Below are 576,716 nucleotides of genomic sequence, written 5' to 3'. Positions count from 1 at the left end.
CCCTCATGCAATCTCTTCTCCCTCCTGCTGTCTGGGAAAAGGCTCCGAAGCAATCGGACTCTTACGACCAGACTATATAACAGTTTCTTCCCCCAAGCTATCAGACTCCTCAATACCTGAAGCCTGGACTGACACCTTGCCCTACTGTCCTGTTTATTATTTATTGAAATGCCGGTACTGTTTTTTGTGCACTTTATGCAGTCCAGTGTAGGTCTGTAGTCTAGTATAGCTTTCTCTGTGTTTTTTTTTATTACGTAGTTCAGTCTAGTTTTTTGTACTGTGTCATGTAAACCATGGTCCTGAAAAACGTCTCATTTTTACTGTGCACTGTACCAGCAGTTATGGTTGAAATGACAATAAAAGTTGACTTGACTTGACTTGACTTGAAGGACATCTTCAAGGAGCAATGCTTCAAAAAGGTAACATCCAACATCAAGGACCCCCATCACCCAGAGCACGCCCTCTTCTCATTGCTACCATCAGGGCGGAGGTACAGAAGCCTGAAGACACACACTCACCAATTCAGAAACAGCTTCTTCCCCTTTGCCATCAGATTTCTGAATGGACATTAAACCCGTATACACTACCTCACTACTTTTTTTTGCTCTTTTTGCACTACTTATTTAATTTAACTTTTTAAAGTATATACTGCATATGTATTTCATATTGTAATTGATCATTTTTATTATTATGTATTGCAATGTACTGTTGCAAAATAGCAATAAATTTTACAACGTACGCTAATGATATTAAACCTGATTCTGATAAATATTTTCTCTAAGAATCTCTAATGTCTATAGTTAACAGGATTACTTCAATTTCTCTTCTTAAACAGCAGAACGTCATTAGCTAACCATCTATAATCTAGGACTTTGGCTGTAGACAAAGATCTTGGTCAAGTCCCCATTAATCTTATCTCTCGCCTCTCTGAATAACCTGAGGTACATCCCATCAAGTCCTGGGGACAAACACTTTAATGTTTGTCAAGAGACCCAACATTACATCTTCCTAAATATCTAAATATCCCAGCAGATAAATACACTCCTCTTCTGTATAGTATTCTGGCATCAGCAAGGATCTAAAGCCTGGTAGGACTCGATTGATAGTTCTATGATGCCTGCTGTTGTTTATCCGTGCTGCCAATTGAATGTAATTTTGTACTGCTCCGCAGTTATTGTACTATGGAGCTAATTTCACATTGAAATGCTGGCAGCGTTCCCAGAATAGTGGCAAGAAAATAAATTCAGGTTAACCATGTAGCAGCTTTAAAGGATTTGGAATATACAGTGTACCCAAATCAACATCTAAAGGAGAATTTGGACCCAACATATTCATGCAGTCGTAATACCATATGATACAGGAACAGAATTAGTCGATTCAGCCCATCACATCTACTCCATCATTTCACCTTGGCTGATTTATTATCTTTCTCAACCCCATTCTCCACCCTTCTCTCCGTAACCTTTAATGCCCTTACAAATCAAGATCCTATCAACCTCCACTTTAACTATACCAATGACTTGGTCTCTACACCTGTCTATGGCAATTAATTCCACTGGTTCACCACTGTCTGGCTAAAGAAATTCCTTTTCATCTCTGTTCTAGAGGAACATCATTCTATTCTGAGGTGGTGCCCTCTGGTCCTAGACTCTATTACTATAGAAAACATCCTTTCTACATTCACTCCATTTAGGCCTTTCAATATTCTGTAGGTTTCAATAAGATCCCCTCTCATTCTTCTAAACTCCAGCGAGTACAGGTTCAGAGCCAGCAAAAGCTCCTCATATGTCAACTCTTTCATTCCTGGAATCAGGTTCTCATGACCCTCCTCTGGATCCTCTCCAACACCAGCACATCTTATCTTGGTTAAAGACCCAAAACTGTTCACAATACTCCAAGTGCAGCCTGACTGATGCCTTATAAAGTGTCAGCATTATATCCTTGCTTTTATAATCTACTCTGCTTAAATGATAGCTAACATTGTATTTGCCTTCCTTACCATCAACCAAACCTGGAAATCAACCTTTTGGGAATTCTGCAAGAGGACTCCAAGTTCCTTTGCACCTCTGATTTCTGAATTTTATCCCCCATTTAGAAAATAGTCTATGCCTTCATTCTTCCATTCAGCTCAGCAAGTTTGCTGCACCATTCAATATCAGTAGAGCTGATACCATATACTCCTCTCTCCCCATTATTACTGATGCTATTTGAGATTAGATATCTCCCTCTTAAAAGTACTTAGCAAATTGGCCTCCAATGTAATCTGAATCCCATGGGTTCACCACCCTCCGAATGATGAAAGTGATCCTGATCTCAATCTTAAAGGTCTGATATCCTGAAACTTGTTCAAGATGCCAGTTGAAACAACCCCATCCCCTCTGTCATGTGTTTCATGAACTTAATCTTTCTTAATATTCATTTTATTCTTCTAAACTCTAGTTGGATAGTAAATATGGGCCTAAGTGACCCAGCTGCTCCTCAGGACAACTCTGCCATTCCATAAAACAGTCTGGTGAACTTTCACTGCACTCAGTCTATGGAAAAAATATCCATTCTCAAGTCTAGAGATCAATACTACATGTGATACATGTACATTAAATGTGGTCTCACTGAGGATTTTTATAATTGCAGTTAGACTTCCTCGTTCCTCTATTAAGATCCTACCACAATAAAGGCACCATACTGCACAATTTAGATTAGATTAGATACATTTATTTGTTACATTACATTGAACCAATGGACAACCAATGGACTCACTTCCCAGTACTCTTCATCTCACATTCTCAATAGTTATTGCTATTTATTTATATTTGCCTTTGTACAGTTTGCTGATTTCTGCATTCTGGTTGAACACCCTAGTTGAATCATCTTCATTGATCGTGTTATAGTTACTATTCTATAGATTTGTATGTTCACAAGAAAATGAATCTCAGGGTTGCATTTGGTGACATATATTTTGATGGGAGAGGTATGGAGGTACTTTGATGAGAAAATTTACTTTGAAATTTTGAACTTTGAAGCATATAGTAAAATGTGTCATTTGTGTTAACAACCAACAATGTTTGGGGATGTTCTGGGGGCAGCCTGCATGTGTTGCCAAACTTCCAGTGCCAACTTAGCATGCCCACAACTTTCAGCAGAATAAAGTGCAGCCAACATGCAACAAGACAGACACAATAACAACAAAGCAAACCTCTTCCTCCCCCTTAACCCCCTTCCCACCATTAGGGATCACCAGCCCTTGTCCTCGAGGCTAAGACTTGCTGTCTTAAATGCTGTTGAACTTGCATGTTCACCTTCAGTAGCTGGTGTACAAGGAGAGCCAGATCCCCTTGTACGTCAGCACTGAATTAGTCGTGATTAGGTTCTTGTTTCCACAACTTAGCAAATTTATGCAGTGGCAACAAATAAAAACCCGGCCTTTGCCCTGTGTCCTCAATATATGGTGGATAAGTCATGTAGTTGATCGTAAGTGCAACAGTAGCATGCTGAATATCTTGGTGCAGCTTTTGTATCTGAATGTCAGGAATTGTGGCATGGAGCTTCCATGTGCCAATTATGTTTGTGCGGGGAGCAAGAAGAATGACTTCTTTCAGCTAGCCTCCATCTTGACCGTTGTTTAGAATTAGATTTACCGATAGTCAACCATCTTAATTCCACTCCCAATTTCCATCCTGACATGCTGTCTCCTCTACTGCCACAATGAGGCCACTCTCAGGTTGTAGAGCAACACCTCATATTCCATCTGGTTAGCATCCAACTGGTTGGCATGAATGTTGATTTCTGTAACTTCTGGGAATTTCTCCCCCCTCCCCCTTCTCTCTTTTTCCATTGCCCTCTCTGGCTCCTCCCTTACCTTTTGTCCTCTTCTCAGCTGCCCATCACCTCCCACTGGTGACTCTCCCATGCTTCACATCATCGGGTTTATTATCACCAATGTGTGAAATTTGTTTTGTGGCAGCAGTACAGTGCAAAACAGGAAGAAAGGACTGTAAGTTACAAAAAGAATGTAAAAAAAGTAAATAAATAACGCAAAAAGAGCTAAATAGCGAGGTGGTCTCCATGGATTCATGGACCATTCAGAAATCTGATGGCGGAGGAGAAGAAACTGCCCCTAAATCGCTGAGTGTGGGTCTTCAGGCTTCAATTCCCCCACCCCACTCAAATGTAGTTACAAAAAGAGGGCATGTCCTGGATGTGATAGACTCATGAAGGGTTCAGCCTGCATTGCCTTTTGAAGATATCCTCAATAGTGGAAGAAGTTAGTGTCTATGCTAAGTCTAGAACCCTCTGCAGCCTCTTTCAATCCTGTGCACTGGTGCCTCCATACCAGATGGTGATCCAAGTAGTTAGAATGGTATAGTATTAGAAATTTGCTGGGCACAATGACATATCAAATCTCCCCAAACTCTGAATGAAATATAGCCTCTGCCTTCCTGCTAAGCAAGATAAGAGCGCTGGTGTTACGAGCATAGATAGAAGCTTGGCTGACTGGCAGGAGGCAAAGAGTGGGAAGCAAGGAGGCCTTTTCTGGTTGGCTGCCAGTGACTAATGCCATTCTGCAGGGATTGGTTTTGGGACCACTTCTTATCATGTTACATGTCAATGATAAACATTATGGAATTGATGGCTTTGTGCCCAGGTTTCCAGATCTTATAAAGGTAAGTAGAGGGGCAGGTAATGTTGAGGAAGCAGAGTCAGCAAAAGGACTTAGACAGATTAGGAAAATGGCAAAGAAGTGGCAGATGGAATATAGTGTTGGAAAGTGCATGGTTAAGGAATAAAACCATAGACTATTTTCTAAATGGGCAGAAAATTCATAAATCTCATGCAGGATCCCCTGAAGGTTGAGTCAGTGGTAAAGAAGGCAAATGCAATGTTGGCATCCATTTCAAGGAACTAGTATATATGAGCAGGGGAATGATGCTGAGGCTCCAGCATTTTGTGTGTGTTGATCTGCATTTCCAGCTTCTGCAGAATCTCCTGCATTTGTGCTAATCACAAAGTCCGATTCTGCACTCTTGTCAGGTATTGAGGAGAACAGCATGGCCATTCCAGGGCCCTGGGCCCATTGCCATGTTGCATTGCAGCGTGCACATAGCGGTCTACCGCCATCTAGTGACTGCACTGTGAAAAGCATGTTCTTCTGAATCTGCGGCAATGGCAGATTGTCAAGGAAATTGTCCACTTGAGATCTGCTAGCTTAACAAAACACAGTGAAAATCCTGATTGCATTTGAAAGCTTGAAAAGACTCAAGTTTCAAGATGTCTCAAATACTAATAAGTAGCCAGGGAATTGTGAAATTATAAAGCACAGAAGGAGAGTACAGTAGATGTTCCATTATATCTACACTGCTTGAAAAATTGCCACTGAGACTAATGGACAAAGGAGAGCCAGTGGATGTAGTGTACCTGGACTTCCAGAAAGCTTTTGATAAAGTCCCACACAGGAGATTAGTGGGCAAAATTAGGGCACATGGTATTGGGGGCAGAGTACTGACATGGATTGAAAATTGGCTGGCTGACAGGAAACAAAGAGTAGTGATTAACGGGTCCCTTTTGGAATGGCAGGCTGTGACCAGTGGGGTACTGCAAGGTTCAGTGCTGGGACCGCAGCTGTTTACAATATACATTAATGATTTAGATGAAGGGATTAAAAGTAACATTAGCAAATTTGCTGATGACACAAATCTGGGTGGCAGTGTGAAATGTCAGGAGGATGTTATGAGAATGCAGGGTGACTTGGACAGGTTGGGTGAGTGGGCAAATGTATGGCAGATGCAGTTTAATGTGGATAAATGTGAGGTTATCCACTTTGGTGGCAAGAACAGGAAGGCAGATTACTATCTAAATGGAGTCAAGTTAGGAAAAGGGGAAGTACAACGAGATCTAGGTGTTCTTGTACATCAGTCAATGAAAGCAAGCATGCAGGTACAGCAGGCAGTGAAGAAAGCTAATGGCATGCTGGCCTTTATAACAAGAGGAATTGAGTATAGGAGCAAAGAGGTCCTTCTGCAGCTGTACAGGGCCTTGGTGAGACCCCACCTGGAGTATTGTGTGCAGTTTTGGTCTCCAAATTTGAGGAAGGACATTCTTGCTATTGGGGGAGTGCAGCGTAGATTCACAAGGTTAATTCCCGGAATGGCGGGACTGTCATATGTTGAAAGATTGGAGTGACTGGGCTTGTATACACTGGAATTTAGAAGGATGAGAGGGGATCTGATTGAAACATATAAGATTATTAAGGGATTGGACACGCTGGAGGCAGGAATCATGTTCCCGCTGATGGGTGAGTCCAGAACTAAAGGCCACAGTTTAAGAATAAGGGGTAGGCCATTTAGAACAGAGATGTGGAAAAACTTTTTCATCCAGAGAGTGGTTGATATGTGGAATGCTCTGCCCCAGAAGGCAGTGGAGACCAAGTCTCTGGATGCATTCAAGAGAGACTTAGATAGAGCTCTTATAGATAGTGGGGTCAAGGGATATGGGGAGAGGGCAGGAATGGTGTACTGATTGTGTGTGATCAGCCATGATCACAGTGAATGGCGGTGCTAGCTAGAAGGGCCGAATGGCCTACTCCTGCACCTACTGTCTATTGTCTATTGTCTAATCCCACTGTTTTAGTTAGAGCCCTTTATGCTGTCAGTTATTACATTATAGCTGCACACCATGGTACTATTATGGTATTGTGATGAGCTTTTCTTCATCCACCAAACTTTTAAGCAATGTCCCAAATCCCCAACATACTTCCGGATATTCCTCAGCTCCAGTCTCTGTAATCCTCCTTGTTAAATCACTGCTAAAGTTTCTCATTACTTACACACCCTGAATTAAAGTCGGTACTTCCTCAGCCGTCTCTGTTGCAAAAACAATTTGAATGAACCACATACTCCTCATACCTAAAACTCCTGCAGCTCCGGTAACGCCCTTGTAAATCCCCTCTGCATCTTCTCAAAGTGCTGTCACATTCTTCAAAGCTCAAAGTAAGTTTAACATCAAAGTATGTATACAGCACTGTGCAAAAGTCTTAGGTATATATATATATATATATATGTAGCTAGCGCACATAAGACTTTTGCACAGTGCTGTATGTCACCATATCCTACACTGAGGTTCAGTTACTTGCAGGCATTCACAGTAGAACAAAGAAATACAACAGATTCAATGAAAGTCGACAAGCAAAGAAAGACAAAAAAACAATATGCAGAAGAAGATAAAACATGGAATTACAAAAAATAAATAACATTAGAAGTAAATAAATAGATAAATATTCCTCCTATAATTGTGAGCAGTAATGTATCATTTGCTAAAATTAGCCTGACAAGTGCTCTCTGCAGTTCTGTCACGTCCTTCCTGCTTTTAGATTTTGTACATTGGATGTTCAAGGAAAGCATCTTTCATGTTTTTGTTGCTATTTTACCTACCTGTCATCTACTGTCTAGGACCGTGGATCTCCTTCTGTTCCTGTGTTATGCTAATGGTGTCTGATGGCCTCTGTTGGTCGGGAGCGACCATGGATGTTGCGTCCTAGCTCTCGAAGCTGATGAGCAAGCAGTACGATATGGACAGCAATACAATTGCCCGTACGTAGGCACCCTCTCTCCACACAGCTGATGAATCCAAAGACTGATACAGATTGGCAGCAGTGGCATCGCAGGAGTTGCCAGAGAGCACTGAACTCATTGTACGACTGCCTTGGGGATTCCAGCTCCAGATATTTCCTTGGGGTTTGCTCCCAAAGCCTTCCCCATGAGTGGGTATAACTGCAAGGCAGGGGAGGTTTGTGATCAGTTTTCCTTAATCTAGTCGCTACCAACCATGGCTGACGAGCTTCATCTGCCCAAAGCAACTGGTTTTTATTAGCCTGCCTTTGCCCCTTCTCCTGTCAGTAGAAACGGTTCCGCTAGGCTTTGTAGCTAAGCCACACCCAAAGGACTGGAGCTCACGCTATTGGGAGCGTTTAATAGGTAGTGGGACCTTATCTCCACCACCGCCCCCCAGGTATAACAACCTTAAGGAACGTAAAGCTAATGTTGTTCTGTTATATTTACAAAGGACAATAAAGTCAATGTTGAGTCAAATCCAAAATAAAATTTATATCAAAGTACGTATATGCCATCATTTAAAACACTGAGTTTCATTTACTTGCAGGCATTTACAGGAGAATAAGAAATACAATAGAATTTATGAAAAACTATACACATAGTACAGTTTCTTATAGGGGATGTCAGGGATAAGTTCTTTACTAAGAGAGCAGAGTTCATGGAAAACCATGGCAGGGGTGGTGGTAGAGGCAGATTCTTTAGGGACATATAAGAAAAATGGAGGTTTATGTGGGGGTGAAAGGTTAAATTGACATTAAAGTACATTAAAAGTTTGGCACAACATTGTGGGCCAAAGGGCCTGTACTGTGCTGTAGTGTTTTACGTTCTATGAAACAAAGGTGACAACCAATCTGAAAAAAAGACAAATTGTACATGATATGGAAAATATGAGTTATCGAGTGCTTGAAAATGAGTCTGTAAGCTGAATCAAACTGCTGGAGGAAGTCAGTGGGCCATACATCATCTGTTTAGGTCAATGCATGTCAACTGAGTTCATAGAGCATAGAACATTACAGTATGGAACAGCCCCTTGACCTATGACATTGTGCTGACTTTTTAATCACTTCTAAGATCATCTAACCCTTCCCTCCAATGTAATCCTGCATTTTTCGGTTATTCATGTGCCTATCAAAGAGTCTCCCAAATGTTGATCCAGAAGATTGTCTGTTGCTGGTAATAAAAGGTGCCCAACTCAAGCCTACACTGGGTTTCCTCCTTCTCCACAATAACAGAACCAGCTCATGAGGAAATGATGGTGTTTTCTACCCCTTGTGAGAGTCGGTGGAAGAAAGAGGGTTAATGATACATATTCCTGTGATCACGCTGTCAATGACATCGAGGAACAAGTTACTCTGCAAAGTCTGCGTAGCCAAGGAGAAGAAAAATCTTTCCCCCATAACAAAATTGCTCGTGAACTCTGTTACATTCATAAAGTTCATCAATTATGAACAGATCAGTAAATCTCAGCAATGGCCAATTTGCACACTTCTCATTCAGTTTTTTAAAAATAACTATATCTGCTTAAAGGTTGCTGTCATTGCTGGTATTGTTTTTATTGTTCTTTAGAGATGTGGACCTTCCGGCCCAACGAGCCAGCATTGCCCAATTACACCATGTGACCAAATAACCGACTATCCCAGAACATGGAACACAGGACAGTACAGCATAAAAACAGGACCTTCCGCCCACAGTGTTGTGCAGAACCAATTAAATCAGCCAATCAATCTAATCCCATCAGTCTACACAATGTCCATGTCCTTCCATTTTCTACACTTCAGGTGCCTACTTAATTGTCTCTTAAAAATCTCTGATGTGTCTGCTTCCTCCATTACCCTGGCTGTACATTCCAGGCACCCACTGCTCTCTGTGTAAAAAAAAAACTTGCCTCTCACATCTCCTTTGCAATTAATCTCTATTTCCTTAAATTCACGCCTGGGAGAATGATAATGTCTGTCTACTCTATCTATGCCTCTCATAATCTTAAAAACATCTATCAGATCTCCCCTCTGCCTCTAATGTTCCAGAGAAAACAAGCAAAGGTATCCAACATCTCATTATAGCACATGCCCTCCAATCCAGGCAGTATCCTGATAAGCCTCTCCAAAACCTCGACATCCTTCGTATAATGGGGCGACTAGAACTATATGCAGGATTCCAGATGCAGTCTCACTACATTTCTATATATAGTTGCAGCATAACTTGCTGGCATTTGAAGAAAAATGCCTGGAATAATAAAGGTGAACATGTGAATCAGAATCAGGTTTAATTTCCTGGAATATGTCGTGAAATTCGCTGTTATGTGGCAGCAGCCCATTGCAATACATAACAGCAAAAACTAATTTACAGTAAGTGCATATTTATATTTAAAAAGTAAATAAATTGTGCCATAAGAGAAAAGTGAGGTAGTGTTCGTGGGTTTAATATCCATTCAGATATCTGATGACAGAGAGGAAGAAACTATTCCTGAAACATTAACCATGTGTTTTTGGGCTTCTGTACCTCTTCCCTGTTGGAAGCAATGAGAAGAGGGCATGTCCTGGGTGACAGATGCCTTCTTAATCACCCTACCAACCTGTATATCCACTTCTAGGGAGCTATGAACTTGAACCCCAAGAATGTGAGAGGAAGCTGAAGCAATTGGAGGGAACCCTCACAATCACGGGGAAAACAAACTAACATCCCATAGACAATGGGGGAATTAAACCCATGTTGCTGGCACTGTGCTGCTCCGTATCCAGGATGGAGGTCCACTCTTGAGCAATGGATGTTATGAAGAGTGAGCACATATATAGGCTAGAGATGGCAAATTGGTGACACATCAAACAGCAGATGCTGAAACCCGGCTCAACAAACAATCAGATGGAAGGACTCAGCGGGTCGAGCAGTATCTACTGAAGAACAGGAATTGTCAACGTTTTGGGTCAAAACCCGACATCTGGACTGAGAGTAGAGAGGGGAGATAGTCAGTATAAAGAGGAGAGGGGGAGTGGGGAGACAGAAATCTGATGTGATTGGTGGACTGAAGACGGGTGTAAGATGATGGGCAGGCTGCAGCAGGTAGGGCACGTGAGAGGGGTGGAGCTGGGAGACAGTGGCTGTTGAATGATAGATGGAGGCAGGGAAAAATGAAAAAAATGATGAGAGGCAGGTAGAACAAGGTGGGGGAAAGTAGAAGGTGGATGTTGGAGACAAGGCAACTGCTGGATGGAGATAAGGAGGAAGTCAAAAGGTTACCAGTGCTGGAGTCTGCTAAGTAAAGGAGATGTTAATGGGAACCACTGGGAAAGAGGTGAATGGGAGATGGAACCAGAGCAGATGAGAAAGTTGGAGGTAACCTGTGGGTGAACTTTGTGTGCAATGGTTAGATAGAAACAGGAAGGAAGTACAGGAGCCTGTGGACACACAGTCAATGATTTTGAAACATCTTCTTTCCCTCCACCTGCCATCAAATTTCTGAACAGTCTATGAACCAATGCTCACTACCTCAATAGTTTGCTTTCTTATTTATGGTTTAATATATTTTGTAATGGAAGTAGTATTTTTAAGTATTGCACTGTACTGCTGCCACAAAGGACCTAACTTTACGACATACGTCAGTAATAATTTACTTCATTCGCATTCTGACTCAGGAGCAGAAGTGGGAGGAAGATGGGTGATGGGGGCTGTGGAAGGAAAGGATTGGCAAGAGGGGGGACTCACCAGAGGAGAGGGTTTCCCCAAATTGGGCAACTCATGCCATTCAGTTGTAGACTACCCAGATAGAATATGAGGTGTAAGACCATAAGGCTTAAATCATAGGAGAAGAATTAGACCCACTCCATTGAGTCTGTACCACCATTTGATCACGTTTGATCCATTCTCCTGCCTTCTCTGCATAATCTTGCATACCCTGACTTGGCAAAAATCGATCAATCTTTACGAAATTTATTAGCTTTCTAGACTTTAGCAAGGCCTTTATGTCAAGGTGCCACATGAAAACTTGTCTGAAAGGTTAAATCACATAGGATCTAAGGTGAGCTAGTTAACTGGATATATGTATTAAAGGTAAAGATTATCTTTATTTGTCACATATACATAGAAACATTGATACATACAGTGGAAGGTATAATTTCTGTCATTGTTTGTGATGTGCTGGGTACTAACTGCAAGTGTACCACACTTCTTATACCAACAGCATGCCTACAATTTTCTAAACTGGACTGTACAAATTCTTACAGACAGCTGATGGGAATTAAACCCAAACGCTGGCACTGTGAAGCAATTGCTTCCATTGCTATGCTACCATGCCTCGCCGACTTTCTAAATTTTACCTAAGAAGGTAAAATATAAGTGCAAGTGTTTGGGGCCTATGAATCAGTGTGTGTCAATAAGGACAAGTATAATTGCTGCTTCTTTACACTTGAATGTGTAACATTTTTTACAGTATGATCTAGGTACTGATGATAGAGCCCGTATTTATTGCCCATCCTGACCGCCACTGAATGGAAGAGGAAAATCTGAGATGGCATTGAGAACTTTGAGGCGATACCTGTCCTGTGAAATAAGTAAAAGTAACACACCACCTCACAAACTCCCCATCCACACTCCATCCCATCAGAAGAAGAACCTATCCTTTCTGCATTGGCCCCATCAGCCTCCAGTGAATCTATAAACAAGGAGAGAAACAAGTCATCCTCGAGCCCAAAGGACAACAACGAAGATGAAAAGCTGGGAATAACTGCATAGTGAGGTAATTACACACATTAGTCATCTTATTAGATAGAGCAGCTTTGGTTGTTTGTCAGCTATTTATGTATAGTTTTTCATAAATTCTGATGTATTTTTGTATTTTCTTGTAAATGGCTGCAAGAAACTGAATCTCAAAGTAGTATGGATGGTGACACATATGTACTTCTTAATGAATTTACCTTTGACTTTGGGTGTGCAGGGGGCAGATGTAACTGTCGCCATGCCTCCACTGCTAACATAGGTTATAGCTTACCCGCAACTTTCTAACCTCAACGGCTTCGTCTTTGGAAGGTGGGAAGAAACCAGAGCATCTAGAAGAAACCCATCAGGCATGTGGAGTCTGTACGAACAGTAGTGCGAATTGAACTCCGTTCACCGGCATTGAAAAGCGTTAAACTAACCCTAAGTTTGCTATGCTATCGAAAATGTGTTGACGGTAGGAAGCAGAGGGTGATGATGAAAAGTGCTTTTCGGACAGGATGCCTGTGATGACAGGTGTGTCGCATGGATTGGTGTCTGTAATTGATTCAAGTCGGAATATATAAGGCATGGTTAGAAGTTTGCAGATGGCACAGAAACCTGTGTTACATAGTAAGTAAGTGAAAATTAGGGGATTTTGGTCATCTAGGTAAGGGAGCCAAGGAATGGCAAATGGCATTTAATCCATGTATAAGAGATAATAGCGTTCGGGAAGTTAAACCAGGATAGGACTTTCACACTGTAGGACCCCAGAGTGTATTATTGAACAGATGGCCTAGGAGTCCAACTACTGCATCAGGTTCCCTAAAAGTGGTGTCACAAAGTACTGAGGACTACAGTATGGGGGGACTTAGGCCTGGCTAGAAATTTATTCATTGGAGTGTAGCATATTGAGAGGTAACTTTGTAGAGGTGAAAAAAATTCAATAAGGGCACAGATATGGTGAATACACTTAGTCATTTTCCCAAGGAAAAAGACTCAGAAACTAGAGGACACAGGATTAATATGAGAGAGGACAGATTTAAAAGAGAACAGAGGGATAACTTCTTCATGCAGATGAGAGTGCATATGTGGAATGAGCTGCCAGAGGAAGTGATTGAGGCTGGCGTTGGTTGGTTGAGGCTTCTGTCGGTCAGAAATGACCATGGATGTTGCGTTCCAGCTCTCTAGGTACACAAGCCTGGTCAGCACGATATGGAGAGCAAGCTATTGCCCATGTAGCAAGCTCCCCCTCTCCACGCATCTGATGAACCTAAAGCTACAGCAGTGACCAATACAATTTGACAGCAACAGCGTTTGCAGGAGTTGCCAGTCAGCGTTGAACTCAATGTAGGACTTCCTGAGGGATTCTAGTTCCGTATTTTTCCTTTGGGGTTTACAGCCGTAGGGCAGCGAAGATGGAGATCAGAGAGATCCTTCTCCTAGGTTAGATGCCAGCTACAGTTGATGAGCCCCATCTGCCCAACGCGACTGGTTTTAAAGCACCAGTAACCCACCTTTCTCCTTGTCCTGTCAGTAGAAACAGTTCCTCCGGGCTTAGTAGCTAATCCACATGTGAAAGTCAGGAGCTGGATTTTGTTATCAGAGGCTATTTGACAATCGAGAGACAGGTGTAGTAACAACACTTGGAATACACTTGGACAAGTACATGGATAGAAAAGTCTCAGAGACAGGGTTCCCAACTTCTGGTCCACGGAACCCTTGGAGAATGGTAGGAGTCCATGGAATAAAAAAAGGCTGAGAACCAATGGCTTAGAGATCTGGGCAAAATGCAGGCAAATGGAAGAGGTGTAGATTGGTTTCTTGGATGGCATGGGCAAGATAGGATGAAAGACCTGTTTTTGTGCCATAAAACTCTATTATACCGTGACTCAATGACCCACTTTTGTGCTATTTATTTAACTATTATGTTTTATCAAATACACACACACACACACACACACACACACACACACACACACACACACACACACACACACACACATATTTACAGAAATTTATAATTCTTTTTTAAAAAATTTTTTTATTAGTTTTTCAAAACATTTTACAAATTAAAAACTCCAAATCCCAATGAGGAGCATTAATACAGTGCAAAATTAAGCATACAATAACAATATGCTAAAAAGGAAGAGAATTTAACAAAAAAGCACCTAAATTAAAGACAAGTAAGCTTAGTGTCCTCCCCAAGCCCCACAACACAAGAAAAAAAACAACAACTCCAGACCGACCACAACACAGTATAAAGAGTATAGGTCAGGACAGTCAAACTCCCAGACTGTGAATACACTTAGCAACAGAGGATAGTAATGCCTACTACCAGAAAAAAAAGGGAGCTGAAAGCAAGGGACCGAAAAGAAGAAAAAAAACGGAAAAAAAAACCCTAGTCAAGAGGAAGGTTATGAAAGTACTCGATAAAAGGTCCCCAGACCTTATGGAACTTTAGATCCGAATTAAGAACTGAATAATGAATTTTTTCGAGGTCCAAGCAGGCCATAATGTCGTTAAGCCATTGCGCATGAGTGGGCGGGGCAACATCTCTCCATCTAAGGAGGATCAAGCGTCTAGTCAGGAGAGAGGCAAAGGATAGTTTTCGGCATTTGGTTGGACCCAGACATAGATCTGTCTCGCCCCAAAAACCGAACAGAGCAATTAAGGGGTTTGGTTCTAGGTGCTGATTCAGAACACCCGATAATGTAGTGAAGACATCTTTCCAGAATTTCTCCAAGCTAGGACAGAGCCAGTACATATGGATGAGAGAGGCCACGCCCCTCTTGCATTTATCACAGAGCGGACTAATGCCAGGGTAGAATCGAGATAGTTTAGATTTAGACATATGGGCTCTATGAACAATCTTAAACTGTAAAAGGCAATGGCGAGCACAAAGAGAGGTTGAGTTAACCGATTTGAGAACTGAGTCCCAGCTCTCCTCGGATAAGGAGATATTTAAATCCTGCTCCCAGGCCATTTTAATTTTATCCACAGGGGCCCGTCATAAGGCTGCTAGTTTATCTTGGATAATTGAAATTAAACCTTTACCTAATGGATTAATGGAGAGAAATAGGTCCATAGCATTTTTCGCAGGCATTTCAGGAAAGTTAGGAATTAATGGAGCAATAAAGTGTCGGATTTGGAGATATCTGAAAAAGTGAGCGTTAGGCAGGTTGAACTTAACAGAGAGCTGCTGAAAAGAAGCGAAGCGATTATCAATGAAAAGATCTTCAAAATGTCTAAAGCCCTTCCTATACCAAACATGGAATGCTGAATCGTACGTAGTAGGTAAAAAAAGGTGATTACGTGCGACAGGGCTAGAAACGGAAAACCCCTGGAAACCATAGCATTTCCTAAACTGAGCCCATATACGCAAAGTGTGTCTAACAAGAGGATTAACTATTGATCTGGGCAGACTGCTAGGGAGTGCAGAGACAAGAAGTGCAGATATAGATAATTCTTTAGTGGAGCTCAACTCCATTGCCACCCAGTTAGGGCACTCGGGTTGGCCGTGGAAGAAAGACCAGAAGAAATTTATAATTCTTATTATTCTGTAATGCAATGCACTACTGCCACAAAAACAACAGATTTCACACCATATGCTGGTGATATTAAACCTGATTCTGATTTTGAATCAAACTGCTGGAGGAACTCAATGGGTCTTACATCACCTGTTTAAGTTAATGCTTGTCAACTGAATTCATAGAACATAGAACATTACATAGAACAGAAGAGGCTCCCTGACCCATCATGTTGTGCTGACTGTTTAACCACCTCTAAGATCATCTAACTATCCCTCCCACATATCCCTGCTTTTTTCGGTAATTCATGTGCCTATCAAAGGGTCTGTTAAATGTTCACCCAATTCTAGCCTACACTGAGGTTCCTCCTTCTCCAGGATTACAGAAAGTACTCATAAGGAAATGATGGTGTTTTCTACCTCTTGTCATGGGTGGGTGGAAGAAAAAGGGTTAATGATACATGTTTCTGTGACCACACTGTCAATGTCAATGAGGAACAAGTTACTCTGCGTCATCTGCGTAGCCAAAGAGAACAATATATTTCCCCATAACAAAATTGTTCATGAAACTCTCTTACATTCATGAAGTTTCTCAGTTATAGACAGATCAGGAAATCTCAGCAATGGCGAGGTTGCACACTTCTCATTCTATTTCTTTTTAATGAATTTATTTGCGTAAAGGTAGTTGTCATTATTGTTATTGCTTTATTTTTATTTAGAGATGCAGCCCTTCCGGCCCAACCAGCCAGCATTGCCCAATTATACTATCCCATCAGCTTTTGGAATAGAACATAAAACAGTACAACACAGGAACAGGCCCTTCACCCTACAATGCTGTGCAGAGACAATTAAATTATATAACCATATAACAATTATAGCATGGAAGCAGGCCATCTTGGCCCTTCTAGTCCGTGCCGAACGCTTACTCTCACTTAGTCCCACTGAACTGCACTCAGCCCATAACCCTCCATTCCTTTCCTGTCCATATACCTATCCAATTTTACTTTAAATGACAATACCGAACCTGCCTCTACCACTTCTACTGGAAACTCGTTCCACACAGCTACCACACTCTGAGTAAAGAAATTCCCCCTCGTGTTAGCCCTAAACTTTTGCCCCCTAACTCTCAACTCATGTCCTCTTGTTTGAATCCCCCCTACTCTCAAAGGAAAAAGCCTATCAACATCAACTCTCTCTATCCCCCTCACAATTTTAAATACCTCTATCAAGTCCCCCCTCAAACTTCTACGCTCCAAAGAATAAAGATCTAACTTGTTTAGCCTTTCTCTGTAACTTAGGTGCTGAAACCCAGGTAACATTCTAGTAAATCTCCTTTGTACTCTTTCTATTTTGTTGACATCTTTCCTATAATTCGGTGACCAGAACTGTAAACATTACTCCAAATTTGGCCTCATCAATGCCTTGTACAATTTTAACATTACATCCCAACTCCTATACTCAATGCTCTGATTTATAAAGGCCAGCACACCAAAAGCTTTCTTCACCACGCTATCCACATGAGATTCCACCTTCAGGGAACTATGCACCATTATTCCTAGATCTCTCTGTTCTACTGCATTCTTCAATGCCCTAACATTTATCATGTATGTCCTATTTTGATTATTACTACCAAAATGTAGCACCTCATACTTATCAGCATTAAACTCCATCTGCCATCTTTCAGCCCACTCTTCTAACTGGCCTAAATCTCTCTGCAAGCTTTGAAAATCTACTTCATTATCCACAATGCCACCTATCTTAGTATCATCTGCATACTTACTAATCCAATTTAACACCCCATCATCCAGATCATTAATGTATATGACAAACAACATTGGACCCAGTACAGATCCCTGAGGCACACCACTAGTCACCGGCCTCCAACCTGACAAACAGTTATCCACCACTACTCTCTGGCATCTCCCATCCAGCCACTGTTGAATCCATTTTACTAATTCAATATTAACACCTCAAGATTGAACCTTCCTAACTAACCTTCCATATGGAACCTTGTCAAAGGCCTTACTGAAGTCCATACAGACAACGTCCACTGCTTTACCCTCATCAACGTTCCTCATAACCTCTTCAAAAAATTCAATAAGATTTGTCAAACATGACTTCCACACACAAATCCATGTTGACTGTTCCTAATCAGACCCTGTCTATCCAGATAATTATATATACCATCTCTAAGAATACTTTCCATCAATTTACCCACCACTGACGTCAAACTTACAGGCCTATAATTGCTAGGTTTACTCTTAGAACCCTTTTTAAACAAGGGAACCACATGAGCAATACGCAAATCCTCCAGCACCATCCCCATTTCTAATGACATTTGAACTATTTCTGTCACAGCCCTTGCTATTTCTACACTAACTTCCCTCAAGGTCTTAGGGAATATCCTGTCAGGATCCAGAGATTTATCCACTTTTATATTCCTTAAAAACGCCAGTACTTCCTCCTCTTTAATCGTCATAGTTTCCATAACTTCCCATTTGTTTTCCTTACCTTACACAATTCAATATCCTTCTCCTTAGTGAATACCGAAGAAAAGAAATTCTTCAAAATCTCCCCCATCTCTTTTGGCTCCACACATAGCTGTCCACTCTAATTCTCTAAGGGACCAATTTTATCCATCACTATCCTCCTGCTATTAATATAGCTGTACAAACCCTTTTGATTTACTTTTACCTTACTTGCCAAAGCAACCTCGTATTTTCTTTTAGCTTTTCTAATTTCTTTCTTAAGATTCTTTTTACATTCTTTATATTCCTTGAGCACCTCATTTACTCCATGCTACCTATATTTATTGTAGATCTCTCTCTTTTTCTGAACGAAGTTTCCAATATCCCTTGAGAACCATGGCTCTCTCAAACTTTTAATCTTTCCTTTCAACCTAACAGGAACAGAAAGATTCTGTACCCTCAAAATTTCTCCTTTAAATGACCTCCATTTCTCCATTACATCCTTCCCATAAAACAAATTGTCCCAATCCACTCCTTCTAAATCCTTTCGCATCTCCTCAAAGTTAGTCTTTCTCCAATCAAAAATCTGAACCCTGGGTCCAGTCCTATCCTTCTCCATAATTATATTGAAACTAATGGCATTGTGATCACTGGACCCGAAGTGCTCACCAACACGTACATCCGTCACCTGACCTATCTCATTCCCTAACAGCAGGTCCAGACTGCCCCTTCTCTAGTTGATACCTCTATGTATTGCTGCAAAAAACTATCCTGCACAAATTTTACAAATTCCAAAGCATCCAGCCCTTTTACAGTATGGGCTTCCCAGTCAATGTGTGGAAAATTAAAATCTCCCACAATCACAACCCTGTGCTTACTATAAATATCTGCTATCTCCAACCAATCTAATCACATCTGTCTGCACAATGTCCATATCCTTCCACTTTCCCCACATTCACGTGCCTGCTTAAACATCTTTTAAAAATCCCGTATGTGTCTGCTTCTTCCATTTCCCTGGCTATACATTCTAGGCACCCATCACTCTGTGTAAAAAACTTTGCCTCCTGCATCTCCATTGAACTTACTCCCCACCTCCTTAACTTCATGCATTTGGTATTAGGCATTTCAACCCTGGGAGAATGATAATGTTTGTCCAACTCTACATATGCATCTCATAACCTTAGAAACCTCATCCTCTACCATTTCAGAAACAAACAAACCAAGCTTGTCCAACCTCTTATTATAGCACATGCCCTCTATTCTATGCAGCATCCTGGTAAACCTCTTCTGTATCCTCTCCAAAACCTTGACATCCTACCTATAATGGGGCAACCAGACTTACCTGCAGTATTCCAGATAAGACCATTAAGGCCATAAGACATAGGAGCAGAACTAGACCATTTGTCCCATCGAGTCTGCTCTGTCATTTAATCAGGGCTGATCCTTTTTCTCCTTTGCTCAGTCTCACGCCCCAGCCTCCTCCCCGTAACCTTTGATGCCGTCTCCAATCAAGAACCTATCAATCTCTGCCTTAAATACACCCAACAAACTGGCCTCCACAGTTGCTTGTGGTAACAAATTCCACAAATATACCTCCGTCTGAATAAAGAAATTTCTCTGTATCCCTTTTTTAAATGGATGCCCCTCTATCCTGAGGCTAAATGTTCCTTGCATGATAAACCTTTCATTCAAAGATTCATCCTCGTGAACCACCTCAGGACCCTCTCCAATGCCAGCAGATCTTTTCTTAGATGAGGAGCACAAAACTGCCCACAACTCTCAAGGTGTGGCCTCACCAGTGCCTTATAGTATTCACGGCCTCTTGAAATGAGTGCTAACATTGCATTTGCCTTCCTCACCACCAACTCAACCTTTAGCGTGTTCTGAACAAAGACTTCCTTTGCAACTCAGATTTCTGAATTTTCTTCCCATTCAGATAATAGTCTGCACATTAACTTCTTCTACCAAAGTGCATGACCATTCATTTACCAACATTTCATTTCATTTGACAGTTTCTTACCCATTCTCTTAATCTGTCTAAGTCCTTCTGCAGACTACCTATTTCCTCAACACTACCTGCCCCTCCACCAGTCTTCATATCATCTGTAAACAAGGCAACAAGGCCATCTATTCTATCATCTAAGTCATTGATACATAGCATATAAAGAAGTTGTCCCAACACCGACCTCTGCAGAACACACTGGTTCCTGGCAGCCAGCAAGACAAGGATCCTTTTATTTTCACTCGCTTCCTCCAATGCTGTAACCATGCCAGTAACTTTCCTATAATACCATGGGCTCTTAACTTGGTAAATAGCCTCATGTGTGGCACCTTGTCAAAGGCCTTCTGAAAATCCAAATTTACAACATCCACTGTATTACCTTTATCTTTGTAATCTCCTCAAAGAATTCTAATAGGTTCATCAGGCAGGATTTTCCCTGAAGGAAACCATGCTGACTTTGTACTATCTTGTCCAGTGTCACCAGGTAGGACATAGATGCAGTCTCACTATGGATTTATAAACCTGCAACATAACGTCCTGATTTTTAAAGACAATGCCTCGAATAATAAAGGCAAACATGCGATATGAACCAGAATCTGATTTTAATCAGGTTTGATATCACAGGCATATGTCATGAAATTTATTGTTATGTGGCAGCAGTACATTGCAATACATAATAATAAAAACTAATTTACAGTAAGTATATAGATATATTAAAAAATAAATAAATAGGGCAAGAAGAGAAAAAGAGAGTAGTGAGGTAGTTTTCACGTGTTCAATATCGATTCAGAAATTCATGGCAGAGGGGAAGAAACTATTCCTGAAACATTGAGTGTGTATGTTCAGGCTGCTGTACCTCCTCCCTGATGGTAGCAATTAGATGAAGACTTGTCCTGGCTGATCAGGGTCCTTAATGACAGATGCCTTATCAATCTGTGTAACCACTTTCAGGCAGCTGTGAACTTGGACCCCAAGAATGTAGGAGGAAAATGGATGTAACCCACATGGTCAAGGGGATAACATACAAACTCATTACAGACAATAGCAGAATTGAACCCATGTTGCTGGCACTTTGCTGCAGTACTGTGCTGCTCCATAGCTAACATTAATGTTCATTCTTGAGCAAAGAGAGTTAAGCACGTTCACAGATGCTGAAATGCAGAGCAACAAACAAACAGATGAAATAACTCAGTGGGTCAAGCGGCATCTAATGGGGAACAAGAATTGTCAACATTTTGGGTCAAAATTCTGCATCTGGACTGAGAGTAGAGAATGGAGATAGTCAGTATAAAGAGGGGATGGGGAGTGGTGAGACAGGAGCCTGATGTGATTGGTGGACTGAAGAGGGGTGTAAGATGATGGGCAGGCTGCAGCGGGTAGGGGAGATGAAGGGGGAGACAGTGGCTGATGAATTATGGCAAATACATGAATTATGGCTGGTAGACAGTGGCTGATGGCAGGCAAAGAGGAAAAAAATGATGAGAGGCAGGTAGAACAAGGTGGGGGGAAGAGGAAGGTGGAGGTTGGAGACAGGATAACTGCTGGATGGAGATAAGGAGGAAATCAAAGGGTTACCAGTGCTAGAGTCTGTTAAATAAAGGAAGTGTTAATGGGAACCATTAGGAAAGATGTGAATGAGATGGAACCAGAGCAGCTGCGGAAGTTGGAGGTAACCTGTGGGTGAACTGTGTGTGCAGTGGTTAGATGGAAACTGGAAGGAAGTACAGAAGCCTGTGAACATACAGTCAACGATTTCAGAACAACTTTCTTCCTCTCCATCTGTCATCAGATTTCTGAACAGTCTATGAACCAAAGGTCACTACCTCAATAGTTTGCTTTCTTATTTATGGTTTAATATATTTCTTAATAGAACATAGTATTTTTCTGTATTGCACTATTAAGCTGCTACAAAGCAATTAATTTTAAGACATGTATCAATAATAATACTCTTGACTCTAATTCTGAATCTGGAGCAGAAGTGGGGGGAAATGGGTGATGGTTATGGTGGAATAAAGAGAGCAAAACTGAAGAACCAAAGGAGGATTGTTAAGAGGGAGAACTCACCAGAGGAGAGTGTCTCATCAATGGGCAACTCATGTTCATGCCATTCAGTTGTAGACTAACCAGATAGAATATGAGGATGTAAGACCTCTATCTCTCTCTCTCTTTCTCTTCAGCTGTCCATCGATTTTCAATGATGACTGAGGCCTGAGCAAGGTTGTATGGAAGAGCTGGAGCTGCCCATGCTGAAAGTCCCCCCTCTCCATGCCACTAATGTTGTCCAAGGGAAGGGCATTAGGACACATACAACGTGGCACCGGTGTCGTCGCAGAGCAATGTGTGGTTAAGTGCCTCACTCAAGGACACAACACACTGCCTCAGCTAAGGCTCAAACTAACGACCTTCAGATCACTAGATCACCAATGCCTTATCCACTTGGCCATGTGCCACACAAATGTCTCCTGCCTTATGGTCTTACACCATAAGGCATGAGACATAGGAGCAGAATTAGGCCATTCATACCATTGAGTTTGTTTCCCCAATTGACCATTCCTGACCATTTCCCTCACGACTCAATTCTCCTGCCTTCTCCCCATACACTTACAGACCCTGACTTAGCAAAATCTATCAACTTTTATGGACTTTATTGTCTTTATGGACTTCAGCAAGGCCTTTTTTGTAAAGGTGCCGCATGAAAAGTCTGTCAGGAAGGTTACACAGGATACAAGGTGAGGCTGGATATGTGTATTAAAGATAAACATTATAGCTACTTGTCACATACGCATCGAAGCCAACATACAGTGAAAGATGTCATTTGCGATGTGCTGGGGACTGCCCTCAAGTGTCACCATAGTTCCGACACCAACATAGCATGCCCAAAATTTACTAAACTGGACTGTAAAAATTCCTTACAGACAGAAGATGGGAAACAAACCTCAAATGCTGGCACTGTGAAGTGATTGCTCTCATCACTACACTACCATGCCTCCACTACTTGTTAAATTTATTTGCCATCCTGGTTGCACCTGAATGGAGGAGGAAAACTCAAGATGGTATTGAGAACTTCGAGGCAATACCTGTCTTGTGAAATAAGTAAAAGGAACATATCATCTCACAAACTCCCCATTCACACTCCATTTATCAGAACAAGAGCCTGCCCTTTTCGCATTGGCCCTATCACCCCCTGGGAATCCACAAACAAGGAGAGAAACAAGTCATTCTGAAGTCCAAAGTTGACTACTGAGTCATTCAACTTCGGGGACTCCCCGGTTCCTGCAGGTTGGAAGAGGAGGTTGGTAGAGAAGATATTGAAGCTGGAAGGTGTCTCTTCCACTGACGAGTTCTATGTGGGTTGTTCCAAGAGCATGTGTCACACTATCCGGGTGACTGAGGATACCCCGTTCAGAGAAAGGTCATGGCGACTGGCCCCTGCAGAGGTCGAGGACATTTGGCAGCATTTGTGTAAGTTGAAATAAGCTGGGATCATCACCGAGTCTCGAAGCCCTTATGCATCCCCAATAGCAGTGGCCCGAAAGAAGAATGGGAAGGTACAAATATGTGTGGACTATAGGACTCTGAACAGTCCCTGATCAGTATACTGTCCCGAGGATCGAAGACGTGCTGGCCTGTCTGAGTGGTTCAGTGTGCTGGACTTGAGGAGTGGATATTACCAGATCCCCATGAGTGAGGCTGACAAAGAGAAAACGGCATTTATATGCCCCCGGGAATTTTTCCAGTTCGAAAGGATGCCCCAGGGCAGCTCAGAAGCCCCTGCAACCTTCCAGCGGGTCATGGAGAAGCTGGTGGGGGATATAAATTTGCTTGAGGTATTGGTATATCTGGGTGTATTTGGATCCACCTTGGAAGAACATGAAGCGAGGCTGCTGGAAGCTGAAGGGTTAAAACTTTCCCTGGACAAGTGCCAGTTCTGCCAATGTTAGCAACGTTGGGCACATAGTCTCACATATTGGAGTAGCTACGATTCAGCTGAGATAGAGGCAGTTTCCACTTGGCCAAGACCCCAGACTGTGAGCGCTCCGCACTCGTTCCTCGAGTTCTGTGGTTACTATCGGAGGCTTGTGAAGGGCTTTGTGATGTGAGTCACCCGTTGAATCAGCTTCTGGGGAAGAAAGGGAGGGGGGAGAAAAGGACAGGAGTGTGAAGAGTATCTTAGCCTGTTGGAGCCCTTTGGATCGAGGTGTGATGCAAAATGTGAGGTGGCCTTTCGGTCGCTGAAGAAGCTGCTGACTCAGGCACTGGTTCTGGCTTTTGTGGACCCCTGATGGCCGTATGTACTGGACATGGATGCCATCCAAGAGGGTCAGCGGGCATCCTGTATCAGGATCAGGGCACCGGGTTGAGGCCTGTTGCGTTTGTCAGCCAGAGTCTGTCACCATCCAAGAAAAACTATCCCACGCACAAGTTGGAACTTCTGGCTTTGAAATGGGTGGTGGTGGGTAAACTGACTGACTACCTCTGCTGGTCAAGTTTGAGATGAGGACAGACAGCAACCCCCTAACATATATCCTGACCTCGGCGAAACTGGATGCCACAGGCGGCATTTTCTGCCTATGATTTCAGCCTGAAGTACTGGCCCATAAGCAGGGACATTGATGCTGATGCTTTGTCCCGACGGGTGCATGAGGGCCTGGACGTGGACGAGGAGTGGGAGAGCGTTCTTGTCCCGGGGTGAAACCCATGTGTCAGTTTGCCATTACTGTGAAGGCAAAGGGAAAGCAGGGGCAGGATTGAGCTGTGGATCAATTAGGAGCTTCTTATGATGCCACTCCCCAAGTTTACTGTAACCTGACTGCTCTGAAGACCAATCAGCTGCCGGAATTGAGTTCTGGGGAAATGGCAGCTGCTCAGCGAGGTGATCCAGGCATTGGTACCATTTGGAGAGCGGTTGAAATAGGAGACATGGCTCAGGCGGAGAAGACAAAACATGTGTCAGTGCCTCCATTACTGCAAGAATGGCCATGTTCGGAGTTGAAGAACTTATACCGGGTCACGTCACCCATAGACTGATCTCAGCATTGCCAGGTGGTTCTTCCCGAGAAGTATCGGAGGATTGCGTTGAAGTCACTTTGTGATGACTCTGGACATTTGGGGGTGGAAAAGGCCTATGGATTGGTCAGAGACCAGTTTTACTGGCCCTGGATGAAGTCAGAAGTTGAAAAATACTGCAAGTCGTGCATTCGATGCATACGACAGAAGACACTGCCTACGCGGGCAGCCCCCTTGTCCCACTTGCAGAGTTCAGGGCCTCTGGACCTGTTGTGTATGGATTTCCTGTCACTACACCAGATATGCTCAGGCTTTTCCTACCAAGGACCACAGGGCGTCTACGGTGGCAAAAGTATTATGGGAGAAGTATTTCATCTATTATGGTCTTGCCAAGTGGATACCTAGTGATCAGGGTCGGGATTTCGAGAGGAGACTTATCTATGAGTTACTAGGCATGCTTGGAATTGAGAAGTCGAGGACCATGGCCTATCACCCTCAGGGTGATCCCCAGCACTAGAGGTTTAATCAGTCCATGCTAGACATGCTCGGGACCCTGGAGATCAGCAAGAAGAGCAAGTAGAATCAACATATTGGGCATCTGGTTCATAGTTACAACTGTACACGAAATGAAGCTACTGGGTACTCGCCATATTGTCAAATGTTTGGGCTCGAGGCGAAGTTGCCCATTGATCTTTGTTTTGGGACTGACGAGGGTTACTTACCACCGAAGGCTTATCTGAAGTACAGCATGTGTCTGACATGAGAAGAGAGCTGAAATGGGCTTATGAATTAGCTGGGGTTGCGGCTGCCAAGCAGAATCTAGGAAGTAAGAGGTGACATGATCAGAAGGTGAGGTTCCCCCAACTCCTGCCGGGAGACTGAGTCCTCATAAGGAATTTGGGGCTACCTGGAAAGGCAGCTATGCCCTATTGTTGGAGAGTCAGATGCCAAACCTACCAGTTTTCCGGGTTAAACCAGAGGATGGGAATGGACCTGTCAAGATTCTCCTTCGGAACCACCTGTTGCCCTGAGACAAGAGGTGCAGGTAGACCCGGAGCCTGACTTGGATCCTGTACCCAGAAAGAAGACTCTGCAGAAATGTGGGGTGACTGCAGGGCCCATGGCAGGCAAGGTTAGGCTGTCTCCCCCACCCCTGAGAGGGATACTGATTCAGAGGATGAGGACCCGGATGTGTGGTATATCCCGGCTCTTCTCCCACTGAGTCAGGTGAAGTGGGGAGGGGGCTACCTGTGGGCAGCCTGGGTTGCAGCGGAACCCTGCAAGGGATGAAGCTGGGCTTGGCCACGGGGCAGAGGGGTCCAAGTTGCAGGTGGGCATGAGTGATAGGTCAGGGGAGGCCTTGCCAGGTAGACTGGAAGTATCCCCAGTAGTGTCTGAACCTGAAGAGTTAAGTGAGGGGTGCGGGGGTCTCAGAGAATTCAGAGACAGCCAGATAGGCTGGCTTATGTAGCACCGGCGAGCAGAGTGTGACCCCTACTCTTTTGGGGAGCTATGTCACTGCCTTGTGCATATTGATTGGACTTTGTGTTTTGCAGGAAGGGTTGGCGAATTATCTCAAAATCATAAGGATGTAACACGCTGTAAGGTTTCACTGCTAATGTAATGGCTTCTCTGTAATGTTCTACTGCTGAGGTAATGGTTTCTCTGTAGCAACAATGTCTGGGTTATGACTAGAGATAATGGGGCATGTTAGCCAATGAACAGGATGTTGTTCTTTCTTGTGTGTCTGGGAGCAGCAATTTCGCAGTCTTTTGCCGGGGAGAGATGAGGAGAGAAGACATGAATGGAGAGAGTTGGTAGATCGCCCAATGGAGTGGGCTTGGAGCGAGGGTCCAAAGGTCAGCAATGATCAGGGGAAGTTGATGATGGACGACTGGCTTATCAGTGAGCTCCAACCTTGTGCAATAGACTGTTTCATGAGAATGGGCCCTTTTTCTTTTTTGTTTTCCTTAATAGCCATACAGTCAAATACAGAATTATAAAGCTCAATCGTTTAATCGCATATTGTGTACTGTTTGTTATTTCGTGGTACTGATTTGTAACAGGGGACACATCGTGCAGCATCCACCCAAACGAGATTTCTTAAGTTTGGCTGGGCCAGGGGCTATCACCCCCTATATTAAGCCGCTAGCCGAAGTGAGAGTTACACCTGCAACTTTCTAACCTCGACCAGTTCATCTTTGGAATGTGGGAGGAAACCAGAGCACCCAGAGGAAACCCATGCTGGCATGGGGAGAACCTACAGAACTGAACTCAGTTCACTGGCATTGAAAAGCATTACACTAACCACAACTTTGCTACGCTAACGAAAATGTCTTGACGATACGAAAAAGAGAATGATGATAAAATGCACTTTTTAGACTATCGAGCAGTGCTAAATAAAGGCAACTGGACTTGATGTGTTGTCTAGAAGACGCTTCATCATCATCTGAGAGGCTCCTTCAGTTCTGATCCATGGTTACCTGGCTTATAAACTTTGTGAGTTGTTTACTGGTATAGCAATCATCTCAGGGTCATTATAGAGGTAACAAGAGAGTCATTAGTCTTACTTTTGCCTGGATGGAGGTGAGAATTGTTGTGGCAGAGATTTTCCAACTGTATTGTAAGTAGCTGGTAGCTGGTGTTGTACCCCACCCCTCTGTTTAGGGATGGGTTTTACAGTTTGACAAAAATGGCTTCTTTAATCCCTCTTTCAAACCACTTGTCCTCCATGTCCAAAATGTGCACATTGTTATCATAGGAGTGTCCCTTGTCTTCTAGGTGTAGATATACAGTCAGATTTTGACCTGAGGTGTTAGCCCTCCTATGCTGGGCCATCTGTTTGTGAAGTGGTTGTTCCGTTTTGTCAATATACAGATCAGTGCCGTTCTCATTGCATTGGATAGCATATTCATTTTGCTCTGTTTATGTTTGGGTGTAGAATCCTTGGGGCAGACGAGTTTCTGTCTGAGTGTGTTTGCATGTTTGAAGAACACAGGGACTTGGTGTTCGTTGAAAATCCTTCTGAGGTTCTCTGAAATTCCAGCTACATATGGAATTGACTATGTTTTTCCATCTGCTTTGCTCCTTTCCTCTGCCTTGTGGGCTGAGGACACGGCTTGTTTTTGTTGCCGTCTTGATGAAGGCCCAGTCAGAGTAGCCACAAGCTTTCAAGGCTTCTCTCAAATACCGGCACTCCTTGTCTTTAGCTGTAATGTTGGTAAGCACATTCTCGGCGTGGTATAGGGTTCTGATAACCCGCAACTTATGTTCTAATGGGTGATGAGACTCAAACTGTAGCTACTGATCTGTGTGGGTTGGTTTCCTGTAAACTTCAATATCTAGGTGTCCACTTTCTTTGATAACTACTGCAGAGTCTAAAAAGGCTAGTCTATTGTTCTCAATGTCTTCTCATGTAAATGTTATTATCCAGTGAGTTGGTGTGCTCTCCGAAGGCTTGCACCTCATGGATTTTGACCTTCACGCAAGTATTTTAGAGAAGCTTTGAAAAGTGGGCACAATGTCATAGGTCAAAGAGCCTGTACTGTAATGTAATGTTTTTATTATTATGTAATGCAATGCACAGATGCTGTAAAAACAACAAATTTCATGACATACATCAGTGATATTAAACCTGATTCTGATTCTGAATATGAATCAAACTGCTGGAGGAAGTCAGTGGGTCAATGCCTGTCATCTCAGTTCATAGAACATAACAATACAGTACAGGCTCCTTGACCTATGACATTGTGCTGACTTGTTAACCACCTCTAAGTTCATTTAACACTTCCCTCCCACATATCTGCAATTTTCCACCTGTGGATTATTTGTTGCTAGAATAAAAAGTAGTTTTGGCGCATGGCCTAGTGGATAAGGCTCGGTCTAGTGATCTGAAGGTCAATGGTTTGAGCCTCAGCTGAGGCAGCGTGTTTGTGTCCTTGAGCAAGGGACTTAACAACACATTGCTCTGCGATGTCACCGGTGCCAAGCTGCATGGGACCTAGTGCCCTTCCCTTGGACAACATTGGTGGCGTGGAGAGGGGAAGGCCTGCAGCTTGGGCAACTGCCGGTCTCCCATACAACCCTGCCCAGGCCTGCGCCCTGGAAACCTTCCAAGGCGCAAATCCATGGTCTCATGAGACTAACAGATACCTATATAGAGTAAGAAGTGCCCAACTCAAGCCGACGCTGGGTTTCTTCCTTCTCCAGGATAACAGAACCAGCTCCTGAGGAAATGATGGTGTTTTCTACCCCTTGTAAGAGTGGGTGGAAGGAGGAGGGTTAATGATACACATTCCTATGTCAACAAGGAACAAGTTACTCTGCAAAGTCTGCATAGTAAAAAGAGAAAAAAATAAATTCCCCTGTAACAGAATTGTTAGTGAAACTCTTCTACATTCATAAAGTTCCTCAATTATCGACTGATCAGTAAATTTCAACAATGGTTAGGCTGCACACTTCTCATTCTGTTTTTTTTTTAAAGAAATTATTTGCTTAAAAGTTGCAGTCGTTGCAGGTATTTTTTTTAACTTTTCTTCAGAGATGCAGACCTTCTGGCCCAATGTGCCAGCACTGCCCAATTACACCATGTGACCAAATAACTAACCACACGCTTTTGGGATAGAGCATAGAACATAGACTTCTTGCTTCTGTCTTTCTCAGGCGGTTGCAATTTAGCCACTTTTTATTGGGTTTTTGCAGCGGCAAGGGGGGGACGCACTTTCATATGGAGCTTGGCCACAATCAAACGATGGTCAGTCCAGCACTCTGCACCTCTCATGGCATGGGTGATGAGAACATCCTTGATGTCACTACGTCTCTCAATGATGAGGTCGATCATGTGCCAATGTTTAGAGCAAGGGTGCATCCACGAGGAAGCAAGAAGTGAGTTTCGATGCATCCTAGCTGAGAAACTAAGGAGCTGGAACCTTGTCTGAGTTCAGAAAATACCATGAAACAACAGTGGACCTATATCAGCTCTGCGCTCTATGTGGCAGCAGCCCAATCCATTGGCCATAAGAGCAGGAACCACCAAGACTGGTTTGACAATAATTCAGAAACCATCCACAACTTGCTTAAGGACATGCACAAAGCACACTGGGGAACTTTAGATAACCCATCATCCATCAGCATCAGACAACATTGTCAGGCAGCTCGGAAGAAAGTGCAAAAGGCAATACGGGCCATACAAAATGAGTGGTGGACTGAAAAGGCACATGAAATCCAGTCCTTTGCTGATAATAATGACATGCATAAATTTTACAACGTTGTCAAAACCATCTACGGCCCAATAAATTGATGCGTTACTTCCCTGAAAACAGCAGATGGTCTAACACTTCTGAAGAATCAGAATACCATTCTGCTGGGGGGGAGGGGGGGTGGGTGCTGAGCATGATAACACCCTGCTTAATCAGGATTCTGATGCAGACCCCAACATCCTTGATGAACTGCCTGAACTTCCTCCTATCCACGACCTCAGTCTACCATCAACCTTCCAGGAGGTTCTATCAGCTGTCCATTCCCTTAGGAACAATAAGTCCCCGGTACTGACAATATCCCTGCTGAGTTACTGAAGAACAGAGGGTACTTGTGTATGTGCACCCTCTAGCAGTACATCACCGAAGCCTGGACTGATGAGAACATCCCACAGCAATGGAGAAATGCAAACATAATTGTCAATTATAAGTACAAGGGTGACAAGGCCATCTGCGGCAATAGTCGGGGCATATCACTCCTTTCTGTTGCTGGAAAGGTCCTGGCTAAGGTGATGCTTCCGAGGCTCATCAGCAACATCACCGAGTCAATGCTGCCTGAATCGCAGTGTGGATTTAGGAAGAACAGGAGCACGATCGACATGATCTTCACAGCCCGGCAGCTTCAGGAAAAGTGCCGGGAGCAACATCAGGACCTGTTTATTGCCTTTGTCAACCTCTCCAAAGCATTCAACACTGTGCAAAGAGAGTTCTTATGGGATGTTCTCCCCAGGTTTGGTTGTCCCAATAAATTTGTTAACATCCTCCGCCAGTTCCACGATGGGATGACTGCTCGGGTGACCATAGGAGGACAAGAGTCCGAGCCCTTCCTTGTACGCACAGGGGTGAGGCAGGGGTGTGTGCTAGCACCAGTGCTCTTTAACATCTTCCTCTTGTGTGTTACCAAGCTTCTCCACAACAAGATAGAGGATAGCAGCGGTGTAGCAGTGGACGTCAGATTAGATGGCAACCTCTTTAACATCAGGAGGCTCCACGCAACCACCAAACTCCATAGAGAACGGGTCCTGGAGCTGCAGTATGCAGACGGCTATGCTCTTGTGGCCCATACTCCGGAGGATCTTCAGACTGGCCTTGCTGTGGCGGTGAGAGTGTACAGCAGGATGGGGCTGACCGTCAATACCACCAAGAGAGAAGTGGTCTGCCAATGGAGTACTAGTGTCCCACCCACCCTACCTGCCTTCACTGTTGGTGATGAAAAGCTGTCAGTAGTGCCATCTTTCAAATACCTGGGGAGCATTCTCTCTGAGGATAGCGGCATTGACAACGACATCCAGAGCCACATTAAACAGGCATCAGCTGTCTTTGGGAGACTTTGGCGTAGAGTCTTTCAGAACAGGAGCCTTCGTCCCTCCACAAAGGTCGCTGTATACCAAGTGGTCTGTGTCACCACCCTCCATTATAACTGTGAAGCTTGGGTAACCTACAACCGTCACATCAAGTCCTTGGAGTGCTTCCACATAAGCTGCCTTCAGCACATCCTGGGAATTACTTGGCATGAGTGGGTGCCTCACACTGAAATACTTGTAAAGACCAACTGCAGAAGTATGGAGACCATGATCACCCAGCATCAGTTGCAGTGGCTGGGCCATGTGGTAAGGATGCCCCCATGTCGGCTACCCCGCAGAGTGTTCTACGGCCAGCTACATCATGGTTGACACTCAGCTGGAGGGCTGAAAAAGGCTATAAGGATCAGATGAAGAATGCTTTAGAGGTCTCAAGATGGCGCTTATGGAGTGAAGCAGTTTTAGGCTTTGCTCCAATCCTTTTACTTTTTTTTAACCTACAAACACCCCCTAATTGATCTTTTCATACCTATTCTAAAGGGGTTTAGACGTATGAAATTTTTTTCAACTGTTTGAATCATTTTCAACTCGTTGAAATGTCTAGAGCAAAGGAATCGAAACAGACGAAAGAACCGTTAACTTTGGAAGCAATTGCGAAGCTTATGGACGACAGACTTGAAAAACTGGAGAATAAATTAATCTCAAAGCTTTCTACGTTCGATGAAATTTTAAAGACACTTGACGCAAAACTTCAATCACTTACACTGGATTCACAAAAACAACAAGAAAGTATTTTAGTTCTTGAAGATGCCGCTCGCCAGAGAGATCGCATAATTGAAACTCTGCAACAACAGCAAGCTTCGACTTCTGAACTGCTGGATCGTTATAAATCTAAAATCACTGATCTTGAAAACCGCTCTCGAAGACAAAATCTCCGGATAATTGGGATTCCGGAAAAATTTGAGAACGGCAATCTCATTGTATTTTTCTCCAAATGTTTAATGGATGTCTTTGGCTCAGAAGTACTGGATACCCCTCCAATAATCGACCGTGTACATCGCATTTCTCGTTTTCAATCAGATTCAGGTTTGAAACCACGACAAGTAATGCTCTGGATCTATTATCCTCATACCAAAGAGCGTTTGATTTGGGCTGCCCGGAAAAAGGGTATGATCAGCTTTCAAGATTTTAAGTTCCGTATTCTGGAAGACTATAGTCCCGAAGTTTTAAGGGCAAGAATGGCTTTTAAATCGGTTATGGCGGAAATTCATCAGGAAGGCTACGAGCAAGCGCTGTTATTTCCAGCACAATTGAGCGTTACTCTCAAAGATGGGACTTATCGACTGTTCAAATCTCCAGCGGATGCTCAAAGATTCCTTGAAGAATAACACTTTATTGTTTCTACGGGTTGACTAATGTAATAATTACTATATAGATTTGGATCTTTTATATAATGATGATTTTTTTTTACGTGATGGCTTACACGTATTTCCTATACACGGTAAAAGTCCGTTTTTGGTTTATTCTGAGTTTGTTCTTTTTATATTATTAATCTGTTAGTTTTGAAAGTAATTCATTAGGGTTTTCTTTTAAGTTCATATACATTTTTTTATATTTTTAATATTTAAATATTAAGATTTTTTAAAAAATAAAATAAAATGTCATTTTTTCTTCCCAAAAGACCTTAGTGCTTGGAACGTCACATCCGTTTTGATGTGTCTGAATAAATTAAGGACTAAGGACTTAAGGACTAAGGACTTAAGAATTAAGGACTTTCTTTTAAAACACTAATACAATATTATCCATTTATGGGTTTTATCGTTTTAATTTTTTTTAAATCCTTTTGTTTTATATATATAATACTAATTTTATACTTTAATTTTTGTTATACTAACCCTTTCTTATAATATGGGTGGTTTGTATCTTTTATTCAACTTTTTTTTGTTTGAGTTGCCATCTTGAGACGTGGGGGTAAATTTAGTATTAGATTGCTTGCTTGCCTCTTTTTGGCTTTTTTCCTGGGGTTTTGAGGGTGGAGGGAGGGGGATTTTTCTTTTTTCTTTTCTTTTTGCTTGCTTTACGCTTAGTTTTACTTCATGGGCTGATTCGAAACTACAAAAATGGTTGCAGTGTCACGACTTCCGGTTCCTCCTTGAACTTACTTCCCTCTTCTGGATTCATGAGTTCATCTTTTTTTTAACTTTATGTGTTAATTGTAATAAATATTGACAATATGGATAAGAGTATTAATTTCGTTTCTTGGAATACTAATGGTTTAAATCATCCGATCAAACGGAAAAAAATATTCAAAGTATTCCACAGAATGAATGCTAATATTATCTTTGTACAAGAGACTCATGTGAGGAAGGTGGATAGTCAACGCTTTTTTAGGTTTTGGAAAGGTCATCAGTATCACTCGAATTCCCAAGCCAAAGTAAGAGGCGTTTCCATTTTTATAGATTCTTCAACCTCCTTTATACACCATGAAACAATTCCAGACCCACAAGGTAGATTTTTGCTTATTACTGGTCTACTTTTTCATCAAAAAGTTGTTTTAGTTAATGTTTATGCTCCAAACACTGATTGTCCTGAATTTTTTAAGTGTCTCTTTACATCCTTTCCCAATTTGAATCAGTACATGCTGATAATGGGTGGGGACTTTAACTGTTGTTTAAACCCTTCGATGGATAGATCTAAGCCCACCCAAGCTCTTCTGAATAAATCAGCCTCTCTTATTAATTCCTTTATGATTGATTCTGGAATTTCCAAAATTTGGCGCTTTTTACACCCCAATGACAAAGAGTTTTCATACTTTTCTCATGTTTATCATAATTATTCAAGAATTGATTACTTTTTTATTGATCACCGTTTACTTACACATGTTATCGATTGTAAATATGAGTCCATTACCATTTCTGACTATGCACCTTTGAAGCTATCTATTACGACAATGGGCTCATCTACTAATGTTAAATCTTGGAGGTTCAACTCTATTTTATTGCAGGACTTAGACTTTCTTAATTTTATTAAACAACAAATTGATTTGTTTTTCTCAACAAATTCTACAGCAGAGATCTCTAGTGGAATTTTATGGGACACTTTTAAAGCATTTATTCGTGGACAGATTATTTCATACTCTGCTGGAGTTAGGAAATGAACTAATTCTAAAATATTAACATTGGTTGATAAAATCAAAACAATTGATAAGATTTATTCAGTGACCCCCAGCAAAGAACTTTATAAAGAAAGAGTGGAACTTCAAATGGAACATAGTTTGTTATTATCCTCTTCGATTGAAAATCAGTTAATTAAATCTAGAACCCAGTTTTATGTACATGGAGATAGGTCTGGCAAATTATTGGCTAATCAATTGAAAACTGCTTCGGTTAAACGACAAATTACTAGGATTCGTAAACAAGATGGCACTCTGACGATCGACCATAAAGAGATAAATAAAGCCTTTCAAGATTTTTATAATTCTTTATATCAATCAGAATTTGTTGAGGATTCTTCTATAATAGATGAATTTTTAAGAAAATTGAATATCCCAAAATTAACAGTAGAGGATATTGTATTCCTAGATGCACCTATTACGGAAACTGAAATTAAAAAGGCTACTTTTTCAATGAATTCCGGTAAAGCTTCTGGTCCGGATGGTTATACTGTAGAATTTTTAAAATCCTTTTCCTCTATACTTTCTCCTTGGCTTTGTAAAATTCTTAAAGATGCGTTAACTATAGGTAAATTGCCACAATCTTTTTATGGAGCCTCTATTTCTTTAATTCTTAAAAAAGATAAAAACCCTACTGAATGTGCATCCTATCGGCCTATATCCTTGCTGAATACGGATTTTAAGATTTTTAGTAAAATTTTGGCCACTAGATTAGAAAATATATTACCTCGAATTATTTCTGAAGATCAGACTGGATTTATTAAAAACCGCTACTCATCTTTTAACATTAGAAAATTAATTAATATTATTTATACTCCTTCACCCAAAATACCAGAATGTGTCATTTCCTTAGATGCTGAAAAAGCATTTGATAGAGTTGAATGGCCATATTTATTTAATATGTTGCAGCATTTTAATTTTAGTTCAAAATTTATATCATGGATTAAATTAATATACTATAAACCCTTGGCTTCGGTCTTTACCAATAATCAAAGATCTCCTTTTTTTCAGTTATTCCATGGTACAAGGTAAGGCTGTCCTTTAAGTCCTTTACTATTTGACATTGTTTTGGAACCTTTAGCTATAGCTATTCGTGAATCACCTAATATTTTAGGTATTACTCGTGGGGAAGGGATGTATAAGTTATCATTATATGCTGATGATTTGTTACTATACATATCTGACCCTAACAGATCTATTCCTGCTATTTCGTCCTTGCTTGCTCAGTTTAGTAACTTTTCTGGTTATAAATTGAATTTTAATAAGAGCGAATTATTTCCATTAAATATGCAAGTTCCAATTTATAAACATTTACCATTTAAAGTTGTCACAGATTATTTTACTTATTTGGGTATTAAAATTACCAAAAAACATAAAGATTTATTTAAAGTTAATTTCTTACCTTTAATTGACCAAATTAAGCAACTTGTTACCAGGTGGTCTCCATTATCTTTGTCATTGGTTGGTCGAATTAATGCTATTAAGATGATGGTATTACCCAAATTCTTATATTTATTTCAAGCATTACCAATTTTTATTCCTAAATTTTTTTTTTGATATTATTGATTCCAAAATATCTTCCTATCTGTGGCAGAATAAAAATCCTAGACTAAGCAAAAAATATTTACAGAAGACTAAGAAGGAGGGCAGTTTGACTTTGCCAAACTTGAGATTTTACTATTGGGCAGTTAATATACGATATTTAATATTTTGGACACAAGAATCGACTATAGCAGCTTGCCCACAATGGGTAAATTTGGAATGTAAATCTGTACAAGACTTTTCATTGTTTTCAATTTTAGGATTTTCACTTCCTTTTTCTTTATTTAAATTGAATAAACAAATAACTAATCCTATAGTTAAACATACATTGCGAATTTGGTTTCAATTTCGTAAATTTTTTGGCTTGACTAAGTTCATCTTATCAAGCCCTATAATATCTAACTTTCTTTTTCGGCCCTCTTTTATGGATCAAGCCTTTGTTTTATGGAAAACAAAAGATATAACATGTTTTCGTGATCTATTTTTAGATGATAGCTTTATGTCCTTTGAACAGCTATCTAATAAATATAATTTACCTAAAACTCGTTTTTTTAGATATTTGCAAAGTTAGAAATTTTTTGAATAATGAGTTACAGTCTTTTCCGAAACTATGTCCATCGGACATTACGGAAATTTTTTTAGCTCTGAATCCTTGTCAGAAGGGTTTAGTAGCTGTCATTTATAATATGATCATGAAAATACAGCCAGAAGTATCAGAAAAAATTAAGAAGGAATGGGAAAAAGAACTTCATTGTCTTATACCCACTGAGCAATGGGAGAAAATTTTACTATTAGTCAATTCTTCTTCTATTTGTGCTAAACATGCCCTAATACAATTTAAGGTTGTACATAGAGCTCATATGTCTAAGTATAAACTTGCTCGATTTTATTCTTATGTTAATCCAACCTGTGACAGATGTCATTCTGATGTTGCCTCATTGACCCATATGTTTTGGTCTTGCCCTTGTTTGCAAAATTACTGGAAAGATATTTTCAGTATTATTTCAACAGTTCTGAATATCAATTTCCAACCGCATCCTATTACTGCAATTTTCAGTTTACCAATGGCGGATAATAGTTGTTTATCCCCCTCATCTCGACGGATGATTGCATTGTTACATTAATGGCTATAAGATCCATTTTATTGAATTGGAAAGAAATTAATCCTCCAACTATATTTCAGTGGCTTTCTCAAACTATCTCTTGTTTGAGCTTAGAAAAAATTAGAAGTGTTGTCTTTGATCCTTCAGTTAAATTTGAAGAAGCTTGGAGACCATTTATTCAACATTTTCATATGAGTTAAATTGTCTTTTCCTAAACCTCACTTTTATTATCCTTAATTATTTGGATGGAGGTTCAGAGTTATTGGCACTACTGTATATATTTAACATTATGCAATGGCCCATGTTGGTTAGTGTTTTTTCCCCTCTTTTTTGGGTTTTGTTTTACTTCTTTTGTTCATAATTACCATGAGTTTGGGAGGTTATTATATATTGATTATCATCTATTTGAATGTCTATTTAAACTATTAACTATGTACTCTCAAACTCTCTGTATTCATGTTTCATTTATGTTTGCTTAAAATTAATAAAAAAGATTTAAAAAGAAAAGAAAAGAAAAAAAGAATGCTTTAAGTAAGTGCAAGATCAGACCTGAGTACCTGGAGGATGTTGCTGCTGACCGTATCACTTGGCGACTGCTGTGTAAGGATGGTGTTCGTATTCTGGTGATGGAAAGAGCAACCAGAAGACAACAGAAGAGAGCCAGGAGAAATGCAGCCATGGTTGCCATCACTACCACCACCACTACCACATATACATGTCCCACCTGCAATAGAACTTGGGGGTCCAGGATAGGACTGTACAGTCATCAAAGATCTCACCGTTAAAGGAGTGGACGTCATCATTGCAATCCGATGGACAACTGAAGAAGAAGAACATACAACACAGGAACAGGCCCTTCAACCAGCAATGTTGTGCTGAACCAATTAAATTAGCCAACCAATCTAATCCCATCAGTCTACACAATGTCCATATCCTTCCACTTCCCACACGTTCAGGTGCCTACTTAAATGTCTCTTAAAAATCCCTAATGTGTCTGTTTCTTCCATTACCCTGGCTGTACATTCCAGATGCCCACTGCTCTCTGTGTAAAAAAAAAATTACCTCTCACATTTGCTTTGCACTTACTCCCTACCTCCTTAAATTTACACAGTTGGTATTAGACATTTCAACACTGGGAGAATGGTAATGTCTGTCCTACTCTAACTATGCCTCTCATATTCTTAGAAACCTCTATTAGATCTCTCCTCAACCTCCGCTATTCCAGAAAAAAATAAACCAAGATTGTCCAACCTCTCATTATAGCATATGCCCTCTAATCCAGACAGCATTCTGATAAACTTCTTCTGTACCCTCTCCAAAACCTCAACATCCTTCCTATAATGGGATAACCAGAACTACATGCAGTATTCCAGATGAAATGTAAATACAGTTTTAGAAAGTTGCATCATAACTTGCTGACTTTTGAAGACAATGCCTCACACTGAAATACTTGTAAAGACCAACTGCAGAAGTATGGAGGCCATGATCACCCAGCATCAGCTGCAGTGGCTGGGGCACATGATAAGGATGCCCCCATGTGAACAGTAACATGCTATATGAATCAGAATCTGATTCAGAATTAGCTTTCATATCACCAGAATATGTCATGAAAATTTTTATGTGGCAGCAGTTCATTGCAATACACAACAATAATTTACAGTAAGTGTGTGTATATATATATATATGTATGTAAATATAAATATATAATTAAATAAATAGTGCAAAAAGAAAAAAGAGAGTAGTAACATAGTGTTCATGTGTTCAATTTCTATTCAGAATTCTGATTGCAGGGGGAAGAAACTACTGAAATGTTGAGTGTGTGCCTTTAGGCTCCTCCACCTGCCTCCTGATGGAAGCAATGAGAAGAGGGCTTTTCCGGGGTGATGGGATCCTTAATGATGGATGTCTTCTTAACCACTGTATAACCACTTTCAGGGAGCTATGAACTTTGACCCCAAGAAAGTGGGAGGAAACTGGTGCAATTGGACATGGTCATGGGAAAAACATAGGAAGTATTTACACACAACGGTTTTGATAACTGGCTGTTGTTGTCTGGCATGCCAAGGGCTCAGCCTAAGTATTCAGCTCAGCTTTGGAAGCCTAGGATCTCAGGGCTTTGGAGACGAGGGATCGAGGGTCGGTGTCATGACAGAGAATTGGGTGTCGTCGGGGGAGTTGGAATATCTGCGGCTATATGTCCAGAGACTCGTGATCTTTGGGCACAGAGCTCGAAAAAAAGCAACGTGGTGGACTTTTAACATTGTAAACCAGTGAGTTGTTCGTTATGTCTCCCTGATCACTGTGAAAACGGAGACACCTCCTTCTCCCTTATTAGAGAGAGAGAATCTGTGGTATGTCGTATACCGGGTGAAATGCAAAGTCTCTGGGGTAACTGCAAGTCTGTGTCTTCGCTGTTGCTTTGCTCACGCTTGAGTGCTCAGTGGTGGGTGCCGATGCTATTTTTTTGCTGGTGGGGAGAGGGGGGGATTGTTGCTTGCTGCCGCTTATGCACGTGAGGGGGGAGTTGGGGGGGGGACGTTCTATAGGGTACCAACATTTGACTGTTGTTCATTCTTTGGAGCACTCCTCTGTTTTCGTGGATGGTTGTGAACAAAAAGCATTTCAGGATGTATATTGTATACATTTCTCTGAAATTAAATTAGAACCATAGAACCATAGAACACTACAGCACAGTAAGGCCCTTCAGCCCTCTATGTTTTTCCGACCCATATAATCCTTCAAAAAAGTACTAAACCCACACTACCCCATAACCCTCCATTTTTCTTTCATCCATGTGCCTGTCCAAGAGGCTCTTAAATACCCCTAATGTTTTAGCCTCCACCAACATCCCTGGCAAGTCATTCCAGGCACCCACAACCCTCTGTGTAAAAAAACTTACTCCTGATGTCTCCTCTAAACTTCCCTCCCTTAATTTTGTACATATGCCCTCTGGTGTTAGCTATTCGTGCCCTGGGAAACAGGTACTGACTATCCACTCTATCTATGCCTCTCATAATTTTGTAGACCTCTATCAAGTCCCCTCTCATTCTTCTATGCTCCAAAGAGAAAAGTCCCAGCTCTGCTAACCTTGCTTCATATAACTTGTTCTCCAAACCAGGCAACATCCTGGTAAATCTCCTCTGCACCCTCTCCATAGCTTCCACATTCTTCCTATAATGAGGTGAACAGAATTGAACACAATACTCTAAGTGCGGTCTCACCAGAGATTTGTAGAGTTGCAACATGACCTCTCTACTCTTGAACTCAATCCCCCTATTAATGAAGCCTAGCATCCCATAGGCCTTCTTAACTACCCTATCAACCTGCGCAGCGACCTTGAGGGACGTATGGATTTGAACCCCAAGGTCCTTTTGTTTATCTACACTTTTAAGTAACTGACCACTAATCCTGTACTCAGTCTTCTGGTTTGTCCTTCCAAAATGTATCACCTCACACTTATCCGGATTGAACTCCATCTGCCATTTTTCTGCCCAGCTCTGCAGCCTGTCCATATCCTCTTGTAACCTTCGACAACCTGCAGCTCCATCCACAACTCCTCCAATCTTCGTGTCATCCGCAAACTTACTCGCCCATCCTTCTGGCTGTTCATCCAGGTCATTTATAAAAATCACAAATAGCTTGGGTCCCAGGACAGATCCCTGTGGCACTCCACTAGTCACCAACCTCCAGGCAGAGTACTTTCCTTCCACAGCTACCCCCTGCTTTCTTCCTTTAAGCCAATTTTTTATCCAAACAGCCAAGGTTCCACTTATCCCTGCCTCATGGCTTTCTGAATGAGTCTCTCATGAGGGACCTTGTCAAATGCCTCACTAAAGTCCATGTAGACCACATCCACTGCCCTACCCTCATCAATTTCTTTTGTTACCTCTTCAAAAAACTCAATCAGGCTCATGAGGCACAATCTTCCCTTCACAAAGCCATGTTGACTATCCATGAGTAGACTGTACTTCTCCAAATGATCATAGATCCCATCTTTAAGAATCCTTTCCAGTAGTTTTCATATCACTGATGCAAGACTCAGTGGTCTATAGTTGTCAGGTTTATCCCTATTACCTTTTTTAAACAAGGGAACTACATTTGCCATTCTCTAGTCCTCCAGCACTTCCCCTGTAGCCAAAGAGGATTGAAAGATCATAGCTAATGCTCTAGCGATCTCTTCTCTCAATTCCCACAACAACCTTGGGTGTATCATATCCAGCCCTGGGGATTCATCAATTTTGATGTTTTTAAGAAGATCTAGCACTTGTTTTTCCATATTCTCCACATTGTCCAGCACACAGGCCTGCTCTATATCGACCTCACCCTGATCAAGATCTTTTTCACTTGTGAATACTGAAGCAAAGTATTCATTTAAGACCTCCCCAACCTCTTCCACCTCCAAGCACATGTTGCCCTCTTTATCCTTTGAATTGTACCTTTGAACTTTTGAACCCTTTCAACATTCAGTAAGTTTCAATGAGATTCCTCTCATTGCAATTGCAATTGCAGTGGGTACAGGCCCAACGCCATCAAACGCTCCTTATATGAGCTTTTCACTCCCTGCAGCATATCAACCCATCCTTTCTTAGATAAGGGGTCCGAAACTCCTCACAATCCTGTATGTGAGACCTCACCAGTGCCCTGTAAAACCTCAGCATTACATCCTTGCTTTTATATCCTAGTCCTTCCAAAATGCTGACATTGCACTTGCCGTCATCTCCGCCAACTCAGCCTGTGAGTTAACTTTTAAGGAATCCTGCATGAGGAATCTCAAGTCCCTTTGCTCTCAGATTTTTGAATTTTCTCCCCACTTATAGAATTGTCTATGCTTTTGTTCCTTCTACCAAAGTGCATGATTTAATACCAAGTCCGAAACAACACTAGTCACCAACAGCTAATCAGAAAAGGCCCCCTTTATTCCTGCTCTTTGTCACCTGCCAATCATCTATCCATGCTGGTATATTACCTGGGCTCTTATCTTGTTCAGCAACCTTATACATAGCACCTTATCAAAGACCTTCTGAAAATCCAAGTATTTACCACCTACCAATTTACCTTTGTCTATCCTGCTTGTTATTTCCTCAAAGAATTCCAAACACATTTGACTGGTAAGACTTTCCCTTAAGGAAACCATGTTGACTACAGCCTGTTTTATCATGTGCCTCCAAGTACCCAAAAACTCATCCTGAACAATCGACTCCAATATCATGCCAACCACTGAGGTCACGTTAACTGGCCTATAATGTCCTTTCTTTTGCCTTCCTCCCATCTTGTAGAGTGGAGTAACGTCTGCAATGTTTTACTTCTCTAGAACCATGTCAAAATCTAGCGATCATAGAACCACAGAACCATAGAACATTACAGCACAGAAACAGGCCTTTTGGCCCTTCTTGGCTGTGCCGAACCTTTTTCTGCCTAGTCCCACTGACCTGCACCTGGGCCATATCCCTCCAAACCCCTCTCATCCATATACCTATCCAAGTTTTTCTTAAATGTCAAAAGTGAGCCTGCATTCACCACTTCATCTGGCATTCCACACTCATTCATTCATTCCACACTCCCACCATTCTCTGCGTGAAGCCCCCCCCCCCATGTTCCCTTTAAACTTTTCCCCCTTCACCCTTAACTCATGACCTCTAGTTTTTTTCTCCCCTAGCCTCAGTGGAAAAAACCTGCTTGCATTTGCTTTATCTATACCCATCATAATTTTATACACCTCATCAAATCACCCCTCATTCTCCTACGTTCCAGCGAATAAAGTCCTAACCTATTCAACCTATCTCTGTAACTCAGTTTCTCAAGTCCCGACAACATCCTTGTAAACCTTCTCTGCACTCTTTCAACCTTATTAATATCCTTCCTGTAATTTGGTGACCAAAACTGCACACAGTACTCCAAATTTGGTCTCACCAATGTCTTAACCTCACCATTACATTCCAACTCTTATACTCAATACTTTGATTTATAAAGGCCAATGTACCAAAAGCTCTCTTTACAACCCTATCTACTGTGACGCCACTTTTAGGGAATTATGTATCTGTACTCCCAGATCCCTCTGTTCTACCGCACTCCTCAGTCCTACCATTTACCTTGTATGTTCTACCTTGGTTTGACCTTCTGAAGTGCAATACCTCACACTTGTCCGCATTAAACTCCATCTGCCATTTTTCAGCCCATTCCTCCAACTGGTCCAAATCTGTCTGCAAGCTTTGAAAACCTTCCTCACAGTCCACTACACCTCCAATCTTTGTATCATCAGCAAATTTGCTGATCCAATTTGCCACATTATCATCCAGATCATTGATATAGATGACAAATAACAATGGACCCAGCACTGATCCCTGTGGCACACCACTAGTCACAGGCCTCCACTCAGAGTAGCAATCCTCCACTACCACTCTCTGGCTTCTTCCATTGAGCCAATGTCTAATCCAATTTACTATCTCTCTTTGTATACCTAGCGACTGAATCTTCCTAACTAACCTCCCATGCGGGACCTTGTCAAAGGCCTTACTGATGTCCATGTATACAACATCCACTGCCTTCTCTTCATCCACTTTCCTGGTAACTTCCTTGAAAAATTCTAATAGATTGGTTAAACATGACCTACCACACACAAAGCCATGCTGACTTTTTCTAATAAGTCCCTGTCTATCCAAATACTTGTAGATCCTATCTATTAGTATTCCTTCCAATAATTTACCTACTACCGATGTCAAACTTATCGGCCTATAATTTCCTGGCTTACTTTTTGAGCCTTTTTTAAACAACGGAACTACATGAGCTATCCTCCAATCCTCTGGCACCTGACCCGTGGATATCGACATTTTAAATATTTCTGTCAGGGCCCCTGCAATTTCAACACTAGTCTCCTTCAAGGTCCAAGGGAATACCCTGTCAGGTCCTGGGGATTTATCTACTCTGATTTGTTTCAAGACAGCAAACACCTCCTCCTCTTTAATCTGTATAAGTTCCATAACCTCCCTACTTGTTTGCCTTGTTTCCATAGACTCCATTCCAGTTTCCTTAGTAAATACAGATGCAAAAAACCCAATTAATATCTCTCCCATTTCTTTTGGTTCCATACATAGCCGACCACTCTGATCTTCAAGAGGACCAATTTTATCCCTTACTATCCTTTTGCTCTTAACATACCTGTAGAAGCTCTTAGGATTATCCTTCACCCTGACTGCCAAAGCAACCTCATGTTTTCATTACTAATCATTACTAATGTCTTCTCAATCTCTTCAGCTACAGTACTGCGCAAAAGTCTTAGGCACGTTTTGTATGTAGCTAGGGTTACCAGCACCAGCCTGTCATCATCAAGGACATATAGAGAGAACGGTGTTGGAAGAGGACCAGTAACATCATGAAGTATCTCATCCACCCGCTCATAGACTGTTTGTTCCGCTCTTAACAGGGGCAGGCTATGTCGCATCCACAGCAAGACAACCAGACTCAAAAACAGTTACTTTCCCCAGGCATTAATGCTGATCAACACCTCCACACCCCTAATCACCACTACTTTTCATTTCCTGTCAGTCACCTTAGGTACAGGTACTCCTGTGCCTAGAATCACTATATAGACATACAATCAATGTATAAGATACCTTATGTACTGATGGTCATTGTATTTTTTTATCATTGTTTTTTATGATTTTTTTGTGCTGCATTGGATTCTGAGTGACAATTATTTTGTTCTCCTTTACACTTGTGTTCTAGAAATGACATTAAAAAGTCTTGAATCTTGAATGATCTGGCCTTCTCCACCCTGGAAGGCAAAGAATTCGTGAGATTCACTCTCTTCTGAGAGTATAAATTACCACTGGAAATACCCTTTGAATAAATGAAAATGAAACTGAAAATGCAGTTGGTTCCCGGAGTCAGACATGAAAGCTGAAACGCCAACGTCAACTGTACCAGAGCAGTACAAACACAGACATCTACAGGCAAAATACCGTGATGTTCCAAATCCTGAGATAAAGTAAACAATACTGTTTACTAGGAATATTAATAGGAATATTAAACAGAAACATCACTAGCATATTCATTGTGGCCACACCTCTATTTGTGTCTCTGAAAACAAAAATAATGAAATAGAAGCCATCTATGAACCCCTAAGAGCCTAAGAAAAGTGAACCAAGAGAATTCAAAGTTCAGCTGAAGGGGTAGCCAGTCAGGACCGAGGCAAGCGAATGGGGGCTATATAAACACAATCACTCCCAGAGAGGAAAGCCAAAGACTGAACACTGAGGATGTCACTCTACTGGTAATGAAATGTCTTTGCAATAATCACCAAGCTCAGTGAACACGCAACATCAAACCCCTTTAGTCGAGCTACCGATATTCCCCATCATCCTGAATGCTGTTTCATTTCAGTGTATACACGTATATGGTTGAATGACAATTAATCCTGAACGTCATCTACATTAATTTCTATATAAATCACTTTACTCCTATCACTAGGTGTAAGAATAGGACCAATCAAGTGTGAAAGAATAGGACCTATTAAGTGTGACAGTGGGAAAGGGTATATGGAACCGGAGGAAATAGCAGAGGTACTTAATGAATACTTTACTTTAGTATTCACTACGGAAAAGGATCTTGGCGATTGTAGTGATGACTTGCAGCAGACTGAAAAGCTTGAGCATGCAGATGTTAAGAAAGAGGATGTGCTGGAGCTTTTGGAAAGCATTAGGTTGGATAAGTTGCCGGGACCGGATGAGATGTACCCCAGGCTACATTGGGAGGTGAGGGAGGAGATTGCTGAGCCTCTGGCGATGCTCTTTGCATCATCAATGTAGACGGGAGAGGATCCGGAGGATTGGAGGGTTACGAATGTTGTTCCTTTATTCAAGAAAGGGAGTAGAGATAGCCAGGAAATTATAGACCATTGAGTCTTACTTCAGCATTTGGCAAGTTGATGGAGAAGATCCTGAGAGGCAGGATTTATGAACATTTGGAAAGATATAGTATGATTAGGAATAGTCAGTGTGGCTTTGTCAAGGGCAGGTCGTGCCTTACGAGCCTGATTGAATTTTTTGAGGATGTGACTAAACACGTTGATGAAGGAAGAGCAGTAGATGTAGTGTACATGGATTTCAGCAAGGCATTGATAAGGTACCCCATGCAAGGCTTATTGAGAAAGTAAGGAGGCATGGGATCCAAGGGGACATTGCTTTGTGGATCCAGAACTGGCTTGCCCACAGAAGGCAAAGAGTGGTTGTAGATGAATCATATTCTACATGGAGGTCAGTGACCAGTGGAGTGCCTCAGGGATCTGTTCTGGGACCCTTGTGATTCTTATAAATGACCTGGATGAGAAAGTGGAGGGATGGGTTAGTAAGTTTGCTGATGACAGAAAGGTTGGAGGTGCTGCATATAGTGTGGAGGGCTGTCAGAGGTAACAGTGGGACATTGATAGGATACAAAACTGGGCTGAGAAGTGGCAGATGGAGCTTCCCTTCCTCCCACCTTTTTGTTCTGGTGTCATCCCCCTTCCTATCCGGTCCTGAAGAAGGATCTCGGTGCGAAACATCGACTGTTTATCCCTCTCCATAGATGCTGACTAACCTTCTGATTTTCTCCAGCTTTCTGTGTGTGTTACTCTGGATTTCTAGCATCTGCAGACTTTCTCGAGTTAATGATGAACCAATTCCATTTCAAGTACTGCATTATAAGTTTTCATGAAATACAAGAGACTGCCAATAGTGGAATTTGTAAGAATAAGCGAAGTTCTAGAGCAGGGGTTACCAACCTTTTTTGCATTGCAGACCGGTTTGATATTGACAATATTCTTGCGGACTGGCCGACGGGGTGGGGGGGGGGGGGGGGGTGGGAGTGTTAATCATGACCAGAATATAGGTGGTAAGTCAACTACAAGTCACTTATAAGTGGCTAATACACTCAATTTCATTTCTAAAAGGGTTTATCTAACGAATTTAATATTAAATACACAGCGCATATTTTCCTTGCATGAATATAGTGATAAGTCAATTATAACTCACTTACAAGTCAATAGCATCATAACATTTTAAGTAACATTTGGATATTAAACACACAGTGCATATTTTCCTCGTATGAACATATAAAATCATTGCAACACACCAATATCGCTGAATCAGTGGGAGCCCTGGCCTTGTTTCCCTGCAACAAGATGGTCCCATCGAGGGTTGATGGGAGAAAGCGATACTTAAAGGGTGTTCCTTATGTCCAGTCTATTCCGCAATTTAGATTTTGTGGCTCTCAGCACTTGCTTCTGTCCCACTTGCTCATGTTTTTTTCGCTCAAAAATCTCAACATGTTTGCCTTAAGCAGTTTTGAGGGCTTCATTGCCTCATTAGACGGCCTCCGGGCCCGAGCTCCAGCCTCCGCCTGCCCGCCGCCAGACACCTTGGCCAGGTGCGGTTGGTCATGGGTGGGGTGAGAGAACAAGGTAAGGGCCGAAGGTCCCCGTGCCGGGGCCGCAGCGGTTGCAGTCTGGAGAGAGTGACCGACCGAGCGAAGAAAGCGACAGGGCATGTGCCCGCCCTCCTTGTAGGTAGGTAGGATCTATTGGCAGACAAAAGTTTGGCGAGAGGGATGACTTTCAGTAGATCGCAGTGATGTAGCTGTTCTGTTACTTACAAAACCCTGAGCCGGAATTAGGTTATCTGCAAATATTTTAGCACTGGGTTCCCCACGAACATTTGGTGTGCTAAACAGATTTAGAGGCGGTGCCCGTCTGTCCGCGCTCCAGGCCAGTAGCAATGGCATTTCTCGCTGGCCCAGTTACCCGAGGCCAACCAGTGATCCCCGGCGCTAGGATATCACTGCGTTTAGGTGACTGATAACCTCGCGTGCGTTCAAGTTCAACAGTGGGCATGACAGGGAATGAGGAAAGGTGCATATCATTTCATATCGCCAAATCATATTGTTTCCTCGCAGCCCGGTAACACATGCTTTGCGGCCCAGTACCGGTCCGCAGCTCGGTGGTTGGGGACCACTGTTCTAGAGGAAACCAGCAGGTTGGGCAGCATCACTTCGGGAACAGACATGGTGTACATGATCCTGATTAAATCAGCAATGCTAAAGCAGGGACGGTTCAAAGTTTCCAAGTTCCTGGGAGTGAACATCTTCAATAGCCTGTATCAGTGCAACCACATTGTAGGCACAGCCAAGAAACCTCACCAATGTTATGGTCCGGTCCGGAGCCCGCATTCTGGGTTTTGATCCAGTCTGCGGACTCCGGGTCTTGTAGCTGTCCCTCCTTTAGCCCTTGAGCCCAATTAGTCACACCTGTGGATCATCGTGGCTTGTTGGGGTTCAAGGAGGCGCACCTGATGCCCATCGGCTGGTGGTGTATATAGGGGGTTCGAGGACTGAGTGGAGTGGGGTGTTCTGGCTTGGAGTTTCCCTGGTTAAAGGTGAGGTTTTTTGGGGGGGGGGGAGGGACTAAGTCTGGCAGTCACCCTGGACCTAGTTCCCTTCCTATCCCTTGCCTCTGTTGGGCAAGCCTGGCTGGACTGCTGTTGCCTGGTGGGGGATTCTGTACCTTTCCATCTCTTGTTGTCAATGGGTTGTGCCCTGCTACCTACCCAGGTGTCCTGTGACCTGCCCAGGCCCCTGTGTTCCTGCCTGGGAGGTCCAGGCCCTGCCCAGGAGTTATGTGGCCTGCCCAGTGAACTCCTAGACCTTGCCTGAACTCTAAGACTCTCCTAGAACCCCAGAATCATCATGAATGTCACATCCCTCATGCACACCATGGTTACCACATCTTGTCTGTTGTTTAGCTGTTCCTGTCCTGCCCCTAGTACTTCAGTGCCTGTGTCCTGCACTTGGGTCCAGCCTCCTGTCCCCTTATGACAACCAATGCCTCAGGAGCCTAAATAAATTTGTGATGTCCTTGTTGTCCCTTAGTAATCTTTAATGATGCACCATTAAAAGCATCATCTGCAAACATGGCTTGGAATGTTAACTGCTCTTGCTGTAACCAGAAGAAACTGCAGAGTGTGGACATAGCTCAGCACATCATGGAAACCACCTTCCCCACCATGGAATCTGTAAAACTGCCAGTATCATCAAAGACCCCACCAACCCTGGGCATTCTCCCTTTCCTCTCTCATGGGAGAGAAGATACAAAGCTTGAAAGCAGGTACCACCAGGTTCCACCCTACCAAATCAGAATCAGGTTTAATAGCACCAACATAAGTCATGAAATTTGTTGTTATGTGGCAGCAGTACATTCCAACACATAATAATAAAAAACTGTAAGTTATGGTAAAAAAATATATAAATTAAGTAAATAGTGTGAAAAGAGAGGGAAAAACATAGGTATTGTTCATGGGTTCAATGTCCATTCAGATATCTGATGGCAGAGGGGAAGAAGCCATTCCTGAATCATTGAGTGTGTGCCTTCAGGCTCCTGTATCTTCTTGGTGATGGTAGCAATGAGAAGAGTGCAAGTCCTGGGTGATGAGTGTCTTTCCTGATTGACACCACCTTTAATTGGTCATCGCTCCTTGAAGATATCTTGGATGCTGGGAAGGCTAGTTCCTATGATGGAGCTGATTGACTTCATAGCTTTCTGCAACTCATCTTGATCCTGTGCAGTAGTTTCCACGCCCCCCACCTGCATATCAGACATCATTCAGCCAGTTAAAATGCTTTTCACAGTACATTTGTAGAAATCTGTGAGTGTCTTTGGCGACAAATAAATCTCCACAGACTCCTAATGAAATTTAGCTGCTGCCATACTTGCTCTGTGATTGCATTGATGTGCTGGGTCCAGGATAGATCCTCAGAAATTGAGCACCCTTTCTACTTCTGATCCCTTGATGAGGACTGGTGTGTGTGTCCTTGTCTTAACCTTTCTGAAGTCCAAAATCAATTCTTTAGTCTTACTGACATTGAGTGGTGTCGCAGCAACTACCTTGCACAATCAGCTGATCTATCCCATTTTGTACACCTTCTCATTATCAGTTGAAATTCTGCCGACGATAATTGTGTCATCAGCAAATTTATAGATGGAGTTTGATCTGCGGCTAGTCACACTGTCGTGGCTGTAGGGAGAGTAGGTCAGTGGGCTGAGTATGCATCCTTGAGGTGTGCCAGTGTTGATTATCAGCAAGAAGGAAATGCTATTTCCGATCCACACAGACTGTGGTCTTCCGGTCAGGAAACTGAGGATCCAGTTGCAAAGGGATGTACAGAGTCCCAGGTTTTGGAGGTTTTTGTTCAGAACTGTAGTGATATTTCTGTCAAATACTGAACTGTAGTCTATAAACAGCAGCCTAATGTATGTATTACTATTGTCCTGGTCATCCAAGAGCCAATGAGACTACATCCACTGTAGTCCTATTGTGTTAATAGGCAAATTGCAGTGGATTCAGGTCCTTACTAAGAGAGGACTTAATTCTAGCCATAACCAACCTCTCAAAGCACTTAATCACCGTAGATGTGAGTGCTACTGGCCAATCGGTGCTAAGGCAGCTCAGCATGCTTTTCCTGGACACTGGTATCACCGTTACCCCTTTGAAGCAGGCAGGAGCTTCTGAATGTAGAAATGGGAGATTGAAAATGTCATTGAACACACCCACCAGTTGGTTGGCACAGGTTTTTAGAGCCCTTCTAGGTATTCCATCAGAGTCTGTTCCCTTGCGAGGGTTCACCCTCTTGAAAGACAGCCTGATGTTGCCTTCCAAGACAGAGATCACAGGGTCACAAGATGCTGCAGTGATCTTCATAGCTGTAGTTTTATTCACCCTTTCAAAACATGCATAAAAGGTGTTGAGCTCATCTGGGAGTGAAGCATCACCTCCATTGATAACGTTATGTTATGCTTCGTAGGAAATAATGCTCTACAAACTCAGCCAGAGTTGATGCACGTCTGATTCTGCCTCTAACCTCAATCAGAATTGTTTTTTTTTGCCCTTGAGATAGGCCTCCATAAGTTGTACCTGGCCTTCTATATAGTCCTGGATCACCAGACTTGAATGCCACAGATCAAGCCCTCAGAAAACTACGAATCTCCTGGTTCATTCATGGTTTTTCATATTATGGTATGTTCTCGTTGGCACACACTCATCCAGACAGGTTTTAATGAAGTCAGGGACAACTGTGGCATATTCACTCAGGCTTGAATATGAATCCATGAATACTGTCCAGTCCACTGACTCAAAGCAGTCCAGTAAGTGCTCTTCGGCCTCCTTTGTCCATACATTCTTGATGGTAGTATAACAGTGGTCCAGTGTGTTGGCTCCCCTGGTCCCACAGGTGATATGTCAGTGATAATTAGAGACTTTTTTCAAGCTGTCCTGATTAAAATCCCCCAAAATGATGGTGAAGGCATCAGGGTGAGCTGTTTCATGCCTGTTGATTATGTCACTCAGTTCAGTTAGAGCCTGCTTGACATGGGTCTGAGGTGGGCTGTACTCCGCTACCAAGATGATGGGTGATAAAATGGATGGCACTTGATCACGTGATGTTCCAGGTCAGGTGAGCAGGACTGGGACAGCACTGCCACGTTTATGCTCCACAATGAATTAATCATAAAGCCTACTCCATCCACCTCCTCTGCCTTTGAAAGACTCAGCAGTCCTATCTTGACTGTGAATCGTGACACCATCCAAAATGGTGAGGATATCCAAGATTCTGTGAAACAATAAAACACAATTTCTGCTGTGTGCATACATCTACTGATGCTTCTGGACACATCATCAGTGATGTTCCTGGAATCATTGGGTGTTTCAGGTCTTTCAACATCATACACCCTTCTCCAGGTGACCCAGCCAGGGCTGATCAGACCCCAGCTTGTGTCCAGATGGCTAGCTACACATGACTCCATGGCTCCCCTCTCTTGAGCCACAGCCACCTTGAGGCCCTCTCTGCCACATTGGTGGTACTGTGGATGGCTGTCCTCTTCCTCTCTCCCTCGATGCCCAAATTGCTGAAGGCTCTGGCTAAGGAACGGGCTGTGAATCCCCTACAAACAACTTCCACTCGGAGACACCTCGCTCTCCATCCAGCCTGCTGGCAGTTGCTGACCAGTCCTGCATACTTCGATAGCTTCCTTTCAAAGGCCTCTTCCAAGTGATCTTCCCATAGGACTGTGAGCTCCAGCATCACCACCTGCTTCGTAGACTTAGACACAAGGAGAATATCTGGTCGCAGGTGGTGGCTGCGATATGGTCGGGGAACCTCAGCTGCTTTTCGAGGTCCACCAACAGCTGCCAGTCTCTTGCAGAGGTCAGGATACCTGCCAATGTTCTTTTGGCGGGTATTGGCTGCTCCCCAGCTCTGACAAAGGCAATGGTCTGCTTGGAGGGTCGGAACCACTTCGCCCACTCCACTCCTGTGCTGATGGCTTCAGCGATGGTCTTCAGGACCTGATCATGCCTCCATCGGTACCGTCCCTCACCAAGTGCCCTTGTGCAGCTGCTGAGGATGTGCTCCAGGGTTCCTCACTTGGAGCACAGTGGGCACGCTGATGACTCTGCTTTGCCCCATGTGTGCAGGTTTGATGGACTTGGAAGCACATCGTACACTGCCTGGATGAGAAATCGGATGCGGTGTGGCTCGGCTTTCCAAAGCTCTGCCCAGGTCACTTTCCTCTCGACCGCATTCTCCCATCTTGTCCAAGCTCCCTGTTGCTTCATTCCCACCACCTTGCAGGTTCTCGTCTCCCCCACTGCTGCTCTCACCTCCTCCTGAACTAGATGGTGCCTTTCCTTCCCTCTGATGGTGTCCATTTGGGGAGTTGGAAAGGATCCTAGCCCAGCTCGGCCTCGTGTGACCACTCCCAGCAGCCTCCTGTGACGCAGCCTTTCCTCTGCTTCCTGAACAGCTTCCTCTGCCCTCCACTTCCTGCTAGTCCTCACTTGGATCCCTGCTCTAGGCACCTTCGGATCACTTGAGTCCCTGTACTGTATCAGTTCTCTGGCTCTTGTAACTTTGAATTCCTGCTCCAGGGATTTGAAGGGCAGTTGCAGTTTGTTGTGGTGTCTGTAGAGTGCGATGCTGCTCAGGCTCTTTGGCAGCCGCAGCCATCTCCTGAGGTGCTTGCTGACCCTCCTCTCTAAGATTTCGACTGTCGAGATCGGAACGGCATAGATGAGGAGGGGCCACGGGATTCTGGGAAGAATGCCATGCTGATACACCCAGGCTTTGAACTTCCCAGGTAGGCCAGACTTGTCCACGGATTTCAGCCAGCCATCCAACTCGGTGCAGGCCGCCTGAATGGATGCCGTGTCCCTGAGAGAGCTGTCAAAAACCTTACCTAAGCTCTTGACTGGCTTTTCTGTGATGGTTGGGATGGCTGAACCTGCGATGCTGAACCGGAACTTGTTTTCCACCTTGCCTTTCCTCAGCACCATAGATCTTGATTTGGCTGGTTTGAAACGCATCCGGGCCCACTCCACCAGCTTTGAGCCCCTGCAGAATCCACCGGCAGCCTGGGACTGATTCTGTGGTGACTGTGAGGTCATCCGTGAATGTCCTGATGGGTGGTTGCCGTTGAGTGGAATCCATTCTGGGCCCTCTGCACTCTGTTTCAGCAGACTTAGTGAGCATGTTCATGGCTACGGAGAACAGTGTCACTGAGACAGTGCACCCTGTGATGATGCCAGTCTCCACCTTGTGCCAGCTTGACGTAAGTCCCACTAGTACAACAACCTTGCTGTACCAGAGAGATTATGGAACGGTTCCTTAGCACCAGCAAGTGGATTCCTGACCTTGTGACCTTGCACCTTGTTTCCTGCCCACCTTGCACTCTCTCTGTAACACTTCCTTCTGTAATATTATTGTTTTACCTTGTTATATCTCAATAAATGGTGTAATGAATAGATCTGTATGAACAGTATGCTGGACAAGCTTTTCACTGTCACTTGGTACAAGTGACCACAATAAACTAGATGACAAATCAGTGGGGGAAAATAGACAGTTAACATTTCCGGCTGAGTGCAGTTCAAAGTAAATTTATTATCAAAGAACTTGTATGTCACCATATACTACCCTGAGATTTATTTTCTTGCAGGCATTCACAGCAGAGATGTACAATGGAATCAATGAAAAGTTACAAAGAAACAAAAGACTGGCAAACCAATGTGCAAACGAAAACAATCTGTGCAAATACAAAACCTAATATTCATAAATACTGTACTGTGCAAAAGTACTGTACTGTAAGCAAGTAAATAATAGTGAGAACGAGTTGTAGAGATCTTGAAAGTGAGTCCAGGGGTTTTAGAATCAGTTCAGTCGTGGAGGTGAGTGAGGTTACCTACACTGGTTCAGGAGCCCGATGGTGAACAGTAATAACTGTGAAACAGTTCAAAGGTCCCAACGCGAAACACTCACTGTCCATTTCTTCCCGACCCGGTCACTCCCTCCATTATTTTGACCCTTTTTCAGATCGGTTTCCCGGGCGTCGTCGCTGGCTATGAGCCCGCACCCGTCCGGTTTCCACCTTCGACCAAGGTAGGCGTTGGCCGGACAGTTCTTTATTTTCCTCTGTAATTCCCCCTCGGTCTCTGTCTCAGTGAGTTGTTGGCAACTTTCCATCTCCCTGCGGTACATTTTTTTTAAAAGGTTATTCTCTTTCTCAAAAGTGAAGGTATTTAGTGAGGAAACGGCTGAGAGAAGCTCTCACTGTCTTTCAGTCGCGCCATGGAGCTAGCTGAGAAGACACTGATGGGACTCCTGCAGGTTTCAGCGGAGAGAGCCGAGCTGGAGTGTGGCCGCCTGGCCAGGGAGCTGATCGAAGCCAGCATTGAGGCGCAGCGGGTCTCCGGAAATGAGAAGGGCGAGTCCGTGCCGCTTTCCCTATTTATGAAGGAAGACATACAGCATCTAGTCGCAGATGAGGTCCAAAGACTTGATGTCACCAGCCCCGAGGACGCGGTCCGCATCATTGACGCCTTGGAGCCGATTTATTTTGACCGGGGGCAAAAACAGTTGGGGCGGGTCCTCGTTTTCCTGGTGCTGGTGGTTATTTTGGTTCAGCGAGTTACCACGGAGAGAACCAGCGAAGCGGAGGTGTCTCTGATGTCTGAGTGTGTGGCAAGGTGCCTCTGCCAGCACCGCGAGGCATGGGTCCATCACCCCGACATCAAGTGGGTAAGCACTCATCAGCGCGGAATGGTAAGAGCAGCCAGGCACAAGTCAGACCCTGGTTTAAACAAGAGGGTTATGGAAGATCAAGTATCCCAAAGGGGCAGTGTCCAGGCAAGTGATTAGTCTCAGTACACAGCTGGTTTTCTGGAGAGAACATGTATCCTCTTTTGTCACACGGGGATGAACAAAGTGCTGATGAACAGGGAAAATATAATGTATATAATATAGTATTTATATAGAGAGGGCATACAATATAGCAAAAAAAAGCAGCAAGTTAAAAAATTGGGAAACTTAAAAACCAACAGAAGACAACTAAAAAAATTCATTAAGAGAGAAAAGATCAAATACTAAGGTAAGTTTGCCAATAATATAAAAGAGGATACCTAAAGTGAAAGAGAGGCCAAAGTGGATATCAGACCACTGGAAAATGCTGCGGGAGAGGTAGTTATGGGGTCCAAGAAATGGCAGACGAACACAACAGTCATTTTGCATTAATCTTCACTGAGGAGGAGACCAGCAGTATGCCAGAAATTCAAGAGTTGACTTGAGTGAGTGTTGTTGCTGTTACTGAAGAGAAGGTGCTTGGGAAGCTGAAAGGTCTGATGAAAATAAGTCACTTAGACCAGTCATTCCACCGAGATGCAACACTGAGCGTCATAGGAAGTCATTCCCGCCTGTGGCCATCAAACTTTACAACTCCTCCCTCGGAGTGTCAGACACCCTGAGCCAATAGGCTGGTCTTGGACTGGTTTCCACTTGGTATAATTTACTTATTATTATTTAATTATTTATGGTTTCATATTGCTATATTTCTACACTATTCTTGGTTGGTGTGACTGTAACGAAACACAATTTCCCTCAGGATCAATAAAGTATGTCTGTCTGTCAGATGGAATTCCTTGCCATAGGTGGCTGTAGAGGCCAAGTCACTGGATATATTTAAAATGGAGATTGATAGGTTCTTGATTATTAAGGCATTAAAGGTTACGAGGAGAAGGCAGGAGAGTGGAGTTGAGAAGGATAATAAATCAGCCATGATGGAATGGTGAACAAGACTTGATGGGCCAAATGACCTAATTCTGCCCCAATGTCTTGTGATCTTATAGTACTTGATGGTCACGTTAGACATGTTCGGCTGAAGGGTCTGTTTCTTTCCAGTATGACTGTGCGTTCCTTATGATCAAGAGTAAAAGCCAATATTTTCTCCTATTGACACTGTTCCACAATAGTTTATATCCCCCAGACCTCACCATAGGTTACTAGCTGAAATTGCAAGAAATAAAATAGATGTTTTGGCCTTCTGGAAAATTAAAACATGATCAGCTTCGGTCAACACGGTTTCATGAAGTGGAATTTTATTTGATGTTTTAGTTCTCTTGTTAAGGAAGCAGCTGAAAAAGAAGAATCAATACTTGTATGTTTTAAATTTATGGATAGGCATGAACAAGGTCTCACACAAGAGCTTGTTACATTGGGTTAGAGTTAGCTTCAATTGTCACATGTGCTTCGAAACAAGCAGCGAAATGCATCATTTTGCGCCAACAACCAGTAAGTTTCACAGACTTCTAGTGCTAACAACCCACTTGCCCTAACCATCAATCTTTGGAATGTGGGAGGAAACCAGAACACCCAGAGGAAACTGTCATGGTCCTGGGGAGAACAGACAATTACAGGAATCAAACCTCAGTCAGTGATCAGTGGTGCTATGAAGCAATTGAGTGAACTTCTCTACTACCACTCTGTCCTAGGCATGTTAGGGAGTAACGTGTAAGTATAGTGCAAGGATCAATGTTCAAATCTCAGCTATTTACAATAATTATCAATGACTTACAGTATGTAAGAACACTTAGATAAGAGAAATATAGCTGAGTTTACTGATGATACAGGCTAAATGGGAAAGCAAGCTAGGGAAGACACAGACCAAATGGATAGCCACAGACTTCCCAGGGTGGAAATAGCCAAGACAAAAGGGCATAGTTTTAAGGTGAGTGCAGGAACATATAGGGGCTGGCAGAGGTAAGTGCTTTTCAGACAGTCGTGTATTATGAGGATAGGCTGAGCAATCTAGGGCTTTTCTCTTTGGACCAAAGGAGAATGAGAGGCCACTTGATAGGGGCTACAATATCATAAGAGGTATAGATGGAGTGGATACCCAAAGACTATTTCCCAGGGCCAGAAACGGCTAATACAAGGAAGAGTAATTTCGAGGCCACTGGCAACAAGTATAGTGGGAACGTCAGAATTACGTTCTTTTACATTGAGTGGTGGGTGGCTGGAAGACCCTGCCAGGGGTGATGGTAGAAGCATTTATATTATGGCCATTTAAGAAACTCTTAGATAGACACATGGATGATCGAAAAATGGAGGGCTATGTAGGAGGGAAGGGTTAAATCAGAATCAGAATAGGGTTTAATATCATCAGCATACTCCATGAAATTTGTTAACTTTGAGGCAGCAGTACAATGCAGTCCATGATAATGTAGGGAAAATTACAGGAAGCATATATAGATAGATAGAAATATATCATAGATAAATAAGTAGTACAAAAACAGAAATAAAAAGTACAGTCAAGCAACACACACAAAATGCTGGTGGAACACAGCAAGCCAGGCAGCATCTATAGGGAGAAGCGCTGTCAACGTTTCAGGCCGAGACCCTTCGTCAGGACAGTACAGTAGTGAGGGAGAGTTCATGGATTCAATGTCCATTTAGGAATCACATGGCAGAGGGGAAGAAGTTGTTCCTGAATTGACTTAGAGTAGGTTAAAAAGTTGTGGCAATATCATGAGCAGAACGACCTGTACTGTGCCATAATGTTCTATGTTCTAAGACACAAAGAGTTTGCACAGGGATCCGGAAGAAGGTGGTACGTGATTCATAACATAGAAAATGTGAAATAGCATTAATATTCAGGGAGATTGAGAGGATCTATGAATGACTTGCTGAGCCCTGTGGATGCTGAATCACACAGTATATTTATTCAAGGCTAAGATTGATTCACGAACTAACTGTGTTCAGGGAGATGGGATTAGAGGAGTACTGTGGATTTGTTAATGACATTCAATTATAATCTTGCTGACTAATGAAACAGACCGAAAGGGACATGTTTCCTATTTCTTATACTGAAAGTAAAAGAAGGCTGCCACCTTCTGGTTGGTTCTAATACTTGCACTCTTGACATTGGCAGTTAGCTCCATACAATAAATAGGACGAGGATCGCATTATAAAGCATGCAGAACATAGGAGAGTACAGCACAGTTCAAGTCCTTCTATAGATCTACAGAAATACGGAATTTCTGCAGATGTACCGTGGAGAGCATTCTGACTGGCTACATCACTGTATAGAATGGGCTACAAGTTCGAAGTAAGCTACAGAGAGTTGTAAAATAAGTCAGCTCCATCATGGGTACCAGCTTCCATAGTATCCGAGACATCTTCAAGGAGCGGTGCCTCAAAAAGGTGGCGTCCAAATTACGGACCCCCACCACCCAGGACATGCCCTCCTGTCATTGTTACCATCAGAAAGGAGGTACAGAAGCCTGAAAGCATGCACTCAACTATTCTGAAACAACTCCTTCCCTCTGCCATCAGATTCCTAAATGGACTTTGAACCCATGAACAATACCATGCTGCTTTTAATTTCTGATTTTGCACTACTTATTTTATTTTAACTTTTTAATATACATATACAGAGCCTATAAAAAGTATTCACCCCCTTGGAAGTTTTCATGTTTTATTGTTTTGCAACATTGAATCACAGTGGATTTAATTTGTTTTTTTTTTACACTGATCAACAGAAAAGACTCTTGTGTCAAAGTGAAAACAATTTTCTACAATCGGTCTAAATTTATTACAATTATTAAACAAAAAATAGTTGATTGCGTAAGTATTCTGCCCTTCAAGTCAGTACTTAGTAGATGCACCTTTGGCAGCAATTACAGCCTTGAGGCTGTGTGGATAAGGCTCTGTCAGATTGCAAGGGGATCATGAGTGAACAGCCCTTTTCAAATGCAGCCAGAAATTCTCAAATGGATTGAGGTCTGGACTCCGATTTGGCCACTCCAGGATATCAACTTTATTTTTTATAAGTCATTCCTGTGTAGCTCTGGCTTTATGCTTGGGGTCATTGTATTGCTAGAAAATAAATCTTTCCCCATGTCGCTGTTCTCTTGCAGATAGTATCAGGTTTCTCCCAGGATTTCCCTGTATTTTGCAGCATTTATTTTACCCTCTACCTTCACAAGCCTTCCAGAGCCTGCTGCAGTGAAGCATCTCCACAGCATGATGCAGCCACCACCATGTTTCATGGTAGGAATGGTGTGTTTTTGATGATATGCGGTGTTTGGCTTATCAGAAACATTGCGTTTAGTCTGATGGCCAAAAAGCTCAATTTTGGTTTCATCAGACCTTAGAACTTTTTTTCCAGCTGATTTCAGAGTCTTCCACATGCCTTCCAGCAATCTCTAGCCAAGATTTCATGTGAGTTTTTTTCAGCAGTGGCTTTCTCTTTGCCACTCTCCCATAAAGCTGTGACTGGTGAAGCACCCGGGCAACAGTAGCTCCCATCTCAGCTACTGTTATAACTCCTCCAGAGATCTTACAGCTCTCTTGATGGCCTCCCTCACTTATCCCCTTCTTGTACGGTCACACAGTTTTTGAGGACGGCCTGCTCTAGGCAGACTTATAGCTGGGCCATATTCTTCCCATTTCTTGATGAAGGGCTTAACTGTACTCCAAGGGATATTTAGTGACTTGGAAATTCTCTTGTATCCACCTCCTGACTTGTGCTTTTCAATAACCAGAGTTGCTTGGAGTGTTCTTTTGTCTTCATGGTGTAGTTTTTGCCAGGATACTGACTCACCAGCAATTGGACCTTCCAGATACAGGTGTATTTTTACTGCAATCAATTGAAACACCTTGACTGCACACTAGTGATTTACATTTTATTATATATGTGACTTCTAAAACCAATTGGCCGAACCAGTGATGATTTGTGTGTCATATTAAAAGGGGTGAATACTTATCAATCAATTATTTTGTGTTTTATATTTGTAATTAATTTAGATCACTTTGTAGAGATCTGTTTTCACTTTGACACGAAAGAGTCTTTGCCAGCGTCAAAAAGAAAGCCAAATTAAATCCACTGTGATTCAATATTGTAAACAATAAGACAATAATACATAGGAGCAGAATTAGGCCATTCAGCCCATACAGGCCACTTCACCATTCCATCATTGCTGATCCCAGATCCCATTCTACCCCATACACCTGCCTTCTCACCATATCCCTTTATGCCCTGCCCAGTTAGGAATCTATCAACTTCCACTTTGAATACCCATGGACTTGGTCTCCACCACAGTCTGTGGCAGAGCATTCCAGAGATTCACCACCCTTTGGCTAAAAAAAAAAATTCCTCCTTACTTCTGTTCTAAAAGGTCACCCCTCAATTTTGAGGCTGTGCCCTCTAGTTCTGGATACCCCCACCAGAGCAAATATCATCTCCACATCCACCTTATCTAGTCCTTTCAACATTCAATAGGGTTCAATGAGATCCCCCCGCATTCTTCTAATTTCCAATGAGTACAGGCCCAAAGCTGCCAAATGCTCCTCATACATTAGCCCCTTCATTCCCAGAATCATCCTTGTGAACCTCCTCTGGACTCTCTCCAATAACAGCACATTCTTTCTGCAATAAGGGGCCCAAAACTGTTGACGATACTCCATATACGGCCCAACTAGTGTCTTATAAAGCCTCAGCATTATCTCCTTGCTTTCATGTTCTATTCCCCTTGAAATACATGGCAACATTGCATTTGCCTTCTTTACCACAGATTCACCCTGTGAATTTATCTTCTAGGAATCCTGCATGAGGACTCCTAAATCCCTTCAAATCTCTGATGTTTGAATTTTCTCCCCATTTAGATAATAGTCTGCACTAATCTTCCTTTTACCGAAATACATTGTCATATATCTCTCAACACTGTATTCCATCTGCCACTTTTTTGCCATTCTTTCAATTTGTCAAGTCCTGCATCAATCATATTGCTTCCTCAGCACTACCTAACCCTTCATCTATCTTTGTATCATCCACAAACTTTGCCACAAAGCCATCAATTCCATTATCTAAATCATTGACAAACAATGTTAAATGTAGCGGTCTCAATACTGACCCCTGAGCAACACCACTAGTCACTGGCAGCCAACCAGAAAAGGCCCCCTTTATTCCCACTCATTGTCTCTAGCCTGTCAGCCATTCCTCTATCTGTGCCAGTATATTTCCTGTAACACCATAGGATGTTATCTTGTTAAACAGCCTCATGAGTGGCACATTATCAAATGCCTTCTGAAAATCTAAGTAAATGACATCCACTACCTCTCCTTTGTCCACCCTGCTTGTTAATCCCTCGAAGAACTCTAACAAATCTGTCAGGCAAGATTTCCCTTCAGAGAAGTCATGCCGATTTTGACTTATTTTATCACTAGTCTCCAAGTACCCTGAAACCTCAACACTTTCCCATCCACTGAGGTTAGGCTAACTGGCCTCTAATTTCCTCCTTTTTTAAAGAGTAGACTGATATTTGCAATTTTCCAGTCCTCCTGCACCATGCCAGAATCAAGCAATTCTTGAAAGATCATGACAAATGCATCCGTTATCTCTTCAGAAACCTTTCTCAGGTCTCTGGGATGTAGTCCACCTGGTCCAGGTGAGTTATCCACCTTAAGACATTTCAGCTTGCCAATCACTTTTTTCCTTTGTAATAGCAAAACCACTCACTTCTGTTCCCTGATACTCATGGATCTCTGGCATACAGGTACTGTCTTCCACAGTAAAGACTGAAGCAAAGTACTTATTAAATTCAACTGCTATTTCTTTGTCCCCCATTACTCCCTCACCAGCATCTTTTCCAGTGGTTACATATCAGCTCTCAACTTCCTTTTATTCTTTATATAACTGAAAAACTTTTAGTATCTGCTTTATATTATCTGCTAGTTTGCCCTCACATTTCATTTTTTTTCCTTCTTATAGCTTTTAAAGTTGCTTTTTGTTGGATTTTAAAAGCTCCCCATCATCCAACTTACCAATCACTTTTGCTACCTTATCTGCTCTACTCTTGGCTTTTATGCAGCCCTTAGCTTCCCTGTTGGCCACAGTTGCCTAGCCAAGCCATTTGAGAACTTTCTCTTCTGTGGGACATACCTACCCTGCACCTTGTGAACTATTCCCAGAAACTTCAGCCACCTTTGTTCTGTCATCATCCCTGCCAGTATTCCCCTCCAATCCACCTGGGTAATCTCCCCTATCATGTCTCTGTAATTCCCTTTACTCTATTGCGATACTGATACATGCAACTTATGTTTCTCCCTCTCAAATTGCAGTATTAATTCAATCATATTATTAGTAAAACATGAAAACTTCCAAAGGCTGGTGAATAGTCTTTATAGGCACTTACTGTAATTTACATATATATGTATATGTATGTGTGTGTATATAAATAATAGTGTTATTATGTGCAAAGTTAACAAATTTCACAAAATATGCTGCTGATATTAAATCTGATTCTTATTCTGATTCAGCCCACAATGTTGTGCTGACCTATATAAACCCACTCCATGATTACTCAAATCCTTCACTTCTCCACAACTCATAACTCTCAATTCTTCTTTCATCCGTGTCTCTATCTGAGAGCTTTTTAAATGGCCCTAATGTATCTGCCTCTACCAGCACCCTCAGCAGTGCACTCCAAGCACACAATACTCCCTGCATCTCAAACATCTCCTCTCAACTTTCCTCCACTTATATTAAAAGGACTTCCTCTGGTATTGGTCTCTGCTGCCCTGGGTAAAAGTGCTAGATGTCAATTCAATCCTTGCCTCTTATAATTTCATACACCTCTTTCAAGTTCATTTCTCATCCTCACACACAGAAAAGCCACAGCTCACTCAGCCTTTCTTGATAAGACATGCTCTCTAATCCAGGTGGCACCCTGGTAAATCTCCTCTGCACCCTCTCTAAAGCTTCCACATCCTTCCCGTAATGAGATGACCAGCAATTAATAAAATACTCCAAGTGTGGTCTAAGAGAAATTTTACAAGGCTGCAACATTACCTCGTGGCTCTTGAACTTGATTCTCTGACTAATGAAGGCCAGTATATCATATGCCTTCTTAACCTGCCTATCAACTTGCATAACAACTTTGAGGGATCTATGGACATGGACCTCAAGATCTTTCTGTTCCTCCACACTGCCAGGAAGTCACTCTCACTTCTTCTCCTCCCAATGGCCTCATGATTTGCTCATCACCTCCCTCTGGTTCACCACCTCCTTCTGTTTATTCCATTGTCCACTCTCCTCTCCTCTCAGATTCCCCCTTCTTTAGCCCTTTACCCCTTCCACCTATCACCTCCCAGCTTCTCACTTCCCCCCCTCCACTAGCCTTCCCCATTATCTGGTCACACCTATCACCTGCCAACTTGTACTCCTCCCTGTCCTCGCATTTCTAGGTTCTACTTCCTTCCTTACCAGTCCTGATGAAGAGTCTCACCCCGAAATGGCAACTGTTTATTTCACTCCATGGAAGCTGCTTGACCTGCTGAGTTCCTCCAGCATTTCTAAACCATCAACAAAGCAAAGTGTCAAAACATGTCAAAGTAACTTTATTATCAAAGTACATTTACGTCACCATATACTACCCTGAGATTTATTTTCATGTAGGCATACGTCAGGATGCGAAATATTAGTGGATTTTGTTGCTTTACTCTGTGTGTTTATGTGTTTGCAATAGGACTATCTGACTATACTCACGTCTGGAGCATTGCTTATGACAGGAGCACTGATTGGTACCATTCTGCTGAAAAAGTGAACTCACTAACAATGGTGTTTATCTTCCTGGTAAGATTGTTTGTTGCCAAATTAGATACTATTACCCAAGAATTCAAACTGACAGCCTGTAATTTATGTACCTAATAGTTGTGCGTTAATATACACAGTTATTCTTGTTACATTTTAAATAGTTAATTTGAAGTGAATGATAATTTCATCCTGTGCTGCTATTGTCTCACTAACCAGCTAAAATTGTGTAATAATTATATTTTAATCACCTCATTATACAAAGACAAATCCTCGCTCCTCCCCATACACTTTGAAATTCTCCTTAATCCATTCCCAGTTGTGCTGGGTGATGTGGTTCAGACTGCATTTTGTAATATTGCCAATATTGTAATATTGCAGAAAATAAAAGAGAAATTGGCATGGGGGTTCCACTTAAGCTAAGTCTGGCACCTCTTTAACAAATAGATTGTAAAGAAAATCTGAGCATTCAGCTGATAAATGCAAAAATATTGGGTGGTGTTGAAGCGTAGCAGTTAGTTTAGCGAGTGCCAGTGACCTAGGTTCAGTTCTGCTGCTGCCTGTAAGGATTATGTATGGTCTTCCTGTGAAAACAAGGGTTTCCCCTGCATTCCTCAGATGTATGTGCTGGTAGGTTAATTGGTTATCATGATTGTAAACTAGCATGGGCTCAGAGGGCCAGATGGGCTGGTTACTGTGCTGTATCTCTAAATAAAAACAAAATATTAAGGTGAACATTTCTAAGTATCTCTGCAATGATAACTCAGTAGGTTCAATAGTTACATTTAATGTCAGAGAGATGTACACAATATACAAGAAATTCTTTTTCTTTGTAAACATCATGTAAACAAAAGGATGTCCCAAAGAATGAATGACAGTTGAATGTTAGAACCCCAAAGCCCCCCAACTCCCCCACCCATGCATAAGCAGCAGCAAATTAAAAGCCCTCCCACCAGCAACAAAGCATCAGCGCCCCCACCGAGCACTCAAGTGTGCAGCAAAGCATCAACAAAGACACAGACTTACAGTACCCCAAAGACTACATGTTCACTCGGTAATTTGACATACCAGAGGCGCTCTCTCTCCAGAATAAGGGGGAAAAAGGTGTCCCCGTTTCACAACAACAAACAGCTCACTGATTTATGATGTTAAAAGTCTGCTGTGTTGCATTTTCCAATCTCTGCACCCAGAGAATTGGCTCCGGAAAGGCTCAGGTCTCTGGACACGCAGCCGACAGTTAACCTGCTGCTCCCGATGTTCCGTGTTCTCCCACGTCGTCTCAGTAAGGGGAACTGGCCTCGAATCAACCCGTCTCTAGACCCACGAAAATCTGGCATCCTGAAGGCACACTAGTCTTCCAGGCTGCGTGCTTGGGATACCAAATGAGTTTGTAAAAATATATATAACCTTTATCACAATATTGAGGACATGACCCACCCACCCTGGAATCTGTCCTTACTAAAATCTCCCTCCTGGAAAGATTTATAGGGCTACCTAAAAAAACACCATGCCATTTTAAAAGAATTTTTCCCCGGCAGTTAATCTGATTAACCAGTCTAATTACCCTCCACCCCCCACCCTCTCTATCTATTATGCCCACCACTGCACTGTACTGTAAACACATTAAACCAATTTTACAATGTTTATATTTTAAATACGTGCATGTGATTATCTATGCATATTTTATTCCATATCTGTCCTTTAAGAGCTGCACAGTAGTAAAGTGGTTAGCACAATGCTTTACAGTACCTGTAAAGATCCTGGTTCGATTCCCGCCACTGCTTGTAGGGAGTTTGTACATGCTCCCTGTGACGCAGTGGGTTTCCTCTGGATGCTCCGGTTGCCTCCCACAGCCCAAAGACATACTAGATGGTAGATTAATTGGTGATTGTAAGTTGTCTTGTGATTAGGCTAGGGTTAAATTGGGGGATTGTTGGGCAATGTGGCTTGAAGGGTTGGAAAGACCTATTCTGCGCAGTGCCTTGATAAATAAATAAATAAATTTCAAACTTTATTTGCTTTTTTATGCACTGTACTTTATTCGTTATCGAGGTTGAACGGTGTTGCTTTTGTTGCATGCCACACCCTGACCAACATACCACAGCAAGTTTATTGCATGTAAATGTATATAGCGAATAAAGTTGAACTTTAGTCCTTTCTTTTTAATTATGATCCCCTAATATCAGACATGTGAAGTATTTCTCACTGCCCACTTACAAACTGGTAGTAAGTTACATCACCCTAATCTTTTTCCTTACAAAAGCAGAGTAGCACCACAGACACTAAAAGGTCATGAGTGTGTGGCCATAATATAATCTATAATCACAGATGTGGGGCACAAACATGTAGACTTCACCTTCATCGTTCAGACCATTGCTGACCTCAGTAATATAAATGCTACATTGAAATGACTCCTGGATCATTCACTGAGAAATTACTCTTGTGTACATAATATTAAGTTATTTAGCCATCTCCTGAACCTAAATCCATTATAATTCCAGTCTAGCATCAGTCTGAAGTAAGAGAACCCATGGTGTCATGATTTGTTAGATTATAAATGCTGGTGTCTATAATAATATAAGTTAGTACTGCCGGTGGAAAGATTTGGCCTAGTTTCAATAATAATTAATTCCATTTGTACAAGCATTGCACGGCTCTCTAAATTCCACCCCCATTCTGGTCAGTTGGGTGACAGACGATACAGCCAGATTAGCCCTCACGCTCATGGTAGCATAGTGGTTAGTGGAGTACTATTACAGCTCAGGGTGTCAAAATTGGGAGTTTAATTCCAGCGTCCTCTGTAAGATTGTTTCTGCCTTCTTCCCACGTGCACATGGGTTTCCTCCGGGTGCTCTGGTTACCTCCCACAGTCCTAAGACGTACCGGTTGGTAGGATAATCGTTCATTGTAAGTTGTCCCGTGGTTAGGCTGGGGTTAAATCAGGGGAATGCTGGGCAGCACCACTTGAGGGGTTCTCCTCCCACTACCTCCCATTCCAAGGTCAATTATCCCAAAAAGTGAGATGTCCAATGTAATTTCCAACAATAAATCTCCACCACAAAAAAATGAAAAAATTAAGAAAATAAATTTTAAAAATAATTAATTAGCAGTATAAAGGGGAGGCACTGCGGTGAAGTAGAAGATGTGTGACAGAGTATAGTATATGGCACAATTCAGTAGCTTTGGGAAACAAGAATTTGGTGAAGCAATTGAACATACAAGTTCAAGCTCACAAATGCAATCCGCCATCTGAAAAAGTATACTTGTGAACATGTCACCATTTATTGTTTATTCAATATATGTCCTGTATTATTCACAGGATTCCAGACTTTGCTGTACTTCGTAAAGTGGTGTGATTCTGCTGTCTACAAGATATCCATCGCTACTTTCCATGTGCCCAAAAGATGTGTCAGCCAAATTTCTTTTAATAGTGAACTTGTACATTTCTCTCTTCGGAGTAAGCACACATTGTATGTTATACACAAAAATGAAAGGAGCAGCAGTTATAGAGCAATGGTCAGGTCATATAATGAAATGAGAAATCCAATCTCAGGGGAAAATCCATAAAACACTGTGTAAATGTAATAGATATGCCATGTGTATTCAGCAGCTTAACCTGAAAACTGGATTACTGTTAACTACGTATAGATTAATTAATTACACTGTAAGACCATAAGATATAGGAGTAGAACTAGGCTATTAGCCCATCAAGTCTGCTCCACCATTTCTTTGTGGCTGGTCTATTTTCCCTCTCAGACCCAATCTCCTGCCTTCTCCCTGTAACATTTGATGCCATGGCCAATCAAGAACTTATCAATCTCTGCCTTAAGTAAACCCAATGATCTGGCCTCCACAGCTGCCTGTGGTAACAAATTCCACAAAATCACCACCGTATCTCTTCGTGTCCTGAGTAATCAAGTAGTTATCAACCTCTACCTTAAATGCACCCAATGATTTGGTCTCACAGCTGCCTGTGACAATGAATTCCACAGATTTACCACTCACTGACTAAAGAAATTCCTCCTCATCTCTGTTTTAAAAGGATGTCCCTCAATTTTGAGGCTATGTCCTCTGATCTTAGACTCCCCCATCCTCTTTATGTCCACTCTATCAAGGCCTTTTCAACGTTTGACAGTTGATCGAATGGTAAATTTATTTGAAATTCAAGCAGACAATCTTGGTTTGAAATCATTTGATCAGCTGAAATTAACCAGAAAAAAATTATTGGAACTCAAATATCACCTTACAACATCCATCTCAGACCGAAACATAGGCTTTTTATTCCTTTCCATTGATGCTGCCTGATCCATCTGCAGAATCTCTTGTGTTTATTCATTACCCAGCTTTGGATCTGAAATTCATAACAATAAATGGAAACCTTAGTGACTATTCATCTAAATTTTATCTTTGTGCCAGAATTTAATTGTGCTCATCCTTCATTCAATTTGCTTGCCAATGAATGATGTTTGCATGCATGGCTTATCGTTTCAGAATAAATCAAACATTTTCTGCCATTTATGTGTTAGCAATGTATGTTGTTTGGGGCATATTAATTTCAGCAGCAACCAATCTTCAGATCTGAATGTCAATTGTAGATTGAATTTAAAATGCAGCCCGGACCAACTGTCTTCTTAGAGCTGCAGACCGGGAGTTGGTTGCAAACCAAGAAACACCTCATTGATTCAGATGTCTATGTGTTCATGAATACAGCTCGGAGACAACAGTGATTAACATTCATTTTGGGTGCTTGACGTGTTGGTGCAAAGATCTAGGTCTTTGCAAATTGTATGTATTTCAAAGGGAGCATTGTAGATGCATTGCAACTATAGAATTGTCTTGTTGTTACCTTTGATCTGTAGCATATACGTCATAATATTGGATCATGGTGCCTCTTCTAAGAGTGTCTCCAGTATGATGCCTGCTTGTGTGACCTTCAGTGTCTCCTGGTGACTTTGATTACAATTAGAACATATGTAAGATCAAAAAGATCCAAAATGTATTTCCTTCATGGATAAGATATTCCCATAATGAGAAGGGAATGTGTGCAAACTGGTGGAATGCAGTTCCAGTTCATTCTCAACTTATATACAAAATAAAAACAGAACATATCAAAAAATACTCAGCACGTCAAGACAGTATCTGTGGAGAAATATATGTTATTATTGTGTTCAATAAATCTTTATCACAACTGAGAAAAGTTGGAAAGAATAGATGTTTCAAATTCCAGAGAAAAAAGGAGGGCCGAAGAATAGAAGGTTTCTTTCTTGACTTGAAATGCATGGCCACCTGGAGGTCCTGGCTTTTGCGACGGACAAAGCAAAGGTGCTCGATAGAATAGTCCCCCAGTCTGCTTCGGGCCTCACTCATGTAGATAGACCACATCAGGAGTACTGGACACAAAGAAGTATCAGACTCACTCCTTACATGCATGGACTGTTTTGGGCTCTGAATGGTGGTGAGGGAGGAAGTGCAGGACAGGTGTAGCACTTGTCACAAGCGCAGGGCTAAGTGCCAGGAGGGTAATAGGAGGGAAGGGTCTAGTGGACGAAGAAGTCACGTAGAGAGTATTCCATGCAGAAGATGAAGGAGAGTGGGTAATGAAAGATTCAAGATTGTTTAGAGTCACTTCCTGCATTCTGGAGTGAAGGAGAATAAAATAATTGTTATTTTGTATCTGATTTAGCACACAAAAAAGATAAAGCACATGATAGTAATAAAAAAAACAAATACAATTACATAAGATAGTTTATATACATAGATTGATTAAATGTCTATAAAGTGACGCTAAGCTGTAGATAAGATGACTGACAGGAGTTAATAAAGTAGTGGCAGAGTTAGTGGGTGGAGGTGTTGATCAGCCTTACTGCTTGATGAAAGAGTCTGGTGGTCCTGGCATGGATGCTACGAAGACTCCTCCCCGATGGGAGTGGGACAAACAGTCCATGAGCAGGGTGGGTGGGATCCTTCATCATGTTACTGGCCCCTCTGGTGCCTTTCTGTATATATGTTCTTGACAGCGGATAGACTGGTGCTGGTGATGCACTGGCTGGATTTGACTATGTATTGCAGGTCCTTCCTGTCCATCGCAGTGCAGTTTCTGTACCAAACCGTGATGTAGCCCATTAGGAAGTCCTGTATTCCACATTTACTGAATGACGTGAGTACAGATGAGCAAGGCCCAGCTCTCTTCAGCCTCCTCAGAAAGCAGAGGCATTGGTGAGCTTTCGTTGCTGCATAGGATGTGTTCCGGGACCAGGAGAAGTTGTGTGTGACGCATTCCCAGAAATCTGAAATGACTTGCAGTTCCCACTACTGTGCCACTGATGTAAAGGGAGGCGTGAGTGGTATGAATTCTCGTGAATTCTCCTTTGTATTGGTGAAATAAGCAAGAGGTTACTTGCCTCACACTGGACCACGAGCTCTTCCACCTCCTCTCCGTAGGCTATCTCATTGCTGTTGGTGATGAGCCCTGCACTGTGGTGTCATCGGCGAACTAAACAACATGCTTGCTCTGGTGTTTAGCTGTGTAGTCACGTGTGAGCAGAGTGTACAGCAATGGGCTCAGCTCACAGCCCGCGGGTGCACCCGTGTTGAGGATGGCGGGGAGGGAGAAGCAGTTGTGCATCCTGACTATCTGAAGTCAATTCCTTAGGAAGCCCAACACCCAGATGCAGTATGGCATAACTAGAACAAAGATTAGGAGCTTGTTCACCGAGGTCTGTGGGACAATCGTGTTGAAGGCCAAACTGAAATCCAGTAACAGCATTCTAACGTAAGTGTTCTAGGTGTGTCAGGGGCAGGTGCATGACAGACGCTATGACATCTGATGTAAAGCTGTTCTGTCAGTAGGCATATTGGTAAGTGTCCAATGTGTCAGCTGGAGTGTTTTTGATGTGGGTCATTATCAGCCATTCAAAGCACTCCATGACGATTGGTGTCAGTGCCACTGGGAGGTAGCCGTTTAGTTCTGAAGCTGTAGAGTTCTCTGATACAGGGATGATGGTGCTGATTTGAAATATGTGGGGACAGAGGCCTGGACAAGTGAAGTGTTGAAGACTATGACTCTAAGTTGTCTGTGAAGATGTCAGTCAGTGAGCTGGTGTGCACGCTCCCTAAGTACTCAGCCTGGGATGTTCTCTGGCCCAGCCACACTGTGGGGGTTGATTCTCTGCAGAGTCCCTCGCATGTCTGCTGCTGTTACAGATGGTGGCTGCGCACCTGAGAGGGGCATTAGCTTCCGTGGCCAGTAATGTCTTGCATGCCTCAAAGCATGTATAATTGCTACGTAGCACATCAGGAAGGGAGACATTACTGGTACATTTGACACCATTAGAGGTCGAACACCACTCTTTGTTGCTTTTTAAAGTTTTCCCATTCTTCCAACTTCCCACTACTCTTGGCGAATTTGTATGCACGAGCTCTTAGTTTGATGCCTTCTTTTATTTTTTTTAGTTACCTAAGGCTGGCTCTCCCCACCCTTACTGTCCTTGCTTTTAACTGGAATATACTTTCATTGAGCACCGTGAAAAATCTCTTTGAAAATCTTCCACTGTTCCTCAACCGTCCCATCCTATAGCCTGTGTTCCCAGTCTACACTAGCCAAATCCTCCCCTGACCCATTGTAGTCTCCATTGCTTAGGTATAATACACTGGTTTTCTATTGAACTATTGCATCCTCCATTTGTATGAGAAACTCAATCATATTGATCACACTTTCCAAGAATTTTACAGAATTTTGCCTGTCTCATTACACAGGGCCAGAGATAACACGTTCCCTTGTAGGTTCAGTAACATGGTGTTCAAGAAAGCCATCATGGATGTATTCTGTGAATTCCTCCTCAAGAGTGCCTCGACCAACTTGATTCACCCGATCTGTGTGCAAGTTAAAGTCCCCCATGATAACTGCTGTTGCATTCCTACATGCCTCAGATATTTCTGTTTATTGCCTGTGCCACTGTAATGTTATTATTTGGTGACAGTTAGACAACTCCCACCAGTGATTTTTTTCCCTTTAATATTCCTAATCTCTACCCAGATGGATTTAACATTCTGCTCCTTAGATCTTATCACCCTGATCTCATCCTTAATTAAGAGTGCTACCCCACCTCCCTTACCTTCCTGCCTATCCTTTCATATTACCCGATATTTAATTCCCAGTCCTCTCCACCCTGCAAACACGTCTCTGTAATGGCCACTAAGTTATACCCCTTTTTACTCATTTGAGCCACAAATTTACTGACCTTGTTTCAAATACTACGGGCATTCAGATAAAGTGCCCTTACACTCATCGTGGCTTTAAAATCTTGTAATCTTTTACTCTTTTGCACTTGACTTTTCTTACTTTTCTCTTTTTTATCTTTTGCTTTTTGTTTATCTTTATCCACACTTTTCTCTTTTACTTAATCTATACTTCTCCAATTTGTTGAACCCACCCCCCCCACACTATTTAGTTTAAAGCCCTATCCACAGCCCTCATTATAGGATTCACTGGATCCAGGTTCCATCATGGTTCGGGTGAAGCCCGTCACATTGGTACAGCTCCCTCCTTCCCCAATACTGGTGCCAATTTCCCATGAATTCAGATCCATTTATCTTACACTAATCCTTGAGCCTTGCATTTAACTCTCTAATATTCTTGATCCTATGCCAATTTGCATGTGGCTCAGGTAGTAACCCAGAGATTACCACCCTTTTGATTCTGCTTTTTAATTTAGTCCCAAACTGCTCAAATTCCCTCAGCAGAACCTCTTTCCTCATTCTACCTATGCCATTGGTACCCACATGGACCACAACAACTGGATCTTTCCTCTCCCACTGCAAATTCCTTTGCAGGTCAGATGAGATATCCTGAACCCAGGCACCTGGCAGGCAACACAGCCTTCGGGATGCTCTATCCTCTAGACAGTGAAATCTGCCTATTCCCCTGACTATACTATCCCCAATTACCACTACATTTTTCTTTTCTACCTCCTCTTGAATCACTCCCTGAACTATGGTGCCACAGTTTGGTTGCACATCCTTCCTACAGCCCCCACTCTCACCCACACAGGGAGCAAGAATCTCAGACCTGCTGGACAAGCTCAAGGGCTGAGTCTCCTCCATCACCGTCTCCTGGATCCCACTACCCCCCTCACTCACAGTCACACCCTCTTGTTCCTGACCACAGACTGAATTTGAGGCAGCTAATCTAATGGGTGTGACTACCTCCTGAAACAGAGAATTCAGGTAACGCTCCCCCTCCCTGATGTGCCGCAGTGTTTGAAGCTCAGATTCCAGGCCATCAACTTTGAGCCTGAGTTCCTCGAGCAGCCAACACTTGCTGCAGATGTGGTCACCAGGTACCACAATGGGGTCCACCAGCTCCCACATCATGCAGCTACTGCACATCGCCTGATCCTGCATAGTCCCTTTATTTAATTAGCTGTAATTTAGTGACTTTTTTATTCAACCATTACAAAAGCCTTATCTACTACTCACCTGTGCCTCCTAGCCAAAGCCTCAAGTTCCCACTCCTACACTGGTCCCCTCACAATGGCTGCTCTGCTTTGACCCTGCTTTACTTTTATTTGTTCCTGCTAATGAATCGAGAATCGATTACTGCTGAGCCCTGTGAAACATGCTGCAGAACTGTTAGAAATAACAAAATAAGATGAGATATTTGGATTACAGGAGGGAATTCTGTGGGGGATTTTTTAGTTTGATAAAATATTGATGGAATATTGGCACTGCTGACAAGGTGAGACTTTCTTGTCCATCTTTAATGACCCTTGAGAAAATTGGGGCAATGCTCCTTTCTTGAGCTGCTGCAGTCCGCAGGTTAAGGTACACCTGCAGTTCTGCTGGTTCGAGAGTTCCAGGAGTTCAACCCAGTGAAGTAAACCTCTGCATGAGAATGGTCTGTGACTTGGAGTAAGTAATGGTTCCATGAACTTGCTGCCCTTGGCCAACTTTTGCACATGGGGACTTGATGTTTTTCTTTGAATGGGTTCCATAATTTTCCTTGTTTTGTGGCTGTCTGTGGGAAGATGAATATCAGGGTTGTATACTGCATACAGTACATACTTTGATAATAAATGTACTTGAGTCTGGATTATAAATTTTAAAAACTAACTTATTAATGTTGACTGTGAAACCCCCAGATTCTTGTAAAGTCTAGTTCAACTGGAGTGTTTCAGGTAAGAAATTAAAGGCAGCACAGTGGAGTAACAGTTAGTGTAGTGCTGTTACAGTGCCAGTCACCCTGGTGAATTCCACTGCTCTCTGTAAGGCGTATATTCTCTCCGTGTCTGTGTGTGTTTTCTCCGGATGTCCAAAGGTGTACAGGTTAGTAGATTAATTGGTCACATGGGTGTAATTGGACACCGTGGGATTGTTGGGCCGGAATGGCATGCTATCGTGCTGTATTTCTAAATAAATAAATATCCACAAGGTACACATCAGCATGTAGAATTTGTGAGTGCATTTGGAAACCATTCTGTTCAAAGGTTGCTGGGGGTGGGCATAATTTCTGCATTTGCTCACAATGCTCAAGGACCATGACGACATAAAACCACTCTGCAAGACAACTCTCACGGGAAACACCTGAAAGAAAATGCAGAGTGACTACTTCCCCCATTTCTAAAATTAAATACAAAACAAGAACGTACCACATGGAGAAGCAATAATCCCCAAGACTCCTTAGGGGAAGAAATCTACTTAGCAAAGGATTCAATACTCGAGACTAGCAGTCAAACCCCAGAGAAGTAAGCAGAACATCAGATCCCAAATACCCTGGTTAAAAAAGAACAATTAACTTCATTTCTTATTGAACCCAAAAGTGAAGTGTGCCTCTCCCAAATAGATATTGGAATATTTTGAGCTTGGTTACAAAGCAGGGAGGCTCCTAGCAACTGATAAATCAAAGTCAGCAGACATGTCTCCACTGTCAAATTCTCAAAGGGGATTTAAGTTGGCAATCCTGTTATAATAATGAAAGCCATTTTGAAGCTGGACAAAGAACATACTTTATTGGCTGGAGGATAAAGTTGAGTATGGCCCGAATAAGTCACATCGAGCCTTATTAAAGATTTATCCTTTAAATATGTTCCTCACTGAAAAATGCTGGTGTTTATTGCCCAGTTTAAGCTGCTCAGAGTCGGAGGTTTGCACTTGGGTGTTGATGTGGGAAGAAGCCGAGAGAAGCTGGCGGAGTGTGAACAGGGATTGAGGGATGGGTGGGAGGGAAGACAGGAGAAGGGAAATGGCTTGTTGTGTTGTTAGAGCAAACACGAGGAAATCTGCAGATGCTAGAAATTCAAACAACAACACACACAAAAAGCTGGTGGAACGCAGCAGGTCAGGCAGCATCTATAGGGAGAAGCATTGTCGACGTTTCGGGCCGAGACCCTTCGTCAGGACTAACCGAAAGGAAAGATGGTAAGAGATTTGAGTAAATAAAAAATGGCTGTAATAGCGGGTCTGGGTCAAAATATGATCAAAAAGTTGAAGGGCCGAAGGAATTATAAATGGGGAGCAGCGAGAGAGGGTTTCACTGAACTCCCGTCGAAGAGAAGATTTAAACTTCTTCAGTGTAGGCATCACTGGCAGAGGCTTCGCAGTGGTGAATTTAAAGAGCAAACACGAGGAAATCTGCAGATGCTGAAAATACAAACAACAACACACACAAAAAGAGATTTGACTCAAATCTCTTACCATCTTTCCTTTCGGTTAGTCCTGACAAAGGGTCTCGGCCCGAAACGTCGACAGCGCTTCTCCCTATAGATGCTGCCTGGCCTGCTGTGTTCCACCAGTATTTTGTGTTGTGTTGTTATTTTGTTTCTTGTTGTGGGTGTGCTAAGTTGTCTACTTAGATGCAGTCTACACCCAGCACATCCTTGAGTGTAACACACTCAACACGCTGGAGGAACTCAGCAGCTCAGGCAGCATCCATTGAAAGGAATGAAAGGGTTTAGACGCTTCGGTAGGACTGGAAGCAAAAGGGAAGAAATTCCTCCAGAATTTTAAGGACGTGCTGGGGGCAGTCTGCAAGTGTCACCACATATTCTGGCGTCAACATAGCATGCTCATAATATTCAGCAGAGCAACACAGAGCACAAGTAGCAAAACAGCAACAAAACAAGCTTCTTTCCTTTCTCCCATTCTTAGCTGTGTTGGTTGTGAACACAAATTGCTCCTTTACTGTATGGTTCAATGCACAGGACTCTACAAAAAGTCTTGGGTGTAAATATATGTAAATATGTATACAGTGTGTGTGTGTGTGTGTGTATATAGATATATATATATATATATATAGCTAGGGAGCCCAAGAGTTTTGCACAGCACTGTAGTAATTGTATGTACTGCATTGCATACTGCTGCAAACATAAACAAATTTCATGACATATGCGAGTGATGATAAACCTGATTCTGATATGGGTCTCTATTGTGGACTGAGAGGGGGATCATGGTTGGGAAAAGGGGAAGGGAGAGGGGTGGAAGTGGGAAGCAGCAGAGAAACTTTCTGTAATGATCAATAAACCAATTGTATGGAATCAAATGGCCTTGCCCGGTGTCTTAGGTCTGGGTGTCCCACACGACCCCGGCCCCTGGCACTGCTTGTCTGCCACCAGTCCCAAACCCCTCCCACTGTGCTCCATCCTCGCCATTTCCAACATCCTTTGCTCCCGTCAGATTTACAAACTCGCTCTCCGCTCCAAGTTGACAAATACCGTAGTGTAAAAGTCTTAAGCACCTTAGCTACAGGTAAATATTTGTGCCCAGACTTTTACACAGTACTATACATGTGACAAATCTAAATCTGATATGACTGTACATTTCCCCAAGGTATTTCCAATGACATTTAATTAGCATCTATAATACCGTGAGGCTGATGTTTCATATCAATAGACTAAGTTAGGACAGATAGCCTGTTGAAAGTCAGTTCAACATTATTGGTTCCCCAAAGTGACCAGTACTCATAGAGTAGGAAGAGAGTTGTAGGAATAAGATGTAAAATCAGTAATTATCTGTTGTCTAAAAATTTGGATATCCCAGTGGTTTAGCATTTGTTCACCAAGTGAAATTACACCAGCTTCATGAAACTCATCAGGACCTGCAAACGACATTGAAGCCCTGGTTCCTGCAAGTTTCAACAGGGCCCTAGCTCCCACGCTCACCGGAGTTCACTGGAGTATTTATTATAACACTTTGTAAAGTCATGGGGTGGCAACGTAGTGTAGCGGTTAGTGCACTTTACAGAGCTAGCGATCAATGATTGGAGTTCGATTCCCAGCGCTGTCTGTAAGGACTTTCGACATTCTCCCTGTGACCATGCATGGGCTTCTTCCAGGTGCTCAGGTTTTCTCTCTGTCAGGACGCTGGAGCAGGGATCCAATCGCAGGCCCAATACTGTGCACACAGTCATATTAATTGAGTAACAAATCCCGAGGTGCAAACAAAGTTGGCGTCAGAGTTCAGGCAGAGATTAAAACATCCAGAGAAATCCAAAAACCAGAATTGGGTAACAGGCAGGAGTCGATGTTCAGACAGATAGAGTTCAGACGTGAATGCTGGAAAGGTTCGGGAAAACTCACTGGCACAATCTGGCAACAAACAGGTGAGAACTTACTAGATGAAATTCTTAATTTGAAACCTTTTTATAATGGTTCAATATCCAATATTTATGATAGGTTGATGGGAATGAGAAATGATTCTTCAGAAAAAATCAAATATCTTTGGGCAATGGGAAAGGGGCCGATAAAGTGAGGGGCGAGCTTGCAGGAATCCACCTCCAGAGGCAGGTCCCAGTTTGAAAGCCACACATGCTGCCCCTGGTGCTAACATGGGGCCTTGGAGCAATGGCGGTCAATTTGATTCTTGATCCTAGCAGAGGCACAGAGAAGGGCAGAGCAAGTGTGTCTCCACGTCCGCTGACAATGGCAGATGAATGCCTCAGCAGATAGAACACCAGCCTCCTCCTGGGCAGGAAACAGTGGAGGTTGGTAGCCAAGGCAGCACTCGAAAGGGAACAGATGAAGACAGATGTGAGTTTATGGCGTACTTGGCCCAGGGTAGCTGCTGACTCCACACGGAGGGGTTCTGGGAGATGAGGTGCAGGTGTAGCCACTCTCCCATGTTTGGAGCGATCAAACACTTTTCTCATCTCCTCAGAAACTAACTGAAAACTACTGCAGAAAGGGGAGCCTGCCTCTCAGAAGGTTGTTCCCCATTCTCCTGCCCAACTGGACACTTCAGTAATGACATAGGCTACCTTGGCTTGATCAGTCAGAAATGTCGCTGACTATAATTAAAAGAATTAGGGTGCACTGGGAAAGAAAAGAGCGGCAGGTACCGGGCTCACCCGAATACTTTTCTGGAGGAGGCAGACAGGGCTCTTGGACGGGAGGAGCATGCGAGGACACAGAGGGTGGGGCAGGGCGGCAGATGCAGTCACAGAATGTTGATTAGCACTCTGGGACAGCTAGAGTGACTAAGTCTGGGCCACAAGATTGGCTACATTAGCAGAAGGCGACTCCACTGCCCTGAACATGGAGTCCAGCTGGTTCTGGTGTCTCCCCAGCATCACTCCCTGTTGTTCCAGGTCAGCTCTCAGACAACCAGGGTCTGCTGGATGCATTCTGGCCAGATTGTACTGTCGGGGCACTGTAGCAGGGATCCAATCGCAGACCCAGTACTGTGCTCACAGTGATATTAATTGAGTAACAAATCCCAAGGTGCAAAATCAGCATCAAAGTTCAGGCAGAGATCAAAACATCCAGAGAAATCCAAACACCAGAATCGGGAAACAGGTAGAGTACAGATACAAATGCTGGGAAAACTCACTGACACAATCTGACAACAAACAGGTGAAAACACAGGACTGAAGTACAGGGAGCAATAAACAGAGAGACAGATGATAGGTGGAGCACAATGAGACACAGGTGGCAGCAAAACAGGTAATAATGAGAAGCAGATGAGAGACTGGGCACTCAGTAATACAGGGGCCAGAGTAGAACAGGAGCGGAAACAAAACCACAGACTGACAGCTAGGGGGAAAACACACAAAAAGACAGAGTTCAGCGGGATGTACTGACACTCCCACATTCCAAAGACGTACGGTTAGGTTTAGTAAGCTGTGGGCATGTTATATAGGCACTAGAATTGTGGTGACGTTTGTGGGCTGCTCCCCCACCCCCGCACATCTTCAGACTGTGTTGTTTGTTGACGCAAATCCACCACATTTCACTGCATGCGTTGATGTTTCAATATACTTGTGACAACCTGAAACAAAATCTGAAAAACCTGACCTGCTCAGCATCTGTGGAAAGAAAATCAAAGACTTCATCCTAGTGGTTCCCTAATGCAATGAGATGGATGCTTGATCTCACAATTGACCTCATTATGGATTTGTATCTCATTGTCTACCTGCTCTGCTCTTTCATCACAACTATACTGCTTTTTTTATTGTTTTACCTTGTACTACCTCACTGGTCTATCGAAGGAAATAATCTGTATGAATGATATGCAAGACAAGCTTTTCACTGGACCTTGGTATACGGCACAATAAAAAAAACATTTACCAAAGTCCAATCACCTTGAGTTGAAGATTTTAAGACATTTTTTATTTATTTAGCAATACAACGCAGAGTAGACACTTCTGGCTTCTTGGGCCAGCAAACCCCGACAAACTCGATTAACCCTTACCTAATCATGGGACAAGTTACAATGACCAATTAACCTACCAGGGACATCTTTGGGCTGGGGGAGGAATCTGCAGGACCCAGGAAAATCCATGTATTCAATAGGGAGGAAGTACAAGAGACTCCTTACAGAATGGCACTGGAATTGATCTCTGAATTCCAGAAGGCCTTGTCATGCTAACCACTATATAACCATGGCACCATGTCTGACTGCCTCCATGCATTAGCGCTGCAGGTGCATGGATGTGTCTGATATTTCTAAAGAACTAATACCTTGGATACCCTGGATTTTGCTTTTGAAAGAAATATGTATTGAGAAGACACACTGTGGTCACCTTACTAGTTACAACTGTACATATGCTCATTAATGCAGATATCTAATCTAATCAGCCAATCATTTAGTGCCAACTCAATGCATAAAAGCTTGCAGACATGATCAAGAAGGGAGATCTAAGTGACTTTGATCATGGAATGATTGTTGGTGCCAGATGGGGTGGTTTGTGTGTCTGAAAAATCGTTGAACAGGGTTTTGGGTTCTGAGGTGACAGCTGATTTTGCTCACTCTCTGTGATGGTCACTCCCCTCTCCATGGTGCTGAGGCTATGAAAACTGCCCCAGCTGCTGTGTTCTGTGCCCGATTCTTCTTTCTTCTTCATAAGCGAGGCTTTGGGCCTACTGCAGGCTGTTCTGGGATTTGGATTTGAGGACTCAGTTTGGTTTGGAATGTTGTTTGCTTCAATTGTTTGCATGATTTGTGTTTTTTTCTCTCTTGCGCGCTCGGCGTTGGTCTTTTATTTTTTTCTTTAATTACGTTCTTTCAGGTGTCTTGCTTTGTGACTACATGTAAGCAAACAAATCTCAAGGTCGTATCATTTATACATTCATTGATAATAAATGTAATTTGAATCTTTGAATCTCCTGGAATTTTTCATGCACAACATTTCTCTAAAGTTTACAGAGAATGGTGCAAAAAACAAAAACAAAAATTCAGTGAGCGACAGTTCTGTGAGTGAAAATGTCGTGTTAATGAGAGAGGTCAGAGAAGAATAGCCAGACTGGTTTAACCTGACTGGAAGGTAACAATGCATTACAACACTACCATAGAACCATAGAACACTACAGCACTGTACAGGCCCTTCAGCCCTCCATGTTGTTCCGACCCATATAATCCTTCAAAAAAGTACTAAACCCACACTAACCCATAACCCTCCATTTTTCTTTCATCCATGTGCCTGTCCAAGAGGCTCTTAAATACCCCTAATGTTTTAGCCTCCACCACCATCCCTGGCAAGTCATTGCAGGCACTCATAACCCTCTGTGTAAAAAACTTACCCCTGATGTCTCCCCTAAACTTCCCTCCCTTAATTTTGTACATATGCCCTCTGGTGTTCGCTATTGCTGCCCTGGGAAACAGGTACTGACTATCCACCCAATCTATGCCTCTCATAATCTTGTAGACCTCTATCAAGTCCCCCCTCATTCTTCTACGCTCCAAAGAGAAAAGTCCCAGCTTTGCTAACCTTGCATCATATGACTTGTTCTCCAAACCAGGCAACATCCTGGTAAATCTCCTCTGCACCCTCTCCATAGCTTCCACATCCTTCCTATAATGAGGTGACCAGAATTGAACACAATACTCTCAGTGTGGTCTCACCAGAGATTTGTAGAGTTGCAACATGACCTCTCTACTCTTGAACTCAATCCCCCTATTAATGAAGCCTAGCATCCCATAGGCCTTCTTAACTACCCTATCAACCTGCGCAGCGACCTTGAGGGATGTATGGATTTGAACCCCAAGGTCCCTTTGTTCATCCACACTCTTAAATAACTGACCATTAATCCTGTACTCAGTCTTACGGTTTGTCCTTCCAAAATGCATCACCTCACCCTTGTCTGGATTGAACTCCATCTGCCATTTTTCTGCCCAACTCTGCAGCCTGTCCATATCCTCTGGTAACCTTTGAGCACCTACAGCTCCATCCACAACTCCTCCAATCTTCGTGTCATCCACAAATTTACTCACCCATCCTTCCACCTCTACATCCAGGTCATTTATAAAAATCACAAATAGCAGTGGTCGCAGGACAGATCCCTGCGGCACTCCATTAGTCACCGACCTCCAGGCAGAATACTTTCCTTCCACAACTACCCTCTGCTTTCTTCCTTTAAGCCAATTTTTTTTATCCAAACAGCCAAGGTTCCACTTATCCCATGCCTCATGACTTTCTGGATGAGTCTCTCATGAGGGACCTTGTCAAATGCTTTGCTAAAGTCCATGTAGACCACATCCACTGCCCTACCCTCATCAATTTCTAGTGATCAAAACACTGGCGTGGAAAAGAATGATCTGAATGTGCAGCATGTTGAACTTGGCTTTTTACTCACGAAGAAAGCACTTAGACAGTGGAACATACTGCTTCGAAGAACTAAATTAATTTATCCAAAACAATTCTTCAGATTTTTGGCATGGAAAAACAAACTGAGCTTTTCCCAATCTGTCAAATTTAGAAGTTTTTTTTCACATTAAAACTAATTGTGTTTATGATTAGATTGAAGTTGTGATGAATTCTTTGATTTTCTTTCCACAGATGCCGAGTAGTTCAGGCTTTTCGGATTTTGTTTCAGGTTTCAATAAACTGCAGTTAATTTTCTGTTTTTCTATAGGGTTCTCCTAATAGGCAACAACTCCTCTTTGACATTTAAACAATTGTCTGATCTTCTGCTCAAGTAAAGTTCCAAGAATCTCACATGAAAAATCCTGCCATTTTGAGTTACTCGAAAAAAAATTAATTATCTGAGGAAAACATTCTTGGAAATAAAACTCACTTTGACAATTTTAGATATTCCATATAGTTTAATACAAATGTAATGAATCCTAAGTAAATCACAAATGATTACATCTTTAACGCACAATTTCTAATACCCTCAGTGTGTATGGATTCAGCAATACAATCAGTTAAACACTCACCCAAGAAAGGAACTTTCTTTCAGGGTTTTCATGAGATTTCTTTTTTTTTGTGAAGATGCAGAGATTCAAGTAAAATACATGTTAAATTTAATATAGAATCATCCTGCTCCTGGATATATAAATATGCCAATTATTTTCACAATCGGTGTTAACAAAAGTAATACACACACACACACACACACACACACACACACACACACACACACACACACACACACACACACACACACACACACACACACACACACACACACACACACACACACACACACACACACACACACACCACTCCATAACTACGCCGTGCAAACAAGAGTAAACTCATGGCACAAAGATAAGACTAAGTGTAGTACTTTCTTGTAGATATGTCTTTCCACTGTGTGCTTCAAGTCAGAATTTAAAAAAAGACTAACCTGTGCAGGAAGTGATATAAAAAACAGATTAGAAACTGGAAGTGACACTCATACAAAATGAATTGCATCTCTGGAGGCCAGAACAGAATTACACAAATTCTTTACACGATTAGCACTTTACCTTATATACACCGTGCAGATTTGGGTAGCTTTATATTAATTCTGGTCTGTTTTGATTTAGTTGATATCAGCAGGGTTTTAACCCGAAGCATTGGCAATTCTTTGCCTCACAGATATTGCTTGACCTGCTAAGATCCCCCCGGCATATTGTCTGCAGCTGTAATTATACTGTTGCCCTAGGTTGTCTGGGAAAAGCAAAAAAAAAATTGCATCCCTCTTATTAATTACTATTCTCTTAATCTTATGAAACGTGTATTGATATATCACACCTGAAACAAAGAATTTATTTAGTTTCATTCATAATGTCTCAGAGAACATTTAAACTACCAAAGTCTGTTGGTACTGGTACTCAAGCTTATGAAGTTAGATCTCCAGCAAACTTCTATAGATACACCATGGAGAGCATTCCAACCGGCTGCGATATTCTCAGGTATGGAGGGGCAAAGGCACAAGATTGGAAAAAACCACAGAGGGTTGTGGACTCCTCCATCATAGCCTCCCCAGCACAAGGACATTTTCAAAAGATGTTGCCTCTAAATGATGGCATCCATCATTAAGGAACACGACCACCCTCTTCTCTTTTTTTTTGTAATTTATTTTTTTATTGAAGTTCATCAAACAAACATTTCCATAAGATGTATTTGAGACATTGTACATATATATCATATAATCATATATATCACAAAATCTTCACAAAGTATTTATCTGGGGAATACACTTATAGAAAAGAGTGGAAAGAAAAAACAATCAAAAGGAAAAAACTATGTACAAGTAGGAAGTGATCTTTTTTTTTCACAACAGATTCATTAATTTGTGAGAATAAAATCAGGCCTATGAGGCATTATGTAGTTGCTACCATCAAGGAGGTGGTGCAGGAACCTGAAGACATGCACTCAACATTTTAGGAACAACTTCCTCCCCTCCACCATCAGACTTTCAGATTTCTGAACAGACCGTGAGCCCATGAAACACTACCTCACTAGCTCTGCTCAAAAAACATTCACGGTCAATGTCAGTGATAATAAACCTGATTCTGATTCAGTACAGGCCTTTATGGCCCATGATGTTGTGCCAACCTTTTAACCTATTCTAAGATCAGTCTAACCTTTCCCTCCCACATAGCTCTCTCAAGTCATTTAAATAAAAGACCGGAGAGCTCTGAAACAGATGCCCAATTTGAGTCAGTGCCTGCTGGAGAAGAGAGAAGAAAATTGTGTTGGTGGCACTTAAAAGAGTAGATACATTATAACAGCAAAGTACTGCATGTTCCATTTAATAGTAATATGAACTCTAGTATAATTTTAATAAGTAAACTGAAGTTTAGCCACTGCACCATCAGACTCATTGAAAATGTTATCTTAAAAGCTACAAGCTCAAATTAAAATACATTGAATTTTTACTGGACCTGTTATAATTAATTAATTCTAGTGTCATCCTGACAGCCTGCACAGTCACCATGTGTCATGTAATTTCGCAGCAGTGTAATGTAATTTATCATTCTGGGAGTCAACGTGCAGATAAAACATTTTGAGATGAAAAGAAATAAATTTATTCACTATGCAAGGAGACACGTTATTTTACCAATAATACGCCTTCCTGATGCTAAGTTAGTTGTGCCCCTACTGCTAACCAGCTGTGAAATTGGATTAACTAAATCAGGTAACATAGAGATTAGAACAAAAGAGCTCAGATTGATTGACAACAAATATGCTTCACGGATTTCTATTGAAGAATGAAATTGATGTTTGATTGCATAATTATTAGAGAGGAAGGACCTGTCTTAGAATTTAACAATGATTTCAGTGCCTTGGGATATGTCCAAACCATCGTAGTCATTGAGGTTAATCAAAGCATAGTCACTGCTTTAATGGACCGAGTGAGCAACCTGTGTGAAGTCAGGTGAGTAGGAGTGAGATTAACCATATAACCATATAACAATTACAGCATGGAAACAGGCCATCTCAGCCCTACTAGTCCGTGCTGAACGCTTACTCTCACCTAGTCCCACCGATCTGCACTCAGCCCATAACCCTCCATTCCTTTCCTGTCTATATACCTATCCAATTTTACATTAAATGACAATACCGAACCTGCCTCTACCACTTCTACTGGTGACCAGTTAGTGATATTTGCTGAGGGATGAATAATAAATGTGCAAAAATTCACCTGTGTCATAGAACATAAACCATTGACCATTACAGCATAGTACAGAGCACTACAGGCATTTTGGCCAATGAAGGGTGTGGAATAGGCCCTTCCAGCCCCTCAAGACATGCCACCCAGCAATCTGCCAATTTAATCCTAGCCTAATCATGGGACAAATTTCAATAGCCAATTAATCTACCAGCCCATACATCTTTGGGACTTGGGAGAAAACTGGAGCATTCATGCAGTCACAGGGAATATGTATACACTCCTTACAGGCAGCAGCTGGAATTCAACCTGGGTCACGTGTACTGTAAAGTGATGTGCTAACCACTATGATACCGTGGAAGTTGTCTGGGTGGTGAATCTGTGGCCATGAACTCCACAGATTCACCACTGTCTGGATAAAGAAATTCCTCCTCATCTCCATTCTAAATGGACATCCCTCTATTCTGAGGCTGTGTCCTCTGGTCTTAGACTCCCCCACCATAGGAAACATCCTCTCCACATCCATTCTATCAAGGCCTTTCACCATTTGATAGGTTTTAATGAGATTCCCTCCTCATTCTCAGCATCATCTAAACACCAAAATGGCAAATAACAACCCAAAGCAGAATGAAAAGGAGAGTCAAAAGCCATGGGGAGCTTTTCAGATTCATTTCCCACTTCATTCAGAACTGATAAATGTAAAATGCTCAACAAATTAAAATCAGCAGAATGAAAAGAGAAGTGGAATAAAAACAGCAAAGGAAACAATGAATCAAAATAGTGACATTGTTAATCCTGAAGAATGACAGCAAAAAGGCATTTTTTTAATTGTGAAAAAGAAAACGCGCATGTTAACATCTAAGAGTTGATCCCACGTTCATACACATTTTTATAAAAATCTCTTGCATAATTTAGCTGGGCCCCAGTTATTTTTTATATCTCAGCAGACCATGGTATATGTTCCATATCTAGCAAAAAGGTATTTCACATAACTGTATCCAAGCACCAGACTGTCCCTAAGGAGATGAGAACAGCAGTCCCAATCAGAACAATGAATTAGTTCACTGATAATAGAAGCACTGATTTTTAAAATAAAATATTTTAAGTTGTAATTGTAGTTAGTGGAGAATTTAATATTTCAGTGATATGAGTGTGGTGGGGTTACCTGATGATCGATCTTGCTTTCTTTCAGGAGCACCCTATGCAGATGTGCTCGATGGTGGGGAGGGCTTTACCCGTTATTGCTGGGTGTTATCCATTGCTTTTTGTAGGTTTGTCTGTTCAAGGGCATTGGTGTTTCCTTACCTGGCCGTGAGAAGAATCAGAATCAGGTTTAATATCACAGGCATATGTCGTGAAATTTGTAGTTTTTGTGGCAGCAGTAAAATGCAATACATAATAATAAAAACTGAGAATTACAGTAAATATGTAAAATCATTAAATCACTGTAAGTAAGTTGTACAAAAGTAGCTGTGCGGTAGTCTTCATGGGTTCAATGTCAATTCAGAAAGCAGATTGAGAGGGGAAGAAGCAGTTCCTGAATCATTGAGTGTGTGTCTTCAGGCTCCTACACTTCTTCCCTAATGGTAGCAATGAGAAGAGGGCATGTCTTGGGTGACGGGGGTCCTTAATGATGGATGTCACCCTTTTGCTCCTGAACTTGAACCTGATTCAGATTCCTTTTCTTTTAAGATAACGCTCCGTAAGTCATAGCTAGTCTCCTTGAATAGTCCTGGGTCACCAGACATGACTACCACAGATCTAGCCCTCAACAGACTACGAACCTTCTGGTTTATCCACGGCTTTTGATTTGAGTATGTACAATATGTACGCACTCATCCATATAGGTTTTAATGAAGTCAGTGACAACTGTGGCATACTCATTCAGATTCCAGGATGAATCAGTATTCTGAGATTTATGTGATCATTGGACTGTACTTTAAACTGGTTTCCTTTGGTTTTTCAGTGTTTTCTCGCTTGTGGGAGGTGGGGGCTTTGATGCTACTGTCACTGTTTCTTTCTGTGAGTGAGGGGGTTGGGGTTTGTTATTGTCGCTTTTTTTACAGCAGGGGAGGATTTGGGGTCCGCGAGATTTATTTCATTTCTTTCTCGTGGAGGAGGGGAGTTGATGTCTTTTCGTTCATCAACTCCATGGTCTTTCTGTATTTCATGGCCATCTGGAGAAGACAAAAAATATCGGAGTTGTATTGAACATGCATAATTTGATAATAAAATAAACCTTCAAACTTTTGAATCCCTGAATACAGTCCAGTCCACAGACTCAAAGCAGTCCTCTAAGTGCTCCTGCACCTCCCTTGCCCTTATCTTCTTGGTCCTCACTATGGGTGCTGCAGTCCTCAGTCTCTGCCTATACTCGGTGAGTAGAAGTACAGCCAAGTGATCAGACATTCCAAAGTATGGGTGTGGGATAGCATGGTAAGCATTCTCGATGAAAAGATAAGGACAACAGATTTATTTCCATGAATAACATAAACAAGAATCTACTGAGACAATTGATTTGAACCCATGGCCCCTGGATTATCAGTGTAGACCTCTGGTTATTAACCCAATGTTTGAACCATTGAGTCATTAAAACCTACTTGGCCAAGGAACTGGCCAGCTGTGCCGTCTGATGAGCATTCTGGCAGCACGATAACATAGTGGTTAGCACAATCGTTTACAGCTCCAGTGATGGGTGTTCAATTCCTGCCATTGTCTCTAAGTAGTTTATCTGTTCTCCCCATGATCATGTGGGTTTCCTCTGGATTCTCCACATTCCAAAAGATGTACAAGTTAGGATTACTAAGTCGTGGGCATGCTACATTGCCACTAGAAACACGACAACACTTGCGGGCTGCCCCCAGCACAATCCTCGTATTGTGTTGTTTGTTGACGCAAACAATGTGTTTCACTGTATGTTTGATGTTTCAATGTACATGTGGCAGGTAAAGCTAATCTCTATCTTCATCTAAGATCAAATTTAATGAGAAATAAATGTGATAATAGAAATCACAAAGTTTTTTTTTAGGTTACAGGGTTCTTTTCGCCTTTTTACATAGAGAGCTGTAGGTACCTGGAATGAGATGCTAGGGTGGTAGGATAGAGCAGGGAAATTAACATTGTGTTGACAGAAAGGATTATTTTATTTAGCCATTTAATCACCAGTTTAATTATTTTTGCCCGAAGGACCTGTTCCTGCGATGTTCTGTTCTAACTAGATAACTGAGAACAGGACTGAATTCCCTCTTGGGCAGGAGCACAAAGCAAGCAGAAGTAAACTGGCAGCCTGCCTTAAATTTTGCATGATCTTTTTGCTTTTTGTTTTCTGCTGCTTTCTAATTATTGTTATATAAATAAGTGTTCCACAACTGCAGCTTATTAACTGCCAAGGGAATTTGAGTTCCACTAAAAAAAATTAAACTATGTGCCTTTAATTCTTTCTTTTTATGGATGTTCATAATGGGACATAAGGATATAACCTTACCAATTGCATAACAGTTCTGTAAGAACGCCATTGTGAACAAAGTTTATATATAGAGTATGATCCATAAACCATCAGTTAAACCTATTACTCTTTCGCCTACCTCCCCATCAACAAACTGTCTGGAGATTTACTACTTATAAGTGAGATAGATTTTGGCTTGATTGACTTCCTTACAAAGATCCAAGCAGATTACTTTATAAAATCCATAAATTAGACAGTTTGTAGTAGTTGCAATGAATGAGGTAACCTTTCTTGTCAAAGTCATCAGAAGAAATCAGGAAATTAAATTATGACAGAATACTGAGGTTGATAATGTGGTTGTCATAATGAAACTCAAATTAAAGGGCATGGGAATATCAGAATGAATATAATTAATTAATTGAATTAGAAACTGTCTGAAGACAGTTTAAATATCTTACAGCCCTGATTAGACTTCAGATGGTAAAAATTAACACACACTTAATGTCTTAGTCTGACATAAAGTTGGCAAGGCAAATTTAGGCTGCCTCCTTTGTCTGGGTGATATGTTAACCACTTTGAACAACACATCTATCAAATAACATGAAAGTCCTGCTTAGCATTGTGCCAGTAAACTTGTTGCTGTAACAGGCTAATTTCCTCATCTCTACAACTTCACCCTTTGAGTTATTCTCAAGGCAATGGGCCAACTTGCCTTTCTCTGGAATGTCCGCATTTGCAGTTCATTGACTCTTCATCCATAACCGCTGTAGATTGTTCACTCCAGGTGTCAGATCACCTTGGTGAAATTAAATTTGTCTTTTCTTTCTCAGAAATCTGTAAGCGATGCACATGAACAACTGCCTTTTTTTGAGCTCGGATATTGTAGTCTTTACTATTTCAAATTGCTAAAAGCTATTCTTTAACCTTTTAAACTTTTCTCTTGGCTTGTTTCTCTCTCTGAGCATTTAGAAATGTTTCTTTTTCACTAAAGACATATGGTTTCATATCATAAAGAACTCTTTTCTACGAAGCGAGGCTCCATTTTGTGCCAATTTCAACGTATGGCCAATACAGATGATACACTTTCTCCCAAAACTTTGGCATCCTTTCCATCGATGCATTGGATGTACCTGCAATTGTAATAATTCTCTAAACTTAGGAAATGGCCGAGATAATGTTAATGAGCAGAAGTAAACACAAGTGTAATGCTATAAAAAGCACCAGTGAGCTGGGTTCAATTCCCGCTGCTGTCTCAGAATTTGTACGTTCTCCCCATGTCTACATGGGTTTCTTCCGGGTGCTCTGGTTTTCACCTATTGTTTAGTGGGTTAATTGGTCACACGTGTACTTCAAGTTCTGCAGGTGTACTCCATCAGTGGGTTGTTCAATGGCGGAGGAGTTGGAGGAGATGAACTTGTTGTGAACCATGTTGTTGTCTGTTAATGAGATGTGGCAGAGTTGGTGTGAAGGTGGTGTGTAAGCTAAATGCAAGTGATTGTCTTGGTTGTTTTTTTTTGTGATTGCAAGACCCTATTGGACATTGGTAAAGTGGAATGCTGCAAGTCCAGTTTACTAATTTATTGGCAGGACTGATGGTAGGGCAGCTGGTGGCCTGGGATGTAACACAGACGTGGTGTCGCCTGCTTGCAACTGCACAGGAGAGAGGTGCCGGTGTAGATGAACCCCAAGGTGGTGTGGTGCTGCGTCCATGCTGGCATCAGTACTGCTCTCCAGTGTTCGCTTGGTAGAAGACAAGCTAGACTGCGTTCATCTGCAAACTGCTGCAGGCTTGCTCTGGCCGATTACATTCATGGACTCAGGGACTTGGGCTATGTTATTTCTTTGTGTGACTGTATCTTTACTGTTATGTTATGTGTACCTTGTGCTGTGTATGACTGTTGGTACTGTGTTTTGTATCCTGGTCTCAGAGTAACACTGTTTCTCTGAATTCATGGGTATTCATATTTGATGAATGATTATTAAACTTGAACTTGAAAAAAAATCATTGGCACACAGCATACAGTGATTCCTTAAACCATAAATATAACCATACTAAAAAGATACATAATGATCATCTTTGCTGCCAAATGAAGCAGTGAGTGATTTTTTTACAACCCAAGAGCAGTGAGATGTTTTCACAGGAAGTGTCTCGCGCCAGCCTGGCGCCAGCTAAACTGTTGCATGGACATATGATGTTGGATGATATGTTTTGAAATCCTCGCAGACTTGGTATACACATCAGTATTTGGATAGTAAACAGTTGCAATAGCAATACCATGTAGAAATTAGGTTATGTTTCAATTCTCTCTCACACACACACACACACACACACACACACACACACACACACACACACACACACACACACACACACACACACACACACACACACACACACACACACACACACACCTGGAGGAACTCAGCATTTATGAAAAAGAGTAAACAGTTGATGTTTTGGGCTAAGACCCTTCATTGGGACTGGTTTACGATTTACTACTCCATTGCAAAGTCTCTTCGAGGGATGCCTACCCTGAAGAAGATTAAATCTAACTCTTTTCCATGGATGCTGCGTGATCTGCAGAGTTTCTCCAGCATTTTGTGTGTGTTGCTTTGGATTTCCAGCATCTGCAGGTGTTCCTGTGTTTACTATTTTTCAATTCCCTTTTTAACAGATTAACACTGATCATTTTTGTACAGGTTTCTAAAATGCTTTATTAATTTCAATCTGTCTGTTACAATTTTATTAATACACATAATTAAGCTGAAGAGCTCATCCTTTAAAAGTCCATACTTACTGTAATTATTTCATTAGTGAATGATAATTTGCTCAAAACTACCAAGGCACATGAGAGAATTTTTAGGATTGTCAACAACTTGGGCACGCATCGTCAAAAAGGTTCACTACCCCTGTCATAGAGTCATAGAGAGAGAGAGCTCTGAAAAAGGCCCTCCAACCCATCGAGTCCAAAACACCAATGGCACTAATCCCACAAAGATAAAAGCTTACTGGTGTCTCTCTGGGAATGATCTCCATTTTTCTTTAAGTACGGTGCCTCAGTCACCTGAAGGGCGTTGAAAAAGGAATATCAGAATCAGGTTTAATATCACCAGCATATGTTGTGATATTTGTGGTTATGCAGCAGCAGTACATTGCAATACATGATAATAAAAACTAATTTATAGTAAGTACACATCACACATATATATATATGTGTGTATATTTAAAAAGTTAAACTAAATAAGTCCGGCAAAAAGAGAAAAAATGGATTCAATGTCCATTCAGAAATCTGATGGCAGAGGGGAAGAAGTTATTCCTGAATCATTGAGTCCGTGCCTTCAGGCTCCTATACCTCTTCCTTAATAGTAGCAATGAGAAGAGGGCATGGGGGTCCTTAATGATGGATGTTTTCTTTTTGAGGGACCGCTCCTTGAGGATGTCCTGAATACCACGGTGGCTAGTGTCCATGATGGAGCTGACTGAGTTTGCAGCTCTCTGCAGCTCATTTTGATCCTGCGCAGTAGGCCCCCCACCACACCAGCCAGTGATGCAACCAGTTAGCATGCCCTCGACAGTACATCTGCAGAGACTTGCGAGTGTTTTCAGTGAAATACCAAATCTCCTCAAACTCCAAATGAAGCATAGCTGCTGTTGTGCCTTCTTCGTAACTGCATCAATTAGGAGAAAGGATAAGAACAAGTGGAAAGATGGCAGCAGCATAATGCAAACCCAAAATTGAAATGTTCCCAGCAAAAAAAAGGAATTGGATAAATACTTTGAAAAGAGAAATAAAAGTCCAGGAATTAGAAGAAAGAGCAGGTGAGTGAAACCATCTGGATTTGTCTTTGAAACTGATAATAGAGGTTGATTAGTGTCTTCCTGTGCTGTTCTTCCATGGGTCAAACTACCACAGCTGACATCAGTCCCTTTGTTGTGTTATCTAAACTAATGATAAAGGCTTTTATTTAGAGTTGCTGATCTTAATCTACCAGTAGAATTTGACCTTATGTGTCATTTTATCAGTAGCAATTCTAGCTGCATTGAAAGAAATGGCATTTCAAAGGCAAATACCATGCATTTGTAAAACAGAATATTGTTTTACCTTCCTTTTTTAACTTTTCTGGTGAGCTGGCAACTGACAAAGCCTTCCTGACATTGGGCAACTTTCTATTTCCTGTTTTGTGAAAAGCCCCAAGTCTTTCTCCTGCAGGTTATTTGTTGCCTAAATTCCTGAACTCCACCACCCAGGTCATGCTCTCTTCTCGCTGCTGCCATCAGGAAGAAAGTACAGGAGCCTCAGGACTCACACCACAAGTTCAGGAACAGTTATTACCCCTCAACCATCAGGCTCTTGAACCAAAGGAGATAACTTCACTCAACTTCACTTGCCCCATCATTGAAATGTTTGCTCAGTCTATGGACTCACTTTCAAGGACTCTTCACCTCATGTTCTCAATGTGTGTTTGTTTGTTTGTTTATTTATTTATTTATTAGTTTTTTTTCTTCTTGTATTTGCACAGCTTATTGTATCCTGCACACTGGTTGAATGGTCTTTTATCAGTTGGGTGGTCTTTTATTGATTCTAGTTATTATTCTGTAGATCTATTAAGTATGCCCACAAGAAAATGAATCTCAGGATTGTATATGGTTGATGTATATGTACTTTGATAATAAATTTACTTTGAACTTGTTTTTCAATGTAGTGACTCCACAATATCAGCTGGTCCACCTTAGAAACTGATAGACACACTGCTTGAGATGTTTTATCTATGACCTATTGAGACAAAAAAAGATTATCTTTATAAAGAGAGATTAGCTCAGCTTGTCACATGTACAATACTTTTCAAAGATCAAAACATACAGTGAAATGTCTCGTAAAGGTAGGCTGAGTAAGCTTGAGCTTTTCTCTTTGGAACGAAGAAGGATGACAAGTGACTTGATGGAGGTGTACAAGACAAGAGGGGTAGATTGAGGGGATGCTAGAGACTTTCTCCCAAGGTGGAAATGGCTAACACGAGATAGCATAATTCTAAGGCAACTGGACGAAATATAGCCTGGGATGTCAGAGTTTTTACACAGACAGTGGTGTTCAGAAGGAACATCCTGCCAGAGGTGGTGTGGGAAGCAGATACATCAGGGGCATTTAAGAGATTCTTAGATGATAGAAAAATGAAGGGCAATGTGGGAAGAAAGAGTTTGTTTGATTCTAGAGTAGGTTATAAGGTTGGCACAATATAATGGGCTGAAGGGCCTGTACAGTGCTGTAATGTCCTATGCTCTATAAAATGTGCTGTTTGCATCAATGGTCAACACAGCCCGAGGATTAAGCAAGTGTCACCGGGCTTCTGGCAGCAGCAAAGCATGCCCACAACTCACTAACACGACATGGCAAAGCATCAGGAATGGATGGTGTGAACCACAGGGTCCTGAAGGTGTGTGCTGAGCAGCTGTGTGGAATTCTCCAGCTTACTTTCAATCTGAGTCTTAGCCTGGAAAGGGTCCCGACTGTGTGGAAACCGTCACGTGTGGTCCCAGTACCCAAGAAGGGCCGACCGAAAGTTTTGAATGACTACTGTCCAGTGAAACTGACCTCACACATCATGAAGACACTAGAGAGGCTGGTCCTGACTCCTGGTCAGATCAGCCCTCCATCCCCTGCAGTTTGCCTGCCAGGGGACATTGAATTCGACACTGCTGTCATCTACTTGCTGAACAGAGCCTACTCCCATTTGGGTAAGCAGGGCAGCACAGTGAGGGTCATGTATTTTGATTTTTCTAGTGCCTCCATACAGTCCTCATTGCTGGGAAGAAAGCTCCATTCAAAGCAGGTTGGCACTTCCATTGTATTCTGGATAGTGGTCTACCTGAACGGCAGGTCACAGTTGGTGCAGCTTCAGAGCAGTGTGTCAGACGTGGGTATAAGCAGCACTGGGGCCCCACAGGGGACTGAATTGGCTCCCTTCCTGTTTACCCTGTATACCTCGGACTTTAGATACAACAATGAGTCTGTCATCTGTAGAAATTCTCTGTTGACTCAGCAATAGTTGGGTGTATAAAGGGCGGATGGGAGGATGAATTCAGGCCTAGGTGGAGGACACTGTCAAATGGTGCAAGCTGAATCATCTGCAACTTGACTTCAGAAAGGCAAAGGAGATGGTAATGAACTTTAGGAAAACCAAGCCTGCAGTGCTTCCCGTTACTATTTATGGTGAGGACGTAGATGTGGTGAGGACCAGTGAGTACCTGGGGCACACCAGACAGCAGACTTCAGTGGAGCACCAACACAAATGCTGTATACAGGACTGGCCAGAGTCACCTCTACTTTATGAAAAGACTGAGGTTCTTTGGAGTAGGCAGGTCTCACCTTCACATGTTCTACCAGTCTATTGTCACCAGCACAATCTTCTATGTGTTGGTGTGCTGGGGCAATGGCATCAACATGGGTGATACCAACAGGCTCAATAAACTGATTAAAAAGGTTGGCTCTGTTCAGGAGTCAAACTGACATACTGGAGGTTGTGATAAAACAAAGGACCCTTTGGAAAATCCTGGCAATTCTGGACAATATTTCTCACTCCTGCATGCCACCTTGACTGAACTAATAGACCAAGACACTGTGTTGCTCCAAAGAGCGCTACATGAGGACATTCTTACCCTCAGCCATCAGGCTCGGTAATGAGGCAACCTATAGCCAGGGAGGTGATCTTATAATATTTGATTTGTAAAACTTTACCTTGTACTTTTAAGGTAACTTATTTTTATTCTTTCTTACTTCTTTTCAAATATTTGTACATCTGTGCACTTGTAATGCTTCTGTGACACTGTAAGTTTCCTTTGGGATCAATAAACAAAGTCCTACCATAAGTCTTTGGAATGTGGGAGGAAATTGGAGCATCCGGTGGAAATCCACGCCTGCGGCGGGAATCCAATCCTGATTGCGCTGCTACACTACTGTGCCGCAAGTGGAATGTAATTTTTTTTGCCACAATATGTTTATTTACATTTTGAAATGTAATTTTTTAGTTCATTTGCATTCAATAAAATATTTTGAATCAAACCACAATAAAGAGAGGAAAGTTTAACTTCACCATGGAGAAAATAAACATTTCTTACATCTTTTAAAGTAAAAGAATCTGTCTGTGTAAAATTTTCCTGGCAGATAATCAGGAGTTTATGTTCTAAAAGGATTAATTGGAAATATGTTGAGAAAGAATGAATACATCTGTGAACTAATTTTTAATTTAAAAATATCAAGCCCCTGTATGATTTTTATACATGACTTTGATATTGTAATCAGCCACAAGTGATTCCAATGCTTAGTAAAAGATTAACTGTGGGAAAAGAAGGTAGGGTTTGTATCTCCTTTCACTCGGGACAGTTTGAAGACAATGCAATTTTGATGTGAAGTTATCATTATAATATAGAAGAGTGTGAAGCAGCATAAAGTACAAACTGTATTTTCCAGAGATCAGAAATACAGATACTGAAATTAATCCAAAGTTTTAAAGATGAATGGTGATTTTTATTGAGTGCTATTAAAAATCTAGAATTTGGAGGCAACCCTATGTTATAAACCTTTAGAAACAAAATGGCGACTCAGGTATTGAAAGTCAAAATGCTGCAGATGTTGGAAATCAGAAATAAAATCTGAAAATGTTGGTAATTCTCTGCAAGTCTGGCAGCAAATACAGAAAGAGGAACAGAGTTATCATTTCAGGTCAAGGATGAAGAGTTCTCAATGAACAGTGTCGGACTTGGAACGTTAACTCTCACTCTCTCTCGCTCTCTCTCTCTCTCTCTCTCTATCTAAATCTATCTATCTAAATTTGCTGATGATACTTAATTGAGTGGAAAAGCAAATTGTGCGGATGATACGGAGGGTTTGTAGAGAGATATAGACAGGTTAACTGAGTGGGCGAGGGTCTGGCAGATGGAATACAATGTGAGCTCATCCACTTTGGAAGGAAAAATGAAAGAGTAGACTATTATTAAATGGTGAAAATTTGCAGCATGCTGCTGTGCAGAGGGACTTGGGAGTGCTTGTGCATGAATGATAAATGGTTGGTTTGCCTTCTATCAAGAAGGCAAATGGAATGTTGGCCTTCATTGCTAGAGGGATTGAATTTAAGAGTAGGGAGGTTATGCTGCAACTGTACAGGGTACGGTTGTGGCTGCATGCAGTTCTGGTCTTCTTACTTGAGGAAGGATATACTGGCTTTGGAAGCGATGCAGTGGAAGTTCACCAGGTTGATTCCAGAGGTGAGGAGGTTAGACTATGAAGAGAGATTGAGTCGCCTGGGACTGTACTCAATGGAATTCATAAGAAAGAGGAGATCTTATAGAAACATATAACATTATGAAAGATAGAGGCATACATAAGATAGAGGCAAGAAAAATCTGTTTCCAATGGTAGGTGAGACTAGAACTAGGGGACATAGCCTCAGGATTCGGGGGAGTATATTTAGGATGGAGATAAGGAGGAACTGCTTTTCCCAGAGAGTGTTGAATCTGTGGAATTCTCTGCCCAATGAAGCAGTGGAGGCTACCTCAGTAAATATATTTAAGACAAGGTTGGATCGATTTTTGCATAGTAGGGGAATTAAGGGTTATGGGGAAAAGGCAGGTAGGTGGAGATGAGTCCATGGCCAGATCAGTCATGATCATATTAAATGGCGAAGTAGACTCGACAGGCCAGATGGCCTACTCCTGTACCTATTTCTTACGTTCTTCACTTGACCCTGATCCGGGGGCCAAGCAAGTAACACACCTTGCCTAAGGGTTACCTGCAGTCTAGTGGAGGGAGGAACATGTTACATCTCCTTTGGTAGAGATGTATCTCCATCCTGCCACCAAGACCTTATAATGGTGGAAAAATGTGAGAATGTTTCTTTTGACAGTGAGTAAGTAGTATCACAATTTGAAAGTAAGGATTCACAGATGAGCAAATAGTCATTAAACATGTGAACATCCAAAGGTGAAACTGGAGATTAGGACAACCAGTGAGAGGGTCTGTAGTAATATAAAAGAGATAATCCAGCTGAGCTGGATGGATGCACTTTGAGAACAAGAATGCCATCTGTGCTGGTGATGATGTTAGGAGATTTCTAAAACATTTTGGAGGCACTGAACAATGCAACAGTATCAAGCATTTCCTTGGAGTTCCATTGCCCACAATGTCATGAGAAGTGAAGCAAGATCACTCTCAATGTGAATAAATGACATTTATACTGAAAATCCAATCAAGATAAGCAGAGGAGCATGAAGAGCATCAGCAAGTTGCAATCAATTGATAGCTAGAGAAAGAGAGAGAACAATAATGCAATTTTCAAATCACATCCTTGTTCAGTCAGGTGGGTCATAATAGGCCATGGAGGTGCTGGAGCTGGAGATCTATAAATTGGAAAAGAGTTTGAAGGTAAAGAGGGCAGGATGTGTATGTGTCCGCAACAAAGAAACAGGCAGGAAAAAGTTATCATGCAATCTTGCAATCTGCCTTTTCTAAAAGCTCTCTTCTGGAAAGCACCATAGTGCTATAAAAACAACAATCACACACCACCATAAATGTTTTTCCTCCCAGGCAGTTAAACTGATCAATCAGTCTACTTATACCCCCCCCCCCCCACCTTGCTCTAACTATAACTCCTGTCACTGCACTGCACTGTAGGGTAGACACTTTAACATTTTTTACAATGCTGCTTATATTGTAAATAGCTGCTGGTATTTATGTATTTATGCACATTTTATTCCACATCCATCCTTTAACCTATAACTTTATTTTCTCTTTTATTTTATTTATATATAATTCTTTATTTTTACAGAGTCATAGAAAAATAATGCACAAAAACAGACCCTTCAGCCCAATTATTCAGCCAAACTAGATATAATTTTTTATTTTTTTATCACTGAAAATCCAATTTTTTGTTGCAAACTACATCCTGACCAACACACTGGAGCAATTTCCTAATACATGGACATGTATACGTTGAATGAAATTGATCCTTGATAAGCTCAGTTCTAGTTGGTTATTTGTGACATTAACTTCTCTTTAGACCCTTTGAGTAAGATTCTGAATTTATATATATTTTGTGATAAACGTTGAGCAGACAATGCATGTTCTTCCAAAGTTTCCAAACCCATTTTATAGATCAGAGAGTAGGAAGAGGCACATCTCATCTCACAGAGAGTGTAGATGTGCCCATCTCGCATACAAGTGGTGGAAATGAACACTCTGATCCAGTTCGAGTTCATGCTGAAGTTTATTGTCATTCAACCATACACATGTATACAGCTAAATGAAACATCGACATGTCCATCCATGGCTTCTTCTGCTGTCACAATGAGGCTGCTTTCAGATTGGAGGAGGAACACCACGTTATGAAGACCATGGAGCGGCTGATAATACAGAATCTGAGGCCACAAACCAGGCACGCCCAGGATCCTCTTCAGTTTGCGTATAAGGAGAAGGTGGGAGTGGAGGATGCTATCACGTATTTGCTGCACAAATCACTCTCTCACCTAGAGGGGGTCAGTTGTGCTGTGAGGATTACATTCCTTGACTTCTCTAGTGCCTTTAACACCATCCAGCCCAAGATCTTAAGGCACAAACTAACGGAGATGGGAGTAGACTCTCACATGGTGGATTGGATAGTGGACTACTTGACAGATAGACCTCAGTATGTGCGGTTGGGAGACTGTAGGTCTGACACGGTGGTCAGCAGCACAGGAGCGCCGCAGGGAACCGTACTCTCTCCGGTCCTGTTCACCCTGTACACATCAGACTTCCAATATAACTCGGAGTCCTGCCATGTGCAGAAGTTCGCTGATGACACGGCCATAGTGGGGTGTGTCAGGAATGGACAGGAGGAGGAGTATAGGAAACTGATACAGGACTTTGTGATATGGTGCAACTCAAACTACCTGCGTCTCAATATCACCAAGACCAAGGAGATGGTGGTGGACTTTAGGAGATCTAGGCCTCATATGGAGCCAGTGATCATTAATGGAGAATGTGTGGAGCAGGTTAAGACCTACAAGTATCTGGGAGTACAGTTAGACGAGAAGCTAGACTGGACTGCCAACACAGATGCCTTGTGCAGGAAGGCACAGAGTCGACTGTACTTCCTAAGAAGGTTGGCGTCATTCAATGTCTGTAGTGAGATGCTGCAGATGTTCTATAGGTCAGTTGTGGAGAGCGCCCTCTTCTTTGTGGTGGCGTGTTGGGGAGGAAGCATTAAGAAGAGGGACGCCTCACGTCTTAATAAGCTGGTAAGGAAGGCGGGCTCTGTCGTGGGCAAAGTACTGGAGAGTTTAACATTGGTAGCTGAGCGAAGGGCGCTGAGTAGGCTACGGTCAATTATGGATAACTCTGAACATCCTCTACATAGCACCATCCAGAGACAGAGAAGCAGTTTCAGCGACAGGTTACTATCGATGCAATGCTCCTCAGACAGGATGAAGAGGTCAATACTCCCCAATGCCATTAGGCTTTACAATTCTACCGCCAGGACTTAAGAACTTTTTAAAAGCTATTATTAATGCTTTTTGAGATAGTGATTTAGATGCATATCATATTTTTTTACTGAGTTAAGTATTGTATGTAATTAGTTTTGCTACAACAAGTGTATGGGACATTGGAAAAAAAGTTGAATTTCCCCATGGGGATGAATAAAGTATCTATCTATCTATCTATCTATCTATCTATCTATCTATCATTTCATCTGGGTAGTCTCCAACCTAATGGCATGAAATGTTGATTTCTCAAACTTCTGGTAATGGCCTCCCTTCTCTATTCCCCATCCCCAGTTCCCACTTTCACCTTATCTCCTTGCCTGACCATCGTCTCCCTCTGGTGCTCCTCCCCCTTTTTCTTTCTTCCATGGCCTTCTGTCCTCTCCTATTAGATTCCCCTTTCTCCTGCCCTGTATCTTTTTCATTAATCAACCTCCCAACTCTTTATTTTATCCCACCCCCTCCTGGTTCCACCTATCACCTTGTGTTTCTCCCTCCCCTACCCCTACCCTTTTATTCTGACTCATTATCTTTTTTCCTACAGTCCTGCTGAAGGGTCTCGGCCCAAAACGCCGACTGTACTCTTTTCCATAGATGCTGCCTGGCCTGCTGAGTTCCTCCAGCATTTTGTGTGTGTTGCTTGGATTTCCAGCATCTGCAGATCTTATCTTGTTTGTAATCATTTCTCTGCGACCAAGTTGCAAATGCAGTGTAGTCACTATAGCACATATAGTTATGATCCAACACATACAGTCACAAAATAATATTAGTACGAGTGGCACAGCCCAAAGATTGACAGGTTGCCATAACGTACCAGTGCGTGTTTTGGGGACTATTATAATAAAACAAACAGTAGTATAAATATATTTTTTGAGATATAGCACACAGAGCAGGCCTTTCAAGTCCAACAGGCTGCAATGCCCAGCAACCCAACTACTTAACGCTGGCCTAATCACAGGACGATTTACAATGATCAATTAACCAACTAACATTTATATTTTTGCACTGTGGGAGAAAACCCACTGAATCACACAAGAAGATCCTTACAGAAAGTGTTGGAATTGAACTCCACTACTGCGGCTGTGAAACAACAGTTATAAAAGATGGAAGGTGACCAGTGTAAGATGAGAACATGTCTGTGAGATGCGGAGTGGAGGGGTGGGGTGGCAGGTCATTCAGACAGGGTGTACATGTGTGTGCCAAGTGGAAGCAGGGTGTTAAGAAGTCTAACAGCCTGGGGGGAGAGGGGGGGAAAGAAGCTGTTACCCAGCCTGACAGTTATGGCTCTTAGCAGATTCTGACCAAGAAGCTGTAAAGCGTGAGAACTACTTAATTAGAAATTTGCTTATATAAAGTTTCTTTATCCTTTAAGTCAAATTGAAAACTAATGCTTGAATCTGATTGGAATTATAGTCTTTGAATAATCCTAGTGAGATGTGTCTTCTTCACCAATTTGCTTGCTTCATTCAAAACATGGCCACAAGAGGTCAGATTTTCCTAGTTGAGAAATGAGAGCCGATAAATAGTTTAGAAAAAGTCAGATGCTGGAATTTCCATTAAAGTACTTGCCAGTTCCCTTGATGTTCTTGAATGAATTCAGATCAACATGACCTGAAGTTATTTCATTTATATTCTCTTATCAGTTGCATAAAATGGCCTTGAATTCTGAGGGATCCTTGTGGCCAGATAGAAATTGAGAGTTCACAAGCAGTGGTATAAAACAAGACAACTGCTGGCTCCAAGAATATTGTGTTTATCAGACAATATCGTGTTTATGAACCAAAATAATATCCATAATAATATCCAAAACTATGTGGATTTTTTTTTTAACTTCACTTGCTTTCTGCCATCACTTAACTGTCTAATGCTACATTATTAATATCAGCTTGCTTTTCTGACCCACCTCCCCAGATTTTAGGTCTTCTACACTTTGTATTTTCCGTATGAAATTCTCTTTTTCTTCTCTGCTAGTTCCATTCTTTCTCATCTGCTTTCTCTCGCCGTAAGTTATACACTCTGTGGCCACTTTATTAAGTACACCTGCACACCTGCTGGTTAATGCAAATATCTAATCTGCCAATCATGTGGCAGCAACTCAATGCATAAAAGCATGCAGACATGGTCAAGAGGTTCAGTTGTTGTTCAGACCAAACATCAGAATGGGGAAGAAATGTGATCTAAATGACTGACTGTGGAATGATTGTTGGTACCAGATGAGGTGGTTTGAGTATCTCAGAAACTGCTGATCTCCTGGGACTTTCACACACCCAGCACTCTCTAGAGTTTATAGAGGATGGTGTGGAAAGCAAAAAATATCCAGTGAGCAGCAGTTCTCTGGGTGTTAATCAGAGAGTTGACAGGACAATGGCCAGACTGGTTCAAGTTGACAGGAAGGTGTTGTAAAGTGGTATGCAGAAGAGCATCTCCGAGTGCACAAAATGTCACATCTTAAAGTGGATGGGCTACAGCAGCAGAAGATCATAAACATATACTCAGTGGCCACTTTGCTAGGTAAAGGAGGTACCTAATAAAGTGGGCGTTGATTGTAATTTCCACAGCACAGAAGCTGCTTGGGCAGTTATCATCAATGTAGTGCTTATTTGCTTGAGTGGTAAATTGCCTTGATCTCTGTACCAAATGCTTTATTCATTAAGAAATGCCATGGACATGATCATGTGAAATCTCCCTTAGATGAAAATCTATCATTTAACATTGACACCGATGTCCTGAACCGCTTGCTGTGAACTAACAGGGGAATACCATAAACACAAGTGCTTCTGCAGATGCTGGAAACCCAGAGCAACACATACAAAATGCTGGAGGAACTCAGCACGTCAGGCAGGATCAACAGAAAGGGATAGTTGATAGTTCTGGCTGAGACCCTTCATCAGGGCTCTAATACAGTCGATGTTTTGAGCTGAGACACTTAATCAGGATCTTGAAGAAGGTTTTTGGCCCAAAATATTGACTTTTTATTCCTTTCCGTAAATGCTGCTGAGCTGTTGAGTTCCTCCAACATTTTGTATGTGTTACAGACAAATACCATATGTTTCTTCCAATGACTGGCTCAAATTATTTATGGAAGCAAAAATGTATTATCCATGCTGGCCACATTATTTCAATCCATACAGTCAGCTGGAAATCTCTGGATCATGAGACTTCTCTTATGACTATGACTTACCGTAATTCCGATCCTTGATAATCAGGTCTTTTTGATCTCATCTGGTTGTATAGTGGTAGTAATAAAGCTGTTTTTTTGCTCATTCCTTGTTCACCTGTTATAAATGCCGAGGAAATATTCAGGATGATTCAGAAGATGGTGAGATTTCAGTCAGGTTGTTGTAGGATTGGAATTGAATGTCAGCAACAAGATTGGGAAGAATAGTAGGCATGTTGAAGATGTAATTGAATATTCCAGTAACTGATAGTGTTCTTGTTTTCCCTGTTGCAAGCTCCAAGATTTTCTGTAATTAATTTGGATTCACAAATAGTGATGATGGATTTGAAACATACTGTACATACTGGAACAACAGGCAGAAAATGCTGGAGGACCTCAGCAGGTCAGGCAGCATCTATAGAGATATGAATAAACCATAAGATCATAAGATATAGAAGAAGGATTAGGCCATTTGGCCCATTGAGTCTGCTCCACCATTACATGGAAACAGACAGGAGAGGAAAGTGGACCATGGAAGAAAGGGCACCAACAAAGTGCTGGGGGAACTCAGCAGGTCAGGCAGCATCTACAGAGAGGAATAAACAGTTAACATTTCACTTGAGTCATGACCTCTGGCACAATTCAGAATCAACATCCAAAGATTTTTGTTGAATTAAAGATGAACCTATTTTAGCTGTAGCACAACCATAAGAAATTTATATTTATGAGATGGTTTGCTATCTCTTTGACCATGGAACAAATCACTTGACTTAAATATACACAGATTGGATTAAATAGCAATTATTTGGCAAATTAATCCCAAATAATCTAATTTGCTTGAATTGGACTGAGGCTAGATTAGCATTCGGTCAGCTTTTCACTATATAAATTCCAAAAACCCTGTTATATTAATTTAACATCTTACACAATTGAATTTATTAGATCAGGTGAATGATTACCCTGTGATATCACAATATCCTAAAACACCTATCTGCTTTGTATGTTTTATTGCTTTAAAATTAATTTGACGGATGCTATGATGTAAATATCAACTGTGGTATTCTGACTGATCTCCATAACTAATCCACTGGCTTTTGGTCTTAGCATTAAGTCGTTGACATGCAACTGTACTGTACATACTTTTACCACCCCTCCCCACCTTTGAGATCATCTGTGGGAACACTGTTGCAGGAAAGCAGCATCCATCATCAAGGACCCCCAGCACCCAGGCCGTACTTTCTTCTTGCTGCTGCCATTGGGAAGGAGGTACATGAGTCTTAGCTCCCATACTACCATGTTCAAGAATGATTACTACCCTTCCACCATCAGCTCCTGAACCACTGTGTGGATGACTTCAGTCACCAGAACTCTAATCAGATTCAACAGCCTACAGACTCACTTTCAAGGACTCAACAACTCATGTTATTAGTATTATTTACTTTTTTATTTGCACAATTTGTCTTCTTTTTTCCATATGAGAGTTGGCAGTGTTATTGCTTGATGTGTATGAAAGTAATCAAGCAGTACGGAAAGTATTGACTTTGAATGTAAAGAATGAAAAGGCATTGCACGTTCTATCCTGTAAATTCCTGCAAGAAAATGAATCTGAAGGTAGCATATGGTAACATGTATACAGTACTGTGTAAAAGTAGACACACACACACACACACACACACACACACACACACACACACACACACACACACACACACACACACACACACACACACACACACACACACACACACACACACACACACACACAGCCCCCCCCCACCCCCGGGTACCTAAGACTTCTTCAACAGTCCTGCAGTCATTTTACTGTACTGCTGCTGCAAAAAAACTAATTTGATGACATATGTGAGAGATGATAAGGCTGATCCTGATCTGGGTCTCTGTTGTGGACTGAGAGTGGAAAGGGGGCAGGGAGAGGGGAATCATGGAAGGAAGAGGGGAGGAAGAGGAAGCACCAGGAAGATATTCTGTAATAGTCAATAAACCAATTGTTTAGAATCAAATGATGTTGTCTGGTGTTGCAGGGCTGCACCTACACCACAGCCTGCACCTGGCACTCCTCGGCAACCTGCCCCCACACCCCTCCACCTTCACCATAACCAACATTCTTTGCTTCTGCCAGAATTACAAACTCACTCTTCGGTGCACATTGACAAATATATTACTGTGCAAAAAGTCTTAGATTCGCAGGCTACGGTAGATATGATGTGTGCCTAAGACTTCTGCATAGTTCGGTATACTTTGATAATAAATTGATTTTGGTTATCTGTGTTATGAAGAATATTGCACAGAAATTGTGGCCTATGCCTACAGAACGATGAAGCAAAAGATCATGGTAACTATGACACATCTATAACATCATTCAAGAAATAAGAGGGAGACAAATCTCACAGATATGATCATGTACAGTACTTTCTCGAGTTTTGAAAGAGGTGGCTACAGAGTTGGTGTGTGCCCTGGTTATCATCCCCCAAAATTCCATGGATTGTGAAGTAGTTCACTGAAACTGGATAACAAATATCACTATTATTTCAAAATGGAGGATTAGAGAAAATCTGGAACTACTGACTGTGAGACTAACATTGGTAGTTTGGAGAATACCGAAATCAAAAAGGATGTTAGATAGTAAGACAACTAGAAAATAAAAAAGAATTTAGCAAACGATTTAAAGTTCAGCTTTAGTTATCACGTGTACATTGAAACATACAGTGAAAGATTTGGATCGAAAGAAATCAGCAAGGATTGTGATGGGCAGCCCACAAGCATCACCATGTTTCTTGTGCCAACATAACATGCCCATAACTTACTAACCCTAACCTGCAAGTCTTTGGAATGTGGACAGAAAGCAGAGCACATGGATGAAATCCACACGCTCATGGGGAGAGCACATGAACTCTGTACAAACAGCAGCAGGAGTTGAACCCCGATCTTACAACTGCTGTAAACTGATATACTAAGCACTTTGTGCTACTATCTCTACAATTTTCTTCTCGTAATTTAGTCAAATATGAGAAGGAAATTGTGTGTGACTAAACTCTTGGGCTTCCAAGAAGACCACAACCTCGTCAAGGTTCGGAGGCTTGCATGTCTCAGTGACCGGCGGAGCTACGTTGGCTGCTTTGGCTCCTGGTAGGGTCATCCATGCCAAACAGGTCGAAGGGTAGAGGCCAGACACAGAGTGGTCCATCGGTCCTCCAGGTTCAGGGGTTCGGTCAGAGCTAACAACCCTGTTGGGTAAAATAGTTATGAAAACAGCACTAAAGAATGATTCTGCATCTGAGTGGGATGGTATCCCTGAGTGTCCACCTGGAGTTAGCATAAAAGACAGTAGTGAAAACGAAGAGGAAACTACTGGCACAATGAAGGAAGCTTTGAACACTGTTAGAGATGGAGTACCTTCTCTGCTGTGCTAAACACCAGTGATGTAACAGGCAGTAAGTATGTAAGTCAACTATTGGAATTCTTTGAGGATATATTCCAGGCTGTTGAGTAATGAGAGAGAACAAGTGGATGTGGTGCAGTTGGATTTTCAACTGTCTTTCCATAAGATGGGAGGTTGATGAACATGATTGGAAATAAGGAATTAGGGGAGTACATTAGCATGGATTGAGTTTTCATTAACTGATCTTCCTTAGGTTGGCAGGCTGTGATTTGAGGGTACCTGTTAGAACTCTGGGTTTTTCAGAACTGATTGGACTCTCTTGTAATTGATCATTGACTGCACATGTTCCCAATCAATGTCTGAGTATTTAAACCCTGCTTCCTGGATCTTACTTTGCTCAGTCTTAAACTGTGATATTGTATGCAGCAAGAAAGTCTGGTGGGTTTTGTTTAATCTTTTCTGGATTTTCTTATGTTTGCTTACTGCCTGCATTTCTGGATCCTATTTGTACTGTGAGACTGAGCCAATAGAGACAAACCCAGCTCACCCTGGGAACATGTGGTGTTGATGATCAATAACAAGAGATTCCAATCAGTTCTGATAAAAACCCTTGGGGAACTGTCTGCTCCTGTCGGTCAACCCTGGAACAGATTGGAGTCTGAACTGGTACTACACGTCATAGTGCTTATATCTCAATTATTCACACTTTGTTGCAATTACTTAGCTGGGGGGGGGGGGAGTTTATTCAAATGCAACATTTCCAAGTCAAATACAGACATGAAACTATGTGAGTGATGGTGGAGGATGTGGAGACTTCAAGGGAATATAGGCAGTCTGTGTCTGTAAGCAGGAGGGGTACAATGCCATAAAAAGAGACTATCCTTCGAGTATCGTGAAATGGTGGGAGACTAGGTGTTGATGTTAAAAGGGATCTAGTAGTTCTTGAAACTGTTGTTGAAAACTAGTTAGTGTAGCAGGTAGTGTAAAAGTTTCATTCTTTCTGCAGTCTGGAAACCAGGAGGTTTCAGGGCTTCGTATGTTCAGCAAGAATCAAGGACTCTTCATCAATGCTTATATTTTGTATTTTAAACTATATATTTCTGACTGAGCAACCTTGCAACAATAATTTCCTTTGAGATAAATGAAGTTTTATCTTGACTTGTCTCGTGTTCTCCTATTTTTGCTTATTTATTATTATTTTTTGCGTTGTGTATATTTGCACAGTCTGTTGTATTTTACACACTGGTTGAACATTCAAGATGGTGCAACCTTTCATTGACTCTGTTGTGGTTATTATTCTATGGATGTCCACAAGGAAATGAATCTCAGGATTACTGTATATGTATTTTGATAATAAATTTACTTTGAACTTACAGCTTTTGAAATTTGTTCTCCCAGTGACTGCATGAGTTTCCTCCTGTATTCAAAAATACAAATTAGGGTTAGTAAGTTGTGAGCATGCTATGCTAGTGCCAGAAGCACGCGGACACATGTGGGCTGCCCCAGCACATATTCAGACCATGTTGGTCGTTGATACAAATGACCTGTTTCACCATCTGCTTTGTTTCAATGTACATGGATCTGGGGAAGAAACAATTTTTTGGCCTTTTTGGAAGGGGATTTGGATAGCATTGTAAGGATGTCATACTGCAGTTAGGTGTGGCCTTAATACTGCAACATTGGTTTCCTTAACTAAGATGGGTACACTTCCTATAGAGCAGGTGTTCCCAGCCTGGAGTCCACAAACCCTTCAGTTAATAGTAGTGGTTCATAGCATAAAAAGGGGTCAGGAACCCCTGCTATAGTAGGAGTTTAATAAATATTCACCTGACAGTTTCCGGTTCGATATTTTGTAGCAAGGATAGGCTCAACAAACTAGGCTTCTATTCTCCGGAGACTAGAAGAATGAGACCATAAAACATGGGTGCCCATCGAGTCTGCTCTGCCATTCAATCCTGTACTTTTCCTTCTAAATCCCATTCTTCTGCCTTCTCCCCATCAGCTCTGATTGTTTGCTCTTTATGAGTCATGTTGTATGCCATGTCATTATGACAGTGTTTCTCTGATCCTAGATTTGTCCACTGTAGGGAACATCTTCTCCACATCCACTCTATCTCAGCCTTTCAATATTCAATAGATTTCAATGAGATCCCTACCCTCAGGTCAGCCATAATTTTGCAGAAAGTTGGAACAGCCTCAAAAGGTTAAGTAGTTTCCTCCTGCTACATAAAGTAGTGAATACAGCCCAGTCCATCACAGGCAAAGCACCCCCCCCCCCACCACCATTGAGCACATTTACAATAAGCACTGCCACAAGGAAGCAGTATCCATCATCAAAGACCCCCACCATCCAGGCCATGCTCTTTTCTCAACACTACCATCAGGAAAGAGGTACAGGAGCCTTAGATGACATAGCACCAGACTCAATTACTATCCTTCAACCATCAGGCTCCTGAACCAACATGGATAACTTCATTCACCTCAACACTGAACTGATTCCACAACCAACTGACTCCCTTTCAAGGAATCTGAAACTCGTGTTCTCAATGTTATTTATTAATTTTTATTTGCTCAATTTGTCATTGGTTGTCTGTCAATCTTTGTTTATGTATAGAACTTTCAGAAATTCTGTTGCATTCCTTTGTTCTGCTGTGAATGCCCGAGAGTAGAAGAATCTCAAGGTAAGGTGATATATGTACTTTGATAATAAATTTAGATTGTCTGTAATTAACTCCCACATTTCTAATGCCATTGTGTCCCTCAACTGTTTGCTACCTACACACTCTGTGGCTACTTTGTTAAGTATACCTGTACACCTGCTTGATAATGCAAATATCTAATTAGCCAATCATTTAGCAGCAACTCAATGCATAAAAGCATGCAGACATGGCCAAGAGGTTCAGTTGTTCAGACCAAATATCAGAAAGGGGAAGAAATGTGACCCAAGCGACTTTGTGGACTGACTGCTGGTACTTAAAGATGTGGTTTGAGTCGCTCAGAAACGGCTGATCTCCACCAGTCTCTAGAGTTTACAGAGAATGGTGTGAAAAACTAAATCATCCACCGAGTGTCAGTCCTGAGGGTGAAAAGGTCTTCTTAATAAGAGAAGTCAGATGAGAATAGCCAGACTGGTTCAAACTGACAGGAAAGCACAGTAACTCAAATAGCCATGTGTTATGACAGTGCTGTGCAGAAGCGAAGCTTTGAACACACAATATGTTGAACCTTGAAGCCGATGGGCTACTGCAGCAGAAGTTCACTCAGCAGCAGAAAGTACCTAATAATGTGGCCATTGAGTCTGCACGAACTCGCATATTAACAAGTACAAAGGCTCTCACTCACGAACTAACTCACTCACCTCCCTCATTTATTACACACGCTCTTCCACCCAAAGTCTTCCTTCGCGTCTGCCTTGGGTATAAATGCTTCAATATCAGCTCCTGACTTTGTTGTGCAAAAGCCTCCCCCGGTTCAAAACCACCCACTCAGATTCGTCGCGTACTTCGGGGCAAGAGAAAGATTGCAGGTCTTTGAACGGCACCGAGCGACTTCAGAGCCAACCCGCGAGTACCATCGCTGAGCCGCTGTAAACGCTGTCATTTGACCATATGTCTCTTTTGAGTTCAGAATGAGTTAAATGTTTGTCAACAGACAGGCTCGAAGTTTGGAATGCGAGATTGGAAGCGTGTCTCTGGTTCGGTTCCACAAATACAATAAATGAACCGCTGCCATTTGAGACAGAATTCATTCAGATTGCTAAACAGCCAGCCGGTCAGCGGGGAGCTGCCGCGCCAAATAAAATGAGCAGGACAACAAAACAGAGTTCAAAACAAAACGAAACACGGGTTTAAAAATGTGGTTTCATTTAAATGCATGCAGAAGGATAGTATCTAAAGTGAAACAAGGCTACGGAAACAAGAATCCTGAGTAACAAACACAATTCTGGAGGAACTCAGCAAGTCGGGCAGCGTCTATGGAAAAGAATAAACAGACGACGTTTCGGGCCAAGACGCTACATCAGGACTAAAAAAAAGAATGCTCTTTGAATCAAAACAATGCTTCTTTCCTTTTACCAATAACAGATTTGCAAAAAGCCAAGCGTCGACACAGACGGACTTACTTTCTGATACGAGATTGTGGTATGCAGAATTATTGAAGACGGAAAACCGATAGGAATCGAAAACAACACAAATACGTTATATGCAGATGTACACGCGCATCTATACAAAACCAATTTTATTTTGTCTAATTAAAATCTACAGTATATTGTATATTTAAAGGGGTCCTTCTAGGTGTGATGTTCTAATGTGATTATTATACCTGTGTACAAAGACTGACATGTACAAACCAACACAATCAAATCCAACACTCTTTACACACGCTCTCCCAAACAAGTTCCTCCCCTCTCCCCTCACATGCGCGTCCGACCCGTGTAATATATTGTTTTTTTTTAAAGTTTATCTAAACTAAATAACAGCAGCCGCCGGGTAAGCCAAAAACGCCTCAGTGCTGACAATTGCCATCTCAGCGTCAGTGTCCTTAACCCTGCCGTGAAGTCAATCACAGCAGAGGCGAATTGAATCAAGGCGGCTGAAACCCGCCATCACTTTCTCAAGTCTCCAAAGCCTCTGGGAAGAAAGTTTGTGGAGTGATTGTGTCCCGGTAATTCTGCCGGACTGTTTCTCGCCAGTGTCCGCGGGGAAGATGTTTCACGCAAGTACTGAGAATTTGCTGAGAGGTGCCTTGATATTGTGGCTGACATCGTCATCGTCTTCTTACTCTTACTTTACCATTTCAGAACAAGATGAAAGGTTTGTCATTAATATTTAATTTCTCATCTCACACCATCTTTAATAATAAAGATAATAATGTTAAACGGAATGAGGTCCAGGGGAAACGCACACTCGTACACCAACTACTTCCCCAAATGCGCCATTAATTCAAACCGAGAGGTTATAAAAGGCACTTTCAAATCCACGGGAAGATTTGGTTTAGTAACACATTTTTATTCGACACCTGAAAAACTCCGTTTTGATTTTAAAGCAGAGAGATATGCCCCGAAAACAAAATAATCACATCTGAGTATCCGTGCCTGAAGTCCAGCGGAGAAGTGGCGACCTGTTTCAGGTAAGCTCCTTCAAACGCTCCCCTTTTCTCCCAATTTCTCCCTGCCCTGCCATTAAACTGTTTTGTCCGATTCTTCTTCATGCATTGCTTCGACTAAGTTGCTTGTGTTGTGGTTCTGAAATGTATTCAAATTAAAGTTTCGGGGAAAGAACAAGTGAATTCCCTTTAACAATTTGGTGACAAAATACACTTTAACATGGCAACGGAGTTAAAATGACCAGATTCCTGCATTTCTGTCGGGGGCAGCTAATTACAAAGACTGCGTGTTTTTTTTTTCTGTAAATGAAAGTGGATCATTGTGACGGTGACGCATTATTCCTGTTTACCTGTGACGGTGTTGCGTTAAACCTGTATCCCACCGGTACCTGGGGCGATGTCAGACCTCTCTGACTGAATTGTGTTGCTTACTGTGTGAAGCAGAGACCAGTGCGCAGTGTTGTCTGGAACTGATGCCGAACCTGAATTTAGTTGGCTGAAAATGCGGGTTTTAAAGTTCAAAGTAAATTTATTGTCGAAGTATATATATGTCACCATATACAACCCGGAGATTCGTTTTCTTGCGGGCAATCACAGTAAATACATAAAACAATCGAGTCAATGAAGGACCGCACCCAATAGGGGGAACAACAACCAACGTGCAGGAAAAAAAAGCAACACTGTGCAAATACAAAGCGAAAGAGGAAAATAAGAAATAAATAAGCAATAAATATTAAGAACATAAGATGAAGAGTACTTGAAGTAAGTCCGTTTCAGTGGGAACAGTCAAGGATGGGCAAGGGAAGTTGAGTGAAGTTATCCCCTCTGATTCAATGTGCTGATTTTGCTTTCTGTAGCAATACAGACTGTGGAATTCTGTAGTGCTGGCTGGACAAGGTGCAGTTAGTTTCCTTGCCTGTGAATCAAGTTGGAATGCACAGTTTAATATGGGTGAATTACTTGGCCATGATAACTGGGTTTGGACCAAGGTGATAATAGAAAGCATCTGCTCCACAAAGGTAGTGCTTGTAAACAGAGAAAGGCAGTGTTCACATCCTATGTCCATTATAAACAGTGCAGATATTTCACAATGTTCTTGAAAAATACTGTTTTAACTTGATTCCTAATAATTGCTTTAAAATATTAAAAATGCATGAACTCATTTCTATGCAATCTATCAAAAGCTCAGTATGCCAAACATTGCTGAATTAATTAAGGTCAGATTTATTTCAATGTCAGCATTTAAGAGACATTTGGGTAGGCGGGGGTATGGAGAGCTAGAGTCCTGGTGCAGGTTGACGGGAGTACACACTTTAAATGGTTAGCATGCACCAGATGGGGTGAAGGGCCTGCTTTTGTGGTGGACTTTTCCAAGACTTTATATTTAAGGCTTGATGATTAGTGGGGCAGGCTCTGAGGATCAGATGGCTTATGGTTGCTCTTATTTCGAATGTCCATAGTATACACACAGTGGCCATTTTATTAGGTATCTACGGTACCTAATAAGGTGGCCAGTAAGTGTATGTTTGTGGTCTTCTGCTGCTGTAGCACATCCACCTCACGGTACAATGTGTCGTGCATTCGAAGGTGCGCTCCAGCACGGCACTGTTGTAATGTGTGGTTGTTTGAGTTACTGTCACCTTCCTGCCTGCTTGAACCGGTCTGGTCATTCTTTTCTGACCTCTCTCATTAACTGAGAGGGGAGATAGTATGCAGAATTATGAGGGGTATAGAGAAGGTAAATGCAGGCAGGTTTTTTTTCCCACTGAGGTTGGGTGAAAGTACAACTAGAGGTCATTGGCTCAGGGAGAAAGCTGAAAATTTTCAGGGGAACATGAGGGGGATCTTCTTCACTCAGAGGGTGGTGAGAGTGTGGAACGAGCTGCCAGCGTAAGTGGTGGATGCGGGTGCAATTTCAATAGCTAAGAGAAATTTGGATAAGTACATGGTTGGGAGGGGTGTGGAGGACTATGGTCCGCATGCAGGTCGGTGGGACTAAGCAGATTAATAGGTCAGCATGGATTAGATGGGTCAAAGGGCCTGTTACTGCACTGTACTGTTCTATGGCTGTATGGCAAAGCATTTTCACCCACAGAACTGCCACTCACTCGAAGTTTTTTTTTTGTTTTTCAAATCATTCTCTATAAACAAGACTCTTGAGTTCACATTGTGAGTGATATCGCCCACCCCCGGGAGCAGTAGATATTTCTAAGGGGGAGGTAAAGATAAAGGCGGGGCAAATAAACAATCACAGGCTTAATTTTAAAAATGAATGACTTATTATAAGGATTTGATCCTCAGTGCCTCGTAATTGATTAGAGTGACCATGTAATCACCTCAACTTTTGCTGACCCACCATTCTCTTAGACTTTGGTTGAAGCATGTTATAGTTGTTGAAAAGCAATGTGATGCTTCTGTATTTGGCTTATAATGAGAAATCTGGACAGAAGAGTGGTGTTATTTCTTATTGTCATTCACTATTGTAGTAGTGTTAGTGAGTACAATTCTCATACTCTAATCACACACTATTCCTGTGAATTAGGTTATGGCATTAAATGGGGTAAAGTTCAGAGTCGACCCTTTCTGATGGTCTTGACCACATTTCTCTAGCCCATGGCCCAATGTAGATATTGCTGCCCCACTTTATTTACCTTCAGGTCAAATTTTGCCTGAGCTATGATGATGTCATAACTTTCCCTTGTATTGAGAGCTGGGCATTTAAATTGTCCAAATAGCATATTGTACCTTGCACTAGGGACCTGGGCACTGCTGCAGTGAAAGGCTCTGGGTCTAGAACTCACCATCCAGTGACTCAGTCCGGGCCCAGATTTCACTGCCCAGCCCGAAACCACTCTCAATTTCTCCGAATTGGCTAGGCACCCAGTCCAATCCAACCTCTCACCCGGGCCACTCGTACAGGCATCAGAACTCGTTTGCCTTGACTTCTCCTCTCCGAATGGCTCATTCCATCTGCATTGATACTGCAATGTACCGGCGTGGTTCATCCCTCAAATTCGCTGGGCCTTTGCTCGCCTCTTCAGTGTTTGTGGTGATAATTTACTACCAATTACTTCAGAAAAGTTGTTATTAGTATTACTTTCAGTCACATTTCTTGCCTATTGAACTACCAGTGAGCTGTCACACGAGTTAGGTAGCACCATGTTGAACCGGAAGTTTAAGGGGTGTGTGGATGCTTCATTCAGTAATCAACTCAAAAATATCAGGCGTGACATTACTTACCTGTCAGAATTATTTTCAAAGCTTAATGAAATCAATCTTCAATTGCGAGGAAATGATGTGAACCTTATCAAAGACATATCAATCATCTGCATATCTAAGTTAACCCTACTTAAGTGCAACATTGGCCATTGCGACCTTTTACATTTTCTGAGCCTCTCTGAATTGCAAGAGGAAGAGTAGCCTACCTGAATGAGCTGCATTAAGACATGTCAGGGATATTTCAGGATCTTCTCTCGGTCCAAGTTCCAGATTAGGTAATAAATCCATTCCTGAACACAATTGTAATGAGGGATTAACAGGAAGGTTGGAGGAGGAACTGACTTCACTACAAAATGTCTTTGAGCTGCAGCTGAAGTTCAGAGATCCATATCAAGACTTTTGGTTACGGAATGAAATCTCTGAATGCTACGTGGATAAAGGTCAAGATGTTCTTTGTTGCCTTTCCAACATCATATTTAGTAGAGCATGGTTTCAGTGCAGTTGCCCATCTTCTTTCAAACAACAAACAGACTGCAAATTGCTGAACATGGGGATCTGACACTCCTGCGTGACATTCAGCCTGACGTTGAAAAGCTGATACCACTGCACCAAGCCCATCCATCTTACTGAATTTGCAATTCCTATTTTCTTTCACTGTGCATCGTAAATCAAAATTCTTTCTGGTTTTTATGTTATGCCCGGAACAGGACAGGGGTTGCTGGGGATGTGGTCTAGGAGCCAAAGAGGCAGAAACCCAAAAATGTTTGGGAATCATTGCTCTAGAGACTGTTGTGCATTTATATTAAATATATATAAATACATAAATATCCCAGGAGATCAACAGTTTCTGAGATACTCAAATCACCCTGTCTGACACCAACAATCATTCCACTGTCACAGTCACTTAGATCACAGTTCTTCCCCTTTTATTGATATTTATTTAGTGATACAGTGTGGAATTGGCCTTTCCGGCCCTTTGAGCCATCTGCCACAGCAACCCCACAATCCTGATTAACCCTAACCTGACTACGGGACAATTACAATGGCCAGTTTATCTACATAGTATGCCTTTGGGCTGTGGGAGGAAATCAGATTACCTGGGGAAAACCCATGCATTCTACAGGGAGGATTTATAGAACGGTGCTGGAATTGGAATTGAACTCCAAACTCCAGAATGCCTTAAGCTGTAATAGCATCGCATTAACTGTTGTGGCACCATGATGCCCTGTCACCAACAATCAATCCACAATCAAAGTCACTTGGACCACATTTCTACCCCTTTCTGATGTTTGGTTTGAACAACAACAGAACCTCTTGACCATGTCTGCATGCTTCTGTGCATTGAGTAGCTGGCACATGGTTGATTAGATATTTGCAATACCAAGCAGGTGTACAGGTGTATCAAAGTGGTCACTGAGTATATACTCCGGTAGAGTCATAGTGTCTTAGACTACTACAGCACAGGAACAGGCCCTTCAATCTATCTAATCTATGCCAGCTCTTATTCTGCATAGCATGAACCATAGCCCTCCATATCCTCCCACCCATGTATTTATAAATATTAATTTATTAACTTTTATAATATACTTACTCTTACCCATATTTCACCAGAATATATGGATCCCAGATCGGACTGAACAGCCACTGGAGGACCCACCTATAGATAACCTGTTAGGATAAAATCATACTCATCTCACACTATAAACATGTATATTGTCACATATACAGTCGGTGGCCACTTTTTGGTACAGGAAATATGAATAAAGTGGCCACTGATTATACATATGACAATTAATTTAACTTAACAAAACCTTGTAAGCTGTGTAACTGTGCTGACTGTGTAGAAATGGATAATTACATACTGGCAGCAAGTCTTCCGTGACCAACAATGCCCTTCAATTACAACTCATTCAGCCATGCTGCTGGCTGGCTTTTCAATTGTGCCAATTCTTTACCTTGCTGGAAATCACACCAACACTTGGAAGTATAAATGTCTGCAGAGCTCTGCATTTTCTTATGAAGAAGAAATGTGAAGACTCTGTTTGTTACACCTGCTTTACAAATGCATCCATCTGTTGCATTGCATCTGATAATTTATTATTTTTATTATATTCTTTTGTACTTGCATACTTTATTGTCATTTACACATTGGTTGTTTGTCTGTCCTGTTACCTGCAGCCTTTCATTGATTCTATCGTGTTTCTTGGATTTACTGTGTATGCCTGCAAGAAAATTAATCACAGGGTTGTATATGGTGATATATATGTACTTTGATAATACATTTACTTTAAACCTGGAAATTTAAACTTTTTGTACTTTGAAATATTAGCACATTTGGGATGGAGTAGTGCGGAAGGGGGCGGGGATAACTCAGCTTTACTGACTTCTAACTGGATTAGCATTTTTTAAAATTTATCAGCAGTTTTGCATTTTTACTTGGAACAATTTAAGGAATCTGCTAATCTATAAATGATGAGGTTGGAGCAATTCCATGTGGCTTCCCAAACATTACTGACATTTGCAGAAAGATTGCGCTAATATCACGCTGAAGCCAAGCTAACCAGTGATAAATTACAGTGTTACAGTAACTTCCTTGGCTATGATCTATCCGTATTTTCACTCTTACCCGATGTAATTCTTCACACCAGTGAAAGCAGGAATGATAACAGAGATAAGCTATGTCAATTAATAGCAGTTGTCATGTATTGCATTCCAGCCATTGAGAATGCTTTCAAGATCCTGAATACAGAACGCCACCTGCAGCAACTCAGATGCTGCATTCAGTCGGTAGCCACCAGACCACAAAATACTCAAAAACCATTCATCTTACACGGGATAACATTCATTCATAGTGCCCCCAGACCCCTGGATAAGGAATGGGTGACACAGTCAGAATTCCTGGTTTTGATCACCATCCAGAAATCTCTGCTGGAGAAGTACTTTGCTTTTGACATTGTATAAACATAGGGCTGGCATCAGCTGCAAAGTGCACCAATGCAAGACTCCAAAAGCACATTTGTCTTTCCTTGCTCACAAAGGACCATTTGTCAGGATAAAAGAAAGCTGTTGGCTTCCATTCAACTCAATTTAGCAAGTAATGAGCAGAAAATTGGTAAATAAATTCTTAGATATAGTTAGATTCAGGGGAAAAAAACTTCTTCAAACTTTTATATCGAGCCAGATTGTAAATGTATTCATTTGGATTTATGAATGAATCTGATTTACTTTGGTGCAATGAAATTGAATTGATTCTGTATTTCCCATGAGATATTTAATCCTGATTCCAGTAACAACCAACAGTGATGTAAAATCAGGAATTCACTACACAGCTCGAGCACCATTCAAATAGATCATGGCTGATTGCATTTCAATTCAATTTACTTGGCTGTGTTGCATACCTTTTGACAGCCTTATTTAAAAATATTATCAAGCTTAGTCTTAAATATATCACTGTACCCCTCACTCCATCTCTTACGAATGAGACCATCCTATTGCCAAAAAATATATATTCTCTAATATGAAATATACTAAGAGTTAAGGTTTCCATCCTGTTGGATTGTGTTTGTTATTGTGAAACATGGATGAACATAAACTGGAACATGAAGTTAACTCACTGAAAACTTCAAGCAGGACTTATTTTTTTAGATGATGTCTAGCCAGCCAATTTGACCTTGCACAGTTATAAATTTCTACTCATGGAGTTATGAATAGGGGGTTATTATTGGTGTTTCTATTGGTGGAATTTTGAATAGAGGGTTATTATCTTTTTTTTAATTAGTGGAGTTTTGAATGGATTACTGTTGGTGTTTCTATTGGTGGAGATTTGAATGGAGTGTTATTATTGGTGTTTCTATTATTGGAATTTTGAATGAGAGTTGTTATCGGTGTTTCTATTGTTGGCAATCTGAATGGAAGGTTATTATTGGTGTTTTTATTGATGGAATTTTGAATGAAGAGTTATTATTGGTTTTCCTATTGGTGGAGTTTTGAATGGAGGATTACTATTGTTGTTTCTATTGATGGGGATTTGAATGGAGGGATTTTTATTTTTATGTTGTAGTTATATTTGAATGATTGCTTTTAGATTTTTTGAAGGAGGGAAAAAGATGGAAGATGAAAACAGTTTTTCCAGCAACTAAGTATGCAAATACTTAATTTAAGCAATTTCAACGTTTGAAGAACAGTTTCTTCCTGTCTGCCATCAGAGTTCTGAACATAGAATGAACTTATTAACATAACATTACTATTTTTGCTCTCTTTTATCACTGTTTATTTATTTTTGTATATATTTCTTATTGTAATTTATAGTATATTTATGCATTGCGCTGTACTGTTGCTACAAAACAACAAATTTTATGACATACAGAATTATGCGAATGTCTTAGAAAGTAACAAACAATGTTGCTGGCAGAGGTGTAAATCGAATTATAGAACAGTAGTCTGATAGTATATTTAACAATTATGTGAGATGAGGTTCAAGAAAAAGAAGTTAAACTCTGTAGAGTAACCTTAATAAAACGGGAGCAGGAGTTAATCATGCAATGGGACAAAGCTGACATACCAAGGGTTATTGAAATGTGGGTACAGGAAAAGCAAAGCTGGGGATAAAACAATGCAGAGAAAAATATATTTAGAAAATATTCTGAGGAAGACGGAGGAGCTGGAACATAAGCACTTATGGAGGATAATGTAAATTGGGGAATAAAGTGTGCCTCTTTAATCAATTAAAATTAGAATCTGTTGAGGTTGATATAAATCATCAATCACGTAAGTAGCCATAATTGTTTTGGGCAAGGTTAGTCACTCCTGTAAAGGTCTGAGTTTAGTATATCCAATATTCTAAGATTAACATCTAATGAGAATTGATCTGGATGTGTCACCTCCTCGGGCCCTCTAACAGGCTATAGTTTCTTCACTTTCTTCCTCTCCTGTCATCACAGTGTTTCTTAAGACATTTTCCACTTCGCTTATCATTCGAATCGATCCACTGATGATGCAATAGTATCTGGCCTCCACCCTGTCCCGTCCCACCTGGAAAATGGAGTTTAATATTCCAAGCTGCTGTTTATAGACTCAGTATGGCATTTAACACCATCATACCCCAGAAATTGGTAGGGAAACTGTCCTTGCTGGGTCTCAACACCTCCCTCTATAACTGGATACTGGACTTCTTAACAGAACGGCCACAGTTAATCTGTATGGGCAGCAATGTCTCATGTCCTATCACGCTGAACATTGGTGCTCTCCAAGGCTGTGTGCTCTGCCTGCTGCTGTTCACACTGCCGATGCACGACTGTGTCACAGGATCCAGCTCAAACTGTGTCATCAAGTTTGCGGATGACACAACCTTGGTGGGCCTTATCAAGAATGATAACGCAGTGGAGGAAGTGGAGCAGCTGGTGAGTTGGTGTGAGAAGAGCAACCTAAGCCTGAACGTGGAAAAGAACATGGAAATGACTGTAGACTTCAGGAAGGTGTAGATGAAGCATCCCCCTCTGAGAATATGTAGCTCCTCTGTAGAGCGAGTGAAGTGCACCAAGTTCTTGGGCATTCAAGTCATGGATGATCTCACCTGGTCCCTTAATATCACCCCCCAGAACAAGAAGGCACAGCAGTGCCTCCACTTCCTAACAAGATTGAGGCAAGAAAAGCCTCCACCTCCCACCACCATCTTAACTGCATTTTACATGAGCACCATTGAGAGTGTGCTGACAAGTTCATCTCCATCTGGTATGGGGGCAGTTGAGCATTGGACTGGACACCCCTACAAAGGACAGTGAGAACAGCTAAGAGGATCATAGGGGGTTCTCTACTATCCATCTAGGACGTTTATCAGGAGCACTGGGTACACTTGGCCCTTAGTACTATTAAGGATCCCGCCCATCCATCCAGCATCCTCTTTGACTTTCTACCATCAGGAGTGAGACTGATGCATAAGAACAAAAATGGTCAGGATGGAAAGTACAAGATTGTAGTTTCTTCTCTCAGGCATTTCGGCATTTGAAGTGTCTCTGGTTAATCTGTTCTGTACCTTACAATATTTACTTTACGCACTTTAGTTTGTTATTTATGTGTGATTCACCTGTAGCTTTTATCCCATTCTTCATAAATTATTGAGTGTAGCTTTTATCCTTTTCTTCATAAGTTATGTGTATTAGTGTGCTTTACAGCCTGGTTCAGTGAAAAGGTGTTCTGTTTAATGGTATACATGTATATACCGGTAGTTAAATGATAATAAACCTCACTTGACTTGATTTTCTTCCACATGTTCTGATACTCAGAAAAGAGCCATTCAGTGAATGTCCATGTGGAATCTTGAGTGGCTTCCACTTTATTTAATTGATTCCAGTGGTCAACAATATCAATCCTCCTTCAGAGCATGTGTAATTTCCAACTTATTGCAGATCAGAAACTCATGGTAGTTTAGTCATAATTTGACATGATCTTTTTCATATCAATGCATCACACCTGTAGTGGACAATTACTAACTAAAATAAATTCAGAGAGCAGATTAGATCATCCTTTTGCAGAGCAACACCTTAAGATTATCTTGAGAGTCCTTAAGATCATCATCATTATGTGCCATGTTGTATGATGTGGGCGATCATCATCTCATGACTATGATTGTTCTTGGCAAATTTTCTATAGAAGTGATTTGCTATTGCCTTCTCCTTACAAGATGGGTGACCCCAGCCATTATCAATACTCTTCAGAGATTGCCTGCTTGGCGTCAATGATCGCATAACTAGGGCTTGTGGTATGCACCAGTTGCTCTTAATGCTGTCCGCTACCTGCTCCCATGGCTTTTATATGACTCTGATTAACGTGGGGGCTAATCAGGTACTACACCTTGACCAAGGATGACCTGCAGGCTAGCAGAGGGAAGGAGTGCTTTACACCTCCTTTGATAGAGATGCATCACCACCCTGCCACCTAATGTCTTTAAGAATAACAATGAAACCCATCCTAAATATTCTGTCTTCTTGGCATTGGGCAGATGATACAAAGGTTTGAAATAACACACCACCCAGCTCAAGGAAAATGTCTACTCTGCGGTTATGAATATTAAATGGTTCCTTAGTACAATAAGATAGACTTTTATCCTCACAATGTATCTTGTTATAACTTGAACCTAATTGTTTACCTGTACTGCACCTTTGCTGTAGCTGTAACACTTTATTCTGCATTACCTTGTTCTACTTCAATAACCTGTGTAATTACTTGAAACGTATGAACAGTATGCAAGACAAACTTTTCATTGTATCTCTGTACATTCGTTCATTACGTGGTGTGTTATATGATGTGGGCGATTATGGTCTTGGATCGTTTTTGGCAAATTTTTCTGCTGAAGTAGTTTGCAATTGTCTTCTTCTGGGCAGTGTCTTTACAATACAAGTGACTCCAGCCATTATCAATATTCTTTAGAGATTGTCTGCCTGGCCTCAGTGGTCGCATAACCAGGACTTGTGATCTGCACCAGCTGCTCATACGACCATCCACCTCCTGCTCCCATGGCTTCACTTGACCTTGATCGGGGAGAGGGGGTGGTGCTAAGTAGGTGCTACACCTTGCTCAAGGGGGACCTTCAAGCTAACAGAGGGGAGGAGTGCCTTACACATCCTTTGCTAGAGATTTCTACCCTGCCTCCCGCTACCTTGGTACATGTGACAATAATAAACTAATTCCAATTCCAGTTCCAATTTTAACTTCTATTTCTCCATCCGCTTTCCAAACTAATCTCTCTGTCTGTGGAAAGATGCAGGATAACATGTTTCACCGGCAATGCAAGTTTCAGAAACAACATCTTATCCTGCATTTTGCCATTTTGAAGCCTTCTGTATACAATATTGAATCTCCAATTCCAGGTAACTTGCGCTTTTTTTTCTGTTTGTAATTGACTAGCCACTTCTTCCAGTAGTTTTTTTTTCTTAATTTTGGCTTAACTTTTCTTTCTCCATTACTTTTATGATTGTTCTAATTTAGAGATTCTGCACAGTAGCAGGCCTTTCTGGCCTAATGAGCCTGCATTGCCCAACTACACTAATAACCCAATAACACAATGAAACTACTAACCCATATGTTTTTGGATTATGTGAAGAAATTAGAGCACCCAGAGGAAAACAATGTGGGTCGTGGGAATATACAAACTCCCTACGGTCTGTGGCAGAATTGAACTTGGCCTACTAGCATTATTCTAGCATGATGCTAACAGTCATGCTGCCATGCCATTCCAAATATATCCTGCTGACATGCACCATGCCCACATTATTAACAACATATAACACTGACTGAAAAGTATAATCTGCTTCTAACTACTGCATTGTCCATTTGGTCTCAGCCTATCAGAGGTATTTCCTTTGCTCTAGCCATTCTTTACTCACCTCCTCTACTTACTGAAAACAAGTCTTCCTCTTTGTCTGTTTTGAAACCTGTCTTGGACCTAACATATTAACTCTGTTTCTTTTATCTCTGACCTTCTGAGTGTTTCCAGCATTTTATTTTTTAATAGTGAACTTACAGCTTTTATCTGGCTTGTCTTTGACTGCACAGGGATTACAAAGAAAGGTACCTATTGCCTCATATCTACTGTGTCTCCTTGGGTAATTATAAAACCAAAGATCTATATTAAAATTAATATAAAGTACTAGCACATTTAGGTTTGCATATGGGCTTCACAATTCTTTAACCCTTCACCTAACGGTGAAGCTTCCCATCCTGCTTCACAATTAAAATTTTACATCTATTCCCAAATAGATGCTCAAGTGGGATTTATCAATAGGGATTCCTCTGACAGGAAAGAAGAAAATAGCCCAAGGAAGGGGTTGGGGTGAGATTCACCACTGCCCAGTAGACTGTGAACTTAGTCCTAGGTTTGAAGTCTTTGAACACTCTTTTCCTCAGGTGACCAAAGGCTGTTTGAGCAAACTGGAGGTGGTGATTAATTTCATCCCTGACCTCTGCTGAGAGATGGCTCCTGATTTCTGGAAAGTGACTCCTTCAGTTCTGGTCATCATAATGTATAACGTATATGGAGGCACTGGAGGAGATGAAGAGATGATTAGTGTGAGTGATGCTTGAACTGCAGGATAAAGAAAATGGATTTCTTACCTCTTTAAAAAAGAAGGGCTTCAAAACAAAAATAGAATTTGATAGGTGGTGTAATAAATGCATTTAAAATTATGGAAGGTGTTGATGGATTGGATTCAGAATCATAATCAGAATCCGGTTTATTATAACTGGCATATGTCGTGAAATTTGTTAACTTTGTGATAGCAGTAATATGCAATACATAATAAATGTAGCAAAACACTGAACTACAGTAAGTGTGTGTGTATATATATAAGAGTTAAAATAAGTAGTGCAAAAACAGAAATAAAAATATAGTGGGGTAGTGTTTATGGGTTCAATGTCCATTCATAAATTAAATGGCAGAGGGGAAGAAGCTGTTCCTGATTGTGTGCCTTCAGGCTCCTGTACTTACTTCCCAATGGTAACAATGAGAAGAGGGCATGGCCTGGGAGGTGGGGGTCCTTAATGATGGACACTACCTTTCTGAGGCACTGCTCCTTAAAGGCGACTTGGATACTATGGAAGCCTGTATGGAAGATCATAATTTGAAAGCATCAATATAAAATAGCTGGACACAGAACATGTGGGAAGAACTCAGGTCAGGCAGCATCTATGGAAATAAAGAAACAGTTGATGTTTTGGGCCGAGGTGAGTTCCTCCAGCATTTTGTGTGTGTTGCTCTGGATTTCCAGCTTCTGCAGAATTTCTCATGATTATAACTACTAAAAAATCCAGTAAAGAATTCAGAAGCAGCTGCTTTTTCCATAGTGATGAGAATAAACCTGCAGATCTTGCTATCACAGATAGTTATTGAAATAAGCAGATTAAAAGGAGTCTGGACAAGCATACGAGGAAGAAAGATGTAGATGAGAAAAATATGGGGGAGAAAGCCTAGTCAAGTATCATGCTGAAATGAACTGATTGGGTCAAAAGACCTTCATCAAATGTTGATTGCATTTTGAATGGTGCCCATCTCATGAAATTCTGCTGTCAACAAGGAATTCCTTCATCTGGAATGCACTGGGAATTTAATGATAGCTTTTTGAGTTGAGGATCAACATCTTTCATACATACCATGTCCAGCAGAGAGTTTAATAAATTAGAGTATAGCCTTTCTGACAAGTTCTCAAGGTTAGAATCTTGCTTGGGATGGATGTTAATTCTCATCTCACCACTTAGAAAGCTAGATTTACTGTTTAGATTCTGTTACCTGGGAATCGATTCTGATAGGACCCTGTTTTTTCCCCACTTTTCTGAATAGTCCATGAACACTATCTGACTTATTTGCTTTGACTTTTTTGTAATAATTATTTCATATATATGTCAGGGATGGGGTAAGAAGTCGAGGAGGGGCGTTAACGGAAGTTAGAGAAGTCAATGTTCATGCCATCAGGTTGGAGGCTACCTTTCTTTCATCCCACCCCCTCCAGTCTTCTCCTATCATTTTGCATTTCCCCCTCCCCCCACTACTTTCAAATCTCTTCATATCTTTCCCTTCAGTTAGTCCTGATGAAGGGTCTCGGCCTGAAACGTCGACAGTGCTTCTCACTATAGATGCTGCCTGGCCTGCTGCATTCCACCAGCATTTTGTGTGAGTTGTTCAAATATATCTAGTGACTTGGCCTCCACAGCCGTCTGTACCAATGAATTCAACAGATTTGTCGCCTTCTGGCTAAAAAGGCATTCCTCTTCATCTCTATTCTAAAGGGACATCCTTGTTTTCTGAGGCTGTGTCCTCTTGTCTGAGATTCTTCTAGTACAGGAACCATCCTCTTCACTTCTGTTCTCTCTAGGCCTTTCAATAATCATATATTTCAATGAGATACCCCGTCACTCTTCTAAATTCCAGCAAGTACAGGCCCAGAGCCATAAAATACTCCTCATACGTTAGTCTTTTCATTACCAGGATCATTTTTGTGAACCTCCTCTGGACCCTCTCCAGTGCCGGCATATCCTTCCTTAGATAAGGGGCCCAAAACTGCTCCCATACTCCCAAGTGTGATCCGACCGATGCCTTATAAAGCCTCAGCATTTCATTTCTGCTTTTTGAATTCTAATCTTCTCAAAATGGATGCTAACATTGTATTTGCCTTCCTCACCACTGACTCAACCTGCAAGTTAACATTTAGGGAATCCTGCATTAGGACATCCAATTCACTTTACAGCTCTGATTTCTGAAATTCCTCCCTGTTTAGAAAATAGTTTACATCTTTTAGCAAAGTGCATGATCATATACTTCCCTGCACTGCATTCCATCTGCCCATTCTCCTAAACTTTCTAAGCTGTGCTGCAGCCTGCCTGCTTCCTCAACATTACTTACCCCTACACCTTTCCTCATATCACCTCAAACTTGGCCACAAAGCCATCAATTCCATCATCCAAATCATTGACTTTCCTGCAGAGGGCATTCCATTTTAGGAAATAAGCGTATTTCACTGTTAGTTGTAGCTAGGACATTTTTCACAGATTGACCTTGTAGTAAAGCCATCCACTCCAAGGAAGAAGTAGATGTTAGCATTCTGGGCAAAAATTTCCAGGAACTTGTGGGAAGTTATTTTGAGCCTGTCTTTGTGGAGAGTGAACCAGTGAAGGATGCGATACCTATTAGTGGCAGCACCCCACAGGTGCCTTTGCATTTGTCATTTGTACTTTGGTGTGCTGTGCACATTGTCAAAGCAACAGTTGTGGTCAGCTCTCCCCGGTGCAACACTATATAAATAATGAACAACTCACATTCATGCCAGAGGGACTGAACATGTAATTCATTTCCAGGAATGCTTTTTCAATCATCTGATTTCCATCATCAAAAATAAATTCCTCAGGAAGCTTTATCGACAAAATCTAAGCAACATTTAGGAATAATTAACTCTTAGCATATTTGGTGGTGATTGTAAAACTTTTCTCAGTAACCAACTGCAAGTGATTTCTCCTGACAGTAATCTTTCCATGAGGTTTGCTGTGCGCAGCGATGCAGAATGCTTTGGCAGTTAGTTTGTGTACTGACAGCTGCTGTTGATGTAAAAGGCAGATCTAAAAGTAAGCAAATACAAAATAAATCCACCACACGTAATTAACTATGTATATGCTGCGACCTCAGGATGTGCCGAATTGCTTTGCAGTCAATGAATTAACTTTTGAGGCATAGGCAGTGTTATTAAATACCAAAGTGTGGCAGGCAATGTGGAGTCCCACAAATAAATAACCCAATAATGTACTGGTGTTAGTTGAGGGAAAATAGGACCACTAGGATAGCTTTCAAATTTAATGTTTTAATTTCCAATAATGCCTCCTTTTCTACTAAAAGTACTTGCTCTTCCTAATGGACCATTATACAGTTGCAGTAATTCTGAAATCTTTCCCCAGAGTGCCCATTTTTCATGTTGTACTCAACAAGAAATTGGACAAGGAGTTGGGGGTTGGGCTTGTGATGACTCCTCATGGAGCTTGTCCTCACTCAGAGCCCAAATTTTAGTCAATAAAAAGGATCTCAATCACCGTCAGCTGAATGCTTACTTCTCAAATCACGTCAACCTTCTTGTCATTTAACTGTATACCGTTAAGCGAGCCAAGGTTTCTCTGAATCGGGGTGTAAGGCACTGTAGTATACATAACACACATAACACGTAATAACTTATGAAAATAAATGAAATCCACAGATAGATTACACATAAATAAACTAAAGTGCATAAATTAAATATTGTAAGGTACGAGACAGATTAACCAGTGACACTTTGAATCCGATGCAGCAGTGAGTTCAGAAGCCTAATGGCCTGGGGAAAGAAACTATTTCCCATCCTGACCATTCATATTGTTACGCATTAGAATTTCCTCCCCGGTGGTAGAAAGTCAGAGGATGCTGGATGGATGGGTGGGATCCTTAATAATACTAAGGGTCCTGTGTATGCAACGCTTCTGATAAATGACCCCAATGGATGACCGGGAGACCCTTATGATCCTCTCAGCCATTCTCAGTCTTTTGCAGGGACTCAGGGACTCTGTCCAATGCTCAGCTACTCCCATTCTAGATGGAGAAATGACTTGACAGGATACTCTCAATGGTGTTCGTATACAATGCAGTTAAGATGGGGTCGGGGCCTGGCTTTCCTCACTCTCCTTAGGAAGTGGAGATGCTGCTGTGCCTTCTTGATCACTGTGTGGATCAACGTTTGCCTTCCTGTACCAATGGCTTTAGTGGGATTTGATTCATAAGATGAATATAAATGAGAAATAGTATTCGAGTTGAATGTGAAAGAGATCAGTGAATGGTATTATAAATTCAGCAATCAATTATTTCAACTGTATCCTTTTCACTGCCTTGATCTTCGTATTTCCACTGAAACCATCAAAGTGTGTACATATCACCATACACTACCCTGAGATTCATTATCTTGTGGGTATTTACAGGAAAATAAAGGAATACAATAGAATTTGTCGTAAGCTGTACATGAATAAAGACTGATAAACAACCAACGTGCCAAAGAGGACAAACTGTGCAAGTAAAACATATATATAAATAAATAATACTGAGAACACGACCTGTAGAATCTTGAAGCAAATTTGTACGTTGTCAATTCAGCTTAGAGTTGAGGTGAGTGAAGTTATCCATGTCAATTTAGGAGCTTGATAGTTGTAGGGTAATAACTGTTCCTGAATTTGGTGTAGGATCTAAAGCTCCCGTACTTCCTACCTGATGGCAGTAGCAAAAGTGAGCATGGACTGGATTGTGGGGGATCCTTCATGATGGATACTGCTTTCTTGTGGCAGTGGTCCATAACTCCTGTACTTCCTACCGATTGCCGTAGTGAGAAGAGAGCATGGTAGGGGTCCTTGATGATGGATACTGCGTGGCAACGTTCCTTATGCTCAATGGTGGGAGGAATCTGCCTGAAATGGACTGGGCTTTATACACCAGTTTGATAAGACATTCACCTCCACTCCCTTCATTACAAGAAATCCAGGTGAATAATCAGTTCAACTCTTAATTGTCAGATCTGGCTGGAACAACCCTGTCCAGTATTTACACAGGAACTGAGGAAATCGAGGTATTGGTATTAGTTTTGGTTTATTATTGTCACACTTACCAATAGAGTCATAGAAAGTGCAGTGCAGAAACGGGTTCTTTGGTCCATCGCCCATGCCAAACCATTTAAACTGCACCAGGATTATAGTTCTCCATATCCCTCCCATCCATATACCTATCCAAACCTATTAAATATTGAAATCAAGCTCACAAGCACCACCTGCACTGGAAGCTCATTCCACACTCTTACAACACACTGTGTGAAGAAGTTTCCCTTAACCCATGACCTCTAGTTGTAGTCCCACCTGACCTCAATGGAAAAAGGCTGCTTGCAGTTACCCTATCTATACCCCTCAAAACAATGTATACTTCTATCAAATCTCCTCTCGATCTTCTACATTCCAAGGAATCAAGTCCTCACCTCTTCAATCTTTCCTTATAGCCCAGGTCCTCCAGTCCTGGCAACATCCTTGTAAATTGTCCCTATGCTCTTTCAACCTTGTTTACATCTTTCCTGTAGGTAAGTGACCAAAACTGCGCACAATATTCCAAATTAGACCTCACCAATGTCTTATACAACTTCAACAAAACATCTTATTTCCTGTACTCTATACTTCGTTTTATGAAGACCATTGTGTCAAAAGCTTTCTTTACGAACCTGTCTACCATTAGAAAGTAAAGCAAGAATCTGTTTCATGTCCTCCAGACAGATTGTAGCAAACATAAATAAACCCAGGTAGTAAAATGTAGTACAGAATGCAGAATGGGAAGGAAGCTGCTCAGGACTTGACAAATATCTTTGTAGCTGATAATTTGCTGGTTCACCCCAGTCTTCACAATTCTGTTGTAACAAATCCATTTGTTGGTTTACATTGCTACTGTTATATGTCAACGTTGCTTGGATTAACCGTAAGCATCATTTAGGTGTGCCTGGACGGGGCGTGGGATGGCATCATATAACAAACGAGTGTAGGCATTTTCCTGTTGAATTTGGGAGGTTTCTGAACATTTCTGCAGCTAAGCGATGCAGCGGACTGTGAGTTACCAGTGAGAGAGTGAGTTGAGTTGAGTTAGTTGAGGAGTTCACTACAGCAGTGGGCGTTCCCAATATTTCTCCATGTCCAGAAGTTTGTGATAATTTGCGGCGCACAGTGCATATTGGATATGTGACTGTCACTTTGTATGATCCATACTCGGATTTCTGGAGTATTCTGTGGCAACCACTTTTTGCTAATCCATGCATGGATTCAGGTGAGTTACGTGACGACCACTTGTGTTAAGGAATATTCCGTCACCGTCACCTTGTGATATCCCTACGTGGATTTTGGAACTTAAGCGTCACTTTGTTATCCCTGTGTGGACTCTGGTATTTAAGTGACAACCACTCGACTTCTGGAATCTTCTGTGATTGTCACCTCATTATCCCCGCGTGGATCCAGTATGTTATGTGATGCTCACTTGTACTCTGGAATTTTCTGCAATTGTCACCTTGTGTCATCATAATGTGGATTTATGAACCCTTCCTCACAGACATCAATACCTGTTCCCGTGGGTTCCGGAACCTTCTGGGTTGCCATCCTAGGACTCTGTTTGAGTAAGACTTGGGAGGAACTGTTTCCAGACCTCCACAGTTTGTGTGCTAAGATGCATTGCACGGTTAATTTTTGGTTAGGGAAGCAATTGTTTTAATTGTCTATACTTTGGGTAGGTATTGAAAATATACTTGTTTAACATTAAAATCTGTGTCTGTTGTCAATGGCTGCTAACACTACAACAGCTGGAAGTTTTAAGGTATACTAGAGGAAGAAGGAATCTGGACATATAATATCTTCACGTAGTTTCAATATTAGGTACTTTGTGCTTATTTTTCTCATGATTTCAGAGCCGGAGGAATAATTATAATGTATTTTTGGCAGACTCTTATCTGAAAGTTCATAGTTTCCATAGCGGCTAAGCCAAGGTGACGATCTATGGAATGGTTGAAAGATGATTAATTTACAGTGCAGAGTAGGCCCGTCCAGTTTTTCTGAGCCACACCAACCCTGCAACCCCACAAACCCCAATTTTACCCTACCCTAGTTACCGGACAATTTACAATGACCAACTAACTTACCCAGTCTGTCTTTGGACTGTAAGGGGAATCCAGAGCACCCAGTGAAAACTCATTTTGGTTTTCACTGGTTGTAAGGACGTACAGAGACTCCTTACAGAATGGCCCTGGAACTGAACTCCCAACTCTGGAAAGCCCTGAACTGTATAGCGTCACGCTACCACTACACACCAAGTTTGGTACAGATCCCAAACAACAGTGCATCCTTTGAAGATTTTGGTTATTCTGCAGAGAATTAGTACCTTGTGCTGACTAAGTTATTTTTCTCTTTGATGTGAAACTTTGATGTTATCAACACGTATATGAGTAGCCTAGATATATTTGTATGAGGTTGTATTTTATCTTAAAAACACCCAGCAATCACCCTGAAAGTGGCTACACAGGTCGATAGGGTGGTTAAGAAGGCATATGGCATGCTTGCCTTTATTGGTCAAGGAATTGAGTTTAAAAGTCGTGAACACGAGGAAATCTGCAGATGCTGGAAATTCAAGCAACAACACACACAAAATGCTGGTGGAACGCAGCAGACCAGGCAGCATCTATAGAGAGAAGCACTGTCGACATTTCGGGCCGAGATCCTTCGTCAGGACTAACTGAAAGGAAAGATAGTAAAAGATTCTGAGTAACACACACAAAATGCTGGAGGAACTCATCAGGCTAGGCAGCATCTATAGAAAAAAACAAAACAGTGGACAGCATTTCGGGCTGAGACCCTTTCCCAGGATTAATCAACCTCCCAACTATTTACTTTTCACCCCTCCCTCTCTCTTGTATTTCTTCCTGCCATCCCCTCACCTTCTTACTCTGACTGCTCATCTTTGTTCTCCAGTCCTGATGAAGGGTCTTGGCCCAAAATGTTGACTGTTTACTCCTTTCCATAGATGCTGCCTGGCCTGCCGAGTTCCTTCAGTGTTTTGTGTGTGTTGCTTGGGTTTCCAGCAACTGCAGATTTTCTCTTGTTTGTGGTTGGACAAACCTGAGTTGTTTTCTCTGGAGTGATGAGGACTGGGGGGGATTGGATCAAGGTTTATCAGATTATGAGACGCACAGATAGAGTAGACAGACATATCTTATTCCCAGGGTTGAAATGTCTAATACCAGAGGGGCATGCATTTAGGTGAGAGGGGTAATTTCAAAGGAGATGTGAGGGGCAGGTTGTGTACAGAGAGTGGTGGGTGTCTGGAATGCCCTGCCTCAGTGGAGGTAGAGGCAGATACACTGGAGAATTCAAAGAATATATTGGAGTATTTATTGGGTTGAATGATTTCCGTATTACAGGCTTTCCAGGGTTTTACTCATAGTAGAAATTGTCATGGAAAATTGCTGAGGAAGATCTTGATCCAATGACACTTCAGCTAATGTTATCTTGATCTGGCTTCACAGAGACTGAAGGAATATATGTGCTTCAAGCAGAGAGATTAATGAAGATTACAAGTGATACATTGTCATTTCCATGGTAATTGCTCAAATCGTAACAGGTACAGGCTGCCATATGAAGAGACCACTACACTGCACATGGGAGTGAAATAGTTTTAAAAATTGTCATGTGTACCAAGATATTGTGAAAAGCTTGTCTTGCGTACCGTTCATACAGACCAGATCATTACACAGTGCATTGACATGGTAGCGTAGCAGTTAGCACGATCAATTGACTGTGCCAGCTGTAAGATGGGGTGGGGGGTTGATTTCCGCTGTTGTCTGTAAAGAGCTTGTATGTCCTCCCCTTAACCACCTAGGTTTCCTCTGGGTGCATTGGTTTTCACTCACATTCTGAAGATGTATGGTGAGGATTATTTATTTATTTATTTATTTATGTACTTATTGAGATACAGCACGAATAGATCCTTCTGGCCCTTCGAACCATGCTGCCCAGCAATCCCCCGATTTAAGCCGACCCTAATCATGAGACAATTTACAATGACCAATAGGTATGTCTTTGGACAGTGGGAGGAAACCAGAGCACCCGGCAGAAAGCCACACAGTCACGGGGAGAACACAGCAATTCCTTACAGGCAGCAGCGGGAATTGAACCTGGGTCACTGGTATTGTAAAGTGTTGTGCTAACCACTATGCTACCTTTCCACCCTGGTACCATCCACTGGTTCATGTTATTAGGCATTTGTGGGTTCTGGGCGTGCTATGTTAGCACCAGAAGCGTGGCGACATTTGAGGGCTGCTCCTTGCTGATTTGATTCGATGCAAACAATGAATTTCACTGGCTATTCCAATGTACGTGTGACATATCTTTATCTTTGTCTTTATAAAACAAGGTAAAACAACACCAATGCAAAATAAAGTGTAACAGTTACAAAGAAAGTACAGTGCAGGTAAACAAGGTCATTATGAGGTGGTTTGGTTTGTGAGGACAAGAGTGCAAAGTATCATACTAGGATCTGTTTAATAGTATTACAACAGAAGTTTTAGACCTGAGTTGGCAATTTTACTTCAGAACTGACTTCAGTGGAAATCAGTTGAAAGTGCCCTTCAGCCCAAAACATTTGCAACATCCAACCCCATGTTGCTGTAGTCATGAACCTGGGAAAATATCCAAAGCCTGAAAAGTTTGAAGAGTAATATACTGTATGTATATTTTTTGATAATTGACTCTTGTGGATGGCATACATTTAATTTGGCAAGTTATTCTTTTTAGCATTTTATCAAGCCCCCTTAAAAGTTTCTTCCCTGAGGAAGATAATCTGATCAATTTTTCTAGTTAGATCTTCCAGCCCTTTCTATCTATTACCCCTGTTACTGCACTGCAGACACCTTACACCATGTTTTATAGTGCGTTTTTGTTGTAAATACATGCTTCCATCCACCCATCATTCCATTCACTCACTCACTTCTGACCTTTTGAGCTCAGCCACCCACTATTTAACCCTAGCCTAATCTTTCTCTTCTCTCCTCCAGGGTTGTGATCTAAGAATTGCTACCCGAGCCACATATGCTAGTGAGGCCAGAACCAGGGAGATTACACAGTTTAATACATGGCTAAGGAGCTGGTGTAGGAGGGAGAATATAAGATTTTTGGATCATTGAGTTCACTTCCAGAGAAGGTGAGACCTGTACAGAAGGGACAGTTTGCACCTGAACTGGAGGGGGACTAATATCCTTGCGGGAAGCTTTGTTCATGCTACATGGTGGGGTTTAAACTAGAGTTGCAGGTGAATGGGAACCATACTGCCAGAACGGTTTGTGGAGAGGTTGTGGTGACAGATGTTGCCAGGTGTTTTGTACATTATTATTGCACATTGGTAAATCATTATTGTGTATATTATTATCCTGTACTCTATTATTAGTTAGTCTGCACACTGCTAAGTGTGTTTGTAAATGTTGCTGCTGTAACAAAAGAATTCCTGACTCGGGATCAATAAAGTACATATCATTATTATTAGTTGTTGGAGAATACACCTTCTGGTGCTACTTGGACATGTCTTCAGTAATGAATCCGGGGTCGTAGGATGTTTCAGGTCTTTAATCATCAGACACCCTCGCCTGGGTGACCCAGCCAGGGTGATCAACCCCAGACTTGTGTCCAAGTGGCACACTATTATAATAATAACCTCAGACAAAGTTAGGAATCGAAATTTTGAGCATGGTGTGACTGGAGTCCAGAGCTGTGTTTATTTTAATGCAAGAGGTATTGTATGAAAGGCAGATGATAGTGCTGAAGATGAGGTAGCTGGTTTTCAGACAGATCCATAGTGAGGAGAGGCTCTTGAAAGGGCAAAATTGCAGTCAACAGGATGAGTTGCAAAGTAAACAGTGGACAAAATCAAAACAGGTGAATATAACGTTCATATTGGCCTCTTTTAGTTCTATGTTTTTTTGTGTTCTCACACATTCTTGTTGTGGATTGACAGGGTGGGGGTTTGGGTGATCCAATAGTTTTCGTGCGAGGGAAGGGTTGGGGGTGTTTGGGGTTTGTGAGTTTTTGTTTCTTTATCTTTTCATGCAGGTGGATTGACACCTCTCTTTCAACTGCTTATACAGTTTTCTGTGTTCTAAGCAGAAAAGACAGACTGTAGAGTTGTATTCTGCATACATCCTTTGATAATAAAGTGAATCTTTGAAGCTTTGAAACTTCTGAACTTTTGGAACCTTTGAATGCACACAGTACATGGAATAGGGTCGATGAACGTATAGCACAGTTTCAGATTGGCAGGTATGATGTTGCAAGCATCACTGATTCATGGCTGAAAGAAGATCATAGCTGGGAGTTTAATGCCCAAGGATACACATTGTATCAAAAGGACAGGCAGAAAGGCAGAAGGGGTAGTGCTACTCTGTTACTAAAAAAAAAAGAAATCAAATCTAGAGAAAGAGATGACATGGGATCAGAAGGTTTTGAATCATTGTGGATAGAGTAAGGAACTGCATGGGTAAAATGACCCTGAATGGGAGTTGCATACAAACCCGCAAACAGTAGTATGGACGTGCCTTCCAAATTACTTCCAGAAATTCCAGCCATTGCTGCTGTGCCATCTTCCCTGCCAGTGTACTTTTCCAATCAATGCTTGTTCATTGCACAGCACACAATTCAGAATAGCTGATCCCCTAGTGAGCTCAACCATGACTTCTCTAAAAAGCCATCTTGTAGGCATTCTAGAAACTTCCCCTCTTAGAATCCAGTACCAACATGATTTTCCCAAAAAACCTGCATCTTGAAATCCCCCATGACTATTGTAACATTGCCCTTTTGGAATGCATTTTTTTATCTCCCGTTGTAATTTGTAGACCACATCCATATATCCCAAAGAGGAAGAAGCATTCTAATGGCAAGGTGACATAACCATGGCTAAGGAGAAGTCAAAGCCAACATAACAGCCAAAGAATGGTATATAATAGAGCAAACATTAGTGGGAAGTAGAAGGTTGGGAAGCTTTTAAAAACCAATAGAAGGCAACTTAAAAAGTTAATAAGAAGGTAAAGATGGTATGCAAAAGTAAGCTACCCAATAATATTAAAGAGGATACCAGAAGCTTCTTCGGATACATAAAGTGTAAAAGAGAGGTGAGAGTGGATATCAGATTGCTGGAAAACGATGCTGGAGAGGTAATAATGAAGGACAAGGAAATGGCAGAAGAACTGAATAAGTATCTTGCATCAGTCTTCACTGTGGAAGACACTAGCAGTATGGTGGAAGTTCCATATATCCGTGGTTATGAAGTGTGTGAAGTTGCTATTTCTGGAGAGAAGGTTCTTGGGAAAGTAGGTAAGTCACCTGAACCAGATGGTGTGCATGCCAGGGTTCTAAAAGAGGTGGCTGAAGAGATTGTGGTGGTATTAGTAATGATCTATCACAAAAGATCACAGAAAATCTTGTCTGATAAATCTGTTGTAACTCTTTGAAGAAATAACAAGCAGGATAAACAAAGAAGAATCGGTTCATGTAATATATTCGGATTTTCAAAAAGCACTTGACAAGGTTCCACATGAGGCCGTTTAACAAGCTATGAGCGCATGGCATTGCAGGAAAGATTCGAGTATGCATAAAACAATGACTGATTGGCAGGTGACAAAGAGCGGGAATAAAGGAAGCCTTTTTTCGTTAAATGCCAGTGACTAGAGGTATTCCACAGGGGTCTGTGTTGGGACTGGTTCTTTCTACGTCACATGTCAATCATTTGGTTGATGGAATTGATGGCTTTGTTGTAAAGTTTGCATATAATATGAAGACAGGTGGAAGGGCCGGTAGTTCTGAGGAAGTAGAGAGACGGCAGAAGGACCTAGACAAATTAGGAAAATGGGCAAAGGAGTGGCAGATGGAATATAGTGTCAGGAAGTGTATGGTCATGCACTTTGTAGAAGAAATCAAGAGCAGACTATTTTCTAAATGCAGAGAAACTACAAAAAACTTAGGCACAAAGGGGTTTGGGAGTCCTGGTGCTGGATTCCCTAAAGGTTAATTTGCTGGTTGAGTCTGTGGTGAGGAAGGCAAATGTGATATTGGCATTAATTTCAAGCGAACGAGAAAATAAAAACAAGGATGTAATGTTGAGACTTCAGAAAGCCCTGGTGTGGCCTCACTTGGAGTATTGTGAGCAGTTTTGAGCCACTTATTTTAGAAAGGATGTACTGAAACTGGAGAGAGTTCAAAGGAGGTTCATGAAAATTATTCCAAGATTGAAAGGTTTGTCATATGAAGAGCTTTCGGTGGCTCTGGGTCTGTATTCGCTAGAATTCAAAAGAATAAAGGGTGACCTAATTGAAACCTGTTGAATGGTAAAAGGCCATGATAGAGTGGATGTGGAGAGGATGTTTCCTATGGTAGGAAAGTCTTAGACCTTAAGTCTAAGTCTAAGACCTGTCTAAGTCACAGCCTCAGAACAGAGTGGTTGTAACGGTGTGCTACACACAGTGCTGGAATAACGACACTCAGACGGTAAGTTGCAGTTGCGTAAAAGATTTATTCAAACTTAGCGGCCTCGCTTTTAAGCCTTCTCGTTTCCACCCTCCCTGGGCAGGAATGCTGTAGGGGGCACATATTCACAGTCCCTTCCCGCGCGCGGGCTTTTCCCCTTGCTGGTGAAGAAGACCTGGCGCCCTTTTTGGGGCCGGCCTCTCTGCCAGCGCGTGCCATTTTGTGAGCCGGTTCGAGTGCGCTGGAGAGTGGGTCACCACATAACCCCCCTCCAGAACCGGCGATATACCCCCCAATGTCCACAGTCTGAGTCGGTCTCTGTTTGGGAGGTCTGCCTCTGCGCCGCGGTGCCTGAGCTCCGACCGGCTGCGCCAAGTCCACATGGGCCGGTTTGAGTCGGTCCACTGTGAAAACCTCCTCTTTCCCCCCAATGTCCAGCAAGAAAGTGGACCCGTTGTTCCTGATCACCTTAAACGGCCCCTCGTAGGGCCGCTGTAGCGGTGCCCGATGTCCACCCCGTTGTACAAAAACGAACCTGCAGGTCTTTGGGTACGCAGGTCAGGTTCTGCCCATGCTGTGAAGTGGGTATGGGTGCCAGGTTACCGAGCCTCTCACGTAATCTGTCCAGGACTGCTGCGGGTTCTTCCTCTTGCCCCCTTGGGGCTGGTATGAACTCTCCTGGGATGACCAGGGGTGCGCCGTACACCAACTCGGCCAACGAGGTGTGCAGATCCTCTTTGGGCGCCGTGTGGATTCCGAGCAGGACCCAGAGAAGTTCGTCCACCCTTTCAGGCGGGCCATGAGAGCTGACTTCAGGTGACGGTGGAAGCGCTCCACTAGCCCATTCGACTGTGGGTGGTAGGCAGTTGTGTGGTGAAGCTGTGTCCCCAAAAGGCTGGCCATAGCTGACCACAGGCTGGAGGTGAACTGGGCGTCTCTGTCGGAGGTAATGTGGGCCGGTACACCAAAGCGAGATACCCAGGTGGCGATCAGTGCCCGGGCGCAAGATTCGGAGGTGGTGTCGGTGAGCGGGACCGCCTCTGGCCATCTTGTGCACCGGTCTACGATAGTCAGGAGGTGCCGCACTCCTCGCGACACTGGCAGGGGGCCCACGATATCCACATGAATGTGGTCGAAACACCAGCGGGTGGGGTGGAACTGCTGTGGCAGGGCTTTGGTGTGCCGCTGCACCTTGGCTGTTTGGCACTGCATGCACGTTTCGGCCCATTCACTGACCTGCTTGCAGAGGCCGTGCCAAACAAACCTGTTGGAGACCATCTGGACGGTTGTCCTGATGGAGAGGTGCGCTAAGTTGTGAATGGAGTCGAAAACGCTGCCAGGACGATGGGGCGAGGTTGACCGGTAGCTACGTCACACAGTAGGGTCCTCTCAACTGGGCCTACAGGGAAGTCGTGGAGCTGAAAACCGGAGACTGCAGTTCTGTAACTAGGGATCTTATCGTCTGCCTGCTGCGCCTCTGCCAGCGCTGCATAGTCCACCCCCTGGGACAGGGCCTGGTTAGCCGGTCTGGATAGTGCGTCCACCACGATGTTGTCCTTTCCCGAGACATGTCGGATGTCCGTTGTGTATTCGGAGATGTAGGACAGATGTCGCTGCTGGTGGGATGTCCAGGGATCGGATGCCTTCGTGAATGCAAAGGTAAGTGGTTTGTGGTCCGTGAACACAGTGAAGGGCCTACCTTCCAAGAAGTACCTGAAATGTCAGAATCCCAGGAATAGCGCCAACAGCTCCGGTCGAAAGCACTGTATTTGAGTTTCGGTGGTCGTAGGTGTTTACTGAAGAACGCCAGGGGTTGCCAGCGACCCTGGATGAGTTGTTCCAGCACTCCACTGACTGCTGTGTCGGATGCGTCCACTGTGAGGGCGGAAGGGACGTCTGTTCTGGGGTGCACTAGCATCGCAGCGTTTGCCAAGGCTTCTTTGGTTTTAACGAAAGTGGCTGCGGCCTCTTCGTACCAGGTAATGTCCTTGCCCTTACCCGACATCAGGGTGAACAGGGGGTGCATGATCCGGGCTGCTGAGGGGAGGAAGCGGTGGTAGAAATTCACCATACCTACGAATTCCTGAAGGCCTTTGATTGTGTTGGGTCGGGGGAAGTGGCGGACCGTGTTTACCTTGGCGGGCAGAGGGGTTGCCCCGTCTTTAGTAATCCTGTGGCCCAGGAAGTCGATGGTGTCGAGTCTGAACGGGCATTTGGCCGGGTTGATTGTTAGGCCGTATTCACTCAGTCGGGCGTAGAGCTGACGGAGGTGGGACAGACGCTCCTGACGACTGCTGCTGGCTATGAGGATGTCGTCCAAATAGATGAAAGCGAAGTCCAGGTCACGTCCCACCGCGTCCATTAACTGCTGAAACATCTGTGCGGCATTCTTTAGGCCGAACGGCATGCGGAGGAACTCAAAAAGGCCGAACGGGGTGATGAGTGCCATTTTGGGGATGTCGTCCGGATGCATTGGGATTTGATGGTATCCCCAGACGAGGTCTACCTTGGAAAAGATCCTTGCACCGTGCAGGTTTGCTGCTAAGTCCTGAATGTGCAGTACAGGGTAGCGGTCCAGTGTTGTAGCCTCGTTCAGCCTGCGGTAGTCGCCGCATGGCCTCCAGTCCCCTTTTGCTTTGGGTACCATGTGCAGGGGAGAGGCCCATGGACTGTCGGACCGCCGTATGATCCCCAATTCCTCCATCCTCTTGAACTCCTCCTTTGCCAGTCGGAGCTTGTCCAGGGGAAACCTTCGAGCACGGGCGTGGAGGGGTGGTCCCTGGGTCGGGATGTGGTGCTGTACTCCGTGTCTGGGCATGGCTGCCATGAACTGCGGTGCCAGAACCGATGGGAAATCCGCCAGGACTCTGGTGAATTCATTGTCGGACAGCGTGATGGAGTCCAGCTGTGGGGCTGGCAACTTGGCTTCACCCAGCGGAACATGTGAAAAGTCTTGGTGTGGACCAGTCTCTTCCCTTGCAGGTCGACCAGTAGGCTGTGAGCTCGCAAAAATTCCACCCCCAGGAGTGGTTGGGCCACGGCGGCCAGTGTGAAGTCCCACGTGAACCGGCTGGAGCTGAACTGTAGCCGCACCGTACGGGTGCTGTAGGTCCGTATTGCACTGCCATTTGTGGCCCTCAGGGTGAATCCCGGTTCTCTGTTGCGGGTGTCGTAACTCATCGGAGGTAAGACGCTGATCTCGGCTCCGATGTCGACCAAAAAGCGGCGTCCTGACTGTTTGTCCCAGACATACAAGAGGCTATCCTGATGGCCAGCTGTTGTAGCCATCAATGGCGGCTGGCCCTGGCGTTTCCCGGGAACTTGCAGGGCGGGCTACAGCCCCAGGCTTCTGTGCCCCACCGCTGGTGGTAGAAGCACCATTGTTCATTGGCCTCCGCACTCCTGCCTCGGGGTTTTGTGGGCTCTGCTGCCAGGCCTGGTCTGGTCTGCTGTTGGGCGCGTGGCTTGGTGATCTGTGCGACGGACGCCCCACTCTCCTTCTTGGCTTTCCACAGCACATCTGCCCGGGCCGCCACCTTCCGGGGGTCGCTGAAATCCGCGTCAGACAGCAGCAGGCGTATGTCCTTGGGCAGCTGCTCCAGGAACGCCTGCTCAAACATGAGGCAGGGCTTGTGTCCTCCGGCCAGGGACAGCATCTCGTTCATTAATACCGATGGCGGCCTGTCTCCCAAACCATCCAGGTGCAGTAAACGGGCAGCTCGCTCATGCCGTGTGAGTCCAAAAGTCCTTATGAGTAGGGCTTTGAATGCTGTGTATTTGCCGTCCTCCGGGGGCGACTGTATGAACTCCTCAACCTGGGCGGCTGTCTCCTGGTCGAGGGAGCTCACCACGTAGTAGTAACGTGTGGCATCCGAGGTTATCTGCCGAATGTGGAACTGGGCTTCTGCTTGCTGGAACCATAGGTGAGGTCGCAGCATACAGAAGCTTGGCAGTTTTAACGAAACTGCATGAACAGATGCGGCGTCATTCATCTTTGGTCCAAATATCATTTGGGCTGCCGGGGTCACCAATTGTAGTGGTGTGCTACACACAGCGCTGGAATAACGACACGCAGACGGTGAGTTGCAGTTGCGTAAAAGATTTATTCAAACTTCACGGCCTCGCTTGTAAGCCTTCCCGTTTCCGCCCTCCCCGGGTGGGAATGCTGTAGGAGGCACATATTCACAGTCCCTTCCTGCACGCGGGCTTTTCCCCTTGCTAGTGAAGAAGGCTTGGCGCCTTTTTTGGGGCCGGCCTCTCTGCCGGTGCGCGCCATTTTGTGAGCCGGTTTGAGTGTGCTGGAAAGTGGGTCACCACATGGTGTCCTTTTAGATTGGTGATGAGGAGGAATTTCATTAGCCAGAGAATGGTGAGTTTGGAATTCTTTGCCACTGACAGCTGAGGACACCAAACCCTTATGTGTATTTAAGGCAGAGGTTGAAAGTTTCTTGATTGGTCAGAGCATGAAGAGATATGGGGAGAAGGCAGGAAATTGGGGCTGAGAGGAAAATTGGATCAGCCATGATGAAACAGTGAAGCAGACTTAATGGGCCAAATGGTCAAATTCCGCTCCAATATCTCATGGTCTTATGGTATGTGTAAAGTGCTACCAGAGTGGTGACAGAGGCCAATACATTAGGGACATTAAAGAGACTCTTGCGTAGGCAAGAAGAAGAAGAAAGGAAAATGGAGGGTTATGTGGGAAGGAAGGGGTAGAGTAGGCTAAAAGTTCAGCACAACATTGTGGTCTGAACAGCCTGTACTGTTCTATCCTCTATGCTCTAGGTATGTTTCTGCGGCTGAATTTCCCTGTGGACAGAAATACCATAAAATAAAATGACTAAAATTGAGGAATTTAACACTACAGAGGTCAACGGATGTGACTTCCTGTACAAAGGGCATTGGATATTATCCCACGTTACTCTAGCGTCTAACTTGCTAAGTGGGGGCAACAGTTAACAATCAGGTGATTGTCACTTACCCTGGTGCAGCCGCACAGGAAAAGCTTGCACAGATACGATGAAAAGGACAACATCAAAAAAGTTGTGAGTTGTAAAAGAGCATCTTTTAGAGTATTCAGCATAGAATACTCTTTTACTGAGTAGTTATCCTTAGGTCATGGCCTGGGTCCAGGGGACGTGAGTTGTGCAGCTCACGCTGACCTCTGAGATATCTGCCGTCATGCTTATTGCATCAGTGGCAGTGAATTAGACAGTTACAGTGAAGGCAAGATGTCTGGCTTCTTCTGCACTACCCACACTGACAGCTCAAACACAAGCAGAAACTTAAATTTTGTGATCTGAAAAGCAATTGTCTTCACCATTCTCTCTTTTACAAGCAGCTTCTTTAAAGAATACACCACAGCGTAGCCTTTCACTGATTTCCACACTGTGCTGAACAGTAGCTAAAAAACGGTGAGCTTTCTCCCGAACTTTCTCCGGACTCCTGATGCAGGGTTTCAACTCGTAACATCGGCAATTACTTCCCTGCCTCTGGTGCTGCTTTTGACCTGTTGTGTTCCTCCACAGGTTTTGTTTCTCTCAAACACCTCCAGAGTACTGTCAGCAATCTGCCGAAAAAAATAGCACCAATTGTCATTTCTAGAGTTTGGAGATGGACTCAGCGTGATGTATAGATTATGGCAACTTCTGAAGGTACAATTAGCATTGATTGGAGTTTCTGGGAAAATAACAGCAATTATTATTGACAGTATCGATTACTCATAAATAAAAACAAATCAATACTTTTCAGACACGACATTCTGCAGATGCTGGAAATCTAGAGCAACACACACACACAATGTGCTGGAGGAGCTCATCAGGTCAGGCAGCATCTATAGAAGGGAATAAAACAGTCAATATTTCAGGCCAAGACCCTTCATTAGTACTTAGGTACTGTCTCACCCCAAAACGTCGACTGTTTATTCAAAGATATGAAGTACATTTATTATCAAAGTATGTATACAGAATAGATCTCTGAGATTCATCCTCCTGAAGGGAGCCATGAAACAAAGAAACAGCATGGAACTCATTCACAAAAACAACAATCACCCAAAGTGCAATTTTAAAAAAACACATTGTACAACAGCAAAAAGTGAGCGAGCAACACATAGAAGATCAAACATCAAACCTGGAGTTCAGTAGTATAGAGCTTAGTTCAGTTAAACACCACTATGCCACTGCAGGCCTGCATCCTAGTCCGCCTTGATTACCCCGATCAAGCTGCTCACAAAAGGTAAAAATAAAGAGTAACAAGAATCCAGCAATACGTTCAACGAGAACCTCAAAGTCCCCCAAAACAAGTTCACAGTCGTGCTGATCAATCCTTGTCATGGACATCCTAATACGCCTGCACCTCCCTCTGACAGCAGCTAGCAAGAGGGAGAGGAAGACTGCTCAAATGCAGCAGACGGTGCTGAACACCCACCCATCCTCCGCTCTCGTCCGTATCAACTTCAACCTTGCTTGCCACCTCAATTGGAAGGAAGCAAAGGATTGATCATGGGCTCATGTCCCATCTCCAAGCCGCACCAAACTCTCCCAGAGACAGCAAAGCGCCAGATCGATCAATTGATCCAAAAACACACCATCAAAATGTAAATCACAAGTTCCAATCACACGTAGTTTGGTAAGAGAATCATATTTTAAAGAAGTAGTTTTGTGAACTGTCTGTAGGACATTACTATGGTTATGTTGGCTGCAACAATTGTGTGTGTGGTGCTCTGGATTTCCAGCATCTGCAGAACCTCTTGTGTCTATTTCCTTCCACAGTTGCTGACTGACCTTATGAGTGCTTAAATGAACACCAATTCAATCATATTTGAACAATTGTGTGCAGTTCTCAATGCCACATTTTCAGGAAGTTGTTAAGACTTTCAAGAGGATCCAGACGTAATTTTTCAACATAACCCCTGGGATGAAAATTACATTACTATATGTTATAAACTTCACACATTAGGAGGTTTATTAACATGATCCCAGGAGTGAAAGAGTTGACGAACGAGGAATGTTTAATGTTTCTGGGCTTGTACTCGTTGGAGTTTAGAAGAATAAGAGGGGATCTCATTGAAACCTACTGATTGAAACCTTTCACTAAAGGCCCGGATGGAATGAATGTTTCTAATAGTGGGAAGGGGCACGCCCTCAGAATAGAAGGATGTCCCTTTAGAACAGAGACAAAAATGAATTTCTTTAGCCAGATACCATAAGAGCATAAGACACAGGAGCAGAATTAGGTCATTGAACCCATTGAGTCTGCTTCACCATTTGATCATGGCTGATTTATTTTCTCTCTCAACCCCATTCTCCTGTAACCTATGATGCCCATACTTACCCAGGATCTATCAATTTCCACTTTAAATATACTCAGTGACTTGGCCACCACAGTCGTCTGTGGCCATGAATTCCATAGGCTGACCACCTGTTGGTTAAAGAGATCCGGTTTCAGTGTCGGCATAGCATGCTCACAACTCCCTAACCCTAACCGTACATCTTTGGAAAGTGGGAGAAAACTGAAGCAGCAGGAGGAAACCCACATGACCATGGGGCTGACAAATAAACTCCTACAGACAGTGGTGGGAATTAAACCCCGATGTTACAGCTGTGGCACTGTAAAGCATTACGCTAACCATTACACTGATATTCCAGCCTCCATTCTATGAATGATCCATTCAAAATAGTTCACAGGCATTCATGCACATAGATCCACACAGATGCACACACACTGATAGCCATACACATGCACTAACACACACACACACACACACATACAACATAGATACATGTGCAACACACACAGGTATTTAGTCATTGTGTGACAAGTATTCACGCATTCACCGTGTAGAAAATGTTATCCTTACTACTCATCCATCCATCTCCACCAATATTTCATTATTAAACAGATTTTAATGAAAATGGCATGGATAAGCGTTCATTTCATCTGTTGTTATCTCTGATTAGATTCATCCATCATGACTCTATTTTGAACTTCAAATAATGTGTAACCATCACTGATAACCTTTAGAAACAGTGGCACAAGTAATGTGCGCACAATTTGAAAACTCTGTGGAGCAGAATAAACACAAGCTCACTGATTAAAGATGTTCTGATGAGGGCTAATTATACACTTATCTGGAACTGTAGAATCACAATGAACACACACGATTGATAATTTTAGGTGATGTGACAAACTTTGAAAGAAGGTAATACATTCTTTCTGACCATCAGAATAAAAGGACACATCAGCCTAATGACACCTTCTTTCCACAGAATCCATTTTCTTTTACCCTTTATAATTAATACCTTATTCACCCCATGAAAACACTGCCTTTTTGATTATTTATTTGAAAATTTCAAGACTACTAATGGTTTTTGAAAAAGAAACTCAACTTCAGGGAAATTATTTTGTTGGGTGAAGAATAAAGATCAAGATACATGGTGACATTTGTTGAAGGATTTTCACCTCCAGGTTTGCATAACCTTGGAACTTGTACAGAGGTTCTGTTTTTCCAAACTTCCTATCCCACAAAGTACACACAGTAATTTTATCATCACTTTCACTCTTCACCTTTCTTCGCTTATTGATTTTAGCCTTCAAACTGTCAGGTGTTTCTTATTTAACTTAAATGTCATTAACTCCAAACTGAACTACCATTTTCTTTCGGAACTCTACTAAAGCTTTTTCTTGCAGTTTTTCCAATTTAAATCTTAAAACCATAAGACATAGGAGCAGAATTAATCCATTTGGCCCATCGAGTCTGCTCTGTTATTCCATCATGGCTGATTTATTATCCCTCTCAGCTCCATTCTCTTGCCTTCTCCCTGTAAGCTTTGATACCCTGACTAATCACCTGTCATCCTCCATTGTAAGGAACGCACACAAAATGCTGGAGGAACTCCCCAGGCCAGGCAGCATCTATGGAAAAGAGTAAACACTCAATGTTTTGGGCTGAGACCTTTCATCAGGACACTCTGTTTTAACCATACCCAATGACTTGGCCTCTACAGCCATCTGTGGCAATGAATTCCACAGATTTATCTCCCTTTGCTAAACAAAATTCCTCCTTATCTCTTTTCTAAAGGGATATCCTGAGGCTCTTCCTTCTGGTCCCAGACTCCCCCACCAAATCCCCAACAATTGGACATCCTGTCAGCATCTATTCTATTTAGGGCTTTCAATATTTGATATTGTTTCAGCTTGAATGAGCATATAGTATTTTCAAAATCTGTTGGCTATGTTTGAACTGGTGTGACTTTTAAAACAATCTTCCTCTGTTTATAGACAAAAAAGAGGTAATAAACAAAGGATTCTGCAATCTCTGGAAAACTTAAACCACACACAAACTGCTGGAGGAACTCAGCAAGTCAGGCAGTATTTAAGGGGGAGAATAAACTGTTGATGTTTCAGGCCAAGGCACTTCATCAGGACTGGAAGGGAAGGTGGCTGATGCTAGAATTGCTCATTACTTACCATAAGACGGCTTGCAATAATCAGTTAATATCTTCATTGGAGAATCAGATTCTAAATCATGAAAATCATTCCAGGATTGAAAGGCTTATTATATGAAGAGCATTTGCTGGGTCTGGGCCTCTACTCACTAGCATTCAAAAGGGTGAGGGGTGACCTCACTGAAACCTACTGAATGGTGAATGTCCTTGATAGAATGGATGTGGAGAGAATGTTTCCTATGGTGGGGAAGTCTAAGACTTGAGGACAGAACCTCAGAATAGAGGTGTGTCTTTTTAGAACAGAGATGTGGAGGATTTTGTGGAATTTGATGCCACAGGCAGCTGTGAAGGTCAAGTCACTGGGTATATTTTATTCAGAGGTTGGTAGATTTTTGATTTGTCAGGGTATGAAGGCTGGAGATTGGAACTGAGAAGGAAAATTGGATCAGCCATGATGAAATGGTAAAGTAGACTTGATGGGCCAAATGACCTAATTCTGCTCCTATGTCTTATGGTCTTATCATTTCAAATCCACATCGAATTGTGTACCCTAGGCACATACTCAATGTTTTAGCAACAGTTTCTTCCCCTCTGCCATCAGATTTCTGAACAGCCAATGAACGATGAACCAATGAACACTACCTCACTATTTTTGCTCTCTCTTTGCACTACTTGTTTAATTTAATTTATATATATATATTGTAATTTATTGTAATTTTTAATGTATTGCACTGTACTGTTGCTGCAAAACAATACATTTCATGCCAGATGTCGGTGATATATAATATGATTCTGAATTCTATTGGATGCCAAGGTGAGATACTATGCCTTGTATGATGGAAACAACGATCGTTTAAAACCTGGGCATGTTGTTTTCCACAAGCTCGAGGTTGTCCTGATATTTCTGCATATAGTCATAGAGCACTACAGCATAGAAACAGTCCACCTAGTCTGTGCCAATGTGTTAATCTGCCTACTCCCACTGACCTACTGTAACCCTGCATACCACTTCCTTCCATGTACCTATTCAAATTCCTCTTAAATGTAGAAATCTGCACAGTGCGTGCAGATCAGACCTAACACCTCCTCCTTGCTGACAATCAACACTGGTGCACCTTGATGCATGCTTCGCATGCTACTCTTTACACTGACAATTGTGTGGTTAGGTACTGCTCAAACTCCATCTATAAATTTGCTGATGTCATGATTTTTGTTAGCAGAACTTCAGATGGCAATGAGAAGTGAGATGTACCAGTTGGTTGAGTAGTGTCACAGCAACAAACTTGCACTTAATGTTAGTGAGATCAAGAAATTGATTGTGGTCTTCAGGAATGGGAAGTTGAAAGAATATACCAGTCCTCATCGAGGAATCAGAACTGGAAAGGATGAGCATTTTCAAGTTCCTGGCTACCAGTATCTCTGAGGCAAACACATCGATGCAGTTACAAAGACACGACAGCAGCTATATTTTATTAGGTGTTTGAGGAGAATTAGTATGTCACCTAAAACACTCGCAAGTTTCTATCAATGTACTGCGGAAAACATTCTAACCGGCTGTATCACTGTCTGGTATGGAGGGACTACCGGGCAGGATTGGAATAAGCTCTGCCAGCTCCACATGGACACCTGCCTCCTCAGCAGCTGGAATACAGTACCTGCAAAAGGTGAGACCTCAACAAAGAGGCATCCATCATTAAGGACCACCATCACCCAAGACATGCCCTTTTCTCATTGCTACCATCAAGGAGAAGGTACAGGAGCCTGAAGACACACACTCAACATTTCAGGGATAGCTTCTTCCCCTTTGCCATCAGATTGCTAAATGGACAATGAAACCGTGGACACTTCCTCAGTACTTTTTGCTCTCTTTTTTTGCTCTTTTTTTGCTCTTTTTTGTACTTTTTTTCTATTTACTTCTTATTGTAATTTACAGTTTTTATTACTATATATTGCAATGTATATTGCAAAATCCTAGCCTAATCATAGGGTCATTTACAATGATCAATTAATCTACTAACCGTTATGTCTTTGGACTGTGGGAGGAAACACATGCGTTGATGAGGAGGACATACAAACTGTTTACAGATGGCGTCAGAATTGAACTCCAAACTCCAATGCCCAGAGCTGGAACAGTGTACTGCTAACAGCTACACTACCGTACCCCACCCCGCCCCCCGCAATATCTATCTACCTCATATATGTGTATATATAGTACCGTGCAAAAGTCTTAGGTGCGCGTGCGCACACACACACACACACACACACACACACACACACACACACACACACACACACACACACACACACACACACACACACACACACACACACACACACACACACACATATATATATATCTCTCTCAAGGGTGCCTAAGACTTTTGCACAGTTCTGTATATTACATCTTTCCGGTTGTGAAATAATACTACTGAGCTTATACAAAACTAAGTACTCGTATTTCTGTTTCCTAACCACCTTCCTATTTTAAACAATATACAGTATGTGTGTGTATAAATATATATAAAATATGTGCTGTATTTTATATATATGAATGTGTGCATCAGTAGAAATTTGCGAGAGTCTTTGCTGTCATCTCAGAGTTATTTTCCTCATAAGCAAAACAGTTCCACTTAATGGAATCAAAATTCACATGGTTACTTCTGAAGAGTCAGTAAACGGCTATTCAAATACATCATTTATCATCTTCTGGAAGATTATTGTAATGACTTTGTGGCCAGTGGAGGGGAGCCACTGACTGCATAATAACTGTATAACAAGGAAGATATATATACGTATATTTAAAAATGTCACAGATCATATCATTTTTGTTTAAAAGGACTGTTGTGGAGAGATGAATCAGTTCATTGTGGTTACTTTTGTGTGACTTGTATGCCCAGAGTAGCTCCAGTGGAAGAACTGGTCGGGAGTGCTGACTTGACAAGTGCTTTATTGTGGCAGAAGTCTTTCATCTGGCTTTTTCTATGAAGTGGCCAGGAAGCACGTCTCTGCTTTTGCCATGAGAGATGTCAATCAACATTGACTGTATGGAGTTGAAGAATGAATCCCCTTTCAAGACGAAGACTTTTATCAGGTTAACAGTGATGCTTTTCTGATTAATTGGGTACTTTGTTCACAAATCAAGGCATCGTTGCATTTAACAGGACATTCTTTTCACAAGTTTGTAACAATTGCTTTACAAGGTACGGGCAAAGTCCTGAGGCTCAATCAGTTGTGTTATACTGGAACTGGAGTCCTCCTAATTCTTAGAATTCTTCTTTTATCCTCTTATTGTATTTAGGTTCTTTTTCCCCAAGCAGTCAGGCTGATCAACACCTCCACCCATTAACCCAATCAGCCAACCCCCATCACTACATACACATCACCTACAGAATCAGAATCAGGTTTAATATCACCAGCATAAGTTGTGAAATGTGTTGGTTTGCAATAGCAGTACATTGCAATACATGGTAATAAAAACTATAAATTATAATAAGTAGAATATATATATATAAAAAATTGAATAAATAGTGTAAAACAAAGGGAAAAAATACTGAAGAAGTCTTCATGGGTTCATTGTCCATTCAGAAATCTGATGGTGGAGGGGTAGAAGCTGCTTCTGAAACATTGAGTGTGTGTCTTCAAGTTCCTGTGCCTCCTCCCTGATGGTAGCTCAGAGAAGAGTGCAATTCCTTGTACATTGTGTTTTATGGAATTGCTTTTATATTTATGTTTATTGTAGGTTTGAGTTCGTTATGCTTATTGTGTGTTTTTTAACGCTGCATCCTCTCCTGAGTTACAATAATTTTGTTCTCTTTACACTTGCGTACTGAAGAACGACAATAAACTATCTTGAATCTCAAAGTTTCACATACAGGTTTAATTCATATAGTTAAAATGCATTTATTATCAGCAGTCCTTTATGGCTCATTTGCACTTGAAAACATGACATTGAAGATGCAGTCAAATGCCTGCCTTTGGAGTACTTATAAGCAACTTTGTACAATAACTTGAAATTTGTATAAGACCAGCTGGATGCTTATCCACCTCGTTTAATCTCCAGGCAACATTAAGCACCAGAGGAGCCATTGTTTGTGTAGGGTAACGGTGGGGTGACTAATAATTCTTTTAGAATTGCACTCGCTGAAGGCTGCAAAAAAAACTTCTTGCCTCTTTGCCTTCTGTTGTTTCTTTGCATTTGTTTTGCACTTCAATACACCTACACACAAAGCTCTTAATGTAGATAAAGATTTCATAGTAATAACTAAAGTAAAATGAAGGAATGCAATTTAAAAGAGAAGGTGAAAATCATTTAGAAAGAAGAACTAAATTATTGTGAGCAATTTCAGTGCAGTATAGTTTTTAAAAGTACTTTAAGAGATTTTAGCAGAGGACTCCTGTAACTTTCAAGCTTATGAATTATGTCCAACGTTCAAAGTAAACTTATTACCAAAGTACTGTACATATATGTCACCATGTTCAACCCTGAGATTCATTTTCTTGGAGGCATACTCAATAAATCCAACAGAATCAATGAAATACTGCACTAACAGGGTCAACAACCAGTATGCACCGACATCAATAGGGGCAAAACAAAAAGAAAAGGAAAAAAAGACAACGAACTGTGCAAATACAAAAAGAAAGAAATAATAATAATGAACAAAAAAGCAATAACTATTGAGAACATGAGATGAAGAATCCTTGAAAGAGAGTCCATAGGTTGTGGGAACAGTTCGGGGATGGGGCAAATGGAGTGAAGTTATTGCCTTTGGTTCAAGAGCCTGATGGTTGAACATGGTGTTGTGGATCATGGGGCTGCTGTACCTTCTTCCTGATGGCAGCAATGAGAATTGTGGTGGCTGTTTGGTAAGGGAGGCAGCCCTCCATGTAAAGGAGGAGAATGAGCCTGAACAACAACTAAACCTCTTGACCATGTCTGCATGCTTTTATGCATTGAGTTGCTGCCACATGATTGCTGATTAGATATTTACATTGACGAGCAGGTGTGCAGGTGCACCTCATAAAGTCGCCACTGAATGTAAATATTCTATTTTGCCAGTTATTAATCCTCTATTAAAGACGTTTTATTTTTTCCCAGTAACTTAGAATTTCTTAAAATATGAACTTGCTGCACCAGTTGACAATTTGATGAAGTCTTACAAAGTAAAATTTTGTTACTTTGGTCATCGTTATGTGCCGTGTTGTATGACATGGGAGATCATGGTGTTTCCATGACCATGATTGTTCTTGGCAAATTTTCCTAAAGTAGATTACCATTACCTTCTTCTGGACAGTGTTCTTACAAGATGGGTGACCCCAGCCATAACCAATACTCTTCAGATATTGTTTGCCTGGTGTCAGTGGTCGCATAACCTGGACTTGGGATATGCACCAGCTGCCCATACGACCATCCAGCACCTGCTCCCATGGCTTCACTTGACCCCGATCGAGGGGAATAAACAGGTGCTACACCTTGCGCAAGGGTAACCTGCAGGCTAGCGGAGGGAAAGAGCGCCTTAAATTTCCTTTGGTAGAGACATATCTCCACCCCACCGTCCTGTTTTTAACATAGCAGTATTACACCATGTCGTTGATTGGAATAGCAGCAGCCATGGTGTTTGTGTTATTTTTTGTGTTTGTGAGCCTAAGTACAGCTTGCATAGATCATTTGCAATATTAAACAACTAAGAACAGCTTGCGCTGCTCACTTGACTGAGCAGAGACACTCCAGGAATGTTGGCCTTTTTAAAAAGTAAGCACAAAAGATTGATAGCATTAGCATAAGAATTACTAGAATAAAATAAATAGGGGTCACTGATAAGTTAAGAGGAATTTTAAAAGGAACATTTATCTATGAAGCGCCCTTCCATTCACTTACAATGTTATAAATACCTCTAACAGTGGTAAGAATAGGCATTATTGAACCATTGCAGAATCAACAGGCATTAAAAGGGAGAGGGAGATAACAGGGAAAGCCATATTTAGTGTGTTCTGAATTTTTCAATGAGGTATAAAATTTAACCTCCTTCTAATTGAGTCATCAAGGACCTGTTTTGCATATAAATACCTGCAAGGTATTAAAGTCCTCTTTATAATACATTTAATCCATTTTTCACTAAGGATCAAGGAAGAAGGATCAACTTTATTGAAGAATCAAGGATCAGCTTTATTCACTATATACGTTAATATACGAGTTTGCTGTGATGTGTTGCTCAGAGTGTGACATGCACTAAAAATGACTGCATTTACCAATTATAAACAATAAAGAATTATTTCCCTCCCTCCTCCCCTATTCTTCCATTCTTGTCCTCCTACCTCTTCTCACCTGCCTATCTCCTCTCCCTGTGTCTCCTCCTCTCTCCCTTTCTCCTATGGTCCTCTCTCCTCTCCTATCAGATTCCTTCCTCTACAGTCCTTTACCTTTCCTACCATATAACCATATAACAACTACAGCACAGAAACAGGCCATCTCAGCCCTTCTAGCCCATGTCGAACGCTTACTCTCACCTAGTCCCACTGACCTGCACTCAGCCCATAACCCTTTATCCCTTTCCTGTCCATATACCTATCCAATTTTACTTTAAATGACAATATCAAACCTGCCTCTACCACTTCTACTGGAAGTTCGTTCCACACAGCTACCACTCTCTGAGTAAAGAAGTTCCCCCTCATGTTACCCCAAACTTTTGCCCCCTAACTCTCAACTCATGTCCTCTTGTTTGAATCTCCCCTATTCTCAATGGAAAAAGCCTATCCATGTCAATTCTATCTACCCCCCTCATAATTTTGAATACCTCTATCAAGTCCCCCCCTCAACCTTCTACACTCCAAAGAATGAAGACGTAACTTGTTCAAACATTCTTCGTAACTTAGGTGCTGAAACCCAGGTAACATTCTAGTAAATCTTCTCTGTACTCTCTCTATTTTGTTGACATCTTTCCTATAATTCGGTGACCAGAACTGTAAACAATACTCCAAATTTGGCCTCACCAATGCCTTGTACAATTTTAACATTACATCCCAACTCCTATACTCAATACTCTGATTTATAAAGGCCAGCATACCAAAAGCTTTCTTCACCACCCTATCCACATGAGATTCCACCTTCAGGGAACTATGCACCAGTATTCCTAGATCACTCTGTTCTACTGCATTCTTCAATGCCCTACCATTTACCATGTATGTCTTATTTTGATTATTCCTACCAAAATGTAGCACCTCACACTTATCAGCATTAAACTCCATCTGCCATCTTTCAGCCCTCTCTTCTAACAGGTCTAAATCTCTCTGCAAGCTTTGAAAACCTACTTCATTATCCACAACACCACCTATCTTAGTATCATCTGCATACTTACTAATCCAATTTACCACCCCATCACCCAGATCATTAATGTATATGACAAACAACATTGGACCCAGTACAGATCCCTGAGGCACACCACTAGTCACTGGCCTCCAACCTGACAAACAGTTATCCACCACTACTCCCTGGCATCTTCCATCCAGCCACTGTTGAATCTATTTTACTACTTCAATATTAATACCTAACGATTGAACCTTCCTAACTAACCTTCCATGTGAAACCTTGTGAAAGGCCTTACTGAAGTCCATATAGACAACATCCACTGCTTTACTCTCGTCAACTTTCCTGATAACCTCTTCAAAAAATTTGAAACCAACTTGGCTTCACCTATTACCTTCCAGCTATCCTTCTTCCCCTCCCTCCACATTTTTATTCTTGTGTCTACCCATTTCCTTCTCAGTCCTGAAGAAGGGTCTCAACCCAAAAAATCGACTGTTTATTCATTTCCATTGATGCTGCCTGACCTACTGAGTTCCTGCAGCATTTTGTGTGTGCTGTTTTGAATTTCCAGCTTCTGCAAAATTTCTCATGTTTATAAAAATGATGTTAGAAGTACGGATATGGAATAAAATGTGCATAAATACATAAAATACCAGCATGTATTTACAATGTAAACAGCATTATAAATGTGGTTTACAGTGTTTACAGTGTGGTGTAGTGATTGGGATAATAGATAGATGAGGACTAACTAACAGTTGTGCAGATTAGCTGCCTGGGGAATAAACTCTGAAGATGGGGTGAAGTTTTTGTTTTAATGGCCCTGTAGTGCTTTTCAGAAGGAAGCTTTTGAAAAAGACTGGGTGAGTAGCGTCCACAATGATTGTCCTACCTGCGTTTCGTGCAGCATCCTCTTACGTACACAAAATCTACAGCAAACTGTCAAGACAGCGGAAAAGATCACTTGCTGCAGATCTGTATGTATCCAGGACAAAGAAGCAGGCAGGAAAATCATTGTGGACGCTACTCACCCGGTGTTAGGGCATAAGAAGGGCATATACCAGGATCTGGTAGAGCAGTGCCAAAGACAGATGTGAAAGGCAAGATATGAGTCTATAGAACTGGGGTGTAGAGGCTTTGCTGGCTGCTCACACAGCAGAACCTACACGATCCTTGGCATTACGGGAGATGCAAAGAGAAGATCCATCAGGACTGTTTCAGAGGCTGTTGTGTGAGCCTCCAGGTGGCTTTGGATCAGCAGGAGTTACCTGTGGACCAGTGTGGCTGGGACAGAAGATGGCACCCGATCAACCCTGGCTGTATTGCCTGGAGAGAGTGTCTGATATTGATACACCCGACAGGCTGGGTGAACCAGGTTACATCACTGATGGTGTATCCCAGCACATACTAGGATGTAACTCAGCATCATAAAACACCTTAAATTCCATGTTATTGGACTGGAAATATTATTACAGTCCAAGAGCAAAAAGTTTAAAGTGCTTAGCAATTGTAGTTGTTAAATGTTTAGGGCATGTCATTTGGCCAAGTTATATTTTAGATTCGCAAACATTGTATGTTTTACAGATGAATAATATGAGTCAAAAATATAATTTGGTGAAGTGTCATTTTCTACACACTAACAATGCCTATGCAGATACCTCAGACTTTGTTTTCATGACCACTGTCTTTAAGAACGGATCTCTCGTGCTCACTTCAGAGATATCACTCTTGTGAGCCCACAGCAATTAGTGCTAAGTATGTAGGGAGGCATTCTTCTTCTTAAGCCCAACACCCGTACTGGAGCATGGCTCGTCGGTGTCCTCTGTCTTGGGCTGGTCTTTCAAGTTTTCCCCGCTGTTGTCCATTTTCTTGGTGTATCCCTTCTCTCTCAGGGGTGACGTCTTTGGAGTTTCTGTTGGCATATCTGCAGCTCTGGGATTTTACAGGATGTGATTGCGAACCACATGCCCAAGCCTCCTCCTTTCACAGCCAGGTTTGGGACCATCCATGGCAGAGATAGGGAGAGTTTATCTTTACTTTTTAATTATTGGGGAAACCTATTTAATTAACTTCATGAGATTGAATAAGTTATATTCAGTCTCCGGTAGAATGAATTATATCCTTGGGTTTCAAGTTTCTGGATGTTAACATCTCTGAAGATCTATCCTGGGCACAACATATTGATTCAACTATGAAGAAGGCAGGACCAAGGCTATGTTTGTAAGGAGTTAGGGGAGATTCGGTGTGTCACCAAAGACTCCAGCTAATTTCCACAAATGTGTCATGCAGAGCATTCTAACTTGTTGCATCACTGCATGATATGGAGGGGCCACTGAACAGGATCGGATAAAGCTGCAGAGGGTTGTAATCTCAGCCAGCTCCACCATGGGCACCACCCTCCCCAGCATCGTGGATATCTTCAGACGTTGATGCCTCAAAAAGGTGGCATCCATCATTAAGAACACCCTCACCCCAATCACCCAGGACATGCCTTCTTCTCATTACTACCATCATACTGGAGATATGGAGGTGGAAGACATGCACTCAATGTTAACATTAACTTGCAGGTTGAGTCGGTGGTGAGGAAGGCAAATGGAATGTTAGCATTCTTTTCAAGAGGTCTAGAATATAAGAGCAGGGATGTGATATTGAGGCTTTATAAGGCACTGGTGAGTTTTGGGCTCCTCAAAGAAAAGTTGTGCTGGCATTGGAAAGGGTTCAGAGGAGTTCACAAGAATGATTCTGGGAATGAAAGGGTTATCATACGAGGAGCGTTTGATAGCTCTGGGTCTGTACTCGCTGGAATTTAGAAGGATGGAGATTTGGGGATCTCATTGAAACCTTTTGAATGTTGGAAGGCCTAGACAGAGTAGGTCTGGAAAGCATGTTCCCCATGGTTGGAGTCTAGGACAAGAGGGCGCAACCTCAGGATAGAGGGGTGTCCATTTAAAACAGAGATGCGGAGAAATTCCTTTCGCCAGAGGGTGGTGAATTTGTGGAATTTGTTACCACAGGTAACGGTGGGGGCCAGGTCATTGGGTGTATATAAGGGAGAGCTTGATAGGTTCTTGATTGGATATGGCATTAAAGATTATGGGGAGAATGCCATTTAGTGGGGCTGAAGAGGAGAAAAAACATCAGTCATGATAGAATAGTGGAGCAGACTTGATGGGCCAAATGGCCTAATTCTGCTCATATGTCTTATGGTTAATGTTTTAGGAACAGCTTCAGCCCTCTGCCATCAGATTTCTGAATGGTCCATAAACCGATGTACACTATCTCTCTATTTTTGCTCTATTTACACTATTTATTTAATTATGTATTTCTTATAATGTATTTAATATAATATATTTATTATGTATAGTATATTTTATATACTACACTGTACCATTGCCACAAAACAACAAGTTTCACGACATATGTCAGTGACAATAAGCCTGATTCTGATCATATCTTCAAGGTTAGTTTTTCTGATGTGAACCAAGATCAGATTCACATTAATCACAATAGCTAACAAGTTGTTGGGTTGATAGGTAAAGCAATTGTTTTCAGATTATGATATTGATTGCTGATCACTGGAGTTAACATCATTGTAATAGTAATTATTGATGATTTCAGGAGAATAGAATAGAATTTACTGACACGAGGTACTACAGATGCTGATGAAGGGTCTCGGCCTGAAACATCAACTGTTTATTCCCATCCACAGATGATGCCTGATCTGCTGAGCTTCTCCAGCACATTGTCTGTATTAGAATTTTACTGATGCTGGTAATATCAGATAAATCAATAAGGTAATGCTGATCACTAACAAGAGAAAATCTGCAGATGCTAGAAATCCAAGCAACACACACAAAATGCTGCAGGAACTCAGCATGCCAGGCAGAATTATGGACAAAATTACAGTCGACATTTCAGGGGCAAAAACCTTTGGCAGGACTTGACCAGAAGTGTCGACTGTACTCTTCTCCATAGATGCTGCCTGGCCTGCTGAGTTCCTCCAGCATGTTGTGTGTTGCAATGTAATACTGAGTTTGCACAATAATTTTTGCTACAGTCAGGCAATGTTTTAGTCAAATTTGTCTTTGCATAGTGAGGTAATTGAATGGCATGCCATGCATAAACAGTGCAAACTCAAAGTATAAAAATTAAGAGCCAAGAATCTGCCTGTTGCCCAGAGTGTCCGTATATTTTATGCATAAAGATTGGAGATGGCACTCAGCTCACTTATTTTTTGGAGGAAAATTCCAGCTCAAAATTCTTCTGCCATTATTTGAAAGAAATCTGCAACTTACTTTAAAGGTTATTAGTATTTCCTCTATTATAATTGACAGAGGAATGTTGTGTCAACTATAAGTGGCCATTCACTGTTATTGCTGACTGTGGCATTTAGCTTAGTAAGTAATTAAGTATAATTTTACTTTTGCAATCAGATATTTTTCTTCTCTGCTGAATGGATTTGTATTGTTGATCCATGCCGAGAAGAAATTGCAGACCTGTGTGTATGGGGACGGACTCCTTCCGACTTAAGATAGATATGTCTACTAAAGCACAAATTCAGGTGTAAAGGAATATGGCACTTAGCGTTACACCAAGCAGGCTTCCATCGCAGATACACTTTTAAACACTGTTTCATCACATTTGGAAAAATAAAGACTGATAATAAAAGTTCCCACAACCAATGGACTCACATTCAAGTACTCTTCATCTCATGTTTTCAATATTTATTGTTTATTTATTTATTATTATATATTATTTTTGTACTTGCACAGCTAGTTGTCTTGTGCAATCTTGTTTGAACACCCTAGTTGGGTGGTCGTTCATTATACTGTTATGGTTTTTATTCCACAGATTTTATTGAATATGCCCACAAGAAAATGAAACTCAGAGTTGAGTATGGTGACATATACGTACATTGATAAGAAAATTTATTTTGAACTTAGAAAAGTTTGCATTTGATATGTTTATTCATAGACTCACCAAGCAGTACGTTTCTGGAATATTAAATCAAAGTTGAACAAAAATCATTGTCAAAGTACAAATGTTATCATGAACACAAGAGATTCTGCAGATGCTGAAAATCCAGAGCAACACATGCACAAAATGCTGGAGGTCAGGCAGCATCTATGGAAAAAAGTACAGTCAACGTTTTGGGCTGAGACCCTTCGGCAGAACTGGGAAGGAAGGGGGAAAGAAGCCAAGATAAAAAGGTGGGGGGAAGGAAAAGGAGGACTAGCTGGAAGGTTATAGATGTAGCCAGGTGGGTGGGAAAGATAACGGGCTGGAGAAGGAGGAATCTGATAGAGGAGAGTGGACCATGGGAGAAAAGAAAGGAGGAGGGTCACCAGGGGGAGGTGATAGGCAGGTGAGGAGAAGAGGTAAGAGGCCAGAGTAGGGAATAGAAAAGGAAGGAAGGGGAGGGAAAAATTATCAGAAAGAAAAACCAAAGTTCATGCCATCAGGCTGGAGGCTACTCAGACAGAATATGAGGTGATGCTCCTCCACCCTGAATGTTGTTTCATCAAGTCAGAAGAGGAGGTCACGGACTGGCATGTTGGAATAGGAATGAGGATTGGAATTAAAATGGTTGGCCACCAGGAGATTCTTCTTTTGTTGGATAGAGTAGGGAGATAGGTTGGCCACTGGGTAATTCTGTCCTTGGCTGATAGAGCAGAGGTGCTCGACAAAGCGGTCCCTTAATTTACGTTGGGTTTCACCAATGTAGATATATGTTGTCAATTTAGTATACATTATCATATACTACCTTGAGATTATTTTTATTGCAGGGATTTATTGGAAAATCAGAAGATATAATAGAATATATGAAAAATTGTACATCAACAAAGATTGAAAAACAACTGACGTAGGCACACCAACAATCCTTTGCACAAATCCTTAATGTTTGTGGAGCATAGATTCCAAAAAAGTCATAAATACCATGTTTATGTAAGAAAGAGTCCAGACGCCTTATTATATTTCCTGCATATTTTCTCTGTCCAAATGTTGAACTACTATATGAATATTTATGCAGAGATAATGGAAAACAAATCATTATTGCTGTAAGTGCCATGATTCGTTTCTAGAGCACCTGTGTCAAGTGCCCCTCTGCCGTGTGTACAGTGTAATTGCTGTTTAACCTCACTCATTAAAAACTCCAGTGTAGGGAAGGTTCAAATGAGTTGCCAGAAAATTGTGTACAATCTGCCTGCGATTTCTAGTATAGTTTAATGACAGGGAGGCACCAAAATGTAGCTCCCTTCTACATAAAAACATTTACTATTGTCACGTACCCCGTGACTGGGTTAAAGAACCAGCAGAAATGGGAAACACATTGGAGTCTGGTATTGCTATAAACTAACAGTGTTTATTAGTAAACTACACAATACAGTGCTATAAATGCAGGTATATTACACAGGTTAGCAATGATATATATGTACATAAGAGTCAAAATAGGAACAAAACTAGGCTCTTCCAAACCTAGGGGTGAATGGACACAGTCTTACAATGATGAAGAGAGTTCAGTTCAGTTCAAGGTAGTTATTGAGTAAAGTTGGGGAGAGAGAGTGAGGTGAGAGGTGAGCTGATGCTGTTGATCTTCCCATTGTCTTCAGAAATCCTGTTGTAGTCACCGACTATGACCACAACACGTACGACTACTCTTCAGTGGTGGAATTATCACCCAGGCAAGGAGGGACATACAAATAATTCCCCACTGGTCGCACCTTTTCACACTGTGAGCCACTGATCGATTTCCCCAAATTCACCTTCGATTTCACCCTGTGGGTGCAAGAAAGCTCGTTCAGTGTCTGAAACTGCGTGTGTCTGGGTCCAGCAGCTGACCTGGTGTTTATCTCAGCATGCTGAACACCAGCTGCCCATCAAACTGCTCCACCCTGCTCTCTCTGTAAGAACTTTCAAGCAGGCAGTGCCCTTGTAGAAATGTAAACAAACTGCCGAGAAACCGTAACATCAATCTTCCAAGCATTCTTTGCCTCTCTCTCTCTTAATAACAGCTCAAACAGTGTCCAAATGCCAGTCTCATTCTCCCGACATTTTAAAATGATAGTCCACAGAAAATATGAACCCTACGGGTACATAACACTGTGTAAAAGTGAGGACTGCTCTGTGTTCGACACTGAGCAAGAACAAAACTAAGGTAGGTGGGGTTGCACTGCCAGGTTCACTAAAACATTGTGGAAAAAAGGCTCGTAGAGTCCTACAGCAGGGAAATGGGCCCTTCTGTATCCTTCTATCCATGTTTATTTTAGTGCCTGTCTAAACGCTTCTTAAGCATAAAAGTTGTTTTTGATTCCACCGCTCTCTCTGGCAGCACATAACATATACGTTCTCGTCGAGGTTAGCACAACGCTTTACAGTCCAGGTGACCCGGGGTCAACTTCCATCACTGTCTGTAAGGAGTTTATACGTTCTCCCCGTGACTGCATGGGCTTCCTCCGGGTGCTCTGCTTTCCTCCCACAGTCCACTGATTGGTAGGTCAGTTGGTCATAGTAAGCTTGATTGGGATTAAATCTGTGGCTGCTGGACGGTGCAGCTCGAAGGGCCTGAAGTGTCTATTCTGTGTTATTTGTCAATAAATAAATAAACAAAACTTCTTTAGATGCTAATAATTGGTACACTGACTCTGCATATTGGCAGAAAGTTGATGAATCTCATTTAAGGATGACCTTACTTCCAGTGTTGTAAACTAGAGGCTGAAATACTGTATGAAATAAAGGATTGATCAGAACATAGTTTACCAAATAAATTATGAGTTCATTGATTTGATTCTAATTAGTACATTGCATTTAATCTGGATGGACCAGTAATTGTGATGGTGTTATTAGTTTCTATTATAGTAGATCATGATTCGAGGGGATAATATCTTTTTATTGTCCATCCTCTTCAACGCTATGAAGATTAGCTTTATTTGTCACATATACATCAAAACATACAGTGAAAGGTGTTGTTTGCATCAATGACCAACACACAGTGAGGATGTGCTGGGGGCAGCCTGCAAGAGTTGCCAAGCTTGCCCACAACTTACTAAAAGTGAACTTGCATCTTTGGAATTAGGGAGGAAACCCATGCGGTCACAGGGAGAATGTCCAAGCACTTTACAGACACTAATGAGAATTGAACCAGGATCGATGATTCTGTAAACCGTTACACTAACTGTTACTCTGCCATGCCACCCCTGGAAGTATCTGCTTCCGGAAATGAGTAACAATAAAACTGAGGTAGGTGGGAATACTGCCCCTTCTGAAATAACCTGAAACATCACCATCTCTGTACCAGCATGAATTGTGGTCATTCAGATGAAGTTTCTGGCCTTGTGAAACAATATTGTCCAATCGACATTTACCTTCAGGATGGACTGGGAGAAAAGTGGGTGTAAAGACATGGTTGAGGGTAGAACGTTAAGGCTCCACCTTTGAGCAGATTTACATGGAGCACTGCCACAAGAAAGCAGCATCCATCATCAAGGACCCCCACCATCCAGGCCATGCTCTCTGCTTGTTACTATCATTGGGGAAGAGGTACAGGAGCCTTCGGTCCCATATACCAGCTTCAATACGCCGTGGGGACTGGTGCTTAAAACATTGTCCAAGCATAGGGTTTAGTCGCTTCAATACACTCTAGGTCCAGGCCCCGGCATCTCAATTTGATCTGTATCTGACCTTCCCAAAATGACACAGCACTTAAATCAATTAAACCTTGGCAATGGCCCACTGTCTCACCTCATCTAGGTCCTACACATCGTACTGCCTCCAATTCCAAAAGAAAGTTACAGGCTATTATCACGAGAAAAAGAGTGATTAACAAAGTATTTAGTGGTTTTCTTTTCTTCATCAGCCACCAGCCAGAATTGCTGAGATTCACCAGCTCCATCTAAAATCAGAACTGCTTTTGTAGCAGTTCTGTATGCCATTGCTGTTATGATAGATGGTTGCTTATAAATTAGTAGATTCCTATCCCGGCATTTTCTTGATCGTCATCATGATCATAACTGAGATCGTTCACTGAATGTGAAGTTCGTTGGGAAATCTGGAGACCATTAAAACGGCTGAATTAAATGAACGATGATTTCTCACAGTCAGTGTCCAGATAAACCAGTCCTGAGAACCAGCCTCAGTGGCCACAGAACCTACCCAGATGGGACTCTTCAAAGTTCAAAGTAAATTTTATAATCAGAATACATATATATCACCATATTACAGCCCTGAGGGTATTTTTCCTGTGGGCATACTCAGCAAATCTATAGGACAGTAACTATAACAGGATCTATGAAAGATCATATAGAGTACAGATGACAACAAACTGTGCAAATGCAAATATAAATAAATAGCAATAAGTAACAAGAACATGAAATAACAAGATAAAGAGTCCTCCACAAGAAATCTTAAAATGGACAGCAATTGTTTGAAAAGACATCTTGATTATAAGCACTAGCCAAAATTCGAGGCCCTCTGTGCAAGCTTCATGAACACGGGAATTGCTGTGACCTGCGGTTCTTCAAAGGGAACAGAATCTCAGTCCTCACAGGAATGCATCTTCACATCTTCCAGTGAATGTATCAACTTTATTCATCTGAGGATGTTCCAAAGCAATTCTCAATCAATAAAGGGAGCATAAAAAGGTCATCTAAGGAAATATTTACACATTGATATTTATATATGCAGTGCTAATAATGGGACCTCACACTTTAGCGAATATTATCTCTGTGAGAACTGGTCTTTGTTGGTAGTGGCCAAGCACTGGTTAATCCTTTTCAGTTTTTATTAATCAAGTTCAGAGGAATTCTTGGGTTTACTTTACTTAACTTTAATAACAAAATTGTTTTGTTTCCTGATACGGATGGGGCAGAGGAGAAAAGCAAGGACTGATTGACTGATGTTCTTTAAGATAAGATCAGCTTTATTTGTCATAAATACATCGAAACATCGTAAATTACTGGAAAATGCATTGTTTGCGTCAACATTCCAAGGATATACTGGGGGCAGCCTGCAAGTGTGGTCAGCTTCAGGTGCCAACATAGCATGCCCACAACTTACTAACCCTAAGCATCACATACAAAATGCTGCAGGAGCTCAGCAGATCAGGCAGCATCTGTGGAACAGGATAAACAGCCAATGTTTTGGGATGAGACCCTTCTTCAGGACTGAACAAGAAGGGGGAAGACACCAGAATAAAAAGCTAATGGGAGGGGAAGGAGGAGAGCTCAAAAAAGCTGGTAGGAGAGGAGAGTGGACCACAGGAGAAAGGGAAGGATGAGGGGACCCTGGGGTGGGGAGGTGATAGACAGGTGAGAAGAGGTAAGAGACTAGGATAGGGAATAGAAGAGAGGAGGAGGAGGAGGCCTTTGGAACATAGGAAAATGCTGGAGCACCTGAAGGAAACCTACATAGTCAAGGGGAAATGTACAAGCTCTTTACAGACAGACGTGAGAATTGGACCGTATCTTCCCATCCCTGGCTCTGTAAAACTTCACGCTAACCGCTGCATTACTGTGCAGCCTTTATTGGACATTTGTCACTGTGATGGGATAATATAGACTGATAAAGACAAATTATTGAGGAAGATTCCATAAGAGTTTTCTGTTGGTATGCTTTAAAGATGATGGCTTCTATTCACTTGTCCAAGGACTTTGCCAATCTTGGACACGTGGCAATTTTCCTTCATGTCCTGGTTTGCTAAGAATGTCCAAAGAGGGAGGAATGTGGAGAAGTCTCAATCCAGTTCCTGGTGAATCCAAGCCCCTGGAACACCCTTGCTGACTATTTGCCATTATTCAGTAGTCTCCCATTGAAACCACAATGCTAACAGGGGAGGTGAAGCTCTCCAGCTGGTACAGCTCTTTTGTAGTTCAGGTGGAGGCAAATTGCTTTGTCAAACAAGCAGCATTTTCCACATTTTTCCATGGATGCTGGAAAAAAAATCATCAAAAACTTGGAAAGAGGAACAAATTACATTATCACAAACAAGAGAAAATCTACAGATGCTGATTACAGTATGTTTTTTTTTGTTACACTTCCAAACATTTATAATCTGCAATAATTGTGTTCTGGTCATGTTATTTCATAGTTCTTACTCTTAAGGACACTTTGGAAGAGAATATAAGAAAGAACACAATATATTTCAACCTCGGGCCATTCATTTTCTCTCTCTCCGCAGGCACTTCCTGACCTGTGGAGTATTCCCAGTACTTTCTGATTTTGTTTAATGGTTGTGGTGGTCTTTAATCAGGCTTAGTTTCTCCCAGCAGCACACATAAAATACTGGAGCAACTCAGCAAGTCAGGCTGTATTTCTGGAGGGAAATAAATTGTTAACGATTTGGGCCAAGACACTTCATCAGAAGTTCCCTCCCTCCAGCATTTTGTGTGTTGTTCATGATATTAAGCATCTGCAGAATCTCTTGTGCTCTAGTTTCCACCAGTGTACTTACCAACCTGAGTGATAGGCCTTCATGTATGAACCCATTCTAAATTGACATCAGAGAAAAATGCTGGTCATCATCCCAAATAGTATATAAGTTAACCAAATGCAGAAATGCAATGTATTTTACTCAGCTAGGTTCACTGAAACAGTTGAGAAGATCTTCCCATTGCAATGTAATTTAAAACATTTTTCATGCTCTATACTAAAGGCAAGCCATCAGAGGACTGGATTTTAAATGCAGTTGTGAAGAGCAAGTCACTACAAACTGCAGTCTGTGACTTTTCTTTGAAAGTAGCAAAGCCAAGCTCTTACATCTAAGATGGATGAAAGTCAGCAGAGTTGGGGGGAAGTGGGATGGTACATAATAGGCCGTGTCAACTTATCCCAATTAGAATGGCACTTGAGGCCTTAATTTGCAGAAGGCCCAGTCCGCAGTATCCATCCTGTTCTGGGTGGAGGAGATTTTCTCTTTCAAGCTCCGGAACAATACACTAATTCAGGTTTACACTTGCAAGCAGTGTTGGAGTCAATGGGCCTTACTTTTCAGATACTTTAAAGAGATGCATAGAATTTTTTTGAAGAAAATTTTGGAGTTGTCCTAGTATCTAGGTGATCATTGCTTCAAGCAACACCTTTTTATCTGATTCATTGTTCTTTCATTTCATTTCTTATGGTGCAGTAACAGGACCTTCCAGCACAACAAGTTCACACCTCACATTTATACCCCTGTGACCAATTAAACTATGTTTTTGGAATATGGGAGGAACCCGGAGATCCCGGAGGAAATGCATACAGTCATGGGGAGAAGCTACAAAATATTCAGAGGCAGTGGCAGATATTAACCTCAGTCTTACAGCTGGCACTCCAAAGCATTACACTAACTGCTCTATAGAATAATTTCTATCAGTGAAAATTTTCCTTGAATAAATTGGCCAACAGGAAGGACAATTATGACTTAAGAGTAACTTATTAATTGCTGTGAAATAATACGAGGATGCCATGAAATTTGAACGCTTCTTCTTTAGTTTAGCCTCATCAGAAGGTCTCGGTCCAAAACATCAACTGTTCATACCCCAGTGATCAGCGATCAGATTCAATTCCTGCCGCTGTTTGTAAGGAGTTTGCATGTTCTCCCCAAGGCCACATGAGTTTCCTTTGGGTGCTCTGGTTTCCACCCAAACTCCAAAGAAGCATGGGTGTTAGTAAACTATGGGCATTCTATGTTGGTGACAGAAGCATGGCAAACCTTGCATGCTGCCCCCAGCTCATATTTGGACAGTGTTGGTCGTTGATGCAAAACACTGTATGTTTCGATGTCTCAATGTACATGGGACAAATAAAGCTAATCTTATCTTGTAGATGTTGATGCCAAGGAACCTGAAGCTACTCACCTTTTCCATCGCTGGCCCTAGTTAATCAGAAAGTGGAAAAATACGAAATTATGGTTAGTATAAATCCTCCACATGGGCTTAGTGGGCTGAAGGGCTCATTCAAAGTTCAAAGTAAAGTTATTATCAAAGTACATATCTGCCACCATATACAACCCTGAGATTCATTTTCTTGCAGGCATATTCAATAAATCCATAATAGAGTCAATGAAAGTCCGCAGTAACTTGGGTATTCAACCAGTGTACAAAAGACAGCAAACTGCGCCAGTACAGAAAGGAAGAAATAATAAGCAATAACCATCAAAACATGAGACTATCACTGTGTTATGCGAGCCTATGATTCTAAAGTAGATTATATTTCAAGTACCTGCTGTGCTTTGGGCTATTTGATGCGGATTGTGAATTTAAGGCACAAATTAGGTTCTCATCTTTATGCACCCCATCCTTATCCTCCAAACAGCAGAGTGTAGATTTCCCAGGCTCTCATCACATCGGAACTTTGTAATTGCTGACAGAGGCAACTTTTCATCCATCAGTCTGGGCTGGATTGAAGACCAGGTCAGAGGTGAAAACCCAGTGCATAACTCATTTCAACTGTTATCTTTTGATTCCTCCATTTGACAGAAACCTTTGTGCTGAATGTGTTTCCTCCTTTCCAAGCTTCACTGCAATGCAGCTAGGTATCGTTCTTAAATTAGGAATTTAAAGTAATGCTTACAAGGTGTTAAACATCTACTAAACCACAAATTTAAATGTGTTGTGGGTGTCCTAGAATTAAAGGGCTAATGATATTTTAGTTTGAGAAAATACAGTTATTCACATCAGTGGCTGTACTTCATTGGGAGATTTGGTATGTCACCCAGAGACTCTCGCAAATTTCTACAGATGTAACGTAGAGAACATTCTAGCTGTTTGCAAAACCGGCTGGTATGGAGGAGCCACTGATCAAGATCGGAAAAAGCTACAGAGGGGTACAAACTCAGCCACCTCCATCATGGGCACTAGCCTCCCCAGCACTGAGGACATCTTCAAAAGGTGATGCCTCAAAAAGACGACATCCATCATTAAGGATCCCCCCCCCCCCCCCACCTTCACCCAGGACATGCTCTCCTCTTATTGCTACCATCAAAGAGGGGCATAGGAGCCTGAAGACACAGACTCAATGTTTTAGAAACATCTTTCCCTTCTGCCATGGGATTCCTGAATAGACAATGAACCAATCCATGAACACTAGCTCACCATTTTTTTCTCTTTTTGCACTACTTACTCATTTTTTAAAAATACATTTCTTAATGCAATTTATAGTCTTTTTATGCACTGTTGCCATAAAACAACAAATTTCACGATATATGTCAGTGATATTAAACCTGATTTTGATTCTGTTTTATGTGTCTATCCACAGCTACACCTCATTTGGATGATATTCTGATATGTCCCCCATTTGCAATGATTTTCTCCTTCTTCTTCATCTTCTTAAGCCATTACTCCCTCTGGAGCATAGGCCACCGACAGCAGCTCAACAGAGTCCTCTGTCCCAGTGAAAGGTTGATCAGCCCTGTCGCTTCAGTTTTCATCACATGACTTCATACATCTTCTAGATGAAGATCCTTCCTCTCCCAGGAATGAAGCCCTTGGACCTTCTGTTGGCATTTCTGTAGCTCTGGGCTTTTACAGGATGGGGTTACTAGCCTCACGCTCAACTCTCCTCCTTTCCCAGTCTGGTTTGGGACTGTCCATGGCAGAGTTGCAATGAATTGTGTGAGAAATAGAAATCGTGTCTTTAGTAAAAGAAATGTCAAACTCAACACAAGTTGCTGGCTCCTGTTGTAACTGGCAACTGGTCTTATGATTTAACCTTCTTCAGGCTAGTCTACTAAAGCCTCACTTGTTTTCAGCAGGCAATAAGCAATGAAATTACCAACTGAAAAAGTGCTGAGGTTTTGTTTTTGATTCTCCCTTTAATCACACACTAGTCAGCATGTTACACAAAGAATCATTTATACAGAACTGTTTTCCTTCCCTGTGAAATAAATGATTGTTCATTAGAGCAGGTGTTATCTAAATGAGTTAAAGCACTAGGAATTACATTACTTTAACTGATTAATTTTCATTCTCCTAGGCATGCAGACTCAATATTTCAACCAATTTACTCCCTCAGATTGTAATTATGGTTCCCACAGGAGCTTAAAGGAAACACCATTAACAATCCCAATGGCTATCTTTTTGGACTTTTCGCATGCATAGTTCTAGTTTAATGTTACAGCTCAAGATTCGGGATTATTTATTTATGACGTGTGCATCGAAAAAAACTGTGAAACGGTCATTTGCATTAGCAACTAACACACGCAAGGGTATGCTGGGGGCATCCCATTCATTCCAGCATCCTCATAGTATGTCCACAGTGATCAGTAGAACAAAGTAAAACATAACAAGTGACAAAACTAAACAACAGAAAAATACGCCCCGATCAACAGTTAAACATGTCAACAGTTTTGGGCCCCATATCTCAGAAAGGATGTGTTGTCTTTGGAGAGAGTCCAGAGAATGTTCACAAGGATGATTCTGGGAATGAAGGGGTTAGCACATGAGGATCATTTGGTAGCTTTGGACCTGTACTCACTGAAATTTAGAAGAATGTTGGGGGGGGGCGGAGGGAATCTCACTGAAACTTACCGAATGTTGGAAGGACTAGATTGGGTGGATGTGGAGAGGATGTTTCCTCTGGTGGGGATATCCAGAACTAGAGGGCACAGCCTTAAAATTGAGGGGTAACCTTTTAGAACAGAGGTAAGAAGATTTTTTTTAGCCAGAGAGTAATAAATCTGTGGAATGCTCTGTCACAGACTGCATTGGAGGCCAAGTCCGTGGGTATATTTACAACAGAAGTTGATAGTATTCTGATCAGTCAGGGAATCAAAGGATATGGCGAGAAGGCAGGTGTTTGGGGTTGAGTGGGATCCTGGATCGGCCATGATAGAATGGCAGAGCAGACTCAATGGGCTGAATGGCCTAGTTCTGCTCCTTTGTCTTAGGGTCTTATGGTTCCTCCTTACATACATACACAGCTCTCCAAACCCAGGTCAGGGCATCTCCAGCCTCCGGCCTCCAGCAGCCTCGAATTTGGACTCTGACACACTGAGGATAGGATGCCCCTGCAGACTGGCAGAGATTCACAGACTCAGCACTAGCCAATGGGCCTCGACCTCCACCACTTCTCCCAGGATGTCAGTGATGCACCATCAATAACTCTCGGAGATGTGAGGCGAGATATAGGCTTTTATTGGCTGGAAGAAAGAACAAGCAGCAAATGACCACCACACTACATCCTGGAGACTGAGGCCGGGGCTGTGTCTCCAATCGCCTTTATACCGGGGTCCATGGGAGGAGCCACAGGAGCAGTCAGCAAGGGGGGGCGTGTCCAGACAGGTATATGTAGTTCACCACAGTCAGATTCAGATTTAATTATCACATGTACATCAAAACATACAGAGAAATCTACAAAATCTCTAACACAAAGTACACTGCAGATGCTGGGGTCAAAGCAACACGTACAACAAGCTGGAGGAACTCAGGAGGTCAGGCAGCATCCATGGAAACGAACAGTCGACGTTTTGGGATTTGCTAGTCCAGTGCAAAGCATCGAGCTAGCCTGAAGAAGTTCAAATCTTCTCTTCAACGGGACTTCAGTGAGACACTCTCTCACTACTCCCCCTCTGTGATCTCTGCTGCTCTCCAACTCTTTTCCCTTGTGAGCCACCTGGCTTCACCAATCACCTGCCGGCTGGTACTCCTTCCCCTCCCCTTCACCTCCTTTTTCTGATTTCTTTCCCCTTCCTATTCAGTCCTGATGAAGGGTCTCGTACCAAAATGCCGTCTGTTCATTCCTCTCAATAGGACTGACCTGACCTGGTCGATTCCTCCAGCATTTTGTGTGTGTTTCTCTGGGTTCCAGCATCTGCCAAATTCTGATACAATGCAATATCTTGTTTCTGTAACAACCAACACACCTGAGGGGCAGCCCACAAGTGTTGCCACATATTCCAGTGCTGACATAGAATGCCCTCAATTCTTTGCAGATCAAAACAGAACAACAACAAGTAAACAACAATAGCAACAGAAAAACATAAGAGATTCTGCAGATGCTGGAAATCCAGGGCAACACATATAAAATGCTGGAAGAGCTCAGCTGTTTATTAATTTCTATAGATGCTGCCTGACCTGCTGATTTCCTCTGGTACTTTCTGTGAACGGCAAACAACCCTCATTCCACCCTCTTACCCACACATTCATGCACATACACAGGACAGACCATCTTTGGCCTTGGCCCTCCAACGGACTCAGACTCGGACTCACAGATATTGGGCCTTTGACTTCCCCAGCAGACTCAGCCTGAACTTCCAAATGTCCAATTGATCTTTGGGCCTTGAGCTAGTCTTCCAATTGAGCCTTGAGCCTCAGCCTTTGGTATGGACCCCAGGACTTGCGAATCACCGGACACTAGGTCGCAAACCCTGGACTCACACTGAAGTGCTCTGTTGTTGGCTCCATAAGGGAAGCTTTTTGTCTGCAGTTCTCTTCCAATGTACTGTTGCCCACTTAGTAATTTTTGGCTGCAAAGCCCAGGGTCCAGGCTGGTCTACGTGCTGAGTAAAAGGCAATTAGAAGGTACGTTAATACCAGCTGTTAGGTGCTTCTGGTTAGATAATTCAATAGTAAATACATTAGGTATCCAGAGGAGCTTGCATGAACAGATCACATATGGAGCATTGTGAGCAGTTTTAGGCTGTTATCTAAGAGAAGATATGCTGGCTTTGGAGAGTGGCCAGAGAAGGTTTATGTGAATGACTTTGGGTATGAAAGAGTTACTGTATGGATGTGTTTGATGTCTTTGGGCCTATACTCGCTGGAATTTAGAAGAATGAGGTGGGGGATCTCATTGAAACCCAATGAATGTTGAAAGGCCTAGACAGAATGGATGTGGAGAAGATGTTTCCAATAGTTGGAGAATCTAGAACCAGAGGGCACAGCTTCAAAATACAAGGACATTCAAGGGGAGGAATTTATTTAACCAGAGGATGGCGAATCTGAGTAATTCATTGCCACAGATGGCTGTGGAAGCCAAGTCATTCGGTGTATTTAAATTGAAGGTTGTTTGGTACTGAATTAGTAAGGGTTATAGGGAGAAAGGGTTGAGAGAGAAAAATAAATCAACCATAATTGAATAGATGAACAGTCTTGGTGGACCAAATGGCCTAATTTTGCTCTGATGCCTTATGGTGTTATGCATATCTGCCATGTCAGCTTGAGATTACTGTAGAGAGAGATTTAGCCAGAAGAATAGATATAACTAAAGGGAACAGACTAAAGCAGGATCTCCAAGGTAAAGCTCAAAGATTCAAAGTACATTAATTATCAAAGTATGTATACAGTGTACAGTGCTGAGATTTGTCCTCCCATGCACAACCACAAAACAAAGAAAACCATGGAACGTGTTCAAAGAAAAACATCAAAACTCCACTGTGAACAAGACATACAAACAAAAAAAACAAGCGAACACACACAATATTGACCACCAAACCACAAAGTCTTTGAAGCAGTCTAGGAATGTTCAGTTTAGTTCACTTCACTTCAGTTTAGTGCCATGTTGTTCATTGACTGCAAGCCACATAAATTAGAATGAAAAAAGAAAAGTAATCAGTTACACATACAGTAAAATGTGAACTGATGTGTCTTCTCCAACCGATGCATGTATTTATAATGCTCTGGCCCCCCTCAGCCTTGACTCCAAAAATATGGTCCTCCAAATTACTCTAATTGACTGCCTTTCTGTGAAAGTCATTGGGTTGGTCTCACTTGTTTCTGAGGAGAGCACAACAGCAAAAATAGACATTGCTCTTTTTACCTGCCAGATCCCTTGTCCCTGTCATTAATCTCAATGGTGCTCATCAGTTGCTAGGCTATTAGGAAGCATCAGAATCAGAATCAGGTTTAATATCACCAGCATATGTCATGCAATTTGTTGTCTTTGCAGCAGCAATACAATGCAATATAGACAACAGACAATAGACAGTAGGTGCAGGAGTAGGCCATTCGGCCCTTCTAGCCAGCACCGCCATTCACTGTGATCATGGCTGATCATACACAATCAGTACCCCGTTCATGCCCTCTCCCCATATCCCTTGACCCCACTATCTATAAGAGCTCTATCTAACTCTCTCTTGAATGCATCCAGAGACTTGGCCTCCACTGCCTTCTGGGGCAGAGCATTCCACATATCCACCACTCTCTGGGTGAAAAAGTTTTTCCGCATCTCTGTTCTAAATGGCCTACCCCTTATTCTTAAACTATGGCCTCTAGTTCTGGACTCACCCATCAGCGGGAACATGCTTCCTGCCTCCAGTGTGTCCAATCCGTTAATAATCTTATATGTTTCAATCAGATCCCCTCTCATCCTTCTAAATTTCAGTGTATACAAGCCCAGTCGCTCCAATCTTTCAACATATGACAGTCCCGCCATTCCGGGAATTAACCTTGTGAACCTACACTGCACTCCCTCAATAGCAAGAATGTCTTTCTCAAATTTGGAGACCAAAACTGCACACAATACTCCAGGTGGGGTCTCACCAGGGCCCTGTACAGCTGCAGAAGGACCTCTTTACTCCTATACTCAATTCCTCTTGTTATAAAAGCCAGCAGGCCATTAGCTTTTTTGCTATTCACATACCTAAAGAAGTTTTTACTATCCTCCTTTATATTCTTGGCTAGTTTATCTTCGTACCTAATTTTTTCTTGGCGTATTGCCTTTTTTGTTATCTTCTGTTGCTCTTTAAAAGCTTCCCAGTCCTCCGGTTTCCCGCTCATCTTTGCTACGTTATACTTCTTCTCTTTTATTTTTATACTGCCCTTTACTTCCCTCGTCAGCCACGGCCACCCCTTACTCCCCTTAGGATCTTTCTTCCTCTTTGGAATGAACCGATCCTGCACCTTCTGCATTATTCCCAGAAATACCTGCCATTGTTGTTCCACTGTCTTCCCTGCTACGGTATTGTTCCATTGAACTTTGGCCAGCTCCTCCCTCATAGCTCCATAGTTCCCTTTGTTCAACTGTAATACTGACACATATTTCTCTATATATGATAATATAGAGAAAAAAGAACAGTGAATTACAGTAAGTCTATATATGTGTATATCAATAGTTAAGTAATACAAAAATAGAAATAAAAATAGTAGTGAGGTAGTGTTCATGGGTTCAATGTCCATTCAGATATCCTATGGTAGAGGGGAAGAAGCTGTTTCTGAATCAGTGAGTGTATGCCTCCAGACTCCTGTACCTCCACCCTGATGGTAAGAATGAGCAGAAGGCATGATCTCGGTGAAGGAGGTCCTTAATGATGGATACTACCTAATTGAAGCACCGCTCCTTACTTTGGATGCTTTGGAGGCTAGTACCCATGTAGGAGCTGATTAATTTACAACTCTCTGCAGCTCCGATCCTGTGCTGTTGCACCCTCTCAAACCACATGGTGATACAGCCAGGCAGAATGCTGTCCACAGTACATCTGTAGAAATTTTTGAGTGTTTTAGGTAACGTCTCCTTGATTTCAGCAAATACAGTGTTTGAAAAGAATATGCCCAAATTTAGACACATAAAATTCTGGAGGAACTCAGCAGGTCAGGCAGATATGGAACCTTGGCACAGAGCTTTGACTCAGAGAAAAGGAGTCTCATAGGTAAACCTTGAAACTGGAGTTAAACTTAGAACAAACGGTTCTAAGCAGTCGGGAAACATCGTTTACTCACAGGAGAAAATACCAACAAACTGGCGACTAGTGGTTGTGACGCTGGGGTTCTTATACTATAGTTCTAGATGGAAACCAGATGTGCTGTCATCAAAGCGAATTAGAAGTAATTGGGAAATAGACGGTCGGAACTGTGGCACAATCAACGGAAATTAGGAGCAAGATAGGGAATAAATGATCGGGACCAAGACATAGTCTGTTCTTCTAGTCCCCTCTCTTGCCTCATACCCGTTCTCACCTGCCTATCACCTCCCCCAAGTCTCCTCTTCCTTCCATTTATTCTAAGGTCCATTCTCCACCTCTATCAGATTGCTTCCTCTCCAGCCCTTTAACTTTCCTCCCCACTGGTTTCATATGTCACCTTCCAGCTACCTTCCTTCCCCTCCCTTGCACCTTGTTATTCTGGTGTCTTCCAGTTCTGAAGAAGCATCTCAGACTGAAATAGTGACTGTTTATTCATTTCCATAGATGCTGCATGACTTACAGAGTTCATCTAGCATTCTGTGTGGTTTCATTTAGAAGCATGACATCCTATTTGAGTCAAGAATTAGAGTGACAGTACTTAGTTGAAATGTTGTGGGGGTTTGCCATTGAAATCAACCGGTACCCTCACTTTGATGGTCCTGATCACTCTGTCTAGAAAGGGATGTCTGTTTTGTCTTAGGCAGAAGAGACCTGGTCACTCAGGTTTCTTCACCTGGATATTGGCTCCTGGTGGCACCATGTCCAATCATCTGCTGGCAAAGCAAAGTGCTGCCTGCTACAAATGTCCTGCCAGTCCAAGTGACTGAAAGAGGTTTAGTTCCACTACAAATGAAATTTACCACTTTAAGAGCCTGAGCCCTGGCAAGCAATCAGCCAGATTATGTGTGATTACTACACTTGGCATAGAGCAGGTCTGGGATTTGTGCCACATCCATGCATAACTCCGCGCAAGTTGTATACAGATGAAGACTTTGCTTTATTGCAGTCGAAAGAAGTTGACAGAAGTCCCAGTACAGTGGCATTTAATGTCAATAATAATAGTCAATACTATTCTATTCATGCTAAACTGTCTAGCCTCAAGTAGTTACTTCATCTGAGAAGAATAGGAGACAGTTGAACCTGAGTACACATACTTATCATTGTCAACTTGACTTTTAAAATTTTATAGTATTTCTTTTATTCAAAATGGTAGTTGTCATTTTCCTCTTGGCCTTTAAAAGAGAACACTTAAATCCACTTGGCAGAAGGCCATGCACATTTATGCTTTCATGTATTCTTTACAAATAAAAGTACATTAATTGTAAAGTTGTTTATAAGCTCTTTAAAGTTACTTCACCCATGTGTTAGACCATAAGACCATATGATATAGGAGCAGAATTAGGCCATTTAACTTGTATCAAGTTTGATCCACCATTTCATCATGGCTGATCCATTTTTCCTCCCAGCCCCAGTCTCCTGGCCTCTCCCTATATCCCTTCATGCCCGGACCAATCAAGAATCTATCAACCTCTGCCTTAAAGATACATAAAGACTTGGCCTCCACAGCTGCCTGTGGCAATGAATTCCACAGATTCACTGTCTGGCCAAAGAAATTCCTCTTCATCTTTGTTCTGAAATGATGCCCCTCTATTCTGAGGCTGTATTCTCTGGTCCTAGACTCTCCCACAATAGGAAGCATCCTCTCCACATCCACTCTATCAAGGCTTTTCATCATTTGATAGGTTTCAATTAGGTCACCCCTCATTCTTCTGAATTCTAGTGAAAACAAGTTCTAGTTGAAGTTCATTTATACTGAAGTATTATATGAACATGATTTCCACACAGTCTGAGAAACTCCCTGTGCCAGATCTTGTGCTCAATGCATCAGTAAACAAAAATAGTGAGATAATAAAAGTCCAGACTTTAAGGTAAATTTTATTATCAGAATACATATATGTCACCATATACAACCCTGAGATTAATTTTCTTGTTGGCACAGTCTGCAACTATAGTAATAGTAATTATGACAGGATTGATGAAAGATCAGTCAGAGTACAGAAAACACTAAACTGCACAACAGCAAATATAAATAAATAGCAATAAATAATGAGAACATTGGATAGTGAGATAAAGACCCCTTAAGGTGTGATTAATGGGTTGTGGGAACATTTCGATGATAGGGCTTGAAGCTGAGTGTAGTTTTACTCAGGACCTGATGGTTGAGGGGTAGTGAGTGTTCTTGAACCTGGTGGTGTAAGTCCTGGGCTCTTGTACCTTCTACCTGATGACAGCAGTGAGAAGAGGAACTAACCATAGAACAATAATACATTCAATTATCATTATTTCAAACACAATAAATGCTTAAGGGGATATTGAATAGAATTAGGAAACTGGTTAATACTTGTCCCACTTTGCTGGTTTCTACTCCAGTCCACACTAATTATGCATATGCCACATACCTACAGCATAGGGTACGTGCATCCTACAGGTATTATATACAAGAGATTATTAACTGGAACAAATAAATTGGAATTGGTTTATTTTTGTCAAATGTACAGTAAAAAACTGACTTTGCATACTGTTCAGACACGGAGTATTGAGGTAGAACACGTAAAAAAATCACAGAATAAAAAGCTACAGACAAAGTGCAGTGCAGGTAAACAAAAAGTGCAAGGTCATAAAGAGGTTGATTGTGACGTCAAGAGTCCACATTGTTGTGGATAAGATCTCACAATCTACCTAATTATGAACTCCAGGTTGCGGTGAGTGGTCCACTTGGCGGAGAAGATCATTGGCTGTCAGCTAATGACATGAAAACACCTGTTCATTGCCAGAGCGAAGAAAAGACCTGGAAAAGTTACCCCTGACTCCAACACCCTAGCAGTCAGCTATTCACCAAATTGCCACCAGGGAGATGCTACAAGTCTATCACCACCAGGGTTATACATCATCTCCAAAGCTTCTTTCCTATAGCTATCCAGCTTCTCAACAAAATGCCCTAACTCTCCCTGAACACTAAATGGTCCTTCCTGCTCTCCTTGTTCAGGTGCTAATTATTTAGTCTGTTCAAGTGTTCACATTTATTTAAGTTTCATTATTGACATTTCCACTATTTATTAATTGCTCAAGGCTGTTTGCACTATTGTCTTGTATGTTGTTGATTGCTATTGTGTTGACTGTTATGCTATTGTCCTGTTTTGTACTTGGCACCAAACCATAATCTGGCAATAAAATAATTCTGATTTAATAGTCACAAAATGTTGGGGGAACTCAGCAGGCCAGGTAGCATCTACGGAAAAGAGTACAGTCACCGTTTTGAAGCCAAGACCTGTCATCAGTCCCAGGGTAGGTAGGGAGTTTGATTTTGCAGGCTGCTTTACTGAGGTAGAAAGAATAGACAGAGTCCATTGGAGGGGAGGCTAGTGTCTGTGATGTGGTGAGCAGTGCCCACAAACCTCAGCAGTTCCTTGCTGTCACATGTAGAGCAGTTACCATACCAAGCCAATTACAGGTGGTCTCGTGGCAAGACTAAACGGTGGGGGGTTAGTTGAGGGAAAGGAGGGGAGAGGAGTTGGAGAGCAGAGATAAAGGGTACACATTCCAATTGGCAGGATGTAGCAAATGGTGATATCTAGGCTCCATGCTGATCTCCCAGCTGTTGAGATATTTATCAAAGAAATATATAAAATACTTCTGTTTTTGAGGTATTTCATAATACAGATGAAAGCAAAATATTACAGCAGGTCATTGATAGATTTATTGAGAAAGCAAAGCTCAAGGAGGTGGAACTAGAATGTGAGAAAGTATGAATTTGTTTACGATGGAACCTAGAAAGACAACCCTTACTTTACATGATGTGGTGAAAACTGATTGTCCAGAAGAAAAGAGATAAGACCATAAAACTTTGGAGGCTATTCTGCCCTTTGAGTGTGCTCCATTATTCGATCATGGCTAATTTATTATCCAGTCAAGTCAAGTCACTTTTTATTGTCAATTCGACCATAACTGCTGGTACAGTACATAATAAAAATGAGACACCGTTTTTCAGGACCATGATGTTACATGACAATGTACAAAAACTAGACTGAACTACGTAAAAAACAACACAGAAAAAAAAACTACACTAGACTACAGACCTACCCAGGATTGCATAAAGTGCACAAAACAGTGTAGGCATTACAATAAATAATAAATAGGACAATAGGACAGTAAGGTGTCAGTCCAGGCTCTGAGTATTGAGGAGTCTGATAGCTTGGGGGAACCCGCTCAACCCCATTCTTTTGCCTTCTTCCCATAACCTTTGATGCCATTATTAATCAAAGCTCAAAGTTTAAATTTCAAAGGAAATTTATTATCGAAGAATATAGGTTACCATATACAACCCTGAGATTCATTTTCTTGTGGGCATTCACAGGAAATAGAATGAAACAGAATAGTGTCAATGAAAGACTGCACCCAACAACATGGACAAACACAAATTTACAAAAGTTACAAACTGAGCAAATACAAGAAAAGAATATTAATAATAATAATCAATAATCAATAAATATTAATAACTTGAGGTGAAGAGTCTTTGAAGATATGTCCACAGGTTGTGGGAACAGTTCATTAATGGGTGAGTGACGTTGAGTGCAGTTATTCTCTCTGGTTCAGGAGCCTGATGGTTGAGGGGTAATAACTGTTCCTGAACCTAGTGGTTGTGTAATCAAGAACCTACATCAACCTCCATTTTAAGTGTACCCAGTGACTTGGCCTCCACAGCTGTCTGTGGCAATGAATTCCACAGATTTAGCCTTTTGTATGCAGGGCACACACACACACACACACACACACACACACACACACACACATTTGCACAGAACACTGTATACTCCACAACCATGTAGAAACAGCAACTAAAAAAAAGCTACCTGAGCATTGACAGTTATCTTAAGGCAGCTGGGAAACAGTATGAGGATGTTACAAAAGGTTTATGTAGTGGGCAACACTGTAGATTTTTCAAAACTAATTTTTATCCTTCCGATGGGTCCAATATTTACTTGACCCAACCTACCTTTTCCCATATTGTTTTGTAAATACACTGTTAACACATTTACAGCTACAGGAGAATGCAGATATTGAAACCCAGAGTGAAAGAAAAAACCTCTGGTGGAAATCAGAGGGTCAGGCATTTGTAGAGGTAAAAGACTTTTCTGGTCAAGACCTTACTTAGGATTGAAAGTGTGCAGAGAAAAGAGTATAAAATGGTGAGAGGGAAGCGAGTGAAAGGTCTGGCAATTTTCTTTAGCTAGTAGGTGGAATTTATTGCCACAGATTGCTGTAGAGCCCAAGTCACTTGGTATATTTAAAATGGAGGTTAATAGATTCCTGATCTCCAAGGGTGCTAAAGATTACAGAGAGAAGGCCGGAGAATGGGGTTGAGAGGGATAATAAATCAGCCATGATGGAATGGCAGGGCAGTATCAAAGGGCTAAATGACCTAATTCTGTTCCTATATCTTATGGTCTTATGGTGTAAACCAGTGCTACATGAGAAATGATGCAGTATCAGCAATTCTATTCTCTTCAATGCGAGGAACAGCTGTAAGGATGGGGCAAATTTACAGCAAATTTCCCTTTTTGATTTAATGGAGCAAACTTCAGTTAATCATAAAACCTAGCAAGTTTAGGGAACCATGACTGATGAGAGATATGAGACTCTGGTCAAGAAAAAGAAGGGAGCAAAAATTGGGTTTAGGAAGTCAAGGAAGAATACAGGAAACCCTTGATGACTTCTCAAAAATTTCTATGAATACTCAAGAGGGAAATCAGGAAGAGTGAAGAGAAGGTATAAGATAGATTGGCAGATAAGGTTAAGGAAAGTCCCAAGAAGTTTAAAAGTTATACTGAGAATAAAACTGTGGCTAAGGAGAGAGTAGATCCCTTTAGAAAACAACAAGGTTGCCTATGTCTCGAGCACAAGAGATACGTGGAATTTTTAGCATTAGTGTCTACTGAGGAGAAAATTATCATTGTTCAAGTGATGATGGAGACAAGCCGAGATGTTCTGGAGGACATACACTTACTAGAGAATTGGTATTTGCAACCTGGCAGCACATTAAGATTAATACATCCCAATGCCTGGTCAAGTGCATCCTTGGACTTTGTGGGAGGCTAGAGAAGAAATTATGGAGGCTGTTGCAGAGATATTTGCTTCATTATTAGCCACCAGTGAAGTTACTGAGATTCCTTGGATCTTCAGAAGGCCTTTGACAAGGTGTCACTCATGAGACTGCTTAGCAAGAGAAGAGCCAATGGAATTACAGGGAAGTTACTAGCATGGATGGAGCATTGGCTGGTCGGCAGAAAACAGCGAGTGATAATTAAGGGATCCTATTCTGGCTGGCTGCCGGTTACTAGTGGAGTTCCACAGGGTTGGTGTTGGGACCGCTGCTTTTTATGATGTATGCCAATGACTTGGACTATGGTATTAATGGATTTGTAGCTAAATTTGCCAGATAGAGACTTAGTTTAGGGGAATGGGCAAAAAAATAGCAAATAAAATACAATGTTGGAAAGTGTATGGTTATGCACTTTGGTGGAAGAAATAAACGGGCAGACTAGATGGAGAGAGAATTCAAAATGCAGAGATACAAAGGGACTTGGGAGTCCTTGTGTACGACACCCTAAAGGTTAACTGCAGGTTCAGCTGGTGTGAAGAAGGCAAATCCTATGTTGGCATTCATTTCTAGGACTATAGAACACAAGAGCTGGGATGTGATGTTGAGGCTCTATAAGGCAGTCGTGAGACCACACTTGGAGTATTGTGTGCAGTTTTAGGCTCTTTATTTTAGAAAGGATATACTGACATTGGAGAGGGTTCAGAGAAAATTCATGAGAATGATTCCAGGAATGAAAAGGTTACCATATGAGGAATGTCTGGCAGCTATTGGGCTGTATTCCCTGGAGTTCAGGAGAATGAGAGGGGATCTCATAGAAACATTCTGAATGTTAAAAGGCCTGAACAGATTAGATATGGTAAAGTTATTTCCCATGGTAGGGGATTCTAGGACAAGAGGGCATGACTTCAGGATTGAAAGATGTCCTTTTAGAATGCGGAGAAATAACTTTAGTCAGAGGATGGTAAATCTGTGGAATTTGTTGACACAAGCAGCTGTGGAGGCCAAGTCATTGGGTGTATTTAAGGCAGAGATAGATAGGTTCTTGATTATCTTGATTAGCCAAGACATCAAAGGGTATAGGGAGAAGGCAGGGGAGTGGGGATGACTGGAGGAATTGGATCAGTCCATAATTGAATGGCGAAGCAGACTCAATAGGCCGAATGGCCTACTTCTGCTCTTATATCTTATGGTCTCTTGGTCTTATGGTCTAATGTTCTGTTGTTTGAGAAAGGTAGCAAAAACAGGCTGGTCAGCCTGGTGGTAATTGAAGGTTGTTTCTCAGAGTGGAGGCAGTGATGAGTTGTGCCAGAGGGGTTGCTGTTGACACCTGTACTACATTCCTGCTATTACTCTTCCTGTTGGTCATCCATTCCCTATCTTAAACTGCGGTGTGACCTACTCACTAAATGTGCTTTCCACAGCATTCTCAGCATCTCAGATACTCCAAAGTGAGTCCGTGCACAGCTCCAGTGCCACCATGCGGTCTATCAGGAGCTGCAGCTGGACACGCTTCCTGCACACGTAGTCTTCAGGGACACTGTCAGCCTCCCTGAGTTCCACATGTCACAGAAGGAGCGTGGCACGGGCCTGAGCTCACCTGCCATGACAGAGCAACCGATGTTAGCGGAAGAGGATCACAGGAGAAAGGGAAGAGTCCGCTGGGGAAGACAAAGGCCGTTATCTGTAAATCTCTGTGAATCAGATCTTCACCTTGACCCTTTTTTGCTGAAGCCCCGTTTGAGCCTATCACTCTGCTACCCTCTCAAAGGCATTAGTGTTTCCATACAAGATGTGATGCAGCCAGTCAATATACTCTCCACCACACATCTATAGAGTTGGGCAAAATTTTAGATGTTATGCCAAATCTTTGCAGACTCCTGAGGAAGTAGAAGGTCTGCCAGGCTTTCTTCACAGTTGCACTTACGTGCTGGGCCCAGGACAGGTCCTCCAAAATGAGAACACCGGGGAATTTAAAGTTGCTGACCCTCTCCTTCTCTGATCCTCCAATAAGGACTGGCTCATGGTCCTCTGGGTTCCTAACATTGCAGGCACTGGTGATAGTACAGTTATGCATCTGCTTTCTTCGTTTCGAGAGGAACTTTGCCGTCCATGCATCTAAGTTTATTTTGCAGCGCCAAAAATTAGCATCAGCTTTGATATTAGTGCTTGTAAGATGGAGGAATTCATTAAAATCTGGAGAATAAGAGCTCAGTGAAGTTATTGGAGTTAATAGCTTGCAAATGTCATGGGAACATATTTGGGATGCAGGCCAATTTATGGAATCCAAGATCCAGAAGATTTTTGCCAATATGGTCAATCTCCCACAGTAAAAATAACTAGTATAACCACACATGTTAGAGCGATCACCTAAAAGAAGCAGTTAAGGACAACATTGAAATTGTGTTTCAGAGGCCCCTGACCCATGTTTGTTTTACCTGTTGAAATGGGGCCAGACCATTAAAGAGTACAGGTTTTCTTGATGGTGTGAGCAGTAGAATAAATCTTCTCCATAAGACTGTAAGATGTAGGAGCAGAATCAGGCTCTTCAACCCATTGAGTCTGCTCCGCCATTCTATCATGACTGACTTTTTTTCCTTCTTAATCCTATTCTTCACCTCCCTTTGATGCTCTTGATATTCAAGAACCTATCATCTTCCGCTTTAAATATACCCAATTCATCAACTTAGTTGTCTATGGCAATGAATTTCACAGATTCAACACCCTTTGGCTAAAGAAATATTTCCTCATCTTTGCTCGAAAGAAACGTCCTTATATTCTGAAGCTGTGCCCTCTGGTACTAGGCTGCGCCCTCTGGTACTAGGCTGCTCCCTCTGGTACTAGACTGCGCCCTCTGGTACTAGACTGTGCCCTCTGGTACTAGACTGCGCCCTCTGGTACTAGACTGCTACGCTATAAGAAACATCCTCTCCATGTCCACTTTATTTAGACCTTTCAATTTTCCTTAGGTTTTCTGAGATCCATCCTCATTCTTCTAAACTCCAGTGAGTACAGGCCCAGAGCAATCAAATGCTCCTCATATGTTAACCCTTTCATTCATTCTTGTGCACCTCTTCTGGACCTCTCCAAAGCCAGCACATCATTTCTGAGATTTCTGACATCATTTGCAATGCCAACGTTATGCAAAATATAAGGAGGTGAATCACAATATGTTAACCATGAGAAAAGTAGATTGCAGGTTGAGAGGTATAGATAGGGTAAATGCAAGCTTGCTTTTTCCACTGAGATTGGGTGAGACTGAAACTAGTGGTCATATATTAAGGGTTAAGGGTGAAAGGGGAAAGTAAGTAGGACCTGATTTGCTTAGTGGTTGGTGAGAGTATGGAACGAGCTGCCAGCCATATTGGTGGATGTGGGTTTGATTTCAACATTTAAGAGAAGTTTGGTTAGGGATGGGAGAGGTATGGGGGGAGCTCTGGCCCAGGAATGGGCAAGGCAGTATAACAGTTCAGCATGGACGAGAGGGGCCAAAAGCCTTGGTTCTGTGCTGTGACTCTATGGCTTGGACTCTACATAAGATATAAGAGCAGATTTAAGCCATTCAGCCCATCGAGTCTGCTCCGCCATTCCATCATGGCTGATCCTGGATCTCACTCAACCCGATACATCTGCCTTCTCACTATATCCTTTGATGCCCTGACCGACTTCCGCCTTAACTATAAACATGGACTTGGCCTCCTCCTCCTGAATATTTTAACAGAAGTCAGAACTTGCTGCAAATAAGATAAGAGTCTAAGGAGTCAGATACACAGTATATGGAAGATAATGAAAATAATTTGCTTATTTGTTACACTTCATCAAAACACCTAATGAAATGTGTAATTTGCATCAATGAGTAACAGAGTGAGAATATGTGCTGGGGTTATCCCACAGGTGTTTCACCCACGTAGCATGCTCACAACTTACTAACCTTAACCAATACATCTTTGGAATGTTGTGGGGAAGCGGAGCACCTGGAGGAAACCCACAGAGACACAGGGAGACTTACAAACTCTTCACAAACAGTGGCGAAAATTAAACACCAATCTTACATCCGCTGCTGTAATGTGTTATGCTAACATTAGTGTACTGTCCCTCAGAAATGGCCCCTCATCTCCATGCAATCAGGAATAATCCTTGGATTCCACGTGGAGTCCACCGGTGGTGAGAGGTCAGATATACCAGCTTTAAACTCCAGTGTTTCTACATTGAAGTGGACAGGTGCCAAAGTCAGAGTCAGTTTGTCATTCCCTAGAGATCCAGCAATGAGTGTGTTCGGACCCAGGGCTGTATCATTTCGTGATGAAATTATTTGGTTCAAATCCTGTAAGGATTCCCTGTCCTGGAGTTCATCACCAGGAGAAAAAATTTAACTCATCAAAATCTAGTTTTAGTTTTGAAAGTTTTACTAGATTTTGGAAGAATCTGTCTGCATAACTTTAGCCCTGTTTCTGGTGAAGCCAATGTATGGTGCCTGAAATAACAGTAGAAAATATTAGAAATTGTTTTATGGAGTCATAAAACACTACAGCACAGAAAGAGTCCCCTTTGCTCATCTTGGCTGCGTAGGCAGCATCTTTGGAGGAAGAATGTTTGAAATTAAAGAACATTTGTCTGAAACGGGAAATTCTAGAGATTTAATCATTCAAAATTCAAAATAAATTTATTATCAATGTATGTACATATAAGATTCATTTTCTTGCAAACATTCAGAATAGATATAACCATATAATAACCATATAACAATTACAGCATGGAAACAGGCCATCTTGGCCCTTCTAGTCCGTGCCGAACGCTTACTCTCACCTAGTCCACCTACCTGCACTCAGCCCATAACCCTCCATTCCTTTCCTGTCCATATACCTATCCAATTATTTTTTAAATGACAAAATCGAACCTGCCTCTACCACTTCTACCGGAAGCTCGTTCCGCACAGCTACCACTCTCTGAGTAAAGAAATTCCCCCTCGTGTTGCCCCTAAACTTTTGCCCCCTAACTCTCAACTCATGTCCTCTTGTTTGAATCTCCCCTACTCTCAAAGGAAAAAGCCTATCAATGTCAACTCGATCTATCCCCCTCATAATTTTAAATACCTCCATCAAGTCCCCCTTCAACCTTCTATGCTCCAAAGAATAAAAAAATAACTTGTTCAACCTTTCTCTATAACTTAGGTGCTGAAACCCAGGTAACATTCTAGTAAATCTCATCCATACTCTCTCTATTTTGTTGACATCTTTCCTATAATTCGGTGACCAGAACTGTACACAAAACAAAAAGATACAAAAAAGAGAGAATTGATGAAAGACAGACAGCCAATGTGCAAAAGAAGGCAAACTGTGCAAATACTAGAAGAAAAATATGTAATATTAATACGTATGTAAATTGTAAATAATATTGAGAACATGAATTGTCGAGGCATTGAAACATAGAAAGCCTACAGCACAATTCAGGCCCTTCGGCTCACAAGATTGTGCCGAACATGTCCCTGCCCTAGAAATTAACTTTGACATTAATGTCCTTGGACATGGGTTGGGTAATCAGTTTAGTGTTGAGGTGGGTGAAGTTATCCACACTGTTCAATGGTGGGGACAAATTAGCATATAGAAGGGATATTGAAAATCTGACTGAATGGTGTCACAACAACCTCTCACTCAATGTCTGCAAGACCAAGAATCTGACTATTGACTTCAGGAAGAGGAAACTGGAAGTCCTTGAGCAGGTCCTCTTTGGAGGATCAGAGGTGGAGAGGGTCAGTAAACTTAAATTCTTTGGTGTTATCATTTCAGAGCACCTGTCCTGGGCCCAGCAATAGGCGCAATTATGAAGAAAGCACAGAAGCGCCTCTACTTCCTTAGGGGTTTGCAAAAATTTGGCATGACACCTAAACTTTGATAAGTTCTATAGATGTGTAATGGAGATTTTATTGACTGGCTGTGTCACAGCCTGGGACAGAACCATCAATGACTTTGATGGAAAATCCTACAAAAATGAGTTGATACAGCTCAGTCCATTACGGGTAAAGCTCTCCCCACCATTGGGCACATCTACCCAAAGCATTGTCTCAGGAAAGCAGCATCCATCATCAGGGATCCCCACCACCCAGAACATGCTCCCTTCTCACTTCCATCAGGAAGGTGGTACAGGAGCCTCAGGACTCACACCACTAGGTTCAGGAACAGTTATTACCTCTCAACCATCAGGCTCTTAAATCAAAGGAGATAACTCCATTTGCCCCGTTATTGAAATGTTCCTACAACCTATAGACTCACTTTTAAGGACTGTTCATGTCATGTTCTCAATACTTTTGCTTATTTATTATTATTATTGCTTCTTTATTTTTGTATTTGCATGGTTTGTTGTATTTTGCACACTCGTTGGACACCCAAGTTGATGTGATCTTTCATTGATTTTATTGTGGTTATTATTCAATTATCGATTTATTGAGTATGCCTGAAAGAAAATGAATGTCAGGGTTGTATATAGTGACATATGTACTTTGATAATTTTGGACTGTTGTCCTTTGTTTCAGGAGCTTGATGACAGAAGGATAATAACTGTTCCTGCACAAAATGCTGGAGATGCTGGAGGGAACTCAGCAGGCCAGGCTGCACCTACAGAAAAGAGTACAATGCGGCCTGGCCTGGCGGGGGGGGGGGGGGGGGGGGGCGGTGGTGGTGGTGTGTGTGTGTGTGTGTGTGTGTTAGATTTCCAACATCTGCAGATTTTCTATTTTTGTGATAACTGTTCCTGAACGTACTTTAAGGCACAGAAGGATGGAAAGTTTATGGGAAGGAGAGGAAACAACAGAAAGGAATACAGGGATGTCTAAATAAATAAATCATGATTCTTCAAGGTGAAATTAGTGGTAATTGAATAAGAAACAAAACAGATCTAAAGGGTGTGGAAATAACTGTTGTGTCTGGAGATTATACATGGAACATAGAACATTACAGTACAGTATTGGCACTTAACCCAAAATGTTTTGCCGAACTTTTAACCTATCCTAAGATCATTCTAACTCTTCCCTCCTATATAGTCCTCTGAATTTTTATCAACCTTGTGCCTATCTAAGAGTTCCTTAGAGGTCTCTAATGTGTCTGCCTCTTCCATCACCCCTGACAATGCGTTCTACATACCCATCACTCTCTGTGTAAAAACTCCATTCAGCATCCTGGTAATTTTCCTGTGCATCCTCTCGAAAGCTCCCCCATTCTTGCTATAATGAGGTAATCAGAAATGAACACAATACTCCAAGTGTGGTCTAACCAGAGTTTTCTGGAGCTGCAAAATTACCTCATATCTCTTGAATTTCAATGCTATGAACTATTTAAACAAAAACACTTCAGCTACCAAAGCCCTAAACTCTGGAATGCTTTCTCTTGATGATTTCTGCCTCTCGACCTCCTTTTTCTTTTTTAAGTTGTTCCTAAAATCTTACTGTTTATTCCAAAGACGTACTGGGCAGGTTAATTGGTCATTGTAAATTGTCCTGTGATTAGGTTAGGTTTAGTTGAGGTTGCAAGGTTGCTTGGGCAGTGTGGCTTGGGTGGGGGGCAGGAAAGGCCTACTTTGTGCTGTAACATTAAATATACAAATAAATATCTCATGAAGCTTGCTGTCAAACATTAGTTGATAGGATTCCTATCATGTAAAGTATGTGATGTTTTTTGTTGTAATTTAGTAATATTCAAAAAATTATCAATGAAAAAGATATAGAGCAGTGCACAAAGTGGATAAAATCTGAGAACCTGAATCAACAATGTGTCTCTGCATTAGAAAATTGACAGTGTAACAGGACAGAGGAGAATGCAAAGAGTAGGGGCTGTTTAGTCCTTTGTTCCAGAAACAGGCAACAAAAAGAAAATCAACGAGAAGTTGCATGAAATTCTTCTGTATCCCAATTGAGTTTGAAATGAGCCTAGTTAAAATTCAGTCTGGAGCATTATATCCCATTTGATATTGTGAGCTTACGCTAAACCACAATTCTTCATCTTTGAATGAGATCCAAGTACTGTTCATCCTTTAGAATCTTGTGAATGAACTCATTTGAACTTCATACATCATTGCTTTGCCATTCATTCCATTGCCTTGTGTAACTTCCTTCCATAATAGATTACTTTGCCTCTGAATATAACATAAACTACAAAATTGACTTATCTTACCAATCTCCCTCTCCCTCTTACTGCTGCCAGAGGAAGGCGCAGAAGTCTAGGATGTGGAGCAAGGTTTGATCAGTGCGGTTTGTGAATTGGACTTTGCAGTTCATATTATATGTATTTCTGCTTACTCCTTTTTCATTGCTACTTTGCGTGATTTTGATGACAGCAGACTGACTGTTGCCTTGCAGTCAAAGAACTACACCGCACTAAACTGAGTTAAACTGAACATTCCTGGACTGTCTCAAGGATTCTGTGGTTTGATGTTTAATATTCTGTGTGTTACTTGCTAATTTGTTTTTGCTGTTTGCATGGTTTGTTGCTTTTGTTGTGGGTTAGGAGTTTGATGTTTTTCTTTGAATGAGTTCCCTGCTCTTTCTTTGTTCTGTGATTGTCAGTGGGAAGACAAATCTTAGGGTTTTATACTGCATGCATACTCTGATACTAAATGTACTTTGAATTTTTATCCATCTTCTCTACTGAATAACCAAGGTCCCTGTATTGATATCTGGGGAACAATATTTTGCTTTCCAGCAATCAGAGTGTGGTAAACTATGTATACCTGTCTGGACACGCCCCCCCCCCCCCCCCCCCCCGACTGCTCCTGTGGCTCCTCACACAGACCCCTGTATAAAGGCGATTGGGTCACTGCTCCTCCCTCAGTCCCTTTGACATGGTCGTGTTCCCTTTTTCACTGTTAATAAAAGCCTATCGTTCACTTCCAGTCTCCTAGAGTTATTGATGGTGCATCACAGAGAAACAAATATCACTACTTTGTCATGTCTAAACCATTTGTTAAAGAGTCATAGAACACGACAGCACAGAAACAGACCTTTCAGCCCATCTAGTCTTTGGCGAACTATTATTTTGCCTGATCCCAGCGATCTGCTGTTACCATGTTTGCCAACTCTGTGTGCAATCACTGTAGTTAAAAATCGTGTGCGTGGAACTGTACCAAATATCTTCTATCATTCCAAGTAAAAATGTTGGTAAACATTGCCTCTCTGGCTTTTTAATGACCTCCTCAAGAGAAGTTTAGCTCCCTTAGTAGGAAATGGGTGACATGGAGTGTAGTATTTAACTCAGTGCTACAAGTTCCAGCTGTAAGATCATTCCTGCCACTGTACTTAAGGAGTTAGTACCTTCTCCCTGTGAAAGCATGGATATCCCCCCGAGTGCCCTGGTTTCCTCCATGTTCCAAAGGCTGTAATATTAAGGTTACTGAATCATGGGTATGTTGGTGCTGGAAGCATGGTGCTAGTCCTCCTTGTGTTCAGTTCAATATTCACTGATCTGAATTCATGCCAAACCGTAAGACCATAAGACAAAGGAACAGAACTAGGCCATTTGGCCCATCAAGTTTGTTCCACCATTTCATCATGGCTGATCCAATTCCCTCTCAGTCCCAATCTCCTGCCTTCTCCTCGCATCCCTTTATGCCCTGACTAATCAAGAATCTATCAACCTGTGCCTTAAACATACCCAGTAACTTGGCCTCCAAAGCTGCCTGTGGCAACAAATTCCACAGATTCACCATTCTCAGGCTAAAGAAATTCCTCCTCATCTCCATTCAAAATAGATGCTCCTCAATTCTGAAGCTGTGTCCTCTAGTCTTAGACTCCCCCACCTTAGGAAACATCCACTCCACATATACTTTGTCGATGCCTTTCAGCATTTGATAGGTTTCAATGAGATCCCCCCTCATTCTTCGGACATATTTTACGGTATGCCTGGATTTATATTTGACAAGTATAGCTAAATCTACCATTTTCAGTACACACTGTTGCTCGCTGATCAGCTGGAATATTTTAAAGTAGTCTTCCCGCTGTTTCTGATGACAAATTCCAGGACCATACTCTCACCTGGTGCTAAATGGACAGCTATAATTTCTAAAACCACCCCTCTTCCCTCGCTTCCTAAATAGGATAAGACATTTTATGGACACCAGAATCTGGAGCTGAATCAGAACCAGATTTATTATCACTAACGTATGTATGCTGAGTACTTTACTGTTCTGCAGCCACACAACAGCAGAATACATAAAAAATTACTATATATATATATGGATAAATAGCAAACAGAGAGGTCAAGATCATTGATTCATGGTCTGTTCAGAAATCTGATGTTGGAAGAGTAGAAGCTGTACCTAAAACATTAAGTGTGCACTTTCAGGCTCCCAGAACTCCTCCCTGATGGTAAAAATGAGAAGAGAAGGTGTCATGTCATGAAATATATATAACATATGTCATGAAATTAGTTTTTTTTTTGCAGCAGTATTACAATGCAATACATGCAATAATTACAGTACTGTGCAAAAGTTTAAGGTACCTTAGCTATATATACAATGTCTATAAGAAGTATTCACCTCCCTCCATGATGCACCATCAATAACTCACGCTGAGACTTAGGAAGCGAGATATCGGCTTTTATTGACTGGAAGAATAAACAACACTACATCCTGGGGAAAATGAGGGAGAGCAGCAGCCCACAGTCACCTTTATACAGGGGTCTGTGGGAGGAGCCACAGGAGCAGTCAGACAGGTATATCTAGTTCACCACACTCCACTTGGAAGTTTTCATGTTTTATTGTTTTACAACATTGAATCACAGTGGATTTAATTTGGCTTTTTTGACATGGATCAACAGAAAAGACTCTTTCTTGTCAAAGTGAATACAAATTTCTACAAATTGGTATAAATTTATTACAATTATTAAACACGAAATAATTGATTTGTGTAAGTATTCCCTTAAAGTCAGTATTCAGTAGATGCGCCTTTAGCAGCAATTACAGCTTGTGTCTGTGTGGATAGGTCTCTATCTGCTTTGCACATCTGGACACTGCAATTTTTCCCCCTTCTTCTTTACAAAATTGCTCAAGCTCTGTCAGATTGCATGGGGATCGTGAGTGAACAGCCCTGTTCATGTCCAGCCACAAATTCTCGATTAGATTGAGGTCTGGACTCTGACTTGGCCACTCCAAGATATTTTGGCCAGAAATGTGTACTGAACTCTATTCCATAGATGCTGCCTAGCCTGCTGAGTTTCTCCAGCATTTTGTGTATGTTGCTCAGATTTCCAGCGACTGCAGATTTTTTCTTGTTTGTCATTAACTTTGTTGTTTTTAAGCCATTCCTGTGTAGCTTTGGCTTTATGTTGGGGGTGACTGTCTTGCTGGAAAGAAAGTTTTCTCCCAAGTCAGAGTTCTCTTGCAGACTGCATCAGGTTTTCCTCCAGGATTTCCCTGTATTTTGCTGCATTCATTTTACCTTCTACTTTCACAAGCCTTCCAGGGCCTGCTGCAGTGAAGCATCCCCACAGCATGATGCAGCCAGCAACAGGCTTCATGGGAGGGATGGTGAGTTTCTGATGATGTGCGGTGTCTGGCTTATGGCAAACATAGTGTCTAGTCTGGTGGCCAAAAGTTCAATTTTGGTTTCATCAGACTATAGAACTTTGTTCCAGCTGAATTCAGAGTCTCCCAAATGCCTTCTGGTGAACTCTAGGAAGGATTTAATGTGAGTATTTTTTAACAATGGCTTTCTCTTTGCCACTCTTTGCAGATTGCAGATCACCCAATCCAGAATAGCTGATCCTCTAGTGGGCTCAAGCACGAGCTGCTCTAAAAAGCCATCTCATAGGCACTCTTGAAATTCCTCCCAGAAATTGGAAGACTTTTTCACAGTACTGTACATGAAGCAATTTAAGTTCAATATTTGGGTAAAGCTTACTGTACTTCTCCCCAGAATAATGACAGTGTGGAGAATGGGGTTAGGTGTTGAAGAAAAAAAGTTTGATTCTCCCTTGAAGAGAATAATTGAGCGTAGCAAATGTTAATAGGCTTCATCAGTATGTGTCAGAATTTTGTTCAGGTCTGTTTAGGCAGTCCTGATGAAGAGTTTTGGTCCAAAATGTCGACTGTTTATTCATTTCCATGGATGCTGTATGAACTGCTGTATTCCTCCAGAATTGTGTTTGTGTTTATCTGTAAGTATAGAATGCATCATCCTCTGAGGAATGGAACTGCACAATCCATATTGAACACCTCTAACTCTGCTTTAATGAAGCAACTGCAAACGTTCAGACTCAGAACAGCATCCAGAAGTGCTCCTGCATTATTAACTAAAAGCAGGGGTTCCCAACCTGGAGTACATGGACCCCTTGGTTAATGGCATTGGTCCATGGCATAATAGATGTTGGGAACCCCTGACTTTAAGTGAAGAGTGTGGCCAGGGTTTCATTGCCAAGATCTGTATTTACTGTATCTGTATCTAATCACCGTAGAGACGTAGAGTCCTTGAACTCAGCAGTCTGCAAGACCATGTCATGGAGTGCCAGGGCAGGGTGTGACACAGGGACAGACACATCCACTCCAGTGTCACCAGGCAAGGTCATTTGATTCCAAACAATTGGTTTATTGATCATGCTTCCCCCCACCCCTTCGCCTTTTCTCAACCATGCCTCCCCTCTTCCCACTCTCAGTCCACAATAGAAACCCATATCAGAATCAAGTTTATCATCACGTACATATATCATGAATTTTGTTTTTTTGAAACAACTGCAGTACAGTGCAATATATAAATTTACTGCAGTATTGTGGAAAAGTTTTAGGCACCATATTGATGCTCAACTTAGTGAAGACACCCAGTTAGCACATTGTGCGGCAGCCATTTATTTATTTGTTTATTTACTTTTCCTGTAACTTACAGTGATTTCTATGTGTTGCTCTATACTGCTGCCACAAAACAACAACTTCCATGACTTTGTCAGTGATAATAAACCTGATTCTGATCTTATTCTGCTGTTTTGTGTTATCATTGTACTTACCAGGGTATTTATAATTACCATGTACTCTGTTTACTGTATGAGCTTATTACGAATAAGGAAAAGCTTTCTACCCTTGTGCAAAAGTCTTAGGCACATACTGTATATATAGCTGGGGTGCCTACGACTTTTTCACAGTACTCTGCTGCTACCCTAGCTTTATATGTGTGACCAAGTCTTTCGCACAGTGTTTCGCACAGTAATACATTAATTATTACTGACAGGTAATTGGTTTATTGGTGCCACATGTATCGCAATACAGTCAAAAACTTTTGTTTGCATGCCGTCCAAATGGATCATTCCACATTAAGTAACATGGAGGTAGGACAAAAGTATAAAAAACATAAAATACAGAATATAATGCTACAATTACGAAAAGTGCAATGCAAGGAGCTAAATAAAATGAAAGGAGCACAACGAGGTAGAATGAGTAACCGTGAGTTAATCTTTATAGTATAAGGGATCGAATTAAGTGTCTGATAATAGTGGAATATTCTTAATGGCAACTTTATTAAGTACACCTGAACACCTGCTTGTTATTACACCTATCTAATCAGCCAATCATATGGCAGCAACTCAATGCATAAAAACATGCAAGCATCATCAAGAGGTTCAGTTGTTGTTCAGACCAAACATCGGAATGGGGAAGAAATGTGATCTAAGGGACTTTGACTGTGGAATGATTGTTGAAGCCAGACAGAGTGGTTTGAATATCTCAGAAACTGCTGATCGCCTGGGATTTTCATGCATGACAGTCTCTAGAGTTTACAGAGAATGGTGCGTAAAACGAAAAAACACCCAGTGAGTGGCAGTTCAGTGTGTGAAAAAGCCTTTTTAATGAGAGACATCAAAGAGAATGGATAGACTGGTTCAAGCTGACAGGAAGGCGACAATAACTCAAATAACCTTGCATGACAAACAGTGGTGTGTTGAAAATCATCTCTGAATGCAGAGCATGTCAAATCTTGAAGTGGATGGGTTATAGCAGCAGATGACTGTGAACATACACTCGGTAGCTTCTGTATTTGGCACCTAATAAAGTAACCACAGAGTATATAAAAATAAAGTATAGATAAAGAATGGAATGTGCATACTGTAAATAAATATATACCATCATATATTTACAGTGTAAACAGCATTCTAAAAAAGCATAGCAAAATGTTTACAGTGTAATGCGATGATGGGCTAATAGTGAGGAGGTGGTGGGAGTCAACTAGAATGGTTGATCAGATTAACAGTCTGGGAGAAGAGACTTTTAAGAAGGTGTGAAGTTTTTTTTGCTATGATAGCTCTGTAACACTTTCCAAAATAAAACTTCTGGAAAAGGCAGCTTGCAACTGGACAGTTTTCCACTTCCTCAATGTGCAAGTTGTTGTACATTATAAGGATCAATTTTTCACTTTAGTATTTCTTTTTTTGCCATGTTAATCTTTGTTTTTGCACTAATTCAGATTGCACGAAAGCCTTTGCAGCATACCTTGAACTAAAATGAGAGGCACCAGAGAGTAGCGACATTTTGTGTGCAGCTCCCAAGGGAATCATCAAAAATTCCTGTCCAGAAAGTCTGCAACTGAAATCTGCAGCTGCAGACACATCAGTAGCCAACATTGTTTCAAATTACTGACAGTGAATATGAAGACTTACACTCAGCATCTTAAGAACAGCTTCTTCCCCTCTTCCGTCAGATTTCTGAATGGTCCAGGAACCCATGAACACCACCCCAGTATTCCTTTTTTGCACTATTTATGCATGTGATTTAACTACTGACTGGTATGGGGCATCACCTGGGCCGATTCTCCCCTCTTTACACAACCTAGTGCTTCTGGATTCCTTCAGGGACAGTATATCGATGCCCAACTTAGTGAGGTACCCGATTGGTGTGATTTGCTTCAGCCCAAATTTATTTATTTATTTTTATTAATTACAACTTATTGTAATTTTTATGCCTTGCACTATACTGCTGCTACTAAACAACAAATCTCATGACTGTCAGCGATAATAAATCTGATTCTGCAGTCTTGTGTTTATCATTGTACTTACCATGCTATTTATAATTACCATGTTCTCTTGTTTACTCTGTCAGCTTGATATGAATAAGGAAAATCTGCACAGTACTGTGCAAAAGTCTTGGGCACCCCACCTACATATACAGTATGTGCCTAAGATTTTTGCATAGTATTATAGCAATTTTATGTATTGCACTGTAGTGCTGCTGCCTCCCAAAAAAACCCAGATTCATGGCATTTGTGAGTAATGATAAGCCTGATTCTGATTTAGGTCTTTGTTGTGGACTGAGATTGGGAAGGGGACAGGGAGAGGGGAATCATGGCTGGGGAAAAAGAGAAGGGAAAGGTAAGCACCTGAGAGACACCCTGTTCAAAGGTCAAAGTAAAATTTATTATCAGAGTACATGCACGTCAGCACATTCAACCTGATATTCTTTTTCTGCGGGCATACTTAGCATATCTATAGAAAGGTAATTGTAAACTGTGAACATCAGGAACTGTTCACTGTAGACAAACTCTGCAAATGCAGATATAAGTAAACAGCAATAAATAATCAGCATGAAATAACAATATAACAGAGTACTTAAATGAGTGTAGTTATCCCCTTTTGTTCAGGAGCCGGATGGTTGAGGGGTAGTATTTGTTCTTGAATTTGGTGGGGTGAGTCCTGAGGCTCTTGTACCTTCTACCTGATGGCAGCAGCGAGAAAAGAGCATGGCCTGGGTGGTGAGGATCTTTGATGATTGATTCTACTTTTCTACAACAACATTTCATGTGGATGTGCTCGATAGTTGGGAGGGTTTTATCCATGACGTACTGGGCGGAATCCACTGTCTTTTGTAGGATCAATAACCAATTCTGTAATGAGCAATAAACCATTTATTTGGAAACAAATGACCTTGTCTAGTGTCTCAGGGCTAGATGTGTCTGTATCCAGGTCAACTCCCGCACCCTAGCACTCCTTCTCTGCCACTGTCCCACACCCCTCGCATGGTGCTCCACACTCACCATTCCCAACATCCTTTGCTCCTGCCAGACTTACAAACTTTGGACATTGACAAATACAGTACAATGCAAAAGTCATAGGCACCTGAGCTATATATAAATGCCTGAGACTTTTACACAGTTTTGTATAATTACCATGTACCCTGTTTACTCTATAAACTTCATGCGAATCAAGAATATTATTGCACCCTTGTGCATATGACAATAAATAAATCTAACCTAATTTAATCTCATTGGTGCCTTGTTTTCATAAAGCACATCTGATTCATTCATCCTAAGGGAATCTGCACAGCCCGATGTTTTCTGTGGCCAGCACTCTGCAGGGTTAGATCCTGGAGCACAACGGCAACCCTTAACATCCCTGGATCTACAAACTGAAGTCCACCCAAGTACTATAATAGTGTGAATTTGATGTGAACCAGGAAAGTTATTAAGGATTTTCTTGTTCTTGCAGACAAAGTGACTCTTTAAAAATGCACCCCCTTACACCACATAAATATTGTAATAACATAAAGCATAGGAGCAGCATTAAACCATTCAGCCCATAAAGTCTGCTCTACTATTCAATCATAGCTGATTTATTATCCTTCTCAACCCCATTCCTCTGTCTCCCCGTAACCTTTGACACTTTTACTAAGAATCAGTCAACCTCTGCTTTAAGAATACTGAATGCAAGTTATGTAATTATGTAAAATATACAGATAAAGCTGACCTTTATCTGACATATGTACATACTTCCAAACACGTAGTGAAACCTGTTGTTTGCATCAACGACCAACACAGTTCAAAGATGTGCTGGGAGCAGCTCACAAGTGCTCTGGTGTCAAAGTAGCATTCCCACAACTTACTAACTCTAATCTTGGACATGGGAGCAAATGGGAGCACGTGGAGGAAACTGATACAGACGTGGGAAGAACCTATGCATTCCTCACAGATAGCAGTGGAATGGTTTCCAGGTCGCTGATACTGTAATCGTATTACCATCCCGATGAAGGGTCTTGGCCCGAAACATCAACCATTTACTCTTTTCCGTAGATACTGTCTTGCCTGCCGAGTTTCTTCAGCATTTTGTGTGTGCAGTTTGTATTTCCAGTATCTGCAGATTTTCTCCTGTTTATAGTATTGCACTAACGGAAAAGCTTCTGTGTCGCCATCAATGAGTATCTGTGCCAAAATCATGGGATTGAACCAATGACCTTTTGATCTTCAGTCTAAAACTCTCCCAACTGAGCTCTTTTGGTTACCCAGAACTAGTTTGGTTACCCAAAATAGCTCTATTTCTTTTCTATAAAAGGTAATAAAGCAAGGAAGCCAATTGGATGCATGATAATTAAGAAGATATATAAAAATGGTGAAAATCTGCAATACAAACAATCTGCAGCTTCTGCGCAAGGAGAAAGATATTAAATGCTTCATCAAATATCCTTTGAAGGTCGCCAACCTGAAGTACAACATAGAACATTGAGATTTACAGCACATTCCAGGCCCTTCGGCCCAAAATGTTGTGTTGACCATGTAATCTACTCTAGAGACTGCCTAGAAATGTTGAATCAATGGACCACTTCTTCAGCTATTTGCTAAGAAAGTGCAGTACCTCTGTTTTCAGTGGTATATTATTTATTCTGATGTACCTTATGATTGGTGGTGTAGTGGTATCTACACCTGGCCTTCACAATCAGAGATCCTGGGTCTAAATCTGGCTGGCTCCTTGTGCACTTTCTATCCGTGTTGGGTTGAGTGTTGAGTTAGCAACTCAGCCTCATAAAACAGACAAATGCAACTGATGATATACTTATTACAGCATGGAAGAGGCCCTTTAACCCTTTGAGCTGCTGTGCCCAGCAACCCTTGATTTAACCCTAATCTAACCATGGGGCAATTTATAATGACCAATTAACCTACTAACCCTTGGACTGTGTGGGAGGAAACCAGAGTACCCAGAGGAAACTTACATGGTCATGGGTTGAATGTACAGACTCTTTACAGACGGTGGCAGGAATTGAACCCAGGATGCTGGTACTCTAAACGTTGTGCTAACCACTACGTGACTGTGCTGCATACCAGGAGGTGGTAGCTAGAACAACCTTTTTTCACACTTCTCTTGTTTGTGTCTTTCTGTCACCTGGGATTTCCTTCTGGGCAGTTATCTTGGAGAATGTCCACCCTATTCTTTCTCCAATCACCTTAAAATTATACCCCTCACATTAGTTATTCCCGCCCTGAGAAAAGCTCTGCAGCTGTCTACTCCATTACTGCCTTTTATCATCTTGTACACCTCTATCAAGTTGCCGCTCATCCTCCGGCACTACAAAGGGAAAAGCCCTACTCAGTCAAGATGATTTTGTTAATATTTTTGTGAGGCTCTAATTCAGCACTAATCTTGTGACACCATTGCCGCAATGGTTTAGCCCCCCAGTAAAGGGCAAAACTAGACCTACATTGGGCCCTTGTGGATTTCAGAACATAGTAGCTTAAAGCCCTTTCACTAATCTGTGCAGTCTTCATCACCAACGATGTGCCCTCTTTTCATTGCAACCAGCAGGGAGGAGGTACAGCAGCCTGAAGATCCACTCTCAACATTTTGTGCTGTAGGTTTTCTATGTTTCTATGTTACTACAAGGGGTGATTGATAAGTTCATGACTTCAGGTAGAAGGAGTCAATTTTAGAAAACCTAGCACATTTATAGTCTCAACATAGTCCCCTCCTACGTTTACACACCTAGTCCAGCAGTCATGGAACATATGGATCTTGGACCTCCAGAAAGTGTCCACAGCAGGGGTGATTGTTAAGTTTGTGGCCTAAGGTAGAAGGAGATGAATTATACAGCTCTCGTTACATGCACCTGCAGTTCAACTCAGTGATTATGCAGAAAGTTTGAAGTTAATAACTTATCGGGGTGATTGATAAGTTTGTGGCCTAAGGTAGAAGGAGATGAGTTCCTTGGCAATAGAGTTCTTTGATCTTTCATTCAGTTGCACTTTCATTTTAGATTTGGTATTTTTTCTCATAAAATAAAGATAAGATAAATACAAATCCTTGAGTAACATTTCAAAAATCTCCTGTCTCCCTAAATAAATCTCTGAAATATGTAAAAAAAAAGGCAATTCCGTGTTTTCTTTAAAAAGCCATGCTAGTGGGAAGAAAAGATTTAAGATATCACCATTGTGCAGTCTTCTATCCAATCCATTCTCTTTATGTGGAAGGACAATTCACAGAGATGAGTATAAAACAGCACGGTATATCAATCAGAAAAGAGTTTGATTCTGTTAGGAAAGAAAGATTCAAATCAAAATTCTCTCAGTTTGATCTAAATTTGATTTTCTATCATCATCTTTACATAACAAATTTTTACATAACAAAGTCCCTTTGGCCTATGAGGAAACAGAGTAGGATTCTTCATTTACTGGTCCAATTTTCTTCACAATTCCGCAGTACACACTCAATGGACACAATGAGAGCAAGAGTTGTCAGTCAGGCCTAGTCAAATAAAAGCCAAATTAAAATTGGGATGGCATGGTGACATGATGGTTAACATGATGCTACTTCAGTGCTAGTGATCTAGGTTCAATTCACACCACTGTCTGTAAAGGGTTTGTACTTTCTACCAATGACCATGGGTTTCCTCTTCGTGCTGCACATTCTAAAGACATACTGGTTAGTAGGGTAATTGGTTACATAGGTGCAATTGGGCAGCATGGGCTCATTGGACCAAAAGGGCCTGTTACTGTGCTGTATCCCTAAATAAGAAAATACAATTAAGTAAGAATTTCCTGGAGCAGTATCGTTCAGCCTGTTGTTTTGTATACTGTATGTTAGAATTCCTACTGGTATTCTGAACACTTTACAGAAGCCTGATAGGCCTCTCACCTGAGAGAGGCAGTATTCTGGACATCCCTGTTTGGCATATCTGCTGCAAAATATCGATAAATCTTGATAAGAACACTTCATGTCTGCCTACCTCTGTTGAGCAATGCTGCTGTAAGTGTTGGTCCTACAGTAGCAGAGGTGGTTTCTGCCCTATTTCCACCTATCAAGAAAAAGCTACAATGCCAATTAGCAAATTTCAAAGTTCAAAGTAAATTTTATTATTGAAATACATGTATGTCACCATCTACATCCCTGAGATTTATTTTCTTGTGGGCATACTCAACAAATCTATAGAATAGTAACTATAACAGGATCAATGAAAGATCAACCAGAGTAATGAAGACAACAAGCTGTGCATATGAAAATATAAATAAATAGCAATAAATAATGAAAACATGAGATAATGAGATAAAAAGTCCTGCAGTGAGATCACTGATTGTAGGGACATTTCAATGACAGGGCAGGTGTGTGTAGTTACCTCCATTTATTCAAGAGCCTGATGTTGAGGTTAGTAACCACGCTTCAAAGAAGTACATTTAGATTGCATTTGTAAGTATTTAAATATGATTCATATGTTTTTACATTATATATTTGCACTGCTTGAGTTCTAATCTGCCTCACCAAGAAAGAGCTATTTATGTGGGTTCTGCTTTGGGTTCCAGAGGCCACATTACCAATCAAACAAAATTAACTGCAAGTGGTCGAAAAAAAAAACACTATAAGACACGAAGCATGTGCATATTTTCAACATTGTGCTTGCCATTGACATCAAATTGCCCTCCATGATCTTGTTCTGGGTGGCATGGTAGCATAGTGGGTGGTACTGTAGCGTAGCGATTAGCATAACACTATTATAATACCAGCAATGAGGGCTCAATTCACATCACTGTCTGTAAGGAGTTCATACATTCACTCATGACCCCATGGGTTTCTTCCAGGTGCTCTGGGTTCCTCCCACATTCGAAAGACATACAGTTATGGTTAGTGAGTTGTGGGCATGCAACATTGGAGCCACAAGTGTGGGGCAGGATAGCCCAACACTGACTGGGTTTGACACAAAAGATGCATTGCGCTGTATGTTTCGATGTACATATGACAAATAAGGATAATCTTTAAACTTTAAGTTCTGTGAGCCTTCCATTCCAGTGGATATTTCCAGGATTTGAGGACCTGCGTTTCAGGGAAAGGTTGAAAAGTTAGGATTTTATTTCCTGGAATATAGGAAAATGAGAGGAGATTTAATAGAGGTATTCAAAATAAATGCAAGCAGACTTCCACTCCACGGAGGTTCAATGAAACTTGAACTTGAGGTCATAGGTTAAGGGTGAAAGGTAAAATATTTAAAGGGAAGCTGAGGGGGATATTCTTCACTCAGAAAGTGTTGTGAGTGTGGAATGAGTTGCCAGCAGATGTGGTGGATGTGGGTTCGATCTCAATATTAAAGAGAAGTTCAATAGGTATCTGGACAGGTGGGGTATGTACGGCTATGGTTCAGGTGTGCGTTGATGGGATAACTGCTATGGACTAGATGGGCTGAAGGGATTGTTTCTGTGCTGTCATGCTCTATGACTCTGCCTTCAGTATAACCTGATACACCACCAGCTTTAGCAACAGTTATTACCTTCCAACCATCAGGCTCCTGAACTAGCATGGATAACATCACGCACCACATCGCGGAACTAATTTCACAACCTGTGGACTCACTTTCAAGGGCTCTACACTCATGTTCTCGTTACTATTTATTTTTATTTGTTTACACAATTTGTCTTCCATTTCACTTTAGTTGTTTGTCAGTCTTAGTTTATGCATAATTTTTACAAATTCTATTGTATCTCTTTATTTTCCTGTGAAGACATCTAAAGGAAAATAATCTCAGGGTTGTATATGGTGAGATTCAGTATATGTACTTTTATAATAAATTTACTTTGACTTTGACATTGATTCCATAACACCATAAGGGATAGGAGCAGAATTAGGCCATCTGGCCCATAGCAGTCTGCTCTGTCATTCTATCATGGCTGATTTACAGTATTATCCCTCTCATAGAGGCATAGAACACCACAGCACAGAAAAGGGTGATTTATCTAGTCCATGCCAACCATTACTGTGCCTTTTCCCATCGACATGCATCTGGACCATAGCTGCCCATACCCCTCCCATTCATGTACAGTACTTATCTATGGTGAATCTGTGGAATTCGTTGCCACAGGCAGCTGTGAAGGCCAAGTTACTGGGTATATTTAAGGCAGAGATTGATAGATTCTTGATTGGACAGGGCATGAAGGGATATGGGTAGAAGGCAGGAGATTGGGGCTGAGAAGGAATTGGATCAGCCATGATGACATGGCAGAGCAGACTTGATGGGCCAAGTGGCCTAATTCTGCACCTATATCTTATTGTCTTATGGTCTATCCAAATTCATCTTAAATGTTGAAATTGAACCCCTACTCTCAATATGATTCTCCTGCTTTTTTCCATAACCTTTGATGCTTTTTACTAATGCAAACTGTTCAATCGCCAAATTTAACCAATGATTTTGCCTCCACAGCCATCTGTGGCAATTAATTCCACAATTCAACCACCCTCTGGCTAAAGAAATTCCTCGTCGTGTCTGTTTTAAAGGGACAATCTTGTATTCTGAGGCTGTGCTCTCCGTTCCTAGACTGCTGCTCTATTGGAAACTCTCTCCATGTCCACTCTATCTAGGCCTTCCAATAGTTGATAATTTTCAATGGGATTCCCCCTCATTCATCTAAAGTTCAGTGAGTAAAGGCTGAGAGCCATCAAATGCTGAAAGACCTCCCCTTTCAGGTCTTGTTCTGCAGCTTTAGCTGTGATAGATTAACGTAAGCAACATAATTCCAATATTCTAAAACATCCATCTGGATCTTTTGTTGTAACTTCAAAGTAATTTTATTATCAAAGGACGTGTATGCCGTAATTTACTACCTTGAGATTCATTTTCCTGTGGGCATTCACAGTAGAATAGGGAAATACAATAGAATCAATGTAAAACTATACACAAAGATCAATAAACTACCAATGAGCAATAAAAAATAAACTGAGCAAAAAATTAATAAAGTAAATAAATAAATATTGAGGACATGAGTTGTAGAGTCCTTGAAATTGAGTCTAATGGTTGTGGAATCAGTTCAGGTTTGAGGTAGGTGAAGTTATCCACACTGGTTCAGGAGCCTGATGTTTGAAGGATAATAACTTTTCCTGAACCTGGCGGTACTATTCTTGAGGCTGCTATATCTCTTTCCCAATGGCAGTAGCAAGAAGAGAGCACGGCCAGGATGGTGGGGGTCCTTGACAATGGATGCTTGTTCTTTGCAGCAGTGCTGTTTGTAGATGTGCTCAATGATGGAGAGTGTTTGTCTGTGATGGACGAGGCTGTTCTCATTTTGTAGGCTTTTCCATTCAGATGCCTTGGTATTTTCATAGCAGGTCATGATGCAACCAGTGAGGACACTCTCCACTGTGTATCTATAGAAGTTTGTCAAAGCTTTAGATGACATGCAAATCTGCACATTGTTCCCTATTTTTCCCACACTTCATTGAGGTAATTTGTACTGGTGTAGATACATCATGTCAGCAGTAGAAAATAAAGATTTAAAGCAAAATTGCTGGAAGAGGACATCTGCAAATATGTTTTAATGTAAATCAGCCGCTGAACTTGGAAGTCTCTCTCAGCGACCTCAGCACCTGATTTAATAAAATTAAGATATACACCAAGCCTACTGTGACTTTAATCTGTTAAGTCTATCATGTTTTCAAGAAATGCCAGTATTTTTCATTGGATAAGATTTGCAATTTTCAAGGCAGTGTTAGCTCAGATTTATTATCTTCACTTGGATTCAAATGGCTTTGTTTTATTTTCCTTAAGTCAGTTGTCAGTGTCTTTCCTCAAATGTAGATGACAAGTTAACAAGCTGATTAACTCCCAGTACTCCTGTCGTCTGTAAAGATTAGAATACCATTAACCGTAACCATCTCTACGAGTGGAGGGCTGGCACAGTTCCAACTTATAATAAAAAGTTTTCATTGTTCTTATTACCTTCTGTTTGATACTTTTTCTCAGGAATTGGATGAATACCACCTTTCCATATTTTGGATTGGAGAATGATGAATAATTTTTAATAAAGCTACTCTAAAATTAAAAATGCTGTAGTATTAGACTTCTTCTTGCATTCTCTTATTCTAAAAGAGAATTTGTGCTCTCTTAGGATCTCAGTTGGAAAAAAAATTGGAAAAATTATTAATGTGTCTGCTGATGTCCAATTTAAGTATATTTGAAGCTTTTGATTGAGATCCTAGATTAATGTTTTTAGGTGTGCACGGAGCAGTAACGGCAACAGAATAGAAGGATTAGATGTTTTTACTGAGTCATCTTAGTAACGGTACCAGCTGGGAATCTTGCAGTGTGGGGCCGATGAATGAGCAAGACAACATCATGCGCCCTCAAAAGCCTGCATGAAGTGAGAGAGCCCTCAAACGCGTTAGAGGCCCCATCAATTCATCGCACTATCACACAGCGACATGCACACTGCCACCTGCTTGCAATTGATGCGATACAGTTCAATTCCGTTCAGAGAATAGTTTGGTTTTGGATTTTTTGATTGTAGTTTTTCAGAAATCAAAATCATTGGTTATATAACTACTTTTAGCTACATTCATGTATGGTTGAATGATAATTAACTTGAACTTGAACTTGGTGCCTCCATTTCCAAACTTTGTGTGTAACCAGTGGGGAAGAGCTCATTATATAGACTCAGTGGCCACTTTATTAGATACCTCCTGTCCTTACAATTCCTGAGTTGAATCTTCCCCTCTGTTTCTCTCCCCACTGATTCTGCTTGACTCGTTAAACATTGAATTATTTTCTGTTTAATTCACCATTAATACAAATGATGTCCATTTCCAACAAGGTTATATTGTTGAAAACAGCCACACCACGTGACTTTTTTTCCAATTGTGATCGCAGCTTGAATACACACACACACACACACACACACACACACACACACACACACACACACACACACACACACACACACACACACACACACACACACACACACACACACACACAGAAGGAGCAAGATGTTACATTTTTAAGGAAGTTTAATAAGTGCATTGGACTTAACCTTGATTCAAACTCAGAAGAGATCTAGATTGCAAATGCAAAAATTTGATTGAGTCTCAACTTATCATTATTTATTTATTTGTTGTTTGTTTTCTTTTTTTCTGTATTTGCAATCTGTCTTCTTTTGCACATTGGTTGTTTGTCTGTCCGTCCGTAGTTTTTCAATGATTCTATTGTGCTTCTTTGTTCTACTGTGAATGCCTGCAAGAAAATTGTATATGGGTGATCCATGGTAACATATATTTACTTTGATCTTTTGAACTTTGAGACAGCTGAATGAACCTGAGGTGAAATTAACCTTGTACAATCTTACCTCTTCACAGAAGTAAGAAAAGAATTGGCATTAGGTTTGGAACAGACTAGATAGACCAAAAGACCTGTTTCTGTGCTGATGTTTTCTATGACTATTCAGATGCAACACACCCAAAATCAGCATGTCAGACAGCATCTATGGAATAAACAAGCAACATTTTAGGCCGAGACCTTTCATGACTTGTTGCACTACTTCAAATTGTCTCAACACCTTTGCAATTACATATATTTCCTTTTTTAAATGCTATCACTACTGCAATGTAAGAATAAATACTAAATAGTCTGAGTAATTCCATTGTTCTGATGGCTTGCTAAACAGATCATGAAAGAAATTGCTTAACTCCATTTTATACAGTTTCAATAGCACATACCTCCTGCCAGTTGACGTCTGCCCATTCTCTCAAATGCTTCATAAATCATTATTCCAGTCCAGTCCAATCAGGATTGATGTTTAACAGTACAGAATGACATTATCAACTTTAGATTGTGGTAAAGTTCTGGGATCTATCAGCTGGACTGCTTCCTGGAGACAAGCAGAAAGAGAGAATTCCAGGAGCTGCTGAAACAGGCATTAAAATGCAAACTCCTAATGATTTGTTTGCTCAGATTTAATTGAACATTACTGGGGAGCTGAAGTGAACTTCTTTGGCACTGGATCTGAATTGTATTGAATTTAAGCCTTCAAATTCATGAAAACTTTTAGAGCTGGAATTTTGCACTGATTTTTTGTCAGATGTTCTGATCTCAGAGTAGGTCCAAAGGTCAGCATGACATCGTGGGCCAAAATGGCCTGTATTGTGCTACACTAGATACATAGAAATCTACAGCACATTACAGGCCCTTTAGCCCACAATGTTGTGCCAACCATGTAACCTACATTAGAAACTGCCTAGAATTTCCCTAGCGCACAGCCCTCTATTTGTCTAAGCCGCAAGTACCTATCTAAAAGTCTCTTAAAAGACCCTATTGTATCCACCTCCACCACCGTTGCTGGCAGTACATTCCACACACCCATCACCCTCTGTGGGAAAAACCTACCCCTGACATCCCCCTCCGTACCTATTTCCAAGCAGCTTAAAACTATGCCCCCATGTGTAAGCCATTTTAGCCCCGGGAAAAAGCCTCTGGCTATCCACACAATCAATGCCTCTCATCATCTTATAGACTTCTATCAAGTAATCTCTCATCCTCTGTTGTTCCAAGGAGAAAAGGCCAAGTTCGCTTAACCTATTCTCATAAGGCACACTCCCCAGTCCAGACAACATCCTTGGATTTCCAGCATCCGCAGATTTTCTCTTATCTCTCAATTAGAGTCATCTTTCATCCTCTTTTGCTCCAAAGAGGAGGACTTTTTCTAAGCCAGGCGCAGCAGAGAGAAAAATATATTGTTAAGTGCTTCTATTTGCCTAGCTGTCATTATTATTAACACCTTGAAGCTGTCAAAGTTTCTATCTGTATTGCCCACACCCTGAACCACAACGTGCCCCAGCAAGAAATTCCACCCAATGATTTTCAAAAATAATTCAATGGGAATTGGAGGTTCCAATATCTCTTTCAATGCCAATGTTCCTCTGTTACATCTGGTAGAAGTTTTCAGTCACTGTGAATCCACAACCTTGAAAGCGTGAACATTTAATTACAGTCATTAATTTTAAAGGAAGATTTTATGGATTGCCACACTCGAGAGCTTGAATGAAGAAATCAGTAAACAAACATCAAGAAGGGAAAAATCAAACCCATATGTGCTTCAGACTCTTTATTGGCCCTAAGGCTCTGTTACTCATTTCCACAGCAAATGGAAAAGAAAATATTGGCAGCAGGTGTCAAATACCCATGTGGGTGTTTTAACAAACCAGCTCTGACGATTTCACAAGTAGTGGTCAACCCCTGCAGCCGATCAGACAACACTAATTGCATGCACTGAACTAGTCTTCTCAAACATTGGTCAATGCCTTCAGTGGAAAAGGGAAGTCAGCATTTAATGGGTAATGGATTAGTATAAACACAAAAGATTCCTACAGATGCTAGAAATCCAGAGCAACACATACAAAATGCTTGAGAAACTTGTTAAGTTTCATAACGTCAAAACATTAAACTAATTCAAAGGAAGACATGGGAGTCCAAAAATACAGCTCTAACTTAGTGTTTAAGCAAGTTGTGCACGTATCATATGGTAACTTGGTGATGTATGCAATTCACGTATTAAATATATAATCTGTGATGAATTACTTAAATGAACAAGAATGTTAATCAAACTATAAAATCTTACATATACATGCATACATACAAGATTACTTCACTATTATTGAAATATTAAATATACAACAGAACTTAGCAGTTCAGGCAGCTTCTATGGAAACGAATAAACAGTTGGTGTTTCAAGGTGAGTCCTGATGAAAGATCTAGACCTGAAATGTCAACTCTCTATTCCTCTCCATAGATGCTACCTGACCAGCTAAGTAGTTCCAGCAATTTGTGTGTGTTATTAATGGATTAATATGAATGGATCATGTATCAGTTATTCATTGACTGATGTGTGCTACATATATACAGTACAGCATACAAGGAGTTAAAAACATAAACACTACTGTCCGTGCTGTTAGTTAGATCTATCACCGGCACAACCCTCTGAATGGTTGCAATGCACAGGATCACAGAGGCTGTAGAGATCCGTAAACACAGCCAGCTCCATCCGACGCACAACCCTCCTCACCTCTGGGGACATCTTTGAGAGGTGCTGTCTTCAGAAAATGGCATGTATCACTAAGAACCCTCACCATCTAGGATATCCCCTCTCTTTTTTAGGTACAGAAGCCTATAGACCCACACTCAAGGATTCAGGAATAGCTTCTGCCCCTCTGCCATCAGTTATCTGAATGGACAATGAACCTATAAACACCATCTCATTACTCCTTCTTTGCACTATTTATTTATTTAGTAATTGATAGTCATTATATATCAATGCACTGTTCTGCTTCCATAAAACCACAAATTTCATGTCATATATGACAGTGAGAATGAACCTGATTCTGATTCATTGTGATCTACCACATGCTTACACTGGAAATGGCTGAGACAAGAGGACATTATTTTAAGGTAACACTGGGGGTAAAATGCTGGAGGAACTCAGCAGGCCAGGCAGCATCTATGGAAAAGAGTAAACAGTTGACGTTTTAGGCTAAGACCCTTCATGACCCTACTGTTCTATGTAACCTACTGTATATATCAACACAAAATTCTCCAAATGAAAAGTGAAGTGCAGCAAGAGCATTGTTTCTCACAGGCCAATATCCTCAGTCCTGGGGTTTTGGTCACTCTTGGTTGGCCACTTTGGGAAAGCCATATTATTCTGAGTTCCACACTTCTACATCAGGTTCCTATTCCCATCTTTCATGAGGAGGTAATTGAAAAGATTCAAGGATCTGCTCTATGCCTCATATCCAGTGGCTCCAGGCAAATCCCTGCTTAAAACTCCTCCAAAGGGAGAAGATTCAAGATTGTTTAATGTCAGTTCCAGTACACAAGTGTAAAGGAGAACAAAATAGTTTCTCCCCCAGATCCAATGCAGTGCAAAAATTAAGCAAACACAATAAAAAAAAACCACCAGAAATATAATCACAATCAGGTTTAATATCACTGACATGTGTCATGAAGTTTGTTGTCTTTATGGCAACAGTTCAATGCAATATGTAATAATTGAAAAAAGTGAATTACAGTAAGTAAATATATATTTTTTAAAACAGTTAAATTAAGCAAGTAATGCAAAAATAGAAATAAAAATGTGAAATACTGTTCCCAGGTTCAATGTCCATTCAGAAGTTGGATGACAGAGGGGAAGAAGCTGTTCCTGAATTTTTGACTGTGCACCTTCAGGCTTCTGTACCACCTTCCTGACGGCAGCAATGAGAATATGGCATATTAGTACACAAGATAGCTGATATTCATAGACTGATTGTATGTACATAACATGACAAAATACAGCAGTCTCTGTACATAAGGTAATTCTGAGAGGAAATGTTAAAGTAGTGATTGTGGGGGGTGTGGAGCGATAGGTTAATGGGTAGAGATGCTGTTGAACCACTTGGGGCAAGTAACTGTTGCTGAGTCTGATGGTCCTAGTGTGGATGCTACATAGCCTCCTCCCTAATGGGAATGAGACAACAGTCCATGAGCAGGGTGTGTGGGATCCTTTATGATGTTGCAGGCCTTTTTCCAACACTTCTTTGAATATAAATGCTTGATATTGAAAGAAGATGAAGAAATTTGAGAGAATGAGAGTGAGAGTGAGTTACACACGGTGATTATGCCTCAGTGGCAGAACTAGTCCACCTCACAATTGACCCGCCCATCTGGTTCACTCAGCTATCATGTGACCCAGCAGTGATAGAATTTCTGATCTCTGTTTTGACCTCATTAGTCATCTTAGAACCAAAAACAAACCAGACTGGAAGTAAATCATCACTGTTCCCAGTAACCTACTTAAGAAGGAATATGTTTCCATGACAAAACATGCAAAATGGAGGAGGAACTCAGCAGACTAGGCAACAACTATGAAAAGGAATAAGCAGTCAATGTTTTGGGCCAAGACCCTTTATCAGGGATGGAAAGAAAGGGGAAAAAAGCCAGAATAAGAAGTAAGGAAGAGGGGAAGGTTTATAACATGGCAGGTGATAGGTGAAACCAGATGAGAGGGAAGTGGAGGGAGGGTGGTGGTGATAGGTGGAAGTGGTAAAGAGATGAAGAAGGAGGAATCTGATTGGAGAGGAGAGTGGACCATGGGAGAAAGTGAAGTAGGAGGAGTGGAAGCAGAGGGAGGTGAAGGGAGGTAAAGAGAAAAGATGAGTAAGAGAGGAGCCAGAAAGGGGAACTGAAAAAGACCATTTGTTTCCACAAATGGTTATTTGTTTTGAAATGCAATTATAAGAAAAACCTGATCACCAGAGGGCAGCAATAAGTCCAACTTGAGTGCGATGGAATGATCACTCATAAAGGTGCATAAAGTTGTTCCCATAACTCATAATTAATGCTAATTTGCCTAGTTATTGAAAAAACATGGATTTTCTACTTCAACAATTCCCTTTTGGGACAGGCATGTTAAGTCATTTGTTTAAGATTATGTGAGGTACTTTAACATATGATACTGTCCAAAAGTCTTAGATACAGTACATATATATAGCTAGGGTGCCTAAGACTTTTGCACAGTACTGCATTTGTCAACGAAGAGAGGAAAGCAAGTTTGTAAATCTGGTGGGAGCAAAGAATGCTGAGAACAGCGAGGGTGGAGCACTGTGGGAGGTGCGTGGGACAGGTGGCAGAGAAGGGGTTCCAGGGACAGGGTATAGTGTGGGTACAGAAACACCCAGCCCTAAGACACCGGGCACGGTCTGTGTAAAACTGTTAGGCACCCTAGCTGCATATAAGCATGTTGCACAGTACAGTTCTGAACCAAAGATAATGCCAATCAATATTTCATCATATCTAAGCTCATTCAAGGGGAGAAAAATGACTTCCATCAGTTTCCCTATCCATCTTCAGCTTCTTCATAGGTGAGGTTCTGTGCATTATTCACTCAGAGATAATAAGATGTCGAGGAATTGCAAATGAAAGTGAGCCGTGTTTAAACACAGATTCTGCAGTGGATAGAAATCCAGAGCAACACACGCAAAATAGATAGATAGATAGATAGATACTTTATTCATCCCCATGGGGAAATTCAGCATTTTTTCCAATGTCCCGTACACTTGTTGTAGCAAAAACTCATTACATACAATACAATACTTAACTCAGTAATAATATGATATGCATCTAAATCACTAGCTCAAAAAGCATTAATAATAGCTTTAAAAAGTTCTTAAGTCCTGGCAGTTGAATTGTAAAGCCTAATGGCATTGGGGAGTATTGACCTCTTCATCCTGTCTGAGGAGCATTGCATCGACAGTAACCTGTCGCTGAAACTGCTTCTCTGTCTCTGGATGGTGCTATGTAGAGGATGTTCAGGGTTTTCCATAATTGACCGTAGCCTACTCAGCGCCCTTCGCTCAGCTACCGATGTTAAACTCTCCAGTACTTTGCCCACGAAATCTGGAGGATTTCGGCAGCTCAGGCAGCATCTTTGAAGAGGAATATAAAGTTGACATTTCTGGCTGAGGCCATGCATCAGAACTGGAAAGGAAGGGGAAAGAAGCTGGAATAAAAAGATCCGGAAGGAAAGAGAGAGAACAAACTGGAAGATGTGTCTACAACCCTCTGCAGTCTCTTTCAATTCTGTATTGGAGCCTTTATACCACACAGTGATGCAACCTGTTAAAATGGCTTAACGATACATCTGCAGAAATTTGTGAGAGTCCTTGCTAGAACCCTTAAACCCTTTCCTTCAAGGTATTTCCCTGTTCATCAGCCCTAAATGACCAATCCTGTATCATGAACTTGTATTCTTTATCCTAAAACAATGTCCTCTAGTTCTAGTCAGAATGCGAAAGAGAATGAAAGGTGATCTGACAGCAGCATTCAAGATGATAAGGGGCGTAGATGGAGTGGAAAGACAGTGCCTTTCTCCCCGGGTGGAAATGGCTAATATCAGAGGACACATTTTTAAGCTGATTGGAGCAAATTACAGGGGGAATGCTGGTGGTAGAATTTTTTTACACAGAGGGGGTTAAGTGCATGAAATACTCTGCCAAGGGTGGTGGTGAAGGCAGATACATTAACAATATTTAAGAGGCACTTTGATAGGCACTTGGATGAAAGGAAAATAAGCTATGTGGGAGGGAAGGGTTAGATTGATCGTGCAGTTGCTTTAACCTCTTGCTTCAAGCAGGCATCAATTATACTGATGCCGAAGAATGTGATAACCTGCCTCAACGATTGGAATCCAGTTGCACTTACATCCTCTGTGATGAAGTGCTTTGAGAGGCTGGTGATGAAACATATCAAGTCCTGCCTGAGAAGTGACTTGGATCAGCTCCAATTTGCCTACCTTCACCACAGGTCAACAGCAGATGCCATTTCATTGGCTCTTCACTCAACCCTGGAACATCTGGACAGTGAAGGTGCATACATCAGGGTGCACTTCACTGACTAAACCTCAGCAATCAATACTATCATCCCCTCAATACTAATCAATAATCTTCAAGTCCTTGGCCACAATACCTCCTTGTACAACCAGATCCTCGATTTTCTCACTTACAGACCCCAGTCTGTTTGGATTGGCAACAACATCTCCTCCACGATTTCCCTCAGCAAAGGTGCTCCACAAGGCTGTGTGCTCTACTCGCTTTGTACTTATGACTGTAAGGCTAAGAACAGATCTAATGGCATAATTAAATCTACTGATGACACCACTGTCATTGGCCAAATCAAAGGTGGTGACAAATTAGCATATAGAAGGGAGATTGAAAATCTGGCCAAGTGGTGACACAACAACAATCTCACTCCATGTCTGCAAGACTATTGAGGTGATTATTGACTCCAGGAGGAAGGAACTGGAGGTCCCATGAGCCAGTCCTCATTGGGGAATAAGAGGTGGAGAAGGTCAGCAACGTTCCTTGGTGCTATCATTTCAGAGGATCTGTCCTGGGTCCAGTACGTAAGTACCATTATGAGGTATGGCAGCACTTTCTTAGAAGTTTGTGAAGATTTGGCATGTGAACTAAAACTGTGTGTTGGAGAGTATTTCACTAGTTGCATCATAGCCTGGTATCGAAACACCAATGCTCTTGAACAGAAAAGTCTACAAAAAGTAGTGGATATAGCCCTCCCCCACCATTGAGCATGTCTACATGGAAGACTGTCACAGATAAACAGAATCCATCATCAGGGACTCTTCATCCCATGTTCTTAATATTTATTGTTTATCTATTTATTATTATTTTGTTATTTTTTCATTTTGTATTTGCACGGCTTGCAGTCTTTTGCATTTTGGTTGTATGTCTGTCCTATTGGGTGCAATCTTGCATTGATTCTATTTTGTTTCCCGTGTTTCTGTGAACGCCCACAAGAAAATGAACATCAGGGTTGTATATGGTGACATATATGTACTTTGATAATTAATTTACTTTGAACCCTTTGAATTTCTAAAGGGTTGGGAAAATATTGTGGTCTGAAAGAGTTGTATTGTGCTGTTCTGTTCTGTATTCTGTGTTCTCTGTTCAAACAATTTTATTTGGCAGAAACAAAGGCTTGGAAAGATTTCCAGATATGAAAAAGGACAATGTCTTAGAATTTGTAGGAGGCTAGCATAAAGCATTTATCTATCCTACTGTACCCTGGGTGGGAACCTGAAACTAATTAGGACGTGACCCATCATTCAAAAACATATATAATCTTCTTGCTCCCATTGATAAAAAAAGCATTTTGAGTGCTCATAATTAATTTTGATTTTAATAAATAGGAAACGGTATATACGTTCTTGAATTGTTTTGCTCTGTTGGGCCATGTGTGTGGCTCCCCTGACAGTACATAAAATATACCCATGAGGTCTACCACCAAGAATTGGCCTAGTCCCAATCCCTCAATTGTGAAGTTATGATTAGGTAAGAGAAGACCAAGTTCGATAAATTGTTTCATCAATATCTTTCCCTTATTCTATTCATAGTATGAAAGCTATACTGAAATAATTGAATGATAATAAACATTCAGCGACTGACATTTGATTCAATCTTTTGAAGACTTTTCCATTAGGAAAGGCAATAAAGGAGCTGACAATTATTTTTAAGTGGGTATCTCAACCACACCCTTCCAGGTTCTCTTTGTTAAGAATAATGAGCATAGAAAAGGACACACACATGCTTATGTAATTAGTTTCAGATGTGAACTTCCATTTTCCCTCAGTGCAATGCATTCATATTAGAGGTGGTACAAATAACAAGGTTGGGCCAGCTAGGGCTTTTCCCTTTGGAGCAAAGGAGTATGAGAGGTGACTTGATCGAGGGTTGCAAGATGATTAGAAGTATAGATCAAGAGCATAGCCAGGACAGAAAGGGCAAGTACAAGGGGGCACAAACATAGCATAATTGAAGGAAATTATAAATTATATATTAAGAATAAGTTTTTTTACAGGCTCCTTGGGTCAGCAAAGGTTCAGATACGATGCCATTTCTGTCTATTGAAATTGTTATAAAATAGATTTGAAACAAAGTCTTGCTGCAAATCAAAAAGTATAGGGGGATATCAGAGGTAAGATTTTTTTAACACAGAGCTTTGGGTCCATGGTACACACTGCCAGAGGTGGTGGTGGAGGTAGATACATTCATCATCATCACTATGTGCTGTGTTGTATAACATGGGTGATGCACCATCAATAACTCACTCTGAGACGTAAGAAGCGAGGTATCGGCTTTTATTGACTGGAAGAATGAACAACACTACATCCTGGAGAATGAGGCCGGGCTCAGGCCTCAATCACCTTTATACAGGGGTCTGTGGGAGGAGCCACAGGAGCAGTCAGCAGGGGTCTGTGGGAGGAGCCACAGGAGCAGTCCAGACAGGTATATGTAGTTCACCACAATGGGCAATCATGATCATTGACCATGATCGTTCTTGGCAAATTTTTCTACAGAAGTGGTTGGCCATTGTCTTCTTCTGGGCAGTATCTTTACAAGACAGGTGACCCCAGTCATTATCAATACTCTTCAGAGATTGTCTAGCGTCAGTGGTTGCATAAGCAGGGGCTTGTGATATGCACCAACTGCTTATATGACTATCAGCTCCCATGGCTATATATGACCCTGATCAGGGGACTATGCAGGTGCTACACCTTGCCCAAGGGTGACCTATAGGCTAGAGGAGGGAAGGAGCACCTTACACCTCCTTTGCTGGAGCACCCCATCACCCAACTAGATACATTGAAATGAATTTAATTGACTTTATTTCTTACTTCCTTCATATACATGAGGAGTTAAAATCTTTACGTTATGTCTACATCTAAATGTGCAATGTGCAATTTATAGTAATTTATGATAAACAGTATGTACAACAGGACAGTCAATTTAACATAGAAAATACAATTGTATCAGTGTGAATTAATCAGTCTGATGGTCTAGTGGAAGAAGCTGTCCTGGAGCCTGTTGGTTCTGGCTTTTATACTGCAGCATCATTTCCCGGATGGTAGCAGCTGGAACAGTTTGTGGTTGGGGTGAATCAGGTCCCCAGTGATCCTTCAGGCCCTTCTTACACATCTGCCTTTGTAAATGTCCTGAATAGTGTGATGTTCACATCTACAGATGTATTGGGCTGTCCGTACCATTCTCTGCAGAGTCCTGTGATTGAGGGAAGATCAATGAGATCCCCACGCATTCTTCTAAATTCCAGTGAATAAGCTGCCAAACACTCCTCATATGTTAATCCCTTCTTTCCCAGAATCATCCTCATGAACCTCCTCTGGAATGTTTCCAATGACAATACATTTTTTCTGAGATAAGGGGCCCAAAACTGTTGACAATACTCCAAGTGCAGCTTGACTAGTGTCTTTTAAAGCTTCAGTATTATGCTCTTTTTCTTATATTCTATTCTCCTTGAAATAAATGCCAGCATTGCATTTTCCTTCTTTACCATAGACTCAACCTGTGTATTAACCTTCTGGGAGTCTTGCACGAGGACTCTTAAGTCCCTCTGTACCTCTGATGTTTGAAGTTTCTCTGCATTTAGACTATTGTTCCTTTTACCAAAATGCATTATCATACATTTCCCAACACTGTATTCCATCTGCCTCATTTTTGCCCATTATTCCAATTTGTCAAAGTCTGGCTGCAATCACATTGCTTTCTCAGCACTACCTACCCCTCCACCTATCTTCATATCAGTCACAAACTTTGCCACAAAGCCATCAATTCCACTTCCAACTTCTCGCTTCTAAATCATTGACAAGCAATGTGAAAATTGGCAGTCCAAATACTGACCCTGACGAACACAACTAGTAACTGGCAGCCAAACAGAAAAAGCCCTTTATTCCCTCTTGCTGCCTCCTGCCTGTCAGCCATTCCACTATTCATGCCAGTATATTCCCTGTAATACCATTAGAATTTATCTGAAAATCTATCAGAATCAGGTTTAATATCACTGGCATGTGACATGAAATGTGTTAATATAGCAGCAGCAGTTCAATGCAATACAACATAATCTAGCAGAGAAAAATATAATAAGTAAAATAAAAATAATAACTAATAATAAATAAACAATTAAATCAATTACATATAATAAATAGATTTTTAAAAACATGCAAAAACAGAAATACTGTTGTGGTGAACTAGATATACCTGTCTGACTGCTCCTGTGGCTCCTCCCAAGACCCTGCTGACTACCCCTGTGGCTCCTCCCACAGACCCCTGTATAAAGGCGACTGTGGCCTGCTGCTCTCCCTCATTTTCCCCAGGATGTAGTGTTGTCCTTCAGTCAATAAAAGCCGATATCTCACTTCCTAAGTCTCGGCGTGAGTTATTGATGGTGCATCAACTGTATATTTAAAAAAAGTGAGGTTGTGTCCAAAGATTCAATGACCATTTAGGAATCGGATGGCAGAGGGGAGGAAGCTGTTCCTGAGTAGAATCTATAAATGACATCCACTGCCTCTCCTTTGTCCATGCTGCTTGTTACTTAATTGAAAAGTTCCAACAGATTTGTCAGGCAAGATTTCCCTTTACAGAAACCAAAATGACTTTGGGTTATTTTATCATTAGTCTCCAAGTACCCCAAAACATCATCCTTAGTAATGGACTCCAACACTTTCACAACCATTTTGGTTAGGCTAACTGGCATATGCTTTCCTCTCTTTTGTTTTCCTCCCTTCATAAACAGTGGGGTGACATTTGCAATTTTCCAGTCCTCCATTATCCCTTCAGTAACCTCTCTCAGTATTCTGGAACATAGTCCAACTGGCCCTGATGACTTATCCGCCTTAAGACTCAGTTTGCCTAGCAGCTTTTCCTTTGTAATAGCAATGGCATTCACTCCTGCTCCCTGCCACTCACAGACTTCTGGCATACAGCTAGAGTCTTCCACAGTAAAGACTGATGCAAAGTACTTATTAAGTTCACCAGCCATTTCTTTATCCCCCATTGCTACCTCATCAGCATCATTTTCCAGTGGTTCAGTATCAACTCTCACCTCCCTTTTACTCTTGGTATAACTGAAAAAATGTTATGTTATCGGCTAATTTGCCCTCATATTTCATCTTTTCCCTTATAGCTTTTTTAGTTGCCTTTTGCTGGATTTTAAACGATTCCTAATTGTCCAACTTCCCATTCACTTTTCTTACATTATATGCCCTTTCCTTGTTTTTTACACAGTCCCTAACTTCCCTTGTCAGCCATGGTTTCCTACCCCTGCCATTTGAGAACTTATTTTTCTGTGGGAAATATCTATCCTGTGCCTTGTGAACTATTCCCAGAAACTTCAGCCACCTCTGTTCTGTCATCATCCCCACCAGTATCCCCCTCCAATCCACCTGGGCAAGCTCCTCTCTCATGCCTCTGTACTTCTTTTTATTCCATTGTGATACTGATACATGTGATTTATGCTTCTCCCTCTCAAGTTGCAGTGTGAATCATTGCATTCTAAGGGTTCCTTTAGATTAAGCTCCCTAATATGATCTGGGTTATTACACAACATCCAATCGAAAATAGCTCTTCCCCAAGTAAGCCCGAGCACAAACTACTCTAAAAAACCATCTTGTAGGCATTCAACAAATTCCCTCTCTTGTGATCCGACACCAACCTGATTTTGCTAATTCCCTTGCATGTTGAAGTCCCCCATTACAATTGTATCATTACCCTTATTGCATACCCTTTCCAGCCCCAGCAATCTCAACCCCACATCTTGGCTACTATTTGGAGGCCTATATGTGATTCCCATAATGGCTTTTTCACCCTTGCGGTTTCTTAACTCCACCCACAAAGATTTGACATTCTCTGACCCTCTGTCACCTCTTTCTGAAGATGTAATTTTATCTCTTACCAATAGAGCCACACTGCCTATGCCTTCCGGCCTGTCCTTTCATGTTAAACTCACAACTATGACCTTCTTTCAGCCACGACTCAGTGATGCCTACAACGTCATACTGACCAATCTCTAATTCCGTCACAAAATCGACCACCTTATTCTGAATGCAATGTGCATTTAAATACAGCACCTTCAGTCCTGTATTCTTCACCCTTATGAATTTTGCCTCTGTGGTAACTCTTTGCTCTTTCTGCAGTTCTACCTAATTATTGGCTTGTCCTTCCTTACATTCAGATTACATCATCTACTTGTAAACCTGCTGGCTCATCCTCAGCTCTATCATACCAGTTCCCATCATCCTGAAATATAAGATTAAACCAATCCTAACAGCTCTAGCTATGCCGGTTGGTGACGCAGTGACTTCAGCGCCGGACTCCGGAGCGAAGGTTCGCGAGTTCGAATTCAGTCGGCCCGCTCCTGGACACGCTTTCCATCGTGCCAGGTTGAGTGTTGAGCTCGCAACTCCGCCTTGTAAAAAAAAACACTGCACTGTGAGAAGGACGTGGGGGCCACTCACAGAATCTTCCCTCCAAGACAACCACTTGGAAAAAAAAAGTGGTCGCCGAGTCTCTGGCAGAGTATGGCACGCAAAATAAACAGCTCTAGCAAACCTGCCTACTAGAATATTGGTTCCCCTCATATTCAAGTGCAACCGGTCCCTTTTGTACAGGTCACATCTGCCCCAAAAAACGTCCCAATTATCCTGAAATCTGAATCTCCTGCTCCAGTTCTACAGCCACCCATTTATCTGCTAAGTCCTTTTAGTTCTATGGGGGAGGGAGGGGTTAGATTGATTTTACAGTAGGTTAAAAGCTTGGCAGAACATCAGAGGCTACAGGTCATGTACTGTGCTGTAATATCCTATGTTCTATGAGTAATGAGTAATTAAAAAATGATGGTGTAAGACCGCAGATCATAATATCAAATCCAGTGTTTCACCAGCCTTTCTGCAACTGGTTTCAAAGCTTGTGGCTGACTTCTCAAACCACCTGCAATGCAAATTGGAGAAAAAATTGCAACAAGTCCTGACTCACTAATTGACTAGACTCTAATTTTCCAACTGGCAATTTTAATAAATCCTTCCTCACAATTTATCACCCACACCAGCAGTAAAATAGGGTACTTGTTCTGGCATTAGTAAACCAGAGGACTGGAACATGAATCTGATATTAGCACAAAAATTTTGCATGGCATTTTCTAAATTTGAACTTCATCCAATAAATACAAAATTGAATCTATTGGATAAATCTAACTTGTTCACCAACTTTCTTTAGAGAATAAATTGAATAATTTTCCCGTGAACCATTTGGTAGATCAATAACAAAAGAAACAACTTAAAACTATGAGGCCATAAAATACAGGAGTAAAATTAAGCCTTTCAACCCATTGAGTTTGCTCCACTTGCTGATTTATTATCCATCTCCATTCCATTCTCCTACCTTCTCTCTGTAACCTTCAACACCTTTACGAATCAAGGAACTATTTAAGTATACCCAATGACTTAGCTTCCATCTGTGGCAATGAATTCCACAGCTTGCTCTGGCTACGTTCAAATCAGTAAGATTAAATCTGATCCATGCTCCTGCTTGATAACAAAATCCCCAGATCCCCTTATGAAACATCTGCAACTTACTGAGGAAGAGAATACCAAAGATTTGCAACCCCTAGTTTTAACATATTTCCAAAGTCAAAGTTAAAGTAAACTATTTATCAAAATACGTACATGTTATGAGACACTACCTTTTCTTGCAGGTGTTTAGAGGAAAATAAAGAAATGCAAAAAAATTTATGAGCTTATAAATAAAGATTGCCAAACAACCAATGTGCAAAGGAAGACAAATAGCGCAAATGAAAATTAAACAATACTGAGAACATGAATTGTAGAATCCTTAAAAGTGAGTCTGCAGGTTGTGCAATCAGTTCAGATTTGTGGTCAGCAAAGTTGTCCATGCTGGTTCAGAAGCCTGATGGTTGTAGCATAATAACTGTTCCTGAAGTTGGTAGAGCGGGACCTAAGGCTCCTGTACCTCCCACTTGATGGTAGTAGTGAAAAGAGAGCATAATGTAAATTTCCCTCCTTGATAGTTCTAAATGACAAACACCTTATCATGAACTAATTTCCTTCATCCTGATACAACTTCTTCTAGTTCCAAGCTTTCTTCAAGTAGCAGCTTTATAGTGCCAGTGACCTGGGTTCATTTCCCGCCACTGTCTGTGAGGAGTCTGTACATTCTCCCCGTGACCGTGTGTGTTTCTTTTGAGTGCTCCAGTTTTGTCCCACGGTCTAAAGACATAACGGTTGGTGCATTGTATATTGTTCCGTGATTAGGCTAGGATTAAGACCATAAGAGCATATGATATGGGAGCAGAATTAGGCCATTTGGCCCATCGAGTCTGCTCCGGCATTTCATCGTGGCTAATCCAAATTTCCTCTCAACCCCAATCTCCTGCCTTCTCCCCATATTCCTTCATGCCCTGACCAATCAAGAATCCATCAACCTCTATTTTAATATACAAAGAGACTTGACCTCCACAGCTGCCTGTGGCAAAGAATTCCACATATTCACCGCTCTCTGGCTAAAGAAATTACTCCTCATCTCCATTCTAAAAGGATGCCCCTCTATTCTGCGGCTGTGTTGGGCTCTCCCACCATAGGAAATATCCTCTCCACATCCACTCTATTGAGGCCTTTCACCGTTCAATAGGTTTCAATGAGGTCACCCCTCATTCTTCTGAATTCTAGTGAGTACAGGCCCAGAGCCATCAAATGCTCTTCATTTGACAAAACCAGGATTTGCTGGGTGGTACAGCTCAAAGGGGCAGAAGGACATTAAAAGACTTTTTAAGAGACTTTTGGATAAGTACGTGGAGCTTAGAAAAATAGAGGGCTATGGGTAAGCCTAGGTAACTTCAAGGTAAGGACATGTTCGGCACAATTTTGTGGGCCAAAGGGCCTGTACTGTGCTGTAGGTTTTCTATGTTTCTATGACATATTCTGTGCTGTTTCTCAATATATAAATTAAAAATAAAGCCAGTTCTTTGCTCTACTGTATCTGTCTGTAATTTCACTGACAGTTTCACATTAAGCCCTGAATAGATGTACTATAGTGTGATTACCCATACTTGAAATGCCCACATCAGTTTAGCATCATTTTAAATATAAGATTAGATTTATTTGTTACAAGCACATCAAAACATATAGCGAAACCTGTTACTTGCATCGTGGGAGCAGCCCACAATGTTACCATGCTTCTGGTGCCAACATAGCATGCTCACAAATCACTAAGCCCAACTCGTATGTCTTTGGAATGTGGGAGGAAACCAGAGCACCTAGAGGAAACCCATGCAGTTATAAGGAGAACATAGAAGCTCCTTACAGACAGCGGCAGGATTTGAACCCTGATCTTTCAGCTGGCACGGCAAAGTGTTGTGCTAGCCACTATGCTACCATGCTGCCCAAGATATAAAACAACTTTAAAACCATACTTGGCTCTCACTGACAGCTCTGACTGGATGTACAAAGGTTTGGTTATCTGTGTTTGAGATGCCCACATTAGCTTAACGTCATTTAAGTGCAGAATGATTCCAAAGTTGCAATAGTTTGTATTTGTTTGAGTTCCTGATGTTTTAATGTTTCACAGAATAGCAACAGAATGATTATACTTTCATTTTCTGGGCTTCAGTCTAGCTGTAATTCATCTGAATGTATTCAAATCAGTAAGATGTGATATCATAGAGTCATAGATTAAACATATAAATGTATTAAGTAAGTTTCTTGTTGTATCTTATAGTATATTTTATGTATTGCACTGCATTTCCTCAACCATACAACTCGTTTTCATGGTGTATGTCAGTGATAATAAACCTGCTTCAGATTCTGTTTCTCGAAATGCCGAGACTCATTGTACTCCCATATTACCTGCATTTCTTTATTCACATGCAAGTAATAGGTGGTGCTGTCTATTAATTGAAAATGATTTGAATATTGATTATATCTGAAGTTGTTGTCACAGTTGTCTGATTTTTGAGTGGGCATCCCTAGGACAGTACGGTGTTTTTAGCCTCAAAAGGATAAAATCATGAATCTACGTATGACACGGAACTTCCAAATAAAATAATAATCAAACAAGCACTCTTAAGCTGCCTACTTATGTCTGGGAAAATTATTAGTGTCACAGCACAACAAGCAGTGATGAGATGCACAGAAGTTATTTCTTGTTTTATTTTTTGGAGCAGCATGGTAGTGTAGCGATTAGCACAATGCTTTACAGTGCGGGTGACCAATGGATTCAGTTCACACCACTGCCCGTGAAAGCTTGTACCTTCTCCCCGTCACGGCATGGGGTTCCACTGGGTGCTCCAGTTTTGTCCCACATAGTCCGAAGGAGTACCGGTTAGTTGGTTAATTGGCAAATTGTAAACTGTGCCACGATTAGGCTAGGATTAAACTGGGGTGCTGCTGGGCAGCGCAGGGGAGCCTATTCCATGTTGTATCTCAATAAATAACTAACTAAATAAATTAACAGTGTTGAATTTGACTAACTGCTAGGCAAATTTTCCACATTGTAATTTCAAGCCACTCATAAAATATGACTTTTTTCTCAATAACAGTTTTTACCTTGTAGTCTACTTCTGATTCTATCGACAAAACGTGAATTTTTGCATTTGTTTCTGACGTATGCAGGTGCTTGCCTGCCTTCACAAGGTAATTTTAGCCAACAGTTATCGAAAGGGGTTGGTGGGGAAGAATGTAATGGCCATTTAAACCATTTGTATCTGATTCCACCAATCATCCGTCAAAATTATAGTGGGGGATCAGAACAACCTCCACAAAAATATTACAAATCACAGCAATTCAGTGCCCTGACAACTAAAATAAGTCCAACATCCGAACACATGTGGAAGTATTTAAGCCACCAGTTAGGCAATCTGAATAATAAAGTTAGTAATAGTTTAAGGAGATGAAGTGAAGAGGAACTGAACTAAATCTTTATAAAATATCTGAAAGGAAATAATAGATAGTTTTGGTTTTGTGAGGTGACAGGTCAATTCATTGACAAACCAACTATTAATGGGCGATAATGTACTTTTCTAGCACTATTTATATCTGATCTTTTCCACATGTTTCTAGTTAAAGAGGGTCCTTTCTAGCAAATATTTTATGGTTGTTAGATGCAGTAATTGTGTTTTATACCATACTTGAATGATCTCTGACCTTGACATTTTATGCACAAGCTATTTATTTTGCTAAGACACAATGCATACGGGGGGGTGGGGTGTCGGGGAATGACCCATTTGTCGTTTCTGCACTATTAGAACAGATCATTAACACTAAAGTAACCCATCTCTCAGAAATATTGAACATAAAAGTTGTGAGTTCATCTCATGATCTGCAAGAAGACAGGTTTAAAAGGTGTCCTTAGCAACCAGCTGGATTTGATAGAGTCATGGAGCACCACAGCATAGAAACAAGCTCTTCAGCCCATCTACTCTGTGACAAACTAATATTCTGCCTAGTCCCATCGGCCTATAGCTGGAACGGAGCCCACATCCTACACATTCGTTGGCAGCTCATTCCACATTCTCAACACCTTCTGACTGAAGACATTCCTCCTCAGGTTCCCCTTAAACATTTCACCTTTCACCCTTAACCCTTGACCTTTAGATCCAGTCTCTCCCGACCTCAATGGGACAAGTAGATAATGTGTTTAGGTGCAGAAAGCAGGATACTTACTCTCAATATCCAAGGCATAACACACTAGTTCAAAGTAAATTTATTATCGAAGTAGGTATATGTCACCATATGCTCCTCTGAGAATCATTTGCTTGTGGATATTCACAGTAGAACAAATAAATAAATAGAATCAATGAGAAACTATGCACAAAGACTGATGAGCAAAATACTAATTAGGTTATATCCAAGTACTTGCTAAATATCTGCTCTGTAAACAATGGGAAGATGTGCTAGCTGTATAGAAGATGGAATGGAGGTTTGCGAACGTATTGCAAGGGACAGAGAATAATGATGATGAGAATAGACTAGTAAGGGTGGTGCTGTTTTCTCTGAAGCAAAGGAGAGGTTTAACTGAGGTGTATCAAGTGAAATCAGAATCAGGTTTATTATCAAAATATATGTTGTGAAATTTGTCACTTTGCTGCAGCAGTCCAGTGCAATACTGTAGGGATGGCACGGTAGTGAAGCTGTTAGTGTAATGCTATTGTAGCACTGGTAGCCTGGTTCCGCCGCTGTCTAGGGAGTTAGGCATGTTCTCCTAACTGCGTACACTCTGGTTTCCTCCTACAGTCCAAAGATATATGGGTTAGTGGGTTAATTGGGCGATGTGGGCTCACTGGGCTGGCATCTGCCAGCAGTTGCGTTGGATGTGAGCTCTGGTCCAGATACAGGTTGATGGGACAGTAAATGTAGTGGATGTGGGCTCTGGTCCAGATACAGGTTGATGGGACAGTAAATGTAGTGGATGTGGGCTCTGGTCCAGATACAGGTTGATGGAACAGTAAATGTAGTGGATGTGGGCTCTGGTCCAGATACAGGTTGATGGGACAGTAAATGTAGTGGATGTGGGCTCTGGTCCAGATACAGGTTGATGGAACAGTAAATGTAGTGGATGTGGGCTCTGGTCCAGATACAGGTTGATGGGACAGTAAATGTAGTGGATGTGGGCTCTGGTCCAGATACAGGTTGATGGAACAGTAAATGTAGTGGATGTGGGCTCTGGTTCAGATACAGATCCATGGGACTAGGCAGAATAATAGAGTAGATGGACTGAAGAGCTTGTTACTATGCTGTGGTACTCCTTAACTTTATGAAATCTGGTTTGTTGCCAAGGACACCTTTTAAACTTGTCTTCTTGCAGATCATGATGGTGTGCAGTATCTCCAAATAAAACATAAACATTTACTCCAAGTTACAATCAGAAATCTATAAAATAAATAAATTGAACAAATGAGGAATAGTGAGGTTGTGTTCATGGGTTCAATGTCCCTTCAGAAATCTGATAGCAGAGGGAAAGAAGCTGTTCATAAAACATTGATTGTGGGTCTTCAGGCTCGTGCAATGTTCCCTCTAATTTATAATGTCCAATGTGCGCAAAAATCTTGTGCTGTGCAACTTTTTGCCCAGTGACAATAACATATGCACACCGAATAAATTCTTCAATAAAAACAGTATAAACAATCCAGTTCTAAAATCTGCAGACAAATTATCGTGAACTCCATGTTGTCATACCATCCGCATCAGAAACCGGAAAAGGAAATGTGATTGTGTACGATCGTGAAAGTTACTTATAACATGCCAACAAGGTAGAGGGTGACAACATTTTGAACTCAGGTGGTTGAGAACGATCAAGGGCTGGAGAAGAAAGAGTGGACAATAGGATAAAGGGAAAAAATAGGATAATAGGATAAATAGGATATAGGGTGGAATCTGGGGAAATAATAGGTAGGTGAGAAAAAATAAAAGGTCAGAGTGGGGAATAGAGGAAGGGGGGTAATTTTGTTCACCAGAAGGAGAAATCAATATTCTCACCATCAGGTTGGAGGGTACAAAGATGGAATATAACGTGTTACTCCTCCACCCTGAGATTGGTACATCTCGATACGTCAGAATGGGAATCGGAATTAAAATGTTTGGCCACAGGGAAGTCCTGTGCAGAGATGCTCCACGATGTGATCTTCTGGTTTACAACAGGCTTCACCGACGCATTGGGGGCATCGAGGACCACAGCAGATTCGCAGCTGAAGTGTTGCCTCTCCTGGAAGGACTGTTTGGGGTCTGAATGGTGGTGAGAGAGGAGGTGTAGGGGCAGGTGGAGCTCCTAGGCCGCTTGTAGGGATAAGTGGCTGGAGGGAGATTAATGGGGAGGTACAAATGGACAAGAGAATCATGGAGGGAGTGATCCCAGCGAGTGTGGAGGGGGAAGGAGGTAAAGATATATTTAGTGCTAGGGTCCCTTTGGAGATGGCAGAAGTTGAGGAGGATGATGTCCCAAAGACGAGAAAATCTGCAGGTGCTGGAAATCCAAAGCAACATACACAAAATGCTGGAGGAACTCAGAAGGCCAGGCAGCATCTATAGAAACGAATAAACAGTTGATGTTTCAGGTTGAGACCCTTCTTCAGGACTGGAGTAAGTTCTCGGCCTGAAACGTCGACTGTTTACCCTTTTCCATAGATCCTGCCTGGCCTGCTGAGTTCCTCCAGCATTTTATGAGTGTTACAAAGGACAATGTGTTGGATGTGGAGTTTGATTGGTTCTGAAAACCCCCACCTTTTAATTCCAGCATCTCCCTCCTTCTCCCTCAGATCTGAAAAAGGGTCTCGGCTCGAAACGTTGACTGTTTACTCTTTCCCATAAATGATGCCTAGCCTGCTGAGCTCCTCCAGCATTTTGTATGTGTAGTTACTGCTCTGACTCATTTTAAACCATATGTAAAAATTAATAGAATTTGCAGCACCAGGGAGATGATGGAGATTGAAATGAAATACACAATTATAAAAAGAGCATCATAAATTGCTCTGTATTTAGCAATAAATTTAAAAGAATTAACAATAGATTTCCTTTTCACCACTAGGTGACGACGATTTAGCCACATGTTGCCTGTCAGCTGCCACGTTGATGGTGTTATTGGTATTTAATTGATGATTGGTTTATTAGATTCACATGTGCCAAGATATAGCGAAAAGCTTGTCTTTTACTGTGTATACTGATCAAATCGTTATGCAGTGCATTGAGGTAAAGCAAGGTAAAGCAATAACAGAATGCGGAGTGAAGTATAACATCTACAGAGAAAGTGCAGGTGCAGTTAAACCATAAAGTGAAGATCATAAGATAAATTGTGAGGACAAGAGTGCATCTTATTGCACAAAGTGTCAGTTCAAGACTCTGATAACAGTGGGATAGAAGCTGTCCTTGATCCTGATGTAACGTGCTTTCAGGCTTTTGTACTTTCTGCCCAATGGGAGAGGAGAGACGAGAGCGTGTCCAGAGCTGGTGGGGTCTTTGATTATGCTGGTTGGTTTACTGAAGCAGTGAGAAGCATGGACAAAGTCCGGAGAGGGAAACCTGGCTCCTGCCATGTGCTGAGCGGTCTCTCTGGAGCTTCTGGCAGCCACAGTCACGTCAAGTCAAGTCACTTTTTATTGTCATTTCGACCATAACTGCTGGTACAGTACACAGCAAAAACGAGACAACATTTTTCAGGTCCATGATGTTACATGAAACAGTACAAAAACTACACTGAACTACATAAAAACAACACAAAAAAAAAGACTGCACTAGACTACAGACCTACCCAGGACTGCATAAAGTGCACAAAACAGTGCAGGCATTACAATAAATAATAAACAAGACAATAGTCACAGTAGAGAGCAGTAAATTGGTGTCAGTCCAGGCTCTGGGTATTGAGGAGTCTGATAGCTTGGGGGAAGAAACTGTTACATAGTCTGGGCGTGAGAGCCCGAATGCTTCGGTGCCTTTTCCCAGTCGGCAGGAGGGAGAAGAGTTTGTATGAGGGGTGTGTGGGGTCCTTCATAATGCTGTTTGCTTTGCAGATGCAGCGTGTAGTGTAAATGTCTATAATGGTGGAAAGAGAGACTCTGATGATATTCTCAGCTGACCTCACTATCCGCTGTAGGGTCTTGCGATCCGAGGTGATGCAATTTCCGAACCAGGCAGAGCAGTTGCCATTCCAAGCTGTCTAATTTAATTGTTTCTTTCTCAGAATGTTTTCTGTGTAAAAGTGAGTAAGAGTAGATGAGAACATGCTCAGTTTCTTTAGCTCCTTGACAACGTTGGTGATCTTTCTTGGCTGTGACACCAGGACAGGTTAATGGTGATGTTCACAGCTTGGAAGTTGAAGCTCAAGAAGGTGAAAAGGGATGCCAAATCTGAAAGATGCTAACTATTTGAAGATAATTTCAGGGTTAGAAATGACTTAATCTTAAAGATGAAAGAAAAACTATGAATGTTTGAGGAAAGACCCTTTTCCCTTGAATTTAAGCATATGATAAATTGCAGTTCGTAGAAAATTCCCGGATCAATTAGGTTGTGAAAGAATTGGCTTTTGGAGACCACCGTAACTGTAACTTTGAGGAGAGACACTTGGTCTCCAGAACTCTGTCTGCTCCCAGTGACTCAATTGTGCCACTGAAACTTAAAGGGCTATGGAACATGTGCTGAGAGATGGGGTTGACACCATTCACACTGGTTGGCATGGATTAACAAGGCTGAATAGCCTTGTTCTGTGCTGTGCTATAATATTGTGATCTTTAAAGGTCTTTGGGGATGAATCAAGTTTTGGTGGAATCAGAATCAATGTCATGTGTCATGAGAATTGTTGCTTTGTGGCAGCAGTACAGTGCTATACATAAATATACTATAAATTATTACAAATATCAATATTTTTTTAAAAAATTAAATGAGAAATTCAAAAAGAGAGCAAAAACTAGTGAGTAACAAATACAAAATGCTGGAGGAACTCAGCAGGTCAGGCAGCACAAACAGTCGACATACTGGGCTGAGACTCTTCTTCAGGACTGGAATGGAAGGGGGAAGAAGTTAGATTAAAAAGGTGGGGGAAGGAGAATAGCTAGAAGGAGATAGCTAGAGATGAAGCAATCTGATAGGAGAGGAGAAAGGGAAGGAGATAGGCAGGTGAGAAGAAGTAAGAGGCCAGAGTGGGAAATAGAAGAAGAGTGGAGGGAAAGGGAAGAATTATTTTTTATCAAGTCAAGTCGCTTTTTATTCTCATTTCAACCATAACTGCTGGTACAGTACACAGTAAAAACGAGACAATGTAAAATCAATATTGTTGCCATCAGGTTGGAGGTTACCCAGTGATGCACCATCAATAACTCACGCTGAGAGGTCAGAAGCGTGATATCGGCTTTTATTGACTGGAAGAATAAACAACACTACATCCTGGGGAAAAGAGGGAGAGCAGCAGCCCACAGTCGCCTTTATACAGGGGTCTGTGGGAGGAGCCAACAGGAGCAGTCAGCAGGGTCTGTGGGAGGAGCCACAGGAGCAGTCAGACAGGTATATCTAGTTCACCACACCCAGGCAGAATAAAAGGCGTTGCTCTTCCAGCCTAAGGGTGGCCTGATCATGGAACAAGAGGAGGCCATGGATTGAGGTGTGAAGTAGTGTTCTATGTCCGTTCAGGAATCTGCTGGTGGAAGGGAGGAAGCTGCTTCTAAAACAACGAATGTGTGCTTTCAAGGAATGTGTGTACCTTCCTCCCTGATGGTAGCAATGAGAAGAGATCATGGTTGCTACATTCAAACTATTAGCGTTCAGAGAAGAAAACAATTAAATTCCACCAAGCATGTCCCATTGTATGGTCTGATTATTCCCCATCTTGCTCGCATCTGTGTACGAATAGTTCTTTGACATTTCCTTCAGTTTTAAGAGTTTATTTAAAAGGCCCTCATTTCATTCTGACGTACAGAGGTATGACACTTGCTACATTTATTGTATACTCATTAAGCTTCATGTCCTAAGCAGAGACTTAATCTGAAAGATTTAGCCATCCCTCTGCCTCCATTGACCCCTTGAATTCCTTCAACAGTTTAGTTTTGCTCCAAATTCCAGTATCTGGAGTCATTTGTGTCTCCAACATTTAACGCCATTTCTTTTAAAGACATTTTCTTCGTGTTTGGGAACAGTCTGATGCACCATCAATTCTCTCTGAGACGTAAAGGCGAGATATCGGCTTTTATTGACTGGAAGAAGGAACAAGCAGTGGTTGACCACCATACTACATCCTGGAGACAGAGAGGCCGGGCTCAGGCCTCAATCGCCTTTATACAGGGGTCTGTGGGAGGAGCCACAGGAGCAGTCAGCAGGGTATACCTGTCCAGACAGGTAGATGTAGTTCACCAAACAGTCCAAAGTTGAAAAGCACGTGTTCAGCAGGCTGTGAGGCAATCTACATGAAGATAAACATGCAGATACTGTAAATGATGATGAAGTGCAAGTTGGTCTTTAATGTTGTCACCGGGTTTGGGTGTGGCTCAAGAGCAGACTGAAAGACACTGAAGCAGGTTGACAGTTCACAGACTTTAATGCGAAGAAAGTTAGAGGGAAAAGAAAACAATAAACGCCAGGCCAAACAGGGGTGTTAACTAAAACTCTCAAATGCAAAGCAAAGCCTACACTGCGGCTGAAAGGAATCATTAAATATAAAATTGATATCGCTAGTCTTCGGAGTCAGTTGACTCGACAGTCTAATTTCTCAGGCAAGGCTGAATGCAAACAGGCAGCGAAGCATTGTCGAATGGGGTTCAAGTCTTGACAAGCACTATGATGAAAAAAATGGAGTTAAATACTATCACAATGAAATAATAATTAGCTGACACGTGCATATTCAGGAGCACAATTGCCATATCTGCTGTGCTGCCGTATCCAAGATTGCAACAATTGTATGACAATGTCTGTCCATCTTACTACTTCTTACTTTACTTTATTGCCACCAAATAATTGATACTAGAGCGTACAATCATCACAGCGATATTTGATTCTGTACTTGGCGCTCCCTGAAGTACAAAACAAAGTAAATATAATAAAAATTTAAATTATAAATCATAATTAGAAAATAGAAAAGGGAAAGTTAGGTAGTGCAAGTCAGGTCCGGATATTTGGAAGGTACGGCCCAAATCCGGGTCAGGATCCGTTCAGCAGTCTTATCACAGTTGTAAAGAAGCTGTTCCCAAATCTGGCCGTATGAATCTTCATGCTCCTGAACCTTGTCCCGGAGGAAAGAGGGCTGGGTGGGTCGTGGGTCGTGTCCTTGATTATCCTGGCAGTGCTGCTCTGACAGCGTGCGGTGTAGAGTAAGTCCAAGGATTATTTCTACAATTATTTCATCAAAATATGCCATTTCGTAATATATGCTCTTGGCAAATTTTTCTACAAAAGTGGTCTGCCTTTGCCTTCTTCAGTGCAGTGTCTTTATAAGACGGGTGACTCCCGCCTTTATCAATACTCCTCAGAGATTGTCTGTCTGGTGTCAGTGACCACATAAACAATACTTGTGCTATGCACCAGCTGTTCATACGACCATCCACCACCTGTTCCCATGGCTTCACATGACTCTGGTTGAGGGAGAAGAGGCTGTATAGGTGCTACACCTTGCCCAGGGGTGACCTGCAGGTTAATGGAGGGAAGGAGTGCCTTGGTGGAGATGCATCTCCACCTCAGCACCCAGTGGGTCCTGTTAAAACTGTATCTGGAAGGTAATGCAGAGATGAGATCTGCATTTCTGAGGAAGCATGGTATTCTTGCAGTAGAGGGCAAATTCCAGTAAAGTACGAAAGGAGCTATTGTGCGTTGGTTCGGAGCAGTCCATATCTGATACGTGGGAGTTGTTTAAAGACCTGCTGATTAGAGTGAAACTGACATGTTCAAAAAAGGAGTAAGGACAGGATCTACTTTTATTAATTACTTAGAGATACAGCACAGAATAGGCCCTTCTGACCCTTTGAGCCACACCACTAGCAACCTCCAAGTAAATCCTTGCTTAATCATGAGACAAGTTACAATGACCAATTAGCCTACTAACTGGTACCTATTTGGACTGTGAGAGGACACCGGAACACCTTCCACGCATTCCACGGTGAGGATGTACAAACTCCTTCCAGGGGAAGCCAGGATTGAACTCTGAACTCCAACATCCTGAGCTGTCATAGCGTTGCACTCACCACTACTTTGTTATGACCCGAGAGATCCTAACTTTAGTCAGGAAGGGAAAGAAACATGTAAGATTTAGAAGGTTCAGGTAGCTCACGAGAATGATCCTGGGGATGAAAGGTTTAATGTAGTAGGAGCGTTGGATGGATCTGGACCTGTACTCACTGCAGAGAAGAATGAGGGGGGGATCTCATTAAAACCTATGAAATATTGAAGGGGCTAGATACAGTGGATGTTTCCTATAGTGGGGCAGTCTAGGTCAAGAGGGTACAACCTCACAATAGAGGGATGTCCCTTTAGAACAGAGAAGAAGAGGAATTTCTTCAGCCAAATGGTAGTGAATTTGTGGAATTCATTGCCACAAATGGCTCGGAGGCCAACTCATTGTGTATATTTAAAGTGGAGATTTATAGATTTTTGATTTGTCAGGGCATCAAAAAATATGGGAAGATGGCAAGAGAAAGATGTTGAGAGGGATAATAAATCAGCCATGATGGAATGATAGAGCAAACTTGATGGGCGAAATAACTTAGTTCTGCTCCAGAGTCTATTGGTCTGATGGTCTGGAAAGTTAAGGTCAGACTGAGCCCTTATGGAATATAAAGACAGCAGTAAAGTGCTTAAAGGCCTAAAAATTAAACAGTCATCCCAGCACCGTGCTTGTTGCACATATCTCATGAGAAATGTTCCAATTAATGTGTCCAGTACCCCCTTCTGCAAGGGACGAGTGGCTTTGGAAATTAATGGAAGCCAATTAGTGTAGTCAGATTAGATAAATGCTAAAACATTCTGAATATTCCTATGCAGAACAACAGCAGATATACACTTTCCAAATTGTATTTATTGAATACCTGTCCCAATAAGACTTGTATTCAGGTCCGCTGCATGACAACATCACTCCCATTATCACTTTGCTGTCCGGATTACAAAGCATGTCATGCAAGAAAAGGTTGAGCAAGCTAGGTTATCCTCTTTGGCGTGAGGGAGATAAGAGATTTAATAGAGGTGTACAAGATGAGGCATTGATAAAGTGGGCAGCCAAAAGCATTTTCCCAGGGCAGAAATGGCTAATATATGAGGGCATAATTTTAAGGGGGTTGGAAGAAAGTCTGGGGGAGAGCTACACAGAGAGTGGTGGGTGTTTGGGATGTGTTGACGGGGTGGTTATAGAGGCAGATATATTATAGACATCTAAGAATCTCTTAGATAGGCACACAGTTGAAAAAAATGAAGTTTTATAAGATGTTGGTAAGGCCTTATTTGCAATATTAAATGCAGTTTCGGTCACCTACCTACGTGAAAGATAGAAATAAGGTTGAAAGAGTACAGAGAAAATTCACAAGGATGTTGCCGGGTCTGGAGGACCTGAGTTATAGGGAAAGATTGAGTAGGTTAGGATTTTATTCCTTAGAATGTAGAAGATTGAGGAGAGATTTGATAGAGCTATACAAAATTGAAGGGTATAGATAGGATAAACGCAAGCAGGCTTTTTCCACTGAGGCTGGGCGAGACTACAAGCAGAGGTCATGATTTAAGGGTGAAGGGTGAAAATTTTAAGGGGAACATGAGGGGGAAACTTCTTCACCTGGAGCGCCGCAAGACTGTGGAATGAGCTACCGACACAAGTGATGCAGGCGAGCTCAATTTCAATATTTCAGAGAAGTTTAGATGAGTACATGGGCTATATTCCCAGTGTAGGCCAATGGGACTAGGCAGTTTTGATGGTTGGCCTGGACTAGATGGGCTGAAGGGACTGTTTTCATGTTCTGGCTTTTTTCTATGACTCTGTGGCTATATAGGAAGGGAGGGGGTTAGCCTGATCTTAAGAGTAGGTTAAAAGTTCATCACAACCTTATGGAATGAAGGGTCTATATTCTATAATCATTAAATTTGCATACCCTCCAAGCTGAAACCTAATACAGAAACAGGAGATTACATTTTGTATCACTTTATAATTTTGGAAAAAAAGATGAATACAAAATTAGGAATATTATGCCTGTGTCTTGTATTTTCTGTGGAGGGAGGGAAGAGTAAGGAAAAAAGGGAAAAAATACAATTTAATTGTGAAAGAAGAGAAAGATATTGCAATTTATGCAGTCCTGAATGTCTGTTCACGATGTCTGTGCTTTGCTACAGCTTAAGATTGTTTGAATTCAGGCACTGTTGGCAAGTAATATATAAGACAGAGATAAGAAAGTTTCTTATCAAATTGTTTGCAATTCTGGAATGCTTCCTCCCTAATTGTTTCCTCCCTTTTCAATCTGAGAAGGAAATTTGGGCATTTGTCTGGCATATGTTATTAAGCATGCAGTATAGGTTACAAAAAAGAGCATTTGGTAAAATTCCACCTTCCCCTGAACATACTGGTACACTGCCATCACATCATTACCGTCCGGTCTGACGCAGCATCCTCTCACAATGTAAGAAAACTTCTGCAAATGGTCAGGTCAATAGAAAAAGGTCATTGGCTGCTCTACCATCACTTGTATGTCTCCAGAGCAAAGAAACAGGCAGGAAAAATGCATTGCGGACTCTGTTGGGAAAGCTTCTGGAAAGCACTATAGGGCTGTTAAAACAAAAGAAAAACTTCACACCATTTTAAATGCTACTTCCCCATACAGTTAACCTGATCAACCATTCTAGCTTATCCCCACCCCTTTTTTATTACCCCCATCACTGCACTGTAAACATTTAAACCACATGTAATAATGCTGTTTACATTGCAAATACACGCTTGTATTTATGCATTTATGCACACTTTACCCTCCATCTTTTATTCAATTCCTTATTCTTTATAATGACAGCAATAAGCCTCCACAAAGGCTAACCTTTCACTTCCAGCCAGACTGGAACTGGCTTCTCCTCCACCTACTCTAAAGTCTTCCTTCAATGTAAGCACACTCCAATCCCTTCCAATTCTCAATCGCTGTGGTGGTTTGTAAACTCCTGCTGCCCAGTGTCATTTCTCAACAGAGTATTTGTTCACATATAAGTAAATATTTAGTGCATTCTTTAAGTGCGATTACAGCTTTATTTGTCACATGTACATCGAAACACACAGTGAAATGTGTCATTTCCGTCAACACAGTCAGAGGTCGCGCTGTGATCTGGTGCCAACAAAACACGCTTGCAGCTTCCTAACCCCAACCCGTACGACTTCGGAATGTGGGAGGAAACCGGAACAGGCCACCTCAAGCTATGCACCCACCTGCGCCATCAGTGAAGATTCAAATTACATTTATTATACAATTCTGAGATTCGTCTTCCTCATAGACAGTCACAAAGCAAAGAAGAATCATGAAAGGTGCACAAAGGAAAAAAACATCAACCCCCTCCCCCTTCACACGCAGGCATCTTCCTTTGGCGGCAGCAAACGAGAGGCGGGTAGACGGCTCCAAGCTCTCGCCACTTTTCACATTGTTCTCATCGGCCATCTCTGAACCCACAGAACTGGAGTGCAACCAATTCGTCCTTGGTCCTGAGAAGCCTTTCCATTGTACACCACACATTATACCACAAGCAGTGACGAGCTTGAGATTAAAGATTAGCTTTATTTGTCATATGTACATCGAAATATCAAAACATACAGTGAACTCCGTCATTTATGTCAAATCAAATCCATGAGGATTGTGTTGGGTGTTGTAATGTGAGTATTATTAAAAGTAAGATAATACTAATCGGGAAGCTGTTGGTAACAAGAGGCGGGATCCGGGGTTGGCGGGTTTTTACTTCCGCTCTTTTTACTCCCAGTATGCATTGTATATAGTTCCTCCACCCATGCCGCACGAGGTACCTGGAAGCCTCTGTATTGTAAATATCATTTGCCGTCCCAGATAAAGATGCTCTTTTGGTCATCAAGTTGTCGAGTGGTCTTTTTGTAAAGTAGAAGTTACCACATAGTTTTGGCGACAAGGTAAACTGGTTTTGTGGACGGGTTGGCCCATTTTCGATCAGGAGCTGTGAGCGGACGAGGGGCCTCGTGCTCGAATGGCTACGTTCGGGACTATCGGTGAATTTGTGGAGGGTAACGATGACTGGCTAGAGTATGAGGAAAGGTTGGGACACTTTTTCTGTGCTAATGGAATTACTGAGGAGGCTAAGAAGCACTCTATTCTCTTGAGTGTGTGTGGGGCAAAGGTGTACAAGCTGATACGGAACTTAGGTACACCATGGAAACCGGGAGAAATTCCGTATGACAAACTGGTCAAGCTTGTGGGGAACCACTACAATCCGAAGCCTTCGGTGATAGTTCAACGGTTCAAGTTTCACAGCCATGTCCGGAAGCCAGGTCAGTCTGTGGGCGATTTGGTGGCCAAGCTTCGGCAGCTGTTGGAGCATTGTGATTTCGGAGCCGTATTGGATGACATGCTCCGTGATAGATTAGTATGCGGAATTAATAATGACGCCATACAACGCCGCTTGTTGAGGGAAACCCCACCGTTGACTTTCAAGACAGCCCTAGAGATTGCCCAAGGCATGGAGTTGGCTGCTAATAATGCCAAGGATATACAGAAAGGATATGGGGGGTCGCAGTCGGCGGCAGTGCTCCACGTCAGGAGGGAGACTGGTAAACAGGCAAAGTCGAGGCGGAGCTGGAACGTTTACAGGGGCTGGGCATCATTGACCCCGCCCAGTTTTCAAGGTGGGCGGCTCCTATTGTTCCAGTTTTGAAGGCAGATAAAACGGTGAGGATATGTGGGGGCTATAAGCTTATGGTGAATCAGGTCTCTAAGCTGGAGGAGTACCCATTGCCACGGGTGGATGACCTGTTTGTGACCCTGTCAGGGGGTAAGCTGTTCACAAAGCTGGACATGAGCCACGCCTACCAACAGCTACTGCTCGACGAGGATTCAAAGGAGTATGTCACCATCAAGACACACAAGGGATTATACAAATACAATCGCCTGGTGTTTGGAGTGACGTCTAGCCCCACCATTTTCCAAAGGGCAATGGACGCTTTGCTACAGGGGATTCTGCATGTAGCAGTGTATCTTGATGATATTTTGATCACAGGAGCCACAGAGGGGGAGCATCTGGCTAATTTAGAACAGGTGCTGAAGAGGCTCTCAGATGCAGGGCTGTGGTTGAAATGCGGAAAATGTGTGTTCCTGGCTCCAAGTGTGACCTACCTGGGACAAAAGATTACGGCTGAGGGGCTTTGCCCAGTGGAGGACAAAGTGAGAGCTATCAAGGAGGCCCCAAGCCCCAAGAGCGTCACTGAACTCAGAACATTTTTGGGCATGGTGAATTATTATGGCAAGTTTCTTCCTGACCTTTCAAAGGTTTTGGCTCCACTGTATAAGCTGCTTCACAATGACACTAAGTGGCGGTGGGGTGAAGAGCAGGAGGAAGCTTTCAAGAAAGTGAAAGAACTCCTGCACTCAGCGAAGCTGCTTGTTCACTATGACCCAGACAAGGAGATCACCCTTTTGTGTGACGCTTTGCCCTATGGAATCGGGACAGGTGTCTCACATGTAATGGAGGACCATTCAGAGAAGCCTATTGGTTTTGCTTCACGTACCCTGACGGCTGCTGAGAAGGGATATTCACAGCTAGACAAAGAAGGTCTGGCCATTGTTTTTCATCAGTACCTCTATGGACGTGCGTTCACAATTTATATGGACCATAAACTACTGATGAGCCTTTTTAGGGAGACCAGATGCATCCCACCGCTAGCCTCAGCCAGGATACAGTGTTGGGCTCTCACATTGTCAGCCTACCAGTATACTATCGTGTACAGAGTGGGTGGGGATAATGCAAACACCGATGTGCTGAGTCGACTCCCTTTACCTGAGATGCTTGTTACTACATATGTGCCTCCAGAGACTGTGTTTTCATTGGAGAGGCTGTCTGCAACACCTTTAAAGGTGACCCAGATCAAGCAATGGGCAGAGAGGGACCCAGTCCTGTCTCAAGTCAAGACTTTTCTTTTACAAGGTTGGCCCAGAGTCGTGGAAGGAGAGGAACTGAGGCCTTATGCCAAACACAAGACCGAACTGAGTCTGCAGGATGGTTGCATTTTCTGGGGGACGAGGGTCATTGTGCCTCCCCCTGGCCGTTCACAGATTGTGGAGGAAATTCATGAGACTCACCCAGGGGTGTCTCAAATGAAAAGCCTTGCTAGATCCTACATCTGGTGGCCAAGAATGGATCAGGATCTGGAGATCAAGGTAAATTCATGCACGCAATGTCAGACCAATCAGAACATGCCACCACAAGCTCCTTTGCACCCATGGAAGTGGCCAGTCTACCCCTGGTCCAGGCTACATTTGCACTTTGCTGGCCTCTTTATGGGGCAGATGTCTCTTGTAATGGTAGATGCACATTCCAAATGGATCAAAGCTCACATCATAAGCAACATCACAGCCCCCTCAACCATAGACAAACTCAGGCAAGTGTTTGCAGTCCACGGGTTGCCTGATACTCTGGTCACTGATAATGGCCCGACGTTCACCAGTGAGCTGTTCGGTGAGTTCATGCAGCAGAACGGCATTCGTCACATTTGGACGGCCCCTTTCCACCCAGCCTCAAATGGTTTGGCTGAGCGGGCTGTTCAGACAGTGAAGGAAGGCCTGAAGTGGATGACAGGGGACTCTCTTAGTTCCCGGCTTTCACGTTTCCTGTTTAAATACTGCCTCACTCCACAGACTACGACTGCACGCACTCCAGCAGAGATGCTGATGGGACGTAGGCCTAAGTCAAGATTGGACCTGCTGCGCCTGGACATAAAGGCAAAAGTGGAGAGAAAGCAGGAAAAGCAGAATGAGGGACATGATCAACATGCGCGAGAGAGACAGACAGTTTAAACCTGATGACAATGTCTATGTGAGAAACAATCAGCAATGGCTACCTGGGGTTATTCTTAAGCAGAGTGGTCCAGTCTCCTATGTTGTTAAGCTGACTGATGGGCATGTTTTCCGCAGACATCAGGACCATGTGCACCTGTGTCATGATTCCAGCTCAGAGGTAGACAGTTCCATGGAGTTTCCAATGGTGAGACAGACTACTGGGGAAGCATGTCCACCAGTGACTTTGCTAGAGGGAGACACACTGGCAGAGGGGGCAGAGTCCCCTGAAGAGGATGGACATTCTCTCACGGACACACAGACCCCTCTCGTGTCCCCAACACTAAATCCACCCAAAACATCCTCACCAGCGGTGCCTGCTGGGTCACTGGGGGTAGTGCGTAGATCGCAGCGCCCTCGCAAACCTCCTGACAGACTGAATCTTTGATTGGACAGTTTCTTTTGTTGCTAAATTGAATGTTGAATTTGCCACTTTTTTTAGGTGTTTTTGTATTGGTAACCTGTTGCTAATGATACCACTGTTTTTATTTCCCAGTTCTTCTATATTTGGGGAATGTTGGATTTTAAAGGGGGAGAAGTGTTGTAATGTGAGTATTATTAAAAGTAAGTTAATACTAATCGGGAAGCTGTTGGTAACAAGAGGCGGGATCCGGGGTTGGCAGGGTTTTTACTGCCGCTCTTTTTACTCCCAGTATGCATTGTATATAGTTCCTCCACCCATGCTGCACAAGGTACCTGGGAGCCTCTGTATTGTAAATATCACTTGCCGTCCACGATAAAGATGTTCTTTTGGCCATCAAATTGTCGAGTGGTCTTTTTGTCAAGTAGAAGTTACCACACTGGGGGCAGTCCGCAAGTGTCGACACACTTCTGGCACCCACTCTGTATACACTCCTGTAAACACCAGCCATCCTGAGCCCCACTTTATCTCTGACCTGCATCAGCTGTGACTTGATCTTCCTTACAGGTTTGTGGATGGTATTAATCTGGCGCCAACATACTAACTAACTTACTAATGCTAACCCATACTTCCTTAGAATGTGGGAGGAAAGCGGAGCACCCAGATGTGGCGATAGGGAGAACGTACAAACTCCTTACAGACTGTGGCAGGAAATAAACACCATTACTGGTGCTGTAAAACATTACACTAACCACTACGCCACCATGGAACAATACATCCTCATTTTGTTGTTTCGGTCTCTGTTCATTCCCTGAAGCATAATCAGAGTTCTGAAAAATGTGGCATAATTCTGCTCAAAGATTTCTCTGAGGCCTCAATGGATTTCAGTATCGTTGCAGAGTATTACTTTAATTGTTTGAACCTGTGCTGGACTGGAAGAAAAACTGCAATACATGGTAATTTCAAGATACTCTACTTCCGTTCTATAGAATCTAACACATACTTTATTACTATCATTGAAGTTTAATCCAAAGAGAACTGCATTAGCTAGGTTTTATTAAATCCAAGAATAATTAGGTTCAAGTTTCCAACTTTATGAAGACAGGTAGCTTTTTTCAGTACAGCAGATTCTTATTTGGTGGGGAGGGCAGAACAAAATACAACTATACATTTTTCATAAAAGTGGAAACTCAAACCGAATTATTCTTAGACTCAACTGCAGTTAATAAAAATTAGCTTTATTTGTCACATGTACATCAAAACATACAGTGAAATGTGTCGTTTGCATCAACACAATCTCAAGGATTGTGCAGGGCCAGGCTGCTATTGTCTGGCGGCAACACAGCATGCGTGGAACTTAACCTTAGCTGTCCACCTTTGGAATGTTGGAGGAAACCAGAGCATCCGGAGGAAATCCAAGTGGTCACAAGGAAACACACAGAAACCTCTTACGGACAGTGATGGGAATTGAACCCCAATCAGTGATTGATGGTGTTGCAAAGTAAATGTACTAATCACTGCACTACTGTGCCTCTATGTGGTTTATAAATTACCTAGTGAACTACTTCTTCCATTTTGACCAAGCATCACTTTGGCTGACTGTGCTATTCAAGCCACTAACCTATCTCCAACAGCAATTTTTGCTTTTCACAGCAAGATTCTAAAAGTGGATTTGAGATGTTTTTACAGAGAAGTTTGTGTGTTTGCTTTAGAAAATACTTTAAGCAGTGAACCTTGAGTAAGAACACAAGCCTGGAAATATGCTCACATAGCAGGCTGGTCCAGTGCTCTCTAAATAAAAATGGACCTTTCAAGATTGAAGATTGATATATGTCATTTCCTGTACACTAGTGTAAAGAAAAATAAAATAATTGTTATTCCAAATCTGTTGCAGCACAAAAATAACAAAAAAGATTAATAATAATAATAATAATAATAATAATAATAATAATAATAATAATAATAATAATAATAATAATAATAATAAACATAAACACATAGAATAGCTTATATACACAGATTAATCATATGTCCATGAAGTGACACGGCTGTACATAAGTTGACTGAGGGAAATAAAGTAGTGTTGGAGGTGATAATCAGTCTGACTGCTTGGGGAAAGTAAAGTCTTCTGGGGGGACTCTGGTGGTCCTGCATGGATGTTACATAGCCGCCTATCTGATGGGACTGGGTCAAACAGTCCTTAAGCAAGTTGGGTGGGGTACTTCATTATTTTACTGGCCCTTTACCAGCAATATTAGGACCAACTTCAGTCCTCTTTATCAACACAAGAGATTCTACAGATAATGGAAAACCTAAGTATCTGATATAAAACGCTGGAGGAACCCGGCAGGTCAGGCAGCAGTTACGGAAAGGAATTTCTGGCATCCTCCCCCTTGCTTTCCAATCCTGATGAAGGGTCTCAATCCAAAGCATTGACAGTTTATTTTATTCCGTAGATGCTACATGGCCTGCAGACTTCCATTAGCAGTTTGTATTGTTACTCAGTCCACTTTAACTTACCTCAGAAATTTAAGGCACTTCCTGTCAAGGGTTAGATAGATGATAGATAGATAGATAGATAGATACTTTATTCATCCCCATGGGGAAATTCAACTTTTTTCCAATGTCCCATACACTTGTTGTAGCAAAACTAATTACATACAATACTTAACTCAGTAAAAAATATGATATGCATCTAAATCACTATCTCAAAAAGCATTAATAATAGCTTTTAAAAAGCTCTTAAGTCCTGGCGGTAGAATTGTAAAGCCTAATGGCATTGGGGAGTATTGACCTCTTCATCCTGTCTGAGGAGCATTGCATCGATAGTAACCTGTCGCTGAAACTGCTTCTCTGTCTCTGGATGGTGCTATGTAGAGGATGTTCAGAGTTATCCATAATTGACCGTAGCCTACTCAGCGCCCTTCGCTCAGCTACCGATGTTAAACTCTCCAGTACTTTGCCCACGACAGAGCCCGCCTTCCTTACCAGCTTATTAAGACGTGAGGCGTCCCTCTTCTTAATGCTTCCTCCCCAACACGCCACCACAAAGAAGAGGGCGCTCTCCACAACTGACCTATAGAACATCTTCAGCATCTCACTACAGACATTGAATGACGCCAACCTTCTTAGGAAGTACAGTCGACTCTGTGCCTTCCTGCACAAGGCATCTGTGTTGGCAGGTTCAGGTTTGATCTACACCAGCAATTGGGTGTTGTGCAATGAACCAGAATTGATTAGAGAGCTTAAGGTAAAAGAACACTTAGGCATAAGTGATCATAATATGATAAAATTCACTCTCAAATTTGAGGAGGATTTAAAGTCAGGTGTATCAGTATTACAATACAGTAAAGGGAATTACAGAGGCATGAGAGAGGAGCTGGACATAATTAATTGGAAAAGAACACTGGCAGGGATGACAGCAGAGCAGCAATGGCAGAAATTTCTGGAAGCAATTTAGAAGGCATAGGATATATATATATTCCAGAAAGGAAGTATTCTAAAGGCAAGGTGAGACAACCACGGCAAACAAGAGAATGCAGAGTCAACATAAAAGCCAAAGTGGGGGCATATAATAGAGCAACATTTAATGGGAAGTTAGAGGATTGGGAAGCTTTTAAAAAACCAACAGAACGCAACTAAAAAAGTCATTAAGAAGGTAAAGATGGAATACAAAGGTGAGCTAGCCAATACTAATAAAGAGGATACCAAAAGTTTCTTCAGATATTTAAAGCGTAAAAAAGAGGCGAGAGTAGATATCAGGCTGCTGGAAAATGATGCTGGAGAGGTAGTAATAGGGGACAAGGAAATGACAGACAAACTGAATAAGTATTTTGTACCAGTTTTCACTGTGGACGACACTAGCACTATGCTAGGAGTTTGAGCATCAGGAGACAGAAGTGTGCGAAGCTGCCATTACTAGGGAAAAGGTTCTTGGGAAGTTGAAGGGTCTGAAGGTAGATAAGTCACCTAGACCAGATGGAGTACACCCCACAGTTCTGAAAGAGGGGGCTGCAGAGATTCTGGAGGCATTAGCAATGATCTTTCAAGAATCACTAGATTCTGGCATGGTTCCAGAGGAATGGAAATTTGCAAATTTCGCTTCACTCTTCAAGAAAGGAAACTAAAAGCCAGTTAGTCTGACTTCAGTGGTTGGAAAGACATTGGAGCTGATTGTTAAGGATGTGGTTTCCAGGTACTTGGAGGCACATGGTAAAATAGGCCACAGTCAGCATGGTTTCCTCAAGGGAAAATCTTGCCTGACAAATCTGCTTGAATTCTTTTATGAAATAACAAGCAGGATAGACAAAAGAGAACTGGTGGATCTTGGAATGTCAGAAGGCTTTTGACAAGGTGCCACACATGAGGCTGCTTAACAAGATAAGAGCCCATGGAATTACATGGAAAATACTGGTATGGATAAAGCATTGGGTAATTGGAAAGAGGCAAAGATTGGGAATAAGGGAACCTTTTCTGGTTGGCTTCCAGTAACCAATGGTGTTCCATAGGGGTCTGTGTTGGGACCGCTTCTTTTTACATTGTATGTCAATGACGTGGATGGTTTTGTGGCAAACTTTGAGGTCAATACAAAGATAGGTGGAGGGGCAGGCAGTTTTGAGGAAGCAGAGAGACTATAGAAAGACTTAGGAGAATGGGCAAAGTGGTAGATGGAATACAGTGTTGGGGAGTGTACTATCAAGCGCTTTGGTAGAAAAAAATAAAAGGATTGACTATTTTCTAAATGGAGAGAAAATTCAAAAAACTTAGGAGTCCTTGTTCAGGATTCTCCAAGGTCAAATTGCAGGTTAAGTCAGTGGTGAGGAAGGCAAATACAATGTTATCATTCATTTCAAGAGGACTAGAACACAAAAGGATGTAACTTTGAGACTTTATAAAGTGCTGGTGAGGTCTCACTTGGAGTATTGTGAGCAGTTTTGGGCCCCATATATAAGAAAGGATGTGCTCACATTGGAGAGGGTTCAAAAGAGGTTCATGAAAATGATTCTGGAATTGAAAGGAAATTCATATGAAGAACATTTGATGGCCCTGGGCCTCTACTCACCGAAATGTAGAAGCCTGAGGGGTGATCTCCTTGAAACATATCAAGTATTGAAAGGTCTAGATAGAATGGATGTGGAGAGGATATTTCTTATGGTGGGAGAGATTAACCCAGCTGGTGGTGTAGTAGCATCAGCGTTGGATTTCGGGGCGAGAGGTCCTGAGTTCAAATTCGGCATGCTCCCTTGTGTGCTCTCCATCTGTGCTGGGTTAAGAGCTGGGGATCTCTTAAAAAAAAAACTCACCCAGCAGAAGGCAAAAACCACTGCTGTTTTCCCAATATTTCAGAGCAGAGTGGAGGGAAATTGTCCACCAACTGGAAATTCCATATGCACCATACCGATGACGGGAGAGTCTTGGACCAGAGAACACAGCCCCGCCATTGAGTACCATCCTTTCAAAACAGAGATGGGTAGGAATTTCAAACAACACACGCAAAATGTTGGTGGAGCGCAGCAGATCAGGCAGCATCTATAGGAAGAAGTACAGTCGACATTTTGGGCCGAGACCCTTCGTCAGGACTAACTGAAAGAAGAGATAGTAAGAGGTTTGAAAGTGGGAGAGGGCACCAGCATTTTGTGTGTGTTGCTTAAATTTCCAGCATCTATAGATTTCCTCGTTTGGGTAGGAATTTCTTCAGCCAGAGAGTGGTGAATCTGTGGAATTCATTGACACAGACACCTGTGGAGACCAAATCTTTATGTATATTAAGGCAGAGGTTGATAGATTCTTTATTAGTCAGGGCACAAGATAATACAGAGAGAAGACAGGAGATTGGGGCTGAGTGGGAAAATGAGGCAGCTATGCTGAAATGGCAGAGCAGACTCAATGTGCCAGATGGCCTAATTATGCTCTTCTAATTTATGGCCTTATGATTTCCCAAGAAGCAATCAGCCATTTGTCACTGGATAACTTCAGTCTATTCTCAGATATAGGTTCTACTGCTTATCTTTCAGCACCCATGGTGGTGACATCACACAGCACTCTCAACCTGCCAGTCTCACCTTCTGCTTCAGTGACAAGAGTGAACCCAGGTATAGAAAAAGTCTAGAATTAGCTCTGACTCAAAATAAACAAGACAACACAAACAAAAGCCAAACCAGAACTCCATCAACTGAGCACTGAATGTTCAGCACGAGTCCTTTAAGTGAAGGAATGTGGCTGGCAATAATTGGCAGTCTGAGTCTTAAAGGGACAGCAGCAGCGAACCATACTCCAGGGAATTGGAGTGCTGAAATTTGGATGCTTTCCATTGTTCAGCTGGGACCATAACAGCTTCCTTGTTTTCCTTTGATTTATTTCTGTATTTTCTCTACTCCTGCCAATTTGCTGACTCTTAATCTTCTTATACACTCCTCTCCACATTATATATATATTCCCCTGTGGCAGAACAAGATCTTCACTCCCCCCCACCCACCTTTCCTCCTGTACTCCTGGCCAGGCCTTCAACCCAGGAATGTACCCACCCATTGCAGATCCCCCACCAGCACCTTTCCTTTCCTCCTGTACTCCTGACCAGATCTTCAACGCACCACCCATATCCTCAAACTTGAGTTCCAATTGGATTTGCAACATCAACTTAGTTTTCCCTTCACCAACCTGGGGAGAGGGAACTCAGAATCTCTATCCTATACGCTGTACTTTCACTTGTGTGCTTCCAAAATACTCAACAATACTCAACAAAACGGGCATTAGTGCCAGCATAATCTCCACAATGTCTGAAGTGCCTTCAACAGCATTCTGTAATTTTTACACTAATGTTGACTATCCATCTGTTTAACCAGTGATCTTACCAGGGCTTGCTTGTTCTAAACAAGGGTGACATCATTTTGGCAAATAGACAATTATTAATACTCAATTTAAGCTATTTTTGAGTCAGAAGAGGTAAAGAAAAGCAAAGTGAATTTTATTAATTATCAAAGTACATTTATGTACTAAAGATTCATTTTCTTGCAGGCATTCATAGTAGAACAAAGAAATACAATGGAATCACTGAAAAACCTACAGGCACAGACTGACAAACGACCAGTGTGCAAAGGAAGACAAAATGAGCAAATTCCGAATAAACAAAATAAATAAATATTGAGAACATGAGCTTGTAGACTCCTTGAATTCTCACCTATAACAAAACCTGTGAATGAACTTAAACACAGAGTTCTCTGCTTCACCCTCATGTGTAGCTCAATGCATTCAGTAATGGAAAATAATATTTCTGTAATATGATTAAGTATGAGTTTACAAAAGAAATTGTGAAGATAATTGCTTCAATCAACCATGCTATTTGGTGACAGGGAGGAATATGAAATGAAATTCTACATGAGAAAACATTCCATCGTAATTCCCTTCCATCTCAGAATGCTTTTGAACTGCTGCACAGGGGTTTGCAAACTGGCAGGCACATATCAGGAATTCAGGCAGATCCTTGGCATATCCTGTAGGATTTTCCATTTGCAAAATGCTGCGAAGCCTAATGTTCTTTCCCCTGGGATTCCCAATATACTCTGTCTGAGAGAAAGATCTAAGTAGGGAATTCTGTTCTAGGAATATAGTTTCCTAAAATATTGTTCCTGTTAAACATGAAAAAGTGGAAAACATAAAAACTGTTGAAAAGTTAAGCTGTTTTGATGACCAGAGACCATGGTTTTAAATCATAGTTTCCATCAGTATTATAACAAGTATAATTTCAGTATGAATTATCAAATGACAGAGCACAAGACACTCCAACTAAGTAATCAACTCAATTATTATCTGTCACAAATATATCCATAGTGTTATAGAGTAGTGGTTAGTACGATCGCTTTATAGTGCCAATGATGACTGATTGGGGTTCATTTCCCGCCTCTGTCTCTAAGGAGATGCATGTTCTCCCTGTGACTGTGTTTGTTTCCTCTGGGTGCTCCAGTTTCTTCCCATATAGACAAATAGTACTATGCAAAAGTCTTGGGCACATGTATATAGCTAAGGTGCCTAAAATGTTTGCACAGTACTGTATTTGTCAATGTGGAGCGGAGAGCAAGTCTGTAAATCTGGCGGAAGCAAAGAATGTTGGGAATGATGAGGGTGGAGCGCTGTGGGAGGATTGAGGGATAGGTGGCAGAGAAGGAGTTGCTGGGGTGGGATGTGACATGGTTGCAGACAAACCCAGTCCTGAGGCAGCAGGCAAGCTCATTTGATACCAAACAATTGGTCTATTGATTATTACAGAACATCTCTCTGGTGCTTCCCGCTCCCTCCCCTCTGCCTTCCCCTTTTCCTAACCAGTTCCCCAATCTCCTCTCCCAGTCCCCTTCCCACTCTCACTCCACAATAGAGACCCTTATCAGAATCAGGTTTATCATCACTCACATACATCATGATATTTTTTTGTGGCAGCAGTACAGTGCAATACATCAAATTACTACAGTACTGTGCAATAATCTTAGCACCCTAGTATATATGTGTACCTAAGACTTTTGTTCGGTACTGTATGTTCTCTGCTCTGTGTGCTAAATTCTATAATCTACGCACGATGCTCTAAGTGGTTGTAGGAACAGATTACTTCACACACTACACACCCACCTGCTCCGTCGGGCATCTACCACCCCATCGTTAAAACCCTCCCCACCACTGAGCACAGCTACACAGAGCATTGTCATAGGAAAGCAGCATCCATCATCAGGGACCTCCAACTGCCAGGTTATGCTCACTTCTCACTGCCGGCATCAGGAATAAGGTACAGGAGCCTGAGGAGTCGCACCACCAGGTCCAGGAACAGATATTACCCCTCAGCCATCAGCTCTTCAACCAAAGTGGATAACTTCATTCACTTCACTTGCCCCATCACTGAAATGTTCCCACACTCCACGGACACACTTTCAGGGACTCTTCATCTCATGTTTCCAATATTTATTTCTTATTTATTTATTATGAGTATTCCTTTCTTTTTGTATTTGCACAGTTTGTTGTCTTTTGCTTATTAGTTTAATGCCCAAGTTGGTGTGGCCTTTCATTGATACTATTATAGTTATTATTCTATTATAGATTTATTGAGTATGTCCGCAAGAAAATGATTCTCAGGGTTGTATGTGGTGATGTAGATGTACTTCGATAATAAATTTACTTCGAACTTTGTTGATTCTCCACCATAGATGCTGCCTGACTTGCTGAGTTGCTCCAGAACTTTGAGTACATTGTTCAAAATTTCCAACATCTGCCGAATCTCTTGTGTTTATCATTACATAAGTGCATGATTGTAAGGAGCCAGTGAAACTGATGTGCAATTTGTACTGAATCAAAGCATAACCAGGAAACACTGCAGTGACTGTTTTTATAGCGTGGAACTCGAGGGTCAGCAGTTGGAATGAAACCACAAAACCGAGCCCCAGGCACATCTGCTCACAATGAACTGAGGATATTTTCTCTGCCCATTAGTGTGTGCGGCTCAGTAAATAATACAATTGATCAAGTCTTGAAGAGATGCATGAACCAAGTTGGGGAGAGGCAAAGGACACAGATTTGTGAAGATCAGAAGATAATTTGAGAGGCCCTTTATAAATACTGATGTTTCTTACAGGGGTCTTGAGAACAGGGTTTGAGATGTGTGGAGACTAATGCTTAATAATGATCTCACAATAACATGGACTCTTGACTGTACTGCACTTTAAAGTGTTGCACTTTATTCTGCACTCTTATTTTTTTACAAGGTTAAGTAGATTAAATGCAGCGGAATAAGGGGAGATTTGATAGAGGTATAACAAGATGCCATTGGAAGTGGTGAATGTGGTTATATTACAGCATTTAAGAGAAATTTGAGTAAGTATGTGATTGCGAGGGGTATAGAGGGTTATGGTCAGGTGCAAGTTGATGAGACTAGGCAGAATAGTAGTTCAGGATGAACTAGGTGGGCAGAAGGACCTATGCCTGTGCTGTGGTGTGCTACGACTCTAAAGAATGGTTGTTTTGCAAAAGTTCGTAGGTTCATAAGGCATAGGAGCAGAATCGGGCCATTTGGCCCTTTGATTATAGTCATATTCTAGAACACAATACTAGAAAGACTGATGCAAGCAGGTTCAATTTTAACTTACAAATAGAAATTTAGTGATTTCTTGAAGGGAAGCATTTTTAGAATAATTGTGATGTTGGAAGGGGAATGGGATAAATTAGATTTCCTCTTTTTAAATCCAGCATAGGCATTGTGGACTAACTGTCTCTTTATATATTATATAATCTTAATTCTAATTTCAATTGAGCCCGAATCTAGAACATGTTCACACAAATGTTTAGCTGGACTCTATGTTTCACTATATGGAATTACTTACTGAGAATTATAGCCATAATGTGTCACAAGGGACTGAAATTGGCACGGTATCTAGGCCAGCTTCAAATTTCAAAGCATTATGAAATGACAGAGGTATTTGCTCCATTAATTTCTTCAGATTTAATGTTTAACCTTTCATAATTTATATATATGCAAGTCAAAAGCTAATTAAGGTGCATGTAATTGTACAATACTTTCTCACACAAACAGCCTGAACTCAGTGATTCCATGAGAATTAAGCAGGAGGTTTAGGAAACACTGTCATGCAGTTATATAGTTTGTTGTAGGATATTAATTGTTAAATATTTACTTTCGTTGATCATTTGTAACAGAGCAATACAAGGTAATGATGCTACAATGCCTCCATCTACCTGCAAAAATGAGTGTTGGTACCATCTTCATGCTCCACAGGTCAGCAAAGGTTTAGATACAAAGCCACAGCTGTCTATTGGAAGGATACTGCTTCCTGCAAGTCAAAAGTCTTCCCCCTTTTTCAGTCTTGAAGAAGGGGCTTTGGCCCGATGTGTCAACTGTTTATTCTTTTCCTTAGATGCTGCCTGACCTGCTGAGGTCCTCCAGCATTTTGTGTGGGTTGCTTTGGATTTCCAGCATCTGCAGACTTTTTATGACTTTCTGCTCCACTGTGAAGTCTCTTCAGGAGATGCCTACCCGGAAGAAGTTTAAATCTCCTCTTTGTCAGGAGATCAGCGAGACCCTCTCTAACTGCTCTTCCTCTGTGATCTCGGCTGTCTTCAACCATGTATTCACACAGACTCTTGTGCCACGATGAGGCCCCCCTCAAGGTGGAGGAGCAACACCTTATACTGTATTCTGTCTGGGTAACCTCCAACCTGATGGCATGAATACTGATTTCTCCTTCCAGTAAAAAAAATCCTTCCCCTCCCCACTGCCTGTACTTCCCACTCTAGCCTTTTACCTCTCTCTTCTCACCTGCCTATCACTTCCCCCTGGATCCCCTCCTCTTCCCTTATCTCCTATAGCCCGCTCTTCTCTTCTGTCAGATTTCTTCTTCTCCAGCCCTTTACCTTTCCAACCCATCTGACTTCACCTATCACCTTCCAGCAAACCTCCTTCCCCTGCCCCATCTTTTTATTCTGGCATATTCCTTCTTCCTTTCCAGTCCTGAAAAAGGGTCTTGGCCCAAAATATTGATTGTTTATTCAGTTTCATAGGTGCTGCCTGGCCTGCCAAGTTCCTCCAGCATTTGTGACGTGTTGCTTTGGATTTCCAGCATCTGCAGACCTCCTTGTGTTTAGCATGTAGGGGACATGTCAAGTTTTTTAACACAGAGAGTGGTGCGTGTATGGAACTCGCTGCCAGAGGTGGTGGTAGAGGCAGATACATTAGGGTAATTTAAGAGACTCCTCGATAGGCGTATGGATGACAAAAAATGGCGGGCTATGTGGAAAGGAAGGATTAGATTGATTTTAGAGCAGGTTAAAGGGTCGGCATAACATTAAGGGCTAATGCACTAATGTTCTGTGTTCTATGTTCAAGGTGGCCCATACTGGCTTTGGGGGCAGTGCAGAGGAGGTTCACCAAGTTGATTCCAGGAATGAAAGGGTTAACATATGAGGAGAGATTGAGTCGCCTGGGACTATACTCCCTAGAATTCAGAAGAATTAGAGGGGATCATATAGAAACATACAAAATTTTGAAAGGGATAGATAGGATAGAAGTAGGAAAGTTGTCTCCATTGTTAGGTGAGACTAGAACTAGGGGACATTGCCTCAAGATTCAGGGGAGAAGATTTAGGACGGAGATGAGGAGAAACTGTTTTTTCCGGAGAGTGGTGAATATGTGGAATTCTCTGCCCAGGGAAGCAGTTGAGGCTTCTTCACTAAATATATATAAGATACAGTTAAATAGATTTTTTTCATAGTAGGGGAATTAAGGGTTATGGGGAAAAGAAAGGTAGATGGAGCTGAGCTTACAGACAGATCAGCCATGATCTTATTGAAAGGTGGAGCAGGCTCAATGGGCCGGATGGCCCACTCCTGCTCCTATTTCTTATGTTCTTATGTTCTTATACATTGGTTAGCTTTAATAATTTTTAAATATTCTGAGGTGCTCTCTATCAACCATAGTAAAATAAGCTATTCAGTAATTTTAATGTCTCCAAAGAGTTCAAGAATTTTACCATAATTGCTCACTTCCATTTAACTGTCCAGCTCCCTTAAAATTCCACAGGAAAATTGTATCTCAATCCCACTACTAACACAGCCCCTGCTGCCATCTAAAACTGTGACCAACATACAAACAGCTAACCAAGCAAATCTGCGTGCTATTAAAACAACATTGTTCCAATGTCTAGACACCATGGCCTGTAGTCATTGGCAGTGAATGTTTTGGGATATCTTGAGGAGGTGAAAATTGTATTATAAATGTTTTATTCTTTGTTTCTTTCATTTATTTCATCAACAAAAGAATATTTGGTGGAAGTGCTGAACATAACTGAGGAGCTTTTGTAATCTACATACCTTTGATACTCAAATCAAGTTACTAAAGAGTTGTTGAACATACTATCCCAGCCTATAAGCTCAAAGTTCAAAGTAAATTTATTATCAAAGTATGTATACATGACCACAAACTACCCTAAGATTTATTTTCTTGTGGGCATTCACAGTAGAGCAAAGAAATACATTAGAATCAATGAAAAACTAAGCCCAATCAAAGACTGAAAGTCAACTAATGTGCAAAAAATGGCAAACAATAATAAGAATAACGATTAAATAATACAGAGGACATGCATAGTAGAGTCCTGATGCACCATCAATAACTCTCTGAGACGTGAGGCGACATATAGGCTTTTATTGGCTGGAAGAAAGAACAAGCAGCAATTGACCACCACACTGCATCCTGGAGACTGAGGCCGGGGGCGGTGTCTTCAATCACCTTTATACCAGGGTCCATGGGAGGAGCCATGGTCAGTGGGAGGAGCCACAGGAGCAGTCAGCAGGGGGGGCGTGTCCAGACAATTATAAGTAGTTCACCACAAGTCCTTCGCAGTGTACCCAAAGGTTATAGAATCAGTTCAGTGTTGAGGTGAACTATAAAAGCTATCAAACTTGTAAACATCACCCAGGTCATGTTCCCTGCTCACTGCTGCCATCAGGAAGAAGGTACAGGAGCCTCAGGACTCACACCAGCAGGTTCAGGAATGGTTATTACCTCTCAAACATCAGGCTCTTGAACTAAAGGCAATAACTTCACTCAACTTCATTTATCCCATCATTGAAATGCTCCCACAACCAATGGACTCACTTTCAAGGACTCTTCATCTCATGTCCTCAATATTGCTTATTTATTCATTATTATTATTTCTTTCTTTTTGTGTTTGCACAGTTTGGTGTCTTTTGCACACTGGCTGAATGACAAAGTTGGTGAGGTCTTTCACTGACTCTATTACGGTTCTAATCCTACTATGGATTTATTGAGTGTACCCACAAAAAAATTAATCTCAGTAGTGCACATCCTGACATACAGTACTGTGCAAAATTCTTAGGCGCATATATATGGCTAGGATGCCTGTGATTTTTGCACAGTACTGTAGTCATTTTATGTATTGCACTATACTGCTGCCACAAAAAAAACAAAATTCATGACATATGTGAGTGATGATAAACCTGATTCTGATATGGGTCGCTATTGTGGACTGAGACTGGGAAGGGGGCAGGGAGAGGAGAATCATGGTTGAGAAAAGAGTAAGGAGCAGAAAGCACCAGAGAGACATTTTATAATGACCAATAAACCAATTGATTGGAATCAAAGGGAATCAAAGGTGTCTCAGGGTTGGGTATGTCTGCACCCTCGTCACCCTGTGTTCCTGGCGCTCCTTCTCTGCCACCTGTCCTACATCCCTCCTGCAGTGTACCGCCCTTGACATTTCCAACATCCTTTGCTCCCCGATTTACAAACTCTCTCTCTGTTCCACATTGACTTTTACAGTACTGTGCAAAAATCGTACCTTGGTAATAAATTTATTTTGAACTTTGAACTTTGTGTATTTATAACATGCTTTCAGGGTAATTCTTCAGAGTGGATGCAGTTCTCATGAATTTTCCAATCTGGATTTCCAACAAAACTTGATCCAGATAGTTTGGACAAAAGTCGACATTTCCAGTTCATTCTGTTGATAACAAACAATGTGCTGAACATTGACTGCTGGGCTATGTAGTGATACTTGCAGGCTGCCCCTGTACACCCTTGGCTGTGTTAGTTGTTACACAAACGATGGATTTCACTGTATGTTTCATACATGTAACAAATACTGTACATGTATGAAATGTATCAAATAGTGAAGAAATGGATTTAACAATGTGCTACATTTCTGTGGGTTTCCAATCTGAAAGGATTCAGATCGAAAGCCCACTTTCACTAGGTTGTGTAGAGGCTTAGCTATATCATCTAGATCATACTGAATGCAGAGAGAGTTTGGGAATCCTGGTGGCATGCCTCTGTTTCTTTTTTCTTAAATTTGTGCAGTTTTATTTATTTGAAAGCTATTTGAAATAAAAGTATAATTATGAAATACTAAAAACAGCAATGTCCCTTCTATATCCTGTCATTGGCAATAGGTAAGCAACGTCTGCTGTTCTGCCCCTGGAAAAAAGTTCTAAACAATTGCAGGTAATATAATGGATAAGGAGGTAAATGGCTCCAGAACCATCAATGGCCAAATATTTTGTGATCAGTGGGTCTGGAAGACAAATACAAAAAATAATAATCAGATGCAAGCCTGTGGAAGATTGGACTTCTTTCGCTTCAGTTTACAAATAAAACCTTGCATTCATTATACTTAGGATCAAGGATCAACTTTATTTGCCAAGTATAAGGAATTTGTAGCGGCGTGCCAGTCATGTTAAAGAATTTGTTATGTATACGTGGAGCAAGAACGACAACTGTGTAGTAAGATTGAATGCTTTCACTGAATCATGTTAGTAGCGTACATACCAGGCGATGTACAGTGTGGGAGCAATGAAACAAGTCCACTGAGATGAAAACATGGGCACTCAAAAGCCCGCGTGAAAAGAGAGAGCCTTCCAAGCGTAGCAGACCCAATCGATTCACTGTGCAATCAATCGGCTGCATGTGGACTTACGACTGCTCAGCACCTCTAATCACTAACTTCACTACTACTTTATTATTCCCTGTCAGTCACCTTATGTCACTTTATGGAAGTACTATATAATCAATCTATATATGTAACACACACAGGCTGGGTAGGTCTGTAGTCCAGTGTCGTTTCTGTGTTGTTTTTATGTAGTTTTCGTATTGTTCATGTAGCACCATGGTCCTGAAAAATGTCTCGTTTTTACTGTGTACTATACCAGCAATTATGGTCGAAATGACAATAAGAATTGACTTGACTTGGCTTGACTTGATGTTGGAGGAACTCAGCAGGCCAGGAGCTTCTTATACTGTATATTAATATTTATTGTGAGTTTTTTATTCTTATAAATTTGTTCTTTATCATTTGTGTATTTTTGTGCTAGATCAGATCCAGAGCAACAATTACTTTATTCTCCTTACCCTTGTGTACAGGAGATGGCATTAAACAATCCTGAATTCTTGAATCTTGAACACAGTCTCACAATTGATCTGACATGACTCATTATATAAAAAATAAAGTTAGAGGTTAGTACTTGCCTTTCCAGTAATGTGACAAGTTATAAGGGATAATAAGGTATCTCCCACATTAAGCCCTATAAACTAAGTACAGTTCTGTGCAAAAGTCTTAGGCACATATGTATGTAAAGGGAAGGGTGCCTAGCATTTTCACAGTACTGTAGTAATTTTATGTATTGTTGTTTCACTGTACTGCTGCTGCTCCAAAAAAACAAATTTCATGACATATGTGAGTGATGATGAACCGGAAACCAGAGGACTGGGAAGCTTTTAAAGAGCAACAGAAGATAACAACAAAGGCAATACGCCAGGAAAAAATGAGGTACGAAGGTAAACTAGCCAAGAATATAAAGGAGGATAGTAAAAGCTTCTTTAGGTATGTGAATAGCAAAAAAATAGTTAAGACCAAAGTTGGGCCATTGAAGACAGAAACGGGTGAATTTATTATAGGGAACAAGGAAATGGCAGATGAGTTGAACAGGTACTTTGGATCTGTCTTCACTAGGGAAGACACAAACAATCTCCCAGATGTAATAGTGGCCAAAAGAACTAGGGTAAAGGATAAACTGAAGGAAATTTATATTAGGCAAGAAACGGTGTTGGATAGACTGTTGAGTCTGAAGACTGATAAGTCCCCGGGACCTGATGGTCTGCATCCCAGGGTACTTAAAGAAGTGGCTGTAGAAATCGTGGACGCATTGGTAATCATTTTCCAATGTTCTATAGATTCAGGAACAGTTCCTGCTGATTGGAGGGTGGCTAATGTTGTCCCACTTTTCAAGAAAGGAGGGAGAGAGAAAACAGGGAATTATAGACCGGTTAGCCTGATGTCAGTGGTGGGAAAGATGCTGGAGTCAATTATAAAAGAGGAAATTACGACACATTTGGATAGCAGTACAACGATCAGTCCGAGTCAGCATGGATTTATGAAGGGAAAATCATGCTTGACTAATCTTCTGGAGTTTTTTGAGGATGTAACTGTGAAAATGGACAAGGAAAAGCCAGTGGATGTAGAGTACCTGGACTTCCAGAAAGCTTTTGATAAAGTCCCACATAGGAGATTAGTGGGCTCCTATTAGTGCTTTGGCTCTTGGTAGGGTCACCATTCCAAATGGTGAAAGGGTAGAGGCCTGACTAGGAGTGGTCCACCAGTTCTCCAGGTTCAGGGGTTCAGCTCAGGGCCAGCAACTCTGACTAGTAAAAAACTATTGTTACGGAAATAGCAATGAAAATTCCTATACAGACAGAGATGGGGGACCTTCATAGCTGCCCTAAAAGCCAGCAGTGTACCATGCAGTAAGTAAGAGGGGAGGAAGTGGGAAGTATCAGAGAGACATTCTGTAATGATCAATAAACCATTGCTTGGTATCAAATTACCTTGCCTGTTGCCTCAGGGCTGGGTGTGTCTACACCCGCACTACCCCTCACCCCTGGCACTCCTTCTTTGCCATCTGCCTCACACCCCTGCCATGGTGCTCCACCCTTCCCATCATCATTCCCTCCTGCCTGATTAACAAACTCACTCTCTGCTCCACGTTAATAAATACAGTACTGTGCAGAAGTTTTACGTACACTAGCTATATACAGTATACTGTACGTACTTCAGCATCCTGATTACCTGACAGACAAGTGACTGACAGAGATTTAGAGCTGATGGGAGTTTCTTTTCACTCTGATTATTAAATTCCCAGCTGTTGAGACCCTCAGGCTGCTCTCTCCATACTAATATCTAAACTCAAACAGCCCTAATTATAAAATTAGCTCCACAAAATAGCTGCCAGCCTTAGCACCCATTGACCCTGTAACAAAACCATGACTGCAACTAATGCCTCCACCTGTTGTATCCTGATGTTTTCGCCTTCCAAATGTTAAGAATGAGGCATAAAACTTGTTCCTTATGACTGTTTTATTAATTGTCACAAGAGCAAAGGAAACAAGAGGAGAAGCATATGATGAGAGGCGAAGATGGAAGGAGGAAGGAGAGCAGGGAAGGAGCAGCGAAAGGAAGCTTAGGGAAAAGAAAAAAAGAACGGAGGTGGTCTGGTCTACTTATACCAGAACACTGATTCCAATAGATAACAGTTAACCAATTAAATAGCCAGATTCAAGTAATGTGACACCAGAACTGTAACCAATTACATGTAGTTAGGAGATTATACAAAGATACAAAAAAGCATAAGAAAGTTAAACTTCAAGGGAAATAACAATTCTACAGTCCACTCCAACAATAGCAAGTCGGGCGGAATGTAGCTGGCTATCCTAGCTGGTATGTTTCCTTGGAGATAGCAGAGATGCTGTAATTGACGAATGTACATCTATTGGGTCCGTATTAGTGCTGCACGTTATCAGTGTAACAAAATAGGCTCTAATGTACTGTTATTTAACCAGCTGTTTTCAGCAATACGCAGGTCCAATCACATTGATGAAAACGGTTTTTGGAATAAGAATTGGTTTATTATTGTCACATGTATGGAGGCACTGTGAAAAGCTTGTCTTGCGTTCTGTTGTACAGTGGTGAATACAGCCCAGTCCATCAGCAGTAGAGCCCTCCCCACCTCTGAGCACATCTACAAGGAGCACTGTCGCAAAAAAAGCATCATCCATTATCAAGGACCCTGCATCAAAGGTTCACAACCTTTTTCATGCTATGGGCCCCTACCATTAACCGAGGGGTCCATGGAACCCAGGTTGGGAAACCCTGCTCTACCATCCAGGTCAGGCACTCTTCTTGCTGCTACCATCAGGAAGGAGGTACAGAAGTCTTAAGTCCCACACCACACCACTAAGTTCAGGAACAGTTACTATCCTTCAACCATCCAGATCCTGAACCAACATGGACAAATACTCTCCTTAACTCTGAACGGATTTCTCGAGCTACACAATCACCTTCAAGATCTCTATACTCATGTTCTCAGTATTATTTACTTGTTTTTTTTTCGCAGTTTGTCTTCACTTGCTTATTGGTTGTTTGTCAGTCATTTTTTCTGTGTAGTTTTTAATTGATTCTATTATATTTCTTTGTTTTACTATGAATACCTGCATGAAAATGTATCTCAGGGTAGTATATGATGACATATACGTACACTGTGCAGCGCAAAATCAGAATCAGTTTTAATATCACTGGCATATGTCGTGAAATTTGTTGTTTTGCTGCAACAGTACATTGCAATACATAATATTTAAAACTGTACAATACAGTAAGAAGTATGTATATTTTTAAAGTAGAATAAAAAGAGAAAAAGAGTAGTGAGGTAGTGTACATGGGTTCAATGTCCAATCAGAAATCTGATGGCAGAGGGGAAGAAGCTGTTCCTGAATCGTTGAGTGTGTGCCTTCAGGCTCCTGTACCTCCTCCCTGATGGCAGCAATGAGAAGAGAGTGCATCCTGGTTAATGGGGGTCCTTAATGACGGATGCTCCCTTTTTGAGGCATTTCTCCTTGAGGATGTCCTAGATGCTGAAGAGACTAGTGCCCATGATGGAGCTGACTAAATTCACAACTTTCTGCAGCTTATTTCAATCCTGTGCAGTTAACCTAACAACTACTATGTCTTTGGACTGTGGGAGGAAACCCACATGGTCACAGGAAGAACAGATAAACTCCTTACAGGCAGTGGCGGGAATTGAACCTGGGTTGCTGGTACTGTACACCATTGTGCTAACCACTATGCTACCAAGCCATACTTTTTACCAAATTCACCTCTGATATGAATATTAATTTGAACATGAGGATATTATTTACATTTAAAATTCAATTGGAATTTGCAAATAGTGGCAAAGAACTTGTGCTAATGTAGAATCAAAAGTTATTACTTTACATTTTCATCAGAGGCTGTTTATACTGTGGGTAAATTCCTTTCAAATCTTCAGTCGACTTTTTGCTTAAGTATTTTTTAATGTTGTCACTACATTTTGAGTGTATTGTGGTCAAGAAGCTAATTCAGGAATCCACCCACATCAAAATCACAAGGACAATCTTTACAGGGAAAAAAACCAAGGGAAATTAATGGGATGAACTGTTGGGGCCTTTACACCCACAAATTCCCTAAAATAATCCTTTTCCTTTTTCGCAAAAATGTTACAACACTGAATAAGAGTATTTGGTCCATTAAATCTGTGCCATGTAGACATCTCTCAAACAACCACGTTAGATTACCAACAGCTGAGGTCCTGTCAGCTCCTTTCTCAGCTCTAAAATCCACAATTCAACAATCCTAATGGACTCAGAACCATATTTCTCTGTAATTCATCGAACTACCTACATGGTAGATTGTTGTTTCTTTGCACTTCCTACTACAAATGTCAGGAATTGTAAGTGTTTTGAAAAGTTGGCTGTAAATGCCCTACAGACATCTTGATGAAGGGTCTCGGCCCAAAACACGTATGGAAAAGATTCTGCCTGACCTGCTGAGTTCCTCCAGCATTTTGATGTATTTGAAGTGATATTTTGGTTATGCAGTGCTTACAATAGTGTGGACAAACAGTAACTGGTGATTTGGAGATGATGGGGCTTTCAAAGCATTGATTTAATGTTTGGCTTGCATTTACAAATGCAAAATAGCACTGAAGTAAAGATTCAAAGATTGAAGGTACACTTATAATTAAAGTATGTATGCACTATACAACTCTGAGATTCGTTTTGCCACGGACAGCCACAAAACAAAGAAAACTGTGCACCCCCCTGGGTTGCCTCAGGCTCACTCAGCTCGTTCTTGTCTAGGGGGAGCAGCCTTCGGCCCTGCCAAACTGGGTAATCAGCTTGTGTGGATGCTGTGTGATGTTCCCGCCTCGCCAAAAAACAGACAGGACACGATTTGCGATTAAATGATTACAATTTATAAAGATTACTATAACTAAGTGATTAATAACAATACAGTATATATGAAGGAAAAGAAAATAAAGAAAAGGAGCCAAACTTATCAAAGTCCAAACCACTTCGTGCACAACCGTTGGAGCTCAATTACTGAAGTCTTCTGGCCACCATTCGATCCCCTCCGAACTCCTCGACTCGCAGCTCAGAACCACCCGAAGTGGTCAACCAAGCACATCTATCTTCGTCTCCTCTCCTCGGGGTACCTCCTGGCCTCGGACCCCCGCTTGAGGTCCGTTCCTCGCCCAATTTACAGCATCGCGTCCTCTCTCTCTCACCCCCTCGTATCGATCTCCCCAAAAGCCCGCCAACAATAGTTTACAGACTCAGAAGGAAGAACAACATTAATCCCAATTGGTTAACAAAGGAATACATTTCTCGTTATCAGTAAATTTTAACCCAAACAAGCTACCAGCACTCTCTCGCAACAAAGAAGCATTCCTACTTTTAACAAGACAAAGAAGCCATTTTGATTAACATATGCAGTAACAAAGAAAAAGAAGAAACCCCCCCTTTACAACCATAAACCTGTTCAAAGAAAAACATCAACCTCCCCGCAAGCACAAAAAAAACAAATCAGACAAACGGCGACAAAATAAACAAGCCACAAACACAGGGTATAAAACACAAAGAGCCAGCTGGTGGTGTAGTGGCATCAGCACCACACTTCGAGATGAATGGTCCCAAGTTCGAATCCAGATGGACCCTTGCACGCTTTCCATTTGTGCTGGGTTAAGTGTCGAGCCTCAAAAAAGAACTGTCAAGTGCTATGAAAACAGCAGAAATGCCGGCCGATGTGCCACAAGGCATGAAAAGGAACAGCAATAAACCGCAAATATCGAAGAGTCCATGGGTATTCAGTTCAGCACAGTGCTCAATATCAAGAGGTTACCCCAATCCAAAAAACAACTTCTAGGACACCTTTTTGTTCTGGTGTACTGTTTTTCAACTTTCAAGATAAATGTATTATCAAAATACATACATGCCATGTACCCTAAGATTAATTTTCTTGTAGGCATACTCAATAAATCTATCAAATAATAACCATAACAGAAGCAATGAAAAATTCTGTGGCCTTCGTGGGTATTGTTCAAAGATAATACTTCCCTTTATTGGTATTTTGGTTTATTGTTATCACATGTGCTGAGAAACAGTAAGAATCTTGCTTTGTATGCTGTTGATGGAGATTATTTCATCATGTCTGTGCATTGAGACAATACAAGGGAAACACATTACAGAATGCAGAATATAGTGTCTTATGGGAAAGTACAGTGCAAGCAGGCAGTAAGGTGCGAGACCAGATGAGGAACTTTGTGTGATCATGTCTTATCAAGAGCTCCATTCAATAGTCTTGTAAGAAGCTGTCCTTGTGCCTTGTGGTACATGATTCTGTCTTCCATAGCTTCTTCCCAAAGGGAAAGGGGATTAGAGAGAACTTCCAGGATGGGTGGGATCTTTGATGATATCTTATGATTATATTGATTATGTTAAGTTATCAAGGCAGTAAGAATTTGCAGACAGATTCATGGAGCGGAGGCTGGATCCCACGATGAGCTGAGCTGTATCCAGGACTCTCAATGGTTTCCCATGCTCAAATGAAGAACATTTGTCTGCAAAAAACTTCTGACCCAGATGGTGTCTCTGGCTGTGCCCATTACATCCCATTCAGATCAGCTGGCAAGGCTATTTGCAGACATTGTTATCCGTTCTCTGCTTCAGTCTGTGGTTCCCACCTGCTTTAAGACCACTATTATCTTGGTACTAAAAGAAAATGTGGTAATGTTTTTAATTACTACTGTCAGATAGCTCTGTCGTTCTCCATCATGAAGTGCCTTGAGAGGCTGGTCATGGCACACATTAACTCCACTCTCCCAGATAACCTTGATTCATAGCAATACGCCTACTGCTGAAACAAGTCTTCATTAGATGCCATCTCCCTGGCCCTACATTCATCTCTGGAGCATCCAGACAGAAAAGACAATTACTGACTACAGATCCACATTCAACACTATGATCCATAGACTCATAGAGAAAATAAAGCATAGAGAAAGGCCTTTTGGCCCATCTAATTCATGCTGAAACCAGCTAGACTGCCTACTCACATTGACCTCCACTGGGACCATAGCCTTCCATACCCCTACCATCCATGTACCTATGCAAACTTCTCTTAAATGTTGAAATCGAGCTCACATGCACCACTTGTGCTGGCTGCTCGTTCCACACTCTCACAACCCCCGAGTGAAGAAGATTCAGAATCAGAATCAGATTTATTATCACCGGTATGATCCCCTTTAACTTCTCACCTTTCACCTTTAACCCATGAACTCTGGTGGTACTCCCACCCAACTTCAGTGTGAAAAGCCTGCTTGCATTTACTCCTTCTTTACCCCTCATAATTTTGTATACCTCTATTAAATCTGCTCTCCCTCTTCTACATTCAGAATACAGTCCTAACCTATTCAACCTTTCCTTATAAATCAGGTTGTTCCAGAACTGGCAACATCCTTGTAACTTTTCTCTGTGGCCCTTAAACTTTGTTTACATCTTTCCTGTAGATAGGTGCCCAAAACTGCACACAATACTCCAAATTAGGCCCCACCAGTGTATTACACCAGTGCATTTCAACATAATATCCCATCTCCTGAACTTAGTACATTGATTTATGAAGGACAATGCGCTCAAAACTTTCTTTTCAGTCTTATCTACCTGTGACACCTCTTTCAATGAATTCCCAGATCCCTTTGTTCTACCACACTCCTCAGTGCCCTGTTGTTCACTGTGTAAGACCTGCCCTTGTTGGTCCTACTGAAGTGCAACACCTTACTGTGGTGAACTACATATACCTGTCTGGACACGCCCCCTGTTGACTGCTCCTGTGGCTCCTCCCACAGACCCCGGTATAAAGGCGATTGAGGCCTGAGCCCGGCCTCTCTGTCTCCAGGATGTAGTATGGTGGTCAACCACTGCTTGTTCCTTCTTCCAGTCAATAAAAGCCGATATCTCGCCTTTACGTCTCAGAGAGAGTTATTGATGGTGCATCACTTACACTTGTCTGCATTGAATTCCATTTGCTATTTTTCAGCCCATTTACCCAGCTAATGCAGATCTCTCTGCAAGCCGTGACAGCTTTCCTTACTGCCCACTACATTCCTAATGTCGGTGTCATCTGCAAATTTGCTGATCCAGTTAGCCACATTATCATCCCAGTCGTTGATATGGATGACAAACAACAATGAATCCACCACTGATCCCTGCGGCACACCACTAGTCGCGGGCCTCCATTCAGTGAGGCAACCCTCTGCTACCACTCCCTGGATTCTCCCACAAAGCCAATGTCTAATCCAACTTACTGCCTCATTCTGAATGCCGAGCGACTAAACCTTCTTGACCAACCTCCCATGCAGGACCTTGTCAAGTGCAAGACAAAAAAGTCTATGTAGACAACATATACTGCTCTGCCTTCATCCACTTTCCTGGTAACTTCCCTGAAAATCTCTAAGATTGTTTAGACATAACCTGCTGTTCACAAAGCCATGCTGATTATCCTTAATCAGTCTCTGTCTATTCAAATGCTTATATATCCAGTCCCTTAGAATACCTTCCAATAACTTTCAGGGATGTTTCAGATCACGTCCACAGCATTTTGGAGGGGGAGGGAGAGCAGCCAGATGTCTTGGTACGTATTGGTACCAATCCAATAAGACAGGAAGGAAAAGCAAAGCAGTCCCGAAGATAGAATTTAGTGAGCTAGGTAGAAAGCTGAGAAGCAGGATCTTCTGGGTAGTAATTTCTGGATAGCTACCTGTGCCATGTGCCAGTAGGGGTAGAAACAGGATGATTTGGAAGATAAATGCATGACTGAGAAGCTGATGCAAGGGACAGGGATTCAGATTCTTGGATCATTGGGGTTATTTCTGGGCAAGCTTTGACCTGTACAAAAGGAATGGGTTGCACCTGAACCCAACGGGGTCCAATATTCCTGCGGGCAGATTTGTTTGAGCTGTTGGCGAGGGTTTAACCTAATTTGGCAGGGGTGTGGGACCAGAGTGAAGGGATTCAGGATAGGACGGATGGTAAAAGAGCAAAGATAGCGTGCAGTCAGACTGACAGGAAGGGCAGGCAGATGACAGGACAAAATCACATCCAGCAGGGTGAGTATCAGAGCATCAGGGATGCAGAATCAAAAAGGGTAGCAAATTTAGCACTCAAAGTGTTATTTCTCAATAAGGAGGATGATCTTGTTACACTACTACAGATTGTTAGGTATGATGTTGTGGTCAGCACTGAATCATGACCGAAGGATGGTTATAGTTGGGAGCTGAATGTCTAAGGTTACATATTGTATCAGAGAAATAGGAAGTTCAGCAGAGGGGGTGGTGTGGCTGTGCTGGTAAAGAATGGAATCAAATCATTAGAAAGGTGTGACATAGGATTGGAAGATGTTGAATCCTTGTGGGTTGAGGTAAGAACCTGTAGGGGTAAAAGGGTCCTGATGGCAGTTATAAACAGATGTCCAAACAGTAGCTAGGATCACAACAGAAAATAGAAAAGGCATGTCAAAAGGGCAATCTTAAGATAGTCAGGGAAATTTTAACTTGCAGGTAGATTGGTAAAATCAGGTAAGTAATGGCTCTCAAGTGAGTGAATTTGTTGAATGCCTATGAGATGATTGTCATTGAGCCTACTAGGAGATCAGCTATATTGGATTGGGTGTTATGTGATGAACTGGAGGCAATTAGGGAGCTTAAGGTAAAGGAACTCCTAAAAGACGGTGATCTTAATATGATTGAGTTCAACTTGAAACTTGATAGGAAGAAAGTAAAGTTTGACATGGCAGTATTTCAGTGGAGTAAAGTAAATTACAGTGGTATGAAGGAGGAGTTGGCCAAAATAAATCGGAAGGAGCTACTGGCAGGGATGACAGCAGAGCATCTCTGGTGTGAGGTTCTTGGAAAAAATGAGGAAGATGCAGGGTAGATGTATCCTAAATACAAAGAATACTCAGACATGCCAAAATAGTACAACTGTGGCTGACAAGGTAAATCATAGCTTATGTAAAAGCAAAAGAGAGGGCCAAAAAAAAGCAAAAATTAGTGGGACTATAGAGGATATGGAAGCTTTTCAAAACCTAAAGAAAGCAACTAAAAGATTCATAAGGAGGGAAAAGATAATATATGAAAGCAAGCTAGCGAAGAATGTCAAGGTGGATAGAAAGAGTTTTTTCAAGTATATAATGAAAAAGAGAGATGAGAGTAGATATAGGACCACTAGAAAATGAGGCCAGAGAAATAATAATGGGGGACAAGGAGATGACAGATGAACTAAATGGGTATGTTGCATCAGTCTTCACTGAGGCCAACACTAACAGTGTGCCAGGTGTTGATGGGTGCGAGGGAAGGGAAGTGAGTGCAGTTACTATTACAAGGGAGAAGGTGCTCAAAAAGCTGAAAGACCAAAGGTACATAAGTCACTCGGGCCAGATGAACTGCACCCTAGGGTTCTGAAAGAGGTAGCATTAGAGATTGTGGAGGCAGCAGTAATGATCTTTCAAGAATCATTGGACTCTGCCATGATTCTGGAGGACTAGAAAATTGCAAATGTCACACCACTCTTTAAGAAATGAGGAAGGCAGCAGAAAGGAAATTATAGACCAGTTAGCCTGACCTCATGGTTGGGAAGATGTTGGAATCAATTGTTAAGAATGAAGTTATGGAGTAGTTGGTGACACAGGTCAAAATGGGACAAAGTCAGCATTGTTTCATTAATGGTAAATCTTGCCTGATGAACCTATTGGAATTCTTTGATGAGATTATTAGTAGGATGGATGGAGGAGATGCTGTGGATGTTTGGATTTTCAGAAGGCCTTTGACAAAGTACCACACATGAGACTGTTTACCAAGTTAAGAGCCCATGGTATTACAGGAAAGTTCCTGGCATGTTTAGAGCATTGGTTGATTGGTAGGAGGCATTGAGTGGGAGTAAAAGGATCCTTTTCTGGTTGCCTGCCAGTGACTAGTGGTGTTCTGCAGGGGTTGGTGTTGTGACTGCTTTTTATGCTGTATATCAATGACTTAGATGATGGAATAAATGGCTTTATTGCCAAGATTATATGAAGATTGGTGGAGAGGCAACTAGTTTTGAGGAAATAGGAAGGCTGCAGAAGGATTTAGACAGAATGGGCAAGAAAGTGGCCAATGAAATACAATGTGGGAAAATGCATGGTAATAATTTTGGTAAAAGAAATAAATGTGCAGAATATGTTCTGAATGGGGAGAAAATCCAAAGATCTGAGATGCAAAGGAACTCAGGAGTCCTCGTGCAGAACACTCTAAAAGTTGACTTGCAGGTTGAGTCCGGGGTGAGGAAGGCAAATGCAATGTTAGCATTCATTTCAAGACCTCTGGTATATAAGAGCAGGGATGTGATGCTGAGGCTTTATAAGGAACTGATGTTGCCTCACCTTGTGTATAATAGACACTTTGGGACTGCTAATCTATGAAAAGATGTGCTGGCATTGGAGAGGGTTCAGAGGAGGTTCACAAGAATCATTCCTGGAATGAAAGGGTTATCATATGAGGAACGTTTGATGTCTTTGGGCCTGTACTTGCTGGAATTTAGAAGGATGAGGTGGGATCTCATTGAAACCTTTAAAATGTTGAAAGGCCTAAACAGAGTAGATGTGGGAGGGATGTTTCCTATGGTGGGGGAGTCTAGGACAAGAGGCCACAGCCTCAGGATAGAGGGGTGTCCATTTAAAACAGAGATGTGAAGAAATTACTTTAGCCAGTGGGTGGTGAATCTGTGGAATTTGTTACATAGAACATAGAACAATACAGCACAGTACAGGCCCTTCAGCCCACAATGTCGTGCCAACCCTTAAACCCTGCCTCCCATATAACCCCCCCACCTTAAATTCCTCCATATGCCTGTCCAGTAGACTCTTAAATTTCACTAGTGTATCTGCCTCCACCACTGACTCAGGCAGTGCATTCCACGCAGCAACCACTTTCTGAGTAAAAAACCTTCCTTTAATATCCCCTTTGTAATTCCAACCCCTTACCTTAAAGCCATGTCCTCTTGTATTGAGCAGTGGTACCCTGGGGAAGAGGCACTGGTTGTCCACTCTATCTATTCCTCTTAATATCTTATATACCTCTATCATGTCTCCTCTCATCCTCCTTCCCTCCAAAGAGTAAAGCCCTAGCTCCCTTAATCTCTGATCATAATGCATACTCTCCAAACCAGGCAGCATCCTGGTAAATCTCCTCTGTACCCTTTCCAATGCTTCCACTTCCTATAGTGAGGTGACCAGAACTGGACGCAGTACTCCAAGTGTGGCCTAACCAGAGTTTTATAGAGCTGCATCATTACCTCACGACTCTTAAACTCTATCCCTCGATTTATGAAAGCTAACACCCCGTAAGCTTTCTTAATTACCCTATCTACCTGTGAGGCAACTTTCAGGGATCTGTGGACATGTGCCCCCAAATCCCTCTGCTCCTCCACACTACCAAGTAACCTAGCACCTAACTTGCTGAACTCCCTATACAAAACCTCATCACTCATCCTACCCATGTCATTGGTAACTACATGGACCATGACTTCTGACTGTTCACCCTCCCACTTAAGAATGCTAAGGACTTGATCCAAGATATCTTGGACCCTGGCACCCAGGAAGCAGCATGCCATCTGGGAATCTCACTCTTGCCCACAGAACCTCCTGCCTATTGCCCTAACTAACAAATCTCCTATCACCACAGCATGCTTCTTCTCCCTCCTTCCCTTTGAATCACAAAGGCAGACTCAGTGCCAGAGAGACAACCACTGTGACTTTCCTCTGCTCAGTCATCCTCCCCAACAGCATCCAAAGTGATCCGTTGTTGAGGGGGATGACCACAGGGGTACTCTGCACTGGCTCCTTAACCCCTTTCTCATTCCTGACTCTCACCCAGTTTCCTTTGTCCTGCACCATTGGGTGTACCAATCTCTCTGTATGTTCCATCTATCACCCCTTCAGTATCCCAATTGAGCCTGAGTTCATCAAGTTTCAGCTCCAACTCCTTAACGTGGTTTGTTAGAAGCTGCAGCTGGGTCCATCTCACAGTTGCAGTCATCTGGGACACTGGAGGTCTCCCTGCCTTCCCACATCCTGCAAGAGGAGCATTCCACCATCCTGCCTGGCATCTCTACTGTCCAAGCTGAGCAGATATAAAGAAGAGAAGGAAAAAAAACTTGAGCTTATCTTTCCCTTGCTTTCTCTGAGGAAGCCTCTCTTCATGGAAGTCTCGAAGAACCAAAGCCTCAAGATCACTGCTCTAACCCTGTCCACTCAGACCATGGCCGCTGTGCTTGCCTCTGTCATCCTTTAATTTGCTCTTGCTGATCAATTCCAAATGCCGATTGGTTGCTGAACTGGTCAGGAGCTCACTTTATGCTGCCGCGATCCGAAGCTGCCTTTTGACGTAGACCGCACGCCGGAGGAACTCAACAAGGCACTGGAAGTACTTTCTTTTGTGAGAGCAGCAGGAAAAGATGGCATCCCTGTTTCAGCAGTAGGTGAATTTCAAAGGCTGTCTGGGAGATTGAAGTTGATGTGTGCCATGATCAGCCTCTCAAAGCACTTCACTATAGTGAACATCAGAGTAACAGTAGTCATTACCATACTTTCCTTTGGTACCACAATGAGGTTGGTCTTGTTGAAGTAGATGTGAACCTCAGATTGAAGTTAGAAGTCAAAAGTGTTTGAAACGACCCCTGTCTATACTCCTGCCGTGCAGGCTCTGAGGGCATGGCCAGGAATTGCATCTAGGCCAGATGCCTTTTGCAGATTTACTCTCTGGAAGACCAACCTGACGGCTGCAATGGTAACCTTTGGTGGTGGTGCATTGTAGGCTGTCAGGGTGGGTGAGGATATTCCCTTTTACTCCTGTTCCAGACATGCGTAGCATGAGTACTTCATAGTTCTCCGGATGTGATCTTTGGATCACCCTTTATTTTCATCAATTTACTATTAACGACTGTATCAAGATCCTAAGCTCAGGGAATTCACTCTTTAAACTTATGGTCTTACCATTTTTTTTTAATGCCTTTCTCTTTGACCAGATTTTTCACACCTGATCCAACGTTTTTGCTGTTAAATCTTGAATGAAAATGCCACATTAAGTGTGTCATAAAATAAATAGTAGATTTTAACTGCTTGTTGTTTCACAAATATCAATGTGATAATGACCAGATGCTGTGCTTCTTCAATTCTGATTGAAGAATAAACATTGGCCAGGACCAGCAGCAATCGGCTGCCATATTCAGAAGAGTGGGTAAATACAGTACCTCTGTGGCTTAATATTTCATCTAAACCTCTGCACTTCCAAAATCTTGTGTAGTTGCTTCAAAGCTACACAGACAGTAATGCTTTGCTGTTTTACTTTCCAATGTAGTTGAGTCTGTGATATGGTAATTGCATTATAGAACACTACAGTACAGAAACAGGCCCTTTGGCCCATCTAGTTCATTCTGAACTATTATTCTGCCTAATCCCATTCTAATAGCTGCCTAATCTGCCTAATATCATCATTGGTTGATGATATTGACTGCAGCAGTTCCGGGGAATAACCCACTACTCCTGTCTATTACCTCAGTCACTGCACTGTGAACACTTTGAACCACTTTTTATGATGTTTTATATAATATAAATACATTCTGTAGTCCTTCATACTCCTCCCATCCATGTACTTATCCAAATTTATCTTGAATATTGCAATAAAACTAGCATCAACTGCCACCTCAGAGTGAAGAGGTTCCCCGTAAATGTTTCCCCCTTTTGCCTTAGCATATGACCTCTACTAGTCTCACCCAACTCTGGTGAAAAAAGCCTGCTTGCATTTACCCTATCTATCCCCTCATAATTTTGTATACCTCTATCAACTCCCCCTCATTCTCCTACACTACAGAGAATAAAGTCTTAACCTATTCAACTGTTCCTTATAAGTTACGTCCTCCAGCCACCAACTAAACCTCAACTGAATTGGGCAGCCCAAATGGACAAGATTGGATGTTGTTGCTAGAGACACTGATTGTGTAGGAGAAGACGAGGGTTATTGAACAAGAACGTATATTGCACAATATGCCAAGGTATTAGTAAGATCACACTTGGAGTATTGTGAGCAGCTTTGAGCCCCTTTTCTAAGAAAGGATGTGCTGATATAAAAGAAGATCCACAGGGGGTTCATGAGAACAGTTCCAGGAATGAAATGAACACTGTATGAGGAGAATTTGATGGCTCTGAGCTTGTACTCACTGGAGTTTAGAAGAATGAGGGAATATCTTATTGAAACCTATTGAATATTGAAAGGGTTAGATAGAGTGGACATGGAGAGGTTTTTTTTCCCAATAGTGGGTAAGACTGGGACCACATAGAAGGACAGAGATATAAGAAATTTATTTAGCCAGAAGCTGGTGAATTTGTGGAACTAATTGCTACATAGGGCTGTAGAGGTCAAGCCATTGGGTCTATTTAAAGCAGAGTTTATCGACTTCAGGAAAACTCCAGCCACTCATATCCCTCTTTTCATTGGTTGTTCAGCAGTGGAAACTGTGAAGAGTTTCAAACTCCTCGGAGTGCACACCTCACACAGCCTCTCATGGTCCCAGAACACATTCTGCACAATCAGGAATGCTCACCGATGCCTCTGCTTTCTGGAGATGCTGAAGAGAGCTGGACTCTACACATCTACACGTGCATCCTTCTGCAGATGTGCAGTGGAGAGCACTTCATAAGCTGCATCAGTGCTTGATACAGAAACAGAACTGTGGTGGACAGAAGACTCTACAGCGGGTAGTCAAAGCTGCCCAACACGTCATCGGCACCAGCTTATCTGCCATTAAATATACATATATACAGAAAGATGCCAGAAAAGGGCCAGCAACATCATGATGGATCTCACCCACCCTACTCATGGACTGTTTGTTCTGCTCACATCAGGGAAGAGGCTACGTACCATCCATGCCAGGATCACCAGACTCAGAAACAGTTACTTTCCCCAAGGCTGATCAACACCTCGACTCACTAACCCTCCCCACCACAACCCCACCACCTTCCTCATTTCCTGTTAGTCACCTTGTGTACAGACACCCCTGTGCCTAGCATCACAATCGATCTATGTGTATAAGCTATGTGTACACATCTATGTGTACATGTTTATATTTATTGTCTGTTTTTTATTATTGTTGTTTTCTTTATCTGATCATGTCTTTTTTGTGCTGCATCAGATCCAGAGTGAAAATGATTTCATTCTCCTCTTTACTTGTGTACTGGGAATGACATTAAACAATCTTGAATAGGTTCTTGATTAGTAAGGGCATCGAAGGTTACAGGGAGGAGGCAGGAGAATGGGGTTGAGAGGGATAATAAAAAATAACTGATCCATGATAGAATAGCCAAGCGGACCCAATGGGCTGAATGGCCTAATTCTGCCCCAGTGTTTTATGGTCTTCGATACTGGAAATAAGAATTCAGTGGAATATTTCTATGGATTTTATTTTTCAACCGTTCTGGAATAAATCTCAATACTTGATAATGATAGGGTCCTTAATTGTCAAACATTTTAGAAGGACACAGAGAAGAGGTCCACAATTGCTTACACATGCGTGTGGACACACATTTCAGAATGTATCTTCAAGTGCATTCAATTAGCATATCAACAGAATATCTATGCTGTTAGCAGTGCTGTGAAATGGATTCAGAAAACAGGAAGCAGCAAGCTGAACTCAGTTTGCATTTGTGTATGGAGGCAGATTTTTTTAGGGACCTTAGATGCACAACAGCTACAAAAATACCCATCAGTTGAGGGTCAGCTAACTGCTAATTTGCAGTGTGGTTCTGTTTGCAACAGTGAAAAGCAAGATAATATATTTCAGATGTCGTTGAAAAATCCATAATTTTAAATATGAAGGACAAAGATAATCTGTGACTATTAGAAATTACTTAAATTGACTTATCCTTCCTTCCTTTATCATTTTCTGCATTCCTTTCAATACTGATGCCTGCTCTGTGTGCAAGGACTACAAGACTTTCTATTCCAAACTTTGACCCACTGCTGATCTCCAGCCACCATTCCAAGGCTGCGCAGAATGACCTGGGCTTTATTGACCTCTTATTTTAACTCTTTGTTCTTACTTGGCACTGGTCCCTGAGACTCTGTCTACAGTTAGAAATTCATTCAGCACTAGAACAGCTGACTCTCACCCCACTGCCTATTGTGGTGCATGATATCACGATTTTAAATTTTAACGTGTGTTTGGTACTTGTCCTGCTTTGCTTTTGTGGAGTTGCCATCTCCCTCACAACCTACTTAGAAGTTGGTAAGGAGTGGCAGATAGCATAGCGGTTCATGTAGCACAATTACAGCGACAGAGAACCAGGTTCAATTCTGCCATGTGCAGGAGTTTATACGTTCTGCACAGGACCATGTGGGTTTTCTCTGAGTGCTCTGGTTTCCATAATACCGTAAGCTATAGGAGTAGAATTGTGCCATTTGGTCCATCAAGCTTACTCCACCATTTCATCATGCCTGATCCACTTCCCTCTCAGCCCAATCTCCTGTCTTCTCCCCATATACCTTCATGCCCTGACCAATCAAGAATCTATTAACCTCTGCCTGAAATATATCACACGACTTGGCCTCCACAGCCACCCGTGGCAATGAACTCCATTGATTCACCTCCCTCTGGCTAAAGAAATTCCTCCTTATCTCCATTCAAAATGGATGTCTTTCTGTTCTAAACCTGTACCCTCGGGTCCTAGACTCCTCCACCATAGGAAACATCTTCTCCACTGCCACTATATCGAGGCCATTTAACATTTGATTGGTTTCAATAAGATCCCCCCTATTCTTCTGAGTTCCAGTGAGTACAGGCCCAGAGCCATCAAACACTCCTCCTATGATATGTCTTTCATTCCTGGAATCCTTTTCATGAACTTCCTTTGAACCTACTCCAATGTCAGCACACCCTTTCTTAGGTAAGGAGCCCAAAACTGCTCACAGTACTCAAGAGGGACCTCACCAGTACCTCAAAAAGACTCAAATTTATAGCCTTGCTGTTATATTCTAGTCCTCTCAAAATGAATGCTAACATTGCATTTGCCTTCCTCACTGCTGACTCTACCTGCTAACTGCTTATTAACCACTGATTAACCTTTCAGGATTCCTGCACGAGGACTCTCAAGTCCCTTTGCCTCAAGTACCTCAAGTCCTCCTAATCTTTCTTATCCCTTCTGCAGTTTCCCACATTCCAAAGGCATACACGTTAGTAGATAGCACAGAACACAGAAGGGCAGAGCACAGCACAGGCCATACAGCCTACGATGTTGTGCTGACCCTTTAACCTGCGCTAATATCAATCTAACCCTTCCCTCCTGCATTTTTCTTTCAACTACACGCCTACCTCTTAAATGTCCCTGATCCATCTGCCTCTACCAATACCCCTGGCAGCACCTTCCACACACCCACCGCTCTTTGTGTAAAAAACAACTGTTAGGTTCAACTAGGTTAACCTATTAGGTCTAATAAAATCTGTTAACTGGTCACATGGGTGTAATAGGGCAGTGCAGGCCCATTGAGCTGGAAGGCCTTTCCCGTGGTATATGTCTAAATAAATAAAATAAAATAAAATAAGTTTTCTTTTGACAAATTAAACAGGAAAGAAGGGTTAAATATCACAGGAAAATATTTGCACTTATAAACTCTGAAATGTTATTGATTTATTTATTAAGATACAACACAATAAAGTCCCTTCTGGCCCTTCAAGCTGTGCCGCTCTGCAACTCATCTGGCCTAATCATGGGACAATTTACCTACTGACCAGTACGTCTTTGGACTGTGCGAGGAAACCGGAGCTACAAGAAAAAACTCACACAGTTACAGGGAGAACGTACAAACTCCCGATAGACAGCGGTAGGAATTGAATCTGAGTCAGTGGTACTGTAAAACGTTGGGCTAACCACTACACTACCGCGTCTCCCCTTTCGGTGGTGATGTCTTTTACCTGTTTTGAGAATGATATGCAATATTTTGTCTTTGGATTTCTTCATATAATGGACTGTAGGAAAGAATACAACAAGTCTGTAGGGTTTAGAGTGGCCTCTTATCCACTCCCACATGACAGCTGAGATAACCTGTGGCCTGTGTTACATTAGATCAGGCCAGCTGGTCAGCCGTGGAGTGCGATAATTTGTCAACCTTGACAAGTGCATTGTACCATTTGTGGTTTAATTGAGTATTCCTCCCTCTGAGTCATAAGGTTGTGGGTTCAAGACCCCCACTTCAGAGACGAGAGCACAACCCCAGGCTGACACTCCAGCGCAAAGTGCAGGAGTGCTGCTCGGAGGAGTCGTCATTCCGGATGGGTCATTGAACCAAATCCCCATCTGGTGCCTCTGTAAAGCGAAATACAGTCCCGTGAAAAACGTCTGAGGCAGCCTACATAAGAACATAAGAAATAGGAGCAGGAGTTGGCCATCTGGCCCGTCGAGCCTGCTCCGCCATTCAATAAGATCATGGCTGATCTGGTCATGGACTCATCTCCACCTAACTGCCTTTTCCCCATAATTCCCCTACTAGAAAAAGATCTATCCAGCCATAGCTTAAATATATTTACTGAGGTAGCCTCCATTGCTTCATTGAGCAGAGAATTTTTTATACAGTTTCTTATGATATTGGCCTCTACAGAGCCCTGATCTCAACATCATCGAGGCTGTCTGGAATTACCTGGAGAGACAGAAGCAAGCGAGACAGACAAAGTCTGCAGAAGAACTGGGACAAGTTCTCCAAGAGCAACCTAACGGATGGTTTTCTTATAAACTGCACAACAGTACACCTTAAGAGAACTAATGCAGTTTTAAAAGCAGAGGATAGTCACACCAAATATTGATTTGATTTAGGCGACACGAGTGAATCCTGATGAAGGGTTTCGGCCCGAAACGTCGTCACTACCTCCTCCCATAGATGCTGTCTGGCCTGCTGAGTTCTGCCAGCATTTTGTGTTTTTATTGATTTGATTTAGTTTTTATTTACTGTTTACTGCTCTTTGTGGTAATTTTTTTGATATTTAAAAGCTTTTTACTTCATTATTTTTGAAAGCATCTTCACTTTACAGATTTTTGCACGGTGTTGTAAATCCAGGATATCTTTCTGAAGTAGGGTAGGAGAGTTTTCCCTTAAACATTTTGACTGAATTAAATAGATTGTTCATTACTGCTTTGCTAGTTGTGGGGGTGGGGGTGGCTATGCATACAGATCAAGGATCAACTTTATTCGCCGAAAACATTTAGTGATCACTTTATTAGTTGTCTCCTGCACTGAATAAAGTGGCTACTGAGTGTATGTTCGTGGTCTTCTGCTGCTGTAGCCCATCCATTTGGTTGAGTTTCTGTCACCTTCCTGTCAGCTTGAACCAATCTGACCATTTTCTGACCTCTCATTAACAAACAAGAGAAAATCTACAGATACTGGAAATCCAAGTAACACACACAAAATGCTGGAGGAACTCAGCAGGCCAGGCAGCATCTATGGAAAAAAAGTACAGTTGCTGTTTTGGGCCAAGACCCTTGGGCAGAACTGGAGAAGGTTGTCCTTAACAAGGCATTTTTCCCACAGAAATACTGCTCACTTGGTGATTTTTTTGTTTTCTGCACCATTCTCTGTAAACTCTAGAGATTGTTGTGCATGAAAATCCCAAGAGATCAGCAGTTTTACTGATACTCAAACCACCCCTTCTGGCACCAACAAGCATTCTATGGTCAAAGTTACTTAGATTACATTTTTTCCCCATTCTGATGTTTGGTCTGAACAACAACTGAACCTCAACCATGTCTGCATGCTTTTATGCATCAAGTTGCTGCCACATTCGGACCATCAAATCTGCTCTGCCATTCCATCATGGCCTCTCATCCCCATCCTCCTGCCTTTTCCCCTTAAACTTTGACACCATTACTAATCAAGAAGCTATCAACCTCCACTTTAAATATACCCAGTGTATCAGTCCCCACTGTTGGAAATATCTTCTCCATGTCTACTCTGTCTAGGCCTTTCTCATATTCAGTAGGTTTCGATGAAATTCCCCCTTTATTTTTTTAAAATTCCAGCGAGTACAAGCCCAGAGCCATCAAATGCTCCTTGATCATTAACCCTTTCATTCCTGGGAACATTCTCGTAAACCTCCTCTGAACCATCTGCACATACTTTCTTAGATGCCACAGCAGCACAGCATTTAGCACAAGAGTATTGCAGCTTGGAATGTTCCGGACTTCAGAGTTCAATTCCAGCATCATTCTGTAGGGAGTCTACATACGTTCTCCATATGGAATGCATTTGTTCACCCCAAGTGCTCCAGTTTCCTCCCACAGTCCAAAGACATACCAGGTTGGTTATTGGGTCATTGTAAATTGTCCCGTGATTAGGCTGGGATTGATTGAGGTTGTGGGGTTGCTAGGGTAGCATGGCTTGAAGGGCCAGAAGGGCTACTCGGCACTAAATTGCTAACTTAATAAATAAGGGGCCAAAAACTGCTCACTACACTCCAAATGTGGTCTGATCAATCCCTTAAAAATTCTCAGTATTACATCCTTGCTTTTGTGTTCTTGTCCTCTTGAAATGAATGCTAACATTGCATTTGCCTTCCTTTCTACTGAGTTAACCTTCAGGAAACGAGGACTCCCAAGTACCTTTGCACCTCCGATTTCTGAATTCACTCCCCACTTAGAAAATAATCTGCTCCTTTATTCCTTCTACCAAAGTGTGTCTGTGCGGCGTCTCAGTGAGCAATGAAAATTAGTTCGTTCCTTTGACAAAATTGTCACACTGAACTGATGAGTCAAGCAAGTTCTCCAGTGATGAAAGGCTCTGTTATCAGATATCAGAAAGGTTTGAGTGAACTAGGGCTTTCTTCTTTGCAGTGAAGGAGGAGGAGAGTAAGATTATAATTTACATAGATAGGGTGGACGTGCATTTTCACAGGGCAGCAATGTCTTGTACCAGAAGACATGATTTTAAGGTGACTGCAGGAATACTTACAAGAGATGTCAGAGGTGCTTTTTTTTTACACAGAGTGGTGTGTGTCTGGAATGCACAGGCAAGGGGTGGTGGTAGAAACAAATACGTTTGAAGCATTTATGAGGCTCTTAAGTATGAAAGAAGAATGGGAAGCTATGGGCTGTGTTGAAGGGAAGGGTTAGATCGGCCTTGGATATTGCGGGCCATTGTGGAACTGTGCTACACTGTTCTGTATGCAGTCCGTATACACAACCCGTGTTTCAATGCTGTGAGATGCAATAGAAAGGAGATAAATAACACTAGATAAACAAATACAGGAAAAAAGCAAACACCAAAGAGAGGAAAAACAAACCCTTACTACCTCACTACCAGCGTAGCACCATTGTTGTTACAGGTGTGAAATCTTTGTGATGACCTCCATCACAGGTGACTTCTGACCTTTTCCAAACATTGCAGCTACCCACAGAAAATAGCATCCTATTTGATAAATTACCTCCAACTGGGACAGAACAAAAATCATTATACCCGTGTCGATGCACCTGTGGTTACCATTCCTTTTGATAGTCGATAGCTATTATAAAATGTATTTCTATTTCATTCTATATATTTTTGTACAGTTAAAAGTGTGTTTGCTCCAGGATCAAGTTCAGCCACAATGACACTTAAGAACTGATGAGGTTTACTTAGGAATAGAATTGTGTCTGTTCAAATACTATTGAAATGGTGGCCAAACATTTACAGTAAATGCCAATTCCCATTTCCGTTCCGATGGGTTGAACTACGGCCTCATCTTGGCACAAGGTGTGAAGGCACAACACCTTATGTTCTGTCTGGGTACTGTCCGACCTGATGGTATAAATATCGATTTCTCTTTCTGGTGAACAAAACCTCCCCTCCATCACTTCCTCTATTCCTCTTCTCTGACCTTTTACTTCTTCTCACCTGTGTAATCCGCTTTCAAGAAGGAGCTAGATAGGTATCTTATGGATAGGGGAATCAAGGGATATGGGGACAAGGCAGGAACCGGGTATTGATAGTAGATGATCAGCCATGATCTCAAAATGGCGGTGCAGGCTCGAAGGGCCGAATGGTCTACTTCTGCACCTATTGTCTATTGTCTATTGTAATATTCCCTCCTGGGTCCCCTCCTCCTTCCCTTTCTCCTACTGTCTGCTCTCCACTCCTATCAGATTCTCTCTTCTCCAGCCATTGACCTTTCCCACCCACTTGGCTGCACCTGTCACCTTCCAGCTAGCCTCTCTCCCCTTCCCTCACCTTTTAATTTAGGCATCTCGCCCCCCCCCCCTTCCCTCTCAGTCCTGAAGAAGGGTCTCAGCCTGAAACATCGACTATTTACTCTTTTCTATGGATGCTCCCTGACCTGCTGAGTTCCCTTAGCACTTTGTGTACTTTGTTATTGAAAAGTCACCTAGAATTAAAAGATTCTTTAAAGAAAATAGAGGGAAAACACATTAAGTCATTCAGCATTAGTTTTCAGTTTTCATGTTTTTAATGGGGTTGCAGAGGCTTGTAGACTTAGCCAGCTCCTTCATGAGCACAATCCTCCTCATCATTGAGGTCATTTTCAAAACCCGGTGCCTTAGGAAAGTGGCATCCATCTTTAACGACCCTCACCATCCGGTACATGCCCTCTTCTCAATACTATCATCAGAGAGGAGGTACAGAAGCCTGAAGATGCACACTCAGTGTTTTAGGAAAAGCTTCTTCCCCATCATCAGATTTCTGAATGGTCCGTGAACACCTTCTCACGATTCCTTTTTTTCATCCATCTATCTGTTTAATTATTATTGTAATGTGGTAATTTTTTATGCCTTTCACTGTAATGCTGACAATGCCATAGGGCAGCACAGTCGCATTGCATTAGCATAATGTTATACAGCACCAGCGATTGCAGTTCAATTCCCGTCACTGTCTGAAAGAAGTCTGCACATTCTTCCTGTGACTGTGTGGCCTTCCTCTGGGTTCCTCCCACATTCCAAAGGTGGACACATTAGAGACAATAAATCGTGAGTTGGCTGTGTTGGCATCGAAATCAGAATCAGGTTTAATATCACCAGCATATGTCATGAAATTTGTGGTCTTTGCAACAGCAGTACAATGCAATACATAATCATGGAGAAAAAAATGTGAATTACACTAAGCATTTATATTAAATAGTTAAGTAAGTAGTGCAAAACTAAAAAAATTTTTAAAAAACATAAACCAGAGAAAATAAGCAAATGCTGGAAATCCAAACAACGCACACAAACTGCTTGACTGCTGAAGTCCTCCGGCAGTTTTTGTGTGTTGCATAAAGAAATGTAGTGAGGTTGATGCACCATCAATAACTCTCGGAGATGTGAGGCGAGATATAGGCTTTTATTGGCTGGAAGAAAGAACAAGCAGCAAGTGACCACCACACAACATCCTGGAGACTGAGGCCGGGGCTGTGCCTCCAATCGCCTTTATACCGGGGTCTGTGGGAGGAGCCACGGTCTGTGGGAGGAGCCACAGGAGCAGTCAGCAGGGGGGCGTGTCCAGACGGGTATATGTAGTTCACCACAGAGGTAGTGTTCACGGGTTCAATGTCCATTCAGAAATCAGCGACCTTTGTGTCCTGCCCCCAGCATATCCTTGGACTATGCTGCCTGTTGGCACTAACAACATATTTCAATGTATGGTTCAATGTTTCCATGTACATAGCAACAAATTTCACTTCCTGTGTCAGTGATATTACAACCTGATTCTGACTCTGGTGAGATGTGGAGTGCCCTAGTAAAAGTAGGATCTATTACCCGTCCCAACTTGAGTACATTAGGATCAAGGATCAAATTTACACCCCATATATATTTTCATGTATTAGGAATTTACTGTGCTGTGTTTGTCAGGGTATTACATGCAACAAAACAATGAAAACATCCAACAGTTATAAAGAATAAAGAATTAAATAAAACATGAAGTTAGAGATAAAAGTACAGATACGAAATAAAATGTATATGTATACATTACTGTGCAAAAGTTGCTGGTATAGATAGATAGAGTGCTCAAGACTTCTGCACAGTACTGCAGTTATTTTATGTATCACAATGTACCGCTGCACAAAAAAACACAAATTTCATGACACATGTGAGTGATGTTAAACCTGATTCTGATATGGGTCTCTATTGTGGACTGAGAGTGGGAAGGGCCAGGAAGAGGGGAATCATGTTTGGGAAAAGGGGAAGGGAGAGGGGAGTGAGCAGGAAGCACCAGAGAGACATTCTGTAATGATCAATAAGCCAATTGGTTGGAATCAGATGACCTTGCCTGGTGTCTCAGGACCGGGTGTGTCTGTACCCTCGACACCGCCTGCCCTAGCACTCCTTCTCTGTCACCTATCTCACACCCCTCCCTCAGTTCTCCAGCCTCTCCATTCCCAACAGACATCCTTCTCTCCCACCAGATTTACAAACTCGGTCTCTGCTCCGCGTGACGAATGCAGTGCTGTGCAAAAATTTTAGGCATCCTAGCTATATACACGTGCCTAAGAATCTTGCACAGTACTGTACATAAATACCAGCATGTATTTACAATGTAAACAGCATTACAAAAAGTGGTTTAATTTATTTATAGAGCAGTGACTGAGGAAATAGTTAGAGGGGTGTAGTGGATTATCATTTGGAACTGCCTCAGTCAATGTCCTCAATGTCACAGTGGTACAGCTAGGAGAGCAGCTGATTCACAGCTCAACTAATCCAGATTCAATACTGGCACTGTCTGTCTGTGTGGAGTTTGCATGTTCCCTCTGTAACATAGAGCAAAGAACAGTACAGCACAGACACGAGCCTTTTGGCCCAACAATAAATTACTTATTGTAATGTATAGTTATTTATGTATTTCACTGTACAGCAGTCACAAAAAAACAAATTTCATGATGTCAGTGATAATAAGCCACCAGTCCGCTCCACCGGGGGCAGTATGGTGCGACATCCAGACTGGTGTTGGTGCTGCCCCCTAGTGCTCACTCTGTGGGAGAAGGGCTCTATTGTGGTCGACTGTGGATTAATGCCAGGATTTTGGGACTCTTTAATTGCGCGAGATCACATGCACATTGAAACATGCAGTGAAGTGTGTCGTTTGCATAAGCAACCGACACAATCTAAGGATCAGCTGGAGGCAGCCCGCAAGAGTCACCATGCAATTTCCAGCTACAATGTAGCATGCCCACAGTGTTTGGCCGAACAAAGCAAATCACAGTATGTGAAAAAAAACAACAGCTATACAAGCCCTGCTCCTGCGTCACACAGTCCCTACCCACCCATACACATACACAGTCCTCCGACCCCCGGACAGGCTGCGTCTGGCTACCATCTCAATGGTGAGAAGGTGATGAAGCAACCCTCTACAGCTTCTTACGATCCTCAGATGGAGGAATGTGGTAGAATCTGGAGGAGCTGATTGCAAAGTGGAAAGAAGGAAAATAGGATTAGTGTAGGTTGAATTTAACATGGGTGTTTGAGCAACTCAATCACAAGCAAGAGAGAATCTGCAGATGCTGGATATCAAAGTAACACACACACACAATGCTGGAGGAGCTCAGCAGGCCAGGCAGCATCTATGGAAAAGAGTAAACAGTTGATGTTTCAGCTCAAAGTGTCGACTGTTTACTCTTTCCCATAGATGCCACCTGACCTGCTGAGTTCCTCCAGTGTTTTGAGTGCATTACAACAGAAAGATCTGATTGTGTGTTGTATGATCCCATAATCCATGTTTTCCTTCAATGAAAGGAAAAAAAAACAGGGCAGCACAGTGGCATAGTGGTTAACACAACACTTTACAGTGCCAGTGACCGGGGTTCAATTCCCCCCGCAGCCTGTAAGGAGTTTGTACAATCTCTCCGTGACCAGATAAGTTTCTCCCAGATGCTCCGGTTTCTTCTCACAGTCCAAAGACTTATCGGTTGGTAGGTTAATTGGTCATTGTAAGTTGTCCTGTGATTAAACTAGGATAAAATCAGGGGAGTGCTAAGTGGTGTGGCTTGAAGGGCCATAAGGGCCTATTCCATGCTTTATCCCAATAAATAATGGAGGAGGGGTATGTTCAGTTGACCTTAGAGTAAGCTAAAGGGTTGGCACAACATCATGAGTCAAAGGGCCTGTTCTGTGCTGTAGTGTTCAATGTTCTATGCTGGTGGGTAGTGAACTCCAGAATTTACTTTTGCTGATGAAGGAGAATCATGATAGGTTTCCAAGTAAGGAATATGTATTACTTAGAGGTGAAGGTGGCGTTTACATGCACCTGATTCAATAATCCTTCCTCATAGTAATGCTCACTCTTATGAGGAATTAAACAGCGTTCCCTCACATTCCTGACTTGCATTTTCTACATTCAGTGGCACATTGTACACTCAGTGTCTCCTGTACCTAATAAAGTGGCCACGGAGTGTATGTTTGTGGTCTTCTGCTGCTGAAAAGCATCGTCCACTTCAAGATTCAACATGTTGTTCGTTCAGAGATGCTTTTCAGCACACCACTGCGGTAATGCATGGTTACTATCATCTTCTTGTCAAAATGAACCCGTCTGTTCATTCTCTTTTGACTTCTCTCTTTAACAAAGCTACTCCGCAGGAACGTCATGTGAAGTAAATTCTACCTCATTAATAAGCAAGTTATTTCACACCTAGATTGAAAAGTGTAACTGAAAATTTGCAAATGTTTCTAAATCTTTTAATCTGTTTAGCTCCAATTGCATAGTAGATTTGTTTCGTTCCTTTGATGTTTTGTCAATTTAATGTAATGTTCTTGGCACATTAGCAGAGATATCACAATTTTAGGAAATTGATTCAGATGTAGGGATATCCAGGACATCTAGATGTAGGTACATGGAGGACAAGGACTGTTAATGATAGGATACAGCTTCTTCGTTCCAGGCCATGAGATTACTGAGCTCCCTGACACCACCCAGGTCTCATCACATATGAAATGTTAGTAGCATCATACCATAGTCTACTTTTAATCTTGTGTCATAAACTCACCTTATGCTAAATGCCTATCTTCTGGAATACATTTTGTTATTTGTGGTAATATTACTTTAGGTGTTGTGTGTAAGTTATATGTACTATATTGTGTGCACTTTGGCCCAGAGGAACGTTGTTTCATTTGGTGGCATACGTATGTATGGTGAACAATAATAAACTTGAACATGAACTTGACACATAAGGTGTGTACATTGCAAGGTCCTGCAGATCTGAGTTCAATGATATAGAACTTTAAAAATGAAAATGATTCATAGAGCTCTCGGTACTCAATACTCGGTATTTGGTGCTTTGTGGTCAGGACTCGGTAGTTCATGTCAGGTGTGTTTCTGGTTTCTGTTGGCTTCTTTTTCACTGATATTCTGGGATTTTGATCAGGGCAGACGGGCTCTGCAGCCTGCAGTCAAAGAACGGCACAGCGCTAGATTGAACCGAACTGAACTGAACTAATCTGAACATCCCTGGACAGCTTCCATGACTTTGTGGTCTGATGTTTTGTAGTCTGTGCTTTTTGCTTGTGTTTTGCTGTTTGTGTGACTTGTTCTTTCTTGTGCGTGTTGGGAGGGTTTGATGTTTTTCTTTGAACGGATTCCATGGTGTGTCTTTGTTCCGTGGCTGTCTGTGGGAAGACGAATCTCAGTGTTGTAAACTACGTACATACGTTGATAATAAATGCACTTCGAATCTTTACAACATTTGTAAACATTGTAAACATGTTAAAAATGCAATCCGCCTCAGGTCAGCATAATCGCATTCTTGACTCCAGAAATTAATGAGAGAAAAAGTATCCAAATAGTTTCCATTTTTAAGATACTTGCATGCAGCTATGAAAACATTCAGTACTTCATTAACAGAAAAAACCCAATCACCCTTTATGACTAAAATAGAAAACCTAAAGTATGGTTTTTGTTACGTTCCTTTACTTTTTGACTTGACTTAATGGAAACAGGAAAGGAGTTGATCAAGTTGCCAATTACAATTAAAAGAGTTACAGTTCAAATACTTACACGGGCCCACTTGAAGTTCCCCTGTTGTTTCTCTCTATCCAACTCATTTTCAGCAGTGTTTATGAAAAGTATGTGTATGCTCCTCTGAGTGCAATTATTTTAAAAATCTGTGGAAGATTTGACATGCGTTCCCCTATTTTAGGCCTCCGTATAATGTTTTTGAAAAATCCTAATTGCAGACACTTCCAGTTGGTACTCGACACAATACAACCGTTTGCTTTTGACTTCTGCCTTAATTTCTGTTGAACAACTGAAGCAGGGATTGTTATATGGATGGGCTCCAGTTGTTATGTGGCAACACAGTCCTTCAAAAAGTAAAGACCTTGTCTAAATGACAGGGATAATTACCATCAGACTTCGGGCCACTGGACCCATTGAGTCTGATCCGCCATTCCATCATGGCTGACTTATTTTCCCCCTAAACCTAATTAAGAACCTATCAACCTCCTCTTTAGATATGCCCAGTGACTTGAGCAGTCTGTGGCAATGAATTCCGCAGATACAAAACCTTCTGGCTAAAGAAATTCCTTCTTACCTCTGCTCTAGAAGGACATCCTTCTATTCTGATGCTATGTCCTGTTGTCCTAGCAACTCCCACTCTTCACATCCACTCGGTCTAAACCTATCAATGTGCAAAAGATATCAGTGTGAACCTCTGAAAGATCAAGATGAGTATGCTGAAATTGTATAAGACATTGTTGAGGCCTCATTTGGAGTATTGTGTGCAGTTTTGGTCACCTACCTACAGGAAAGATGGAAATAAGATTGAAAGAGTACTGAGAAAATTTACAAGGATGTTGTCAGATCAGGAGGACCTGAGATTGTATAGGTTAGCACCTTAATCCTTATCACATAGAAGGTTGAGAGATTTGTTCGAGGCATACAAATTATGAGGAATATACAGTAGAAAGGGCAATAGCAAGCAGGCTTTTTCCACTGAGTTTGGGTGGGACTACAACCAGAGGTTATGGGTTAAGGGTGAAAGGTGATAACTTTGAGGGGAACTGAGGAGAAGCTTTTTCATTCAGAGGGTCATGAGGTTGTGGAATGAGCTGCTAGAGTAAGTGGTGGTTGCAAGCTGGATTTCAAAATTAAGGTGAAGTTTTGATAGGTACATGGATGGTAGGGGTATGGAGGGCTATGGTCCCAGTGAAGGCTGATTGAAGTAGGCAGTTTAAATGGCACACCATGGACTAGATGGGCTGAAGAGCCTGGTTCTGTGCTGTACTTCTCTATTACTCTCATTTTTCTAATGTAAACTCCAGCGAGTTCACATTGAGAGCCCTCAAACTCTCTTCAGTCATTCACTCTCTCATTCCCGGTATAACTTTCATGTGAACCTCCCCTTGGACCCTCTCCAATGCCAGCACACCATTCTTAAATAAGAGGTCCAAAACTGCTCTCAATGCTCCAAGAGAGGTCCAACCAATGCTAAAGCCTCAGCATTACATCCTCACTCCATAATCTAGCCTCACAAATTAATGCTGACATTGAATTTGCTACTTCACCGTCGAATCAACCTGCAAGTCAAACTTTATCTAACCCTATCAATGCCCTCAAAATGTTGTTTTTTCTCTATCAAATTTCCCCTCATTCTCTTGCGCCTCAGGAATTAAAGTCCTCACATCTTCAACTTTTCCCTATAACTCAGGTCCTCAAATCCCAGCAAGATCCTTAATTAAGATACAATCATCCAATAGGATCTGATATAAGCTGCAGGATAATGGGATAAATCCCAGTGGTACTGCCTTGCTGTCTCACTGGTGATGAATGCACTCTGAGCTGAGGTAATGGCAAGGTGCACATGATATTTCATTTTGTTCTAATGCTTCTCCAATAGTTAATATGTTCACCCAGCGTTCTTAAATCTTTCATCAGACCATATACCCATGATCGCTATCATGGCTATATAGCTCACTATTTTGCTCTCTTCTTCCACTACAGTACTTATTTCTTTATATCACCAACATTATCATGTGCCATGTCATACGACATGGCTGATCACGATCTTTCCATGACCATGATTGTTCTTGCCAAATTTTTCGACAGAAGTGGTTTGCCATTGCCTTCTTTTGGGTGGTGTCTTTACAAGCTGGGTGACCCTAACCGTTATCAATGCTCTTCAGAGACTGTCTGTCTGGTGTTTGTGGTATGCAAACCAGGACTTGTGATGTGCACCAGTTGCTCATGTGACCATCCACCACCTCCTATTGCTTCATGTGACACTGCTCAGGGGGTTAAGGAAGTCCTACATCATGCCTATGAGTGACCTGCAGGCTAGCGGAATGACAGGGCACCACACACCTCCTTTGATAGAGACATTCCTCCACCCATTACAGTATTTACATATATATTTCTTAGCATCAAATTTCTTGGTGTTCACTTGGCGGAGAACCTCACCTGGTCGCTCAACACCAGCTCCATAGCAAAGAAAGCCCAGCAGCGTCTCTACTTTTTGCGAAGGCTGAGGAAAGTCCATCGCCCACCCCCCATATCCTCATCACATTCTACAGGGGTTGTATTGAGAGCATCCTGAGCAGCTGCATCACTACCTGGTTCAGAAATTGCAGCATCTCGGATCGCAAGGCCCTGCAGCGGATAGTGAGGTCAGCTGAGAAGATCATCGGGGTCTCTCTTCCTGCCATTACGGACATTTACACTACACGCTGCGTCCGCAAAGCAAACAGCATTATGAAGGACCCCACACACCCCTCATACAATCTCTTCTCCCTCCTGCCGTCTGGGAAAAGTTACCGAAGCATTCGGGCTGTCACGACTAGACTATGTAACAGTTTCTTCCCCCAAGCTATCAGACTCCTCAATACCCAGAGCCTGGACTAACACCTTACTGCCCTATTGTCCTGTTTATTATTTATTGTAATGCCTGCACTGTTTTGTGCACTTTATGCAGTCCTGGCTAGGTCTGTAGTCTAGTGTAGTTTTTTTTCTATGTTGTTTTTTATGTAGTTCAGTCTGGTTTTTGTACTGTGTCATGTAGCACCATGGTCCTGAAAAATGTTGTCTCATTTTTACTATGTACTGTACTGGCAGTTATAACCATATAACAATTACAGCATGGAAACAGGCCATCTCGGCCCTTCTAGTCCGTGCCGAACACTTACTCTCACCTAGTCCCACTGACCTGCACTCAGCCCATAACCCTCCGTTCCTTTCCTGTCCATATACCTATCCAATTTTACTTTTAAGTGACAATACCGAACCTGCCTCTACCACTTCTACTGGAAGCTCATTCCATACAGCTACCACTCTCTGAGTAAAGAAATTCCCCCTCGTGTTATCCTTAAACTCTTGCCCCCTAACTCTCAACTCATGTCCTCTTGTTTGAATCTCCCCTACTCTCAATGGAAAAGCCTATCCACGTCAACTCTATCTATCCCGCCCATTATTTTAAATATCTCTATCAAGTCCCCCCTCAACCTTCTACGCTCCAAAGAATAAAGAACTAACTTGTTCAACCTTTCCCTGTAACTGAGGTGCTGAAACCCAGGTAACAATCTGGTAAATCTCCTCTGTACTCTCTCTAATTTGTTGACATCTTTCCTATAATTCGGTGACCAGAACTGTACACAATACTCCAAATTTGGCCTCACCAATGCCTTGTGCAATTTTAACATTACATCCCAACTCCTATACTCAATGCTCTGATTTATGAAGGCCAACATACTAAAAGCTTTCTTCACCACCCTATCCACACGAGATTCCGCCTTCAGGGAACTAGGCACTATTATTATTATTATTATTATTATTATTATTATTATTATTATTATTATTATTATGGTTATGGTCGAAATGACAATAAAAAGTGACTTGACTTGACTTGAACATAGTAATTTTTTATGTATTGCATTGCACTGCTGTTGCAAACCAGCAAATTTCAGGACGTATGTCAATGATAATAAACATGAGTCAGATTCTGTTTTCAGTGATTTATGCCCATTTAACTGTCATTCAGCATGATGTTTAGAAGTTTCATCACTGTTATGAGCCACAACTCACTGATTAGTGCTACTTGCAAACAATAAATGCAACGCTAGCATTCGTTTTGAGAGGGTTAGAATACAAAAGCAAAGATATAGTGCTGAGGCTTTATAAGTCATTGGTTCGACCACACTTGGAGTATGGTGAGCAGTTCTGGCCCCGTATCTACAAGAAGATGTGCTGGCATTGGTGAAGGTCCAGAGCAGGTTCACGAGAATTATCCCAGAAATGAAAGGGTTAACAAATGAAGAGCATTTGTTGGCTTTGGGCCTGTACTTGCTGAAATTAGAAGAATGACGGGAATCTCATTGAAACCTATTGACTATTGTAAGGCCTAGATAGAGTGGATGTGGAGAGGACGTTTCCGATAGTGGGTGAGTCTAGGACCAGAGGGAACAGGTTTAGAATAGAAGGATGTCCCTTTAGAACAGAGATCAGGAAAAATTTGTTTAGCCAGAGGGTGGTGTATCTATGGAATTCATTGCCACAGATGGCTGTGGAGGCCAAGTCATTAGGTATATTTAAGATGGAGGTTGACAGGTTCTTGATTAATCTGGGTGTCAAGGTTTATGAGGGAGAAGGCATCAGAATGGGGTTCAGAAGGATAATTAATCAGCCAATATTGAATGGTGGAACAGATTCAATGGGTCAAATGGCCTAATTTGGTTTCTCTGTCTTACAGTCTAAATATAGTCTAAAATGTAGTACATTTTTCCCTGAAGACCCAAAAGTGTCAGGCTTGTGATGTTGTTAAAAATGGTTAGTCAGTTAATATAAACTGGCAAGTGAAATTCGATGAATTAGAGTCAATGTGCATTCTGGCTCAATGTGCACTTATATCAATGCACAAGTATATTTTGTTCATTAAGATGAACTTTTGAACGTTAAAATTGCTAAGATTTCTCAATTTGAGGGTCATCCAAAAAAATCCACCAGAAACTAAATTGTTAGCAACCTCGTGCCAGAGACAGAAACGAGGTGTTGTATGCAGTGTTACATTAGGAGGCTGTTGTAAAGCCAAATAGACTTGGCTGTCAGAAGTGGCCTTGTCATTTCACAGATCTGCACTCCCCACTGACTTTTCCATTGAGATTTACAGAGCATCTTAGCTTCTTGTTGTTGGTAACGTTCAAATGAGAAGATGACTTTTCCAGGAAAGAATTTAGAACCAGAATCAGGTTTAATATCATTGACATGTGTTGTGGAAGTTGTTTTGAGGTAACAGTCCAATGGACTGCATAAAAAGTAACTACAATAAGTCACAATAAGAAATATATAGAAATAACCAAGTAGAGTAAAATAGTGTGATTGTGTTCATGAATCATTCAGAAATCTGATGGCAGAGAGGAAGAAGCTGTTCCTAAAATGATGATTGTGCTGGTCTCTCAACACCAGCTCCATAGTCAAGAAAGCCCAGCAGTGTCTCTACTTCCTGCGAAGGCTGAGAAAAGTCTCCATCCTCACCACATTCTACAGAGGATGTATGGTTCGGGAATTGCACCGTTTCAGATCGCAAGACCCTGCAGCGGATAGTGAGGTCAGCTGAGAAGATCATCGGGGTCTCTCTTCCTGTCATTACGGACATTTACACCACACGCTGCAACCGTAAAGCTAACAGCATTGTGAAGGACCCCACACACCCCTCACACAAGCTCTTCTCCCTCCTGCCGTCTGGCGAAAGGTACCAAAGCATTCGGGCTCTCACGATCAGACTGTGCAACAGTTACTCCCCCCAAGCCATCAGACTCCTTAATACTTGGGGTCTAGACTGACATTGTAATGTGTCCTCTACTGTGCCTGTTGTCTTGTTTATTAATTATTGTACCGCCCTGCACTGTTTTGCGCACTTTATGTAGTCCTGAGCACATCTGTAGTCCAGTGCAGTTTTTGTGCTGTCTCACATAGTCTAGTGTAGTTTTGTGTTGTCTCATGTAGCACCAGGGTCCTGGAGGAACGTTGTTTCGTTTTTACTGTGTACTGTACCAGCAGTTTATGGTTGAAATGACAATAAAAGCAACTTGAACTTGAACTTGATGTGTCTAATGGCCCCTGTACCTCCTTCTTGATGGTGGTAATGAGAAGAGGGCAAGTTTTGGGATGGTGAGGGTCCTTCATAGAGGATACCACCTTCTTGAGGCACTGCCTTTTGAAATGTGGCAAGCAACTGTGAAAAGCAGATACTTGAGGTAAAAAAAGAAACAGTTTCAGAGAAAAAAATATCCAACCACAGTAAACTGTACTCAACAAATCTTTGGCTGTGGCCTGCAACTAACGGGCTCCTGGATTGGCTGTGACTGGTTTCGTGGCTGTGGACTCACTTTCTCGCACTTCAGTTCTGAATGTTATTTGCTTATTTTTATCATTTGCACGACTTGATATTGTTTCCTCTGTACATTGGGTGTTTGATTTTTTTAATGGGTTCTATTAGGTATCTTTGTTTTGTGGCTGCTTGTAATGAGGTAAGTCTCAAAGTTGTATACAGTATGCATAGCTTGATAATAAATGTACTTTGAAAGCATAAGGGCCCCATCCACCAAAAGTGGGACATCCCCATGGCCAAGCATTCTTAGTTCCAATTCCCAACCCATTCTGACATGTCAGTCCATGGCCTCCTCTTGTGCCCAGATGCCAGGGTGGATGCGCAACTCTTTATATTCCAGAAGATTCCAGCCTGATGACATGAATATCAATTTCTCCTTCTGGTAAAACATTTCCCTCCCCCTCCCCTATTCTTCTATTCACCACTCTGTCCTTTGACTCCTTCTCACCTACATGTCTCCTCCCACTGGGTCTCCTCCGCCTTCTCTTTCTCCTATGGTTCACTCTCTTCTCGTTTGAGATCCCTTCCACTACCTTTCCCACCCACCTGGCTTCACCTGTCACCTTCTAGCTATCCTCTTTCCCCTCACTCCCCCCCCCCCCCCCCACCATTTTATCCTGGCATCTTCCACTCCTCTTCAGTCCTGAAGAAAGGTCTTGGCCCAAAATGTTGACTATTCATTTACATAGATGTTGCCTGACCTGCTGAGTTCCTCTAGCATTTTGTTGCTAAGGGAAAAATAGTTTTAACTTGTTAAGGACATAAAAGGTTAACTTATAGACAGAGCCAGAAAATAAAGCAAAAGAATTAAATGTGTGTTTAATACTTATCCTCACTTCAGAAGGGTGAAGGATGCATTAAAGGAGTATTGGAAAGTAGTAGACTGAGTGGACATATGGAAATGCTTGCCAAAACTCAAAGCTGATAAGTGAGGCAGCATGGTATCATCGTGGTTAGCACAACATTGTACAGCACCAGTGATTACTGATCAAAATTTAATTCCTACTGCTCTCTGTACGATCCTACGTTTTCCCCATGACCTGGTGTGGTTCCTCAGAGTGTTCCAGTTTCCTACCACATTCAAAGACATACGGGTTTCAATGAGATTTACAGGAGGATGTTGTTTCCTGCTTGGCATTGCTGCCTGCTGTACCTCCAAAAATGCCCTTAAGTCAGCACAGGGTCATCAGCCATGGACCACCACTCATTGATGTTTCACTCCCTTAGCCCTGGTACATCTCCTGGTGGTGGAATAGTGGTAGGAGCATCTCCCTGCCACCTCCTACAGCATTCAGTGGGGTTAGTCAGCTCCCCAATTCCTGTCCTTCCTCCTCAGCCACAGCCAAAAGGTTTAGTGTGTGACAGGCGTGCAATGTTGATGCCGGAAGCATGGCAACACTTCTGAGCAATCCCTGCTGTTGGCTTTGACACAAATGACACATTTTATTGTTGCAAAATACACGTAACAGATAAAGCTGATCCTTAAAAGTTGTTTGAAGGAAACAAAGACTGAGTCTCTGAGGCATTGATCACTCTTCATAAACCACTCTGGATATGGAAAGCAAAGGGTGTTGGTAGATGGATTATCTTTTAGACTGTGAGATACATTCAGTTGCCACTTTGTTAGGTACATCTGCACATCTGCTCTTTAATATCTAATTAGCCAATTATGTGGTAGCAACTCAATGCATAAAAGCATACAGACACAGTCAAGAGGCTCAGTTGTTGTTCAGACCAAATATCAGAATGGGGAGGGAATGTGATCTAGGTAATTTTGACCATGGAATAATTGTTGGTGCCAGATGGGGTAGTTTAAGTATCTCAGAAACTGCTGATCTGGGATTTTCATGCACAGCATTCGCTGGAGTTTACGGAGAATGGTGCGAGAAACAAAAGAACATCCAGTAAGTGGCAGTTCTGTGGGCAAAAATGATTTGTTAATGAGAGAGGTCGGGGACCATGGTCAGGCTGGATCAAGCTAACAAGAAGGCAACAACAATACAAATAACCACGTGTTACAACAGCGGTGTGCAGAAGAGCATCTCTGAACACACAACATGCCAAACCTTGAAGTGGATGGGCTACAGCAACAGGAGACCATGGACACACACTCAGTAGCCACTTTATTATGTGCAGGAGGTACCTAATAATCTAACCACTGCGTGGAATTGTCAGTGCTGTCCTTTAGTGTGGAGTTCATTACTCTTCAAGTTGTATAGACAAACTGCATTCTGGTGTGGTGAGCAGTTTATGGAGACAATTTTCCAGAAAACAGGCATTTATGGAATGGGCAGAATATTAAGAATGCTTTTTGGTAAACTAATGTGGAAAAGTCACTATGAAATAAATGGCAGAATTGTTATTGTGCCATAGTGCAGTTATACCATGGTGCAATGCAACAGGCAGATGATGATCTGCAGGAAGTCATCTGGCTTTGCAATCAAACGGGTAATGCATCTTGTCTGACTGTACTATCAGACATAAGGCTTTACAGCCCCAGCGATCAGGGTTTAATTTTCACTGCTGTCTGTAAGAAGTTTGTACGTTCTCCCCAAGACCATGTGGACTTCCTCTGGGTGCACCAATTCCCTCCCATATTCCAAAGACAATGTCCCAAATTCAATTTAAATTTATTATCAAATTTATGGATATATCACCTAATTCATTTTCTTCCCGGTATTTCCAGTTGGTCACAGAAACACAATAGAGACAATGAGAAAAACTACACACAAAAACTGACAAACAAGCAATTTGGAAAAGATAAAAGAAACTGTGCAAAACAAAAGAAGTAAATAAATAATATTGAGGACATCAGCTCTTGAAAGAATCAGAATAGAAATTAGATTTAATATCATGGGCTTATGTCTCGAAATTTGTTCTGTTTGCAGCAGCAGTACATTGTAATGCATGCTAATAAAAACTGACTAAGTTATTCATATATATAATAAATAATATAGAGGAAATATCAATATAAAATAGTTAAATTAAGTGAATAATGCAAAAAAATAGTGAGGTAAGGTTCATGGATTCAGTGTCCATTCAGAAAACAGTTGGCAGAGGAGAAGAAGCTGTTTCTGAATCGTTGAGCATATGCCTTCAGGCAAATGAGTCCGTAAGTTGTGGAATCAGTTCAGAGGTGAGGTGAGTGAAGTTATCCACACTGGTCCAGGAGCCTGATGCTTGTAGGATAAAAACTATTCCTGAACCTGGTGGTGTGGGACCTAAGCTTCTGTATCTCCTGCCCGATGGCAGTTGCAAGGAGAGCATAGGCTGGATGGTGGGGGTTCTTGATGATGGATGCTACTTTCTTGCAGCAGCACTCCTTGTAGATGTGCTCATTGGTGGGGAGGGATTTGCTTATGATGGGCTGGGCTGTATCCGCCACTTTTTGTAAGCTTTTCCATTGACGGACATTGGTGTTTCCATACCAGGCCATGATGCCAGCAGTATGGCTTCATGTACTGGTTGCATCATATAGAGTATCTGAGGCCGTACGGGTTAGTAAGGATCAGTAGGTGTGGGCATGCTAGGTTGGTGCCAGAAGCATGGTGATACTTGCCTACCGTCCCAGCACATCCTTCAACTCTGTTAGCCGTTGACACAAAATGACACATTTCACTGTATGTTCTGATGATTCGATGTACATGTGACAAATAAAACTAATCAATCCTCCTAAGCTTTCTTTCTTCCCATCCCTCGCCAATCTCGTGAATGAGTTGGGCTAAAGGACCTATTTCAGAGTTCAAACTTATTATCAAAGTGCATATCTGTCACCATATACAACTGTAAGATTCATTTTCTTGTGGGATACTCAATAAATCTATAATAAAATAATAAACATAATAGAATCAATGAAAGACCACATGAACTTGTCTTTGTGCAAAAGACCCATTTCCATGCTGTACAACTACAATTCAATGACCATGACACATAATCCACTATCTCAACAATCTTTCTAACATCTCATATTTAACACAAATAATCAACCAGGGGTTTTATGCAATGGAGCCTTACCATTAACTGCTGGGATCCGTGGTCCCCAGGTTGGGAACTCCTAGTTAAAAATTAATCAAGCACATTATAGCACACAGACTATAGAACACCTTTCTCTTTGGCAGCAGATTGGCAGGAAACCCATAGACAATCCTGCCAGTCATCTGGTTGCTTGGACAGCAGAAACAATATAAAGTTCATTGAAGAAATATAGTTTACACTCGTGTAAGTCTCTCTACTTTCCCGTCCTCTCAAAATATTTTCTAGTTTACACAATACACATGGCTTCAACACGCCATTCTTCTGAAAGTGATTTATTTTCTTATGATGCTTAAAGAAATCTTCGGTCCAGAGCTCTTGTCTGATAACGTGGAGGAAACGAAAAAGGACGCATAACTACTCCCTCCGGCACACACCATCACAAAGGAAATGGTGCTTCATTGAAAGAGGAATACATTGGGGTGAATCTTTATTGAGTGAGCCAACAGTCTTCATCTGGTGAGCTAATACCTACCATATATTGAAAAGGCTAGATAGAGTGGACATAGAGAAGACGTTTCTATGAGTGGGATTGTCTAGGGTCAGAGGACATGGGGTCAGTCCTTTTAGAACAGATGACGAGGAATTTCTTTAGCCAGAGTGTGGTGAATGTGTAGAATTCATTGCCACAGTTGGCTGTGGAAGCCGAGTCATTGGCTGCATCACTGCCTGGTATGGGAACTGTACCTCCCTTAATCACAGGATTCTGCAGAGAGTGGTGCGGATAGTTCAGTGCATCTGTAGTTGTGAACTTCCCATGATTCAGGACATTTACAAAGACAGGTGTGTAAAAAGGGCCCAAAGGATCATTGGGGACCCAAGTCACCCCAACTACAATCTATTCCAGCTGTTACCATCCGAGAAATGGTATCACAGCATAAAAGCCAGGACTGATGGGCTCCAGGACAGCTTCTTCCACCAGGCCATCAGAATGATGAACTCACGCTGATTTGAGTGTATTCTATGTTACATTGACTGTTCTATTTATTATAAATTATTATAAATTACTATGATTGCACCTTGCACATTTAGACAGAGACATAACATAATAATTTTTACTCCTCATGTATGTGAAGGATGTAAGAAATAAAGTCAATTCAAGTTCAATTCATAAGGGGATATTTAAAGCAAAGTTTGATAGGTTCTTGTTTAGTAAGTATGTCATAAGTTCTGGGGGAAAAGACAAGAGAAAGGGTTTAAGAGGAAAATAAACCAGCCACGGTCAAATGTCAGAGCAGACTTTCTTAGTTGAATTACTTAATTTTCCTCCTATATCTTGTCATTTGCAAGGGTGAGTGGAGATGGTTGCCTCTGTGACTGGATGCATGTGACTAGTGGAGTGCCTCAGGGATCAGTACTGGGTCCATTGTTGTTTGTCATCTATATCAGTGATGTGTATAATAATAAGATTAACTTGATCTGCAAATTTTCAGATGACACCAAGACTGGGGGGTGTAGTGGACAGTGAGGAATACTATCAAAGCATGCAGTGGGATATAGACCAACTAGAAAAATGGGCTGAAAATGGCAGATGGAATTTAATGCAGCCGAGTGTGAGGTTTTACACTTCAGTAGGACCAACCAGGGTATGTCTTACACAGTGAGCAGTAGGGCACGGAGGAGTGTGGTAGAACAAAAGGATCTGAGAATATACGTCAAATAATTCATTGAAAATGGTGGTGCAAGTAGATAGGACAGTAAAGAAAACTTTTAGCACATTGGCCTTCATAAATTGAAGTATTGAAATTAACTACAGGAGATGGGAAGTTATGTTGAAGTTGTATAAGACATTAGTGAGCTCTATATTTGGAATATTGTGTCAGTTTTGGTCACCTAACTACAGGAAAGATGCAGATAACGTTGAGAGTAGGCAGTTTAAATAATTTGGCACAGACTAATTGGATCAAAGGGCCTGTTCTGCGCTGCGCTATGACTCTATGAAATTTGCTCTGCTGAGAAAGACACATTCTGTCCAGAGTGTATGATTGGACAATGGTTCAGCTGTGGAGTAGAAGGTATTGGGGCAGTTGAGAGATGGAACCTAATATCGGGCACTACAGCAAAGAAACAAGCCTTTCAGCCCATCTATTCATGCTAACCTGATCTTCTGCCTAGTCCCATCTACCTACACCTGGACCATATCATCATACCACTCCTATCCATGTACCTATCCAAACTTCAAAGTTCAAAGTAAATTTATTATCAAAGTGCATACATGTCACCATTTACGACCCTAAGATTTATTGTTTTGTGGACATACTCAATAAATCCCTAACAGGGCGTACCAACCAGTACCAACTTGGGCTTTCAACCAGTGTGCAAAGGAGAACGACCTATGCAAGTACATAAAGAAATAAATAATGATAATAAATAAATAAGCAATAAGCATCGAGAACATGAGATGAAGAGTTCTCGAAAGTGAGTCCATTGGTTGTGGGAACATTTCAGTGATGGGGCAAGTGAAGTTATACCCTTTGGTTCTAAAGTATGATGGTTCAGCAGCTCTTAAATATTACAATTCTCCACCACTTCCCCTTGGCATCTCATTTCACACTCACGACATCCTCTGAGTGAAGAGGGTTCCCCTCAGATTTCCCATAAACATTTCACCTTGTTGAGGCTTTCAGTCAAGATGCTTGGGACTTAACATTAAGCAAACTAGCTCTGCTATTAGCAAAATGTTTTATATCAGTGTATAAATAAATGAGAATTTTGTTTAGATGGTGTATGTTTCCATAACAGACACAGGTCAAAAAGGGAAAGGGATTTGGCAGATCTTTAAGCAGTAAATTGGCTGCAGTCACAATGGGTTCCATATAGTTGCATGCTTGGAGCTGCTTATAAATTTCTTCATAGTGATCACAGTGGGATAAATATAAAGCACAGGCCAGCCATGCTGGCTTAGCAGTAAAGTTGAAAGCTTAGCCCTGTATATTGTTCTGGCCAAAGATTAGGCAGTTATCAGAGACAGCTTTACAGTGGATAAATATAAGAAATTGGAGTAGGTTATTCATCCCTCTGTGTCTCCTTCACAAGTCAGCCAAATCATGGTTGATCTTTTACCTCATTATTCCTGTTGTGTACGAGCTTTCTATTTACTGATATATATAAATAGATAGATAGATAGATAGATACTTTATTCATCCCCATGGGGAAATTCAACTTTTTTTTTCCAATGTCCCATACACTTGCTGTAGCAAAACTAATTACATACAATACTTAACTCAGTAAAAAAAAATATGATATGCATCTAAATCACCGTCTCAAAAAGCATTAATAATAGCTTTTAAAAAGTTCTTAAGTCCTGGAGGTAGAATTGTAAAGCCTAATGGCATTGGGGAGTATTGACCTCTTCATCCTGTCTGAGGAGCATTGCATCGATAGTAACCTGTCACTGAAACTGCTTCTCTGTCTCTGGATGGTGCTATGTAGAGGATGTTCAGAGTTATCCATAATTGACCATAGCCTACTCAGCGCCCTTCGCTCAGCTACCGATGTTAAACTCTCCAGTCCTTTGCCCACGACAGAGCCCGCCTTCCTTACCAGCTTATTAAGACGTGAGGCGTCCCTCTTCTTAATGCTTCCTCCCCAACACGCCACCACAAAGAAGAGGGTGCTCTCCACAACTGACCTATAGAACATCTTCAGCATTTCACTGCAGACATTGAATGACGCCAACCTTCTTAGGAAGTACATTCAACTCTGTGCCTTCCTGCACAAGGCATCTGTGTTGGCAGTCCAGTCAAGCTTCTCATCTAACTGTACTCCCAGATACTTGTAGGTCTTAACCTGCTCCACACATTCTCCATTAATGATCACTGGCTCCATATGAGGCCTAGACCTCCTAAAGTCCACCACCATCTTCTTGGTCTTGGTGATATTGAGACGCAGGTAGTTTGAGTTGCACCATATCACAAAGTCCTGTATCAGTTTCCTATACTCCTCCTCCTGTCCATTCCTGACACACCCCACTATGGCCGTGTCATCAGCGAACTTCTGCACATGGCAGGACTCTGAGTCATATTGGAAGTCTGATGTGTACAGGGTGAACAGGACCGGAGAGAGTACGGTTCCCTGCGGCGCCCCTGTGCTGCTGACCACCGTGTCAGACCTACAGTCTCCCAACCGCACATACTGAGGTCTATCTGTCAAGTAGTCCACTATCCAATCCACCATGTGAGAGTCTACTCCCATCTCCGTTAGTTTGTGCCTTAAGATCTTGGGCTTTATGTGATTTACCATCTATAAGAGTGACTGAGAGCTCATCTAAGAGAAGGAAAACTGATCTCAAAGCTTCACAGCCCTGCAGCTATACTTGCTCATGGGGAAAGCTTCACAGGTTAATCCAGAGGAAAGTTCCGAAGCTGGAGCCCCTGTATTCAGTTCAATGCTGACTAGCAATTCCTGCGATGCCGCTGGTGACAGACACTGTCGTTACTTTGGATTCATCAGATACGTGGGGGGGGGGAGCCTGATGTAAGGGCAACAGCTTGCTTGCCACGTCGTACTGCCCTGGCTTGCATACGACAGCGATGATGCAACATCCATGGTCTATCCCAACCAACGGAGGGCCTCAGAAGTTATTCAATCACTGTGTTGAATACTTGAAGTAACTGAGATTCTACACTCCTTGTAGGTAGAAGTTTCCTAATATTCACCGCTTTTTGGTGGAGAAATTCCTTCTCACTTCTGTTCAGCTCAAAATCAGACTCAGAATCAGGTTTAATACCACTGACATGTATCATCAAATTGTTTGTTTGCAGCAGCAATACAGTGCAATACATAAAATACACTTTGAATAATAATAACAAATATAGGCAAGGCCCTCCCCACATTGAGCACATCTACAAGGAGTGCTGCCACAAGAAAGCAGCATCCAACATCAAGGACCCCCACCATCCAGGTCAGGGTCTCTTCTCACTGTTGCCGCTGGGAAGGAGGTGCGGGAACCTTAGATCCCACACCTTCAGGTTGAAACTTTAGAGAGAGTGCAGAGGAGATTTACCAGAATGCTGCCTGGATTAGAGAATATGTATTATGGGGAAAGGTTAAGAGAGCTAAGGCCTTTCTCTTTAGAGTGATGGATGAAAGGTGACTTAATAGAGCTGTATCAAATGACCTACAACGTGATACCCTACCACGTGAGCTAGTGTAAGTAACTTCACTCACCTTCACTCTGAATTGATTTCACAAACTATGACCTAACTTGCAAGAACCTTAGAACTCATGTTCTCAGTACTATTTATTTATCTATCTATCTAACTATTTATTTATTTGCACAGTTTGTCTACAGTCTCAGGCACCCTAGATTTTTTTATATGATTTCAGATAGTATGGCCTCTGGAGAGCCTTGATTGCATCATCATCGAGGCTGTCTGGGATTACCTGGAAAGACAGAAGTAAGCAAGATAGCTAAAGTTTGCAGAAGAACTGTGGCAAGTTCCCCAAGATGCTTGGAACAACCTACCAGCTGATTTTCTTATAGAACTGCACAACAGTGTACCTAAGAGAATTGATGCAACTTTAAAGGCAAAAGATGGTCAAAATAAATATTGATTTGATTTAGTTGTTTACTGTTTACTGCTCTTTATAGTAAATTTTCTGATAGAAACATTTAATTCATTATTTTTGAAAACATATTCATTTTACAGAATTTTTTTTACATGTGCCTTAGATTTTTGCACAGCGCGTATATTTGCACAGTAGTTGTTTGTCAGTCTTTGTATGTAGTTTTTCATTGATTCTATTTTATTTCTTTGTCTACTGTGAATGCTTGAAAATGAATCTCAAGTTAATATATGGTAACATACACATCAATAATAAATTTACTTTGAATGTTGAAGTCTAGAAACTTATATTAAAAAATTAACTAAGTAGTGCAAAATATAAGCACAAGGTAGTGAGGTAGTGTTCCTGGGATCATTGTCTGTCAGAAATTTGATGGCAGAGGTAAAGAAATTGTTCTGTTCCCCTCATACTAGGAAGGATGTGGAAGCTTTAGAGAGGGTGCAGAGGAGATTTACCAGAATGCTGCCTGGATTAGAGAGCATGTTTTATGGGGAAATGTTAAGAGAGATAGGACTATTCTCTTTAGAGCAATTGATGAAAGGTGACTTAATAGAGCTGTATCAAATGATAAGTTGCAGAGAACAAGCAGTAGTTGCAAAGGGACAGACTGAACAACCAAAAGATCCAGCCTTCACTTACTCTTACCACACAGCACCAGAATATGTGGATCCCAAAATGGCCTCTACAGCCACCTGAGGACTCAACGTTAGAGAAACTCTTAGGAGAATACCATACTCAGCTCCAGTGATTGCACTACTAATCCAGCTTTATGCTTCTGCTCTGTGATTTGAGGTGGATAAGCAATTGTAAGCAAAATGTGCAAGAAAAGAAAAGTAACATGAATCATAGAAGGATTTGGCAGGCTTTTGAGGTGTTTTCTTCTATCTCTCACTTTGATCACCACACTATATACTATAGAACTGCCTGAACAATTGAATACCCCCAGCAATTTTTGTCTTCACTTCAGAATTCCAGTCATTTGATTTCTCTTCCCTCAGGCTTTACACTAGATCATTTTACATCCAGAGTTGTGATACATCTGTGTATGCTGAGCATATTCTATAATTTTTGGAATTTTCCAGAATGAAATCAATACATTTAGAGTAAATGAAAGGATAAAACTATATGTTGACCACGTGGAAAAATTCTTCTTCTTTTCCTTTACAGGATGTAACCAGTTTATTTCATGCAAGTAGATAATACTCATTTTATATATATATATATATATCTACACACATAATTCATTTATATATTTACAGATACATGCCCATCAAGCCCAATGAGCCCATTCCACCCAATTGCACTCTTGTGACTAATTGGCCTACCAACCCATACATCTTTAGAAAGATAGATAGATAGATAGATAGATAGATACTTTATTCATCCCCATGGGGAAATTCAACTTTTTTTTCCAATGTCCCATACACTTGTTGTAGCAAAACTAATTACATACAATACTTAACTCAGTAAAAAAATATGATATGCATCTAAATCACTATCTCAAAAAGCATTAATAATAGCTTTTAAAAAGTTCTTAAGTCCTGGCGGTAGAATTGTAAAGCCTAATGGCATTGGGGAGTATTGACCTCTTCATCCTGTCTGAGGAGCATTGCATCGATAGTAACCTGTCGCTGAAACTGCTTCTCTGTCTCTGGATGGTGCTATGTAGAGGATGTTCAGAGTTTTCCATAATTGACCGTAGCCTACTCAGCGCCCTTCGCTCAGCTACCGATGTTAAACTCTCCAGTACTTTGCTTACGACAGAGCCCGCCTTCCTTACCAGCTTATTAAGACGTGAGGCGTCCCTCTTCTTAATGTTTCCTCCCCAACACGCCACCACAAAGAAGAGGGCGCTCTCCACAACTGACCTATAGAACATCTTCAGCATCTCACTACAGACATTGAATGACGCCAACCTTCTAAGGAAGTACAGTCGACTCTGTGCCTTCCTGCACAAGGCATCTGTGTTGGCAGTCCAGTCTAGCTTCTCGTCTAACTGTACTCCCAGATACTTGTAGGTCTTAACCTGCTCCAAGGTTAAAGTGGGAAGAAACCACGGCACCCAGAGAAAACCCACACAGTCACAGAGAGAACATACAAACTCCTTACAGACAGCAGTGGAAATGAACCCAAATTGCTGGTGTTTTAATAACATTACACTAACTGCTACCAGTGTCATCCTATTTTTAAAATTGAGATACAGTGCACAATAGGCCCTCCTGGCCCTTCGAGCCATGCCACCTAGCAATCCCCCGATTTAATCCAACCTTACTCATGAGACAATTTCCAATGACCAATTAACCTACCAACTGGTAGGTCTTTGGATTGTGGGAGGAAACCAGAGCACCCGAAGAAAACTCGCAATGTCATGGGGACAATGTACAAACATCTTACAGTTAGTGGCGGGAATCGAACTCTGGTCATCTATACTATAAACCATTGTACTAACCACTACACTAACATGCCACACTGATTCTAGTTATGAATTTCTCACAGTCTATGAATTATTTCAGTGGTCAGATGCACTGATGTTCACACTTTCTTTACTGAAGATCAAAAAATGATGATGATTGGGATTTGTTGCTATTTTTGAGGCTCGAGGAACTTGAAAACTATTCATGATGAACTTCTGAGCACTTTCTGAATACCTTTGGTTTGCTGAGGGAATGTGTTTGCTTATGCATTTTATATTACATCGTGTTACAGAACGTTGTCCATCAGCCAATACACTAAATTTTCCCCTCACACTCCTGGCGCTTGTCAGGATATCACATCAGGGAAACAGACTAGCGGCATGTAATTCATATCCTCTGTATTTTCAGATGTAGAAAACTTATGTTTAAGCATTTAAGGTAAAAACATAAGGAACTAGCTGCACCATTGGTATTGGTACTGATATTGGAATTGGTTTATTGTTGCCACATGTATGAAGAAGCAGTGAATAGCTTGTCTTGCACATTGTTCATACCAGATCACAGTGCATTGAGGTCTATTCCCTGCTCTGAACTTTCACCTCTTCTCAACTGCCTATTACATCCCCCAGATCTCCTCCTTCCCTTCCTCCTATGATTCCTTCTCCTCCTATCAGATTCCTTCTTCTCCAGCCCATGACCTTTTCCCACCTACCTACCTTCACCTATCACCTCCTTTCTCACCTTTTTATTTTGGCATCTTCCACCTTCTTCTTAGTTCTGAAGAAAGGTCTCAGCAAAAAAACATTTCCATAGATGCTGCCTGATCTGCTGAGTTCCTCCAGCAGTCTGTGTTTGTCGCTTTGGACTTCCAGCATCTGCAGATGATCATCTGTTTTTAGAACAATAAGAATGCAAATAGACTGTAAAAGCTACTAAAAAGGTGCACTGCAGGCAAACAATAATGCGTGATTATAACAAAGTAAATTGTGATGTCGAGCGTCCATCTTATTGTGCAAGAGGTCCATTCAAGAACTTAACAAACAGTGGGATAGAAGCTGCCCTTGAGGCTGATGGTACGTGCTTTCAGTCTTTTGTACTTTCTGCCTGATGAGAGAAGGGAGAAGAGAGAATATCAGTGATGGGCGGTGCTTTTGAGTATGCTGGCTGCTATGGGATCGATGCGGGCTCCATTGTTGTGTGTCATCTATATGAATAATCTGGATGATAATGTGGTAAACTGGATCAGCAAATTTACAGATGACACCAAGATTGTGGGTGTAGTGGACAATGGGGAAGACTATCAAAATTTGCAGTGGGATCTAGACCAACTGGAAAAATGGGCTGAAAATGGCCGATGGAATTGAGTGCAGACAAGTGTGAGGTATTGCATTTCAGTAGGACCAGCTACACAGTGAGTGAGTGTGGTGGACAAAGGGATCTGGGAATACAGGTCCATAATTTGTTGAATGTGGCATCACAGGTAGACAGGACTGTAAAGAAAGCTTTTGGAACTTTGACCTTCATAAATCAAAGGATAGACTACAGGAGATGGGATGTTACGTTGAAGTTGCATAAGACATTGGTGAGGTTTAATTTGGAATATTGTGTGCCGTTTTGGTCACCGGCCTATAGGAATGATATAAATAAGGCTGAAGGAGTACAGTGAAAATTCACAAGGATGTTGCCAGGTCATGAGCTATAAGGAGCAAATGAATAGCTTAAGTCTTTATTCCTTGGAATGTAGAAGATTGAGAGGAGATTTGATGGAGGTATACAAAATTATGAGGGGTATAGATAGGCTTTCTTTCCACTAGGACTACAACCAGAGGTCATGGGTTAAGGGTGAAAGGTGAAAAGTTTAAGGGGAACATAAGGGGAAATTTCTTCACTCAGAGGGCCGTGAGAGTGTGGAACAAACTGCCAGCGCAAGTAGTGCATGTGAGCTCGATTTCAACGTTTAAGAAAGATTAAATGTTACGGAGTGCTATGGTCCTAGTGCAGATCAATGGGAATAGGCAGTTTTAGTGGCTCAGCACAGAGCAGATGGGCTGAAGGGCCTTTTCCTGAGCTGTACTTTTCTATGATTGCAGAGGCAGTAGGAAGTATGGTCAGAGCCCACTGAGGAGAGGTTGGTTTACATAATACATTGAGCTGCACCCACAAACCTGTGCAGTTTCTCGTGGTCATGTGCAGAGCAGTTGCCATACTGAGCCGTTAGACATCCAGATAGAATGCTTTCTAGGGTGCTCAGATAAAAATTTGTAATAGTCATGGTGATGTGCCAAATTTCTTTCTGCTCCTGAGGAGATAGAGGTGTTTGTGAGATTTCTTGACCGTGACATCAGCATGATCTCTCTGAGTGCTCATAACCCCTCCACTCTTGCCACAATCTCCTTCCTCAGATGCCTCTTAACTGGCTGAGTCCTTCCGACATTTCTGTTTGTTTTTTCTCCCACAGACCCTTATCCTAATGCACCTGATCCCATATCTGTCCAGATGTTCAGTGATCCTTGAGAAATTACTGCCACATATTTCCAGACTCCACCACACGTCATCCTCCTTCCCTCCCCCATGTATTCGGATCATAGAACGTGATCAGAATTCCTAGAATCTATCTCTCCAGATGCTTCCTACCCTCATCTTTAAACTGTGTTGGACAATTAGCCAACACCGCAGTAAAATTCCTTACACAGCTCCCAAGTATAAACCAGACTAATAATCAGTTTCTCTGAAAAAAAACTTGCAATAAAACCCTTGTTCATAAAAGTATCTCATTCACATTGTAAACCAGCATGAGACCTTCAATACTATAGGGGAATAGAAGTATTGATTCAAGCATTAATTCTCGATTTTTATTGTAAAAAGACGGTACTGTAGCTGTTCTCACTGGGGTTACCAATGCACAGAGGAGTGAAATATTATTTCGTGACTTTCCCACTTACATCATCCAGCTACTTATGGAGGTAGAAACACTTAAATTCTATCACCAGTTCTTCCATTTCCCACTCATAGTCCAGACTGCAGTAATTTTTAAATGTACCCTTTAACATCTTAAAGTTATGTTTCAGGGTCTTATTTTTCTCTCTTCATTGGGATAAGTACTCATGAAGATATGAATCTGCTTTTTGAGAACAACTTTCTTTTACTTTCTCTGCCCTGCCTTATGCACATTGTGCCTCCTTGTACAGTTGCTTCTTTTCCCCCCTTTTTCTTCACGATTGTGGCTCAGTTATCGGAATCCAGCAAGCTACTCCGTTCAATTAAATGCAGACTAAAGTCAACCTTAAACTCTGGAAACTTGCTTTCAAGTTTATTGACTTATTTAGGACCTAGAACATTACAGCACAGTACAGGCCCTTCAGCCCATAATGTTGCACCAACCTCTCAACCTAAGATCAACCTAACCCTTGCCTCCTACATAGCCCTCCATTTTTCTTTCATCCATGTGCCTATCTAGATTTTCTTAAATGCCCCTAATGTATCTGCCTTTACCATCAACCCCGCAGGGCATTACACACCCATCAATCTTTGTGTAAATAGGCTTATGTCTGACTTTCCCCTTTGCTTTCTTCTATGTCCTCTTGCATGAGTCATTTCTGCCCTGGGAAAAAGTCTCTGGCTATCCACTTGATCTATGTCACCTTTCATCTTGTACACCTCTTTCAAGTCACCTCTTATCCCCTTTCTCACCCTAGCTTGCCAACCACTTCCTATGGCACAGTTATCAGAATCCAGCACAGAGCTCCGCTTGGTCTGATAAATGTAATTTAAAGTCAACTTTAAGCTCTGGAGAATTGTTCTCAGATGTTCTAGCTTATTTCTACCAGATTTTCAATTGCTTTAGTACATTATCCCTTTACTGAAAGTGACAACTCTATCACGAACTCGAAGGGCCCTTTCAAATTCTATTTCTAATTCAAACCTGTTCAATTGTCTTAATGCATTTTAGTTCTTCACTAACCTCCATCATGTAAAATTCTCTGCACTAAAGGCTCCTAACTGTAAGAGTAAAGTAAGTTATGGCATTGTCTGCTTTCTTGATCACTCCTAGCTTCCTGAATTTAGATTAATGTCTGTCTTCCACATTTGTCATATGATCCATTCAAAGAAGAAATTGGTGTTAAGTTTATGATAGAACATAGAGCATAGAAGAGTACAGCACAGTACAGGCCCTTCAGCCCACAATGTTGTGCTGACATTTTAACATATAGCTAGATCAATCTGACCCTTCCCTCCTCCATGGCCCTACACTTTTCCATTAATCTAAGAGTTTCTAAGAGTTTCTCAATGTCCCTCTTCTATTTGTCTCTACTACCAACCTAGCAGCATGTTCCACGCGCACACTACTGTTTGTGTAAAAATGCCTACCTCTGACATCACCCCAGAGTATAAACAGTTGACAGTTCAGGCCAAGACCCTTCATCAGGACTAAAATGTCGACTGCTTATTCCTTTCCATAGATGCTGCCTTATCTGCTGAGTTTCTGCAGCATTATGTGTGCGTTACTCTAGATCTCCAGCATCCACAAAATCTTTTGTGGTTTCTGATGTCACCCCTATTCTTTCCTCCAGTTGCCTTAAGGTTATGGTCCCTTGCTTGTATGAGCCACTTCCACCCTGGGGAAAGGTCTCTGACTATCCACTCTACCTCTGGCTGTTATCATCTAGTGCACCTCTATCATAGAAACAGATCCTTGGGTTCTCATGTCTATCTTATGCTAATACCAAGTACTCATTCCATACTCTTTCATAGCTTGTATCAAGGAAGATGGTGAAAAATCAACACAGCTAAAAATAATCTTAAAAGAAATGTAAAACTGGCATCTGTTTTACACTGGTATAACTGAACAAATTTACCTTTGGAATTTTATTTTAACCAACCGCCTATGAAATATTTCATTTAAGTTCAACAAAAGGTGGATACCAACAGGAATTAGTACTATGATTAGCCCAGCAATCGGATCATTCCTTTCTTTATTGCTGTTTAGATTGAAATATCCCCTCGGATTTCATTCCATTACAGGTCTATTACTTCGTGTTCTGCACTGTTAACCCTAATAGTACATAGTGATACTGCAGTTTCCAAAATCCAAACAGCTGATTATTCGCTACAAGAAGAGGAAAATTGAAGTCCATGAGCCAGTCCACGTCATGGGACCAGAGATTGGGAGAGTCGCCATTACCGTTTCAGATTATCTATCCGGGATCCAGCATGCAAGTGTCATTAGAAGTGCATGACAGTGCCTCTGCTTTCTTAGCAAAGATTCAGCATGTTATCTAAAACCATAAGATCCAGGAGCAGAATTAGGCCATTTGGCCCATTGAGTCTGCTCCACCATTTCATCATGGCTGATCCACTTCCCAATCAGCCCCAGTCTTCTGCCTTCTCCCATAATACTTCATATCCTGACTAATCAAGTACGTGTCAATCTCTGCCTTAAATATGACCAGGCCTCCACAGCCAGCAGATTCACCACTCTCTGGCTAAAGAAATTCCTTTTCATTGCCATTCTAAATGGATGTCCCCTTATACTGAGGTTCTTCCCCCTGTCCGAGACTCTCCCAATATAGGAAACATCCTCTGTACATCCACTCCGTCAAGGCCTTTCAACAAAACTTTGTTAAACATCTATAGATGTAAAGTGGAGAGTACACTAAGAAGTTGCATCACAGCAAGGCATGGAAACAACAATGCCTTTGAACAGAAAAGCCCACAAAAAGTAGTCAATACAGCCCAGTCTATCACAGATAAGGCTCTCCCCACCATCAAGAACATCTACAAGGAATGCTGTCTCAAGGACCTCCACCATCTAGACCATACTCTCTACTCATTACTACCATTGGGGAGAAAGTAGGAGCCTTAGGTCCTTCACCACCAGGTTCAGGAATAGTTATTGTTCTTCAACCATCAGCCTCCTGAGCAATATGGATAACTTCACTCACCTCAATTTTGCACTGATTCTACAATCTATCGACTCACTTTCAAGGACTCTACAACTCATATTCTCATTATTATTTATTTATTGATTATTTGTTTTTTTTTAATTTGGACAGATTGTCTCCTTGTACACAATGGTTGCTTGTCAGTCTTTGCTTGTGTGTAGATTTTCATTGATTCTATTGCATTTCTTTATTATACTATAAGAAAATGAATCTTGGGGTTGCATATGGTGATGTATGTATACTTTGATAATAAACTTACTTCAGACTTTGAATGCTGCTGCCTGACAGCTACAGCAGGCTGGCTGATTGTTGTGTGACCTGAGCCCAGTTTGCACATTCTCCCCGTGATGGTGTGGATTTCTCCCCAGATGCTTTCCTTTGGTTGCAGGGAATTAAATGGAGCTGATGGGATTGCACCGATAGTTAGCATTGATTCAATGGGCCAAGTGGCCTCAAATGTCATGATGTAATATGAGCTATTCCAGCTCTTGAGGCTGAGGGGGTTGAGAGCTTCGAGTTCCTTGGAGTGAAAATCTCCAACATAACTGTCCTTGTCCAGCCATGTTAATGTAACAGCCAAGACTGCTCACCAACGTCTCTTCTTCCTCAGGAGGCCAAAGGAAATTTGGCTTATCCCCATCAGTCCTTGCCAGTTTGCATTGATACACCAAAGAAAGTACCCGATCTGGATGAATAAGGACTTGGCATGGCAATTGCTCTGCACGCGACCTCACAGAACATCAGAGAGTTGTGGACTCACCTCACATCAGGGAAACCAGTCTCTCCTCAATGGTCGAAGGGTCTCGGCCCAAAACGTCAACAGTGCTTCTTCCTATAGATGTTGCCTGGCCTGCTGTGTTCCACCAGCATTTTGTGTGTGTTGCTCTCCTCAGTGGACTCTGTCTATAATTCTTGCTGCCTCAGTAAAGCATCTAGCCACCCTGGACCTGGATGGGAGAGCTAAAGGACACTATGTTTTAAGTACAAGTCGATGGGACTAGGCAGAGTAACAGTCAGCATGGACTGGATGGACGAGATGGCCTGTTTCTGTGCTCTATGGCTGTATGACGCTAATCTTTGATTTAAAAAAACTTGACCATCTAGTCTTAAAACTTTCAACTGGCCTTGCCTTAATAGTGTTCTGGGTTAAAGAACAGAATAGTTCTGCTCTTTTTGTGCATAAGTGTTGCCTAGCATTGGCCTAGATCCTTTGATCTGGATATCAAAGGAAACATTCTATCCATCCATTCTACTGAATCTTTTAGTCATCCCTTGCTCATCAGTCAAATTATTCATTATTATTTCATGTATAGGGATATAATCTATGCAACTTACCTTTATTTGCCTAGGCAATTCGATGAATTTATGCTGAATCCCATTCAAAACAATTCAAAGTTCAAAGTTCGAAGGACATTTATTATCAAAGTATGCATGCAATACACAACCTTGAGATTTGTCTCCTTACGGGCAGCTACAAAACAGAGAAATCCAGAAGAACCCTTCTTGATCTGTGGTGCCCAGGACAAAATTAGTACAAAATAAACAGAAAATTCAACTCTAGAACATATAGAAACCACAAATGATCATATGGTCACTCAACCAGAATAAGAGAACATAGTTATGAAATTCAGAAATGAAAACCGAAGGCCTTTATTGACATGAATGAGTGACTGAAACGTGAATTCTTTTTGTTTTATTTTTCCTCAATAAAGAGTTACAGAAAACTACACTACAGTAACAGATCCTTCAGCCCATCCTGTTCATGCCAACCCAATTTTTTGATTAGTCTCATCTACCTGTACTCAAACCATATTTCTCCAGATCCCTCCCATCAATAAACCTATCCAAACTTTTCTTAACTATTACCATTGAACGCACATCAATTATATCCACTACATCCACACTCACACCATTCTCTCAATGAAGAAGTTTCCTCTCAGATTCTCCTTAAACATTTCACCTTTTTCCCTAATCCTGTGAACATTAGTTCTAGTCTCACCCAGGAGATACAGGAAAAGCCTCTGATTTTATTCCATTGTTAATGAAATGCAGCATTGATGTGGCCAAGAGTTTCTTTGAATGATTGCTTTCTTGGAGAAGTAGTTTCAAAGATAAAGAGAGTAGGTAGAAATATCTTGGACAATGATAACAGTGACAACTCTCCAAGACAGAAAGTCACCCTGTCCAAATTGGGGGGGGGAGGGGGTACAGGAGCTTCATGGTTAGCCCAACACTTTGCAGCACCAGCAACCCAAGTTCAATTCCTACCACTGTCAGTAAGGAGTTTATAGAAACATAGAAAACTTATAGCAAAATCCAGGCCCTTTGGCCCACAAAGCTGTGCCGAATATGTCCTTACCTTAGAAATTACCTAGGGTTACCTCTAGCCCTTAATTTTTCTAAGTCTAGGACCAGAGGACACAGCCTCAGAATTAAGGGATAGCCATGTAGAACAGATATGAGGAGGCTTTTTTTGTCAGAATGGTGAATCTGTGGACTGCGGAAGCCAAGTCATTGGGTGCATTTAAGGCAGATGTTGATAGATTCTTGATTATCCAGGGCATGAGAAGGCAGGAGACTGGGGCTGAGAAAACTATGACACCTTTTTGAAGATAAACATCAACAACCCCCTTTGGGCAAAAATAAACAAATCACGCAAATGGGAAATAAACGACAGAGAAACACCGGATATAAAACACCAGCTCACAAAAGTCATTGAAAGAATCCTGGCATATTCAGTTCAGTTCATGCAGGCGTTTTGTCGTTCGTTATCTGCAGGATGCACCGATCAAAAAGCACACAAAGTAGCAACAAAACAAGAAACAACGAGAAACCAGAACAATTTCATAACGTGAATCATGGAGTCCAATCCACAAACCACATCAATTAAACCTTGCCCAAGACCCAGGACTCCAGCTCCTTCCTCTGACATTATTGAGGGAGAGAGAGAGAGACATCGTTTGAATGCAGGGACCTTCCTCCAGGAGTAATGAACGAGAAGGACAGAGAGACAATCGCATGCAGTCACCTTCCTCAGGCAGCAGCAAGTGATTTTCTAACAGACGGCGCTGAATGCCCGCTCAGCCTTCCGCTCTCCCCTCGATGTTTTCAGTCTTCCTTGAGGCTTCAATCTTCGTCCTGACAAAGGGTCTCGGCCCAAAACGTTGACTGCTCATTTCAACGGATGCTGCCTGACCTGCTGAGTTCATCCAACGTGTTTGTACGTGTTGATTTGACCACAGCATCTGCAGTGTACTTTGTGTTTCCTTGAGGCTTTAATGGGTGAGATTGGTGAGAAATGGAGTCGATCATGGGCTTGCACCATGTCTTTAGCTTTTAGGCCTTGAGGCCGCATGCTTCGCTTGAAACCTCACAAAACACCCTCGAAGTGGGTAAAGTGCCAGATCAATCAATTGGCCCAAAAAAACACCATCAAAATGTAGATCACAGGCTCCAACAGCGACAGAACCATATTTGAAGGTGAAAAAAAAGACGTAAAGGAAGTAGTTTTGTGAACTGTCTGAAGGATGTCGCCCTTGGTTGCATTATTTGCTGGTGTCACCTTTCTATCCATTTTACATTTATTTAGAGATACAGTAGGGTTTAAGTCTTTCCAGTCCTCTGAGCCACGTGACCAGCAATTCGCAATTTGCCCTAGACTTATCATGGGACAATTTTACAATGACCAATTAGGCTACTAGCTGGTACCTCTTTGGACTGTGGGAGGAAAGCTGAGCATTTGGAGGAAACCCACACATTGCACGGGAAGGACATACAAAGTCCTTACAGAGGATGCTGGGATTGAACTCCGAACTCTGATACCCTGAGCTGTAATAGAATTGTACTAACTGTTACACTACCATGGTGCTTGCTGTGCCCAATTTCAAAGTTTGCTGATGACAAGAAACTTAGAAGTATAGTAAGCAATCAGGAGATTAGTTATACAGTCCAGAAGACCAGTGAAGTGAACAGTAGATTGTAGATGACTTCTTAACAGAAACATGTGGGTTGGTTTTTTTTTGCTGGAAGAATGAGGAAAGAAAATTACAAATGGTGCAGTCATCTTCTACATTTATTGGGCTTTTGACCTGGGCACCAGCAGCAAGTTCGGGATTTATCGCCCATTCAGAAATTGCATTTGAAAAGATGGTGGTGAGTCACCTTGTTAAACTGCTGTAACACTTTGGTTAAAATAGTCACCCAGTGTTGTCAGGCAAGAAGTTCCAGGATTTAGAACAAGTGACGATAAAGGATTGACAACGTATATTCACTCAGGAGGGGAAGCTGCATTAGTAGTGTTCTGATGCTGCCTGTGTTTGTTCAGAGTCAGATTAATATCAGATTCATTTATTTATCATGTGTACAGTAAAATCTGTTGTTTGTGTTGAAGACCAACACAAGCTAAGGACAGCATGCAAGTGTTGACACATATTCGGGCACCAAGATGGCACACACACAATGTTCAGCAGAACAACACAAAAATAGCAAAGCAAGCCGTTTTCCCCCCCTCCCACCCATCCACCCACTCAAAAACAGAGACAAGCCTCCAACCGCAGGACAGGCCATCTCCAGGCCTCCAGCTTCCAGTGGATGGGCAGACTCACTGACATCGGGCCTTCAATTTCCGTCATCGGACCTTGACCTCCAGGACTTTGGTCTTCAACTTTCTAGCTTTAAACTTTGGTATCAGCATCAGGACTCACTAATACTAGGACTCCAAACTCCAAGCCTTGAACTTCAGGCTCACTGTCTTAAGCAGTCACTGGCCCTCCTGACTTCTGTCTGCACAGAACTCCGATGCCGGGAGCTGCCGACCTGGTCTTCATCCACCTGACATCTGCCCATGAGGATCACTGACCTTCAGCCTTGGAGTATTCCAATCCTGAACTCCAACTCCCTACATTGCTGATGTTAAACCATGACCTGTTCCATAACACCCTGCTCTGTCCTGATAACCATCCCCACAAACCTTAAGAACAACAAAGGTTTGAGTCATGACATCAACAGATATTGCAGCTTGCCACTATTTGGCAGAAGCCATGGAAAAAAGTCATAGGGAGATTTTGACATAATAAGGAGTGCATTTTGTCAATGTGTATGTCTGTCACTGTGCATTATAGTGGAGCGAATGAAGATTTACAGTGCTAGATGAGGCACCAGTCAAATCAGCTGCATTTTCCTGGATAATGCCAAGCTTCTTGAATGTTGTTAGAGTGGATCTCAGTCAGGCATGGTCTTCAGTTGTTAAAGAGATTGCAGGAGCAGACATCTCACTGAACATGCACATAATCATTAAAGGTCACTCTGTAAGATATTAGAATCACATTACAATTTTCAGTGTTAATGGAGCAGATGGTGGATGGTTGTATGAGCAGGTGGTGCGTATCACAAGTCCTGGTTATGCAACCACAGATGCCAGGCAGATAATCTCTGAAGAGTATTGATAATGGCTGGGGTCACCCAGCTTGTAAAGACACTGCCCAGAAGAAGGCAATGGCAAACCACTTCTATAGAAAAATTTGCCAAGAGCAATCAGGATCATGGAAAGACCATGATCGCTGATGTCATACAACATGGCACATCACGAATGAATGAATGGTATAAACATAAAAGACTAATGCAAGGAAATCATGTTAAAACATTGAAACCATCTGTTTACAGTCTAGGTACAGCAGTAATAAAAGATATTAGACTCTAGGAGTGGTGCAAATCACTTTCTTTGGAATTGCACAAGGTATGAAAGTCACTAGTTATGTAGAAAAACTGAAAAGTCTGGGATGAAGGCAATTTAAGAAAGGCTTTGGAGAAACTGTTCAAAATTATGAAAGTATTGTTTGGAGAGCCAAAGGTTCCCAAAACCGAAGGGTTGTCAACAAGAATGAATATGATTGACCAAAGACTTTGAGGTGTCATGAGGACACTTCCTTTATACAAAATGTGATTTAGAATGCATCCCTGCATGACTGGAAACAGACACAAAGGAAATCAAATAACTATTTGAAAAGTTATAGCACTCTGAGGAAAGACTGGACCATTGTACTGATTGAAAAGCTTCACCAAAAAGCTGGCACAGACAATATGAGTCAAATAGCTTCCTTCTGTACTGAAGCATTTTATAGTTATATGATTCTTTGGTGAAGGGGATAGGCTGATATAAGTGCTGTATGATGCTTGTCATCAGGAGGGCTACTTTCATCTTTCAAAGTGGATTGTAAAACACCATGATGATCAATTACCTGTTACAAAACCATCTAACTTTCAGCAACTGGTGGATTGAAAACCCAAAAACTGCAGATGTTAGAAATCTTAAATAAAAAGACAAAGTGCTGAAAACACTTAGACAGAATCAGTGGAAAAATGAAGAAAATTAATCTTTCAAGTCAAATACCCTTCAATGCAAGGATTCCCAACTGTTTTTTATGCCATGGACTCCGACCATTAACCGAGGGGTCCATGGACCCCAGCTTTGGAATCCCTGCCTAAACCTCACTAACCTGGTTAATGTTTCCAGTATTTTCTGTTTTTACTTCATTCTATATTCTTTATGTAAATCGATTCTCAATGCCAATGAAAAGTACAGTGGAATTCCAGTTAATCAGAACATACTGGGACGGGTGCATTTTGGACCAATTAAGCAGCTGCTTCAATTAGCCTAAGTTTCATGGAAGTAGTTAAAAGGATACAAAAAATACATTGAGTGACAAATTTATGATTTAAGTGAAATACAGAACAAATTAGAACATTACTAATACTAAATCAGTACTATAAAGTTGTGTGCTCGTTCCTAACACTTGTCAACAGTGGAATTTATCCGCATTGTATTCATTTAACTGTCAATGAAGAAAATCAGTGCGGACACCTAGTTCAAGTAATGCTTTGCTTTTATACAATGCTTTTGACGATTTCATTGAAAGTTAAGGCTAAGAGGACGAAATATAGACCTTCTATCCCCGTGATCATCATGGGAAACGTGAGGTCCTTGGGAAAAAAGGTGGACGAGCTTGGTGCACTGACTAAGACCCAAAAGGGATACCGGGAGTTTTTGTACTTAACTGAGACCTGGCTACATGCGCATTTCCCAGACCATAGTGGTACCACACCCAGCTTCAAGAACGTTCGAGTGGTCAGAGATGTAAATTATTATTCTGTACTTTATTATCAGTTAAGTCTGCACATTGCTAAGTGTGTTTTTAAATGTTGCTGCTGTAACAAAAGAATTTCCCACTCAGGATCAATAAAGTACTTATTATTATTATTATTCAAATCTTCACTTTCATTGTAACATTCAAAATCATTGTCAATACCTACAAATTCTTCATAGTTTCTAACTTGTTGAAGTATTGAGATCATTTCATTTTCACTCCTGGCTGTTCCTGGTATCTCCAAGCCTGAGTGCTTGAATCCGCAGCGAGCAATACAGTTCTGAATTGTATTACTGCTTATTTCTTGCCAACTATCAGTGACAAAAATGATTGCATTTTGGACACAAGTACATGCAACTGGTGTTTGTTAAAAACTGTTCTCTCTAAGAACGGTGTAGTGTCTAACAGCCACATAGTGCAAGCGACTGATGGTGGGTAGAAAGTGTTCGGCAACAGTCTCCTGACCTAGTTAAGTAGCATAGTGTCTCAAATAAACAAAGAAAATCCCAACCATTTTCTCAATTAGTTTTTGTTCCTTAAGAGTCTTCCCAAATAAGCAGTTGTCCCAATTAACCGAAGGCTTAATTATGGAATCCAATGCATTTGATTTAATTAGCCGCATCAAGCACTTTTCAATGAAGGTCAAAATCTCATTTCATTGATTTTATGCTAAACTTAAGTTTTTAGATGCATTGTATTACATACAATAATCCTGAAATAGATTCTTTATACACTCAGTGGCTACCTTTTTAGGAGACTCCTGTACATAATAAAGTGGCCACAGAGTGTATGTTCGGAGTTTTCTGCAGCCTGTAGCCAGTCCACTTCAGAGTTTGACATGTTGTGCATTCAGATATGCTCTTCTGCACACCACTGTTGTAATGCATGGTTATTTGAGTTACTGCTGACTTCCTGTCAGCTTGAACCAGTCTGCCTATTCTCTCCTCTCTCATTAACAAGGCATTTTTCCCACAAAACCGCCACTCCCTGGATTATTTTTTGTTTTCTGTACCATCCTCTGTAAACGGTAAACACTGTTGTGTGTGAAAACCTCACAAAATCATCAGTTTCTGACATACTCAGACCACCTAGTCTGGTACCAACAATCATTCCACAGTCACTTAGATTGAATTTCTTCCCCATTCTGGTGTTTGGTCTGAAAAACAACTGAATCCCTTGGGCATATTTGCATAGTTTTTTTACATTGAGTTATTGCCACATGATTGGCTGATTAGATACTTGCATTAAGGAGCAGGTATACTGATTAAAGAGAACACTGAGGGTACATATGGGTTCGAGGCAAGACACTAAATGGAAAGATCAATAACTGACGATGTGAATCCGCAAATGATTCAGATGACAATGTCGTCATACTTTCATTGATTTAACCCTTTAAACAAAATTCATAACTTTACACAAATTACTTCGAAAAATTTATTGCCACTAGTTTGCTCAGAAATCAGCCTCTGGAAAATTCCTATCCCTCAGGAAAAATGTGTAATCTAATAGGAATATGTAATAATTTTGGCAAATCTCCACTCAATGTCAATAAGACCAAGGAACTGATTGTAGACTTCACGAGAGGGAAACCAGAGGTCCATGAGCCAGTAATCATCGGAGGATCAGAGGTGGAGAGGGTCAGTAACTTTAAATTCCTGGGTGTCACTCTCTCACAGGGCCTGTCCTGGGCCCATCATATAAATATAATCACGAAGAATGAACAACAGCACTTCCTCAACTTCCTCAAGAGTCTGTGGAGATTCTGCATGTCATCAAAAACCTTGGCGAACTTCTGTAGTGTATTGGAAAGTGTGCTGACTGGCTGCATCACGGCCTGGAGTGGGAACACTAATTCCTTTGAGCAGAAAATCCTACAAAAGGTAGCGGATTTGGCCTAGTACATCACAGGTAAAATCTTCCCAACCACTGAGCTCATCTACATGAAACATTGCGTAGAAAAGCAACAACATCCATCGTCAAAGATTCTCACTGCCCACGCCATGATCTTTTCTTGCCGCTGCTATCAGGCAGGAGGTGCAAGTGTTTCAGGATTCACACCACGAAGTTCAGGAACAGATACTACCCATCAGCCATCAGGCTCTTGAACAAAAGGGGATCCTACCCTCACTTAAGTACTCTTTTATCTTGTTACTGCATGCTCGTTATTTATTGCTATCTATTTATAACTGCATTTGCACAGTTTGATTACAGTTTACAGTTCCTGATGTTTAGTTTACAGATCCTGTTTACAGTTACAGTCTATAGATTTGCTAAGTATGCTAAGAATGGCAGGGTTGTATGTGGTGACATGCTGCATATGTACTCTGATAATAAACTTTATTTTGAATTTTGAACTTTAATTTCTGTTTATTGGCAACTGAAATTGGTGTATATCAGGCAGCATGGTAGTGTAGCGGTCAGCATAAAGCTTTGCAGCACTGGCGATCGAAAGATTAGGGCGCAATTTCCGCCACTGCCTGTACAGAGTTTGTACTTTCTCCCTGTGGCTACATGGGCCTCCACTGGCTGCTCTAGTTTCCCCCCACTTTCCAAAGGTGTACGAGTCAGGGTTAGTAAGTTGTGGGCATGCTACATTGGCATCAGAACCATGCTGAATTCTCGAGGAACTGAATTCAAAGTAAATTTATTATCTAAGTACATGTATGTCACCATATACAACCTTGAGATTTGTTGTCTCAAGGGGATACTCAATAAATCAGTAGAATAATAACTCTGGGCAACAAAGTTTTTGCTTCCAGTTGCTTTTGAGTGTATCTTTTAGATTTTGGGCTGCTGATCATGAAATTACCATGAAATTTCCCTGTGACACACTATGTCTTTTGAAATCACCTATATTCGTTATTTCAATTCATAATTCAAGTCAGAATAATTGATACCAAGATTAAGGAAGGCGTTTTTGTTGGTCCACAAATCAAACAGGTGGACAATGACAGACAATTCGAACAATTTCTAGTGGGTCAGGAAAAAGTCACATGGAAGGCATTCAAGAATGTTGTTGAAATTATCTTGGCAACTACAAGCACCAAACTACACACAGCTAGTTGACAACATGCCCCAGCTATACAAAACCATGAAGTTCAACAATATGTCACTAAAAGTTCATTTTCTCTTTCCCATTTAGACTTCTTCCCTACAAATCTTGACACCATCAATGATGAGCATGGTGAAAGGTTTCAGCAGGGCATTGTGGTCATGGAGAAATGGTATCAGGGCAAATGGAATCCATCAATGCTGGCTGATTATTGTCGGACACTTAAGCGAGAAGCCTCAGACACTGAGTACAAATGAAAATCACCAATGAAACATTTTTATCTTAGTTGAACTATTGCAAAGCATCAGCACCGTTATGCAATTAAATGCATTATATTTAATAAAAGTCTCCAATGGAATCCCACCACCAAGTACATCTTTCCCTCCCTCTCCCTCAATTTCTGCTCTCCACAGGGATTGCTCCCTACACAACTCCCTTGTTGGTTCATCTCTCCCCACTGATCTCCCCCACTACCATTCAGGGCACCAAACAGACCTTCTAGATGAGGTGACACTTCACCTATGAGTCTGTTCATGTCATATTCCATGTTCAGTGCTCCCGGCCTCCTGTATATCTGTGAGACCCAACATAGATTGGGAGACCACTTCATCAAGTACCTCTGTCCTCCAGAAAAAGTGGGACCTCCCAGTGACCACCCATTTTAATTCCACTTCCTATTCCTGTATGTTAATCCATGGCCTCCTCACCATTGTGATGAAGCCACACTCAGTTTGGAGGAACAACACCTTATATTCCTTCTGGGTAGCCTCCAATCTGATGGTTTTCGGTAATCCCCCACCCCCCTCCTTCAGCATCCCCATCCTTTTTTCCCTCTCTCACCTTATCTCCTTGCCCACCAATTGCTCCTCTCCCTTGTTGTCTTCTGTAATCATAACAGAATCAATGAAAGACCACACCAACTTGGGCGTTCAACCAGTATGCAAAAGACAGCAAACTGTGCAAGGACAAAAAGAAAGAAATAATAATAATAAATAAATAATCAATAAAGATTGAGAACATAAAATGAAAAGTCCTTGAAGCCAAGATCCAAGCCATCATCAAGTTGCTCACTGAAGCATGTGAAAGAATGATCCTTACAGTAAACATTTACAAACCTGCCTCCACTATACATCAGCACTCTGACAATAATATTCAAACAATTTAGGTTAAAGATTAGCTTTACTTGTCACATGTACATCAAAAAAATTTGAAATATGCAGTGAAATATGTCATTTGTGTCAACAGCCAACACAATTCAAGAATGTGCTCGTGTCACTGTACTTCCAGCAGTAAAATAGCATGGCAATAACTTCCTAAGCCCAAACCATCATCTTTGAAATATGGGAGGAAACCCAAACGGTCAGGAGGAAAATATCCAAACTCCTCACAGACAGCTACTGGAAGTGAACCCTGACTGTTGGCACTGTAAAGTGTTATGTTAGCTGTTACTCTACCAGGCCACCCTAAAGACCCATAGCAAGATACTGGAACATGTGAACCATTTCTCATTTCTTCACAGCAACCTCTGAATGATGGCAGGTGTTAAAGATAAAATTCTCTATTGTCGTCAATACATTGGCACAGACTTTGTTCATCTGAGGAAAAGAGAATTTAAAGTTGAAGACTTCAAACCAGGAACAAGACGGTGATCTCCAAGAAAAGTTCAAAGTTCAAAGTAAATTTATTATCAAAGTACATATATGTCATCATATACTACCCTGAGATTCATTTTCTTGTGGGCATTTACAGCAAAATGTAAAGAAACACAATAGAATCAATGAAAAACCACACACAACAAAATGGACAAAGACAACAAACTGTGCAAATACAAAAAGAAAAAAATAATAAATAAATATAGAGAACATGGGCTGAAGAGCCCTTGAAAGTGAGTTCGTAGGCTATGGGAACAGTTCAGTGACAGGGTAAGTGAAGTTATCCCGTCTGGTTCAAGAGCCTGATGGCTGAGTGGTAATAGCTGTTCCAATAACTGGGAGTGGGACCTGAGGCTCCGACACTTCCTTCCTGATGGTAGCAGTGAGAAAAGAGCATGCCCTGAATGATCTTGATGATGGATGCAATGGTAATCCTTATCACTACGTGCTTCTGATCACCTACAATAAGCAACTCAAGGCCCTTAAGGGACGCCACCAAAAACATATCCACAAAATCTTCCAGGTGTTCTGGCAGGATAAGGAAGCAATGTCGGCATCTCCTCTCTGAGCAGCACATCCATGACCAGGCAGCTAATTCATCCTAGTCCATTCTTAGTGGGCTTACTCAAATGCCTGACTCAGCTACACTACGATTTCACCATGGCAGGACATTAGCAGGAGGACAGAAGAAACAATTCAAGGATGTTCTCGAAGTCTCTTTGAAAGAGTACAACTGTTGAGGCTGCTGTATAGAATCACTGGAGAGAGACACTGGAGCTGCTATTATAAAAGGTCTTTATTCATGACAATCTGGTGTTCTTTTGGAGACCACCTCAGTGGAACCTCCTCAATCTCAAGTACATAAAGATTTTATATTCTTAAGAATCAGCATAACTGCAGGTGATTCAGTACAATTTCAAAAGCTACAATTGCATTGTTCACTGCAGTATTTTGAGTTTCACATATCAACACAGACATAATATCTCTGAATGTTCAGAGGAGCTTGCGAGGACAAGGTAATTCACATTGATGGTCTAAAAGCTTCTGAGCACAGAGAAACCAGACACTTAAGTTGTGAGAGCTGACTCACTTGAGTACAGAGTTATTAGTAGGGAGCAACCAAGCCTGTGAGCCTGTTTGATATGCTAAAAACCAAACTTAATCTGGTCTGGAAGCTTCTTCTAATCTCCATCAGGGTTGTCTGTTTTACTGTAAACCAATTAACATGCCTGTGTCATCTTATATAAAAGAATGGCTCATGGTCATGTCAGATTACAAGCCATTTCTCTTGAGTAACCAGGTTTCTGCTGTGGACCAATATGCTGTACTGTTTGTTTATAAGTAAGATAAAATGTAGGCAGCATGGTTTCCATAAGTGTGAATCTTGCCTGACAAATCTGTTGGAATTCTTTGAGAAAATAGCAAGCAGGATAGACAAAGGAGAGTCAGTTGGTATTGTTTACTTTGATTGTCAGAAGGTCTTTGAGAAGTTGCTGTACATGAGGCTGCTTCACAAGGTAAGAGCCCATGGCATTAGAAAAAATACCAGCATGGATAGAAGATTGGCTTACTGGCAGGAGGTACAAAGTGGGTATATAGGGTGCCAATTCTGGTTGGCTGCCAACAACTAGCGGTTTTCCATAGGAGTCGGTATTGGGACCAATTCTTTTCACGTTCTATGACAAAGATTTGAATGATGAAATTGATGGTTTTGTTGAAAAGTTTGCAGAAGATATGAAGATATGTAGTTTTGAGGAAGTAGAAAGGCTATAGAAGGACTTAGACAGATTAGGACAATGGACAAAGAAGTGGCAGATGGAATATAGTGTAGGGAAATGTATGAATATTGCACTTTGGTAGAAGGAATAAAGGCATGGACTATTTTTCTTAAAGATGAAGAATATTTAGAAATCATAGTTGCAAAGGGACAAATGTTACCTTGTAGATTCAGTGGATGGTAAGGAAGGCAATTGCAATGTTAGCATTTATTTCAAAAATCATCGGACGAAGTCAGCATGGATTTGTGAAAGGAAAATCATGTCTGACGAATCTTATAGAATTTTTTGAAAATGTAACTAGTAGAGTGGATAGGGGAGAGCCAGTGGATGTGGTATATTTAGATTTTCAAAAGGCTTTGACAAGGTCCCACACAGGAGATTAGTATGCAAACTTAAAGCACACAGTATTGGGGGTATGGTATTGATGTGGATAGAGAATTGGTTGGCAGACAGGAAGCAAAGAGTAGGAGTAAACGGGACCTTTTCAGAATGGCAGGCAGTGACTAATGGGGTACCGCAAGGCTCAGTGCTGGGACCCCAGTTGTTTACAATATATATTAATGATTTAGACGAGGGAATTAAATGCAGCATCTCCAAGCTTGCGGATGACATGAAGCTGGGCGGTGGTGTTAGCTGTGAGGAGGATGCTAAAAGGATGTAGGGTGACTTGGATAGGTTAGGTGAGCGGGCAAATTCTTGGCAGATGCAATTTAATGTGGATAAATGTGAGGTTATCCACTTTGGTTGCAAGAACAGGAAAACAGATTATTATCTGAACGGTGGCCAATTAGGAAAAGGGGAGGTGCAACGAGACCTGGGTGTCATTGTACACCAGTCATTGAAGGTGGGCGTGCAGGTACAGCAGGCGGTGAAAAAGGCAAATGGTATGTTGGCATTCATAGCAAAAGGATTTGAGTACAGGAGCAGGGAGGTTCTACTGCAGTTGTACAAGACCTTGTTGAGACCGCACCTAGAATATTGTGTGCAGTTTTGGTCCCCTAATCTGAGGAAAGACATTCTTGCCATAGAGGGAGTACAGAGAAGGTTCACCAGATTGATTCCTGGGATGGCAGGACTTTCATATGAAGAAAGACTGGATCGACTGGGCTTATACTCACTGGAATTTAGAAGATTGAGGGGGGATCTTATTGAAACATATAAAATTCTAAAGGGATTGGACAGGCTAGATGCAGGAAGATTGTTCCCGATGTTGGGGAAGTCCAGAACGAGGGGTCACAGTTTAAGGATAAAGGGGAAGCCTTTTAGGTCCGAGATGAGGAAAAACTTCATCACACAGAGAGTGGTGAATCTGTGGAATTCTCTGCCACAGGAAACAGTTGAGGCCGGTTCATTGGCTATATTTAAGAGGAAGTTAGATATGGCCTTTGTGCCTAAAGGGATCGGGGGTATGGAGAGAAAGCAGGTACAGGGTTCTGAGTTGGATGATCAGCCATGATCATACTGAATGGTGGTGCAGGCTCGAAGGGCCGAATGGCCTACTCCTGCACCTATTTTCTATGTTTCTATGTTATTAAAAGCAAGAATGTAATGCTGAAGCCATTGGTTAGACTGCACTTGGACTATTGTGAGCTGTTTTGGGCCCTTTGTCTTAGAAAAGATGTGCTGGCTTTGGAGAGGGTCCAGAGGAGGTTCAGGAGGATGATACTGAGAATAAAAGAGTTAACATATGAGGAGAGTTTGATGGTTCTGGGCTTGTACTCACTGGAGTTTAGAAGAGATCTAAACTGCAGCGAATACAGAATCCAGTGAGGGAGGATCTCATTGAAAGCAATCAATTATTGAAAGGCCTAGACAGAGTTGATGGGGAGATGTTTATTTCTAAATTGGAAGAGTCTAGCACTAAAGAGCACAGCCTCAGAATGCGACGCTATCCCTTTAGAACAGAGTTGAGTTAATTTCTTTAGCCAGAATGTGGTAAATCTGTGGAATTCATTGCCACAGACAGCCGTGGAGACCAAGTCATTGGGTATATTAAAAGCAGAGGTAGATGGGTTCCTGATTAGTAATAGCATCGAAGATTACAGGGTGAAGGCCAGAAAATGGGATTGAGTGGGATAATATATCAAACCTGATGGAATGGTAGAGCAGACTTGATGGGCTGAATAGCCTAATTCTGTTCCTATGTTTTATGGTCTTAGCTTTATTTTTGTCCAAGTATAAGTGCCAATCTTTACTTGAGGAAATGGTGTAAATTTTGAAAGACATCTTGATTTCACAATGAATCCATATGAACAATCCAGGACGATATGTTCGTGCTGAGAGTGATAACAGCTGTGATCTCAGCCCTAGGAAGTTCTGGCAAAGAGCCAGTTGGTTACAGAAGTCAATTTGGAATTGATTATAAGATTGTAAGAAACCTTTTTTTCTGAAGGCACGGCCATAAAATAATTCAATCCAAACAGCACCAGCCAAATTCAAGCAAGTTTGCTCAGCCTTTGTCCATAATCCATGGTACGTTGGCAGTAATGAACAAGCTCTGTAATGCCTGGCGTGAATCCAATGCACACACATCCTGCCCTCTGTTTGGAACTATCTGGGCCCTATTCAGAATCAGCAACACTTTTTTAATGATGCAAAGATTTTGTTCAAATTGTGTGAACAAGATTCAACATGTAAAGAAACTAACAATAAATATAAATACATAAGATGAGTCTACGCACTGTATATGAGCTAATCATATGTATTTACACTCAGTGGCCACTTTATTACATACATCTGTACACCTGCTCGTTAATGCATATATCAAATCAGCCAATCATTAGGCAGCAACTCAATGCAGAAAAGCATACAGACATGGTCAAGAGGCTGAGTTGACCAAACATCAGAATTGGGGAAGATATTTAATCTACATGAGTGACTTTGACTGTGGAACGATTGTTGGTGCCAGTCTGGGTTGTTTGTGTATCTCAGAAACTACTGATCCTCTGTGATTTTCACGCATAGGAGTTCCTAGAGTTTACAGAAAATAGTGCATCCAGTGAGCGGCAGTTCTGTGGGTGAGAGATCAGAGGAGAACAGCCAGACTGGTTCAAGTTGATAGAAAGGCAAATAACCACAGAATAGTAACTCAGACAACCACACATTGCAAAAGTGGTGTACAGAAGAACGTGCCTGAACACACAACACATTGAACCTTGAAGAGGATAGGCTACAGCAGGAGAAGGCCACAAACATACACTCTGTGACCACTTTATTAGATACAGGAGGTACCAAGGAAAGTGGCTACTGAGGAAGTATTTATTGTGTTTCTTTCATTATGTTCTTTATGCTTATTGTATTTATCTATCTATCTATCTATCTATTCATTCGTTCATTCTTTATTGAGCATGGAATAGGCCCTTCCATAACTTGAAGCTACGCTGCACAGCAATCCTCTGACTTAACCCTAGCCTAATCATGGGATAATTTACAATGACCAACTAAGCTACCAACCGATACATCTTTGGACCGTGGTAGGAAACTGGAGCACCTGGAGGAAACTCACGTGGTCATGGGGAGAACGTACAAATTCCTTACACAGTGGCAGGAATCAAACTCAGGTTGTAATGCATTGTGCTAACCACTACGCTCTCGAGCAGCCCTTTTTGTATACTGCATCAGGTGTGGAGCAACAATCATTTTGTTTTCCACCACAATTGTGCACTGACAAATGACAATACACAATCTTGAACTTGAACTTGATATAAGCAGACCTCAATTAAGCCTGTGTTTTGTCATTTTAAAAACTTGTTAGTACTGATATTTTTATCTATTATCTTTGAGAGTTTTCTATCTATGGCAAACTAGAAGTATCTTCTATTATACCAAATGTTATTTTCCTGTCGAATTTAAGAAAAGAGGAAACTATTGAAGAGTAGGAGTGGTTGGCATGGATATAGAATGAGAGGAAGAAGCACCGAGCTACTTTACTAAATAAAACTTGTCAACCTGAGACGTTAATTTGGCTGCATCGACTGATACTGACTAACCAACTGAGCTGTAATCTTTCTTCTACACAACGCAGATTAATCCATCTGGTAGATCAAAAAGCCCTTGGGCCTGATCACCACATCCAGCGTGTTTTGACTGAGACAATTCTCAGTGAAACAGAGAACACAGCAATCCCTCATTTCTCTCCATACTGCAATCTTGCCCTTAGTTCCTCTGTCTTGTTCTCCAGCGACTCTGCATTAGCTAACAAGATACTGGGAAACTTCATACACTGACCCTTTAGTCTGTCTTGAATTCCCCCCGACCGACCTCTTTTCCAGCAATGGCTAACCTTCATCAGCTTAAAGGTGCTGTACCTGCATTCCTGAGAGTCAAGTTCGCCAAGTCCTTCAGGAGATCATAAAATCGCTAGTTTGCTTAGATGGTTCAAAAGTACTATATTTCTTAAAGCAAAATTACAGGCTGCAGATTACAGCGAGAGTAGTTCAAAAGTATATCTAGTGGTTTGTCAGCTGCCCATAAAATGTTGCTGTGTATTGCCAACACCAACTTGGATTTTTTTCCAAGGTAGAAAGCCACAAAATGTCACCAGAAAATGCAAAGCTCAAGGGTGGCAGGAAGGACTCTGAGTAGGTTGGGACGTTTGGATTGTCCTGTTCTACAGGCAGAATTCCTACACATCCATCTGGGCTTAAACAACACTCTCTAGTAAGCAGCATCTTCTGGTTTTAGGTCAGATTTCCAGCACTTGAATATTTTTGCATTTCAGAAATGTCTGTGGAAACCAATGCATTAAGCGTTGAGGAAAAAGACTGATGAAAAGAGAATCGATCTAGATACATTCATGACTTAATTGTATTAAAGAAAAGTGAGAAAAGTGGTGTAAATTAATGTGAGAGGTCTAGCAACAGGAGCTCAGTGGCTTTTTTTTACTTAGTCAAAGTAAATGAATTGATTTACGATCTACTTTGCAAGCAATGTAAAAATAAGATGATTACAGAGACTTTAATGTGGCACGGCTGACAGAGGTATGTAAAGAAAATGGGTTCAATGTGTGAAGTGATTGAAATATTAGTATTTCCAATAGCCGTATATTAATAAGTACTAGCAAAATGTGATCAAGTGTACTGTTGTACAATTGCATGTGGAACAGATTACTAAAAATTGCCAGATAAAATAAATCTGATTTTTGTGGTGCTAGTTGTCTAGTCTGTTTTCAATTTTTATTTTGTGTAACTTTTCGACAACATTGGAAAACATACAAAGAGGCCGATAATTTGGCCCAAGACCTGTAAAAAGCTTGCCTGCCATTGCCTTTTCCCCATTCACCTAATCTTGCAAAAGAAAAATATTGGCAAAAAATTCCCCAATCCCAAAGGCGATAATGCAGAATTCCAGAGTATTCGTTTAAATTCACATTCCCACACTAGAGATTCTGTCCTACCCTGGGTTAGCTGTAGAAGATGATCATGTACTATTTGACTTGATCCCTGTATGTTATGATTCCCAAGTAGATATTCAGCAGCTACTTCATAAAGATGGTTTCTTATATGAAAGTTTATTTTCATGTCCCGAAAGACTAGAACTCTAATATTAGAAACACAAGAGATTCTGTAGATGCTGCAGATCCAAAGCAACACACACAAAATGCTGGAGGAACTCAGCAGGTCAAGCAGCATCTATGGAAAGGAATACCATAGATTCCGGACTACAGAGCGCACCTGATTAAAAGCCGCTGGCTCTAATTTTAGAAATAAAATCAATTTTTTACTTGTAAAGGCCGCACCGGATTTTAGGCCGCACCGGATTTTCGGCCGCAGGTGTCCCACGTTGTAATATGAGATATTTACACAGAAAGATATTACACGTGAGGATTTTTTAACTTTTAATTAAATCCATATGGTAACAAAAACAAATACATATTGCAAATGCTTTTTTTCGAACCGTGCCCGTAACGCGGCTACTTTTAAATATACGTTGCGTATACTTCTTTACTGAACAACATTCCAATATCTCCTAACGACTGGTAAAAAATATATATACTGCAGCCTACCAGGAAAAGTTATTGATCGCCTTTAACTTAAAAGCAGCGTTTTCGCTCCGCCGCTCGCCCCCCTCCTTCCCGTTTATCGCAAACTGGCATTTTTCCCACAAGACGCGGCGAAACCGGGTGTGACGTCATAGCATCCCGCGATGTAGTACAGAAAACAAATATAGTTAAAACACTTCTAACTTTAACTAGAAAATGAATTACTAAGCAAAAATATTATAAACTAAATAACTGCCATAAAGGCAGCACAATGCTTTTCTTCGAGTGTTTTCCATGTTGATGAGGGTGAGTACAAATGACTGATTTACAATAATTTAATTGTGAAAGTGCGCTTGATTTATCGTACAATTTCATTGGACCTCTGTGAACTACTCATCAATTTTATTGGTCTACTGTTACGAGGCAAAATGTTTTCGGCGGCATGAAAAAAAAATAATACATTAGCCGTTCCGTTTTAAAGGCCGCAGAGTTCAAAGCTGTTCAAAATGTGGGAAAAAAGTAGCGGCTTAAAATCCGGAATCTACGGTAAATTGTCAATGTTTCAGTCCAAGGTCCTGATGAAAGTCTTGGCTTGAAATGTCGGCTGCTTACTCCCCTCCGTAGATGCTGCCTGACCAGCTGAGTTCCTCCAGCATTTTGTTTGTTTAACTCGAATATCAAGACGAAATACTTAAGAGGAATTGGGATTAGAATGGAAAAAGAACCGGGAGAAAACTATCTGCAAGGATCCATGAACATCAATTGGGTATAAAGCGCCATGACCAACTTTCCCTTGTCCCTACCCATGAAGATCGGGAGGGGCACAGATTGGACAGAACGTCAGTGAAAGTCGTAGTGCAAGCAAACATACAGCATGCAAGAGAATTCCTAGTGGCATGATGTTTTTGTTTTCGTATCCCTGCCGTGCTTTCCAGAAGGGAGATTTGGGAAAATCCATAACGATTTTCCCTGCCCGAACATGCTGTATATGAGAGAATTCCTAGAAACATGGTTTTTCATAAACAATTCTGTAAACAAACACGTAGACCTCGATCCTATTTATGCACCAATGCAGGCAACATTCCAGACCATGACATCACACAACCAATCAGCGACAAGATTTCCTCCCTACGTCATAATTGAGTTTACAAAATGGCGACCAATCAGCTGATTGCTCAGTATATAATCAGAATCAGGTTTATTATCACCGGCATGTATCATGAAATTTGTTATCTTAGCAGCAGCAGTTCAAAGCAATACATAATATAGAAGAAGAAATCAATCAATCAATTACAGTATATATATACTGAACAGATTAAAAACTGTGCAAAAACATAAATATTATATTTTTAATAAGTGAGGTAGTATTCATGGGTTCAATGTCCATTTAGGAATCAGATGGCAGAGGGGACGAAGCTGTTCCTGAATCACTGAGTCAGTGCCTTCAGGCTTCTGTACCTCCTCCCTGGTGGTAGCAATGAGAAAAGGGCACGCCCTGGGTGCTGAGGGTCCTTAATAATTCCAGTACTCCAGTACTTCTAATTCCAGTAGAAGTGGTAGAGGCAGATTCGATTTTGTCATTAAAAAAAATTGGATAGGTATATGGACAGGAAAGGAATGGAGGATTATGGGCTGAGTGCAGGTAGGTGGGACTAGGTGAGAGTAAGCGTTTGGCACAGACTAGAAGGGCCACGATGGCCTGTTTCTGTGCTGTAATTGTTATATGGTTATAATGGTTCTGCCTTTCTGAGACACCGCTCCCTGAAGGTGTCCTGGGTATTTTGTGGGTACTTTGTATATAAGGACAAAGTATTCGGAGACACCACAATTAACAATGATGTCTCGTCGTATGGTGACAAAGCATTTGCAAGTAAATTGCCACGATCAGTAAACAACTCAGCCAACAGAAAAGAAGTTTATAGAAGTGTAAAATAGCCTGGTAATCTTTGCTGCTGTCTACTTGTCCACTCTTCATTACCACACATGACCCTTAATGATTTCAACGACATTTCTCCACCAGTGTTTAATGTTTATTTTGAATTGTTTAACATCTAGATTTTAAAATACCATGCAAATATAGTTCATGTCTTTTGAAACACATTTTAGCTACTAAGCTAAGCTAACATGTCAAATACTTAGATAACTGTGGAGGAGAAACTTGTTAGTGGGTCAAAACTGAAAGCCTCCTCTGCTGGTTAAGATGTCCATATTTTAATAAATATTTGCATCCTGTCACTGGGGGTAGGTGGTCTTTAGAAGTCCAATGAACTCAATCATTCCTACTTCGTTCTACTGTGTTGCCAATCTTGCTACTCATGAGTCTTAGAAATATAATTAGCGTATCAAGTTTATGGGCTAGAAATTGCATTGTGTTTGAAACTGGATACATTGCCTGGACGTGACAAGCCTGGTGCTAGAGCTATGTGCTTTTAGTCTGTTGACCTCCTTGGTTTATTAGGAGCAAGCTACAAGTGGCAGTCAGTTGGCAGCATACTGTGAACTTAATGTGCATCTGGAAACCACACTCCCGGCTGTCCCCAGCACCAATAAAGTAAATAAACTAAATCACTGCATTTAGGAGTCTCTCCAGTATTTCGTTTCTGGATGACTGCTAACTTGCAACAAGATAAGCTCTGACTGGATTCTTAATGCTGAGGATTTATAAGGTATTGGTCAGACCACACTTGGAGTGTTGTGCGCAGTTTTTGGCTCCTTCTCTCAGAAAGGATGTGCTGGCATTGGACAATAGACAGTAGATGCAGGAGTAGGCCATTCGGCCCTTCTAGCCAACACCGCCATTCACTGTGATCATGGCTGATCATGGACAGCATCCTACTCTACTGCATTATTCATAGAACGTAGAAAAATAGAAGCAGGAGTAGGTCATAAGGAAGTTCAAAGTACATTTATTATCAATGTATACATTGTACAACCTTGAGATTCATCTCCTAACAGGCGGCCATGAAACAAGGAAACAAAACAAAACATACAGAACACCGTCGAACACCCAATGTGCAGAGAAATAGAAGTCATGCAAACAATAAACGCAAGCAAATAGCATTTTGAACTGAGGTCCACAGAGAGAGTCCATTCACAGACCCTTGGTGCAGCGCAGAGCTGAGTAAACCTTGTGGAGCAGCGACCTGCACCAGCTCGTCCCTCACCTCTGGCCCTGACACACTGACCTTTCCAGTTTGGTCCAGCGCCTGAATTGTCATCCAAACATTGGGTTCAATCACTTTGATATGCTCTGGGGACTGGACCCCGCCATGTTGATTTGGCCTTGTACTCAACCATTCCAATTTGGCCTGGCACTTAAGCCGATCAAACCCCGGGTCTTCCCTGATCTCGACAACAGGCCCTCTGCCTCACCTCACCTGGGCTCTGCCACATCGAGTAGTCTCCGAGTCCAAAGGGAAGTTACAGACTACTACGTGTGATGATCGTTTACCAGAAAAAGAGTAATTATCGAAGTATTTAGTTGTTTTCCTTGTTTCGTTAGCTACCAGCCAGAAGTCACAGAGACTCACCAGCGCATCTGAAATCGGAAGGTAAATGCAATGCTAGCATTCATTTCAAATGGACTGAAATTTAAAAGCAATGATGGAGTTCTGAGGCTTTTATAGTTTTGGGCCCCTTATCTAAAAAGGGATGTGCTGGCATTGGAGGGAGTGCAGAGGAAGTTCATGAGAATGATCCCGGGAAGCAAAGGGTTAACATATGAGGAGCATTTGATGCCTCTGAACCTGTACTCACTGGAGTTTAGAAGATTAAGGAGGGGATCTTATTGAAACCTACTGAATATTGAAAGACCTACATGGAGAGGATGTGGAGAGGATGTTTCCTATAGTGGGGGAGTCTAGAACCAGAGGACACAGCCTCAGAATACAAGGATGTCCCTTTAGAACAGAGATGAGAAGAAATTTCTTTAGCCAGAGGGTGGTGAATCTGTGGAATCCATTACCAAAGTTATTTAGTATGTGTAAAATAGTGTTTGCTGGGTTTTTAATTAGTAAGGGCATCAAAGGTTATGGGAGAAGACAGGAGAATGGAGTTGAGAGGGATAATAAATTAGCCATGATGGAATGGCAGTGCAGACTCGATGAGCTGAATGGCCTTCATCAGCTCCTGTGTCTTATGGTCTTAATATTTAAAGGAATTTACTGAAAGCTGATGGATGTGGATACACGAGAAACAAACAAATTGGGTCGTATTTATTCAAAGGTTATCCGCACCAGAGCCTCGTGCGCTTTGCATAAAGTTGTTTGTTGTCCATAAAGCTGCAAGTCACATCACACAAACCTTAAGGGGTGGCATCACCCCTTAAAGTTCAAGTTCAAGTTTAATTGTCATTCTACCATACATGAATTAACCATGAATACAGACAAATGAAACAGCTTTACTCTGGGGCCAAGATGAAAAACACAGAACTAGCAGTCATATGTAGCATAAGGCACATATAGCACATACAGGATTACAAGCACACGTAAGATATCAGTAAAATACAGTCATATACACAAAAAATACAGTCCAAGACCCTGAGTCCATGAATGGTGCGGAAATCTTCAAACACAATACAGCTTGTCTTCTGCCGAGTATGTAGACACGGCCTCTAATGGAGATCACTGACTCCAACGCCTCTCTCCTGGCGGCTGTAAATGGGCGACTCTGCAGCTTGAGGCCTGCTGCTCGCTATGACTGAGGCCACGCAGCTCCCCCTCCACCCACCAGTCAATCAGGAAAGCAAAGGTTATTGTTGGCAATACATGATGGCTGTCCTCAAACACTAAGGGCAATGATCACACAACATGTTGGTATCAGTTGCCGGTTTTGCTAAGGCAGTTTGAAATAACTACAAGGTGTCGAATGGAATTGGGCTGATTTTGCATACTGGCGGAGTAAGTGTTATCAGTACGATGTGTGATGGACTTTGTGCATTAAAAGGAGTACCGTAGTTAAATGCCATCTGTCATGTTGGATGGATAGGCAGCTTTTCTCTCTCTCTTTCAATCTTTTTATTAATATTAATAATATGAACAAAATACAATTGATATATTAATAAAGGGATTACAAACATACAAATTCCCATTGCACATGAAAGAATACATAAGCAATGATTACAGTATAAATGAGTTTTCCCAAAACATGAACCGTACAGTATATGTATGAACAAGGTAAATCTAGGTATTTCATAAATATTTATATTTAAATAAATATAAAAAAACAGAAAAAAGAAAAAAAAATGTTTGCAAATTAACTAAACTACTAACCTAATAGCTTTTCTGTGTCAACAAAATAGGTGTAATGACAACGCACACAAAATGATGAAGAAACTTGGCAAATTAGGCAGCATCTATAGAGGGGAATAAACAGTCAGTGTTTCAGCTGAGTCCCTTCATCAGGACTGGAAAGGATGGCGGCCAAAGCTAGAATAGGAAAGTGGGGGGGGGGGGGCGGGGGGAGGAGTACAAGCTGGCAGGTGATAAGTGTGACCAGGTGAGGGAAAAGATGGGTGAATGAGAGGGGGGACATAGAAACATAGAAAACCTATAGCACAATACAGGTCCTTCGGCCCACAAGCTGTGCCATACATGTCCCTACCTTAGAAATTACCTCGGGTTACCCATAATTCTCTATTTTTCTGAGCTCCATGTGACTGCCAAGGAGTCTCATAAGAGACCCTATCGTATCCGACTCTACCACTGTCTCCGGCAGCCCATTCCACGCACTCACCACTCTCTGCATAAAATGTTTACCCCTGACATCTCCTCTGTACCTACTTATAAACACCTTGAAACTGTGCCCTCTCGCGCTAGCCATTTCAGCCCTGGGAAAAAGCCTCTGACTATCCACATGATCAATGTCTCTCATCATCTTATACATCTCTACCAGGTCACCTATCATCTTCCGTAGCTCTGAAGTAAGACTCACTGGTCTATAATTTCCTGGGCTGTTTCTACTCCCTTTCTTGAATAACATTCACAACCCTGCAATCCTCCAGAACCTCTCCCGTCTCTATTGCTGATGCAAAGTACTCATTAAGATTTTCTCCATTTCCTGCATTTCAGCCCTCACCCCATCCTCCCGTCACCACAACAGGGACTGAGTCCCCCTTGTCCTCACCTACCACCCCACCAGCCTCCGGATCCAGCATACTATCCTCCACAACTTCCGCCACCCTCAACAGGACCCTACCACTAAGCACATCTCTACCCCTCTCCACTTTTCACAGGGATCGTTCCCTCCACGACTGCCTGGTCCACACGTCCCTCCCCACAGATCTCCCACCTGGCACTTATCCCTGCAAGCATAAATGCTACACCTGTCCCTACACCTCCTCTCTTACTACCATTCAGGGCCCCAAACAGTCCTTCCAGGTGAGGCAACACTTCACTTGTGAGTCTGTTGGGGTCATCTATTGCATCCGGTGCTCCTGGTGTGGCTTCCTCTGCATCGGTGAGACCCGACGCAGATTAGGGGACCACTTCGTCGAGCACCTCTGCTCCGTCTGCCGCAACAGACAGGATCTCCCGGTTGCCACCCACTTCAGCTCTGCTTCACATTCCCATTTGGATATGCCCATACATGGCCTCCTCTACTGACATGATGAGGCCAAACTCAGGTTGGAGGAGCAACACCTCATCTACCGTCTGGGTAGTCTCCAGCCCTTTGGCATGAACACCAAATTCTCCAACTTCCGGTAATTCCCTTCCTCCCCCTTCCCCGTTTCACTCTGCCTCCTCCTCCAGCTGCCTATCACTGCTCTCATGATTCTGCCTTCTTCTACTATACACATAGTGCTTTCCCATTACATTCCTTCTTCACCTTTTCTGCCTATCCCCTCCCTGCTTCCCCTCCCCCTCCCCTTGATCTTTCCTCTGATTGTTTTTTCACCTGGCACCTACCAGCCTTCGCCTTCCCACCCACCCCCCACCTTCTTTATAGGGCCTCTGTCCCCTCCCTCTTCAGTCCTGATGAAGGACCTCGGCCCGAAACATTGACTGCTCATTTCCACAGACGCTGCCCAACCTGCTGAGTTCCTCCAGTGTGTTATATGTGTTACTCATTAAGTACCTCTGCTATCTCCTCTGGTTCCATATACACTTTTCCGCTGTCACACTCAGTTGGTCCTATTCTCTCACGTCTTATCCTCCTGCTCTTCACATACGTGTAGAATGCCTTGGGGTTTTCCTTAATCCTGTCCGCCAAGGCCTTCTTATGGCCCCTTCTGGCTCTCAGAATTTATTTCTTAAGCTCCTTCTTGATAGACTTATAATCTTCTAGATCTCTGTCATTACCTAGTCTTTTGAACCTTTTGTAGGCTCTTCTTCTTGACTAGATTTTCATCAGCCTTTGTACACCACGGTTCCTGTACCCTACCATCCTTTCCCTGTCTCATTGGAACGTACCTATGCAGAACCCCAAGCAAATATCCCCTGAACATTTGCCATATTTCTTCTGTACATTTCCCTGAGAACATCTGTTCCCCATTTATGCTTCCAAGGAAGGAAGTGAAAAGCTGGGAGGGAATAGGTGGAAGAAGTTAAAGGCTGAAAAAGGAATCTAATTGGAAAGGACAGTGGTGTGTAGGTGGCACAGTGGCATAGTGGTTAGCACACTGATTTACAGTACAGATGACACAGGTTCAATTCCCACCACAGCCTGATAGGAGTTTGTACATTCTCCCCGTGACCGCATGGGTTTCCTCCAGGTGCTTCAGTTTCCACCCACAGTCCAAAGACAGACCAGTTGGTAGGTTAATTGGTTATTGTAAATTGTCCCGTGATTAGGCTAGAGTTGAATTGGGGGGTTGCTGGCCAGAAAGGCCTGTTCCGTGTTGTATCTCGATAAGTAAATAAATAAGGATAGAAGGAGGAAAACCGGGGGGGGGGGGGGGGGGTTGGGAATGTGGTCAGATTAGAAAAAAAGAGAAGGGGTGAGAGGGTAACCAGAATGGGAATGGGACAAAAAGGAGGGGTGTAATTCCCAGAGAAATCAATGTTCATTCAATCAGGTTGTTGGCTACCCAGACGGGATATGAGGTGTTGCTCATCCAACCAGAGTTTCACTGTGACTGTCATGCAGGCCACAGACAGACAGGTCAGAATGCGAACGGGAAGTCAAATTGATATGAGTACCCATATATAATAACAGCATATACACTGAGTGGCCACTATGTTAGATACCTCCTGCCTCTAATAAAATGGACACTGAGTGTATGCTTGTGGTCTTCTGCCGCTGAAGCCCATCCACTTCAAGGTTCAACATGTTGTGCAGTCAGAGATGCTTTTCTGCACTCTGTTGTTGTTATTTGAGTTACTGTCACCTTCCTGTTAGCTTGAACCAGACTGGCCATTCTCCTCTGACTTCTCCCATTAACAAAGCATTTTTTCCCATAGTACTACTGCTCACTGGATTTTTTTTTTGTTTTTGCAACATTCTCTGTAAACTCCATAGACCATTGTGCATGACCATTGTGCAGTCGCTTCTGAGATACTCAAATCACCATATCTGGCACCAACAATCATTCCACAGCCAAAGTCACTTAGATTATATTTCTTCCCCATTCTGATGTTTGATCTGAACAACTGCACCTCTTGACCATGTCTACATGCTCCTTTGCATTGAGTTGCTGCCACATGATTGGCAGATTAGATACTTGCATTAACGAGCTGTTGTACAGGTGTACCTAATAAAGTGACTACTGAGGGTACATAATATCTCCAGGTCTGTCTTTCAGTTTCACAGCTGTCATTGAGAAAATTACTTTGTAATTAATACAATACAACTGAGCCTGTTGTTTCAGTTTCCTCCACAGAATACTGTACAAAACATAAACAGTGTATATACTAATTTTGGAGGAAGACATGAGGACAAGGAAGTGAAATTTTCTGACAGAACAGAATAAAAACATATTAAGTGGCTGCAATTTTGGAACATGTTCGAACTCAGGAATATAAAACGCTGCTGTCTTTGGATACATGTCTGAAAATTGGAAGTAATTTAAAATCGTTGTCTTCGTGTGAAGTAAGAAAGTGAAGGAGAAAAGCAATGCTGTATACCTAACCCGTACTTACTTCATAATGTTAGGCTCTGGCCAATACAAAATTTTCACAGAGTTCATTCAAGTTTTCAAAATGAGTAATATTGGCTCAGAAGAGTTTTTTAACTGTAAGCTCAAGTTCTAGCGAACACACTGAGAGAAGTGTTTGCACAGCACCTTCACTACAAGTATACTCTCTTCCAAGCCACTTTAAATGTTTGACTGGAGTCTGGCATTTGTGAGAATACTTACTAGTCAGCTGCCAAGTTAATCCTCTGAATTTTGACAGGCTTGAAACTTAGAGTCAGAAGTAAATGAAAAACTTCTATTACTTAATCAACTCATGTGAAGCAAGGAGATGTTCACATTTGTTTGAAATCAAAGATCAGACTTCCAAAAGATACTTGACAAAGTGCCACATAATAGATCTGTCATTGAGATAGAAGAGTGTGGGATAAAAGTGCTGATAAACTTTGGCAGGAAGTAGCAGTGAACAACACACACAAAATGCTGGAGGAACTCAACAAGTCAGCCCTCATATATGGAGAGAAATGAACCATCACCTGGACTCAACATTTTCCTGTCAACTTGTGTTCCCCCCCACATTTTTAATTGTCCCTTCTGCCCCCTGATGAAGGGCCAAAACATTGGCTGTTCATTTCTCTGCACAGATGCTACCTGACCTGTCGAGTTCCTCCAGCATTTTGTGTATTTTCCTCCAGATTTACAGCTGCTATAGAAACTCTCATGTCCCTGACCCTGAAACAGCAGTCAGGGTGTGTCTGTGGAACAGGCCTCACTGAATTGTTAATGACCATAAATGAGAAATTAAACCAGTTGAGGCACATGAATAGATCCAAGAGATTCTACAGATGCTGGAAATCCAAAGTAACACACACAAGATGCTGAAGGAACTCAGCACGCCCAACAGTATCTATGGAGGAGAATAAACAGTCGATGTTTCAGGCCAAGACTGGAAGGGAAAGGGGACAAAAGCCAGATTAAGAGGGGGAAGGGGAAGGAATACAAGCTGGCAATGATAGATAAGTGACTGGTACTCCTTCCCCTCCTTGTACTTTTGTACTCTGGCTTCTGTCCCCTTCATTTCCGGTCCTAATGAAGGGTTTCAGCCCGAAACACCAACTGCTTATTCCCCTCCATAGATACTGCTTTAGCTACTGAGTTGATCCAGCATTTTTTGTGTGTTACTCAGGACTTCCAACATCTGGAGCATCTTATGCGTTTATGAGCAGTGAAAGGTTAACCTGATGGGGTCCATCGTTAAGGAACCCCACCACCCAGTCAGAGCTTGCCCTGTTCTCTTTGCTACCATAAGGAAGGAGATACAGGAGCCCAAAGACACACTGTCAATGATTCAGGAACATCATCTTCCCCTCTGCCATCTCTTTTCTGAATGGACATTGAACCCATGAACACTACCTCTCTAGTTTTTTGATTTGGATTTTTGCACTACTATTTAATTTAACTATTTAATATATATACTTACAGTAATTAATGTTTTTTCTCTATTATTATGTATTGTATTGTACTGTTCCTGAAAAGACAAAAAAATTTCAGGACATATGGTGGTGATATTAAACCTGATTCTGATTCTGATTGCGATTCTGCAGTTGTTTCTTGGAATAAGGCAAGTGAACAGTTGTGCCCCCCAGAGGTCTCCCTTGGTAACACAGCTTTCCTTAATATTCTTTAACGACAAGGAATTGGGTGTACAAGACACTTTACAAATTTATAGATGTCACGAATGGTGGCGTAGTGAACTGGGTGAGCAATGATAATAAATTTAATGAGATTTCTTTATAGAGACATGCTGGTAGAATGGGCAGATTCTGCTTGCTGAAATTGAACAGAGAGAAATGTGAAAGGTCATGTTTTATCAGGACAAAAGAAGACTTAAAATTAGCTTTATTTGTCATATGCATATCAAGATGTTGAAACACAGTACATAGAACATAGAAGTAGACAGCATATTACAGGCCCTTCAACCCGCAATGTTGTGCTGACTGCGTAACCTACTCAAAAAACTGCCTAGAATTTTCCAACCACATAGCCCTCTATTTTTCTAAGCTCCATGTACCTATCTAAGAGTCTCTTAAAAGACTGTATTGTATCTACCTCTACCGCCATCACTCACAATACACTCCACGCACCCACCACTCTCTGTGTGAAAAACTTACCTCTGACTCCTCCCCTGTACCTACTTCCAAGCAGTTTAAAACTATGCCCCCTCGTGTTAGCCATTTCAGCTCTGGGAAAAAGCCTTTGGTTGCCCACACAATTAATGCCTCTCATCATCTTATACACCTCTATCAGGCCACCTTTCATCCTCCATCACTCCAAGGAGAAAAAGTAACATCCTTGTAAATCTCCCCTGCACTCTTTCTAAAGTATCTACATCCTTCCGGTAGTAAGGTGACCAGAACTGAACACAGTACTCCAAGTGAGTTCTGACTATGATTTTATATAGCTGTAATATTACCTCATGGTTCTTGAACTCAAACCCATGGTTGACAAATGCCAATGCACCATATTGCCTTCTTAAGCACAGAGTCAACCTGCGCAGCAGCTTTGAATATCCTATGGATATGGACCTCAAGATCTCTCTGAGTCTCCAGATTGTCAAGAGTCTTTCCATTAACATTATAATCTGTCTTCAAATTTGACCTACCAAAATAAACCACTTCACCCTTATCTGGATTGAACTCTATCTGCCACTTCTCGGCCCAGTTCTGCATCCTATCGATGTCCTGCTGTAACCTTTGACAACCCTCCAGACTATCTACAGCACCCCTAACCTTTGTGTCATCAGCAAATTTACTAATCTCCAAATTTACTAACCTCCACTTCCTCATCCAGGTCATTTATAAAAATCACAAAGAGTAAGGGTCCCAGAACAGATCCTTGAGGCACACCACTGGTCACTGACCTCCATGCAGAATATGAACCATCTACAACCACCCTTTGCCTTCTGTGGACAAGCCAATTCCAGATCCACAAAGCAAGGTCCCCTTGGATCCCATGCCTCCTGACTTTCTGAATGAGCCTTGCATGGGGAACCTTACCAAATGCCTTACTGAAATCCACATACACCACATCCACTGCTCTACCTTCATCAATGTGTTTTATTACATCCTCAAAGAATGCAATCAGGCTCATAAGGCACAACCTGACCTAATGTTTTCACAGCGTATATGATGAATAAATTCTTCTCGGGCTTCCAGCTGGGTACAGGTAATAATTATAATCAATGTTTCGATGACAATCTCTGCCATCTTCATTTGGGATGATGCCTGGGCATGTTTAGTTCGGTATTTATACCCCCATAGACCATCCCTCCTATTTGGCTAGTCCTTTTCCAAACAGGGGTAACTTACAGTGGGACATTAATTTGCCAACCAGCAAATGCTACGTTATGACATAGCATCTCTGTTATGACTAAGAAGTAATATTTTGACTGAGATTTTGAAACACTTTTACTCAACGCATGACAGAACAATTCAAAGGTGAGGGGCTGCAAATCAGCCACGAACGCTTTGGTGCTTGCTTCCTGCTTCCAAAATTTGGTTCTTTGCTTCCCGGTACTTGACAGTTTCCATAATTAAATAAATTATTGCTAATAAACAAAGAAATTGGTAGCTAGATAGATACATAAATAAGCGCATAAGTAAATGACTAGGTGGATAGATGGATACATGGATAGATAAATAAATTAACCAATTAATTTCTATAATTAACTATAAATAGATAAATAAATACTGCAGATCAGATGTTCCCAACTTTTTTTATGCCATGGACCAATGCTATTAAGCAAGGGGTCCATGATCCCAGGTTTGGGAACCTCTGTATTGGATAAATAATTAAATGAACATATTAGTAAAAGTTTTGATAATTAATTACACAAACAAAACTTAAATGTTAATATAATTTACTTCCAGAAAGCAGAATAACACAAATGTTGAAAGATGCTGAAACCCACAGTGAAATGCATCAGTGACCCAACTAGTCTGAGGATGAGTTTGGGGACAGCCTGCAAATGTAAATGGAACCTGTTTTCACTTCTTTCTAACTCCACTGACATAGAGAAGGGATGGACTCTTTCTCTGTGTTACTGTTGTTTACTAAAAGAGTTAAAAACCACATGGATGTCATGAAATGAAGACTTCCAAAATATACTGTATTTTAGAATGTTTTTCTAAGTTAGGATTACGTTTTGGCCTTTATAATTGTCAGTAAATGCCAGATATAGTATGTATCTTGGATTCCATGGCAGATAAAAATTCAAAACATTTGTCTAACATTTCCAATTTATATAACTTTTCTCTTTTCATTACTTTAACACAAGCTTGACCCATTTACTTGAATCCACTTAATTAAATCATTATGCATTGAACAAATAAGGTAAAGAGCAATAAATTTTAGACTGAAACTTTCACGAAAGGTTCACACATCTGAAGGATAGAAGTGCTAGGCCAACAGCATTTCTCAATGGACCCACAGCTAAAAATAAGTAAGATAGAAAATAGAATTTGTTCTAAATCATGCTATAGTATATTTGGCAAGTGATGCATCTTTTGCAATGAATTTTATGAGGGGTTTGTGGCTGTAATGTTTGTGCAAAAATTTCAACAGAACCTTTTGAAAAATGTTGATAAATAGTATTTTTTTGTTGTTCTGCACTGCTGCAGATCTTTTCTGAATTTAACTGCAAAATCAGACATAAGTGGAATTGATTGAGAGCAACAGTGATTGAACAGTCACCAGCTCACACTGTCCAAACGCGTCAGATCGTGACGTACTTCCCACAGTAAAGCTGAACCACAGGCTTGTTGGTTCACCTCATATCGATCAAACATGAGTAATCCAATATAAACGACACACGGTCAATTTAGGCTTTCAGCATCTATGGTACTCCGCTTTCTGGAAGGGAATTATATCCTTATTTAAATCTTATTTATATATTTAATTATATAAAATATTACTTATTTCTTCATTTATTTATCTATCTATAACAGAGGTTCCCAAATCTGGGGTCGTGGACCCCTTGCTTAATAGCATTGGTCCATGGCATAAAAAAGGTTGGGAACATCTGATCTGCAGTATTTATTTATCTATTTATAGTTAATTATAGAAATTAATTGGTTAATTTATTTATCTATCCATGTATCCATCTATCCACCTAGTCATTTACTTATGTGCTTATTTATGTATCTATCTAGCTACCAATTTCTTTGTTTATTAGCAATAATTTATTTAATTATGGAAACTTTCAAGAACCGGGAAACAAAGAGCCAAATTTTGGAAGCAGGAAGCAAGCACTAAAATGCTTTTGGCTGATTTGCAGCCCCTCACCTTTGAACTGTTCTGTCATGCATTTCAAAATCTCAGCCAAAATATTACTTCTTAGTCATAATAGAGATGGGTACGTAGCATTTGCTGGTTGGCAAATTAATGTCCCACTGTAAGTTATCCCTGAGTGGATAAGCACTATCCAGTCTGAAGGGACGGACTATGGGGTATAAATACCACCGATATAGACATGCTCAGGCATCATCTCTGATGAAGATGGCAGAGTTTGACTTTGAACAATCAGTTACAATTAATACCTGTACATGGCTGGAAGAGTTTATTTGTCATATACACCGGGAAAGCACTAGATCCTTTTTCATTCCTGGTCTTGACGGGTGACAGGACAATCTGTGTAAAATTGATGGGCATGTGATAGAAGTCAAAAATTATTGTCACATGCACAAGTACACATATGCACAGCTGCAATGAAAAACTTGCCCCAGCTTCACAGGCAAATAGCACCATATAAGCACCATTCACAAGAAAAACATAGATTAAACAATATTGAATATTGATAGGCCCAGATGGAGTGGATGTGGAGAGGATGTTTCCTAAAGTGGAGGAGTCTAGGATGAGAGGGCACAGCCTCAAAATAAAAGGACATCCCTTTAGAACAGAGATGAGGAGGGATTTCTTTATCCAGAGGGTGGTGAAATTGAGGAATTCATTGCCACGGATGACTGTTGAGGCCCAGTTGCTGTCCATACTGACCTTGCACGTTTTTCCTGTGGGGGAATGGGTTTCCTCCGACTGATTCAGTTTCCTCCCAGAGGCATGTGCAGATTTAAAGATCAGCTTTATTTGTCGCATGTACATATTTACCATGACCAAGATACCACAGCAAATTCCTAATACATTTAAATAAAGATAATCCTTGATCTTTGACACTAACACTGTCTTTGTGAAGCGAGTAGGAAAGTGGAGTTGATGTTGACAATATTTCAAAGTTCAAAGCAAATTTATTATTAAAGTGCATATAAGTCAGCATTTGTAACCCAGAGATTCGCCTTCTAGAGGGCATACTCAATAACTCGAATACCCTTAATAGAATCATTGAAAGACCCCACCAACAGGGTGGACAACCAGAGTGCAAAAGTCAGCAAACTGTGCAAATACAAAAAGAGAGAAAAAAGAAATAATAATTATTATCAATAAATAAGCAATATCAAGATCATGAAATGAAGAGTCCTTGAAAGTGACCCCATAGGTTGTGGGAATGGTTCAGTAATGGGGTGGGTGAATTTGAGTTACCTCCTCTACTTCAAGAGCCTGATGGTTGAGGGGCAATAACTGTTCCTGAACCTGGTGGTGTGAGTCTTAAGGCTCTTTTAGGTTCTTTCTGATGGCAGCAGCAAGAAGAGAGCATGACATGGGTGGTGGGGGTCCCTGATCATGGATGCTGCTTTCCATAAGTCTGTAAGATATAGTAGCAGAATAAGACGATTTGGCCCATAGAGCCTGCTCCACCATGACTGATCTATATTTCATCTCGGCCCCAATCTCCTGCCTTCCCCCCATAACCCTTCATGCCTTGACTAATCAAGAATTTATCAATGTCTGCCTTATATATACATAGAGACTTGTGTCCCCACAGCTGCCTGTGGCAACTGCTCACAATACTCTAACTGAGGCCTCAGCAGTACTTTTAAAAGTCTCAGCATTACATCTGTGCTTTTATATTCTAGTTTTCTTGAAATGAATGTTAACATTGCATTTGCCTGCGACAATGCTCTGTGTAGATGTGCTCAATGGTGCAGAGGCCTCTACCCGTGATGGAGCGTTCTGCATCCACTACATCTTGTCAGACTTTTCATTCAAAGGCATTGGTGTTTCCATACCAAGCCTTGATGCAGCCTGTCAATATACTCTCCACTACACATCTATAGAAGTTTGTCAAAGTTTTATATGTCATGCTGAATCTTCACAAACTCCTAAGGAAGTAGAGGTGCTGCTATGCTTTCTTCATAATTGCACTTCCATGCTCGGCCCAGGTTAGGTCCACCAAAATGATAACGATGAGGAATTTAAAGATGCTGACCACCTCCACCTCTAATTCCCTCACTGAGGACTGGCTCATGAACCTCCAGTCTCCTCCTCCTGATGTCAATAATCAGCTCTTTGATCTTGCCGACATTGAGTGGGAGGTTGTTGTGGCACCACTCAGCCAGATTTTCATTCTCCCTCCTGTATACTGATTTGTCATCACCTTTGAAACACCTACAACAGTGGTGTCATCAGCAAACTTAAATATGGCATTAGAGCTGTGCTTAGCCAAGCAGTAAAGTGAGTAGAGCAAGTGGCTATGCACACAGCCTTGTGGTGCACCTGTGCTGATGGAGATCGTGGAGGAGATATTGTTGCCTGTCTGAACTGACTGGGGTCTACAAATGAGGAGATCGAGAATCCAATTGCATGACAAAGTATTGAGGCTAAGGTCTAGATTTGTGGGGATGATGGTATTGAATGCTAAGCTATAGTCAATGAAGAGCATCCTGATGTATGCATCTTTGCTGACCAAATATTCTAGGGTTGAGTAAAGAGCCAATGAACTGGCATCTGTTGTGGACCTGTAATACTGATAGACAAATTGGAGCAGACTCAAATCAAGATCTTATCTCAAGGATCAAGACACACTTACATATGTCAACTGAGATTCCCTTATGCCTATTTACTTCCTTAAGAGATGATCAATTATAAGGAAGAAAAATAATATTGTTAAACAATCCAACAATTAATAAAAGTTGTTTGTAACCAGAATGAAACTTGTAACAGCAGAAATTATAATTACTCTTTCCAGTGTGGTCTCATCTGTTTAGAGGCCTGTCACTAATTGGCAAAATTTCTCAGATCATTACATTTTCAGAAAGATTTTTTAAAGGGAGCTCATGAAAGCTCTTCACTACCCAATACAGAAGCTCACACATCTTGTGAATGAAGTGACAACTCCCACCTTATGGATCCTGAGATTTAATGTGATACAGCTGGCTTTAGGAAATTAACGGTTGCAACTTTTATTGGCACAGGTGTCTTTTTTCAATCCTCTGACAACGATGTTGTAATATGTTAAAATTCCAGCATAAATTGTTACCATAAATCTTCCCCCTCCAGTTACCTCCATTTCTAAATAATATGACTCATTTTGCGGTTCTTCAGTCACTGGCGGCTCTCCAGCCTCTTAATCAAGTACAGTTCTTCTAAACATTGTTGCTTCTTCTCAGACTAAATAAAAATAATTCAGAAATTTAGAGCACAAACTATTTAGTTATGGGGAGGTGTAACTGTTAAACCTGATCTGGTGTACATTTAACACACAGGAGAATCATTTTGTTTGATTATCAGGAGAAAATATCATGTTAGATGGGGCTTCACCCCACACCCTCCAGTCTTCTCCTATCATTTTGCATTTTCCCCTCCCCCTCCTACTTTCAAATCTCTTAGTATCTTTCTTTTCAGTTAGTCCTGACGAAGGGTCTCGGCCCGAAACGTCGACAGTGCTTCTCCCTATAGATGCTGCCTGGCCTGCTGCGTTCCACCAGCATTTTGTGTGTGTTGCTTGAATTTCCAGCATCTGCAGATTTCCTCGTGTTTGTCATGTTAGAATTTGTTTTGTCCATATCAGAATTTGTGAATATGCCATATGTACTTAAAAGTTGTCTGCAAATAATAAAGGTCCCACATCACAAGGCTCAGGAACAGTTATTACTCTTCAAACATCAGACTCATGAACATGGCAGGAAGGAGTGGGATGGTGAGGGAAGTGGGGAAAAAAGAGGACCATATTTTAACAGGACTTCTTTAACCCACCATAACCTATCTCCATCTCCTGCCCATGGTTGACCAGGCAGCCATTGTTGTTCCCTCTACACACTTAGTGCCGCATTGGGTGGCAACCTTGCTGTTTCTTTGTTTATGAGGCCAAGTTGCTAACTCGATGCTCAACACAGCACGAATGGAAAGCATGCAAGAATCTGGCTGGATTCTAACCAGGGTCCAGTTGCTTCACAGTCCGGTGTGGATGACACTAAACCACCCACTGGCTTTCTGCCAGGCAGGGTCAGTTACAATTTGTGCCTTAATTTGTTCTGCTTCTCCCACCAATTCATTTTACTTCCCAAGTGAAAGTTTTTTCTAAAAAAGCTTCATTTAGTTTGATAACCTGGGAAACTTTGTGCAAAAGTCTTACACAGGTACATATAGCAAGGGTGCCTAAGGCTTTTGCACAGTACAGTAGTAATTTTATTTTGCACTGTACAGTTGCCATAAAAAAAACAAATTTCATAACATACATGAGTGATGATAAACCTGATTCTGATATGGGTCTCTATTGAGAGGGGAGGAGGGGAAGAGAAAGGACCAAAGAAATATTTCCACTACCTCTAACCTCCCTTCCCCTTTTCCCAACCATGATTCCCCTCTCCCAGTCCCCTTCCCACTCTCAGTCCACACTAGAGACCCATATCAGAATCAGGCTTATCTTCATTCACATACAAGAGGTGATTAATAAGTTCGTGGCCTAAGGTAGAAGGAGATGAGTTATACAGCTCTCTTTACGCGCACATGCAGGTCAACTCTTTGAGTGATTATGCAGAAAGTTTGAAGTTAATAACTCATCTCCTTCTACCTTAGGCCACGAACTTATCAATCACCCCTGTTGAGTTACTAACTTCAAACTTTCTGCATAATCACTCAAAGAGTTGAACTGCATGTGTATGTAATGAGAGCTGTATAACTCATCTCCTTCTACCTTAGGCCACGAACTTATCGATCACCCCTCGTATGTCATGATAATTATTTTTTTGTGGCAGCATATGTGAGTGTAATTTATAAAGACAATAAGACCATAAGACATAGGAACAGAATTAGGCCATTTGGCCAATTGAATCTGCTTTGCCATTCAATCATGGCTGATCAATTTTTCCCCTCCTCAGCCCCACTCTCCAGCCTTCTCCCTGTAACCTTTGATGCCATGGCCAATCAGGAGCCTATCAATCTCCACCTTAAACACACCCACCACCTGGCCTTCACAGTGCCTGTGGTAATAAATTCCATGAATTCACCACCCTCCAGCTAAAGAAATTTCTCTGCATCTCTGTTTTGAATGGACGCCTCTCTATCTTGTCCTCGACTCCCCAACCATGGGAAACATCCCTTCCATATCTACTCTGTCTAGGCCTTTCAACAATCGAAAAGTTTCAATGAGACTCCCCCACCACCACCACCATCCTTCTAAATTCCAGCAAGTACAGACCCAGAGCCATCAAACATTCCTCAAAGGATAACCTTTTCATTCTTGAAATCATCCTTATGAAACCCCTCTCAACCCTCTCCAATGCCAGCTCATCTTTTCCTAGATAAGGAGCCCTATATTGTTCCCAATGCTCAAGGTGAGGCCTCACCAGTGCCTTATAAAGCCTCAGCATCACATCCCTGCTCTTGTATTCTAGACCTCTTGAAATAAATATAAACATTGCAGTTGCCTTCCGCACCACTGATTCAACCTGCAGGTTAACCTTTAGGGAGTTCTGCACAAGGACTCCTAAGTCCCTTTGCATCTCAGAGCTTTGGATTTTCTCCTGATTTACAAAAATACTCTATGCCTTTATTTCTTCTACCAAAATGAATGACCATACACTTCATTACACTGTACCCCATCTGTCACTTCTTTGTCCATTCCCCTAGTCTGTCCTAGTCCTTCGGCAGACTCCCTGCTCCCTCAATATTATTCAGCCACAATATGACATGTTTATTGTTACTGCTCTAAAAAGCCATGTCATTGGGATTCAACAAATTCACTCTCCTGAGATCCATTATCATTATCATATCAACCACTAGTCACTGGGAGCCAATCAGAAAAGAATCCTTTTATTCCCACTCACTGCCTCCTACAGTTAGCCAATGCTCTAACCATGCTGGTAACTTTCCTGTAATACCATGGGCTCTTAACGTGGTAAGCAGCCTCATGTGTGTCATCTTGTCAAAGGCCTTCTGAAAATCCTAATATACAACACCCACTGCATCCCGTTTATTTACTTCTAATCTCCCCAAAAAATTGCAACAGGTTTGTCAGGCAAGATTTTGTCCCATCTTTCCTTTCTCAGCAGGTACTCCATAACCTCATTATTAATAATTGACTCCAACATCTTCCCAGCCACTGAGGTCAGGATAACTGGTCTATAATTTTCATTCTGCTGCCTCTCTCCATTCTTAAAGTGTGGAATGACATTTGCAATTTTCCAGTCCTCTGGCACCATGCCAGAGTCCAATGATTCTTGAATGATCATTACTAATGCCTCCACCATCTTTACCACTACCTTTTTCAGAGCCCTAGTGTGCAGTTCATCTGGTCCGGGTGACTTATGTACCCTTAGGCCTTCCAGCTTTTTGGGCGCCGCCTTCTTTGTTATAGTAGTTGTACTCACTTCTCTTCCCTCACACCCTTCAGCATCTGGCACACTGCTGTCTTCCATAGTGAAGACTGATGCAAAGTCTCATTTAGTTCATCTGCCATTCCTTGTCCCCTATTATTATTTCTCCAGCCTCATTTTCTAGCGGTCCTATATCCACTCTCATCTCTCTTTATTTTTTATATACTTGAAAAAGCTTTTTCTATTTCTTGATATTGAAGTTTGATTCTTGAAGTTTGCTAGCTTGCTTTCATATTTTATCTTTTCCCTCCTAATGATTTTTTTAGTTGCTTTTTGTAAGTTTTTAGGAGCTTCCAAATCCTCTATTTTCACACTAATTTTTGCTTTGCTGTATGCCCTCTCTTTAGCTCATAAATTAGCTTTGACTTCCCTTGTCAGCCACGGTTGTATTATTTTGCCGCTTGAGTATTTCTTTGGATTTTGAATACATCTATCCTTCACCTTCCTCATTTTTCCCAGAAGCTCAAGATATTGCTGCTCTGCTGTCATCCCTGCCAGCATCTCCTTCCAATTTACTTTGACCAACTCCTCTCTCATACCACTGTAATTTCAAACTGCCACAGGAGATTTTACTTTCTCCCTATAAAATTTCAAGTAGAACTCAGTCACATTGTGATCACTGGATCCTAAGCATTCCTCTACCTCAAGCTCCCTAATCACCTCTGTTTCATTACATAACACCCAATCCAGTGAAGCTGACCCCCTACAACAAAAAACTGCTCTAAAAAGCCATCTCACAGACATTCAGCAAATTCACTCCCCTGAGATCCATTATCAGCCTGATTTTCCCAATCTACCTGCAAGCTAAAGTCTCCCATGACTATCATAACGTTGCCCTTTTAACCTGCTGTTCACATCCCAGCTACTCTTTATCATCAGGGGCCTATTACCCTTGCAGCTTCTTAACTCAACCCATGAGGATTCAACACCTTCCAATCCTATGTCAGATCTTTCTACTGATTTGATGCCATTCTTTACCAGCAGAGCCATGCCACCCTCTCTGCCTACCTTCCTAATCCCTCCAATACAATATGTAACCTTGGACATTCAGCTCCCAACTACAACCATCCTTCAGCCACAATATAGTGATGGCTACAACATCATACTTGACAATCTGTTAAAGTGCAAGATCGTATACCTTATTTCTTATACTCCATGCACCGAGACGTAACACTTTGAGTACTGTATTTGCTACTTTTTTGATTTTGCATCACGAATGCACTGATACTCACTCTGCTGGCTGCAATTATGTCTTATCATCTACCTGACCGTCTTGACAATCTGACTGCACGATATCTTGGCTTTTCTACCATCCAACCTATCTTGAATCCCTTCACTCCGATTCCCATCCTCCTGCCAAATTAGGTTAAACCCTACACAACAGCCCTAACAAACCTGCCCACAAGAATATTGGTCCCCCTTGGGTTCAATAAAGTTACTACAGTACTGTGCAAGAGTGTTAGGTACCCCAGTGATATATATATATGTGCCTAAGACTCTTGCACAGTACTGTATATACAAATAAACGCACCACAATACTGGTGACTAGATTGAAGTGAACAAGATGTTAAGTGGCATAGATCCAATGGATAGCCAGAAATATTTTCACAGTTAATATCAGAGTGCATAATTTTAAGCTGATTGCTTAGAGGTGATGTCTGGGGTAAGTTCTTTACACAGAGAGTGGGGGTTCATAGAACACCATCCCTGAGGTGGCATTAGAGACAGATTCAATAGGGAAATTTACTCAGAGTAAGAAGGTAGGGGGAGGGTAAGGATTACAAGCTGGCAAGTAACAGGTGAAACCAGGCGAGAGGGAAGTTGAGTGGGGAGGTGAGGGAACAGGATGAAATAAGAAGCTGGGAGATGAAAGATGGAAGGGCTGAAGAAGGAATCTAATAGGAGGGGACTTCATTCCTTCACTTCCACTCACCTGTCTATTACCTCCCTTTGGTTCCCCTCATCCCTCCCATTACACCATGGTTCACTGTTCTTCCCTAGTATGATAAGATGGACTCTTGACCTCACAGCCCACTTCATTATGGTCTTGCAGTGCACTCGTTCTATACTGTACTGCTTTATTCTGTACTCTGTTATTGTTCTATCTTGTAAAACATCATTGTAATGTTGTAATGAATTGATCTGTATGGACAGCATGCTGGACACTTTTTTCATTATAAAGTTAATGTTGCAATAATAATACCACTGAGACTGGCTGTGGGGTGGAGATATATCCTTACCAAAGGAAGTAAATGGCACTCCTTCCCTCCACTAGACTGCATGTCACCCTTGGGCAAAGAGTAGCCCCTGCTTAGTGCCCTTTCCACTCCAATTAGGGTCCAGTGAAGCCATGGAAGCAGTTCATGGATGATCATATGAGCAAGTCCTCATTATGCGACCACTGACACCAGGCAGACAGTCTCTGAAGAGTACTGAAAATGGCTGGAGTCACCCGTTTTGTAAAAACACTGCCTAAAAGAAGACCTCTTCTGTCAAAAAACTTGCCAAGTATAATTTAGGTCATGGGAAGGCCATGATAGCCTACGTTATATGACACAGCACGTAATAAACAAATGGACCATTGAGATACCAACCCTCCTTGGTCATTGTCTTTGTTTATATCTTATTTGATCCCTCATTGTCTTTTGTCTTGTCTTATACTGGTTTATCCTGAATCAAATTGTTATCAGTCCCTTCCTGGTGATTTCGTAATGTTCCCTAACAGCTTCATGGTCCATCTCTTAACCCTAAGGCCTGACATGGTCAATCCATCAGTACCTCAAAACAGGAGGTCATGGTAGAACTGACAGGTCCTTGGGAAGACTGGATTGAGGAGGGATTTAAGCATAAGAAGAGATATGTGCCAGAGACAGGGGTGGAGGGCATGATGTGAGCCTACAGAGGTGAGATGTAGAGGTTTTGCCGGCTGTGCAGAACCTACTCTCTCCTTGTCATTACGGGGGCTGCAAAGAAAAGAGCCGTCAGGACCGTCACAGAGGCTGCTGAGCGAGTCTTCAAATGGCCATGGATCAAGAACTATGACCTGTGGACCAATGGTGCTGGGACACAAGCCAAAGCTTGATCAACCCTTGAGTGAGAGTGTCTGATGTTGACACTCCCCAGGTTACATCACTGATGATGTGTCCCAGTGCATCCTGGAATGTTTCTCAACACCCTTGCATGTGACATCCTCCAAATGTTTGTTCAAAACTGATATTCATCTGTTCTTATGTTGAGCGGTGACTGCCTTTAGCCATTTGAATACCAAAATTTAGAAACAAAGAACAGGATGTTATATGAAGAATCCCACTACAACAATTCACCATTCGTATTATACAAGATGAATAAATTAAGAGGAGAATTATGTAATTTAACCAAGCTTAAGAGAATATGATGATTACTGTATAATAGTTCAAAGTAAGCAGGACAGAAAAGATATAAAAATTGTGACAAGTGTTTTGATCAATTTTGAAACTAAATCTCTCAGAAACAAATATATTGGGGTATGAGGAATCAATCGACTTGCATTTATAGATTTTTTTTAATTTCATATTTCCAATATTTGTATTTATTGATTCACTTGCTCAGGATTTCATAATTGATTTTAACTGAAGAAAATATTCTGAAGTCTGGTCAAAACATCACAGACCTTTAAAAAGCAACACGAGTGAATCTGCAGATGCTGGAAATAAATAAAAACACAAAATGCTGGCAGAACTCAGCAAGCCAGACAGCAAATATGGGAGGAGGTAGTGACAACATTTTGGGCCAAAACCCTTCATCAGGAGTGAAGTAACATGGGATGGTCGAGGGGGGATAAGAAGTGGGGGGAGGGATAGAGAACTGGGAAGTGATAGGCTGGAGGGAAATAGGCTAGGGGGAAGGTGGAGAATTATGGGAAATAAAAGAGAAAGAAAGGTAGGGCTGGGGGGAGATTATAGTGAGGGGGTAAAAAAGAGAAAGAAAGAGAACCAGGCTAAAATAATAGATAGGGATGGGGGTAAGGGGGGGCAGGGGTATCAACGGAGGTCTGTGAGTTGGATGTTCATGCCGGCAGGAAGGAGGCTACCTAGGTGGGAGATAAGGTATTGCTCCATCGACCTGCGTGTGGCCTCATCTTGACGGTAGAGGAGGCCATGGACAGACATGTCGGAGTGGGAGTGGTCTGTGGAATTGAAGTGTGTGGCCACAGGGAGATCCCGCCACTGCCGGAGGACTGAGTGCCGGTGTTCGGCGAAACGGTCTCCCAGTCTGCGGCGGGTCTCCCCAATGTATAAATGGCCACATCGGGAGCACCGGATACAGTATGTCACCCCAGCTGACTCACAGGTGAAGTGGTGCCTCAACTGAAAGGACTGTCTGGGGCCTGGGTTGGTGTTGAGGGAAGAAGTGTGCGGGCAGGTGTAGCACTTCTTCCGTTTGCAGGGATGAGTGCCCGGAGGGAGGTCGGTGGGGAGGGATGGGGGGATGAATGGACAAGGGAGTCGCGTAGGGAGCGATCCCTGTGGAAAGCCGAGGATGGGGGGAGGGGAAGATGTGGCTGGTAGTGGGATCACGTAGGAGGTGGCCAGGGAGAGACTAAACCAAGTTGATATTTAACAAGAATATTGGTACTTACATTTTCTGGTTTAGAATTTCCAGTTTTCTTATGGCCGAGTACCCATCTTGTAAGGAGGACACTGCCCAGAAGAAGATAATAGAAACCCACTCCAATTTAATGTCGGAAAGTGTATACAATATACATCCTTCTTTTCCGTCACAACCATCCACAAAAACAGAGGTGTGCCCCAAAGAATGAACGACAGTTAAATTTTAGAACCCCAAAGGCACCCCAGCTCCCCTCCCTCCCACGTGTAAGAGGCAGCGAGCAACAAACCCCCTCCCCCCCACCAGCAAAAATACAGCATCGGCACCCGCCACTGAGCACTCAAGCATGAGGAAAGCAACAACAAAGACACAGACTTGCAGTTGCCATGAAGACTTCGTGTTTCACCCAGTATATGACAAACCACAGGCTCTCTCTCTCTTCCTAATAAGGGAGAAAGAGGTGTCTCTGTTTTCACACTCAGCAACATGAAACTGCTCACACTTTCCACTGTGGAGCCATTGATAAGGATTGGTGTGTGTTCCCTTGACTTCTCCTTCCTGATGTCAACAATCAATTCCTTGGTCTTGCTGACATTGAGAGAATGGTGGTGTTGCGATACCACTCAGCTGATCCACCTCACCCATGTACACCTCCTCATCACCATCTGAGATTCTGCCGACAACAGTTCACAAATTAAAACTAAATATAGTTGAATTGCATTTATTTTCATTCTTGCACCTGAGTTATAGTGCCTATTAAAAGTATTCACTCCCCTTGGAAGTTTTCAAGTTTTATTGTTTTACAACATTGAATCACAATGGATTTAATTTGGCTTTTTTGACACTGATCAACAGAAATACTTTTTCATGTAAAGGCGAAAACAGATCTCTACAAAATGATCCAAATTAATTACAAATATAAAACACAAAATAATTGATTGTATAGATATTCACCGCCTTTAATATGACACAGCAAATCATCACTGGTGCAGCCAATTAGTTTTAGAAGTCACATGATTAATTAAATGGCGATCACCATGTGCAGTCAAGGTGTTTCAATTGATTGTAGTAAAAATACACCTGTATCTGGAAGGTCCAACTGTTGGTGAGTCAATATCCTGACAAAAACTACAGCACAAAAACAAAAGAACACTCCAAGCAACTCTGTGAAAAAACTGAGTGACCGTGCAAGATGGGACTAATGAGGGAGGCCACCAAGAGACCTATGACAGCTCTGGAGGAGTTACAAGTTTCTGTGGCTAAGATGGGAGAGATTGTGTTTACAACAACTGTTCCAGCTTTATAGGAGAGTAGCAAAGAGAAAGCCACTGTTGAAGAAAACTCACATGAAATCTTGGCTAGAGTTTGCCAGAAGGGATATGGGAGACTCTGAAGTCAGCTGAAAGAAGGCTTTATGGTCTGATGAAGCCAAAATTGAGTTTTATGGCCATCAGACTAAATGTTATGTTTAGTGTAAGCCAAACACCACACCGTCAATAACATGCAGGCCCTGGAAGTCTTGGGAAGGTGGAGGGTAAAATGAATGCAGCAAAATACAGGGAAATCCAAGAGGAAAACCTGATGCAGTCTCCAAGGGAATTGCGACTTGGGAGAGATCTGTTTTCCAGCAAGACAATGACCCCAAGCATAAAGCCAAAGCTGCACAGGAAATGCATGAGGGGGGAATTGCAGTGTTCCTGATGTACAAAGCTGATAGAGACCTATCCACACAGATTCAAGGCTGTAATTGCTACTAAATACTGACTTGAAGGGGGTGAATAATTATGCAATCAGTTATTTTGTGTTTAATAATTGTAATAAATTTAGATCAATTTGTCGTAATTTGTTTTCACTTTGATATGAAAGAAGCTTTTCTGTTGAACAGTGACAAAAAAAGCCAAATTAAATCCACTGTGATTCAATGTTGTAAAACAATAAAATATGAAAACTTCCAAGGGGGGATGTATACTTTTTATAGGTACTGTATTATTGAATATAATCTGAGCTTGAAAGATGCCTGATTTTCATGTGTTACATCAAAATAGGGTGAGATACAACCTGTAATACAGCAGAAAATTATAAAAACATACTCTTTGCCACAGTGAGAAATGTGGATTTTGCCTTCCATTACACACCAGCAAGAGTAAACATAATCATTCCAGAATGTTGGTTTACTGTGTTTGCAATTTGGAGCTTGGTTTCAATGAACAAAATTGAGTCAACAGCTTTGGAAAAACAATTTTTTAACAAGGAAAAATTAAAAGAAAATGCATACTTTTCTAAAAAACCTACAGTACTGTGCATGGCTTGGGCACTTGTTTATATCTAGGGTGCCTAAGACTTTTGCACAGTACTGCATTTGTCAATGTGGAGTGGAGAGCGGGTTTGTAAATCTGGCAGGAGCAAAGGATGTTGGGAATAGTGAGGGTGGGGTGCAGTGGGAGGGGTGTGGGACAGGTGGCAGAGAAGGAGTGCCAGGGGCTGGGGTTGATGGAGGTGCAGACATACCCAGCCCTGAGACAAAAGGCAAGGTCATTTGATTCCAAACAATTGGTTTATTGATCATTACAGAATGTGTCTCTCATGCTTCCCACTCTCTCTCCTCTCCCTTCCCCTTTTGCTAACCCTGATTCCCCTTTCCTTGTCCCCTTCCCACTCTCAGTCCACAATAGAGACCCATATCAGAATCAGGTTTATCGTCACTCGCTTGTGTCAGTGTAATACATATAATGATTACAGTACTTTACAAAACAGCTAGACTTTGGCTCAATTGGAAAAGGTGCACGGTGCCAGATAGATTAGTAATGTTGATTTTTAAGTAAATATTCTGCATTTTATTCAACTAGATCAAGTCAAAGTATAGGGTTCATGCTTTGCCATGTGGATGCAAATACAAATGTATCATTTTACTTTTGCTGCATTTTAATCACAAGTTTGAACTAAAACTGGAGCTTAAAGGAAGTTGTAGGATAAAGTTCAAAGTCTTTCAGGATTAGTGGCCTACTCAGCAAAGCAGTGACTCAAACAGATCAGGTTGAGATGGCACAGATGGTCACAATGTGTTTTGTGTAGGGAGAGGAGAAACAACAATGTTTTTTCATTAGGTCATGCTGGAAAATTGTTTGGGTGGACGGGTGGACATATGCCCCTACCAAAGGAGTTGTAAGATCTCCTGTAGGTCACCCTTTGGCAAGATGCAGCACCTGCTCAGACCCCCGATCAGGGTTATGTGAAGCCATTGGGGCAGGTGGTGGACGGCTGTACGAGCAGCTGGTGCAGATCACAAGTCCTGGTTATACGACCACTGACACTGGGCAGATAGTCTTTGAAGAGTATTGATAATGGCTGGGGTCACCCGTCTTGTAAAGACACTGCCCAGAAGAAGGCAGTGGCAAACCACTTCTTTTGAAAAAAAAGTTTGCCAAGGATAATCCTGGTCATGGATAGACCATGATTGCCCACATCATATGACATGGCACATGATGATGATGGAAAATTGGCCTGCATAAACTAAGGTGGAAGAGAAAGTGGAGAGAGTGAAACGAGGTTCATGTGTGCTGGATGTAAATGGATGCTTGATGGTCAGTAGATTGAAGGCCCTAGGTAGGTCTATTCTACGTGTATTTCTATTCTAAGTATTAAAGATTAGCTTCATTTGTCACATGTACGGTGAAATGCGTCATTTGCGTCAAACCAAATCAGTGAGGATTGTGCTGGGGGAAGCCTGCCAGTGCCGCTAAACAGCATGGAATGCACACAACAGCCTAAACCAGACCATACATTACTGGAAGTGAAGTGCATCACTTGCGTCAGTGACCAACACAATCTGAGGATGTGCTGGGAGCAGCCCCAAGTGCTGCTGTGCTTCAGGCACTGACATGGCAAGCCCACAATTTACCGTCACCATACATCTCTGGACTGCGTGAGGAAACCAGTGCACATGGATGAAACCCACACGATCAACAGAAGAACGTACAAACTCCTTACAGTGCGCGGTGTGAATCAAACCTGATCGGAGGTAGCTGGTGCTGTAAAGCAATTGTGATACCAGCTATGCTACAATGCTATGATTCTATGAAAGGAAAATTTGGAAATAATAGCATTATGATGGCTCACAAGAAAACTTCCCAGGATAAGGCTATTTTGCATTATGGTTTAGGATGAGTGAAAGTGATTTGTTTTATTTGAGAATACACCTTAATCCATTGAATTTATCTCCTGACATTGATCACAAGAGGTAATGCAAGCCTTCAATTTTAAGTTCCATTCTGAAACTTTCTCCATCACCATAAGACATAGAAGCAGAATTAGGCCATTTGGCCCATCAAGTCTTTTCCACCATTCCATCATGGATGACTGATTATCCCACTCAACCCTATTCTTCTGTCTTCTCCCTGTAACCATTGATGTCCTGATTAATCAAGAAACTATACATCTCTGCCTTAAATATACTCAATGTCTTGGCGTTCACAGCCATCTGTGGCAATGAATTCCGCTGATTCACCACCCTCTAGCTAAACAAATTTTGCCTCATCTCTGTTCTAAATGGATGTCCTCTATTGTGAGGTTGTGCCTTCTTGTCCTAGACTCCACCACTAAAGGAAACATCCACTCTACCTAGGCCTTTCAATATTCAATAAATTTCGATGAGAATCCCTCCTCATTCTTCTGAACTCAAGCAAGTATAGGCTCGGCCATCAAATGGTCCTCGTATGTTAACTCCTCCATTTCTGGGGTCATTCTCGTGAGCCACCTCTGGACCATCTCCAATGCCAGCACATCCTTTCTTAGATAAGAGGTCCAAAACTGCTCACAATTCTCTGAGTAAATCACTATGGTAACATCAGACTGTCAGTCCTACCATACGGCAGCATTTCTAGCATGGAGTGCAACACAAGGCATACATGATGGATGTGGTGATAGTTGCCATGAAAGCATCACGTTCCTAAACCAAGGGCTGTTCTAAGATGTTTTAAAGGCTTGAAGTACTGTTGAAATGCATTTCCTACTGTAGGAAATCTCCAAGTTCAGTTTCAATCTGAAATTATGTTAGAAGCTTATAAAAATGTTCTTCATCACCTGAAGAAATGCATTTCACCCAGATTATTTTGTTTAGAGATACAGCACGGTAACAGGCCCAAGGAGCCCACACTACCCAATTATACCCATGTAACCAATTAACCTAATACTGTAACTCTTAGATCTGTGGAATATGGGAGGAAACTGGAGCACCTGGAGAATGTACCAACTCTTTACTGACAGTGGCCAATTTGAACCTTCGTCTGCCATATAGCACTGCAATAGCATTATGACAACCTCTACACAACCATGCCACGCCCTCAATAACAGTGATGTATTGGAACATATCCACATTACGAAGGAGGAGGTTTTGGCAGTCTTAAGCAATATTCAAGTGGCCTGATCAGTATATTGCAAGACATTGTTGGAAACTTAGGAAGAAATTGCAGGGCATGCATCATTCTAGCATGGGTGATGTACCAGAAGGCTGGCAAATGGTTAATGCTGTGCTCTTATACTACCTGAGATGCTTAAGGAGAGCTAATCTGCCCCAGAAATTGCTGGCCAGTGTGTGATAGAGAGCATACTGACATACGGATTGACAGTGTGGTACTCTAGCTGTAGCAAGACAGATCACAAAGCACTCCAATGGGTGATTAGGAAGGCTCAGCACATCACTGGGGCCCAACTACCAGACCAGGAGATAATCTGCAACTCTCAATGCCAATGGTATGCTTGTAACATCATTAAAGATCCATCCCATCCTATTCACTGTCTACTCAATCTCCTGCCATCTGGTAGGAGGAGATACAGAAACATCTTAACCAAACAGTAAGACTGAAAAACAGCTTCTTCCCGAGGGCTGTTGTGCAGCTGAATATTGCTACACCCAGCTTGCCAATAGCCTTTGAGTGTTATGGAGCACTATTAATTTTTTTTAATTAAGACGTACTGCATGCATTGTAAATGTCTGTTTTTGAACAGACTGAAGTAGCACTGTAATCTCATTGTCTTGTGCAATGACGTTAAAGTTCGATTTTTTATTTTATTTATTGAGATACAGTGGGAAACAGGCCCTTCCAGTCCTTCGAGCCTCACCCCCCAGCAACCCTCAATTTAACCCTAGCCTAATCACTGGACAATTTACAATGACCAATTAACCGACCAAACAGGATGTTTTTGGACATGTGGGAAGAAACTGGCGCACCTGCAGGAAACCCCCATGGTCACAGGGATAACTTACAAACTCCTTACAGGCAGCGGTAAGAATTGAACCTGGGTCACTGGTACTGTAAAATGTTGTGTTAACCACAACACTACCGTGCTACACATCTATTCTATTTTACTCGAACAGGGCTGAAAGGACAAGCAAGAGAACAACAAGCCATTGAGCCTACCATTAGCGGTGGGAAAGTTTCTGAAGAGATTCTGAGAGGCAGGATCTACCAGCTTTTGGAAAGGCAGACCTGATAAGGGATTGGCAGAGTGGCTTAACACATGGGACATTTTGACTTGGAGATTGGATTAAGTTTTTTGCTGAAGAGGTGACAAAGAAGATTGCCAAGGGAAGAAGAGTGAAGGCACTGTCTGTACAGACTTCAGCAGAAAGCCTGACGAGGGCCCACATGGTAGGCTAGTCTGGAAAATTAGGTTGCATGGATCCAGCATGAGCTAGCCAAATAGATACAAAACAGAAGGAGCCAGAGACTAGTTGTGGAGGATCAATATTCAGTCTGGAGAACTGTCACCTGCAGTGTGCCACCAGGATCAATGTTGTGTCCACAGTTGTTTGTCACGTATATTGGAGATTTGAAAGAAAAGTTACAAATTTACAAGGATATTGTTGGTACTTGAGGACCTAAGATACAAGGAAAGGTTAAATAGGTTAGAACTTTATACCCTAGAGGGGAGGAGAATCAGGGGAGATTTGATAAAGGTATACAAAATTATGAGGGGTATAGATACTATGAATGCAAGCAAGCTTTTTCCACTAAGGTTGTGTGAGACTACAAGTAGAGGTCATGGGTTAAGAGTGAAAAGTTTAACTATTGAAAAGATTGAAAGGTGAATAGTTTAGGGGGGAGTTCTTCACTCAGACAGTGGTGAGAGTGTGGAATGAGCTGCTCAGGCGGGTGGTGCGTTTGAGTTTGATTTCAGTATTTAAGAAGAATTTGGATAGCTAGGGGTATGGAGGGCTATGGTCTGGGTGCAGGTCAATGGGGACTAGGTAGATTAATAGTTTGGCTGGACTAGATGGGCCAAAGAGCCTGTGTCAGTGCTGTAGTGTTCTATGACTTTGACACATTTGGAGTATTCTGAGCAGATTTAGACCTTTTATCTAAGGAAGGATGGAGTGTGTCCAGAGGAGGTTTACTCAAATGATCATGGGAATGAAAGTGTTATCATATGAGGAGTGTTTGATAGCTCTGGACTTGTGTTTGCTGGAGGTTAGAGGATTAAGGGAGGATCTCATTGAAACCCACCAAGTATAGAAAGGCCTAGAGAGAGTGGATATGGAGAGGATATCTACAGTAGTGGAAAAGTTTAGGACCAGAGGGTACAGCCTCAGAATGGGAGAAAGTCCCTTTAAAACAGAGATGAAGATGGTGAATTTGTGGAATTAATTTGCATAGATGGCTGGGAAAGCCAAGTCATTGGAAGCATTTAAAGTGGAAGTTCTTGATTATTAAGGGTATTAAAGGTTATGGGAAGAAGGGAGGAAAATGGGGTTGAGAGGGAAAATAAATCAGACATGATGTATGAGCAGAGCAGACTCAATGAGCAACTGATCTAATTCTGCACCAATGCCTTATGGCCTTTTGATTAGTAAGTATGCGGAGGTCACCAAAATTGGTGGTGTAGTTGACAGTGAAGAAGGTTGTATAAGGTTAACACAGGAACCTTGCATTAATGGGGAAGGTGGGCAAAAGAATAGCAGATGGAACTTAACTTGACATGTATGAGGTGATGCATTTTCAGAAGTTATAGCAGATCAGGCCATGCACAGTAAGTGACAGTGCCCTGGGAAGTATTAGAGAACATTGGGGTACAAGTACATAGCTCACTTGTGGACAAGGTGGTGATGCTTGCCTTCATCAATCAGGACATTACAAACTCTGGTTGGGCCACATCTGGAGTATTGCTACAGTTCTGGTCACCCTGCTATAGGAAGGATGTTGAGACTTTAGAGAGGGTTCAGAAAATGTTTACCAGAATGCTGCCTGGTTTAGAGACTATCATGAGAGGCTGGATAAAGCTGGGTTGTTTTCTCTGGAGCATCAGAAGCTGAAGAGAGATTTGATAGAGATTTACAAGATTATGAGAGGCATAGACAGAGAGTACAAAGTGTATCTGTTTCTCAGAGTGGTTGTTATGTAATAGTAGCGGAGGTTAGTGATACCACACTTTGTTCACACTATACTACAGGAAGGATGTGATTACATTAGGGATGGTGCAGAAAACATTCACAAGGATGCTGTTAGGACTGGGGGGCTTGAATTTTAAGGAGAAACTGGATAGGCTACGACTGTTTTCCTTGGAGTGAAAGAGAATGAATGATGACCTTATAGAAAGTGATGAAATCTTTTCCCAGGCGAGAGAGGTCTGAAACTAGAAAACACGGGTTTAGGGTGAAAGGAGAAAGATTTAAAGGAAAGCTGAGAGTCAGGTTTTTGTGTAGATTATAAGGAATCATCAGCCAGAGGAAATACTGCTCTAGTAGAGTAGTAGAACTGGGTACAATTACCATATTTAAAAGACACTTAGACAGGTTTATTGACAGGAAATGTTTAGAGTTTGTGGGCTCCTAGGTTCATGCAATATAAATCTCTAATGTATTTGCCTTTACCACCAGGCATCCACGACTCTCTGAGTAAAATACCTATTCTCACATCCCCCTTGAACCTACCTCCCTCTCAGCTTCAATGCATACCCTCTGGTTTTAGACATTTCATCCCTGAGAAACAGATACACTTTGTACTCTCTGTCTATGCCTCTCATAATCTTGTAAACCTCTATCAAATCTCTCTTCAGCTTCTGATGCTCCAGAGAAAACAACCCAGCTTTATCCAGCCTCTCATGATAGTCTCTAAACCAGGCAGCATTCTGGTAAACATTTTCTGCACCCTCTCTAAAGTCTCAACATCCTTCCTATAGCAGGGTGACCAGAACTGTAGCAATACTCCAGATGTGGCCCAACCAGAGTTTTGTAAAGTTGCAACATAACCTCTTGACGTTGAACTCTATGCTTCAATTAATAAAAGCAAGCATCCCATGTCCCCTTATCAGTCTATGTAGTCACTTTAAAGGGCCTATGAACTTGGATCCCAAGATCTTTCTGCTCATCAACACTGTTAAGGATCTTGCCCTTCACAGTGTACTGTCTCTTTGCATTTGCCCTCCTGAGGTACAACACCTCACATTTATCTGGGTTAAACTCCATCTGCCACTTCTCAGCCCATATCTGCAACTGATCTCTACCTCTGTTGCAAGTGCACTGCCGTTATTGTGTAAAGTTTTAGTTAACATGGTAGAGCACAACACAGGAACAAGCCATTTGGCTCCCAATGTTTTGCTGAACCAGCTAAAAAGCAAATCAAAACACCCAAACACCAATTCCTCCTACCTACACCATGTCCATATCGTTCCACCTTCCTTACATCTATGTGCCTACCCAGTCATCTCTTAGAAGTCTCTAATGTACTTGCCTTTACCGCCAGGCATCCACGACTCTGAGTAAAATACTTACCCCTCACATCTCACATTCTGGCAACATCTCCACATGAGCAACCATTACAGTCCGAAGTCCATTTGTGAATAGTAAACATCAGACTGTAATAGTTGCTCATGTTGGAGATGTTGCCAGAAATTTTAGGAGGATTTATGAAGCTAAAACTTAGCCTTGACATAGGAAACGTCTGCGCAGTATTGAAGATCACTTGTTCAGAGCCCTTTACTATTCCTTTGTGGTGGGGTCAACTAATGAATATTCTGCTGTATAATGCGAAACAATAAATTACACAGAGCTATCATATTTAATTCCAAATCCAAATTGGGTTAGCTGATCTCAATCATATTGGTTACATAGAAGTGGCATTAGGATTAATAGACAAAGAATAGGGAAATATTATCAACGTGGGGCCCATTTATTTCAGAATGTGGAAATGGGAGTAGACCAGAAGTCCCCTCGAGTTCGCTGTGCTGTTCAATGAGATCATATATAATCTATGACCTAACTCCATAAATCTTGCCTTTGCCCCATAATTGCCAAATACCCTTGGTTATCAAAAATAAGCCATTAATCTCAAGATTAATTTTAACTATTGTCACTGTATTACTTCTGAAATGCCAGACAGGGCCTCTTGTTTGAGACTTTCAAACCAACAGGAAATGTCTTTTTTCACCAATCCTATTAGTTCCCCTTAATGTTGTGAAAACTTCCATCTTAAATAACATAGAACATAAAAAATACACTTAGTGGTCACTTTATTAGGTACACCTGCTTGCTAATGCAAATATCAAATCAACAATTCAATATATAGAAGCATGCAGACGTGGTCAAGAGATAATAGTATCTCTATGATGCCATATTCTTTCCCAATCATCTACACTACCCACAACTCCACCAATCTTGGTATCATCCGCAAATTTACTAACCCACCTATCTATATTTTCATCCAGGTCATTTATAGACATTACAAACAGCAGGGGGCCAATCACGGATCCCTGCGGAACTCCACTAATTACAGAACTCCAGCTCAGCAAAGTCCCTTCAACCACTACCCTCTATGCACAAACCAGTTCTGAATCCAAACTGCTAATTCGCCATGCATTCAATGCACCTTAATCTTCTGGATTAGCCTCCTATGGGGAACTTTGTCAAATGCCTTATTAAAATCCATGTAGACAACATCCACTGCCCAACCCTCATCAATCTCTCTTGTTACCTTGTCAAAAAACTCAATCAAGTTAGTAAGGCATGACCTGCCCCACTCAAAGCCATGCTGGCTCTCCCCAATAAGGTCAATATACCAAATGCTCAGATACCCTATCCCTATGTGGTGAACTACATATACCTGTCTGGACACGCCCCCCCCGCTGACTGCTCCTGTGGCTCCTCCCACAGACCCCGGTATAAAGGCGATTGAGGCCTGAGCCCAGCCCTCAGTCTCCAGGATGTAGAATGGTGGTCAATTGCTGCTTGTTCTTTCTTCCAGTCAATAAAAGCTGATATCTCGCCTCACGTCTCAGAGAGTTATTGATGGTGCATCACCCTAAAAACTTTCTTCCGCAATTTCCCTACATAAGACTCACCGCTCTATAGTTCCCATGATTTACCCTTGTTCCCTTCTTAAATGAATGTACAATATTAGCCACTTGCCAGTCCTCTGGGACCCCACCTGTGGCTAGAGAGGACACAGAGATACTAGTCAAGGGCACAGCAATCTGAGCTTTTGCTTCCTTCGGTAATCTGGGGTAAATCCTGTCTGACCCTGGGGACTTATACACATTAATATTTGCTAAGAGGCCCAACACTTCTTCCTTCTTGACCTCCAAACAACCTAACTTTTTCATACACTCATCACTGATCTCCTAGCCCTTGATATCATTTTCCATAGTAAATACTGAAGCAAAGTATTTATTAAGTACCTCACCCACACATTCTCTGCATCCAGGCAAAAGCTCCCCACTTTATCCTTGAGTGTTCCCACCCTCTCACTAGTTATCCTCTTACTCTTGATGTATGTATAGAGTACCTTAATCCTACTGGCCAAGGACTTTACATGGCCCTCCTGGCTTCTCTAATTCCCTTAGACCATAAGAAAAATGAACAGAATTAGGCCATTCAGCCCATTGAGTCTGCTCTGATGGCTGATTCTGGATCCCACTCAACCCCATACACATAGAACATAGAATAGTACAGCACAGTGCAGGCCCTTCAGCTCACAATGTTGTGCCGACCCTGAAACCCTACCTCCCATATAAACCCCCACCTTAAATTCCTCCATACACCTATCTAGTAGTCTCTTAAATTTCACTGTCTGCCTCCACCACTGACTCAGGCAGTGCATTCCATGCACCAACCACTCTCTGAGTAAAAAACCTTCCTCTAATATCCTCCTTGAACTTCCCAGCCCTTACCTTAAAGCCACATCCTCTTGTACTGAGCAATGGTGCCTTGGGGAAGAGGCGCTGGCTGTCCACTCTATCTATTCCTCTTAATATCTTATATACCTCTATCATGTCTCCTCTCATCCTCCTTCTCTCCAAAGAGTAAAGCCCTAGCTCCCTTAATCTCTGATCATAATGCATACTCTCTAAACCAGGCAGCATCCTGGTAAATCTCCTCTGTACCCTTTCCAATGCTTCCACATCCTTCCTATAGTGAGGCGACCAGAACTGGACACAGTACTCCAAGTATGGCCTAACCAGAGTTTTATAGAGCTGCATCATTACCTTGCAACTCTTAAACTCTATCCCTCGACTTATGAAAGCTAACACCCCATAAGCTTTCTTAACTACCCTATCTACCTGTGAGGCAACTTTCAGGAATCTGTGGACATGTACCCCCAGATCCCTCTGCTCCTCCACACTACCAAGTAACCTGCCATTTACTTTGTACTCTGCCTTGGAGTTTGTCCTTCCAAAGTGTACCACCTCACACTTCTCCGGGTTGAACTCCATCTGCCACTTCTCAGCCCACTTCTGCATCCTATCAATGTCTCTCTGCAATCTTCAACAACCCTCTACACTATCCACAACACCACCAACCTTTGTGTCGTCTGAAAACTTGCCAACCCACCCTTCTACCCCCTCATCCAGGTCGTTAATAAAAATCATGAAAAATAGAGGTCCCAGAACTGATCCTTGTGGGCCACCACTAGTCACAATCCTCCAATCTGAATGTACTCCCTCCACTACGACCCTCTGCCTTCTGCAGGCAAGCCAATTCTGAATCCACCTGGCCAAACTTCCCTGGATCCCGTGCCTTCTGACTTTCTGAATAAGCCTACCGTGTGGAACCTTATCAAGTATCTTCTCACCATATCCTTTGATGCCCTGATCGATTAGGAAACTATCAACTTCCGCTTTAAATATACCCACAGGCTTGGCATCCACGGCAATCTCTGGTAGAGCATTTAACAGATTCAGTACTCTAGCTAAAATAAAATTCCTCCTCCTTGTCTCTGTTCTGAAAGGTCACCCCTCAATTTTGAGGCTGTGCCCTCTAGTTCTGGATACCCCAATCAAAGGAAACTTCCTCTCTCCACATTCACCTTATCTAGTCCTTTCAGCATTCGGTAGGTTTAAATGAGATCCTCCTCCCCCTGCATTCTTCTAAATTCCAGTGAGTACAGGCCCAAAGCTGCCAAACGCTCCTCATATGTTAACCCCTTCATTCCCGAAATCATCATCATGAACCTCCTCTGGACTTTCTCCAATGACTCTGTTCTTTCTGAGATATGGGGCCCAAAGCTGTTGACAATACTCCAAGTGTGGCTTGACTGTGTCTTATAAAGGCTGAGCATTATCTCCTTGCTTTGATAATCTATTCCCCTTGACATTGCAATTGCTGCCTTTGCTACAGATTTGACCTGTAAATAATTCTTCAGGGAGTCTTGCACAAGGACTGCCAGGTTCCTCTGCATCTCTGATGTTTGAGCCTCCTCCCCATTTAGTAATAGTCCGCACTATTGTTCCTTTTACCAAAATGCATAATCACACATTTCCCAACACTATATTCCATCTGCCACTCTTTTGCCCATTCTTCCCATTTGTCTTAAATCCGGCTGCAATCGCATTGCTTCCTCAGCACTACCTACCTCTCCTCCTATCTTTGTATCATCTGCAAACTTTGCCACAAAGCCATCAATTCCATTATCTAAATCATTGACAATGTGAAAAGCAGTGGTCCAATACTGACCCCTGAGCAACACCACTAGTCACTGAGAGCCAGCCAGAAAAGGCCTCTTTTATTCTCACTTGCTGCCTCCTACCAATCAACCATTCTTCTATCCATGCCAGCATCTTCCCTGTAACACCATAGGATTTTACCTTATTAAGCAGCCTCATGTGTGGCACATTGTCAAATGCCTTCTGAAAAGCCAAGTGAATCAGAATCAGGTTTATTATCACTGGCATGTGACTTGAAATTTGTTAACTTAGGAGCAGCAGTTCTATGCATACATAGCAGAGAATGATAATAATAATTATAAATAAAATAAAATAAATAATAATGATAAATAAATCAATTATGGTATACTTATATGGAATAATTTTTTTAAAGTGCAAAAACAGAAATAATGTATTTTTTTTTAAAAACTGAGGTAGTGTCCAAAGATTCAATGTCCATTTAGGAATCGAATGGCAGAGGGGAAGAAGCTGTTCCTGAATTGCTGAGTGTGTGGCTGCAGGCTTCTGTATCTCCTTCCTGATGGTAACAGTGAGAAAAGGGCATGCCCGGGGTACTGGAGGTCTTTAATAATGGACGCTGCCTTTCTGAGACACTGCTCCCTGAAGATGTCCTGGGTACTTTGTAGGCCACTACACAAGATGGAGCCGACTAGATTTGCATCCTTCTGCAGCTTCTTTCAGTCCTGTGCAGCAGCCCCTCCATACCAGACAGTGACATCCACTGCCTCTCCTTTGTCCACCCTGCTTGTTACTTCCTGGAAGAATTCTAACAGATCTGTCAGGCAAGAATTCAGTTTACAGAAAACATGCTGACTTTGACTTTTTTTATTGTTAGTCTCCAAATTCCCTAAAACCTCTTCCTTAATAATAGACTCCAACATTTTCTAAACCACTGAGGTTAGGCTAACTGTCCAAGAATTTCCTTTCTTTTGTCTTCCTCCCTTCTTAAAGAGTGGAATGACATTTGCATTTTCCAGTCCTCTGGGGCCATGCCAGAATCAAGTGATTCTTGAAAGATCATGACCAATGCATCCATTATCTCTTCAGCAACCTCTCTCAGGACTCTGGGATGTAGTCCATCTGTTCCAGGTGACTTAACCACTTTTAAGTACTTTCAGTTTGCCAACCACTTTTTCCTTTGTAATAGCAATGTCACTCACTCCTGCTCCCTGACACTCACGAGCCTCTTGCACACTGCTAGTGTCTTCCACAGTGAAGACAGAAGCAAAGTACCCATTAAGTTCATCTGCCGTTTTGTTGCTCCCCATTACTACCTCACCAGCATCATTTTCCAGTGGTCCAATATCAACTCTCAACTCCCTTTTATTATTTATATAACTGGGAAAACCCTTTTAGTATCCTGCTTTATATTATCTGCTAGTTTGCCCTCATCTTTCATCTTTTCCCCTTTAGCTTTTTTAGCTGCTCTTCATTGGATTTTAAAGCTTCCCAATCATCCAATTTCCCACTCACTTTTGCTGCCTTATATGCCCTTTCCTTGCTTTTATGTAGTCCTTTGTTAGCCACAGTTGCCCACTCCTGCCGTTTGAGAACTTCTTCTTCTGTGGGACATACCTATCTTGCGCCTTGTGAACTATTTCCAGAAACTTCAGCCATCTCTATTCTGCCATCATCCCACCAGTATCCTCCTCCAATCCACCTGGGCAAGCTCCTCTCTCATGCCTCTGTAATTCCCTTTATTCCATTGTGATACTGATACATGTACACGTGTCTTGTGCTTCTCCCTCTCAAATTGCAGTATGAATTCAATCATTATGATCACTGCCTCCAAGGGTTCCTTTATGTTAAGCTGACTAATAAAATCTGGGTTATTTCACAACACCCAATCTAAGATAGTAGTCTCGAGCATAGGCTGCTCTAAAAAGCCATCTCGTAGCCATTCCTTCTTTAGAAATTCTCTGGGTTCTTTATACTCCTCACGTTCTTCGTTTGATCCTAACTTCTGTGTAGATATCTATGATTCCACTTGGATGAGAAACTCAGTCATACTGTGATAACTCTTTATATAATTTTCCTTTTCCTTCTTGACTAAGTCTGAACATCCAAGGTTCTCTTATCTTTCCATCCCCATCCTTCCTTTTAACAGGGTCATTCCTTTCCTGTACTCTGTGCTGTTGATCTTTAAACACTCTCCACATGTCTGATGCTGTCCTGTCAGCAAAAGGGTGTTCCCAATTAACTCTTCTTGGTTCCAGCCTAATGCTACCATACTTTGCTCTATTCCATTGTGCAACTCTCCCACAGGGACCACACCTATTCTTATCAAGAGCTATCCTGAAAGTTAAGGAGTTGTAGTCACTGTTCCTTAACTGTTCACACACTGAACGATCGGTTACCAGGCCAAACTCATTATCCAACACCAGGTTCAGTACAGCTCCTCCTTTCATTGGACTGTCTACATGTTGATGTAATAAACCTCCCTGGATACACTTAATAAATTCAGCACTGACTAAACCCCTTACACTTTGGGAAGTTGAAATCCCCCATGAAAACAATTATATTATTCTTGTACATTTCCTTAATTTGATTACATATCTGCTCAATGTGTTGGTGGTTGTTAGGGGGTCTGTAATACAACGTATCAGTGTGATTGTATCCTTCCTATTCCTGAGTTCCACCCAAAGGGACCTAGTGACTGATCCCTCCATTTTATCTCCTGAGTACAGCTGCGATATTGTCCCTGATTAGTAGTGCAACTCCTGTGCCCCCCCCCCCATCTTTACCTCCTCCTCTGTCTTTTTATTTTGAAATGTTGAAAACCTGGCACATTAATCACCCATTCCTGCCCCTCTCTCAACCAAGTTTAAGTAATGGCTACACAGTTATAGTTCAATGGTACTGATCCACACTCTAAGTTAACCACCCTTGCCCATACTCCTCCTAGCATTAAATTATACACTTTCAAACCATCTGACCTATCATACCTGTTATTTTGACTTTTGCCTTGTGATACTTTCCCTGATATCTGCCTTCTGGTCCAGTCCTTTCCTTCCTGACCTGGGGCTCTGGTTCTAGCCCCTTGCAAAACGAGTTTAAACTCTCCCAAGCAGCATCAGCAAACCTCCCAGCCAGGATATTGGTTCAGATGCAACCTGAGACTCCTGTGCAGATCACCCCTTCCCCAGAACAAGTCCAGGACTTGAAACCGTGCCCCCAGCACCGTCTCCGCAGCCACTCGTTCATCCATGCTGTCATCCCATTCCAACCTGCGCTAGACCACGGTACAGTTACTTTTTAACAATCTTACTTGATCCCTGCCAGATAATGAATGACTGAATAATTGTCAGAAGAAGCTCTGGATGGAATTGTGAGTTCATTGATTGATCTGATCTGTAAAATATCATAATGGTACAAACAGTACTGGGATGTTTTCTTTTTCAGCACCTGACAAAAGTAAAAAAATAAACAAATTAGGATCAGACTTCAGCACACTGCAGAGTTTGTGTTTTGGGGACACAAGAATCCATTTGCTCTTTAAGTGTGCCTCCATGATGAACAATGCAATATTGTAAAGTGGAGATGTTTATGCCCTATTTTTATATAATTCAGTGTTGAAACTTCTCCCGTATCAATCATGCCATCTTCCAGATGAGAAGTTAAACTGAGATGTCAGAGCTAAAACTCAAAGCTCAAAGTAAATTTATTATCAAAGTATGTAGTGTATGTCACCATATCTTGCCTTGAGATTTGTTTTCTTGCAGGCATTTACAGTAAAATAAGGAAACAATAGAATCTATGAAAAACTATAACAAAAACTGACAAACTCCAATGTGCAAAAGAAGACGCATTGTTCAAATAGTAAAAAGAAGTAACTAAGTAATACTGAGTTGTAGAGTCCTTGAAAGTGAGCCTTTAGGTTGTGGGGTCAGTTCAGTGTTGAGCTGAATGAAGTTATCCATGCTGGTTCAGGAGCCTGATGGGTGTAAGGTAGTAACTGTTCCTGGCCTAATGCTTCTAGAACTCCTGCCCAATGACAGTAGCTTGATTGTAGAGAACATGGGCAATGCTGTCACACCTTACTTCAGCAGAAGAGGAAGAACTAAGTTACTGGATATTTTTTTCTTTTTGTAGAACATTGCTCATAAAAAAAAAACTGTAGGCTGTTGTTTAATGATTGTGTTGTCTTCATAATTGATGTACTTCAAAAATAATATTGAACTGCGGAGCGATCCGGAGCATCTGGGGAGAGAAATCTGACAAGTAAGGCAGATGAAATCCTCCAAGAGAACCGTAGCCTTGTCGAAGGGTTTGGAGGCTTGCGTGCCTCAATGACCCAGAGAGCTGTGCTGGCTGGAGTCAGGGCTTTGTGCTGAGCTTTTAGTAGGGTCATCATGCCAAACAGATCAAAGAGTAAAGGCCAGACTAAGAGTGGTCCACCGGCCCTCCAGGTTTGGGGGTTCAGTTCGGGGCTAACAAAAAAAACTGGTCAAAAAATAGTTACAAAAGCAACAACAATGAACCCTTCTATATTGTGTGTGTCAGAGGAGGAACACCTCCATTGCTGCCAGGTGAAATGATCAGTACATGGGAATACGATATTGGTGCTGTCATAGAGACAGAATGCCCTACAGGTCTCTATGCATTCAGATGGAGATAGAAAAGCAGATATGTAGACACAGATTAGATGAACTTGGTTTGTCACATGTACATGGAAACATCGAAACATACGGTGAAACGCATCTTTTGTGTCAATGATCAACACATTGGGGATTTGAGTACATATCAGAATGAGGAGCTGAGAGAATGTAGCGTTCATTAGAAGCTACTCGTGAGATGTTCATGTGACTGAAATCCAGATCCCTGGCTGTCATGATCTGCATCTGAAATTTTGAAGCTGGTTGCCATGGAGAGAGTGGAAGCTTTTGATCTTTCCACTGATAGGGAGGTAGAAAATGTAATCCCATTCTTTAAAGATCAGCTTTATTTGTCACATGTAAACTGAAGCATATAGTGAACGTTGTTGTTTGCCAACACAGCATGCCTGTAACTCACTAACTCTTAATCGGACATCTTTGGAATGTGGGAGAAAACCGGAGCACGGGAGGAAACCCACCCAGTCATAGGGAGAACGTACAAACTCTTTACAGACAGCGGCAGGAATCGAACCCTGAGCAGTGATCACTGGTGCGTAAAGCGATTGCACTAGCCACTATGCTACCATGCTGCAAAACAAAATAGTACAAAACTACTAAGTTCAAATTTAATTTCCATTCAACCATGCATGAGTAGCTATTAATACAGCCAAATGAAACAGTGTCCTTCTGGACCCAAGGTGCAAAACTCATTACCGACAGTCACACACAGCACAAGGTGTATATACAGTAAGATAGCAGTAAACTTACAGTCTCACACAAAAAATGTAGTTCAAGTCCCTGATTCCAAGAATGTTGCAGCAGTCTGCAGATGGACATAATAGAGCTTGTCTTCTGCCAAGTGAACACCATGGGGCCCCACCAACACTAGCCTGGACACCATGCCACACCACCTACATAAGAACATAAGAAATAGGAGCAGGAGTTGGCCATCTGGCCTGTCCAGCCTGCTCCACCATTCAATAATATCATGGCTGATCTGACCCTGGTCTCATCTTCACCTGCCTGCCTTTTCCCCATAACCCTCAATTCCCCTACTATGCAAAAATCTATCCAGCTTTGTCTTAAATATATTTACTGAGGTAGCCTCCACTGCTTCACTGGGCAGAGAATTCCACAGATTCACCACTCTCTGGGAAAAGCAGTTCCTCCTCATCTCAGTCCTAAATCTACTCCCCTGAATCTTGAAGCTATGTCCCATAGTTCTAGACTCACCTACCAGAGGAAACGCTTTTCCTGCCTCTATCTTATCTATCCCTTTTGTAATTTTATGTTTCAGTAAGATCTCTCATTCTTCTGAAATCCAGCGAGTACAGTCCCAGGCGACTCAATCTCTCTTCATAGTGTAACACCCTCATCTCTGGAATCAACCTGGTGGACCTCCTCTGCATTGCCTCCAAAGCCAGTATATTTTTCTTCAAGCAAGGAGGCCAGAACTGCACACAGTACTCCAGATGCAGCCTCACCAGTACCCTGTATAGTTACAGCATAACCTCCCTGCTCTTAAATTCAATCCCTCTGGCAATGAAGGCCAACATTCCATTTGCTTTCTTGATAGCCTGCTGCACCTGCAAACCAACCTTTTGTGATTCATGCACAAGCACTCTCAAGTCCCTCTGCACAGCAGCATGCTGCAAATTTTTTACCATTTAGATAATAACCTGCTCTTTCATTTTTCGTTCCAAAGTGGATGACCTCGCATTTACCAACATTGTACTCCATCTGACAGACCCTTGCCCACTCACTTAATCTATCTACATCTCTGTGCAGACTCTCCGTATCTTCTGCACAATTTTCTTTAACCGCTTGATTTAGTATTATCAGCAAACTTAGATACACTGCACTTGGTAACCCCCTTCCAGATTGTTAATGTATATCATGAACAGTTGTGGGCCCAGCAGTGACCCCTGTAGCACACCACTCACCACTGATTGCCAACCAGAGTAACACCTATGTATCCCAACTCTCTGCTTTCTATTAGCTAACCAATCCTCTATCCATGTTAATACGTCACCCCCAACTCTATGCATCAACTCTGTTGTCTGTCTCAATAATACACTAGTGACTTGCAGCATTCCACATTACCAATGTCCAACAGGGTTTCGCGATCACAAGAAAAGCAACTAAGACGCTCGCTCACTGTTAGACTGCACACTGACTCAGGTAGCAGCGGAGTCTGCACCAAGTTCAGCTCCTTCAGTTTCTCTGCCAATGAGCAGTTCACTGATAGGATAGACCTGCAGTATTTTAAGTTCTTAATGTTCAGTTGGGTCATGCGGTTGCAGAACAATATGTTTAGCAAAGACAGTAACACCTTTGTTTGACCATGTAGAAGCCGCCATATCCAAATGCACCACCATCTTACTGGTAATAGTAACACAGGGTTAAACTTTCCCAAATAAACTGGGATTGCCTCTGTATGACATAGTTAACACCAAAACAAAATTTATTAAGCAGTCTTCAGCTGTTCTTTGCTATTTGTGCGAAGCTGGGTTTTCTCTTTGAGAAAATTTTAGCTCTCAGCTGTGGATCACCTGGACAACAGCAATACCCTTGTCAGTACGCTATTACAGCTCGGCATTCAACACAATCATACCCTCAGTTCTCATCAACAAGCTCCAAAACCCGGGCTCTGTACCTCCCTCTGCAGCTGAATCCTTGACTCGCTCACTGGGAGACCATGGGCCGTGTGCATCACAATAACATCTCCTCCTCGCTGGCTCTCAATACTGGCACACCTCAAAGATGCGTGTTTAGCCCAGGACTCTACTTTCTCTACACTCACAGCAGTGTGGCTAGGCACAGCTCAAACACTATCTATAACTTTGCCAACAACACAACAATTGTTAGCAGAATTTCAGATGGTGATGAGGAGGTGTACAGGAGTGAGATAGATCAGTTGGCTGAGTAGTGTCTCAGCAATCTTGCACTCAAAGTCAGTAAGTCCAAGGAATTCATTGTGGACTTCATGGGAAGTCCAGGGAACACACACCAGTGCTTGGAAGCAGGTACAGAGGAGATGTCAGGGGTAAGTTTTTTACTCAGAGAGTAATGAGTACGTGGAATGGGATCCAATGTGGAATAGGCCTTTCCAGCACTTTCAGCCATGCTGCCCAGCAATCCCTGATTTAATCCTATCCTTATCACGGGACATATTAACCTTTGGAAACCGGAACCACCAGAGGAAACCTACGTGGTCATAGGAAGAACGTACAGACTCCTTACAGACAGCAGTGGGAATCGAACCCATGTCGCCTGCACTGTAAAGTGTTAATGCTAACCACTATGCTACTGTGCCGGTACACAACAGACGAGTAATCTCCTGGAAATGTTTAAATGCATTGTAGCAATTCACCTTCGCAATTCAATACCAATTTGACCACCAGAAAAGTTCAAAGTATTAAAGTACATACAGTATATGTCATCATTTGCAACCCTGAGATTCATTTTCTTGAGGGCATATTCTATAAATCCAAAATGGAACAACAACCATAATAGAATCAACTGGCTCGAGTGTCCTGAGAGCTTTAACCTCTGACTTTGGCAGTCTGAGGTATCCCCTGCTTCAAGCAGGTTTCAATTATATACCTGTGCCAAGAAGAGCATGGTGACCTGCCTCTATGACTATTGTCGGGTAGCACCTACATCCAGAGTGATGAAGTGTTTTGTAATGAAACAGATCAACTCCTGCCTGAGAGGTAACTAGGATCACTCCAATTTGCCTACTGGAGCAACAGGTCCACAGCAGATGCCATCACTAAGGCTCTACACTCAACCCTTAACTTAGGAAAAGAAAAAACTGAGTGATGTAAAAAGGGTAAATTCAAGCAGGCTTTTCCCACTGAGGCTGGGTGAGACTACAACTCGAGGCCTTAGGTTAAGAGCAAAGGTGAAATATTTACTCAGTGTGTGGTGAGAGCGTGGAACAGGCTGCCAGTGGAAGTGGTGGATGCAGGTTCAACTGGAACATTTAAGGGAACTTTGGATGCATACATGGGTGGCAGGGGTATGGAGTGCGAAGTTCTGGGAGTGTGTCAATGGCACTAGGCAGAGTACCGGTTCATCATAGACTAGATGGGCCAAAGGGCCTATTTCTGTGCTGTAATGCTCTATGACTGTATGGTTAAATATAACTAAATCTCTACAGAAGAAGCACCCTGCACATTTTCAATTATTTAATAAAAAAAATCCAAAATGTTATTCTAGCCGATTAATAAGGTTTGGGATAAAGCTACACTGGATTTAAAATCAAGTCGTGAGGAGCTGATGAAATCTCTCATTAACCCATTCTCTTAACTGAACAAATAACCGTTGATGAGGTGTGACCTCAGTGGTTTTGTTCATTTGAGTGGAATAATTATGAAATGACAGATATACATAACATTTGTAGAGCACCATATTTGGTGTTAAATCACGTGCAAGTCCATATGGGATTTGAGAGACAGTCAAACATGTGTTTCAAATTCAAACCTGCAGAACACGAAGAATGCACTTTTGAATTGTTGATGGAGTTGCTGTATTCCATAGCATATTAAATTCGGTAAACTCATTTCCAGTATTCATGGGGTGCGATGTCATGAACCTGCTTCAGCTTACAGTTATTAATACTCTGAAATCAGAATAACAATTGGGTTTATCATCAATGAAATATCAAAGTTCAAATTTCAAAGTTCATTTATTATCGAAGTATGTATGCTATGTACAACCTTGAGATTTGTCTCCTTACAGGCAGTCACAAAACAAAGAAACCCAATAGAACCCATTCAATAAGAAGACTCTCAAATACCCAGTGTGCAGAAATAAACAAATCATGCAAACAATAAGAGTAAGCAAATAACAATCAGTACTAAAACTCATGAAAGTGGGTGCACAACTACAAAAGCCAGTTATCACTGCAGCCGATTCAGGAGCCTGTTGGTTGTGAGCCACAACCTCAGTTCAGCACAGAGACCAGTAAACCTCACCGAGCAGCAAGCTGAACCTTGCCTCCGTCCCGATACCCTGATCTTTTCAATACATAAAGAAATACGCTCTTTTGCAGCAATAGTACAGTTCAATATATATATATATTAAAAATCTATAAATTGTAATAAGAAATATATAATAAAGTAGTGCAGAACTACTGAGGTAATATTCATGGGTTGGTCTATTGTCCATTCAGAAACATGATGACAGATGGGAAGAAGCTGCTTCTGAAATGTTGTGTGTCTGTGACTTTAGGCTCCTGTACCTCCTCTCTGATGGGCATGACACAGAACTTGCAGTGTACCTGAAGAAAATACTTCTACAACAAAAGTGTGATTCGAAGAATACTCTTAATTCTGTAAATGGGGAGGAATCAAACAATAAACTTCAAAGTTCAAAGTTAATTCATTATCAAAGCACGTATATGTTACCATATACAATCCTGAAAATCATTTTCTTGTGGGCATTCTGTTGTATTTCTTTTTCCTACTATGAATCAATGAAAAACTATACACAAAGACTGAGAAACAACCAATGAGTAAAAGAGGACATTATGTGCAAAGATATAATAAATAAATAAATAACACAGCACATGAGTTGTAGAGTCCTTGGAAGTGAGGTCCTAGGTTAATTACTTAGTTCTTTTTAAACCCACATTATATGCGCCTGGCTAAAGTTAGCTCCTGACTACTCCTATCATTGTTTAAAAAAAGAAAGATGAGATAAAAACAATTCTTGTTTCAATACTGGACAACTTCTTACTGTCCGGTCTAAAGATTAATATAAAGCTGTTCAAGATTTTAGCTCACTGGCATTTTGCAAGGGCACTGTTGACCATTCGTCAACTGAACTAGGTTAGGAAACTCACTATGCAACTCGTAATTAATCGAAGCTCGCACTTTATTTCTCTGTACAAACAACGAAGTAACTATGTTGAGCCCGGGCCAACAGCTTAGAACATGAATTTTACTGCTCCCTCGGTACTAATACTCACTCAGACCACTTGTCCAATTTATAATACTGAAATAGGGGATTTCCAATGGCCAGATGATCGATCCATTCTTCGCACAGCCCCTGGCATGGAGGTTCTTCCTTGCAATGGTGCAACTTGAGAGAGTTACCACTGATAGCACACTCGAAGTCTCCACTTTTATATTCGTTCCTTACCAATTCAAGTATTATATAGCAGTGTCATTAGCTGTAGGTCATCTGATTAACCTTTAACACCTTCTTATTGGCTCGGCTCCAGGCTAGGATCCATTTATTGCCTTCTTCCCACCAAGTGATAATCTGTAATTTATGGCTCTTTGTTGTTCAGTAACCAGCTCAAATCACTCCAGGCAGACACAGACCCCAACATTCACAAACCTGCACGTTATGCTGTTATGTCAAAGAACACCTGAAAAATAACTTATTTGGAAACTATCTCTAGTTCAACAGATCACCGGAAGCATCATTGTGTCTACTTTTAAAACACAGAAAGAAATTTCATCTCACAAAATGGAGGATGTAAAACAGTTCCATAAAATGGTAGCCTCCGTCTCCAAGCACGTAGCAGGAACAAAACCAATTGATCTGTCTACTTCCACTGTCCTTGACCCATTCAAGTTCAATGTTTTCTTCCATATTTTACATCCAGCATGGCCAACAACACTTAATAGTAGACTGTAAATGCTGGCCTTCTCAGTGATGCCCAGATCCAAAAATTGAATAGTAATAATAATCTGATTTGATTTCAACATTTGAGAGAAGTTTTAATAAATACATGGATGGGAGGGGTATGGTCCTGGTGCAAGTTGAAGGTAACAGTATTTTGGCATGATCTAGATGGGCCAAAGAGCCTGTTTCTGTGCTGTAGTGCACTATGAGTCTAAAATGTCTGAGCAATTCAACTACAGGGACTGGACTGCTTGTGGATTTTGAATATGAGGCAGATGCGAGTTATGACTGAGCTCCCTTCAGTTCCTTTCTCCCAGCCATGTAGTGGATATACACAGGCATTACACAGGACTCCAGGAGTAACATTGGAAAAGGTCATCAGATTAAAGGTAATAGGATCTCCAGGATCCTGAACTCTGCAGGCCTGCTATCCTGCATGCCCACAGTCTAACTCCTATAAGTATTAAATATCCACTTATTTAAAAAATCTCATTGTTAAACTTGTTTAAAAATTTCTGCCTTTCTTCCTTTCTCTAAGGATTTTAATTGAATGATATATAACCTGTCTTAAAGTTGAATTTTTCAAAAATTATGTTTCATAAGTCATATTTCTAAGGGAACATTGAGGTAATTTTGTACATTCTTGGCCTGCTTTGAAATTGAGAGTTTATTAGATTATTACAAATGATTATGCTGCCAATTAGTTACATTTGATTGATCTACCTGCATTAAACCTTGTTTACATTGCTCTGCCAGTATAAAGTAAACAAATCCCTTCTAACATAATCCAGTATAGGTCAGTGCTGATAGACCTATTGGAATTGAAAGAAAAATTCAGAAAGACAGACTAATGGTTTACATTTTAGTGGCAGGTTTAATGGTTCATATTTGTGAGTTTTTACTGCCTGAATAAATGTAACTAATTTTAATGATTTGCCAGGAGCATTGGTAGAACTTGGTCATGTAAATTGACTGATTCAGTTTTCTGTTCTTAGAAAATCCAGCAGGGGTTAACTTGGCCTTTTCAAATAACTTGGATCACATTTGCAATTAAAGCAAGAAATAGTGTAGTTAAGATCATAAGATAGAGAAGCAGAATTAGACCAATTGGCCCATTGAGTCTATTCTGCCATTCCATCTTGGTTGATTTGTCATCCCTTTCAAACCCTTTGCTCTGCCTTCTCCCCATAACTTTTGACATCCTTAATTATCAGGAGCCTATCAACCCCTGCTTTAAATATACCCAATGACATGGCCTCCACACCCATCCATAACAATAAATTCCACAGATTCACCACCCTCTGGCTAAAGAAATTCCTTCTCATCTCTGTTCTAAAGAGATGTCCCTCTATTCTGTGGTGGTGGAATCCCTCAAGGCCTAAACTCTCTCTTGGATAGAATTTCATTTACCATATTTTAAAAATATATAGAATTGTGCTAACGTCTCTTAGGCTAAGGTGTTGTATATCGTAGCTAGTGTGCCTAAGACTTTTGCATAGTACTGTAGTAATTTCATGTTTGCACTGTACTGCTAAAGCAAAAGAAAACAAATTTTGTTTCAGCTGTTAGAGATGAATAAACCTGGTTCTGATATGAGTCTGTATTATGGGCTGAGAGTGGGAAAGGGTAGAGATAGGGTATTCATGGTTGAGAAAAGGGGCAGGGAGAGGAGGAAGAGCAGGAAGTCAGTGTAACGATCATTAAACCAATTGACCTTACCTCTCAGGGCTCGGTGTGTCTGAACCATGCCACTGCCTGCCTATAGCACTCCTTCTCTGTCACCTGTCCCACATCCCTCCCATGGTGTACCACCCTTGCCATTTCCAACATCTTCTGCACCCATCAGATTTACAAACTTGCTCTCCACTCCATGTTGATAAATACAGTATCATGCAAAATAGTTGGTGCGTGTGTATAATATATATATATTTTGCACACACACCTAAGTCTTTTGCATGGTACTGTATGTTTTCATTTTCACATGTAAAAATGTGTAGGATTTAAGAACAAAGAAGATTTAAAAAATCAGAATATGGTAGAAAGATTCTACGGCATGATAAATTTCTGAGGGAATACATGCTGAACCTAATAATCATCATGATCATTTTGTGTCATGTGGTATGACATGGGCGATTATGGTCATTTGACCATGATTGTTCTGGCAGATGTTTACATTTCTATGCTGATACAACATAGACCATAGAACATTAATCCGTGCATTATGTGCCATGTCATATGTTGTGCGTCATCTTAGTCTTTCTATGACCATAATTGTTCTTGGCAAATTTTACTATAGAAAAAGTTTCTACAGAAGTGGTTTGCTATTGTCTTTTGGCAGTGTCCTTACAAGACAGGTGAGCCCATCCATTATCAATACTCTTCAGAGATGCTTTTCACCTTGTATTCTGTCTGGGTAGCCTCCATTTTGATGGCATGAATATCAATTTCTCATTCAGGAAATTTTTTTCCCTCCCCTTCCCTCCTTCTATTTCCCACTCTTCTCACCTGCCTTTTCCTTCCCCCGGGCTCCCCTCCTCCTTCCCTCTCTCCTATGGCTTATGCGCCTCTCCTATTAGATTTTTTCTTCTCCAGCCCTTTACCTTTCCCACCCACCTGGTTTCACCTTCCAGCTCGCCTCCACCCCCTCCCCCTCCCTTTTTATTCTGGTGACTTCCTCCTTCCTTTCCAGACCTGAAGAAGGATCTCGGCCTAAAACGTCAACTGTTTATTCATCTCCATAAATACCACCTGACCTGCTGTGTTCCTCCAGCATTTTGTATGTGTTACTCTGCATTTCCAGCATCGTCAGAATTCCTTCTATTTATAATAAGTAAATGTTTCCTCAATAGTATTTTAAGAGATTTCTTACATTCATCAAAATTCATTTTCTCCTAGAAATGTCTCCTGATGCAGTTCTGTCCCTTCCAAAGTGGCCTTTCTTTTTTTGTTAACCTACACATGTTGCCTCTTGTACTTGACATGCCCTTTTTCCCCTTACAAAAAGTTTTCAACATTTAGATGTACCTGATCGATGAGGAGCCGGAAGATTTTTAAATATCAAAAACAATGTATGGATACATCAAACGCAGCTGCAGCGTGACTTGTTTAAAAGTTGTTTTGTCCTCCCATATACTTTTCACATTTCTCAGTTTAGTCTCTCCTCATCTCCTCACACATTCTGCTCCACACCTATGCACTAGGGGCCATTTCCAATGGTCAGTCAACTGCCTTGAAACATGAGAAAGGATCCTCCCACATTACAAAGATGTGCAAGTTGCATGTTTCCAATGACGTTGGCTGAGACTAGTGTCTAGAGGTCATGGGTTAAGGGCAAAAGGTGAAATATTTAAGAGGAACCTGAGGGGAACATTTTTACTCTGAGGGTGGTGCAAGTGTGGTACGAGCTGCCAGCGGAATTGGTAGCTGCTGGTTCGATGGTGTGTATTTAATAGTTCAATAACATTTGAGTAATCTTGTATATACACACTATTTGATTGAGCTATCCTGTTCGTTTAAATAATTCATTACCGGTTATATGTATTAATACATGAAATGCATGCGTCATCACACTACCACATGATACATACAAGCTGTGCTAAAGTAAACTTCAGGCTCCCATGTTTCCTTGGAGTTAACTCCATGTTTTGAAGTTACAAAACCCAACAGGTGGCAGCATTTAAGAGTGGTTTGAATAAGTACATGGATGGGAGGAATATGGAGGGCTGTGGTCCAGGTGCATGTCGATGGGACTAAGCACAGACTTGATGGGCTGAAGGGCCTGTTTCTATGCTATAATGCTCTATCACTCTATGACTCTAATCCACAAGAAGTCCATGCAATCACAGGAAGAACATGTGAATTCTACACCGAAGGTTAGGTTTTAACCTGAGCTGTGAAGTAGTAGCTCTATTGGCTGAACTACTGTGCTCCATTTCTTACCAAAATTCTTTTTTTTTAATTCTTCAGTCATGGGTTACTTTATCGAGTGTTCTTCTTATCACTCCCCGTGTCAGTCTTTGTTAAATAAAACCACTCATTTCGCAGTTATGCATTACAAGAGCAGGGAACTGACCGTGTAGTCGCTACAATCGATTAGAGTCCTGAGACAGATGAACTGCTGAAACTTTTTTAAGATGAGGTCAGTCCCTTCAAATAAACACTCAGATATGCTGTACAACAGCGTAAGAATAAAGAGGTGAAGATGATTGACTGCAGTGCTTCTTTACAAGATCACAGTGATGATGCTTCAAGGTTAGATTTAATGTTGTTATAATGAAATAAATGGTTCAAATGTGTTCTTTAACAAAAGGTCAAAAAATGACCCCCAAGGTTGTCCAATGAGACTGAGAATTTTGTCCTTTCAGAGAAAATATAAATAATCTATAAGTAGCAGAGCTTGTTACCTAGCTGGCTTTAATTGGGTACAAGGACATATGAACTAAGATTAGGAACAGAATGCTCTGCCATTTAATAAGATCATGTCTAAATAAGTACGGCTCTGCACTTCCATCACCATTCAGAAACCTTTCAGCCCCTTGCTTATCAGCTGCTTTACCTTAAAATTATTCAAGGAATTAAAATTTGAATTTGTCCAATTCATTTTCCCCCTCAACCCAAGTCTGCTGCCTTGCCCCATAATCCTTGACACTCATACTAAACAAAAACCTAGTAACATCAACTTTAGATACAACCTATAATTTGGCCTTAGTATCTGTTGTGGCAATGAATTGCACAGATTTACCACACTCTGGCTAAAGAAATTCCTTCTTACCTCTGTTTTAAAGGGATGTACTTCTATTCTGAGGGTCTCTGGTCCTGGACTCTCTCCACTCTATCTAGGCCTTTCAATATCTGATAGGTTCCAATAAGATCCCTGTCTTTCCATCATTTTTCTGAACTCCAAATACAAGCCCAGAGCCATCAAACACTTACTCATGCATTAACCCCTTTATTCCTGGGATCATTCTCGTAAACCTCGTCAATGGCAGCACATTTAAGTTCCAGTTTAATTGTCATTCTACTGTACATGAATACTCACGAAACAGCCAAACAAAACAGCGTGACGCCGGGGCCAAGGTGCAAAGCACAGAACCAACAGTCATACACAGCACAGGGCACAGATAGCACATGTAAGGTAGAAAGCACATAAGTTATCAGTAAAAAACCCTGAGTCGAATGTTGCAGCAGTCTGCAGTCAAACACAATACAGCTTGTCTTCTGCTGAGTGAACTTTGGGGGTCAGCACCAACTCCAGCTTAGATGCCGTGCCGCCCTGCCTCTGGTAGAACCCACCTGCTCCGACCCTCTCCCTGGGTCTTGAGGCCTAGTCCTTGCTGTGACCAAGGCCACGCAGTTCCTCTGCCATCCACCAATAAATCAGTGAATTGAACTTGCAATATTCCACATTAACAATGTCCATCAGGGTCTTACGATCACAAGAAAAGCAACTAACATACAGTACACAACTCTGAAATTCGTCTTCCATATAGACAGCCACAAAACAAAAAAGAACCATGGAACCAACGCATTTCATAGAAAAAACATCAAGCATCAAAACCCCCCTCACCCCATGCACAAAAAAACCGCACAAGCAGCAAAAATACAGAATATAAAACTTAAAAGGCATACTTCAGTACAGTTCAGCACAGTGTTCATTAATTCTGGTCGTCCCAATTCAAAATCACCCAAAAGTAGAAATGAAAAAGACCAGAAATAGTCCTCTCAAAATGAATGCTAACATTGTATTTGCTTTCTGTACTACTGACCAATCTGCAAGTTATCCTTCAGGGAATCCTGCATGAGGGCTCCCAAATCCCTTCACACCTCTGATTTCTAAATTAGCTTCTTGTCTGATACTCAAAGTATGATTTGTTATTTCCAGTCCTGTTGTACTGGGATGGTGCTACTATAACAAGTATCTTTACCCTTGTTGGCACATTATAGAGTTCACCTCTGCTTCTACTTGTGTTTGGTGCATATACCATAAAAATTATACCAGCAGCACAGATGTTATAGAAAGTGGGCCAAGGTAAACTAATCATTATAATTAGAGCAAATAAAAGCTAAAATTAACAAAGCGGTAATAACATATATATTTATTTTCCATCAAAGTACAATTCCAGTACATTGCTATGAATTTGTATCATTTCCCTTGGGGGGAGACATGAACTGCTGAACAGTTAAACATACTGAGATTTCCTCACCACTTTTCTAAAGGATCTCAAAATTAATATTTTAACTTTCGACCAGTGAATTAGATGTAGTATTTCTGGAGTTGGTATTGGGAGAATTGATTTCAATCCTTTTCACAAGCCTCCATGGCCTTTCTCCACTTTCTGCAAAGCATTACTTCAGAATTTTGCCATCCTCTGCAACAATAGTAAAATCCATTTCTGTATTTGATTAATAACATCGGTTTTATTGTTACCAAATGCCTCATGTATTCTCTGTTGCATTCTTATAAATCAGTACTGCACAGCTGTGTTAGTATTGGGTTCACTGTCTGCAGAGCCCTAAACTCAAATTGAGATTTTAAGCCCTATCCAATATTATGTAAGTATCTACAGGTACTGTCACTATAGGAAGGCAATACAGTAGCAACCTACTCTTTCCTGTCTAGTGCCTACGGTGAGATCTAGTCATCAATACCCACTAATGGTAGGTTCCTCCTCAGTACCAAGGAGGAGATAGCTCCAGCTAACAAAGCAGTTTAAAAACAGTTCATTTTATTTTTAATGATACACACTTAGATGTAGACAAATTGTTTTAATCCATACTTAAAACTCAAAGAGGATTATTGATTTGTAAAATATTTCTGAGTTGCAGAAGATTTATAAACTACAAGGGATTTCCAAGCAAAGATACAACTCCTACAAACAAAAAGAACATACCAATGAATTACAAGTGAACAAGTCATCCATCAGAGAAACCAAAGGTTGAGGAATGAATTCTCATTCTACTTTCTATCACCCCATCCTTCTGTCATTCTCCTTGTCATTCCTAACAATCGCCAATGCTTTCTAACATTTATACTGTTTCACATCATCTCCATGTGATGTTTTTCAAGTACCTTTCCTGCGTCAAAGTATTCAGATAGATGGTTTAAAAGCTTCTGGGGACAGAGATCCCAGACACCCACAATGTAATCTGTGAGGACTGGCTGTCTGAGTACATTTGTTTCCCAACTATTGATTGATCAACTATACCTGTGGCGACGTTCAATGTGCTAAATCACAAAATTGGTCTGGTTTGCAAGTTTCCTTCAACTCAGTTACAATGATGCTAATAATTTAACCACTGTTGTCTGGTTAGATGCAGGCCAATTAACATAACCCCACTATCTTATGTTGATTAAATATGGAATTACAAGACCTCATTATTTACTTGTTTACAACAAGAAGCTGAACAAGGAACATTGTTTAGAAGTTTCACTTTGTTAAAAATAACACTGACCCTTTGGAAAGGTCATGAGGCTGTACTTGAAAGCTGAGGTTGGCAATAAACGTCTCGGGCACTGGAAAGTGAATATCCATCACAGAGCAACAAAGCATCATTCTAGTGAAATAGAACTTAAATTCAAAGTTCAAAGTACATATACGTATATCACCATATACAACTCTGAGTGGCATTTTCTTGTGGGCATACTCAATAAATCCATAGATTATTTTGAAAGTTTAGAAGAGTCCAATATTTTGAAGTAAAGATTAAATGTAATTAAAATGTTTTATAAGTTCAAAATGCTGGAGAAACTCAACAGGTTGGGCAGCATCTATGGAAAGGAATAAATAGTTAATGTTCTGGGTCAACACATTTCATCTAGACTGATGAAGAATCTCAGCCCAAAATGTTGATAGCTTATTCATCTCCATAGATGTTGCCTGATCTGCTGAGTTCCTCCAGCATTTTGTATGTGCAGTGTTCCATATTTCCAATATCTGCTGAATCTCTTGTGTTTATCGATTATAAGTGCATTACATTCAGTAGGATAGGATTAATTTGGCACTACTGTATATGTTTGTTGTATTCTACTGGAGGGATCTCTCAGATTTTTCAATGATTATCTAACACTAACCTAGGACAGAACGTAAGAAGCAGAAACATAGCCCATGGCATCCAAAAATTGTTAGGATTTGGACGGACTTGCACCCAGTGGCCACTTTATTAGGTACACCTGTGTGCCTCTCATTATTACAATTAGCTAATTAGCCAATCATGTGTCAGCAACTCAATGCACAAAAGTATGCAGACACAGTCAAGAGGTTCATTCATTGTCCAGACCAAATATCATGGGAAACAAATATGATCTAAGTGACTTTGACTGTGGAACGATTGTTGGTGCCAGATGGGGTGGTTTGAGTATCTCAGAAACTGGCGATCTCCTGGAATTTTCATGCACAGCATTCTCAAGAGCTTACATCGAATGGTGCAAAAGACAAAAAAACAATCCAGTGGGTAGCATTTCTGTGGGAACAGACTAATTCAAGCTGCCAGGAAGATAGCTGTAACCCAGATAACCATGCATTACAACAGTGGTGTGTAGAAGAGTACTTCTGAACGTACAGTGTGTCGAAGCTTGAAGTGGATGGACTACAGCAGCAGAAGACCATGAACATGCACTCAGTGGACACTTTTTATTAGGTGCAGGACGTACAGGAGTGTATACGAATGCCAAAGATGCTGGAAGAATTGAACAGCAATATTCATTGGTAATTTGTGATTCTGACAGAGATTCTCCCCTGCAGAGCAAGCAGGCATGGACTAGGGTTGAGTGCTGAATATTATGTAGTTGCCAGATTTTGCACAGCATGTATCAAAGCTTCCAATATATACATCCAGCAGGTGAGATGCTTTGTTTCTTAAAGTGAGAAATGAGAAAAATAAGAAAATACATAGAGACGATATTCCTTTGTATCTCTTGATCACTAAGTCTGACCTTGCTGACAGAATCTCAGGGACTGCATTCATTATCCACAGTCCCCTAGTTATCCAGTTTGGTTGCAGAAGATATACAGTCAGTGGCCACTTTATTAGGAACCTCCTCCACCTAATAAAGTGGCCACCGAGTGCATGTCCGTGGTCTTCTGCTGCTTGAGCCCATCCACTTCAAGGTTTGATGTGTTCTGTGTCAGAAATGCTCTTCTATACATCCCCGTTGTAACACACAGTTATTTGAGTTACTGTTGCCTTCCTGTCAGCTTAAACTGGTCTGGCTATTTTCATCTGACCTCTCTCATTAACAAGGAATTTTCACTTGCAGATTTTTATTTTTTATCTTTCACACCATTCTCTGTAAACTGCAGAGACTATTGTGTGTGAGAATCCCAGGAGATCAACAGTTTTTGAGATGCTCAAACCACCCTGTCTGGCACCAGAAATCATTCCATGGTCAAAGTCACTTAAATCACATTTCCTCCCCATTCTGATTTTTGGTCTGAATAAGAACTGAACTTCCTTACCACGTCCACATGCTTTTTTACATTGAGTTGTTGCCACATGATTAGCTGATTAAATATTTGCATTAACAAGCAGGTGTACCTAATAAAGTGGCCACTGAATTGCTGAATATATCTCACTAGCTTGAAGCACAGAGTTGCTTCCATTCAAATGAGTGAATTGTCATGTTGCTGTCTGGATTCAATATTTATGAGCAACTTCTGTGCTATTGTTAATTCCATATTTTTATTGTCCCTCCTCTACGGAATGGTTGCATGCCCAAACAGAGTTATGGAGTATAACAACACAGAAACTGGCCCTTTGACCCATAGAATCTATGCTGGCCTGGTCTTCTCCCTAGTCCCATCGTTTTGTAATTGAAATATTCCTCCGTACCTCTCACATCCATATACTAATCAAAACTCTGCTGAATGTTACATTTGATCCCACACCACCACTTCCACTGGCAGCTCATTCCACACTCGCACCACTCTCTGAGTTGAAAATTACACCCTCTCATTCCTCTTAAATGGCTAATATGAGAGAGCATAATTTAAAAGTGACTGGAGGAACACATAGGGTTAATGTAGGGTTTTTTTTTACTGAGTGGTGGGTGCATGGAACGAGCTGTCAGGGGTGGTGGTGGAGGCAGATACCTTAGGGAGTCTTAAAAGACTCTTACACACATGGATGAAAGAAAAATGGAGGTCTACATGGGGGAAAAGGCTGAGATTGATCTTGGTGTAGGTTAAAATGTCAGCACAATATCATGGACCGAAGAGCTCTACAATTCATTTTCTCAATTTTATTTATTTTTTAATATTGTTTTTAATTTCTTTTGCATTTGCAGTTTTCTTTTTTGCACAGGGATGTTTTCTTTTGAACACTGGTTAGTTGTTTGTCTTTGCATGTAGTTTTCATTGATATTGTTGGATCTCTTTACTGTGAATCTCACGGTAGAGTAGCGGTTAATAACACTACCAGCGAACCAGATTCAACTTCCGCTGTTGTCTGTAAGGAGTTGCTGTGCTCTCCCTGTGATCATGTAGGTTTCCTCCCACATTCCCAAGACATACTATTTGGTAGTTTAATTGGTGACCGTAAACTGTCCTGTGATTAGACTGGGGCTAAATAGGGCAGGTAGGGCCTATTCCATGCTGTATCTCAATAAATAAATAACTGATGAATCTCTGGGTAATACATAGTGTGATATACATGCACACTTTGATAATGAATTTATTTTGACCTTTGAACATGTTCTGTGCTGTTTTTTTCTATGCTGTGTTCTGGACTAATAGATGAATTAACATCAAGATTAGGAAAATAATCAAATCACCACTTGTCTTCTTGACTGTGACCTAAGGAGTAGTTTTGAGAAACTTCATGTGAGGTTTGGGGAGATGAAGAACAGTTATTAATGTTATGATTAGCTAGACTGTCACTCACAATTGAGGAAAAGTGATCGAAAACTCATCACAGGTAGATAGAGTGGTAAAGAGAGCTTTTGGCACATTCACTTTCATAAATCAGAGCAGTGAATAAAAGAATTGGGATGTTATGTTGAAGTTGTATAAGACGTTAATGCACATCTTGTGTGCCATTCTGGTCAACTATCAATAAGGTTGAAAGGGTACAGAGAAAATTTATTGGGTTAGTAGTTTTGTTTGTTTACAACACGAGTGAATCTGCGGATGCTGGAAATAAATAAAAACACAAAATGCTGGCAGAACTCAGCAGGCCAGACAGCATCTATGGGAGGAGGTAGTGACGACGTTTCAGGCCGAAACCCTTCATCAGGAGTTCTATGGGAGGAGGTAGTGACGACATTTCGGGCCGAAACCCTTCATCAGGAGTTCTATGGGAGGAGGTAGTGACGACATTTCGGGCCGAAACCCTTCATCAGGAGTTCTATGGGAGGAGGTAGTGACGACGTTTCGGGCCGAAACCCTTCATCAGGAGTTCTATGGGAGGAGGTAGTGACAATGTTTCAGGCCGAAACCCTTCATCAGGAGGGTTGATGAAGGGTTTCGGCCCGAAATGTCGTTACTACCTCCTCCCATAGATGCTGTCTAGCCTGCTGAGTTCTGCCAGCATTTTGTGTTTTTAGTTTTGTTTGTTTGTTTGTTTATTTATTTATTTATTGAGATACATCGTGGAATGGACCCTTTTGGCCCTTCAAGCCGTGCTGACCTGCAATCTCATGATTTAACCCTAGCCTAATCACGGGACAATTTATAATGACCAATTAACATACCAACTAGTACATCTTTGGAAACCCATGTGGTCACAGGGAGAACGTACAAACTCCTTACAGACAGGGGCAGGGAATTGAACCCGGGTTGCCTGCACTGTAAAGCATTGTGCTAACCAATACACTACTGTGCTGCCCTAATTTAATTGGTTACATTGGTATGATTGACTGGTGCAGCCGCATTGTGTTGGGAGGGCTAGTATTTCAACATAAAAGAAATAAGACATGCTCTCTAATCCAGGTGGCATCCTGGTAAATCCATATAACCATATAACAATTACAGCACAGAAACAGGCCATCTCAGCCCTTCTAGTCTGTGCCGAGCGCTTACTCTCTCCCAGTCCCACTGGCCTGCACTCAGCCCATTACCCTCCATTCCTTTTCTGTCCATATACCAATCCAATTTTACTTTAAATGACAATACCGAACCTGCCTCTACCACTTCTACTGGAAGCTCGTTCCACACAGCTACCACTCTCTGAGTAAAGAAATTCCCCCTCGTGTTACCCTTAAATTTTTGCCCCCTAACTCTCAACTCATGTCCTTTTGTTTGAATCTCCCCTACTCTCAATGGAAAAAGCCTATCCACGTCAACACTATCTATCCCCCACATAATTTTAAATACTTCTATCAAGTCCCCCCTCAACCTTCTATGCTCCAAAATCTGCTCTGCACTTTCTCTAAAGCTTCCATATCCTTCATTATGCTTCCTATAATAAGGTGACCAGAGCCACGAAGGTCTAAAAATGAAGTCAGCGAAAGTTGTTCCTCAGCACCTCTTTCTAGTGGTTGAGGAGCTACCCTTCACCATGAATTCAGAACAAATCTAAACATGATGGACTTCTGAGAAAATTACGACTGAGAAGGTGCTCAGGAAACTTAATGGTCTGAGGGTCAATAAATCTCCTGGACCTGATGGAATGCACCATCAGGAAGTAGCTAGAGAGATTGCAGAGGCATTAACAATCATCTTTCAAGAATCGATAGATTCTAGCATTGTACCAGATGACTGGAAAATTGCAAATGTAACACCGCGATTTAAGAAGGGTGGGAGACATCAGAAAGGAAACTATAGGCCTGTTAGCCTGACATCAGTGGTTGGGAAGTTGTTGGAATCGATTGTTAGAGATGAGATAATGGAGTACCTGGAGGCACGTGACAAGATAGGCCAAAGCCAGCATGGTTTCCTGAAAGGAAAATCCTGCCTGAATAACCTACTACAATTTTTTGAGGGAATTACAAGCAGGGTAGACAAGGGAGATGCAGTAGGTGTGGTGTACTTGGATTTTCAGAAGGCCTTTGACAAGGTGCCACACATGAGGCTGCTTAGCAAGATAAGGGCCCATAGAGTAACAGGGGAGTTACTAACATGGGTGGAGCACTGGCTGATCAGCAGAAAACAGAGGGTGGGAATAAAGGGATCCTATTCTGGCTGACTGCTGATTACCAGTGGAGTTCCACAGGGGTCGGTGTGGGACTGCTGCTTTAAACGATGTATGTAAATAATCTGGACTATGGAATTTGTGGCTAAATTTGCCAATGCTACAAAGATAGGTGGAGGAGTGGGTAGTGTCGAAGAAACAGAGCTTGCAGAGAGACTTAGATAGTTTTTAGGGGAATCAAGTCAACTCAGTTTTTATTGTAATTTCGACCATAATTGTTTCTGAGGGATGATTGTGTTGAATGCTGAACTGAAATCTGTGAACAGCATTCGAACATACATGACTGTTTTGTCCAGGTGGGTTAGGATCAGGTGGAGGGTGATGGCAATGGCATTGTCTGTTGAACAGTTGGGATGGTACGTGAACTGCAAGAGTTCCAGTGGGAGGTTGGGCAGCAGGGTCTTGATGTGCCTCATGACGAGCCTCTCGAAACACTTCATGATGATGGATGTGAGTGCAACGAGACGGTAGTCATTTAGGGAGGACACTGAAGACTTCTTCGGCACGTGGACGATGGTGGCGGCCTTGAAGCACGTTGGAATGGTGGCGCTGCTCAGGGAGATGTTGAAGATGTCAGCGAGAACATCTGCTAGCTGGTCTCCACATCCTCTAAGCACTCTACCAGGAATATTGTCTGGTCCAGCAGCCTTCCGTGGGTTGACCCTGCACAGGGTTCTTCTCACATCGGCCACGGTGAGACACAGCACCTGGTCATTTGGAGGAAGGGTGGACTTCCTCGCCGCCACATCATTTTCTACCTCAAAGCAAGCGTAGAAGTTATTCAGCATATCCCGCACAGACAGGTGATGTTGTCCTGTAGTTGTTGATATCCTGAATTCCCTTCCACATGCACCACTTGTCGCCGCTGTCCTGGAAGTGGCTGCGGATTTGCTGGGCGTGGATTCGAATGGGCAAAGAAGTGGCAAATGAAATACAATATTGGAAAGTGTATGGTTATGCACTTTGGTGGAAGAAATAAAGGGACAGATTATTATTTAGATGGGGAGGGAATTCAAAATGCAGTGATGCAAAGGGACTTAGGAGTCCTTGTGCAGGATACCTAAAGGTTAGCCTGTGGGTTGAGCTGGTGATGAAGAAGGTGAATGCAATGCTGACCTTCATTTCTAGAGGTTTAGAATATAAGAGCAGGGATGTGATGTTGAGGCTTTCTGAGGCACTCATGAGACCACACTTGGAGTATTGGGTGCAGTTTGGGGCTCTTTATTTTAGGAGAGGGTTCAGAGAAGATTCACAAGAGTGATTACAGGAATGAGAGGGTTATCATATGAGGAACATCTGGCAGCTCTTGGGATGTGTTCCCTGGAGTTCAGGAGAATGAAGGGGGATCTCATAGAAACATTCTAAATCTTAAAAGGCCTGAACAGATTAGATTTGGCAAAGTTATTTCTCATGACAGGGGAGTCTAGGACAAGAGGGCACGACTTCAGGATTGAAGGGCGTCCATTTAGAACAGAGATGCGAAGAAATTACTTTAGTCAGAGGGTGATAAATCTATGGAATTTGTTGCCACAAGCAGCTGTGGAGGCCAAGTCATTAGGTGCATTTAAGGCAGAGATAGATAGGTCCTTGATTAGCCAGGACATCAAAGGGTATGGGGAGAAGACGGGGGAGTGGGGATAACTGGAAGAATTGGATCAGCCCATGATTGAATGGCGGAGCAGACTCGATGGGCTAAATGGCCTACCTCTGCTTCTACATCTTATGGTCTTGAGCTCCCTAAACACCTCCAGTTCATTGCATAACAGCAACTCCAGTATATCTGATCCCATAGTAGGCTCAACGACAAACTGCTCTAAAAATCCATCCCATAGGCATTCAATAAATTCACTTCTGAGATGCATTACCAACCTAGTTTTCCCAATTGACCTGTAAGTTGAAATCTCCCATGATTATCATAACATTGCCCTTTTGACATCTTTGACATGTACCTATGCTCCATCCGTCACAATAGACAGGACCTCCCGGTTGCCACCCACTTCAACTCTGCCTCTCATTCCCATCTAGATATGTCCATACATGGCCTCCTCTACTGCCATGATGAGGCCAAACTCAGGTTGGAGGAGCAACACCTCATCTACCGTCTGGGTAGCCTCCAGCCTGGTGGTATGAACATTGAATTCTCCAATTTCCGGTAATTCCCTCCCCCTCCCCCTTCCCCTATCCCAGGTCCCTCTCTGCCTCTCTCCCCTTTCAACTTTCTGCTTCTTTATCTCTACAGTTCTTTCATGCTTATCCCCTCCCCCTCCCCCCTTTATCTTTCTTCTGATTGCTTTTCCACCTGGCGCCTCTAGGCCCTACCCCCTCCCCTATCACTATTACTGGGCTTCGGTCATCTCTTCCCCCCCATTCCTGATGAAGGGTCTCGGCCTGAAACGTTGGTTACTCTTTTCTCAGGGATGCTGCCTGACCTGCTGAGTTCTTCCAGCATTGTGTTTGTATTCTCTGACATGGTTTTTCTATTTCCTGTCATAATCTGTGCTACTGTTGAGAGACCTGTATATAACTGCCACCAGGTTTCTTTTACCTTTGCAGTTTCTTAACTCAACCCACAAGGATTCAACATCTTCCAATCCTTTCCGGTCTTTATCTTACAGTGTGGGACAGAAGCAGCTGCAACCTATTTCTTGCCTCAAGTTCACCTGTCCACAGAAAGTCAGTTCCAAATCTGTTTCATGTTGGCATGCAAGCCGTGCTCCTAATTAGCAGCTTCACAACAGAGCCAATCATCAGAGCCCACGAGTTTCTTAACCTGTCTTGCTGAATACTGCAAACAACAGAAAATCTGCAGATGCTGGAATTCCAAGCAACACACACGTCTGATGAAGTGTCTTGGCCTGAAACTTCAGCTGTGCTTTTTTCCATAGATACTGCCTGATCTGAGTTCCTCCAGCATTGTGCATTTGTTGCTGAATATCACAACTCACTTCCAAGAAACTTCTACTGAAGTAGAGCTAATCGTAATGTTGATCCTACATTGACCACAACTGAAAACCAAGGTCACCTGACTCCCACTGGTCAAGAGCAATATGCATATTATGTTCATGTGTGCAAGCATTCAGAGGCCCAAAATGAAATCATCTTAGTTTCCAGAGATGGTTTCTCTAAAAATTGGGAACAGGTTACAGGCATGATTTAAGGATAGTCACAAAACCTTCTCGATTGACTCAAGGAATTCCTTCTCCATGATAGCAGAAACTGAGAAGGAGTAAGTCGTCTTGCTGTTGGTATTGGTTTATTATTGTCAGATGTACCGAGATGCAAAGCTTGTCTTGCATATGGTTTATACAGCACAATGAGGTAAAATAAGGTAAAACAATAACAAGAAAAAGCGTATCCGGCTACAGAGAAAGTGTAATGCAGGTAAATAATAAAGTGCAGGATCGTACTGCCATAGACTGTGAGGTCAAGAATTCATCTCATCATATAAAAAGTACATCAACAGTCTGATAATAGTGGGATAGAAGCTGTCCTTGAGTGCTTTCAGCCTTTTGTATCTTCTGCCCAGTGGAATAGGGGAGATGAGAGAATGTTCAGGTGATGGGGGGGTGTCTTTGAATATGCTGTCTGATTGAAGAATGGAAAAGATTATGCATCTTCAATCAGAAGTGATTGTTTAAGAAGTGCAAGATTCTTTAGACCTCCACAAATTTGAATAATGCATTCTCTAATCTTATTGTCAAGTAACCAGCAACAAATTAAAACAAATGTTCAACAGCAAATGTACCTCGTGATTTTTAAGACATAAATACCAAAGCTCAAAGAAGATAAAACTGCGTAGAAGACTAAAATCTTCATCAAAATTACACATTTCACACAATTTCTTATTAAAAGAGAAAGGAAAAATGAGGGAGCTCCATATTCCCAGGCATTTTGCTGTTGAAGGCACTGGAGAGGGGGAGATTAGTTTAATTGTAAGGAAACCAAAGAGTCTAAAAGTGGAAAAGCACAAATAAAAAGTCAGTCAAAGAAAATATTTTATCAAAGTCCATGTATGAAACCTATATACTACCTTGAAATTCATTTTCTTGCAGGTATTTTCAGGAAAATAGAGTAATACAATCGAAGCTATGGAAAACTATAAATAAACAAAGACTGACAAACAACCAATGAGCAGAAGAAGACAAATAGTAAATAATTTAAAAAATACAGCAAACATGAGTTGTGAAGTTCTTGAAAGTGAGTCTGTAGGTTGTGGAACCAGTTCACTGATGAGGTTATATACACTGATTCAGGAAAATAAGACCATGAGGTACAGGAGCAGAATTAGGCATTAGCCCATCTAGACTGCTCCACCATTTCATCATGGCTGATCCAATCTCCTGCTCTCTCCCACATCCCTTCATGCCCTGACCCATCTGTCAACCATGTGCCTTAAATATACATAAAGATTTGGCCTCCAAAAATTCATGTGGCAAAGAATTCCCCAGACTCACCACTCTCTGGCTAAAGAAATTCCACATCATCTCAGTTCTAAAAGGACAGCCCTCCATTCTGTGTTCTCTGGTCTTAGACTCTCCCACCATAGGAAGCATCCTCTCCACATCTACTCTATCAAGGCCTTTCACCATTCGATAGGTGAATACAGGTAAATTATGAAATGACTTATTACATAAATCTAGAACGATAACCCCAACAGCAGCTGGACTGCTGATTGTTACACATATTGGAAGACCTAATTCATATTGATTTCAAACTAACAATCAAGTGAATAAACTCTTCTCAGGCTTTGAGTGAGGTACATGTATCAATTATAACCAATGTTTCGATGACAGACTCTGCCATCTTAACCAGGGATGGCAGACTTTGTCATCAAAACATTGGTTATATTCAATACCTGTACCCAGCTGGAAGCCCAAGAGGAGTTCATTCATCGTATACCACTTGAAGGCACCAGACTAAGGATCTAACGTTTAAGCATGAAAACCAGGGTAGGCGGAAGAACAAGGGGTTAAATTGGATGACGCAAGTTAGACTAGGGCTACAGAGTTTTACATAACAAATTTATAGTTCGAACAAGGAAGGCCCTAATTCATTAAGTGAGAGAATGATAATGTTTATAATGGATACAATACAGAGGAAACTCATTTTCATGTACAAGCTGGATGCATCGTGTCCTGACTCCTGCTGATGCAGATGTTGAACAAACTAATTAAATGATGGGAGGCACAACCTCAAGCATAAAATGAATGACTTCATGAACAATCCCCAAAAGAGAGAGAAAAATATTTCAAAGGTAAGACAGCCTTTTAAAATTGACTGTTAATCTTGGACTAGGGAGCCATTCAAAAACACAGGAGCTTTCTAGATTTATGTAATCAGTCATTTCATCATTCACCTGTAGTCACTCATTCAACATCACTCAGTTCTTTGGCTCTTACACAGAGAAAAAAAATCCTTTGTCTCCATGTCCAATAATTTATTCCGCTTGAAATCAGATTCTCATTGGACCCATAAAATCAACTGAAAGAAAATAAATCCATTACCTCTATAAGGAAAATTGTCATTGGGCTTCAAGACAAAGTAAATTTATCATCAATGTACAGTATTGTGTAAGAGTTTTAGGCATATATCTAGGGTGCCTAAGACTTTTACACAGTACTGTATTTGTCAATGTGGGCAGACAGCAAGTTTGTAAATCTGGCAGGAGCAAAGGATGTTAGGAACAGCTAGAGTGGAGCACCGCGGGCGGGGTGTGGAACAGATGGCAGAGAAGGAGTGCAAGGTGCGAAAGGTGGCCTAGCTACAGTATATATATGTTCCTAGGACTTTTGCATAGTAATGAATGTTTAGGTCACCATATACTACCTCAAGATTAATTTTCTTGCAGGCATTTCAGGGATACAATGAAATAAAATAGAATTTATTTAAAAAGCTATGCCTAAATAAAGACCGGCAAGTAACCAATTTACACAAGATGGCAAATTGCACAAAATAAATAAACAAACAAAAATAAATACATAATACATAGATACATGATTGACAGACAGGCAGACAGACAAATACAAACACAAGAAAGTCTGCAGATGCAAAAAATTCAAAGTACCACATACAAAATTCTGGAGAAACTCAGCAGGATCTGTGAGAAAGAATAAACTGTCAACGTTTCAGGCCGAAACCCTTCTTCAGGACTATAAATAATTCAAGGATTGTACTTGAACAAACACACCACCAGACAAAATGACCCAACACAAAATCACTATGTTATAGAAAAGGCTCAAGCTACTGAAACAAATGTATGGTTTTACCTTTCATCCCAACTCCACGAAGTTGTCAATGCTTAAAGAAAACAGGTCGTCAATCCATCAGGGCCATTTTTACAATAATTCTGCACTAACACAGTGTGCCCTTCCCTCTTTCCCACCAACTCTTCTCCATGTATTAAGGGCAATTTTCGGTGGCTGTTGGGAGGTGAGAGGAAACTGAAACAGCCAGAGGAAACCCTCATGGTCACTAGGTGAACATGCAACCTTCACATAGACAGCACCAGATATCTAAGTCACCAGAGTTGTGGGATAATGAATTTTTTTTTTTGGGGAGCAGCAAGATGTTGCTGTGTCTGAAACGGTGATTGTTTTTAATGTGCCACAACTACTATTCATCTTCTGTCACATCTAATTCAGCACTGAGACATCAGCAGTCAGGGTTCAATTCCTGCCACTGTCTATTTGTATGTTCTCCCTGTGATGGTATGGGTTTCCACCAGGTCTTCAGCTTCCTTCCACATTCCAAAAATGAACAGACTAGGATTAGTAAATTATGGGCATGCTAGGTTACCGCTGGAAATATGGCAACACTTGTGGGTTGACCCCTGTACATCCTTGGACTGTGTTGGTCTTCGCCCCAAATTATGTATTTCACTTTGTGTTTTGATGTATGTGTGAGAAATAAAGCTAATCTTTAAGATTTTTATGATTGCTTTAAGATTAGAAAAAGTACTGATGACATCATATAACACATCTGAAGATCTGTATGCCTCCAAATGCAGTTGTAATTTGCAATTGAATCTGCCTCAATAAAGATATGGATAGCATTCTTTCCTGTCATATTCTTGAAAAAAACACCTGGAAAGATGACAGAACTAGTTTACTCTTGCTGCTTAAGAGATTATCCAGTGGGATTCTTGAAATCCACCTGAACACACGCAAGGTCTGTTTAATGTCCCGGAGAAGTGGGCAGTCCCTCAGGACTGTGTCAACATACGGTTTAATTGTACAGAATCCAGAAGTGAGAGTGATAATAAATGAGCAAGGTCAACATCTTAGTACTTTATCTAAAATAACAAATAAAGTAAAAGGATATCAAACTTCGCAGGAGGACCTTGATAAGTTAACTAGATGGGAAGGTCGGTGAGAATTACAATTCAATGTAAACTTTTGATGCATCAGAATTTTACACAGGCTAAGATTAACAATGGGAACTCCTTTTAATGCCCTCTTACACTCAAGAAACCAATTTTATTTTAGAACATGGAGAATTGCATTACCGCACAGCACAGGCACTTTAGCCAACGATGTTTTGCCAAACTTTTAACCTGCTCTAAGATCAATCTAACCCTCCCTTCCACATAGCCCTCCATTTTTCTTTCATCCATGTGCCTATCTAAGGGTTTCTTAAATGCATCTCCCAAACACAACCCCTGATAGTGTGTTCCACTCACCCACTACACACTGTATAAAAATTTACCTCTGACCTCCCCTCTATACTTTCTTCCAATCTAATGCCCTCTGGCCTAGACTCACCCACTACAGGAACCATCCTCTCCACATCCAGTCTTTCTGGGCCTTCCAATATTGGATAGATTTCAATTAAATCAACCCCTCATTCTTCTAACCCCCCCCAGCAAATACAGGCCCAGAGCTATCACACACACCTCATATGTTACCCCTTTCATTCCTGCAATCATCCTTATGCGCCTCCTCTGGACCCTCTCCAATGTCAGCACATCTTTTCTGAGATAAGGGACCCAAAACTGCTCAAAGTACTCCAAGTGCATTCTGATCCATGCCATATCAAGTCCCGGCATTACATCCTTACTTTTAAATTTGAGTCCTCCCAAAATGTATGCTAACATTACATTTGCCTTCCTTGCCACTGACTCACCTGTAAGTGAACCTTTAGGGAACTATGCATGAGGACTTCCATGTCCCTTTGCACTTCAGGCTCCCTGTTTATAAATAATTATGTGCTTTTTTCCTACCAAAGTGCATAACCATACACTTCCTGACACTGTATTCCACCTGCCACCTCTTTGCCCATTCTCCTAATCTGTCTAAGTCCTTTTGCTTCCTTAACATTATCTGCCCCTCCACCTGCCTTTGTATCATCTGCAAACCTGGGCACGAAGTCACCAATTCCATCATCCAAATCGCTGAACTATAACCTGGAAAGAAGCGGTCCCAATACCAACCACTGTGGAACACCAGTTGTCACCGACAGCTAACTAGAATAGGCCCCTTTATTCCAACTCTTTGCCCCCTGCTAATCAGCAAATCTTCTATCCATGTTCATATCTTTCCTGTAATACCATGTGATCTTGTCTTCTTCAGTGGCCTTATGTACAGCACCCTTGTCAAAGGCCTTCTGAAAATTTAAGTAAACAACATCCGCTGTCTCTCCTTTCTGTATCCTGTCTGTTTTTTTCTTCAAATAATTATTGCGGTCAGAAGCTCCAAGGAATAATTATTCTTTTTCAAATATCTGCTGCATTCTGCCATAGATTGAAGGTCAAGGGGTATGTGCGTGGGATGAGACCATATCTTCCCATGAATAAACAGGACTGGTTTCATCAGCCACATAGGGCAGGCAGCGGCCTAAGATGCTGTGTTAGTGGTACTGGTCTGCATCTTCCCCCATGCGCATAATTCCATTGAGTCAGCATTGGAAATCCCAACATAAATCCCAAGATCCTGTTCCAAGAAATGTTGGCACTCATTCTGATACTTTACTGATTTGAGGTGTTGGCTAGAAAATACATCTAATCCGAATATTGCATCTCATTCCTTATAAAATTCCACAGATGTAGTCTGATTTTAATTACTTTTTTTCATCTGTGATTAACTGTGGGTAAATTCCTTGGAACATCATCCAACATCTGGTTTGAAGATGGTGCCACCAGACCGCTGATTCAAAAGAATTAATTCCTTTTATTATTCACTCAATAACCCCCGAGAGATAAATCAGCTTTCTTTATATGCTTTGATATACACAGTTTTGTAATGAGCAGGAAATTTCTGCTTGGGTAATAAACAAGGTACTTAATTAAACACAGGGATTTCATTAATACATTGTTCATGAAACACATATATTTGGCTTATGATTATACACATCCAAAGCTGGACTTTAAGACTATGGATGTCCTCTTCCTCTCTCACTTTCAGCTCTATACGGAATGTAGTTTGACCTTTAAAAACATTGAATCATAGCCACAATGAAAAGGGACTTGGATCATGGAGTTAGAGCGAAGGTGGGATTGTGTTCTGGAAAACATTAGCAGTTCCTCAGAAACAGCAGTTCTTCTTAAATCTGACAGTTCCTTCAGTGTCCTGACCTGGTTAAACCACTGTTGCATGTTGAGAAAGAATTTTGATCAGTTAAGTGCTAGATATAAACAGCAGTTATCAATTCTACTTACCTTGGGACTGTACCATGCAGTGTAATGCACAATAAAGATTTTTAAAAAATCAAAACTTTACTTGCATTTGTCAAAATCTTAAAGTACATTTTACTGACTTATTCACTCAGGAGTATAGTTTTTGGTGAGGGAAACAGAAAGTTTTGTCGTGGATGGCAGCTGCCTGCACCTGGCTTGGGCATTCACTCGAGTAATTGCAGAAACACTTACTGTCAGCAGACAAAGTTTAATAGTTAACACTATTAAACTGTGAATAAATTGAGGGATTCATCCATTCCGGCTTGAAAGCTTGACTTGCACATATCACAGACATTGCCAACAGATGGACATGCACCATCATGGGAAATGGATAGTATTTCAGATTTAGATTTATTTATCACATGTACATTGAAACATGCAGTGCAGTGTGTTGTTTGTGTCAACAACCAAAACAAAATAATGATGTGCCAGGGCAACCCACATGTGTCATCACAGATTCCGGTGCCAACATAGCATGCCCACAATGCCAGCAGAACACCACGAGCAGCAACAGAAACACAAAACAGCAGAAAAATAAACCCACCCTCCAACCAGACCACCAGTTCACACACACAAGCAGGCTTCCAACCCCAGGACAAGATGCCTCTGGGCCTCCAGTCCTTGGCCCTGAATGCTTAGTTTTGCAGACATTGAGTCTCCAACCTCCAGTCCCTGGTCCAGGCTATCAGACATCTGGTCTTTGACCTCTGGGAAAGCCAACCTTCGACCTTTTGGCTGAAGTTACTGTGAGGCCATACAATGAAGGAGATGGGTTTGTGTTGGGTGGAAAATTTGTGAAAAACATCATGGTGCCGGGGTTGTCCAGGAGACACCTTCCCGAGGCATTGTGGGTATGTCTCCTCCTGCATTGCCCACAAAGATCAAAAGATACACATTCTCCACAGATACCACATCTTTCTGGAACAGATATTGTCATCTAATCTTGAAACCTTAATCTCATTTGGAGCCTCTAGATACCCCTGTTCACTCAGATTATCTACACCCTCAAAATAGTGGTTCCCCCTTCAGTGCAGATGCATGCACCCAACCTGTGTGAACTGCAGATAGAGAATGGATTAGGAGACATTATCCAAAAAGCAGAAGACATACACATTATGGTAGCCAAAATCTCTATGTATTGAAAAATTAGCCTTTGCACAGTATTTCTGCTGTGCCAAGTGACCCCAGACAAGACCCTAGCAAAGAGACTGTTTGAAAGACGCTTGAGTAGAACACATAAAATGCTGGAGGAACTCAGCAGTTCTGGCTGCATCTATAGAGGGAAATAAACAGATCCTGATGAAGGGTCACACCCCATAACATTGATTATGTTTCTTCCACCAGAGATGCTGCCTGACCTTCTGAGTTCCACAAGCTTTTTGCGTGCATTGCCAAAGATTTCCAGTATCTGCAGTCTCTCATGTGCCTTTGAAAGACACTTGGACAAGTACACAGATGGGAAAAGTTTAGACAAACATGGGACAAAGACAGGCAGATAGGACTACCTTAGGTAGGCATTTTGTTCAGGGTGGTCACATTGAGCCGAAGGGGCTGTTTTAGTGCTGCGTTAATCTATTAGAATAAATAGAGGATTCTAGGCAATGTGGAGGCACAGAATGGTGTTGGGGTCCACTTGGCATGCAGATTGCTACTGTGGTTAAAAAGGTGTATAGTGTGTTGTCCTTCATTAGTCAAAGGACTGAATTCAAGAGCCATGAGATAATGTTGCAGCTCTATAAAACTCTGGTTCCACCACTCTTGAAGTATGGTGTTCACTTCCGGTTGACTCATTATGGGAAGCATGTGGAAGCTTTAGTGTGGGTGCAGAGGAGATTTACCTGCCTGCATGAGGGAGCATTAGGTTGAGCAAGCCAGGGCTTTTCTCTTTGGAGCAAAGGAGGATAAGAAGTGATTTGATAGAGGTGTACAAGATGATGAGAGGCATAGATACAGTGGGTAGCCAGAGACTATTTCCCAAGGTAGAAATTGATAGAGCATAACTTTAAGGTGTTTGGAGGAATGTATAGAGGGATTTCACAGATATATTTTATACCCAAAGTGGTGGATGCATAGAACAATCTGTCAGGGGTGGTGGTAGAGGTAGATACATCATGTACATTTACAAGTCTCTTAAATAGGCACTTGGAAGATAGTAAAATAGAGCACTATGTGGGAGGGAAAGGCAAGATTGATCTTAGGGCAGGTTAAACATCTAGTACAACATCGTGGGCCAAGGGTGTTGTACTGTGCATTATTGTTCTATGTTCTTTTCTCTGTGCTCTACCTTCTATGTTCTAAATCAGGCTGTTACCAATTAGGGGCAGTGGTGAGGATGCAGGAATGGGGAGAAGCAGAAGGGTAACTTGATGAACTGAGGTGGAAGAAGCAGGCAGTAGCATCAATGGATAGAGTATGATGATATGAGCATGAAATGAGTGAGCAGAGACTCAACTTGAAGTACGATGAGAATAGGTTAAAATGCCAATAGTAGCCTGGGAACGGACAATACCTGCAAGAGTAAGAAGACCCTGAATGGTACCTGAATACCTGAATATAATCAGGTGTGTGTATAGATATAAAAATAATAGTTTAATTAAATAAGCAGTGCAAAAATGAAAATAAAAGAAGTAGTGAGGTAGTGTTCATGGGTTTAACGTCCATTCAGAAATTGGGTGTCAGTGGGAAAGAAGCTATTTCTGAATCATTAAGTGTGTGCCTTCAGGCTTCTGTACCTCCTTCCTGACGATAGCACTGAGAACAAGACACGTCCTAGATGATAGGGGTCCCAAGTGATGGATGTTGAAAGTCATAGGGGATTTCAATATGCAGGTGGGTTGGGAAAATTCAGTCAGTATTGGATCCTGAAGAAGGAATTTGTAGAATGCCTAACAGGTGGCTTTTTAGAGCAGCTTGCGGTTGAGCTCACTATGGGAATGGCAATTCTAGATTGGGTGTTGTAATGACCCAGATCTGATTAGGGAGCTTAAGGGAACAGAATTCTTTGGAGGCAGTGATCATAATATGATAGAATTAACCATGCAGTTTGAAAAAGAGAGTTTAAGATTGGATGTGTCAATATTACAATGGAGTAAAAGGGAATACAAAGGCATGAGAAAGGAGCTGACCAAAACTTGGAAGGGAACCCTAACAGGGATGATGGCAGAATAGCAATTGTTGGTGTTTCTGGGGGCAATTAGAAAGGTGCAGGATAGATACATCCCAAACATGGAAAAGTATTCTAAAGAGAAGATGAGGCAATTGTGGCTGACAAGGAAAGTCAAAGAGAGCATTAAAGCAAAAGAGATGGCATAATATATAGCAAAATTAGTGGGAAGGGAGAGGAAAAGCCGTAAAAAGAGAAAGTGTCCTGCCAAAGGGTTTCGGCCCGCGTTGTCGACTTTACTCTTTCCCATAGAGGCTGCCTGGACTGCTGAGTTCCTCCAGCATTTTGTGTGTGTTGCATAAAAAAAGAAAAATTGAAATATGAAGGTAAGTTAGCCAATAATATAAAAGAGGGTAATAAAAGTTTTTTTCAGGTGTATGAAGAGTAAATGAGAGATGATAGTTGATATCAAATCACTGGAAAATGATGCTGGAAAGGTAGTAATATGGTCAAAGAAATGGCAGGGAAAACAATAACTATTTTGCATCCATCTTCACTGCAGAAGACACTAGCAGTGTGCTAAAACTTTGAGTGTGTCAGGGAGCAGAAGTGAGTGTAGTTGTTATTACTAGGAGAAGGAGCTTGGGAAACTGAGAGGTTTGAAGATGGACAAGTCACCTGGTCAAAATGGGACACACTGAAAGAGGTGGCTGAAGAATTTGTGGAGGCAGTAGTGCTGATCTTTCAAGAATCACTAAATTCTAGAATGGCTTCTGAGGACTGAAAGTCATTCCACTGTTTAAAAAGGGAGAGAGGCAGAAGTTATAGGCCAGTTAGCCTGTCTTCAGTGGCTGGGAAGATGTTGTAGTCCGTGATGAGGTTTCAGTGCACCTGAAGACACATGATAAAATAAACAAAAGCCAGCATGGTTTCCTTTAGAGGAAATCTTGCCTGACAAATCGGTTGGAAAGAACAGGCAGGATAGATGAAGGCAAGTCAGCAGATGTTGTTTACTTTGATTTTCAGAAGGCCTTTGACAAGGTGTCACACATGAGGCTGCTTTACAAGATAAGAGCACATAGTATATAGGAAACATACTGGAATGTGTAGAAGATTGACTGACTGACAGGAGGCAGGGACTGGGAATAAAATGGGACTATTTTGGTTGGCTGGTGCTGACCAGTGGTGTTCTGCAGGGGATGGTATTGGGAGGCTTCTTCTCATATTACCTGTCAATGATTTAAATAACAGAATTGATGGCTTTGTGGCCAAATTTGAGGGGCAGGTATTGTTAAGGAAGCAGAGAATCTGCAGAAAGATTTAGATTAGTAGAATTGGCAAAGAAGTAGCAAATGGAAGATAGTGTAGGGAAGTGTATGGTCATGTACTTTGATAGAAGGAATAAAGATGTAGACTATTTTCTAAATGGGGAGAAAATTCAAAAATTAGGGGTGCAGAGGGATTTGGAAGTCCTTGTGTAGGATTCCCAGAAGGTTAACTTGCAGGTTGAGTCAGTGGTAAGGAAGAGAGATGCAATGTTACTTTCATCTTATATGGCTTATGGTCCTATAACAGCAAGGATGTGATGCTGAAGCTTTGTAGGCATTTGACAGACTGCACTTGGAATATTGCGAGCAGCTTTGGGCCCTTGATCTGAGAACAGATATACCAGCATTGGAGAAGCTCCAGAGGAAATTCATGAGAATGATTCCGAGAATGTAAGTGTTCATATTTGAGGAGTATTTAATGGCTCTGGGCCTGTAATTACTGGAGTTTAGAAGAATGGTGATGGGGGGGGTGGGGGGGGTAACCTTATTTAAACCTATCCGATATTGTAAAGCCTAGACAGAGTGGATGTGCAGAGGATATTTACTAATGTGGGTGGGTCTAGGACCAAAGAGAACAGCCTCCGAACAGAGAGATGGCCATTTAGAACAAAGATGAGGAGGAACTGCGTTAGTAAAAGAGCAGTGAGTCTGTCGAGTTCATTGCCACGGACATCTATGGAGGCCAAATCATTGAGTATATTTAAAGAGGGAGGTTGATAGGTTCTCAATTACTGAGGGTGACAATAGGTAGGGGAGAAGGCAGGTATATAGTTTTGAGAGGGATAATAAATCAGCCATGGTGGAATGGTAGAGCAGACTTGATTGGTCAAATAGCCTAATTCTGCTTCTACGCCTGATATTTAAATGGGAGTTATTCTTGCACAACTAATTCTATGGCATATGCAGGAAATGTGGCTGCAAAAATATTTGAGTTTTTGGTGCATTTCTACCATAATTCCGTCACAGCGGTCCCAGAAATAAGCAAGAATGCAGATATGATCGGTATTGACGTGCAGTGTTATTTTCTAGACAACAATGCTCAGAGTAAGCTGAGGCCCAGATCAGGGATTCATCTGGGAAACTATGCTGAATCCAAACTTCAAAATTCCCCCTTTTATGCAGATTTAAACCAAATGCATTTGTATTGGATCTGAGGAGAGTGCCTCAATCTGTACTTTCTGATCAGTCTTAGTTTCAGCACTGGTAAAGGGATTGCCTATTGGTCATAGGTTGATTACATGACCTTCCCCTGACCCTGCACGAGCGCCACCTCAGCGTGAGAGACTGTGGAAATTTTTTGGCCTATGACATGTCCTGATACTCGATTAGTTCACCTAGCTGGGACTGCCAAATGTTCCTCGGTTACAAAAGGTTACCAAAACAAGTAAATGCACTCATCAGCAACAGTGATGTAGAAGGCTTGTTGGAAATGATTTACATATCTTTAGCAGATTCTGAAAGCAATTATCTCAGGTATTTTGTAGGCTGCTAAAGGGATTCTGCATAATGGATGCTGACAGAAAGATTAATATTTCACAAGAGATAAGGTCAGTGGTGCAAATGTAATCAGTGCTCGGCTGTCATAAGCAAGTGTATCACTTCTGCTTTAACACCCTCTGTCAGCTTCAGACAGGTGAATACTCTCAACAGTGGCAAGTGCCAGGACTCATGTTTTAAGAATCTTAATATTTTGAATGGTTTCAATTTTAGTTCCTGCATGAAGTTCCAAATGTAGGGCTTGTTTACCTGACAATGTTAAAATAACATCCGTTTCGTATGCAAATCATTTACAATAATGCTTATATCTCATGCGCTTTCATTTTCTGCTCACTGCATATCTAATAGAGTCTTAGAGACAGGCCTTTCTGCCCATCTAGTCCATGCCAAACCATTTAAACTACCTAGTCCCATTGACCTGCAGCTGGACTATAGCCCTGCAAACCCCTGTCACCCATGTACCTATCCAAATTACTCGTGAACGTTGAAATTGAACCCGCGTCCACCACTTTCACTGGCAGCTCATTCCACTCTCTCACCCCCTCTGAGTGAAAAAGGTTTCCCCTCCTGTTCCCCTAAGCATTTCACCTTTCACCCTTAACCCATGACCTCAACTTTTAGTCTCACACAATCTCAGTGGAAAAAGCCTGCTTGCATTTACCCGATCTATACTCCTCATTATTTTATATACCTCTATCAAATCTCCCCTCAAACTTCACATTCTAAGGAATAAAGTCCTAACCTATTCAATCTTTCCTTATAACTCAGGTCTTCCAGTCCTGAAAATATCCTTGTAAATTTTCTCTGTACTCATTCAATCTTATTTACGTCTTTCCTGTAGGTAGGTGACCAAAACTGCACACAATACTCCAAAACAGGTCTTACAATGTTTTATACAACTTCATCAAAAAATCCCATTTCTTGTACTCAATACATTGATTTATGAAGGTCAATGTGCCAAAAGCTTTCCTTAGATACTATCTACCCGTGATGCCACTTTCGATGAATTATGGACCTGTATGCCCAGATCCCTTTGTTCTGCCGCACTCATCAGTGCCCTACTGATCACGGCTCATTGTGTAAGACATACCCAGGTTGGTCCTCCCTAGGTGCTACACCTCACACTTATCTGCATTGAGTTCCATCTGCCATTTTTTTTGGTCTATTTTTCCAGCTGGTTCAGGTCCCACTGCAAGCTTTGATAGACTGCTGGTCATTACACCCTCAATCCTGGTATCATCTGCATATGTGCTGATCTAGTTAACCATGTTATCATCCAGATATTTATTTATTTATTTTATAATATTTTTATCCATTTAATATTTGCCCCCTTCACTTCTGCCCTTTCGTGTGGAACTATTACTTACTAACTGTTAGATCCTGATGCTTTTGTAATCCAAAGGTTCTTCAGACATCAAGAATGAGGCATACAGCTTATTGCTAGCAAATTTATTAAGCGTTACAAAAAAAAAGAACAAACAATGATGAGCTGAGAGAACAAAAGAGAGACCAAGGGAAAAACAGTTGCGGTCATCTCATACTCATACTTCAGTGGCATGGTAGAATTGTGGTTAGCACAACGCTTTACAGTACCAGCGATCCAGGTTTGATTCCCACCACTGCCCGAAAGGAGTTTTGTATGTTCTTCCTGTGACTGCATGGTTTCCTCCTGGTGCTCCGGTTTCATCACACAACCCAAAGACCTACTGGTTAGAAGGTCAATTAGTCATTGTAAATTGTCCCATGATTAGGCTAGGGTTAAATGGGGGATTTCTGGGCAGTGCACCTCGAAGGGACAGAAGAGCCTATATCACACTGTATCTTTATAAATATAAGTAAAGTATAAATAAAAAAGAGCAGACAAAATGCTAAAGAAAATAACAATATAAATAAACAGTACAAACTCCAGTAACTACAATTAACTATAAGATAGCCAGATTCAAATACTGTGACATTTGGAGTAAGAAGTTTACAAAAACTAAAAAAAAGTACAGAAGCAACTGGTGGAAAATTCACTGAATAATGACTTGTATAGGTGATTATACAAAAATACAAGAAAGTCCAATTTCAAGAAAAATACAAGGGAAATAACAATTCTACACCCTAATCCAATAATGCATTGAGTGAGCTCAGCTTGAAACAATTATATTTATAAAAGTTGGTATATTCATTCTTAAAATATTAGAGTTTGCTATCAATTCCATCAGCGTTCTTAGAAATTTTATTAGCCTTAGTCATACGACCTCTCATGGTCCAGAACACATCCTTCACAATCAGGAAAGCTCATTATTCTGATACCTCCTGAGGAGGCTGAAGAAAGAAAGAAAGAATTTGCACATCCATACTGGCATCACTCTACAGATGCACAGTAGAGAGCGTCCTGACAAGCTGCATCACTGCATGGTACGAAACTTCACAGCGGTAGACAGGAAGGCTCCACAACGGATAGTGAAAACTGTCCAATACATCACCAGCATATCCATCAACAAGGACATACAGTATATACAGAAAGGTGCCACAAAAGGGCCTGTAACATCTTGAAAGATTCCACCCATCCTGCTCGTGGACTGTTCGTCCCATTCTTGTCAGGGAGAAAGCTATATAACATCCTCACCTGGACTACGAGATTCAAAAACAGTTGCTTTCCCCAAGCAGTAAGGTTAATCAACACTTTCACCCACTAACCCACCCCTCCATACCCCCAACCACCACTACTTTATCATTTCCTGTCAGTCACTTATGAACAGACATTCCTGTGTCTAGTGCCACTTTATGGACATATAATCAATCTTTGTATATAAGCTATCTTATGTATTTATGTTTATTGTGGTGTTCTTTTTGTTATTATTATGTTCTTTATCTTTTATGGGTCTTTTGTTCTGCACCAGATGTGGGGTAACAATCATTTTGTTCTCCTTTACACTTGTGTACAGGAAATAGCATTAAAAAATCTTGAATCTTTGAAGCAGGGGCATTCTGATGCCAAAGTTATTTTCAAGTTGTAGAGAGGAAAGCAATTCTTGTATATGAAATCAGCCGCAGATCCTCCTGTTCCTTGCTTCACTTGTCATCTATTTCCATCACTTACCCCAACCACAATCGCACTTCCCTCTGACTGAGATTTCCATGTTCTATGTTCCATTCTCCTCTCCACAGCAGTACGCACATCATTCCAGCAGTACCGACTGCTTAAAGTGAAAGGGAGTTATGTTGGTGTGGAGTTGCAGTAGTGAAATCATTTGTCACGTTTCATGTTCTACCAAGTGGTTATTATTTTATTTAGCATTCTTTATTTGCCACTATATCATATGTGCGAGTCTCACTTAAAATAAAAACAAAGTACATACATTTATCCCTAGTCCTGTGTCTTTCTTTCGAGTTTTGGGAATTCCAAAACATAACACTCTGGACCTTCTCCAATGCTGGCACATTGTTTGTTAGATATGGAGGTAGAAGTGTGATCACTCGAGTCGAGTATGATATTCTCCTAAGGGGTTGCTCTCAATGGAGAGCACCTGTGTGTGACTTTGTTTGATGTGGGGAGGCTGCTACACAGGCAGACACCACACGGTGCTTTACAGATTGGAACCAGAGTCCAGTAGCATGGAATTCAAGAGGAATGCATTGTGACGTGTCATCATCTTCCACCCCTGAGGTCTTGGTTGGATTGTTTGTTGCCTGGAATTTGCCCTTTGAGTTTACTGACATGAGTCACCCTACCAGGAGCTAGGCTTCAGCCAGCATCACTCTCAGAATCTCAGGATCTCACAAACGTCTCCTCCATGACAAAGTAACGATCCTCGGAGATTGTGTGTACCTATGTTTACATACAGACTGCTCCATACAGAGGTAGATTATCCATTTGGTGGAAAACCATTTAATAGCACGGCAGCATAGTGGCTAGCCCAATGCTGTACAGTAAAAGCAACACGGGTTCATATCCCACCGCTGTCCGGAAGGAGTTTGTGTGTTCTCCTTGTAACTGTGTGGGTGCTGCAGTTTCCTCCCACAGTCTGAAGACAGAGCAGTTGGTAGGTTAATTGGTCATCGTAAATTGTCCTGTAATTAGTCGAGAGTTTAATCGAGGGTTGCCGGCCAGCTCGGCTTAAAGGGACAAAAGGGCCCACTCTGCCCTGTGTCTCAATGAATAAAAAAATCAGCTCCGTCAGTGATACTCACACACCACATGCAGTTGGAAATCTGATTACGTCAGTCTTTGTTCATTCATATCCACCCCACACTAATCCATCTTTTGCTTTCAACTACCCCCTGCTGTTGTTTATTGACTTTTTCATGAAATTCTCTAGCAAGTCTAGCATTTAAAGCCCATTCTTAGTTCCCCACAGTACTATTAGTCAGGAAGCCCATGATTCGCTAGTGCTGATAGAGGAACAACATTGTACTGTGATACATTGTGAAGAGGAGAGGATCAGTCACTTTAAATTCGTTGATGTTAACAGATCAGAAGATCTATCTTGAGATTAGAACATTAATGTCATTGCCAAGGAGGCATGCCTGTTTTCTTAAAAGTTTGCATAGGTTCCACATGTCACCAGAACTTTTATTGATGCACAGTGGAGAGTGTCCTAACTGATTGTATCATGGCCTGGTATGGAAACACCAATGCCCAGGAGTGGAGAGAGCTTCTGAAAGTGGTGGATGCAGTCCAATATATCACAGGCAAAGATAACCCACCACTGAGCACATCTATAAAGAGGCTGCCAAAAGAAAACAGCATCAAATATGAAAGACCCCTGCTATCCATGCCAGGCCCCCTTTGCACTGCTGCCATTGGGAAGGAGATACAGAAGATATTCCAAGATGGCGGCACGACACAGCTTGCAGCGGCCACTCCGGAGCTGATTATCTGTTATTTGTGAAGTGGGGTGCCGTGCGCAATCATAATCAATTGACAACAGACGTGGGATCACAGAGGAACATCAGGAGATCTCCAGGAAGACCTTCTTCGTTGCTGCTGCTGCTGTGAGGTCTGGAACTCTGCTGGGAAGAACAGGCCCCCAGTCCTCGGGGTCGCGTTGCCAATGGTCGTTGGCGGGGCCATCTTAATACGCTCGGCAGAGGATGGTGCTCGGAGAAGCTGTGCCGGAGGGGATGGTCGTCGGCTCGGAGGTTCGATGGACTCGGAGTCCGCTGCGGTCACGTCACCTTCGGTGTGTGCTGTGTCTGCGAGGCTGGGTTCGACGGAGCTTTCATTGTGCGCTGCGTCTGTGAGGCTGAGACGGGCTGCGCCATGGAAGTCCATAGCGGGGGTATTCCCTTCTGCCACTGGCGTGAGATGGCGAGTCTGTCGGGACCCTGGGGACTTGTGGAAACTGTGTGGTGATTTCTTTTGAACTTATAGTCTTTTAACATCTTTGGACTATTTTTACTGTGCCCATGGTCTGTTTTTTTTTTATCAATTATTCTATTGTTTGCACTGTTGTAACTATGTGGTTTTGTGAAGGTCTTGTAGCTTTAGTTTTTGGTCTTGTTTTGTCTGGTGGATTTGGAGCTCCTTTCCGGGGAATGTGCTAGACGGTAGCGTGATATTAATAGGCAGCAGCCTCTCCGGACTCTGGATTGGGGATTGCCAAATGTTATGTGGATTTTCTGGAGTAGTCTGTTTTGTCATATGCTTTTGTTATATCATTCTGGAGGAACGTTGTCTCATTTTTTAACTGCATTGCATTTGTGGTTTCTAAATGACAAATAAACTGAATTTGAATCGGGTTCCAAACCACCAGGCTCAGGAACAGTTATTACCCCTCAACCATCAGGCTCCTGTAGCAGCCTGGATAACTTCACTCACCTCAACAGTGAACTGATTTTACACCTGAAGACTCAATTTCAACAACTCTTTACAACGCGTGTTCTCTGTGTTATTTTTATTTGCACTATTTGTCTTCTTTGCCACATTGATTGTCAGTTTTTGTCTCTTTATGTAGAGATTATTTTCATAAAATTTTATTGCTTTGTTTTTAATGTAAATGCCTACAAGAAAATGAAACTCAGGGTAGCATATGGTAACATACATGTAGTTTGATAATAAATTTATTTTGAACATTAATGTACTTCCAGTTTAAGATAGTGCAGAAGTGTTCCTTCATGTTTCCAGCCCTTGTTCTTCTGGGTGGCAGCAGGTCTGTTTGCCACATGTTGTTAAAGAAATATTGATATGTTTCTACGGTGCAACTTGTAACCAAAACACATGATACCATTGTGTACTGCGGATGAACAGAGGAAATGTTTAAGGTGGTGAACACGCACTGCTTTTGCCTAGAGTATAGTGTGCTTCAGAGCATTGTTGGAGTTGTCCAGGCAGGCAGAGAATATCCCTGTCACACTCTAGAAGAATGCTTAGCAATAGTGGAAAGGCTTTACAGAATATGGCAGCAAGCAACTCACTCTAGAACACCTGTGGATGCAGTACCTATATGGATGATGCCAGTAAATTCTAGTCAACAGTGATTATACCATCTGCATCCCTCCCCCATCCTCATCACATTACATGGAGAGGATCTGGTATGGGTAAAGCCACCAGAAAGAGTTATAGAGAACTACAGAACAGCAGCAGCTCCTTCAGTCCATCTAATCCATGCCTAGTCCAATTGACCTCCATACGCTCCCATCAATATCACTCATTCACTTCATGTTGTGCTGTATGATGTGGTCAAGTATGGTAACCATGATTGTTCTTGGCAAATTTTTCTACAGAAGTGGTTTGCCATTACCTTCTTCTGGACAGTGTCTTTACAAGCCAGGTGACCCAAGCCATTATCAATACTCTTCAGAGATTGTCTGCCTGGCGTCAGTGGACACATAACCGGGACTCGTGATATGCACCAGCTGCTCATATGACCATCCAGCACCTGTTCCCATGGCTTCACGTGACTCTGATCAGGGGACTGGCAGATGTTGCACCTCACCTAAGGGGGACCTGCAGGTTAGTGGAGGGAAGGTGCACCTTATACCTTCTTTGCTAGAGACCATAGAACCATGGAACATTACAGCACAGAAACAGGCCTTTTGGCCCTTCTTGGCTGTGCCGAACCATTTTTCTGCCTCGTCCCACTGACCTGCACCTGGCCCATATCCCTCCATACACCTCTCATCCATGTACCTGTCCAAGTTTTTCTTAAATGTTAAAAGTGAGCCCACATTTACCACTTCAACTGGCAGCTCATTCCACACTCCCACCACTCTGTGTGAAGAAGCCTCCCCTAATGTTCCCTTTAAACTTTTCCCTCTTCACCCTTAACCCATGTCCTCTGTTTTTTTTTTCCTCCCCTAGCAGTGGAAAAAGCCTGCTTGCATTCACTCTACCTATACCCATCATAATTTTATACACCTCTATCGAGTCTCCCCTCATTCTTCTGTGCTCCAGGGAATAAAGTCCTAACCTATTCAACCTTTCTCTGTAACTCAGTTTCTCAAGTCCCGGCAACATTCTTGTAAACCTTCTCTGCACTCTTTCAACCTTATTAACATCCTTCCTGTAATTTGGTGACCAAAACTGCACACAGACATATCCCCACTCCACCACCCTTCCATCCATAAAGGTATCCAAAGTTGTCTTAAATGTTGAAATGAAACCCGTATCCACCACTTCCACTGGCAACTCATTCCACACTTGCACCACCCTCAGTGATATAAAAGATCGTTGGAGATGGTCAATGTGCGTGTTAGGTGAGGGAAACAAATAATTTTAAACTAAGCCAAAATTGTTGATTTGATTTTCCTGCAGGCAAATAAAGACTGTTTCATTCTCTGACAGCAAAAGCCTAACATTGCAGACTCTAGACTTCTGAATCATGTGCTTCAACTTTCTTTGTTATAATCAGCTAGATGGAGTAGTAGTTCAAGATTAACTATCATTTAGTAATACATGAATGCAGCCAAATGAAACAGCATGGCCAAGGTGCAAAACAGAGTACTAACAGTCATACACAGCACAGAGCACATACAGATAGCAGTGAACATATAGTCACCCAAAATATATAATATGTCACCCGAGCAACATGTCCTGCCTATTCATGATGCACAGATGATATTCAGCAAGAACAAGACCTTAGCAGTTGCAAATGAACACACACCACACACACACACACACACACACACACACACACACACACACACACACACACACACACACACACACACACACACACACACACACACACACACACACACACACACACACACACACACACACACACACACACACACACTCCACCTTGTCTTCTGCCAAGCGAAACTGGAGGGCAACATTGACAGGAATCCAGCATAGATGTCATACCACAACACCTCCTCTCCCGGGCAGCTGCACAGGCAATCACAGTCCATGTTACAACCAAAGCCACTCAGCTCACCCACCATCGGACTCCTGTCAGGACGCTGGAGCAGGGATCCAATCGCAGACCCAGTACTGTGCACACAGTGATATTAATTGAGTAACAAATCCCAAGGTGCAAACAAAGTCAGCGTCAGATTTCAGGCAGAGATCAAAGCACCCAGAGAAATTCAAAAACATTGGAGTCAATGTTCAGACAGACAGAGTACAGACACAACTGCTGGTAAAGCTCAGGAAAATTCACTGGCACAATCTGGCAACAAACAGGTGAAAACACAGGACTGAAATACAATGAGACACAGGTGGCAGCAAAACAGGTAATAATGAGGAACAGGTAAGAGGCGGAGTACTCAGTAATACAGGGGCTGGAGTAAAGCAGGACCGGGGACAGGAGCAGATGGGGCATGAAAACAAACAGGCGCACATGGTTATACAAAACCACAGATTGACAGCTAGGGAGAAATACACAAAAAGACAGAGTTCAAATGGAGGTACTGACAGTCTCCCCAATAAATCAATGAACTGGACATGCCGTATTCTGCAATACCATGTCCAACAGGGTTTTGCAATCACAAGAAAAATGCCCGAGACAACCACTCGCTGTTAGACAGCACACCATCTTCACACATTGATTCAGAAGACTCCCTGTAGCAGGCAGCAACATAGTCCGCACTAAGTCCAGCACCTCCAGCTCCCTGCTGTCAAGCAGTTCACTGATGGGATATACGTGCAGTACCTGAAGTACTTTTTGTCTAGCAGGATCTTGATATCGTAAAAAAATGGACATTTAGAAAGACAAGAACATCTATAGTTGTCCCCAGATGCACCATCATCTTACCAGAAGTCAGATATTAGGTGGCGGCATTGCAGATAATGACGGATTATTTCTCTTCTGCTACTGTTGGCCCACGGCAGCTCAGGACTGCATTTCTCTGGTCTGCTAGGTCATTTCTGATCCTTTGCCATTGAACGCGGTGGTAGAAATATAAAAGAAAATGTTGTAAGTACTCAAGTCAGGCAGTATCTGTGGAGAGAGAAGCAGAATCAATACCCTTTGATCAGAAAGTTTTACAACACAGAAACAGGCCCTTTGGCCCATCTAATCCATGCTGAACTGTTATTCTGCCTAGTCCCAACAAGCTGCATCTGGACATTAGCCCTCCATAACCCTCCCATCCATGTACCAACCCAAATGCCTCTCCTGATGAAGTGCTGGTGAAGGGTCTCGACCTCAAAGGTCAACGGTTTATTCATTTCCACAGATGCTGCCTGACCTGCTGAGCTCCTCCAGAATTGTGTGTGTGTTACTCCAAACTTCACTTAAATGCTGCAATTGAACCTGCATCCATCACTTCTGCTGGCAGCTTGTTCCATGCTCTCACTACCCTCTGAGTGAAGAAGATCCCCCTCAGATTCCCCTTACATACTTCACCATTCCCACTTAACCTATGACCCCTAGTTCTAGTCTCAGCCAATCTCAGTGAAAAAAGCCTATTTGCATTTACCCTATCTATACCCCTCATAATTTTGTACATTTCCATCAAATCTCCCCTCATCCTTGTAAACACCAGGAGACAAAGTCCTGACCAGTTCAAACTTCCCATTTAATTCAAGTCCGCAAGTCCTGGCAACATCCTTGTAAATTTTCTCTGTACTTTTTCAGTCTTAGTTGACATGTTTCCTGTAGGTAGGTGACCAGAACTACACACAATACTCCAAATTTGGTCTCATCTAGGCCTTATACAACTTCAACATAACATCCCAACTCCTTACTCAATGCTCTGATTTGTGAAAGCCAATGTGCCAAAAATTCTCTTTACCACCCTAAGTACCTGGAATTACAAAATTCTTCAACTATCACCTTATTTCAACTATGAAGATCAGAACAGTGAAAAACAAGAAATTGAGGATTTGGGTTGGAGAGAACAAATAGAAGATTTACTGTAGGTTATAGACTGAGTGACTGAATGGCACTTGTAGTTGAGAAGGCAGAGAGAGGCTAGCGAAGGCTTATTAATCACAGATGATCTGACTCGAAGAGATGTATGCAAAATGATTTAAATGAAAATGGGATGCAAGTGGAGAAAGGGGAAATAAATGAATGCTGAAACTCCTGGGTGAGCCCCATAATCCAGGTCATATCCTCTTCTCATGGCTACCATCAGGAAGGAGGTACAGAAGCCTGAAGGCATGCACTCTATGATTCAGGAACAGATAACGTCCCTCTACCATCAGACTTCTTAATAGACATTGAACCCATGAACACTACCTCACTTTTTTTTCTTTTTTGCTCTACATATTCAATTCAACTTTTTAATATATATGCATTTTTTACTATAATTTACAGTTTTTATTATCATGTATTGCAATGTACTATGGTGACAGGGTGGAAATAAGTCTCTGCCAAAGCAGATGTATGGTGTTTCTTCCCTCCATGACCCTGCAGGTCACCCTTGAGCAAGGTGTAGCATTAGCTTAACCCCCCGATCATGGGAACAGCCAGTGCACAAGTCCTAGTGGAGCAGCCACTGCTTCCAAGCAGACAATCTCTGAAGAGTATTGATAATGGCTGGGGTCACCCATCTTTTAAAGACACGGCCCAGAAGAAGATTTTTTTTTTTACGGAGAGAGTGGTGAGTGCGTGGAATGGGCTGCCGGTGACGGTGGTGGAGGTGGATATGATAGGGTCTTTTAAGAGCATCCTGGACAGGTATATGGAGCTCAGAAAAATAGAGGGCTATGGGTAACCTTTGGTAATTTCCAAGGTAAGGACATGTTCAGCACAGCTTTGTAGGCCGAAGGGCCTGTATTGTGCTGTAGGTTTTCTATGTTTCAAATTTCCAAGAAGAATCATAGTCCAGACCATAATCACCCTTGTCATATGACACAACACTAAATGATGATGATGATGATTGCAATGTATTGCTGGCACAAAACAACAAACTTCATACCATATGTCAGAGATATTAAACCTGATCCTAGGAAACTAAACAACTCAGATGCTGCAAATTGGCAGTAAATCAGAAAATTCCGGATATACTCCACCTGACCAATTGTATTTGTGGAGAAGGAAATTGTGCTAATGCTGCAAATGGATGATCTTCCTTCAGAAGTTGCCAGTCCTGATACAAACTGGAAAAGCCATTAGTCTGAAGTTGTTGGAGTGATGGTGATACTGACTAACACAGAGGAAATATGGACAGTCTGAAGACTCAGTATGTTGACACAGTTCACTTTAATTGGAGTTCAAAATTCTTGCTTCCAGCATATCTGTGAGGAATAACAATCAAAATTCCATATGTTGCATATTCATTATTCACATGTCTTGAACACAAGAGATTCTGTGGATGCTGGAAGTCCAGAGCAAAGCACAAAAAAATACTCAGCAGATCAGGTAGCATCTTTGGCAGAAGCTCCCAAACTTTTTTATACCATGGACCAATACATTAAGCAAGAGTTTCATGGACCCCAGGTTGGAAACCCCAATCTATGGAGAGGAATAGAGTAAACAGTTGCCATTTTGGGTCAAGGTCCTCTTATCAGGACTGGAAAGGAAGGGGAGAGGGTAAAGAGCACAAGCTGGAAGGTGACAGGTGAAGGGTAAGGTGAAGAGGTGAAATGATTGGCAAGTTGCAAAGAATGGGAATAAAGGGAGCTTTTTCTGGTTGGCTGCCAGCAATTAGTGGTGTTCCACAGGGGTCTGTGTTACAACCGATTCTTTTTACATTATCTGTCAATGATTTGGATGATAAAAGTGGAGAGGCAGGTGAATGGGGAAAGAAATGGCAGATGAAATACAATGTCGGGAAGTGTAGGGTCATTCAGTTTGGTAGAACAAATGAAAGCATTGACTATTTCCCAAGTGGAGAGAAAATACAAAAAACTGAGGTGTAAAGGGACTTGGAAGCCCTTGTGCAGGATTTCCTAAAGGTTAATCTGCAGGTTGAGTCTATGGTGAGAATGCAAATGTGATGTTAGTCCACTCACTAACAAGTGAAAATCTGCAGATGCTGGAAATCCAAGCAACACACACAAAATGCTGAGTTCCTCCGCCATTTTGTGTGTGATGCAATGTTTTCATGTTTATTGTTATTTAAAATTTTCAATCATATAATTCCAATTAGGACATAGAACATAACAGCACAGTACAGACCCTTCTGCCCATGACATTGTGGCGAGCTTTTAACCTGCTGTAAGAGCAATCTATCCCTTCCATTCTGCACAGCCCTCTATTTTTTTTTTATCATCCTTGTGTCTATCTAAGAGTTTCTTAAATGCCCTATTGTATCATCCTTTACTACCTCCTCTGGTCCAGCATGCCAGTTACCCATCATTCTCTGTTAAAAAAAACAACTGTTTTACCCCCTATACTTTGCTCCAATCAGCTTACGATTATGTCCTGTATTAGTGATTTCCACTCTGAGTAGAAGTTTCTGCTCTGCACTCGATCTATACCTCTTATCATCTTGTACACCTCAATCAAGTCACCTCCCATTCTCCTTCACTCCAAATAAAAAAGACCTAGCTTACTCAGCATACATAAGACATGCATAAGACATGCTCTGTAAGCCAGGCTGCAGCACGGTAAATCTCTTCTGCACCCTCTTGAGAGTTTCAACTTCCTTCCTATCATGAGGTGACTAGAAATGAATTCTCCAAGTGTTGTCCACTTGTTGACCTTCCAGGCCAAATCTTGTCATTTTTTCTTTTCAGTCCAATCCTGTCTTGATCTGTTTTGCCAATCCTTTCTAAACATCAAATATCCCAAAATATTTTACCCATAATCACCATGAACCACACGGCAAAATTGCCATTATGATAAAGCATTTACATCCCTTACACCATTAGTTAATCTGTCCTGATAAAAATACTTCAAGTATTCAGATGCAATACATTTAATGTTAGTTTTTGACCTTTTTTCTTGAATTAGTTTTGATTATGGTGATCCTGTTGTTATTAAGTACTCTGATCATTTTGGTCCCACTCCATTTAGCACTGGGTGCTAACCTGTGGTTTATAGACCCCTCAATTACTGGTAGAGATCCAAGGCATGAAAAAGATTGGAAACCCCTGATTAGCATCTCCCCAACGTTTTCTGTGTGACCTCAGACCGATTCAATCTGCAAGTTAACATTTAGGGAGTTCTGTACAAGGACTCCCAAATCCTTTTGCACCTCAAATTTTTAGGTTTTCTCCAAAAATTGATTTGATTGTGGTCATTCAGTTTTTGAGGATGGCCTGCTCTAGGCAGATTTACAGCTGTGTTCTTTCCACTTCTTGATGAAGTACTCCAAGGAATATTTAGTGACTTGGTAATTTTCTTGTATCCATCTGCTGACTTGTGCTTTTCAATAACCCTTTTGCAGAATTGCTTGATGTATTCTTTTTTTCTTCACGGTGCAGTTTTTGCCAGGATACCAACTCACCAGCAGTTGGACCGTCCAGATGCAGGTGTATTTTAATTAAATCTCCATTTAACTAATTATCTGACTTCTACAACCAATTGGCTGCACCATTAATGTGGTGTGTCATGTTAATGGGGGTGCAATCAATTATTTTGTGTTTTATATTTGTCATTAATTTAGATCACTTTGCAGAGATCTGATTTCACTTTAACGTGAAAGCATTTTCTGCTCATCGGTGTCAAAAACAACTAAATTAAATGCACTGTGATTCAATGTTGTAAAATAATAAAACATGAAAACTTCCAAGGGAGGTGTGGTGAACACTTTTTATAGGCACTGTAAGTGTCCTCTTGTATTTCTTATCCACGTAAATACCTCATTTGTTCCCTGATGCCTGTATCTGCTATGCACCTTCTTCCTCTTAACCAGGGCATCAATATCTCACGGAAACCAAATTTCCCTAACCCAGTTAGCCTTGCCTTTTATTCTATCAGGAACATACACACTCAGTACTCTCAAAACTTCACCATTGAAGGCTTCCCACTTACCAAGCATTCCTTTGCCAGAAAACAACCCACACTTGCCAAATCCTTTCTGATATCATCAAAATTGGCTTTTCTCCAATTTAGGTTCTCAATTCAAGAATCCAGACTATTGCTTTTCCATAATTAACTTGAAAATAATGGAATTATGATGACTATATCCAAAGTGTTCCCCTACACAGACTTCTGTCTCCTGCCTGTCTCATTCCCTAATAGAGATCCAGTAACACACATTCTCTAGTTGAGAGAATGTTCTCTATGTATTGATCCCATCTGATTCCTAAGTGGACATTGAACCCGTGAACACTACCTCACTTTTTTAATATATATTATTTCTGTTTTTGCACAATTTTTAATCTATTCAGTGTACGTATACTGTGATTGATTTACTTATTTATTTATTATTATTATTCTATATTATGTATTGCATTGAACTGCTGCTGCTAAGTTCACGACACACGCCGCAGAGAATAAATCTGATTCTGATTCTGATTCAGGGGACTCCAGAGCACTTTTGACAAACTCTATTCTATCCAGACCTTTTACAGTATGGGATTCCCAATCAATATATGGAAAGTTAAAATCACCTACATCACACTAGGGTGCCATAGTCGCATTGTACTTGGTGCAATACCTTTACAGATTGGGTCACCAGAATTCAGTTCCAACACTGTCTGTAAGAAGTTTGTATATCTTTCCCATGAGTGCTTGGGTTTCTCCAGGGTGCTCCAGTTTTCTCCCACAGTCTAAGGACATAATGGTTAGTAGGTTAATTGGTCATTGTAAATTGTCTCGTGATTAGACTGGATTTAAATTGGTGGTTGCTGTGTAGTGCAGCTTATTGGGCACTGTACAGCACTGTATCCCTAAATAATTTTTTTAAATCACATTATTATATTTCTTCCAACAGTCAGCAATATCTCTACAAATTTGCTCCTCTAAATCTACTGAGTCCTAAACTTATGTCAATTTTTGCATGGTCCCAGTAATTAGCCCAAGTTCAGTTATCAGTTAACTGCACTTAGAAGAATGGCTGAGATTCTCTTAAGATTTACATCACTATTGTTTAGAGAATTGCTTGAGGCCTGAGCAAAGCAGATGGAAGAAAAGCTTAACAATCTGGTCAGCTCTATGCGCAGGGGCACCTCATTTTCAAAGATTCCACTCAGCTAAGCTACTAAATGGAATCTCAATTTGTTTACCTTTGATGCGCAGTTCTTCACATTCCCGGAATCCTGTTCAGTTTTAAAAGAAAGCTGATATTGTTTCTGGATGGTTAAGTGCCAGATGGTTTTTTTATAGGAATTTTGGATACAAAGCTCTGGGATTTTATGCCTTTACTGGAAGTTAAATATAGTTTTCCCATGGCTAAGGTTTATTTTTACATTTTCAAATTAAAAACGTGAACACAATACATTTCTTCAATTCCCCCGTGAAAATTACTGAACAATCTAGATTATAAATATTGCAAAGAAACCTTAAAATTTTAGAGAATATAATAATATGCCTTGCACTGAATGTTGGAATGTAACTTAATTCTTGACTGGATTTTTAAAAAGATAATCTTTTGTAGAGAATGTAGGTTGTCATTTTCAGCAGTTAGAACATAGAACAGTACAGTACAGGCTCTTTTCCCCTTAAAGCTATGCTGGCATATTAACCTAATCCAAGATCAAACCTGACTCTTCCCTCCCACGTAGCCCTCCATTTTTCCATTTTTTTTAATTCTCATTGGTTAATTAACCACTTCTATTGGGTAGCAACTCATAAGACTTAGCACAAAGATAGGCACAGTAGTGTAGCAGTTAGTGCAAGCACTTTACAGCACCAGCTGTTTCCAATTCTTACCACTATCTATAAGTTCTCCCCATGACCGGGTGCGTTTCTTCCGGGTGCTCCAGTTTCCTCCTGCATTCCGAAGACATACAGGTTAGGGTTCGTGAGCTGAGGGCATGTGCCATGTGCAGAAGTTCGCTGATGACACGGCCATAGTGGGGTGTGTCAGGAATGGACAGGAGGAGGAGTATAGGAAACTGATACAGGACTTTGTGATATGGTGCAACTCAAACTACCTGCGTCTCAATATCACCAAGACCAAGGAGATGGTGGTGGACTTTAGGAGATCTAGGCCTCATATGGAGCCAGTGATCATTAATGGAGAATGTGTGGAGCAGGTTAAGACCTACAAGTATCTGGGAGTACAGTTAGACGAGAAGCTAGACTGGACTGCCAACACAGATGCCTTGTGCAGGAAGGCACAGAGTCGACTGTACTTCCTTAGAAGGTTGGCGTCATTCAATGTCTGTAGTGAGATGCTGAAGATGTTCTATAGGTCAGTTGTGGAGAGCGCCCTCTTCTTTGTGGTGGCATGTTGGGGAGGAAGCATTAAGAAGAGGGACGCCTCACGTCTTAATAAGCTGGTAAGGAAGGCGGGCTCTGTCGTGGGCAAAGTACTGGAGAGTTTAACATCGGTAGCTGAGCGAAGGGCGCTGAGTAGGCTACGGTCAATTATGGATAACTCTGAACATCCTCTACATAGCACCATCCAGAGACAGAGAAGCAGTTTCAGCGACAGGTTACTATCGATGCAATGCTCCTCAGACAGGATGAAGAGGTCAATACTCCCCAATGCCATTAGGCTTTACAATTCTACCACCAGGACTTAAGAACTTTTTAAAAGCTATTATTAATGCTTTTTGAGATAGTGATTTAGATGCATATAATATTTTTTTACTGAGTTAAGTATTGTATGTAATTAGTTATGCTACAACAAGTGTATGGGACATTGGAAAAAATGTTGAATTTCCCCATGGGGATGAATAAAGTATCTATCTATCTATCTATCTATCTAAATGCCAGAAGCATGGCAACACTTGTGGGCTGCCCCAGTACAATCCTCAGATGCGAAATGACACATTTCAGTGTATGCTTCAATGTACATGTGATAAATAAATCCAATCTTTAATCTTTAAAAATTGTTTTACACTTCAAAGAACCTATAAATTTTCAACTAAAATAATCCATATAGGCTCTAGTGAGTTCATCTGTAGTTCTGTGCAGTAACTATTGATTTTTTTTTACAGAAGGAAATGCTGTCGAGGTTATAAATTTGTCCTTGGCCAGTGTATCCCAGAAGGTAAGAATGTGAATAACTCTCTGTAGAGTCAAAAAGCTGCAGATGCTGGAATTCTGAAGGGAAAACAGAAAATGGTGGAACCGCTCAGTAGGTCAGACAGTACAGAGAAACAAAATTCACGTGTCTGGTGCTTCCTCAAAATGGGGAATGAAAGGATTGTTGATTAGACTAGGTTAAAGATTATATTTATTTTGTCACACATACATCAACATTTTGTTAGTGAAATGTGTAATTTGCCTCAAACGCAGTGAGGGTTGTGTTGGGTTCAGCTTGAAGGTGTCACCACACTTTTGGCACCAAAATAGCATGTCCACAACTTAGTAACATAGAGTATGTCTTCAGAATGTGGGAGGAAACTGGAGCACCTGGAGGAAAGCCACATGGTCACATGGAGAACAAACAAACCCTTTATTTCTCCCGCCAAAGTGCATGAAAATACACTTTTCTCTACACCGTATTCTACCTGCCACTTTGTTGCCCATTCTCCTAATCTGTCCAAGTTCTTCTGCAAACTTCCTGCTTCCTCAACACTACCTGCCCCTCCACCTAGCTTTGTACTGTCCACAAACTGGGCCACAAAGCCATCAATTTTGTCATCCAAATCATTGACATATAACACGAAAAGAAGCGGTTCCAACACCGACCTCTGCAGAACACCATTAGTCACCAGCAGCCAATCAGAAAAATGCCCTTTTATTCCCACTCTTTGCCTCTTCTGGTCAGCCAATTGTCCATCCATGTTAATATTTTTCCTGTAATACCATGGCTCTATCTTATTTAGCAGCCTCATGTGCGGCACCTTGTCAAAGGGCTTCTGAAAATCCAAATATACAACATCCACTGACTATTCTTCATAAGTATTTTGTGTCAGTCTTCACTGTGAAGACACACACAATATGCCAGAAGTTCAAGAGTGTCAGGAAGAAAGTGCTTGGGAAGCTGAAAGTCTAAAGGTCGATAAGTCACACAGACCTAATGGACTACCCCCCAGGATTCTAAAAGAGATAGCTGAAGAGATTGTGGAGGCATTAGTAATGATCTTCCAAGAACCACTAGATTCTGGAATGGTTCTAACTTGTACATAGTTCTTTCCTTTTGCTTGTTTTTTCTTTCCACTCTTTTCTATAAGTATATACCTCAGATAAATACTTTGTGGAGATTTGTGATATATATGATTATATGATATATATGTACAATATCTGAAATACATCTTATGGAAAAGTTTGTTTGATGATGAACTTCAATAAAAAAATAAATTACAAAAAAAAAAGAAAATTGCAAATGTCACACCACTCCTTAAGAAGAGGGAGAGACAGAAGAAAAGAAATGATAGGCCAGTTAGCCTGAATTCACTGATCGGAAAGATGTTGATTGTTAATGATGTGGTACTTGTAGATGCATGATAAAGTAGGCCAATGTCAGCATAGTATCCTTAAGGTGGAAACTTGCCTGATAAATCTGTTGAAATTCTTTGAGGAAATAACTGGCAGAATAAGCAGAGGTTGTTGTTTTCTTAGATTTTCAGAAGGCCTTTGACAAATTTTATAGGCCATACCTCTATCAAATCACCCCTCATTCTCCTACACTCCAATGAATAAAGTCACAACCTATTCCCTATAACTCGGGTCCTCAAGTAAGAGCAACAACATCCTTGTAAATGTAATGCCTTTTACTAATTTGGAGGACAGAGTTCTGGGTTACCATAATTCCTTACATAAAAAAGGACTTCTAGATTTCATTGTTGAATGTTCTTGTTTTAGATTTAAGATGATGGCATTTTATTTTGGTGTCCAAAGAAAATTGTTTTCCATAGCACCAACCCCATCACATTCTATTTGCCTTTTAATGAACCTAGATTAGATTATTTGGGTGCCACGGTAACATAGTGGTTAACACAATACTACTACAGCTCAGGGTGTTCCAGAGTTCAGAGTTCAATTCCAGCACCGTCTGTCATGAGCTTGAAGCTCTCCCTGTGAGCCAAATGGTCACTCTGGTTTCCTTCCACAGTCCAAAGATGTATCGGTTAGTAGGTTAATTGATCATTGTAAACTGCCCCATGATTAGACTAATTGTGAGTAGGTTAATGGCTGGGTGGTGCAGCTCATTAGGCCAAAAGGGCCTTTTCTGCACTACATCTCTCGATAAATAAATAGATTTCTCAACTTTCCAAATACCAAGAAAAGTTCTCTTCAGTTTCAAATGAGCTCATACTCAAACCATTGCTTGGGTATCACTTCCAGGTTCAAAATACCTTTCATGAAATCTGGTGCCTAAATCTGAATATGGTAATCCAGTAGCACCCATTCGTCATCATAGCTGTTGGTAGAGTTAGCAGGTGAATTTATTTGCTATGTTTTAAAGTTTTAAAATCTATATACTAATAACGTGGCAATTTGACTTGCCTCACCAGACATCATCTATCGCCATGAGTTTCTGTATACATTTCAGATTTTGAGCATCTGTACTTTTTGCTTTTACATTCTATTATTAATTTGTTCTTGGTATTTTAGAGAAATTTTAAATGTGGACAAAAATTTTTTGGTTAGTAGTTAAGATGGTCATGCAACTTCCACTCAGTCCTTACAGGGACATCAAACTTGTTTTAATGGACATCACATACAAAAGGCTGGTGGAACTCACCATCTGGCAGAATCTATAGAAAAGAATAACAGCTGATGTTTAGGGCCCAAAAAATGTCAACTATTTATTCCTTCCATAGATGCTGCCTGACTTGCTGAGTTCCTCCAGCATAGCCTATGTGTTGCTCAAGATTTCCAGCTGATGCAGAATCTCTTGTGGTTATCATTTTAAGGGATCTTTCTCTCTTGTTCATCTATCGATCTATTTACTTAATAAGAGGTACAGTGTAGAACAGACCCTTCTAGTCCAACGAGCCACATCGCCCAGAAACCCACCTATTTAACTCTAGCCAAATCACAGGGCAATTTACAAGGACCAATTAACCAACCCCCCTCCCCCCCACCCCTGCATTTCAGCCTGGCTGGGAGTCTCAATTCCAGTGACGAATCTTCGTCCACTTAAAGGTGCCCGACATGCTTGGACTGTCATGTCCTTCAGAAGATCATGGAATAATTAAGTTGATTTAAAAGTACATTGCGTAAAGGGAAATTACATGCTGCAGATTGCAGTGAGAGTAATTCAAGAGGTATAAGCATTGGCCACAACCTTCTGAAGGTCACCATGGTTCACCAGCACTATCTTGTTCCGTCCACTTCAAGCAGGCTTCAATTATATCAATGCCTGAGAAGAATGTAGTGACCTGCCTTAAGGACTATTGGCTGGCTAGGATCTTTATGTCCTCGTTGTCCATGGGAATGGTACCGGAGGATTGGAGGGAGGCAAATGTTGTCCCCTTATTCAAAAAAGGTAGTAGGGATAGTCCAGGTAATTATAGACCAGTGAGCCTCATGTCTGTGGTGGGAAAGCTTTTGGAAAAGATTCTTAGAGATAAGATCTATGGGCATTTGGAGAATCATGGTCTGATCAGGGACAGTCAGCGTGGCTTTGTGAAGGGCAGGTCGTGCCTAACAAGCCTGATAGAGTTCTTTGAGGAGGTGACCAGGCATATAGATGAGGGTAGTGCAGTGGATGTGATCTACATGGATTTTAGTAAGGCATTTGACAAGGTTCCACATGGTAGGCTTATTCAGAAAGTCAGAAGGCATGGGATCCAGGGAAGTTTGGCAAGGTGGATTCAGAATTTGCCTGCAGAAGGCAGAGGGTCGTGGTGGAGGAAGTACATTAAGATTGGAGGGTTGTGACTAGTGGTGTCCCACAAGGATCTGTTCTGGGACCTCTACTTTTTGTGATTTTTATTAACGACCTGGATGTGGGGGTAGAAGGGTAGGTTGGCAAGTTTGCAGACGACACAAAGGTTGGTGGTGTTGCAGATAGTGCAGAGGATTGTCGAAGATTGCAGAGAGACAATGATAGGATACAGAAGTGGGCTGAGAAGTGGCAAATGGAGTTCAACCCGGAGAAGTGTGAGGTGGTACACTTTGGAAGGACAAACTCCAAGGCAGAGTACAAAGTAAGTGGCAGGATACTTGGTAGTGTGGAGGAGCAGAGGGATTTGGGGGTACATGTCCACAGATCCCTGAAAGTTGCCTCACAGGTAGATAGGGTAGTTAAAAAAGCTTATGGGGTGTTAGCTTTCATAAGTCGAGGGATAGAGTTTAAGAGTCACGATGTAATGATGCAGCTCTATAAAACTCTAGTTAGGCCACACTTGGAGTACTATGTCCAGTTCTGGTCACCTCACTATAGGAAGGATGTGGAAGCATTGGAAAGGGTACAGAAGAGATTTACCAGGATGCTGCCTGGTTTAGAGAGTATGCATTATGATCAGAGATTAAGGGAGCTAGGGCTTTACTCTTTGGAGAGAAGGAGGCTGAGAGAAGACATGATAGAGGTGTACAAGATATTAAGAGGAATAGACAGAGTGGACAGCCAGCGCCTCTTCCCTAGGGCACCACTGCTCAGTACAAGAGGACATGGCTTTAAGGTAAGGGCTGGGAATTTCAAGGGGGATATTAGAGGAAGGTTTTTTACTAAGAGAGTGATTGGTGAGTGGAATGCACTGCCTGAGTCAGTGGTGGAGGCAGATACACTAGTGAAGTTTAAGAGACTACTAGACAGGTATATGGAGGAATTTAAGGTGGGGGGTTATATGGGAGGCAGGGTTTCAGGGTTGGCACAACATTGTAGGCCGAAGGGCCTGTAATGTGCTGTACTATTCTATGTTCTATGCTGTATGTCTGATAGCACTTACTGTACATCCACAGTGATGAAGTGTTAGGAAAGTCTGATGAAACATATCGACTCCTATCTGAGAAGCGAGTTAGATCTGCTCCAATTTGCCTACCAGAGCAACAGGTCCAGAGCAGATGCTCTTCACTCAATCCTGGAACATCTGGACAGCAAAGATGCATACATCCAGATGCTCTTTATTGATTACAGCTCAGCATTCAATACCAGCATCCCCTCAAAACTAATCAATAAGCTTCAAGACCTCGGCCTCAATAAACCTTTGTGCAGTTGAATCCTCAATTTCCTCACTTGCAGACCCCAGTCAGTTCAGATTGGCAGCAACACCTCCTCCACGATCTCTATCAGCACAGCTGCACCACACGGCTGTGTGCCTAGCCCCCTGCTCTACTTGCTTTACAGTTCTCCCTGTGTGGCTAAGCAAAGCTCCCATGCCATTTTCAAGTATGCTGGTAACATCACTGTCATAGGCCAAATCAAAGGTGGTGATGGATCAGCATATAGGAAGGAGATAAATTTGTTTGAGTGGTGTCATAACAACCTCTTACTCAATGTCAGCAAAAACAAAATGCTGATTATTGACTTCAGAAGAAGGAAATTAGAGGTCCATGAGCCAGTTCTCATTGGAAAATCGGAGGTGGAGCGGGTCAGCAAGTACAGAAAAAAAGCACGACACTGCCTCTACTTGCTTAGGAGTTTGCAAAGATTTGGCATGACATCTAAACCTTTATTATACTGCCATAGATGAGTAGTGGAGAGTATATCGACTGGCTACATAACAGCCTGGTATGGAAACACCAATCGCTTTGAACAAAAAATCCTACAAAAAGTAATAGATACTGCCCAGTTTATCACGGTACAGCCCTCGTCACCACTGAGCACATCTACATGAAACACTGTCACAGGAAAGCAGCATCCACTGCCAGGGATCTCCATCACCCAGGACATGTTCTCTTCTCATTGCTGCCATCAGAAAGAAGGTACAGGATCCACAGGACTCACACCACTAGGTTTAGGAACAGTTATTACCCCTCAACCATTAGGCTTTCAAACTAGAGCAGATAACTTCTCTCAGCCTCACTTGCCCCATCTTTGAAAGGGTCCCACAACCTATGGACTCACGTTCAAAGATTCTTCGTGTCATGTCCTCAATATTTATTGTTTGTTTATGTATTATTATTATTTATTTCTTTTTGTATTTGCACAGTTAGATGTCTTTTGCACACTGGTTAATAGCCCAGTTTGGTGAAGTCTTTCATTGACTATGTTATGGTTATTATTTTATGGATTTATTGAGTATGCCAGCAAGGAAATGAATCTCAGGATGTTATATGGTTGCATATATGTACTTCGATAATAAGTTTACTTTGAACTTTGAACTTTGAACCAGTGCATCTTTGGACTGTGGGAGGAAACCAGAGCACCCAGAGGAAACCCAAATGCTCATGGGAAGGACATACAAACTTCTTGCAAAGGATGCCAGAATTGAACTCTAAACTCTGATATCCCAAGCTGTAATTGCTACATTACCGTAGTGCCCTGATTTTGTTAATTTTGGACAGCGGTGTGTCCTGCTCTAGGATTGGGAGCTGGGTATCCAATGACAAGGTTCTCAATGAGCGAAAGATATTCCAGCTGGCCTTGTAAAATCAAAGGCTGTGCATATTTTGGGAATAACCCACGTCTGACTCTTCAAAGATCCAAGATGAGATCACTGTAAACAATGCAAACACTGAATGAGGTGTAAAGGATGAATGGAATTTTTTAAAGGTGATATATAAAATGGATAACTGATTTGCTGCTGACAGATCTTACCCTAGGGTCAATGTGAAAATATGATCATTGATGCAGACTGTAAATTCCTAATATTTGATCTGCCTTAAATTCTGCCAGTTTACAAAGATTAATTTCCCTTCTAAACACAAGAGATTCTGCAGATGCTGGAGATCTGGAACAATGCACACAAAATGGTGGAAGAACTCAGCAAGTCAGGCACTGTCAATTGAAATTTCAGGCCAAGACCCTTCATTAGGACTGCAAAGGAAGGGGACAGAAGCCAGAATAGGAAGGTAGAGGGATGAAAAGGCATACAAGCTGGCAGGTGAAGGGTGAGACTAGTTGAGACTAGGTGGGGGGGGGTGAAGCGAGGGGAGAGGGGAGTGAAGCATGACCTTGGGAAGTGATAGGTGGAAGAAGCGAAAGGCCAAAGAAGGAATGTGATAGGGGAGAAGAGAGGACTATGGAAGAAAGGGAAGGAGGAAGGGCCCCAGATGGAGGTGATGGACATGTGAGCAGAAGAGAAGGAGTGAAATATGAGGAGTTGATTTTCCAACTTGAGTGGGGCTTCTTCAGGGCAGTAGAGGAGTCCATGGACCAATATGTTGGAATTGGAATGGGCATTCGAATTGAAATGGGTAGCCACCAGGACAGAGAATGGGAAGTCTTTGTTGCTTTCTGTATCCTGATTTCAAATATGGACATTTATTTTAATGACAAGGGTCTCAAATCCAAGTGTGGAATATCCACTTAGGAAATAAAAACAGACAAAATGTATGCTGAAACCTTACCACTGGCAGGAGAGTCTTGAATGCAGGAATGTAGTTGCAAGAAAAGGAGATTAAATCTAGGTGCACTAGAATGCCTTCTCACAGTGACTGGTGAACCTCTGAAATTCTGTACTCCAGAAATTTGTGGAGCTATTTAAAGAAGAGGTAGGTGCAGTTTTGAAACATCTGGGAATTAAGAGCGATGTGAAAGTCGTGCAAAAGAACAGTGGGCAGATCAGCCATGAATTTTGATGAATTATGAGGCAGGCTAAAGAGGCCAGGTGGTCTAGTTGTGCTCCCTCTTTCTCATGTTCTTGTAGGACCCATTTCCAGCTTCCCTGTGATCTTTTTGTTTATTCATCTTTTTGCTTCCATTCCAGATTATGATGTTTGTTCAGGAGCTCCTTGTGAACAACAGTGCACTGATAATTTCGGCAGAGTGCTGTGCACATGTTACCCCGGATATTACTTCGACCGTATGAGGCACAAGAATAGAGAGAAACCTTATTGTCTAGGTCTGTATCAACCTTCAAAAGGAATAAACTCACGCCTGTAACAACCACACATGTACAATGATTACTGCTTCAAGCATCTTCTTACAAACACTTCCCATAACATTTTACAGCATTCAGAAACAACATCTAGCCCATGGATTCGACTGAACAGTTTCTTTTCTCTATTTAAAATCAGTTGCACGATGATTAGCTAGTTGAAGCAAAAGAGAGAAAATGATGGAGGCACTCAGCAGATCAGGCAACATCATGGGGAGAGATACGGAGACGATGCTTTGCAACTTCAAAACATTAAACTAATTCAAAGGAAAACAGCAGAGCCGAGAGATACCAGTCTAAGTCTGTTCTTTACTTTAAACGAGGTGCACACTTATCATGTTGTAGAGTCATGAAGTATGTAATTCACATATTTTAACATATAACCTGTAATGAATTATTTAAATGAACAAGAATGCTCAACCAAACAATATATTTCCAATATTACTCAAATTCTATTGAAATATTAAATACATAAGAACTTGGGTCAAGGATTAGAACTTAATACATGAGAAATCATTAGAAATGAATATGTGAGAAGTCACTTTTTTATTTAGTGGTACAACACAGTGAAAGGCCATTCCCGTGCCGCCCGATTACACCTATGTGACCAATTAACCTACTAACCCGTATGTCTTTGAGATGTGGAGAAAAGCAGAGCATCAGGAGGAAACCCACGTGGTCACAAACTCCTTTCAGGCAGCAGCGGAACTGATCCCAGATCACTGGCGCTGTAATAACGTTATGCTACACTACCGTGGTTCCCAATTTACTGAGGATGGCGGGGGTGGGGGGTGGGGAATGGAGAGGTGCAGTGCACGAAAGAAGTATCAGTGAGAGGGCCCAGACTGAGGTTGGCAACATGAAAAATATTTTAAAAGCTGACAAAAAAGTTGTAGAAAAAATAGGAAAAGAAAGACAGTAGAACAAAAAGGTGAAGCGGCGTGTGTACTGTATGTAGGGAAAAGACCATAAAGCATAGGAGCAGAATTAGGCTACTCAGCCCATCGAGTCTGCTGTACCATTCCACCATGTCTAACTCATCATTCTTCTCGACCCCACTCCTCTGCCTTCTCCTATAGAAAAGGAGAGAGACGAAGTAGTTATCTGAAACAGCAACCAGCACGGACTAGATGGGCATGATGGCCTGTTTCTGTACATAACTCCGACCCTATGCAACCTGCTCAGATGGAACAAGGGATGCTCTTCCTCAAGGTTACGTTGGGTTTCACTGAAACAATAGAGGAAGCTGAACGCAGACAATTCAGGAGTGGGAAGGAGAATGAATGTAACAAGAGATTAGAAAATCAAGATGACCGCTGCAGACTGAATGGAAATGTCACGCAATGCAGTCTAATCTGCATCTCCACAACACACTGCAGATGAGCCCGTGTTGCATGTATCAAATACAGTGCTCTCAATTGGAAGAAGTATAAATAAATCATTACTTCACTTGGAAACCTTGTATGAGCCAATGGGTAATAAGGCCATAAGACAGGAGCAGTATTAGGCCATTCGACCCACTAAATCCGCTCCATCATTCTATCAATGCTGAATTATTATCCCTCTCAACCACCTTCTCCTGCCTTCTCCCTGTAAGCTTTGAGATCTTTAATAATTAAGAAACTATTAAACTGTGCTTTAAGTATACTTGATGACAAGCTCCCACAACCATCTTTGGTACTGAATTCCACAGATACAAAACCCTTTGGCTGAAGAATTTCCTTGTCATCTCTGTTCTAAAGAGACATCCTTCTATTCTGATGCAATGTCCTATAGTTCAATATCCTCTCCATGTCCACTCTATTGAGGTCTTTCAATATTTAATAGGTTTCAATGAGATTCCTACTCATTCTTCTAAACACCAGTAAGTATAGGTTCAAAGCCATCAAATGCACCTCATAAGGTAACTCTTACGTCCCTGGGAACATTCTTATAAAACTCCTCTGACCCTGTCCAATGCCAGTACATCCTTTCTTAGATAATGGACCCAAAACTACTCATAGTACTCATATATAAGACCATAAGATATAGTAGAATTAAGTCATTTGGCCCATTGAAACTGCTCTGCCATTTCATCATGGCTGATCCATTCCCCTCTCAGCTCCAATCTCCTTTCTTCTCCTCGTATCCCTTCATGCCCTGTCTAATCAAGAGTCTATCAACCTCTGCCATAGACAGACCTGATGACTTAGCCTCCACAGCTGCCTGAGACAACGAATTCCACAAATTCACCAATCTCTGGTATAAAAAATTCCTCATCTCTGCTCGAAATGAATGCCCCTCTATTCTGAGGCTGTGTTCTCTGGTCTTGGACTCCCCCGTCGTAGGAAAGATCCTCTCCACATCCACGTTTAAGCAGCCCATGTCTCGGCACATTAGCACGGACAAGTATTGCGTCATGCTTTCTTTCTGAGGAGCAGCAGCTGATAAAATGCTTCTGTGTTGGGATGAATAATTCACTGAGTGCCACATGACTGCAATGCAAAGCGAGATTTGTGCCAAACTTTCTCTCCTTAATGCAAAAATATTGAGATTAATTATAGCTTTCCTTATGCCATTCCACTGAGAACCATTACTCATGGAAGACTGGGCCTCAGACCTGGGAACATTCTGTTTCTCATGGCTAAGCTGCAGCTATGTTGACTTGTCAGGTTGTAATGGAAGCTTGAAAGCTCTCATTTACAATGATATTACTATTCATGGTCAGTGATACGAAGAGTGCAGGTTGTCTGATTGCTGTCTCTCTCTATATGGCAGGAAAGAGTCTGAGGAGGAAAATATCTTAAAAAGAAAAACCCAAATGCCAAAAGAACTTATAATTAATTGGATCGTACGACATAGGAGCAGAATTAAACCATTTGGCCCATCAATTCTGTCCTGCCATTTCATAATTTCCCTCTCAACCCCATTCTCCTGCCTTTTCCCCATAATATTTCACACCTTGAATAAGATCAGAATACATAGGAACAGAAGGAGGCCATTCAGCTCAAGTACTAATCAACAATTATGATTACTATGTCTGTAGGAGTGTGTGCTTCAAGATTCAAGATCATTTACTGTCATTCTTCAATGCATAAGTATAACAGAGAATGAAATGATTGTTACTTTAGATCCAATGCTGCATAGAAGACCACAATAAACATAAAGAACACAATAAGAACATAATAAATATGAATACATAAGATTAGCTTATGTACATAGACTGATAGTGTGTACATAAGGTGACACTGCGCACAGAAGGTGACTTTAACAAAAGTAGTGAGGGTGGTGGAGTGTGGAGGGGTGGATATTACATACAAACGTTGTAGAACATGGAACAGTACAGCTCAGCAACCGGCTATCTGGCCCACAATGTTGTGTCAAAACAGCTTAAAAGCAAATCAAAAACACCCAAACACCGATCTCTCCTACCTACTCCATATCCATATCACTCCATCTTCTTTACATCCATGTGCCTATCAAAACATATCCTAAAAGCCTCTAATGTCACCATTCCAGGGAGCGCATCCCAGGAATCCACCACTCTTTGAGTAAAAGAATTACCCCTCACATCTCCCTTGAACCTACCCCCTCTCACCTCCAATACATGCCTTCTGGTATTAGACATTTAGAACATAGAACATAGAATAGCACAGCACATTACAGGCCCTTCGGCCCACAATGTTGTGCCGACCCTCAAACCCTGCCTCCCATTTCAACCCTAGAAAATAGATATTCCCTGTCTACTCTATCTATGCTTCTCATAATCTTATAAACGCCTATCAGATCTCCCCTCAGCCTCCGGTGCTCCAGAGAAAACAACTCAAGTTCATCCAGTCTCTCATGACAGCACATGCCCACTAAACCGGTTAGCAACCTGGTAAACCTCCTTTGCACCCTCTCCAAAGCCTCAACATCCTTCCTATAATGGGGCAACCAGGACTGTATGCAATACTCCAGACGTGGTCTAACCAGAGGTTTATTAAGATTCTACATAAACCCCTGATAGGTTAATGGGTGAAAGTGATGACCAGCCTCCTCCCTGATGGGAGTGTGATGAACAATTCATGAGTAGGGTGAGTAGGGCCTTTCATGATTTTGCTGGCCTTTTCCTGGCGCCTTTCTGTATCTGCAGTAAGTACTTGATGGTCTGTTCGAAAGGCGCTGGGTATGCATTTGGCAATTTTAACTAGTCAGCAATAAATAAAGGGGAATTTGGGAGATGGTCCTGTTGACTACTTACTTTGAAGGCCACAACCATTCCTTTCCATGTAATCTGTTTAAATTTATAATAGACAATGTTTGAATAGTTAATAAAACTTCTGCCGAGCATTGTGAGCAGGTGATGTTGGCGCCAGCATGTGTGGTGACACTAGCGGGCTGTCCCATAGCCAACACATCCTTAGAGTGTGGTGGTTGTTAACTCAAATGACACATTTCACTGTATGTTTTGATGTACATGTGATAAATAAATCTGAATCTGAATTTAAAAAAACAGTATTTTGACCATTCACTCATTCAGTATTTTAAATGTCTGTTTGACAGATATTGATGAATGTACCAAAAGCAATGGAACTGTATGTTCTCATATCTGCCTCAACACTCCAGGGAGTTACCGATGTCTGTGCAAGGAAGGTTTCTATCTCAAAGAGGATGGGAAGACATGCAACATAATTGAAAGTGGTAAGCTGTAAACTGATCAGTACAAAGATTGAACATACTCTGTTTCGCTTTCATTTCTGTCTAATCTTCAAATGAAAAGCATCAAAATGACGGGCAACTCCACTTCATGAATTAAATTCAGATAAGCTGAAAGGTTAATTGCCATTCTAATGCTCCCCCCCCCCCAAGTCCCATAAGGGAAACTGCTAATGCCAGAAACTATGCATAACTCAACTTCAGAAAATGTACACAGCTTTAGAAGGTCCACAGATGTTTATACTATCATTTCTAACATGTTATTTACAAAATGTCATTTTAAGATTTCCTTGTGACTGGAATAACTTTTTTGTGAGAAAGGGAATGTGCAAGTCAGTGGGCACAAGAGATTCTGTAGAAGCTGGAAATCTTGTGCAATGCATACGAAGTGCTGAAGGAACTCAGCAAGTCAGGCAGCATCTATGGAAGAAAATACATGGTTGACATTTTGGGGGAGACCCTTCATCAATATTGGAAAGGAAGGGGAAAAGTCAGAATAAGAAGGTGGTGGGGAGGGGGAGATGGGGAAGGAATTCAAGCTGGCTTGTGGTAGGTGCGAGAAGGTGGCTGGGGTGGGGTGGAGTGGGGGATGAAGGTGATAGGTGGAAGAGGTAAATGGCAGAAGAAGAGAGAATACATAAGAACATAAGAAATAGGAACAAGAGTAGGCCTTCTGGCCCATCGAGCCTGCGCCACCATTTAATTAGAGCATGGCTGATCTGACCATGGACTCATCTCCACCTACCTGCCTTTTCCCCATAACCGTTAATTCCCCTGCTATGCAAAAATCTATCCAACTTTATCTTAAATATATATTTACTGTACTCAGGTAGTCTCCACTGCTTCAGTGGGCAGAGAATTCCACAGATTCACCACCCTCTGGGAAAAGCAATTGCTCCTCATCTCCGTCCCAAATCTACTTCCCCAAATCTTGAGGTGATGCCCCTAGTTCTAGTCTCACCTATCAGTGGAAACAACTTTCCTGCCTCTATCTTATCTATCCCTTTAATAATTTTATATGTTTCTATAAGGTCTCCTCTCATTCTTCTGAATTCCAGTGAGCACAGTCCTAGATGACTCAATCTTTCCTCATAGTCTAACCCCCTCATCTCTGGAATCAACCTGGTGGACCTCCTCTGCACTGCCTCCAAAGCCAGTATATCCTTCCTCAAGTAAGGAGTCTAGAAATGCACATAGTACATTTCTGGCCTCACCAGAACCTTGTACAGTTGCTGCATAACCTCCCTGCTCTTAAATTCAAATTAGAATGGAGGTTAGAATTTAAAAGGAGAAGACAGTAGACCATGGCAGAAAGAGAATGAAGAAGGGGAGCAGAGTGAGGAGAAGAGAAGAGGTGAGAGGGTAATTAGAATGGGGAACGGAAGAGAGAAGGAGAAATTACTAGAAGTTAGAGAAACCGATATTTATATCATCAAGTTGGAGGCTACCCAGAAAGAATATAAAGTGTTGCTCCATCAGCCTGAGTTTGGCTTCATCACAGTCGATGAGGCCATGGATCAAAATGTCAGAATGTGAATGGGAAGTCAAATTAAAATGCATGACCACCAGGAGATCCTGCCTCTTGCAAAAACAGAGCAAGAGTGTTCAACAAAGTCCCTCAATCTGCATCAGGTCTCACCAATGTAGAGAAGCTCACACCTGGAAATCCGGATACAATAGAGCAACCCAACAGACTCCAGGTGAGGTGTCGCCTCACCTAGAAGATCTGCTTGGGGCCCTGAATGGTGGTTGGGGTTGTGAATGGTGGTCAGAAATAAGTGCCAGGTGGGTGATCAGTGGGAAAGGAGGAATGGACAAGGGAGTCATGTAGAGAGTGATCCCTGCGAAAAGTGAGGGGCGGGAGGGTTGATAAAGATGTGCTTAGTTGTTGGATCCCATTGGATTTGGCAGAAGTTGAAGAGAATGAAATGCCGGATATAGGGTAGTAGGTAAGGTAAGGTAGGGAAATCTATCCCTGGTATGAGGGCAGGCAGATAGCTGAGAACAGATGCGCGGGGAATGGAGGAAATGTGGGTGAAGGCAGCATCAATGATGGTAGAGGGGAAACCCCATTCTTTGAAAAAAAGAGGACATCTGCTAGAGTGGAATGAGAACAGATTCGGTGGAGACAGAAGAATGGGGAGAAGCAAAAAGCATTTTTACAAGTGGTGGGGTGGGAAAGGGTATAGTCAAGATAGATATGGGAGTCAGTAGGTTTACAAAAGATAGCAGTAGAGAGTTTTTCTTCAGAGATGGAGACAGAGAAATCAAGAAATGGGAGAGAAATGTCAGAGGTGGACCAAGTAAATTTGAGGGTAGGATGGAAGTTCGAGACAAAGTTGATGAAGATGATGAGCTCAGTAAAGGTGCGGGAAGTAGCATTGATACAATCATTGAAGTAGCAGAGAAAAATCCATGGACAATTACCGGTGTAGCCTTGGAGCATGGACTGATCCGTGTAACAGAGAAAAAGACAGGCATTGCTGAGGTCTATGGCCATGCCTTTAGTTTGGAGAAGGTGGGAGGAGCTGAAAGAGAAATAAGATTCAGTTCCACCGGATGGAGGAGCAAGCTGGCAAAGAGGAACTGGTTGGGGATCTTAGGTCCATAAGGAAGTGGAGACCATTAAGACCTTCCTGATGGGGTGGGAGGAAAGCAGGAGGTCAGAGGAATGAAGTGAAGATGAGGAGTGTCTTAGGGACCAGTGGTTGGTGCAGTGCGGTTGTAGAAGAAGATGACCAATAAGAACCAGTGGCAGTCAGGAAGGTCTTGGCCAGAACTGGATCTAGGGACAATGAGGTCTGCAGCCTGCAAGCAGCTGAGGATAAAGTCTGAGCCAGAGACAGTAAAGTCCGTGCAAGTGAGTGATTCCGTTTCAAATAGGATTTAAATGCAATTGAATAGGTTGTTATAATATTCTTGCCCATGTGAATGTTATTGCTGAGAAAACCCTTGCCAAAAGCAACAGCGAAGAACTCTTGAGGTAAATTTTCACTCTTTGCTGATGTTGTCATGGTCTAATTACTCACCAGTTTATTTTACATTTAGATTTCAGCTGAGATATTGTTGGTGGCACTTTGAGCTAAAAGTATAAAGGTAAAGCACCACCCTAGAGATCAGAGCACAAATATCTTGGCTGACAATCTCATGTGCAACTGAAGAAGTGCTGAAAACTCCACATTATTGGGTTGGAGGCTGAGATCTTTAGCTAAGGTTTCTGTTGAGAATTCTTGGCTGAGGGTAGCACACACACATCGACTTGCCTCTGCCATCCATACCCACACATTAAAAGGGAGATGTCAGAAATAACCAGTGGACACTACTGTGTCCATCAGTGAAACACAATTGTTCTGACCTGAGAGGTCCATTATAAGTTGCATCTGACCTCATAGCATCCTGGTAGGCCAGTGTAAGCAGCTGAACCGATTCATTAGAATCGGATTGGCCTCTTTAAAAGGTAAGTGAGGAGTTTCTTTATTTTTCCAACTTCATGATTACACTGTATAATAAGACCACAAGAGCAGAATTAGGCCATTCAGCTCATCAAGTATGTTCTGATATTCTATCATGGCTGATTTATTTTCCCTCTCAAACGCATTAGACCATACAACATGGAACAGTGCAGCAGAGTACAGGCTCTACGGCTGATGATGTAGTGCCGACCTTTTAAATTGCTCCAAGATTCAACTAACGCTTCCCTCCCACATAGTTCGTAATTTTTCTTTAATCCATGTGCCCATCTAACAGTTTCTTAATTGTCCCTGAAGTATTTGCCTCAACCACCATCCTTGGCAACATTTTCCATGTACTGTACCCATCACTCTCTGCGTAAAAGAAAAATACCTCTGACATCCCCTCTACACTATCCTCCAATCACCTTAAAATTGCCCATTTTCCAGTCTTAGCCTCATAACCTTTGACACCCTTACTAATCAGGTACCTATCAAACACCTCTTTAAATACGTATGGCCAATGACTATCTGCAGCAATGTATTCCACTGATTCTCCACACCTGGCTAAAGAAATTCCTCCTCATCTCTGCACTAAATGGGCGTCCCTCTATTCTGAGGCTACGCCCTCTGGTCCTAGGCCCTCTCACAATCGGATCATTCATTAGTTTCTGGTCGGTTTTAAATATTTTAAATTGTTTAAATCTGCTGAATGATCTATAAATGTCTTTGATTATCAGACATAGTGAAAAACAGCTAAAATGTCTTGTGACTTCAGTCAGAGGTCATTAGGTTGTTCCAGCCTCAGAGAAATCCAGATCTCCAGGTTCTTTGAGGCCATGGACCTGCAGGAGATATATGCATCAATGAAAAAAACACAGTGGGTGAGTGCAGGTGGCAGGTCTGATCAATTGTGTTTTGTCACCTCATTATAGGAAGGATGTGAAAGCTTTAGAGAGGGTGTGGAGGAGATTTACCAGGATGCTGCCTGGATTGGAGAGCATATCTCATGAGGATAGTTTGTGTGAGCTAATGCTTTTCTCTTTGGAGCAAAGGCGGACGAGAGGTGACTTGACAAGAGGTGTACAAGATGATAAGAGCATAGACCAAGTGGACAGCCGGAGACTTTATCCCAGGATGGAGATGGCTAAATGAGGGGTTATTCATTTAAGGTGGATGGAGGAAAGTATAAGAGGCATGTCAGTGGTAAGTTTTTTACACAGCGAGTAGTGGGTGTGTGAAACACACTGCCGGGGAGGTAGTGGAGGCAGATACATTAGGGATATTTAAGAAACTCTTAGATGGGTACATGGATGATAGAAGAATTGAGGAGTCTGTAGGAGGTAAGGGTGAGATTGATTTTAGAGCAGATTGAAAGGTAGACACAACATTGTGGGCCAAAGGGCCTGTACTATTCTATGCTCTAAATGCAAAATCAGCATCTGTTCGTGGCCATATTTCTGTTTTTGAGAGTGTGCTGTGCCTAACGGACAGTCACGTTTCCTATTCGACAGGAATGATTACACCAAGGGCCTGACCTCAAGAGCTGTTCATTAAATGGGCAACCCTGAAAGAGATAGGAATGGCATAAAATATACACACGTCTTTATTTCTTCAACTTTGAGGGGTTTACAAAATTAATTCAATCCATGGTCCTTTGGGTGACTTCTGATTCGTAACAAGGATCCTGTTATGTTGTACACTGAATAATGTTGCTAAATGACAGATACATCCTTTATTAGTCTATTGAGAGACCAACTATAGTATCCTATGAAGTGTTGGTCTTATCATTTTCGGGCACGTTTTAGTTTTTGTTTGTCCACAGCCAAGGTAATATCTAATAGAGATATGTAGGCTGCTGAATCAGGAGACCAGAAATCCTTTTTTTCCCAGGGAAGTCACCTCTCCCCTTAAACCCTGAAAAATCTACTTCCCAAAATGTTGCAATAAAATTAAGATAAATTTGAAAATTGTCCCCCTGGGTTTTATAAACTAGGGTGACACCATTATACATTTCTCTTTCAGAACCACACCAAGGGACTCACAGGAAGTTAGAATGGTAAGTGACCATTCAGCTTATCTGCATCATAATTAGGCTGGAGTTGTCCTTTTGCCCTTCAACTGCTGTGGTGTGTGTTCACTACAGTTTTAATTTTCCTGCCTTTGCTGTTCTCTTTCATTGCTGAAGGCACTGACCCATCCCTGGATGTTTTTCCTCAGTGAGTTCCTGCAGTATGTTTGACCTTACAAACACTGTTATTGAGCTCAATTGTATTCTTGCCTGAATGATACTTAACAATAGATCAGTTTATCAGTCATGCGTACATCAACACATCAAAACATACCGTGAATTGTGTCATTTATGTCAACAGCCCCCACAGTCCAAGATGTACTGGGGGCAGCCTGCAAGTGTCACCAACGTAACTTACCCTCAGTTTACTACTCCTAACGCTAACCCATACGTCTTTGGAATCTGGGAGGAAACCAGAGCGCCCACAGAAAACCCACATGGTCACAGAGAAAACCAACAAGCTCCTTACATATGTACAGTGGTGGGAATTGAACCCGGATCGCTGGCACTGTAAAGCCTTACACTAACAGCTATGCTACTGCTCTGCGCATACGCATTTCTTAGAAACGAGGACATTGCACCTCATTGAATGGGAGGAATGAGGACCAATCATTCCACCTCTACCATAGAGGAGCTGTGGGCATATCTCCCACTGCTCCACCTCCTTGGCCAAGGCCAGGTCATCATCATCATTATGTGCCATGTCATTCTAACAAGGGCGATCGTTGTCTTATCCTTGACCAATGTTCCCTCCAAGGTGTGCAAATGTGTGCATGCACACATCTTTTGCTACTAGCATACGAAGGAACTTAAACTGTGCACAGAAGGTTGTCACCCTCTACCTCGTAGGCATGTTCAATATACTTCATGATCGTACACAATCACATTTCCTTTTCCAGTTTCTGATGCGGACGATGTTGACAACATGGAGCTTGCAATGATTTGCATGCAGATTTTGACCTGTTTATATTGAAGAAACTATTGATTCACTAAGTCGAATTCCAAAGCAGCAAAGGGTGTGAAGTACGAAAGAAATGTTAGTTCATTTAAGGCAGAATGGCTTAATGAAGTGGTAAAAACTGCTACACTGAAAGCTCATGAGATCAGGAACATGCAGCTATGAGAAATACTATATTCAATGCAGAAACTGGTGCTACCTGCATGTACTGTCACAATGCAAAAGTTGCTGAAGAATTTGCAAGTGGGAAGAAGTGGAGTGAAATTTGGAAACTTGACTTTTTAAAACGACATTTTGCAAACAAATCACATATGTGTGCTTCAGCTGCAAAAGCACGCATGCAAAAGCTCCAGTGAGAAAATCCTTCATTATCTACTCCAGGCCTGCTGTATATGTTTTGTGAGAGTGCAGATGAACAGGAGCGAAATCCATTAAACGCAGAGGAGATCAAAGTTCTTATTCGTAGTATTTTGCTAGCTGTTAAAATTAATACATCTATATATAAAATTCACTGTGCACGTGTTGCTGTCACTGGGCAAAAAGTTGCACAGCACAAGATTTTTGTGCACACTGGTCGTAACAAATTAGAGAGAACATTGCCCTTGACTATGATTGTTCTTGGCAAATTATTTCTACAGAAGTCATTTGACATTGCCTTCTTTTGGGTAGTGTCTTTACAAGAGATGTGACCCCAGCCATTACCAATACTCTCAGAGAATGCCTGGCATCAGTGGTGGCAACTTGGGCCTGTGATATCCACCACCTGCTCCAATGGCTTCAAGTGTCCCTGATTAAGGGTGGGGCGGGGTGCTGAGCAGGTGCTACACCTTGCCCAAGGGAAACCAGCAGGCTAGCAGAGGGAAAGAGGGCCTTGCATCTCCATCTCACGACCCACTAAGGCCAGATGACTCAACATAAACTGATAAGCATACCTGAACCTTACCACAGCACAGAAAGATGCGTGGGATGATTGTGCCCACTGATCTATCAGCTTGCAAACAGCACAATTTTAAAGTGTCTGAGAAACATCACATCAAAATATTCTTTTGTGCTTTTCCAAGGAAATTGCCACTCTTAAATGACTGTGAAAATGATCTCTTCTGCTGAATTCTACAATTACGTTTTACATCATACAGCGTCAAGGCAAGCATTCTAAAACAAGAAATCCAATACTAACTTGCAGTTTATCAGTGCCACCCTGCCCTTCATGTCACAATGTATGCTGGCAATATCAGAACCCAATTGTGGAGGAAAGACAGACTCCAATGTGGGGACAGTGATGACAGTCTATTCATAATAATTCCAAAAGAACATCAGTGGTTCAATCGAACAACACCATGAGATGAATCATTCTCAAAATGAGGACCCTGTGATTAGCACTAATCGGGCATCCACTTAAGTCTTACAAGTAATACATAATCTCTTATCTTATCAAAATAAATTTAACCATCTTAAACAGAAAGCACCAGGGAGACCACATTACTAATAGCAAGTTGCCGATAAAAAAAACCACAAGGAACTCTAAATGATTAACAACCCTCATTAAATAAGAATTAAACATTTCTGATGCTCTAAAAACCTCATAGCTTATCGCTCTCTGGTGCTCACACAGGCCTGAAGCGCTCATTACACTTTAACTTAATGGAAATTCCATAAATAGCTGGAAACTTAACTCAGGATGAGGTGACTTCTGTAAAATAATCCATTTCAAATAACAAAGTATCATTTGATAAAACCTGGTTGGCAATGCGATTGTGGAGTTTAGAGAAGAAGAGGTAAGGTTGGGGCAATTTTCTGCAGATGTATCATTGATAGCATTCTGACTGGTTGAGGAAAAATCCGGCATTGGAGTCCTAAGGCAGCCCCACGGTGAGTTCAAAACTGACTGCTAACTCCTGTGATGATATTGGCACCAAACTATATCAGTTTCTGCCATTCCTTTGGACTCAACGGCTGCATGGAGAAAGGGACCCTATTGCACGGACAGCAGCTTACTGTCCATATCATACCGTAATGGCTTGTGTCTCAACATAGACAGCAAGGATGCAACATCCATGGTCAACCCTGACCAATGGAGGGCCTTAAGTTATAATGTTTTTTAAATTTCTTGACATACCAGTACTGTTCAAAAGTCTTAGATATATATACAGTATATAGTTAGGGTGCCTAAGACTTCTGCACAGAACTGTATTTGTTAATGTGGAGCGGAGAATGAGTTTGTAAATCTGGCAGGAGCAAAGGATGTTGGGAATGGCAAGGGTGGAGCACTGCATGAGGGGCGTAGGACAGGGGGCAGAGAATGAGTGCCAGGGTTGGGAAGTGATGTGGGTGCAGAAGCACCAAACCATGAGACACCAGACAAAGTCATTTGATTCTAAACAATTGGTTTATTGATCATTTTATAATGTCTCTCTGGTGCATCCCACTCCCTCGCCTCTCCCTTCCCCTTCTTCCAGCCACGATTCCACTCTCCATTATCCCTTCCCACTCTCAGTTCACAATAGAGACCCACATCAGAATCAGGTTCCTCATCAATTACATATGTCATGAAATCTGTTTTTTTTGTGGCAGCAGTATAGTGCAATACATAAAATTACTACAGTATGGTATAAAAATCATAGGCACCCTAGCTATATATTTAGTCTAGGACTTTTGCACAGTGCTGTATGTTAGTGATAGTAAACATGAGTCTGATCCTAAGGTACCGTCTTTTTATGTATTCTGCACTATAAGTTGACATGTTCCATTGACTTTATTAGGATTGATTCTGCCCAACCGTAGCTAACATACTCATCAGGCTTTATCTCTTAGGAGTGATAATGTAGAGATCTGATGGATGACAAGGTGGAGATACACCTCTATCAAAGCAGGTGTAAGGCACGCCTTCCCTCCGCTAGCCATTCTTGGGCAAGGTGTAGCACTTGCTCCCCCCACCACCACTGATCAGGGTCACGTGAAGCCATGGGAGCAGATAGTGGATTTCACAAGTCCTGGTTATGTGATCACTGACACCAGGCAGACAATCTCTGAAGAGTATTGATCATGGCTGGGGTCACCCATCTTGTAAAGACACTGCGCCCAGAACAGGGATCCAAATCTTTTTTTTATGCCATGGACCAATACCATTAAGCAAGGGGTCCGTGGACAACAGGTTGGGAATCCCTGGCCCAGAAGAAAATAGCAAACCATTTCTGTAGAAAAATTTACCAAGAACAATCATGGTTATGGGACCATGATTGCTTATGTCATACGACACAGCACAATATGATAATGATAATGATGAATGCAGTGAACAAAAAAGGTCCATGTTCTTGAATGTCAAATTTTTGGACTTATCATTAAAGCAAACACCAGCACAAATAAATGACTATACAAAAAATAAAACTGATGATGGAGTGGATATTGATTCCCCTGTATCTGGCATTCCTTTAGAGCTGGACAGGATTGTCGTTTTAGCTCCTTGTGAATGACAGAAGTTTGAATTGCGCACAGAGTGAGACACCCGGCACTGTTGAAAACGAAGTGTTGGTGTGCATGGCTGCTTTGACTCTTGTGCAAGGCAGTCGTTTATTATGGCGACCTAGTAGCAAAGTGGCTGGCGTAATGCTAGTACAGTGGCAGTGACCGGTGATCAATTCCACCACCATCTGTACAGAGTTTGTACGTTCTCCATGTGACCGTGTGGGTGTTCCAATTTCCTCACACATTCCAAAAAACATACAGATCAGGGTTAGTAAGTTGTGGGCGTGCTTTGTTGGTGCCAGAAGTGCAGCAACACTTGTAGACTGGCCCCAGTACATCCAAGGACTGTTGGTCATTGGCACAAACAACACAAATAAAGCTCAGCATTAAAGAAACCTTTTGAACACTCTGACTGATTACAAGCTCTAGACACCATTCTCCAAAGAACAGACCATTAGAATCTATGATACGATAGGGACTTGCTTACAAAATTACCAGTCATTAGATTATATTGCTTAGTATACTACATAGTATGCTATGAGAATTAATTTTATTTAAAAAGCTTTCGGTAAGTAAAGCCATGGGCTTATCTCCAGGATGACAAAGCCAGTAACCTTGCTTCAGGATTCATCTTGCAGCTGAAGTACCATTTGACAGAGATAACAAGACGTTTCAGAATCAGAATCAGGTTTAATTACAATGGCATATGTTGTGAAATCTGTTGCCTTTATAGCAGCAATATATAATAATAGAGTAAAAAAAAACTTTGCATTACAGTAAGTATATACACAGTAATTTAATTAAATAAGTAGTGTAAAAATGAAAATTGTAAGAAGTAGTGAGGTAGTGTTCAAGGGTTCAGTGTCCATTCAGAAATCAGGTGACAGAGGGGATGAAGCTGTTCCTAAATCATTGAGTGTGTGCCTTTAGGCTCCTGTACCTCCTTCCTGATGGTAGCAATGAGAATAGGGCATGTGCTGGGTGATGAGGGTTCTTAATGACGGACGGCATCTATTTGGGTCCTTAATAATGGATGGTCCTTGAATATGTCCTGTATTCAACAGAGACCAGTGTCCATGATGGAGCTGACTAATTTTACAACTCTCTGCAGCTTACTTCGATCCTGTGTAGCACCCACTTCTGCCATACCAGACATGATGCGGCCACTTAGAACTTGGAAAATGACGGTATAATACAGGGCTTTGGCCCATGATGTTATACTAATCTTTCAACCTGCTCTAAGGTCAACCTAATGATTCCCTCTCAAATTGTGCTCCATTTTTCTATCATCCATGTGCATATCTAAGAGTTTCTTAAGTGTCTCGAATATTGCTGCCTCTACCAAGTTCCACGCACTCATCACTCTCTGTGTAAAAGACATCCACCTTATACATCCCTCCAATCATCTTAAATTCCTATTACATTCCTTCTTCTCCAGCCTTTTACCTTTCCTACCAACTTGGCTTTACCTTTCGCCTTCCAGCTAGCCTACTTCACCTTTCCCACCTTTTTATTCTGGCATCTTCCCCCTTCCTTATGAGTCCTGAAAAATGGTCTCAGTCCGAAACACTGACTGTCTATTCATTTACATACAGTAGATGATGTCTGACCTCCAGCAGTTTGTGTGTGTTGCTTGGATTTCTAGCATCTGCAAACTGTCTCGTGTTTACATTAAAATTGTGCCCTCTGGTATTAGCCATTTAGTAGTAATAATAATAATAATAAATACTTTATTGATCCTGAGTGGAAAAATCTTTCATTACAGCAGCAACATTTAAAAACCCACTTAGCAGTGTGCAGGCTTAACTAATAATAAGTACAGAATAACAATTTACCAATGTGCAATTATAATGTATGAAGTAGAAAAAACAGTCTATTGTACTATGATGTGTGTTCTCCTGTTACACAGAGATGAACTGTCGTACATGCTTATTGCATTTGGTGGGAAAGATTTTCTCTAACGATCCTTGTGACAGCGGAGCTGAATGAGTCTGTTCGAAAGGGTGTTCTGCTGCTTATTCAGTAGGTCATGGAGAGGATGTTCCAGATTGTCCATAATGGACAACAGTTTGTTTTGTGATCTCCTCTCCACCACGAACTCAAGAGTCCAGCTGATAGCCAAGGACGGATCCAGCCTTTTTGATGAGTTTATTTGTCTTTTTGCGTCACCAGCGCCGATGCTGCTCCCCCAACATGAAGCTGCAAAGAAGCAGCACTCGCTACAACAGACTGGTAAAGGATCTCTAACATCCTGCTGCACACTTTGAAGGATCTCATCTTTCTTAGAAATTAAAGTCTGTTTGTCCCCTTCTTGTAAACAGCCTTGGTGTTGGTTTTCTTGTCAACTCTGTTGTCAAGTTGAACACCCAAGTATTTGTACTCCTCCACCACGGAAACCTCTTCTCCCAGAATGTATACAGGACTCATCATAGTCCTCTTCCTCCTAAAATCAATCACCATCTCCCTGGTTTTGGCCAAATTCAGGAGCAGGTGATTCCTCCTGTACCACTCCACAAACTTGCCCATCAGTCCTCTGTACTCTGACTCCTGCCCTTCTCTGATACACCCAACCACTGCAGAGTCATCAGAAAACTTCTGCAAGTGACAAGACTCAGATTTGTACTGAGAGTCTGGGGTGTGCAGTGTGAACAGACACAGAGTCGGGACAGTCCCTTGTGGTGCTCCAGTGCCATTCACCACCATCTCAGACAGAGAATTACCCAGCCATACAAACTGGGCTCGATCTGTCAGGTAGTCAATAATCCAGGAGACAGTTCATTTGTGTACACCCATCCTTTGCAGCTTCTCATTCAGAAGTGGCTGAATTGTATTGAACGCACTTGAGAAATCAAAAAAATGTGATTCTCACAATGCCACCAGCATCATCCAGGTGGGAGTGAGCTCTCTGCAATGGGTAGATGATGACATCGTAGGTTGGTAGGCAAACTGTAGAGAGTCCAATGAAGATCTCACCAGCAATCCCAGGTAAATCAGGACTAGCCTCTGCAGCACCTTCATCACAAGAGATGTGAAGACAATTGGTCTGCAGTCATTAAGATCAGATGAAGTTGCTTTCTTGGGTACAGGAACCAAGCAAGAAGTATCCATAGCACTGGTATCTTTTCCTGACTCAGACACCGATTCTAAAGGTGCTACAAAATACCAGCCAGCTGGCTCGCATAGGCCTTCTGTATCCTGGGGCTGATACCGTCTGCTCCAGCAGCCTTGCCTTGATGTGATCTCTCCAGCTGTCCTAACCTGATCTTCAGTCACAGTCCGGAGGGAGAGGGTGGTCATCCACATGGAGGCAGGATACTCCAAAGCTGGGGTTTGGAACATAAGCACTCACATGAGGGGAGGGAGGAATGGAGGGAGCAGGCCTCAGGGGCAGAGAGGGGGTGTGTGGTTTGGGCAAGTGGGGGGGGGGGGGGGGGGGACAGCGGGAGGTCCCGTGCTGAACCTGTTGAAAAACAAGTTTGATTCGTCATCCCTATCCAGGCAGCCCTCGATCTTTCTTTCCTTAATCTTGAAGCCAGTGATCTGCTTCATGCCCGGCCACACGTCTCGCTGTCCTGCTAGAGCTCGTACTCCAGCTTCCTCCTGTAGGAGCCTTTGCACTCCCTCAGCTTTCCATCCCGAGGAAACATCTCTGACTATCCACTTGCTCTATTCCTCTGATCGCCTTGTAACATTATGGGTCGTAATACATAGTAAACGACTTGATGTTCTATGAGAATGCATTTTATTAAAAAGTGATTGATTAATAAAACCATGGGCTTACACCTGGGATGGCAAAGCCGGTTTTAGATTCATCTTGCATCTGAAGTACTAGAGAACAGAAATACCCAGGATATTCAGGCAGGTAGAGCTTGCTTCATCATGTACTGAAGGGGTTCTGGTTGCTTACTGTATACACTATCAATGGGAACTGGCTGCTCTCATGGCGGTCTGCTCTGAGCTTCTCAACTCTACCACCAACGCAGAGCAGCCTTGACACTCCACAACATTGATCCACGAACACAACATGGCCCAGCAACAGAGGACCACAACTATCTCTTCCCTGATCCCTGTTTGCCCCCATCCTAATTTTCACTGTCCCAGTCATCCTACGAGAAAGCCTAGGCACTTATCCGCCCCTTCCCAGTTACCATTCCTTCCATCTTGTCAACTTCCAGCTACCCGTGTCCATAAGAATTTGACCATTCAGCCCATTGAGTCTGCTCCGCCATTTAATCATGGCTGATTTAATATCACCCTCAACCCCATCCTTCTCCCTTCTCCACGTAACCTTTGTCACCATTACTGTCGAAGAACCTGTCAACCTCCGCTTTAAATATACCCAATGGCTCGGCCTCCACAGCTGTCTGTGGCAATGAATTCCACAGATTCACCGCACTCTGGTTAAATAAATTCTTCCTCATCTCTGTTCTAAATAGATGTCCCTCTATTTTGAAGTTGTGCCCTCTAGTCCAAGACTCCCCCACTGAGGAAAACTTCCTCACCACATCCACTCTATCTAGGCTTTTCGATATTCAGTAAGTTTCAATGAGATGCCTCCTCATTCTTCTAAACTCCAGTGAGTACAGGCCCAGAGCTATCAAACACTCCTCATATGTTAACCCTTTCATTTCCCGGATAATTTTTGTGAACCTCCTTTAACCCTCTCCAATGCCAGCACATCTTTTCTTAGGTGCCTTATAAAGCCTGCCATTACATCCTCACTTTTGTATTCTAGTTCTCTCAAAATTAATGCTATCATTGCTTTGGTCTTTCCTACCACCCACTCAACCTGCAAGTTAACCTTTAGAATATTGTGCAAGTCCCTTTAGACCTCCAATTTCTGAATTTTCTCCGTTTCCATCGTGTATATTGCAAGATGGAAATTTGCATCATCAGGCCTTCAAAACTGTGGGTCTGTCACACATAATCCATTTAAACTCTTTTACCAGGGACTGAACATTTTTGAGCTGCCATAATGGAAAACAATGAGTTTCCTGCTTTATGACTATTAAATGTTTCAAATCATCACAAGGACATTTCCAGTTAGAAGCACGATATCTTCCATAAGACTCCCACTGGCAGTTTAGGCCCAAACATCTCTGTACCATTATCAGCTCGTTTGGAGTTTCCATTTTAAGATGGCACTGCTGAAGCTCAGCGACTACTTACCAGAAGCAAACAAGAAAACTAATAACAATGTTATTAATCACATTTTTCTGGTAAGTAATCACTGAAATCAATAGCCTGTAGCTTCCCTTTCGGAGTTGAGCTTTTGAACTGCCTGTGCGACCTGGCATTGTTGCGGTGCGAACTGAAATCTCGGCATGTACGGGCCGAATTGAGGCAGCTTGGGCCAAGCACAGAAGCAGGGATTGAGCCAATGTTTGGTCTTTGCTGCAGCAGACTTGGAGGCCATTCAATGTGGCAGAACCGAGGCGAGGCGAGTAGAGCCCAGGCCCGAGAGCAAGGAAAGACCCAAGGCTTGATCGATTTAAGCAGCAGGCCAGGTTGAGAAGGTCAGGGTGTCGAGGCCAAAAGCGAGGGACGAACCAGTTCAGCTCACTGTTCCGTGTGGCTTATTCATCATTGTGCTGAGCTGAGTCCGTAGACTGCAATTAACGGACTTCTGAACTGGCTGGCTGCTGGCTTCATGACTATGGACTCACTTTACTGAACTTCAGTTCTGAATGCCTTTTGCTTACATTTACTGTTTGCACCATTTGTTTTATTTTCTTTGCACGTTGGGTGTTTGACGATCTTCTTTTGTTTCAATGGGTTCAATTGGGTTTCTTTGTTTTGTGGCTGCCTGTAAGGAGACAAATCTCAAGGTTGTGTATAGTGTATGTACTTCGATAATGTGCTTTGAACTTTGGAATCGTGAAATGGCAGAGATAAGACTCTATAGATACTGTATCCACTGTTACTGATCACTGATCATCAGACAATGTGAGAATACTGTCTGTCATCCAACAGTGTGAGTGAAGAAACAAAGAAAAAGTTCAGCAACTGCTGCTTCTTTCAACCTTGCACAATTTATTCTGAGCTGCTCGCTGAGCAATGATTCAGATTCAAATGCATTCAGATTCAGATTTATTTGTCACATGTAGGTCAAAACATTCGGTGAAATGCACCATTTGCATTAGCTACCAACACACCCAAGGACGTGCTGGATGCAGTCGACAAGTGTCACCACATATTCTGTTGCCAACATAGCATTCCCATTAGGCTTAGCAGTACCACACTGAACACAAAAAGCCACAAAGAACAACAGCAAAACAGGCCCTGTTCCTCCCATCCACACACGTACACAGTCCACTAATCCCAGCACAGACCAAGCTTGGCCTCCAGCCTCCAGTGGACTCATGGATTCACAAACATTGGGCCTTCGAATTCCCCAGTGGACTTGCAGAAATTCACAGACTTAGTCCACCACTTCTCAACTTCCGACCAACCTTCGTGTTTCAATCAGGACTCAAAGTTCAAAGTAAATTTATTATCAAAGTACATATATATCACCATATACAACCCTGAGATTTATTTTCTTGCAGGCATTCTCAATATAGAATAATTCTCCATAGAATAATACCCATAACAGAATCAATGAAAGACCTCACCAAACTGGGCACGTGACCAGTGTGCACTAACTGTGCAAATACAAACAGAAAGTAATAATAAATAAACAATAAATATCAAGGACATGAGATGAAGAATCCTTCAAAGTGAGTCCATAGGTTGTGGGAACATTTCAGTGATGGGGCAAGTGAGCTTGAGAGAAGTTATCCCCTTTGGCCCAAGAGCTTGATGGTTGAGGAGTAATAACTGCTCCTCAACCTGGCGGTGAGGGTCCTGAGGCTCTTGTAACTTCTTTCTGAAGGCAGCAGTGAGAAAAGAGCATGTCCTGGGTAGTGGGGGTCCCTGATGATGGACACTGCTTTCCTGCGACAGCATTTCATGTAGATGTGCTCAGTGGTGGGGAGGGCTTTACCTACGATGGACTGGGCAGTACTTCTTGCAGAATTTTCCATTCAAGGGCATTGGCACTTCCATATCAGGCTGCAATGCAGCCAATCAATATACTGCACATATACTGTATAGAAGTATGTCAAAGTTTTAAAAGCCATGCTGAATCTTTGCAAACTTTTAAGGAAGTAGAGGCACCACCGTGCTTTCTTCATAATTGTACTCACATGCTGGGCCTAGGACATCTCCACGAAATAATAACTCTGAGGAATTTAAAGTTGCTCACCCTCTCCACCTCTGATCCTCCTTGTGAATTCAATAAAAAATCTCCCTGGTCTTGCTGACATTGAGTAAGAGGTTGTTGTTATGGCACCGCTCCCCCCTATATGTTGAGTCATCACCACCTTCGATTTGGCCTACGACAGTGGTGTTACCAATGACAACAAGTGATTCCAAAGTAATTACAGCACAGAATACTTTACCAGATGTTTATGATAACACTTAACAAGGCCACAAGTTTCTGTGGGACATATCTGTAATCTACTGGTATTGCTTCATCACCTGAAGGGGCATCGAGTTATAACCAACACTTATAAAACAAGTAGCATCTATGGAAAAGAGTAAACAGTCCAATTTTCCACAGATGCTGCCTGGCCTGCTGAGTTCCTCTAGTATTTTGTGTGTGTTGCTTGGATTTCCAGCTTCTGCAGGTTTTCTCGTCTTTAAAATACATGCATTTCATCTCTACATAAAACAGAATTCAGTTAAAGTAATTGCTGTTTTCTGCATTCTGGCAGTCTTTCTTTCACTGTGCAGAAAAGAGTAAGATAGACTCAGTGGCCATTTTATTAAGTACACCTGTACACCTGCTCATTCATGCAAATATCTAATCAGCCAATCATACAGCAGCAACTCAATGCATAAAAACATGCAGGCATGGTCCAGTGATTCGGCTGTTGTTCAAACCAAACATCGGAATGCAAATGCAATGTGATATAAGTGACAATGACCATGGAATGATTGTTGGTGCCAGACAGGGTGGTTTGAGTATCTCAGAAACTGCTGATACTCTAGGATTTTCATGAACAACAGTCTCTATAGATTGCAGAGGATGGTGCAAAATGCAAAAAGAAATAATTTGTCGATTGTAGCACCGGTAGACTGCCTGAGAACGCCAACCCCTGGCCGGCAGAGGCCTCTGAATCGGTCCCCATGTGGACTTCCGCCAGTGGGAATTCGTCCCAAAAAATGAGTGGCAGTTCTGTGGGAGAAAAATGCCCTGTTAATGAGAGAAGTCAGAAGCAAATAACCAGACTAGTTCGAACTGACAGGAAGGTGACAGTACTCAAATAACCATGTGTTACAGCAGTGGTGTGCAGAACAGCATCTCTGAATGCACAACATGTCAAACCTTGAAGTGGATGGGGTACAGCAGCAGAAGGCCATGAACAGATAGAAATGAACTCAGTGGCTACATTATTAGCTAAAGGAGATGCCTAATAGAGTGAACAATGAGTATATATGCATTGTGTCTGCATGTAAAGCAGAATTCGACAAAAGCAATTGTTGTCTGTATCACACGCACAATGCTAGAGAAACTCAGCAGGCCAGGAAAAGAATACAGTCGACGTTTCAGGCTGTAACCCTTCATCAGAACTGAAGAAAAAAAGCTGAGGAGTAGATTTAAAAGGTGGTGGGGGGGAGGGGGGAAGAAAAAGAAACACAAGGTGATAGGTGAAACCTGAAGGGGGAGGGATGCAGTAAAGAGCTGGGAAGTTGATTGGTGTAAGAGATACAGGGCTGGAGAAGGGGAGTCTGATAGATGAGAACAGAAGACCATGGAAGAAAGGAAAGTTAGTAGAAGCACCAGAGAGAGGCAATGGGCAGGCAAGGAGATAAGGTGATAACTCAGTCTGTTGGAGTAATATACTGTGTCTGGTGCTCCCTGTGTTGCCTCCTGTATATCAGTGAGACCCGACATAGATTGGGAGACTGCTTCGCTGAGCACCTACGCTCCACCAGAAAGAGCAGGATCTCACAGTGGCCACCCATTTTAATTCCGCTTCCTATTCCCACAAGTTAATCCATGCCTCCTCTACTGTTGTGATGAGGCCACATTTAGGTTGGAGGAACAACACCTTGTATTCCGTCTGGGTAGCCTCCAACTTGATGGCATGAACATCAATTTCCCAAACTTCCAGTAATGTCCCCCTTCCCCATCCCCTTTCACCTCTCTCACCTTATCTCCTTGCCCCCCCCCCCCCCCATCGCCTCCCTCTGGTGCTCCTCTCCCTTTTTCTTTCTTCCATGGCCTTCTGTCCTCGTCTATCAGACTCCCCCTTCTTCTGCCCTGTCCATAGTTGTTTCCTGGCCTGCTGAGTTCCTCCAGCATTTTGTGTGTGTTGCTTGGATTTACAGCATCTGTAGATATTTTCTTAGTTGTTGTCTGTATTCTGGCTGTATTTCCTTCATTATGCAGAAAGAATATTCTATATTTTCCTTCTTGCTACTTCATCATTCAACCTCATCGGTCAGAATGTGATAGAAATTCAAAATAGTAGGTCAGCATGGCCTTATGTGCTTGGATCTTCCTTTGATCTTCCTTCCAATGAAATGAATAGAACAAAACTCCAATAATTGTTCCCTACCAGATTTCACTGCCTGGGTTACATCTGCTGAAGACTATAAACACATAAATCTACCCAGACATCAAGAAAACTCAATAAACTGTGTCTGTGGCATCCTTTGTTCCTGAGTGGAATTTTTCTGTGGGATTAAAACTGGGGTTTTGGTTTATCTGAAAATGATTCAATTTTTCACGACTACCAGTCGCATGGAATTCTGAACTTGGCACAGTCCTAAAAGAGATATACATATACTCTGTATAAATGTCTAAATATTTTTCCTAAATTTTATAAATTGTAATTAACCAAGTATACAGAGCACTGTCCTGGTTACAATTAACAATGGAAATTACAAGAGTCACTCAAAGGTTCTATTGTTGTTGGATATCAAACAGAAATATAATTTCTGTGTACTTCAGTTTGTGGCTGTGCAGCTGGAATTTTCTTTTTTTATAATATTAATGTTAATATAATTTTGAAATTATGCTAATATAATTGTAAAAACATGAAATTAATTATGAATATAATCCATATATGTTCTAAATACTAAACATACCACAACTTTTACTTTGAAACATTTTGGAGTTTCATCGTGTTTACATTGTCAATGTTACGTTAGAACACTGTTATAAATTGTAACAATAAACACAGAATGGAAGTCAGTAGCTGATTGTTATTAAACCACTGGCCCGTTGAATGCCAGCAATGTCTAGTCAATATTCATAGTATGCCTATTACAAAAACAAATCTTTAAAGTGCTGCTCAGTTTTCAGGCCATGCAAAAATTTCTTGCTCAGTGCAAAGGTTGGTCCACACAGCTGTAAAAAAAATAGAGGGAACACTGATTCTGTTATAGTATGAAGATAAACAATTTTTGTCCATTTGTCTTTAATTTCCTTCTACATTAACTTCACTTTTCTACACATCAGGACATGCAGCACACCACTAGACACTGGCAGGCAACAAGAGAAAGTCCCTTTTATGCCCACTATTTGCATCCTGCCAGTCAGCCAATCTTCTATCCATGCTAGTATCTTACCTGTAATACCATCAGATCTTATCTTGTGAAGCAGCATCATGTGTGGCACCTTGTCAAAGGCTTTCCGAAAATCTAAGTAAGCAATATCAACTGACTCTCCTTTGTCTATCCTGCACGTTAATTCCTCAAAGAATTCTAACCGATTTGTCAGGCCAGATTTCCTTTTAAGGAAGTCAGACTTTGGCCTATTTTATCATGTGCCTCCAAGTGCTCCAAAACCTCATCCTTAACGATGAACTTTAATATTTTCCCATCCACTGAAGTTAGGCTAACTGGTCTATAATTTCATACTACACACACAAAATGCTGGTGGAACGCAGCAGGCCAGGCAGCATCTATAGGAAGAAGCACTGTCGATGTTTCAGGCTGAGACCCTTCTTCAACAACACATTTTGGGTGTGTTGCTTGAACTTCCAGCATCTGCAGATTTCCTCGTGTTATAATTTCATACTTCTGCCTCTTGCTCTTCTTAAAGAGTGGAGTGACATTTGTAACTTTCCAGTCCTCTGGAACCATTCCAGTCATCCAGAGCTATTCTTACTTGATATTGGTCATTATTTCTGTCACCTCCATGACCATGCTACCACCAATCACCCTTCCTCACCTTTAAAAGGCATTTGAGTAAGTACATGAGAGGGACGGTTCAGAGGAGGCTGGGCCAAGCATGGACAAATAGGACTAGCTTAGATTAGCACCTTGGTCAGCATGGTCAAGTTAGTCCATAGGGTCTTTTTCCATGCTGTTGTATTCTATGACTCTATGACACCCTCTTTTTGTCAGGGTCACTCATGGATGTTGCATCCTAGCTGTGTACGTGATACACAAATCAGTACGCAAACCAGGGCAGCACGATATGAAGAGCAAACTGTTGCCAATGCAATAGGCTCCCCTTCGCCATGCAGCTTATGAAACCAAAGGAATGGCAGAGACTGACACTAGAGGCGTGACAGGAGTTGTCAGTCGACGTTGAACTGAATGTTGGACTGCCTTAGGGACTTCAGCTCTGGATTTTTCCACAGGGTTTACTCCTAAAGCCTTCTCCATTAGTGGGAAATGGAGGACTATGTAAAAGGGATGTGTTAGATGGATCTTAGAGTAGGCTAAGGGCCAGCATAACATCATGGGCTGAAGGGCCTGTACTGACAATTATACCATAAGACGTAGGAGCAGAATTATGCCATTTGGCCCATCAAGGCTGCTCCTCTATTCAATCGTGGCTGATTTATTTTCCCTCTCAACCTCATTCTCCTGCCTTCCCCCCATAACCTTTGATGCCTTTGCGAGTCAAGGATGCAGCAACTTCCACTTTAAATATATTCTATGACTTGGCCTCCACAGCCATCTGTGGTGATGAATCTCACTGATTCAACACCCTTTAGCTAAAGAAATTCCTCCTCATCTCTGTTCCAAAGGGGTATCCTTCCATTCTGAGACTGTGCCTGTACTGTCATGGGTTCTATGTTTCTAGCATTTTATTAAGGTCCTTACAAACACCAAAATAGTAACTACAGGTCCTCATCAGACATTAGGTAGAAGCAATTATTCTTCTTGGTTCATTTTCAATTCTTCTGAACCCACTGAAGGTTTTGCTGTTGAATGCCGGGCAGGAGCTAGTGTTCAACATTGTACAATGGAACTTGAACCTACCTTATTTGACTGTCAGGTCAGTGATGTGACTTACTGAGCCACTACTGAATTGGCTGCTCGTCCTATCTTTTGTTTAGACCTATCTTTGCTTTTTTTTCTCGTCCTTTTACCACCAATGAGTTACTAACTGCACTAGGCCTGAGTCGACGTAGTAGTAGTATTATGCCTTAGCGTGGCCAGTAGAGACACTGCCTCACCGTGCCAGAGACATGTGTTCAATTTTGACCTCTGGTTCTGTCTGTGTGGAGTTTTCATGCTCCCTCTGTAATCACATGGTTTTTCTCTGGGTGGCCCAGTTTTCTCCCACACCACAAGGCTGTGTGAGTAGTTAGGTTAATTGGCCACCACAAGTGAGTAGGAGAGTGAGGAGAGGGGTGTGAGGGAATTGATAGAATATATGGAGAATGAGATTAATGTAGGACAAGGGTGAATGGGTGGTTGATGGCTGGTTCACACTCGCTGGGCCAGAGAGCCTGTTTCTGTGCAGAATGTTTCTGCCATCTTATTCTGGCTTCTGCCCCCACCCTTTTGCAGCCCCGATGAAGGGTCTCAGACTGAAAAGGTGACTGTTTATTCCCCTCCAAGGTTGCTGCCTGATTTGCAGAGTCCCTCCAGCATTTTGTGTGTGTTGCTTTGGATTTCCAGCATTTGCAGAATCTCTTCTGTTCAGCATCTGTAGTCTCCCGTATAATAAGCCTGGCTCTGATATGGGTCTCTTTTGTGGACTGAGATTGGGAAGGGGGCAGAGAAAGAGGAATCATGGTTGGTGAAAGGGGAAGGGAGAGGGGAGAGAATGCGAAGCACCAGAAAGACATTCTGTAATGATCAATAAACCAATTGTTTGGAATTAAATTACCTTGCCTGGTGTCTCAGGGCTGGGTGTATCTGCAACTGCGTCACCCCCCCCTCCCCCCCACCCCGCTCTTACACTCCTTCTCTGCCACTTGTCCCACACCCCTCCCAGAACATTCCATCCTCACCATTCCCAACATCCTTTGCTCCCACCAGATTTACAAACTCACTCTCCTCTCCACGTGAGCAAATAGAGCACTGTGCAAAAGTCCTAGGCACCCTAGTTTTTTATCGTTCTATCCATTTATAGCCTATATTCTATACCCTAGTGCATCAGTGTTATTTTTCAGCACCACCAAAATAAAAAACAGGACTGCTGAATCAGAAAAACAGCAGACTTGCTAATTAATTAACCATTGACTGTTTATTAAACACTAAATTTTAAAAACGATCTTTTCCTCGCTTTGCTGTGACTCTTTTAGCTGGCCAGTATCTGAAGTCCGATACCGTGATGGAAGCTGATACCTGTTCCACGACCTGTGAGGAGTTCCAGCAGATAAAGCAAACAGTTCTACAGCTAAAGCGAAAGGTAAGGGGATTAATTTGCATCATGTCTTCTTCCCTTGAGACGCTTACTTCCAATGGTAAACGTTGTTAATCATAAGGTTATTTGATTGATTGGTTGTCCATTGTATCCATGATGACAGTTTTGAAGCCTGTGTGGGAGAGCTTTTAAAGTAGGGAAAGCCATTACACAGGGGCAATTCCACTCTCTCAACCTTGAAAGTCCAAGTCCAGTTGTACAAGTAGTCATCACAAATGATGTAACCCACCTTTATATCCTTTCAGACTTTAATGCTGCTGTGACTGCTCTTCACATCAGAATAGTTGACTGGATGTGGCAACGGCCCCATTAGACTCAGTTTTTCTGAGAGTTACCACTTCCTGAAGAGAAGTAGATTTCAATTATAGAAAAAATATTGCAGAGAAATTGTATGATCTTTAAAGAAATGATTACATCAGAGAATGTACAGAATCTGGAACATGGATGAAAGAAAAATGGAGGGTGATGTGGAGGGAACAGTTAGATTGACCTTGGAGGAGGTTAATGTGTTAGTACAACATTGTGGGCCAAAGGGCCTGTACTATGCTGTATTGTTCTGTTCTATACAGCATTATTTACTTACTGTCCTTAACACCATGGCATTTAGGACAGCAGTGAAGGTCCTTCATCTCTGTCTGTCCTTGGCCACTCAGATGTAGAAGGATTCTTCAGTGCTATTTCCCTAACTAGTTTATTTTACCAATCAGCGATGTTAGTGCTGAGCTGAACCTCCATACCTGGAGGACCTGTGGACTACTCATTGTCTGGCCTTTAAACTTTGACCTGTTTGGCATGGGTGACCCTGCCTAGAGTCAAAGCATAAAGCCCTGACTTCATGCAACATAGCTCTCTGGGTCACTGAGGCACACAAGCCTCCAAACCCTACAATAAGGTTGTGGTCCTCTTGAAGGTTATACAACATTAACAGCAAATTAATTCATTGATTAACCACAAATTTTATCTTTCTTTTAGATTACTTCACTGCCCAACAATGTTGATGATATTAGTAAACAAAAATCAAACAGCCAGAAGTTATTTTCTTCCAACAGTTACAATTCTGGATTCGTTGGGCTTCCTGGGCCTTCGGGACCAGCAGGTAATAAGGCAGATTTCACACTATAACCTGCGATTCCTTATCTTTTCAACTTCAAATGCCAGGAAAGTAAGTTAAAAATTCAGAAGAATGAAGCAGCAAACAAATTTCAAAGTTTAAAGTAAATTTTATTATCAGAGTACATAAATGTCACCACATACAACCTTGAGATTCATTTTTCTACAGGCATACTTAGCAAATCTATAGAATAGTAATGATAACAGGTTCAATGAAAGATTAACCAGAAGACAACAAACTGTGCAAAATGCAAATACAATTAAATAGCATTAAATATTAAGGACATGAAATAACAAGATAAAAAGTCTTTCAAATGAGATCATTGTTCAAGAGCTTGTTGGTTGAGGGGTAGCAATTGTTCTTGAACCATCTGATGCACCATCAATAACTCTCCGAGATGTGAGGCGAGATATAGGCTTTTATTGGCTGGAATAAAGAACAAGCAGCAATTGACCACCACACTGCATCCTGGAGACTGAGGGCCGGGCTCAGGCTCCAATCGCCTTTATACCGGGGTCTGTGGGAGGAGCCACTGTCAGTGGGAGGAGCCACAGGAGCAGTCAGCAGGGGGTGGGGGTGCGTGTCCAGACAGGTATATGTAGTTCACCACACCATCATTATGTTCCATTGAGGTTTGGGTGAGACTAGGACTACAGGTCATGGGTTAGAGGTGAAAGATGAAATGTTTAAGGGGAATGTATTCACTCAGAATATGTGAGAGTGTGGAGTGAGCTACCAGTGGAAGAGGTGGACTTGGGTTCATTTAAAACTCAGTAGATTGATAGTTCAGCATGGACTAGATGGGCTCAAGCGGCTGTATCTGTCTGAAGTGTTCTAAGACTCTTTGACTCTATTTTGTTCAAAGAGTAATCTCAGTGTGGAATAAACAAAAGAACCCATTTAAATATTATGAATTAGATTTGAAGGTCAACTAAATGCATTTCTAGGGAGAAATAATGGTTCAGTAGTTCAGTAGCACCATCAACGTGGGTTCCAACAACCATGGACAGCTTCAAAGCGATTGCGCAACCACCGACTGCGACTCCAGCCTTGAACTCCAGGCCGGGTCTTCACATGCTGCGATTGTGACTCCCGTCTCCCCTTCCCCCACCACCACTATGTAATCCCCTCTCCCTCAGATCCCATCGTCAGCTCCCGGGCCCTCAGAGGCTCCATCTTCCTCTCACCCCAACCCTTCCCTCTCCAGTGACACTACCAGCCTCCCTCCCCCCTCTGATCCCATCTCTCATCCATGCCGGTTCTTTACCATTCCCTCCGACCTTCAACTCTCTGAGGCAGAGCGCTCTGTCCTCAGTAAGGGACTCAGCTTTGTCCCCCTTCGCCCACACCTCAGCGAGTTCCGCGTACGCCATGACGCTGAACTCTTCTTCCGCCGGCTCCGTCTCCGAGCTTACTCCTTTGACAAGGACTCTCCTACCTCCACCGCTGACCCCTTCTCCCGTCTTCAACCCTCCTCCTCTTCATGGACACCCCGCTCTGGTCTTCTACCTGCTCTGGATCTCTTTATTGCTACTTGCCGACGGGACATCAACTGTCTTGACTTCACCACACCCTGTTCCAATTCCAACCTCACTCCTTCCGAACGCTCTGCTCTCTGCTCCCTCCGCACCAATCCCAACCACACTATAAAACCTGCTAATAAGGGGGGAGCTGTTGTTGTCTGACGTACTGACCTCTACCTGGCCGAGGCATAGCGACAACTCTCTGATACCTCCTCTTATTTACCCCTTGATCATGACCCCACTAAGGAGCACCAGGCCATTGTCTCCAATACCATCACCAACCTTATTAGCTCTGGGGATCTCCCATCCACTGCCACCAACCTCATAGTTCCCACATCCCGCACTTCCCGTTTCTACCTCCTACCCAAGATCCACGAACCTGCCTGTCCAGGTAGACCCATTGTCTCAGCTTGCTCCTGCCCCACTGAATTCATTTCTGCATACCTTGACACTGTCTTATCCCCCCTTGTTCAATCTCTTCCCACCTATGTTCGTAACACTTCTCATGCTTTGAATTTTTTCAATGATTTTAAGTTCCCTGGCCCCCACCACCTTATTTTCACCATGGACGTCCAGTCCCTATATACCTCCATCCCCCATCAAGATGGTCTCGAAGCTCTTCAATTTTTTTTTGGATTCCAGACCTAACCAATTCCCCTCTACCACCACTCTCCTCCGTCTAGCAGAATTAGTTCATACTCTCAATAATTTCTCCTTTGGCTCCTCCCACTTCCTCCAAACCAAGGGTGTAGCCATGGGCACCCGTATGGATCCCAGTTATGCCTGCCTTTTTGTTGGCTTTGTGGAACAGTCCATGTTCCAAGGCTATACCGGTATCCATCCCCCTCTTTTCCTTCGCTACATCGACGACTGCATTGGCGCTGCCCCTTGCACGTGTGCTGAGCTTGTCAACTTCATTAACTTTGCCTCCAACTTTCACCCTGCCCTCAAATTTACCTGGTCCATTTCCGACACCTCCCTCCCCTTTCTTGATCTTTCTATCTCCATCTCTGGAGATGGCTTATCTACTGATATCTACTATAAGCCTACAGACTCTCACAGCTACCTGGACTATTCCTCTTCCCACCCTGTCTCTTGCAAAAAGGCTATCCCTTGCTCACAATTCCTCCATCTCTGCCGCATCTGCTCTCAGGATGAGGCTTTTCATTCCAGGACGAAGGAGATGTCTTCCTTTTTTTAAACAAAGGGGCTTCCCTTCGTCCACCATGAACTCTGCTCTCAAACACATCTCTCCCATTTCCCGCACATCTGCCCTCACCCCATCCACCCGCCACCCCACTCGGGATAGGGTTCCCCTTGTCTTTACCTACCACCCCACCAGCCTCCAGGTCCAACATATAATTCTCCGTAACTTCCACCACCTCCAGCAGGATCCCACTACCAAGCACATCTTTCCCTCCACCCCTCTTTCTGCTTTTCGCAGGGATTGCTCCCTACGTGACTCCCTTGTCCACTCGTCGACCCCCATCCCTTCCCACCAATCTCCCTCCTGGCACTTATCCTTGTAAATGGAACAAATGCTACACCTGCCCTTACACTTCCTCCCTCACCACCATTCAGGGCCCCAGATAGTCCTTCCAGGTGAGGCGACACTTCACCTGTGAGTCGGCTGGTGTGGTATGCTGTGTCCGGTGCTCCTGGTGTGGCCTTTTATATATTGGTGAGACCCGACGCAGACTGGGAGACCGTTTCACTGAACACCTACACTCGGTCCACCAGAAAAAGCAGGATCTCCCAGTGGCCACACATTTTAATTCCACGTCCCATTCCCATTCTGATATGTCTATCCATGGCCTCCTCTATTGTCAAAATGAATCCAAACTCAGGTTGGAGGAACGACACCTTATATACCGACTGGGTAGCCTCCAACCTGATGGCATGAACATTGACTTCTCTAACTTCTGTTAATGCCCCTCCTCCACTTCTTACCCCATCCCTGACATATTTAGTTGTTTGCCTATTCTCCATCTCCCTCTGGTGCTCCCCCCCTCCTTTCTTTCTCCTGAGGCCTCCCATCCCATGATCCTTTCCCTTCTCCAGCTCTGTATCACTTTTGCCAATCACCTTTCCAGCTCTCAGCTTCATTTCTCCCCCCCCCCCCCCCGGTCTTCTCCTATCATTTCGCATTTCCCCCTCCCCCCTCTACTTTCAAATCTCTTACTATCTTTCCTTTCGGTTAGTCCTGACGAAGGGTCTCGGCCCGAAACGTCGACATTGCTGCTCCCTATAGATGCTGCCTGACCTGCTGTGTTCTACCAGCATTTTGTGTGTGCTGATGATTCAGTAATGTTGGTTTTTAGAGTAAGAATCAAACAACGGACACATTGAAAATGACCAAAGGTCCATAATACCATAAGATATAGGAGCAGAATTAGGCCATTCAGCCCATTATGTCTGCTCCATTATTCCATCATGGCTGATTTTATTATCCCTCTCAACCCTATTCCTCTGCCTTCCCTCTATAACCTGTCAACATCCACAATAAATATACCCAATGACTTGGCTTCAGAGCCATCTATGGCAATGAATTCCACAGATTCAATGCCCTCTGGCTAAAGAAATTCCTCCTCAGCTCTGTTCTAAAGAGATGTCCTTCTATTCTGAGACTGTGCCCTCAGGTCATAGACTTAGAGTTCAAAGTAAATGTATTATCAAAGTACATATTTGTCATGACACACAACCCTGATATTCATTGTCTTGAGGGCTTACTCAATGAAACCACAGAATAATAACCATAATAACCATAACAGAATCAATGAAAAACTGTACCAATCTGGCATTCAACCAGTGTCCAAAAGACAACAAACTCTGCAAGAACAATTGGAAAGAAATAATAATAAAAAATAAGCAAGCAATAAATATTGAGAACATGAGATGAAGAGGCTTTGAAAGTGAGCCAATAGGTTGTGGGAACATTTCAATGAAGTTGAGTGAAGTCATCCCGCTTGGTTCTAGCGTCTGATTGTCGAGGGGTAATAAATGTTCCTGAACCTGGTGGTGTGAGTTTTGAGGTTCCCCCAGTAAAGGAAGCATCCTCTCCACATCAACTCCAGCAAGACCTTACAATCGACTGTTTTCAGTGAGATTCCACCAACCCACTTCATTCTCTTAAATACCATAAAAATCTCCTCAGATGTTAACCATTTAATTCCCGAGATAGTCTCGTGAATCTTCTCTGGACCTTTTCCATTGTTCTGTTTCTTACTGTTATATTATTACCAATTGACTTTGTAATGATTTTGCAACAACAAACAGAATAATTTCTGGTTATTTAGTGCTTTTATCATAGCTGAATATCCAAAGGCATCTTGGACAATCAACATCAGGAGTGCATAAAAAGAGCTACCTTTCAGTCAGGTCTGCAGTCCAGATTTAAAAAGCAGAGCTTGGAGCTAGTTTTCTCTGAGTTGGACAATCAATGTCAGGGGTGTGTAAAAAGAGCTACTTTTTAATCAGGCGGTGATCAAGATTTTAAAGGCAGAGTTCTGTGGCAGTTTCCCTGAGTTGAGGAATAACCAATCAGCAAGAGGGACTCATTAGAAATGGCCAATGAAAATAATTCAACTGCTGGCGGAGCGGCCATTCTTTTCAGTGTACCAGTGTTTACAGTGACTTTGGCTCATCAGGCTTGGGTGAATTATCTTGTAAGTTACTCTCTTTCTGTTCTTATTTGTTCATTCCTCATCTATTAGGACATGACTGTTTAGTGAGAGTGGCTACAGGGGCAGTGTTTTGTACTCTGTATGGGACGTGGGAAGTCTGGAAGACCTCCAGTCTCCCAGATAAACACATCTGCATCAGGTGAGCCAAGAGGCAGCTACTGGGAGAATGTATTAAAGAACTGGAGCTGCAGCTCAATAATCTTCAAGTCATATGGGAGAAAGAGGAGGTGATAGACAGGAGCTACAGCAGGTAGTTACCCCTAGACTGCAGAAGACAAGTAACAGGGTTACTGTCAGGAGAAGGAGGGGAAATGCACAGCCAGTGCAGAGTACACCTGTGGCCATTCCCCTCAATAATAAGTATAAAACTTTAGAGCTTCTTTTAGCCAATTATAATATCTATGTGACAGTTTTATAATGAGCAATTCTGGCCTTAAGATTAGATTATTGGATCTGAGCTTGGTTACAGAGGAAGAAACTGTTCTTCAATGAATTGATTATCCCCATCTGTAGTTTGCCTTCTAAGTGCAGAGGGAGGATATCTGACCCATTCTCTTGCCTATATCTGCAAAATGAAGTTCTGTAAGAAATGTGCTGGTGTAGACAAAAAACTGAACCATTAATAAACATGACCTGCAGCAGAAACTGGTATAAAATGTAAATTGCCTGAAATAGATTCAGTTTTGAGTCCAGAAGGCAGCAACATCGAGATGAAAGTTCAAGTTTATTGTCATTTGCCTGTACATATATACAACCAAATGAAATAATGTTCCTCCAGACCTCAATGCACCCACAAAATATATATCACAGACACACATAAAAATATTAGTTAAAATATTATTCAAAGTTCATCTACATAAGAACATAAGTAATAGAAGCAGGAGTAGGTCATTTGGCCTGTCGAACCCGCCACCATTCAATAAGATCATGACTGATCTGACCATAGATTAATCGCCACCTTTTCCCCATAGCGCTTAATCCCCCACTATGTAAAAATATATCTAACCTTGTGTTAAATATATTTATGGAGGTAGCCTCCACTGCTTCATTGAGCAGAGAATTCCACAGATTCACCACTCTCTGGGAAAAGCAGCTCCTCCTCATCTCTGTCCAAAATCTACTCTCCTGCACCTTGAGACTATGTCCCTTAGTTCTAGTCTCACCTATCAGTGGAAGCAACTTTCCTGCCTCTATCTTATCTATCCCTTTCATAATTTTGTATGTTTCTATAAGATCTCTTCTCATTCTTCGGAATAACAGCGAGTACAGTCCCAGGCGATTCAATCTCTCCTCATAGTCTAACCCCTCATCTCTGGAATCCAAGTGATGAACCTCCTCTGCACTGTCTCCAATGCCAGCACATCTTTCCTCAAGTAAGGAGACCAGAACTGCATGCAGCCTCACCAGTACCCTGTACAGTGGCAGCATAACCTCCCTGCTCTTAAATTCCATCCCTCTAGCAAGGAAGGGCAGCCGCACCTATAAACCAACCTTTTGTGTTTCATGCACAATCACACCCAAATCCCTTTGCACAGCAGCATGCTGCAATTTTTTACTAATTACATAATAACCTGCTCTTCCTTTTTTCCTTCCAAAGTGGATGACATCACATTTACCAACATTGTATTCCATCTGCCAGACTCTTGCCCACTTAATTAACCTGTCTATATTTCTCTGCATACAGTAGCTTCTCTCCATATCTTCTGCACAATTTGCTTTTTTGCTCAATTTAGTATCATCGGCAAACCTTAGATACACTAAACTTGGTCCCCTCTTCCAGCTCGTTAATGTATTTGGTGAACAGTTACAGGCCAAGCACCAACCCCAGCAGCTCACTGCTCATCACTGATTGCTAACCAGAGTAACACCCATGTATCCCAACTCTCTGCATTCTATTGGTTAACCAATCCTCTGTACATGTTAATACATTATATCCTCAAAGAACTCCAGTTAGTTTGTCAAACAGGACCTGCCTTTGCTGAATCCATGCTGTGTCTGCCTGATGGATCCATTTCTTTCCAGATGCCTCACTATTTCTTCTTTATTGATAGCTTCAAGCATTTTCCCAACCACATTTGTTAAAGTATCTGGCCTATAATTACCTGCCTTTGCTTACATCCTTTTTTGAACTGTGGCATGACATTTGCCGTCTTCCAATCCACCGGGATCTGCCAGAGTCCAGAGACCAAAGCCTCTATTATAACTTCTGCCATTTCTTTCAGTACCCTGGGCTGCATTCCATCAGGACCAGGGGACTTATCTATGGTCAGGCCCACAAGTTGGTTCAGCACTACCTCTTTAGAGATAGCTATTGTGTTGAGAGCCTCACCTCCCATCACATCCATAACATCTCTCTTTGGCATGTTAGACGTGTCCTCCATCATGAAGACTGACACAAAATAGTCAGTTAAAGCCTTGGACAGTTCCTTATTACCCAATATCAATTCCCCCTTCTTGTCCACCAAGGGACCTATGTACACTTTAGCCACCCTTTTCTGCTTTATATAATTATAAAAACTTTTACCATCCATTTTTATATTTTGCGCTAGTTTATTTTCATAATCTATCATCCCTTTCTTTATTGCTTGCTTAGTGGTTCTTTGGTGCTTTTTAAAGTTTTTTCAATCTTTCAGTTTCCAGTACTCTTGGAGATTTTGTACACACAAGCTCTTAGTTTGATGTCGTCTTTTATTTCCTTAGTCATCCAAGGCTGGCTCTCCCCACCCTTACTGTCCTTGCTTTTAACTGGAATACACTTTTGTTGGACACTCTGAAAATTCTCTTTGAAAGTCTTCCACTGTTCCTCAACCGTCCCACCATATAGTCTGTGTTCCCAGTCTACACTAGCCAAATCCTCCCTCATCCCATTGTAGTCTCCATTGTTTAGGCATAATACAATAGTTTTAGATCAAACTATTGCACCCTCTATTTGTATGAGAAATTCAATCATACTGTGATCACTCTTTCCAAGAGGATCCCTGACTACCAGATCTCTAATTTTACCTGTCTCATTGAACAGGATCAGATCTAAGATAACACGTTCCCTTGTAGGTTCAGTATCTGCTGTTCAAGAAAGCCCTCATGTATGCTTTCTATGAAGTCCTCCTCAAGAGTGCCTCAACCAGCTTGATTCACCCGATCTGTGTGCAAGTTAAAGTCCCCCATGATAACTGTTGTTCCATTCTTACATGCCTCAGATATTTCTGTTTATTGCCTGTGCCACTGTAATGTTATTATTTAGTGGCAGATAGACAACTCCCATCAATGATTTTTTCCCTTTACTATTCCTAATCTCTACATTCTGCTCCTTAGATCCTAGATCATCTCTATCGCCCTGATCTCATCCTTAATTAAGAGTGCTACCCCACCTCCCTTACCTTCCTGCCTTATGCCAACTCAGTGAATAAAATATGTAGACATGGTCAAGAGGTTCAGCTGTAATTCAGACCAAACAACAAATGTGAAGAATTGTGACCTAAGTGACTTTGACCATGGAATGATTGTTGGCGCCAGAGGGGGTTATCAGAGTATCTCAGAACCTCCTGGGGTTTTCACACATAGCAGTCTCTGGAGTTTACAGAAAATGGTCCAAAAAAAATCCAGTGAGCAGCAATTCTGTGGGCAAAAATGTCTTGTAAATAAGAGAGGTCAGAGGAGAATGGCTAGAGTGGTTCAAGCTGACAGGAAGACAACTGTAACTCAATTTAATTTATTTATTTAGCGATAAACCACAGAGTAGACCCTTCCAAACCTTCAAGCCGAGCCACTGTATAACCCCCAACAACTCCAATTTAACCCAAACCTAATCACGGGACAATTTACAATGACAAATTAAGCTACACAGTATGGCTTTGGACTGTGGGAGGAAACTGGAGCACCCAATGAAAACCAGTCCATTCCACTGTGAACACATCCAGAGACTTTTCACAGACAGCACCAGAAATGAACTCCAAACTCTAATGCCCTGAGTTGTAATAGCTTCGCACTAACTGCTACAGTACCTTGGTGACCACGTGTTACAAGAGTAGTGTGTAGAAGAGCACCTCGGAACATGCAACACGTCTGTAAGGAGTCTGTATGTTTGCCACGAGGCCCGTGCATTTCCCTTGCATGTTCCAGTTTCCTCCTGCATTCCAAAGGCGTAAACTTTGGCTTAGTAAGTTTGAGCATGCTATGTTGACACCATAAGTGTGGCAACACTTGCGAGCTGTCACCAGCACAACCCTTGCTGATTTGATTTGACACATTTCACTGTATGTTTCAAGGTGCATCTGACAAATCGTGCTAACCTTTCATCGGTATCCTGTCTATCAGTACGTGGACAGATCCAGGCACCTCTCTGCATATGGCACCCCATGAAAAAATAAAACTTGCTGCCTTTTTGTTCTTAGAGGAACCTCTGCTCATCTAACATGATAATTGCACATCCAATACTGATATAATCTGGATGTTTTTCCTGATGCTCTGCAGGTCTCCCTGGTCCCAAAGGAAGCAACGGCCCAAAGGGACAACAGGGACCGCCTGGACCCCCAGGACCCAGAGGACCCATGGGACCAATGGGCCCATCTCCTGACATATCTCATATTAAACAGGGAAGAAGAGGCCCAGTGGTCAGTATCTACTCTTTTCCTGAAATGTTTAACATAACGAATATCAAATTTTCTCAAATATCAATGGGCAAGCTTTCACCATGACAGAAATAAAATTCACTAGCATTACCCGCTTGATCCTTCTTCCTTTTTCCAATCCCCAAATTTGGTTCTCCTCTCACCCTTTCTCTTCTACTCACTTGCCCATCACATTCTTCTGTTTCCCCTCCTCCTTCCCTTTCTTCCATAGCCCACTATCCTCTCCTATTAGATTCCTTCTTCTTCAGACCTTTACCTCTACCACCTTTCACCTCCCAGCTTCTTACTTCATCACCCCTTTCCCACCCACCCACCTTCCCCCCTCACATAGCTTCATCTATTGCCTACCGGCTTGTACTTCATTTATTGCCTACCAGCTTCTCTCCTCTTCATTTCCAGTCCTGATAGATGATCTCAGCCCAAAACATTGACTGTTTATTCCCCTCCACAGGTGATGCCTGACCTGCTGAGTTCCTCCAGCGTTTTGAGTGTTTGCTCAAGCTCAATGTCTTGGGTTTATGTTCTGGGAATATAAACTTGTGCTGATCAATTCCCACCACGCTGAAATTGATGGGACCCCTCACTTACTTACTGCCTGTTACACCAGCAATGAGGCTCCTCCATCTCTGACTGACCATACAGTCACACACAGATAAAGAAGTTATCTCTGGTGTTTCCATTTCAATGATGTTTCCGTTTAGCCCTGAGCTGAACCTCCATGTCTGGAGGACTGGTGGACCACTCTTAGTCTTGGCTCTACCCTTTGACCTATTTGTCATGGATGACACCACCAAAAGTCAAAGCACAAGGCCCTCCAGACAGCATAGTTCTTTGGATCATTGAGGCACCACAAGCCTCCAAACCCTACGAAAAGTTTGTGGTTCTCTTGGAGGATAGGACACCCTTGACATTAGCAAAATATCTGTGATATATTTCAAATATTGTGAAGGGGGCTATATATGTCATCTACCACTAGATTACCTACATTTTGTACCCTATTTTCCTTTACCAGCTTTCATCTTTACAGAAATAGAAATGACGATTCTACCCTCATTACAATGGGCTAGGGTGGCATCACTTGAATAAAAGTCCAATTGTGACAAGGGTTAAAAAGATTCAATAAATGAAATAACTATTTGTTCACAGATCTCCTCTACTAAATGTAGAGCTTCCAGTAAAATACAGCAAAATTCAGTAAGATCATTTTCATTTTGATATAATTGGCTCTGTTATTAATGCACTGGTAAATACAGTCCCCTTATACTTTCCTCTGATCTCCTTAAAATTATGCCCCTCATTTTAGCCATTTCCATCCTGGGGAAATGTCTCTGGCTGTTCACTCGATCAACGCATCTTATGATAAAATAAATAATAATAGAACATTAAATTACAGTAATATATAGATATACAAACTTTTGTATTTAAAAAGTTAAATAAGTAGTGCAAAAAAAGAAAAAAGAATGTGTGTTTCTTGCACAATAACACACACAAAATGCTGGAGGCACTCACTAGGTCAGGCAGCATCTACGGAAAAGAATAATGAGTTGATGTTTTAGGCTGAGACCCTTGTGGACTGATTTTCACAACAGTTGTGATTCCACAACCGAGATTAGTTCCGCTTTAAATTTCTAATTATATTTAATTACTTGAATTTAAAACCCCCACTGTGGGATTTGAACCTACAACATTGGATCTGTGATCTAGAATTCTGGTGTTGTTCTGATATCTTAACCACTATGCTATGATAGGCAGCTCCATTGATAATAATTCGCTGATATTATTACTTCACTTTCATAGTCTTTTGTTTTAGGATCACAATGAGATTCTATTGCTTATTCCATTTATATCAGGGTCCACCGGGAGCGTCTGGAAGAGATGGTGCCAAGGTAGGAAAAGCAGCCCACCTGTTTTATTATGGTAGGATGCATTGACATCAACCGATATATCATTAATAAGCTGAAATCTTCTTTTACTAACATCATAGATCTCAACACATTCATCTGAAAATATTGTTTGTTTTATTTTAATTATTTATTAAGAGACAGTATAGAGTAGGCCTCTCTGGCCTTGCAAGCCACACCGCCCAGAATCCCCCAGTTTTATGCCAACCTAATCATGAGCCAATTTGCAATGACCAATTAACCTACCAACCAGTATGTCTTTGGACTCTGGGAGGAAACCAGAAAACCCAGAGGAACCCATGCAGTCACAGGGAGAACATACAAACTCCTTACAGACAGTGGCAGGAATTGAACCCGGGTCACTGGTACTGTGAAGTTTTGTGCTTAGCATTATTCTACCATGCCGCCACCGCTGTAGAGGCTGAGTCATTGGGTATGTTGATAGGTTCTCGATTAGTAGGGGCATCATAGGTTACGGGGGAAGGCAGGAGGATGGGGTTGAGAGGGATAATAAATCGGCCATGATGGAATAGTGGAACAAACTTCTTTGGCTGAAATGCCTAATTCTGCTCCTATGTCTTATGGTCTTATTGCCTCCTCAATAAAATACAGTTTTATTTCATCACAGTCTCCTCAAACACTCTGTTTTGTATTCTACAACACAATGCCACATTTAATATACATTAGGTTGCAAAATCCCTCAGGGTATCTTGAGTCTGTAAGAGTTGCTGTATCTTTTTAATGCTTTGGAAGAAACATCGAAAGTCAAAGCAGATGTAGCCCCTTTGGTTCTTTGAGCCTACTACACTATTCTATGTGATCCTGGCTGATCGTCCAAATTCAATACTCTGGTCAGGTTTACTCCCCATATTCCTTGATCTCACTAGCCCTAAGTTCAGTATCTAATTCTTTCTTGAATATTGAGAATTATGCATTATCAAGTGGTACAGCAACCACTCTGCACATGACTACAAGCAACCATAAAGAGCTGTGACCACAGTTCAGCATATCAGAGAAACCAGCTTCCCCTCTATGGACTGTGTGAACCTGTATAATTTATTGCCACAGACGGTTGTGAAGGCCAAGTACTGCGTATGTTAAAAACACAAAATGCTGGCAGAACTCAGCAGGCCAGACAACATCTATGGGAGGAGGTAGTGACGACATTTTGGGCCGAAACCCTTCATCAGGAGTGAAGGGTTAGGGTTGGGGTAAAATTTACATAACCAAGGAGAAAGTATAGAAGAAAACTTCACTCCTGATGAAGGGTTTCGGCCTGAAACGTCGTCACTACCTCCTCCCATAGATGCTGTCTGGCCTGCTGAGTTCTGCCAGCATTTTGTGTTTTTATTTATTTCCAGCATCTACAGATTCACTCGTGTTGTACTGTGTATGTTGATGGGTTCTTGATTGGTTAGGATGTCAAAGGTTAAGTGAAGAAGGCAGGAGAATGGGGTTGAGAGAGGTAATGAATCAGCCATGATGGAATGGTGGAGCAGACTTGATGGGCTGACTGGCCTAATTCTGCTCCTATGTCTAATGGTCTTCTCACTGCCTCATTAAAGCAGCCAACGTAATCAAAGACCTCACCCACTCCAGTGATTCTCGCCTCTCCCTCTCCCATTGGGCAAATGATACAAAAACCCATAAGCACATAGCAACAGGCTCAAGGGCAGCTTCTATCCTGCTGTTATCAGACACTTGAATGGACCTCTTGAATGATAAGGTGACCTCACAATCTACCTTGTTATGATCTTGCACTTTAACATTTACCTGCACTGCACTTTTTCGGTAGCTTCTACACTGTATTCTGCATTGTTACGCTAGCTCGATTCCACATGTAATGATTTGATCTGTGTGAAAGGAAGGGCGCCACTGTAGTGTAGTGGTTAGCATGTGCTATTACAGCTCAGGCCATTCCAGAGTCAGATTTCAGTTCAATGCCATCTGTTCAGAATCTGTACATTCTCCCTGGGACCATGAGGGTTTCCTTCTGGTATTCCAGTTTCAGGGTGGCAAGGTGCAGATACAGCTCTACCAATGGAGGTGTAAGGCACTCCTTCCCTCCACCAGCCTCCAGGGCACTTTTGGGCAAGGTGCAGCACCTGCTTAGCCTCCTGCTCTCCCCCCCCCCCCCACCCGATCAGTGCCATGTGAAGGTGGTGGATGGTTATATGAGCAGCTAGTGCATATCACAACTCCTGGTTGTGCGATCATTGATGCCAGGTAGTGAAGAGTATAGATAAGGGCTGGGGTCACAGGTCTTGTGAAGACACTACCCAGAAGAAGGCAATGGCAAACAACTTCTGTAGAAAAATTTACCAAGGACAATCACAGTCAAGACCATAATTGCCTATATCATAATCCAAAGGCATACTGATTAGTAGGATAGTGCTGTGATTAGGTTAGTGTTAAATAGGTGGGTTGCTGGGTAGCACAGTTCATTGTGCTAGAAGGGCCTGTTCCACACAGTATCTCTAAATAAATGTTTTGCAGCCTGGGGAAAAGTACACACTCAGGACAACAAATACTTTTTCGGGTTTTAATTCCTTTATCTGTTTTAGATGTTTTAGTGCCGGAACAGGGTCTTAAAACAAACAAACAAATTTACAACCAGTTCCTGCCATTACAATCTCAGATTAACCTTCGATCCACACCCTTGTGTATCGATGGATTACGCATGCAGTATAAAAATACATAAAGCAAACCGCACAAAACTAATACGGTAGTGACAATTCTGAAGGAACACAATACAAACAACATTAGAATCCCATCAACCCTCTACCTTATACATAGCAGCAAAAATGTAAGCGAATACATCTCATCAAAGATGTCTACTCCACACGTGCTTAACTTCTAAACAGAGACGTTACGCTGTTACATTCACAATCAGTCATGATACAATAAAGTTAGATAAAAGGTACACTTTGGCCCGACTTTTACAAGATATTGCCTGGTAGTTAAATTACAGGAAGACTGACCTACTTGGCCGGTGAGGAATTTTGCACAAGCCACGCTATCCAGCGCTGTTGCCTTCACTCATGAAAATTTAAAGCATCCATACGTAAAACATGTCAAATTACTGATATGCTTGATACCCCAACGAGCATAAATGGATTCACATGGATATCGTCAATTAGTAGTCACTTTTCCTCACCATGCCCAGTACCTCTGGGAGGAACTTAATCTGAAAGCCCCGCCAGCTGCTTCTGCAGAAAACAAAATGGTCCCCGACTATCCCACGCGTGCGTAAAGACATCACCGTTTCCACTTAAGGACACAGACAATTATTCTAGCATTACCCAGCTGGATGCCTAAGTACACTTTTAATGAAAATGAGTAAGATTCGACGGTCACTCGGTTACAAATAGATAATAAATAATAAGTATGGAAGACAAGTTGTTCACTGTAAGTTGGTACATGGTACAATAAACCAATACCGGTACTTAGCTTCAACTACTTTGTGTAGTAGAGATTTTCATTGGTTAACCATTCTCTGGAGGGGAAAAAAGTCTCCTCATCTGAATCTTAAATCCTTTATCCTTAGACTTGGCATGATTACCCTCATCATGACTTTCCCACCATTGAGAATATCCTTCGTGCATCTGGTCTCACTGGTCCCAATGGAAATTTGTAGGTTTCTGTTTTCTCAATCTTTTAAATCTCCCTTTTCAGTCTTCTAAACAATGGTGAATATAAGACTAATAGATCCTCATCTCTCTTCACACATCAGAGTTACTCTATACTTTATATCTCATGACAGAGAAATTTTGACAACATATTTACAGATAGATACTACAGGCTCTCAAAGTTCTGAATGGGTAGCTAGATGTTAAATTGATTCCACCTGTCACCAACATGGGAAAGGAGCTTAATTAAGATCAAAGTTCAAAGTAAATTTTATTATCAAAGTACATACAAGCCACCATATATAACCCTGAGATTCATTTTCTTGAGGGTATACTCAACAAATCTATAGAATAGTAACTATTAAAAAATCAATTAAAGACTGCCCAACTAGCGAATTCAACTAAAGTGCAGAAGACAACAAACTGTGCAAATGTGAATATAAATAAATAGCAATAAATAATGAGAACATGAGATGAAGAGTCCTTGAAAGTGAGTCCATAGATTGCAATGATGGGGCAAGTGGAGTTGAGTGATGTTATCTCTTTTTGTTCAAGAGCCTGATGGTTGAGGGGCAATAACTGTTCCTGAACGTGGCAGTGTGAGTCCTGAGGCTCTTGTACCATTTTCCTGATGGGAGCAGCCTGCCCCAATGGTAAAAATACATTCCCTTTGTGTATTCTTCACTTAAGCAAAACTCAGTTGTCATTTTATAACAATTTCTGCATATATTTAGACACTATGTTGACACAATATTTAGACACAATATGTTGTTAAAATATTGTCAATATTGATCTTTCCCCCAAACAGATTCACTTTAACAAATCAAATTCTTCTGCTGAATTTGTGGCAAAAGAATCAGGGCCACAGACTATTATCCCATTGTGAATTCTCTCATTGGAGGATGGCATTGAGAGGGATAATAAATCAGCCATGATGGAATGGCAGAGCAGACTCGATGAGCTGAATGGCCTAATTCTGCTCCAATGTCCTATGGTCTTATGGTCCTCTCATTGCTCAGAGAAACCTAATACATTCTTCATTGATCTAAATGCTTTCAAAGTGGCATTGGACTGATGTGAAATTTTCCTATCCAGGGACATAAATTAATATGGATTAAAATAAGGATTTTGCATTTCAAAAGACAAGAAGAAACAACCCAAATGCACTCTCTCATCCTCAGGCCAGTGTGCAGTCAGAGGAATGGAAGGAATTGTGGACAGAAAAATATTATTAAAAATCTGCTTGTCCCAATGGCTTGTCGAATGAATATAGAATTCAAAGAGATGGGGCAGAGTGAGAAAGTCCCAAACTAAATCCTTGGCACACACATCACAGCCTACAAGGCAGTCTTTCCTCAAAGGACACTATTAATCATCAAAAAGGAAAACACCACAGCTGCTGGAAATATAGAACGTAGAACAGTACAGCACAGGAACAGGCCTTCAGCCCACAATGTCATGCCAAAGTAATTAAGCTAATGACAACTAATCCTTTTTGATTGCACCTGGTCCTTATCCAATCTCTGCAGATACATAAGCCTTTCTAAGAGACCTTTAAGTGGCTCTATCATATCTCCCTCCACCACCTCACCAAGTAGCGCATTCCATACAAACATCAATCTGTGTAAAAAAGAACTTGCCTTAAACAGCTCCTTTGAACTTTTGCCTCTAACATTAACCTAGTATTAGACACTAGGTTATTCTTTTGTTATTCCTTTCCTTGTGGCCCATTGAATGGTATTTTCTGCCATGTCATTAACATTTATCTGTTTTTTACGAGCTCGATGCTCAGCCAATCATGGATAGAAAGTGTGCATGGAAAGACTAGGTCTGAACCCTGGAGCATTCAGCACAAAGCCCAGTGCCGATGGCACTGTACTACAGGCAGGCAATTCGACATGTTGATCCTGGGATAAAGATACCAGTTTTCTACTCTATCTATGCCTCTTATGATTTCTAAACTTCCGTCAGGCCTCTCTTTGGTCTATAAAACAAGCCTAGTTCATCCAAACTTTCCTTATAGCACATGCCCCCTAATCCAGCTAGCATCCTGGCAAACGTCTATTGCACTCTCTCCAAAGCATTCACATTCCCGCTATAATGGGGCAACCAGAATTGAATGCAGTACTCCAGATTAGGGAGGCAGGGTGGAGATACATCTCTATCAAAGGAGTTGTAAAGCACTCCTTCCCTCTGTTAGCCTGCAGGTGACTCTTGAGCAAGGTGTAGCACCTGCTTAGACCCCTGGTCAAGGTCATGCGAAACCATGGGAGCAAGTAGTGGATGGTTCTATGAGCAGTAGTGCATATCATGTCCTGATTATGCAACCACTGACACCAGGCAGGCAGTCTCTGAAGTGTATTGATAATGGCTGAGGTCACCCGTCTTGTAAAGCACTGCCCAGAAGAAGGCAGTGACAAACTATCTCTCCAGAAAAATGTGCCAAGAACAATCAATGGTCATGGTTAAGACTGTGGTCACCCACACCTTACGACACAGCACATAATGATGATGATAATAACCAGATGAGGCCTACCCAGAGTTTTATAATGCTGCAACATAACTTTCTGACTTTTGAACTCAGTTCTTTGACTAATAAGGGCAAGCATGCCATATGTTTTCTTTAACAAAAAAAAAGTCAAGCACGTAAAGGCAAGTGTCTTTACCAGAAATTTAAAATAAAATAAAAACTGCGTTTCCACCGACATCTTTGGAGAGAAGATGCATCAAATCCTGTTTCAGAGCTGAAAATGCAAATTAGGTTCCTTTTGCTTTGTTCTGTTCTTGGTCCTCTGTTAAAAAGTACATATGATCAAGAGAGTACATATCGAGTAATTAGAGGATGAGGAGTGGTTTTACAGCATAGGAACAGGCTTGTTTGACCCACAACGTTGTGCTGAACAAATTAAATTAGTAATTTAACGGCCAGCTAAACTAATTTATTCTGCCTACACAGTGCCCATAACCTTCCATGTGCCAATCTAAACATCTCTTAAAAGTCCCTAATGTACCTCCTCTACTGCCACCCTAGGCAGTGCAGTCCAGACTTCCACCAGTCTTTGTGTAAACTACTTGCCCCTCAAATCTCGTTTGAAATTACCACCTCTCACCTTTAATGGATGCCCTCTGGTTTCAGACATATCAACCCTGGGAAAGAAGTACTGTCTGTCAACCCTACCTATGCCTCTCATAATCTTATAAACCTCTATCATATCTCCCCTCAGCCTCTGCCGCTCCAGAAAAAATAACCCAAGTTTGTCCAACCACTCAGCACATGGCCGTCTAATCCAGGGAATATCCTGGTAAACCTCTTCTTCATTCTCTTCAAAGCCTTGATATCTTCCTCTAATGAGGTGACCAGAACTGTATGCAATACTCCAGATGCTGCCTAACTACTATTTTATAAAGCTGCAGCATAACTTCTTGACTTTTGAACTCAATACCTTGCCTAATAAAAGCAAGCCCTTCTCCAGTCCTGTATCTCTTTCACCATTCAACTTGCCAGCTCTTCACCTATCACCTTGTGTTTCTCTCTCCCCTTCCCCACCTTTTAAATCTACTCCTCATCTTTTTTTCTCCAGTCCTGCTGCAGGGTCTCGGCCTAAAACATTGATTGTAATTTTTTCCATAGATGCTGCCTGGCCTGCTGAGTTCCTCCAGCAATTTGTGTGTGTTGCTTGGATTTCCAGCATCTGCAGATTGTCTCTTGTTTCTGATGAGAATTCCCATTACTTTCTGTTTTAGTTTGCTTCAATTCCCACCTAACATCTATCAGGTAAAGATTTAAAAAAGAGGTGAAAGATCAGCTTTATTTGTCACATGTACATTGAGACATACAGTAAAATGGATCATTTGAGTCAAGGACCAACACAATTTGAGGACATCATGAGGGCAGCCTGCAAGTATTGTCACACTTACAACATAAACAACATGCCCACAACTTACTAACCTGAACCGATATATCTTGGGCATGAAAGTCCGCAAATGCTGGAAATTCAAAGCAACACACAGAGAATGCTAGAGGAACTCAGCAGGTCAGACAGCACCTGTGGAAAAGAATAAACAGTCGATGTTTTGAGCCAAGACTCTTCTGGAACATTGATTGTTTATTCTTTTCCATAGATAGTGTCTGACCTGCTGAGTTCCTCCAGCATTTTGTGTGTGTTGCAATACATCTTGAGAATCTGAGAGGAAACCGAAGTAATTAGGGGAAACCCACACAGTCATGGTGAGAACATGCAAACTCCTTACAGACAGCAGTAGGAAACAAACCCAGTTCACTAGCGCTGTTAGCTACTACTCTGCCATGTCGCCCCAGTTGATAGAAGACTGCAGCTCTAAATTAGGGTTGGACTCCAGGGGTGGGACATATGAAGGTGGGTTGTAAACTATCCTTGTCACACTATCCAACTCATCTCTGTGAGGCACCACAAGCTTTCAAGCATGACTGTGCTCTTGGTTGCAGACCAACAATAACCTGGATCTGTGCTTAAATCTCATGTGCAATAATAGCATTACAAAGCTTTCACATGCGATTCACAAAGGTATTTATAGACCAGTTAGCCTGACCTCGGCGACTGGGAAGATTTTGGAGTTAATTGCTAAGGATGAGGATATGCAGTAGTTGCTGACGCAGGGCAAAATAGGACAAAGTCAGCATGGCTCCCTTCAGGGAAAATCTTACCTGACAGGCCTGTTGTATTCTTTAAGGACGTTATATGTAAGATGGATAAAGGGGATGCAGTGGATATTGCATATTTGTACTTCCAGAAGGCCTTTGACAAGGTGCCACACATGAGGCTGCTTACCAAGGTAAGAGCCCATGGTATTATAGGAAAGTTAGAGCATTGGCTGATTGGTAGGAGGCAGTGAGTGGAAATAAAAGGATCCTTGTCTGGTTGGCTGCCAGTGATTAGTGCTGTTCCACAGGGGTCGGTGTTGGGACTGCTTCTTTTTATGCTGTATCTCAATGATTTAGATGATGGAACAGATGGCTTTGTTGCCAAGTTTGCAGATAATACAAAGTTTGGTGGAGGGGCAGGTAGTGTTGGGGAAAAAGGTAGACTGCAGACAGACTTAGACAGATTAGGAGAATGGACAAGGAAGTGGCAAATGAAATACAATGTTGGAAAATGCATGGTTATGCCCTTTGGTAGTTGAAAAAATGTGCAAACTATTTTCTAAAATGGAAATCCACGAATCTGAGATGCAAAAGGATTTGGGAGTCCTTGTCCAAAACACCCTAAAGGTTAACTTGCAGGTAGAGTTAGCATTTATTTCAAGAGGTCTAGAATACAAGAGCATGGATGTGATGCTGAGGCTTTATAAGACACTAGTGAGGTCTCACCTTGAGTATTGAGTTTTGAATTTTGAGCCCTTCATCTTAGAAAAGATGTGCTGTTATTGGAAAGAGTTCAGAGGAGGTTCACAAGGATGATTCTGGGAATGGAAGGGTTATCATATGAGGAACGTTCCATGGCTCTGGGTCTGTACTCGCTGGAATTTAGAAGGATGAAGGGGATCTCATTGAAACCTTTTGTATGTTAAAAAGCCTAGACAGAGTAAATATGGAAAGGATGTTTCCCATGGTGGGGGAGTCTAGGACAAGAGCGCACAGCCTCAGGATAGAGGGGTGTCCATTTAAAACAGAGATACAGAGAAATTTCTTTAACCAGAGGATGGTGATTTTGTGGTATTTGTTATCACAGGCAGCTGTGGAGGCCAGGACCTTGGGTATATTTAAGGTAGAGATCAATAGGTTCTTGATTGAACATGTCATCAAAGGTTATGGAGAGAAGGCTAGGGAGTGGTGTTGAGGAGGGGAAAAAAGGATCAGCCATGATTGAATGGCAGAGCAGAATGGATGGGCCAAATGTCTAATTCTGCTCCTTTGTCTTATGGTCTTGTGTTAGCTGGATCAAGGGGCTTGAATTATAAGGAGATATTAAATAGGCTGGGGTTGTTTTTCTCTGTGGCATAAGAGATTAAGGAGTGACCGTATAAAGTAAATTAAATACAGGTGGATATTAAATTGTGTGGGAATCAATAGGGTGAATGGTCACAGTCTTTTTCCCAAGGTAGTGAAGCATCATGGGATGGGATGGAGATACACCTCTACCAATGTAAGAAACTCCTTCCCTCCACTAGCCTGTAGGTCGCCCTCGGGCAAGGTGTAACACCTGTTTCGCCCCCTGATCAAGGTCACAGAACCCATGGGAGCAGGTGGTGGATGGTCATATGAGTAGCTGGTGCATATCACAAGTCCTGGTTATGCGACCACTGATGCCAGGCAGACAATCTCTGAAGAGTATTGATAATGGCTGAGGTCACCCGTCTTGTAAAGACACTGCCCAGAAGAAGGCAGTGACAAGCCACTTCCGTAAAAACATTTGCCAAGAGCAATCATGGTCATGGATAAGAACATGATTGCCCACGTCATACGACACGGCACATAATGACGATGAGTGAAGCGTAAAACTGGAGGGCGGAGATTTACGGTCAGATTGGAAAACTTCAAAGGGGATGTGAGGGGAAAACTTTTCACACAGAGAGTGAAGGGTATGTGGAATAAGCTGCCAGAGGAAGCTGTTGAGGCACTGAAAAGATGTTTAGACAGAAAGGTCTAGGGGGGTAGGAGCCAAGTAATTTGCTTACAGGGAAGAAGCGATAGTAGCAAAAGTTGTTGCTTGAGGCGCTAGAGTTAGAAATCCTGCCCACATTGGCCCATGCTGGTGCAGGGAAAGACCTAGCCTGCTGTGCCTGGCAGTTGGTGCCATTTGTCAGTCTCCGGCACCTCAGAGCTATAGAAGGCCGAAGTTGCAGTTCATAGCTAAAATGGATTCCAAAATCTGATGACTGGAAGCCCATCTAAAGAATATAATTCTAGATCTGGCTACCTTGAGTTAAGCTTTCAGCAGTGTGGAGAGTTGTTATTTCACAGTTTTTAATCATATAAACTTCCCTAACCCTCTATTGGGAGTCAATCTTTCCACATCCCCCATTCCTGACCAACTGCACCTCCACTCACTACCACTTACGTCTGCTGCACCGTTTATCGATACACATGAATAAAGAGCAGCTTAGACCATAAGATAATAAGACTTAGGAGCAGAATTATGCCTTTTGACCAATTGAGTCTGCACATTCATTTATTGATTTAATATCCCTCTCAACCCCATTCCCCTGCCTTCTCCCTGTAACCTTTGATACTCTGACTAATCAATAATCTATCAACCTCTGCTTTAAATATACCTAATGACTTGGCCTCTACAGCCATCTGTGGCAATGAATTCCACAGATTCACCATCTTCTGGCTAAAGAAATTCCTCCTCAACTCTGTTCTAAATGGATGTCCCTTTATTCTGAGGCTGTGTCCCCTGGCCCTAGACGCTCCAACTATAGGACACATCCTCTCCACACCCACTCTATCCAGGCCTTTCAATAATCAATAGGTTTCAATGAGATTACCAACCCTCCCCCCATTCACATGTTATCTAAGCTCCAGTGAGTAAAAACCCAGAGGTATCAAATGCCCCCACATACATTAACACTTTCCATCCCAGAATCATTCTCATGAACCTCCTCTCAACCCTCTCCAATGCAAGCAAATCCTTCCTTAGATTAGGGGCCCAAAACTGCTCACAATACACCAAGTGTAGTCTGACCAATGCCTTTTAAAGCCTCAGTTTCACAAGTAACTAAAAGAAAAATTTCCAGTCTGATCAAATGCAACATGTCCTGTCTATTTAATATAACAAATTATATCAATGTTGGAAAATTAAAGGCAGTAATACATGCAGGGGTAGGATTAAAACAAAACCTGCACACTATTTTAAAAGTTTCTTCCCCAGGCAGTTAACCTGATCAACCATTCTACTTTGTAGTTAGCCCTCCCAAACTCTCTGTCTAATTAACAGGTCAGGCAGCATCTATGGAAACGAATTAACAGTTGACATTTCGGGCCACGACCCTTCTTATCTATTACCTGTCACTGCACAGTAAACACCTTAAACCACTTTTAATAATGCTGTTTACATTGTAAATATATGCTGGTATTTATGTAGTTATGCATATTCTATTCCATATCCATGCTTTAACCTCTAACTTTATATTTTATATCATTCTTTATTCTTTTGAATGTTGTTTTTTGTTACATGTTATACCAATGTACAACAAATTCCTAATACATGTAAATGTACATTTATGGCAATTAAAGTTGATCCTAGATCCTTGACATTCAATATATTAGGAACGCCTTCTACCATCAGATTTCTGAGCAGTCCATGAACATATCAACACTACTTTGCTCTCTATTTGCACTATTTATTAATTTTTATTTATATTCTTATTGTAATTGATGGTCATTTTTATGCACTGCATAGTACTGCTGCTGCAGAACAACAAATTTGATGACATACGTCGATGATAATAAACCTGATTCTGATTCTCATTCTAATCATTGTCTTGTCCCATTACAGGGTGAAAGAGGTGCACCAGGACCAAGGGGATCCCCTGTAAGTGAAATGATACCGATCTATAGAATTTAACTGAAAAAAGAAGTTGCAATTAAATAAAGTGTTATAAAACTGCACATTTGGTAATACATGAGCATGTAATCACTGCACTTCACTGTAGATGTTTTAAATGTGATTTTTTAATTCAGTTTACATTGTAAATGTAACTGTGCCAAAGTCTTAGGTACATATATATAGCTAGGAGCCTAAGACTTTTGCAGAGTATTTTAATAATTTTTTTGTATTGCACTGTACTGCAGCCACAAAATAAACAAATTTCACAACATATGTGAGCGATGATAAACCTGATTCTGATATGACTGGCAGTGGATCGGGGGCAGGGAAAGTGGAATCCTGGTTGGGAAAAGGGGAAGAGAGAGGGAGGGAGCAGGAAGCACCAGAGAGGCATTCTGTAATGATCAATAAACCAATTGCTTGGAATCAAATGATGTCTCAAGGCTGGGTGTGTCTGCACCCATGACTTCTCCAGCCCTTAGTGCTCCTTCTCTGCCACCTGTCCCACACCCTTCCCATGGCGTTCCACCCTCCTCAGTCTTCCCAACATCTTTTGCACCAGCGAAATTTACAAACCCACTCTCCGCTCCACATTGACAAATGCAATGCTGTGCAAAAGTCTTAAGTACTCTAGCTACATATATACTGCATGGCACTACATATGGCGAATAAAGTTCATCCCTGATCCTTGAAAAGAGGAGGACCTCATTTATTGCTCTATTAATAAACAAGTAAATGACAGCATGTGCGCTGGTGAACAAATTTCTAATTTCCAGAGGGAAGCGGTGGTAGGGATATACCTATGTGTTTTTGATTGCTGGCCTAAATCCATCCATGAATAGTTAATTACTGAGCACATGAAAGCACATACACTTAAAACATTTAATGATCCTACATGACGACCGATGCCAGAAGGATTCAAACTTTCATTTTGAAGCTTTTATTCAGAATAAAATCACCATCTGTTAATAAAGAGCACATTTCAAATCTTCCTTTGTACAAGAAAAGAAATACCTGGGATACCTATTAACAATGTTAGTGCAAAGGAAGATCAGTAAACTCACCAGACCAGTCTTACCAGAAGGCCATAAGATGTAGCAGCAGAATGAAGCCATTTTGGCCCATCGAGTCTGCTCTGCCATTTCATGATGACTGATCCATTTTCCCTTTCGGCTCCAATCTCCTGCCTTCTCCACATATCTCTTCATGCCCTGACCAATCAAGAATCTATCAACCTTTGCCTTAAATATACATAAAGACTTGGCCTACACAGTCTCCTGTGGCAATGAGTTCCACAGATTCACCACTCTCTGGCTAAAGAAATTCTTTCTCATCTCTGTTCTAAAAGGACACCCTTCTATTCTAAGGCTGCGTCCTCTGGTCCTAGACTCTCCCACCATAGGAAACATCCTCTCCACATCCACTCTATCAAGGCCTTTCATCATTCAATAGGTTTCAATGAGGTCACCCCTCATTCTTCTGAATTGTAGTGAATTCCTTGAAAACATGAGCAGCATTTTAAGGCAATGTGGCTAGACCATAAGGTGTAAGAGCGGAATTAGGCCATTCAGTCCATTGAGTCTGCTCCACCAAGGGCAGAAACTTCTGCTATCCTGAGTAATACATGCAAATATGCAAGATGCTGGAGGAACTCTGCAGGTCGGGCAGCATCTATGGAAAGGAATAAACTGTCGACATTTCGGGCTGATTTTTTTTCTAAGATTTTACTATATTGTGTATCCGAATATGTTAATGGCCCATTTTTACATATATTGAAACATCTAAGTACATTAGAGCTGCATTGCAGAGGTAGGTTATTGTATTGTCCTGAAGAAGAGTCTTGGTCTGAAATGACAACTGTTTATTCCTCTCCTTTGATGCTGCCTGAACTGCTGAGTTCCTCCAGCATTTTGTATGTGTTGCTCTGGATTTGCAGCCTCTACAGAATCTCTTGTGTTTATCCTTTGGCTCTCCTGCTCTCCAGTGCAGAAGTATAAACTCTACCAGGTCAGTTGGAATAATTCCAATTCCGAGTCCAGTTGAGGTCAGGCAGTCAAGAAGATGGCAGCAGATTGATGGAAGAAGATGAGCAGGGGTGTGGTGTAGGTATCAGGATTGACCTCATTTTAGAACACAGAACTCTACAGCACGGTACAGGCTGTTTGTTGTGCTGATCTTATAACCTACTCTAAGATCAATCTAACCTTTGCTCCGACAAAACTCTTCATTTTTCTATCATCCATGTGCTTATCTAAGAGCTTCTTAAATGTCCCTAATATATCTGCCTCGACTACCACCCCTGGAAAGGTATTCCATACAGCCACCACTCCCTCTGTGCAAAACACCTACCTCTGACATCCTCTTTATACTTTCCTCCAGATACCTTAAAATCATACCTCACACACACACCCCCACATTTTAGCTCCCCCCCTCAAAAAAGTCTTTGGCTGTCCACTCAATGTATGCCTGTTATTGTTCTGTTTTGTAACTTCAAAACATTAAACTAATTCAAAGGAGGATACAACAGTCCAAAATACAGGTTACGAGCTTATTTTTAACCAAGGTGCGAGCTTATCATGTGAAAGCGTAATGATGAATGTAAGTCACGTATTTATACATATAACTCATACTAAATTAGTTAAGTGAACTAGAATGCTTAATCGAACAATATATATACAAGATTACTCAAATATTATTGAAATATTAAATACACCAACACTATTCATCTTGTACACCTTTATCAAGTCAATTTCTAGTTACTCAATGTGCAAAAACCATCTGTTGGTCAAGATAAAATGAGCCAGGTACTATAAAAGCCAATGTTTATTGTTGGCCCTTAGCTTGGCTTAAAAAGAAGATATTCTTTCACTCCATAAGAGACATTAAAGCTGAGAGGTACTTGAACAAATTACAAGTAGATACAACTGCTCCAGCATGTTCCACTATTTAGTACAATTATAGCTAATCCTAATTAACCAAAACTGCTACAACTATCCTAAAAACACTTGCAAATCTGTAGACTCACTGATACATATATTGCAGCATCCTTTCACAATGTTCATGAATTACAGTGAACGGTCAGGACAGCAATAAAGATCAGAGGCTGCAATCTACCATCACTACAGGATTTATAAATGTCTAGAACAAAAAAGCAAGTAGGTAAAAAATCATTGTGGACACTACCCAGCCAGAAAACTATTTTTTCCAAAATTTCCTATCTGAAATCACTATAAGGCTATTAAAACAGAAACCTCACGCATTTTAAAAGTTTCTTTCCCCAGACAGTTAGTCTGATCAACCCTTCCAGTTAGACCCTATCCCACCCCCTCTATCTATTACAGCCATCACTACACTGTGAACACTTTAGGCCACTTTTTATAATGCTGTCTACATTGTATATGGAATATCCATTGGATATAAAATAAAATGTCATTAATTCATAAAAACATATTTGTATACATTTTATTCCATATCCATCCATTAATCTCTAACTTTGTTTTATATAATATTTTATTATTTATAATTGTTGAATGGTGTTGTTTTTATTACGTGTCAACACACCACAGTAAATTCCTAATATATATAAGTGTATATGGAAAAATAAAGACTTTCACACCATAACATCAGGACCAGATCTAGAAAATTTACAAAGCTTACTCGAAAGTGCAGAGAATAATTTTGCAATAGGAATCCCTGTTTCTAAGATCTGTCGTAGGGTCTTCAGTTTGAAACGTTAACTCGTGTTTCTTATTTCACAGATGTTGCCAGGTGCACAAAGCCTCAGCTGTATATTCCTTGAAATGTAGAAGCAATTAAGTTGCTCTTTCAAAACTAATATTGAGAAATTATTGTTTGCAGGGTCCGCCAGGCTCCTTCGATTTTTTGCTGCTGATGTTGGCAGACATTAGAAATGACATTGCCGAGCTCCAGTTGAAGGCTTTCGGCCGTGGAAATGGCGCCACTGCAGAGGAGCCGCTGAGTCACGAGATTTCTGACTGGGGATCAGGTGAAGACCACAGACACAGAGGCCCATCAGAAGAATTCCCAAAGAGACCAACTGCATGGAAGTGAAATGGCTTTCAAAGCTGTTTAACAGTTCTCTTCCATTGGAACTAGACTGAAGGGATTGAATCAGTGAGGATGTAATAAATTTCGCTATGCTGGTGTAGAATTTTATTTCAATATCAGTATCAGAGAACTACTTTTATTGAGAGTAATAATTGAGATGAGGTCTAGAGTTTTGATGTAGTTCCATTATATAACAGACCAGACTGACAAATTCTGAGCAAATATTTTGTCACATTTAACATTTCAGATCTATGAGAAGGAAATGTGCACAATCTTCCCTAATACAGGCAATTGCCGTATCTTGCTTCTATCGCAAAACTTTACTCACATTTTTAGTTTTGTTCATGATTTCTGTATTTAGGAATTACTGGTTCTTTTATAAATTATATCAGATTATTCAGCAGACCTGAAATTAGAAGGTACGTTAAGCATAAACAAGAGCACAGAACATTGAATAGTACCGTACTGAACAAGCCAGTTGGCAATGATGTGCCGATCTTGATGGTAATTTATACTGAGTTTCCTCCTCCTGTTTCTCATTGATATACCCTGCCACCTCATTCCCTTTGTATCCATGTGTCTATCTAAGAGCCTCTTAAACCCTACTGAACTGCCTTTTTCCACTACTACTCCTGGTAACCCATTACAGTCACCTATCACTCTTTGCATAAAAACCTTGTCCCTCATGTCATTTTTTAAATCTCCTCCATCTAACCATAAAAGCATGTTTTCTAGTGTTTTGACATTCCTACACTGGGGAACAGATTCTGACTATCTACCCTATCCATACCTATCATAATGTTAAAAACCTCTATCAGGTCTCCCCTCAGCCTCCGACATTCTAAGAAGAATAACCCAAGTTTGTCCGATCTGTCTTTAGAGCTCACACCTTCTAATCCAGGCAACATCCTGGTGAAGGCACATGTTCCTTATAACTTCTCTACTAATCTATCCAGTGTGGTGAGTTGGAGGTGCACCTCTACCAGAGGAGCCTGTAGGTCACCCTTGGGCAAGGTGTAGCACCTGCTTAGCCTCCTGCTCAGGGTCACGTGACACCATGGGAGCAGGTGGTGGATGATCGTATGAGCAGCTGGTGTACATCACAATCCTGGTTAAGTGACCGTTGGCACTAGGCAGACAGTCTTTGAAGAGTATTGATAATGACTGGGCTCATCTGTTTTGTAAAGACACTGCCCACACGAAGGCAATGACAAACATCTTCTGTAGAAAAAATTGCCAAGAATGATCATACACAATGATGATAATGATGACCACCTTATCCACTTACATAGCCACTTGCAGTGAATGATGGACCTGGACCTCAAGATCCTTCTGTACCTCAATGCTAACAAGGGATCTACAATTAACTGTATCATTTCTCCTTCCTTTTGACCTCCCCAAATGCACCTCCTCACACTTGCCCAAATTAAAAGACCATGTGCAACTTCTCTGCCTATGTGTGTAACAGATCCATATCCACCTTATTATTTAATAGTTCTTCACTCCGTCCTCAACTCCTCTAATCTTGGGGTCATCAGCAAACTTGATAATCCACCCATCTACTCTTCTATCAAAATCATTGATATATCACAAAATACAGAGATCCCAGCACCGATCTTTGTGGAACACCACTGGTCACGGACCTCCAGCTTGAATAACAGCCTTTCACCCCTACTGTCTATCTTCTTTGGGCAAACCAGTTCCAAACCCAAACTTGCAGTTCTCTGCATCTTTATCTTCCAAAGCAACTGACAACAAGGAACTTTGTCAAATGCCTAACTGAAGTCCATATTTGTGAATAATGGCCACTACCTTACCCTGATCAAGCTCCTCAACACACTCAATCAAATTTGCCCCCACATGAAGCTGTGCTGACCACCTCTAAATAGGCCCTGTCCTTCTAAACATGCACAAATCCTAACCCTCAGTATCCTCTCCAATAGCTTTCCTACCATTGTCGTGAGACTCGCTGGCCTATAATTACCTTGATTGTCCCTGTTTCCCTTCTTGAACAAAGGTCCAACATCTGCTACTCTCCAGTGCTCTGGGAGCTCAGCTGTTGCTAGTGAAGACACAAAGATTCTTGTCAAAGCCCTAGCAACTTGCTTTCTTCAATATTCAGGGATTGATGCCTTCAGTCTCTGGGGTATTATCTACTGTAATGCTTTTCAGAAGACCCATTACTGTCTCCTCCTCTATATTGAAATGTGCCAGCATATTGGCATGCCCCACTCTGTTGTCACTATCCACCAACTCCTTCTCCTTGGTAATAATGACACAAAGTACTCATTTAGCATTTTGCCCTGACTCCAAGGACATATTCCCTCCTTTATGTGGGCATGAGTAGACTGACCCTCTCCTTAATTATCTTCTTTTTCTTAATATAAGTATAAAATGCATTGGGATTACTGTTGACCCTGCTTGCCAAGGACATTGCATGGTGTATTTTGCCAATTTCCCAATCACCTATAAGAGCACTTTCCTCCTATCTTTATATTCCACAAGAGCCCATTCTGATTGTAGCTTCCTAAACTTTTTTAAAGTTCAGAGTAAATGTATTATCCAAGTATATATGTGTCACCATGTACAACCCTGAGATTCATTTTCTTACAACATTCACAGTAAGAAAAACAGAAGAATCAATGAAAAACTGCTCACAAAGGTGGACAAATTACCAAGGTACAAAAGATCATCCTGATTAAATTTAAGATCTCTTGAGTTATTCAGGGTTCCCTTACCTTGCCCTCATTATCCTTAGCCTTCCTGGAACAAACCAGTCCTGCACTCTGCTCAAATAACTCCCATACGTCAGACATGCACTTGTCCGACAGCGTCATCTGACACCAATGGCTAATTTGAAAAAAGTTCTTCTGTAAATTTAATTTCTTTCATAATAATAATTCTGCTGTGTTCCAAGCATTTTTTTTAATTCCAGTTTCCATGTCTCAGGCAGTGTACAAGATTAATGGCAGGATTCTTAGCAGTGTGGAGGATCAAAGGGATCTTGGAGCCCATGTACGTACACAGATCCATCAAAGTTGCCACGCACGTTAACAGGGTTATTAACAAAGCGAATGGTGTATTGGCCTTCATTAGTCAGGGCTTTGAGTTCAAGAGCTGCGAGGTACTGTTTCCGCTCTATAAAACCCTAGTTAGAGCATGCTTGGAGTATTGTGCTCAGTTCTGGTCACCTCATTATAAGAAGGATGTGGAAGCTTTCGAGATGGTGCAGAAGAGATTTAACAGGATGCTTCCTGGAGTAGAGAACATGTCTTATAATGATAAGTTGAGTGAGCTGGGGCTTTTCACCTTGGAGTAAAGGAGGATGAGGGGCAAATTGATAGAGATGTACAAGATGATAAAAGACATAGATAAAGTGAACATTTGAGACTTTCCAAGGGCGGCAATGACTAATATGAGAGGGCATAATTTTAAGGTGATTGGAGGAGACATCAGAGGTGGGTTATTTAAACAGAGTAGGTTGTGCGTGGAATGCCCTGCCAGAGGTAGAGACAGAGGCAGATACGTTACAAACATTTAAGAGACTCTTAGATAAGCACAAGTATGATAGAAAAATGGAGGGCTATATAGGAGGAAAGGGTTATATTAATCTTGGAGTAGGCTTGAGTTTCTTGAGTTCTATTTGAAGTAATTTTCAGATGAGGACAGACAAAGCCAGACTGCGCCTCTTGTTGCAGCTTGGCCTGATGGGAGTAATTATTGTTTCTCCACCTCAGGCCTTTACCCTCTTTTTTTCCAGGGGTTGGTCTTATCTTCTCCATAATTCCCTGGGGCTATTATACATTAGTAAACATTACTGACCATAGTATCATCTAGAAGGTTAGGGCATTTATAATAAATGTCTGAAAATATTGCTATTTAGTATACTAACGAATGCTTTCCACTTTCGCAGCCAAAATCAGAGCAGACCTGATAGGCCCAATAGCCTAACTCTGTTCCTATGCCTTACTGTCTGAGCACCACATGCTTTACACTCAAACTTTCACCCATTACATCAATCCAGTTGAATAGCCTGTCATCTGCCATGTGGGCCTACATTCTGTGAAATGAGAATGGCCCCGTTTCTGTGTTGTTAATCCGTTAGACTCTTGAGACTTCTTTTCTGCTTTGTAACCAGGCTTTATAATGCAATGAATCCAAAATCTAGTGTCTTCCCACAGACAAACTTTCCAAAGGGATGTTTGGACCACAGTGCTTAAATGACAAAGTTGGGTTATACATTAGAGGACACTGTTCCTGTCAGTTTGAACGACCGATACGATTGAGTTTTAGAGGAGCAGGTGAAATAGAAAAGAAACAACTTATGCTCCTTAGCAGGCTGAGGCCAAAGCACAGCTTTGAAATAGTGGAGTAACACACACAAACTGCTAGAGGAACTCAGCAGGTCAGGTAGCATCTATGGAAAAGAATAAAGAGTTGACATTTTAGGCCAAGATCCTTCATCAGGAAAAATGAAGAAGGGGGAAGAAGCCAGAATGAGAAGGTGGGAGGAGGGGGAGGTGTATCAATCTAGAAGGTGATAGGTGAAGTCATGTGAGGGGGGATGAAATAATGGAGCCACCTCTTTCAGAATATAAAAAACAACTTGATGTGCAGTGTCTGTTAGAAAATGAAAACTCTCCTCATAATTAAAAATGGTCAAATTTGAATCTGAGAAAGGTTCTTGTTAACTAATGGCATGAAGGGATAGAATTAAAATATGCCTATGGAATTAGGGAATGGATCATTTGTGATCCTGGATTCTTGGGAAATGGATGTAAGTGACTAAGTCTCCTCGTGACTTTATTCTTTTCCATAGATGCTGCCTGGCCAGCTGAATTTCTAAAACATTTTGTGTGTGTTGCTTGGATTTCCAGCATCTGCAGATTTTCTCTTGTTTGAAATATCCTCATACTCCTGTTTCCTATGCTCCCTCCCTTGGCTGCTAATCTTCTAAACCAGGAGTTCCCACCCTTTTTCATGGCATGGACCAATACCATGGACCCATGGTCCCTAGGTTGGGAACCCCCGTTCTAGGATGTCCAGTATCTGTTTGTTATGTATGGTACTTGCATATTGTTAACTGACCGCTGGATGGCAATGTCAGAAGCAAACAGAATACATATTAATTATGTCTGTTATGAGAATTTTTCTATAAGGTTTGGAAATAAAAGAGGACTTGGTTATTACCACATCAAATGGATTATTCATTCCAGTGTAATAAAAACATGAGCTGGTGGAGATGAGTAGAGGGCACGATGTGAGTCTATAGAGGTGGGCTGTAGAGGTTTTGATGGCTGCTCACTCTGCAGAACCTACTCTCTCCTTGCCATTATGAGGGTTGCAAAAAGAACAGCCGTCAAGACTGTCACAGAGGCTGCTGAGTGAACCTCCAGGTGGCTATGGATCAAGAGGTATGAACCATGCTGGGACACAAGCTGGGGCCTGATTAGCCCTGGCTGTGTCACCTGGGTGAGGGTGTCTGATATTGAAAGACCCAAAACACCCAGTGACTCGAGGATGCATCAGTGATTATGTGTCCCGGAACATCCAAGGATGTATCACAGCATCAATTACCAAATACTCTATCTGATATCCGTGATGTTGGACAATATCAAAGCAAAATGAGGGAAGACTTGAAGCTGCAGGAATGCGGTTCTGGAGAAGAATTCTGGAAGTACTGTGGAAGGACAGAGTAACCAATAAGGAAGTGTTGCGAAAAGCTGGAATAAGAAGAGATCTGATATCATCAACCAGCAGGAATTTCTGGGACATGTACTGAGGAATGAGAACCTAGAACATCTTGCAGTGACGGAATATGGAAGAAATAGTCATGGTCGACAGTGCATGACATCCTTGAGTTACATCAAGGGAAGGACGGGCAAAAGTTTTGAACAATTTATTATAACTTCTCAGATAAAGACAGATGAAAGACCATGATCACCCATGGCACATAGTGATGATGATCTGATATAAAAATGCGGGAGCACTCCACTGAGTACACCAGTACACACCCACATCAATACATATTCTCACACAAAACATATTGAGAGCAAACCACAGAACAAAGTTGACATGTGGATGTATGTGCTTCATGAAATGGCTGGAACATATTCTTGTCATAATCAATATCCTGTTTTGTCACAGAGATACAAAACCTCAGGACATCACACCACCTTTTGGATGATATCTGTGTGCACGTTATCACGATGGGATAACAACATCGGCGAATGAAAACTCAGTGCTACTATAATGCCTAGTATCTCTCAATACATTCTGCTGCATCAAATATCAATGGCATAAAACACCTTGTGTCTTTTCTCTTGCACGTTCTTTAGAAATCTGCCATTAATCTTGAACTTGAATTTGAATTTGAATTTAAGTCCCAACTTATCTGTTAAAATTCATCACCTCCTACTAAAATTTCAGCTGTTATATCTGCCCATTCTGCCAACCTATCTACTTTCTAGAACACAGAAGATAAAGCATAGAACAGGCCCTTCGGCCCACAATGTTATGCCGACCCTTTAGCCTACTTCAAGATCAATCTAATCCTCCCCTCCCACATGCCCTCCATTTCTCTTTCATCCATGTGCCTTTCTAAAAGTCTCTTAAACGTCCCTCATGTATCTGCCTCTACCACCAGCCTGGCAATGCATTCCCACACACCCATCAATCTCTGGGTAAAAGACCTATCTCTGTCATCACCTTATACTTCCTTCCAATCGCCTTCAAACTATGCCCTTCATATTAGCCATTTCCACCCTGAAAAAGATATGTTACCAGCCCACTTTATCTATGCCTCAGCATATTGTACACCTCTATCGGTTCTGCTGCAATAGGTCAGTATCATCCTCATTGTTTAATACACCTCCAAGATCAGATCATCAGTAATTACTGAAACCTTACTGGAATCCAGTATCCAAATGATTTATCATAGTCCTAGCACTAACCCTTGTGGACCACTCCTACCCACCATTCTTTTATTATGAATTAGTTATTGAGATACAGCATGGAATTAGCCCTTACTGCCCTTCAAGCTGTGCCGCTCATCAATCCCCCAATTAACACAGGACAATTTACACTGACCAATTAGCCTACCAACGTATGTCTTTGGACTGTAGGAGGAAAGCAGACACCCATGCGTTCACGGGGAGAACGTTCAAACTCCTTACAGGCAGCGGTGGGAATTGAACCGGCTGCCGGTACTGTAATGTGCTGTGCTAACCACGACACCATTATGCCACTGCAATCTGCTTACCCCATTCTTACACCAGCTTCGTGATCCAATCTGCATGGGTAGAATTTGTTGCAGTCAGTTCATCAAGCTTCTCTGTTACTTTGTTAAAAAAAATAGGTTAGCTAGTTAAACTCAATTAGATTACTTACATACCTTGACTTTTATAAATCCATGCTGCCTCTCCCTAAGTAGCTGAAATCTCCCAAGTGCCTGTAAATTTTCTATAATTTTCCACTCATGTTGAATTTGTGTATTTTAGTCACTAGGAATTTTACACAAACGCACACACACACACACACACACACACACACACACACACACACACACACACACACACACACACACACACACACACACTCACTCCCTCTTATATCCAATATTTCATTCAGTTTCTTCACAATATTTCATTTTTATTGATTTTCAAATAAAGAATATACAATTACAAATCGAAAGAGGAGTTTAACAAGTAGATAATATAAAAGACATATAAACAGCAATATTAAAGACAAAAAGCATATAATATCAAACTCAAATAGGTAATATATTATGCTGTTATATATACAATGGTCAGAGAGAAATTACAACTCCTCATAGCAATCGTAAAAAAAAGGATTGAAAATTTTATTGATAGAGAAAGAAAAACCCCACTAACTAAACTAAAACAAAAAAGAGAGAAAGAAAGAAAAAGAAAGATTGGGCAGTCCAAATGAGGATAAACTTAAAAAAGAAAGAGAGAGAGAAAAAAAAACACATCCTTCCAGTCATCTCCGAACCTTCATGGACAAGGATATTCTCCAAAGACAATAAAGAAAAATAAATAAAGATAAATTAAATCATGTGAAAATATTGAATAAAGGGTCGCCAGACTTGTTCAAAATCAAAAGATGTATCAAATGTCCGGCTTCTAATTTTCTCCAAGCTTAAACATGACATGATGGACGAGAGCCAATAGAAAACAGTGGGCGAGTTAGATTCTTCCCAGTGTAGAAAAATAGCTCTCTTAGCCAGTAGAGTTGAAAAAGCTATCACATGTTGGGCGGAGCCAGACACTTTGCTTGCTTCCTCTGGGAAAATCCCAAAAATTGCTGTAAGTGGATTAGGTTGAACATCCATATCTATAACTTTAGATAATATTCCAAACACGTCCCTCCAAAAATTATTTAAACTTACACATGACCAAAACATATGGGTTAGAGTAGCCACTTCTGCATCACATCTATCACAAAAAGGGCATATATTAGGAAAAATATGCGCCAATTTATCTTTGGACATATGGGCCCTATGTACTATCTTAAACTGAATTAAAATATGGCGTGCGCAGGTAGATGAATTATTAACTAAATAATAAATTTTACTCCATTGGTTATCTGAGAGTGAATGTTGAAGTTCTACTTCCCAGGAGCGTTGAACCCTATCATTAGGCGATGTGTGAGCATTCATTAACTGTTTATAAATGATAGCTATTAATCGTTTTTGAAAAGGTTTAAACTGAAAAATAACATAAGCCAAATTTGAAGATTTTTTATTATTATTATAATTTATTATTATTATTGTTATTATTATTCTATATTATGTATTGAATTGAACTGCTGCTGCTAAGTTAACAAATTTCATATCACATAGAAACATAGAAAACCTACAGCACAATACAGGCCCTTCGGTCCACAAAGCTGTGCCGAACATGTACTTATCTGAGAAATTACCTAGGGTTACCCATATCCCTCTATTTTTCTGAGCTCCACGTACCTATCCAGGAGTCTCTTAAAAGACCCTAACATATCCGACTCCATCACCATCACCGGCAGCCCATTCCACACACTCACCAATCTCTGCATATAAAATTCACCCCTGTCATCTCCTCTGTACCTACTCCCCTGCACCTTAAACCTGTGTCCTCTTGTGGCAGCCATTTCAGCCCTGGGAAAAAGCCTCTGACTATCCACACCATCAATGCCTCTCATCATCTTGTACACCTTATCAGGTGACCTCTCATCCTCCGTCGCTCCAAGGAGAAAAGGCCGAGTTCACTCAACCTTTTCTCATAAGGCATGCTCCCCAATCCAGGCAACATCTTTGTAAATCTCCTCTGCACCCTTTCTATGGCTTCCACATCCTTCCTGTAGTGAGGCGACCAGAACTGAGCACAGTACACCAAGTGGGGTCTGACCAGGGTCCTATATAGCTGCAACATTACCTCTCGGCTCCTAAACTCAATCCCACGATTGATGAATCCCGCCGTACGCTTTCTTATCACATGCTGGTGATAATAAACCTGATTCTGATTCTGATTATTATCACCGACATATGTTGTGAAATTTGTTATTTTGTGGCAGCAGTACAGTGCAATACACTAAAAATTAACTATAAATTACAATAAGAAATGTAAAAATGAGTCGTGCAAAAAGAGAGCAAAAAGTGTGCTTGTGTTCATAGGTTTATGGTGTGTTCACAGATTTGATGGCCGAGGGGGAGAGTGTGCAGGTTCCTGAATCGGTGATCACTGCCACTGTAGAGTGATGGGCCAGACACTTCACCACCGTAGCACTCATTTCTAACAGACCGCTTCAGACATTGAGATGTTTTTTTAAGCCTGACAATTAATTCCTTTGATTAAAGTTCAAACTTCATTTATTTTTCTGCAAATTGGTTGCTGGGAACTTGGTCAGTGTAATCTGATTTGAACGCATAAAGAGTTCCTGGGTACTCCTCAGTTTGTGTAACTTGCAGCTAGTTTGTTTTTAAATTTATAATATTCTTCAGTGAAAATATCTTGAACCAGTTTTGGATTTCATAAGTGGGGCACCTCTGAATGACAGAACTGCTGACTTCAGTAGCATCATACAGCACTGTATCGTACTGCCTGTGGTTAGTCTGAGCTTAATTCCTGGACTGGCTTCTTTAACTTGACTCTTTCCACAGATAAGAGCATAAAACATAGGAGCAGAATTAGGCCACTCGTCCCTTCATGGCTGACTTATTATCCCTCTCAACCCCACTCTTCTGCCTTCCCCCTATAGGCTTTGATGCCTTTAATAATCAAGAACCTCCACTTTAAATGTACTCAATCTCTTGATCTCTGCAGCAAGCTGCAGCAGCAAATTCCACTTATTCACCCCCACACTGGCTGAGGAATTTCCTCCTCATTTTTGTTCTGAAAGGATGTGCTTCTATTCTGAGGCTGTGCCCTCCTGTCCTGGACTCCCGCACTATAGGGAACATCCTCCCCACACCCACTCTACCTAGACCATTCAATCCTCGATAGATACCAAGGCAGTGTAAGAGTGACTCTGTAAACTTCTTCAACACTATGCTTTGCCGAGTTAAGCAGTAGTTATCTTAGATACTTTATACCCAATGGTGGACAAAATACAAATGAAAAAAGACTGAGCGAGGTCAGACTTTTCTCTTTGAAGTAAAAGAGGATGAGAGGTGATGATAGAGGTGTGCAAGATAATAAGAGGCATATATCGAGTCGACAGTCAGCACCTTTTTCCCAGGGCAGAAATGGCTTATAGAAGAGGGCATAAATTTAAGATGACTGGAGAAAAGTATGGGGGTAGGGGTGGAATGTGAGATGTAGGTTTTTTACACAGAGAGTGGTTGGTGCATGGAACATACTGCCAGTGGTGGTGGTAGAGGCAGATACCATGGGAACATTTAGGAGACTCTTAGATAGGCACATGGATGAAAGAAAAATGGAGGACTCTGTAGGAGGGAAAGGTTCAATCGATCTTGGAGTAGGTTAAAGGGCGGGCACAACATCATGGGCTGAACAGCCTGTACAGTGCTTCACTGCTCTATGTTCTAGGAAAACACAATTTTAGGATCATCATAAAAATATTACTTTGCAAATTATAAAGTGGTGGCAAGGCCTCACTTGGAGTATTGTGAGCAGGTTTGGGCCCCTTTTCTAAGAAAGGATGTGTTGACACTGCAGAGGGTTCAAAGGAGGTTCACAAAAATAATTCCAGCAGTGAAAGACTTGTCATATCAAGAGTGTTTGATGGCTCTGTGCCTGTGTTCACTAGAATACAGAAGAATGAGAGGTGACCTCATTGAAAGCCATGAACTGTTGAAAGACCTTGATAGAGTGGATGTGGAGAGGATGATTCCTATGGTGAGGGAGTCTAAGGCCAGAGGACACAGCCTCAGAACAGAGGGGAAACCTCTTAGATCGGAGATGAGAAGGAATTTCTTTAGCCAGAAAGTGGTAAATCTGTGGAGTTCATTGCCACAGGCGGCTGGGTAGATTTAAGGCATAGTTTGATTGGTCAGGGAATGAAGGGATATGGGGAGAAGGCAGGAGATTCGGGCTGAGAAGGAAAAATGGCAGAGCAGACTTGATGGGCCAAATAGCCTAATTCTGCTCCAATACCTTATGATCTTATGAAATGGCCTAATTCTGCTCCTATATCTTATGGTCTTTGTATAAAAGCATTGATGATAACCAGGAGCAGAATTCAGAATTCTGTGAACATTTTTTTACGGAAAGAACAACACTTCTTAGCCACTCAAAACCGCCCTTAGATTTTGTTGGTGATTTGTTTTCTTGAACTCACACAGCCTTTCCTGTGACAGCATGGTTAGGCAAAGCCAACAGTGATTTATTTTGATATCTGGATGCTGTATGACCTGAAGAGGGAATCATTCCCAATCATCATCTTTTCTTTCCTCATAATTTCATGTATTCAGCATTCTGGAACTTTAAACAGAGAAAAAAAAATGTTTTTGTTTAGTATTTTGAATAATTACATGTTTTGGAAAGAAATTGGGGATCATTTACCATTATAATTTAAAGACAACTGATTATCAGAGTTCAAGTTTAACTGCTGCTTCACAGCTACAGTCACCCAGTTTTAATCCTGATGTCTGTTGCTGTTGTATGGAGTTCGTAAAGTTTTCCTAAGATGAAATGAAACAGAAGATTGGTAGCTGGGGTTGGCTCCTTGTTTGTAGGGTTGTTTACCCAGCTTGGAGGTTAGGTCACAAATGTTTTGTCACCGGTTGAGGTGACATCATCAGTGTGTAATTGAGTGCCGTTTCTGTAGAGCGCTCACATTGATATTGGCCCGACTCTTTGTTCTGATTGGTTGGCTGTTCATCTGGCCATTAGTCTCCACTGGGTCCTGGCCAAGATGCTAGGGGTTCCCATGGGTGCATGATTTTCACTTATATGTCACGAACGTTGGGTTTATTATCTGCTCTAAGTTGAGCATGCCATTGAATGGCACATTGTTTATGCTGGAAGCATGGTGACACTTGCAGGCTGCCCCCCAACACCATCCTCACTTACACAAACGATGCATGTCACTGTATGTTTTGATGCTTTAATGTACCTGTGACAAATACAGCTAATTTTTAATCTTTGGTCGTATCTTGGCTGGAATCAATAGGAATTAAGGAATAAATCAGATTACTGTAAATGGGTTCTTGATAGTTCACAGGGGATCAGTGGGTTTGAGGATATCACTTTACAAGGAACCACAACTGCACATAAAATCTTTTACAAATGTACATAAAAACTCTTACATTTCATATGAATTCTGAGAACAATAGTTATTATGTTTAATTATTTTTTAATTTTAAATTAAACCCATGTATTTACATGGGTTAAAATGAGAACACTAGGCATTTCTTTTGTGAGAAGTGAAAGAAACTTACGCCAAATCCTGGAAATGAGACCATAAAATCATAAGACCATAAGACATAGGAATAGAATTAGGCCATTCAGCTCATCGTGTCTGCTCTGCCATTCTATCATGGCTGATATATTTTCCCTCTCAACCCATTCTCCTGCCTTCTCCCCATAACCTTTGACATCTTTACTGATCAAGAACCTACTAAATTCTTCTTTAAGTATACTTAATGATTTAGTCTCCACAGCCGTGTGTGGCAACATATTCTATAGATTCACCACCTTTTGGCTAAAGAAATTTCTCCTCATCTCTATTCTAAAGGGACGTCCTTCTTTTCTGAGGTTCTGCCCCCGGTCCTAGATTCTCTCGCTATAGGAAGCATCCTCTCTACACCCACTCTGTCTAGGTCTTTCAATATTCTGTAGCTTTCTCTGAGATCCCCCTCCCCTCCCCATTCTTCTAAACTCCAACGAGTACAGGCTCAAGGCCGTCAAATGCCCCTGATACCTTAGCCCTTTCATTCTGGGGATCGTTCTCATGCACCTCCTCTACAATGCCAGCACAGAGAAAGTGTTGCAATAATTTGTGCAACAACTCTGTGGAAATTTGGCAGCTCATGTGTAAACAAAAAAAACACATTGTAGGCTAAGAATCTTTTCCATAAAACCTTTGAGCTTCTGAGCAGAGCTAAGTCAGGAAAAAGGGAAAATGAGTGTGGGCTATGTAAGAAATAAAAGGGAAGCTCTGTGGTGGGTGGAGGACAGGGGAGATTAAGTAACAGAAGAGATAATGAGGGCAAGGTAAAACAAAATGATCATGATGAGTAAAGAAACAAATACAGATCTCGGATTATTGCTTTGCATTATTGATTGAGTATCTTTATTTGCCACATGTACATTGAAAGGTAGAGTGAAATGCATCATTTGCGTCAAATCAACTCAGCCAGGATTGTCCAATCACTAACAAGAGAAAATCTGCAGATGCTGGAAATCCAAAGCAACACACACAAAATGCTGAAGGAACCCAGCAGGTCAGGCAGCAGCTATGGAAAAGAATAAAATAGTCAATATTTTGAGGCCAAGACCCTTTGTCAGGACTAAAGATCTCTGAATGGTCAGAGTTAGAAAGTGGGGGAGGGGAGGAAGAAACACAAGGTGACAGGTGAAACGGTGGGGTGCAGGGGTGAAGTAAAGAGCTGGGAAGTTGATTAGTGAATGAAGAGATACAGGGCTGGTGAAGCGGGAGTCTGATAGGAGAGGACAGAAGGCCATGGAAGAAAGAAAAGAGGGAGGAACAGCAGATGATGGGCAGGTAAGGAGATAATGAGAGAGAGGGAAGAGGGAATGGGGAATTGTGAAGGGGGGGGAACATTACCACACTTCCAGCACCAACATAGCATGCCCACAACTCGCCAAACCTAAACAACGCCATATGACTTTGGAATGTGGTAGCACCCAGAGGAAACAGGGATGTTACAAGGATGTTGCCTGGATTGGGGAATATGCCTTATGAAAACAGGTCGAGTGAACTCAGCCTTTTCTCCTTGGAGCGATGGAGGATGAGAGGTGACCTGACAGAGGTGTTTAAGATGATGAGAGGCATTGATCATGTGGATAGTCAGAGGGTTTTCCCCAGGGTTGAAATGGCTGCCACAAGAGGGCACAGGTTTAAGGTGCTTGGAAGAAGGTACAGAGGAGATGTCGGGTAAGTTTTTTATGCAGAGAGTGGTGAGTGCGTGGAAAGGGCTGACAGCAACGGTGGTGGAGGTGGATACGATAGGGTCTTTTAAGAGACCTTTGGATAGGTATATGGAGCTTAGTAAATAGAGGGCTCTGGGTAACCCTTGTAATTTCTGAGGTAGGGACATGTTTGGTACAACTTTGTGGGCCGAAGGGCCTGTATTGTGCTGTAGGTTTCTATGTTTCTATGAAACCCCACATGGTCACAGGAAGAAGGTACAAACTCCTTTACAGACAGCGATGGGAAAAAACACCGGTCACTGGAGCTATAAAGCCTTACTCTAGCATGCATTCATTCCTGCAGAAGAAAGACAAAGTAAGAGCAGAAGTGGGCCAGACAAGCATAAAACCCTATCGACCACTTCTTAGTTATAGCCAATCACTTCTTAGTCAACCAGTCTTCAGTTATAGATAAAAATGACTGACTATGGAAACAAAATATGTTCAAAATATCAGAATTGGTATCACTAATTTGTGATAAATATCTGAATCAGATTCACTCACTGGCAATAAAGTGACTCTGATTCTGATTCCCATATTTTGAACACATTTTATGAAACATACCAAAATTAATTGTGGTTCGGTGCCAAGGGCACAGGACAATACCCTAATAAACAACACAATCACAACCAACAATTTACAAGACGTCAGTGCAAATAGCCATGAGCAATCCACAATTAACAGAACGATCACATACACAAACACTAATAATCAAACTTAAAGAAAATAAAGCTGGATAGCTACAGGAAAGAAGCTAAGGAGAAGAGATGTGGTTGTGGTGGTGATGGACATGTAGCATCTCCCTGATGGCAATTTGGTGAATAGGTGACTGCCAGAGTGGGTGGAGTCAGAGGTAATTTTTTAGGTTTTTTTTTAAAGATCCTGACATTTTGTGAGTTTCTCTGCTTCAGTTTTGGATCAAAGAATTAAAATCCTAAACAGGCTAATTTTATTTGTGCTCGGTGTAGGAAATATTTTTCCAGCATTTCAGTAACCTAGGATAAGTACTTTTAGGAGAGAATGCAAGAAATCATAAACACAAAATAAATCTTGAATGAGGAAGACACTATGCGCCTAGTGGGAAAAATGAAGCTGAAAATCAATTTTATTTGGGAGTGGAAAGTTTTAGTTCAAAATCCCAAGCTTCCTGTATAACACATCATGGAGGGGCCACACCATAAATGTGCTGGGTTGAGAATAGAATCTGAGGTGTTGATTCACAGGAACTTGAAGCTGCTCACCCTTTCAGCAGCTGGCCCACCAATGAGCATTGGTTTATCTTCTTCTGACTTCCCCGTCCTGAAGTCCATTTTCTTTGCTTAGTATCCTTTTCCACTCTAACAAATCATAATCCCCAAAACAACAGCTCAAGTTTAACTACTGTTTCTCTGTTACAGCAGTCCCCAAGACAGAACAGTGGTTACGGCAAGGTTACTATTCCTCACGAAAGTATCCCTGACCTTAAATATGTTTGCTTGTTACAGACCACTCCTTTACTTGCAGGTTATACTCCCCAATGGGTGGCAGGATGGAGGTATAAGGCACTCCTCCTCTCCACTAGAATGCAGATCACCCTTGAGTAAAGTGAACCACCTGCTTAACCCCCAGAAGCCATGGGTTGTATGAGCAGCTGGTGCATATTACAAATCTTGGTTATGCAACCACTGACGGCAGGCAGACAATCTCTGAAGAGTATTGATAATGGCTGGGGTCACCCGTCTTGTAAAGGCACAGCCATAGCGAGAAGGTAATGGCTAACCACTTCTGTAGAAAAATTTGCCAGGAACAGTCATGGTCATGGAGACTATGATTGTCCACGTCTTACGACACGGCACGTAATGATGACATCATATGACATGGCACGTAATGATGATGGTGATACTACCCAACTCCTGATTGTTTAAATCTACAGCAGTGCTGATTCTCTGATCTGTTCTCCAGGTTTTACGTATATTTTTCACAGTGGTCGTTTGAAAGCATTTAGTATGTACATACTGAAAACTACTAAAAATACTCATTGCGTTCCAATCAACAAAATGTGCTTTAAATGAGGCTTCATGTAGTCAAAATTTGTGAGTCAATCATTTTTTTACCATGTAGATTAACCATTTATCATGATATTCTTTTGATTCCTTGTACCTACCTTGTAAATAAATCTGACTCAATGCTTTGGACAAAATATTCCATTCCAATAATATTCTGATTTACTCCACAATTCTTTAGACACCAAAATGTAGACAGGATTGAAGCTCCCTAGTTTGAGAATTCCCAATCTTTAGGCTCCAAAGGGAGCTACTGTTCCATGGATGTTGTCACAGCCAAACTGGTAACCAGTCAGTTAACATATGAATGTGGCATCACAGGTGGATAGATAGATAGATAGATAGATAGATAGACACACACAAAATGCTGGAGGAGCCCAGCAGCCTGGCAGCATTGATGGAGAAGAATAAGCAGTCAACATTCCGGGCTGAGACCCTTCTTCAGGACTGGAAAGCAAGGGGGATGACGCCAGAATAAGAAAGTTGGGGAGGGGAAGGAGGACAAACTAGAATAGTTGAAGCTAGGTGAGTGGGTGAGTAGTGGAGGGATGATGAAGTAAGAGGTTGGGAGGTGATTCAGTGGAAGAGGCAAAGGGCTTAGAGAAACTGGAATTGGATAGGACAGTAGACAGGGAAGGAGGAGGGGCACCAGTGGGAAGTGTTAGGAGAAGAGGTGAGAAGAAGAGGTAAGAAGCCAGAGTGAGGAAATGAAGAGGGAAGGGGGAGGGGAAACAATTGCCAAAATTTAGAGAAATCAGTGTTCATGCTATCAGACTGGAGGCCATCTAGATGGAATATGAGGTGTGACTCCTCCAATCTGAGAGTGTCTCATCATGGCAGAAGAGGAGACCATGGTTGAACTTGCCTGAATGGGAATGCAGATAGGATGGCCGTCCACTCCTGTGGCTGGCCAGCGGGAAATTCCACTCTCTTGTAGATGGAGCTGAGGTGCTCAACAAAGCAGTCCCCCATTCTACATCAGGTCTCATCAATGTAGAGCAGGCCGCATCAGGTGCATTAGATACACTAGATTATCCCAACAAATACACTGATGAAATGTTATCTCACCTGCAAGGACTGTTTGGGGCCCTGAATGGAGGTGAAGGAGGAGGTGACTGGGCAGGTATAGCCCTTACAGGGATAAGTGCCAGCAGGGAGATTAGTGGGGAGGAATCACAAAGATAGCAATCCCTGGCAAAAGTTAGGGGTGGTAGATAGGACCATAAAGAGAGCTTTTGGGACATTGGCCTTCATATATTGAAGTATCGTGTACAGGATTTGAGATGTTATGTTTGAAGCGCCACAGTAGCTTAGTGGTTAGCACAATGCTGATACAGCTCAGGGTGTTCCAGAGTTCAGAGTTCAATTCCGGCGCTGTTCTGTAAGGAGTCTGTCTGTATATCCTCCCCATGGAATGCGTGGGTTTTTCTCAGGTTCTCTGGTTTCTTCCCACAGTCTAAAGACCTACCGAGTAGGTTAACTGGTCACTGTAAATTGTCCCGTGATTAGGTTAGGATTAATCGGGTTCATCAGGAGTGGTGCAGCATGGCTCAAAGGGCTAGAAGGGTCTACTCTGTGTTGTCGCACTAAATTGCACAAAGGCATTGGTGAGACTGAATCTGGAGAACTGTGTGCAGTTCTGGTCACCCACCTACAGGAAACACTGAAAGAGTGCAGAGAAAATTTACAAGGATGACGCTGGGTCTTGAGGGCTCGAGTTATACAGAATGGTTGAATATGTTATGACTGTATTCACTATGGCGCACAAGAATAAGATGAGATGCCATAGAAGTATATAGCATTCTGAGAGGGTATACAGTGGATAGGGTGAATGCATTCAGGTTAGGTGAGACTAGAACTCGAGGTCATGGGTTTAGGATGAGAGGTGAAATATTTAAGAGAAATCTGAAGCGGAACATGTTCACTCAGAGTTCTATGAGTTTGGAACAAACTGGCAGAGGAAATGGTAGATATGAGCCAATTATGATATTTAAGAGAAAATTGGATAGGTACATGGGTGAGAGAAATATAGAGGGCTATGGCCCAGGTGCTGGTAGATTGAACTAGGTAGACCAGATAAGCATGGCCCATTTCTATGCTATGATGATATATATATCTCTATATGGGCCAAATACAGGCAACCATTCTGAATGCACCGGGTGGAAATGCTGATTTGTCCCACATGGAAATGAATATTTCAGTAAGGACTGTATACTGGATTACACAAGCAGACACCGACCTCCACAAGAGAGAAAGCAAATCTCCAAAGAATTTTGTTTTCTGTTTTGTACATCATGGAGTTAAGGAAGTCACAGAGAAGGACCATAAGGTCATCAGACATAGGAGCATAACTGGCCCATCAAGTATGCTATGTCATTCAGTATGCATCTGTCCTGACGAAGGGTCTCAGCCCGAAACATCGACAGTGCTTCTCCTTATAGATGCTGCCTGGCCTTTTGTGTTCCACCAGCATTTTATGTGTGTCATTCTATCATAGCTGATTTATTTTCCTTCTCAACTTCATTCTCCTGCCTTTTCATTATAACCTTTGGCACCCTGACTAACCAAGAACCTATTAACTTTTGCTTTAAATATACTCAATGACATGGCCTCCACAGCTGACTGCCCCAATGATTCCTTACATACATCACCCTCTGGCTAAAGAAATTCCTCCTCATCTCCACTTTAAATGGGAAGTCCCTCTATTCTGATGCTGTGCCCTCTAGACCAAGACTCACCCACAAAAGGAAATATCTTCTCCACATACATTCTGCTTAAACATTTCAATATTCGGTATGTTTCAATGAGATTCCCCCTCATTCTTCTAAACTCCTGCAAGTATAGCCCCAGAACACTCAAACACTCCTCGTTGATTAACCCTGTCATTCCCAGAATCATCCTTGTGAACCTCCTCTGGACTCTTTCCAATGCCAGCACATCTTCTCTTAAATAAGTGGCACAAAACTGCTCTCATTACTTCAAGTGGGGTCTGACCAATGCCTTATAGAGCCTGGGAATTACATCCTTGGTTTTATATTCTGGTTCTCTCAAAATGAAAACTAGAAAGAAATTCACAGTAGAACAAGAAGTACAATACAATGAAAGACCACACACAAAGACTGGCAAACAACCAATGTGCAAAAGAAGACAAACTGTGCAAATGCTTAAATTAATTAATTAACTGAAGGATAAATGAATGAATGAATAAATAAATAGTACTGAGTTGTATAGACCTTGAAATTTAGGCCATAGGTTGTGGGCAACACACACAAAATACTGGAGAAACTCAGCAGGCCAGACTGCATCCATGGAAAAAAGAACAGTTGACATTTCAGGCTGAGACCCTTCGGGGTTGCGAAATCAGTTCAAGTTCAAATTCAAGTTTATTGTCATCTTACAACCAAACAAATTAACGTTCCTCCGGAGCACGATGCACTCACACAACATACATCACATACTGCACATAAACCAAAATATTATATTATAAATAAGGTAATAAAATATAATTCAAAATGCATGTAGTGTGCAGCTCAGCTAAGGAGTAAACAGTACAGTAAAGAGGAAACTGCTCAATGTCCTTATGATGAGATCTCAGTGATGGCAGGGCATTCATTAGTCTCACAGCCTGAGGGAAGAAGCTGTTACCCAGTCTGGCAGTCCTAGTCCTGATGCTTCTGTACTTCCTTCCTGACGGTAGTGGGTCAAAGAGGTTGTGAGATGGGTGGTCGGGATGCTTAGCAATGTTTTGGTCCTTTTTTGTCTCCAGCACTCCTGGTAGATGTTACAAATAGGGGGGGATGGAGACCCCGTTGGTCCTCAGTAGGGTCCTGTGGTTCAACGCCTTGCAGCTTCTGTACCACACAATGATGCAGCCAGACAGGACACTGAAAGGGGGCTCCTGTAGAAAGTTGTTAGAATGAGGGCTGGGAGCCTTATACAACTCAATCTCAAATTCAGAGCTGAAATAAGTGAAGTTATCCACACTGGTTCAGGAGCCTGATTATTCTCGGAGGTTATCTGTTCCTAAAGCTGGTGGTGTGGGACCTAAGGCTCCCATACCTCCTGCCCGATGGCAGCACCAAGAAGAGAGTATGGACTGGACGATAGGGGTCCTTGATGATGGGTGCTGCTTTCTTGTGGCTCGTGCTCAGGATGGGAAGATGTGTCATCGCAGTAGCTGTGGGTTTCTAGTGAATGTCTACCCTGTACTGAGATGCAGACAGAGAGTTCCAGAAAAGGAAGGGAAGAATCAGAAAGAGACTATATAAAGTTGAATGCAGAGTGGAAATTGACAATAGTGGCATTAATACCAATGGACTAAACAGTCTTTAATCAATTTTACCCATACGTGCCTTCACCATGTTTAATGCTTAACTGCCCTCTAGTGTGAACAAGGAAAACACCATGAGAAATACAAGAGATTGCTGGAAATATAGAGCAACACATACAAAATGCTGACGGAGCTCAGCGGGTCAGGTCAGGCAGCATCTACGAATTTGAATAACCAGTTGCCGTTTCAGGCCAAGACTCTTAATCAGGACTGGAAATGAAGGAAGAAGAGCCAGAATTAGAAGGTGGGGTTCAGGGAAGGAGGACAAGCCAGAAGTTGATAAGTGAAGCCAGGTGGGTGGGGGGAGGGGAGAAAGAAATGAGAAGCTGGCAGGTGATAGGTGGAAAAGGTAAAGGGCTGGAGGAGAAGGAATCTGATAGGAGAGGTGATTGGAGCATGGGAGAAAGAGAAGGGGGCAACAGGGAGAGGTAATAGGCAGGTGAAGAGAAGAGGTAGGGGGCAGAGTGTAGAATGAAGAGAAGCGAAAGGAGGGAATTAATTACTAGAAACTGAACAAATCGATGTTCATGTGACCTGGTTGTCGACTACCCGGACGGAATATGAGGTGAATAAACTCTTCTCGGTGTTCCAGCCGGGTTCAGATATTGATTTTAACCAATATTTCAATGACAAAATGCCATCTTCATCAGGGATGATGCCTAGGCATCTCTAATCCACTCTCCCATCATCTGCCACTCTTGATTGGTTAGTCCTCATCCAATCGGATTTCCGCTGTCCCACCCTGTTTGCAATCGAATTCCAGTTCTTACTTAGATCATGACCTTCACCTTTGCTAAAATTCTTTTCTTCTAGTTATATTTCAACGGCTTCCTTCACCAGCCTGTCCCAAAACTGATTGTCAAGGCACAGTAGTTCTGATGAAGGTCTCGCTCTAAGTAAGAATTGGAATTCGATTGTAAACAAGGTGAGAAAGCAGAAACCTGATTTGATGAGGACTAACCAATCAGAAGGGATGGATGACGGGGGTATATATACCACCAGACTAGACATGCATAGACAACATCCCTGATGAAGATAGCAGCAGTTCATCATCGAAACATTGGTTAAAATCAATACCTGAACCCAGCCAGAAGCAGTTGGACTACAGTTCAGCATTCAACACCATAGTTTCATCCAGGCTCGACAAGAAGTTCAGAGATCTCAGCCCTGAACCTAACTCATGCAGCTTGATCCTGTACTTCCTGTCAGATCACCAGCAGGTTGTAAGAGTGGGCTCCCTCACCTCCAACCCTCTAACTCTCAATACAGGAGCCCTTAGTGCTACATACTGAGTCCCCTCCTTTATTCCCTATATACTCATGACTGTATCGCCACCCACAGCTCCAATCTACTAATTAAATTTGCCAACGACACTACATTGATTGGCTTTATCTCAAACAATAATGAGGTGGCCTACAGGGAAGAGGTCATCTCTCTAACACAGTGATGTCAAGAAAACAACCTCTCCCTCAATGTCGCAAAAACAAAGGAGCTGGTTGCAGACTACAGGAGGAATGGAGACGGGCTAACTCCTATTGACATCAATAGATCTGGGGTTAAGAGGGTGAACAGCTTCAAGTTCCTCGGCATCTACATCACCAAGGACCTCGCGTGGTCTGTGCACAACAGCGCCTCTTTCACCTCAAACGATTGAGGAAATTTGGTATAGGCCCCCAAATCCTAAGAGCCTTCTCCAGGGGCACAATTGAGAGCATCCTGACTGGCTGCATCACTGCTTGGTATGGGAACTGTACCTCCCTTAATCGCAGGACTCTGCAGAGACTGGTGCGGACAGCCCAGTGCATCTGTTGTTGTGAACTTCCCATGATTCAGGACATTTACAAGGACGGGTGTGTAAAAAGGGCCCGAAGGATCATTAGGCACCCAAGCTGTCTCAACCACAATCTTTTTCCACTGCTACCATCTGGGAAATGGTACCGCAGCCTAAAAGACAGGACCAACAGCCTCCAGGACAGCTTCTTCCACCAGGCCATCAGACTGATGAACTCACTCTGATTTGAGTGTACTCTATATTACATTGACTGTTAAGTTTATTACAAATTATTATAAACTACTATGATTTCACATTGCACATTTAGATGGAGACGTAACATAAAGATTTTTACTCCTCATGTATGTGAATGACGTAAGAAATAAAGTCAATTCAAACGTCAGTTAAACTAGATAACTGTACCTGGCTGAAAGCTCGAGAAGAGTTTGTTCATCATATATGAAGGGAAAGCACTAGATCCTTCTCGGTATACAAGCTGTTGCTTCTCCAGCCTGAGAGTGGCCATTAAAATGACAACTAGAGGATTTATTTGGCAACTAAAGAAAAATTTTGTTTTTTCCAGCAATTCCCACTGTATTGGATGAAAACTCAATAAAGAACAGATGTTATGAATGACATTTCTAGTATCTGCGATTTTTTTTTACGGTCTAGACAATTGAATGTTGGACTAACCAGTGCTCTGGCTGAGAGATGATAGTGTATTATTAGAGGATGATGATGAACCAATGTCCAACTGGCTACTCCGTGAGGTTTACTCACTGCAGCTGTGTCCTGCAACCACTGGCTCTCACCTCAGCACTGAATCGGCTCTGTGGCTGTGGCCTGCAGCCTTCAGGCTTCTGGACTGGCGTCACGAACCGCAGCACATAATCGGCTCCATGTCTGCGGACTCACTTTCGAGGACTTTGCAGTTCATGATCCCTGTGCTATTTGTTTACTTTTTTATTGTTTGCACAATTTGTCCTTTTGTTGGCACATTGGGTGTTTGGCGGTCTTTGTTGTGTGCTGTACTCTAATGGGTTCTATTGTGTTCCTTTGTTTTGTGGCTGCCTGCAAGAATGTGAATCTCAAGGTTGTACACAGTATACATACTAATAAATGTACTTGAATGATAAATGATAATAAATGTACTTTGAAATGTGAACTTTACACATCTGTTATCCACATTTGATACATCATCTTTTTCACCAACTTTCCCATGTTTAGTAACTTAAACGCCCTATAAATTCCATTGCTTCATTCTCCAAGTATCAGATGTTCCCCTTTATACTGCACGCCTTAGTATTTTTAATCCATAATTTGTAATACTCAGGGGCTGAGAAGTTCTGCTCAGACATCCAGATGAATTGCTCCTCCTATCACCACGTCAAATCTCCAGGCAATCTGTTGCTACCTTTGTGTCCCCTCCTGATTATATCTTCCAGACTCTGTTCACTACCTCAGCAGCAGAAGTGGATGCAAGTTCAAATGTAACACTTAAGAGAAGTTTTGATATGTACGTGGACGGGGGAGGTATGGTTGGTGTGTCCAGGTGCAAAAAGATACACTTAGGAAGAAGACCAGGCCAGCATAGATTCTATGGGTCAAAGGGCCTGTTTCTGTGATATAGAACCCTGTGACTCCATGACACTATTTGGGCAACCAATCACTGCCTAGAGCAGGGGTTCCCAACCTTGTTTATGGATGGACCAATGCCATTAAGCAAGAGGTTTGTGAACCCCAGGTTAGGAACCCCAGGCATAGAGTAAGAACAACAAAAACATGGAATTAACAATAGAACAGATCTTGCTCATAAATACTGAATCCAGATAGAGGCATGGCAATTTGTCCATTTAAATGGTAGCAACTCTGCACTTCAAGCCAGTGAGATACACATTCAGTGGTACTTTATCAGGTCCAGCTACACTCCTGCTGAATAATGTAAATATCTAATCAGTCAATCATGTGGCAGCAACTCAAAGCATAAAAGCATGCAGACGTGGTCTAGAGGTTCAGTTGTTTGTCAGACAAAACAACTGAATGGGAAGGAAATGTGATCTAAGTGACTTTGACCGGTGCCGATCAGGTTGGTTTGAGCAACTCAGACCTGCTTTATTACAGGAAGTACCTAATAAAGTGGCCACTGAGTGTATGTTCTATGTCGTATATGTCAAACTCAAGGCCCGCGGGCCAAATCCGGCCCGCAGTGGAATTATCTTTGGCCCGCGAGATAATATCTAATTACTATTAAAGCTGGCCCCAGTAATCGAAGCGCCTATGGCGTATGATATGGCTAATGCTGAGTTTATTCAGGTACCAGGTTTTCAGGGTTTTTAGTGTTTATTCGGCAGTCTTGCTCGGCAGTCTTCTTCATAAGAAACGGAATTTGTAAAGTGAAACACTTTGTAGTTATAGCAGAGACTGAGACACATGAGAGCAGGCTGAAAAAACGGAGGCAACGAAAGCTGCGTTCGCACGCGTCCGACTGATCCGGCCCGCATGAAGCTGCATTTTGCTCAATCCGGCCCGTGACCTAAAATGAGTTTGACACCCCTGTTCTATGTTCTCACAAATAGTACAACAGGCAAAAGGAATACTTCTTCAGAAATTCTGTTGCATTCCTCTTGGAGCTGTGGGAAGAGATCAGGGGAATGCTTTGAAATCACAAGTCTCTGGTGTCTCCAATCTGCCACAGTGGGAGCTGTTTTCAACATTACTCAACAGTTACTTGGCTGACGGGAGGAGGAAAAGGCGAAGGAGGGGGATTTCTGGAAGGGTGTCCTGTCCAAGTTTGCTGTCATAGTGGATGGCTTGCAATATCACGTTGACTATAGTTTTATTGATAGGGAACTAATTGAAATGTCATCTATTTTCTCTTTTTTTATTTATTATTTCCATTATTTGTCAGCCAGTCAGTCCTGGAGTCGGGGGGCTTGGAGGAGTGATGCGGAAGACTGCAACATCTGCTCTCGTTGGTTGTTGCAGCCATGACCGCTTCCTCCCTCGATGCAGAGGGAGAGCCTATCTGAGATACCAAGGTGCCAGTCTATTGACTGGAATTTTGATGGACTCTGGGAGGGCTTCCTCTGTTGCTTGCACGGTGGGAGGTGAGAAGTGGAGTTGAGCTTCTACTGTGCAAGTGGAGAGAGGGGGTTCGATGCTTTTGCTGCTGCTTGTGTGAAGGGTGGGGGAGGGGGCTTCAGTGCTTCTATTGTCCATTCTATGGGGTTCTTGTTTCATGGATGTCTGTGAAGAAGATGACTTTCAGGTTGTATACATTCTCTGATCGTAAATGAGCCTTTGAAACTTTGAACCTTTTTCACATTGGATGTTTGTCAGTCTTTGTTATGTGTAAATCTTCATAAATTCTACTGTTCTTTATTTACCTGTAAACACCTGCAAGAAAATTAATCTCAGGTAGTGTATGATGGACATACTGTGTAGGTGTTTTGATAGTAAATTTACCTTGAACTTTGAAATTCTTGACAAGAAAATTTAAGATGGATCGGTGTGTCGGGATTTGTGCTCATTCCTAGCATGACTTTAACGTAGATCAACGTGCCAGCTTTTCAGCATTTTATCTGTATATACTGTAATTTGAAGTTCCTTTTATTGACTTCCTTGAAAATAAAGCCCTTCAACTGTACACACTGCTGACACTCCAATTTTGGGGATAAAAAGAACTATGATTAGCAGATCAATTAGACCATAAAATACTGGAACAGAATTAACCACTCTGCCCATCGAGTCTGCTCTGCCACTTCAGCATGATCTATTATCCCTCTCAACCCCATTCTCCTGTCTTTTTCCCATAATCTTGGATTCCCTGACTGATCAACCTCCACTATAAGGCCATAAGACGTAGGAGAATTTGTAGGAGCTTTGTAGCAATAATGACCAGGACCAAAAAAATTTGCAAGAATATAACTAGTGATTCCAAATAATATTCAGCTGAGCATGTATTTCAATAAGTAAGTTAGCCAAAGGTCTGCTAACAAGAAAAAATCTCCAGAGATATTTATCAACAGAATCATTGATTTACAAAGATGACTGAGACAGACAGAGTTGGAACAAATCCATCTGATTTCTGTGTCTTAATTTTCAGACAAATCCCTCAATGACATGCATTTGTTCATCTTTGAGGTCTTGCGGATTATACTGTGCTTGAACAACAATAATGTTTACTTATCTTTTTGACCGTCTGTTAAAAAAAAGGAAATCCAGATAAACTGAGAAAGGGAACTTTCTCACCCAAGCACAGGAAAAAGAGAGATCTTACTGTAGATATTTACATGGAAATGAATGTGCTAAAAAAGGTGATGAAGCTGGCTAAATTGAACGTCAAAGTCAAAGGTAGTTTATTGTCAAGTTCATATCAGGGACAAGGCTACACACCTCATCATATTATGTGCCATGTCACATGATGTGGACAACCCTGGTGACCATGATTGTTCTTGCCAAATTTTCCTATGGAAGGGATTTGTCATTGCCTTCCTCTGGGCAGTGTCTTTACAAGATGGGCAACCCCAGAAATTTCAATACTCTTCAGAAATGGTCTGCCTGATATCAGTGATCATATAACCAGGACTTCTGAAATACACCAGGTACTTATTCGACCATCCACCACCTGCTCCCCGGCTTCCTGTGAGCCTGATCAGGGGAATAAGCAGGTGCTACACCTTGCCCAAGGGGGACCTGCAGGACAGCGGAGAGAAGGAGCGCCTTACAACTCCTTTGGTAGAGATGTATCTCTACCCTGCCACCTTAAACTGCATCTACTGGACTCAAAAAACAGTTATTTCCCTCAAGCCATCAGGCTGACCAATACCTCCACCCATTAATTAATGACCTAACAGCCCTCAGCACCATATCAGCCACTGCTGTCCACAGCTCCTTGGCACCTTCATTCCACACACCCCCATGCACTGCCATTTTACACTTGCACTCCATACCTCCTGCCTAACTTGACACAGTCTCTGTCCTATTGGTTTTCAACAGCTAATTTCACAACATATGCCAGTGATATTAAAGCTGATTCCGATTCTGACTTTGTCCTCAATGTACCGCAGAACAACAGCAACAAAATGACAAAAGGTGAATCACTTCTGAAGAATAAGGAAATATGAATTTAAAGCCGGGATGAATTCAGCAGTACTGCTTGCTGTAGAAGATGTAGTCAGTTAATTTGGCCATTCATTTGGAGTATGCCAGTGTTTAGAGTGGCTTTGGCTCATCAGGCTTAGGCGAGACCAGGTTTGGGTGAGGTAAGTTATTGTGTAAGTTAGTCTCTCTCTCTCTGTTCTTATTTGTTCATTCCTTATCTGTTAGGCTTATAGTAGATTAGTGAGAATGGCTCCAGGGGCAGTGTTCTGTATTGTGTATGGGATGTGGGAAGTCTGGGATAAACACATCTGCACAATGTGCACCAAGCTGCAGTTCCTGAGAGAACATATTAAGGAACTGGAGCTGCAGCTCGATGACCTTTGACTCATATGGGAGAATAAAGAGGTGATTGGCAGGAGCTACAGGAATTCAGTGCCGCTGAATACATCCCTAGGTTGCAGGGGACGGGTAACTGGGTGCCTGTCCGGAGAAGGAGGGGAAATGCACAGCCAAAGCAGAGTAGACCGGTGGCCATTCCCCTCAATAATAAGTATACAACTTTAGATCTGATTGAAGGGGACGACCTACCGGGGGGAGCCACAGTGACCAGGTCTCTGGCACTGAGCCTGAGCCAGAAGGCCATAGAGATGAAGAGGACTGCAGTGTTGATAGATTCCTTAGTCAGAGGAACAGAGACGAGGCTCTGTGGGTGCAATAGAGATATCCGCATGGGCTATTGCCCTGCTGGTGCCAGGATCAGGGATGTCTCAGATTAGGTCCATTGGTGGCAATGACATAGGTAAACAAGGTGAGGCGGTCCTGAAGAGAGATTTTAGAAAGGTGAGAAACTGCTCTGGATTGCTGTCTGTGCCACATCCCAGTGAGGGTAAGAATAGGATGATTTGGAAAGTGACTGTGTAGCTGAGGAACTGGTGCAGGGGGCAGGGGCTCAGATTTATGGATCATTGGGGTCTCTTCTGGGGAAGGTATGACCTGTACAAAAGGCACAGGTTACACCTGAACACAAGGGGTTCCAATATCCTTGTGGGCAGATTAGCTCGAGTTGATTGGATTGGTTTAAACTAATATGGCAGGGGGATGTGAACCAGAATAATAGTGTTGGAGATGAGGTAGTTGTTTTACAAACAGAAGTAATGTGTAGTGAGACACTTAGTAAGGAGAGGCTGGTGAAAGGGCAAAATTGCAGTCAACAGGATGAGTTGCACTGTAAAAGGCAGAAAAACTTGAAAAGGATGAATACAGGATTGAAGATGTTATGTCTGAATGTGACCCATATACGGAATAAGGTAGATGAACTTGCAGCACGGTTGCAGATTGGCAGGCATAATGTTGTAGGCATCACTGAATCATGGCTGAAAGATTATAACTGGGAGCTTAATGTCCAAGGATACATACAGTATTAAAAGAATAGGCAGAAAGGCAGAGGGTGTGGTGTTGTTCTGTTGGTAAATCATTAGAAAGAGGTGACATAAGGTCAGAAGGTATTGAATCATTGTAGATAGAGCTAAGGAACTGTAAGGGTAAAAAGTCCCCCATGGGAGTTGTATACAGACTCCCAAACTGTAGTAAGGATGTGGCCTACAAGTTACAATGGGAAATATAAAATGCACGCCAAAAGAGCAATGTTACAATAGTCATGGGGATTTCAAAATGCAGGTAGATTGGGAAAATCAGGTTGGTGCTGGATTATAGGAGGGGGAATTTCTAAAGTGCCAACGAGATGGCTTTTTAGAGCAGCTCATAGTTGAGCCCACTAGAGGATCAGCTACTCTGGATGGGGTATTGTGCAATAAACCAGAGTTGATTAGGGAGCTTAAGATAGATGAACCCTTAGGGGAAAGTGATCATAATATGATCAAATTCACCCTGAAGTTTGAGAAGGAGAAGCTAAAGTCAGATGTATCAGTACCACAGTGGAATAAAGGGAATTACAGAAGCATGAGAGAGGAGCTGGCCAGAATTGATTGGAAAAGAACACTGGCAGGGATGACGGCAGAGCAGCAATGGCTGGAATTCCTGGAAGCAATTTGGAAGACACAGGATATATGCACTCCAAAGAGGAAGAAGTATTCTAAAGGCAAGAAGACACAACTGTGGCTAACGAGATCTTAAAGCCAACATAAAAGACAAACAGAGGACATATAATAGAGCAAAAAAATTAGTGAGGAGTGGGAAGCATTCAAACACCAACAGAATGTAATGAAAAAAATTATTAAGAAAGATGGAGTTCAAAAGTAAGCTAGTCAATAATATTAAAAAGGATACCAAAAGCTTCTTCAGATAAATGAAGTGTAAAAGGGAGGCAAGTGGATATTGGACCACTAGATAATGATGCTGGAGAGTTAGTATTGGGGAACAAGGAAATGGCAGATGCGTGGAATAAGTATTTTGCATCAGTCTTTGCTGTAAAGATACTGTGTGAAGTTATCATTACTAGGGAGAAGGTTCTTGGGAAACTGAAAGTTCAGAAGGTAGATAAGTCATCTGGACCAAATGGTGTACACCCCAGGGTTCTAAAAGAGGTGGCTGAAGAGATTGTGGAGGCATTAGTAATGATCTTTCAAGAATCACTAGGTTTTGAAATGGTTCCAGAGACTGGAAAATTGAAAACGTCACTCCACTCTTCAAGAACAGAGAGAGACAGAAGAAAGGAAAGCATAAGCCAGTTAGTCTGACTTCAGTGGTCGAGGAAGATGCTGGAGTCAATTATTAAGGATATAGTTTAGATTGATAGAGATGATAAAATAGGCTATTGACAGGAGGCAAAGAGTGGGAAAATGGGGGAGCCTTTTCTGGTTGGATGCTGGTAAACTAGTGGTGTTCCACAGGATTCTGTGTTGGGACTGATTCTTTTTATGTTATATGTTAATAATTTGGATGATGGAATTGATGGCTTTGTTGCAAAGTTTGAAGACAATATGATGATATTGGGCAGGTAGTTTTGAGGAAATAGAGAGGCTACAGAAGGGCTTAGACAGATTAGGAGATTAGGCAAAGAAGTGGCAGATGGAATACAATGTCGGGAATTGTATGATCGTGCACTTTGGTAGAAAAAATGAAAGGTTTGACTATTTTCTAAATGGAGAGAAAATACAAAAAGCTGAAGTGCAAAGGGACCAGAGAGTGCTTGTGCAGGATTCCCCAAAAGGTTAATTTGCATGTTGAGTCTGTGGTGAGGAAGGCAAATGTGGAGCTAGCATTCAGTTCAAGGGGACTAGAATATAAAAGCAAGGATGTAATGTTGAGACTTATGAAACACTGACGTGGCCTCATTTGGAGTAAGGGAGATGAGGCTGAGTACAGGGCTATGGTGGGAAACTTCGTCACATGGTGTGAGCAGAATCATCTGCAGCTTAATGTGAAAAAGACTAAGGAGCTGGTGGTGGACCTGAGAAGGGCTAAGGCACCGGTGACCCCTGTTTCCATCCAAGGGGTCAGTGTGGACATGGTGGAGGATTACAAATACCTGGGGATACGAATGGATAATAAACTGGACTGGTCAAAGAACACTGAGGCTATCTACAAGAAGGGTCAGAGCCGTCTCTATTTCCTGAGGAGACTGTGGTCCTTTAACATCTGCCGGACGATGCTGAGGATGTTCTATGAGTCTGTGGTAGTCAGTGCTATCATGTTTGCTGTTGTGCACTGGGGCAGCAGGCTGAGGGTAGCAGACACCAACAGAATCAACAAACTCATTTGTAAGGCCAGTGATGTTGTGAGGGTGGAACTGGACTCTCTGACGGTGGTGTCTGAAAAGAGGATGCTGTCCAAGTTGCATGCCATCTTGGACAATGTCTCCCATCCACTCCATAATGTACTGGTTAGGCACAGGAGTACATTCAGCCAGAGACTCTTTCCACCGAGATGCAACACTGAGCGTCATAGGAAGTCATTCCTGCCTGTGGCCATCAAACTTTACATCTCCTCCCTTGGAGTGTCAGACACCCTGAGCCAATAGTCTGGTCCTGGACTTATTTCCACTTGGCATGATTAACTTATTATTAGTTAATTATTTATGGTTTTACATTGCTATATTTCTACACTATTTTTGGTTGGTGCGGCTGAACCGAAATCCAATTTCCCTCGGGATCAATAAAGTATGTCTGTCTGTCTGTCTGTCTGGAGTATTGTGAGCAGTTTTGGGCCCCTTATCTTAGAAAGGAAGTGCTGTAACTGGAGAGGGTTCAAAGGAGGTTCACAAAAGTGATTTCAGCATTAAATGGCTTGTCATATGATGTGCGTTTGATGGCTCTGGGCCTGTATTCACTGGAATTCAGAAGAATAAGAGGTGACCTCATTGAAACCTATCGAATGGTAAAAGGCTTTGACAGAGTAGATATGGAGAAGGTGTTTCCTGTGGTGGGAGAGTTTAAGACCAGAGGACACAGTCTCAGAATAAAGGGGCATCCTTTTAGAATGGAGATGAGTAAGTATTTCTTCAGCCAGAGAATGGTGAATTTGTGGAATTTGTTGCCATAGGCAGTGGTGGAGGACAAGTCTTTATGTATATTTCAGGCAGAGGTGGATAGATTCTTGATTAGTCAGGGCATGAAAAGATACAGGAGAGGCAGGACAATGAGGCTGAAGGGAAAAATTAATCAGCCATGATGAAACGGCAGAGCAGACTCAATGGGCCAAATGGCCTAATTCTCGTCCTATGTCTTATGGTTAAGCCAGTCATAAACTTATCGATCCCCATTAAGACAGTGTTTGAAAGACACATTTTCTTAACTGTAAATAAATGCTGAAGCCTTCAGCAAGCCAGGTGGCATCTGTGGAGAGTGAACAGAATCGAGGATCCTCCTTCCAAACTAGATACAGATCAGCACGTCATGGAAACCAGCCTCCCCTCCATGAACTTCCTGCTGCCTTAATAAAGCAGACTATATCATCAAAGATCACATCCACCCTGAACAATCTCTGTTCTCCTCTGTCCCATTCAGAATCAGATACAAAAGCCTGAAAGCATGTACCACCAGGCTCAAGGACAGCTTCTATCCTGCTGAATAGTTCTTGAGTATTATGAAGTTCAAAAGTTAAAAGAAAATATATTATCAAAGTACATATATGTCACCATATACAACACTGAGATTCATTTTCTTGTGGGTATGCTCAATAAATCTTTAGAAAAATAACCATAACAAATCAAAGAAAGATTGCACCAACTTGGTTCAACCAGTGTGTACAAGACAACAAACTGTGCAAATACAAAAAGAAAGAATTAATAGTAATAAATAAATAAGCACTAAATATTGAGAACCTGAGATCAAGAGGACATGAAAGTGAGTCCATTGGCTGTGGGATGTTTCAATGATGGGACAAGTGAAGTTGAGTGAAGTTATCCCCTTTGTTTCAAGAACCTGATAGCTGAGGGTAGTAATTGTTCCTGAACCTGGGGGTGTGAGTCTTGAGGCTCCTGTACCTTCTTCCTGATGGCAGCAGTGGGAAGAGAGCATGTGGTGGGGGTCCCTGGTGATGTATGCTTCTTTCCTGCGACAGCATTTCATGTAGATGTGCTCAATGGTGGGGAGGGCTTAACCCATTATGGACTGGACCATATCCACTATTTTTTTGTAGGGTTTTCCATTCAAGGGCATTGGTGTTTCCATAACAGGCGATGATGCAGCCAGTCAACATAGTCTCCACTACACATCTATCGAAGTTTGTCAAAGTTTTAGATGTCATGCTGAATCTCCCCAAACTCTTATGGAATTAGAGGCACTGCTATACTTTCTTTATAATTGCACTTACATGCTCGGCCCAGGACTCTTAACATCACATCCACATTGTTGGGACCTTAAATCTTTCTACCTACCTGCACTGCACTGTCCTTGTACTGTTACACTTCATGCTGCATTGTTATTGTTACACCTCGTACTACCTCAATGCACTGTGTAATGAATTGATCTGCGTGGATTACATTGACCACAGGCTTTTCACTTTACTTCAGTCTATGTGACAATAATAAATCAATTGCACAATTTATTTCACAGAGGAAAAAAGAGGGAACATGTGCTGTACCATGATTGTGAAGGTAACAATTTTACACTGGACATTATAGACATGTAACGATACAATTGACCACAAAGGTCAATGGGATTTAAATTCTGAGTGGGAAGTGTCTGGCAATATAAATGCCTTAGGAGCTTTGCTATCAGTTGTCACTGAAAAAATACACAACGTTATTGCCTGAAAAAGACCACTAACTGATGCAACCTAATTCTGAAAATTCATTTGAAAAGGAAATTCTGAAAATACATTCCAGATGTCTGTACTTCCTTACGCTATGGGCCCATTATGGAAAATATATACTTCCTATCAACTTCTTCATTATTTTCTTATTTATAAAATATAGTCAGATGTTCCAGCTGTTAAGACATCTATGATAATTTATTTGTCCTCTACATCTAATTTGATGCATGTATTTGCTCAATATAATTGTGTTTGGAAGAAAACAGCTAAAAGTTTGTGTTTTATTTTAAAATAGATTACAAAAATGAAGAAATTTTAGAAATTAATAATGAATTCACCTTTATTAATTCTTCCAGCCAATAATAAAAGTGACAGATGTGGCTTTGCTTGAGATGGTGCTGTTGGATAGAACGTTATTATCATGAACAATTGAAATTTACCAGTCACAAAGAACCTGCAATTATTCTCTTTGCTCTTTGCCATTTATTATTCAATTATGCTTCAGGCAATATATTATACAGGTTTTTGGAATGGGCTCGGGTCCACTGTAAAATAGTAGCTCTGGCGAGACATTCAAACTTAAAATCATTTTAATGAATATGCCAAATTTTAGTCATTCAGCTATTTGTCATGGCTCCAAATAACTTCCATAAATATGTTTTTCTAGAGTTTTGCTTTATTTGTTACATGTAGAATGAAGCATACAGTGAAATGCGTCAAATCAAATCAGCGAGGCTTGTGCTGGACAGCCCGTAAGTGTCGGTCTGCTTCTGGCAGCAACGTAGCCTGCCCAAAGCTCTAACCCATATGTCTTTGGAATATGGGAGGAAACCCACATGGACACGAGAGGATGCACAAAGTCCTTACAGACTGTGGTGGAAATTGAACCCTGATTGCTGATGGCTGGCTGGCGCTGTGATGTGATGTGTTAACTGCTAGGATGCCGTGCTGCCCAATACTGAATTAATTTTTTATTTATTTGCTTATGGAGATACAGCGCAGAATAGGCCCTCTGGCCCTTCATCCAGCAACCCCTGAGTTAATCCTATCCTAATTAAGGCACAATTTATAAAGACCAATTAACCTACCAACTAATACATCTTTGCACTGTGGGAGGAGGCTGATGCACAGGCAACCACAACACAGTCCTTGACAGATCAGGGTCAAGGTCCAATGGCAAGGTAACTTCTTTCCCTCCAGAACCATCAAACATTCCTCATGTGATAACCTTTCATTCCCAGAATTATCCTTGTAAATGCTCTCTGAACCCTTTCCAATGCTGGCACACATTTCTTGGGTGAGGAGCCCAAAACCATTCACAATATTCAAAGTGAGGCCTCACCAGTGCCTTATAAAGCCTTAACAGCACATCCCTGCTCTTGTATTCTTAACCTCTTGAAATGAGTGCTAACATTGCATTTGCCTTCCTCACCACTAACTCAACCTTTAGGGTGTTCTGAACAAAGACTCCCAAGTCCCTTTGCATCTCAGATTTCTGAATTTTTCCCCATTTAGAAAACAGTCTGCATATTTATTTCTTCTACTGAAGTGCATGACCATGCATTTTCCAACATTGTAGTTCATTTGCCACTTTTTTGCCCATTTCCCTAATCTGTTTAAGTTCTTCTGCATCCTACCTGTTTCCTCAACACTACTTGTCCCTCCACCAATCTTCGTATCATCTGCGAACATGGCAACTAAGCCATCTATTCCATCATCTAAATCATTGATATACAGCATTAAAAAAAGTAGTCCCAACACCGACCCCTGCAGAACACCACTATTCACTGGCAGCCAACCAGAAAAGAATCCTTTTATTCCCACTTGCTGGGCTCTTAACTTGGTAAGCAGCCTTAAGTGTGGCACCTTGTCAAAGGTCTTCTGAAAGTTCAAGTATACAACATCCACTACATCCCCTTTATCTATCCTACTTGTAATCTCCTTAAAGTGTTCCAACAGGTTCGTCAGGCAGATTTTCCCTTAAGGAAACCATGCTGACTTTGTCCTATCTTGTCCTGTGTCACCAGGTACTGCATTACCTCAGCCTTAACAATTGACTCCAACATCTTCCAAACCTTTGAAGTCATGTTAACTGGTCTATAGATTCCTTTCTGCTGCCTTCTTCCTTTCTTAAAGAGTGGAATGACATTTGCAATGTTTCAGTCCTCTGACACCATGCCAGGGTCCAATAATTTTTGAAAGATTATTACTAATGTCTCCACAATTTCTACCGCTACTTCTTTCAAAACCCTAGGGTTCAGTTAATCTTGTCCAAGTGACTTATATACCTTTAGGTTTTTCAGCTTTTTGGGTAACTTCTCCTTTTTAATAGTAACTACTTTCACTTCTCTTCCCTCAGACCCTTCAATATCTGGCACACTGCTAGTGTCTTCCACAGTGAAAACCAATGCAAAATTTGCCATCTCCTTGTCATGTGTTATTATTTCTCTGGCCTCATTTTCTAGGAGTTCTATATCCACTCTTATCTCTCTTTTATTTTTTGCATACTTGAAAAAGCTTTTACTATCCACTTTGACATTGTTTGCTAGCTTGCTTTCATTTTTCATTGCTTCCCTCCTAATGATTCTTTTAGATGCTCTCTGTAGCTTCCCAGTCCTCTATCTTCCTGTTAATTTTTACTTTGTTGTGTGCCCTCTCTTTTGCTCTTACATTAGCGTTGACTTCCCTTGTCTGCTACAGTTATACTATTTTACAATGTGAATATTTCTCCATTTTTGCAATACATCTATTCTGCACCTTCCTTATTTTTTCCTAGGAACTCACGCCATTGCTACTCTGTTGTCATCCCTGCCAGCAGCTCCTTCCAATTTACTTTTGCCAACTCCTCTCTTATACCACTGTAATTTCCTTTACTCCACTGAAATACTGCCACGTCAGGCTTTACTTTCTCCCTATCAAATTTCAAGCTGAACTCAGTCATATTGTGATCACTGTCTCCTAAGGGTTCCTTTACCTTAAGCTCCCTAATCACCTCCAGTTCATTACATAACAGCAAATCCAGTTTAACTGATCCCCTAGTAGGCTCAACGACAAACTGCTCTAAAAAGCCATCTCGTAGGTATTCAACAAATTCAATCTTGTGATCCATTACCAACCTGATTTTCCCAATTGACCTGCAAGTTGAAATCTCCCATGACTATCATAACATTGCCCTTTTGACACACTTTTTCTATTTCCTGTAGTAATCTGTGCTACCGTTGAGAGGCCTGTATATGACTGCCATCAGGGTCTTTTTAACTTTGCAGTTACTTAACTCAACCCACAAGGATTCAACACTTTCTGATCCTTTCTACTGATTTGATGGCATTCTTTACTAGCAGAACCACACCACCCCTTCTGTCTACCTTCCTAACTCTCCAATACAATGCAAACCCTTGGGTGATGAGAGGCATTGTTTGTGTGGATAGCCAGAGGCCTTTTCCCAGGGCTGAACTGACTATCACAAGGTGACGTAGTTTTACGATGCTTAGAAGTAGGTACAGAGGGGATGTCAGGGGTAAGTTTTTCACACAGAGAGTGGTGGGTGCATGGAACGCACTGCTGGCGATGGTGGTGGAGGTAGATACAATAGGGTCTTTTAAAAGTCTCTTAGACAGTTGTATGGAGCTTAAAAAATGGAGGGCTGTGCACTAGGGAAATTCTAGGCAGTTTCTAGAGTAGGTTACATGGTCGGCATAATATTGTGGGCCGAAGGGCCTGTAGTGTGCTGTAGATTTCTATGTTCTATGTTCTTTTCAGCTTCCAACTACAACCATCCTTCAGCCACGATTCAGCATCATACCTGACAGTCTGTATTATTGCAACATCACCCACCTTATTTCTTATACTCTGTGCATTGAGATTTAACACTTTGTGTACTGTATTTGCTACCCTTTTTGATCCTGCATCCCTAATACCCTGCTGGCTGCAATATTGTCCCATCATCTGCTTGCCCTTCCTGACAGTCTGAATGCACCCTATTTTTGCCTTTTTACCATCCATCCTATCCTGCGTCCCTTCATTCCGGTTCCCAGCCCCTGCCAAATTGGTTAAAACCCTCCTCAACAGCTCTAACAACCCTGCCCATGAGAATATTGGTCCCCCTCAGGTTCCGGTGCAATACATCCCTTTTGAACAGGTCATACCTCCCCCAGAAGAGAACCCAATGATCCAAGAACCTGAAACCCTGCCCCCTGCACCAGCTTCTCAGCCATGCATTAATTTCCCAAATCATCCTGTTTCTACGCTCACTGCCACATGACACAGGCAGCAATCCAGAAATTACGACCCTGGAGGTCCTGCTTCTCAGCATTCTACCTAGCTCTCTAAATTCTCTTTTCAAGAACTGTTTGCTTTTCCTTCCTATATCATTGGTACCAACACGTACCAAGACATCTGGCTGCACTCCCTCCCTCTCCAAAATACTGTGCACACGATCCGAGATGTCCCTGACCCTGGCACTTGGGAGGCAACAAACCATTGGAATGTCCACAGAATCTGCTGTCTGGTCCCCTGACTATTGAGTCCCCTATCATTACCGCCCACCCCTCTTCTTCCTCTTTCCCTTCTGCACCACAGACCCATGCTCAGTGCCAGCAACCTGGTCTCCGTGGCACTCCCCTGGGAGGCTCACTCCCACAACAGTATCCAAAATAGTATCTCTCATTATCACACAGACTTTCACAGCTTAGCTTTACGTCTCCTGTGAGGAAGATAGTTTAAAACTACTTTGTTTTAATATAGAATTTCAGAGGGAAAAAAACATGAACGCTTAACACTAAAAACAGTAAAAAAAAAATAGTCGATCTTAAGCAACAGAACTTGATAAAATAACCATCAAATACCTCTGGATTTTCTTAGCCTAGTTCTACTCTATTGCCAGTCTTTTTAAGAATCTTCCCTTGGCAACATTGGTCTTTGCCTTAAAGAGAAACTCATCGACGAAGGATGTAACTTCAAAAGAAAGGGAAATAGCAATGTTATATTTAAAGTAAGAGCCCATAACTATTTAAAGCTTTAAGAAATATAAGTGTGACTAACTTCATCAGCCCCCAGATCTACTCTGACATTCAATAAAAGGAACATCTCCAACACCATCACACTGAGCACGGGGGCCCCCCAGGGCTGTGTGCTCAGTTCACTGTTGTTCACTCTGCTGACCCATGACTGTGCTGCAACACACAGCTCAAACCATATCATCAAGTTCGCCGATGACACGACCGTGGTGGGTCTCATCAACAAGAACGATGAGTCAGCTTACAGAGAGGAGGTGCAGTGGCTAACGGACTGGTGCAGAGCCAACAACCTGTCTCTGAATGTGAACAAAACAAAAGAGAAGGTTGTCGACTTCAGGAGAGCACGGAGTGACCACTCTACTGAACATTGTCGGCTCCTCCATTGAGATCGTTAAGAGCACCATATTCCTTGGTGTTCACCTGGCGGAGGATCTCACCTGGTCCTTCAACACCAGCTCCATAGCAAAGAAAGCCCAGCAGCATCTCTACTTTCTGCAAAGGCTGTGGAAAGTCCATCTCCCACCCCCCATCCTCATCACATTCTACAGGGGTTGTATTGAGAGCGTCCTGAGCAACTGCATCACTGCCTGGTTCGGGGATTGCACCGTCTCGGATCGCAAGACCCTGCAGTGGATAGTGAGGTCAGCTGAGAATATCATCGGGGTCTCTCTTCCCGCCATCACAGACATTTACACCACACGCTGCATCTGCAAAGCTAACAGTATTGTGAAGGACCCCATGCACCCCTCATACAATCTCTTCTCCCTCCTGCCATCTGGCAAAAGGTACCAAAGCATTCGAGCTCTCACGAGCAGACTGTACAACAGTTTCTTCCTCCAAGCCATCAGACTCCTCAATACTCAGAGTCTAGTCTGACATCTACATCATTTATTATTATATTGTAATTTGTCCTCTACTGTGCCTATTGTCTTGTTTATTAATTATTGTACTGCCCTGAACTGCTTTGTGCACTTTACGTAGTCCTGTTCAGGTCTGTAGTCTAGTGCACTTTTTATGTTATTTTACGTAGTCTAGTGTAGCCTTGTGCTGTCTCACATAGTCTCGTGTAGTTATTGTGTTGTTTCATGTAGCACCATGGTCCTGGAGGAATGTTGTTTCGTTTTGACTATCAGCAGTTTATGGGCGAAATGACAATAAACTTGACTTGACTTGATCTCATCTCAATCTCAACAACAACCGTTCTTTCTTTTGCTCTTTAATCCTGTGATCATGATCGAGTCCAGGATCAAGTCCAGTGCTTCTGCCTGATTAAAGAGTCAAGAACGCGAGCCCATGATCGACTCCATTGCTTCTCTCCTATTGAGGTGTTGAGGGTGCGAGCCCGTGATCGACTCCATTGCTTCTCTCCATTTGAGGTGTTGAGGGTGCGAGCCCGTGATCGACTCCATTGCTTCTCTCCTATTGAGGTGTTGAGGGTGCGAGCCCATGATCGACTCCATTGCTTCTCTCCTATTGAGGTGTTGAGGGTGCAAGCCTGTGATCGACTCCATTGCTTCTCTCCATTTGAGGTGTTGAGGGTGCGAGCCCATGATCGACTCCATTGCTTCTCTCCTATTGAGGTGTTGAGGGTGCGAGCCCATGATCGACTCCATTGCTTCTCTCCTATTGAGGTGTTGAGGGTGCGAGCCCGTGATCGACTCCATTGCTTCTCTCCATTTGAGGTGTTGAGGGTGCGAGCCCATGATCGACTCCATTGCTTCTCTCCATTTGAGGTGTTGAGGGTGCGAGCCCCTGATTGACTCCATTGCTTCTCTCCTATTGAGGTGTTGAGGGTGCGAGCCCATGATCGACTCCATTGCTTCTCTCCTATTGAGGTGTTGAGGGTGCGAGCCTGTGATCGACTCCATTGCTTCTCTCCATTTGAGGTGTTGAGGGTGCGAGCCCCTAATTGACTCCATTGCTTCTCTCCTATTGAGGTGTTGAGGGTGCGAGCCCATGATCGACTCCATTGCTTCTTTCCTATTGAGGTGTTGAGGGTGCGAGCCCATGATCGACTCCATTGCTTCTCTCCTATTGAGGTGTTGAGGGTGCGAGATCATGATCGACTCCAATGCTTATCTCCTATTGAGGTGTTGAGGGTGCGAGCCCATGATCGACTCCATTGCTTCTCTACATTTGAGGTGTTGAGGGTGCGAGCCCATGATCGACTCCATTGCTTCTCTCCAGTTGAGGTGTGAGGGTGCGAGCCCGTGATCGACTCCATTGCTTCTCTCCATTTGAGGTGTTGAGGGTGCGAGCCCCTAATTGACTCCATTGCTTCTCTCCTATTGAGGTGTTGAGGGTGCGAGCCCATGATCGACTCCATTGCTTCTTTCCTATTGAGGTGTTGAGGGTGCGAGCCCATGATCGACTCCATTGCTTCTCTCCTATTGAGGTGTTGAGGGTGCGAGACCATGATCGACTCCAATGCTTATCTCCTATTGAGGTGTTGAGGGTGCGAGCCCATGATCGACTCCATTGCTTCTCTACATTTGAGGTGTTGAGGGTGCGAGCCCATGATCGACTCCATTGCTTCTCTCCAGTTGAGGTGTGAGGGTGCGAGCCCATGATCGACTCCATTGCTTCTCTCCTATTGAGGTGTTGAGGGTGCGAGCCCATGATCGACTCCATTGCTTCTCTCCTATTGAGGTGTTGAGGGTGCGAGCCCATGATCGACTCCATTGCTTCTCTCCTATTGAGGTGTTGAGGGTGCGAGCCCATGATCGACTCCATTGCTTCTCTCCTATTGAGGTGTTGAGGGTGCGAGCCCATGATCGACTCCATTGCTTCTTTCCTATTGAGGTGTTGAGGGTGCGAGCCCATGATCGACTCCATTGCTTCTCTCCTATTGAGGTGTTGAGGGTGCGAGACCATGATCGACTCCAATGCTTATCTCCTATTGAGGTGTTGAGGGTGCGAGCCCATGATCGACTCCATTGCTTCTCTACATTTGAGGTGTTGAGGGTGCGAGCCCATGATCGACTCCATTGCTTCTCTCCAGTTGAGGTGTGAGGGTGCGAGCCCATGATCGACTCCATTGCTTCTCTCCTATTGAGGTGTTGAGGGTGCGAGCCCATGATCGACTCCATTGCTTCTCTCCTATTGAGGTGTTGAGGGTGCGAGCCCATGATCGACTCCATTGCTTCTCTCCTATTGAGGTGTTGAGGGTGCGAGCCCATGATCGACTCCATTGCTTCTCTCCTATTGAGGTGTTGAGGGTGCGAGCCCATGATCGACTCCATTGCTTCTCTCCTATTGAGGTGTTGAGGGTGCGAGCCCGTGATCGACTCCATTGCTTCTCTCCATTTGAGGTGTTGAGGGTGCGAGCCCCTAATTGACTCCATTGCTTCTCTCCTATTGAGGTGTTGAGGGTGCGAGCCCATGATCGACTCCATTGCTTCTCTCCGATTGAGGTGTTGAGGGTGCGAGCCCATGATCGACTCCAATGCTTCTCTCCAGTTGAGGTGTTGAGTGTGCGAGCCCGTGATCGACTACAATGCTTCTCTCCATTTGAGGTGTTGAGGGTGTGAGCCCGTGATCGACTCCATTGCTTCTCTCCTATTGAGGTGTTGAGGGTGCGAGCCCATGATCGACTCCATTGCTTCTCTCCTATTGAGGTGTTGAGGGTGCGAGCCCATGATCAACTCCATTGCTTCTCTCCGATTGAGGTGTTGAGGGTGCGAGCCCATGATCGACTCCATTGCTTCTCTCCAATTGAGGTGTTGAGGGTGCGAGACCATGATTAACTCCATTGCTTCTCTCCGATTGAGGTGTTGAAGGTGCGAGCCCATGATCGACTCCATTGCTTCTCTCCAGTTGAGGTGTTGAGGGTGCGAGCCCATGATCGACTCCATTGCTTCTCTCCAGTTGAGGTGTTGAGGGTGCGAGCCCATGATCGACTCCATTGCTTCTCTCCTATTGAGGTGTTGAGGGTGCGAGCCCATGATCAACTCCATTGCTTCTCTCCGATTGAGGTGTTGAGGGTGCGAGCCCATGATCGACTCCATTGCTTCTCTCCAACTGAGGTGTTGAGGGTGCGAGCCCATGATCGACTCCATTGCTTCTCTCCAACTGAGGTGTTGAGGGTGCGAGCCCATGATTGACTCCATTGCTTCTCTCCATTTGAGGTGTTGAGGGTGCGAGCCCATGATCGACTCCATTCCTTCTCTCCAATTGAGGTGTTGAGGGTGCGAGCCCATGATCGACTCCATTGCTTCTCTCCAATTGAGGTGTTGAGGGTGCGAGACCATGATCAACTCCATTGCTTCTCTCCGATTGAGGTGTTGAAGGTGCGAGCCCATGATCGACTCCATTGCTTCTCTCCAGTTGAGGTGTTGAGGGTGCGAGCCCATGATCGACTCCATTGCTTCTCTCCAGTTGAGGTGTGAGGGTGCGAGCCCATGATCGACTCCATTGCTTCTCTCCAGTTGAGGTGTTGAGGGTGCGAGCCCATGATCGACTCCATTGCTTCTCTCCATTTGAGGTGTTGTGGGTGCGAGCCCGTGATCGACTCCATTGCTTCTCTCCTATTGAGGTGTTGAGGGTGCGAGCCCGTGATCAACTCCATTGCTTCTCTCCTATTGAGGTGTTGAGGGTGCGAGCCTGTGATCGACTCCATTGCTTCTCTCCAGTTGAGGTGTTGAGGGTGCGAGCCCATGATCGACTCCATTGCTTCTCTCCAGTTGAGGTGTTGAGGGTGTGAGCCCATGATCGACTCCATTGCTTCTCTCCTATTGAGGTGTTGAGGGTGCGAGCCCGTGATCAACTCCAATGCTTCTCTCCATTTGAGTTGTTGAGGGTGCGAGCCTGCGATTGACTCCATTGCTTCTCTCCATTTGAGGTGTTGAGGGTGCGAGCCCGTGATCGACTCCATTGCTTCTCTCCATTTGAGGTGTTGAGGGTGTGAGCCCGTGATCGACTCCATTGCTTCTCTCCATTTGAGGTGTTGAGGGTGTGAGCCCGTGATCGACTCCATTGCTTCTCTCCATTTGAGGTGTTGAGGGTGTGAGCCCGTGATCGACTCCATTGCTTCTCTCCTATTGAGGTGTTGAGGGTGCGAGCCTGCGATTGACTCCATTGCTTCTCTCCAACTGAGGTGTTGAGGGTGCGAGCCCGTGATCGACTCCAATGCTTCTCTCCATTTGAGGTGTTGAGGGTGTGAGCCCGTGATCGACTCCATTGCTTCTCTCCATTTGAGGTGTTGAGGGTGTGAGCCCGTGATCGACTCTATTGCTTCTCTCCATTTGAGGTGTTGAGGGTGCGAGCCCGTGATCGACTCCATTGCTTCTCTCCTATTGAGGTGTTGAGGGTGCGAGCCCGTGATCAACTCCATTGCTTCTCTCCTATTGAGGTGTTGAGGGTGCGAGCCTGTGATCGACTCCATTGCTTCTCTCCAGTTGAGGTGTTGAGGGTGCGAGCCCATGATCGACTCCATTGCTTCTCTCCAGTTGAGGTGTTGAGGGTGCGAGCCCATGATCGACTCCATTGCTTCTCTCCTATTGAGGTGTTGAGGGTGTGAGCCCATGATCGACTCCATTGCTTCTCTCCTATTGAGGTGTTGAGGGTGCGAGCCCGTGATCAACTCCAATGCTTCTCTCCATTTGAGGTGTTGAGGGTGCGAGCCTGCGATTGACTCCATTGCTTCTCTCCAACTGAGGTGTTGAGGGTGCGAGCCCGTGATCGACTCCAATGCTTCTCTCCATTTGAGGTGTTGAGGGTGTGAGCCCGTGATCGACTCCATTGCTTCTCTCCATTTGAGGTGTTGAGGGTGCGAGCCCGTGATCGACTCTATTGCTTCTCTCCATTTGAGGTGTTGAGGGTGCGAGCCCGTGATCGACTCCATTGCTTCTCTCCTATTGAGGTGTTGAGGGTGCGAGCCCGTGATCGACTCCATTGCTTCTCTCCTATTGAGGTGTTGAGGGTGCGAGCCCGTGATCAACTCCATTGCTTCTCTCCTATTGAGGTGTTGAGGGTGCGAGCCTGTGATCGACTCCATTGCTTCTCTCCAGTTGAGGTGTTGAGGGTGCGAGCCCATGATCGACTCCATTGCTTCTCTCCAGTTGAGGTGTTGAGGGTGCGAGCCCATGATCGACTCCATTGCTTCTCTCCAGTTGAGGTGTTGAGGGTGTGAGCCCATGATCGACTCCATTGCTTCTCTCCTATTGAGGTGTTGAGGGTGCGAGCCCATGATCGACTCCATTGCTTCTCTCCTATTGAGGTGTTGAGGGTGCGAGCCCGTGATCGACTCCAATGCTTCTCTCCATTTGAGGTGTTGAGGGTGTGAGCCCGTGATCAACTCCAATGCTTCTCTCCATTTGAGGTGTTGAGGGTGCGAGCCTGCGATTGACTCCATTGCTTCTCTCCATTTGAGGTGTTGAGGGTGCGAGCCCGTGATCGACTCCATTGCTTCTCTCCATTTGAGGTGTTGAGGGTGTGAGCCCGTGATCGACTCCATTGCTTCTCTCCATTTGAGGTGTTGAGGGTGTGAGCCCGTGATCGACTCCATTGCTTCTCTCCATTTGAGGTGTTGAGGGTGTGAGCCCGTGATCGACTCCATTGCTTCTCTCCTATTGAGGTGTTGAGGGTGCGAGCCTGCGATTGACTCCATTGCTTCTCTCCTATTGAGGTGTTGAGGGTGTGAGCCCGTGATCAACTCCATTGCTTCTCTCCTATTGAGGTGTTGAGGGTGCGAGCCCGTGATTGACTCCATTGCTTCTCTCTATTTGAGGTCTCAAAAGTGCAAGCCACGAGCAGCTCCATCGCTTCTCTGCAATGGAGCTGTTGAGCAAGGCTGAAGTCGACAAGGACTAGAGTGGAGGACGGGTGTGTGTTGGCGCCATCTGCCTGCGTTTCACTGGTCTTCCTCTTCCTCTCACAGCTGTCAGAGGACAGTGCAGGAATCTTGGGATCCATGTTGTAAGGATTGATCAGAGAGGATTTGGACTCATTTTGGGGGAATTTCGGGTTCCACTACCTAAGTTACAGGGAAAGGTTGAACAAGTTAGGTCTTTATTCTTTGGAGCGTAGAAGGTTGAGGGGGGACTTGATAGAGGTATTTAAAATTATGAGGGAGATAGATAGAGTTGACGTAGATAGGCTTTTTCCATTGAGAGTGGGGGAAGATTCAAACAAGAGGACATGAGTTGAGAGTTAGAGGGCAAAAGTTTAAGGGTAACACGAGGGGGAATTTCTTTACTCAGAGAGTGGCAGCTGTGTGGAACGAGCTTCCAGTAGAAGTGGTAGAGGCAAGTTTGGTATTGTCATTTAAAGTAAAATTGGATAGGTATATGGACAGGAAAGGAATGGAGGGTTATGGGCTGAGTGCGGGCCAGTGGGACTAGGTGAAAGTAAGCGTTCGGCACGGACTAGAAGGGCCGAGATTGCCTGTTTCTGTGCTGTAATTGTTATATGTTATATGGACTCTGGGGTTCAAGTTGCGGGTGTCCCTGGATTTTTGGGGTTTTTTGCAGCTTTTGAGTGATTTGATTGATGTGTTCTGGGGAGAATGCTTTGTCCCGTGGCTTGCAGTGGGCCAGCGATGTGGCACTGAATGGAACTAAACTGAATACTATTAGACTCCAGGTTTGGCGTTTGATATTCTGTGTGTCATTCACTTGCGTTTTGCAATTTGTTCTTTTTTTCATACGTTAGGTGTTCAATGTTTTCTTGAACAAATTCCAGGGTGTTTCTTTGTTTCGGAGCTGCCTGCAGAAGGACGTATCTCAGGGTTGTGTTCTGTATACATACTTTGATAATAAATATACTTTGAATCTTTGAATCCACTGTCGTTCAAATATCCACCAATCCCCACTTCCCTGTCTCTCCATGCTAGGAGTCAAATGGGACCAAAGACTGTGAAGTCATCTGCAACTGATGAACTGCATCACAGCGTCTTGAAGCAAATGGCCAAAGAGATGGTAGATATGTGGGCTGGGAAAGAAAAGGTGGGCATATGAGGAGCATTTGATGGGACTGAGCCTGTACTTGGTGGAGTTTAAAAGAATGAGGGGAGTATATCATTGAAACTTACCAAATATTGGAAGGCCCAGATAGAGTAATTGTGCAGAGAGGGTTTCCAGTAGTGGGAGAGCCCAGGCTAGCCCCAGAATAGAGGGACATCCCTTTAGGACAGAGATGAGGAGGAATTTCTTTAGCTTGACGGTAGTGAATCTGTGGAATTCATTGCCACAGACAGCTGTGGAGACTGTCATTGGGTGTATTTGAAGTGAGGGTTGATAGGTACTTAATTAGTAAGGGTGTCAACGGTTATGGTGAGAAGACAGGAAAGTGTCATCTCTATATTTATTAATCCCCCCCACCTACATTCTCATCCAGACCTTTGATGAGTAATGAAAAACCCAGCACTAATCCCTGCAGTGCACCACTCACCACAGGCCTTCAGCCTCCAGCCTCCATCAGATTCAGACCCACAGACATCGGACCTTCCCCTTCCCCTTCCCCAGCGGACTCACAGAATTCACAGACTCAGGATCCAAACTATGGCCCTTGACTCTTAGACTTCTGATTCTACCCATGATGGGCCTGGATTCTAGGCATTGACCCCAGGACCCGCTGATCACCAAACACTAGGCCTCGAACTCTAGACTCAAGAATTCATGTACCCAGGGAATTATCAGTCTTTCTCCCTCCTGTCTGCAGTGGAATTCATTGAAATCCAACACTGGAACCTGCTGATAACTCACTGACCCCTGGGATGGGTGGTCACCATCCCTTGTCCACACTGGTCTGGCAGCCCAACATCTCCCATGTCCACATCACTAGTCTGTGAATGTAGAGCAGAAGTTTAGGCTCTGGCCTGACCTCTCATTACCCAAATATCTCTACCCCTAAACCCCATAAAAGCAACAAAATCTTAACCGCAACCTTGATGGAGACCGCTGCTCAGCACCATCTTGGTTCTGTAACCAGTCAAATTTGTTCTCATTCGGATTTCACAAGTATTGTTCCTTATTACAGCTCTCCTACTGCTCATTGAGATATCTACCCTGATATTGATTACTGTAAAATACCCTGTTCAGCACAGTAATATGGAAGGTACTGTACGAGCCCTAGTCTGATTTCATAAGCTTCTTCCCATTAGCATGTATCTGTTTCGGTTGTCCATCGTATGCGACAATGACAGGAACCTGTGCAGTTCCACTCTTTGGACCTCGGAGGTCCAGGCCCAGCGGTATGTGTAGTCGTCGCAATGGGGGTTCCAGTAGATGACCACGACTTCTTCTACGCCCTGCCATGCCCTTCGCTCTCCACAGAGCTTTGCAGATCCACCTTCCTCGCCACTGGATCTCACTGCAGACCACAGTCCACTGGAGATGATTTTGCACGCTGGGACAAGCATGTCCCCTATCTCACCAGGGTATGAGGCCCGCTGGCTACCCTCACCTGGATTAGCCAGCCTGACGGGGCGTGGTCGCTGTCATAGGCAAACTCCTACTTGGAGCCACAATGAGAATGTCTGGCTGGGAACCAAAGGTGAGTGAGCTGCCCCAGGCAGGACAGAACAAGCATACATCTGTAATTCTCATTCAATGAGACATTTACTTAAATATCAGAAACACCTGGACTCTTGTCACAAGTGGCATAATTTCAAATCACACAGCTACCTGGTACATTTAATCTTTGACTTCAAGCCCTTATGATGGATTGAATGTGTGAACAAACAGCAGGAAGGTCTGTTGAGTGTACCTAATACAGGCTGCATGGTAATGTAGTGGTCAGTGCATTACTTTAGAATGTTGACTTTGATTTCCACAGCTTCTGTACGTTCTCCTGTGACCGTGTGGGATTCCTCAGGGTGCTGTGGTTTCTTCCTACCTTTCAAACACGCACAGGTTAAGGTGTGAGCTGTGAGCATGCTATGTTGGTGCCAGAAGCATTGTGACACCTACGGATTGCCTCCAACACAATCCTCATTGATTTGATTTGATGCAAATGATGATGCGTTTTGCTGCATGTTTCGACATACATGTGACAAATAAACTTTCTTGCAGGTTGTCCATTTGTATGAGAATATTGACTGTGCTGATGTGCCAAATGCATTATGTATTTGAGTATTAAATTATTATATTCAAGTACGAGGTAAGTGTGTAACCATGACTTCAGCATATTTCAGAAACTAGCTAGTTAAGGAAACAGGAATTCAGGAAAATTTGGAAAACCACCTTCAATCGCCTCAACCACAAGATGGCGCTATTGTCTAGCATTTGTTACTTTTAGGCAAATTTCACACTGAACTCAGAAGGTAAGCTCCACAGTGCTGTAAAAAGTTACTGTGATGGCGGGGGAAACACACAGGCCGCGTGTGAGCAATGAGCCAGATCAAACTTAGTCTGGCCTTTTAAAACCTTGATGGCATTACAAACTTCATGCACCATATACTCTAATTTTATGGAGAAAATAGAATATCAGTGAGAAGTTGTGAAACTTACTGCTCAGATGCTGATTTTTTTTTATTATTCTTGTTTCCTCCAGGGTGTGGAATGGAGATGCAGCTCTACCAAAGGAGGTGTTATGTGCTCCTTCCCACCACTGGCCTGCAGGTCACCCTTGGGCAAGATATTGCACCTGTTTATCCCCCCAATCAGGGTCACGTGAAGCCATGGGAGCAGGTGGTGGATGGTTGTATGAGCAGTTGGCGCCTATCACAAGTCCTGGTCATGTGACCACTGACGCCAAGCAGACAATCTCTGAAGAGCATTGATAATGGCTGGAGTTACCCAGAAGAAGGCAATGACAAACCACTTCTGCCACATCATATGGCAGAGCACCTAGTGGTGATGATGATCCTCCATCTGTCTGATGAACAATCCTTAGCTGGGATCAAAGGAGTTATTGGTGTAAGAGGAATATTTCATGCGTAGCAGCTCATACTTGCTGGAGTTTAGAAGAATGAGGAGGGATCTCATTGCAGCCTATCCAATGTTGAAAGACCTAGATAGAGTGCATGCGGAGAGGATGGTTCTAATAGTTGGGGGAGTCTAGGACCAGAGGGCACAGCCTCAGAACAAAGGGCCATCTCTTTAGTATGGAGAGGAGGAGGAATTTCTTCAGCCAGAGGGCGTTGAGTCTGTGGAATTCATTGCTACAGATGTCCGTGGAGGCCAAGACATTGGATATATTTAAAGCGAAGGTCAATAGGTTCTTGACTAGTAAAGGTGTCAAAGGTTATGGGGAGAAGGCAAGAGAATAGGGTTGAGTGGGGTTATAAATAAGCTATGACTGGGTGAAAGGCCTACGTCTGCTCCTCTATCTTATGGTCTTTGTTCAATAGACAGCATATGAAATATTGAGGGACTGTATCAATTCTCTAAATCAAATCATTAAATCATAAGGCAATGTGGCGATGACCAAGAAAGTAAAATGCTAGTTCTGAGTGCTGCTGAATTGATAGGCTCGTGCTCATCATGACATATCAGAGATGTTTCTGTTACCCTGTGAATCATCTGCATGCACTTTTGTTTCAATACTTGGAGAAAAGAAACCAAAGGTGCACAGTGCAGGGTATCCTAAATGGCTGCATCACCTCCTGGTATGGAAACACCAATTTCTAGGGATGGAAATGTCTACAGAGTATGGTGGATACTGCCCAGTCCATCGGAGGCCAACCCTCCCCATCACTGAGCACGTTTACATGTAGTGCTGTCAGAAATTAGCAGCATTCACCATCAAGGACCCCCACCCCCCTCCCATCCAGGCCATGCTCTCTTCACACTATTATCATAGGGCAGGTGGTACAGAAGCCTTAGGACCCACACAACCAGGTTCAGCAACAGTTATTGCCGTACATCCATCACCCTCCTGAACCAGTGTAGATAACCTCACTCACCACAACTCTGAAATGATTCCACAGCCTACAGACTCACTTTCAAGGACTCTACAACTCATGTTCTCAGTGTTATTTATTTTATTTGCGCAATTTGTCTTCATTTGCACGTTGGTTGTTTGTCAGTCTTTTTTAGGTCTTATTTTCATAAATTCTGTTGTATTTATTTTCCTGTAAATGTCTACAAGACAAATTAATCTCAAGGCAGTATATGGTAATGTACATATACTTTGATAATAAATTTTACTTTGACCTTGAGTCTGATTAGTTTTGCGCTGAGATTTCCTTCCGATGTCACACACAAGTAAACAATGAGGTTCAGCTTATCATTACAAAGTTCCATGTGGCTGCAACTTTATAATTTGCACATTGCCAGTGGAGAGCATTTTCGGCAAATCTAATTGCATTTCTACAACGGACTCATTTTGAAGTGAAGGGCTGGATGTTGCTTTCAGCACATGACTACCTTCTGATTTTCATGGAGTGCTGCGCAATCTTCCATCTGTCAGCTAAAACACAACCTGTCACTTGTAAAAACTGCAGTCCCTACTACATCGCATGGTTAACGCCATCATTCAAGGTGTTCCACAACCGGGCTTTGGAAGTTTTAGGAGTTTAGAATAGTACAGCACAGTATAGGTCCTTTGGCCTGTACTGATCTTCTAATTATTTTAAGATCAATCTATCACTTCCCTCCTACATAGTGCTCCATTTTTCTTTAATTCATGTACCCATCTAAGACTCTCTTAAATGTCCCTGATGTATCTGCCCAGACACTGCCCGGCAACACATTTCATTCATCTACCACTCTCTTTTAACATCCCATGCCCCCTTATACTTTCTTCCAATCACCTTAAAATTATTCCCTCTCATATTAGCCATCTCTGCCCTGAGAAAAAGTGCTGGCCGTCCACTCTATCAATGTCTCTTATCATCTTACACGTCTCTATCACGCTACCTCTCATCCTCCTTTGCTCCAAAGAGGAGAGCCCTTGCTCACGCAAACCTTTCCTCAGCGTCCGGTTTTCCTGTTCAGGAATAGTACATTCACAGGTAAATTTGCTGGCAGACCCATGTGGACCTTGGCCAAAGGAAAAAAATCACTCTCATTTGCTTGACTACTGAGACCAATAAGCAGCTTCAAAGATCTGATTTTAATATAAAAGGAATTCAAATAGAAAAGGTAATTATGTGAGTTGCCTCCAAGGACTCCTGCAAAAAAAAAGGAAATTTAGAATAGCAAAATCAGAGGTTTTTGATTTTTAAGAAAGGCAAGTAAAAGAATGAAGAGAGACTATTAGAGGCCGAAGGTGAAAATGCACTCAGTGGCCACATTATTAGGTACACCTGTACACCCACTTGTTAATGCAAATATCTAATCAGCCAATCGTGTTGCTGCAACTCAATGCATAAAAGCATGCAGACATGGTCAAGTGGTTCAGTTGTTGTTCAGACCAAACATCGGATTGGGGAAGAAATGTGATCTAAATCACTTTGACTGTGGAATGATTGTTAGTGCCAGACAGGGTGGTTTGACTATCTCAGAAACTGATGATCTCCTGGGATTTTCACACACAACTGTCCCAAACTGGGGACCACCAACTCCTCAGTTCATGGGAAGGCTCATTGGCATAAAAAATGGTTGTGGACCCTTCCTCTAGAGTTTACACAGAATGGAGAAAAAAACTGAAAAATATCCAGTAAGTAGCTGTTTTGAGGGTGAAAATACCTTGTTAATGAGAGAGGGCAGAGCAGATTGACTGGAAGCTGATCGGATGGCGACAGTAACTCAAATAACCACACGTTACAACAGTGGTGTCTCTGAGAACACAATACATCAAACTGTGATGCGGAAGAGCATCAGCAGCAGAAGGCCGTGAACACGGACTCAGCAGCCATTTTGTTAGGTGCAGGAGGGGCCACTGAATGTATTTTAGAAGGGGTGTGTTACCAAATAATCAACAAAATAATGCTTGAGCATTGTAAATTACTTCACGATTTTCTTCTATTGAGTTGGTGGGTGAATGGCTATGAAAGGGATTGCATTAGGATTGGAAGGAAATCCACTATAGTAAGTGCAATACTGGAGACGTGCAATTAATTTACATGCTAATGATATGCAAAACATAATGCAGAAGCATCATTCAAGAATTAAATTAAGTGAGCCAATGGATAATTTAGTAATTCTGTATATTTTGTCTTAACTCTATGCTTATGATAGGTTGTTGGCAAATTATGTGAAGGTATAATATGCTTCAATTTAGCAACAAGACAATACTTAAAGTAATTAACTTTAAATTTACAAAAAAAAACTTGTAGTCATTACATCCTGAAAATAAATTTGCTTGTAAAATCATTTGCAATAACTTTCAAAGAAGTAAATTTAATAATTCAGATCGATTCTCTCCTCATTCATTATTTCATTATGGTTGACGTAGTAACAGGCAGCTATTAATTGGAGCCAGCTGTTTTCTGCCTAATCTTATCACTGCATGCACACTATTTGACATGATGGGTCAAATACTTCTTGCTAGAGTTCCTTCCTGTGTCCCCACCATCTCCTGAAGCTGTCAGGGCAAATGGAGAAGCAAGATCTCTTGACTGGTTATGGCACGTGGTCTTTTCCTGTTAAAAGACAAATGGTTGCTCTGAAGACTTTTCTGTCATTGATTAACATTGGGGCGTGTGATTCACTCTCTGTTTTATTGGCCTAAATGCTGGGCCATATAGCACCAAGTTATTCTCTCTTACTTATCAGATTAGCCAAAACCTCAATGTTAAAGTACCAGTATTCAATTGGGGTACAGCAATACCTTTTGACAAATTGATAATTATGGCTCCTGAACCAATGTGGATAACTTCACTTACATCGACACTGAACTGATTCCACAACCTATGGATTCACTTTCAAGGACTCTAAAACAAATTTTCACAATATTATTTATTACTTATTTATTTACAGGTATTATTCTTATTTTTGTACTTATACAGTTTGTCTTCTTTTGTACATTGGCTATTTGTCCTCTGTACACAGTTTTTCATTCATTCTTTTGCATTTCTTTGTATCCACTGTGAATACCTGCAAGAAAATGAATCCTAGGGTAATATATGGTGACTTAAATGTATTTTGATTATAAATTTTCTTTGAACTTTGCTTCTGCTTATAATGAAGATATATGCTGAAAGTATGCACCATATAAAATGGATGATTTGGTTTCAGTATGTAGATCCTTACCATCTTGGATTCAGCATAAAAATCCTTATTAACCCCTTTCCCTACCCTACCCTCTTCCCCTTAATGACTGTGTTTAAAAATAGTATCGATTCCTTTGTCATTCATAAAGACAGGTATGTGTTATATTTTTCACGGAATGTAAGGTTTTAGAATGATTCTTCTTATGGGTAACTCTGTAACAGGGAATCTATAAATAAAGACTCACCTACTTAAAACAGTCTCAACACAATATTTTTGCCATAAACTTAAGAGATTCTGCAGGTGCTGGAAATCCAGAGTAACACATACAAAATGCTGGAGAAACCCAGCAGGTCAATCAACATTAATTGAGAGGAATAAACAGTCAACATTTCAGGCTGAGACACTTCATCGGGATGGGAAAGGAAGAAGGGAAAAGCCAGAATAAGAAGGTGGGGAGGTAAAGAAGTACAAGCTAGCAATATATATTTTCCTCCCACAGAATTGTGAGCCTTTGGAGCTTTCTTCCTCGGAGGGTACTGGAGGCAGAATCTTTGAAAAGGTTTAAGACAGATTCTCGATAAGCAAAGGGATGAATGGTAACTAGGCTAGACAGAAATGTGGAGCTGAGCTTATAGTCAGATTAGCCATTATCTTATTGAACAGTTGAGCAGGTATAAGGGACCTCCTGATGCTAATTTATATTCAGCCAATTAAATAAGAGGTTAGAGCCTCTGGCACGTTGGGAAGAGTAGAAGGTATAGACAGTTCACTTGAAGATCACTGAGGACTCCAAACCCATAACCTCTGCTACCAAGAGGGTCAAGGAATTCAGGTACATGGGAACTTGTTTGCTACCCGTCTTGATTCTGCATCCCTAATGCACTGATAACTCACCCCACTTGCTGCAATTTTATTCTATCATCTGCCTGCCTTTCCTGACAGTCTGACTTCATGTTATCTTTGGTTTTTTACCATCCATCTGATCCTGAGTCTCTTCACTCCAGTTCCCATCCCCCTGCTAAATTAGTTTAAACCCTTCCCAACAGCTCCAACAGACTTGACTGAGAGAATATTGGTCCCCCTTGGGCTCAGGTGCAACCCATCTCAGTCGTACAGGTCATACCTCCTGAGTTTTGGCTGGTGTTAGTAACTTTCTTGCGGACAAAGTAAATTTATTTCAATGTGTTAAACTTCTACTTGGCACTGGCTGGAAACTCCAATGATTAATGTGATATGCAGCCCAAATTTTAATGAAATCTGTAGCAGGTCAAACAGGCAACAATTACTTGTTTGGCATGATTTCAAAGAATTTTGATCAGATTTCCTCTTGTTGCTAGAGGAAAATCTCTCAATTTCCCTCTGCTTTTCTGCTGATTATCTTAACTCTTTATCCTTTGCTCATTTAATTTCCTATTACTGGAAACTACTTCTCTGTCAAAACCAATAAAAACCTTGGTCTTGCTCTAAAATTCAACCTTTTTGGACAAATTTAAGAGTTTTACTGGAACAAATCATTGGAATACAACTTCCACACAACCCAATATTACTTTTACTAGGTAATATTGAAGGGATAAAACTGATATCCAGATTGAATAAATATCAGAAAGAATTCATAAAAATTGCATTGGCAGTAGCCAAAAAAGCTATTACAGTGACTTGGAAATCGGATACATATCTAAGTATAGATTGTTGGAAGAACGAAATTTATGGCTGTATTCCACTTGAAAAAATCACTTACAATTTAAGAGATAAATATGAAACATTTTTGAAAATTTGGCGCCCTTATTTACAAAAGACAGGATTAAATATATAGGTGCTCCGAAGATGAAATAATTGGTTACTTGGGGAAAGAAATAAATGCATACACTAAAGTTATTACGAACTCCGTGGAGCGTGTGGGGACCCTCCAATATCCAGGCATTCCTTTTTTTTTTCTCTTTCTTTTTTTTTAATAGGGATGTTAGAGGGGAGGGGTTAAGGGGAGGGGGGGCTGGGTAACATTTTTTTTTCTCATACACATTTATTCTGTAACTATTTGAAAACAATAAAAAAAGTTTAAAAAAAAGCCAATAAAAACCTTCATTTCTGAACAATTCCATTAGACCTCCTCCAAGCTTCTGTGCTCTTGTCAAAATCAAATCCAAATTTATTGTCAAAGTTTCTCTAAGGCATTTACAAGAAAGCATATACACAAGTGATTCTGCAGATACTGGAAATCCAAAACAATACACACACAGTGCTGGAGGAACTCAGCAGGTCATGCAGCATCTATAGAAATGAATAAATAATCAACATTTTTGGCTGAGCTCCTTCTTCAGTACTGGAAAGGAAGGGGTAAGATGCCAGAATAAAAAGGTGGGGGGTGTGAAAGTAGGGTAACTGGAAGTTGATAGGTGAAGCCAAGTGGATAGATAGATAGATAGATAGATAGATAGATAGATAGATAGATAGATAGATAGATAGATAGATAGATAGATAGATAGATAGATAGATACTTTATTCATCCCCATGGGGAAATTCAACTTTTTTTTCCAATGTCCCATACACTTGTTGTAGCAAAACTAATTACATACAATACTTAACTCAGTAAAAAAATATGATATGCATCTAAATCACTATCTCAAAAAGCATTAATAATAGCTTTTAAAAAGTTCTTGAGTCCTGGCGGTTGAATTGTAAAGCCTAATGGCATTGGGGAGTATTGACCTCTTCATCCTGTCTGAGGAGCATTGCATCGATAGTAACCTGTCGCTGAAACTGCTTCTCTGTCTCTGGATGGTGCTATGTAGAGGATGTTCAGAGTTTTCCATAATTGACCGTAGCCTACTCAGCGCCCTTCGCTCAGCTACCGATGTTAAACTCTCCAGTACTTTGCCCACGACAGAGCCCGCCTTCCTTACCAGCTTATTAAGACGTGAGGCGTCCCTCTTCTTAATGCTTCCTCCCCAACACGCCACCACAAAGAAGAGGGCGCTCTCCACAACTGACCTATAGAACATCTTCAGCATCTCACTACAGACATTGAATTACGCCAACCTTCTAAGGAAGTACAGTCGACTCTGTGCCTTCCTGCACAAGGCATCTGTGTTGGCAGTCCAGTCTAGCTTCTCGTCTATCAGCAAACGGCTGAAGAGGAAGGAATCTGATAGGACAGGAGAATGGACCATTGGAGAAAGGGAAGGAGGAGTGGACCCAGAGACCCAGGTCATAGCCAGGTGAGAAGAGATAGGTGGCCAGAGTGGGGAAATAGAGGAATAGGAGAGGGAGGGGGAATTTTTTTTCTTTAACCGGTAGGAGAAATTGATATTCATGCCATCAGGTTCAAGACTACACAAATGGAATATGAGGTGTTACTTCTTCACCCTGGAATGGACTCATCGTGGCAAAAGAGGAGCCCATGGACCAACAAGTCAGAATGGGAAAGGGGATTGAAATTAAAACGGTTGGCCGTCAGGAAATTCCACTTTTGGTAGCGAAGAGGAGAAGCTTGCCAAAATAACCTCCCAATTTATGTCAGGTCTCACCGATGTAGAGGCCGCAGTGAGAGCACTCAGTGTAGTAGATGACCCTAACTGATTCACAGGCGGAGTGTTGCCTTACCCTAAAGGGCTGCTTGGGCCCTGAATGGAGGTAAGGGAGGAGGTGAATGGGTAAGTTTAGCATGGGAAGGTGCAGGTGTAGATTCCTTCTTCTTCAGCTTTTACATTTTCCACCTATCACCTGTGTGCTTCTCACTTCATCCTCCCTTCTCCAACCAACTCACCTGGTTTTACCTGTCACCTATCATCTTTATTCCTTCCCTCTCTCCACCTTCCTATTTTGGCTTCTTCACCCTTCCTCTTCAGTCCCAATGAATGGTCCCAGTCCAAAACATCGACTTTTTATTACTTCCATAATAAACAGTGACCAGCTGAATTCCTCCAGCATTTAGTGTGTTTTACTTGCTAATCAATAACATACTTGTATATAATTACTGCATTTACATAATTAATGTACTTATACATAAAAAGCATGATGTGATTCACTTTGGAAGAATAAACTTGAAGGCAGAATACAGGGTCAACGACAGGATTCATAACAGTGTGGAGGAACAGAAGGACCTTGTGGTCCATATCCAGAGATCTCTCAAAGTTGCAGTGCAAGTTGACTGGGTGGTTAAGAAGCTGAGTACTGTGCTGGCCATCGTTAGTCAGGGTTTTGAGCTGCACGATAATGTTGCTGCTCTATAAAACTCTGGTTAGGCCACACTTCGGTTCCGGTCAATACTGGTACAGTTCTGGTCACCTCAATACAGGAAGGATGTGAAAGCTTTAGAGATGGTGTAGAGGAGATTTACCAATATGCTGCCTGGATTAGACAGCATGTCTTATGAGGATAGGTTGAGCCAGAGAGGACTTCTCAATTTAGAGCAAAGGAGGATGAGAGGTGACCTGATCAAAAGGTGCAAGATAGTGAGTCATAGACAGAGTGGACAGCCAGAGAATATTTCACAGGGCAGAAATCACCAATGTGAGGGAGCATAACTTTAAGGCATTTGAAGATGTCAGAGGCAGAGTGGTAGGTATGTGGAATGCAGTGCCTGGGGTGGTGTAGATGCATTAAGGATATTTAAATGACTCTTTGATAGTCACATGGCTGAAAGTAAAATGGAAGGCTAGGTGAGAGAGAGGGGATAAGATTAATCTAGGAGTAGGTTAAGATGTTAGCACAACATCATAGGCTGAAGGGTCTGTACTATTCTCTATGGTTCAATGTTCTGTGTTCTACTTCGTTCAAAATACTTGTGGATCATGCAAACTCACCTGGGACATGAAAAAGAGAAACACACAAGTCTCAGAATATTTTCCCAGAGCCATATCCACAAGTGAATAAGGCTTATCTCTACCCTTTTGATTACAGATGTTAAATTACACTCAGGTGCCACTTTATGGGTACACCTGTGCACTTGCACATTAATGCAAATATCTAATCAGCCAATCATGTGGCAGAACTCGACGGATAAAAGCATGCAGACACGGTCAAGAGGTTCAGTTGTTGTTCAGACTAAACATCAAATGGAGAAGCAATATAATCTAACTGACTCTGACCATGAAATGATAGTTGGTGCCAGATGGGGTGGTTTGAGTATCTCAGAAACTGCTGATCTCCTGGGATTTTCATGCACAACAGTCTCTAGAGTTTACAGAGAACGGTGAAAAAAACATCCAGTGAGCCAAAACACTTTGTTAATGAGGGAGCTCAGAGGAGAATGGCCAGACTGGTTCCAGCCGACAAGAAGGCAACAGTGACTCAAATAACCATGAGGAAGAGTGGTGTGCAGAAGAACATCTCTAAGCGCACAACACTTCAAACCTTGAAGAGGATGGGTTACAGCAGCAGAAGAGCACAACCCCACTCTCAGAGGCCACTTTATTTGATTAGGTACAAGAGGTACCTAATGGAGTGGCCTCTGAGTGTATACTCCAGCTTTTCCAATCTTCATAGTCCATTTCCCAAAATGATGGAGACTGGGCTCCAAGCTGATAGTGATTGCGGCTGACAATCCATGCTGTGCTTGGTCCAGTTCATTCAATACAAGCTGACAGTTTATTATAGAAGATAAACGAACCAAGGGACTAAGCCATAATCCTCAGAAACACTGAAAAATCAGAATTATGTTTTAATTACATGCAATTGAGGGTGATGTTTGGTGACCTTATAAATGCAGGCATTGCTTGTGTTTTTGAATTGCTCTCACATGGAAATGGAGTGCGGAACAATCCTGAAAATGTTAGGTTCAATAAACTTCCACCTAATATGTTTCCTCGTTTCAGTGCTCCTTGTAAAATTACTAAGTTCTCTACAACATTTTCCTTCTTGCAAAAATTGAACAGAAGTCTACATTAAATGCTGGTGGGCTGTAGCTTGGTTTATCCTTATCTAGATTAATAACTTGCCATCTGTGTTCAGCCAAATGAAATGTATGCCAATAATCTTTGCTTTTGTTTTATTAAAGGAAATCTCTTCACAAAATGTCAGGCATTTTATCCTTCAGCTGTAGTGTAATATTCAATTGATTAAAGAATAACCATCTGTTTCTCAAAATTAAGAACTCCAATTCAGAATTGATACGTCATGGATGTAATATTTCAGAGTGGAGCTAGCAATAATGTAGCACACTTAAATTGTGGCTTACTTCTTGTGGCGTGATTCAATGCTTTAGAAATTTTTCCTTGAAAATTCACATCAGGTTAACAAGCATCTCAAAGATAAATATGTGTGAGTTTCAGGAGAACAGAGTTCATTTTTATTTATTTAGTAATACAGCACAGAGTAGACCTTCTGGCCCTTCACTATGGTCAGTCATGCAAATGCCATGTGGAGGCTCAGGAATACCATCACACTCAGATGTAGAAAGATTCTTCATTGCTGTTTCCACAACAGTTTTGTTTTACCAGTCAGGGTTGTTAGCCCTGAACTGAACCCTCAAACCCGGAAGAACAGTGGACCACTCATAGTATGCCCTCTATTCTTTGACCTGTTTGGCACAGGTGACCCTACCAACACCCCTGACTCCAGGCAACATAGCTCTCTGGGTCATTGAGGCACACAAACCTCCAAACCAAGACAAGGTTGTGGTTCTCTTGGAGGAAAGTGATTATTTGCAATAAGAAAAAATGAAAAGAGGGTATGTAAGTAAATTACCTTTTACATGGAGCACTCCCACAAGAAAGCAGCAATCATCTTCAAAGACCATGCCTTCTTCTCCCTACTACCATCAGGCAAGAGGTACAGAAGGTTCCACAGCACCAGGTTCAGGAAAGGTTGTTAAACAACAATCATCAGGCTCCTGAACTGATGTGGATAACTTCACCCACCACGACTCTGAACTGCTTCTATGATCTACAGACTCATTTTCAAGGACTCTTTACAACTCTGGTTCTCAGTATTATTTTTATTCGCACAATTTCAGTCTATGCTTATGTATAGCTTTTCAAAGAAATTCACTGTATTTCTTTTTTCTCCTGTAAACTCCTGCAAGAAAATGAATGAGCACGTACTTCAACAATAAATTTACTCTGAACTTTGAAGCACTGCATTTGCAAGAGGGGTACAGAGCCACAAGGACCTGGAGAAGGTGCATAAAGACTTTTGTTTTTGAGATTAACAGTACACATCAATATGTTGCAACAAAATATGGATTAATTGGCTTTGGGAGATGAGGTTAGGTGTATTCATAAAATAATTAGGCCTTAGTTGTAGTATTGTGGATCAGCAATTTAGAAGGTATATTAAGGTTTTAGCGGGCTGAAGATTTACAGAAAGTGATAACACAAATAACTGTTTCAGTAAAGTAGGAATATCAGATAGAGATGAAGCCAGTGCAAAAACATTTTTTTTTTGAATTGGCAGATATGTACTGTGGGAGGCGAAGGAGGAAATTGCTGAGCCTCTGGCAATGATCTTTGCATCATCAATGGGGAAGGGAGAGGTTCCAGATGATTGGAGGGTTGCAGATGTTGTTCTCTTATTCAAGAAAGGGAGTAGAGATAGCCCAGGAAATTATTGACCAGTGATTCTTACTTCAGTGGTTGGTAAGTTGATGGAGAAGATCCTGAGAGGCAGGATTTATGAATATTTGGAGAGGCATAATATGATTAGGAATAGTCAGCATGGCTTTGTCAAGGGCAGGTCGTGCCTTATGAGCCTGATTGAATTTTTTGAGGATGTGACTAAACACATGGATGAAGGTAGAGCAGTAGATGGAGTTTATATGGATTTCAGCATGGCATTTGATAAACTACCCCTTGCAAGGCTTATTGAGAAAGCAAGAAGGCATAGGATCCAAGAGGACATTGCTTTGTGGATCCAAAATTGGCTTTCCCACAGAAGGCAAAGAGTAGTTGTAGATGGGTCATATTCCGCATGGAGGTCAGTGACCAGTGGGGTGCCTCAGGAATCTGTTCTGGGACCCTTACTCTTCATGATAAATGACCTGGATGAGGAAATGGAGGGATAGGTTAGTAAATTTGCTGATGACACAAAGGTTGGAGGTGTTGTGGATAGTGTGGAGGGCTGTCAGAGGTTGCAGCGGGACATTGATAGGATGAAAAATTGGGCTGAGAAGTGGCAGATGGAGTTCAACCCAGATAAGTATGAGGTGGTTCATTTTGGTAGGTCAAATACAATGGCAGAACATAGTATTAATGGTAAGACTCTTGGCAGTGTGGAGGATCAGAGGGATCTTGGAGTCCGAGTCCATAGGACACTCAAAGCTGCTGTACAGGTTGACTCTATGGTTAAGAAGACATACGGTGCATTGGCCATGGGATTGAGTTTAGGTGCCGAGAAGTAATGTTATAGCTATATAGGGCCCTGGTCAGACCCCACTTGGAATACTGCGCTCAGTTCTGGTCACCTCACTGCAGGAAGGATGTGGAAACTATAGAAAGGGTGCAGAGGAGATTTACAAGGATATTGCCTGGATTGGGGAGCATTCCTTATGAGGATAGGTTGAGTGAACTCAGCCTTTTCACCTTGGGGCAACGGAGGATGAGAGGTGACCTGATAGAGGTGTATAAGATGACGAGAGGCATTGATCATGTGGATAGTCAGAGGCTTTTTCCCAGGGCTGAAATGGCTAATACGAGAGGGCACAGTTTTAAGGTGCTTGGAAGCAGGTACAGAGGAGATGTCAGCAGTCATTTTTTTTTACGCAGAGAGTCATGAGTGCGTGGAATGGGCTGCCAGTGACTGTGGTGGAGAAGGATACAATAGGATCTTTTAAGAGACTCCAGGATAGGTACATGGAGCTTAGGAAAATAGAGGGCCTTTGGGTAACTAGGTAACTTCTAAAGTAGGTACATGTTTGGCACAGTATTGTGGCCCGACGGGCCTGTATTGTGCTGTAGGTTTTCTATGTTTCTATATTTGTGAGTAAATCGAGAGAAATTGCTGAAAGGGACACAACAAGAGACAAGATATCAGTGGCAATGTGAGAAAAAAGCTAGCATACATATGGGGAGAAAAGTATCAAATTTGAGAATAAGTTTAAAAAGGGAAATAGCTAAATTTATGAAAATAAAATGCTGGTCTACAAGGGAAAGCAGGGGAAAAGGATCAGTTGAATAACTTGCAACAAACAACCCAAGCATAGTTGGGAGCTTGGCCTCTCACCAGTGCTCCATCATCTGTAATTCTCAGAATGGAGTGCTCAGAATCAGGTTTAATATCATAAGACCCTAAGATATAGGAGCAGAATTAGGCCATTTGGGCCATTAAGTCTGCCCAACCATTTCATCATGGCTGATCCACGTTTCGTCTCAGGCCCAGTCAGCTGCCTTTCCACCCCCACCCAACCCCCATCCCTTCACGCCCTGACCAATCAAGAATCTATTAACCACTGCCTTAATATACATAAAAACTTGGCCTCCACAGCTGCCTGTGGCAGAGAATTCCACAGATTCACTAGCTAAAGGAATTCCTCCTCATCTCTGTTCTAAAAGGATACCCCTCTGTTCTGATACTGTGTCCTCTGGACATTGACTCACCCACCATAAGAATCATCCTCCTCACATCCATTCTATCAAGGCTTTTCACGATTTGATAAATTTCAATTAGGTCACCCCTCATTCTTTTGAATTCTGGTGAATACAACCCCAGAGACTTCAAATGCTCTTCATATGAAAAGCCATTCAATCCTGGAATCATTTTCATGAACCTTTTTAAAATACACTCCACTTTCAACATATCTTTCTAAAATAAGGAAACCAAATCTGGTCACAATACTCCAAGTGAGGCCTCACTAGTGCTTTATAAAGTCTTAGCATTATATCCTTGCTTTCATATTCTATTTTCTCAAAATAAATGCTAACATTCCATTTGCCTTTCTCACCACAGACTCAACCTGAAAATTAATCTTTAGGGAATTCTGCACAAGGGCTCACAAGTCCCTTTGCACCTCAGTTTTTTTGTATTTACTCTCTCTGCTTAGAAAATATTCAATCCTTTCATTTCTTTTACAAAAGTGCATGACCATACACGTCCCAATATTGTCTTCCATCTGCCACTTCTTTGCCCATTCTCCTAATTTGTGTAAGTCCTTCTATAGCCTCTCTACTTCCTCTACCTGCCCCTCAACCTATCTTCATATCATCTCCAAACTTTGCAACAAGGCCACCAATTCCATCATCCAAATCAGTGACATATAATGTAAAACGTATCAGTCCGAGCATAGACCCCTATTGAACACAACTAATCACAGGCAACTAACGGGAAAAGTCTCCCTTTACTTCCACTATTTGCCTCCTGCCAATCAACTAGAATATTTTCTGTAATACCATTGGCACGTAGCTCGTTAAGCAGCCTCATATGTGGCACCTTGTCAAAGGCCTTCTAAAACTCCAAATGCACAACATCAACCAATTCTCCTTTGTCTATCCTGCTTGCCATTTCTTCAAAGAATTCCAACAGATTTGTCAGGCAAGATATTCCCTTGACAAAACCATGCTGACTACAGCCTACTTCATGTGCCTCCAAGTACCCCAAGATCTTATCCTGAACAATCAACTCCAACATCTTCCCAACCACTGAAGCCAGACTACCTAGCCTATAATTTCCTTTCTTCTCGAAAGATCATTACTAATGCTTCCAGTCTCTTCAGCCACCTCTTTCAGAACCATTGGGTGTACACCATCTGGTCCAGGTGGCCTATCTAACTTCAGACCATTCAGTTTCCCACCAGCCTTCTTTCTAATAATGGTAACTTCACATACTAAATGACCCCTGACACTTGGAACTTCCACCATACTGCTAATGTCTTCCACAGTGACGAATGATGCAAAATACTTATTCAGTTCATCCGTTGTTTCATTGTTCCCCATTACTACCTCTCCAACATCAGTTTCCAGCAGTCCATATCAACTCTCACCTCTTGTTTTTACACTTTATGTATCTTTTTACTTTCATATTCTATCTTTACCTTCTTAATGATTTTTTTATTTGCCTTCTGTTGGTTTTTAAAAGCTTCCCAATCCTCTTCCATGCTTCAGTAATTCCCTTTACCCTACTGTAACACTGATACATCTGACTTTATCTTCTTCTTCTCAAATTTCAGGGTGATTTTGATTATATTATGATCACTTTCCCTGAAGGGTTCTTTTATCTTAAAACTCTCTAATCAATTCCAGTTCGTTACACAACACAACTCCAAAATAGCTGATCTCCTAGTGTGTCAACCACGAACTGCTCTAAAAACCCATCTCATAGGCATTCTAGAAACTCCCCCTCTTGGAATTCAGCACCAACCTGATTTTCCCAATCTACCTACATATTGAAATCCCCCATGACTATTGTAACACTGCCCTTTGGCATACATTTTATATCTCCCATTGTAATTTGTAGACCACATCCTTACTATTTGGAGGCTTTTTACCTTAGCTTCCTTAAATCTTTCTTCAGGGCTTCACCTAGTCTACCTATGTCATTGGTGCCAATACGTCCCAAGACTTCTGGCTGCTCACCCTCGCCCTTGAGAATGCCATGGACACAATCCGAGACATCCCTGATCCAGGCACCAGGGAGGCAACATACCATCCGGGTGTCTCTATCGTGCCCACAGAACCTCTTCGTTATTCCTCTGACTAAGGAATCTTCTATCAACATCGCAGTACTCTTCACTTCTCTGCTCTTATGAGTCACAGCACAAGACTCAGTGCCAAAGACCCAGTCTCTGTTGCCCCCCCCTCAACAGTATCTAAAGTTGTATACTTATTATTGAGGGGAACAGCCACAGGTATACTCTACACTGGCTGTGCATTTCCCCTCCTTCTGACAGTCACCCAGTTACCTGTCTCCTGCAGCATAGGGGTGATTACCTCCCTGTAGGTCCTGTCTATCACTTCCCCATTCTCCCATGTGTGTGGAAAGTCATCAAGCTGCAGATCCAGTTCCTGCTGGAGATGAGTTTACCTGGGGGAATGGATATCATTGGCATTTGTTTTGAAATTTGTCGTTTTGTGGCAGCAGTACAGTGCAATGCATAATATAAAAACTATAAATTACAATAAGAAATATATATTAAAAAAAACTAAATACATAGTGCATTCGGGTAGATGGAGCTCATCAGCCTGGAAACGCAGTCCATCTAAGAGAGGGAAAATTCTGATTTCAAACCTCCGCTGCCTTGTGGCCATACCCACTCATGGGAAAAGCTTCGGGAGTAAATCCTGAGGACAAATCCGGAGCTGGAGTCCCTAAGGCAATCCGACGTTGCCTTCAACCTCGCTCTGGCAACTCCTGCGACGTCACTGGTGCCAAACTGTATCGGCCCTTGCCCTGCCCTTGGACAACATCGGTGGCGTGGAGAGGGGAGACTTGCTGCTTGGGCAACTGCCGGTCTTCCATACAACCTTGCCCAGGCCTGCGCCCTAGAGAGGCTGAAGCAAGACTTTCCAGGTGCAGATCCATGGTCTCACGAGACTTACAGATGCCATCCACATAGTACAAAAAGAGAGCAAGAAGTAGTGAGGTAATGTACATGGATTCATTGTTCAGAATTGAGAGCAGAGGGGAAGAAGCTGTTGCTAAAATGTTGAGTGTGTGTCTTTAGGCTCCTGTACCTCGTCCTTGAGGAGAATAAGACATGTCCTGGGTGGTAGAGGTCCTGAATGATGGATGCAGCCTTCCTGAGGCATTGCTTTTCCAAAATGTCTTTGATGCTGGGGAGGACAGAGCCCGTGATGGAGCTGGCTGATTGTGCAACTTTCTGTTGCTTTTTCAGATCCTGCGCAGAAGCCTTTCCAAACCAGATGGAATCAGTTGGAATGCTCTTCACAGTACATCTGTAGAAGCTTGCTAGAGTCTTTAGTGACATGGAAAAAATCTCCTTAAGTTGTGACAAGACTACTGATCTCTTTTCTCCAACAACAAATGAATCAAGTGAAAAACTCAAATGGAGCTAAGCAAATGGTGTTGATATTGAATGTTGGCTGATTTCAAACAGAGTTTATGAAGTACAGAAAATCTAAAATAAGTAGGGCAAAGTGTTTGAAAATACAGACAGGTCAGGTAGCGTCTGAATACTCTCTGTGAATTCACTTACCCTCTTATGTTATTGCTGTAGTTTGTTCAAGCAAGAGAAATCAAAAAATATAAACTTACATTTCAATGTAAGTAGTTGCACATTAATTAAGCTGAAGAGAATGCCACTTTCTGCATACAGGTTATTTAATTCATTCAATATTCCCATCAACATTTGCAGATAAGATGGCATTTTTTGTGTACTAGTTCAAATATAATATCTAATTCCAATGAAGATTCTCAGTCCAAAAGGTCAACAGTTTATTCCCCTCCAGAGATGCTGCCTGACCTGTTGAGTTTCTCCAGCATTTTGTATGTGTCATCCCAGCACCAGCAGAATCTCTTGCATTTCCAATCTAATTAAAATGCATTGGTTACATCAGTTTCGTCAGTTCAAGATCTTCCTAGAGAGATGGAACCATGCAGCCATCGAGCAATAGGCCCTTCAACCCATCATGTCCATTTTGACAATCAAGTACCTAGGTATACCAATTCCATTTACCAGCTCTTGGCCTACAACCTACAATGTCTTGATAATTCATGGGCTCAACCAGATTTTGCTTGAAAGTTGTGAGAGAACCTGCCTCCACCACCTTCATACTCAGTAGTAACCACCTTTTTGGTGAAAAATTCTTTCCTCTGATCCATTCCAAACTTCTTATTCCTCACTGTCAGCCTCTGCCTTTTGGGCTTTGATATCTCTGCCGCAGTCAAAAGCTTCTTACTCACCTACACCTCAAAATGTTGAATACCTCCATCAGCTTCCTGCTCCTGGGAAAAAAAACAAACTCAGTCTTTCCAATTTCTCTTCACAAATAAAACATCGCACTCCAGGTAACATCCTGGTAAATCTCCTCTGCACCATCTCCAGTGCAATTATGTGCAAGTGTGGGACAACAAGGCTACACACAATATTTCAGTTATGGGCTAAAGACCTCTCTGCTTTTTCACTCTGTAACCTAACTAACAAAGGCAAGTACCCCATCTGCCTTCTTCATAGTCTTAATTACTTATGCTGCCTTCTTGGAAGGATCTTTGGTCTTGCGTGCTAGAGTCCCTTTGTTATCCAAGGATCCAATTGTTCAAGGCATGTATCCTTACCTTATTAGGCATCACATGACACTCATCAGGATTAAATTCCATTTGCCTTTTCCCCTCCTTCCCACCAGCTGATCAATATTATGCTGTAGCCTTGCTATCAACAACACCACTAAATCTTGTATTATCTCCAAAATCCGTCCCGCTTGGTGGCGCAATAATATCAGCGCCGGACTCCGGGGCTAAGGTTCCCGAGTTCATATCCAAGTCGCGTTGAGTGTCGAGCTAGCAACTCGGCCTAGTAAAAACAAGAACAGCTTGCTATGGAAACACTGTCATGACAGTGCCCCAGTAACTCCACTGCCGAGTTAAGGGCTATTCTTCTTTTCTTCTTCTTCTTCTTCTTCTTCTTCTTCTTCTTCTTCTTCTTCTTCTTCTTCTTCTTCTTCTTCTTCTTCCTCTTCTTCTTCTTCTTCTTCTTCTTCTTCCTCTTCTTCTTCTTCTTCTTCTTCTTCTTCTTCTTCTTCTTCTTCTTCTTCTTCTTCTTCTTCTTCTTCTTCTTCTTCTTCTTCCTCCTCCTCCTCCTCCTCCAAAATCCAGCCTCCTATGCTCACATCCAAGTTGCTAATTTATATAAAAGCACCCCTGGCTCCCAACACTGATTACAGGCTTCCAAACACAAAAGCAACCCTCCACTCCACTTTCCTTTTAATGAGCCATTTTGGGTTAAATTTGCCTTCTTGCCTTGTCCTTTAGATTAGCCATGTGGGACCTCGTCATAGGCCTTACTGAAGCCCAGACAATCCACATCACTCATGGTGCCCTCATCATAATATTTAGTTACCACTTCAAAAAAGTCAATCCAATTAGTCAGGCAAGATCTCCAATGCTTCACACCATGCAACAAATCCATGTGACTATCCCTGGAAGTTATTCTAAGTATACCTACAATTTGAGAAGGAGAAGGGAAAATCGGATGTGTCAGTATTACAGTTGAACAAAGGGAACTATGGAGCTATGAGGGAAGAGCTGGCCAAACTTCAATGGAACAATACCCTAGCAGGGAAGACAGTGGAACAAAAATGGCAGGTATTTCTGGGAATAATGCAGAAGGTGCAGGATCAGTTCATTCCAAAGAGGAAGAAAGATCCTAAGGGGAGTAAGGGGTGGCCGTGGCTGACGAGGGAAGTAAAGGGCAGTATAAAAATAAAAGAGAAGAAGTATAACATAGCAAAGATGAGTGGGAAACCGGAGGACTGGGAAGCTTTTAAAGAGCAACAGAAGATAACAAAAAAGGCAATACGCCAAGAAAAAATGAGGTACGAAGATAAACTAGCCAAGAATATAAAGGAGGATAGTAAAAGCTTCTTTAGGTATGTGAATAGCAAAAAAAAATAGTTAAGACCAAAATTGGGCCATTGAAGACAGAAATGGGTGAATTTATTATGGGGAACAAGGAAATGGCAGATGAGTTGAACAGGTACTTTGGATCTGTCTTCACTAGGGAAGACACAAACAATCTCCCAGATGTAATAGTGGCCAAAGGAACTAGGGTAAAGGATGAACTGAAGGAAATTTATATTAGGCAAAAAACGGTGTTGGATAGACTGTTGAGTCTGAAGGCTGATAAGTCCCCGGGACCTGATGGTCTGCATCCCAGGGTACTTAAAGAGGTGGCTCTAGAAATCCTAGACGCATTGGTAATCATTTTCCAATGTTCTATAGATTCAGGAACAGTTCCTGCTGATTGGAGGGTGGCTAATGTTGCCCCACTTTTCAAGAAAGGAGGGAGAGAGAAAACAGGGAATTATAGACCGGTTAGCCTGACGTCAGTGGTGGGAAAGATGCTGGAGACAATTATAAAAGAGGAAATTACGACACATTTGGATAGCAGTAGAAAGATCAGTCCAAGTCAGCATGGATTTATGAAGGGAAAATCATGCTTGACTAATCTTCTGGAGTTTTTTGAGGATATAACTATGAAAATGGACAAGGGAGAGCCAGTGGATATAGTGTACCTGGACTTCCAGAAAGCTTTTGATGAAGTCTCACATAGGAGATTAGTGGGCAAAATTAGAGCACATGGTATTGGGGGCAGAGTACTGACATGGATTGAAAATTAGCTGGCTGACAGGAAACAAAGAGTAGTGATTAACGGATCCCTTTCGGAATGGCAGGCTGTGACCAGTGGGGTACCGCAAGGTTCGGTGCTGGGACCGCAGCTGTTTACAATATACATTAATGATTTAGATGAAGGGATTAAAAGTAACATTAGCAAATTTGCTGATGACACAAAGCTGGGTGGCAGTGTGAAATGTCAGGAAGATGTTATGAGAATGCAGGGTGACATGGACAGGTTGGGTGAGTGGGCAAATGTATGGCAGATGCAGTTTCATGTGGATAAATGTGAGGTTATCCGCTTTGGTGGCAAGAACAGGAAGGCAGATTACTATCTAAATGGAGTCAAGTTAGGAAAAGGGGAAGTACAACGAGATCTAGGTGTTCTTGTACATCAGTCAATGAAAGCAAGAATGCAGGTACAGCAGGCAGTGAAGAAAGCTAATGGCATGCTGGCTATTATAACGAGGAATTGAGTATGGGAGTAAAGAGGTCCTTCTGCAGCTGTACAGGGCCCTGGTGAGACCCCACCTGGAGTACTGTGTGCAGTTTTGGTCTCCAAATTTGAGGAAGGACATTCTTGCTATTGAGGGAGTGCAGCGTAGGTTCACAAGGTTAATTCCCGGAATGGCGGGACTGTCATATGTTGAAAGATTGGAGCGACTGGGCTTGTATACACTGGAATTTAGAAGGATGAGAGGGGATCTGATTGAAACATATAAGATTATTAAGGGATTGGACACACTGGAGGCAGGAAGCACGTTCCCGCTGATGGGTGAGTCCAGAACTAGAGGCCACAGTTTAAGAATAAGGGGTAGGCCATTTAGAACAGAGATGCGGAAAAACTTTTTCACCCAGAGAGTGGTGGATATGTGGAATGCTCTGCCCCAGAAGGCAGTGGAGGCCAAGTCTCTGGATGCATTCAAGAGAGAGTTAGATAGAGCTCTTATAGATAGTGGGGTCAAGGGATATGGGGAGAGGGCAGGAACGGGGTACTGATTGTGTATGATCAGCCATGATCACAGTGAATGGCGGTGCTGGCTAGAAGGGCCGAATGGCCTACTCCTGCACCTATTGTCTGTTGTCTATTGTCTATTGATTAATTGTGCTTCTCGGAATTGTCTTTTCCCAATAATTTCCTTGCTCGGATTGCCACACTAACTACACTGTAATTACCTGGATTATTCCTGTGGGTCCTCCTTGAATAAAGAACACACATTCACTTTCCTTTGGTTAGCTGGCACTTCATCTGTGGTCAGCAAAGACTTAGTATCTCATCGGGGCCCCAGTGATTTCTGCCCTTGCCTCCCAGACTCTCAGAGCAGGGCAGGAACACAGCTCAGCAGGCCCTGGGGAATACTGCTAAAGTATTATCTCACAGAGAAAAATCTTTGCATGTCATAACTGACAGCAATAGCTTGGATTTCTTAGAATACCAGCACCTTCATCTTCTTTGAAAGCTCCACGTTGTATATTGTGTATTGTATATTGTATACAATATCCTTATGAAGGCCAATTATCTTTTGTGTGAAATGTTCAACATTAAATGTGATAGAGAGGATACTGTATTCATACACCCAATGCACATTTATTTTTTTAAAAATCACTGTATGTCCAACTCTACAACGGGGACATGAACAAAAATGCTTTAAAGATATTCTAAAAATAAAGATCAAGGGATGCAGCACTAACATTACTAATGTGGAGAGCATTCTAACTGGCTGCATCACCGTCTGCTATGATGGTGCCGGATCAGAATACACTGCAGAAAGTTGTAAACTCAGTCAGCTCCATCGTGGGCACTGGCCTCCCCAGTATCGAAGACACCTTCAAAAGGCGATGCTTCAAAAAGGCAGCATCCATCATTATGGACCTTCATTACCCAGGACATGCCCTCTTCTCATTGCCATTATCAGTGAGGAGGTCGAGGAGCCTGAACACACACACTCAATCCAGCGGGAGGAAAGGATGTTGGGATGGTGAGGGTGGAGCACTGCAGGAGGGGTGTGGTACAGGTGGCAGACAAGGAGTGCCAGGGACAGCCTTTGGCGCGGGGTGCAGACATACCCACCCTGAGACACCAGGCAAGGTCATTTGATTCCAAACAATTGAATTATTAATCATTACAGAATGTCCCTCTGGCGCTTCCTGCTCCATCCTCTCTTCCTTCTCCTTTTCCCAACCATGATCCCCCTCTCCCTGCCCCCTTCCCACATTCAGTCCACAATAGAGACCCATATCAGAATCAGGTTTATCATCACTCACATATGTCATGATTTCTTTTTTGCAGCAGTACAGTGCAATACATAAAATTACTACAGTACTGTGCAAAAGTCTTGGGCATCCTAGCTGTATATATGTGCCTAAGACTTTTGCAAGCATCGTATGCTGGTGATACTAAACCCAATTCTGATTCTGATTCTCTGCCCATTAGGCAAATGTTCTCAGAGAAAGAGGGACTCTAATTCATGAATATATTCTCTTCTTAGTCACAAGTAAATACCAGAAAACTGTTTAAGTTGTTAAGGCCTTACCCTGCCTTCTGGCACTACCTGTAATATCGGCCCATATAATTGGTATCCATAGTAACCTAAGAGCCCACACAAAACAAAGCGTACCTTGAGAGATCAAAGATGAGTATTATCACTGTTCACATTGTGGTCTCCTATATATACTAGGGAAACCAATTTCAGATTGATTGATTACTTTACATTCAATCTGCAAGACATTGTGTTTCAAATTGTCTCGGCCTTTAGTTCTTCACTTCATTTCCACTCTGACCTCTCTGGCTTTAGCCTCCTGTATTTTTCCAAGAAAATGTGTACAAATTTGTGAGTCAGCACCTCATATTCTAACATGGCACTTCTCAGCCTTCTGTGGTTAACACTGAGTAAAAATAAGCTCAGTTGATAAGTTCAAGCAGGCTTCAATTATAAGTCTATGAATCCCAGTTGCAGTTACATCCACAGGGATGAAGAGTTTTGAGAGGTTGGTAATGAAATTGGTTGGTGCGTGGAATGCACTGCCTGAGTCAGTGGTGGAGGCAGATACACTAGTGAAATTTAAGAGACTACTAGACAGGTGTATGGAGGAATTTAAGGTGGGGGGTTATATGGGAGGCAGGGTTTAAGGGTCCGAAGGTTTAACATTGTGGGCCAAAGGGCCTGTACTGTGCTGTATTGTTTTATGTTCTATGTTCTATGAAATATATCAGCTCCTACCTGAGAGGCAACTTGGATCTGCTTCAATTTGCCTACCAGAGCACAGGTCTGCAGTAGATGCCATCTCATTGGCTCTCCGCTCCATCCTGGAACATCTGGACAGCAAAGATACAGACATCAATGATGTATCAGATTCACATCAGGTTGGAGGCTACCCAGACAAAATATGAGGTGGTGCTCCTCCACACTGAGAGTGGCCTCATTGTGGCAAAAGAGGAGACCACGGACCGACATGTCGAAATGGGAATGGGAATGGGATTAGGAATAGGAATAGGTATTTAAATGGTTGGCCTCCAAGACATTCCGCTTTTGATGGATGAAGCATAGGTGCTCAACAAAATGGTCCCCCAATTTAGATAAGCACATAGATGAAGGAGGCACAGTAGCATAGTGTTTAGCACAGGTGACCTGGGTTCAATTCCCACCACTGTCTGTAAGGAGTTTGTATGTCCTCCCTGCGACCACAAGGATTTCCTCCAGGTGCTCCAGTTTCCTCCCATAATCCAAAGACATACCGGTTGGGAGGTTCATTACTCATCGTAAATTGTCCCATGATTCGGCTAGGGTTTAATTGGGAGTTTCTAGGTGACACAACTTGAAAGGCCCAAAGAGCCTATTCAACGCTCTATCTCAATAACAAATAAATAAATATGGATGATGCAATTGATGACTTTGTTGCAAAGTTTGCAGACAATATGAAATTAGGTGAAGGGGCAGGTAATTCTGAAGAAGTAGAGAGGCTACAGAAGGACTTGGGCAGATTAGGAGAATGGGCAAAGAACTGGCAGAAGGAACACAGTGTCAGGAAGTGTATGGTCATGCACATTGATAGAAGAAATGAAAGGATTGGCTGTTTTCTAAATGGAGAGAAAATACTAAAATCGGAGACACAAAGGAACTTGGTGGTCCTTGTTCAGGATTCCCAATAGGTTAATTTGTAGATTGAGTCTGTGGTGAGGAAGGCATATGCAATCTTAGCATTCATTTCTAAAGGACTAGAATATAAAAGCAAGGATGTAATGTTGAGACTTTATAAAGCACTGTGAGGCCTCAGAGAGTATTGTGAGCATTTTGGTTCCTTATCTTAGAAAAGATGTGCTGAAACTGGGGAGGATTCAAAGGAGGTTCGTGAAAATTATTCCAAGTTTGAATGGCTTATCGTATGAAAAGTGTTTGATGGCTCTGGGCCTGTATTCACTAGAATTCAGAAGAATGAGGGGTGACCTCATTGAAACCTATCGAGTGGTGAAAGGCCTTGATAGAGTGGAAATGGAGAGAATGTTTCCTGTGGTGGGAGAGACTAAGACCAGGGGACACAGAATCAGAATAGAGAGGTGTCCTTTTAAGAATGGAGATCAGGAGGAACTTCTTTAGCCAGATGGTGGTAAATTTGTGTAATTCTTCGCCACAGCTGTGGAGGCCAAGCCTTCATGTATATTTAAGGCAGAGGTTGATAGATTTTTGATTGGTCAGGGCATGAAGGGATACGGGGAGAAGGGAGGAGATTGGGGCTGAAAGGGAAATTGGAAAATTGAAATGACAGAGCAACTCAATGGGCCAAATGGCCTAATTCTGCTCCTATATCTTATTATGGTCTTATTATTATTATTATGTGGGAAGAAAGGGCTGGATTGATCTTGGAGTGGGTTAAATGGTTGGCGTAACATTGTGGGCTGAAGGGCCTTACTGTCCTGCACTGATCTAGGTTCAAAATTATGACACTAAAAATAACACCATCAGGCCAAACAATGTGATGAAACATACTCACTGAATGAAATGGCCACCTGTTATTCTCAGAAAAAAATGGGAACCGTTGTCCATATAACAATAATCTGCGAGTTTTTACACCACAGCTTGGAAAGAGGCACCATTGTTCTTTGCCTTAATCAAAGGTGGTGTTGAATCAGCATATAGGAGGAAGATTGAAAATCTAACTGAGTGGTGCCACAACAAAAACCCCTCACTCAATGTCAGCAAGATCAAGGAGGTGATTATTGACTTCAGGAGGAAACCAAAGGTCCACATCAAGGAATTGGAGGTGGAGAGGGTCAGCAACTTTAAATTCCTCAATATTATCATTTCAGAGGATCTGTCCTGGGCCCAGCATGTGTGTACCATAACAAAAAGACACAGCAGCACCTCTACATTCTTACAAGTTTGCAGAAATTCAGCATGTCATCCGAAATTTTGAAAAACTTCTGTGGATTGGGGTGGGGTGTGTGGAGAGTACTCTAACTGGTTGCATCATGGCCTGGTATGAAAGCACCAATGCTCTTGAGTGGAAAAGCCTACAAAAAGTAGTCCATCATAGGTAAAGCCCTCCCCACCATTGAGTTCATCTACAGGGAGTGCTATCACAAGAAAGCAGCATTCTTTATTCTCACTGCTGCCATCAGGATGGAAGTCCAGGAGCCTCAGGACTCACACCACCAGCATCAGGCTCTTGAACCGGAGGGGATAACTTCACTCAGCCCAACACTGAACTGTTCCCACAAACTCTGGACTCACCTTCAACGATTCTTCAACTCATCTTCTCAACATTTATTGCTTATTTTTTGTTTTTTTTTTCCTTTTTGTATCTATACAGTTTGTCATCTTTTGCACATTGGTTGTCTGTCTTTGTTTTGGGCAGTTTTTCATAGATTATGTTATGTTTCTTTGTATTTTCTCTGAATTCCCACAAGAAAATGAATCTCAGCTAGTATGCGGTGATTAATATGTACTTTGATAATAAATTTACTTGGAACTTTGAACCACGTCTTACCATGACACAGTCTCGATTTAATTTAAATTGTAGTCTGTATTATATTCAACATTTTTGTGTCCTGCAGTAAAAGAAAGTCTTTTTTTCAGTTAAGATCTGTTGGTTGCCTATTTTTCCTTTAAGTGAAAACAATTGTATATTGTAAAACAAGATCTATCCTTAATAAAATAAACCCTAAAAATGTAGCTTGTCTAAATGAATCCCATCAGTGTTGAGAAAGCACTCCATAAAGTCTTTCGAGTTACAATTTGTTCACATTTATACAGCATGAAAGCTTTCTGAATTCAATAAAACCCAACACTTTTTTGTTTCCAAAGAGATGTCCTATAGCTACGGTATGAGTTCATCCGCAGAAAAAGGCACTTATGTTCAGATTTTCCTCTCTAACAGTTGAAGGCAGGTCTGTTGACACAAAAACTTCTTGTCTCATTTGAAAACATTTTCAGTTAATTAATAGATGGCATGCATGGGGCCGCATTCAAAAAAAAGATTTCAAATATTTGCTGAAGAGCTGCTTGCTCCCAATTATATCTCACTGCTTGCAGTCCTCATTATTTAAAACTATCCACTATACATATAAGAAATCTCTAATCGGGGACATGAATGCACCCTCCTGCTTTTGACAGCATCAAATTAGCACTAAATGAAGCAGACTGAAAGAGTTACTGTGTTTGAACAAAGACATTAATGAGGTAATTTCATTACAACAGCTCATCCAGGCTTGTGTAAAAGGGCAGTAAATGAAGAGGAAAGCTGCAGAGGAAATTAGGGTTTCCCTGTGCTCTAATTAATGCTTGGTCATTTATTACAAGCACCAAATTAACTGGCTGAGGTTGGGGGTTCGTTTTATTGGAAGAGAAATATATTGTTGTCCTTCCATGTCATTATGAGATCGTACAAATGAGGCATTTAATGATGTAAAGCTGGCCTTTAACTTATTCTGTCTGGTCACTGAAAACACGGCTTTGTTGATGAATTTTTGCAATGCTTTAAGTAAGCATTCAGCTCACAATATGCAATTGTCTGGGCCCTTCTGCTCCGGGAGCTCAGGGCAGGTAGCTTCTGAATGGGATCTCTGAGACTCCCAGGAGGAGCAGCTTCCCAGCAAGTCAGTATTAGGGCTAAAGTGCATCCGAAAGGGGGAAATAAATCATCAATGGGCCTAGCACAGTCCTTCAATGTGTCTTACCTACTTCAATAATGTTGTGCTGCTCTCTCTCATTGAGTTATCTTTACACTGTCTTTGTCTCTCCTAATTGGTGCTGATGAGGCCCTAATTGGTTCCCTTTTTAAAAAAACATGCTACTTAAGCAGTTAGGCAGCATGAGTGGAGTTAATGAGAGATTTGTGAACAAAAGAGGCCCTTTTAGAAGCGAGGCCTGTTTGTGAAAACATTTTGGGTTGCTACTAGGCTCATTTGATTTGGGTATGTTTTGTTGCAAATAGTATGACCATAATTTGCTCATCTTTAAATCAGTTGGATTATTATTAGATCAAGCAGCTGAGCTGGGAAAATAGTCCAAAGACTGAATGCGCGGCTTCAGAATCAGAATCGGATTTATTTTCACTGATATACTGTATATCGTGAAATTTGTTGTTTTGTGGCAGCAGTATGGTGGAATACATAAAATATACTGCAAATTATAATGATAAATATATACTAAAAAGATAAATAGGTAGTACAAAAAAGAGATAAATAGCATAAATAATGATAAGAAACAGGTTTATTATCACTGACATAATAAGTAGTGAGGTCACAAACAACAGAAAATCTTCAAATGTTGAAAACCGAAGTCATACAACACAAAATGCTGGAGGCACACATCAGATCAGGCAGCATCTATGGAAAACTGTTCATGGACCATTCAGAAATCTGGATGGAGAAGAAGCTGTTCCCAATACATTGAGTGTGTGTCTTTAGGCTCCTATACCTCTTTCCCGATGATAGTAATGAGAAAAAGGCATGTCCTTTCCTTTAGGGGTCCTTAATAATAGATGCCGCCTTTTTGAGGCATCTCCTTTTGAAGAGGTCTTTGATGGTGGGGAGGGTGTCGAGGTGGGATGAAGGAGCTGACTGAGTTTACATATTCTGCAGCTTTTTCCGATCCTGGGCAGTGGCCCCTCCATACCAGATAGTGCGACTAGTCAGACTGCTCTCCGCAGCACAGCTGTAGAAATTTGCAAGAGTCTTTGGTGACATACCAAACTTCCTCAAACTTAGAGACGTTGACACCAGTTGAAACTGCTCACCCTTCCCACTACGGACCCCTCGATAAGGCCTGGTGTGTGTTCCCTTGGCTTAAAGGGTTTAGGATTACTTCTGTATTTTTTCATTCTGGGTCAGCGTCACCTACTCTCAGCGTTCGATATTCTATAACAGTCGCAAAGATAAAGGAAACACTAAGATACTAAGACCAATAGCCCAGAGAGTACATTTACAGTTCTGAAGGATGATGGAGGTAGTTAGAGTTAAGTTTTATTTTCATGCAGAGTGGTAGGTGTGCAGAACGCACTGCTCGGGGTTGTAGTAAGGGCAGATACGTTAGGGACATTTAAGAGATTCTTAGATAGGCTCACGATGAACAAAAAATGGAGCCTTTGTGGGAGGAATTGGATTGTGGGGCAGAGATCTGTCTCTACTAAAGGAGGTGTAAGGCACTCCTTTCCTCTGCTAGCCAGCAGGCAAGCTGTAGCCTAATGGCTAGGGTCATTCATCTGGTAAAGACACTGCCCCAAAGAAGGCAATGGCAAACTACTTCTGTAAAAAAATTTGCCAAGAGCAATCATAGTCAAAGACCGTGACTGCCCAATCATACGACATGGCACACAATGATGATGACATGGGAGGGAAGAGTTAGACTAATCTTGGAGTAGGATAGAAAGAATAAGAAGGGCCTGAACTGTGCTCTGTTGTTCTGTAAAGGTCTTGGACCTGACTCCAAATACTACTTAATGTTTCAATTATTTCAGATTTGTTTTTTAGTTTTAAAAAAGTTCTCAGCCGACCAGTCAGCATTTGTGGTGCCCAATGTGGCATCCATTAAGACTTAGTAAGTATTTCCAATGACCAGCGTAAAAATAAGCCAAGCCTGACACTAATGGAACATGCTGTGGAAGCTGTTAATAGCACAGCAATTAATCCCAGGAATATTTGGCAGGTTGGCTAGCAGCAATACAACAGAGATGTAGAGCCATTAAATTGATGAACTTGGGGCTCCCACCTGCACGATGGCAGTTAGAGCACTCACCATTAATACAGTTTATCGTAGATACTGCAAATGTTGGAAATCTTGAGCAATATGTGTATAAAGTGCTGGAGGAACTCAGCAAATCATGTAGCATCTAAGGAGAAGATAAACAAAATATCAACTGTTTATTCGCACCTGTAGATGCTGGTTTCCTCCAGCATTTTATGCATGTTGCTCAAAGTAGCTTAACAACTGTGAGGTGTAAGGAGGAAGGAAAAAGGCATCACGGGACATAAAAAGTCATGGCTGATGAAATTGAATATGAGGGGGGCAATGTGATGTTATCCACTGAGGAGGGTGAAGTAGGAAAACCGAGTCATAGCCTCAAGGGGCACTGCCGATGCAGTATTCTAGAGCAATATACACATTGTGCTGGAGGAGCCCAGCTGGCCAGGTAGCATCTATGGATGGGAATAAACATCGGACTGACAGAGGGTCTTGGCCTGCAACATCGTCTGTTTATTCCCATCCATAGATGCTGCCTCATTTGCTGAGCTCCTCCAGCCCATTGTGCTTGTTGTTAGAAAAGCAGCGTGTTCTGTAAGTAGTGAGGCATTGAGAAGTGTTAGCGCCAATGTTCCCTCTAATTCGTAGAGGTCTTGGCCTGAATCTTGTGCTGTGTAATTTTATTGCCCAGCAACAACAGCACATGTGCACTGAATAACTTATTCGATAAAAACAGGATAAATAAGCCAGTTCTAAAATTTGCAGACAAATCATCACAAGCTCCACGTTATCGACACTGTCCCCATCAGAAACTAGAAAAGGAAATGTGATTGCGTACAATCGTGAAATATACTTAACACGCCAGCAAATTAGAGAGTGACAATCTTCTTTGGGCAGGTTAAATTACTTTGTGCGCTAGTAGCAAAAGATATGTGTGTGCACACGTACGCACACCATTGGCTTCTACTGAAAAGCGGCTGGGTGTTTGTGTACATAGTTCACTACATACATACAGGTGAAGTAAACAATGAGGATCAAAAACATTATCTTGGACTTCATTGCATAGAGATATGAGTATAAATTGAAAACATTTTATTACCATCATAAACACGTGTTTCTGCAGTTGCTGGAAATCTTGAGTAACGCACACAAAATGTTGTGAACAGAATTGCCTTCTCCTAGAGGATAAATCTTCTATAAAGAAAATAAAGTGAAGATTCATCAGATAGTTTTCTGAATGAAGTGATTGTGCTATGAAGAGATATCAAGTAGGCTAGAAGCATACTCTCTAGAAATTTTAAGAGTGAGAGGGGATTGAATTGAACCACATAGAAATCTTCAGAGTTTTGACAGGGTGACTGAGAAATTAATGGTAGGTCTGGAATATATGTCATAGTGTTATAGTAAGGAATTCTGGATGAAGGGTCTTGGTCTGAAAAGTCAACAATTTATTTCTCTCCATAGGTGCTGCCTAACCTGCTCAGTTCCTCCAGCATTTTGTGTTTGTTGCTAAGGAAATGGCTATTCAGTACTGAGATAGTAATTTCTCATTAGATAATTGTTCTTTATTCAAGAGGACAGTGGGGACTTGGTCACTGAGCCTCCATAGTCACAGACTTTTCAGCTATTATAGGGGTGAGGGAAGTGATGCTGAGTTAAAGATCAGATATAATTTCATGAATGGAGGATCAAGCAAATGGAGATGAACAGTTTACTCCTGCTTCGCTTATGTCTGCTATTATGTGTAGCAACTACTTTAAAATGAACAAGGCTAACTAAGGATACAGTATGATACATGATGCGCTTCCAACTAACTGAATTGCAAGTTGAAAAAGTACATTTAATCCTTTATTACAAACCAACAAAATCATTCAAAGGAACATACACAAAATACTGGAGTAACTCGGCAGGTCAGGCATAATCTATGGAAATGAATAAACAATCAACGTTGTGGGCTGAGACCCTTCATCAGGACTGAAGAGGAAGGGGGAAGGTGAAAGAATAAATAAAGTAAAATCATTCGACTCTTCCGTAATTCAGGTAAAACAAAAATGAGTGAGACAAGCATAACTGGATCAAATTCTAATAAGGACGAGCTTCTTCTACTTCTCGTCTTTTTGGGCCCTTAACTCCCAGTGGTGTATAGGCCATCAACGACCTTCCGTCTCCACTGTCCTTCTCAATGATGAGCCTCTTCTCAAAAAGTCAAAGAAATGGTTGGAATTCACCAATGTGTCTGTAATCTATTGCATCCACTGTACAGTGGATTGGCCTATACCGCAACAAGGGCGAGCAATCAACAAAAAAAAGCAGTCCCTACTCATCCCCTCTCTATGCCACCATGCAGATGAACAGATGACTATATTCATTTATTTCTGCCACGTGATAAACCCACATAACAAATTACCTTAACCCAAAGTGAGGATGCGGAACACAGATACAGCACAGACAATAAACGCAGACATGGCTCCTACATTATGTTCTAAGAAATTTGCACAGCTTTGTACACCACTTCTCTCCTGAATTAACAGAACCAAGCCCAGGAGGTACACACAACGGATAACCAATGCTCTAAAGCTTGTCTACAGCTAATAAACAAGAAATGTTGCCCTCACTTGAAGTGGATTTATGAAAGCAATGAAACGGACTGATCCAAGGCTTTTATACAGTACTGGTGCAGAACAGGTTACTCCTCAAGGAGTTGGGGCTGAAAAGGTCAGCCTGGGACTTTTGGCTACACATAATGCTCTCTATTCACTGAACAAGCCCTTGCAAGGGAAAATACGTCCTTGAGGAAAAGCACTTGCTTCACATTCGCCAATGAATCAACATTGTCTTCAATCCACTCGTAACACAATTAATTATGCTAAAATCTGAATTTGCTCCTTGGTTTTGCAATAGTCCACACTTATCACATGCTGCAAATGTAAAGTGTATTGACAAAGAGAGAAAAAAGTGTGTATTTTCTGTGATGTGATGTCTCTGTTGTGCATCAACTCAGTATCAAAAAGTAATTCGATCAATGTACTGAGGAACTTGGACTTGAAACTTACTGATCTGACTATCAAATACTGGGCTATCTTATCACCAAAGCAATTGAAAACACTAATAGTGATAATTAGAAGTTGCAAGACTGCAATATTTTTTAAACTTTGGACATTTATAAATATATAACCTATTTAAACAATGGTCGCAGACCTGAACGTTTAGTTGCTTCTCTTTCTAGCATCTTCTGCTATAATTTAAAAAAATCTGTTTGTTGTACATCTATTATGCAAAGAGAAAGTTCTAGAAGTAGAGTAAGCTGCGAAGGGAAGAGGCTTTTAAATTCTTTTTTGTTCTCTTCTGCCACTTGTATTTCATATGAAGATCAGGTCGAACATGAGCTTTAGCTTTAGGTAATATGAGCTCAGCCAATTACTACAACCAACTGTGGCAACTATGGGAGTTGAAAATCTAAGGATTCTTTTGTTTCCATACACGGGCACAATTTGTCTTCCTTTGTGATGTGAATGATAGGCTTCTCTCCAGCTGTGTGACCACACAGTTTGCCAAAAGTCAATGTACTTCCCATTGCTAGCATTTCTTTTCCATACATACATTGTTGTGATTGTGTACTAATTCTCTGCAACATTACAAAAAACATGCTGGTAAGTAAACTTGTTTTATACAGCATTATCAGTATATTATTTTACTTATAAAAGACCCACGATAAAACAGATCAAATCAGTAAATTTTACGGGAGACTCAAGGTACTTCAGATGCTGAATCTGAATCAACAAACAGTAAGACCATATGAAAGAGGAACAGAATTAGGCCACTTGGCCCATCAGTCTGCTCCGCCAGTTCTTTATGGCTGATGTATTATCCCTCTCAACCCCATTCTCCTGCCTTCTCCTTGTAAGCATTGCTGCTCTTACTGAGCAAGAACCTATCAACCTCTGCTTTAAATATGCCCAGTGACTTGGCCTCCACAGCTCTCTGTGGTAATGAATTCCACAGATTCACCATCATCCTCGTGTCAGTGCTATTGGGAAGTCCTTGAATTCTGAGGCCGTGCCCTCTGGTCCTAGACTCCTCCACTATACAAAACACTCTCTCCACATCCGCCCTATCTAGGCCTTTCAATCTTCAATAGGTTTCAATGAGATCCCCCTCATACTTCTAAACTCCGGGGAAGGCAGGCCCAAGGCCATCAAATGCTCTTCATACATTAACCTTTTCATTCCTGGAATCATTCTCATGAACCTCCTCTGGACCCTCTCCAATGCCAGCACATCCTTTCTTGGATATGGATCCCAAAATCTACAGTGCTTCGAGCAGCATCAGTGGGGTGAAATGAATCGTTAATGGTTCTGGTTGAAACACTGTACCAGGACACTAGTAGGACACTGACAGGTCCTGCAGTAGAGTTTTAACCCTACATTGACAGCTTCTTCCAGTCACCCCTACAGATACCATTTGACTTTTTGTTGCTCCAGTAAATTTTAAGGATCATTAGTAAGAGCATTACAAAATAATTATTTGCATATATTATGCAAATTTCTCGTCCACAAAGCAATGGAATGATAGAGGTGAAACAAAAATAACTAACTACATCCCCAAGAAAGCAAACGTTTTACAACAGTTGGGGGGTGGGGGGTGGTGCACAGCAACAGTAGGAATGAATATTTTCAAGGATCAATTTTATTTGCCATATATATTTACATGTATTACTGGTTTACTGTGGTGTATTGATCTAGCCATGACATGTAACATAAAATAACATTATTAACAAAGATAATGAGTTATATAAAAATAAATAATTATATGGAAGTAAAGCTAAAAAAGTTGAAACTAAGAGATGGATATGGAATAAAATTTATATAAATAAATAACTGCCAGCTTGTATTTACAATGTAAACAGCATTGTAAAAAGTGAGTTAAAGTGTTTTCGGAGCAGTGTAGTGACAGGGGTAATAGATAGAGGGGGTGCAAGGCTAACTAGAATGGTTGATCTGATTAACTGCCCGGGAGAAGAAACTTGTAAGATGGTGTGAAGTTTTTTGTTTTAATAGTCAGTTTCTTAAGTTTGCTGATTGTGAAATAATTGATGACATGTATAGATATAAAAAGGCATAGTTATTAGATAATAACTTTTTCACTGTATCATCATTACTCCACTCAAGCACCACAAACTTTTAATGAGCAAAGCTGTAACTTCCTAAAGATATTCTTGTGAAATTGTGAACTAAGATCAAAAGTTAATTAGTGGGCTATATACTGTTGGAATTGAATTTATGTATTGATGGGTACAGCATTGAATGCTGGAACCTAAGGGGAATGCAGTTTAAGTGTCCAGGAAGTGCTTGGTGCCGATAAATGTTTC

The 576,716-nt window shown here is 41.8% G+C and overlaps 1 protein-coding gene across 1 annotated transcript; it reads left to right on the top strand.

The window, feature by feature from the left end:
- Window positions 1-111,877: 111,877 nt before the first annotated feature.
- Window positions 111,878-497,026, top strand: ccbe1 (collagen and calcium binding EGF domains 1). The gene is made up of 11 exons (XM_073064183.1): window positions 111,878-112,234; window positions 112,467-112,550; window positions 426,533-426,585; window positions 434,303-434,437; window positions 438,998-439,135; window positions 462,635-462,741; window positions 463,729-463,852; window positions 473,544-473,683; window positions 475,552-475,587; window positions 487,709-487,744; window positions 491,618-497,026. The coding sequence occupies exons 1-11, from the start codon at window positions 112,128-112,130 to the stop codon at window positions 491,828-491,830; spliced, it is 1,173 nt and encodes a 390-aa protein (XP_072920284.1). The 5' UTR covers window positions 111,878-112,127; the 3' UTR covers window positions 491,831-497,026.
- The last annotated feature ends 79,690 nt before the right edge of the window (window positions 497,027-576,716 follow it).

This window comes from Hemitrygon akajei, chromosome 13 (assembly GCF_048418815.1).
Source record: "Hemitrygon akajei chromosome 13, sHemAka1.3, whole genome shotgun sequence".
NCBI classification, from domain to species: Eukaryota; Metazoa; Chordata; class Chondrichthyes; order Myliobatiformes; family Dasyatidae; genus Hemitrygon; species Hemitrygon akajei.
This window is presented reverse-complemented; position numbering and strand designations above follow the sequence as displayed.

Excerpts from the sequence above, each read along its gene's own strand:
- ccbe1 (XM_073064183.1), top strand. The coding sequence starts at position 112,128 with ATGTTTCACGCAAGTACTGAGAATTTGCTGAGAGGTGCCTTGATATTG. Across the intron at positions 426,586-434,302 it reads TGGCCAGTGTATCCCAGAAG|ATTATGATGTTTGTTCAGGA; the intron begins GTAAGAATGTGA and ends CTTCCATTCCAG. Across the intron at positions 434,438-438,997 it reads AGAGAAACCTTATTGTCTAG|ATATTGATGAATGTACCAAA; the intron begins GTCTGTATCAAC and ends TCTGTTTGACAG.